The 510,757-nt window shown below is 42.8% G+C and overlaps 1 protein-coding gene and 1 non-coding gene across 3 annotated transcripts; both read left to right on the forward strand.

Annotated features, from left to right (window-relative positions):
* The first annotated feature begins 36,751 nt into the window (after window positions 1-36,751).
* On the forward strand, window positions 36,752-477,173 carry COP1 (COP1 E3 ubiquitin ligase). 2 transcript variants are annotated; one of them, XM_029618041.1, is made up of 20 exons: window positions 36,752-37,351; window positions 65,815-65,874; window positions 71,802-71,899; window positions 72,494-72,558; window positions 87,880-87,999; window positions 101,135-101,203; window positions 118,080-118,139; window positions 119,221-119,297; window positions 124,765-124,822; window positions 131,746-131,860; window positions 143,088-143,223; window positions 215,070-215,213; window positions 234,615-234,723; window positions 265,448-265,529; window positions 270,209-270,325; window positions 327,940-328,057; window positions 370,440-370,564; window positions 375,137-375,297; window positions 466,252-466,296; window positions 476,277-477,173. In XM_029618041.1, exons 1-20 carry the CDS (start codon window positions 36,996-36,998, stop codon window positions 476,292-476,294), a joined length of 2,133 nt encoding a protein of 710 aa, XP_029473901.1. In that variant the 5' UTR covers window positions 36,752-36,995; the 3' UTR covers window positions 476,295-477,173. The 2 variants fall into 2 exon arrangements, with proteins under 2 accessions (XP_029473901.1, XP_029473902.1); XM_029618042.1 differs by having other exon boundaries at window positions 124,768-124,822.
* Window positions 396,383-396,518, forward strand: LOC115100507. Its single transcript, XR_003859116.1, has one exon.
* Window positions 477,174-510,757: the final 33,584 nt, after the last annotated feature.

Here is a 510,757-nt window from a genome sequence, read left to right on the forward strand (position 1 = left end):
TGATCTATAAGAGAAAAAAGGATGAGTATGAGTGACATACTGTATGTTACTATGGATTGTTAATATTTAAATCATGAGTAGCTCCAGGACACTCAACTACCCCCCCCCCCCCCCCCAGTATCCCTCCATGCATTGCCTGACCAGACCGCCCCACCCCCCTCTTGCCGCCCATGCATGACCTGACCCTCTCCATCCCCATTACCCCATTCTACTTACCCCACGCAGATAGGAGGTAATGCAGTTGAATGCAGTGCGCAGCTCGCTCCAAGCATTTTTGTTGCGGTAAAGGTTCCACCACTCCTCTCTACACAAAAATATAAATGGTGCTCATTTTCTACCACCAGGGAATCCAGTCACTGGATGTCTCTGGTGGTGAATGTGGGCTGCTGGGCAGGAGGAGGCACGGTCAATATCCAATGCCCCTGTTGATCCGGAAGTTGTGTGACACTGAAGTGGGCGAGTAACTGGCTCGCACGCAAGAGCGCACACAGGGAGGAGGAATAGCCTAGTGGTTAGAGCAGGGGGCTATGAACCAGGAGACGAGGGTTCAAGTCTTGCTGTCACTCCTTGTGACCTTGGGCAAGTCACTTTACCCTCCATTACCTCAGGTACAAACTTACAGGCTGATTCAGTAAAGTCCACGGGAGAGTGGACAAACATCCACTCTCCTTGCATGCACACCAGCCACTCACCAGTGTGTGCAATACAGTATGCAAATTGTGGTGTGGTAAAAGGAGTTGCTAGGGACACTAGTGCCTCCTTTTAGCCCAGAGCAGTGGCTGTCAGCGGGTTTGACAGCCAACGCTCAATTTTGCCGGCGTCGGTTCTCGAGCCCGCTGACAGCCACGGGCTCGGAAACCGGACACCGGCAAAATTGAGTGTCCGGTTTTCGGCCCGACAGCCGCCGGCCCATTTTAAATGTTTTTTTCTTTTGCTTTTTTTTACCCTTTGGGACCTCAGACATAATATTGTCATGATATTAAGTCATGATATCGTCATGATATTAAGTTTTACTTTTACTGCTTTTCTGTGCACTTTCCCAGTGCCGGCAGAAACTAGCACGCCTACCTTTGGGTAGGCGCTAATTTCTTAAAGTAAAATGTGCGGCTTGGCTGCACATTTTACTTTCTGTATCGCGGGGAATACCTAATAGGCCATCAACATGCATAACGGCCTGTTAGATTGTAAGCCCTCTGGGGATAGGGAAATACCCACAGTACCTGAATGTAAACCGATGTGATATCTCAGATCAAATGTCGGTATATAAAAAAAAAAAAAAAATGAGCAGATAGTACGCATGCGATGTGCCCATTTTCCAGAATGCGCCCATAATTTGGCGCCATTTAAAATCCTTGCATTTCTGCGAGTGCACCCACATGGAGCACATATCTGGGAATGTCACTGTGCCTATGAATAGACTGCTTACCCATTGAATTATAAATATTCTTTTTTATATATCCCCCCTCTGTTATTTCTTTTGCAGACTAAAGTTGTGAGATTCCCGATTTATTGTGTTTTCTAATTTCTTTCTTTCTATTGGAATATGTTATGCAAAGAATTTGTCTGTAAATAAAGTTTTTGCCTTGGGAGTTGGGGGGAAATTAATAAAGTATAAATTATAAAATAAAAAAATGAGCAGTGCTCTCCCAAAACATAAGATGGAAAAAAACATAATTTACAGCCAAGACAGAAAAATGATGTTGCGTTTGAGAAGGAATGTTTAATAGTGAGTTAAGTGAGCACTGTAGCCTTTACATTATTATTTGTTCTTGCAACAGATCACTCTCCTCAAGTGGTTGAATATCATAAAGATGACTAATGCCAGACTTATTGCGGCATAGAATAAGATGGCAGACAAGGACAACAAGGACTATCTAGTCTACCCAATTACAAAATAGTATCTTAGTCATTCAGACCCTTAGTATTTTAACCCAAACAGGCCGAATCAGAAAAACGCGCGGGAGAGCTGGTAAGCGCCCACTCTCCCGGCGCGTGCACAGGCCGCGCGATTCAGGAGGGTGGCCTATGCAAATTAGGGCCCGCGGTAAAAGGAGGCGCTAGGGACACTAGCGCGTCCCTAGTGCCTCCTTTTTTACAGGAGCGGCGGCTGTCAGCAGGTTTGACAGCCAACGCTCAATTTTGCCGGCATCAGTTCTCAAACCCGCTGACAGCCACGGTTCGGAAAACGGACGCCGGCATAATTGAGCGTCCGTCTTCTGACCCGCGGGCCGATTTTTAATTATTTTTTTTTTTAATTTTAACTTTTTTTTACTTTTGGGGCCTCCGACTTAATGTCGCCATGATATTAAGTCGGAGGGTGCACAGAAAAGCAGTTTTTACTGCTTTTCTGTGCACTTCCCCGGCGCCGGCAAAAATTAACGCCTACCTTTGGGCAGGCGTTAATTTCTGAAAGTAAAATGTGCGGTTTGGCTGCACATTTTACTTTCTGGATCGCACGGGAATAACTAATAGGGCCATTAACATGCATTTGCATGCTGCGGGCGCTATTAGTTTCGGGGGGGTTCGACGCGCATTTTCGACGCACTATTACCCCTTACTGAATAAGGGGTAAAGCTAGCGCGTCGAACACACGCGTCCAAATGCTGGTTAACAGTGCGCTCCACTGGCCTGAATGAGAGGTAGGGATTCTATTTATTTTGGCTGACTGTTATTTTTATTCCTCCCACTGAAAAATGTTTAGAGCACTATCAATGGGGAAAAATAAATAAAAGTGCATTTAACACTATCCAGAAGTGTTTGATATTGATTGCCTGAAAAAGGCAATTATCTCTGGCAACTGCCACATTCAGTATATACATATATATATTTATGTATGTATATGTATGTATGTATTTATTTATTTATTTATTTATTTATTTGAAATTACTTCTATTCTGCCTTTACTCACAATCGGGCCAATTCAGTAAAGTCAGTGGGAGAGCGGGCGAACGCCCACTCTCCTGTGTGCGCGATTCTGTATTTAAATGAGGCCCGGTGGTAAAAACGGGCAAAAGGAGGCGCTAGGGACACTAGCGCGTCCCTAGCGCCTCCTTTTGGACCGGAGCGGCGGCTGCTGTCAGCGGGTTTAACAGCCGACGCTCAATTTTGCCAGCATCGGTTCTCGAGCCCGCTGACAGCCACGGGCTCGGAAACCGGACGCCGGCAAAATTAAGCATCCCGTTTTCGACCCGACAGCCACCGGCCGACTTCAAATTTTTTTATTTTTTTTTTTACTTTTGGAAAGTTTCGGGACCTCCGACTTAATATCGCCATGATATTAAGTCGGAGGGTGCACGGAGCGCACTGTACTGTATCGGCCTGAATGTGTGGTTCAAGGCAGACACACACACACACACTATAACAAAAAAACAAAGAATATTGTACAAAACGATTATACCATCATATCAACAATGTTGGCTGAATTATAAAAAGATTTCTATAGATGTTGTTTTATTGTATATTATATATTTTTATTCATATTTTATTTTATATTAATACTCAATAAAAAATTGGATGAAAAAGCCAGTTCATACACTGCTGCATCACTGCCACCAAAGCAGATTGGGTTTTTAATCACTACTGGCAAAAAAAAAAAAGTGATAAAAAAAACAGTGTTCCAGGCTGTGAATCTTTTTTATCAAAATATACAATTACAGGCAAATTTTAAAAGCCCTCATGTGCCAAAAGCGGGAGATACATGTACAATTCAGTACAATTCAGTAACTAATCCACGATGATAAAGCCGACTGGCTTAACACGGCACTGCGCGTGCACGTACCACAAAGAAACCTGAGATCTGCAAATAAAGCTCTACTAACTGTCCCCTCTGTCAAATCAGCACATCTCACGCAAGTAAGGGAAAGAGCACTGTCACTGGCTGGTCCTGTACTCTGGAACACCATGCCACTCGAAATAAGACTACAGACAAACCTGAAATTATTCAAAACTAATCTGAAAACCTGGCTTTTTAAACAAGCATTTTATAAAGATAAAGAAAAGGAGAAAAATAGTTGAGCGATAAGGATGCACCAAGCTAGAAGTTTTTAGTAACCTACATAAGCATATTAATGTTAAAATCAAACTTCCTAATTTGTTCCTAACAATCAGGTTTAACTTACACACCTAGTTTATTATTTTAAATTGTTACCGTACTATGATGGCACACCAGTAATTTGTAATCTATAGCACCCATATTTCTCTTTATCGCGCCCTTCTGTAAACCGTTGTGATGGTATTTAACTTAACGACGGTATAGAAAATTTTTTAAATAAAATAAATAAATAAATAGCGGATTTTAAAAGCCGCCCAAGGACACACGTATCTCCCGCTGCATGCACAAGGAAAAAGTTTGCAAAAAAGGGTGGGGAATGGGTGTGGTCTGGGTAGGTTGTGGACATGTCAAGGGAAGGCCAAAAGATGAGCGTGTAAATACTTAGGTACACAGACACATGCCATGGTCCCCTGCTGCAAAACTTTACTACTACTATAGATGGTGTGCAAGTACTAAAACAAAAAAGTCTAGGCTAGTCATCAGGGTTTTAAGGGTCAGGGCCAACAGGGGGGAAGGGTGACTATTAAATTAAAAGGGGTTGGAAGTCCTATCCCTTAACTGGGTGAACTGGGAAAATGGCGAATGGCTGCGGCACACGTCCCTTAGAAAATTCTCCCACTTACGCAGTAGAAGCGACATTTGCGTGCATTTAAAACTGTGTGTGCTTGTATGCGCATCCAGGCTATTTTATTACATACGTGCATATACACGCATATGTTATAAAATGGACATGAATCTGGACGTGAGCCAGCAAATGCGCGCACATATGCACCCTCAGACCTGTTTAAATGTTATCGTTTTAGTGCACTAAATATGTGTTAAGCTCAGCTTAGATCAACCATTTATAGCAATTTACTTGAAAATATACTTCTTGCCGTTACTCTACGCTTCTCAAAGTACGTTGCTTTTAACTGTTTCCGTAGAGAGAATAAGTGAAACTGTCCCAGAATACTGAAACACTAGTCCCTTCACAGGACAGGTTAAAGTGTCAAAGCAGATTTACTTTGTTAAAGTAAGTTTCTCCTGAAATATAGAAGACTGGAACCTGGATTTTGCCTTTCATCCAAAAAAAAAAGGGACAGTATCATACTCTTGCTATGTATTGCACTATAGTACATATTGCGAGCGCAGGAATGCGGTTGCTTGCTTGAGAAAGTGAGCCCTTGGACCACGGCACAACCTCAGGGCGAGGCTCAAAGGTATGTATTCCGGGAGGCAAGCGTATCCAGGCACAGGCTGGTCTTAGAATGTAGCTTGGATTTGGAATGTATCACTTAAGCCTCCGCTGAACCTGCATGCACAGAGTCTCTGGGGTAGCCCTCCAGCCACTCGAAAGCCCTTTCTGACCTGTTGCTTGGGAACGGCTTGGGCCACAGGACAGACAGAGGTTGAGGACACAAGAGATGACATGGAAAAGCTTGGACTTAACTCTGAAGACGTTTGACAATGAGGACATGACAAAGGCACTGAAGACTTGGAACTTGGACAAGACTCAGGTTCAGGTTCGAGTTCAGGTTTAAACAAGCTTTGCGTTGCAGCACACCCTACACAACCCATGGGCTGGTCGTGGGGCAGGCTCTGGACTGAAAAACAGACATGGATGAATGTCAGACATCACATGGAACGTGGCTTGGAATGAAGAACATGGAAATCTGCTGGCTGGACAAGCTCCATGAGACCAGAACTAGGAACAAGACTAGGAACTTGGAAAATGGAAACTGAGACATGGAACTTGGAAGTCTAATACAAGGATGGACTCCAAGGACTTGACCCAGAGAAGAAGGATTTGGAGACAAGCCCTATGCCAGGAAGCGCCCTACACAACCCACTGTGGGCTGGTCACTTACCACGTCACTGGCACGCCTAGAGGAAGGGCAAGAAAGGAGCTGGAAGGCAGGACTTGGAAACAAGGAATGGAACATTCAGAACTTGACTGAAGACTTGGAAGATGTGACACCAGGAACAAGCAAGGATTTGACATCAGGAAACGAAAACAGAGGGACCAACTGGAGACTAGGAACGAGGAACATGGAATGAAGAACACAGAGGAGCTTCCACAAAGAATGAGAAGACCTTGAAGAAGCATGGATCACAAGCAGGAACTCCAGGAGCGAAGAACAGGAACTCCAGGAGCAAGCAACTCCTTGCAAAGGCAAAGCTGAACTGGCAGAGAAACTCTTTTAGAGGGCTGCAGGCGTGACATCATCAGAAAGAACCACGGGGCTTTTCCCACCACGTGCCTAGAGGACATTGCAGGAGCAGCAAGACAATGGCATTTCCTGGCCGCTCAGAGGAGCCAGCATCAGCGGCATTCCCAGCTGTGAAGATGGACCTTAGCAGCAGCTCCCAGCCACATGAAGAAGAAGATGGCGTTGGCAGTGCTGGATGGCGTCCTGGCTGTGGAGGCGGAATGGCAATGTCTGAGCCCAGCGGCATCTCTTGCCGCAGAGAGCAGCGCAGTGTTGGGGGTGGGTGAGCAATTTGCAGGCCTGACCACGGGCAGCATGTGCAACAGTACACTACTTATCATAGTGACAATAAAGAGGGTAGTTTTGTAATTCCCCGCAGAGTAGAAAAACCTGCAAGTACAGGGAACATGCAGACATCATCAAGGATTTCCAAAGCACATAAGTTCACTTTGAAAATCTTTCCCTAATTGGCTTGGTATGCATGGAATTGACCATGCAAAAAAAGGTACATATGTTCCAAGCAGGGCGTAACTTGTGGGAGGTAACTTACATGCAGAGTTTGTGAAAGTCTTTTCCCCAACCTAACTCCACTCTCTGGAACACCTACTCCCAATGTGTGTAAAAATACACACACAACTGGGTTACAAGTGTACATTTACGCAAACTGGCCCACAGATGATTTTTAATGTGCCACTTATGGGCCTAAAACAGGGTTTTATGTGTGAAAGTTACTTTGAAAATTAGACCCAAATTATTTAGGACAAATTTGTATGAAAACCTATATAAATACATCTGTGTTAAGCTGTACCTCAGCCTACTTCAGAAGGGAGCTTCCTTATCCCAGTTTAATCCTTGGCTTTTCTAGTGATACGAACACATGAAAATAGTTTGCCACCGTGATGGCAGTTAGAGTAATATGGGCACTTGGCCAATGAGTACTGGGCCAAGACCCTCAAATAATTTTTCAAGGATCATCAGACATGAGATGGTAAAACATTTTGGTACAAACCTTAATTGAATTTGATGCTGAAAACTAGCAGTGACAGGTTCTGGGTCCTTGTGTCAGTATTCTATGCCATTTTATTCCTCAAACTGCATTTGTAAAGACTTTCTAAGAAAACTGTAATACGCCCAGGACATTTATAAACCAGTGTTTGCAATAATTAATCTGTCTGTCAAATATTAATAGCATGATAAATATTTTATGAAAGATACCTTAATATGTAGCATAGCATTAGTGAAAAATCATTTTAACATAAGTGATGAGAGAAAATGCAATTAAAGCTAAGCAATGATCCAGTTCTGGGCAAAAGAGCCAGGACGCTAGGAATCTAACTCTTGCCCTGATAGCTATGCTATGTTGTTACTGAGCTCCTTGACCCATTATTAAATTTCAATTTTCTTCTAATTTCATACCTCTTGTCAGTTTCATACTGGTCAGAGTTCATGTACCAGCTGAATGCTTTCAATACAAAAACTAACTCTACACCAAAAGTTTCATTCAGGAGTGTCACTGCTCTGCACTTTCTGAAGTAAAGGGTATGGGCCCAGTTATTCTTGCTTTCTTTTTGTTATCAGAACATATTCCATAGGAACCAAGTCGAGAATGTTAGCTTCTTGCCTGTAAAGTAATATATTCACGTTCAAGATTTTCAGTCAACTTTTAGGATAAGCTCACCCTCTGGTGGTTAAGACTGGCATTTCAATTTGGTGGTCATTTGCTGTGTGTGTAACATAGATATGGACAGTGGTGGGTGATGACATTTATAGCAGGGGATTCAGTCTCGTTCCCTCAGTCCCCTCTCCTCTCCCACATGCCCCACCTGCCCATCCTCCCTCCCCAGTCTACAGTAGTCTCGTTCCCTCAATCCCCTCTCCCCTAGACACAAAAGATACAGGGAACCCATATGGCATTAGGCCTGTTGTAACTTGTAACATGTAATGGGTGAGGACTTGGCCCTCAGAAAACTATGAACAAACAATTACAAATATAGTAAACCTCCCATACCAAAAACAGAACTAACTGCCAGCACTCAAACTACAACCCCACCAACAAAAAGGCAAAACTGCAAATATTACATCAGGCTGTAAAACACCAATATATCTCCTATTTAGAAAACAAAACAAGCCGCCAGGCTGCTAAAATACTTGTAAAATAAAAAAATGCATGCACCTAAAAATATTATTCAAAAGCTGTTAAAACTACATAAGTCCCTTCTTCAGATGTCAGATCAGAGGCATTCATCCTATAGCTCCAATAAAAGCTATCACAGCATGCCAAAAATATAATTACTCCAGAAAACAAAACTGTCATATCAAAACAACACTAATTTCTAGGACTGAAACAGCAACAACCCTACCTAGGAACGAGCAGCACTGCAAACAATACATCAGGCCTTAGAAGACTAATACACCTCCTATTGAAAACAGAACATGACAGACTGCTATACATCCCTACACAGAAACTATACACAACAAAATCCCTCACCTCATTCACACATATAGAACAGACAGACCCTTACCAAAGGCAAAATAAAAGATAAACAAATAACAAATAAAGAAATATAAAACAATCATAAAAGTAAAACCATATTAATAAAAAGAAAAAATATTTAAACTGATGAGTAGAACATCCAATAATTAAAACCTCATAAAAAATGTTTATAAAATTTCCCATAATACCAATATAAGAATTCAAAACAGCAAACACATCAAGTATCCAATAATAAAACTAATAAGGATTTTTAAAATTCCCGCTATTCATACCTTGGATGTTTCAATTTCCAGCCACTCTGAGATTGTTGTGGATTGGGAGAGGGGGAGCTGTACAAACTTTATCCTCTCTCTCTCTCTCTCTTGCTCTCTCACACACACACACACACACACACAAAGGCTCTTAACCCCCATGTACACACAGCCTCTCACCCATATATACACAACTCACCCACCCAGGTATTCATCCACACACACACACACACAGGGCCTAAATGACAGGAATTGAGTGGTAGAGATTAGGGATGTGAATCGTTTTAGGACGATTAAAATTATCGTCCGATAATTTTAATATCGTCTTAAACCGTTATGGAACACAATACAATACAGATTCTAACGATTTATCGTTATAAATCGTTAGAATCGTGAGCCGGCACACTAAAACCCCCTAACACCCACCCCCGACCCTTTAAATTAAATCCCCCACCCTCCCGAACCCCCCCCAAATAACTTAAATAACCTGCGGGTCCAGCGGCGGTCCGGAACGGCAGCGGTCCGGAACGGGCTCCTGCTCCTGCATCTTGTCGTCTTCGGCCGGCGCCATTTTCCAAAATGGCGCCGAAAAATGGCGGCGGCCATAGACGAAAAAGATTGGACGGCAGGAGGTCCTTCCGGACCCCCGCTGGACTTTTGGCAAGTCTCGTGGGGGTCAGGAGGCCCCCCACAAGCTGGCCAAAAGTTCCTGGAGGTCCAGCGGGGGTCAGGGAGCGATTTCCCGCCGCGAATCGTTTTCGTACGGAAAATGGCGCCGGCAGGAGATCGACTGCAGGAGGTCGTTCAGCGAGGCGCCGGAACCCTCGCTGAACGACCTCCTGCAGTCGATCTCCTGCCGGCGCCATTTTCCGTACGAAAACGATTCGCGGCGGGAAATCGCTCCCTGACCCCCGCTGGACCTCCAGGAACTTTTGGCCAGCTTGTGGGGGGCCTCCTGACCCCCACGAGACTTGCCAAAAGTCCAGCGGGGGTCCGGAAGGACCTCCTGCCGTCCAATCTTTTTCGTCTATGGCCGCCGCCATTTTTCGGCGCCATTTTGGAAAATGGCGCCGGCCGAAGACGACAAGATGCAGGAGCAGGAGCCCGTTCCGGACCGCTGCCGTTCCGGACCACCGCTGGACCCGCAGGTTATTTAAGTTATTTGGGGGTGGGGGATTTAATTTAAAGGGTCGGGGGTGGGTTTTAGGGGGTTTTAATGTGCCGGTTTTTCGATTTTTCGATTTTTCGATTTTTTAACGATTTTCACGATTTTTCACGATATTTTACCCCCCCAAACGGCAACAATACGATTCCCTCCCCCTCCCAGCCGAAATCGATCGTTAAGACGATCGAGGACACGATTCACATCCCTAGTAGAGATGTGTATCGTGTGATCGATCGTCTTAACGATCGATTTCGGCTGGGGGGGGAGGGAATCGGATCGTCGCGGTTTTGTTTCTTTAAATAACGTGTAAATCGTAAATCGGGGGAGGGCGGGAAAACCGGCACACTAAAACATCCCTAAAACCCACCCTGACCCTTTAAAATAAATCCCCCACCCTCCCGAACCCCCCCAAAATGTCTTAAATTACCTGGGGTCCAGTGGGGGGGTCCCGTTGTGATCTTCCACTCTCGGGCGTCGGGCGCGTTGATAGAAAATGGCGCCGGCGCTACCTTTGCCCTGTGACAGGGCAAAGGTAGCGCCGGCACCATTTTGGTTCCTGTTCCCCGATGTCACGAGCGTAGGAGATCGCTCCCGGACCCCCGCTGGACCCCCAGGGACTTTTGGCCAGCTTGGGGGGGCCTCCTGACCCCCACAAGACTTGCCAAAAGTCCAGCGGGGGTCCGGGAATGACCTCCTGCACTCGAATCGTGTTGCCGTACGGCCGCCGCCATTTTGCTGTACGGCAATATGGCCGGCGCCAAATGGCACCGGCCATATTGCCGTATGCCGTATGCCATACGCTCGTGACGTCGGGGAACAGGAACCAAAATGGCGCCGGCGCTACCTTTGCCCTGTCATATGACAGCTAATAAATATATTGTGACATTACTCCAATTTTTAAATCTTTATTAGTGAAAAATATCAAAAAACACATCCCACATTTAATCCATAATACCCCACACAATAGATATTATATTTTGATTAAAATCTATTTCATCATACTCATCCATACATCCTATATATCACTCATACAAAGATCAGTCAATCTCTTATAAAACAATTTTCAAACTTTCAAGTTAAACATCAAATACAAATTCTTCTTAACAATTATCCAATTGTAGATACAAATTGTTTTACAAGCAGAAAGAGTCACATTGCACATGTATTTCTGCGTTACTACAACGCCATTCCTCTTGATCTCTCTTTTATTCTCTCTACATGTTTCGCCTTCCCTTAGGCTTCTTTAGGAGAGCTTATTCAAAACGTCTCCCACTGCTCATATATCCAACATCTATCCACAGGGCGTTCTGCACGTCCCAAAGAATTTACCCAGACGTACAGCTTGGCACATCCCCGACTTTTTTCATAACGTCTCAATCATTTCAAATGCATGGAACACCACATCTCAAATGCGTTTAAACTTTCCAATTTTAAAACAAACAAACACCGACACCTTATATCAGAGTAAACGCTGCCATCGAGTGAATCAAACGGAATTCGCTCGATGGCAGCGTTTACTCTGATATAAGGTGTCGGTGTTTGTTCACCCTTCAATCACCAGCAGGACGGGGTCCTCTCTCTCTCTCTGTCGTCAGCTGCCATAGGACAAGCTCTATGGTGGCCTGCCAAGTTGTCGGGCAGGCGGTGGCAGGAATTGCGTTTATCCTAATGTTATCTCCTGCTGTCACGGGATTGATCTTGCAGTAAGAGCTGTGAGATTGGCCCCGTGTTTGGATAAACGTGACTCCTGCTGCCCATGGTGGGTGATGTAGGCCAGGGTATATATGAATCCATTGATCGGATCGGGCAGGGGTTTGGTTTATCCTGCCCAATATGATGTACTAAATTGGGGTGGCACTTGCCTCCCTGTAGTGACACCTATGGGCGAGGATTCACTGAATCCCTTGAAGGCTCTGACCGCACACCACTGGATATATAGACGTATAACCCCACCCCGGTGTGCTTGTTGTTAAGGTTGGGACTTAAAAGAATTTTATTGTCTCTTTGGGGCAGGAACCCTGACTTGCTAAACACAGTCTCCTTTTTGCCCAAGGCGTGAGTTCTTTATTGGGTGGGGGAAACGTTTCCTTTCAGGGCCCCGAGTGCTAAGGGTGTTTGCCGATCTGTATAGTCCTAGGAGAGGGATACACAATAGTAGAGTTCCACTATGGGCTATCTATACCAGAACAAACCACTCTAGCCGCCGTGGTAGTGTCAAAAATAAAGTTTTCTGGCAGGAAGCAGTTAGATATGGCACAAATGATTCAATTCTCAGGCTTACAATAAAGCCTTTCAAGTTACAGTTCTTTCTCTCAACCTGTGCAGAAGTATCCCTCATAGGGACCCAGGGTATCCCCACCTTCTAGGGAGTGGAGGAGTGAATACCCTGGGTGGGAAATGTACCCGCTTTTGTTGTGTGGCAGGGATTCCCCTCCGGCCCTGGATAGAAAAGGACAACACACTCTTGGCACAGAGAGTTTACAAGTCCCTCTCTCTCCCCAGGGGCAAAGATTCTGGGTGGGTGTCCTCGGTAATGTCATAAAAGTCCTTACACATGGTTTTGTTTCCTTGTTCCTGCATCCCTGATAGGAGGAATCCTTCCTGAACAGCAGCTCCTGACATTCCCTTTAGGTAGAAAGGGGCAGCCAAACACTTCCTCCTCCTGAGTCTCAAAACAAAGTTTCTTCCCTTCAGGCCGATATGGCGGAGCGCACTGTTAACCTGCGGTTGGACGCGGGTTTGACGCGCTAGTTTTACCCCTTATTCAATAAGGGGTAATAGCACGTCGAAAACGCGCGGCCAACCCCCCCGAAACTAATAGCGCCCTCAAATGCATGTTGATGGCCCTATTAGTTATTTCTGCGCGATTCAGAAAGTAAAATGTGCAGCCAAGCCGCACATTTTACTTTCAGAAATTAGCGCCTACCCAAAGTTATATATAGTTATACAATGTTAGGTTCCATATTAGGTGCTACCACCCAAAAAAGAAATCTAGGCGTCATAGTGGATAATACATTGAAATCGGTTCAGTGTGCTGCAGCAGTCAAAAAAGCAAACAGAATGTTGGGAATTATTAGAAAGGGAATGGTGAATAAAACGGAAAATGTCATAATGCCTCTGTATCACTCCATGGTGAGCCCGCACCTTGAATACTGTGTACAATTCTGGTCACCACATCTCAAAAAAGATATAGTTGCGATGGAGAAGGTATAGATAAGGGCGACCAAAATGATAAGGGGAATGGAACAGCTCCCCTGTGAGGAAAGACTAAAGAGGTTAGGATTTTTCAGCTTGGAGAAGAGACGGCTGAGGGGGGATATGATAGAGGTCTTTAAAATCATGAGAGGTCTAGAACTGCTAGATGTGAATCGGTTATTTACTCTTTCAGATAATAGAAAGACTAGGGAGCACTTCATGAAGTTAGCATGGGGCACTTTTAGAACTAATCGGAGAAAGTTCTTTTTCACTCAACGCACAATTAAACTCTGGAATTTGTTGCTAGAGGATGTGGTTAGTGCATTTAGTATAGCTGTGTTTAAAAAAGGATTGTATAAGTTAGTGTTGATTTTGCCCTGCTGCACCTGCAAGACAGAATTGGGACACAAAGATTCACTTTATTCATAGTAGCATTATTTACTAAATTCTTGAAATAGAAAGTTAATACTCAAACCATACTTATCTGATTGTTTTAAGGTTCTCTTCATTTAAAATATCTGTTAACTACAAACTGAAAGAAAACCAAGTTGTGTTAACTATGGAAGACTTACAGAACATTTATAATATTTTCATTACTTGTTTCTCACTGTTTAAACTTGAGATAATAAATCTTAGTTATAGCTCAGAATCTGTAAAACTTTTATCTACTTGCATTCAAGTTTTTTTCCTATTTGGGTTCTGCCTTCTCTCTCTTCCCCTGGGAGACTTGCTTGGTGGGTTCAGGACCCCTATTCATAATGGGGCAGATTTTCAAAGGGGTATGCGCGTAAGATACGCACGTAACCCCCGAAAAGCTGCCCCTTCAACCCGCTGCGCAGGCCGAGCCTATCTCAGCGGCGCGCACAAGCCCCGGGACGCGCGTAAGTCCCGGTGTTTTCCTGGAGGGGCATGTCGAGGGAGCGTGTCATGGCCGGCGTGTCATCTGGGGGCGTGGCTGAGGCCTCCGAAACTGCTCCCGGGCTGGGGAATTGCGCACCGGCAGCTGGCCGGCGCGCGCGAGTTATGCCTGCCTCGGGCAGGTGTAACTTTTATAATAAAGGTAGGGGGGGTTTAGATAGGGCTGGGGGTGGGTTAGGTAGGGGAAGAGAGGGGAAGGTGGAGGGAGGTGGAAGGAAAGTTCCCTCTGAGGCCGCTCCGATTTTGGAGCGGCCTCGGAAGGAACGGAGGCAGGCTGCGCGGTTCGGCACGCGCAGGCTGCCGATTTTGCACAGCCTTGCGCGCGCCGACCCCGGATTTTAATAGATACACGCGTATCTATTAAAATCCGGTGTACTCTTGTTTGCGCCGGGTGCATGAACAAAAGTACGCGCGCGCGTACTTTTTAAAAATCTGCCCCAATATTGGGAGACCCGGTAAGAAGGAGAATTCCTTTCCTATCCTTTCACCCTCTGGGCAATTAGAATTTGTGACTTCTCTGATACCACCTGAAACCCCATTGCTGTTCTAACGCTGCCTCTACCACTGCAGCGGGAGGCAACAGGACCAGCGTGGCACTTGGCGGCTGGGCACAAGGTGTGACAAGTGCCTCCTTCTGAATGTTGGGTGTCCGAGGCAAGACTCTCCTGTGTCTGGACATCTACAGCATGAAACTCTCCTGAGCTAGGATGCCCCTTCTGGGCTGGTTCTGCAGGAGCTGTAGATAGACTGGACCAGGCAAGGTTGTGGACAGGCTGGATCAGGCAAGGCTGTGGACAAGCTGGATGTGGCAACGCTGTAGACAGGGTGGACCAGACAAGGCTGTGGACAAGCTGGATGTGGCAACGCTGTAGACAGGGTGGACCAGACAAGGCTGTGGTCAGGCTAGATCAGGCAAGGCAGGGTCTGTGGGCGAACACAGGACAAGGGCAGGATGCAACACCACCAGACTAGGACAGGGCTGGAACAAGACAGAACAGAGGCTAAGCAAGGCAACACAGAATGAATATGCCTGAAGACAGCTTGGCATATGGCCTGTAGGCCACTGGGTAATAGAATGAGGCCAGATAGGCCACAAGACAGACAAAGCAAAGGGCAGAAGGCCCAAAGGCTGCAAGGCATGGCAAGGCAATGCAAGGAATGAGAAGGCCAGAAGGTCGCAAGGCAAGGCTAGGCAAAGCAAGGAGTGAGAAGGCAAGATAACCGCAAGGCAAGGCAAGAAGCGAGAGGCCGGATGGCTGCAAGGCAAGACAAGGCAAGGAGTGAGAAGACTGGATGGCCATAAGGAAAGGCTAGAGGAAAAGTAGCGAGAAAGACGGAAACCAGGACAAGGAGCCAAAGGTAACTCCATGAACCAACAAGATGGTTATGTCAGAGCTGGATTACATAAGGCAGAGATCAGGGCGTGGCAAGAGCAGAGAAGAAAAGCTCTGCCAGCCTGAAGAGTATGCTTGCTGAGGTCCTCTGCTGGAGGGGAGGCTGCAAGACAGGCTATATCATGAAACCTGGGAAGAGATGGTGAAGACAGTTCTGAGCAGGGCTCACCAGAGGCCTCTGCTGATAGGGAGGCGTCATAGTCAGGGTATGATGAGGCTGCATAGCAGCTGAAATTATGATACTGCGTCTTGATAGACAAGACTCGGTTATATCTCAGTTTAAAAATTTCTGTGAACAACAGGAGAAAGATATATCTGGTTTAAAACAAGCTAATATTGCGATTGTTAAAAATAATCTTTCATTTCATAGAAGAATAGAATATCTGGAGAGATAATCAAAGCATTTAAATTTGCGTGTTCTGAATTTTGTGAATGATATGCTTAAACCATTTTTTTTTCTGAGGTTTTACTGATTTCTGATGAAGTTTATCCAGCAATTAAAACCTATTTACCTATTTGTGGTAAAGTTAAAGCTCCTTCTTTGAGGACAGCTGAATTTTCTGAGTCTAATGAGGTATCTGCACTGCTTATGCAAAATACTTCTCAAAGAGCTACTAGTTTGGTTTCTTTTGAATTTGAGCAAGATGTTAATCTTATACTGCACTCGTAGTTTCATAGTGTAAGGAATTATAAGGTTATACTGTATCCTGTGGGTTACTGCCTGCTTTCCTCCCCCTTCTCTCTCTCTTTTTCTCTCTGAGGGGAGTGAAGTGCTACTGAAGATTATCACTTATTTACGTTTATATACGATCCAAGAACTCCAGGACATCACAGCTGTTTGTCTCAGAATCAGACCTGTTTTGTCTCAGACCTTTCAGATTTACTGCTTTGGATAATGCAAACAACTTATACCTTTTAAGTAAGAAACTTATAACACTAAAACAACAACTGGGAAAAATGCCTAGCTTCCATTAACACACTACTCACAAATCTCCACCTCGGCTTAAACACTACAAAAACGGAACTGCTCTTCATATCCTAACACCAAACACTCAAACCTTCCCTCACCAATGACCCAGCATTCAGTTCCATTTCAGCTCAGCCCTTTGTAGGAGATCTCGGGGTCATAATCGATCAGCAATTGAACCTCAAAAAATATATTAATACCATCCTTAAAGAAGGTTTCTATAAGCTTAACGTGCTAAAGAAACTAAAACCCCTACTCCATACCCATGATTTCCGCACCGTCATTCAGGCCACACTCACATCCAAAATGGACTACTGCAACTCCCTGCTGCTAGGCCTTCCCTCCTCCACCTTAAAACTGCTGCAAATGCTCCAGAATGCAGTTGCGAGAACTATCACATGTGCCTGTAAATACGATCACAAAACCCCGGTCCTCAAATACCTCCATTGGCTCCCTTTACCCTCACGCATCCTCTATAAAATCCTTACCATTATCCATAAATCTATCTTCAGACACAACTCCAACTGGCTCGAAGAACCTTTCTGTCTTGCACCCTCTGACCGCCCTACCAGAGCATCTAACAATGGTTCCCTCCACATTCCTTCTCTCAAGAAGGCACACCTCACCTCCACAAGGGCATGAGCCCTCTCCATTGCCAGTCCAACCTGCTGGAATCAACTACCCACTAGAGATGTGAATCGTGTGCCCGATCGTCTTAACGATCAGGTTCGGATGGTGGGAGGGAAAAATCGGATCGTTAGAGATTGTGAATTGGAATCGGAACGATTCCAATTCACATTGTTAATTTTTTAGTGAGGCCTGAGCAGATAAACAAAACCCCACCGAACCCCCCCCCCAAAAAAAAGTTAAATTACCTGGTGGTCCAGTGCAGGGGGGGGGGGGGTCCCCGGCGCGATCTCCCGCTCTCGGGCCATCGGCGCCATTTTGGCTACCACTGATAAAAAGGCACCGATGGCCCGAAAAAATAAAACCCACCCCGACCCTTTTCAAATTACCCCTTTGCTTCTCCCATCCTCCCGACCCCCCCAAAAACCTTTTACATGTACCTGGTGGTCTAGCGGGGGGTCCGGGAGCCATCCCTTCAATCGTGCCGGTGCCGGTGGTTTCAAAATGGCGCCGATCGCCTTTGCCCTTAACTTGTCACAGGGAGCGACCGTCGCTCCCTGTGACAAGGTAAGGGCAAAGGCGATCGACTGCCAGTATGGCGCCGATCGCTGTGACAAGGTAAGGGCAAAGGCGATCGGCGCCATACTGGCAGTCGATCGCCTTTGCCCTTACTTGTCACAGGGAGTGACGGTCGCTCCCTGTGACAAGTTAAGGGCAAAGGCGATCGGCGCCATTTTGAAACCTCCAGCACCGGCACGATTGAAGGGATGGCTCCCGGACCCCCCGCTAGACCACCAGGTATATGTAAAAGGTTTTTGGGGGGGTCGGGAGGGTGGGAGAAGCAAAGGGGTAATTTGAAAAGGGTCGGGGTGGGTTTTTTTTTTTCGGACCATCGGTGCCTTTTTATCAGTGGTAGCCAAAATGGCGCCGATGGCCCGAGAGCGGGAGATCGCGCCGGGACCCCCCCCCCACTGGACCACCAGGTAACTTAACATTTTGGGGGGGTTCGGGAGGGTAAGGAATTTCTTTTAAAAGGTCAGGGTGGGTTTAGGGGTTGTTTTGGTGTGCAGGTTTTCCCGCCCTCCCCCAAATAATTCCCGTGCCCTATTTAACGATACAATATAAATGCTCCTGACAATAAATCGTAGGCATTTGTATTGTATCGTGTACTCTAACGGTTTAGAACGATTTTAAAATTATCGGACGATAATTTTAATCGTTCAAAAACGATTCACATCCCTACTACCCACTTACATTCGACTAGAACCTTGTACCATCAAATTCAAAAATAAATTAAAGACCTGGCTCTTCAAACAGGCTTACCCTGACTAGCTCCACGGTGTTTCTAATCCACTAAACCAATTCTCTACTGCGCTACCTCCCCAGCTGCACCAAAACAAGAGCACACCTCTAAATTATTGCAATTACCCAATTATACCTTAAATCCTGCCATTTCTACATTTTCTAATATATATCCTATGAATCTGAATATGAACGTACTCTTCAAAATATTGCAAATATCATAATATATTATTCCATGTAAATATTCAGCAAGCTACATATCTTGGTTTAATTTGTTAAGTTTTTTCAGTTTGACCTCTATTCCTGCCAATATTCCAGCTTCTTTCCCTTTCGTTTACTGTATACCCTACCCTTGTCCTTGTTAGATGTATTTTCACCCTTCAGTTCGGATGTAAACTGGTATGATATTACCACTATTACCGGTATAGAAAAATGTTTAAACAAATAAATAAATAATAAATAAATAAAGCCTAGCATATTACAGGTGAACTCAGCGCAATACACATTAGGATAACCTTAACTTGCTTAGGGTGTTAATAACCTTAGCTAAAGATCCCCATAACTTTAGAGGATTTTTCTCAGTCTCATCACTGGTGATGTCTGTTACTGAGCCGTGAGTGATGACGTAGTTCAGAGGCTGTCCATGGGATGGAAGCACATATTAAGGTTTCCAATCATTGTGAAGCTAAGAGGACTTGTCAGATCCCTAGAGAGGAAAACGTGGCAAGTAGGAGAATTCTCGTATGCACAGTGCCCTCCAGGATGCTGAAGCTCAACTGCTTGGTTGCAGGGAGTGGCAGAGTGCGATGGCTCATGTCATCTTTCAATGGTGTTAATGGATCTTCTTCAGTGCCGCCCTCCTGAGCCATGCTCCCATGCTATTTTTAAGAGCCCAGATATGCATATTCAGGAGCTCATACATAGTAACACAGGAACAGTAAATGGGGTCTCTTCATTTCGGACTGCTGGACACTTTTTTCTTAAGCTGGTCATCCATCCAGCATGTGACAGCTGCTGACTAGTTGCATGATAGAATCCAGGGAGCTAACTTGGCCATGTGACAGAGCTAACCTGTCTGATAAGACTATCTTCCAGGATTGAAGGGTTTTGTCTCCAGACAGAACTAAGCTCTATTGCAGGTCTTGGATCTGTGCTACACATACACACACACACACACACATACATACATACAAACACACTCACTGCCTATATTGTCTTAGGTCAGTTCTGTTTACAGAGAAAAACTCTGATTCCATCAGAGGGGCCTGGTTAATCAGTTTGTGCTGGCAGACCAGATAATTCAGCCACATATTGATATTGTGGCCAAAGTTCATCATCTCTGTATTTCTCTGCTGAAAAACAAGCATCCGTTGTGAAGTTAAAATCCATATTTTGCTGCATTCAGTAGTAAAACTTCAGATCTCGCCCTACAATGGAGTCATGGAGTTATTTATGGGACAAAAAGTCTGGATTTTACCTGATCTCTCTAGTGTCTACCCAAGAACAGAGGAAACATTTCTTAGTTCTCAGAAAGATGCTTTAGATGTAGGGGCTAGTTTTTTTTCTTAGACTTTCATGTACGTGTTTTGTGAAGTATGAAAATTTAGAATATATTTTTGTTTTAACCTGTGCAGTTAAAAAAAAAATTTGGATAGGTAACAATAGACTGCTTAGTGCTTATATCCATGTATCTGAAACGTGATCTATTGTTAGCAGATTGTTATTCATACTCTCTCTACAGGTTTTCTTCTGTTGTTGTGTTTTTCCCCCTCCCCTTTCTTTTTTATGTTTAAATTTAATGGTACTATAATATTTTTTATCTTTTTTATGTTTTATTTCCTTTGGTTTATAATTTTTTGGCATTATGCTTTTTCTTTGTTACAAGTTCGTCTTGTAATAGTTATAATTTTGCAATAAATATAAATGTTAAAAAAATACTTTCTCAGGAAACATGAGGCTAAGAGAGATGTATTTAAATTCTTGCGCAGAATCTACATTACTCCTGTGAGAGTACAAATCGAATCTAACAGATACTGATTTATGTGTAAAATGCCAAACCTCTCCTGGTTCGGTATCTCCTTTTTTTTGGTCCTGTCCTCCAGTAAATATTTTGGGGCATAAGATCACCAGGTTTCTTGGTATTATCCTGAGTCACACTGTTAATTGCACAGTTGATACAGTATTGTTTAATGATGTCTCTCTCTTGTGAATTGGAGATAAAGGGGGAAACGTTTGGTGGGGAAAGCCTTTTTATTGGGCAAAAAGTCAATATTATTGATATGGTGAGTCACTACACTGCCTTCCTTTTGGCAATGGTGCAATTCATTACATTTTATGAAGCAAATGGAGAATTTAGCGAGTAAAACTTCAGTTTTGCAAAGACTGTTCTTTCTTGTGTAACCCTTTGTCGGGGAGTTCTGCTTTCCAAGGGCATTCAAACTAATTTTATCTCTGGGCTATTCCGACGAGCATGTCTCTCTTCTCTCTTTGTCCTCAAGGGATGGGTCCTGTTTGTGGGGGAAAGCTCAAGCTTATGGCCCAGGCAGTGAAGTATTTCTAGCTCCTTCTTACTTAACTTTTATGCTGTTCCTGGGACAAACAAGCAGGGCAAGGTACTGGGTGTTCAATATAAAAGTTTACAGATTCTTTAAAGTTAAATCAAAGTCCAATTTATCCAAACAGTTGATATTACAGTTGTCTGGTTTACAGTTGTTAATCTTCCTTTGGGTATGTGTCCTTTTTCTCAGAAAAATCCTACCTGAGTCCAGTTGTTAATTTCCAGTCACCCAATTTGTGTCCTGGTCCCTTTGGGTGGAGATCCTGTGGTGGGTCTCCATGATCTTGGTCCTTTTTCCTGATATCAGTGGCTTGTGACTTCTCTGAAGGAAAAGTCTATGGAGAATGGGAAATTGGCTGCCCCAGCCTTGTGGGGAGGGGTGGAATACCTTCTTATTTTCAAAGATCTCTTTGTGGCCGATGTTACACTGTCAATGGTGCTTGCCTCTTCTAGAAAGTAGAAGAAGGTACACGGGTCCCCAGCCCTTGTCCTTTGGGTCTGGGGGGGGGCGGGGTTGCCTTATACAAAAAGGTTCAAGGTTTAAACAACAGTCCCAATCTCAAAAACAGGATAAGTTCTAGCCATAAAAAATTCCACACTGGGTAGTGCTGTCACTGGTGATTGCCTCCCCTAGGGTCCAGAGGGGTGGCTCACAGGTCTTCAGCCCCTGGTCCCAAGATTGGGTACATCCCTCTCCAAGCAAACCAAGGTTTTCCCCAGAATGAAATTCCAAAAAGGAATCTGGTGAAAATCTATCTCTCATCCAAAAATGATGCAGGCCCTCTCAGACAGGGAGTGTAACATAGAAATGACGGCAGAAGAAGACCAAATGGCCCAGCAAGCTTTCACACTTTTTTTTTTAATCTCTCATACTTATCTGTTACTCTTGGCCTTTAGTAACCTTTTGGTTCTATTTCCCTTCCACCCCCGCCATTAATGTTGGATGCTGGAACTGCTTCTAATTGAAGTATCTAGCTTAATTGGTTAGGGGTAGTAACCGCCGCAATAAGCAAGTTACTCCTATGCATATTTGTTTACCCAGCCTGTGCAATTCAGTCCTTGTTTGTTGTTATCTGGATATAAATCCACTTTTCTTCATCCCCCCCTGCTGATGAAGCAGAGAGCTACTCTGGATATGTATTGAAAGTTAAGTATCAGACTTAATTGATTCAGGGTATTAACCATCATAACAAGCAAGCTACACCCATGCTTATTTGTTTACCCAGACTGTGTAATTCAGTCCTTGTTGGTTGTTGTCTGAATATAAAATCATCTTTTCTTCATTCCCCCTTGCCGATGAAGCAGAGAGCTACACTGGATATGGATATGCATTGAAAGTGAAGTATCAGGCTTGTTTGGTTTGGGGTAGTAACTGCCAAAACAAGCAAGCTACTCCCTGCTTTTTTGTGAATGCAAATCCTTTTTTTCTACATTTCTCTTGCCGTTGAAGCATAGAGCACTGTTTGAGTTGCATTAACCGTGTGTATGTTTATTACATAAGGGTATTATCTCTAGGTATTAGCTGTCTTTCCTGCAAGCCACCCTCTCTTCATTCACATCCTCTAGACTTTATGGATCCACAGTGTTTATCCCACGCCCCTTTGAAGTCCTTCACAGTTTTGGTCTTCACCACTTCCTCTGGAAAGGTGTTCCAGGCATCCACCACCCTCTCCGTGAAGAAATACTTCCTGACATTGTACTAAGAACATAAGAACATGCCATACTGGGTCAGACCAAGGGTCCATCAAGCCCAGCATCCTGTTTCCAACAGTGGCCAATCCAGGCCATAAGAACCTGGCAAGTACCCAAAAACTAAGTTTATTCCATGTTACCGTTGCTAGTAATAGCAGTGGCTATTTTCTAAGTCAACTTAATTAATAGCAGGTAATGGACTTCTCCTCCAAGAAGTTATCCAATCCTTTTTTAAACACAGCTATACTAACTGCACTAACCACATCCTCTGGCAACAAATTCCAGAGTTTAATTGTGCATTGAGTAAAAAAGAACTTTCTCCGATTAGTTTTAAATGTGCCCCATGCTAACTTCATGGAGTGCCCCCTAGTCTTTCTATTATCCGAAAGAGTAAATAACCGATTCACATCTACCCGTTCTAGACCTCTCATGATTTTAAACACCTCTATCATATCCCCCCTCAGCCATCTCTTCTCCAAGCTGAAAGGTCCTAATCTCTTTAGTCTTTCCTCATAGGGGAGCTGTTCCATTCCCCTTATCATTTTGGTAGCCCTTCTCTTTACCTTCTCCATCGCAATTAAATTTTTTTTGAGATGTGGCAACCAGAATTGTACACAGTATTCAAGGTGCGGTCTCACCATGGAGCGAAACAGAGGCATTATGACATTTTCCGTTTTATTCACCATTCCCTTTCTAATAATTCCCAACATTCTGTTTGCTTTTTTGACTGCCGCAGCACACTGAACTGACAATTTCAATGTGTTATCCACTATGATGCCTAGATCTCTTTCTTGGGTTGTAGCACCTAATATGGAACCTAACATTGTGTAACTACAGCATGGGTTATTTTTCCCTATATGCATCACCTTGCACTTATCCACATTAAATTTCATCTGCCATTTTGATGCCCAATTTTCCAGTCTCACAAGGTCTTCCTCAATCAAAGGCTAACTAAAACAATCACAACAAAATTACTGATTACCTCACTAAGTACCCTGAGGCGACCAATCACAGCCCTCCAGGTTGAAATTCTCAATGTGCTATTGTTTTTATTATAAAAGACCTAGGGCCATCTAGTGGCAGACCAGGGGTCTGCCACATTTGCTATATGGAACATTCAAAGTTTGTCTTCACATGCCTGTAGCCTGGTTCTGAAATCTTAATAATAACCTTGTAGTTGCTGGTGAGGACACTTGGGCCAAGGGGAAGTTTGCACAACCTCCAGGGAAGAGCCCTGCAGGTCCCCACCATTGACTGGTGGAGCTGGCTGTGGCAGAGACCCAACTGGAGCTTTGCCTATACCAGTTCTTATTCCCCTTAGACTGAGCCCTTAGGTGCCGGGGCCAGCAGGTGTATGGTGGGGTCTCTGCTGAAGAACTGGAGGTCCATGGAGAAGGTTGGATCGCTGGATAGGGTCCTGGACAGGCTGGTTTCAGGCATACTCAGACAGGTGGTAGTCAAGGAAATCAGCATTCAGGCTTGGTCAAATGTCAGGCAGTGGTCAGTGGCAGGCGGAGTTCAGGCGAAGTCGTGAGTCAGGCAATGGTCAGTGGAAGGCGGAGTTCAATTGTAGAAGAGTGTCAAGCTGAAGTCAAAATCAAAAATTCATCCGAGGGTAAATGGAATGGATAGGTAGGCAGGGAGGCGAGGAGCAGCACAGGTGGGCAGGAAAAGACACTGAAGAACAGAAGACTGACCTCAGGATGAAGACTCAACAAGAACTGGACTGACCACAAGATGAAGACAAGGTCCAAGAACTCAGGAACAAAGACCAGAAATGTTGAGGCAACTTGCTCTATTAAAAGGTAGTTAACCTATTGCCGAGGCAAGGAGGTGCTGCTGAGCTGGCCTTTTGGTGATCTCATCATCAGGCACCGCTGGCATTTTCCCACCCCTGACCCTTTAAGAGGAGCAACGTCGGGCACGAGTGAGCCTTAGGAGGGCCTGGAGGAAGTAGCAGTGTCAGAGACAGGTTGAGTGTGGTGGCCTGCCGTGCATCTGTTCAGGGGCCTGTCCCAGCATTGGAGGGTGTCGCTTCGGGCTCAGGGCTGGAGGTAAGTGCAGCAGTTCACGTACCTGCCCTGCGGACTGCCAAACGCAACATCTGTTGAGACTTTTTTTTGTATTCAAGGCTCCAGAAGATTGCCTGGTAGATTCTTGGACTTCACTTTAGTGAATTAGGGATGGGGAGGGATGGGTGTGGGGGGTGGGGTAGGAGGCTCGCTGTTTGGGATGAGAGTTGGGTTGAATAACTTGTTGAAAATTGTAAATACTGTACAATTCTTGCCATTGGCTTTCAGGGTACATCAGAAACCAATCTTTTTTGAAGCACTATTTGTATAATTTCATTGTGTTTAAATAAACAGTTTAAATATAAGACTATTTTAAAAAGCATTTTAAAACTTTTTTCTTCAAAGACGCTTTTGGATCATCGGAGATCCGCTACATCTTACCACTCTGAGTTTTATAAACTCTTGCAGTCTCCATTCTATATAGCTCTGCGGTTTTAAGAAGCAATGGTTTTCCTATTTGCTGCAGGCTGAGTAATTACTCAAACTATCACTGTAACATATAAAGTGTTATTGTAACTATACATGTACTGCGTATGGCTCGGCATCCTTCTTTTAAGAGGCAACAGCTTTTTAGATATTTACTGCTAGCCAATGCTGCCAATTTGATACGGATTTGTTAAGTCTTAAACAATTAATTCTGGAATGCCTGTCATTGTACTATGTGTAGTTTTATTATATCTATGCATGTTTCCAATTTAAGCTTCTTAGAATTTGGGATTATGTGGCATATATGTTGTGAGACGGATGGGCGTGTGAGCCCCTGTGCTGCAATGTGATTGATACAACCCCAGGGCTGGCCATGGTCCACGTCGCTGGCAGGTGAGCATATCCAGGCATGGGCTAGGCTGAAACAGGAACCCTCTTGTCTTTGAACACGAACACTTGGACATCCAACACGCACCAGAAACTGAGAACCAGCAATCCATGCTAGTCTCTGGGGAAGCCCTCCGGACACTTCGACAGCCCTTTCAGACTACCACTTAGGAGTGGATATGTGTGAGGACAGACAGAGACAAAGGACTCTGAAGGAGACTCTGGAAATGTGGACAAGACACTGGAGATTTGGACATAACACTGAAGACTTGGACGTGGTGGAGGCTGAAGCATGGCTTGAAACAGGAACTTGGCTTGAAGACAGACACAAGGCTTGAGACAGGAACATGGTAGACAGAGGTCCAGGCTTGACAAGGAATCAGACAAGGACAGGAGACAGGGATCCAGGTGAGGACAAGGAACCAGACAGGATGAGAAACCAGGCGAAGACTGAAGACAAGGATTCCTCCAATTGGAACAAGCTCTCGAGGTCTAGGGATAGGAACTCTGGAACTAGAAACTCAAGAACTTGGAACTCGGAACAAGATTCAGGAACTCAGACTCAGGAGAATCGAACTAGTGAGGAAGGAGAAGACAGGACCACAAACCAAGAACAGGAACTGAGGACTCTGATGATTCTGGAGACTGGAACAGGACTCAGGAACTGGAAGAAGATGACAAAACCAACAGGAAACAGGAGACCAGGAACACGGAGGACCTTGAAGATCACAGAAGACATGAAGACCTTGCGAAGGCCCGAGCAGAGTCTGAAGAGCCCTTTTATAAGGCAGCTGGAGAATGACATCATCAAGGGGATGCTGCAGGCTTTCCTGCTGTGGGCCCTTTAACAGAGGCCAAGGCACGCGTGTGCCTAGGAAACGACAGAGCAGGAGTGGCGGCTGCGCGGGGTCTCAGCGGTGACTCAAGGCTGGAAAAGGAGCAGAGGTGGCTTCCGCCGGCATCAGGAGTCAGCAGCATCATGGAACGGTGAGGCGGCAGCATTTCATTGCCATGCCGAAGCAGATGGTGTCTGGGTTCAGTGGTGCTCCAAGGTCGTGCAAGGAAGCAGAGGCAGCAACCGAGTGAATAAGGCCCCTCAGTACCGCAATATAAATATTTTAAATAAATGGTGCCCTGTTTAGAAGATTACATGATCAAAACATAATCCCTTGAAAAAAATAGCCTTGAAGAACTAAAAGGGAAAGCTTCCCTCTCTATGGTGTCTCTCTCTTCTCTCGTGCTCCCTGTGACTACTTTTAGTCCCCACATCACTACTTCATCCACATGCACTCTTAGAATCATATAAAAATAGACAAATGTTAGTTTTAGCCATTAGGTGGTAGCAAAGTGTAATCTAGTTGAGTATACACTGTAAGGGATGTATCTGCAAGTTCAAGTGGAATACTCTACATTTCTCTGAACTCTTTGTATGACCATGAAAGGAACATGTGCAGCTTTTCGAACTTGAATAAGCCTGTGTTATTGGACCTTCTGTCTCTTCTCACTCACAATAGGTGACAACTTAACAAGGATTTGACCTTCAGCCAGCATAAAAGCAGCAAGAATTGAATATTGCGCATAAATCAACCAAATGAATAACATCTTGGATGAAACAAAAAAAAAAGCTGATCTGCTGAGTGTTGTGGGATCAGCTACCATACACTCACAAGTGTCTCTAGAGTCACCTAGACAGAGCTTACATTTACTGCCAATCACTCAAAGAGCAAAGTTTAAATTCCTGACATTGGTTTTTACTGCAGGAGAGTCAATAGGTCAAAGTATCTATTTGATACTGGTATTAACTAGGCCAGATTCTTAGGCCCTCTCAGACAGCCCAATTGGTGGCAACTGGGGCTTGGAAGTGTTGGCAGGCTCATTATGCAAAGCAAGTGTTTGTGTCAGTTGCACCAAAATTGTGGAATGATTTACCTACCCATGTGAGAACTGAATTTAATTATGTGACGCTCTGTAAATGAGTTAAAGCGCATTCAGGGGTCAATTTTCAAAGAAGCGCATGCCCATCCATGAGCGCGTGGTTCCCAGTGGGCGCTCATGGATGCGGCTATTTTATAAGACGCGTGTGTCAGCGCGTGCGTGTTATAAAGTACGATTTCCGCGCGCATATGCGCGGTAGATTTTAACATCCACGCACACATGTGCGGGAGGATGGCCTCCTCTGTGCGCAGGGGTGGGGGGGGGGGGAATTTTAAAAGCCCATGCATGACGACGCAATTGGGCCTCCACCAATTAAGGAGCAGATTGGAACTTTCCTATGCCTAACCCTACCTTCCTACTTCTTCCCCTCTCCACCCTGATCCCTATCCCCTACCTAACTCTTACATTTTTATTATTTTTTACCTCAGGAGCAGCAGTAGATTCCGCGTGCCGGCCGGCTGCCAGTGTGCCCCTCCCCGGGACAGCATCGAATGGCACTGTCCCGGCCCGCTCCCCCCGCCCCCCCCCAGCACTCCCTGCCCAGACCCGCCCCCTGGCTTGCTCCTTCTGTGAGGCCCGGCACTTGTGCACATATCAGTGGTTATGCGCGTGGCCGGGCCCTTTACAAAATGCGCGTAGTGCACGCAGGGCCCGGCTACATGCATAACCGCCGGTATTTGCACATGCGGGCCTGTGAAAATGTACTTGTTATTCTCTGGGAAATAAAAATTATGAATTTGTAAGCTGGACTGTTGTCTATACTGGTATGTTATTTATAGGGAAGGTATTTGGGGCTAGGTCAGCAAGTTTGACTGGTCATCTGTGGTACTGTGGTTAGGTAGCAGCAAGGCATTGGCTTGGTTTTCTCTATTTGTGATTGTTTTAAATTTGTATGTATGTTTTATTGTAAACCACTTTATAATAGTTTGCACTGGTTATGCGGTACAGAAATGTATTAAATAAATACATTAATTAAACAGAACCTGATTTCCGAAAGTACATGCTTAAAACTGGGCTGTACCTTTGTAAATGCACGTTACCCGTGTTAAGTGGGCTCTTGAAAATAGATATAATATATGCCATTGAACTGTCAATAGGTTTTACATACGTTAAGTGCATTTAACGTGGTGTAGCATATTTGGGCCTGCTGCAGCCACAGGAATAGTTCATGAATACAATAAGACTGGAGCAGCACAGTTATCGTGCAGGTATTTATTTACAGTGCTTCAAAGATACAAGAATCTAAAGAGTAGCTCACCTTGCATCAGGCACAAGTAACAGTCTGAGTATATCATGAGATCCTACCTGGGAGCCCTATAGATATAAAAAGTAGAGATGAGTTTCGTTTTTCTGGGTCGGGTCAGGTTTCAGTTCGGGCACTTCGCGGGAAAACTCGTTTTCCCACGGATCGTTTTTCGGCAAAAACGAAGCTGAAACCTTGTTGCGACCGTCGCTGCTCGACGTCCTCACTCCGCCCTCTTTACCTCTATGGCGACTCCCTCCGGGTCTGATGGACGGCTGGCTGCCGCGGCATCTCCATGCTGTTTCCCTCCGGCGTCCCCGGACCGGCTCAACGTTGCAGATCCGCCATGTTGCCTGAAGACCTAGGGCGCACGCGCACACGCACTCTGATTGAAGTACCAGCAAGGGCGCGAACCTCAGGGGTGTCCCGGGGCTTGCATGCGCCGCCGAGCCTATGCAAAATAGGCTTGGCGCGCGCAGGGGCAGATTTTCTCGGGTTACGCGCATAGCCTTTGAAAATCTGCCCCACAGGGTGCTTGCAGGAAAACCTGGACTGGATTCCTGCTTAGATTGGAGTCCTAGCACAGGGGCTTTCCCTGGCCATATAAACATAGCAAACCAGCCTTGCACAAGTGATGGGGGCTAGCACTAGTCACTCCAATACTCATCTGGTCCAAACAATTAAACTATATTTCCTGGGGGCTACAAGGATTTCCTTACCAGGATTCACCTTTCTCTCCAGGACCCTCTGTTCTATAAGAAGGTTGAGATGATTAATCAGTTAGGTAGAAGTTAAGCATCAGATCTGATAGCAGTTAAATATCACTAGAGATGTGTATCGTGTGATCAATCGTCTTAACGATCGATTTCGGCTGGGGGGGGGGAGGGAATCGAATCGTCGCGGTTTTGTTTTTGTAAATATCGTGTAAATCGTAAATCGGGGAGGGTGGGAAAACCGGCACACTAAAACATCCCTAAAACCCACCCCGACCCTTTAAAATAAATCCCCCACCCTCCCGAACTCCCCCCAAATGTCTTAAATTACCTGGGGTCCAGTGGGGGGGTCCCGTTGTGATCTTCCACTCTCGGGCCACGGGTGCATTGATAGAAAATGGCGCCAGCGCTACCTTTACCCTGTCATATGACAGGGCAAAGGTAGCGCCGGCGCCATTTTGGTTCCTATTCCCCGACGTCACGAGCATAGGAGATCGCTCCCGGACCCCCGCTGGACCCCCAGGGACTTTTGGCCAGCTTGGGGGGGCCTCCTGACCCCCACAAGACTTGCCAAAAGTCCAGCGGGGGTCCGGGAACGACCTCCTGCACTCGAATCGTGTTGCCGTACGGCCGGCGCTACCTTTGCCCTGTCATATGACAGGGCAAAGGCAGCGCCAGCACCATTTCTATCAACGCACCCGTGGCCCAAGAGTGGAAGATCACAATGGGACCCCCCCACCGGACCCCAGGTAATTTAAGACATTTTGGGGGGGTTCGGGAGGGTGGGGGATTTATTTTAAAGGGTCGGGGTGGGTTTTAGGGTTGTTTTAGTGTGCCGGTTTTCCCGCCCTCCCCCTTCCCCCGATTTATGATTTTTGACGATAAATCGGGGGAATTCCTATTAAATATCGCCTCTAACGATTTTTGACGATTTAAAATATATCGGACGATATTTTAAATCGTCAAAAAACGATTCACATCCCTAAATATCACATCCATACAGAATGAAGGATCACACTTTTGGGACAAAGGTCACACTTGTATCTACTTATATAATAAAAATATGTATGAAACATCTGACTTCCTTACCAGAAAAATGTACTAACTAGCTGGGGAGGTTCAGAGAAATTTAGTGCAGAGAAGTTTGGGTTGTCTCCACCCTGTGAAAGATGCAGATGCTGTGCTCTAGCAATATATAAACTCCTTCCACCATCTTAGGGTGTGGATTCTTAGTTGGATTTTAGACAGACTTCAATAGATATGCTTTGTACATTTTTGTTAGGTTCTTCTGGTTTGCCTTCCTTGGGTCAAGTATATGACATGTTTTGGCTTATTTACTCTTTTTGATCCACTTTTGAAAACCTTCCCTGTGAGAGCCTTGGCACCACTTCATAGAGGATTTGGGGAGCCTCTATGTAAGGTTAGATCAGGGGGTGGGGAAGATTCTGCTGTTCTCTATCACACCTGTAGGGGATAGATCAGTCAGTGACCCGATGCTGAGGAGTTCCACATTTGTTGATTTTCCTCATTGACTGTCCTCTCAGTTTGGGAGACAAGGATGTTTTGCTACCCTTTCTGTCTCTTTGTATTTTCTCCCTTTTGAGTCAAAGACTATTTTTGTTCCTTTTGGAACAGAGTGCCCTTGGTAGCAGGGACCCGGTTTCCCAACTATTGGGAGATGTCTTTCACCTAGAAAGATTTTTATGTTAGCATGAATGATTTAATGCTTTTATTGTTTTTAATCTGCTCAGCATGATATTATTATATGAGCGGAATATAAATATTTTTCAATAAACAACTGGAAGAGCCTGAGTGTTGCATTCGTGCCTGCTTTTCGCCCTCGCTCCACCCTCTCTACCTGTGTGGCAACTCCCTCCGGGCCTGATGGATGGCTTGCTGCCGCGGTGTCTCCATGCCACTTCTCCCCGGCGTCCCCGGGCCAGCTCGACGCTGCGGATCCGCCATGTTCCTGATGACGTAGGGTGCGTGCGCGCTCCGAAGTATGTACCAGCAAGGGCGCGAACCTCAGGGGCGTCCCCCTATATTGACGTCATCCGCTTCCAACATAAAAGGTCTTTACTTTTGCTAACAGATCGAGTTAGCAAGGACTCGCTTCGGCTGTCCAAGCTACTCTGCAACCGAAGGATTGATTGCAGGGATTTGTTGGACCGCTTCTCTCTATGCTACTCTGCCTCCTCGGACTTACCAGGAGTAACCGCTCCTTGGGGGCCCTGCTCTCTTTTCTCTATTTCAGATTACAGATAGGAACCGGTACTCGCTCCTCGAGGGCCCATGTTCCTAAACCCTCTGAAGATTCTCTATTGCCTGGAAGCGATCTCAGATACGGACATTGTGAGTTACTATTTCAGATTACAGATAGGAACCGGTACTCGCTCCTCGAGGGCCCATGTTCCTGAACACTCTGAAGATTCTCCACTGCCCAGAAGCTACCGCAGGTACAGACATTGTGAGTTACTATTTTCAGATGGCATATAGGAACCGGCGCTCACTCCTCGAGGGCCCATGTTCATGAACATTCTGAAGATTCTCTACTGCCTGGAAGCTATTACAAATATAGACATTTGTGAGTTACTATTTCAGATTACAGATAGGAACCAGTACTCGCTCCTCGAGGGCCCATGTTCCTAAACACTCTGAAGATTCTCTACTGTCTACAACCTATTACAGATACAGACTATTGTGAGTTACCACCGCTCTCTCAGAGCTTTCCCTGGAACCAGGTACTCGCTCTTTGAGGGCCTAACCCTTTCCAGCTACTGAGCTTCTGTGAGTTATCATCTAAGTACTGGCTATATATATACAACCGCATACCCTGTCTATTCACTATCTACAGTCTCTTTACAGCTCAGCAACCCTGGGATCACAGTTCCAGCATCTGAAGGACTTCAGCCCTGCCGGGCATATCAGCTCACTACTGCCACCTCTGGTGGTTCTACTACCTGTCTAATAAAAGAACAATCTGTGTCTGTCTCCATACTCAAGCCTAGCCGGTGGTCCCTCTCAGGATATCCTCCTGGGGGCGCTGTCATTTGCCATCGGCCCAAGGATTCACCGATTTACATTCCTTTCCAGCTGAGCACCCTCTCTAGTACTCCGCTGGTACAGATTGCCAACTCAGCAGTCTATATCATAACAGATTGCCAACTCCTTAGCAGATCCGTTACAGATTGCTGGCTCCTCCTTCCATAGGAGCCAGTTCACAACAGATTGCCAACTCCTCCTTCCATAGGGGCAGAATTCTGACAGATTGCTAACTCCTCCCCCTTGGGGGAGTAGATTCTATTAGATTGCTACTCTCATCTGCTAGCTCCTCCCATCAGCATAGCAGATCCACAACACTGAGGAGTGGAGGTTTCAGCAGAGAAACCATTGCCAGAGGGAAGGAGTTGAAGAAATTGTCTAAGAGCTTTTTCTACTGACTCAAGTATGCTGCACTTGAGAAGAAAGTACCCACTGGTGGACTTTCAAAAGGACAGCTAAGATATTTTAAAAGATTGCAGGAAAAGTATGAGAATTCAGACTTGCTCTGTTCATTAGTTTGGGATGAAATTCTAGCTATTCTTCAGTGTGGAAAAGATTGAGATAAATTGGGGAGTTGGAAGAAGGATCATGCTTTCTTCAGTCTGAGTAACTGTAAAGGATAGTAAAGGATAGTTAAGGAATACTTCCATAAATTCAAAGACTTTACTAGAAGAGTGAGGTCACAAATTTATTAATCTTCTTCATTATTGTTCATCAATTTCAATTTAAATCGAGGTGCTGTGAAGATTCTTCATTTATTTTATCAACTATCAGTAAAAAGTTGGAAATCACATTGCTTCTCAGTGTGATTTTTGCTTCTATAGACTGTGGACGTTATCAATGCTGTTTAGAGAGTGGACAAGGGGCTGTGTACTTGGATTAATGCAAAATGGCCTTGAATCCATGCTTCTCCCACAGGGAGCCCTGGACCTAAGAAGTAAAAGCTATCCATGGAGAACTGGTTGCAGATATAGTCTACTTTATTTCTATGTGCCTTTGGAAACAGCGTCAGGGACCTATTCAGCCCAGGATAACTAATAATAATGATGTTATGTTTTAAATGTGGTAGACCCTCCCGGTCTGGCCAACAGAAGACACTGTCCCCGTCATTAGAACACACTTTGTAAGAGGCCATCCATACCCCTCAGTCCCTTCCACCTGGAGGTTCTGGATTGGATGCCTGAAGACTATTTAGCCCAGACATGTTAATATGCAGTGGGGTTCAGTTTGAGAAAGCAGTCAGAAAGTAAAGATGTATTTTTCTGCACTCTGCTGCACTCCCTGCCTAAGGGTCCTTCTTATAATTTACAGAGAGATAGACTTTTAAGCCTGATACCCTTTAGAAGTTAAAAGGGCTCTCAACAGAGGACCAAAGATCTGTGATCCCACTCTAAACCCTAGGTAGACAAGCACCAGTGATGGATCCTGCTGCAAGAGACAGTGAAGGCAGAAGAGATATCCAGTGTAAGCTTTAAGGTATTTTTTTGGAACTAAAGAGTAGTGGGGAGGTTTTTGGATCCCCCTTCCCCACTGGGATTTCAGAGCGGAGAACTTGCCTGATCCCACTAACTTTTCCCCAAGAGAAGTTCCCAAGAAAGATCAGAGTATAAGGATGAAAGAATCTTTTACGAAGGAAAAATTAGAGCAGGAGACCTCCATCTGTATCTCTACCATCACAGAACCAGGACGGACTGGGTGTCTGAGAAGAAAATGTCTAAAGGTAAGATTTTTGCAGTAAAGCTGGAGACACCTCCACTAGGATTTCTGCACAGCCACTGGGAGAGTTTGTACATTTAAAATTACCATGGGCTGTACCCAGAGGTCTGATAAAAGGACACCTACCTACCCAGAATAATACCTGTACCATCAGTCAGATGTAAATTCACACTTCTGGATAATGGACTTTAGTTTATGAATACTAATCAGTAAACTTTTATTTAACATCCAGATCTGGTCCTGTCTTACAGCCTCTCACCTCATGGGAAGCAACAAATGACTACACATGTTGCGTACAGGCGGAGCTGTGGACCCTTGGGCCAGCCTGGAGGTTGTAAAAAGGGAGGCGGAGCTGGGGAGGAGTAGCAGAAGACTTCACCCACGCGGTGCGGTACCCCCCAGGAGGCGCCCGTAGGGACCGACCGCGGGGACTAAGGCGAGAGAAGTTCGGGAGTGGCTGGTACAAACTGGAACAAGAGCAAAGGACAAGCAGCAACTGGAGTTCAGAGTCTATGGTAGTCCACGAGCAGGACCAGGGCCGGATGGAGAACCGGGCCCAGGCTGGCAACGGAGGCAGGCGAGCGTGCCAAGCCTAGAACTCAAGGTCCAGCAGGCCCAAGGTAGGGGCCGAAGGCCAGCAGGAAAGTCAGGAGCAATCCGGGGTCGAAACGCAGGAAACAGTAGCAAGACTGGAGTCCAAAGTCAGTAGCTAAACCGAGGTCGGGGCAGGTAGCAAGCAGGAGCGTCAGGAACTAGCCAGAGTCAAAAACCAAGAATCAGCAGCAGAACTGGAGTTCAAAGTTAGTAGCCAAACCGAAGTCGGGGCAGGTAGCAAGCAGGAGCGTCAGGAACAAGCCGGAGTCGAAAACCAAGAATCAGCAGCAGAACTGGAGTATCAAGCAAGCAGGAGCGTCAGGAACAAGCCGGAGTCGAACACCAAGGATCAGCAGCAGAACTGGAGTATCAAGCAAGCAGGAGCGTCAGGAACAAGCCGGAGTCGAAAACCAAGGATCAGCAGCAGAACTGGAGTATCAGCAGCAACTCAAGGCACAGAGGAACTGTGTGAACCTCATTGCAAGGCAAAGTGAGGAAGTCTGGTGTCTGCTTATATACTCTTGCTGATGAGTGACATCACCTCGGGGGCGGAGCAGCACTTCTGGGTACTGAGGTTTAAGTACCCAGCGTGCGAGGCTGGCGAGATGGGCGGAGTCCGAGGAGGCTTCCGCGGCGTTTCCGTGAGGGAAGGCCGGAGCCATGTGGCTGGGCCTGGGCGAGCTATGGCATCCCTCTCCATGGACAGGAGGAAGGCAAGCGATCCCGGGCTTGAGTGGCGCGAGACCAGAGCCGAGCGGGGAGTCCTCATGAGGAAGCACAGGGGCCACGCGGTCCGGTAGTCCAGAAGCAGGCCGTCCCCCTCCGTGGCCCCTGGGAAGGTAAGAGGCCCCGAGCCCGACGGGGGTGGAGGCGGTCGGGACTGCAACAATACACACACTGGCGACCTTTTCTCATCGTCTGGCCCATAAGTGAGCTTCTCCCCATAAAAAGAGTTCCTCCCAGGGATTAAAAGCGTGGGATGTAATATGCTAGCTGGAGCAGCCCCTGAAGAAAGAAATTAGTTATGTGCCCTTAGGAGAAACCTTCCTCCAAAAGAGGGTTACATAAATTTAAAATCATTTAACCAAGTCTCCCAGCTCATAGTGTTGTCTGTTGTATACAGGATGATGGTGCAATTTTTCACATGACGAAATTGCTTGGCTACAGGTAGTTCCCAAAGCTGACAGAGAAAATCAAGGACTTCCCACAAAAGAATGAACAGGATAAACTTTTTGGAATCCTGAGGGAACAACAGATATAGCAACAAAATATGTGGTGTTCTGCCACCAGACCAGAAATGAAATCTGACCAGGATATGCACCAAAACCTGAGACTTGTCCTTGTTGTTGTGTGTACTGTAACCTTTAACTTTACTGTTATTATTTTGTATTTTTCTTTTCTTCCCTTTTTATTTTAATCATTCTATGTATATATGATGTAACAAATGTAAAATTGCCATGCTAATAGTTATATAATTCTGAATCTGTTGTATATTTGCTCTTTCTTGCAGAATTTAGCAAATGCTGTTTTATGAATTTTTTAAATCACTTTTGGGTGAGAGGAACATTGTCTTTCTCTGCTCTGCCCGTGTCCCTGGGCACAATCCAAACCTGGACTGTCTAATAATCTAGCACTCTCTAGGTTATCATGGACATTTACTCCTTTCCAGCTTGCTTGATCTTTTACCTTTTGAGCACAACAAATACAGGTCTGAACAATGCAGCAACAAGAGACACGGACCTTCCCATCGGCGTACGCTTTTGCTCTTGTTCACTTACCTTGATGTCAATAAAGCTTTTATTGGTGAAGTGCTGGCTTCCACTTTTTAAAGGGGGGGGTCGGCGGGAGCCAGCTTCCGGTCTCGAGCCGTCTCACGGTCCGTGGTTCCTCATTTAACCAAGTAAACAGTGAGGGATTGCGCGCTTTTTGTTCCCCCCAAAGAAGAGAAACTTTACCCTTCTGTGCGGGCTGAGTCTGTGGAAGGCTGCTCACCTCCGTCGCAAGTCTGGCTGTGTGAAGGGAAGAGGAGGGGACGGAGAGAAGGCAGAGGGGTTGCCGGCTCGTCATGTCCTCCGGTCGGCAGCCGCCGCTGCCTCCGCCACCAGCACAGCACTCTTCGGGCTCCGGGCAAGGCAGCGTTAGCGCGGGTCTCGGTTCTGCCGCGGCCTCCTCTACTGTCGGCTCCGCCCCCTCCTCGACCACTACTACCTCGTCTGTGTACTCGGGCTCCGGGCGGCCTGGACTGGGCCTTGGCGTGGTGTCGGGCTCTGCCTCGTCAATGTCCCGACTCGGCGGAGGAGCTGCTCGGCCCGGAGGAAGCGGCAGCAACAGTGGCTCGGGCAGCAGGAAGAGGCCTCTGCTTACCCCGCTCAGTAACGGCCTCATGAATTCCTACGAGGATAAGAGCAACGACTTCGTTTGGTGGGTAGCACGCTTTTATTCTCTGCAGCTTTGCTGGGACTGGTGGTGGTTGTGACTCTTATCTAGTGGCTTTGGTGAGGAAAGGGATTCTGTGGTCCTTCATTTTGGGGTTATAAAATTAACACTGGTTCCGTTAAATCTTACAGGAATATCAATATATCCATCCAGTGCTTTTATTTTATTTATTTATTTATTTATTTAACATTGTTTATATACCGAGGTTCTGGTAACAATGTTACTAATCACTTCGGTTTACAAATAACATTAGGATGACTAAACATATGAGTCTTACATAGAACAGGCTTTAAATTATGTTCTTGCATTCTGGTCCCCGGTGCTTCTCCCAGAATGTACTTCAAAATAAACTAGACAAATACAACTTAATTTTCATATGTTATCTTCTTACAATGGAACCGAGACATAAGCAGAGTTTTACTTGTAAATATTAGATTTGTTATATTGCAATTTCTATTCTTTGTCTAAAAACTCTTAACTGTTCATCCCTTTAACCATTTAACCCACTGTGAAATCCCCTTAACTAATTTTGTGATTGCATTTTTTTGTTTTCTAGGAGGTTTAAGTCTTCTCGGTTGGGTTAGGCTACAAACAGCTTCATGCCTTCCATGGAGGTCAAATGGCAGGGTGCCCACTATTGTATTTAATTTATATTAAGCCTTTCAGGTATTTCAAAGTGGATTATATTCAGGTACAATAAGTTCTCAGTCTTTGCCTCATGACCATAAAGGGATAGAGATTACATTTGTTAGAACCCATGCAATAAGGGAAACATAAAAAATGTACATTGAAATTCAGCGTACTGTTTCTTAATGCCCTCCCTAACATTTTTAACTCATGATGCAGTAAGTTAATGGTATGCTAGTCCATCAGGAATTAGGGTGCTGACCTCACAATGTGTGCATAGACATAAGTTAAAATGTGCACAGCTTTTGCATAGGCTCCGTGCATATTAACTTCAGAGAGCTTCTGTGATGCACCCAAGTTTAAAATTGAAAGCAGCACAAATCATATTTTATGCACACACAATTTCAGCGCAGGAAACACTGTATAAATCCATGTAGAGGTGGTTTGGGGGTGAGAGGATGGTTGGATGTTGATCCTGCCTTATACACTTGGAAAGGTTTAGAGGAGTTGCAGTCTTATGGGTTCAGCTTGGCTGCTCTGCTCCCCTTCAACAATGCCCACGATTGCTAAAATTCATAGGACATGCTCTGTAGTGTCACATATAGTGAAGGTTTGTTATGAGGTTAATAGATTACTGGCTAGAGGTATAGGGTGTCTTTCTTTTTCTCCTTTGATAAACAGTCCTCTTTTAATGTGAACTGTCTTCTCGAGCATGATGTGAAAGAGAGCTCAGATTTTTTGGACAGATGTGCAGGGGTGGCAAGCTCCAGTCCTTTAGTGACTTGGTGGAGGAGTTTGCCCTCCCTCTCCATACCCAATTTCTATACTTTTAGCTTTATAAGAATATAAAAAATCATGGGTCTGTCATGGGGTTTTGGGAAAACGATGGTTTTGAATCCATTTTGACTAAATACCACAGCCAAATTGATATCAAGTGTTTAATGTTATTTTAGAGACTAGATTAAGCCATGTAGTACTAATACTGCCTTAATAGCTAAATGGAATGAGGATTTTTCCTTGAGTTTAGATACAGGGAGCATAGTTTGGTGTTCTTTCAACACTGTCAATATCTAACAAAAATAGAGAATTAAATTGCTGTACCATACCTATCGCTAGCCATTGTATTTTGCTAAATGTAGTCAATCTAGAATGTTGTCATATGTTTTTGAATGTGGTGTGAGACTTTTGGAATGAAGTGTCAAGATAATACAAGAAATTATTGCAGATACTATAAGAGCAGATGCTAGCTGTTTCTGCTGAGGACCCTCTGTCCCCCAGGTTAAGATGAAGCTGGTTTCTTACTACATGCTACTTGGATAATCCATTGCTTTTACTGGAAGTCTACACCTTCTCTGGACCACTGGAAATTTACTGTGGCTGAAATTGCTTCTGTGGAATGTGTCCTTGCAGTGAGGACACACTGAAGGTTATGAATGCTTTTGGCTTGTCACTGGTCTCTTGGTAATTCTTAACTTGCGGGCCGATACAGTACAGTGCGCTCCGGAGCGCACTGTTAACCTTCGATTGGACGCGCGTTTTTGACGTGCTAGCGTTACCCCTTATTCAGTAAGGGGCCGAAAATGCGCATCCAATCCCCCAAACCTAATAGTGCCTGCAACATGCAGATGCATGTTGATGGTCCTATTAGATATTCCCGCGCGATTCAGAAAGGAAAATGTGCAGCCAAGCCGCACATTTTACTTTCAGAAATTAGCGCCTACCAAAAAATAGGCGCTAATTTCTTCAGGCACCGGGAAAGTGCACAGAAAAGCAGTAAAAACTGCTTTTCTGTGCACCCTCAGACTTAATATCATGGCGATATTAAGTCGGAGGTCCCGAAAGTTACCAAAAGTAAAACAACAAAAAAAAAATAAATTTGAAGTCGGCTCGCGGGTCGAAAACCGGACGCTGAATTTTGCCGGCGTACGGTTTCCGAACCCGTCGCTGTCGATGGGCTTGAGAACAGACGCCGGCAAAATTGAGCGTTGGCTAACAAACCTGCTGACAGCCGGCGCTCCAGTCCAAAAGGAGGCGCTAGGGACGCACTAGTGTCCCTAGCGCCTCCTTTTACCTGTTTTTACTGCCGGGCCTAATTTGCATACTGAATCGCGCGCATAGGAGAGTGGCCTGGGCGCTCGCCTGCTCTCCAACGGGCCGATACAGTAAAATCCGCAGGTTAGTGGATGCTTTGCCCAAGCTTCTTTATTTTCCTTTGTTCTTTATTGCCATTTTTGCTCAGATGTATTTATTCTTTTCATGCCTGCTAATGTTATGTATTCTTGTGCCTTCAAAATAAGGTTACAAAAAGAAAATCAGAGTAGAGGTCCCAGCACCAGAACTGATTCTGCCCGTAGACTGATGCTCATACCAGAATCTTTACCCCTCTACTCCCAGTAGTAAAATTTCCAGCGCTAAGATAATACGAGTTAAGCTGGCACACCTCTCTGCGTTGGGGGGTAATAGTTAATGCCTTTTTAGGCCGATTCAGTATAGTGCACTCAGGCCAAGCACACAGTTAGCTCCCGTTTGGATGTGCGTCCATACCCCCCCCCCCCACCAAAAACTAATAGCGCCCTCAACATGCAAATGCATGTTGATGAGCCTATTAGTCCCGCGCGATACAGAGTAAAATGTGCAGCCAAGCTGCACATTTTACTCTCAGAAATTAACGCCTGCCCAAAGGCAGGAGTTCATTTCGGCTGGTACCGGGAAAGTGTACAGAAAAGCAGAAAAAACTTTTCTGTACACCTTCCGACTTAATATCATAGCGATATTAAGTCAGAGGCCCCCCCCCCCCCCCCAAAAATAAAAAATCTGCCCGCGGGTTGGAAAATGGAGCTCAATTTTGCCGGCATCCATTTTCCGAACCCATGGCTGTCAGCGGGTTTGACAACAGACGCCAGTAAAATTAAGCGCCGGCTGTCAAACCCGCTGACAGCCGCCGCTTCTGGCAATAAGGAGGTGCTAGGGACGCGCTAGTGTCCCTAGCACCTCCATTTTACCGCGGGCCCTTTTTTGCATACAGAATCGCACGCCCTGGAAAGTGGCTTGGTTGGGTGCTCGCCTCGGAGCGCCAGCTCTCCCTTGCATTTTACTGAATCGGCCTGTTTGTTAGCATGGGATTTCCATGCTAGGGTACTAAGCATAAGCAATGTGCACAGTTTTATGTCTTTATTTTTTTTTTAATGTGCAACATTTTTTGCTGCTTTGGAAGTAGTTAAGTAGTTTGCACGTAAAAGTGCACACAATTGGAGGCAAAGCTGTACGCTGTGAATGTGCTGCCTTATATCGGGCTGTTTGATTTTTTTTTTCTTCGCAAGGACTCCAAATGGGCTTGTTTTGTGCATACACAACTCGAAAAAAAAGAATAGACTGAGTAGCTATAATAAAATAAGTGAAAAAAGAAAATGCCCTCAGTGAACTTTATTTAAATGCACTGGTGATTGCTCGAGTTGAAGGGAAAAACTATTCGATTTGGCTGCAGTTGCTAATGGCAATCTGCTCTCGCCTCCTGTGGTGGTTGCAGGAGGCTCATGTGAGAGAGAATTTCCTTGCCCTCCCCAACCTGGTTGGTACTCCAGGACAGATGTGAGTCTCCAGGGTTGGGAGGTTCGCTGTCAGGAGCTGACAGCCCAGGGCTACTGGAAAGCCAGAGAGTCAGTCTGGAACATTAATCACCTGGAAGCCTGGGCAGTCCGCTTGTCATGCTTGCAGGTCAAGCAGTCTGTGTGATGTCTGACCATGACAATGGTGGCCTTCATCAATTTGCCAGGGAGAAACCAAGAGCCAGCAAGTGTCGTAGGAAATAGCCCAAATTATGGAATGGGCGGAAGGACATCTACAGATGATGTTGCCCTCTCACATTGCAGGAAAAGACAATGTAAGAGAAAATGGGTGTTGTCAGCTGAAGTGTTTCAGTTGATAGTGGATCACTGGCCTTCCATTCCTAGACTTGCTAGCAACTTCTTGCAATGCGAAGGTTCCTTGGCTCTTCAGTCGCAGGAGAGATCTGTGGTCCCTGGGCATGGATGCTTTCATACAGGTCTGGCTAGAAGACAGGTTGCTTTATGCTTTTCCCTTGCTGGGCAGGATAATTTGCAAGATCAAAGGCCACGGGGCTAGTACTCCTGGTGGCACCGGATATGCAAAGGATAAAAAAATAAAAAAAAAATGTGGTAACAGGATCAATGAATGAAGGCGTTTGACCGGGAGTGCTTAATATGATGGTCCAGTAGAGATTTGAGTATTATATATAACAAAGTGTCCCTACTTGTTTTAATTGTTTTGTGTATATATGATATAAGTAAGTGACCCTGATACATAAGGATTTTTGTTTTGTGCATAAGTGTTCCTTTGTTCTTAAGCTAGAGTATGTTGTATAAGATCTTGGTCTCTCAATTTTCTCTGTGTATTAGAATAAAAACCAGGTTAGTAAATGCAGTCTGGAAGCTTATCTCACTTTCAGGCTGATGCAATATCTGTGTGGGGAAAATGGGCGCTCATGATTGAGCGCCCACTCTCTTAATATGTCCTGATGTACCTCTCTGGGGCACCCGATATAATATTTAAATGGGCTGCTGTGGTAAAAAGGAGTGCTAGCGGAAATTGTGCCCCTAGCGCTGCCTTGACAGTTTTATGAGCGTCCCTTTTTCTAACCTGACTGCCGGCATACTTTTTTTAAAACATTTTTTTCTCCTTTTTCGGTTCCTCTGACTTAATATTGCCATGATATTAAGTCAGGAACTACAGAAAGCAGTATTTTCTGCTTTTCTATAAACTTTTTGTACTCCTCAAGAATTAACACCTGCTTCGGGGCAGACGTTAATTTTTGAGTGAAAATGTGCATGTTGGGTGCACTTTTTTTTTTTTTTTTGCATCAGGGGAAATAGCTAATAGCCTCATCAACATGAATTTACATGGGATGAGCGCTATTAGCTGCATGCACTTTTTATGTGCGCTAAGCTCAGTTTTGCATTGGGGGTTATGGACACATGTCCAATCGTGTGTTGAGCCGTGTGCTGTGGCCAGTGCATGGTGTTGCATTGGCCTGTTTATGCCAAGCTTGACTTGTCTGTTCTTCCTTCTGATTGCATTTCCTTTTTAAAAAAAAAATGTAAATATAAATATGTATGTAGTAATTATGCAAGTTGCACATGTTAATAGAATTTTCCATTGTTTTGCATAAATGTTAATCATAGTGTTATTTCCTTTTTGCTCTGGGAAGAATAATTAAACAATTTGGTACTGTGAATTCATCTGTTTTATTTTTTTGTCATTTGGGTTTATTGGAAGAAGGTAACATACTTGCATGGATATTTGGGATTGTGTTAAGGAGTTGCAAGACTTTTTTTTTTGTAAATTAGGGTAGACTTCAGGAGTGTGGAAAATGAAATACATCTTCCAGTTTAACTCTTCAACAGATGATCTTGAATATATGTACATATCGGTAGTGTGGCATGCCGGTGTTTTAAATGTAAAAATAATTGGGTGTTGGATAGTAGCTTTTATCCAAACTGAATCTTAACATGCATTGTCTAGCTTGTCTAGAAATGTCATTTTTTTGTGGCTTTTCTATATGAAAGCTTCCAAAACGGTGGAAGGGAGAAGCAATTTATTTTTATTGAATTGCCATTGGGTGAATTGAGGCATAGTAAGACCACATTTAATAGATCCTTCCTGCTCTTTGACTGTGTTGATTATTAATGTTTGTACCACTGAGATGGGTTGATCAAGAAAGAACATGACAAAAGTTGTGATCTTAAATTTCAAAACTTGCTTCAGTCAGAAGTTGCCCCTCCAGTGTTAAGTTTTCCATATATTGGTTGCACCTCTCATCCTTGGAACTTTGATTCAAAATATACATACAAGTATCTTCTTATAGTGAATACTTATTGTCTTGAAGTGAAATTGGTACATTAGTTGACTAACAAGCATAGTTATAAATATGAAAGCTATTCGGAGGACACTTTTTTTGTGGGTGGGAAAGTACCTTCCCTTTTAGACTCATTTGATCTATTTTATTTTAAAATTCTTGTATTCCATTTATAGTGAAACATGCTAAGCAGATTACATCGTAATCAACACAACATAAGTGACATACAATATATCCTAATACATTCAATAAAACAGCAAAAAGTGTGATTGCACTGATCCTGTAATGTGATTGCAGGATACTATCATATTCTTCAAACATGTCTTACAGGACTCACCAAGTTTATTCAGATATCACCCATTTTGTGTTCAGTGATTTTTGCCAGGTGTAGCTGTCCAGATACGGTATGTGCAAAACAGACTTAACAGGATTCTGGCTCTTAAGTAAAGGTATGTTCCAGCCCCTTAAATTTGCTGCTAGTTTTAATCTTGAAATTTGAATTATACCAAACATCTTCCTTCTGGAGCTCAAACTGTAATAAATACATGCATCAATATATACATGCTGTGTGATACTTCATATACAGTCTAATCTGTGTAGCTTTTTGTTACGAGCTGCGTATTTTTTTTTCTCCCATTTGTCACACTTCACGGAATTTAATTTTTTTTTACACCAAACTGCCAGTTTTAATAGCTGACAAGAACAGACACAAGGCAGACTGACACTAATACCAAGGTGAGAAAGCATTGTCTCAGACTTTTGTTGGCAATACAGGTGTGAAAAATGCAAATAAGTGGTTGCCATGGTATTAATGTGAGCTTTGCTCTGATATGGCCTTCTAGAGCTGCAAGAGGAGTTTATCATTTATTAGGTTATGCCTTTCTATTTCTTGGTTCCTAAAACAGCACGTTCTCTGTCCCGCTCTACCACTTTAAATGTGAATACTAATAAGTATGAATAGCAAAAGAACCGAATTGTGGGTGTATGCTACTTTAATGTTCTAATCCTTTGTGTGAACTGGTCTAGTCACTGTTCCTTTATTTTCTATTTTTATTTAACAAATTTATAACCTGCTCCTGATTTAATAAAAAATCGCCCAATGTAGCATACAAATAAAATGCATAATTCATTAAAAACACATAAGAACAAAATAGCATACACATTATCAGTAAATCATTTTATTCTACTTTAATCTTTCTCTCATCTTACCCTTACTCACTGAAGATCATCGTATCTGTGAAAACCATGTGTTTTACTTTTTTGTGGAAGGTCATATAATCTGACATCAGTCGGAAGGGAATTCCACAATGTAGGGGAAACTATGGAAAATGCCCTAGCCCACAACCAAACATACCTTAGCCCTTTAAAAGCTGGAATAATCAATAGATCCTCTTGGCTGGATCGCAGTTGTCATGCTGGTACATACCATTGCAATTCTTCAATAAATGTTCAGGTCCCATGCCTCTTAATACCCAAAAGGAAAGTACTAAGGTCTTAAATTTCTCAGCATTCAGACAGGTTAATCCGCAACTAGTGGTTATGCACCTCTACCAGCAGATGGAGACAGAGCAAAGCTGTCATGGTATATATACCCTTGCTCTAACATCAATCTGCCAGTATTTTCCATCTCCACCAAATGGTGGACATGCATCTCCTTGCTGGGGAGGAGAAAAGATGGAGGAGATTAATCACACACCGCTTCTCATGAGGTGATATCTGATGATACCTCCCTTAGTTGAGTTCCTTGGTCCGGTAGCTGGTTTTCTGGCATGGACTTCTCTGCCAGGAAAGAGTCAGTTGAGAGGCTAGCAGGTGCAGGAAGCCAAGCACAGAGGTGAAGGCATTAGCCATTTCCCCCTGCAGCTGGAGGCTGACTCTGTACTTAGCCGGGATGTGTTGAACTCAGGCAAGGGAATGTGTATGTATGTATGTATGTATATATATATATATATATATATATATATATATATATATATATATGTATATATATATATAGGAATCCCTAAAATTGTATATATATAAACAAACAAATACATAAGAAGGATAATTTTAGGGAATCCTCTCCCCCTCTTCATTCTGCTCTTCAAGCCTCGGCGTGTCAATCTGACGTTCGTTCCCGCCTCTGTGAGGGCTTTGGGGACTCGCAGTTTTAGTGGGTTGAGCAGCCTTTTAGTTAGGCCCCACTCTCGGGCTTCTCTGCGATGCTGAGTGGTAGGCTGTGGCGGCATTTGCACACCGCCTCCTGTGCAAGTCTGCTGCAAAATGGCTCCTACGTGTCCAGGTTGGGCGTCTGTCTGGACTGCACGGATTGGGCATCCAAATTTTGGGCGTCTGTAGTTAGTGTTCGATTTCCTAGTGCCTAAGCTCTTCATCCATGAGAGACCATGCACTTATGGGACATCCTATCTCAAATATTGGCATCCTAATTTTTTTGCATATCCTGTCCAGGCTTCCCTTGTACAGATGCACAATTGTCAGATGTTTGCTTTTAAGCATGTGGCTAGTGAATGTCTTATCCATGTAGCTGGTGGCAAGAATTCTAAATGCCTTGTGAATTGCAGTACTTACTGTATTTGGGCATCAAAGCAGGGTGTTCCCTGTATTTTGTCAGCATTCCCTAGAAGCTTAGGAAGAGTTGTCTCTTGTGATTTGGCTGAGTCTGGCCCTTACCAGCAGGATGAGGGAATGGTTGATCTGTCAAGTTTTTCACCTGGTTTTAAGGCTCCCCTAATTGGAATTTCAGCACGGGAGGACTTCTCAGTGGGTGCCACTCTGATGCCTCCTGGTTTTGGTATGGATCCTTCCATCTTTTTCTTGGGTGGAACTTTTCTTTTTTCAAGGGCTGCAGTTCTTTCTAATGTTCAGTGGAACCAGCCAAACTTGGAATTTCAGGATCGCAGGCTGCAGAGTTCCACAAGTCTGGTGCTGCGGATAAGCATCTGAGTATGCCTCGGCCTGCTGTGATAGGGACCCTGCTGGCTTGGATGACGAGGGCGATCCTTATTCCCTGGAGGATGGGGAAATCCCTCTGGGTTTGGAGTTATATAGGTGTGTTGCCGGCTCTGATCAACCAGACACTATGCTGGGAGTACCAGGTGTTGGTTCCATGTCTGAGCCAAAGAAGAATCCCATTTTAGTACCTTGATTGGCCTTGAATGTGGTGCTCCGGAAGCAAACTTTAAAGGGGGATGAGTCTTGGTAGGGGTGTACCCCCCTGGATCCGATAGCGAGAGAGCAATTGCATTTTCTGAAAGTGGATTTATTTATTTAAATTATTTTTTTTATACCGAAGTTCACGGCACGAGTCATATCGCATCGGTTTACATCGAATGAGATATAGATAGATTACATCGAACAGCGAAGGATTAACCAAAAAATTAATCAGTTAAAGGAGGGGAAAAACGAAGAATGAAGGAGGTTATAACTAGGAATTAGTAGTACAGAAATAGGAAACATATCAACAACATACATTATAGTGTCTGTAGAGTAACATAACATAACATGGTAGGGTAGCTGTTGACCTTTCTGGGGAATCGAATTGGAGTCTCTACAGCTGTTTGTGGTGTTAGGGAAAGGCTCGAGTGAACAGCCAGGTCTTAAGTTTTTTCTTGAAGGTCAGTGGGCAGCTTTCCTGGAGGAGGTCGGGGGGGGCTTGTCGTTCCAGTGGGTTGATCCTGCTATGGAGCAGGCCTGTTTGTTAGTGAGGGAGTGCATGGTGGATTTGATTTGGGGGTGTGTGGAAGTTTGTTTATAGGCCTCTCTAATCAGTCTATTTGAAGTGTGGCATCGTAGAGGGATTTTTAGTGTGAGTGAGTGTTGATTGTGGATGGTTTTGTGTATGATTGTAAAGGACTTATAAATGATTCTGAAGCTTATGGGGGAGCCAATGTAAATTCTTAAGTATGGGTGTGATGTGGTCGCCTCTTTTGGAGTTTATCAGGATTCTAGCAGCTGCATTCTGTAGTATCTGTAAGGGTTTAGTGGTGCTTGCAGGGAGGCCCAGGAGGAGGGAGTTGCAAAACTTTTGAGAACACGGTGGCTTGGAGGACCGTCCGGAAGTCCCAGAAGTGTAGGAGAGGTCTGAGCTTTTTCAGTATTTGAAGTTTATAGAAGCATTCTTTGGTCGTGTTGACGAATCTCTTTAGGTTTAAGTGGTTATCCAATGTGACGCCTAGGTCTCTCACATGGGCAACTGTCGCTGTAATAGGGCTGGTGGGGGGAGGAGTATTGGAGTTAGGGGAGATGAAAAGGAGTTCTGTCTTGGAGGTGTTGATGAGTAGGTTGAGGCTGATGGAGTGTAGGCAGCTGTCCTAGAACTTGAGGGTTTTTGAAATGGATTCTGTTATGGGAATGAATATCTGCACATCATCCACATAGGTGAAGTGAGATAGATTGAGGTTTGATAGTAGCTGGCAGAGGGGTAGAAGATAGATATTGAAGAGGGTAGGAGAGAGGGATGAGCCTTGGGGTACTCCCAGGGTGGAGATGATAGGGGGGGATTCTTTATTTGTTCTGACCTGGCAGTGTCTGTTACTACCGTAAGGAAGGACTTGAACCATCTGAGGACTGTACCCATGGTACCTATGTCTGCAAGGTGGTTGAGGAACATGGAGTGGTTTACAGTGTCGAACACTGAGGAAATATCGAGTAGTGCCAGTAGGTAAGGTTGTCCCTTATCTATTTCTATGAGAAGGTTGTCTATGAGGGAAATCGGGAGGGATTCTGTGTTTAGTGATTTGCGGAATCCGAACTGGGAGGGAAAGAGTATCTTGTGGTTTTCTAGAAATTCGGAGAGTTGTGTGTTGACTAGTCTCTCCTTGAGTTTGGAGATGAATGGCAGATTGGAGATGGAGATGAATGGCAGATTGGAGATGGGGCGGAAATTCGGGCCTTCTGGGACTAGGTTGAGTTTCTTCAAGAGGTTTAAGGGAGGCTAGTTTTAACGTGTCTGGTACTATTCCTTGGGAAAAGGAGCAGTTGATAATTTCTGCCAGGGCTTTAGAAATGGAGGTAGGAATGGTGAGTAGCAGTTTTGAGGAGATGGGGTCGGAGGGGGTGGGATGAGGGTTTCATTTTTTTGAGGATGGATTCAATTTCGAGGGATGAGGTTAGTTCAAAGGACTCGAAATTGGCCTTTGGATGGATGGGGGTGTAGTGAGGCGGGGGTGGCGGGAGGTTGGAGTAGATGGGGGCTAAGAGGTTAAAGATTTTTTTCTGAAAATAGGTCACCAGTTCATTTGACTTTGTTTGGGCCTGGTCGTCAGGGATGGGGGGGGGGGGTGTGGTTTTGGTAAGAGCTGAGACGTAAGAGAACAATGCTTTGGCATCGTAGAAGAAGTTGTGGATTGTTTTGGCATAGTAGTCTCTTTTTGTCCAGAGTATGGTGGATCTGTAACTGTGCATGGCGGACTGTGAACGGGAGAGGGGTCTCTGTGTCATTTGTGTTCCTTGTGGTCTGAGCTCTTGTTTGAGTTTTTTTAATTCGGGCGAGAACCAAGGTTGTTTGTTAAGGTCTGGGTCTATTTCTTTAGAAGTAAGTGGGCAAACTTTATTGGCTACTGAGTTAGATATGTTGAACCAAGATGAGATGGCCGCGTCTGGGTTTGAGAGGTCTAGGTTGGGTAATTCATGTGTGAGGTGTGATGCGAGGTCATCCATAGAACATGGTTTCCTATAGTGGATGGTGGTTTTTGGGAGTGGGGGAGTCAATTTTTTTTTTTTATTTAGGTTGAAATCCCCCAATATGATAGCGGGAGAGTCTATGTCAATGTGTTTGGTTATGATTTCAATGAGAGGGGAGGCATCAGAATCTAGGAGCCCGGGGGGGGGGGGGGGGGGGAGTGTAAATTAGACAGATTTGTAGTTGGCTAGATATAATAGTCCAATTTCAAGTTTGGTTATGGTCTTGATTGTCTGGGGGGGTCAGTCTTAGCTCTTTTTTGGCGGCTAATAGTAAGCCGCCTCTTTTTTTTCTTTTTTTTTTTTTGGTCTAGGAAGAGAGAAAACGTCTTAGATCTGTAGGGGTAGTTGGTTGGTTAAAGGAATATCTGTGTGTTTAAGCCAGGTTTCTGTGATTGCACAGATGTCTGGTTTCGAATCAAGTAGTCGTCAAGGATGTGGGTTTTTTTTTTTTGTAAGAGATTGAGCATTAGAGATTGTAATAGAAAGAAGTGAGAGTCCTAGGAGTTGGGCGAAGGGGGTGGTGGTCATGATGTGTATCAGGGATTTGCTCTGGCGGAGTGGGGGTGGGGGTTTAACCAGGTTGCGATAGAGATGCTTGATGGTGGGGATGGGGAAGGTTTGCATCTTCGCTTGATGGCTTTGGGGTGGGGAGGTGGAGCAAGGGGTGAGGAGGACTGGGTGAGGGGGGGGGGAGGTTGCATTCGGAGAAAGTATCAGGGGGACATGGGGGGGGGGGGGGCGGGGTAAGGTAGGTAGGGGTGCACTTCAGTGGACACACGAAGGGGCGCACCAAGGGGCAGGTCCCTTTGGTTGTGCTCCTTCGTGTGCGCGGCGCCGGAGGTGAGGGCCTTAATTTAAAGGGCAGGAGGTCCGTCTATCGGGAGCGGAAGTGACTTCTTCGAGAGTCGCCTCAGGTAAGCTGCGTGTAAAGCCGGGTGGTGGAGTGGCTGGCGTCCCAGGCGGGTAGGCTTCGGGCCTGGTCGCTGACTTCGGTGCCAATCGCGGGTGCTGGTTCTGGCTCTGGACCCCGGCGGGTCTGCGCCAGCAGCACGGAGAGCGGTGTTGGTGGTCGGGTCGGCTTGGAAAGAGGTGCCCGGGAAAGGCAGCGTTTTTAAAGGGGGGCGCTGTGGTGTTCAGTTTCAAAGTGATAGGAGAAAGGAGGCAATCCTTATGCAGACCTTGAGGATGTGGCAATGAATTGCGGTTATCCTCTTGTTGCCTTGTGCTTATTTCTTCTATCTCAGGAAGTCAGTGAGATTGGTTTGGTGGTTCCTTGCTGCAGTATCTATCTTGGGTGGGGAACTTGATCAAGAGCAAGTTATAGCTGTCTCAGATGCTGGAATGTCTGTGTTCATTTTGACAACAAAGCAAGGCAGGTTATGCCAGAGGCCCGCATTCAGAAACTGATAGTGCAGGTGCGACTATTGACTGCAGCAATTCACCTGGTGGTATTGTCTTACCTGCAGGTGTTCAGTCGATGGTAGCCACCCTAGAAGTGGCTCCGTGGGTAATGGCGCATACATGTCCTCTTCAGCACCAATGCTTGCACAAGGAGTCTACCGTCTCAGGACTTCTCGATCCAGCTTCCGTTACCATTACTGGTGACATTTAGCATCCAAATGCAATGGTGGTTGAAAGCGATTTGTCTAAGGAAGGCTGTTTCCCTATGAACACTAGACTGACTGATACGAGGATATGAGCCTCCAGAGTTGGGAGGCTCACTGTCAGGAGTTGATGGCGCCAGGGGTGCTGGATTGCAGAGGAGTTTCTCTGGAGCTTCACTCATCTGGAAGCATGTGCCGTTCGGTTTGCACAGAGTAATGTCAGACAGTGCAATGACAGTGGCTTACATCAATCGCCAGGAAGGCACCAAGAAACAGCAAGTGTTGCAGGAAATAGTTCAGATCTTAAAATGGGCAGAAGTACATTTTTTGGGAAATCTCTGCCTCCCACATTGCAAGAAAAGACAACATAAGAACTGATTCCCCTCCTCCCCCCACCCCACACGCACTCCAGCAGAGTCTTGATCCAGGAGAATGGGAGTTGTTGGTCAAAGTATTCCAGCTCATAATGGGCTGCTGGGGCCCATTGTTCATTAGATTTTCTGATGACACTGCACAATGCGAAGACCAGCCTCTGTATGCTTTTTCCCCTGCCCATGTTGGGCAGAATGATTTGGAAAATCAAAGGATACACGGGGCTGGTGCTTCTGGTGGCTCCAGATTAGTCCAGTAGGCTGTGGTATGCAGATCCGTGGAGGGGCCTATTCTTCATGTAGGGCCATCTTGATTTTGTCTTTTTGGTATGGTCCTTCAAAGGTCCTTGGTTATTAAAGCATGGAAATTCCACTGCTGTGTATTCCATCTTGCTTCAAGCACATATCTCCCCCTCTAGCTTACGTTCAGGTTTGGAGAGTGTTTGAGGTGTGGTGTGAGGAACGAGGCATGCTTCCTTGTTTGGTTAAGATCCTGCTCATTTTGGAATTCTTACGGGATAGGTCACTTAAGGGCTTGGCCCTTAAAATTTTGAAGGTGCAGGTGGCATCTCTTGCCTGTTTTCAAGGGTCAGGTGAATAGCGGACCCTTGTCAGCTCATCCAGATGTGGCCCGTTTTTTGTAGGGGTTAAAGCTGCTTTGTCCTCCCATGTGGTTGCTGTGCCCTCATTGAGTCTTGATCTGGATCTTGAATCTTGGCAAATTCCACTTTTCAGCCACAGCATGGCTGCCTCTTGAGATTAAATTCTTGAAGACAGTGTTTCTCGTGGTGAATTGTTCTGTGTATCTTGTCCAAACTGCAGGCTTTTTCTTGCTGGGAACCGTTCCTGCGGGTGACTCCAGGGACGGTCCAGCTTTGAACTGTTCCATGCTCCTTTGCAGAGATTGGCCTCTGATTTTCATTTGAACCAATCAATTTTTCCCTGCCAATGCTTGACAGGGAAAGATGTGGATGAATATAGTCTTTCAGACCTTGGAAGTCAAGAGGCATCCGATGCAGTATTGGAGGTTATTAAACCTTTTTGGAAGACTGACTGCCTGTGTTTTCCATGGTGTAGGTAAACAGAGTGGGTTGATGTTACGGGCTAAACATTAGCCTGTTGAGTTAAGGAGGTTATCATGTTTGTGGATGCTAAGTAGCCATTTCCTAAATAGGTTAGGGCTCATTCCACTAGAGCTTAGGCAGTATGGGCGGAGCTTCGATTGTTTCCCGTTGAGAATTGTCGAACTGCAATATGCTCCTCCTTACACACTTGTTTCAGGTATCACTGCCTGGATGTGCAGGCCCGAGAGGATACCACCTCTGTGTGTGGTGTTGATTGGAGATTAGAGCAATGTTGGAGTTGCATTAACAGTGAGTATGTTTATTGAATAAGGATATTAATCTCCAGGTAGTAGCCGTCAATCCCGCAAGCCACCCCCATGCCTCTTCTCTTCATTCACATCCTCTAGACTTTATGGATCCACAGTATTTATCCCACGCCCCTTTGAAATCCTGCACAGTTTTGGTCTTCACCACTTCCTCCGGAAGGTTGTTCCAGGCATCCACCACCCTCTCCGTGAAGAAATACTTCCTGACATTGGTTCTGAGTCTTCCTCCCTGGAGCTTCAAATTGTGACCCCTGGTTCTGCTGATTTATTTCCAACGGAAAAGGTTTGTTATTGTCTTTGGATCATTAAAACCTTTCAAGTATCTGAAAGTCTGTATCATATCACCTCTGCTCCTGCTTTCCTCCAGGGTGTACATATTTAGATTCTTCAGTCTCTCTTCATAAGTCATTTGATGAAGACCCTCTACCTTTTTGGTCGCCCTTCTCTGGACCGCAAGGTGGAAAGAAGGCAAAACGATTAGCAGCATGGTTAAAAGGGGAGGTGAAAAAAGCTATTTTAGCCAAAAGATCTTCATTCAAAAATTGGCAGAAGGATCCAACAGAAGAAAATAGGATAATGCATAAACGTTGGCAAGTTAAATGTAAGACATTGATAAGACAGGCTAAGAGAATTTGAAAAGCAGTTGGCCGTAGAGGCAAAAACTCACAGTAAAACCTTTATTAAATATATCCGAAGCAGAAAGCCTGTGAGGGAGTCAGTTGGACCGTTAGATGATCGAGGGGTTAAAGGGGCACTTAGAGAAGATAAGGCCATCACGGAAAGATTAAATGATTTCTTTGCTTTGGTGTTTACTGAAGAGGATGTTGGGGAGGTACCCGTACTGGAGAAGGTTTTCATGGACAATGATTCAGATGGACTGAATCAAATCACGGTGAACCTAGAAGATGTGGTAGGCCTGATTGGCAAACTGAAGAGTAGTAAATCACCTGGACCGGATGGTATACACCCCAGAGTTCTGAAGGAACTAAAAAATGAAATTTCAGACCTATTAGTAAAAATGTGTAACTTATTATTAATATCATCCATTGTACCTAAAGACTGGAGGATAGCTAATGTAACCCCAATATTTAGAGAGGGCCCCAGGGGCGATCCGGGAAACTACAGACTGGTTAGCCTGACTTCAGTGCCAGGAAAAATAGTGGAAAGTGTTCTAAATATTAAAATCACAGAACATACAGAAAGACAAAGTCAGCATGGCTTTACCCAAGGCAAGTCTTGCCTCACAAACCTGCTTCACTTTTTTGAAGGAGTTAATAAACATGTGGATAAAGGTGAACCAGTAGATGTAGTATATTTGGATTTTCAGAAGGCGTTTGACAAAGTTCCTCATGAGAGGCTTCTGGGAAAAGTAAAAAGTCATGGGATTGGTGGCGATGTCCTTTCGTAGATTGCAAACTGGCTAAAAGACAGGAAACAGTAGAATTAAATGGACAATTTTCTCAGTGGAAGAGAGTGGGTAGTGGAGTGCCTCAGGGATCTGTATTGGGACCCTTACTTTTCAATATATTTATAAATGATCTGGAAAGAAATACGAGTGAGATAATCAAATTTGCAGATGATACAAAATTGTTCAGAGTAGTTACATCACAAGCAGATTGTGATAAATTGCAGGAAGACCTTGTGAGACTGGAAAATTGGGCATCAAAATGGCAGATGAAATTTAATGTGGAGAAGTGCAAGGTGGTGCATATAGGGAAAAATAACCCATGCTATAGTTACACAATGTTAGGTTCCATATTAGGTGCTACAACCCAAGAAAGAGATCTAGGCATCATAGTGGATAACACATTGAAATTGTCGTTTCAGTGTGCTGCGGCAGTCAAAAAAGCAAACAGAATGTTGGGCATTATTAGAAAGGGAATGGTGAATAAAACGGAAAATGTCATAATGCCTCTGTACCGCTCCATGGTGAGACCTCACCTTGAATACTGTGTACAATTCTGGTCGCCGCATCTAAAAAAAGATATAATTGCGATGGAGAAGGTACAGAGAAGGGCTACCAAAATAAGGGGAATGGAACAGCTCCCCAATGAGGAAAGACTAAAGAGGTTAGGACTTTCAGCTTGGAGAAGAGACGGCTGAGGGGGGGATATGATGCAGGTATTTAAAATCATGAGAGGTCTAGAACGGGTAGATGTGAATCGGTTATTTACTCTTTCGGATAGTAGAAAGACTAGGGGGCACTCCATGAAGTTAGCATGTGGCACATTTAAAACTAATCTGAGAGTTCTTTTTCACTCAACGCACAATTAAACTCTGGAATTTGTTGCCAGAGGATGTGGTTAGTGCAGTTAGTATAGGTGTGTTTAAAAAAGGATTGGATAAGTGCTTGGAGGAGAAGTCCATTACCTGCTATTAAGTTGATTTAGAAAATAGCCACTGCTATTACTAGCAATGGTAACATGGAATATATTTAGTTTTTGGGTACTTGCCAGGTTCTTATGGCCTGGATTGGCCATTGTTGGAAACAGGATGCTGGGCTTGATGGACCCTTGGTCTGACCCAGTATGGCATGTTATGTTTTTATGTTCTTATCCTGTCTCTGTCCATTCAGAGATACGGTCTCCAGAACTGAGCACAGTAATCCAGGTGAGGCCTCACCAAGGACCTGTACAAGGGGATAATCACTTCCCTTTTCTTACTCTATTTTCCTCTCTCTATGCAGCCCAGTATTCTTTTGGCTTTAGCTATCACCTTGTCACATTGTTTCGCCGACTTCAGATCGTTAGACACTATCACCCCAAGATCTCTCCTGCTCCGTGCACATCAACCCTTCATCCCCTATCGAATACAGTTCTTTCGGATTTCCACACCCCATATGTATGAATGTGGACTTCTTGGCATTGAATCTCGGCTGCCATATCTTCAACCACTCTTCCAGCTTCCTTAAATCCCGTCTCCTTCTCTCCACTCCTTCCAGTTGTCCACTCTGTTGCAGATCTTACTGTCATCTGCAAAAATACAAACCTTACCTTCTGTCCCGTCTGCAATGTCACTTACAAAGATATTGAACAGGAGCAGTCCCAACACTGATCCTTGCGGCACTCCGCTTAACACCGCTCTCTCTTCTGAGTAAGTTCCATTTACCATCACACATTGTCTTTTGTCCGTTAACCAGTTTGCAATCCAGGCCATCACCTCGGCACTCACTCCTAAGCTTCTCATTTTATTCACCAGCCTCCTGTGCGGGACCGTATTAAAAGCTTTGCTAAAATCCAAGTAGATGACGTCGAGCGCTCTTCCTCGATCCAATTCCTTAGTCACTCAATCAAAAAAGTCTATCAGATTTGTCTGATAGGACCTTCCCTTGGTGAAACCATGCTGCCTCTGGTCCATCAATTCTGCTGCTTGTAGATAGTTCACAATTCTTTCCTTCAGCAGCGACTCCAATACCTTTCCCACCACCGAGGTGAGGCTAACCGGCCTGTAGTTTCCAGCCTCCTGTCTGCTCCCGCTCTTGTGAAGTGAGACCACTGTCACTCTTCTCTAATCACTCTGCACCACTCCCATTCCAGGGAGCTATTGAACAGGTCACACAGCGGAGCCTCCAGCACATCTCTGAGCTCCCTCAGTATCCTGAGATGAACCTCATCAGGCCCCATGGCTTTGTCCACCTTCAGTTTTCCTAGCTCTTCCCATACATTCTCTTCCGTAAACGGAGTTTCATCCATTCCGCTTCCCTCCAGTTTCTTGTTAACTAGTGTCGGGCCTTCTCTAGTGAATACCGAACTGAAGTATTCATTTAATATTTCTGCCATTTCTTCATCTGTCTCCACCCATTGATCCTTTTCACCTTTCAATTTCAGTATACCACTTTGGACTTTTCTTCTTTCACTGATGTATCTAAAAAATGTTTTGTCACCTTGCTTTACCTCTTTGGCAATCCTTTCTTCTGCTTGAATTTTCGCTTTCTTGATTGCTTTCTTAGTCGCCCTCAGTTCCACCAGAATATTCTTCCTTATTCTTCTCTCTTTGGGATTCTTTATATTTCTTGAACGCTGTTCTTTTAGTTTTTATTTTGTCAGCCACCTCCTTTGAGAACCAGATTTCATTTTTCTCTTGCTTTTCTTTACTTTTCTAACATAGATTAGTTGCCTTGGTAATTGCTCCTTTTAGTTTGGTCCACTGTTCCACATCTCTCTCGTTCTTCCTCCAGGTACTTCCCCATTTCATCAAAGTCCGTGTTTTTGAACTGCAAAACTTGGATCTTCGTGCTACTTCTCCGTATCCTATTTGTGATAGGAAACCATACTGTATGATGATCACTGGTGCTGAGGTGGGCACCCACCTAGACTTTAGACATTATCTCCATTAGTGAGAACTAAATGGAGTATAGCTCCATTACCATTTGTTTGAACAGAGCCCCTTGCAGGGCATCCACTATCTCTCTACTACTGTTAGATTCTGCAGAAGGGATTCTCAGGTCTACATCCGGCAGATTAAAATCTCCAACAATCACCACTTCTCCCTTCTTTCCCATCTTTTGGATGTCTTCAACTAGATCTTTGTCAAGCTCTTCCATTTGATTTAGAGGCCTGTAAACCACTCCAATAAAAATGAAAGCCCCATCTTTTTTTTAGGTCGGCCCATATTGCTGCTTCTTTGCCCCATCTTCCTTGCAGCTCAGATGCTTGGATGTTGTTTCTGACATAAAGAGCTACTCCTCCCCCTTTCCTGTCCTCTCTGTCCTTCTTTAATAAGTTATAGTCCGGTATTGCCGTATCCCAATCATGAGATTCTATGAACCAAGTCTCTGACAGCAACAATGTCCAAGTCTGCCTTCACCATTAGGGCTTGCAGATCTGGGATTTTATTGCCCAAACTGTGAGCATTTGTGCTCATAAGTTTCCAGCTTTTCTCATTCAGGTTACTGCTTTTCTTGGACTCCTTTTGTGTCTTATTTAGTTGAGTTTTGTTATCCACTTCACCCTTTTTCCATTGCGTTTGTATTTGGGGGGTGACATTACACAGATTGCTCCAAACATATGCTAAAAGTAAATTTTCAAAGTCACAATTCATTATTCAGTAATGGCTTCTATCTAGCCACCCTCTCATGCAGGTCAGTTGTATGGTTGACTGATGCATCACCATTCCAGTCTTTGCCACTGAACTTTGTAGATTCTTCAAAGCGGGAACCCCCCAAAAAAAACACTGGCCCCCATCCCCTCCAAGCACATCTCTGGCCCCCACACACTTATACTTTTTTTTTTTGTGTGTGTGTAATTGGATACCCATGTTACAGTATAGAGAAATTCCCCCAGGCTATTTTCCCATAATCCACCAGGCCTCAGTCACATATGCAGAGCACAGACCCACCCAAATAGAGAATAGAGAGACCATATAATATAAATGGAAACATGTAGAAAGAAACTGAACCGGAAACTGCAACAACTGAGACTCTGTATGTGAGTTAACAATGGAAAAACAGCAACACTAGTCCTCATAAACCAAACAAAAATCTTTTCAAAAAACTGATGAGTAGAATAACTTCCAATTAAGAACTCAAAGTTTAAAACATTTTTTTAAAAAACAATAAAATATTTCAAAAAGCTATCAAACTCCCAATAATTAAAACAAGTATAGGAAAATCCCCTATCCTCCAAACCTGAAAACTTGATTTTCAGTTTCGCTGAGCTTGTCAATTAATGGGGTGGCACAAACTCTTTATACATACCCACGGAAGCTCAAGTTTTTTTTCTCACAGGCAGGCTCATCAGATCCTGTCTTCCTCCTTTGCTGCTACTGTCCTAGTCTTGTGGAAAATACAGGAACCTGTTCTGCTGCTCCTTGTGTGCTGTCCCTGCAGTATTCAAAAGTCACAGGGCTGGTAATTTTTTATGCTCATCTTGTGCATCGTGAGATCAGCATAGAGTTAGTGCCAGTCCCATAAGTTTTGAATACCGTGAAGCTGGTGCATGAAAACTAGCAGCATAATAGGGGGTCTACTGATGGCAGAATGAGCCTCTTCCTTATTTCCACCACCTGCTGCCAGGTGCGATTGCATGGTTTGCATACCTCCCCCACTGGGAGGGGGAGGCACAGCAGCAGATTGATATTTCAGATGGGTGTGTATATATATATTTTTTTTTAATTTTTACTGATAATGCACATCATTGCCTCAGGTTCAAAATTAGATTGTAAACCCTGGGGGGATAGGGAAATACCTATAGTAACTGAATGTAATCCGCTTTGATGGTACATTTTGAAGTGCCAAAAAGCATAATATAAAAATCTAAATAAAAGCACAATACAATTATTGTCAAATAAGCAAGCTTGTTTTTAAGAATGGGGAAGAAATGGCTACAAAAAAGGATAACCAAAAGGTTAAGCCATTTGAAAACAAACTGGCTGACCTGAAGGATGGTGCCTGACTGATTTGAGTAGGCCAGTGGTACAGGCACTAGAAAGTAAGTTTGAAAAAGCTTATGAGTACATCAATGAAGTGAAAAATATAATAGTTGAGATACAAAAGAATACATGATATTGGGGTATGGGTCTCTACTCTGGAAGAAGATACTAAGACTTTAAATGAGAAGCTGTTGGCTTTAGTAAAGGCAGATTCTGAGAGATCACTTAAAAAAACAATTGCCCAGGATACAGTAATATCTCAAAGATATAGTTGCATTAGAGAAGGTACAGAGAAGGGCGACCAAAATGATAAAGGGAATGGAACAGCTCCCCTATGAGGAAAGGCTAAAGAGGTTAGGGCTGTTCAGCTTCCAGAAGAGATGGCTGAAAGTTCAAATTTTGGGTACTGTAACTGATGCCAATACACTATTGCAACAGTTCAGAAGACAGCTGAATGTCCTTTTTTTTTTTCTGTGCAAAAATTTGCCTTACATGAGAAATATGCTGGGTCCATCAAGCCAGGATTCTGTCTCCCATAGTTGCTAGCCCAGATCACAGATATTCAGCAGATCTCATGAAGTAGACCTGTTTCCTGATAATGACTCCATGGGCTAGCCAAAGCTTTCTTTAGTCTACCTAGCTAATGTTTTATGGACGTTTTGTTATTTGAAAGGGTAAATAATTGTCCTGTTCACATCGCTTATGATTTTATAAACTTCTGTCATGTCCCCATTCAGCCTGTCTCTTTTTCAAACTGAAGAGTCCTAGCAAATAAATAAGACAAAAAAAAAAACCAAAAAAAACCAAAACATGTAAAAAGTTCTCCACAATTGTTAATATGTACAAATACTGTCCCTGTGTTCCACTACGTTTCACTGTTAAACTGTTAACTTGTATTTCACTGTTTAAACTGTTCCTACGCATGTTCTAATGTTACAATGTAAAATGGTACGACTCCCGTCATGCCTTTATCCAGTTATGTGAACCGATGTGATGTACCCCAACAAATGTCGGTATATAAAAGCAAACAAATAAAAATAAATAGCATGCATACCCTCTCATCATAGGGGAAGCTGTTCGATTCCTTTCCTCATTTTTGTTGCCCTCCTCTGCATCTCTTCTAGATCTGCTATGACTTGAGATAGGGTGACTAGAACTGCACACAGTACTCAAGATATGGATGCCCCCATGGCTCAAATCAGAGGAAATATATCTTTAATTTTAATCTTCATTTCTTTTTGGATCATCCCTAACATTGTTTGCTTTCTTTGACCACTTTCGCATACTGCACTGCACCCTTAGACTATGCTGATGAATTGATCACTGATGGTGCAGTCTGGGGTCGTTTCAATTATGTCAACATCTGATACTACTGAGATTATCAATAAGATGAAACCATCGCTTAATCCCTTTAACCCCTGTCATACTATGCTTCTTAAGCTGATTAAACTGGACATTGCTCCTTTTATTACTAACCATTAATTCTTCACTACAACATGGAATTGTTCCTGACCTACTAAAACAGGCTTCAGTCCTGCCCCACAATCAATCAGCTGATCCAACTCTCATCTCCAATTACCACCTGATTTCCTCTTTCATTCATGGCTAACAGCATAGGAACAGCAGTGCTTCAGCAAATTTGCAACTGTATTGACTCAAATAATATCCTTAATATCAATTTGTGTTTAGGAAACATCATAGTACTGAGCTGCTGTTACGCTCCAACTTTAACACAGACAGAGTTTCGATCAAGGCTCAGCTTTTCTCCTATGCTTCCTTCATATTTCCTCGGTGTTTGATACAGTAAATTCTCATCCTACTTTCTAGACTTTGCTTCATTGGTTTAACCAGATCTGTTCTGTCCTGGTTCATATCTCAACAGGACCTAACAAATTCATATTGATTCTTTTACCTATTCCATGATGCCCCTTAACTCTGGGGTACCCCAAGGGTCTTCTCTCTGCTGCCTTATTTAATGTCTACTTAATACCACTATGCCACACCCTAGCTGGCCTTGGAATTCATTATAAGATCTATGCTGACTGTATCCTATTCTTTTTTTTTTCCCTCTGAAAAGAAACAAAGGCTCTTACAGAACCATTCCTTACCCACTGTCTTATAACCATCCAAAAATGGCTGCACTGCAAGAAACAAGCTCTCAATTTATCTAAATTAGAAATCATTGTCCTATCACGTTTTCCTGTTAAACTCCCAACAATTTATTTGACACTCATTCATCGCTGTCTCCCAAACTATATGTAGCTTGGGAGTCACTATTGACCCCTCTCTCTCTGCATGGCTATATAAGAACCATTAGCAACGCATCCTTTTACAAACTACGTCTACTCAGTCACCTCAAGCCCTTTCCCGAACACTGATTTCCAATCTGTCCTTCAATCTTTATTCTCTAGAATTCATTATTGTAACTCTCTCTCCTTACAGGCCTCCCATTATATGCTATCCATCCATTGCAGATTATACAAAACTCTGCAGCAAGACTTTAAACTGGCACTCCCATTCATGAACATATTACCCCTCTCCTTGAAACATTTATACTGGCTCCCAGTCGCATATTGTATACAATACAAGCTTACCATGGTCATATACTCAACTATTTACACTCCTCCCCTGGATTTCTTCGATACTAAAAATTCACACTCCTTCCCTGTCTCTCAGGTCGGCGAACCTAATGCTATAGATGTCCTATCCCCAAAGCTTGCCCACCTTGATGAAACCAGAGAGCATGCCTTCTTTTTCATAGGTCCTCTCCTGAGGAACAGCTTACCATATGAAGTAAGAAGCCTCTGGGGAAAGAATATTAAAAAAAAAAAAATACTAAAAACTTCCCTCTTCAAAAAAGCATTTCCTGACCTAAATGATGGATATAAACTCGCGTTTTTCTCCCTCGATCAGTCTTTTGTAACTTATCATTGGCCCCTCTTTTAATTCCTGTGTCTGCTAGGAGTTAACACCTCCTTTTTCTGATATGTAGTCATTTGATAGGCAATGTCCCCTTTTTAAAGAGTATGTAATGTGTATGATTTTGTACTTCTATTGCATTATCTTGTTCTTCTGACTTATTGGAGTTAACACTTATTTTTCTAATATGTAGTCATTTAGAAAGGCAATGTTTCCTTGTGGATGAATAAGTAATGCATTGTATTTTGTACTTCTGATCTATGTATGTTCATAATGTACCCCACCCTGAACATAGGAAGGGCAGGTAATAAAACATTTTAAATAAATAAACTTGACTTAAATTTTGAAAGGCCTGTTTTTCCTTTTTTTTTTTTTTTTTTGGGGGGGGGGGGGGTGGGGAATTACTATTTGATATATCAACAGGTTAATTTTAAGAGGATGATTAGTTTTGTGTTACATTTGATATTGTAATTTTTTTTTTGTTTTCAAGTTTTAAGTTGCTTTTTAGAGGGTGCTTTTTGAGCTAACTGATTAAAAAATGGAAGTATGAGAATCCAGAACATGTTGGCAGATCATCTCAATAGTGTGATTATGACTGCATGCATGGTCCTTGCATCAGGGGGTTGCAGATGACTTGTTCAATTGTTTTGGGAAAGCTCATGATCAACCTGTTTGCATCAGAAGATAGGTTGAAGTTGTGCTCTGTGGGTCCGATCAGCTCCCAATGCTTTTCTGCTAAATTAGAGTATTGATCTACTCTGTGCCTACTTAATGATTTCTCTGATCTCCAGGACCGACTTAGAAGGTCTTTCAGGACAATGCAAAAATAATCCTCATAGTGCTAACTTCACAACGATGTATGATAGCCATATCTAGTCCATCTATTAATTCAGCCTCTGGTTCCATTGGGGACATCTTAGACTCGTATCACAGAGGAGGAAGGCAAGCTGTGCCATCTGAACTTGCTGTCACTAGCCCTCATGATAGGAATGTTGAGCACATAGTAGTGTTTTTTCTTTGGTCTTTCCAAAGAGGTGAAGGATGTTCTGATTTCTGTCAAGAAACCTTCATCCAGGAGATCCTTCAGTTTCAAGTGGAAGAGGCTTTCTATTTTGTTTACAGACTAGCCAAATAGATTACATTCTCTTACGGACAAGGATCTTGCTTTAGTATCTATTCTAAGTCTTGTCCTCTGCACTCTTTAAGCAGTTTATCTCAGATATTGCCAGCAAGTAGAAGGGGCTTCCATCTCTCTCCACCCCTTGTATCAAAATGAATGAAAGTAGTATGGCATCCCAAACCTCTGGTCTGCAAACTTCCAGTGTCTTGGGACCTTGTGTAGGCCTAGCTTAACTTATGAAACAACCTTTTGAGTTGGTGGACTTCACGGTTTTTTACATAGAAAACAGTGTTTCTAATGGTTGTCACTTTGGTAAAAATGACTTACAGGCTCAGGTTTCATATTCACTATGCCTTCTGTGATGCAGTTCAAGTTCTAAATGGTGTTTCTAAGTTCCATATTCATCAAGCTTAATGTGCTACCTATATTCTTCCCAAGGTCTCACATGCATTAAAGAGAGCGAGCTCTTGACTCTTTGGCCTGTAAGTGAGCCTTGACCTATTGCCTAAGGAGGATAAAACCTCGCCATCAAGCTCCTCAACTGTTTGTCCTTTGACCCCCAATACATTGGGACAGGCAATTGCCAAACATACTCTGTCCATTTGCCTAGTGGACTGTATAATGCACTGTTACACTGTAGGTTTCTAAGTTACAGACTTTATCAAGGCTTATCAAGTGAAAGTCATAGCAACTTCCCACCTTTACATCCCATTACCTATTATAACATTAAAGCATTGCAAATGGTACCAATTTTCACAGCCAGAATACGGAAGGAACATTGACTGTTACACCTGTGCTTCATGCACTATACTGGCTCCCAGTGGCATGAAGGGTGTATATTAAAATACTAAAATTTGCTCATAAAGTTTTGTATAATGTCCTCTTTTGAAGATCTGTTCTTCTAGAGCCTCATGTTCTGCTAAGTGCTTGCTTGGTATCCCCTACCCTAGACTTATAAGGTTGCACAAATCCTGTGAGAATATTTGCAGCTATGGCACCTGTTCTAATAAAGTTGTGCAAAAGCTTAGAGGAAGCAGTTGAAGCCTTTCTTGTTTTTTTGAAGCATTTAAACTGATTATAGGATTTTTCATTTTTTGAAAGTATTTACAGACTCATACTTTTCCTTGATATGTGAAATGTAATATAGTAAGCCACACAGATTTTCAAGAATCAGTAGTATGCTTTCATTTTTTTTAGATTGATTTATGTTCTTATTTACATTTGTGGTAGTATCTTGTTTTATATATTATAGTATGTCGTGTTTATAATTTTTATATTTTTGTTTTTATGTATACCCATATTTGATAGTGTTATTTATATAAACTGCTAGGGATTTTAGATTTAGCAGGATATAAACATTTTAAATAAAATGCCTTCTGGACATCATCTCCCATAGTGACAGTAATTTTGCAGAAGTGGTTTTGCACAACCTACTCACACCTGGTAGGGCTGGGTTGTCTTTTTAAGTAAGTGCTTCTGCTGTACAGCCCTCTCAGCTTGGGACTTCCTACACATTCGTGCCTGCCTGTCAGTGGAGAAAGCAAACTTACTCACCTGTAAACAGGGTTCTTCATAGACAGGATGAATTGGCCATTCTTTATACCCACCTTCTTAACTTACTAAAGCTTAAGTTCTGGAAGAAACTGAGTGGCTCAAATTCCTGCACATGCCCAGCAAAGTCTGCTCTGAGAACTGGGTCCATATCGGCACAGTTTGGATGCTGTTGCCGTGTGTAATGGCTAATTCATTCTGCCGAGTGAGTGAGACTCCTGTTTACAGGTAATCAGACTTGTTTTCTTTTTCTCCCACAGTTTTAGAACATGTTTGCAGTTATTTAAGAACTTTTTTTAAACAAATCTACAGCTTTTGTTCTTTCAAATGACATTTAACCATCTCTTGTAGTACAACAAATGAAGCATAGCCTGGTGATTAGAGCAATCAGCTGAGAACCAGAGGTCCAAGATTCAAATCTTCTCCCATTGACATTCCATGTGACATTGAGCCCCCCTTTTTTCCCATTGCTGCCCTCTCTCCCCTACAAATTCCCTTTAAAAAACCCAACAAAAAACCCTAAAACAAACAGTAAAAATAAGGTGGGCAAGGACTGTTAAACACTCTTCTTCCTTCCCCCATCACCTTAAAAAAAAAAATATATATATAATAATTGATAGGTCCTGACATCTAATATAACTTTGTATTTTAATGGAAAAAAAAAAGAGTAGTCCCATTTGATGCTTCAATCAGTTGACTCCATGGCTTTCTGGGGTAATTTTTCTTATAGGCTTGCTGATGTGGTCCTGCCAGCAGATTGATGTATGTTCTGCTGAGATAAATAAGGGCAGGCATAGTAATGGCCCTACAACATTTTGGAATAATTGTAAGGGCTCTTTTCAACAGGTCTGTTCTCGTCGGTTTCTTTAATCCACTGTTTTTTTTTTTGTTTGTTTTTTTTTTCCCCCTTTTGGCTTAAGGTTTCCTTTTCATTGTCTTTCAGTCCCATCTGCTTTGATATGATTGAGGAAGCCTACATGACGAAATGTGGACACAGTTTCTGGTAATTATTCATTCTTTTCTACCTCTCCAGCAGCATGTTTTGTAATGTTAGAGCATCAGACCACTATAAGACTGAAGTTTGAGTGTTTGAATGAAATAGTTGGCAGTTTGAATTTTTCAGAATGGCATAAAGTTAAGTTTTAACAGATCAAGTTTTCTAACATATGTTTAATTCATACTTAGGATGGATTGATGTAAATTGATTAAATTATTAAGATGAAAGCTTTGATTTAAATAATTTGGGTTATGCACCTCTGCCAGCAAATGGAGAATGAGCACATCTGATGTCACTGCTCTATAGTTCTGCCCAGACTTCAGCCTACCAGTATTTTCTGTCTCCATGGTAGACATGCATTTCCCTTAGGTGGATTGCCTCTGTGGGACCTTAACTTGGTCCTCAAGTTTTTGTCAGGTCTGACTTTCAACTGCTGCATACTCTTTCCTTGCGAATGCTTATCTTGACAGTTTTTCTGGTAGCAATCTATTCGTCTTGTCTGGTCTCTGAGCTGCAGGCTCTTTTTCTGAGTGAGCCTTTTCTCCATATGACTCCTGGTGTGGTTCAACTTTGGACTCCTTTTTGCCCAAAGTGGTTTCGGAGTTTCATTTGAATCTGTCCATTTCTTTGCCTGTCTTGGACAGGGACAGAGATGAAGCTGAATACAGTCTTTTGTGTTCCTTGGACGTCTGGCATCATTTACTGCGATACTTGGAGATAACTAAGACTTTTTGGAAGTCTCATTGCCTGGTTGTGTTCCATGGTGGAGGAAAACAGGGAATACAGCAATGATTGCACGCTTATTTAAGGAAGTCATTATGGCAGCCTGTTGACTGCTGAGGTTGCCTTACTGAAATAGATTAGACCACATTCCAAGAGGGCTCAGGTGGTATTGTGGGTGGAACTTCATTTGTCAACTGCTGAAATTTGCCAAGTGGCGATTATGGTCATCTTTGCATACCTTCTCAGGTATGCATACCTTGGATGTTAGGGCTAGGGAGGGTGCTGCGTTTGCGAGGTCGGTATTGACTGGACTGTTGGCAGACTCCTGCCCTTTTTGAGATTAGCTTTGGTACATTCCACTTGTGGGGACTGACCTGCCCAAACATTAAGGAAGGAGAAATGACTACTTACCTGATTTCCTTTCCTCTAGTAAGTGTAGGTCAATCCCTGACCTGCCCTCGGCTGCCAATGTTTTAATTTGTGGTTAGCCTTTCTTCAGGCGAGCTGTGCAGACTGATTTCTACTCTTCGTTGAAAACTGGTAAGTGGTTCTCTAGCCCTTAATTTGCTACATATTTTCCTTCTTTTGGCTGAGCTCTGTGTTATTGGTCAAGAAACATGTATGGTTGACTGATGATCAAACAGATTTCTAGTTTAACATTGTCCAGAGTTTGGCTTTTCCAAAGAACACTGGAAGGCTGATGTCGGGGGTGGGACTACATAGCTATAACATCAGCTTTTGCTCCATCTCCATCTGCTGGTAGAGGTGCATAACCCACTCGTGGGGATTTACCTGCCCTTACTAGAAGAAAGGAAATTATCAGGTAAGTAGTAATTTCTCCTTTACATTTGTATTTCATATTAAAAAATGCTTACGGTTTTAACTCTTGTTTATAACTAAACCCAAAAGGCAATGATAGTTTAACGTTTTCTGATTTATTACTTCAGTTATTTCTTTGAGGACATGCAGGATGGCAATCATAAGTGGCTGACCTCATGTGATGGAGTTTGGCCTGGAACTTTTATGTCAAAGTTTCTAGGACTTTGTGCCCTATTGGGTATGTGGTGTCAAGACTTGGGGTGAGTGGACCCTTGAGGCTGCTATTGGATTGATGCAACCTAACCCGAACACAGCACTGCTTAGGCTCTAATAGTCAGCTGACTGGTGAGCAGGCAGGAAAGGAAAAGGGTCAGCAAAGGCAGGCTTCGGGGCTGATGGCAGGCAGAAAGTGATCAGGAGCAAGGCTGCAACATCACAGCTAGACTGGAACACTGAGGTAGCAGCAAGGCAGGAATTACTACAGAAGAGAAAAACCAGGAAAGGATCAGGGCCTATTGCTCAGGCACTCAACAAGGGATCTAGCATCCTTTTATTTCAGAGTGGTACTAGAGTAGGCTGGGCCTGTAAAACTGAGTGCTGCATACTCTTAGTCTAGGCCACAGGATGTAACCTCGAAGCAGGACACTGGGAACCATGTTGGGACATTGCTGTAGAGAACATACCATGCCAGACCTGGGGCCGTAAGATACAAGACACCAATAGGGGTTTGCAGTCTGAAGTCAGTGGCATGTTACATATGGCTTAATACCATGCATCCACACAGGGGACCCTTCAGTCTCTTCTTTTCCATGGATATTCATTTTCCTGCTTTTTGAAGATTTTTCCCAGTCCAAAACAGACAGGAATCATTTGTTACAGGGCCCTGCTGTTTTTCTCACCTAATACTTAGGTAAGTTTTCAAGGTGTTTTTGAAAGTTTCCTTTCGTGGTTCCACCTGGGTGGGGCATTGATTCTGGTATCCTGAGGGATGTTAAACATTTGAGGTCCATTGAGTCATTCGATTTTTCTTTCTCTGATTTTTTTTTTTTTTTTATCTGGTCATGGATAAGCTAAGCAGACCAGTAGCTTTACATGAAGTTCCTGATATGACAGGGGTAATGTCTGTTGCGCATGATATCCTGAGGTATAGTCATTGTGCAACCATAACGTCTAGGGGGTAACAGTCCTGACTGGAGCTTAAGGAAAAGCACTTTAGGCACCATAAGACTGGCCCATTGGAATTTGCATCAAAGATGTCAACATTGATAGATTTAGGAACTGCATGGGACCCTGGCGATGTATCAGCCCCCATCAACGTTAAGTATCGGGAAGGACCATGAAGAGCTATCATCTGTCTCCTCCCATCTAAAGAGGGCGAAGGGTTATACCTCTTCGATTCCAGCATCCGGTCTCATTTGCCACATTTGTGCAGAGAATGGCAGAAGCCATTCCATTTCTTTTCCTGAAGAAGGATGAGATAGCAATGCTGGACATCTTCTGGTACTTGGAATCTCCTAAGTAGATTGTGGCAGTCTCATTAAATCAGATCCTTCAGGCGTGCAGATGAGGATAAGGGAGAACTCTCTATTGGTTCCTGTAAACAAAAAGCCAGACATATTTGTCCAAAAGCTCCTAGATGCATGAAAAGTCAGCCACTGCACCAATTTGTGGTGGTTGAATCTACTCTCAGGAGAGCCAAGAGGATTAGAACCCATCTTTGGTGCCCCTGGGGAAGGATTCCAAAAACCTGTATTCTCTGGGAAGAAAGTTTCAGGAAACTGTGCTCGCATAGCTTCTTACCTAACTCCTTATGGGCCCAATATATGTGGAACCTGCTGAAACAGTTGTGGGAGGAGGCTGAGTGACTTCCACAGATGTAGCGTGACTATTTCTAGTCACTAGTGGATAAAGGGATGGCGCATAGAAGGCACGTAGTCAGGTGGACTTTCAATATTTTCTAGATGGCATCAAGAGTGTCTGTGGGATTGGCACTCAAGGCTTGCCTGCTACTGAAGAGAATCTCTTTGGAGATGGAGTTAAAGAAGTGGTGGCACAGATCTGAGAATACCATGCAGTGCTTCAACAGCTCTCCATAACCACTCCAGACCCGCCCTAGTCTGTCAGAGAATATCAGACTATAAGGCTGAGGAGAAACTTCTTCCAATCAAGGAGGTGTTTATCCTCCATTCCATCAATCCCATAAGTGACAGATCCCCTCGCATGCATCCGAGGCAGCAGAGGGCCCTGAAATTATAGACAGCACCTAAATCAAAACCTGGGATGGGGTTTTGATTGGATTGCAGAGAGCATAACCCAGATCCTAGTACTTGTGCCAGAGGACCAACTTTTGGAGGCAGGCTGTTTTTTTAATGTGAACTGTTGGCCCTGTCTGTTCTTGGCATAATCTAAATTAAATAAAAAAAAATAAAAGGGGGAGGGGTAATGGGTGGATACAAATGTATATCTATTGGGTGTACCTCCAAAATCTGCCTCCTCATTTTGCTGTGGAACCTTCTGCATCAGGAATTACTACAGAAGGAGCTGTCCTTCCTCTTAAAGGCCAATGAGGTTGAATCCATTCCATCAAGAGAGAAATCAGGAAGTAATTGGAGTAGAATCCTTATTAGAAAAAAAACAAAACAGGATGGCTTCATCCTATCCTAGATCTAAGGGCCTTTAACAAGTTTTGCTGAAAAGGGAAAAAGTTCAAGATGGCTTCCTGGGTACCTTAAGTACCTCTTTGCAAAAATGGACTGGCTATGTTGCTTTTCCTAGGTTGAGCAAGCCCTTGTAATCAGTTCCCAGGTTCCCCACATGAGTTTGTTTGGAGCCCAGGAAATGTTAGACTTAGAATTGTATCAGAGCAGAATTGGACTTGCTCAGGTAAATGCCACTATGTTAGGATCAAATCTCCAACCAGTTTGGATCTCTAGCAACCAGAAACACTTTCACCGCCATAGCCAAACTTAAGTTTTGTGGCTGTCCCTACCAGTGAAAGCACAATGTGGTGGGAAATGAAAGCATGAATTTCACCACCTTCTTGGTAGGAACAAAATGGCACCATTTTGCACTGTTTCGCTTCCACTCTCGCTGAATAGTCGCTGAAAATCAGGACTTGTGATCCTTCATGTTTTTTTAGCTCCTTTAAGGCTCTATATAAATAGTAAGACTCCCCTGTCATACTATTATCTGTTATAATGTGAACCGATGTGATGTACTCCAACGAATGTCGGTATATAAAAGCAAATAAATAAATAAACTGGATTTTAAGAGCTTATATTTATTTTTATTTATCTGCAAATTCCAGAACTCACCATTATTGGCTGGGGTTTGATAGGTCTCCCTGAGCACAGACAACTGTGTGCCAGCTCAAATCGAATTTCTAGCACTATGTCTTCCAAATTTAATTCTCTCAGTAACATTGTGGAAAACAGGTCCATTAATTTAGAATCATGTATATTCTCTGTGACACCTAGCACCTTTAGATTGTTCCTGCGATTGCAATTCTCTAAATAGATTTTTTTAATGAGCTACAGGCACTGAGGTTCCAGGCCTTCCATGTGGCCCTCCAGAACCTGCATTTTAACCTCCGTGTTCACTTCAGCCTCAATTTTGGTAAATCATCTTGCAAAATCAGACAGTTTTGTATCTATGGTGATAACCAATGTGTTTAATTTGTCCAGCTTACCATCTATAGCCGCAACTACCCCTGCAGTGACCTCACGAATAATAGTTGTAAAATTTAGCTCTGTTGGTCTGCAGCTTCAGCTGACATTTCTTGCTCCATCTGTTTTTATAGCCCTTTCTTTTTCTTTCTTTGTGGCTCTAGTGGGCTTACTAAGCCAGTGCTTCAGTTCTTTGTATTTGCCCATTATAGGCAAGCTAAAAAGTTGAAAAACAAACCTTAAACGGCTTTGAGAAGGGGGGTGGCACCCGGAGCCACTGCAAGATGCATCTGCATGGTTCACTGTTTCATGTGGTCTCCTGCTTACAAGTACATTAATATTAAATAAATAAATAGATATACAAGTCATTCTGAATGTTTCCTGGGCGATGCAATGTCAGAGGAAGCAGTTCTTGCATAAAATACTAGTATTAGGGCCTACTTTCTCCTAATTTCCATGCAAATGGTTGACTCATCAAAAGAATACATTTGTATTTACTTACCCTCTCCATGACTATGCTAAAAATTGTTCTTTATCTGTTAGTTTCGTATATTATATAAACATTTACCTGATCTTTTATTTCCTTTGTTATAAATGGAGTAAAATTTAACAATTAAAAATGTAAATCTATTTTACATTTTTATTTATTTGTATTTTTTTCCCTGGCACTGATGGAACTATTTATCCACTCTGCTTTTCTTTTCTGCTGCCTCTTTTCTTGTATAGTTACAAGTGTATTCATCAGAGTCTAGAAGACAATAACAGATGTCCAAAGTGTAACTATGTGGTAGACAACATAGAACATCTGTACCCCAACTTTTTAGGTGAGTTTCATTTTTCTCTGTATAAACATGCATACACCAGGGTATTTTTAATTAGGTGTGACATTAATTTCTTGACTAGTCTTCTAGAGCTAATACTCCTCCTTTCTCAGAGTATAAGTTCTCACAAGGTAGTCAAGAAATTTATTAAGTCCGTTAAATATGTATAGTCTTATATATTTGTTAAACTTTTATTTCTGTGCATTCAGGTGGACTAACAGGGCTGTCACTCTACTTTATCATTAATCAATTCTCTCTGATCTGTTTATCAGAAAGGAGATAATGCTTGGAGGGATTACTGAAAAGGACAGTGTTTTGCAGAACACAGTAAATGTAAGATTGGCAAAGGTATTTAAAGTAGTGCAATTTGAAAGTTCTCATCATTAAACCTTAGCAGAGAGTTCAGTGGACCTCTAGAGCATTCATCTGAGTCTTCCTTGACTGTTCGCTATTTCTGACCTAGTCCAATAAAAACAAAACCCTGTATTTTCCAGCTCCCTTCCTTGATTCTTCAAATCTGATCAAAAAATCGCTTTGCTCTGGTGCCAGTGTCGCTGTTTTTTCCTGCTGCTTTAATGTGATTATTTTTTTTCCTAGTGAATGAGCTCATCTTGAAGCAGAAACAGAGATTTGAGGAAAAGCGATTCAAACTAGATCCTTCAGTGAGTAGAGCCTCGTGTGTGTAACTGCGAAGCACTTTGTAGCACACTAATTGCAGTTTTACTTCCATTTCAAGTGACTGGAGTAATTTACTAATGCTAGGGAGTAGTGCATTCTTACATGAACAGAACCTCATACAACAATTTCATGGCATGTATCTGGTGAAAAGAATGTGTTCTGCAAGGGAGCCAGTACCTTTGTAGAGGTGGGATGGGTCCAAGGCCAGGGTTTGGCATCACTACTCCCTTGTCTTTCTCAATCTTCTCCCAACAGCTGGATCCCCAGTAGTCCTCTCTCTTCTCTCCCCAACCCTATACCCGACCATCTGATCTATGGTCTTCCAGTAAGAAGAGTTGTAGTTCTTTGTACTGCTGGCCACTGCCTCTGTCGCAAAGTTCTGGGGTGCCTTGTAGAGCAGAGGTTTCACTTAGTTCAAAACACAAAGCTAGAAACAGCATGGTAGAGGCAATGGGTATGAAACTTTGCCAGCAGAGGGAAAGGTTGAGAGATCTTCAGATTGGGGGAGGGAGGAAAAAGGAATGCTGAGATAAAGGGGAAGAGACCTTACACAGTCACCTACATTTCATCTATCCAATCTAGTTCTCTTCCTGTCACACTGGCTCTATTTTTGTTCTGTTTTATTTTTTAATTAAACCAAAAAAATCAATACAAAGAATACTACAAAAATCCTCAACTTTTATTCATACTTTTATTACAACATATAAAAATAACTGAATTTCAAAAATATATAAAGATACAATTATAGAGCCACTTCTTCAAAAAAAACAAACACAAGCCACTACTGGGATCCAGAATGACCGAGCAAAGACACAACATGAACACAAAACACATTAAACTTGCATATGATATTAAAATCATACGCCTCCCTGTTTTTGTAATGCAATAATCCCCTCATGACCCATCAACAGCTCTAGTCAAACATTAGCAATAAATGAAGCATACAAATAACACTGCTCAGTGGGAGCACTGAGAGGAGAGGATCACCTTGCTTGTGGCTGAAAAGAATCAGTAAATATTGCTTGGAGAAATGTTTAAAACTTAAGCATTGGGGAGAAGTAAAACTATTGGTATATTTAATATTTGTGTGTCTGTACTGAATAGCTAGTCAGAGGGCAGGCAAAAACCAGGAATTTTGTGTGGTATCCAGATCCTGAAATGCTCCCTGTTCCACACGCATGTCCCCAGAGGCAGGAAGAGCTCTGGCGTCTCAATGTGTGGATGAGACAAAGGTGCAAGGAACAGGGATTCAGGTTTGAAAGGAACTGGGGAACCTTTTGGGGAGTCTCTTCCCCAAAAGGGGGAGTCTCTTCTGAAGGGATGGACTCCACCTTAACCAGGTTGGAATCAGGCTGCTGGCGCTAACCTTTAAAAAGAAGCTAGATTTAATTTAAAAGCTGCTCTTAAGGGGAAAGCCAACAGTCGCTCAGCAGCGTGTGGTTTGGAGGGGAGGTATGTTTGAAGGATACTAACGAAGCATTAGAGGTAGGGCATCCCAACACAGAGGTTCCAATAATAAGAAAAGTAGTCCAAGTGCCTATAATTAGAAACTCACTTGAGCTAAAAAATTCCAATTTATTCCTGTCAACTGTAAAGCACAGTGTTAATACAAACAAACTCGCTTTGAAATATATGTATGCTAATGCTAGATGGGAGAATTAGTGTGTATAGCAATGAATGATGACATAGACTTAATTGGCATCTCAGAGACATGGTGGAAAGAGTATAACCAATGAGTGCTATTCCAGGATTCAAAGCATATCATAATGACAGGAGCGTCTTGGCACTTTATGTCCGGGATGGCATAGAGTTCAATAGGATAAGGATCCTTCATGAGACTAAATGCACAATCGAATCTTTATGGGTAGATATCCCTTGCGTGTTGGGGAAGCGTGTAGTGATAGGGAGTATACTACCGTCCACCTGACAAGATGGTGAGATGGACAGTGAAATGCTAAGAAATTAGGGAAGCTAGCCAAATTGGTATTGTAGTAACAATGGGAGATTTCAATTACCCCTATATTGGAACATAAGAAATTGTCATACTGGGTCAGACCAAGGGCCCATCAAGCCCAGTATCCTGTTTCCAACAGTGGCCAATGCAGGCTACAAGTACCTGGCAAGCACCCAAACACTAAGTAGATCCCTAGATAAGTTAAATACCAGGACATGCTAGAGAGATAAAGGTCCTGGATGGGATAAATGAGTTTTATGGAGCAATTGGTTCAGGAACAGATGAGAGAAGGAACAACTTTAGATCTAATTCTGTGGTGTGCAGAATTTGGTGAGAAGCAACTTTTGGGGGGGGGGGCGCTTGGCAATAGTGATCATAATATGATCAAATTTGAATTAATAACTAGAAGGGGGATAGTAAGAAAATCCATAGCTGCAGCACTAAACTTTCAAAAGGGAAACCTTGATAAAATGAGAAATTGTTCAAAAAAAAATTGAAAGGTGCAGCTACAAAGGTGTAATGTGTGGACATTGTTTAATAAAAAATTCCTAGAAGTATGTGTTCCTCGCATTAAGAAAGGAGGAAGGAAGGTCAAGTGATTGCCAACATGGCTAAAAAGTGAGGTGAAAGGCTATTTTAGACAAAAGATCTTCATTCAAAAATTGGAAGAAGGGATCCATCAGAAGAAAATAGGATTAAGCATAAACATTGGCAAGTTAAATGAAAGAAATTGATAAGACAGGCTAAGAGAATTTGAAAAGAAGTTGGCCGTAGAAGCAAAAACTAACAAAAACTTTAAAAAAATATATCCGAAACAGCCTGCGAGGGAGTTGGTTGGACCGTTGGATGATAGATGCATTAAAGAGGCACTTAGGGAAGATAAGGCCATCGTGGAAAGATTAAGCGATTTATTTTGCTTTGGTGTTCACTGAAAAGGATGTTTGGGAAATGCCTGTTCCGGAGTCAGTTTACAAGGGTGATGATTCAGATGAACTGAACCAAATCACGGTGAAGCTGGAAGATGCGGGTATTAGGCCAGATTGCCAAACTGAAGAGTAGTAAATCACCTAGACTGGATGGCATACACCCCAGGGTTCTGAAAGAACTTAAATTAAATTTCAGACCTATTTAATTTAATTTGTAACTTATTAAAACCAACTATTGTACCTGAAGATTGGAAGATGGCCAATGTAACCCCAATATTTAAAAAGGGCTCCAGGGGTGATCCAGGAAACTATATAGATTGAGCCTGACTTCAGTGATGGGAAAAATTTTGGACACTGTTATAAAGAATAAAATCACAAATCATTTAGATAGACATGGTTTAATGGGACTCAGCCAGCATGGATTTACCCAAGGGAAGTCTTGTCTCACAAATCTCCAACACTTTTTTTTTTTTTTTTAATAAGTGAATAAATATGGACAAAAGTGAACTGGTAGATGTGGTGTATTTGTTGAATGCCTGCTGAAAAAACAGTTCCACATGAGAGGCATCTACGAAAACAAAAAAAATCATGGGATAGGAGGCGATGTCCTTTTGTGGATTGCAAGCTGGTTAAAAGACAGGAAACAGAGTAGGATTAAATGGTCTGTTTTCACAGGGGAAAAAGGTAAACAGTGGATTGCCTCAGGGATCTGTACTTGGACCTGAGCTTTTTAATATAGTTATAAATAATCTGGAAAAGGGTACGATGAGTGAGATGATCAAATTTGCAGATGACATAATTAGGCAGAATAATTAAAATCTCAAACGGATTGTGATAAATTGCTTGAGGACCTTGCGAGTCTGGAAGATTGGGCTTCCAAATGGTAGATGAAATTTAACGTGGACAAGTGCCCTTGTTGTAGTTACACAATGTTAGGGTCTATCTTAGGAGTTCCCACCCAGGAAAGAGTTCTAGGCGTCATAGTGGATTATACATTGAAATCGTTGGCTCAGTGTGCTGTGGCAATCAAAAAAGCAAACGATGTTAGGAATTAAGGGAATGGAAAATAAAACGATGGATGTCATGAGCTGTATCGCTCCATGGTGAAACCGCATCTTGAATACTGTGTACAGTTCTGGTTGCTGCATCCCAAAAAAGATAGCTGCACTGGTGAAAACATTAGTGGCATGGAACAGCTGCCCCATGAGGAAAGGCTAAGGAAGTTAGGGCTATTCAGATTGGAGAAGAGACGACTGACGGGGGATATGATGGAGGCCTACAAAATCATGAAAGGACTTAAGTTAATCTAAATCGGTTATTTACTCTCTCAGATAATAGGACTAGGGGGCACTCTATGAAGTTAGCAAATAGCTCATTTAAAATAAATTGAAGACTATTCTTTTTCACTCAGCTCATAGTTATCATCTGGAATTCATTGCCAGACAATGTGGTTACAGCAGTTAGTGTAGGTTTAGATAAGTTCCTAGAGGAAAAAATCCATAAACCGCTATTAATTATTAACCTATAGTAGCATGAGATTTATTTAACGTTTGGGTACTTGTGTCTTAGATTGGCCACTGTTGGAAACAGGATACCTGGCTTGATGGACTCTTGGTCTGACCCTGTATGGCAATTCTTATGTTCTTATATCACTGTATTTAAATTTCCAAAATTAGAACAAAAAACTACAAATGTTCTTGATATAAAACAAAAAAATTATCATAAATAACCTCTCTCCTTCCCAAGCTCTAATGGCTGTATGAGACAAAAACTGATAATATCCCAAAACATGTCGGCTACCAATGTTGCATAACAATTAATGGCTGGCAAAAACCAATGGGAAAATCAATCCCCAACAAGAATGCAGCATGTTAGACCTTTCAAAAGGATATCAAATAACGAAAGCAAGCAATGGATTCTTCATTTCTCCATGTATCAGCATTGTCCTGTGTTTTTTGTTTTGTCTTTTGAAGAGGTGGCTCTAAAATTGTATCTTTATTAGGTATGGGCATTCGGGAGAAATGAAATAGGAAATGAGACAAAATTTCCTTTTTTTTTTTTTTCAGTTTAGTTCTCTAAACAAAATGATTGAAAATCCAACAATTTTTTTTTCTTTTTGGGGGGAAAAAAGTGATCTGTTTGGCCTAGGCCCAGGGCTTGCCTAGGGAATCGGGACACTAAGGCCTTGGCCAAGACTCCAAAAATTCTACAAACTTACCTGCTCCATCGGGGATCCGATGTCATGGCCCAGGCCCAATGCCAGGGACTGGTCCGAGACTGGGTCCTAATGCCTAGGCCAGAGTCCGGGCATGGAAACTGGGTCCTGATGCCAGAGCCTTGGCCTGTACCCAGGTCTGGGCCCAGGGTCATGCCCAGGCCTGGGAGGGTCTGTCTTCTTTCTTTGTGATTGAAATGACGCTGTCTGTTCAGGAGGTGCTGGAGTTAATTAACTCTGGCACATCCTCCCCTGCACGAGGTACTATTTTGATGTATGCTAGCTAATTGAACTACCGTACATCAAAATGGCTCCCTCCGCTGGAGGGGATAATGTGCTGGCGTTAATTTTGGTGCCTCCAGAGCAGAGAGTCATTTGTGGCAAAGAATGAAGACAAAGTCCTAGGCATGAGCCCTGGGTTGAGGCCCAGGTGCTGGGACCCAGCATCTGGGCTGAGGCCCCAGTGTTTGGCTTGTGCCTGGTTCATGGCCCTGCCTAGACCAAGACCTAGGTGTCTGGTCCAGGCCTCCTAGCATGGGCTTTTGTGTAAGATCTAGGCTGAGGTCATGACGACCGAGGCCTATGCAAGGCTGAGCCTTCAGCCTGGGGCGTCTGGGTTGGGACTAGGTTTTGAGGTTATGTCCCAATGCCTAGGCCAAAGCCTTGGCCTTGCATAGGACTAGGCTGCCACGACATCTGCCTAGGCCCTACGCAAGGCTCAGGTTTCAGTCTGGGTTGGATCTCTCTCTGGACTGGTTAAGTGGGGGCTGGGTAGAATCCTGGCCCTGACATTTTTTCAGGATGGGTGGGGGGCTTGGGAAGTCGTTTTTAAACAAATGAAATTAATTTCATGGGGGTAAAAACCCTAGGGGGGAACCCCAGAAACCAAATATGAAACAATTTTTCTTCTTCCCACCCCTAATCTTTATATATTTTAATATTTGTTTATAGTTATTTTTGTGTTTTTTATTGAAAGTATGAGGACAAATATTTTTGGAATTTTTGTAATATTTCCTTTGGTTTTTTTTTAATTGTTTAAATTGATTTGCAGTTTCTGTGCTAATTTCTTAGCGTACAGACAGGTGAATCCAAACCAGTGGCTTATGCACCTCTACCAGCAGATGGACACGGAGCAAAGCTGAAGACAGCCCACTAGTATTTTTCATCTCCAGCAGATGGTGGACATGCATCTCCCTACTGAATGTTGCTTTAACTTTTTTAGAAGGAGAAAAGAAGGAAATTTATTTCACCCCTGCTCTCCTGTGCTGGTGATATATGGCCACTTCCTCAGTCAAGAATTCCTGAGATGATATCTTTGTATCCCTCCCTCTGATTAATGCTGTGGTCCAGTAGCTGGTTTTCAGCTGGAGTGGACTTAGCTGTTTAAAAAAAAAAAAAAAGCAGCATGTGCCTTTCCCCCTGCAGCCGGAGACAGATTCTGTTCTCAGCCAGGATGTGCTGAGCTTAGGTAAAGAATAGAAAAAACCCCCCAAAAAACCTCTTAAAGTGAGTTTTTGTAGGGGTTCCTCCCTCCTTCAGTCTCTGTGCTTGGCGCACTGATCTGACGTTTGTTCCCGCCTCCGTCGGAGTTTGAGGGACATGGGCAGCCTGGTGGGTTAAGCAGCCTTTTGCTTAGGCTCCATACTCGGGGTTTTTTCCCTTGTTCGCCATGTGGTAGGCTGAGGCAGTGTTTCACACACTTTTCCTGCACATTAGGCTGCCCTCTTCAGTTCTGTTGGATTGTGCGAGTGTCTGCCTATATGTCCAATTATAAGCCCTTTTGGGCACCTGGTTGGACGTCCAGTTGGTTATAGGTGTCTATCTGTGCACCCATTCACATGCTTATCTGTGCGCAAGCGGTGCAGCCTTGTGGGAGCCCAGTTTTTGGGTGCTCTTTGAGGGAGAGTGTTGAGCACCTAGATTTTGGATGCCTAAACTTTGGACGCTTAACTTCTTGCAGCATGGTTACAGCTGGACGCACACTCCTCAGATGCTTATTTCAGTGTACTGATAGACTGATGGCACCTATAGCTAAAAACAAAAGTAATTTAATCCACTGTGCTGCTTGTCATATTCAGGCATCTCAGCCTGGCATTCCTTCTAATCACCTGGAGACAAGGGCGGTGAGGTTGGCTCTGGAGAGCTTTCTTCCCCTCCTACGCAACCGGGCAGTCAGTCTTGTCAGACAATGCAATGACGGTAGCTTATATGTACCGGCAGGATGGAACCAAGAGCTGTTTGGTAGCTCTAGAAGCAGAGATGCTGCTGATCTTGGCGGTGACATCTGACAATGCTAGCAGCATCACATATGGCAGGGACTGCCAATGTGCAAGCGGATTTTCTCAGCTGTCAACAATTGGATCCTGAGGAATGGGAGTTGTTGGAGAGTGCCATGGAACTAATCTCCCACAAGTGGGGCGGACCTGATGGCAACTCAATTGAATGCCAAGGGGCAGTGCTTCTTCAGCCACAGAAGAGAACACGGGGTGGAAGCTGTCGATGCACTCGTGGTCTCTTGGTCCCAGGATGTTCTCCTTTGTGTTTCCTCCGTGGCCCCTGGTAGGCAAGGTGATCAGATGAAACTGTCCTTTGAGCGGGACTCTCGCAGTCCCCACCTGATTAGGGAAGCTTTGGTACATCCCAGGAGTCTGGACTGATCTGGTTATGTACAGGGAAAAGAAAATTGGTTTTTATTTGCTAATTTTCATTCCTGTAGTACCACAGATCAGTCTAGTTTTCCTTTACCAGCCTTGATTTCCCAGACATTGAAGATGCTGGGAGTACCTGGGGCTAAATCCATATCTGAACCAAAGAAAGATCCCATCTTGATTTCTTTGCATAAAGCTTCATATTTCTTTCCTATTATGGAGGCTGTTAAAGAATTAATCTGGAGTGAGGAGCCTTGGAAGCTAATTTCAAAGGGGGGCAAGTCCTGGAAGGCCTGTGCCCCTTCGATCCAGTTGCCGGAGAGCAATTACGTTTTCCAAAGGTGGATGCGCTTGTGTGTGCTGCACCAAGCTTACGACTATTCCCATAGAACATAGAATGGAGAGCGGCCTTAAAGGATGCTCAGGATAGGAGAATTGAGGCTATCCTTAAACAGGCCTTTGAAGCAATAGCAATGAATTTGCAGGTAGCTTCCCATTCCCTGGTTGCTCACTCTTATTTACTGCTCTCTGATTGATTGGCCTAGGAGATCATGGTATGCAGAACTGTGAAGGCTCCTGTGGAATCTCCCTTCCAGTTTCCGGCGCACATGGATCTGCTACGGCAGGGGCCTGTTTTTCACGAAGATCTGACTCTCTTTTGTCTTCGGTATGGCCCTTGAGAGGGCTCGGTTGCTGAAGTGTGGTTATTCTGCTATGGTGGTGGCTGCCTTGCTACAGGCTAAGGAAGTGGAGAACGTTCGTGCTCGTGCAGGTTTGGTGAGTGTGTGTTTGAGGCTTGGTGTGAAGATCCAAGGGCTCTTCCTTGTTTGGTTAAGATCCCGCTTGTTTTGGAATTTTTGCAGAATGGATTGAGTAAAGGGTTGACCTTTAATTCCTTAAAGGTACAAGTGGCAGCTCTTGCCTGTTTCTGGGGTCAGGTGAATGGTGGGCCCTTGTTGGCTCATTCAGATGTGGCCTGTTTCTTGAAAGGAGTGAAGTGTCTTCATCCTCCCGTGCAATTACTGGTGCCCTTGTGGAGTCTTAATCTGGTTTTTGGATTTTTTTTAGCGGGCCTTACTTCTCGACTGATTTGCTATCTTTCCTTGAGGTTACTGACCTTTTAAAAATGGTGTTTCTTGTGGTAATCTGTTCTGCTCGTCGAGTGTCTGGAGTACAGGCCTTGATTTGCTGGGAGCAGTTTCTACAAGTGACTCCAGGGGCGATATAGCTGCGTACTTTTCCTTTTTTGCCAAAAGTTGCTCAGATTTTCACTTGAATCAATCTATTTCCCAGAGGAATTTCTCCTGTTACAGCTTAGATGTCAAGAGTCATTATTTGTTTTTTATTCCTTGTTCTTCTGGAAGTTTAAAAAAAAAAGTTATTTCTTGTTGTCAAAATTGTCCAGTTAGCGTTTCCAGAATTAATTGGCAGGCTGATGTCAGTGAAGAGGTATATGAAGGGTGAAATCAGCAAGCTTTTATCTATCTCCATCTGCTGCTTGGTGTACATAACTGTATGTGATGGACTGGCCTGACTGTTCTAGAGGAAAAGAAATTATCTGGTAAGTAGTAATCTCACCAATTTGTATATGCTTCTGCTATTGCAATACCTTTTAACATAGATCTGTCTTGTTGTATTTGGAACCACATACATTCAGGTGTATTTTATTGTAATTACTGTTGGGAAAACTCTGCTCTGATTATATTTAGTTTTACTTCTATATTTAGATGTTGCTTTGCATAAATGATTGTTTCAATTAAGCTTTGTGTTTTTGTTTTTACTTAAAGGAGTGGTGATATGGAGTCAATAGACGTGTACTTGCCAGGTTCTTATGACCTGGATTGGCCACTGTTGGAAACAGGATGCTGGGCTTGATGGACCCTTGGTCTGACCCAGTATGGCATTTTCTTATGTTCTTATGTGTCTGTCAGTATAAGCCTGCTAAATACCTAGACCTATAAGTATCTTAGTTTTGGTTTGGTTTCCTATTTAAAAAAAAAAAAAGAAAAGCTATCTCTATTCTTCATTTAATTGAAGTTTAGGAAATAGTGATTTTCCTAGCATATAGAAAGATGGACTCAGGACCAGTGGTTATGCTCCCCTGCCAGCAGATGGGGGCAGAGCAAGCTGATGTTACAGTATTATATACTCCTGCAGTACCCCAGCCTGCCAGTATTCTCAGTCTCCAGCAGATGGTGGATCTTCCCATGGGGATTGCTTTAAGTTTTTTGGAAGGAGAAATTTGACTTAAGAAAAAGGAAGCCCCGCTCTCCTGGGGGAGGGACCTTTTGGTATCACCACAGTTGAGAATTCCTAAGGTAATTTCTGTGGTCCCTCAGCGGAGTGCCTTGGTCTGGTAGCTGGGTTTCCTTGCATGGACTTAGTTGCTCGTTCTGCTAAAAGGCAGCGGGTGCAGGAGGCAGAGCGTGGCGGTGACAGCAGATTCCCTCTTCTCCTTGTGGCTGGAGACCATCTCTATACTCAGCTGGTAAGTGCTGAGCTCAGGTAAGGTAGGCGATGTTTTCGTGCATGTTTTGTGGCTCTCTACAGGCAGTCTGTGTGAGCTGTGCATCGGCTCTGCACATGTGTTGTGCACTCAGTTTTGGGTGCGCCTTTTGCGTGCACAAGTTTTGCACTGTTTGAAACACTTTGGCGCACAAGCTGTTTGTGTGCCTTGCCATGCTTACCTCTCCGGTGCTTTATTTTTTGTGTGCATAAATGTTTGAGAGCGAGCTGTTCAGATGCATGTTTACTGCCATGTTGGTGCCGGTAAACAAGAAGCCTAAGCACCTTTCTCTTTGTGTTGTCTGTCATATTAGGGCTTCTCAGCCTGACCTGTCTTCTAACATGTCAGCACTGTTTGGACGCTCAGGGTGAGTTGTCCTTCTTGGATTTTAAGTCTGGCTCCTCCCATTCTGATGATGGGTTGGTTACGGCCATGGCTGGAGGGATGCCAAACCTTGGTTCTCTCTTGACTGGCTCCTCCGCAGGAGAGGGTAGTTCTGTAGGCCCTGCTCCAGTTCCTTCTGGACTTGGTTTAGACTTGGCTGCTTTTTCTTGGATGGAATTTTTTTCAAGGCTTACAAGCTTTTCTTCAGGCACAGTCCTTGACTTCACGTACTCCTGTCAGGTCGGACCCTCAGCCGGTGGCTCCTACCTCTTCCAGTCCTATGCTAAAGCGACTGGGCTCCCCTCAGCTCCCTTCGGGTATTCCTGACAGGAACCCAGATGGTACTGATGAGGCAGATCCTGAATCTCTGGAAAATGGGGAAATCCCTCCGGGTCTGGAAACACATTGTGCTATGTTACGGTTCTTTCTTAGAGCTGAACTGCCAGCCCTTATTTCCCAGACTTTGAAGCAGCTGGGTATTCCTGGTGCGGATACCATGTCGGAGCTGAAGAAGAATCCCATTTTGGTTTCTTTGTGTAAAGCCTCTTGTTTTTTTTTTTTTTTTTTTTCCTTGTGATGGACACCATTCAGGAATCGATTGATCCTGAATGGGACACCCCAGAAGCATATTTTAAAGGGCTCGGACGTTGGAAGGTCTGTACCCCCCTGGATTCAGCTGTGTGGGAGTGTTTGTGTTTTCCCAAAGTGGATGCACCGGTATGTGCTGTCTCTAAGCGAACGACTATCCCCATGGAGGAAGAAGTGGCCTTGAAGGATGCGCCTGATAGGAGGATTGAGGCTATCATTAAACAAGCCTTTGAGGCCGTGGCGATGTCTTTACAGATCGTTTCCTGTTGCTCTCTATTGGTACGATCTTGTCTGCTGCTCTCTTAGGAGGTTGATTCTGAAGGGAATTCCAGAGCAGTATGGAGCTCACTGCTGCCTTTTTAGCAGATGTGGGCTACTATTTGGTCCGTACCTCAGCCAGAGGAGTGGCTTAGGTGATAATGGCCAGCTTCAACTATGGTTGCAAAATTGGTCAGCTGACACAGCCTCCTAAGCTAATCTTACAAAGATGCCCTTTAAAGGCTCACTCTTATTTGGGAGTGAGTTGGAGAAACTGGCCAGGAAGTGGGGAGAATTGCCGCTTACCAGAGGATAAGCAATTGCAATGCCCCTTTGGTATGAGGGGTCTTTTCTGGGGTTCCAAGTTGTTTCGTTCCCTCAGAGGGTCAACCTTTCAGAGGACTCTCTTTCGGTAGATCTCAGTCCTTTCATCTCAGACAGCCGAAGAGGGGAGCAGGCTTGGGTGGCGGACCTTCCTGAGCTTCCCAATGAAGGTTTGCTGATCCACCTTTGGGGATGAAATAGGGGGGGGCACTTTTTTTTTTTGTGTGTTTTCCAGCAGTAGGTTGAGATCACATCAGACCAGTGGGTCCTGGTGATATGAGAAGGATATGCGCTGGAAATTTGCAGCGTTCCTCTGGATATGTTCATGATGTCTCCTTGCTATTTCCCATAGGAGAAGCAGGCAGTGGAGTCTACGCTTCAAATACTCCATTAGACTGAGGGCTGTGGTTTGGTGCCCACATCTCAAAGGAAGGGGCGATATGCCATTTATTTTGTGCCCAAGGAGGGTTCCTTTCGTCCTGTCCTGGATCTCAAAAGGGTCAACTGTCATTTGAAGGTGACTCATTTTTTTGCATGTAAATCTTACGTTCTGTGATAATGGCAGTACAGTCAGGGGAATTTCTGACCTTCCTGGATATGTCAGAGGCCTACCTTCGTATTTCCATCCATTTGAAGCACATGTTTCTACATTTTGTGGTGTTGGGGCGCCCTTATCAGTTACGGGTGATGTCCTTTGGTCTAGCCACCTCCCCCAGAATGTTTTCCAAGGTTATGGGTGAGGTGGCCTTGAGAAGAGAGGATCCTGGTGCATTCATACTTGGCTCGAATCAGCCAGACATCCAAGTATCAGGAAGAGAACCGCCTGGTGATGCACAAGGTGATCTCCTTGTTGCAGGAGGTTGGTTGGGTGGTGAACCTGGCCAACAGCAGTCTTCAGCCATCCCAGTTGTTGGAGTATCTGGGGGTTCGGTTCGACATGGGACAGGCAAGGTTTTCCTGCCGGAGGTTTAGATTCAGAAACTGATGTCTCAGGTGCATCAGTTGGTGAACACTATACGCCCAATGGGGAGGTCCTACCTACAGGTGCTTGGCTTGATGGCAGCAATCCTGGAAGTTGTGCTGTGGGCGAGGGTGCATATGCATTCTCTTCAGCGCTCGCTACTGTCCTTTGGAACTGGCAGTCTCAGGATATTCGGTCTGGCTCCTCTTTCTGACGGAAGTCTTCTCTCGCCTCTTGTGTTGGTTGCAGGAGGCTCATCTGAGAAAAGGAGTTTTTGTCTTCCTTGACCTGGTTGGTACTTAATGACATGTGAGTCTCCAGGGTTGGGGAGCTTAGTGTCAGGAACTGACGGCCCAAAGGCATTGGAATACTAAGGAGTCCGGCTGGAACATCAATAGCTTGGAAGCTCGGATTATCCGGTTGGCATGCTTGCAGTTCAGCCACAGGCTGCAGGATCAAGTGGTCCATGTGATGTTGGACAACGTGACGATGGTGGCCTACATCACTCGCCAGGGAGGAACAAAGAACCAGCAGGTGTCATAGGAAATAGACCAACTTGTGGAATGGGCGGAAGGTCATCTACAGATCTTGGCCTCTCATAGTGCAGGAAAAGACAACATTAGAGTGAACCTTCTCAGCAGAGAGAATCTGGTCCCAGGAGAATGTGTGTTGTCTGCCGAGGGGTTTCAGCTAATTGCGTCTCACTAGGGCTTTCCGTTCTTGGCCCTGCTGACGACTTCTCGCAATGCAAAGGTTCCTTGATTCTACAGTCTCTGGGCGTAGATGCTCTCATAAAAGTCTAACCAGAAGACTGATTGTTTTACACCTTTCCTCAGTGGCCTTTGCTGGGCAGGATGGTTTGCAAAATGGAAGGCCACAGGGTACTAGTATTACTGGTGGCGGCAGATTGGCCCAGACGTCCGTAGTACGTGATTTTGTGAAGATTCCTGGTGGAGAGCCCTCTTCGGCTTCCGCCGTGCTGGGATCTGTTACAGCAGGGTCCGGTTCTTTGAGGATCCGAATCTGTTCTGTCTTATGGTTAAGTCCTTGAGGGCACGCCTGTTGAAGCATTGAAGTTCTTTACTTCCTTAGCCTATGTGTGGGTTTGGAGAGTATTAGAGGCCTGGTGTGAGGAGCAATAGTGTTCTTCCTCATTCAGTTAAGATCCCGCTCATTCTGGATTTTTTGCAGGATGGGTAGAATAAGGATTTGCCCTTAATTTCTTGAAGGTGCCGTTTGCAGCTCTTGCTTGTTTCAGAGGTCCTGTGAATGGTGATTCTTGTTGTCCCATCCTAATGTGGGCTGTTTTTTGAAGGGTATGAAACATCTTAGGCCTCCCTTGAGGTTGCCGGTCCCCTTGTGGATTCTTAACTTGGTGCTGGATTTCTTGACTTGACCCTACGTTCCGACCACTGGGTAGCCTTTCCTTGTGGTTGTTGACCTTGAAGACATTATTCCTGATGGCAATATGTTCTGCCCATCGAATTTCTGAGCTGCAGGCCTGTTCTTGCCAGGAGCCGTTCCTTCGGGCAACTCCATAGCTGCATACTGTTCCCTCTTTTTTTGCCCTAAGTTTTGTCGGACTTTCGTTTGAATCACTGCATCTCCTTGCCATCAGGTATGCAGAGGAGTATAGTCTCTTGCGTTCCTTGGATGTCAAATGTGTCGTGAGGTATCTGGAATTTTCTGAGCCTTTCCAGAAAACGGATCGCCTGTTTGTCCTCCATGGTGAGAGTAAGCAGGGCACTCTAGCTTCATGGGTTACCATAGCTTGCTGGATTAAGGTAAGGAGGTGGTCATGGCCGGGTATGTGGATGCTGAGAAGCCATTGCCTACTCATGTTTGGACTCATTCCACTAGGGCTCAGGCAGTATCATGAGTGGAGGTTAGATGATTGTCTCTTATTGATATCTGCTGAGCTGAGACATGGTCCTCCTTACACATGTTTTCCAGGTTTTATCATCTCTGGATTTGCAGGCCCCAGAGGACGCAGCCTTTGCTCGGGCAGTGTTGATTGGACTGTTCGGGAGTAGCTTTGGTACATTCCACTGGTCCTGAGTCCATCTGTCTACACACTAGGAAATGGAGAAATTACTTATCTGATTTCTTTTTCCTTAGTGTAGACAGATGAATTCAGCTTCCCACCTTCGGCTGCTGCATGAATGTGTCATTAATCTTCCTGTGGGGCTCTGGATCCCAACAAATTACTGGTAAGTGTTCATCCAGTCTCTAGATTGGGGTACCTAGATTCTTACATGAGTTCAGTGTTTCTTGTTGGCTGCCTGTCTTTTTATCAAACTTTTTGCTAGTCTGTCCACAGTTGCTTTTGAAGAGAATACTGGCAGGCTGGGGTCACTGCAGGAGTATATATACTATGATGTCTGCTTGCTCAGTCTCAATCTGCTGGCAGGGGAGCATAAGCACTGGTCCTGAGTCCCATCTGTCTACACTAAGGAAAACAAAATTATCAAGTAAGTAATTTCTTCATTGATTGATCCTGGTTAATTTTTGTTCCTTTTCTTATCTTACCTTCTCTTTAAGAATGGCCACCGGTGGCAGATATTTCAGGATTTGCTAGGGACAGACCAGGATAACTTGGACTTGGCTAATGTGAACCTGATGTTGGAGCTGTTGGTGCAGAAGAAGAAACAGCTGGAGGCAGTACGTAGAAATTTAATTAAATTAACTGAGAACATCTAAGATACTTTGTGTTCCCCCATGAATCCGCTTCTTCAATAATTTAATATATAACTTCAGCCTACCAGGAAACTGCTGACCTCTTTTGGAAGGGACTGAATTGCAAGATTTATGCAGATACTAAGCTATTTTTTTTATCATTGCTGCTGAATTTATAAAAGCTGTTGGCAGGTGTTGAATGGATGAAAACACTGGCCCCTTATCCTTAAGAAAACAGGGTTAGTCACATCATTGTATATAGGAGAGATTTTTACCTTTTAGGACTGAGGTAAGAAATCTAGGAATCCGCTTAGATTGCAAACTGACACAGAAAGCATATGTTAGATCTGTTGCCTGAACTACCTTTTTCAAAGTGAAACAGGTCAGAAAGCTGCAATACTTCTGCCTTCTGACCTAAGAGCAATAATGTAGGCAGTTGTTTTTAACAGAATGGACTGAAAATTTATCAAGTTTTAGGCCTTCCTAAATCATTGACGAGAACCCTTTCAGCTTATTCAAAACATGGCTACCCATACCATAGCAAGGTGCAGTACTGACCTTAGTGAGAAAATGAACAGAATCTCTGCTGAAACAGAGGCTAGTGCTATTTCTGGGACCCAGTAGCTTCCAGGATCCAAGACAGCATGGTTTAAGCAGAGGTAGATCTTATCAGAGATAATCAATTTTTGACCGGGTAACTGGACAGATCATGGGAGAATGCTAGGTGAAGTGTACTTGAACTTCAGCAAGGCCTTTGGCAATGGTCCTCATAGGTGTTTTATAAATAAACTGAGTGTCCTAGGTATGGGCCCTAAAGTGACTGGGTTAGAAACTAGTTGAGTAGGGCATAACAAAAGGGTAGTGGTAAATGGCATTCTCTTTGAGTAATTGTAGGCAGTGATCTGCCACAGTAATCATCCTGTTTAACAATATTGTGGAAGTGTTATTGGATAAAGTTTACCTTTTTGTGGATGATACCAAAACCTGCACCTGGGTTGAAGCCCTGGAAGGTGTGGAAACAGGGAGGATCTAGTTAAACTTGAAGAATAGTTTGGCAGCTAAGATTTAATGCTTAAAAAAAAAGGCTGTACATTTTGGGTTTCAAAAACCTAAGGAAGTAGTGCTGTGTATAAAACAAGAGCAAGACCTGGAGGTGATCATATCTGATGCTCTTAAGGTGGCCAGACAGATGAAGTGATAGGAAAAACAGAAGGATGCCTGGATGCATTGTGATAGGACTAGCCAGCAAAAAAAAAAAAGGTAAAATTACCTCATTATAGGGCTAAGACCTCATTTTGAATACTGTGTACAGTTCTGGAGACCACAGTTCAAAAGGATATAACTCAGTTGTTGCTCCAGAAGGCAATTACTAAAATGGTCAACGGTTTTCATATAAAGTATATTGGAATCTAAACATATACCCTGAAGGAAAATAGGGAAAGAGAAGAGATTGGCTATAGAAAGTCTATATTCCCAAAATGTTCATCTTTTATTGCCTTACAACCTAGAAGCAAAATTAATTCAACCAGTGTTCCATGTGTCCTTGCATTTGTGTGAGCTTGATGTACCACCTACTTCTGATAGTTACTTAGCAGTTTAGGAGTAATTTTCAAAAGGATTTACATGATTACAACTGGGTTTTACACGTGTAAATGCACTTTGTGTGTAAATGCGATTTTAAAAATTGCCACAATATATATGCCATTGAATTGTCAATAGGTTTTACTTTCATAAATGCACCGTAGGCTTGTAAATGGACTTTTGAAAATTGTTACAATAGGTTATATTTACATGCGTAACTCCTTTGGAAATTGCCTCCTTAAGAGCATATCTTATCCTACAACTGCCAAGTAAATACATACATTCCATAGCTCCTTAGAAAATGAAGTAGAATCCTAAGGTAATGGGGGAATTACCATTTTACCTTGAAAAAATATTTCCTTGGTGTCTTACTTGTCCCAAATTCCCTCTATTAATAGTTTTCCTTTTGCCAACTCTAGCTTGTGTGGAAAATCAACAAACTGCAGACCCAGGTTCCTGCTGATTCATTCAATTTGACAAACTCTTTGGAATTCAGGCCCAGAAATGATCAAACGTAGTACCTTAGTTTCTTTTGTTATTGAGCAAGATATCAGCAATATAATCCATTTCAGACATTTGAATTCCTTGTTTTATTGTCAGTCTGTGCGAGTCTTTCCTGATATTTCCAGAGTAACTCAGAAATGAAGAATGGGTTTTCTTATTTTGAGACTGGAAACTATCGCTGTAGGTGCTGCTGTCACCTTATGGGTGTCTTTGTAAATGTATTGTTAAATGTAGTAATGATTGTTATTTTCTTCGTTCCTGAACATCTGATACTTGTTACTAGTATCTAGGACTGAACCATGACCAGTCTAACTACTACCACTATGGCTGGTTGTCTTGTGCTCTCAGAAGTCTGGAGTTTGGAAAATGAAGGAAATGTGTAAGTCTCTGAAAAGCTGCAGCTCATCCCCCTGTGCCAAGTTGAGCAGGAGCTTCTTAAGCAAACCTCTCCCTCCCATCTTCATTGGAGCAGGCATGGGCCTTTCCTCATCAGGGTCGAGTAAGCAGAAAAGGTCCCATTTTCATGCATCCCCAAGCCCTTTGAGTACACAGTGGGGCTTAGTGTCTAAAAAAAATGAAGCAGCACCACTCCTCAGAGCCAACAGTGTAACTGGTGTTGACGAAGCATATCGCACTGGCATCATTGTCTCAGGCTTCGATTCTGACTGTCTTCCCGAGCCTCGGACTGAGGATCTTCTCCTCAATGCATCAGGCCTTGGTGCTACTGATGCTGAGAGTGCATGGTGTTGAGGGAGATACCCTATTTACCACCTCCTATTTCAAGCACAATGTCCCCATTAAGGCTGCTGGAGCAAGATCTGTGCTTGAACAAAGCAGATCCCACCTTCTTCATGCTGCCCTTGGTTTTCAACTGGCCCTTGGGCCAAATTTTGTAAAGTCCAGTGGGTCTACACGAAGACTCCATCTTGATCTCTAAAGAGGATGTTCCACCCCAATGCCTGGTCAGAGAGCATGGCAGTCCTTTGATCAAATGGCAGAGTTGGTGAAGACTTTTATTAACCTCCTTGGTGGCTAAGGACAAATAGGATGCTTTTCAGCCTCTCCTTTCCAGGATGTTGGATATGCTCCCTCAAGTCTTACACCTCTGACCTGACGGGTAGTCCATCAGAATTCTTGCAGGTTGGTTTGAATCCTTGCATCAGTGTCCAGCCAGTCGGAGAATGTTCACTAGGAATACTTCTTTCTGTGGCAAGCAAGGATCCTTCAACCGCCCACATCATTGGCATCCTGGATCAGTGTCCAGAGGAAGGTTTGGGAATACCCTCTGATCTGAACCTCAAACATTTATCTCCATCTTCGGATAAGCTGGGTAAGGTTCTAGGAGGTAATACCAATAAGGACAAAGATCTTTGCATGGAAGTCTTTGGCCTTTTCCAGAAATTAGGCACCCAGGCAGAGTCGGCAGCTATTCTGATCCATTTGATTTTTCAAGAATTACAACAGTGTGGGATATTCGGATTTCCTGCAGCCAAGTAGGCAGTAAATTAGACCTAAAGTATGGAGTCCAGAAAACTCTAGGACAGTGGTTCCCACCCTGTCCTGAGGACCCCCCCCAGCCAGTCGGGTTTTCAGGATATCCACAATGAATATGCATGAGAGGAAATTTGCATGTTATGGAGACAGTGCATGCAAATTCTCTCTCATGCATATTCATTGTGGATATCCTGAAAACCTGACTGGCTGGGGGTACCCAGGACAGGTTTGGGAACTACTGCTCTAGGGTTTAAGGTGGTATAGCTACTTCATAGTTGTTATGGTGGGAGTCTGCATTAAAACGAGCAAAGAAAACAATATTCTCCATCGCTCCACCAGGAAAAGATGGCAGGCTGCTGGACAATTTCGAGAGGTGTTCCAGAGTTCCATGCTTAATGCTCTTATTTCTGGGCATCAGTTTCATATGGTGAAATATTTGATTAGTTTTTGAATGTAAAGCTTTTCCTTGCCCCAGTTGATAGCAGCTCAGCATGCCCATGGCTGCTCCTGGAAGTGGAATAATGTATCCACAGTCTTATTTGATCAGTTTACGAGGTTTTTGACATGATGTCCTGCTCCTTATCCGGCTCCATTGGAGCATGCCAAACAGCTTGGTTAAGGACCAGCAGTTTGCAAACGATATCCATGATAAGTTAGCAGTTGTTTTCTGCCTGGGATATAACTTCAAATAAAAACTCAAGCACAGTTCAGATCAAGGAGCAACATGTGGCAGTCCAGTTGCACTCAACTAGCTCTGAACAACAGTTGATCTTGAGGTGGCCCTACTTTGTGTTTGAGGCATCCCTTCTACTAATTCCAGCAGTACTGTTCTCCTCCTATGCTTCCACAGCAGCTTCCATCTTGGAGTTGATAACACGAAAGGCACCAACCAAAAGCAATAGAGAAGGTCCAACTAATCCTGGACCAGATTTTTGACCAGTTTTCAAACCCAGAACTCATTGCTCCTGTAGGGAGGAGAATTTCTCTACCTGGAGGAATAGCGCAAGATCACAAAAGATTGTGGCTGCTCAAGGTTGTAGAATCTGGTTACTGCTTGCATTTCTCCCGACTTCCCACACTTCGTTATTGCTCACCCTTCAATCTGGATCTATCTCTTAAGGAGAGGCTGTGGTATCACAGTAGAAATCTGTGTAATCTGCCTCCATCTGCTGGTAGGGGGAGAGCTCACTTCTCAGGGCTGGATTGGTGTAGCAGGACTAATGGAAAGGAAATTAACAGGTAAGCATACTTCTTCTTGCTTAACATAAATGGTGCTGTCTGTAGACTGCAGGATGCTAAATACCCACTTGCCTCCCTGGAGTGTTGACTATCTAGTTAAACTTGAGCCCCTCAGTTGATTTGAGTGCTGAGAGGCAATGCTTGTGTGGGATCTCTCGCACTTGGTTAATAGAGCAAAAGCTCTATAAGCTAAGAGAAATGGGTCTGTTCTGCATCGTCTGTCTCCTGCATGTGATGACTAATTCATCCTGCTTTCTAGGGAGAATGCCATTTACGTAAGCAAGCTTGCTTTTTTTGCCAAAAGAACTCCAGAATAATGTTATTGAAAGTTGCAGACTGGAGGAGGGCGATGAGAATTTAAATGCATTTGAATATCCCTTGGGGCATTGAAATCCATCACTGTAAAGTGGAAACAGTTTAGCACTACCAAAATACTCCTGTGATTGGGACCTCACTCCAAAGTCACTAGCTGTGGGTTAAGGAAACTGCTGTGGAAAATCACTGTTAGGCTTAAGTTACTTAAAATATTTCTGGCTGAATGGGGAAAATGTTGACTGTTCAACTATTTCAAGATTACTGCATAAGCCAAGCCGCTGGACGTACTTGTTTTCTTCGTCAAAGGTCTGAGTCCGGTGCTGCCTAGGCATACCTCCTTGGTGACATCCTAATTACTGCAATGGCAGTCTCATTCAACACATCGAGTCTCATGTAAGGGGATCCATGGGGGACATACCAACTCAGCTATATGCTGGTTGTCCTACACCTAGGCCAGGAGGGCCTCCCATTTACCAGAGTCCTTACCTTATCAAGAGTTGTCATGGATGGTTTGCACTTGGAACCACTGGACCCAATATGTTCGTTGGTACCATTTACCTCAAATAGGCCACCTTTTCAAGATCAGGAGCCCATTCTTGTCTCTGAAGGTGTGATGTCCCACCAGTGCCAGGTCAAAAGGACACATCAGTTACTCGACCAGATTTGGTGAAGAATTTCCTTAACTCTTTGACTAAGGAGAGACACAAGATACTTTCTACTCTTCTCTCCAGCATCGCTTCAGTTCTTCCACAGGAGGGAGTCCCCGTCCCCTATCAGAGTGAATACATCAGAATCTCACCTCAGATGTTCATCATTCCTCTGAGTTGCAGTGGAGTCCAAGTTTTCTCCCTTCAGACACAACTGATTGAACCTTCAAACTTATCCTCTTCATCATTTGGGTTCTAGGTTAGTGTGCCTACATCTTTGATCTGAGGAAAGGTCAACAGGAATACCTTCTGACCCACTTCTGGATCTGTTAGAGCACGCCTCTTCTATGAAAGACTTCACTTTTTCTAAATTTTTTGAAAAGATGGCAATGTACTCTGGCACAAGGACAAAGATCCCTGTTCAGGTATCTTTGGTCTTCTACAGTTCCTGGACATTCCATCAGACAGCAGCTCTTTCAGCTCATAACTTAGTGTTTTGGAGCAGCAGGCTATGAACCAGGGAAGCCAGGGTTCATATCCTACTGCCTCTCCTTATGACCTTGGGTAAGTCATTTCACATTCTATTGCCTCAGGTAAAAACTTAGTGAGCCCTCTGGGGACAGGGAAATGCTTACAGTACCTGATGTAATTTGCTTCAAAGTGGCTGAAGGAGGAGAATATAAATCAGATAACTAAACACCTCCTAAAGCCATTACAAATGTGGGAAAATCTTATAACTTGTGCTCCTATAGCAAGAAAGTTGGCTCTCAAGTACAGAGTTAAACTGCTGCGTTTTGGATGGGTGCAGTTACTGCATAACTCTGTCATGGAGTCCTCACTGAAAAATCCCAAGAAATGAGAATACATTCAAATTTGCCCCCCTGGAAGGACCCTAGGCTCGTTGACAGTTTTGGAAAGTGTTTTTCAGAGCACCATGCTAAAGTGCTGATATGGCTATCCTTCACTTTAAGAACATAAGAAATTGCCATGCTGGATCAGACCAAGGGTCCATCAAGCCCAGCATCCTGTTTTCAACAGAGGCCAAACCAGGCCACAAGGACCTGGCAATTACCCAAAACCAAGAAGATCCCATGCTACTGATGCAATTAATAGCAGTGGCTAATTCCCTAAGTAAACTTGATTAGTAGCAGTTAATGGACTTATCCTCCAAGAACTTATCCAAACCTTCTTTGAACCCAGCTACACTAACTGCACTAACCACATCCTCTGACAACAAATTCCAGAGCTTAATTGTGCATTGAGTGAAAGAATTTTCTCAGATTAGTCTTAAATGTGCTACTTGCTATCTTCATGGAATGAAATGGAATGAAAGTGTAAATAACCGATTCACATCTACTTGTTCGACCTCTCATGATCTTAAAGACCTCTATCATATCCCCCCTCAGCCGTCTCTTCTCCAAGCTGAACAGCCCTAACCTCTTCAGCCTTTCCTCATAAGGGAGCTGTTCCATTCCCTTTCATTTTAGTCGCCCTTCTCTGTACCTTCTCTATCGCAACTATATCTTTTTTTTTTTTTTGAGATGTGACCAGAATTGTACACAGTATTCAAGGTGTGGTCTCACCATGGAGCGATACAGAGGCATTATGACATTTTCCGTTCTATTAACCATTCCCTTCCTAATAATTCCTAACATTCTGTTTGCTTTTTTGACTGTTGCAGCACACTGAGCCAACGAGTTCAAAGTATTATCCACTATGATGTCTAGATCTTTTTCTTGGGTGGTAGCTCCTAATATGGAACCTAACATCGTTTAACTACAGCAAGGGTTATTTTTCCCTATATGCAACACCTTGCACTTGTCCACATTAAATTTCATCTGCCATTTGGATGCCCAGTCTTCCAGCCTTGCAAGGTCCTCCTGTAATGTATCATAGTCCGCTTGTGATTTAACTACTCTGAATAATGTTGTATCGTCCGCAAATTTGATAACCTCACTTGTTGTATTCCTTTCCAGTACAGATCCCTGAGGCACTCCACTGTTTACCCCTTTTCCACTGAGAAAATTGACCATTTAATCCTACTCTGTTTCCTGTCTTTTAACCAGTTTGTAATCCATGAAAGGACATCGCCTCCTATCCCATGACTTTTTAGTTTTCTTAGAAGCCTCTCATGAGGGACTTTGTCAGGTGCCTTCTGAAAATCCAAATATACTACATCTACCGGTTCACCTTTATCCTCATGTTTATTAACCCCTTTGAAAAAAATGAAGCAGATTTGTAAGGCAAGACTTCCCTTGGGTAAATCCATGTTGACTGTGTTCCATTAAACCATGTCTTTCTATATGCTCTACGATTTTGATCTTGAGAATAGTTTCCACTATTTTTCCTGGCACTGAAGTCAGGCTCACTGGTCTATAGTTACTCTGATCACCCCTGGAGCCCTTTTTAAATATTGGGGTTACATTGGCCACCCTCCAGTCTTCAGGTACAATGGATGATTTTAATGATATGTTACAAATTATACCTAATAAATCAGAATTTCATTTTTGAGTTCCTTTAGTACCCTAGGATGTATACCATTGGGTCCAGGTGCTTTGCTACTCTTTAGTTTGTCAATCTGGCTTATTACATCTTCCCGGTTCACAGTGATTTGGTTTAGTTTGTCTGACTCATCACCCTTGAAAACATCTCCAGAACTGGTATCTCCCCAACATCCCCATTAGTAAACATGGAAGCAAAGCATTAGTTTAGTCTTTTTGCAATGGCCTTATCTTCCCTATGAGCCCCTTTAACCCCTCTGTTATCTTATGGTCCAACCAACTCCCTCACAGGTTTCTTGCTTCAGATATATTTTAAAAAGTTTTTATTATGAGTTTTTGCCTCTGTGGCCAACTTCATTTCAAATTCTCTCTTTGCCTGTCTTATCAATGTTTTACACAACTTGACAATGCTTATGTTTTATCCTATTTTCTTCAGATGGATCCTTCTTCCAATTTTTGAAGGATGTTTTTTGGGCTAAAATAGCCTCTTTCACCTCACCTTTTAACCATGACGCTAATCGTTTTGCCTTCTTTCCACCTTTCTTACTGCAAGGAGTACATCTGGACTGCGCCTCTAGGATTTTATTTTTAAACAATGTCCAAGCCTGTTGAACACTTTTAATCTTTGCAGCTGCACCTTTCAGTTATTTTCTAACTATTTTCCTTTTATATGGTCCATTAACTTCATAACTGTATGCAAATGTTTAAGCCTTTCTTTCCATTCATTAAAGCAGGAAATTATCTCCAACTGTTCTGGGATTCATATGACATCTACTTCACTCTGACTCTTTTGGTAGTATATCATGAACCTCATCTGACTCCATTGGGACTCTGTGTATGGCATAGTTGAGAGCCAACAACATTTGTGGTGATGATCACGAGAGGTTGGCAGATGTTTGGGAGAGCAGCTTTTTGGAGAAAAGCTCAGAAGTAGTTGCTCAAAAGAACAGTATGTTGTGGTCCAGTCTTTGTCAATAGGACCTGTGCAGTTGCTTTCTTTCAGACACTCCTTCAAGAGGCACACTTTTCTGATCTTATCAATGATGCAGACTCCCACCTCTTCCGGCTCAACATCAGTAACTTCCGGCTAGACCTCATCAACAGGAACACTGTCAGCCTAAGATAGGTCAAACCACCCTGCCAAAATCTGGGCCCAAATTTTTTGTTCCTTTTGAATTCTCATTGAACGCTCTCTCCAGTGGGAGGCAGAAGCCAGTGTTACCTGAAGGAGTGGCACCAGATCACAAAGGACTTCAGGGTCCTCAAGATCATGGAATTTGGGTACCATTTGCACTTTTCTGGCTACCATCTTTTCCTCATTGTTCAGGACTCAGTCCATACCCCTCTCTTGACACAACTTGAAGTGGAGTCTCTTTAAGAACGGGCAATAGAGGCAGTCACTGTGTCCCAGCATGGAAAGGGATTCTATGCCTGGTATTTTATCATTCTCAAAAAATTGGAAGGGGGGGATTTAGACCTATTCTGGATTTGAGAAAACTGAACAAACATCTACTCTGAGAGAAATAAAAAAATTTCCCTCAGTACTATCCTTTTCTATATAAAGAAGGAGAAATGGATATATATGCTCATATACCCTTTCATCCCTTCTGCTGGTGCTAACTTCATATCAAGGTGGATTCTTCCCCTTATCAATACAAAGTACTGCCCTTTGGCCTGTCAGCAGCTCAGTTTACTCCAAATATTTTGCAATAGTAGTAGTGCATCTATAATGCTGAGGGGTACAAATGACATGATGCTTGTGGTCATTGTCCAGGTATGGAAAGATTTATACCCCTTCCATGTGGTTCAGAGGGTTAGCTGTGTTAGCCTGGTGAAGCAAAAATGACACGAGGCGGGTAGCATCTTAAAGACCCATTTATTGAAGCATGAGTTTTCGAGGACACAGTCCACTTCATCAGATGCATGAACTGAAGTACAGAGGTGGATAAAATATATGGGATGGGGGAGGGGGATACAGAACAAAGTGGGAGATATTAAATAGCAAGCAGGCAGGGTGTGGAAATGTTAGTAGCATTATAGGCCAGGCTACTGACAACTGAGGTAAGTGTGAAAACACAGTGATCTGAACAGTTAAGTTCATAGATATAGTGTGCCATGGAGCCAGTTTCTCTGTTCAGACTTAGGGTGATGGTAAGGTTTTGAGGAGTTCCAGTTCAGCAGTTTCACAGTGGAGTGTTTTCTTAAAGTTGCCATACTCCTGAAAAGGAACTTCAAAGGAACACTCCAGCATGAAACTGCTGAATTGGAACCCCTAAAAAAAAACATATCACCCCAGACAATGGCTTTATGGCACACTACACCCATCCCCATATATTTTACTCACCTCTGTACTTCAATTCATGCAACCTAAACATAAGACTATTGTAATTCTTTATATATTGGTTTACCCATGAATCAACTCCATGCTATACAGATTGTACAAAATGCAGCAGCCAGATTAATTACTGGCTGCTGTCATGTAGTGCACATTACCCCTTATTTAAAGCAATTGCACTAATTGCCTGTAGTTTTTTTAATACAATTGAAAATGTTAATGATGATTCATAAAACTATTTAATAAGCCATTATATATGTGAAACTTTCTACAAAAATGTCCTGGCTTGCCTTTTGTGCTCTGCAGAACAATTTTAACTCTCTCTTCCTTAAGATTGTTGATTGTAAGCAGTATGTAAGTGGGCATTTTCAGCCATGGGTCCTTCATGGCATGTTCTCCCACTAGACTTAAATAGAGAATAGGATCTTAAGATCTTGGGAAAACACTTAATTTGAGAAGGCTTTTGTTTAGCATGTCTGTGTTGTAGATGAAGGTGCTGTTGGTTGCTGTCTGATTCTACAGAGTTACTATAGGGCTGCCAATGTACACTATTTCAATTTAATGTTTATTGAATCACGCACAATAATATAAACTGACCATAGTAACAAGCAGTACAAGAAACATCTGAACAGTGCAGCTAAATCTACAGTCCATATACAATTTTGTCCACATTATGGCATTGACCCCCATCCACCTCTTCTTTCCCCCCCCCCCCCCCCCCCCCCCCCCCCCCCCAGTGGATCATTAGTGACATTTAAACTTTGAGGTGGAGTCAGTATAGATCGAATTCGCTACTCAGTATAAGACATTCAGTCAGTGGACTTATACCGAACAATGAATGATTCCCAGACATTTAAACAGATGACAATCTCTCTGCAGGCCAGTCAGCTTTACCAAATAAAACACATTCCGTAAACCTGTTGAGAAATGTCAAGGATGGGACAGGTATTCACCTGCAAAAAAGCTGCTGTTTCAGTCCTAGCAGCAAAGATTTGGCCACTTTTTAGGGAATAAAGATAACGGAAAAATCTTAGGATCCCTGGGCACCTTCAATTGTAATAACTCTGCCACCAGGTCTATAACTATTCCCCCCAAAAATCTGAATGTTTGCACAGCTCCAACAAATATGGAAGAATATGCCCGAATTACCACAGTGGCACCAGCAGGTATCAGTGACTGTGGGGTAGATCCTGTGTAGTCAGACAGGAGTCAAGTATAATTGGAGTTGGACTAACTATTTTCCACTATCAGATTGAATAAGGAGCTCTCTGCAGTCTACTGATAGCGGGTATCCCAAAGATCTTTGTCATTTTCAGTCCAAAAATTTCTCCCATTCAATATATCTAGCTTTAACAGTCGAAGATGGGAATAAAATATAGAGTTTAGAGAAGTCCCTGTGCTAATCCATGTTTAGAGCATAAAATTCAAAAGCTGTGAGATTTCTAGAGACCTCCTCTGCCATCCTTTTATCCAACAGAAAATGTCTGATCTGGAGGTATCCATACCTATCTCTCAGATAACCCAAACTTATGCATAAGATCCTCAAAGCTAAGGATTGATTTATTATGATATAACTTGCTGAATGTTTTCAGGCTGAAATGTGGCCATCTCTGAAAGACATGGGAAGAGATAGCTCCCAATTGTTTGGGACTACTCAAGCTGATTGAAGACAACGGCGAGAATTCTTATTCCCAGTTAAAATAAACCTTTGCTTCTCCCATAGTTGGAGGGTGACTTTCGTAAAAGAATTGGGCAACAACCTTTTCTTATCCCTCCAAAGAAAGGTGCCCATGCCATTTGATTCGGTGAATCAAAGGAGTCCAAATTTAACATCCCTTGCTCCAGAATACCCCACTACCTGTTTAACAGTATGGTGCCAACTACAAATTGCTTTAAGCTGTGTAGCCCAAGAGTACCTTTTAAATGTGGAACTGGGGAGGCCTACATTTCCAAATAAAGCCAAAGATCCATTGCTGTAACAACTTAAAAAATGTATCTGGAAGTGCTATGGGTAAGGTTTGAAAGAGGGCACACCACTTTGGTAACAAGGACATTTTGACAACTGCAGTTCGCCCAAGCCAGGCAAAAGTATGATGAGGCCAATACTCCAAATTTTTAATAAATCTAACCCATCAATGGCATATAGTTGAGCTGGAATAATTTCCAGTAATCAAGACCTCTTTGTACCCCCAGGTATTTTATACAATCCTAATAGGAATTTATCTTTTAGTCTAGAAACCTGTTCCTCCTGGAGACTTATAGTTCGGACTTCCCCCATATTCACTTTAAACCCAGACACCTTTCCAAAGCTATTAACTCCCTCATTAAAACAGGCAAAGTGAGGCATGGCTTAGTTAAAGTAAGGGCTGTCAATGTGTTAATTCTATATCTTGTTTAATTATATTATGAATGTCTTAAAATGTAGTCCACTTAGAATAGTAATACTTTATAGTCCCCCCGTCCCCCCCCCATATCAACTTTTTAAAATGTAATGTTTGTTTCAGGAGTCCCATACTGCCCAGCTGCAGATTCTGACGGAATTTCTGAAGGTGGCCAGGAGAAATAAGAGAGAGGTAACTTTTTTCGGTTTGTATGGGGTGGTTATTTATTTTTTGCTTCATAACTTTCTTCTCCAGAGCTCAATGTTAAGCCTGCTTAGATAATTTTGGAATCAGACAAGCAGCATTAGTTGAATACTATGGTTGCCGTTCTAGTATTAGAGGACCATGTGATTACGGTCTCTAAATTTAAGTATGGGGGTTCATTTGGACTCTAGTTTTTATTTATTTTTTTTTTTATTTTCTTTTGTGGTACTTCATTGGGATGGTGATGCAGAATGTTTGCTTACAAGTAAAGACAGTGTCAACTTTAGACTTTACTTGGTCAACAAGCATTAAAATGTGTGATATATGCATTGCTTATCTCTGAGCTAGACCACTGAAACATTTTTTTGTAGGTTTACCAGTGAAATTTACTTATAGGTAGCAACCTTCATTTTCAGTTATTTTATTTTGCCTTGGCATTTCAACGCTAGACCAAAACAAATTTGTGAAAAAATAACACAGGAGAAAAATCAGTGGAAAAGTAACTTTTCCACTCTTTCTTTTTTATTTTAACATTGAAATTCCTAGGCAAAATAAAGTGAAATCTGAAAACAAAGGTCCCTACTTATAGGTTATGGCTACTACAAATTATGGAAGCTCATCTGGTCTTTGGAAAGTCAAGGTTGGAAAGGGCATCTCCTATATTAGTCATTACACTTCACTAGTTTTAAGCAACTGACTATAGTTTTTCAATCTGTGAAGACAATGGTCCTAAATATCTGTAGAAGAAATTGCTTTGGTACATGCCTAGTCATATGCTTAGATTCTTTGAGGGTTCTTGGCCAAGGCCTCCGTTGAAAAAGTCTCTCTTAAGCGACACTGATTGGGCTGTTTCAACTGTGGGTCCTTTAATCTGGAATGACTTGTTGCTGTTGGTTAGATCAACGGAATAGAAGAGTCCTGCAATCTGTAAAGTCCAGTTTTGCCCCCCCACCCCCCCCCCCCCCCCTGATCAGAACGTCATACATATGCATAGGGTTGAAATGTTGATCTTGATTTGGATGTTAGTGCAATCCAGTTGCATAGGATTGGTAGATTTCTGATATGACATCATCTTAACTGGTATGTGTATGCAAATTCACATGGAGATGTGCATCAGGAGACGTGTCTAACAATGCTGGCTTTATAACTGGATACAAAGTTTCTCAAGACCATGATTTAGCAAGATTATGTTCACTATACTAGCTAAATTGTGACGTGAAGGCAAATGCTTGATAGGATGAACAATAGCAGCCTTTTCTTTTCTGTGAAGTTTCCCCCAGGCATTAAAATAGCAAGGGGCTATCGCATTGTAAGCAAGTTTAGGGACTCGGGGACCTGTCTGCTACAGAACACTTCCAGCTACTCTTCTACCTTACTTCAGATCTTAAGTCAGGAAAAAGACATGTTCTCCTCAGAAATAGACTTTATCAGATTTGGTAGGGTTTAGCATTTAGAAAATATCAATTCCTGTCTCTAACATCCTGGCCACTAAGCACCAGTTTTTCCTAAAGAAAGTTCTATATCATGGGTGGTTTCACACATGCCATAAACCTTAGCCTGCTTAATATATTAATACTGATGGCTAACTCACCCCTGGTCCAGACTTCAGGTGATTTCTCCTGTTTACCTCTGAAGCAGGCTGCAGCTGGAGAGCCGGAGAATGTGGGCAGGTGAGGAGACTTGACTCTGGGACAGGGTCTGGCAAAGCTACTGGCTGTCTGGGCTTGCTTCTGGGTCCCTTCCCATACTGGCAAAGCTGTTGGGCTGCTCTCTGCTCCCCATCATCTCAGTCTGCTCACCACTGTCTTTCATCAGGGCGTTTCCTCTCTCTGGTCTCCGGGCCACACATAGTAGTTTCCCTCTTCTATAGTAGGGAGTGCTGGTCTGCTTCAGACTTCCCTTTTCGCTTTTCCTTTCCTGGTCACTCTTAGTCTGCTCCCTTCTTCCTCTTTGCCCCCAGTCTTATACTTTCCATCTGATAAATATGCATAAGCTTATGCATAATTACATGGTGGGTGCTGCATTGCTGGTCTTTTTCCCCACTTATTTCTTCGGTGGGAGAACTGCCACGTCTGTATGCCAAGCTGTTATGCTAGTGTGTTTCTCTTTGACTGCGCCCCCCCCCCCCCCCCCCCCCCCTTCCAAGAGTGGTCTTTCTGACCTCTGGATATGCCTTGGCTGATCCATGACTCCTGTTTAGGGGTTTAGCTGGTATTGTCCTGTCCTTTTTATTTTTTTATTTAAATGGGCACTTACAAACAGGTAGATCTTGATAAAGTATCCTTCAGTGTATCATGGCAAGATCTCTTGTTTTTCCACTGTCAGTGCTGTTTTAAAGTTCAACTGGACAAAAGTTCTTTCTCTTGCTGTGACAGTGTTTGTAGGCCTGTCTGCATACTTCTTTGGCTATTAAAGATGCAAAAAGGACCCTCAGAGCTCTGGAGAGAAAATGGAAAAAACACAAAACATCCGATAACCTAACTAAATACAGAAAGCATCTAGCTTTCTACAAACAGCTAATACTCAATGTTAAGAGAGAATATTTCAGCAATAAAATTGAAAAATTTGCACATAACCCAAGAACACTGTTTTCAATAGTCTCAAACCTAACCAGTGACAAACAAGAATCACCACAAAACCTACCAGAAACAAAATGTAATGAAATCGCCAAATTTTTCAGTGACAAAATCACTAAACTAAGACAAACTTCCAAACACTGCCAACCAAGAAATTAAAATGCAAAAAAGGGATGTCAATCCATGGACATCTTTCACTGAGATATCTGAAATGGAAGTGGAGCATATGCTAAAAAATGTAAACCCTGCCCCACACAAAATTGACACAATACCTACAACTGAATTAAAAAAAATCAGCTAATATAGTCACCCATACGCTGACTAAAATCATAAACCTATCCCTAGAAGAAGGAACAATGCCGGATATACTGAAAGGAGCAATAATAAAACCAATAATTAAGAAAAAAAACAGTGATCCCCTCATCCTAAACAACTATAGACCAGTATCAAATCTTCCTTTAATAGCTAAACTAATTGAAAAAACGGTACAGAAACAACTAGCTGAACACCTGGATAACAATAACATACTGTATCCTTCTCAACACGGTTTTCGAAAACACTACAGCACTGAGACTCTGCTCTTCTCTCTAACAGATAACATTCTAAGAGGCTTTGATAGTGGTAAACACTACATTCTACTAATGCTTGACCTATCTGCAGCCTTTGACACAGTAAACCATAAAATACTACTAAATAGACTGGAAGAAATCGGATTACATGACCTAACTTTAAAATGGTTCAGATCATATCTAAAAAACAGGTTTTTCCAAGTTCAGATCAACAACACATTATCAGAAAAAATTAATCTCAAAACAGGAGTTCCACAGGGATCAGCCCTATCTGTGACCCTTTTTAACATATACATGCTGCCATTATGCCACTTACTTGCAGGGCTAGGAATTAGCCACTACATTTACGCCGACGACATTCAACTAATTCAACCCATAGAGGACACTCTAGAGAAAACATTAAACCTAGCCAACATGTACCTAAGCATTATAAAACAATTACTGACACAAATGGAACTTGTAATTAATATTGATAAAACAGAATTTCTTTACTTAGATTGAAAAAATTCTGAAATCAGTCAAACATCAATAATACTCAAAGACAACCAGAAAATTGAACTAGCAGAAAAAGTACGTAACCTGGGAATAATAATAGACCCTGAAATCAATCTGAAACACATATCACTAAAAGTAAGGGAAGGTTATGCAAAACTCATAGTACTCAGAAAACGTAAACCACTGCTAACTCAAAATGACTTCCGAACAATACTGCAGGCACTAATCTTCTCCAGCACAGATTACTGCAATGCCCTTATGCTAGGACTACCTAATACAACATTAAGACCACTGCAAATACTTCAGAACACAGCAGCTAGAATACTAACTGGAAAAAGGAGGGACCATATAACTGAAACCCTAGCAGAGTTACATTGGCTACCAATTGAACACAGAATTAAATACAAAACCCTATGTATCATTCACAAACTAATTTATGATGAGAAATCAGACTGGTTGAACACAGCATTACGGGTACACACTCCATACAGGAACCTCCGCTCAGCAAATAAAGCACTCCTAACCATTCCATTAGTTAAAACAGCAAGACTGACACAAGTGAGAGAGAGAGCCCTATCACTAGCAGGACCCATAATCTGGAACACAATGCCTCCAGAGATCAGGCTACAAAGTGATCTCAAGACATTCAAGAAAAACCTAAAAACATGGCTTTTTAAACAAGCATTTTACAAAGAGACAGGAGAATAGAGAATTATTTCAGGAAAAGACAGAAAGGCACAGACATACAGTCCTTAGGAATATACAGTAGATTAGCCTATGAACTCCACACCACAATAAACCATAACTATAATACTATGTGTAATAAAACTACCGGTGTAAGTACCTTGGTACAATTGGTCATGAACTACTTCGCTAAATGACTGTCTAATGATATATTGTAACCGAACCTTTGATGGCACCTGTTAGAATGTACTATTGTACACTTTTACCTACATTAAATATGTGCCTACATGTAAACCGTTGTGATGGTATTTAACTTAGCAACGGTATAGAAAAGTTTTAAAATAAATATTGGGTGCTTTCAGTGGTAAAACATGAGATCTCTCTACAGCATGGCTAGGCTTCCATCTTTGAATAGCTAAGGACAGCAGACATTGATTTAGCTATGCACTCCTTTTTAGTGACTGGCTTCACCCTATAATCCAGATACATCTATAGGCTATTTTAAAAAAAAAATCTTCATTGATGAGTCTTTCATTCTACTTACCTACTTCTCCTGCCTCATTTCCAGCCTGGCTGCTAACCCACACAGGCAATGGTTGGTTGCTTTAGTTAAGTCTCACTGCAGAACTTTTAAATGTGCCATAGATTTGAATGGAAGACATAAACAAATGAAACTATTTTTGTTTAAATTTGTTGGTACCCTCTATTAATTTTGAGGCTTCACGAATGAAATGGTCGCATTCATTTTATTTTACCCATTCATTTCAAACGAATGCACATCCCTAGTTTGTAATAATTTAGATCTACCGTATTTTCCGGCGTATAAGACTGGGTGTATAAGACGACCCCCCCCTTTTTATACATATTTTTAAGAAAAAAAATAATTTTACACTCAAACAGGAGCAACCCTATCTATGAAAAGGCAACACTACAAATATTAAATCAGACCCTAAAAACCAATACACCTCTTATTAGGAAAACAGAACTAGCAAGCAGCTATAGATCCCCACACAGAAATAATTGTAAAACTATACTAATAAGCAGAATAAATGTTTCAAAACAGATATGAACAGAATAACATCCAACAATTAAAAACTCATAAAAACTATTAAACATTCTCCAAACACCAATAAAATATTTCAAAAAAGCAGACACATCACATAATATTAAATAATTAAAATGGCAGTCAATCAAGAAAATAAACTTAAAAGCCACCTTTCCTTACCCCCCTCCAGCAGCTCTCCTACTCCTCTTCCATGCAGTTCGTAGCACACACCAGAAGCAGCAGTAGTGGCTAAGCTCTATCCTCATGGTCCTCTTCCTTAGGGCCCATGTCTCTCACACACACACCCCATACCAGTCATGCCCCCATGACCAGTTTCTGTCTCTCACACACCAATCATTTCCCAAACAGTCTTTGCCACAAACACCAGACACCTTCCTGAACAGTTTCTCTCATGCCATACACACACACAGGCTTCCCACTCCCGTGTTCTCCTTACCGTACATATACAGGCTTCTCACTCTCATAATCACTTTCTCTGTCTCACACACACACACCAGTCTCTCTCTTATTTCCATGCTCACTCTCCACGTGCACAGGCTTCTCATTCCCTGAATCACATTCTCTCACATTCACACACACCAGTCTCTTTCTCTCACACACACACCGTCACCTTATCAACCAGTCTCTCTCTCATGCACGCACACACACACACAGCCCTCCCACTCCCATGCTCTCTCTCACATAATCAGGCTTCTTACTCCCATGCTTTCTCACATACCCAGATTTCTCACTTCCATGCTTTTTCTCTCTCTCTCTCTCTCATACTCACATACACATCAGTCATCTCTCTGAGCAGTCACTTTCATTGTCTCTCACATATACACACACATGACCTCTCTGACCAGTTTCTCTCAATCACAGACATGCTCTCAGTCAAAAATCATTCTCTCACTTACACACAGGCTGGCTGGCTGCTTCTCTCTCTCTCTCTCACTTCCTCTCCCCTCCCCCCCCAGCACAAATAGTAGCTGCTGCAGCAGCCTCCTCCTCCTCCAGCCCCCCGCAGGCCAAGAAAGAAGAATCCCATCGGCCGCGGGAGGCTCCTGCTGCTGTCTCCTTTCTCGATTACCGGCTGCTTCAATTGCTCGGGGGGCGATGCTGCAGCGGCCGCTGCTACTTTATCACGCGGCACGGCCTTTCTTCTTCCCGCGCACCGCGTATCACTTCCTGTTCCGGGTCCGGGGAGGGGGAATGCAGGCGCGGGAAGAAGAAAAGGCCAGCCGCGGATGCCACAGCTTTTTTTTTTTTTTTTTGCACCGCTGCCGTTCCCGCTGGGCTTGAACGTGCTGATAGCCCAGCGGCAACGGCAGCAGGGAAGGAAGAGCAGCTGGAGAGACCCGGGAGCACGCGACACACAGGTGAGAAGAGCTGCTCTATAAGACGACCCCCGACTTTCGAGAAGATTTTCAGGGGTTAAAAAGTCATCTTATACGCCGGAAAATACGGTAGATTGCTGTCATTGAATATTCTCATTGTGTTGCTGGGGTTTTGGTTTCAAACCATTGAATTGGTTCTTCATTTATAAAGGTGTTGGTCTTAACATAAGATTTGCCACACTGGGTCAGACCAAAGGTCCACCAAGCTTAGTATCCTATTTCCAATAGTGGCCAAGCCAGGTCACAAGTACTTGTCAGGAATTCAAGGTGTAGATAGATTCCAAGCTGCTTATCCTAAGAATAAGCAGTGGATTTCTGCAACTCTACCTTAATGGGTAATGGACTTTTTCCTAGCATGTAGCCAGATGGACTCAGGACCAATGGGTATTATGCTCTCCTGATAGCAGATGGGAGACTGAGTCAGATTTCAAAGCTGATGTCAGACTACATATACCCATGCAGCATGCTTAGCTCTTCAGTATTTCTCAGTCTCCCATAGCAGATGCAGACACTATCCAAAAGAGAATAGTGTGACATTTACAAGAGAGAAAATTTACCTTTAAGAAGAGAGACCCGCTTCTCCTGCGGTGAAACCTAACGGTCCCTCCCACTGTCAAGACTTTCCTGAGGTGATTCGATATCCCTCAGAGGTGAGCCTTAAACACAGCTACACTAATAGCTTTCACCACATCCTCCGACAACGAATTCCAGAGCTTAATTATGAATTGAGTAAAATACAGTTAAAACTAATAAGAGAAAATATATTACCTAGTATCTTCATTCTGTGTCCCCTGGTCTTTGTAGTTTTCACAAGAGTAAACTGTTTGTTCGTTCTAGTCCTCATTATTTTATAGACCTCTATTATCTCTCCCCTCAGCTGTCTCTTCTCCAAGCTGAATAATCCTAACCTCTTTAGCCTTTCTTCATAGGGAAATTGTTCAATTCCCTTCATCATTTTGGTCATATAGACCTTCTCTAATTCTGCTATATCTTTTTTGATATGGTGACCAGAACACTCAAGATGAGGTCTCGCATTATGATATTCTGTTTTATTCTCCATTCCTTTCCTAATAAACCCTAGCATTCTATTTGCTTTCTTGGCTGCTACTGCACACTGAGCAGAAGATTTCAACGTATTTTCAACTATGACACCTAGTTCCTTTTCCACTCCTAATGTGTGGAACCTTGCATTATGTAGCTATAATTTGGGTTATTCTTCCCTAAGTGCATCACTTTTTTTTTTTGCCCAAGAGTGGATGCTATGGTTTGCGCGGTCTCTAGGCGCACCACTATCCCAGTGGAGGGAGGAGCTGCGCTCAGATGCGCATGGCAGACGTCTGGAGTCCATCCTCAATCATTTGATGTTGCCGCTATGTCTCTACAAATTGCGGCCTGCTGTACCATTGTGACACGTGCCGGCCATCACAAATCAGGAACACCCCGGGAGAAGACATGGAACCAGCGGTATCATTCCTAGTGGACGCTGCCTCTGACTTAGTGCGCACAGCAGCCAGAGGAGTGTCCTCTGCGGTGGCTGCCAGGAGACAACTCTGACTCCGAAGCTGGTCGGCCGACGCATCTTCCAAACCGCGCCTCACAAGGATGCCCTTCAAAGGATCCCTCCTGTTCGGCAGCGAACCAGAGAAACTGGCCGACAAATGGGGCGAGTCCCCATTGCTGCGACTGCCGGAAGATAAGACAAAGAGAAACCAGCGCCCTTCCCCAGGTCCTCCAGGGGCAGAAGTTCGCAGCGCTTCAAATCCTTACAGGAACAATGACCAAGCGCCCCGCCCCTACGGGCAGGAACCAGTCCTTTCGGACCAAGCATGGGATTACCTACAAGTCCTTGGGCTGATGGCATCCACACTGGAAGTTGTGCCATGGGCATGAACACACATGAAGGCCTCTAAGCGCTCACTCCTATAACAGTGGAGACCATGGTCCCAGAACTGCACCGTACGTCTATTACTCCCGGGCAGAGTTCGGACCCAGCTACGGTGGTGGCTGCAGCCTAGCCACATGAGCCGGGGATCAAAACTATCCTCCCCAACCTGGACTCTACTCACCACAGATGCCAGTCTACGAGGATGGGGAGCACACTGCGAGGAGCTAACCGCCCAAGGGCAGTGGAACGCAGAAGAGGCGGGATGGAACATCAACCGCCTAGAAGCGCGAGCAGTCAGACTAGCCTGCATGCGGTTCGTCCACAGACTTCGAAACAAAGCGGTCAGAGTAATGTCAGACAATGCCACGACAGTGGCCTACATCAACCGGCAGGGGGGAACCAGAAGCCAACAGGTGTCCCTAGAAATAGACCCCCTGATGGCGTGGGCGGAAGCAAACATCCAGGAGATCTCCGCCATCCTCATCGCCGGGAAAGACAACATCACTGCAGACTTCCTCAGCAGGGAAAGTCTAGACCCAGGAGAATGGAGGCTGTCATCCACAGCCTTCAAGATAATAGTGGATTGGTGGGGGACACCTGACATGGACCTTCTGGCAAACAGATCCAACGCCCAAGTATCCAGATACTTCAGCCGCAGGCGGGAACCACAGTCCCAAGGGATTGATGCCCTGGCCCCCGGGGACTCTACGCCTTCCCACCGTGGCCCCTACCAGGCGCAATCATTCACAAGATACACCTACACAAGGGACTAGTTCTTCTGGTGGCTCCAGACTGGCCGAGAAGACTGCTGGCAGGGAACCCCCTACCCCTGCCCCCCCCCCCCCCCCACACACACACAGGGACCTGCTACAACAAGGTCCGATCCTCCACGAGGATCCAGCTCAATTCTCTCTTACGGTCTGGCCATTGGAGAGGGCTCGCCTGAGAGAGAGCGAGTACTCAGGGGTGGTAATCGACACCCTCCTCTGAGCACGCAAGTTCTCCACATCACTAACGTACATAAGGATCTGGAGAGTATTTGAAGCCTGGTGCGAAGACCACAACATCAAAACACGCTCATTCACAGTTCCCGTGATCCTGGAATTCTTACAGAACGGACTACAGAAGGGCCTGTCCCTCAACTCCATCAAGGTACAGGTGGCTGCCCTGTCATGCTACGGCTCCAAGAGCGACAGCATAGCCTCTCACCCGGACGTGTCACGCTTCCTGAAAGGAGTCGAGCACATTCGCCCACCACTAAAATAGCCGGTACCTCTGTAGAATCTCAATCTCGTTTTGGACTTCCTAGCGGGAACCGCCTTCAGACCCCTATGAGGCCTGTCCCTTCGCCTGTTAACCTTGAAGACGGTGTTTTTGCTGGCGGTGTGTTCAGCCCGCCGCATATCAGAACTACAAGCACTGTCCTGCCGTGAGCTGTTCTTCAGGCTCACCCCGGGGTCCATCCAACTACGCACGGTCCCCTCCTTTCTCCCCAAAGTGGTCTCACGCTTCCACCATAACCAGACCATCTCGCTACCAATGACGGATGGCCGGAAGAATTCGGAAGAAGCCCATAGTCTCCGCCACCTCAACATCGGCAGACTCCTATCCAGATACTTGTAAATGTCTGAGCCCATACGAAAAACGGACCACCTTTTCGTCCTTCACAGCAGAAAGAGACAAGGGGAAGCGGCCTCACGGGCAACCATCGCCCGCTGGATCAAGGAAGTCATCAAGGCGGCCTACGTAGGAGCTGGCAAGCCACCACCTCTACAGGTCAAGGCCCATTCTACCAGAGCCCAGGCAGTATCATGGGCAGAAACTAGAATGTTGTCACCCGCTGAGATCTGCAGGGCGGCTACATGGTCCTCCATCCACACCTTCTCCAGGTTTTACAGTCTGGATGTTCAGGCTCGGGAGGACACAGCATTTGCAAGGGCAATACTAAGTGGGTCACGGACAGCCTCCCACCCGGATCGGGAGTAGCTTTTATACATCTTATTGGTCCTGAGTCCATCTGCTACACGCTAGGAAATGGAGAAATTACTTACCTGATAATTTCGTTTTCCTTAGTGTAGACAGATGGGACTCAGCATCCCACCCTTGGCTGCCGTCACGCAGGGCCTTCAAATGTTCAAGGGTAAGCCATGATTTTCATTTACCTAGGGCATCCACCCTGCCGGGTGTCTATGCTTTCCGGTTGAGTACGCTGGCGTTCTCCAGCTATAGTCAATCAACCAGTTCAAGTTAATCATGTTAATCAAATTTAACATTTAACCAAGTTATGAAGTCATCCAAGTTAACTATATTAAGTTAATCAATCAGTCAGTCACACATATATCCACAATGCTTTTCAAGGAGAATACTGAAGAGCTACACTTCCTGCAGAGGTATATGTACTAGGGGCTGACGTCAGATTGAAATCTGATCCGTCTCAAACTGCTAGCAGGATTACACTATACCCATTGGTCCTGAGTCCATCTGTCTACACTAAGGAAAACAAAATTATCAGGTAAGTAATTTCTCCATTTTAAAAACTCAATACGCGCAGAAGTTGGGCTGATGCGTGTTGCACGGATTTTAAAAAGCACAAGAGTAAGCATGTATTGTACATGCAAAAAAACGTTTTTACAAAAAAGAGGTGGTGTATGGTCTGGGCAGTGCATGGGTGGTCCAGGAAATATGAATGAAACCAGTGTAATTGTTTTTGCGCGCATGCCAGGGTCCCTATCTGTTTAGCTTTACTTCTGCTATGGATGGCATATGAGTAATAAAACAAATTAAGGCAAGTTAGTGGCATTTTAAGGATTGGGGGTAAAAGGGAGACGTTAACTGGGGGGTGGGGGGTGGGTTTAAGAAGTCCTATCCTTTAATTGGGCGAACTGGGAACAGACTGGGGAATCAGGTAATTGTGTCTGCACATGTATGTAAACCTCCCCCCACTTTTGTGCGGTAGAGGTGGCATTTGTACACACAGGCACATTCGTACAAAATTGCGCACGTGTGCGCGGATTCAGCCTATTTTATATTATGTGCATATGTTATAAAATGACCGTGTTTATTAGCACAAGCCTTCATACATGTGTACGTGTGGTTGTTTAAAACTTGCCATATAGAAACATAGAAATGACGGCAGAAGAAGACCAAACGGCCCATCCAGTCTGCCCAGCAAGCTTCACATTTTTTTTCTCATACTTATCTGTTTCTCTTAGCTCTTTGGTTCTATTTCCCTTCCACCCCCACCATTAATGTAGAGAGCAGTGATGGAGCTGCAACCAAGTGAAATATCAAGCTTGATTAGTTATGGGTAGTAGGGGAAGTAACCGCCGCAATAAGCAAGCTACACCCATGCTTATTTGTTTTACCCAGTCTGTGTTATTCAGCCCTTATTGGTTGTTTTTCTTCTCCCCTGCCGTTGAAGCAGGATATGCATCTTAGATTGGGGATAGGGAAATACCCACAGTACCTGGATGTTCTGCTAGGACAAGCAGGATGATAGTTCTCACACATGGGTGATGACATCGGATGGAGCCTGGCATGGAAAACTTATGTCAGTTTCTAGAAATTTGATTGGGCACATTGAACATGCCCAGCTTGCCCTATTCCACGCACAGCCCCTCTTCAGTCTTTTTCTTTTTTCCCTTGTTGTGCTTTTGCCTTGTGGTTTCTGAGCTTGTGATTTTGCTTTAAAGTATTTGCAAAACTTTCACTGATTTTTTTTTTTTTCTTTTTTTTCCCTGTGTGCAGGTCCCTCTCTGTTCCCCTGTACCTTAGGTTTGGCAAATTTTTTTTTTTTTGCTTCTGCCTCCCCCCCCCCCGTGGTGGCGGTGCATGGGTAACCACTGACGTCGGTCACCCGATGCCTCCATTGTCGTTTTCTCCCTTTAGGTTTGTGTTAAAATCATGGCCTAGTCGGGTTTTCGTTGGTGCCAGAGGACTATGTCCATATCAGACCCACACAATGTGGGTATCCTTTGCGTGGGTGCATCACACAACATCCGGGGGTGCTGCTTGTGCAACCAAATGATCCCGAAGGGATGTCACGCTCACGTCTAAGAAGGAGAAGCTCTTTGGTATGAGAGAGCCTGAGCCATTGACATCTGCATCGATGCCGAAGGACCATGGAGCCACACTGATGGACCCAGAGCACTTGAATTGGTGGAGCTGTCCACTCTATTGATGCTGCTGGCAGATAAGGGTGCTGGAGACGAGACCCTGTTGGTCTCTTCCAGGTCGAAGATATCGGTTTCGTCATTTTCGACCTCTGCACCAGGGAAAGACTGGGCTAAGCACTAAGGGAAGCAGAGGAAGCATTGGCACTGGTCACCTTCTATTCACAGTGCAGGAGTTAGTGCCGGCGTGTGCCATGATGCCCCTGAAATGACCCCATGGTGAGGATTGCCAGTCCTCCATAGATGTTGGGAGTTCACGATGGTCTCTGCTGGTCTTGGTGTCAGTCGTCGATCCACCTTGGGGCTTTGAGGAGGACCTGGTCACCCCTCCTGCCTCCTTCTGGCATCAGCAACCTTTGAAGAGGAGTTGGAGCGCAGAGTCCAGCTGGCAGTCAATAGGGTGCTGTGGGGCATTGAGCTGGCAACACCGATGTTCCCTGTTGGAACCACTGCTGGAGCATCTCTGTGCTCATTGGGGTCTTACCGACCGTGCTGGTGCCTGCGGGTGACCAACGTCAGTGGTTACCCATGCACCGCCACCACGGACGGGGGGAGGCAGAAGCAAAAAAAAAAAATTTGCCAAACCTAAGGTACAGGGGAACAGAGGGACCTGCACACAGGGAAAAAAAAGAAAAGATGCTCTCCCTGCCCAATGCGGTGGTCAAGGCCGGTTCCTCCGAGGAAGAAGCTCTACTGAGACTGCTGCCACTGTGTCCTGCAGCCCCCAGTCCAGCTTTGCCGAGATGTTCCAGGTCACAGGAAGTATCTCCAGATTTGTGGTGGGGAAACAGTACTTCCAGAACGGAGCATTGCCGTTTGGGCTAGCATCAGTGCCACATGTCTTCATAAAGTGCCTGGCTGTGGTGGGGGCGCACCTTCACAGACTGGAAGTGCACGTTTTCCCTTATCTGGATGATTGGCTAGTCAAGAGCACCTTGTAGGTGGGTGCAGATCAGTTATTGCACTTGACCATCTGGGTGGTGGAGTCATTAGGGTTCGTTAACTACCCAAAGTTCCATCTCAGCCTGTTACTTCAATTGGACTTCATAGGAACCATGTTAGACACTGCTTAGGCAAAGCCTTTCAGCTGCGTTCCGGGGTGATCACTTTGACGTCCATAGTGGAGATGATTCAACAGAGCCAGCAGGTATCAGCTTGTCACATGTTGAGGTTGTTGGGCCACATGGCTGCAAACATCCATGTTATTCCCCTGGCATGTTTACACATGTGCAGAACCCAATGGACCCTGGAGTCATGGTGGCGCTAGTCCACCCAGATCCTCCAGGCTCGAAACTGCATCATCTCTCCAGGGCTCCTTGTCCTGGTGATGAGTTCTGTCAAATTTGGAGCAGAGAATATCTTTTCAAACTCCCCCTACCCAAATTGTCCTTACCATGGATGCGTCCACTCTGTGGTGGGGTGCTCATGTGAACAGGCTCTGCACCCAGGGTCTATGGTCTGTCTGGGAATCCCGATCAAATCAAGTACACCCTATGGGCTTGCAGAGATCAGCTGTTCAACAAAGTTGTCCTGATCCAGATAGATAACAAAGTAGCAATGTGTGTGTCAACAAGCAGGGAGGCACGGGATCGTAATTCTGTCAGGAAGTGGTCCAGATTTGCTTCTGGGCTCTGTTCCACGGGATGGTGCTCCGAGCCATGTATCTGGCCAGAACGGAGATTGTGATAGTGGATAGACTGAGTTGAGCCTTCAGACCCCATAAGTGGTCCCTGAATCAGGGGGTGGTGACCTGGATCTTCCATGTCTGGGGAAGCCTAGACGTGGACTTGTTCACATCCCCCTGCATCAGGAAGGTGACTCTGTTCTGCTCCCTGTACAGGCCGGCCGGCAAACCAGCCTCAGATGCCTTTGCCCACGATTAGGGCAGGGGTTTCTGTAAGCATATCCTCCAATTCCTCAAGTCACAAAAACTCTCCTGAAGCTTTGCGAGGACCCGGGGGGACTATGATTCTCATAGCCCCCCATTGGCTGATACAGGTCTGGTTTCCAGTCCTCCTGGAGTTGTCCATCTGGAAACCAATCAGTCTGGGGACTTCCCCAGATCTCATCACACAAGATCAGGGCAGGCTGCAGCATCCCAACCTGTCGCTCACAGCCTGGATGTTGAGAGGCTGATTCTGCAGCTGCTTGATCTTTCTGAAGATGTCTCAAGTCCTAGTGGCTTCTAGAAAGCCTTCCACTATAAAGTCCTCCAGACTGAAGTGGAGGTGGTTTTCCATGTGGTGTGAGCAAAAGGCCCTAGATCCTTTCTCCTGCTCCACACAAAAACTGCTTGACTTCCTTCTGTACCTTTTGGAGGCTGGTCTTAAAACCAACTCTGTCAGAGTTCATCTGAGTGCAATTGGCACATATCACCACAGTGTGGAGGGTACGCCCATCTCTGTACCACCTATAGTTGTATGCTTCATGTGGGGTCTGCTTCAGTTGGAGCCTCCCCTAAGGCTTCCCGTGGAGTCTTGGGTCCTCAGTATGGTGCTAGCTCAGCTGATGAAAGCTCCCTTTGAGCTGCTGCGCACCTGTGACCTGAGGTACCTGAGCTGGAAGGTCATATTCTTCATGGCGGTCACTTCAGCACAGAGGGTCAATGAGCTCCAGGCCTTAATGACTTAGCCACCTTACACTGTTTTATCATGACAGGGTGGTCCTGTGTATGCATCCTAAGTTCCTGACTAAGGTGTTGATGGATTTCCATCTTAAGCAGTCAGTCGTCCTGCCAGCATTTTTCCCCTGGCCCCATTCGCACCAAGGCGAATGAGCACTGCACAGTTTGGATTGCAAGAGAGCCTTAGCCTTCTAATTGGAGTGGACAGAAGCCCATAGACAGTCCATCCAACTTTCTCTTTCTTTTGACAGAAGTAGATTGGGAGTTGCCGTTGCCAAGCACACTATCCAATTGGCTAGCAGATTGCATGTCCTAACTTGGGTGTCACGTCAAGTCTTATTCTGTCAGCCATGGCAATGTCAGTGGCCCACTTGCGAGAAGTTCCCATGGAGGAGATCTGCAAGGTTGCAACGTGGAGTTCTCTCCACACATTCGCATCTCATTACTGTCTGGATAGGGATGGCTGACGTAACAGTAGGTTTGGCCAGTCTGTCTTCCGGAATCTCTTTGAGGTGTAGAACCCAACTCTATCTGCCTATGGCCCATTGTTTGGGTTCAGTCTGTCTCCCCCTTTGTTACAAATAGCACTATGGTTGTTGGGCCTGTTGGCACCTGGTTGGGTTCTGTTTGGCCCCTTTTTGTATTGAGGAGCAGCCTGTAGCTAGGGATTCACCCATGTGTGAGGACTACCATCCTGCTTGTCCTAGGAGAAGGCAGAGTTGCTTACCTGTAACAGGTTTTCTCCTAGGACAGCAAAGTGTTAGTCTTCACAAAACCCACCTGCCAGCCCATGGAGTTGGGTTTCTCCAATAGTTTTATTTTGATCATAATTTTGTTTTACAAGACTGAAGAGGGACCCCGCATAGATACGTGGTATAGGGCATGCTCAGGGTACCCAGTCAAAGTTCTAGAAACTTTTGAGACAAGTTTTCTGTACCGGGCTCCATCCGATGTCACTCATATGTGAGGACTAACATCCTGCTGTCCTAAGAGAACACCAGTTACAGGTAAGCAACTCTGTTTAATTTGCTTTGAAGTGCCAAAAAGTAGAATATAAATAAAATAAAATTTACAGTGCCAATCTCTGGTTACAAGTAGTCCTTATAATAGTCATACCACCCTGAGCTCAAACACTTCCATGATATGCCTGAGCCTGACCAACCTTGTTGACATGGTGGTGTGTGGGAGTGTTGTCAATGAATTCCCTTATGTATTAATATTTTTATAATTACAGATGAATAAAGAATTTCAAGTTTACTAAAATAAGTTAAAAGTTTTCATGTTGGGTCTGGATGGGTACAGTTATTCCATGAAAGGCTTTAAAATGCTCAGTAAGTGGAACTGTATTTTAAGAAAAGGTTCAGTTCATAGGTGATCATTACAAATTTCTGTTTAATTTCTTGTGTTTTATTTTGTAGCAACTCGAGCAGATCCAAAAGGAACTAAGTGTTCTGGAAGAAGATATTAAACGAGTTGAGGTGAGGACACCCAAGATGGGGGCTAAAACTTCAGCTGTCTTTCATCCCTATCAAACTGGCCTACAGACTGTTCACTTAGATTTATACCATGTGCTTTATTGATAGGAAAAATGAAGTGACTGCTGTTCTCACTTCCTTTAATTTGTTGCTTACAGCAGTGTTTATAGATTTTCATGGTAGTAAAAAGAAACTTCTGTTTTCAAAATCATATTACATGGTTAAAACCTGGTGCAGCTGTTTACATTTTGCAGTTTTTGTGCTAAGATTAAGCAGGGATGGCTTAGAGGCAATGCTGTGCAGCATTAGGTGGGAGATGCAGGTTTATTTGATTTCTCTATCTCTTGAGGGAGGATGTTTCAGCCATCACTCAGCAGTAGACTGGTTAGGCAAAGAGTGCATGTGTATTAAGGTTGTACAGGGAGCTGCACTGTGGTTCTAGGCTAAGGATTGTTTATGTAGTTAGTGGGCTAGAAGGGAGCGTGTTAAAATAGGGGGAACCTCCATCTAGTTGCAAATGAAGGCTCATATTGCTGTAGCCTGTTCTGATAGAAGCCAGTACTCATTGAACTAGAAGCCCAAAGGAGGGCTACGGTTATTGTGTTGGGGAGGTCTTCAGGGCCACATTGATTTAGAGAATTCGGTTGGGTACATATTTGCAACTGAGTTTATACTCGGTGTCCTGTGGGGTTGTTTTGTTTTTTTTTGACCTGGCAACTTCCTCCTGTTCAATCGAAACTGCTCCTTCTTAGGGCTAAGCATTATAAATATTAATGGAGTGAGTGCAAGGGGGAAAATGTTTATCCCTGTATCTTAAGTCACCAAGGGATAAGAATTAAATGTTAAACTTAGAGTTTCAAAGATTTAGCCATCTCTGGCTGTGCCACTTTTTTTTTTTTAGATGTTAATGACTTGAGGCTTTTCTGTACTGATCTGTAAACTTTTTTTTTTTCATTTTTATGTTAAACTGGAAAGAAATAATTCACTATAGTTTGATGCAATAAACCATTTTATCCTGTTATCAAATGACTCTAGTGGTGTGGTATGGCTTATTTTTTTTTTTATGAAAATTGCTTTGTTTCAGGAAATGAGTGGCTTGTATTCTCCTGTTAGTGAAGACAGCACAGTGCCACAGTTTGAAGCTCGCTCACCTTCACACAGGTAAGAATGTGCAGTTGCATCTTTGCATCCTACCAGTTCATCAGTCGAGGAAAGAGCAGCAACAGTAAGGTGAATTAAAAAAAAAAATGTATATGCAAAGATTTGTGTTCCACATTCTTAAGCAGCACATACATTGTGTTCCAGATAAGAGAACATCAAGCTATGGGGTAGCTGGTACAAGGACTGTACAACTACCCCCAGAAACCAACTAGTTCAGGGGTGGCCGGGTCCAGCAAAGCTGTAGGAATCTAGGACTCTGCACCTTAGGGCAACAGCCTCACAAGTTTTGGTATCTGTTTAGATTGGTATAGAACTTGGTGGTAAGATACATGAGAATTGGAGGAGGGTCTAGAGACAGGAATTGGATTAAGTATGAGAACCTGTATGCTCATCTACCTAAGATGGTAGAGAACAAGAGGAAGATGACAAACGAATAAGGAATGATTCTACTAGCGCTCAAGCTTCTATGGCTGGCAGTTTGGATATATTTTTAGTACGGACAAGAATAACTGGATAGACTGGATGAGCCGATTTGGTCTTTCTGCTGTCCTCTGAGAAGGTCATATCAGGTGTAACATCGTACTTTCCTAGCGTGTAGTCAGATGGACTCAGGACCAATGGGTTATGCTCCCCTGCCAGCAGATGGAGATGGAGTCCGATTTCAAAGCTGATGTCACCCTAGATACACCCCTGCAGTGACCTCAGCCCTTCAGTATTTCTCTGTCTCCAGCAGATGTGGATGTGCTTTCACTTTGGGGATTGCTGAACCTTTTGGAACAAGAAATTCTATTTTTAAATTGGAGAGAAAGTTGAGCTCTGCTCTCCTGTGGTGATACCTAAAGATCCCTCGCTCAGTTGAGAATTCCTGAGGCGATTTCAGAGATCCCGCAGAGATGTGCCTTAGTCTGGAAGCCAGTTCTGGCATGGACTTTGCTGCTTAAGCGGGTGCAGGAAGCAGAGTGCAGCTGGAGACCATCTCTATATTCAGCCGGTAAGTGCTGAGCCCAGGTAAGTTTAAAAAATTTTGCGCGCGTCTTTGTGTGTGCTGTATTGCCCTTCATAGAGCGTTGGTATGTGCAGTTTGTCTGCTCTGAGCACACGCCGGGCACACGGGCTGTGCGTGCATCTCGTCTTGGCTTGCATAGGTGCCTGAAATTTGTGTGCATAAAATTAAGCATGAGCCAACTGAACACGCAGTTACTGTCGCCAATGGCTCCAGCAGCAAAGAAACATAAGCGCCTTTCTCTTTGCACTGCTTGTCATATTAGGGCTGCACAATCTGACCTGGATTCTTGCTTATGTCAGCTCTGTGAGGAAGACCAGGGAGAGTTAGCCTTCCTGGACTGCTAAGCCCAGCTCCTCCCATTCAGAGGGTGGGTCAGCCACAGTCTTAACTGGAAGTACCCCAGATATGAGTACTCCTGGGTCTGGGTCATCCATGGGAGAGGGAAACTTGATGGCACTTAACCCAGTACCTCCTGGGCTAGGCATGGACCCAGCTGCATTCTCTTGGGTGGAATTTTTTCAAGGCCTTCAAGCCTTCATACAGGCACAGTCTGCTACCTCACTTGCCCCTGGACGAATGGAACTTCAGCCGGTAAGCCCTCCCTCTCCCAGTCCTATTAGAAGACCTCAAGGCATGCCTCACCTCACCAAGGGTGTCCCTGGCAGGGACCTGGACAGCACGGACAAAGAGGAGGATACAGATTCCTTGGAAGATGGGGAAATCCCCCTGGTTTAGAAATGTATTGGACATGTTATGGTTTTTCCATAGAGACTAATTGCCGGTCCTGGTTTCCTAGACCCTGAAGATGCTGGGAGTTCCTGGAGCGGACTCTGACGGAACCAAAGAAGAATCTCGTTCTGATTTCCCTACGGAAAGCCGCTTGCTACTTTCCGGTACTGGAAGCCATCCAGGAGTTTATTGACCTGGAGTGGGACGTCCCAGAAGCAAGTTTTAAAGATGGATGAGCATTAGAATTTCTATACCCACTGGATCCGGCAATGAGAGAACATTTTCGTTTCCCTAAAGTGGACGTGCTGATCTGTGCTGTCTCTAAGCGAACAACTATACCAGTGGAAGGAGGAGTGGCCTTAAAAGATGCATACAATAGACGGAAGGAGTCCATCCTTAAACAGGCCTTTGCAGTAATAATGACCTTACAGATTGCTTCTTATTGTGCCCTGGTAGCTTGTTCATACCTGCTCCTCTCTCGGCAGGTGGATGACTTGAGGGAGAATTCCAGATTGGTTATGGAACCTGCTGCCGCTTTTCTAGCTGGCGTGGGCTCGGACCTAGTCCGTACCATGGCCAGAGGATTGGCCTCTGTGGCCAGAAGACAGCTATAGCTGCGGAATTGGTCAGCAGACGCAACCTCCAAGGCAAGTCTCCCAAAGATGCTCTTTAAAGGATCACTTCTCTTCAGAAGCAAAGTGGAAAATCTGTCTAGTAAACGGGACGAATCCTCAGTTCCATAACTGCCAGAAGATAAGTGAAAGCAGTTACATTGCCCCTCACCTGCGAGGGTCGATCCAAGAGCTCCCAATGCTTTTGCCCCTACAGAAACTAGACATTCCAGAGGTCTCGGGCCTTTGGGAGTAAGAGGTCCTCTAGAACATAAATCGCCTGGAAGCCAGGGCAGTCAGATTGGTGTCTACAATTCAGCCACATACTCCAGGGTCAAGCAGTCTGCATAATGTCAGACAACGCAATGATAGCCTACATCAACTGCCAGGGTGGAACCAAAAGCCAGCAAGTGTCACAGGTGATAGACCTCCTAATGGAATGGGTAGAAATATATCTACAGACGATATCAGCCTCCCACATTGCAGGAAAAGACAATGTCTGAGCAGCCTTGTCGCTGGTAGTAGATCACTGGGGTCTCCGTCCATCAACCTGCTGGCCACATCTCAACGCGAAGGTTCCCAGATTCTTCAGTCGCAGAAGAGATCAGTGGTACCTGGAGATCGACTATCTCATTCAGACCTGGCCGGAAGAGGATTTGCTATACACCTTTTCTCTGTGGTCCCTGCTGGGCAGAGTACTTTGCAGAATCTAGCACTACAGGGGATTAGTCTTACTAGTGGCTCCAGATTGGCCCAGGTGTCCATGATATGTGGAGACCCCCCTGTGCCTCCTACCAAACAGGGACCTGCTACAGCAGGGACGGTCCTTCACGAGGATCTGATTCCATTCTGTCTTGTGGACTGGCCCTTGAAAGGGCTTGCCTGATGAAGCGAGGATACTTGGCAGTAATTTCCACCCTACTCAGTGCTTAAGTTCTCTACATCCCTAGCGTATATGCAAGTCTGGAGAGTATATGAGGCCTGGTGCAAGGGAACGCAGGGTTTCCCCTCGACAGTCAAAATCCCACTAATTCTGGAATTTGTGCAGAACGGCTTGATTAAAAGTTTGACCTAAACTCTTTGAAGGTCCAGGTAGTGGTGCTCTCTCCTGTTTCAGGGGCAAGGTGCATGGAATCCACCTGTTGGCTCATCCGGACGTGGCCTGTTTTCTGAAAGGGGTGAAGCACCTCTGGCCATCCCTTGTAGAATCTAAATCTAGTACTGGATTTTTTGGCAGGACCCTCCTTTCAGCCATTGCGCAGTCTTACTCCATGTGTTTAACCTTGAAAACTGTGTTCCTGTGGCTATATGCTTGGCACGTCGCGTTTCTGAACCACAGGCCTTGTCATGTTGGGAACCGTTCCTCCGGATGACTCCAGGAGCATTACGGCTTCGAACTTTTCCATCCTTCTTGCCCAGGGTAGTCTCGGACTTTCTTTTGAATCAGTCCATTTTGTTACCATCCCTAGATAAGGACGCAGAAGAATACCACCACCTCTGTCATTTGAATATCAGTTGACTTTTGGTGTGGTATCTGGAAGTTTCAGAACCGGTCCGAAAGACAGACCACCTGTTTTTGTCCTTCACGGTGGAAGGAAGCAGGGTGAACCAGATTCATGGGCTACTATAGCTCGCTGGATTAAGGTGGTGGTCATGGGAGCCTATGTGGAAGCAGGAAAGCCATTACCTTTTCAGGTTAAAGCTTATTCCACTGGGGCTCAGGCGGTCTCATGGGCGAAAGCTAGACTGCTTTCTCCCGTAGACATCTGCCAAGCAGCGACATGGTCCTCCTTGCACACCTTCTCCAGGTTCTGTCACCTGGACATTCAGGCCCAAGAAGATGCAGCCTTTGCAAGGGCGGTATTAACCGAACTGCAGGCAGCCTCCTGCCCCTATCGGGAGTAGCTCTTATCTATCCCATTGGTCCTGAGTCCATTTGGCTACATGCTAGGAAATGGAGAAATTATTTACCTGATGGTTTTGTTTACCTTAGTGTAGACAGATGGACTCATCATCCTGCCCATAGCTGCCCAAGAACAGTGCCAAGGATTCACCTGTGGAGTGAATATCGATTCCAAAAGATTACTGGTAAGCCATCAGGAGCCTAGATCAGGGCATCTATAATCTTACTGGGTTTCAGTGTTGAGTACAGTTACGGTTATCCATTTTAAATCTAGTTTTTGATCAAGTTCTGTCAATAGTATGTCCACTGAGGCTTTTGAAGATAATACTGTAGGGCTGATGTCACTGCAGGGGTATATCTAGGGTGATGTCAGCTTTGAAATCTGACTCAGTCTCCATCTGCTGGCAGGGGAGCAAAACCCTTTGGTCCTGAGTCCTTCTGTCTACACTAAGGGAAAACAAAATTATCAGGTAAGTAATTTCTCCAATAGGAATCAAGAAGTGCTTTAAGAACAATTTTCCATTCTAGATCAGACCAAATGTTCATCAAACCCATTGCCCTGTTTCCAGCTATGGCCAATCCAGGTCACAAATGCCTGGCAAGATCTCAAAACGTTGATAGATTTCCTGCTGCTTTGCTATTCACATTTATTTTGAAAGATTTTTTGTTTAATACTATTTTCTACAAATATTATCTCTCACGTAGAAACACTTGTGTTTAATTTGATGAATTGTGTGCACACAGAAATGGTGTTCTTGGTAGTGTATTGAAATTCTACAGGTGCTTTGGGAAATACTTTACAAAAAGCACCTTATTTCTGTGCATAAGATTAATTCATCTTGGGACCTATTTACTAACATGCACTAAGTGTGCAGCTTTTGTTTTCATTGTTGCAGCACATTTCATACACTGTTGACTGAAGGCTATCCTATAGTCATGTGCCCCAAATTCAGTTAATTGTAACTAGTGTATGATGACAGACTTCCTTCCTACCCGGCTCTGCAGCATCCCCAATTATCTCAGGCAACGGAAGACTAGGGCTGGGAATCCAACTCATTCTGCATGAGGCACTACCACTGATCCCATGCAGGATCTATTTTTATTGTTGTATAATTAGATAATTAACTTGGATATTAATTTATTCTAGGAGAGAGAGAAACTGCTTAAAATAGTTTTACTAACCAGATTTTTTTTCTTATTTTGTTTTCCATGTTGAAGTAGTATTATCGACTCCACAGAGTACAGCCAGCCTCCAGGTTTCAGTGGAAGTTCACAGGTAATATGTTTGCCCATGTTAGACTTGGGGGCAGAGGAATTGCTTTCCAGCTTCGATATCTTTGCTTGCTATCTAATAAGCAAGTAGACATGATCTTCTCTTTCCTTCCCCAATAAACATTTGTTTCTAAACTTTTATTTCCTGAAGATAGCAATTGTTTGGGTCCCTTTTTGTTTTAGCTTTGCTGCTCTTCCTTTCATAGACCCCGTTTTTCTCTCTGTACATCATAATTTCTCACAGGACAAGCAGGATGGTAGTCCTCACATATGGGTGACATCAGGATGGAGCCCAATCACGGAACTATTTTGTCAAAGTTTCAAGAACTTTGACTGGCACCTTCTGGACATGCCCAGCATAGCATCAACCCTGCAGCCAGCAGGGTCCCCCTTCAGTCTTCTTTTTTCCGCGCAGCAGTAGCCACGCGGGTTAAGGAGCTCCTCACAGATTCCTGACAGGAATTTTCCTCATGGAACTTTGAAAAATTTAAAAATATTTTACCCCACAGGGGTCCCCTTATCAATTTCTTTCGTCTGCGGTCGAACGGTAAGTTTTTGGTTTTTTTTTGTTTTTTTTACCCGTTTGCAGTCAATTCCAGTCTGTTTTCCCTCTTGGCCTTCCGGCCATCGACCACACCACGACTAAATTTTGTCAAAGCCATGGTGTCTGGTTTTCGTCCATGCCCCGACTGCACTAGAACAATGTCCATCACTGACCCTCACACGGTCTATGTGATGTGCTTAGGGTCCGGCCACGATGTCCTTACTTGAACCAAATGTGCTCAAATGACACCAAAAGGTCGCAAGGCTCGACTCGATAAGATGGGTCTTCTCTTTCGGCCAAAAACCCCGACTCCATCGATAGCTTCGACGTCATCTGAACCAATGCCATCTACGTCGCGCCAGCACTGGGAATCCGCTGCTGTCTGACTGGCCTCGATGACTCCACGGGTGTTCCTCCTCTGGAAAAATACCGGGGGGAACATCGAGAAAAATATCTACACCATCATCCCTCGACATCGACGTCTGAGCCTCCGACAAATGAGCCCCGTACAGAAAAGGTTTCGTCCTCTTCTTTCTCTGGATCACTGAGGTGTTCCCCACCTGGACAGGTGCCGGGATCCGCGATTCCACCTTCACTGGTGGACCCTCCAGCTTTGCCAGTGCTTCCTCCCACTCCGGAACCGGGTATTCATACCCCAGATTTCTGTGAGGAATTGGATCGGATGATCCAAGAGGCCATTGGCAAAGCACTCCAGGGCTTCCAACTTCCATCGATACCGGTTCCTCCTCAGTCACCGATCCAATGCCCATGGTGCTGGCACCGCTATTGGCTAGAATGGACAAGATAATCGGTGCCTTTCCACCGGTGGATCCGAGAGAACAGAGGTACCAGACTCCTTCCTTGCCAATTCCCTTGTCATCGGAGGAAGATGAAGAAACACCGCTCTTCATTCCACCATCGGGAGTGCAGCCACTGACACATCCATCGATGTCACAGATTCCATTGGTGCCTCCCTCGATGCCAGCCATGCCTACATAGATGCCTTCGATTCCTCCTTTGGGACCATCGATGCCCAGGCCAGGGCCTTCAGGAATAACCCCGTTACTTCCTTCTGAAGAACATTTGGGAGCTGGTGATGACCCTTATAATCCTTGGACTGACATTAGTCCCAGGATTCTGATGATCTACCTTCTCAGCCCTCCCCTCCTGATGAAAAGAAGTGTTCTCCTCCAGAGGACCTGTCCTTTATTAATTTTGTAAAGGAGATGTCTGAAACAGTCCCATTCCAGCTTCAGACAGAAGAGGACTCTAGACACCAGATGCTAGAGCTTCTACAATTTCTCGATGCTCCAAAGGGAATCGTCCATCCGTATTCATGACATCCTTTTGAAGAGAAACTGGGAGCACCCTGGCTCTGTGGCACCTGTTAACCGAAAAGTAGATGCCACCTACTTGGTTCAGTCAGCCTCTGGCTTCCGAAGAACTCAGTTGGATCATCACTCAGTGGTTGTAGAGTCAGCCCAAAAGAGGGCCAGATGCTTCAAACCTCATTCATCCATTCCCCCAGGGAAAGATCAGAAGTTCCTGGATACATTTGGAAGACTGGTATTCCATGGATCAATGCTAATCTCTCGCATTGCATCCTACGAACTCTACATGACCCAATATAATAGGGCCTTGTTCACGAAGAGTCAAGACTTTGCTGAGGCCTTACCTCTGCAGTTCCAGGACCAACTTCATGCCCTAGCACAAAAGGGCTTAGATGCTGGCAAGCATGAATTACAATCAGCGATGACTTCTTTGACACCGCATCCAGGGTGTCGGCAGCCGGTATCAGTGTAAGGAGATGGGCCTGGCTGAAATCTTCAGACCTCAGACCAGAGGTACAAGACAGATTGGCTGATTTGCCCTGTGCCGGGGATAATCTTTTCGGTGAAAAGATTCAAGAAGCAGTGGCGCAGCTCAAGGACCACCAAGACACTGCGCCAGCTCTCCTTACTGCCTTCTGATCCCTCTTCATCCAAAAGATCTTTTAAGAGGGATTCTAAGAGACACTTCTTTTTTTTTTTTAATTATTTAAAAGCTTTATTAGATCCTCATGAATATAAGGTACAGAGCTGCACAAATAAACCAACGCATAGATAAAAACAGCTATAACATAACACAAAAAATATCTTCGGTTCAGAATAACAAGCATCATAATGCCTCCACATCACAAGACATTGTAGTTTCACCGTAATTGTTATGAGCTAAGCGGAGGCAAATCTATGCAATCTTAACCGTTTATTACTCATATTCATGTAAAACCATATATATATGGATCTAGAAGCATCTAGGATCCATTTTGTATCTTATTCTTCTCATTTACCCCATCCCTATTTCCTACCCCAACAATATCCATCGGAATGCATGTCTCAGCAGTATTCCTTCTTTGATATGATACACCACACCCCCAAGGCCTAGGTATATTCTAAGAGATCCCCCCTCCATGATCTATAAGAGCACCATGTCCCCACACTAAGACAATTCTATCTGCAGAGGAGATACTATCCCCCAGCTTCCAGGGGTTGGCCTTCTAAGCCTTACCAAAAAGGCCAACCTAGGAAGCCTAGAGGGCAGATGTCACAGCCAGCACTCAACCAGGTCCAGCGGCAGGTTTTTGACTCCTTTCTAGAGAGCAGTACCCAGCTTCCACTCCCGACCATTCCGGTCGGCGGCCGGTTGTGCCACTTCTCCATCCTATGGCACACAGTCACCACAGATCAGTGGGTACTTGCAGTGCTGTCCAAAGGTTACCACCTCAACTTTCTCTCTGTCTCACTGGATTCCCCGCCTCTGCTGACGTGGGGAACATCCGACCATTCACCACTCTTGGGGCTGGAGGTCTCCCTTCTCCTCCAATCCCGAGCAATAGAACCAGTGCCCCTCTCAGAACAGGGGCAAGGGTTCTATTCCAGGTATTTCCTGATACCAAAAAAGTCAGGTGGGGTGCACCCAATATTGGATCTTCGCACTCTGAACAAATACCTACAAAGAGAAAAGTTCAAGATGGTGACCTTGGGTTCTCTACTTCCCCTTCTTCAAAGGGGAGACTGGCTCTGCTCTCTAGACCTTCAGGATGCCTACATGCACATTTCAATTACTCCGTCACATCGCAGATTCCTGCGATTCCTAGTAGGCCCAAAACACTTCCAATATAGAGTGTTACCTTTCGGCCTAGCATCTGCCCCTTGCGTCTTCACCAAGTGCCTCATGGTGGTAGCCTCAGGAGTCAGTGTGTCCATGTCTGCCCCTATCTGGACGATTGGTTGATCAGGGCTCCCTTTCAGCAAGGCGCACTGACATCCCTTCACCTCACTTTACATTCCCTGACCAACCTGGGTTTTCTCATAAACTATCAAAAATCGAGGCTAGTTCCTTCACAAACTCTATCGTTCATAGGGGCTGACTTGGACACTCTAAGAGTGAAAGCTTTCCTACCTCAGGATCGAGCTCTCACTCTCACTTCTCTGGCCCTTCGACTGCAGTCTCAACAACATTCAACTGCACGTCACTTCCTGATATTATTGGGTCATATGGCCTCCACAGTGCATGTCACTCCCATGGCTCGCCTTGCCATGAGTCATGCAGTGGACTCAGTCTTCTCAGCCAATGTCCTCCACAATCCACATCACCAAACAGCTCCATCTATTGCTAGCTTGGTGGGCAAACCAATCCAATCTGGTACAAGGCCTCCCATTTCAGATTCCAGAACCTCAAATAACCTTGACAACAGATGCCTCCAACCTCTGCTGGGGAACACATGTTGGAAATCTGCAAACTCGGGGCATCTGGTCTCCAGAGGAAGCCAAACACCAGATACATTTCCTGGAGCTTCGTGAAATCAGATATGCTCTCAGGGCTTTTCTGGATCACCTCTCCAACCAGGTCATCCTGATTCAAACCGACAACCAGGTGGCCATGTGGTACGTCAACAAGCAAGGGGTAAAGGGCTCCTACCTCCTGTGTCAGGAAGCTGCACAGATATGGGCGGAGGCCCTTTCCCACTCGATATATCTCAGGGCCACCTACTTGCCGGGAGTGGACAATGTGTTGGCAGACAAGTTGAGTCGCACTTTTCAATGCACGAGTGGTCCCTCAACCCCACTGTAGTGGACCCCAATATTCCAACGTTGGGGTTACCATCACATAGACCTCTTTGCATCAGTTCACAACCACAAAGTAGGGAACTTCTGCTCTCTCACTCGTAGCCAACACTGCCAGCCCAGAGATGCTTTCTCCCTCTTGTGGGCCAGCGGTCTCCTTTATGCATACCCTCCACTTCCACTCATTTCAAAGACTCTCGTGAAGTTGCGAAGGGACAGGGGACTAATGATTCTCTTAGCCCCTCATTGGCCACACCAGGTCTGGTTTACAATTCTCTATGACCTATTGATACACCGGCACATTCCTCTGGGGAAGGACCTGCTTCTGATCACTCAGAACAATGGCTGCGTTCTTCACCCCAACCTCCAGGCCCTCTCCCTGACTGTCTGGATGTTGAAAGGTAAATACTTCAACTTCTTATCCTTTCAGAGCTGGTCTCCCGTGTCCTAGTAGCTTCACGAAAGCCTTCTACGAGGCAGTCTTATCGTTATAAATGGAACAGGTTTACGGGATGATGTACTTCCATGTCCATCAATCCCTTCACTTGTCCCACACCGAAGTTTCTGGACTACCTCTGGCACCTGTCAGTCAGGCCTCAAAACTTCGTCTATCAGGGTACATGTCAGTGTGGTAGCCGCCTTCCATAAAGGTGTCTGATGTACCTATTTCAGTACAACCCCTTGTCACACGCTTTTTGAAGGGCTTGCTTCACCTCAAACCTTCACTGTGCCCTCCGGCCCCTTCTTGGGACCTCAACATGGTTTTGGGAAAGCTCATGAAACTGCCGTTTGAGCCTCTCCAATTCTGTGATCTCCGCTATCTCACTTGGAAAGTGATTTTTCTGTTAGCGATCACATCGGCTAGCAGAGTTAGTGAGTTACAGGCCTTAGTCACCTACCCACCTTACACTAAACATCTGCATGACAGGGTAGTACTTCGCACTCACCCTAAATTTTTGCCTAAAGTAGTATCAGAGTTTCATATCAATCAATCCATTATACGGCCCACCTTCTCTTCCAGGCCCCACTCAAACCCAGGAGAATGGGCTCTGCATACCCTTGACTGTAAACGTGCTCTAGCTTTTTATGTAGACCATACAGCTGCCCACAGGAAGGGCATTCAATTGTTTGTTTCCTTTGATCCCATCAAATTGGGCAAACTTGTGGGTAAGCAGACTCTCTCTCCTCCTGGTTAGCGGACTGTATTTCCTTTTGTTACCAACAGGCAGGCATTCCGCTTCAAGACCGTGTTAAAGCACACTGTCAGGGCCATGGCAACATCAGTAGCACACCTGCGCTCTGTGCCGCTCTCTCCATACCTTCGCAGCCCATTTTTGTTTAGACAAGGCTGGCAGACAAGATTCCATCTTTGGCCAGTCTGTGCTACGCAACTTATTTACGAACTGAGGTACCAACATCCTTCCGCCAACCCGGCAGGGTTCAGGATGCCCTCTACCAAATTTCCACCCCTGTTGTTGTGCCTGTTGCACGTCTTTGGGTACATTTGGTGCATTGCTCGGGCATCCTCAGCTCGGTACTCACCCATATGTGAGGACTACCATCCTGCTTGTCCTGTGAGAAAGCAGAGTTTCTTACCTGTAACAGGTGTTCTCACAGGACAGCAGGATGTTAGTCCTCACAAAACCCACCCGCCACCCCGCGGAGTAGGGTTCGATTACGATTTATTTTATTTTTCGCATGTACTTTTACTATAAGACGAGACTGAAGGGGGACCCCTGCTGGCTGCAGGGTTGATCCTATGCTGGGCACGTCCAGTAGGTGCCAGTCAAAATTCTGGAAACTTTGACAAAACTGTTCCATGATTGGGCTTCATCCTGATGATGTCACCCATATGTGAGGACTAACATCCCGCTGTCCTGTGAGAACACCTGTTACAGGTAAGCAACTCTGCTTTCTCTGACGACCAAAATGGCAAATATTAAGTATTTCGTAAGGAAACTGGCGCTTGCTATATGCTGAATGTTTTCATTTTTGGTAGTAACTAAGGGAAACAGATATTGTCACCTCTATTAAAGGTCTGTATCTCTGCAGTCCTGTGTTTCTGTGGATCTAATCACAGTACATTACAGATGGGGGTGTATTCGTATTGTGGATGTGGAAAAACTTGGCTTACATATTCTCTGGTTACTTGACCAGTGGTGAAGTAAATTTATTAAATATTGTGCAATAAAACAGGACCTTTATTGAAGTGGTTATGATCAGTGTTCTCCATTTTGTTAGATATTAAAACATGCTTTCTTTTCCATCCTCATGCAGACAAAAAAACAACCCTGGTACAACAGTACTTTGGCATCTCGTCGGAAGCGACTCACTGCACACTTTGAGGACCTGGAACAATGCTATTTCTCCACCAGAATGTCTCGTGTCTCAGGTATGAACCTTACATCTCTACAAACCTTTTTTTTTAAATTTACAATATTTATATTCCGCTGATCCAAAGATCTTAGCGGATCGCAATTGTACATACAAAAATAACATCAGGGACTTGGCTGTCTCTTCTACAATGATCAAATGTGCTTTAGATTCTGACAAGGACTGGTTATTGAAAATGTTTTCAAGGTTAAGGGTATTCCTTTTTTGAACTGATCATGCCTTTATTTTCTGATATTTCTAAAACGTTTTTCAGTCCCAGCCCCTGAAACCACAGACGTATCGCCAAGAAAACTTCTCACTTTGTGCACTACAGAGTTTACAAGACTTTGTTTCAGTAAAAACCAGTCACATAGTAGGGACTTGGTCTGAGAGGTATTGATGAAATATCACGAAGAAGCCCTAGGAGGGAGGTATAGATGTGTATTTGTTACAGCAGAACTTGATGAATACTTTTATGTGAACAGGCTGTGAATTATGGCTACTAAGGATCAAAGCTATGGAAGGAATCTTGATGCAGGGTTTGAACTGTTGTGGTCTGTTTTAAGAACAACTTTACACCCCCAAAATAGCAACCCTTATAAACAATTGGTTCAAGTATCTTTCTTAATACTAACCTCAACTCTTTTGTACTATTAAACGGTTTCAAAATTGCACTACTTAGCTGTTGTGTGAAACTTGTGCTCATAAGAAGCATATGACCTCTGCTTCTCTACCATTTCATTGACTGAGTGCTTGTTCAAGGCATTAAAACAGATCTGTAAAGGGGATTACAATCACAGGTAAGTTTTGAACCAGTATAGATCTGCAATGTATATTTGGCATTGCCAGATATTTGTATAAAAAGTGTCTACCAATTCTTGTGTGATAGATATTCATTGTACTTCTGTTTGTCAGATATAATTAGAGCTTCTTATCTTAGGGATTTATGAATTGCAAATGTAGGGCTTTATTTTCAGGCTATTAGGTGTATTTGGCAGGTACTAAAAATAGGTGTTTATCAGGGTTTTCCTGGACTCCTTTTGTGACTTTAGTTGAGTTTTGTTATTCATTTCACCCTTTCCCTTTGCAGTTGTGCAAAGGAAAAGATTAGTGCCTCTGACAGTGTCATCCAGCACAATGAGCTTTCTCCTTTGGTTACTGGTCTGGAATTTCTGTATGCATTGGGTTTCTTCTCTATTCTCAGATAACACTTCAATCTTTTTCTCAAGAACTTCTTCAGTATTTAATACAGAGAAGGCTTTTTGTACTTGTTGCACTTGATACAGTGTGTGTCTCTGCATCACAGGTCTAATTCTATCAGAGCCCACTAATCCTGTTGGTTTTTTGAGTTCCTTAATGCCCTGTGTGAGTGGGGGAGTAGACTTGTGGCTGCACAGCTATCAAGAACGGGTGTCTATGGATCACAGGTCTTATCCTACCTGAGCCCATTGTATATCTCTTTTCTTGACATTTGGTTTTTCTGTGGTAATGTTTAATTCATTCCTGAATAATGTAAAGTGGGTGAGACTTTCTTTATTGAAGCTAATTCAGCTTTAACTTCAGCCAGCTCCTTTTTCAAGAAAGAGAGTTCTGCACAAATGAGGCAAGCCCTAAATTTCCAGATGATTTCCCTCAGAATAAAGGCTCCACAATTGCTACATTGGATAGTCCTCATTTTGGTAATTTATTTGATGGTTAACAGCTAAGGAAATACCAATCTATGAATTTATCTTGTTGCCAATTATGAATTTAGGCAGACTATATCAGAAAAACAAACCTAGGGGTGGGTGGGCAGAGGGGTAGGGTGGGAGGGAGTTAAACAGTTAAACCTTGGTCAAGCTGGTTTAAGCAGGACACTTACTGGAACTTTACTTGTCCTTCACTATTAAATGATCCTTCCCACTTTATGCCACAATATTAGTATCTAAACAGAGATTAATAGTGACAGCTAAATACAATAAGAGAGGGATACTAATTAAAATGCTGGAATGTTTCTCTTTTTTTGGTGGGTTTTTTTTTGTCTCTGGAATCTTAAAGCAAACCAATAGCAAGAAAGCAAATTAATATACAATATCTAGAACTAGAAGAGAAAGATAATGAAATGAAAGCACAGAGCAATATATTATACACAGATGTAATAATAAAGCTGTTGTATCTTATCTGCACTGGCTCGTGGCTGTGCACACTGAATCTGTATGAGTCTTGCTGATTCTCAGAATTAGCATAAACCCAAGCTGGCAATTACAGCCACATGAGAGAGCTGGGAAAGAGAAGCTAATGGACTGTAGTCTTTCTGTAAGAGATTGAAACCAGGCCCACTTTCTATTTAGTACCAAGTAAACCATAAGTTACTTGGTTTCTTAGGAGGGTGATCTCTGGAAAGGAATTGTCTGTCTTTCAGCTCCTGGCTCTTCTGTCCCTTGTTGGGATCTTACATGTAGCTCACAGTTGCTGTTGCTTCATAGCTCTTTATTTCCTCAGTGAAGATTTCTGTGTCTCCCTCTTGATAGTTAGTTCCTCAGGAATAGAACTGACTCTAGAGCTGCCAGATGCATCCTTCTCGTCTTGACTCCAGCTCCTGGCCATCCCTGCCCAGCAAACCACCAAATTTGCATCTTTTCTTCCTTACATGGTCTCTCTGTTCCTTTGGCTTTGTAGTGCTGTTCTCTGGACAAGCTAAACAGTACAGCCCTTTTCCCAACTTAACACTGGGAGTGCTGCTGGAGGTAGAGATGAGAGGGATCACTGTTGGAGGGGCTCATTACCTCGATTCAATTTCCTCGGGACCTAATTAACAGCTGTGAAGCAGGACTTCTGTATTAGTGATGTCAGGAGGCGGGCCTTACTGTGCTTTAAGATCCGGCGCCCAGCAGTGACCCGGTGAGGTGGAGGTGAGAGGGATCACTGTTGGAGGGGCTCATTACCTCAATTCAGTTTCCTCGGGACCTAATTAACAGCTGTGGAGCAGGACTTCCGTATTAGTGACGTCGGGAGGCGGGACTTACTGCGTTTTAAGATTCGATGCCCAGCGGCGCCAAAGGGGCGCACGGCTTTGTTTTTGCAAAACTGCGTTTAGAACTTATTACAAATGATTTTCCTGAGATGTTTTGAAGACCTCAAGATCTAAAAGTGAGTACTTGTGAAACAGTTGTACCCCTCTCACAGAAGCCTCCTCTCATGAAGTTATCTTTATTATATTGAGTAAGGGCTAGTAAGGAGGGAAACGAGGCTTTATTGACAAATTTTCTAAAATAAAAAATGCCACACACCAAACGTAAGGCAAAAGTCAGGGAGATGTCTACCTCTTCCCCTGTACTTGAGCCTTCTCAGCCTCTTCTCCCAATCTTCTTTGCCTCTATAACAGGAATAGTACCGGTGCAGTTGGTCACTGGAGGAGGCAATGAGCAACTACCGTCCTCCCTGACTGAAACCACCTTGAGTCTCGGTGCCCCAAGTACTCCTCCTCCACCTCTTCAAAGTACATCTGATTTTTCAAAATTGCATAACTATTTTCAAGAGAAAGGAGAAGGAAACTGTCACACAGGGGAAAATAGAATTAGGAATACAAGAGTTTTCACCATTGCACCTGGCAAAACCAGTTAAAATAACTATGAATACAATATGGGATGCCATAAAAGCCTTGGAGTTATCAGTATTAAACCTTACGAAGATAACAATGGATATAAACCATCGATTTAGGAATACTGAAACATCTATGTCAAATATGGATGCGAAAGTTCATCTAGTAGAGAAGAGGCTTGATAATCTGGAAGTTTGGCAACAGAAGTTCACCTGTGCAGAGATACTCTATGATAAAAAATTAGAAGTCTTGGAGAACTCATTTAAATATCTAAATCTTAGAGTAATGAACTTCCCAAAACATGATTTGGTATCACCGTATATGTTCAGAGTATCTTGTAGAAATCTTAAATTCCCCAGTCTATTATTCCAACAGTGTCCAATTTATTATGTAATGCCTAAGAGGTTATCTATGCAGGGCACAAATGAAGACCAGAACTCTTTAAATTTAACAGGAGTAATTGCATCAATGGTTGACAACAGTCATTACAAATAGAGCTGTTTTACATGTCTTTTTCATTTGCGACAGGGATGTAGTTTTTAAGTCCTACATGAGAAATAGATTGCTACCTTTTCATGGAGGTAAAGTCTGGATATATCCCGACTTATCTAAGCAAACTCAAGATAGAAGGAAAAAGTTCCTAGCTTTAAGATTAGAGGTTGAAGGAAAGGGAGGAAAAATGTTAAAATTCCCGTGTAAATGTGAAATAACTTTCCAACAACAGAAGTTACACTTTTTTGAAATGTCACAACTATGTGTATTCTTAGATTCTCATCCCCAGGAGAGTGAGACTGTAGAGCTAGAGACAAAATAGGAAAATACCTGTTATTACTCATTTCAATTGTTCAATTTCCTCTGATATTGCTCTTGATATGAATAACTTCATGAGATGTTTCTTCTTTAAATATTGCTTATGAATATTAGGATTAATAATTGTATAATTGTTACTTGATTTATATTTCTAAGACTATATTCATTATGGATTGTGGTTTGTCATAATATTGAAATACATAAAAAATTAAAAAAAAAAACCACTGGGAGTGCTGGATGCTAATTCTTGTAGAACATTTGTCATTCATAGGAGAGTACACAATGGCTTAGATATATTTTTATATTTCATCTTGGCTGTGGCAGCTTGTAGTCTGCAGGATTGAAAACCCATTTTTTGGCAGGTCCAAAATCCATGACTCAGATCCAGACGCAGCTTGATCCACATTGTAAGGCTCCAACACTTAAGCTCATGGGGGCAGGAACCTGCCCCCATGAGCTTAAGTAGCTTGTTTTCTGTCGATAAGCAGACTGAATTAGCCATGCTGTTTGGTTGACATCGTTGACATTCTCGCAGACATTGTTACAGGAAGCAAAGTTTCGAATGCTGCTGTGTCTGTGCAGATCTTCCCACACGTAGCACGTCATCAGTCTCCTCAGCGCTATTTTTTCCACACTTGGGCACGGATGTGTTTTATGTTTCCTCCTTCAGTCTCTGTGTGCGGTCCGTGTTTTTTCATACTACTTATGTCCTTTGCATCAGTGATCCTACAACAGCACTTTTTAGTGCTGTGCGATATCCAATAAACCAGGCTTCAAATATTGCCAGTGTGGACACACAATGTCCGTCACTGACAATCACAATTACTGTTATCTTTGTTTAGGCCCAGACCACGACAAGAGGTCCTGCAGGGACTCTGTTCGCATGTCCCTGAGGGCCAGAAAACAGCGGGCTGAGAAATTGTACAGCTCCATGAAAAGGAAGCAAGCTGCTCCGGCTCCTACGTGCCTTCTCCATGACGCTCGACTTAATCTTCGCCATAGGTGGATGGCAAATCCCTCAGCGACCTTCCTCATTGGAGCCACAAGCAAAATAAAAAATCAAGTCAAAAGTGGGTGAAAAGGTCGCTTCAGCACCTATAAAATTGTTTGGAGGCTGAACATAGACCTCCTTGAAAAACTGCATCAAAAGCGCTGTCCAACACTTCAAAGCATCGGCCTGATAACCCACTTGCGTCGCTATCTTGATGCGCCTTATCCACACAAGCATCGGATGGCTCATCCGCTGGGATGGACCATGCTATTTATGATGTATTGGCACAACCGCCCAAGATGGTGCCGGCACCACATCACTCGACAGCTGTCACAGAGTACCCTAAGATGCATGACTCACAGATGCATAAACAGTATCTTTAGCCCATGATAATGAAAATAACCCTTTCTGACTCCATATGTAAGGACATTCATTGGTGGCTACAACCGGAAGTGTTGAATGTGGGGGTCACCCTACAGGAACCATCCCACACTCTTGTCCTTATCACAGATACCACCATGCAAGGGTGGGGGGTTCATCTCCTTCAATACAAAACTCAAGGTCTGGAGTCATTGATAGAACAATCCTACCAAAAATTGGAAGAAGGATCCAACAGAAGAAAATAGGATAATGCATAAGCATTGGCAAGTTAAATATAAGACATTGATCAGACAGGCTAAGAGATAATTTGAAAAGAAGTTGGCCATACAGGCAAAAACTCACAGTAAAAACTTTTTAAAACATATATCCTAAGCAGAAAGCCTGTGAGGGAGTCAGTTGGACTGTTAGATGATCGAGGGTTTAAAGGGGCACGTAGAGATAAGGCCATCGCGGAGAGATTAAATGATTTCTTTGCTTCAGTGTTTACTGAAGAGGATGTTGGGGAGGTACCCATACCGGAGAAGGTTTTCATGGGTAATGATTCAGATGGACTGAACCAAATCACGGTGAACCTAGAAGATTTGGTAGGACTGATTGACAAACTGAAGAGTAGTAAATCACCTGGACCGGATGGTATACACTCCAGGGTTATTAAGGAACTCAAAAATGAAATTTCAGACCTATTAGTAAAAATTTATAACCTATCATTAAAATCATCCATTGTACCTGAAGACTGGAGGGTGGCTAATATAACCTCAATATTTAAAAAAATGCTCCAGGGGCGATCCGGGAAACTACAGACCAGTTAGCCTGACTTCAGTGCCAGGAAAAATAGTGGAAAGTGTTCTAAATATCAAAATCACAGAACATATAGAAAGACATGGTTTAATGGCACAAAGTCAGCATGGCTTTACCCAAGGTAAGTCTTGCCTCACAAATCTGCTTCACTTTTTTGAAGGAGTTAAACACGTGGATAAAGGTGATCTGGTAGATGTAGTGTATTTGGATTTTCAGAAGGCGTTTGACAAAGTTCCTCATAAGAGGCTTCTAGGAAAAGTAAAAAGTTATAGGAAAGGTGGCGATGTCCTTTCGTGGATTACAAACTGGCTAAAAGACAGGAAACGGAGAGTAGGATTAAAGGGGCAATTTTCTCAGTGGAAGGGAGTGGGCAGTGGAGTGCCTCAGGGATCTGTATTGGGACCCTTACTTTTCAATATATTTATAAATGATCTGGAAAGAAATACGACAAGTGAGGTAATCAAATTTCCAGATACAAAATTGTTCAGAGTAGTTAAATAACAAGCAGATTGTTATAAATTGCAGGAAGACCTTGTGAGACTGGAAAAATGGGCATTGACATAGTAGATGAAATTTAATGTGGATAAATGCAAGGTGATGCATATAGGGAAAAATAACCCATGCTATAGTTACACAATGTTAGGTTCCATATTAAGAGCTACCACCCAAGAACGAGATCTAGGCATCATAGTGGATAACAAACAGAAATTTATTTATTTGTTGGGTTTTATATCCCGTCGTTCAGTATCGCCATCACAACGGTTTACATGTTTTATACAATCTATGACAGTTTACATATGTGTTTCATTGATAAAACAACGGATTAGGTTACAAACCTGATTAGCTAAAAATCATCAGTTCAGTGTGCTAGGGCAGTCAAAAAAGCAAACAATGTTGGGAATTATTATGAAAGGGAATGGTGAATAAAACGGAAAATGTCATAATGCCTCTGTATCGCTCTATGGTGAGACCGCACCTTGAATACTGTGTACAATTCTGGTAGCCGCATCTCAAAAAAGATATAGTTGTGATGGAGAAGGATGACCAAAATGATAAAGGGAATGGAACAGCTACCCTATGAGGAAAGACTAAAGAGGTTAGGACTTTTCAGTTTGGAGAAGAGAGGGCTGAGGGGTGATTAAAATCATGAGAGGTCTAGAATGGGTAAATGTGAATCGATTGTTTAACTTTTTCGGATAATAAACTAGGGGGCACTCCATGAAGTTAGCATGTGGCACATTTAAAACTAATTGGAGAAAGTTCTTTTTCACTCAACGCACAATTAAACTCTGGAATTTGTTGCCAGAGGATGTGGTTAGTGCAGTTAGTGTAGCTGTATTTAAAAAAGGATTGGATAAGTTCTTGGAGCAGAAGTCAATTACCTGCTATTAATTAAGTTGACTTAAATAGCCACTGCTATTACTAGCAACAGTAACATGGAACAGACTTAGTTTTTGGGTACTTGCCAGGTTCTTATGGCCTGGATTGGCCACTGTTGGAAACAGAATGCTGGGCTTGATGGACCCTTGGTCTGACCAAGTATGGCATGTTCTTATGTTCGTAAATCAACCTCCTAGAAGTCAGAACAATAAGGTATGCTTTCAGAGCCTTTTCCTATCTGCTCAAAGGTCATACCCTCATGATCCACACAGTCAGGTGGCAATGTTGTATGTGAACTAGTAGGGAGGATCAGGCTCCTGGATTCTCTGCAGATAAGCAGTTTGTGTCTCAGTAACCTTTCACGCTACATATTTGCCGGAGATAGCAAACACTTTCGCGGACCACCTAAGCAGAGTATTTCACCCGTACAAATTGTCTCTAAATCCCTCAGTAGCCAACAGAATCTTCCATAAGTGGGATCTCCCCTGTCTAGACCTCTTTGCCCCGGAGGATAACCACAAAGTCAGACTTTTGCTCAATCTGCCCCAACTACTTCTGAAGGGTACGGGATGCCTTCCTTCTCTCTTGGTCAGCCGGTCTTCTGTATGCCTTTCCTCGGATTCCTCTGATCTCCAAAACAGTGCAGAAGTTTCTTCTGGACAAGGCTCGAATGATTCTCATAGCTCCAGCCTGTCCAAGACAACATTGGTTCGCATATCTGGTGCAGTACTCTGAGGACCGACCAATATCCCTCTGTCACGCACCATATCTCCTGACACAAGATGGCGGTTCTCTTCATCCTCTTCACACTTCCCTCAACCTGCCTGGATGTTGACTGCAAGTCTTTCAATAGCTAGCTCTTTATCCAAGCATTCAACAGGTCATCATAGCCACCAGGAAACATTCCACCAGGAGGAACTATTCCTTCAAATGGAAAAGATATGTCAAATCGTACAGGGACAACCTAGTTTCCCCCTCTTCCTCGACACAGAGTGAACTCCTTGCTTACCTACAGGCTGATATACAGTACAGTGCGCTCCGTCGGAGCGCACTGTTAGCTGGCATTTGGATGCGCATTTTTGACTCGCTAGCTTTACCTCCTTATTCAGTAAGGGGTAATAGCACTTCCAAAATGCGCATCCAACCCCCATGAACCTAATAGCGCCCGCAACATGCAAATGCATGTTGATGGCGCTATTAGGTATTCCCGCACGATTCAGTAAGTAAAATGTGCAGCCAAGCGCAAATTTCTCCGGGCACCGGGAAAGTACACAGAAAAGCATTAAAAACTGCTTTTCTGTGCACCCTCTGACTTAATATCATGGCGATATTAAGTCGGAGGTCCTGAAAGTTTAAAAAAGTAAAAAAAAAAAAAAAAAAAAAAATTTTTTTTGAAATAGGCCGGCGGCTTGTGGGTTGAAAACTGGACGTTCAATTTTGCTGGCGTCAGGTTTCCGAACCCGTGGCTGTCAGCGGGCTTGAGAACAGATGCCGGCAAATTTGAGCGGCTGTCAAACCCTCTGACAGCTGCTGCTCCTGTCCGAAAAGAAGCACTAGGGACGCGCTAGTGTCCCTAGTTCCTCTTTTTACTGCCAGGCCTAATTTAAATAAAATTATTTACTGTATTGCGCACACAGGAGTGTTCTGTGCGCATGCCGGGGGAGTGGGCGCTTGCCCGCTCTCCTGCGTTTTTTACTGTATCGACCCGCTACTGCATGTCTTGCAGTCTGGTCTAGCCACTTTGTCCATCAGAGGTCATCTGAGTGCTATAGCTGCCTACCACGACAGTGAACGGGACTTTTCCGTGGCTCCCTATCCCTTGGTATCTCGATTCATGAGGGGGCTTCTCAACCTTCATCCCCCAGTTCAAATTACACCAGTGCTTTGGGATTTGAACATACTCCTCTCTGCGCTTATGAAGACTCCCTTCGAGCCACTTCAGACCACCCATTTGAATTAGCTTATTTTGAAAGTGGTTTTCTGGTGGCTTATCACCTCGACTCGTCGAGTAAGTGAACGTCAAGCCCTATTACACTTGTTGCCCTATCTACAATTTTACCATGACAAAGTGGTGCTCAGAATACACATCAAATTCTCCTGAAAGTGGTCTCAATGTTTCACATCAAACTATTTCCTTACCTATCTTTTTTCCAAACCTCATAGTAACAGGAAAGCATTGATCCACACTCTATAATAGGCTAGAGCTCTTTTGCAGTCCAAATTCAACCACAGTCGCTCCTCACAGCTATTCATTTCCTTTAATCCGAATTCACTGGGGTGTAGCAGTCTTCGAGAGGACGATCTCCAATTGGATTACAGACTGCATTCGCTTCTGCCATGAATCTGCCTACACTATGCTACAGGGTCTGTCAGAGCGCATCAAGTACATGCTGCGGCATCCTCCATTGCTCATCTCAGACACATACCGATAGAGGACGTTTGCAAGGCGGCTACCTGGTCATCTATCCATACCTTCACCTCTCACTTCTGCCTAGATCAACTGGCAGCATCTGACAGCAGACTGGGACATGCAATGTTGTCACATGGGGTGGGGAGGACAGACATGTCCACTGAGAAATCAGGGTAAAAAAAATAAATGAGAAGCGGACACCCTGCATGGGTGTACAGGGGTGGCGTACTAACCTGAGAACTCACTCCTGTCCATCAATTTTCCTTTTTTCTTTACCGGAGCTTGGAACTCCCAAACAGCATGGCTAAGTCAGCCTGCTAATCGACTGGAATAAAGCAAGTTTGCTTACCATAAACAGTGTTTTCCGTAGATAGTAGGAAGAATTAGCCATGCATACCCTCCCTCCTCCTTGGACATGTCTTATCTAACCTTACTACTCACGTCATGGCCGTTTGTTCAGCTTTACAATACTACTGAGACTGATGCGCTATGCGTGGGAAGATCCACGCAGACGCAGCAGCATTTGAAGCTTTGCTTCCTGTAACAGTGTCCACGAGAGCACCGTCTGTCACCCAAACAGCATGGCTAATTCATCCTGCTATCTACGGAAAATACAGTTTACGGTAAGCAAACTTGCTTTTAGATTTATATAAGGTAATTTTTAGTAACGCAATTGAGCTAGTAGTCTGAATCTAAATGGAAATTTGCTGTCATCTGTTTCAGTGGTGAAAAGCTTGCAAAAGCAAAAAATACTTGTTGGAGCAGTTAATTTAATAGGGCTTGCACCTAGTGATACTCTAGAGTACTTTTTAGATATCATTTTTTGTATTGCTATTTTGCTCCAATTCAGTATAACTGTATAATTCTCATCTTCTCCATGTCAATACCTTCCTTAGATGACAGCAGGACCACAAATCAGTTAGATGAGTTCCAGGAATGCTTGTCCAAGTTCACACGCTACAATTCTGTCAGACCTCTCGCCACCTTGTCATACGCTAGCGACCTCTACAATGGTTCCAGCATTGTATCCAGGTAAAAAAAAAAAAGTGTGAATGTATTGATCCAAAATACTTTTAACAGGGTGAACTGTTTGGGGTTTAATGGCATTGCTTTCAAATATTAACACTGTATTTATTTTGGTAAAATCCATTCCCTGTACGTACTCGGATCAGTCCAGACTCCTGGGTTTTGCCCCCCCTCTAGCAGATGGAGACAGAGCAGTTATCAAAACAAACTCTGCCTATAAATAGGCTGGTGCCACCTACAGTCCGGCAGTATTCTTCTGTCTTCAGCAGATGGTAGAGGTGCCAAACCTACAGTCTGGGCTGTGTGCCTAAGTTGATTATCTTGTGTTTAGTTAGTTTAGGGGACTTTTTTGTCTTTTTGATTCTGGATTATTTCAGCTTTATTTAAAAAGAATATAACAGAAAGGAGCTTGTTGGCAGCACAGTGGTCGTAAGCCACCCAGGTGGTCGTTAGGTTCTGAGAGAGCCATCCCATGCTGGTCTGAGGCAGCTGCTTCACAGGGTCGAGGGCCCTACTTCTCTTCTCAGCAGCTGGGTGCGATACCGGGGAGCCCAGCTCACTCCACCCGACGGGATCAGCACATTGGACCATTGCCGGGCAAGTTTTATAATCTAAAAAAAAAAGTTTTGCTTTCGTTTTCTCTCGTGCCGGCTCTCTCTCCTTCACTCCCTGTCGCAGCGCGGTACTTGCCTTTCGTTTTGCTGTGTATTCATTGAATTTTCTTTAATTTTGTCTTTATTTTCCTGTCACGACTCGATGCCGCGTTCGTCCGTTTGCCACGTGTGCAGGTCAGTCTGTGCACGGCTCTCCAGGGAGGGCCTTTGCTCGGCTTGCATCCGGGGGGGGCAGGGGCTGTCGGGAGCCAAAAAAAAATAATATTAAAATGGCAAAACTAGTTAAATCAAAGTCTGCCCCAGTTCCGATTGGGATGTCTGCTGCAATTCACTCTAAGGCTGATCAGTTCCCATTCAGTATGGGAACGGGGGACCATTTTCCAGTCATTCAGGGTTGTCTAGTGCAGCGCTGGGGGAGGGGGTTTTACCTCCTCCTCTTTCTCCCCAGCAAGGTTTCCCAAGGGACAGGGAACCTTTACAGCCTAATTTCCCTGCAATGGAGGATAGCCTCGAGGGGGGCCTCTGACTCCTCCTCTTCCTCTTTTTTGTCACAATTTGTGTTATTGCTTCATAAAGCTTACAAGTAGAAGCAGTTAGTGAAACTGCAGTCTGGTAAAAAGGTTGTTTCTCAAGGATCTTAGCCCTCAGCTAAGAAAAGATCTACCTCTAAGGGAGGTGCGGAGCCTGCTCAGCCTAAGCGTCCCCGTCAGTCAGGGGTTCCCCAGATTACTACAGATACTTCTAGTCAGGATTATGATCCAGATGACCTAGACCTACTGCCCAAGCCCCCACAGGGGGTGGATGTAGACCCTGACTTACAGCACTAAGGCACAATGCGTGGGGCGCATGCTGCGGAAGGGGATGACCCTAAGGTGGTGCGCCTCTTTAGAGAGGAGGAGTTGGGTCCCCTTATTCCTTCTATTTTAGCTGAACTGGGCATTGAAGGTCCCCCTGAGGAATCTAAACAGGGTGCTATGGATCCGGTGTTGCTGGGTCTGAGAGGCCCTGCTCTTCCTTTCCCTTTAATTTCTCGGCTACAGATTTGCTCTTCTGGGAATGGGATACCCTGGACCTGGGATTGAAAGTGTGTAAAGCCATGGACAAGCTATATCCTCTGCCAGAGGATGCTTTAAAGTTGCTCTGAGTACCCAAGTTAGATGCGACAGTGTGCGCTATTACCAAGAAGACCACGATCCTGGTTACTGGAGCTACAGCACACAAGGACCTGCAAGACAGGAATTTGGAGGTGCAACTTAAAAGGATTTTTGAGGTTTCAGCACTGGGAGTGCATCCGGCTATTTGCAGCAATTTCGCCTTACGAGCGGGTCTCCACTGGATTCAGCGGTTGCAAGCTAACGCCGCCTTATCAGATGAAGAGGCGGCCCAGGCAGGTAGTCTGGAAGCTTTGGCGTACAGCGCGGATGCACTACATGATCTACTGTACACATTGGCCAGATCCATGGTTTCAGCTGTCTCAGCTCGTAGGCTCCTCTTTTGAGAAACTGGTCGGTGGATGTCTCCTCCAAGTCACAGCTAGGGTCCTTGCCCTTCAAAGACAAATTACTTTTCGGTAAAGACCTGGAAGATATGATCCAATCTCTGGGGAGAATAAGATTTCTAATTTCTCCCAGCAGTTACGAAACAAAGTGAAGAGCGGTGCAGGACACTTTGCAATGACTTCTGCAACTAGGGGCCATGGTCTCAGTGCCTCCGGAGGCAAGCAGGAAAGGCAGTTTCTCCATTTACTTCATAGTGCCAAAAAAAAAGAGGGATCCTTTCGGCTAATTCTGGATCTGAAAAAAGTAAATAGATGTCTCCGGGTCCCCCGGTTTCGCATGGAGATGCTCTGGTCAGTCATTGCCACGGTGCACAAGGGAGAGTTTCTAGCATCCTTAGACCTCACGGAGCAGATCTTCATATAGGCATTCGGTCAGACCACCAGAGTTTTCTTCGGTTTTCGGTACTGGATCAGCATTTTCAGTTTCAGGCTCTGCCCTTCAGTCTAGCCATAGCACCCAGGATATTCACCAAGGTGATGGTGGCAGCCCATCTCCGCAGGGAAAAGGTTGCTGGTGCATCCTTACTTGGATGATTGGCTGATTCGTGCAAAATCGAAAGCGCTTGCCCAGGAGAGGCGATTCAGAGAGTACTTCAGCTCCTGCAATTGCTGGGCTGGGTGGTCAATTTCGCCAAGAGCCGACTGGAGCCCACTCAGTCATTGGAGTATTTGGGTGCTCTATTCGACACTCAGCAGGGCAGAGTTTTTCTTAGGACGGAACGCATCTCCAAGCTGCAAGTCCAAGTAAGAGGTTTAATGCTCAAGCACCCACCCAGAGTCAGAGATTATTTACAGGTTCTCGGGTCGATGACTTCAACATTAGAACTTGTACCCTGGACCTTTGCTCATATGAGGCCTTTACAGTCCGCCTTGCATTCCCGATGGAACCCAGTCTCCGAGCTTTTTCATCTACCTTTGCCGCTTACGGAGGCAGTGCGATCCAGTCTCCACTGGTGGTTGGTGACTGACAGTTTAGTCCGAGGAGTTCCCCTGGAAGTGGTTACCACCGATGCCAATTTCTCTGGTTGGGGAGTGGTATGCCAAGGGAAATTGGTACAAGGACTTTGGTCTCCCGTCGAATCTCTCTGGTTGATCAATCGACTGGAAACCAGGGCGGTATGGTTGGCATTGCAAGCATTCCATCCTCTTCTTCAGGGCAAGTCGGTCAGAATTCTCTCAGACGATGCGACCATGGTGGTGTACATCAATCGCCAAAGAGGAACCAGAAGTCAACCGGTGGTGATGGAAGCTCAACAATTGAGCAGCTGGGCAGAACAAAACTTGGTAAGCATAGCAGCGTCTCACATCCCCGGAGTGGACAACGTGCAGGCAGACTTTATAAGTCACCGTCTCGATCCCGGGGAATGGGAATTGAGTTTTTCAACTCATTTGCAACTCATGGGGTATGCTCAGCATGGATCTTATGGCGACATTTCGGAATGCCAAAGCTCCACGGTTCTATGCTCGGTGGAGAGACATGGGAGCAGAAGGGGTAGATGCCCTAGTGCTACCTTGACCCACAGAGGTTCTTCTGTACATTTTTCCACCTTGGCCATTGATCGGCAAAGTGCTCAGGCGGATAGAGATCAATCCAACGGAGGTCATCAAGGTAACTCCAGAATGACCGAGACATCCCTGGTTCGCAGACCTTAATCTTGCCCTGGAGGGCCTGCTACAGTTTCCAGTTCTCCCGGACCTGCTGCATCAAGGGCCTGTTTGTTTGGAAGAAGTCGGTCGCTTCTGTCTAGCGGCATGGCTTTTGAAAGGCAGAGGTTAAGTCGCAAAGGCTGTTCTCCAGCTGTAGTAGCCACGCTCCTCCAATCGCGTAAGACTTCTACCAATCTCACGTATGTTAGAGTATGGAAAGTTTTTGAGACTTGATGTCTACCTGGTTTTCGGTGTCATATTCTGTGTTTTCTACAATCCGGTCTAACGGTTTGTCATGTAGTTCCCTCAGAGTGCAAGTGGCGGCGCTTGGTTGTTTGCGTGGATCCGATAGCCGTACATCTGGATGTAGTTCATTTTCGTAAGGGAGCAAAACACTTGCGTCCTTCACTTCAGCATCCCTATCCGTCATGGAGTCTGAATTTAGTCCTCACTGCTCTTTGTTCGGCGCCTTTTGAGCCCTTGAAGAGATTGACTCTAAAAGTTTTTACCTTGAAGGTGATTTTTCTGGTGGCCATTACATCGGCTCGTAGGGTGTCTGAACTCCAGGCACTTTCATGTAGGGAACCCTTTTTGCGGATTTCGGATTCGGGAGTTTCTTTAAGGACGGTTCCGTCTTTCTTGCTAAAAGTGGTTTCCTCTCTTCATGTCAACCAATCGGTTGATCTGCCGGCTTTCACGGAGTTAGACCGTTCGGCTCCTTTGGCTGGTGACTTGCGGAAGCTTGATGCTTGCAGAGCTTTGCTGCGTTACCTAGAGGTTACCAATTAGTTTTGTGTGTCTTTGTGCTGTGGAGCAGTCCTAAACGAGGACAGCAGGCATCCAAAACTACTATAGCTCATTGGCTAAAAGAGGCTATTAGTTCGGCCTATCTCCTTCGGGGTAGATCCCTTCCTATGGGGTCTGCATGCCCACTCTACTCGTTCGCAAGCGGCGTCTTGGGCAGAGTGTCAGATGGTATCACCGCAGGAGATATGCAGGGCGGCTACGTGAAAATCCTTGCATACGTTTGCAAGACATTAGACTTGATGTTCAGGCTCCAGTTGCGGGAAGATTTGGAAGAGGGAGTGCTTCGAGCGGGCCTCTCCAGATCCCATCCCAATTAAGGAAGCTCTGGTACATCCCAGCAGTCTGGACTGATCCGGGTACGTACAGGGAAAGGAAAATTAGTTTCTTACCTGATAATTTTCGTTCCTGAGTACCACGGGTCAATCCAGAATCCCGCCCATCTCAGGCATGAGAAAAAGGGAGAGTCTGCTCGATTCTTATAAATTATCTTATTTCCAATTGGCAGAGTTCTGAATTTTGTCCTCAAGTGGTTCTCAAGGTTCAGTGGACCGTTTTGTTTCTTTTACTGTATATAGTTATAATGGTTTTGAGATTTCCATTCTGCTTTGACATTGAGTAATACTGCCGGACTATAGGTGGCACCAGCCTATTTATAGGCGGAGTTTGTTTTGATAACTGCTCTGTCTCCATCTGCTAGAGGGGGGGCAAAATCCAGGAGACTGGACTGATCCGTCGTACTACAGGAACGAAAATTATCAGGTAAGAAACTAATTTTCCTTTTTGTGCTGTAAGTACGAAATTTACTAAAGGCTTTTCCCATTTTAGTTCTATAGGATAAATGCATCTGGTCTTATGTAATTAAAATAATACATGATAGAAACCGCTGTTAAAGGTGGTGGAAACACTTTCTATTTTAAATGTCTATTGCTTGCTTTAGACCTATGTACTTTAGCTTGTTCTCCATTATTAATTTTATTTTCCCTTGCTCTTTCCCCTTGTTTCTGCTTTTCTCAGCAGTTTCTTCTTTCCCTTTTCATAAGGGGGTGGCTTTATCTGACACTTGTTCTGAAATTTATATTGCAGCTGGGAATCTTTTCTTTTTAGTAATATAATAATGGTCACATTTTCTATGTTATTCTCCACCCTATAATTATAGCCATGGTCAGAGGAAACACTAGAATCTCTAGGCTACACAAAAGGAAGTTAGAGCTGCTCAAGAAGAGAACACAAGGAAAGCACTGGTTGATTTTTTTTATTTTATTTATTTTATAACTTTTATATACCGGCATTCATAAAAAAAAAAAAACATCATGTCGGTTTACATGTAACTGAGAAAGGAAATTACAATGATAGGTGGAGGAAAGATAGATAGTTAAGAGATAAGTTAACTTTACTGTGGTGCCAACATGCGTCACAGTTAAACGAGATTACATGTAATAAACCATATTAGACAAAATTAGACATATACTAAATATAATAAACCATATAATAAACCATATTAGACATGTTAGACATATTAGACATATTAGACAGTATATATACATATAATAAACCATATTAGACAAAATTAGACAGTATTAGACAAAGTTAGACAGAAATTAATTATGTACAAGGGGAGGTGGTGCGAGGGGGTGGGGGGTGAAGCGCAGTGGGGAGGTGGGGGAGGAGGGGTTGAGGGAGGCAAGGGTGGCAGGGGAATAAAGGGGCAAGATGGGGAGGGGGGATGGAGGGTAGGGTGGTGTAGGAGGGGGGTGTCATATACGTGATATGGCGATCATTATGAGTAATTGTACAAGAGGCGAGGGAGAGGGAAAAGAGGGGGGGGGGGAGGGGGGTGGAACTGTACAAGGGAGCTGTGGGTAGAGGTGGGAAAGGTGCGTTGGTAACTGTAAAGGAAGCTGCTTAGAGGAAGGAAGGTGGTGGAGGTGGGTGGGGGGAGGAGTATGGGGGGGCAGGGGGAAACTGAGGGGGGGTGGGGAGGTAAGAGTGTTGTGATAGAGTCACAGTGCTAGGGTTGTGAAGTGTTGGGATAGGCCTGTTTAAATAACCAGGTCTTGATTCCTTTTTTGAATTGATTAAGTGATGGTTCTAGTCGGAGCTCGGTGGGGAGGGAGTTCCAGAGGGTGGGGCCGGCAATGGAGAAGGCTCTCTCTCTGGTGGATGTGAGGTGAGCAATTTTGAGTGAAGGGGTGTAGAGGGTGCCAGCAAGGGAGTTTCTGGTGGGGCGGTTGGTCTGATGGAAGTGTGGCATATCTTCGATCCATGGGGAATTATTTTTGTAAAGTGTGTTATGTATGATAGTGAGTGTTTTGTATTGAGAGCGATAGGTGATTGGGAGCCAGTGGAGGTCTTGAAGTATGGGAGTGATATGATCAGTCTTTCTTGAGTTTGTGAGGACGCGGGCCATGGTGTTTTGTAAGATTTGGAGGGGTTTGATTGAGGAGGAGGGAAGGCCTATTAGCAGTGAGTTGCAATAATCAAGTCTTGATAGCATGGTGGTTTGCATAACGGTACGGAAGTCGTGTACGTGGAGGAGAGGCTTCAGTTTTTTGAGGGTTTGAAGTTTATAGAAGCCCCCTTTTAGGAGCGATTTGATGTGGGATTTGAAGCTATTCAAATAATAATTTGTCAGATTCATTTGAAGCTATTCAAAAATAAAACCCTTCACATCACATTTTAAAACTCAAATTGACATCCTTTATTTAAATTATTTATTTATTTATTTTTGCTAATGTTTCCCACTTGGTTGGCTTTAATAAAACTAATGAGCAAAGCTATAGCAGTGAATCTGGTGAGCTGGGTAGTGGATGGAGAGTGGCAGTTTAAAGGGATGTTTATAATGAAGAAAACATGGAAAAAGCAGAGGACTCAAATATTAAGTTTCAGCTATATACAGGAAAACACTGTTCAAAAGTATAATCTGCAAAATAAACCTGCTTTCCCTTTGAAAAAGGGGAATTTAACTTCTTTAAAAGTGTGAGACATGACTACATCAGCTTTCTTTAAAAGGATTCAGTTAGAGGTCTTTAGGTTGATATGCTCTGCTCCCTATGGACATATAGTGCTATAGTATAATGCTGTACAATTTCAAAAAATGAACTTAACGAAAAATAAACTGCTTACTCTGTGATTCACGGTTTTTCTTAGTGTTGTAGACTTGGCTACATTATGTGAAGCATATTACAAAACAAAACCCAGCGAGAGCACAGTAACTTGAACTATCACCAGAGAAGATGGAAGGGTTGTTTTGTTGCAAGCATAACCCAGAAACATAGAGAAAACATCCTTCACTTACAAATGTGCCACACTGTATTTTAGTACTAAATTTGGGGAATCCTTTGTCAGCTTTTTAAGTAAGCTGCATTGAAATGCTGCCTTAACCACTTAATGCCCTAGCAGACTGAGGCATGTGACTGGCCAGAATGGTTTGATTTTATGAAATGAATAGCAAATTCTTGTTCCCTGACTTGTTGGCAAGGGGTATATAGCAGGATAATTTGTCAGATTCATTTGTTTGCAGTGATCTAATTTTACTTGGAAGAAAGGTCACTGCTTTTTTGGATTCTTCCACTATTATGTGTACATTTGAGGCATAATACTACTGTTCTTTTCATCCAGTCAGGGTAGTCCAGACAAGTGGGTTATGCTCGCCAACTACCAGATGGAGATAGAGATCCATCTGGTAGTTGGATCTCTATCTCTACCAGATGGAGATAGAGATCAAAGGGCTTACTGATGTCATTCCTTAGATGTATCTGTGCTGACACCAGCCTGCTAATGTTCTATCTCCAGCAGATGGTAGACAAGCATCCTGTGCTGTAGAAATTGTGGAGGGGAGGTGAAAGTAATTCTCTCTACTGTAGTTGAGCAGAGTCCTTAGGGTAGCAAAAAAAAAAAAGTCTTGTGCTCCCTCCCTCTGAATGGGACAGGACTAGGGTGCTTCCAAGGGGTTGATAGATCCTTCCTTTCCCTCATTCCCCAATTAATTAATTTTCCAAGTTCCCCCCCTCCTTATTCCTTTTCTTTTATCTGTGCTGTTATCCCTTTAATTTGAATATTGTTCAGCTATTGGCAGAAATAAATTGGGGGAAAAAAAAGTAAAAGGAGAGGAGAAGTCTCACTGTTTTAGTGGTGGAGGTGATATTGAGGAAGTGTCAAGGGCTCGTTTGGGGCAACTTTAGCAGGGTGAGTCAAAGAAATCCATGTTTTATTTTGAGGCCATATTTTTCCTTTAGGGAATGAGAATTGTCAGCAAAATGGTGCTGGCTGCATAGCGTGGGATTAAAACTGTGATCTGCAGAGCCTGCAGTCTTAGGCACAGGGAGGCAACAGTGTGAAACTATGCCGTGAAATTTTGGCGCGTGGGGGGGGTGAGGAGTTCTGTAATGGTGATTTCCTATTGGCAGGAGGGGGAGGCATCCAGAGCTGGGAATTATATTGTAGGGCAGTACTTCATGGTACTGCAATTCATGGAGAGAGGTCCTGATATGCCTTGTTTTTTGCAGGACGTGAAGCATATTAAACCTCCACTGAGGGTTCAGGCTCTGTCGTAGGTCCTGAATTTGGTTTTGTCCTTTTTGACAGTTTGTACCTCTTGTCTATTTCCTTAAGACTGCTTATGTTGAAGACACTATTTTCTTGTGGAACAAATAGCAACAGAGTTTTGGAATTGCAAGCTCTCTTGCAGGGAACCATTCCTGTTGATCTTGAAAGATAAGATTCAAATTCATATGGTTCTTTCCTTCCTGCCGAAGGTGGGTTTGGATTTTCACTTGAATCACTGTCTCTCTGCCTTCATTTAATAATCTTTGAGATGGTGAAGAATATGCTCTTCACACTCTGGATGTTAGGCTTCTGTTGAGGTACTTTAAGGTCACTAGTGTTTTCTGAAAATCAGATCATCTTTTTGTTCTGTATGGTAGTGTGTGGAAGGATAAAGTGGTTTCTAGAGCAACTGTGGCCTGTTGGATTAAAGAAGTCATATGGCAGCTGGTGTGGATTCTGATACTCCTCTGCCTAAATAGGTGTGAGCACATGCTGCTTCTTGGGCAGAATTACATTTAGTATCTCCTTTGGACATCTGTAAAGCGTCAACTTGGTCATGGTTGCTTACCTTTTCAAAGCATTAGAGCTCAGCACCAGAAAGTAAGCTACCTTTGCTTTGGCAGTCTTGCGTGGGGCTTTGAGTCCTGCCCTATTAGAGAGTAGCTTAGGTAACATCCCACTTGTCTGGAATGGTCTGATTGGATGAAGAAGGTGAAATTAGCTTACCTGACAATTGCCTTTTCTTTAGTCTAGTCGGACCAGTCCAGGACCCTCTCTCAACTTCCTATCTCATTTCTGTTTCTATCACTCTTTGCGCTGCTGAGATTCAGTAAGAAAAAGAGCTGCCAATGGAACATTAGATTCAACACGTCTTAGTAGGTGAGTGTTTCTGTTTGGTATATTATGCATCTGTCTTTTGTTTCTACTTCCTAGTTATTTTGGAAGTCCACTGGCTATTAAAAAAAAATAAAATTGTGGTTTCAGCTATCCATAGTTAGCTTGCTACAGAAATACTGGAAGGCTGGTGTAAGCTCAGATGCATGTAAAGTGACGACAGCAAGCTTGTTGCTCTGTCTCTCTATCTGCTAGATGGTGAGCATAACTGACTTGTCTGGACTGGTCTGACTGGACTAAAGGAAAAGGAAATTATCAGGTAAGAAGTAATTTTACCTTTTCTTCTGATCTTGATTGCTTATGGTGCCACCACTGCTTTCTAGTGCCTATTGCAGGTTGGTGCATGGAAAGCTTCAATGCTGGAGCTACCTCTTTCACAAGAAGGAAAATAATTGGTATAGAAGCTAAGCAACATACAGGCCGATACAGCCTTCTATTGGACACGCGTTTTCCCTTACCCCTTATTCAGTAAGGGGAGGAAAATGCACGTCCAACCCGCGGCACCTAATAGCGTCCTCAACACGCACATTTTACTTTCAGAAATTAGCGCCGGCGCTAATTTCTTCCGGCACTGGGAAAGTGCACAGAAAAGCAGTAAAAATTGCTTTTCTGTGCACCCTCCGACTTAATATCATGGCGATATTAAGTCGGAGGTCCCGAAGAGTAAAAAAAAAAGTAAAAAAAAATTTGAATTCGGCCCGCGGCGGTCGGGCTGAAAACCGGACGCTCAATTTTGCCGGTTTCCAAGCCTGTGGCTGAGAGCGGGCTTGAGAACAGACGCCGGCAAAATTGAGCGTCGGCTGTCAAACCCGCTGACAGCCGCCGCTCCTGTAAAAAAAAGGAGGCGCTAGGGATGCGCTAGTGTCCCTAGCGCCTCCTTTTCCCCGTTTCTACCGCGCCACCTAATTTGAATACTGCATTGCGCGCACCAGCGAGCGGGCGTTCGTCCGCTCTCCTGCGGAATTTACTGAATCGGCCTGATAGTTATTGTTGCTCTTGACCTGGACTTCAAGAGAAGATGATACAACTGCCAAGTCTCTATCTCAGGATTTCATCTCGTTGCTATGCTCCGGACTCAATCTCAGGCTGACCTGAGGAGAGAGGATCCTTCTCTGTTTTAACTGCTTGTATATCTAGCCACTGGTGCCAATCCATTCTTCCATCCTTGAAAGCAGATCCTCTGTTACTGATTTAACTGATAGTTGACCTTTCATGGCTCTTGGAGAAGACACTCCATTGATTCTATATCAATGTGTAATGTTCCCGGTCTGGGAGAGACTATGCTGTTTCGGTATCTAGTCCTTAAGGCAGGAGAAGAACTCAATCGCTGTTAATCATATAAAAATGATCTGCTTCTACTTGGAGTTGTGGATGCGTGATTGAATGTAGCTTCCTGGAGCTCTGGGTAATCAGGTATGCTCTGTGGGCTTTAAGAGATCAGTTGTCCACCAGATTTGTCCTGATCCAGACAGACATGTGAGGCAGATTAAATGCCTAACATTTGGATGTATGCCATCCAAGCTATGTAGGAGAATAAGAAAGTGTAAGGAGAATAAGACAGTTTAAGTTAATGGCCTCACAGAGGCCATTGATAACCTAGATCTGGCCAGGCCTGATGCAGCCCTCTCCTCTTGGAACAATATCACCAATAACATTGCCAATAACATCTGCCCTGTAAAGTCCCTCAAGCTAAACCCTACCAGGAATTCAAAAAAACCTTGGTTCACCGGGGAACTAAAAAAACTCAAACAGGATCTAAGATCAAAAGAAAAGAAATGGCACAAAAACCCATCCGCCCCATTGCAAGCCGCTTACAAATCAGCTCTCCACACCTATAGAACATCCATTCAAAAAACAAAAAGACTACCACGTGCAAAAAATCCATAAGTTTTAATACAATGCAAAAGCCCATTTCACATTAGTCTCCGAACTCTCAAAAACAGCCGCCCCCCCATCCCCGATAACAAAGCCAAAAGCAAATGCAAGGAATTAGCACTCAGGACAAAATTACCAAGCTTTTCCCTAGATTCCAGTCCCCATCCCCACACCTCCGCACAGCCAACTCTTACCTACCATCCACTCCTGAATACCCCCTAGAGTCCTTCAAAACTACCACCCCATCAGAAATCGAATCCATCCTTAAGAAAATGAAACCCTTCTCCCACCCCTCCGACACCATCCTTACTAACATCCCTAACATTATTTTCCTCTCTCTAGCTAATATCAATTGCTCGCTCACTCAAGGACACACTCCAGACACACTGAAAGAAGCCACCCTCAAACCCATTCTTAAGAAACCTAATCCTGACCCCATGAACCTAGCTAATTTCAGGCCAATCTCTAACCTCCCTTTTGTAGCAAAACTCATGGAAAGGGTGGTGAACCTCCAACTCACAGATCACCTGGAAAAGAACCTGCTATTCCCATCCCAATTCGGCTTTTGGAAATTTTTCAACACCGAAAATCTACTTATCTCTCTCACTGACACCCTCCTCTTAGGATTAGACAAGGGCCAATCTTTCATCCTTGCTCTACTTGACATCTCATCAGCTTTCGACACCATCAACCATAACATCTTACTAGACAGACTCTCAGAAATTGGCATCAAAGGAACCGCCCTGAACTGGTTTAAATCTTACCTCCACAATAGAAGCTACAAGGTTAATATTGGCAGCAAAGAATCTAACACCAGAAACCTCACACGTGGAGTTCCCCAAGGCTCTTCCCTCTTCCCCCATGCTATTCAATATCTATCTCCTACCTCTCTGCAAACTCCTCGCCGACTTAGACCTTACCCATTACATATATGCAGACGATGTCCAAATCGTTATCCCTGTAACAGAATCACTCCCCAAATCCCTTAAGATCTGGGATAACTGCCTTTCCTCAATCACCTCCTCACCAGCCTCAACCTCACTCAACACAACAAAAAACAGAACTCCTCTTCATCTCCCCAGACCATCACAACTGTCCTCAACCCGACTCACCAGCAGCTAAGGTCCAACATGTCAGAGACCTAGGAGTCACTTTAGACAATCACCTAAACCTAAGAACATTTATAAATGCTACCACGAAAGAATGTTTCCACAAACTACACGTTCTAAAAAAAATACCTAAGACCACTTCTCCATCCCTATGACTTTTGCTCAGTCCGCCAGACCTTACTTTTTACCAAAATTGACTATTGCAACACCCTCCTCCTAGGCCTTCCCGCTACCTCGATCAAGCTGCTCCAGAACGTGGCGGCCAGAATCCTCACCAACTCCCGTAGAAGAGATCACATTACCCCCATACTCGTGGACCTTCACTGGCTCCCTATACGCTTTAGAATCCTTCACAAGTCTCTTACTATCATCCATAAAACCCTGCATAACCCAGACATCCATTGGCTGAATAACTCCCTGCAATATCACACTTCGAACAGACCCATGAGATCGGCGTATAAAGGAACCCCCTCTGCATTCCTCCTCCCAAACTCATCCATTATATTGCCACGAGAGAACGGGCCCTTTCCATTGCTGGACCAACCATTTGGAACTCAATGCCCGCTCACCTGCGCCAAGAACACTGTTCCCATACCTTTTAAAAAAAACAAAACAAACAAACCTTAAAACTTGGCTTTTCGCACAAGCCTTTACCTAATCCCGCAGCCCCTAGATCTCAGCCCCCCCCACCCGCTGCTCCTTCTATGGGTACTACTAAATACAAGTTACTGCTTCGATATATACTGTACATAGTGTAAATAATTGTCATTTCTTATATAATTGTAAACTTTTGTTACCATATCTTTCCTGGTACATGACTCTTCTACTCTAGCCCTTTCTCCCAGTTCAGCTCCCTTACGTTATATGTAACTTCGCATTTCCTTAGGCACTACAAAGTTAAAAGAAACGACAAAGAATCCCACTCCGTACCGTCTAATCAAGGACTACCACAGGGTTCATCACTTTCCCCTACCCTGTTTAATATATCTACTTCCTTTATGCCAGCTACTCAGTAACCTCAACCTCACCCACTTTATATATGCGGACGACGTCCAGATCCTAATCCCCATCTCGGACCCCATCTCTACTACTATGAACTATTGGAACAGCTGCCTGCACACCATCAACCTCCTTCTCTCGAGTCTCAACCTGGTTCTCAACACGTCCAAAACAGAACTCCTTCTCATCTACTCTAACGACAATAACCCCTTCGCCAATTACACAACCATACCGCTAGTAAACCAGGTGAGAAACCTGGGGGCCACCCTTGACTCCAGACTGAACTTCAAAAAGTTCATTAATACCACAACAAAAGAATGCTTCTTTAAGCTACAGGTCCTAAAACAGCTAAGACCGCTCCTACACTTCCACGATTTCCGCTCAGTTCTTCAGGCCATACTGTTTTCAAAGATTGACTACTGCAACGCACTATTACTCGGCCTCCCCGCCTCTGCTACTAAACCTCTACAGATGCTGCAAAATGCAGCGGCTAGGATCCTTACTAACACACGTCGTAAGGACCACATCACACCAATACTAAAAATCCTACACTGGCTACCCATCCACCTTAGAATTCTCTTCAAGACTCTTACCATCATTCACAAATCCGTCTACCAGCAATCCTCACTCCAACTGTCCATCCCTCTCGAACTCCATACTTCTGCAAGGCCGATTAGATCCGCATACAAAGGCTCTCTCCAGGTCCCCCCAAACAAATTTGCGGTTCACAAATCTATCCATAAACGAGCTCTATCCACAGCGGGACCTCTTCACTGGAACTCACTACCCCCACATCTACGCCAGGAACAATGTCATCTCACCTTCAGAAAGAAACTGAAAACCTGGCTGTTCGCTCAAGCATACCGCTGAAGGAACATTCGACCAACCAGTACTGACCCTTTCACCTCCCTCCCTTTTACCTTCCCACCCATTCCCTTCTGCCCCATCTCTCCGCACCGGTCCCTGCCCTTCCCCTGCCCCCCCCCCCTCCTCGTTTAACTCATCTGATCCGTCACCCACAGAATTTTATGCTAGAAACTGCTTAGGACAATTCTACCCGTCAAAAATTCAGATACTCTATATGCAATCAATTGTTCGCTGACTATTTTGTTACATGGCTCTCCAATTGTACTCGTCTGATCTTCTTCTTCTCTTCTAACGCCCATGTTTATGCTCCCTGTTTTTTGTAACTTTGCCTTCTATATCGTTGTTAATTGGTTTTTTTTCCCCCTAGTTATACTGTAAACCGGTACGATAAGATTAGGTCTTGAGCATCGGTATATTAAAAATTTAAATAAAATAAATATTTAAGACTGTTTGTTGAAAATAACACAAATTTGACATGCATGAGTCTGACACATGCTAAACAAAGCACAGTCATCCATTCAAAAATATTTTCAAGTGTTTTCCCCTGCCAAATAGAACCTCCCTATGCCTCCCATGTTTATCCCTCCACATGTGAAAGAGAAAGGAGAGAGAAGATTTGCATTGGGATCATATACTGTCAAACTATACATGTTTAGGTAGAGATAATTATGTATAATTACCTCATTTCTGACCCTCAGATAGTTGTAGATAAGGGTGTCAAATAGAAAAAATACTGAAAGGTGCAGCTACAAAGGTAAAAAGTATGCAACAGATGTGGACATTGTTTAAAAAAAAATAAATCCTAGATGCACGCATTAAAGATGGAAGGAAAGCAAAACAATTACCGGCATGGTTAAAAGGTGAGAGGCTATTTTAGCCAAAAGGTCTTCATTCAAAAATTTAAAAAAGGATTCATCTGAAGAAAATAGGATAAATCATAAGCATTGTCAAGTTAAGTATAAGACAGGCTAAGAGAGAATTTGAAAAGAATTTAGCCATAGAGGCAAAAACTCACAAAAACCTTTAAAAATATATCCAAAGCGGAAAACCTGCGAGGGAGTTGGTTGGACCGTTGGATGATCAAAGGGTTAAAGGGGCACTTACAGAAGAGAAGGCCATCGTGGAAAGATTAAACTATTTCTTTGCTTTAGTGTTTACTGAAGAGTATTTATTTATTTATTTATAACTTTTATATACCGAGGTTCAATTAACAAGATTAATTATCACTTCGGTTTACATTACAACCAGCAAAATAACAGACAAAGTCTTGTTTTACAATGAACAGGGAATAATAACCTGGATAAAACAAAGAACAGGGAAGAAATAACCTGGAAAACATAAAATGGGTGAAGCAAGTATAGAGAATAGGGTTTGTATAACTTGAGTATGTTGGAGAGAGAACCTGTTTTGGAGAAGGTTTTCATGGGTGTGGTATTTCAGAGCATCTGAACCAAATAATGCTGAATCTGGAATATGTGGTAGGCCTAATTGACAAATTGAAGAGTTGTAAATCACCTGGACCGGACAGTATACACCTCAGGGTTCTGAAAGAACTAAAAAATGAAACTTCAGACCTATTTCAATTGATTTGTAACTTATTAAAATCATCCGATGTACCTGAAGATTGGAAGATGGCCAAGGTGTAACCCTTTATTTAAAAAGGGGTCCAGGGGTAATCGAGGGAAACTGTAGACTGGTGAGCCCGACTTCAGTGGTGGAAAAAAATCATGGAAACTGTTTTAAAGAATAAAATCACAAACCATTTAGATAGAATGGTTTGATGGGACACAGCCAACATGGATTTAACCAAGGGAGGTCTTGCCTCACAAATCTTTTACATTTTTTTGAAGCAGTAAATAAATGTGGACATAGGTGAACTGGTAGATGTGGTGTATATGGATTTTCAGAAGGCAATCAACAGTCCCACATGAGAATTGAGAGGCTTCTAAGACACTAGAGAGTCATTTTTTAGGAGGTGATGTACTTTTTTGGATTGCAAGCTGGTTAAAAGACAGGAAACAAAGTAGGATTAAATGGTCAGTTTTCACAGTGGAAAAAGGTAAATGGAGTGCCTCAGGGATCTGTACTTGGACTGGTGCTTTTTAATATATTTATAAATGATCTGGAAAGGGGTACAACGAGTGAGGTGATCACATTTGTGGACAACACAAAATTATGCAGCGTAGTGAGGAACTGCAGGAGTACTTTGCGAGACTGGAAGACTGGGCTTCCAAATGGCAGATGAAATTTAATGTGGACAAGTTCAAAGTGATGCATATAGGGAAAAATAATCCTTCCTGTAGTTATAAAATGTTAGGCTCTATCTTAGGAGTTACCACCCAGGAAAGAGATCTAGGTGTTATAGTGGATAATACATTGAAATCGTTGGCTCAGTGTGCTATGGTGATCAAAAAATCAAACAATTTTAGGAATTATTAGGAAGGGAGTGACTACCAAAAGAATTGTTGTCACAATGCCTCTGTATTACTCCATAGTGAGACTGCACTGTGAATATAGTGTGCAGTTCTGGTCACTGCATCTCAAAAAGGTTATAGCTGCACCGGAGAAAGTGTAGAGAAGGGTGACCAAAATAAGTAGCATGGAACAGCTGCCCTATGAGGAAAGGTTAAAGAAGTTAGGGCTGTTCAGTTTGGAGAAGACACAACTGGGGGGGTATGATAGTTACAAAATCATGAAAGGACTTGAACAAGTTAATGTTAATTGGTTAGTTATTCTCTCAGATAATAGGACCATGAAGTTAGCAAGTAGCTCATTTAAAACAAATCTAAGAAAATATTTTCACTCAGTGCATAGTTAAGCTCTGGACTTCATTGCCAGAAGATGTGGTTTAGCAGTTAGTGTAATTGGGTTTAAAAAAGGTTTGGATAAGTTCCTAGAGGAAAAATCCATAAACTATTATGGTAATTAATGAGCAGTAGTAGTTTGTGATTTATCTAATGTTTGGGTGCTTGCCAGGTACTTGTGACTTTGACTGGTCACTATTGGAAACAGGATACTGGGCTTGTTGGACCCTTGGTATGACCCAGTATGGCACATCTTATGTTCTTTTTAATAAAGTTAAGCTTGCATTTAAACGACTGTATCATAGCTTGATTTACCATTTGCGTTAATCTTTGGAAGATTAATGCAAATTCCTCCATGACCAAAAAGTTGGAGGTTTCTGTTCACGCCAATGCAAGAGAATGACCTTTGCTATTGGACATGCTTTCTGCAGTAAAAGACATTTATCCTTCCCTCAAGTCCAGAAGAAGGATGTTACATCAAAAAGAACACCCTCAGGAGCAAATCACGGACTGCTCCACTAGAAGAGAAATACTTGCAGATTTTCTCCCAAAAGGATTGAATAATGGGGCAAACACAAAAACAGTGCCCCAAAGTATCCCTGTCCAATTGACACTTACTACACAACCCGGAATCCAAATAACCCACTCTGTTCAGTCAGGATGGAGGCAAGTATGCGCTCCATAAGAATTTGTATTGCATCTCTTTAATTTGCATCTTCCATCAGCTCATGTATGCACTTAGTAGAGTGGAGAAAATTAAAATTAGCTAAATCAGATAATTCTGTCTTCCACTTAGCATGCAGTGAGGCCCAAGAAACCTCCTGGCTTTAATCTAATTAGGGATTTATGAATGCGCGATATTCTTTCTCTACTATGAATATCAACTTTAAAAAAAACTCCTCGAGCTGTTCTACGAAGGCGTCTCTAAGATTGACTCCTCATGGAGAAGAGACAATGTTTAAGCTGAAGACACGCATAAAAGAACATGGGAGAGATCAAACTGCATTTGTAATGCCTGATAGGACAACATGACACCCTCTGAACCCACCACATGTGATAAATTAACCACACCCTGCCCGGGCTAATGAAGAAATGCCAAAGCATGCATACCTGATGTAAAATCTAGATTGCCCCTAATGGATATATAAACTGATTCCTTCAAATCCTGGCCCAGCTTATTGCAAAGATATGTCCACGCCTTACGTAAGGAGAGTAAAGAGAAATTGCGACGTATAGCCAAAGGCAGGAAATCCAAGCGAGCATGCAACACAAAGCATGGATATGTAGGTTTGATCAATTCCTTTTCCAAATCCAAGGAGTGAAATATAAGGAATTAAAAAGCCAATCCTTAATGTGCCTCAGTAGACAGGCCATGTTATACTCATCTAGATTCGGAATCCCCAGCCCTCCCTGCTGCCATGATCCCACCAAATTAACTATTGAAATCTATGCCCTCTTCCCCTGCCATGCAAAGTGTAACAGCATAGCATAACTAGCTTAATATCTTTCCTCTGAAGCACTAAGAGAAGAGTTTGCAGGATATATAACAATTGGGGCCATAAAAACATTTTAAATAAATTCACCCTGCCAGTCACCAAAAGGGGTAAATTCTTCCATTCCAAAAATGTGTTCTTTAGGGACTTTAATAGAGGAAAAACATTTAAATCATGGATCTTGGTGAGGGTTGTTGATACTTCCACCCCCAAATAATAAGAATCCCCAGCCCACCTGAGAGGAAACTTCTCACCCCATTCCACCTGATAATGGACCGGGGAGGCCATTGCTTCAGATTTGCTCACATTTAATTTAAAGATAGAATTGGTGAATAGAGCAAATTCTGCCATCAAAGCAGTAAACAACTCCACTGGATTACTAAGGTGTACAAGCAGATCATTTGCAAAAGCCGCAATCTTAAATGTTTTGGCACTTACCAGAATACCTGAAATGCAAACATTGTATTGGATATTCCTCAGTAGCAGTTCTAGTAATAAAATAAATAAAAGGGGCGACAGAGAATAGCCTTGCTTTTGTACCAATCTGTAAAAGAAACTCATTTGTGGGAGATCCATTTAGTAAGATTTGAGCCCTGAGTTCAATATAGTGTGTTTGCTTTATCTTTAACCAGTTGCCACAAAATCCAAACTGTTCTAATTCGAAGAAGAGTCCCAGGCTACCTGATCAAAAGTTTTTTTTGTTTTTTTTTTCGTCTTCGAAACTGATTAATAATGAAGGAATCATGCAGGAAGTACTTCATGCTTCAGAGGCCAAAACCCTCCTCAATTGAAAACAGGACTTCACCCATGTACAAAACCCACCTGATGATCCTCTACAAGGGAGGGGATGTCACATGCATAGATCTTGGCTAGTAATTTAATGTCAAAATTCAGCAATAATATTGGCCTGTGGGAGCCCGGTAGAATTTATTTATTTATTTATTTATTTAAGGGTTTTTATATACCGCAGTACATAAAGAGATACATCACCGCGGTTTACATTTAACAATAACTTAGCAACAGGCTTTACATTGACATTATTAATAGGTATTACATATACTAAAATCGATATAACAGTTTTGACAGAAAACAGGCTGGACAGACTGTGGACCATCCAATAATGTATAACATGCAATTAAAATATTGATGTAATTATTAAACCTTAAAAAAAAAAAAGTGGGTCTTTATCTTTTTTTGGAATTAAGGTTATTAATGCCTTATTAGCATTACATGGAAAATACTGCTTTTCAAGTAAATGTTCATACAGAAGGAGGAAGGGGGGAGCCACACTTTCTCTCAATCTTTTATAAACTCTAGGGATGTGCAGAGGGACACCATACGTTGCATTCGGTATTCGTCGGGGGCAGATACGTTGCATTCGGCAAGGGGGGCCCCCCGATGCGTTCATTCCTATTCGTTTCCCAGCTAAAATTGAATTAACTACAACCCCCCCACTCTCCTGAACCCCCCCCCCCCAAGACTTACCAAAACTCCCTGGTGGTCCAGTGGGGGGTCCGGGAGCCATCTCCTGTACTCATGCCGTCGGCTGCTGGTATTCAAAATGGCGCCGATAGCCTTTGACCTTACTATGTCACAGGGGCTACCAGTGCCATTGGTCAGCCCCTGTCTCATGGTAGGAGCAATGGATGGCTGGCATCATCTTGTGCTCCTACCATGTGACAGGGGCCGACCCATGGCACCGGTAGCCCCTGTGACACACGGCAGCCGACGGCATGAGTGCAGGAGATGGCTCCCGGATCCCCCACTGGACCACCAGGGAGTTTTGGTAAGTCTTGGGGGGGGGGGGGAGGGGGGGATTTGTTTAAATTCGCTCCTTTAGATGGACGAATAAATTGGTGAAAATTCGTATTCGTGGGGAATCGCGGTACGTTTCGCTTCCCCATGAATACAATAAATATGGCCCTATACGTTGCGGATTACCAATACATTGGAAACAAATGCACACCCCTAATACCCCCCCCCCCTTGAAGCCATCTGACTCTGGCAAGGCCAGATGGCTTCGGGGGGATATGGGAGCCCCCAAGATCCTGTATTGTATTTCCTCCAAATGGAGCAAGGCATTTAACTTACCTAGTTGTTCATCTGTAAGTTGTGGAAGTGCAATTTTCCTAATGAAGCGTGCCCTGGCCTCACTATTCCCTGGCTGTCGGGTGTAAAGTTGCTGAAAATAATCAAGAAAAATCCCACATAGTCCCTCATTAATTTTCAGTGTTATGCTTTATGTGCTGCTGCAATATATTTGAGAAGTTCCAAAGAAACAAACCGGAAACCGATCCAATCTTTTGGTCGCTTCTTGCAATATATTTGGCCCCCAATTTGTGCTTAACCATATTAGCCAGTAACTCCCCCGCTTTGCTTCCATATTGGAAAAGCTGATATTTATAATAGAACATAGATTTAACCGTGCGTTGGTTGAGCAATTTCAGAGTGGTCAAAAGTTTAAAAAGAAAAAATTTGTCCTGGCTAGTTCAGAGTGTTCCCTCGCTAGGCACACTGTCCCTGCTTACCTGTCTTTCCAATTTCAACAATCTTAGCACCTAGAACCCTGTGTCTGTGGGTTAAAAAGGCGATAAGTTTACCATGAAGTATTGCTCTTCCCGTTTCCCAAAAAAGGGCAGGCTCTGTAATATGCTTCTTGTTGTGTTCCTGAAACCCATCCCATTGCTGCTGCAAAAATTCCTGGAATTTTAAATCTTTAGCAAGGTATGCAGGGAAATGCCCTTAACAGTTCCGCTGCCTGCCAGCCACCCAAATCAAAGCATGATCTGAAATTTTCAGCGGCCCAATCTCTGCAGCTGACACTATTTATTTGTTTGTTTGTTTTATATACCGGTGTTTGAATTGTATATTACATCGGTTTACAAATAATTTGACAGGTACAGTAGAAGATTATTTATTTATTTAACATTTTTATATGCCGAAATTCATGTAGCAATGTTACATATCATTTCGGTTTACATTATAACATTAACAAGCATGTAAGAATGAGATTACATCGAACAGGGAGAATAAACTTGGATCAAGGAACTGGGGAATAAATTACAATGAATACGATTAGGTAATGAGATTCTAGACTGAAACTTGGCTAAGCATCTAGGAGTCATGTTACATGATTAGAGAAATGTCATATTGTATGGCATAAATAGTAATATAGTGAGGGCAGTTAGCATTGGTGTAATAAAAAATAAGGCAGTTGATAACAGTAGGTAATCAATACGTGATTGGGAAGCATTCGCATGGGAAACAGTGCAGTCATGTTCTGTAGGATGGAGAACCCTCTAGGAATCTATCAAGTCTGTTTTGCAAAGGGACGCTTATGTTTCAAGAAAACGTCTGAAGGGCCTGGATGTGACTTGTCCAACCGTGGATCCCATACCAAATTCAAATCAGCTTCCAAAATCAAAGGACCTGAGGAAGAATCATCAAATATCTGCAAAATGGATTGAAAGAATATTAGATCATATTGATTTGGGGCATAGATATTAAAAAAGGTTATGGGTTTCCCCATTAAGTGACCCATGAGAACAAGAAAGCGACCTCCAGATTTTTTGATTGTACCTGTCTGTTGAAAAGTCAGCGATTTCTAGCCACTCCTGCTTTGTGAAATCCTGAAGAAGCCCAGAATACATCCCCAACCCACCATCTACAGAGCTTGCAGTGTTTGATACCACCAAGATGTTTCTTGAATCATAACTATATCAGCTTGGTGCTTCATTGCTCTCAGAAGTTTTTTACTTTTAATGGTGGAGCCCAGACCACAAACATTCCACAAAATTATTTGTAAACCCTGTTTGTTAGGCATAGCTAAATATACCCAAGATACAGCAGTGAATCATTCCTACTTTAGAGAAGGCCCCCCCCCACCAAGCCAAGGGTGACTCCAGCCCTGTAAGCTCCATCCCTACTCTTAAAGACCCAGTCACTACAAACTTAAATGTATCCTTACCTGTGCTAAACCACAGCTTCATTGAGAACAGTACCCCCCTACAATCCCTCTATTCCTTCCCCTCCCCTTAGTTACATTAAACCCTATCCCACTCCTGCAGCCCTCCCTTCTCACTCCCCCCTCTCCAGGGCCTACCCCCAGACAGGATTGGTCCTCATATAATACCAAGGAACAGTGTCACACCCCCCCTCCCCCCGCAACCAACTGAAAGCATGAGAAAGTTAACAATGATTAAAGGCAAAATAAGACACAATTCTATTAATATGAAATAAAAAAAAAATTAACATTAAACAAGAATTCCACTCTAAAGGAGATCTAAGAGCCCTGTAGATCTGCCCAAACCAAACAGTCAGTCCTGCAGGTCTCAAACTCAAAAACTCATATAGCAGGATGTATCCCATGTAGATGTCTATCCTATGGGAGATTTGCAGCTTAATAAACATAGAAAACCAGTAAACTGTTCAGTGGTGCAAGTAAGACATGCATCCATAAAAGGGACACAGTTCTCATGATGTCACCGTTGTACCAGATCCAAAATAAAGAATAATCCTGTTTGGTGCCTGCCACCTATAACCAAACATGGAACAATAAACCTTCCTCCAACATTAATAGAAGAAAAGAGGATAAGACGGCAGGCATTCAGGGAAACACTGCTTCCTCAAAGTGTCGCCCAGCAACATGTCTAGCTAGAGACCTGCTTCAGTCTCCTGTCACAGATTGCAAGAAACGCTGCGCCTCTACAGGTGTAATATAGAGGTGATCCCCACAGGTGTGACTTTTTTTGAAAGTTACATATGGGGGAGAGTGCTCTCCGTAGGCCAGTGAGCTTGACTGAATAGTCTTGAAAAATAAATATTTTCCGTCCCCCCCCCCCCCCCCCCCCCCCCCCCCATGCAGGGTTGTATACTTCGAAGCACTGCCTGCAATATAGCTGCCTTCTGTGTGAAATCAAGAAAACGGGCAATAACCCTTAGGGCATGTCTCAGGTCTCCTGCCATGAGCCGATGCCATGAACCCTTTCTATACGCAATGGCCCCAGGGTATCCGAAAAGAGAAGCAAGGTCGGCAGCCACTTTTCCAAACATTCCCTCAGTTCAGCATCTAATAATGAATTTAAGACCCAAAAACCTTTGATTATTGCGACAGAAGCGATTTTCCCAGGTCTTCTAGCCTATTTCCAGTGATCTCTAAATGCTCCTCCTTCTTTGCAGCAGCAGTCTCATGACAGTGGGTGCCATCTTCTAAGTCAGACACACGCTCTTCCATCGCCATTAGATGCCGGGCGGTTAATTCTTATGAATCTGATAGGGCATAGAGTGTGGCGAAAATTTCTTCAAACTTCCCATCCGCTTAATATCTATTTCTTTTTTGACTGCACTATGACTGCGGTGATCAACATATCCATCTGAGCCATCTCAAACATTGCGTCTGTTTTACCGTCGGCCATTTTGGGATCTGCCGGTCAAGATTTGGCTTTCTCCTTTGTAAGCCGGCTCGACATGCCCGCTTCAAAGCCCCACAGGTTCGAGCAGTGCACAGTATTCAGTGGTAAGGTGGCCAAAAAGATACTAAGTGCAGCTGAATTCAGCAGGCTGGGGGTGGTTGGCAGAGACAGGCTCGAAAGAAGCCGATCAGTAATGCGTAGACTCCCTTCACAGCATCACGTGACCTCTATAAAAATTTTAAAAGTTGCTTTTGGATAAGATACCTTTTTAATTTTATCCTACTGGAGCTGTTTTTACCAAAACGGTACTACACTAACAATTTCATCTTTTAATAAGTGAAAATAAACTTACTGTAAAAAGCAATACTATTTTTTACTTTGGCTTTGAAAATGGCAGTTTTTGTGGTTTGCCACTTTTCTTCAGGCCACCCGGTTTTCTTGCTTTATTAGCCTGGGGAATAAAAAAAAATCCCATCTTCAACTTGTTTTAAGGATCATCTACAGCTTCTTTACGTCTGAGGATTTTGTATCCTATTTTCATGATGTCTTGGAGATGCCAGTCCATGAGGTGGCAGTCTTTCCTCAGTGTGTGAACTGCAGCCAAGGACTGGAGCACAGTTAACCAGATGCAGAAAGCAGGAGCTGTAGTGGCAGCGTAGGCCTTTTTTGTTAGGTCTAGTGAATGGCAGATGGCCTTTGAATAAAGGTTACTTCATTTCTATTCTGCTACTGACCTTTTTGTTGACCAGTGATCATGATAAACCTCACACTGGAAGGCAGCCAGAAGTAATTTGAAATTTTATAAATATTGTCTAGTAAAGAAAAATTTGTGAAGCTACAATGAGTAGATATTGTATGTTTAGCAGTGGCATGCAGCCATTTTATTCCCTTGCTGTGCATCTTCCTTGATGTATCTTCTATATACGGTGTTCATAGTAAGCCACACTAGGAAGCATTTGCCTAAGCTGGTAAAGGTAGCTTTAAAAAAAAAATTCTATTAAATTAATGTGTAAATTATAAACAGCTATACCAAACTGATAAAGGGAAATGCTGAAAATTAGTATTTTTAATTGTGCACATGTTATGATTTATGATTTTTTATTGTAAATTGCCTAGAAATGATAGGCGGTCTATAAATATTTTAAAATACATTTGAAAAAAAATAGTTAAAAAGCAAATGATTTACAAAAAGAGCACTTACAACTACAAAAAAAATGAATCCATTGTAAATTAAATATCCCAAAAATGGAACATACTAGCAAGTGCATCATCTGTTGTCTTTTTTTTAAGACTTAAACCCTGATAATGCATCAAAATATGATTATTAGAAACTGAACTAACCTCACTCAAAATATTAACATCAGAAGAAGCTTTAAAACCAGAAAGTTCCTGATCTCCAAAAATATACTTGGATCTCTTTTATATAAAATGGAGCACTCAGCAGGATGTTTTAGAGAAAAGTTAATATTTATTTATTTATTTATTTATTTAACATTTTTATATACCGACCTTCATGAAAGAAAATTCATATCAGATCGGTTTACAGATAACATGAGGGGAATAACAAAGTCAACCATATAACAAGAAAATGAAAGTTACATATAACAAGGGGTATTAACCTGGAGGGCTAGGATAGCCGGAGCGATAGAAGGCATAACTGAACATCTAATTTAACCACTTAATTCAGCCTATAGGTTGAGAAAATGTTTCCTTTTAATTGGAGTTAATTGGGGCACACCCAGTAACAGTCTGACTGTAGACCTATAAATAATTTAGACATTCTCCATCTGCAAGCAGGGCCATGCCACTTGGGTAATGACATCTGGCACTGAATGGACCCATTTGTTAGAGCTCATTAAACTTTGAGCATGCACCAGAGTTCCGTGCATGCATTGTCTTTTGGGCTTCTCAGCCTGTTTTCGTCTTGAGCTCTTGCTCGGATGTATGACCCTCTTATTCTACTCTATTTTTGCAATTGTTGCATGCAAATTTCTTTTGCCTTGATGCAACCTAGTTATGTTCCCTCTCTGCTTCGGCAGCCTTTCAGCAGAAGCAGAGGTCCCAATATAGAGTCAAATCCAGCTGTACAGAGCACCTTGGAGCCAGCGACTTCTCTCTCCTTTGGAGCCGAGTCTTTCTGTCCTTTGCAACAAAGTGAAGAGCAAGCTTATATAGGTTTCTGAAGATAATGTCTCCTCCAACTTTGGCCCAAAGGACACAACCTATGGATTAGCCGTTAGAGTTGAATTTTTGTCTCCTGACTTCTGAGCCTCTCCTAACCTTTAATGGGAGAAGTGTTCTGCAGAGTGGAGCTCCACCTAGTTAAACATCAAAGTGTAGCCCACCACAAGAGTTACTGGCTTGTGGGCATTAGCCCTCAACCTTCTGGCAATCCTTTTCCTTTGGCATAGGGGAGTCTCATCAAGAATCAGAATATAAGAAAAGGAGTTTCAGCTAGATCAGCTTTCCTTCTGTGCCATGTACCCTCTGAGGCAAGAGGTCATCTCCTTGATTGCCATATTCATGAATGGGATCATGGATCAGTGTTTCTCCCTGGTTGTGGGCATAGAAAACATAGAAACATAGAAATGATGGCAGAAAAGGACCAAATGGTCCATCCAGTCTGCCCAGCCAAGCTTTTGGTTGCATCAGCCGTGCCATGCAGGTCTCCCCCATAATGGTAGCATCAGGGACTGGCATTTGCCGTGACATACAAGTTACCTCCATACTTAGTTTCCCAAACCATCAAAGTCAGGGCCCTTTCTAGTTGTTGTATGAGTCCAATTCCTCATTAATTCTTGCCATTGAAGCAGAGAACAATGTTGGAGTTTCATCAACAATATGAAGGCTTATTGGTTAAGGATAGTAACCCCAACACCAGCAAGTTATCCCCATGCCCTCTTCCTCATTTCCATTCTCTAGCCTTTAGGGATCCACATTGTTTATCCCATGCCCCTTTGAAATCTTTCACGGATTTTGTCTTCACCACCTCCGGAAGGGCATTCCAGGCATCCACCACCCTTTCCGTGAAGAAATATTTCCTGATGTTGGTTTTGAGTTATCCTCCCTGGAGTTTTGTTTTGTGACCTGTAGTTCTACTGATCATCATTAAAACCTTTCAGGTATCTGAAGGTCTGTATCATATCTTCCCTGCACCTCCTCTCTTCCAGGGTATATATATTTAGGTCCTTCAACATCTCCTCATAAGTCATTTGATGGAGACCCCCCACCACTACCACCATTTTTGTCTCCCTTCTCTGGACAGCCTCCATCCTTTCTCTGTCCCTTTTGAGATACAGGCTCCAGAGCTGAATACAGTACTCCAGGTGAGACCTCACCAAGGACCTGTACAAGGAGATTATCACTTTTTTTTTTTTTTTTTTTTATATCTAGCTATTCCTCTCTATGCAGCCCAGCATTTTTCTGGCTTTAGCTATCGCCTTGTCACATTGCTTTACTTCCATATATACTGCTTAAAGGTTTCATTTCCCTGTTTCGTAGCGTGTAGCCAGATGGATTCAGGACCAATGGGTATCGTGCTCCTCCGCCAGCAGATGGGGGACTGAGTCAGACTTCAAAGCTGATGTCACTAGATATACCCCTGTAGTAACCTCAGCTCTTCAGTATCTCTCCATCTCCTAGCAGATGCGGACACTATCCCACACACTAGGTTAAGAATTACAGCAAAGAAGAAACAAAATTTATCTTAAGGAAGATCGAGCCCCGTTGTCCTGCGGTGATACCTATGGGTCCCTCCTGCAGTCGAATAACTGAGGTTGATCTCAGATATCCCTCAGAGGTGTGCCATGGTCTTAGCCCCCCCAGTGTGGCTGAAAGGCAGCAGGTGCAGGAACGAGCGCGGCGGTCAAGGTAATTCCCTCTCCCCCCGCAGTTGGAGACCATCCGACACATGATCGGTAAGTGCTAAGACCAGGTAAGAAAAAATCTGAATTCGGGTCCCCGGTCTCCAGAGCTCGGATTGCCGTTCCGAATCCGTTCCTGGCGTGGTTAGAAGGGAGCACCGATCAGGTTGAGCAGCCTTGGTTGATCCAGGCCCCGATCCGATGCAAGGGTCCACACACGTGGAGACCCTCGGGGGGGGGGGGGGGCACTATCTTACGCGTGGGGGTTCTCTGCGCCATCTTCCCTTCTTGCTGGCAGTACGCGCGGGGCAGGCCGGATGGCTGATACGCCTAACTTGCGCGCACAACTGAGACGCGCACCCTATGCGCATATCTACACACATGGCCGCGTTTACAACTACACGTGCGCAAACACATAGAGGCAATGGCACCGGCACCCAAGAAGGCCAAAAGGCACTCTGCACAGCCTGCCACAAAAGAGCCGCTCAGCCTGAATTGGAGTCTTGCCTGTGTCAACATTGCAAAGAAGCCCAGGGGGAACCAAAGCGTGGTCCCTTACTGTCGGGAGATGGTTCCGCAAATACTGATGATAACTTCCTGGACCTATGCATCTCTGAGATGGCTTCCCCACAGGAGGGCACCTCGGGGGCCCCTACTCTGACTCCCCCTGGGGTTAACATGGACACAGGGACCTTTTCCTGGTTGGAATTTTTCCAAGAGTTGTAAGCCTTCGTTCAGGTACAGTCAGCCCCAGCTGACTTCAGGCTCAACCCCTGCTGGAAGCACAAGATCCTCCCGGCCCGGCTCAGATGCTTTGAGACCTGCCTCGCTTAACCAAGAATTTCCCTAACTCAGTCACCTCTGAGTGACTCCCTGGAAGAAGGAGAAATCTCTCCGGGAATGGAACCATACAAACCATGCTTTGCTGCTTCTACAAGGATGAATTACCAGCCCTTGTTTCCCAGACTCTGAAGACGCTGGGAAACAGCCCTTTCGGAACAGACGGACCAAGAGGGGAGCAGGTGCGGGGGCAGGCTCCACAATGAGAATGGGCTGACCCATCCACAGGAAGAGGATATAGGGGATCGACTTGCCCTCTTCTACCAAAGATGTGTCTAGATAATGTCTGACAAATGGATTCTAAACATCATTCGAGAAGGTTATTCTCTAGAGTTCCGCAGCATCCTTCGAGACAAATTTATGATGTCACCCTGCCACTCCCATTCCAAGAGACTGGCAGTAGAAACCACTCTAACAAGATTACTCAGTCTGAAGGCAATAACTCTGGTTCCCATGCCCCAAAGAAATAAGGGGCGCTATTCCATCTATTTTATCGTTCCCAAGAAGGAAAGATATTTCCAGCCCATCTTGGATCTCATGAACGTCAACCGTCATCTGCAGGCTCTACACTTACGTATTGAAACTCTTTGCTCCATAATAATGGCAGTACAACTGGGAGAGATTCTAACCTCCCTGGACCTTTCCGAAGCCTACCTTCACATCCCAGTCCATCAGGATCACAAACGCATCCTGCACTTTGCGATACTGGGTCACCATTACCAGTTCCGAGCACTACACTTTGGCCTAGCAACCAACCCCAGAACCTTCACCAAAATCATTGTGGTCGTGGCGGCAACACTGAGGAAGGAAGGAATCTTGGTACACCCTTACCTGGTCGATTGGCTAATCAGGGCAAAGTCTTCGGAAGAGAGCCGACAGGTGACCAGCAGAGTCAAGAGCCTACTGCAGGAACTTGGGTTGTGAACATGGGCAAGAGCAGCCTGCAGCCCTCTCAATTGCTAGAGTACCTGGGGGCCCAGTCTTCCTCCCTTCCCCGAGGAGAAGGAAACTGATGGAACAATTATGACTATTGATGACCAATGCACGCCCCAAGATATGGGACTATCTTCAAGTCCTCGGCCTCATGACATCAACCCTGGAAGTCATCCCTTGGGCAAGTGCCCATATGCGACCTCCCCAGCGCTCCTTACTGTCACGATGGAACCCACTGCCCCAGGACTACTCAATTCGCCTCCAACTACCTGCAGAGGTACGTTCTCAGCTCAGTGGTGGCTACAGGAAAATCACCTAAGCAGAGGAGTAAGCCTATCCCCACCGAACTGGATCTTGCTCACCACGGTTGCGAGGGTGGGGAGCCCACTGTCGGGAACTGACGGCCTAGGGATAATGGAACAAGGAAAAGGCGGAATGGAACATAAACCGCCTGGAAACTCGAGCGGTCAACTAGCATGCCTGCAATTCGGACACAGACTCCGAAGCAAAGCAATTAGAGTAATATCTGACAAGGTGACCGGTTGCTTACATTAACCGACCGGCAAGAAACAAGAGCCAGCAGGTGTCTCTGGAGATAGACCCTCTCATGGCATGGGCTGAGATAAACCTACAAGGGATCTCGGCCTCCCACATCGCAGGAAAAGACAACATCTCAGCAGACCCTCAGCAGAGAGAGCCTGGACCCGGGGGAATCGACCACAGCCTTCCAACTGATAGTAAATCGCTGGGACCTCCCAGCCATGGACCTACTGGCCAACCGTCTCAGTGCCCAAGTCCCCAGGGTCTTCAGCCACAGCCACAATCCCAAGGAATCGACACACTCATCCAGTCTTGGCCAGAGGAAAACTTAATGTATGCCTTCTCCCCATGGCCACTACTGGGCAGGTTCATCTGCAAGATATAACATCACAGGGGACTAGTTCTACTAGTGGCCCCAGATTGGCCAAGACGACCATGGTACGCAGACATGCAAAGACTCCTTACGGGGAACCCTCTGTCCCTACCTCCACACAGGGACCTTCTCCAGCAGGGCCCGATTCTCCACGAAGATCAGTCTCGATTCTCTCTTACGGGTCTGGCCCTTGAGAGGACTCACCTGAAGAAGCATGGTTACTCAAAGGCCATGATTGACACCCTACTCCGAACGCGCAAGTTCTCCACATCCCTGTCATACATACGGATCTGGAGAGTATTCGAAGCCTGGTGTGAGGACCGCGGGATTCTCCCGCAGACAGCCAAGATTCCTTTGATTCTGGTGTTCCTACAGGACTGTATGAAGAAGGGGTTGTCACTCAACTCCCTCAAGGTCCAAGTAGCTGCTCTGGCCTGTTTCAGAGCAGAAGTGGACGGTATCCGGCTATCAACCCATTCTGACTTGTCCTGCCTTCTGAAAGGGATTAAACACCTCCAACCACACCTAAAGTGGCCGGTGCCTCTATGGAATCTCAATCTAGTATTAGACTTCCTAGCTGGGGCTTCCTTCAGACCAACACGCTGTCTGTCACTACGCCTCTTAACATTGAAAACTGCATTCCTGGTTGCAATATATGTTCAGCTCGTTGCAACTCCAAACTACAGGCTCTATCCTTGTAGAATGAGCCTTAGGTTCACACCTGGAACCATACAACTGCACACCATCCCCTCCTTCCTACCAAAAGTGGTTTCCAAGTTTTACTTGAACCAAACCATCTTGCTACCAGCTCTGGATGAACTTAAGGACTCTGAAGACTCACGCCTTCTTCACCACCTAAATGTCGGCAGACTCCTGGTGCAATATCTGGAAAGTTTGAAACCGGTGCGCAAAACGGATCGCTTGTTTGTTCTTCACAGCGGGAAGAAATAAGGATAAGTGGCCTCGTGGGTGACCATGGCCCGCTGGATCAAAGAAGTAATCAAGGCAGCCTACATAGAGGCAGGAAAGCCCTTACCTCTACAGGTTAAGGCTCATTCTACAAGGGCCCAAGTAGTCTCTTGGACAGAAACCAAGCTGCTGTCGCCCGCCAAGATCTGTCGTGTTGCGACGTGGTCCTCCATACACACCTTCTCCAGGTTCTACTGCCTGGATGTTCAGGCCCGGGAAGACGCAGCCTTCGCAAGGGCAGTATTAAGTGGGCCATGGGCAGCCCCCCGCCCTGTCCGGGAGTAGTTTTTGTACATCCCATTGGTCCTGAGTCCATCGGACTACACGCTAGGATATGGAGAAATTACTTACCTGATAATTTCATTTTCCTTAGTGTAGACAGATGGACTCAGCATCCCGCCCACGACTGCCCCGGAAAAGGAGAACCTCTGATAACAAACCTCGAGACTAAGCAAATACGGGTAAGCCACAGCCTACCCCTAGTTCAAGACACCCACAGTTTGTCCGGTGTCGGTGTTAATTGGTTGAGTGCACTGGCGGTCTCCAGTTAGGAAACTAGTTGAACCAGTTCAAGTTTTACTCAAGTTATTTAAACAAAGATATATCCACAATGGCTTTTCGAAAAGAATACTGAAGAGCTGAGGTTACTGCAGGGGTATATCTAGAGTGACGTCAGTTTTGAATCTGACTCCATCTACCATCTGCTGGCGGAGGAGCACGATACCCATTGGTCCTGAGTTCATCTGTCTCCACTAAGGAAAACTAAATTATTAGGTAAGTAATTTCTCCATTACTTCCATCGCTTGTGCCCAATGGCTGCTACCCTCTGCCGTGAGTGGGATGGGCTCCATTTGCAGCTGCTGACCTTCCTCTCGATGGTACCCCTCTCAGCGGGCACCCCTTGCTGGCTATCACCCATGGTGGGTCACACCCTCCTTAGTACACTACTACATTGTGTTGCTATGTTATGTTTTTAACCATGCTCTTGATTATTAGAATATTTTAGTGTAGCCATTTAACTTTTACAATGCTACACATTGTATAAAAATTACAGTATTTTCCTTCACATAATTGCTAATGTGAACTTCTCCAGTTCTTTAAATACAAAGTTTGACCTTACTCATCATTCGTGCAGTTCTCACTAATTTTCTGCCTTAAATCATTTTTGTGTTGTGCAGCTTCCATGCTGTTTCAAATCAGCCTAAGCCTGAGCCTCAAAGATTTCAGGAGAGATAATATCAAGAAACAGAGCAGGAAGTCCAAGGGCAGCTGAAGTGTTTGGCAGTAAGGGAGAGGGAGGGGTAGAGAACCTGGCAACTATTGAAACAAGCTTTTCTTGCATGCTCCACTGTTATTGTGGTCATTAGACCCCACTGCTCTCCTATCTCCTGCAGAAATGGAATAGCACTAAATTTTTGCAAGTAAAACAAGTTCCTTTGAATATGACAGACAATGTAGTTTCTCTTCTACTACATGTCTAGGAACAATGCATCATACAGCCAAGTCATATAACCTATGTTGCATTTACCAAAAAGATGCTTCTAGAGTTTAAGTACAAACATCTGTATATGCACACACACAGTGAAGTTAGAAAATCTTTCAAATATTAAACATTTTAAAAGTAATTCATTTCCCTAAGTAATATAAAATTCCGTGCAAGTTTATGTAGTTGTGCTCTGAAGTCTTGAAAATGAGCTGTAGAATATACATAGGAGTTTGGGATTATGACAATAGTCCAAGGTAGAGCTGCAGTAAGTGAAGGAAGTTGGTATCCTGAATAATAGGGAAATGAGACCTTTAAGCAGTATGTATTTTCCAGGCAGCATAAAGTGTTTGCAGGTAGTTTTCATGTTTTGTATGTAACTACTCTGTGTTTTTTGTTTTTTTTAAATATTGTGTATGTTGTATGCTACCACAAATATCCTTTGAATGTGAGGGCTTATAAATTAAACAAAAAATGTTATATCTTGAATGAAAATTTATTATTAATGTAAGTTTTGGAGCTATTATGGAAGTAAATAATCCTCTCTCCTCTATTAAAACATCTTCTGCTTTAGTTTTGACTGAATTGTAGGTTCAGTTCTCATCAGACTTATTTTTCAAAGAGGGAAATGAAAATGTGAGAAGCATTTTGGTTAACCTACATTTACATTTTTTGTTTTTGCTGATGGAAGCATGACATTCAATTTATATTCCCATCAAAAACTCTTGATCCTTTTGCATGTCTGGAACAAAAGCCCAGTAAAATATAAGATGCAGAATATTTACTTTGACAGTAACTGCTCAAGAGATCTGATATATGGAAACAGTTGGAAAAAAGTGTATAAAACTTGTAACTGCATACCTTACTCAGCTGAGAGTTCATCTCAAAAAGGGCAAGAAATAATAAAAGCACCTATTAGATGTGATCCTGATTGGAAACCAGAGCTAAAATTTCCAGAGGATCAAAACATCGTGGCAGACATATGCATAAAGAGAAAAATATTGGTGTATAATTTAAAAAAGCAGAAAAAGAGAACATTACAAAATCTGAGTTACTTTTCATCCTGGGCATGGTGGGAAATGAACAAGAGGTACAATAACAGAGAAGAATGAACAGCTATAATTTTTTTCCTTAAATTTTGAATTTGTGTCGTGTCAGATGAATCCAGAACCAGTGTGTTTATGCATTCCTACCAGCAGATGGAGTAAACTGACGCAACAGTATACATATCCCTGCAGTGACATCAGTCTGCCTGTATTCTTTGTCTTCAGCAGATGGTGGACTTGCATCTCCCCTCTGGGGATTGCTTTAATTTTGAGGAGAATTAAGGGAAGAAATGTAATGCCCTGCTCTCCAGCAGTGATACCAAATAGTCCCTCTCCAGTTGAGAATTCCTGAGGTGATTTCCGTGGTCCATCAGAGGTGTGCCTTGGTCTAGCTGGTTTTGCCAGTGTGGACTTAGCTGCTTGAGCAGCTGAAAGGCAGCTGTACAGGAAGCCAAGTGTAGCAGTGACAGCAGTTGCCCTCTCCCCTTGCAGCTGGAGACAGTCTCTGTGCTCTGCCAGGTAAGGTTGAGTTCCAGTAAGTTTAAAAAGAAAAGTAAAAATATATGCAGAGACTTAAAGGGAGGTTTTACTATGCAGGGCCTCCTTCTGCCCAGTTTCCGAGCTCTGTGTGCTGTTCCGACGTTTGTCGCGCACCGCAGGAGGTCAAGGGATGTGGGCAACCTGGACTGTTGAGCAGCCTCTGTAGGCTAGGTCCCGATCCGAAGCTTTTTGCTGCAAGCAGTGTGGTAGGCTGCAACAGCTTTTTGCCTGCTTTCTAAGGCTGTCCTCTACTGGCTTGTCGGTCTGGCATGTGCGTCTCGCTGTGCATCCAGTTGTGTTCCTAGTTTTGGGGCATACAGTAGAGCTTTGAATTCTGAGCGCCCGCATTAAGCGCCGCTTAGTGGCTGCATGCTTCCATCAGCACTCAAGTGGCACTGTGCGCTTGTTTTTTTGTGCACTCTTATTTTGGTTACCTAGGTGAGCACCTAGGTGTGCGCGCATAAGTCTTAGATGCATAATTTTTGAGTGCCTAGTTGAGTCATATAAAAAAAAAAGGCAAAAAGCACACATGCCTCTGGCTGCCACTCAGTGCATTGTCTGCCATGATAGTACCTGTGCTTCAGAAGCCTAAGCGCGCCATCTTTGCGCTGCCTCTTCTTTTCAGATATCTCCTTCTGGAGTGTCCGCTGCTTTGTGCCAGCACCGCTTGGAGGCTGTGTCTTGCCTTCCTCTGTGTTGGGCTAAGCCTGGCTCTTCCCAGCTGCCTGGTTGAAGTCGCTTCAGGTGGGGTGCCTGACCTTGGCCATCCCCTAACTGTTCCTCAGCAGGGGAAGATGGCTCAGTAACTAGTCCTCAGATGCCTCTGTCTGGATTCTTCTGCCTTTTTTCAGCACCGCAGTGCCCCCTCGAGCTGCAGCAGGTCCTCTGGATGGAGTTCAGGTTGGCTCTGAGGATGACGCCAGTCCTGCCTCTCTTCAGGATGGCTCCCCCCCCCCCCGGATTGGAGCTGTATATATGTGACAGTTCTTTCATAGAGGTGAACTGCCAACTCTGTTTTCCCAGACCTTGATGATGCTTGAAGTTCCTGGGGCGGATTCAGTTTCTGAGCCAATGAGAAATAGTAGCTTGGTTTCCTTGCGTAAAGCCTCTTGTGGTTTCCCTATGTTGGAAGCCATTCAAGAATTGGTTTAGCATGAGTTTGGTGTCCCAGAAGCTATTTCCTAAGGAGTAGGATTTTGGAAGCCCTGTACCCTCTGGAGAGCACGTTTCCATTTTCTGAAGGTAGATGGCACTTGTGTGTGCAGTCTCCAAGCGGACCACTATTCCCATGGAAGGGAGAAAGGCCTTGAAGGATGTTCATGTTAGCAAGATTGAGATTACCCTTGAGCAGGCATTTGGAGCTGTGGCAGTGGCCTTGCATTGCATCATGTTGTTCCTTGGTGGCTCATTGCTTGCTTCTCTCCCAGGAGGTTGATGACTCTGGTGTAAATCCTAGCACTGTTATGTAACCAGCTGCTGCCTTTTTGGCTGATACGGGCTATGCTTTGGTCCACACCTTGTCCAGAGAGGTGACTTCAATTGTGGTGGCCAGGCACCAGTTATGGTTGAGAAATTGGTTGGCCAATGCAACCTCCGAGGCTAATCTCATCAACTTCGTATACAAATTCAATCAAGAACTGCCATGTGGCTGCACTCCTAGGATAAAAAAAAATCTCACCAGCAAAGCATGATCCCTCAGTGCGATCACTTCTGCAAACCAATGGAGGTCTACTCCCAACTGCCGTAGTGGCTGCAGGCAGATCATCTTCAGAAATGATGCCTCCCTGTCTTTGCTGGATGGGCTAGTACTGACAACTGATGTGAGTCTTCTTTGTGGGGAGATCACTGTCAGGAGTTGACAGTGCTAGGGTGCTGGAGTGTGGAAGAGTCTCTCTGGCACATCAGTTGGCTGGAAGGTAAGGTGGTTTGGTAGGCATGTCTGCAGTTTGGCGACAGGGCTGATCAGTCCAAATAATGTCAGACAATGCAACGACACTGGCTTACATCACTTGGCAGGGAGGAACCAAGAGCCACCAAGTGTCACAGGAAATGGATCAACTTCTGGAATTGAGAGATGCATCTCCAGATCTCAGCTTCATACATTGCAGACAAAGGCAATGTAAGAGAAGGCTTCTCAGCAATGAGAGTCTGGACCCAGGAGAGTGGGTGGTGTCAGACAAGACATTTTGCTTGATTCGGGATAGCTGGGGTCTCCCCGGCCCTGGACCTGTTGGCGACTTTGCACGATGCCAAAGTTATGTGATTTTTCAGCGGCAGAAGAGATCCCCAGTCGTCAGGAATCAATGCCCTAGTGCAGGTGTGGCTGGAAGATAAGATACTGTGTGTCTTTCCTCCATGGTCCATGTTGGGCAGACTGATTTGAAGAATCGAACGCCACAGAGGGATGCTACTCTTGGTCGCTCCAGTTTGGACCAGGAGACTGTGATTTGCGGATCTGTGGAGGCTCCTGGTGGATTTGCCTATTCATCTTCCAGGGTACAGGAACCTACTAAGCAGGGACCCATTCTTCATGAAGATACGACTCTATTTAGTCTTATGGTAAACCATGGTAAGACCCCTTGAAGGGCTCATTTGCTGAAATGTGGATACTCTGACAGCGATTTCCACCTTGCTAAGAACTAGAATGTTCTCCTCTTCCTTGGCCTATATATCGGGTTGGAGTGTGTTTGAGGCCTGGTGTGAGGATTGAGGTACTTTTCCTTCCTTGGTCAAAAATTCCACTCATGATGGAGTTTTTCCAGGATGACTTGAATATCATTTTGGGTTCTCTATTCCTTGAAAGTACAGGTAGTGGCTCTTGCTTGTTTCAGCGGTCTGGTAAATGGATCCTTGTTGGCTCATCCTGAGATGGCCTGTTTTCTGAAAGGAGTGAACCATCTTTGTCCTTTGCAGTTTCTGGTTCCCCTATGGAGTCTGTTTGATCTTGGATTTTTTGGCAGGTTCTACATTTAGACCACTATGTACTCTGTCCTTGCGGTTGCTGACCTTGAAAACTGGTTCTTGTGGCAATTTGTTCAGCACACAGGGTTTCTGACCTGCAGGTCTTGTCTTGCTGGGAGCCATTTCTCTAGGTGACTCCAGGGGCGGTTCAGCTGAGTACTTGTTACTTCCTTTTTACCGAAGGTGGTCATTGAGTTTCCTTTGAATCAGTCCATCTCCATGTCATTTCTGGACAGAGAGATGCAGTGGTGTATCATTTGTTGCCACTCTTGAATGTCAAGCTACATATTTTTCAGGTATGTGGAGGTTACTGAGCCTTTAAAGAAGTTGGATCACCGGTTTGTCCTTCATGGCGGTACTGGACAGGGAGAGCCAGCCTCACGGGCTACAATAGCTCACAGGATTAAGGAGGTAGTTACGGCTGCATTCGTGGTTGCTGGGAAGCTGTTACCTAGTAGGTTAGGGCCCATTCCACTCACACTTGGGCAGTGTCATGGGCAGAAGTTAGATTGTAGTCTCCCGTCGACATTTGCCAAGCTGCAACATAGTCCTCCTTACACACCTTTTCCAAGTATTATCCCCTAGCTGTTCAGGCCAGGGAAGGTGTGGCTTTTGTGCGTGTGGTTTTGTCTGGACCGTAGGCAGCCTCCCGCCCTATTAGGGAGTAGCTTGGATACATCCCACTGGTTCTGGATTCATCTGACTGGATGCTAAGAAATGAGAAACTACTACTTATCTGATAATTTCCTTTTCTTTAGGACAGTCGGTTGAATTCAGCTTCCCTCCCTTGGCTCCTAATGACTGCATAATGATCCAAGTCTGTTACAGGAATTATTGGTAAATGTAACTCCAATTCCTAGACTAGTGTTTCTGCATTCTCTTCTGAGTACAATGTTGCCTGTTGGCTGAGTATTGCAATGGTTATCTGTTTTTGCTAGTCTGTCCACAGTTGCTTTTGAAGAGAATACTGGCAGGCTGATGTCACTGCAGGGGTATATATACTGTGATGTCAGTTTGCTCCATCTCCATCTTCTGGTAGGAGTGCATAAACCTACTGGTTCTGGATTCATCTGACTGTCTTAAAGAAAAAGAAATTATCAGGCAAGTAATATTTCTTATTAAATGTTAACATTGATGAAAATGCAGTGAGGCTTCTCTACGCGGATGGAAATACATTTGATGGGATGGAGAATAGATTCCATGTAAAATATGGAGTTGAGCAGTTAAGCAGTGAATTTTGTCAAGAATAAGAATACATGGGTGGCTAAAGGAATAGACTTAAGTTGTAGAAGAAAAACTTAAAGTGGGTGGGGCACGCAGGAAGAACAGTTTGTGGGTTTAAAACCCACATGGGTGGATGAGAGATGGACATAAATACGACAGATATATAAGTAGCATGCAACTGCTATAGGTGTATTCAGATTTATCTGGCTAAACTTTGAAAGTAAATAATGCTGTTTTCTAAATGTTTTAAGTATAATTATTAAACCCCTACACAACTAGTGGTGTGTGTTTTTTTTTGTGTATTTAAAGTTATTTCACAAATACACATAAAAAAACACACACCACTAGTTGTGTACGGGTTTAATAATTAAACTTAAAACATTTAGAAAACAGCATTATTTATTTTAAGTTGTTACAGTTGACAGCGACAGAGCATTGCTCCAGGATTGTTTTGATTAGTTATCCGTTCGCTGTATTCAGTGGTGGATTTTTTGATAAACTTTGAAAGTGGCATTTATCCAGACAAGTTCCAACCGATTTGGCTAAGTAGCATCAAAGTTACTACTTATCCAGATATATCAGATAGCCAATACCTCTAGAAAGCCCGACTTATCTGGCTGACTGACCTGGCCAGATAAGTGTTGTTTTAAGACTTAACTATCTAAATAGTGTCTTTGCCACTACTTAGCCTGATAAACCAGACCTTATCCAGATAAGTGTAATATATTTGCACATTATTTTTACATTTATTTTTATTTATTTATTTGTGTTTTTCTATACCGGCATTCACGGGAGTACGTATCATGTCGGTTTACATAAAACAAGGGGTGATCAATACATTATAACATACATAACTAAAACATAAGAGTATACATTCCTTTTGCATACTCATCTACCACTTTCCCCCCGCACACTCGCAACCTAGGTGTCCTTATTGACAATCATCTCACCTTTAAACCATTCATTAAATCCATCCTAAAGGAATGCTACTTTAAGCTCCAAACGATAAAAAAACTCAGACCCCTGCTTCATTTCTCCGACTTCCGCACAGTTCTCCAGTCTATCATTTTGTCTAAAATAGACTATTGTAACGCTCTCTTCCTTGGCATCCCTGCAATACATACCAAGCCTTTGCAACTTTTGCAAAACGCCGCCGCTAGGATTCTGTCAAACACAAGAAAAAGAGACCATATTGCCCCCACACTCATAGAACTACATTGGCTCCCAATAAAATCACGAATTCTTTATAAAGCACTCTCCATCATTCATAAAAGTCTGTTAAACTCCAACCTCAACTGGATCAACCCCCCCCTCCTCCCCCGCACCTCCAACAGACCCACCCGCACAGCCCTTCAAGGAACCCTTCGTACCCAACCCATCAAAACTTTAAAACTATCCTCTACTATTAGCAGAGCTTTCTCCCTCGCCGGCCCCACCTTATGGAACTCCCTACCCCATGATATACGCCTAGAGACACATACACCCAAATTCAAAAAAAAAACTGAAAACCTGGCTTTTCCAGCAAGCCTACTCCATATCCCCCCCTACCACTTAGAATTTCCCCCATTAGTGAATTCCTCTATAATATATACTCTTCAAGCTATGACTATGAATGCCTCCGATTTAAGACTAAGAATTTGCCTGCTGTTTTTTGTACTTTGAACTCTCCTATCTGTGTATATAGTTGGTTTTACTCATATTGAGTTATATTTATAGCTAGTTTTCACCCCCCTGTTTAATGTACTCTATTGGTTATTTGTAAGGGCCCCGCCCAAAAGTTAATCTTGTTCCGCTGTTATATGTAAGGGCTCTGCCCAAATGTTTTTGTTTTTTGTAAACCGATGCGATGTGTCAACGGATGTCGGTATAAAAGAGACCTTAAATAAATAAATAAATAAATAAATAAGAGTATACATTACAGTAGTATAAAACAAGTGCACGGAAGAGAAAGTTACAATAAACAGGGGTTATTCTAACTGGGATTAGAGTTAAAGGAAAGATAAACAAGTTTAATAAGAATTAAAACATTGTAGTGATTGGTTTGTAGTGATTGTGCATACATGTGCGTACATGTTGCAGGGTGCATTTCTGGGTATTTTATAACATGCATATATCATATGTGCAGGTTATAAAATGTAGGAGATTTTCCATATACATGCTTATATGGGGGTGTGTGCAGCTGTTTGAAAATTATCCTCAAATTTTCAACCTGCCTTTTCAGTAGTGTGCTAGATTTGGCTTTGGATGTTTGCCTCCCTGCAATTTTTTTTTTCCCTTGAGAGAGGAGTAAATGAAGAATTTCTGTGTTTCTGTGCACAAGAGGCAAATAGCTGAAGAGAAACTGAGATGCAGGATTTCAGGAATGAACACAAGGGGGAGATCTATCACACAGCTAGGAAGACCATCCTTATTTTAGAGCAGTAACTATTGTTGATGCTGGTATTTGGTGTTACTACTTTTATTAAATGCAAACCTGATGTAATAGGATGCACAATAAGGAAGGCATTGTGGGTTCTATTCAAATTAATCACAGGAGAGAATGGTAAATATAAATATGCATTCAGTAAATTTGGATAGAGGGAAGACTAGGTAGAATATTTTCTATCTAAGACAGGATTATATATGTATAATACTGAATTAGGGAAGGAATTGAAGGATGGAAAAGAAACCATAATGTACATAATTATAGAAAGAATGAAATGCATTCTTTGCCCATCTTTTATTATAACTTAACTGCCAATTGTTTAACTTGCCTATAACAAGACATAGTATGTTTGTTTTTCAAACATCAAATCTGTAATGAAGCATTCCTATATGAAATATTTAAATCAAAAGGAATGCCAGAAGTGCGTAGAAGTAGGGATGGAGCAATGTTATGTCACATTTGGGAAAATAAAAATGTAGATCAAAAGGCGCACACCACTAAAAATGATTGTAAGAGACCCTATAGAAAAAGGCATTTTTCTGAAAGGACTCTGGAAAGTGTTGGTAATATTAGTTTTAAATACCTGTGCTCCAAGTGAGTAGGTTTTTAGGTTTCTTAGAATTTGAAAGCGATGCTGAAATAAAATCCTTCAGCCCTCTACTTTAGGGAGGATAGATTAGAGAGCAGTAATAGCAAAAGTGACTCCCAGAATGCCCAAAAATGACATTTGTTTATGTAATGGTATGTAAAATTTCTGCCAGTCTTGATTACTTTTATTCCAAGAAGAGAAAGTTTGAGAATAATAAACTGTCTATTTAGTTTAGAACAGTTTCAGAATATTTGCCTAGTATTGCTTAACATAGTAACACAAATGACGGCAGAAAAGGACTAAATGGTCCATCCAATCTGCCCAGCAAACTTCTTGTAGCAGTATCTGCCGTGCCATGCAGGTTACCCCTATGTTTCTTTTAACAGTAGCAACTGCTACTCCGTGCAGTTATTCCCAAGCCTTACGATAACCCATAAAAAATGTACCTCTAGCAACATTTTTACTGAGTGATGAGCATCCTTGAAAATTCAGACTGCTGTTTGACATGCTTTGCTTATGGACTCTGTAGAAACAGTCCTGTGTGTTTTCCCTTATGATTGCACATCAGTACCCCAAACGGTGGGGTGGGGGGAGTCAGGGCTCGTGTTGGTTGTCTCGGAATCAAATTCCTCTTTCCCACCACCTCCCCTCCTTCCCACAGTTGAAGCAGAGAGTGATATTGCATCAAATCAACCAACAATTCTCTACCCAAGGCGTGTAAATCCAGTAAAACAAACCCACTCCACTCTTGTTTTTACAATCAATTCCTTATTTTTAAATATGTATTAACTGAATGAAAAAAAATGTTTTAAAGATGGAAGGTGGGGGTTTCATACATAGCCAAAAATAGCTCCATCTAGGTTAACTGTGGCTCTCATTCATAATCATTAACCACCAACCAACCACCTATTTTCATACAGTTAATTTTATATATATATATATATATATATAAAAAAATGAATTTTCTTTGAAATACCATCAAATGTTCATAATAAATTGTCGGCAATCCTTTAGAATTCATAAAATACTTGTGCTGTCCCACTTGAATGGTGTACCACAGACTAACCTGCTCATAAATGTCAAACTTGATGTGGCTGCATTTCAAATAATGAATCCTTCATCAGGGGAAAACACTTCATTCTAGTGGATAGAGACCCTCCAGCATTATATCTCAAACAGCTGCATCAAAAGCATCAAGGCTTATTGGTTAAGGTTAGTAACTGCTGCTCTGTGCATGATTTATACCCACATGCTCATCTGTTCCCCAGACCGAAAAAGTCGGGGCCCTCAATGGTTGCTGCCTGAATCCAGTTCCCTTCTCTTCCCCCTGCCATTGAAGCAGAAAGCAATGATGGTGTTGTATCGAAAGTATCAAGACTTGTTGGTTAAGATTAGTAACTGGCGCACCAGCAAGTTACCCCCATGCACTCTTTTTTTTTTTCTTTATTTCCATTCTCTAGCCTTTAGGGATACCCAGTGTTTAGCCCATACCTCTTTGAATTCTTTTACTGTTTTCGTCTTCACCACCTCCTCTGGAAGAGCATTCCAGGCATCCACCACCCACTCGCCATGAAGAAAAATTCCCTGACATTGGTTCTGAATTGCCCCCCCCCCCCCCCCCCTGGAGTTTCATTTTGTGACCCCTAGTTTTACTGATTTCTTTACAATGGGGGAAAGGTTTGTCGTTTGTGCATCATTAAAACCTTTTAGGTATCTGAAGGTCTGTATCATATCTCCCTTGCACCTCCTTTCTTCCAGGGTATACATATTCAGATCCTTCAGCCTCTCCTCATAAGTCTTCTGGTACTGTCCCTACACCATTTTGGTCACCCTTCTCTAGACTGCCTCCAGGATCTCTATCTGTATCCCTTTTGAGATAAGGGCTCCAGAACACAATACTCGAGGTGAGGTCTCACCAAGGACCTTTAGAAGGTCATAATCACCTTTTTTTTTTTTTTTTTTACACTGGATATTCACATTTTACTACAGTATTGTTTTTACTTTGTGTAATGTGTAATCAGTTTTTCATATTTTAGTATTTTTATTTTGTGATAAAGCTCTTCAATGTATCTATATCGATCATTCCTCAAATATCCATAGCTTCCCTTCTGAAAACTTATAACTCCATTTCATCAGATATTAAACATCTCATCTGTCGTGTTTGGCAGAGGTTATCCTTGACAGCGGTTTCTTGATTCAAATGGTCTCGCTGAATAATCAAACTTGCCCGCCCGACACTCTGTGTTTCAACGCTTTCGGAGAGACCATTTGAATCGAGAAACCACTGTCGGGATAAACTCTGCCAAAAATGATACTGTAGTAAAATGTGAATAATAACCGAACACATGGTTATTTTTCATAACACAGTACCGGACACCAGAACTTTGGTATTTATTATTTTATTTCCCTGTAAAGTGTTGGTTGTTAATCATAGGTAGGATCTACTTTGAGGCACTATTTTTCTATAGATTAAAATCTCCAACAAGCAACACTTCCCCCTTTTTCCCCACCTCTTGGCAATCAGATCTCTATCAGCTCTTCTGACTGAATTGGAGGCCAGTAGACCACACTGATGTAAATGGAACAAATATATTTTTTTCTGGACAGCCCATAATGCTTCTTCTGTACCCAAGTCCCTTTTGTTTCAATTGCTTGGATATTGTTTCTGACATAAAGCTTAGTGCAACTGGAAAAATACACAAACAGAATTCTATTGAACTTACAAAATGAAGGCTTGTTAAAATGACAGAATCTGAAATAGAAATACAGTGCAAATAGTAAATGGTGAACTTGTTCTAGCTGTAGTAAGGAGAAGGTTAAAAAATACTGTTGAAAATGTCTTGTACTTTGCATCAGAAAAAATTGTAGATGAGTTAAAGAAGAAATTGGACTTGTGTATAGTTAAAATATACAAATGGAAGTTTGAGACTGGCAATAAAGCAAGCAAATTGTTAGCAGTCTGAAAACAAGGCATTGAGAGCCATTAACATTCAAAACTCTGTGGGGAAATTTTTCATGAAACTGAGAAAATTGTAGAGTCCTTCATACAATATTTTAATTTATATAATGAACAGCCTAACAGTAAGGCCAAGAAGTGACAGATTCTTGTCATAGATTGATCTACCTATGCTCAGTCAAACAGGTGGAAACTTAAAGCCAATTTTGTGTTAGAGAAATTAGTTTCAGCAATAAAATCACTTAAAAATAAGCCTCTGGGTAGTAATTTTAGAAGAAGTTTTCAAACCATTTAGGACCCACATAAGTCGAAAGCCAAAATCATCAACATTTTTTTTAACAGCCATTATTGGAAAACAGAGACTCACATCTTAGCAACAAAGCTGAATCCAGTACAGGAAAATAATTTGAGGATGAGAAGGGAAGACGCTCTGCTATGGCCCTGTCGGAAACCAGACTGAGGTGGGTGAAATACATTGGTCTTGAATGATTTCATTTGTAACATCAATGTACGTCACCCATCTCAAGTCTGGCTTCTGCCAGGGCCAAAGCACAGAGTTTGCCCTACTTGCTCTCAGAAATTCAAACTCAATGCCTGTGCAGGTAGGGATGTGCTTACGGTATTCCTTCACATGAGTGCAGCCTTCGATACTATCATTCATTCACTTCATAGATCTTGAGGGATATTGGTCTTGCTGGAGTTCTGAAATTGTTCACATAGAGTAATAAGAATTGAATGATATTAAGTGTAAAAGTCTACAGCATGAGCATAGCACATAGGATAAAGAAATGAAATAGCACCTTAACTTATACTTGATAATGTTGTATTGACCTAGAATTAGTTATAATTGTAAGAAACTAGATAATATATGAATATGACCTAGACTATGTATTTACTTTGTGTATTTACTGTTTGTATTAAACCAAGAACAGTCCTGACCTAAAATGGGAATGTTGACCCAGAAACCGAACGATAACTTTGTAAACTATTGTGATCTTAACTTGGAATGACAGTATATAAAACACCTAAATAAATAAATACTTCTCTGGTCAATCTTTGCAGGTAGAATAGGACAATCAGCTCTTTAATAGCATTAATGTTCCACAAAGTCCTGTTCTTGATCATGTGTTTAATATTTTCTTAGCCCCGCTGATCATCCTTATCCAAGATTGTGGTTTCCATCCCTTACTCTGCACTGGCGATATCCAGATTTACTGCCTTTATAAACACCAAATTTAAGTTTAATCTGGTAGACTTCAATTGCTGTTTTGAGTGCCCCAGTGGTTTTCTGGTTATGGACCATATCAATCCATCCAAACCTGAGGTCATTTGATTTACTTACAAAATATCTGCCCTTATCTTAGTTCCAGAAATGTCTGGTGCTTCAGTTTCTCTCAATGATACTGCTTTAGGTGTTCAGCTGGATTCAGATCTTTCATTGGTACCCTAAATCTAATCTGTAGTACAGCAATCATTCGTTTTTGTTTTGTTTTTCTCACAGGACAAGCAGGATGGTAGTCCTCACATATGGGTGACATCATCAGGATGGAGCCCAATCACGGAAAACTTCTGTCAAAGTTTCCAGAACTTTGACTGGCCCCTACTGGGCAGACCCAGAATGGCACTAACCCTGCAGCCAGCAGGGGTCCCCCTTCAGTCTTCTTTTTTCCACGCAGCAGTAGCCTCGCGGTAAAGGAGCTCTGAAGAGATTCCTGACAGGAATTTTCCTCACGGAATTACTAAAAGTTAAATTGCCCCACAGGGGTTCCTCCTCTACCTTTTATAAGTCTGCAGTACTCCGGTAAGTTTTTACCCGTTTCCCGTCGAGTTTGGCCTTCGCGGCCTACTGGCGTTGACCATACCGTGGCTAAATTTTTGCCATGGCGTCGGGGTTTCGTCGGTGCCTGGACTGTACCCAGCCCATGTCTATCACAGACCCCATAAAGTCTGTGTAATGTGTTTAGGATGCAAGCACGATGTCTTGACCTGCACCAAATGTGCCCTAATGACACCAAAGGGTCGCAAGGCCAGAATGGAGAAGATGGAACTTCTCTTCCGTGCTCAAACCCCAACTCCGTCCATTGCATCGACATCGGAACCGGCACCGTCGACTTCATGCCAGCATCGACCACCGACCGGTGACTGACTGTCGACTACTTCTTGGCCATCGACACCCTCTACTCCCCCTCAGGATTGAGGGGATCGAAGGGAGAAACATCGCCATCGGCACCGTAAGACTTGGACCATCGAGGGAGCGAAATCATCAACCTCGCCATCGTCCGAGCCACTGTTGAAGAAGCCCTGTCCAGGAAAGGCACTGACCATTTCTGCGACATGGGTCTCCGAGGCAACCCTCACCCGATCGGGGATCGGGAGCTGTGACTCCGCCTTTAACGGTGGTCCCTCCAGCTATGCCTCTGCCTCCTTGTTCTGTTCCGGAGCTGGGGCTACTTGCTCCAGGTCTCCGAGAAGAACTGGACTGCTCTAGGAGGCCATCGACAAGGCGGAACCGATCATCGACCCGATTCCGGCAGCGCTGGCACCGCTGCTATCCAGGATGGAAGCGCTTATGGCCGCTTTTCCACCGATGGATGCCGGGTCTCCTCCCCACTGACGGCATCATCGGGAGGAGAAACACCGTTCCGTGTTCCTCCATCCGGAGTTATGCCTCACCCATCGATGTCTATACATCTCTTGCCACCGATCCAACCATTGGTGCCGATACATATTTGTACTGTTTGTTAAGAGAAACCATTTTTTTTTTTTTCATAGTGATATTTTCTTTGCTTGTAACGCAGGAGTCTAATTAAATCCTTTTTTTCATATTGATATTTTCTTTGCTTGTAACGCAGGAGTGCAGCTGCCTGGCCCAAGGTCTTATACGCTGATTTCTTTGAAGACCTGGGGGCATAGCCACTGCTCATGGCACTCAACTCTATTGCTGCCAAACCTAGTTCTTTGTTTCTTTCTGTAATGGGAAAGGCTTGAATCCCTTTCAATAATTCCTCTCTTGTGAGATTTCCATGTTCTAGGTGAAATCCCATGCTGACCGCGGCACATAAATTGTTACCGGGAGCAGTGGTTTGAGATGGTAATTTACCTGGACAAATTGATGATGCAGAATCAATGACTGTCTCAGGCAATGGCAAATGAGGGTACAGGGAGTGGTTGGTGGGGGAAGGGGGTTGCAGGCAAGATGGAGGAAGGCTAGTTTTTCTGACCTCAGTGTTTTCAGTTTCCTGGGGCCTTTTCTCTGAGATGGACGCAGAGGAAGCCACAGGAGCCATGTGAGTGTGTGTCCCCAGATGTTCTATTTCATTTTCTGTCCCCCTTTGTTCATGGTTCTTTTCTGTGATGGGGAAGGCTCGAAGTCCTTCTAATAATTCTTCTTCTGTAAAGTTTTCTTTCTGCTGAAATTCAATGCTAATCGCCCCACCCAGGCCAGGTTGTGGCTCTATTGTTCTCAAGGGTTGCTTTTCTAAAGAAATGGGGAAGGTGTGAATGGGCTTGGGTGTGGGTATGGAGAGCTGATACAAAGAATTTGCTGTCTCTGAGGGAGACTGAGCATAAGATGGGGGAAGGGTATTCTGATTGAGTCTGCCTGCTTCTAAAAGCACATGGTTTGAAACTGCTGTCTTTAAACTTTTTTTTTCTATGTGTTCGATGGCCTCTGTACATTTTTGCCAGATTAATCTTTGCTTTATGGGAGCTCTGGGAGCCGTATGAAGACAATTGCCGATTGAAATCCATTCCTGGGTATTTAGAGTTCCAGCCTCCATTGAATACCAAGGGCAACGGCAAGCTATTTCACTTATTAATTTTTCTAAGTCCCCCAGGCTGACTTGCGCTATTTTTCTTCTGGTGATGAAATAATGATTATTGATGATTTTCTGCAGCTCTCTGGCATGTAGCCTCTGCTGTACAGTCAAATCACTGCCCATGCTTACGAGTGTGGGGAACAAACTTGCTGAGAAATACTTTAAAAATACTAAAAAGTACTTTTTTTTTTTTTTTTTTAAATACTTACGATTGCAAATCTGTTGAACGGTACGTACCTAGGCTATGTCCAGCCGAAATAAGCATGGAGTTTATCATCTCGTCGCGGGTCACCAGATGTAGAGTATGGAGGCAAAGAAGACACTTGAGGCAGCTTTCATCGCAGGCAGGAAGAGAAGGGTTGAGCTCTCACGAGGCTCTTCCTTTTATTGTACATTCATACAAAGGCAGATGATGTATCATTACATGATTGGTACTTTCCCATAGCAACAGACGAGTCCCTACACTATTGGCTTTGGCTCAGGGGGTGTGCACGGATCATCTCATTGGCTGCTGAAATCTATATCTCCTGACTTTGTCCTGCCTCTGACTAGGGAACACCCAGCCCTACTTTCAGGCTAACAGGATTAATTATAAGCCAGAGAAATACATGAAGTCAGGTATCCTTTCCTAGGCAGAGAGGCTTAAGCACAAGTGATGCTTTTATTCAGGCAAATGTCAGGGAGAAGGGAAGTTAGTGTTTAACCCTGATGAAATGGCTTGCTGGCAAGCGCATATTTCCCACATATACCGGTGCTTTCGATGCAATTGTCGGTGCCTCCGATAATTCCTCAGATTCCTTCGGAGCCTAGACCAGGACCTTCAGGTATCCAACCACCCTGTCCCCTCTACTTCCTAGAGGAAAGGGTGTTGATCCTTATGATACCTGGGGAGATGATACCTCATTAGACACTGATGACTTACCTTCACCACCTTCACCCACTGAGAGTAGAAAGCGTTCTCCTCCAGAGGACCTCTCATTTATAAATTTTGTGAAGGTAATGGCTGAATTGGTTCCTTTTCAATTGCAGATGGAACAGGATGATAGGCACCAGATGATGGAGTTGCTCCAATTCCTGGATGCCCCCCAAGGTAATAACCTTTATTCCCGTCCACCAGGTTCTTCTTGATCTCCTCAAAAAGAACTGGGAAAATCCAGGAACAATTGCTCCAGTACACAGGAAAGCTGACACTACTTATTTAGTACAATCAGCCCCAGATTTTCAGAAGTCACAGCTTGATCACCACTCTGTCGTGGAAGAGGGCAAAAAGGTCACCACTCGGTCGTGGTAGAGGGCAAAAAGGTCAAAACCTCACTCCTTACCCCTGCTGGTAAGGAACAAAAATTCCTAGACAACATTGGTCGCAGAGTATTCCAAGGGTCCATGCTAATCTCCCGAATTGCTGCCTATCAGCTTTATATGACCCAATATAACAGGGTCATCTTTAAGCAGATACAGGACTTCTCAGACTCCCTGCCTCAGCAATTCCAAGACCAACTGCAAACACTTGTAAGCAAAGGTTTTGAGGCAGGCAAGCATGAGATCAGAACATCTTATGACATTTTTGACATTTTTGACACCTCTACCAGAGTGTCTGCAGCTGCTATTTCGGCGAGACTGTGGACCTGGCTCAAGTCTTCTGACCTTCGCCCAGAAGTGCAAGACCAGTTGTCTAACCTGCCTTGTGTAGGAGATAATCTGTTCGGCGAACAGATCCAACGGACGGTGGTCGAATTAAAAGACCTCATGAGACCCTAAAACAGCTCTCTACAATTCCTTCCGACTTCTCCTCAAAGCAGCCCTTTAGAAAGGACTCTAAGAAGTTGTTCTACTGTCCAAGAAAGTCATACCCGCCACCAGCCAGATCCCGTGCTCGAGACCTTATCAGAAACCTCAGTCTCGCCAAACCCGAAAACAAAAACCACAAGCAGCTCCCCAGCCAGGGCCTGCTTCAGGTTTTTGACTTCCACTTGGAGAGCAGCAGCCAGATTTCTCTGTCGCACATACCAGTGGGAAGTCGACTGTGCCACTTCCACGGCATGTGACATTCAATTACATCAGACCAATGGGTACTGGCAATCCTTGCTCAGGGTTACCATCGGAACTTTCTCGCCCTGCCACCGGACTCCCCACCTCTGCAGACGTGGAGAACGTCCGATCACTCCATTCTTCTGGATCAAGAGGTCTCCCTCCTTCTCCAGTCCAGAGCAATAGAACCCCTTCCACACTCTCAGCAAGGCCTAAGGTTCTATTCCCATACTTCCTAATCCCCAAAAAATCGGGAGGTGTCCATCCTATTCTAGATCTACGGGCCCTCAACAAGTACCTCCAGCGAGAAAAGTTCAAGATGGTCACCTTGGGATCGCTTCTACCGCTTCTACAAAGAGGAGACTGGCTGTGCTCTCTGGACCTCCAGGACGCATACACACATATTGCGATAAGTCCAGCTCATCGCAAATACCTGAGATTCCTAGTAGGCCTCAAGCACTATCAATACAGAGTGCTTCCATTCGGCCTAGCATCTGCTCCACGAGTCTTTACAAAATGCCTCGTAGTCTTCGCAGCATTCCTCAGGACACAAGGTGTTCACATTTACCTCTATCTGGACGACTGGTTAATCAGGGCTTCCACTCAGCAAGCTGCTCTGTCATCCCTCAGTCTAACCTTACACACTCTAATTTCATTAGGGTTTCTCGTGAATTACAACAAATCCTACTTAGTCCCATCTCAAACCTTATCGTTCATTGGGGCACACTTGGACACCTTACAGGCAAATGCTTTCCTGCCTAGACAACGAGCACTGACTCTCATATCTCTTGCTCACCAACTGCAGTCTCAACACGTGGCGACTGCACGCCAATTTCTCGTCGTCCTGGGACACATGGCGTCCTCAGTCCATGTCACACCAATGGCCCGCTTGGCCATGAGGCTCATGCACTGGACTCAGAGGTCTCAATGGACTCAAGCTGTTCAGCCTGTCGACCATTGTCCACGTTACCGACTCACTCCATCTGTCCCTTGCCTGGTGGAAAAATCAGACCAATCTCCAGGGATTGCCCTTTCAGGTTCCCGAATCCTCAAATCATTCTCACCACCGACGCTTCCAACCTCGGGTGGGGAGCCCACGTAGCCGATCTGCAGACAAAAGGCTCTTGGTCTCCAGAGGAAGCCAAACACTAAATAAATTTCCTGGAGCTTCGAGCAATAAAATATGCTCGCAGGACATTTCAGGATCGCCTGTCAAATCAGGTCATCCTAATACAGGCAGACAACCAGGTGGCCATGTGGTACATCAACAAACAGGGAGACACAGGCTCCTTCCTTCTGTGTCAGGAAGCTGCGTAGATATGGGCGGAAGCCCTCTCCCATTTGATGTACCTCAGGGCCACCTACTTGCCGGGAGTGGACAATGTGCTGGCAGACAAGCTGAATCGCGTCTTTCAACCGCACACGTGGTCTCTCAACCCCTCAGTAGCGGACTCCATCTTCCAACAATGGGGATATCCTCAGATAGACCTCTTTGCGTCCCCTCAGAACCACAAAGTGGACAATTACTGCTCCCTCATTCGCAGCGAACACTCTTAGCCCAGCGATGCATTCTCCCTTTCATGGGCAACTGGTCTGCTTTATGCATTCCCTCCACTTCCTCTTCTCTCGAAGACTCGTGAAGTTACGTCAGGACAAGGGAACCATGATCCTGATAGCACCTCACTGGCCACGCCAAGTGTGGTTTCCAATACTTCAGGATCTCTCCATCCGCAGGCACATTCCCTTGGGAAAAGACCCGCTCCTGATCACTCAGAACGACGGGCGCCCACGCCATCCCAATCTTCAAGCCTTGTCCCTGACGGCATGGATGTTGAAAGCTTAATCCTTCACTTAAACTTTCAGATCCAGTTTCCCGTGTCTTGATTGCTTCGCGAAAGCCTTCCACGAGAAAATCTTACTCTTACAAATGGAAAAGGTTCACGTCATGTTGCTCTTCTCAGTCCCTTGACCCCTTTTCCTGTCCAATCCTAAAGTTTCTGGACTATCTTTGGCATTTGTCGGAATCCGTTCTAAAGACCTCTTCCATCAGAATGCATGTCAGTGCGGTGGCCGCCTTCCATAAAGGTATCTGGGATGTCCCTTTATCAGTACAACCCCTTGTAACAAGCTTTTTAAAAGGCTTGCTCCACATCAAGCCTCCATTACGTCCTCCGGCCCCTTCTTGGGATCTTAATCTGGTTCTCGGTCGGCTCATGAAACTGCCTTTCGAGCCTCTTCACTCTTGTGAACTTCGTTATCTCACGTGGAAAGTGATTTTCCTTTTGGTAATCACTTCAGCTCGCAGAGTTCGTGAATTGCAGGCTCTAGTTACCTATTCGCCTTACACTAAACTTCTGAAGGACCGGGCGGTACTCCGCACTCACCCTAAATTCTTACCTAAGGTAGTCTCGGATTTTCATCTAAACCAATCCATCATACTACCTACCTTTTTTCCCAGGCCCCATGCCAACCCAGGAGAACAGGCTCTGCATACCCTTGACTGTAAACGGACTCTAGCGTTTTACCTAGACCGTACAGTGGCCCACAGGGAAAGCACTCAATTGTTCGTCTCTTTCCACCCTAACAAGTTGGGAAAGCCTGTGGGTAAGCAGACTCTCTCCTCCTGGTTGGCAGATTGCATATCCTTTTGCTATCAGCAAGCAGGCATTCCATTTCAAGACCTGTTAAAGCACACTCTGTGAGGGCCATGGCGACTTCAGTAGCACACCTGCGATTGGTGCCGCTTCCTGACACTTGCAGGGCTGCCACCTGGAGTTCTCTCCACACCTTTGCAGCCCAGTATTGCTTGGACAAAGCCGGAAGACAGGATTCCATCTTCGGCCAGTCTGTCCTTCGCAACTTATTTACAACGTGACGTACCTACACCCTTCCGCCTGCCCGGTGGTGTTCAGGATGCCCTCTCCCAAATTCCACCCCAGTTGTTGTGCCTGTTGCACGCCTTTGGGTACATTTGGTGCATGTTTGGACATCCTCAGCTCGGTACTCACCCATATGTGAGGACTACTATCCTGCTTGTCCTGTGAGAAAGCAAATGTTGCTTACCTGTAACAGGTGTTCTCACAGGACAGCAGATGTTAGTCCTCACAAAACCCGCCCGCCGCCCCGAGAAGTTGGGTTTGTAACATTTTATTTTATTTTTCGGCACTGCCTGTAGCTTTCAAATAAGACTGAAGGGGGACCCCTGCTGGCTGCAGGGTTAGTGCCATGCTGGGCATTCCCAGTAGGGGCCAGTCAGAGTTCTGGAAACTTTGACAGAAGTTGTCCGTGATTGGGCTCCATCCTGATGATGTCACCTATATGTGAGGACTAACACCATGCTGTCCTGTGAGAACACCTGTTACAGGTAAGCAACATTTGCTTTTTAAAGAATTTGCCATCTTTGTCCTTTACGTGATCATTTTGACATCAAACTTAGGAGCTGACCCGCCCCAACTAAAGTGGGGAGGCCAAACCAGCGAGGTGCTCTGCCTCTGGAGTAGGGGAGGGGGCAGGGGTTGGGCCAGCAGACAGAATTTAAAGATGAACTGGCCCATCCCGCCAGTCTCTTCTGAAGTTTTTCTTCAGACAGGTCTGCCTTACCTTTCTCCTTTGTTCCTGATTCTTTCAGCTGTGCATGTGGTATTTTCTGTGATGGGCAGATGGTTTTTATGCATGCCTGCCCCCCCTCTTTATGCAGCTGTGGTGGTTCATGGTGTTATGTGGTCCTGGCCTCTGCATACGCTCATGGGACCTTACATCCTCTTTTGCCTGCAGGATGGGTTGGGGAGGGTGTGCTCCTGCGCCATCCATGCTGCTGGTGCCGTGACCAATTGGACTTGGCCCCTTTGCAGCGCAGGCACCAGCATACCTTGCATCTGGGGCTTGCAGGTGCTCATGTAGGGAGGCCCAATGACGGAGTGTTGCATTGTGCTGCAGAGGACCGGCCAGGCCACACGGACTCTAGTCGTCTGATCAAAAGGTCTCTGGCTGCTTCTGGCTGGTGCTACAGTGCCTTATTTCTGCGGTGCATGCTTTTTTGTTTGGGATCTCCGAGCCTCAGCGGGGAGAGCTCTTAACTGGTGGGTTGGGCCTTGGCCACTGCTTTGTTTCCGGAATGAGGGCGTGTGGCTGCGTGGGATTTCTAGGACAGGGTCGGCTGGTTGGCCCTTGCGGTGACTCCGGGAGGTTGAGGCCTTCCCATGTGAAAAGAACAACTCCAGTATGTAGGGAACAATGCAGGTTGTGGCTTTCAGGCTGCCACTTTCTTGGTCTGCTTCAGCCGGCAGGCTCACTCTGTGCATGCCATGGTGATGTCGGTGGCTCATCTGTAAATGGATCCTGTCGCTGAAATTTGCCGTGCAGCAATGTGGAGGTCCCTTCACACGTTCGCGGCCCACTACTGCTTGGACAAAGATGGTAGACAGCACAGTGCCTTCTGCCAGTCTGTCCTACGCAATCTCTTTCAGACTTAAACCCAACTCTTCTGGCCTAGAGCCCCTCGTTGGAACCAGGTCATCCTCTGCTGAACAACAGTACCGCAGTTGTGCCTGTTGGCAATTTGTTTCGGTACCTGTTGGTCGCACCTGGCTGACGGGGACAGCCTGGAGCTTGGTATTCACTCATACGTGAGGACTACCATCCTGCTTGTCCTAGGAGAAAGCACGGTTGCCTACCTTTAACAGGTGTTCTCCTAGGACAGCAGGATGTTAGGCATCCTGCCCACCACCCTGTGGAGTTGGGTTCTCCTTCCATTTTGGGTTATTTTTTGTTTTTTTCGCTTGTATTTTTTCTCTGTTACGAGACTGAAGGGGAACCTCGCATGTGAGGATAGTGGCATGCTGGGCATGCTCAGAATGCCAGTCAGTTTCCCGTGCTGGGCTCCATCGGATGATGTCACCCATATGCGAGGACTGACATCCTTCTCTCCTAGGAGAGCACCTGTTACAGGTAAGCATCTGCGCTTATCAGCCAGTATGGACCTAGCTGATTGTATAGCTTAAAGGCAGCAGGTGCAGGAAGATGAGTGCAGTGGTGATGGTAGATGCCCTCTCTTCCCGCAGCCAGATACCATATCTGTTCTCAGCCAGGAGTACTCAGAGACAGAGTAGAGGGGTTGTGTAGGACTTCCTACTGAAACACAGTAATGGTGGCCATTGCAGAGTGCAGGAAGAGCACCACACTTTGCATTTCTTGCAATTTGTAAAACGTGCAGATGGGGGGGGGGAGTTCAAAGCAATGTCACAATTTGTTTTAAGACCTAGGGAGAGCTGATTTGTGTATGTATTTAATTTTTTTTTTTTTTGGGAGGGGGTATGATTGTGAGGTCATCCAGGCAGTCTTTTGTCATTTAAGTTCCAAATGCTGAGGCAGGTCCAGCAACCATCTTAGAGCCGTTATACAGTGAAGGGGACCTCTAGCCGCCTTCACTCAGCCTTGAGGGTCAGGTGCAGGTGGAAACTGCAAGGGACCCGCTTTAGGTATCAGCTTCTAAAGGTTTAGGTCCACCTCCTCCTTTGATAGAGGCTTTTTCCTTAGTCTGGGCTTCCATCTGTAGAGAACTTTTAAAATGGCTTTAGCAAGCATTTGGCATGGGACAGGGAGCAGTTTCAAGATCTGCTTCATCCATTCCAGCTCCTTCAGGTTTTGTGGGAAACCAAGGCAAAAAATGATCCAGAACAGAGGGGGAAAAGAACTTAGCAGAAAGTAACATTTCTGGTTTGGAGGATTCTTTTGAGGAATTTTTAGTTTCCTTCAGGTATACTGAGCAAGAATTAGGGAATATCCCTCCTGAAGGGGAATATGGTTGTGCTATGCTATGTCTTTTCCATCAGGAAGAGCTCACATTCTTAATTTCCTAGTTCCTGCATACATTGAATATTGCAGAGGATAAGAAAGAGGCTTCAAACTCAACAGAAGATCCCATTATAGTCAGAATAAGAGAGCTTTCTAAGTCTTTCCCTTTTCATATGTCAGTGAAGGACTTGATTGATCTGGAGTGTGTCTCCAGAAGCAAATTTTAAGTGCCATCATTTGCTGGCCAAGCTATATCATTTAGTTCCTCAGGAAAGAGTCAAATTTTGTTTTCCAAAGATAGATTTGTTGGTCTGTTCTGTAACTAAGAGGATGATGATCCCAGTAGCTGGAGTTGCTGCACTTAAGGATTCTCAGAACAAAGTCTGTTCTTAAACAAGTCTTTGAGGCCTTTATCAAGACTTTAGAGATAGCTGAAAGCAGCCATATAGTGGCAAGATCTGGCTTGTCTAGCATAACATGTCCAAGAAAAGTTTGTAGCTAAAGCCTGTCAATTGGAACTGGGAGTGGCTTATTTGGAGGATGCCCATTTTGATCTGGTACGAATGTCTGCTAGGGGTTTTGCATCCATAATGGTGGCTTGGAGACTTCTGTTGCTGCATAATTGGTTGGCTGACTCCATATCTTGACACTGCTTCCTTTTAAGGGTCAGGTTTTGTTAGGAGAGTATCTTGAGGAAATGGCAAAGGTGCGTGTGTGTGTGTGTGTGTGTGTGTGTGTGTGTGTGTGTGTGGTTCAAAATGTCAAGACTTCCAAAGAGGACAGGGTGAAGGGTTAATACATTTTTGTGAAGCTTAGAATACGTTTTGGGACTCTATAGAGATTCAAGCAGGGAAGAAACGCTAACGATCAGATTCCAAGTTTTGGCAGGTGTCAGTCCTTCCTCTCAAACAAGAGGAGGTAAGGGAAGAGCTGCTGGATCAGGCTCCTCTCATGGCACCCAGAGTCCTATGTCTTGTTCCACAGTTAGGTGGCCATAAGTTGCATTTCTATTGGAGAAGGGCCCAAATTACGATAGATCAGTGGTTCTTAGAGATCATTTGAGATGGTTATGGCTTGGAATTTTCCTATCTCATTTCAGACACTTTTATGACTTCCCTGTACCTCTGTAAGAAAGAGGGAGACCATAGGAGTGGTGATAGGAAGATTCCTCTATTTAAAGGCGGTTGTGCGAGTTCCAGAGAATGTTTGGGTTAGGTCAATATTCCATTTACTTTGATTCCCAAAAAAGGATACTTTCATCCCATTCTGGATCTGAAGCAGGTTAACAAATTCATGAAAGTAGCTCATTTCAGAATGGAAATATTGAAGTCTGATCATGGCAGTGTGAAAGTGAATTCTGACCTACTTAGATCTTATGGAGGCTTGCTTCACATACTGATAAGGAAGAATAATCAGCAATTCCTTTGTTTTGTAAAACTGGGGTGGCATTTTGGGTTGCATACCCTGTCCTTTGGCAAAACCACAGATCCAAGCACATTTTTCAAAGATAATGGTAGTTGTGGCAGTAGTACTGAGCATGGAAGGGATTTTGATACATCTTTATCTGGATGACTGGTTAATAAGGATGAAGTCACTTGAAAGTGCACTGGCCAATCAAAGTGGTTTAGTTTTTACAAGAACTGGGTAGGATAGTCACTTTCTTCAAGAGCCATCTCAAAAAATGGAATATCTTGGGACATGGCTTGATATGAAGATAGACAGTTTTGGCTGACAGAATAAAGAATTCAGAAGCTAGGTCAGGGGTCAGGAACCTTTTTGGCTGAGAGAGCCATAAACGCCACATATTTTAAAATGTAATTCCATGAGAGCCATACAATATGTTTAAAACTAAATACAAGTAAATGTGTGCATTTTATGTAAGATCACACTTTTAAAGTACAATAAGTCTCTGAAAATATTACACCAGGCCTTAAGACACCAATACATCTCCTATTAGGAAAACGGACCAAGTCAGGCTGCTATAGATCCCTACACAGAAACTACACGCCAGCAGAAAACCTCACCTGAATCACGTGCTGTCCCTCACCTAACATAGAATAAAGAGACCAAAACGCATAACAAGAAGCATGCAGACAAAAACTGAATTGGAAACTGCAACAAGCCAGAGTCTCTGTATGCAGTGTAACAAAGGAAAAAAGAAACATCACACATCCTTATAAAACAAATCAAGAAATATAAAATCATCAGCAGTAAAACTGTACTAACAAAAAGAACATATTTCGAAACAGCTGATGAGTGGAATATCCAATAATTAAAAACTCATATAAAACATTTCCAGATACCAACAAAATATTTCAAAATAGCAGACACAAAGATCCAGTAATGAAAAATAATAAGGATACAAAAATGTTTTTGCTCTGCATACCTGGGAACGTTTGATATCCAGGTGTCCTGAGATTGTTCTGAATTAGCAGGAGGTGGGGTGGTTTGCTTGGAACTTTCTCCTCTCTCAGTCACATACCAGCGCTCTCTCTCACACTGGCTCTCAATGACACACCTATACACACATGCTCTCAGTCACTCACATATACAAATGTTTTTTCTCTCTCACTTATATAGGCTCTTAATTACACATTTACACACATGCTGTCTATCTTTTCACGCTTACACACACACAGGCTTTCAATCACATAAATACATGCTGTCTTTTTCTCTCACACACAGACTCTCATTCACATGCTTACAAACATGTCCTCTCTTTCTCTCATTTACACACAGGCTCTCAATCACATACTCCCTCACCTAAATCAGCTCTCAATCACACACATACACACATGGTCTCTCTCTCTCATTTAAACACAGGCTCTCAATCACATACTCACATGCTCCCTCACCTAAATCAGCTCTCAATCACACAGACACACATGGTATCTCTCTCTCTCATTTAAACACAGGCTATCAATCACATACTCACATGCTCCATCACCTAAACCAGCTGTCAGACACACATGATCTCTCTCTTACTTATACACACAGGCTCTTAATCATACATACACATGATCTCTCTCACACACAAAGGATCTCAATCATACACACATACTCTTTCAAACAAACAGGTTTTCAATTACAAACTTACACATACAGGTTCCCAATGGTAAACTTACATTCATGCTCTCTCTCTCACAGGCAGGATCTCAATCACAGACATACTCTCTTTCACATATACAGGCTCTCAATCATTCACATACATGCAATCTCTCACTCACACACACAGGATCTCAAACACACATGCTTGCTCGCTCATTCATTCACTCTCTCTCTCCCCCTTCCCCCCCCCCCCCCCCCCCGGGAACTCGCGGCAGCAGCAGCCACCTCCCAACACTAACCTCCTTCATTTTCAGCCCTCGCGGAGGCGAAGGCGGAGTCCCATCGGCCGCGGTTGAAGATTTTCATTTTCCTCCGAGCCGCGCTGCAGTCTTCTTCCCGGACACTAGCGTGCCTGCGCGGGTCTTCCCGCGCAGGCACCCGATGCTCTCCACTTCCTCTTCCGGGCCGCGGGAAGAAGAGAGCACCGGCGTGCTCTCTTCTTCCCGCGGCCCGGAAGAGGAAGTGGAGAGCATCGGGTGCCTGCGCGGGAAGACCCGCGCAGGCACCCGATGACTCCAGCGCTGGCACCCGGCTGACACCCGATGACTCCCGCGCAGGCACCCGGATGACTCCAGTCGGCGTGCTCTCTTCTCCTCCCCCCCGCGGCCCGGAAGAGGAAGTGGTGAGCATCGGGTGCCTGCGCGGAAGAAGAGACCACGCTAGTGTGGTCTCTTCTTCCCGCGCAGGCACCCGATGCTCTCCACTTCCTCTTCCGGGCCGCGGGGGGGGGGGGGGGGGGAGGGGAGGAGAAGAGAGCACGCCGGTGCCGCTGACTCCAGCTGTCCTGCCGCGTTCCGCCCGGGCTGACAGCATTTTAAGCCCGGGCGGCGGAGGACCGGGGAGCAGCTGGGTCAGCGGGGAACCGCGAAGTATGGCGACACTTGTCTGCGAGCCAGATGCAGGCCTCAAAAGAGCCATATCTGGCTCGCGAGCCATGGGTTCCCGACCCCTGAGCTAGGTCAATAGATTCTTGCATTATCCCCTAGGAGTCTGATTGTATGGTCTTGTCTACAGCTTCTTGGTTCCATGGCAGCAGAGTTGTACCTGGTTCCATAGGCAAGAGTGCATATAAGGCCCCTTCAGAATGTTTTTCTCTCCAGGGGGAATCTCCAGTCCAAGAACTATATCATAAAGATATGGTTACCGGAATCAGTCAGGATAAGCTTGCAATGGTGGCTAAATTGCAGAAACTGGAAATTGAGGTTGATCTTGAGTCCCTGACCTGGATAATGGTGATGACAGATGCCAGTCCTAAGGGCTGTGGAGCACACTGTTTAGGACAATTGACTGAGTCAGTGGACTCCTGAGGAGGCAAAGTGGTCTGCTAGTTGGTTGGATTTGTTTGGCTCTTCTGAAGTTTAAGGGGTTAGGCACTAAGGATAATATTTGGCAACAACATGCTGGTAGCATATATAAATAATCAGGGAGGGACCAAAATTCCTCTGGTGTCATTTGAAGTAGGTTTACTACTCATTTGGGTAGAAAAGCATTTGAAGGTAAGAATGTCATCATACACAGCAGATGTGGAAAATATTCAAACTGATTATCTGTTGCACTGTGGTTGACCCCATTGAATGGTCTCTGTCTCAAGCAGCTTTTGATCAAATTGTGGCTTGATGGGGTATTCCACTAATGAATCTCATGGCTACTATAAAGAACATGAAGATGTAAAGATTTTTCAGCTGGAAGAGAGACAATCGCTCATCTGGACTTGATGTTCTGGTCCAGAGTTAGCCAAAAGGAGCAGTTCTGTATACATTCCCTCCATGACCCATGATAGGGAAAGTGCTTCAGAGGATTTCAGATCATTCAGATCTAGTGATTCTAGTAGCACCAGACTGTCACAGCACCTATATGTGGACCTCCATATGGTTGTGCATAGGAGGCCATTGAGACTTCCTTTCCACAGAGACCTGATTTCACAAGGTCCATTTATTCACGGGATCCGGATCAGAATTGTCTTGCCCTTGAAAGGGCTTATTTAGTTAAGAACACAAGAAATTGCCATGCTGGGTCAGACCAAGGGTCCATCAAGCCCAGCATCCTGTTTCCAACAGAGGCCAACCAGACCACAAGAACCTGGCAATTACCCAAACACCAAGGAGATCCCATGCTACTGATGCAATTAATAGCAGTGGCTATTCCCTAAGTAAACTTGATTATTTATTTTATTTATTTATAAATTTTTATATAACGCAAATTGGGCAGAAACCTTCTAGGCGGTTTATAATAAAACATACATAATTTAAAATGACAAATACAAGCAGAATCATAAAATACATTACACTTACAGCGCTGACTAATGCCTACAAAATAAATCTGTTTAAGTTGAAGCAGCAGAGATTTTCTATTTAAGATTTAACTAATTTTATAAGCAGTTAATGGACTTCTCCTCCAAGAACTTATCCAAACCTTTTTTTGAACCCAGCTACACTAACTGCACTAACCACATCCTCTAGCAACAAATTCCAGAACTTAATTGTGCATAGAGTGAAAAATAATTTTCTCAGATTAGTCTTAAATGTGTTACTTGCCAACTTCATGGAGTGCCCCCTAGTCCTTCTATTATCCGAAAGTGTAAATAACTGATTCAAATCTACTTGTTCAAGACCTCTCATGATCTTAAAGACTTCTATCAGCCCCCTCAGCCGTCTCTTCTCCAAGCTGAACAGCCCTAACCTCTTCAGCCTTTCCTCGTAGGGGAGCTGTTCCATCCCCTTTATCATTTTGGTTGCCCTTCTCTGCACCTTCTCCATTGCAACTATATCTTTTTTGAGATGCGGCGACCAGAATTGTACACAGTATTCAAGGTGCAGTCTCACCATGGAGCGATACAGAGGCATTATGACATTTTCCATTTTATTAACCATTCCCTTCCTAATAATTCCTAACATTCTGTTTGCTTTTTTGACTGCTGCAGCACACTGAGCGGATGATTTTAAAGTATTATCCACTATGATGGCTAGATCTTTTTCCTGGGTGGTATTTCCTAATATGGAACCTAACATCGTGTAACTACAGCAAGGGTTATTTTTCCCAATATGCAACACCTTGTTCTTGTCCACATTAAATTTCATCTGCCATTTCAATGCCTAGTTTTCCAGTCTTGCAAGGTCCTCCTGTAATGTATCACAATCTGCTTGTGGTTTAACTACTCTGAATAATTTTGTATCGTCCGCAAATTTGATAACCTCACTCGTCATATTCCTTTCCAGATCATTTATATATGATATATATCTTGAAAAGCACCGGTCCAAGTACAGATCCCTGAGGCACTCCACCGTTTACCCTTTTCCACTGAGGAAATTGACCATTTAATCCTACTACATGTTTCCTGTCTTTTAACCAGTTTGTAATCCACGAAAGGACATCACCTCCTATCCCATGACTTTTTAGTTTTTCTTAGAAGCCTCTCATGAGGGACTTTGTCAAACGCCTTCTGAAAATCCAAATACACTACACCTACCGGTTCACCTTTATCCACATGTTTATTAACCTCTTCAAAAAAAATGAAGCAGATTTGTGAGGCCAGACTTCCCTTGGGTAAATCCATGTTGACTGTGTTCCTTTAAACCATATCTTTCTATATGCTCTACGATTTTGATCTTTAGAATAGTTTCCACTATTTTTCCCGGCACTGAAGTCAGGCTCACTGGTCTATAGTTACCAGGTCGCCCCTGGAGCCTTTTTTAAATATTGGGGTTATATTGTAAAGCTTGTTGCTGACTTATGGTTCATTGTAAACCGAGGTGATGTTCTGAATGTGCCGCAGTATATAAAAAAATCTCTAAATAAAATAAATGAATTGGCCACCCTCCAGTCTTCAGGTACAATGGATTATTTTAATGATAGGTTGCACATTTTAACTAATAGATCAGAAATTTCATTTTTTGTTCCTACAATACCCTAGGATGCATACCATCTGGTCCAGGTGATTTGCTACTCTTGTAGTAGGCCAGATTGACAAACTAATCCTCCAGGTTCACAGTGATTTGGTTCAGTTCGTCTGACTCATCACCCTTGTAAACTATTTCTGGAACTGATATCTCCCCAACATACTCATTAGTAAACACAGAAGCAAAGAATTCATTTAGTCTTTCTGCAATGGCCTTATCTTCCCTAAGAGCCCCTTTAACCCCTCAATCATCTTATGGTCCAACCGACTCCCTCACAGGTTTCTTGATTCAGATATATTTTAAAAAGTGTTTATTATGAGTTTTTGCCTCTATGGCCAACTTCATTTCAAATTCTCTCTTTGCCTGTCTTATCGTACACTTAACTTGACAATGCTTATGTTTTATCCTATTTTCTTCAGATGGATTCTTACTATTTTTGAAGGATGTTTTTTGGCTAAATATAGCCTCTTTCATGTCACCTTTTAACCATGTTAGTAATTGTTTTGCCTTCCTTCCACCTTTTCTTAATGCGTGTAATACATCTGGATAGCACCTCTAGGATTGTATTTTTAAACAATATCCATGCCTCTTGAACACTTTTAACCTTTGCAGCTACACCTTTCAGTTTTTTTCTATTTTCCTCATTTTATCAAAGTTTCCCTTTTGAAAGTTTAGTGTTAGAGCTGTAGATTTACTTATTGTCCCCCTTCCAGTTATTAGTTTAAATCTTGATTATGTTATGATCACTATTGCAAGTGGCCCCACCACAGTTACCTCTTTCACCAAATCCTGAGTTCCACTAAGAATTAAATCTAAAATAGCTCCCTTCTCTTTTTGGTTCCTGAACAAATTGCTCCATGAAGCAGTCATTTATTACATCCAGGAACTTTGTCTGTAGCAAGTCCTGATGTTACATTTACCCAGTAATTGAAAATCTCCCAATATTATTGCACTGCCGGTTAAAGGGATATTCTCAAAGCATAGCAAGTACTCTTTTAAATGCTAGAAAATCTTCCATTTAATTAGCCTATGTGAGAATCTGAAGAGTTTTTGAAGATTAGTTCCTACAATGAAAGTAGCTTTTCTAGTAGCTGTCTGTCCAGATAGAAGAATTTCAGAGTTACAAACGCTTTCTTTCAGAGAACCCTTTTTGAATACAAACTCTATGGTCAAGACGCATACAATCCCTCTTTTCTGCTGAAAGTGGTCATGATCTTTTATTTGAATCAGACTACTAGTTTGCCTTTCTTCGTCAAACCTACAGGTTGCTTAATGCCTTGGATGTGAGGAGAGTTCTTTTGAGATATCTCAAGGTCACTAATACTGTCAGGAAGTCCAATCATCTTTTTGAGCTTTGTAGTGAAGTGCAAAAAAGTGAAGCAGCAACTAAAGCTATGATAGCACTTTGGATAAAAAGATGTTATGGGAGCCTATGTAGATACCAGTAGGTCCTTACCTAAACAGATGAGAGCTCAAGCTACTTTAACTGTGGTTAGTATCTCCTCTGGAGGTTTATAAGGCAGTGACTTTGTCTTCATTACATTCTTTTTTCAAAGCATTCTTGCTTAGATGTGTGTTTCAGAGAGGAGACTTATTTTGCTTCTGAGGTGTTGAGAGCTTGTTGGGCAGCATCCCACTCAATTCAGGCTTAACTTGGCTATGTCCCATTCATCTGGACATGTCTGGATGAAGAGGAATATGAGATTAGTTCTTACCTGATAATTTCATTTCCTTGAGTCCAGTCAGACCAGTCCAGGACACTTCCTGTGCTGCCAAACTTGTGTATCCCTTCAGTTGCAATCTGAGATAATAGTTGTGATCTGTGATTTTTTTTTCTTAGCAGCTGAGTGGTTTTTTTTTTTTATTTGATTAAGGTTTGTTCTTTTTGGAAGTCCTCTGGTAATTTAAAAACAAAAAAAAGTTGAAAGGTTTTGAATTGAAGTTGGCCACAGCTTGATGCAGATTCTAGTAAACTGAGGTCAGCACAGATGCACATAAAGGGTGACATCAGCGAACCGTTGATCTGTCTCCATCTGCAGGTCAGTGAGCATAACCCATTTATCTAGTCTGGTTTGACTGACTAAAGGAAAGGAAATTATCAGGTACGAACTAATTTTACCTTTTTGTTTCTGGGTTGTTTTTTTTTTTTGCAGTGACTTTGAAGTTAAATTGATGGTCACAGTTTCGAGAATTAATTTTATTGTTGGTTGCTCAAGTTCTTTTTTTTCTTTTCCTGTATCTGAAATAGATTTTTTAAATGCTCCATTAACTTTATTTGACAACACAGAAATATAGCTTATATATTACTGGTGAGCTAGGGCTGAGGGTGAAAGAGAAAAAGAGATGGTATATCAGAGGAGGGCTCAGTGGTCTGCTTGTGCAGCTTAGAGTAACAAAACCACCTTGAGGTAACAGGGATTTTATTTTAACACTAAAAGGCTAGATCATTCCTAATCAGTCATTTCTTCTCCCCAGTTCACAGAAGACAGAGGGTATAAACTGAATCCAAGTTGGATATATAGCTGCCATCAATTTATTTGTGCTTTACTAGAACACACACGACAATAAAATAGACTGGTAGAAATACATTGTATATTTGGATATGCTCTTGTTAGCAAAGCCTTCCTCAGGCAACTTTTGCATTATGGTGCACAGTGAAAGGTGTGTTTGGTTTTTTTTTTAAATTTTGGGGGATTTTTTTTAAATCAGGATACATACAATTGGGTATTATAGCAGCTACCACACTTGTATAAAGAATCAGCAAATAAGGGTGACTAGTAGTACTTAAAGCACATTTAAGAAAAGAATCAAACATGTTTAATTGCTGTAATATATATAAACTCAAATTGTCAGAGGCACAGCCAATGCATTTACCATATTGCTTGCTAGCTTTGGCTATGTAAGATAAAGAAGTAGTTTCAACATTCAGTGTTTGGTTTGAATCAAAGCTTTATATGGGGCAATAAATTTATTGTATTTATTTATTTATTTAGCGTTGTTCTATACCGGCATTCGCGAAAGGTATCACATCATGCCGGTTTACAATTAACAAAGGGGTGTATGAAGAATAAACAATAACAGGTGCATAACGAAAAACCTTTCAGTTACAATAAACATTGCAGTTACAGTAAAACAGGGAAATACACAACTGGGAGCAGTGAAAAGTTGATAGGAAATTAACAGAAGGAACAAATTAACAATTTTAATGTATTTGCTAAATAATTGAATATCTCAATGATATTTATCATAAGGTAAGGTCGGAGAGTTGGTTAGTGGTGAGTTAAAGGTTCAGTTGGGGTCTGGGAAGGCTTTCTTAAATAACCACGTTTTGAGTCCTTTTTGCTTCCCTTATTCAGTCTTTTTGGGGGTTTTTTTTTAAACATTTTATCAGACATCTTTATCTGTTTATAGGTAAGCAAGATTTTCAACTGCTTGCTTATCATACCTGGTAATGTCACAGGTAAACTATTGTAATGCTTTCTGTCAAGGCTTGCCTCTTGTCCAGACTAAAAGTTTGCAATCCCTTCAAAATACTGCAGCCAGATTAATCTGTAGGTCAAACAAATATGATCTCATTACCACTTTATGGTAAAATATTTGTTTTAAATAGTCATTCCATGTAAAAATCACTTGTTCACAATGGTGTACAGGTTTGACATTCATGAATAGTGAAACACTGAGGAAGGCGTACATGCAGGTAGTAAACTAGGGAACATTTAAAGACAGAGGGTGTGTATCAAGGACAGGTACAATTAAGGAAAGACATTGCCTACCAATGTAATCCAGGGTCAAATTTAAGATTTCCTTATATTTTGAGCACTATGCTCTGGACCAGTGCTTCTTAACCAAGTCCTCAGAGCACACTTCGCCAGTAAGGTTTTCAGGATATACGCAGTGAATGTGCATATGAGAGATTCATATATAATGGAAATAGTGCAAGCAAATCTCATGCATATTCATTGTGGATATCCTGATAACCTGACTGGTTAGGTATGTTCTGCAGACCGGGTTGAGAAGCATTGCCCTGGGCAACCTGTTATTTTGGAGATCTCTTTATTCCTCTCAGCAGGAACTGTTGAGGCTCCTTGTACTAGGCTTAAGGGAACATGTCACAAATCCTTCAGTTACTGTACTCCCTAGTTGTTGAATTCATTTACAAAATGCAATATAGGAATTAACCCAAATAGAAGGAAAAGCTACGTTAAAAAAAGTTTTTCAAAAATTTTAAATGCTTTCATCATGGGCCTTTTTAAAAACCTGCTGAGATTTAAAAGGCAAAATTTCACATGATTATCCACCAATAGAGAATTTATAAAACGACATGCAGCATTTTTAGTCTGTGAAATATTTAAGAATCAAATTTTAAGCACCATAAGCATAAACAATTTGAAGACTTTACAAATCTTAACATTAAGAGCATTAGGTGCAATGGTATTTAAGCAATAAATCAATTTTTGCTCAACACATAGTAAACTACCATTAAGATCACTTCCGTGCTAGTTGGTCAAGTTGTGAGGCAAAAAACCCATAAATGTTCAATGCAATGTAAAGCAATGCTCCAATGCTGTCAGAGGAGCCTCTGTGTAATATATTACTACACAGTTGTTAAATAATTCAAATTTTAAGTATCCAAGAAGTCTTCCCAACGTAAAGGAGGACATACGGACACACAATATTGAGTGGCTTTGAAAAGTATTCCACCCACTAAATGAGTAAGGAATTTTAGTCTTTCTGCGATGGCCTTGTCTTCTCTAAGTGCCCCTTTAACCCCTCAATCATCTAATGGTCCAACCGACTCCCTCGCAGACTTTCTGCTTCAGATATATTTTTTAAAGTTTTTTTTTTTTTGCCTCTATAGCCAACTTTTCAAATTTTCTTAACCTGTCTTATCAGTGTCTTAAATTTTAAGTTGCCATTGCTTATGCTTTATCCTATTTTCTTCTGATGGATCCTTCTTCCAATTTTTGAATGAAGATCTTTTGGCTAAAATAAACTTTCACTTCACTTTTTAGCCATGCTGGCATTTGTTTTTTTTTTCCTTCCACTTTTCTTAATGCATGGAATATATCTGGACTTCTAAGATTTTTTTTTTTTAAACAATGTCCATGCCTGCTGCACTCTCTTAACCTTTTGTAGCTGCACCTTTTCAGTTTTGTTTTTTTTAACAATTTTTCTCATTTTATGTTTCCCTTTTGAAAGTTTAGTGCTAGAGCCGTGGATTTATTTACTGTCCTCTTTCCAGTCATTAATTCAAATTTGATGATCTAATCACTATTGCCAGGTGACCCCCACCAACATTACCTCTCTCACCAAATCCTGTGCTTCACTGAGAATTAGATCTAAAATTGCTCCATAAAACTGTCATTTAGTCCATCCAGGAATTTTCTCTCTAGCATGTCCTAATGTTTCATTTACCCAATCAATATTGGGGTAATTCAAATCTCCCATTATTACTGCACTACCAATTTGGTTAGCTTCCTTACTTTCTCTTAGCATTTCACTGTCCATCTCATCATTTTGGCTAAGAAGATGGTAGTATACTCGTATCTCTATACTCTTCCCCAACACACAAGGGATTTCGATTCATAAAGATTCGATTGTGCATGTAGTCTCTTGCAGGATCTTTATCCTGTTAGATTCTATGTCATTCTGGACATAATGCACCACCCTGCCACCATGTTGCTCCTCTCTATCATTGCGATATAAAGTGTACTCCGGTACAGCACTATCCCATTGGTTATCCTCTTTCCACCTTGTCTTTGAGATGCCAATTAAATCTGTCATCATACACTGCTCTATACTCTAACTCTCCCATCTTACTTCTTTGACTTCTGTATTAGCATACAAACATTTCAAAGTGTGTTTTTTGTTGTATTAACATTCTGCTTTCCTGTTGACAAAGATAAATTGGAATTTTTTAGCTCAGGTGAGTCTTTAATTATAGGCACTTGGACTACTTTTCTTATTATTGGAACCTCTGTTGGGATGCCCTAACTCTAATGCTTCATTAGTATCCTTCACAGATACCTCCCCTCTGAACCATGCGCTGCTGAGCAACTGTCTTCTTTTCCCTTTGTCTAAGTTTAAAAGCTGTTCTATCTCCTTTTTAAAGGTTAGTGCTAGCAGCCTGATTCCACCCTGGTTAAGGTGGAGCCCATCTCTTCAGACAAGACTCCCCCCTTCCCCAAAAGGTTCCCCAGTTCCTTACAAAACTGAATCCCTCTTCCTTGCACCATCTTTTCATCCATGCATTGAGACTCTGAAGTTCTGCCTGCTTCTGGGGACCTGTGCGTGGAACAGGGAGAATCTCAAAGAATGCTACCTTGGAGATTCTGGATTTCAGCTTTCTACCTAAGACCCTAAATTTGGCTTCTAGAACGTCCCTCCCAGATTTTCCTATGTTGTTTGTGATCACATGTACCACGACAGCCGGCTCCTCTCCAGCACCATCTAAAATCCTATCTAGGTGACGTGTGAGGTCCACCTTTGCACCAGGTAGGCATGTTACCAGGCGATCCTAATACCCACCAGCCACCCAGCTGTGTACATTCCTAATAATTGAATCACCAACTATGAGGGCTGACCTAACCCATCCCTCCTGGGCAGTAGTCCTGGGAGACACATCCTGTGTGAGAAGACAATGTACCTCCTGGAGAGCAGGTCCTTGCTACAGGATCATTTCCTGCTGCACCAGGTTGATGCTCTCCAATCAGGAGACCTTTCTCCTCCAAGGCAGCACCATGGCTGCCAGACTGGAGTTGGGATTTGGCTATTAGGTCCCTGAAGGTCTCATCTATATACCTCTCTGTCTGCCTCAGCTCCTCCAGGTCTGCCACTCTAGCCTCCAGAGATTGGACTCGTTCTTTGAGAGACAGGAGCTCTTTGCATGGGGTGAATACATACTTCTCACTGGTGGGTAAAAAAATCAATCACGAGACACTCTATGCAAAAGACTGGGAGGCCCCGCTCTTGCTGCTGCTGTACTGCTGCTTTCATCTTAAATTTGTTCAGTTCCTAGTTAGGTTTAGGATGCTGTGGGAGAAGGAATGCATACAATTAGTCCTTTAAATGTATTAGTGTATTCACTATTTATCTGGTAGTGACCTACAAGGGAATGATTAAACTCTTGATAAGGCATGGGGAATATCCAAATTTAAGTTAAAAGGCCGATTTTTGCACTTAAAAAAAAAAAAAAAAAGTGTCACCTGTCTATAAATTAAAGGATGATATGTGGGTGGGAGAGGGGAGGGAGGGAAACTCCTGGTTTTTGCCTGCCCTCTATTTAATACAGATGCACAAACATACTAAGGAATATACCCCAGATAGTTTACTTCTCCCCAAAAATTTCAAGTACTAAAATTTCCCCAAGCAGAACTTACTGATTCTTTTCAGCCACCAGCAAGGTGATCTGCTGTTTTCTGTGCTCCCATGGGATTATGGGTTACTGAGCTCTTCCCTTGCAATATGAATTATTTCCTTTCAATGAACTTTATTACACTAGAACAAAGCCCATATGATAAACAAGTCTCAACTCGTGCAATCAGTGTGGTATTTTAGTTGAGCCATCATGTTCAACAAAATCTTTACATCTTTTCCTAAGATTATGCACATACAGAAATACTGTTTTTAATTGTTTTATAAAACATTAAGACAGACGTGTTAGCAATGCTTCCACAAAAGCCTAAGCTTCTGCTACTTTAGTGGTTTTGTCATGTGAATCAGGTATTACCTATTAATGTTTAGTTTGGTCCATCTTCACATCTGAAAGCCATCTTAGTGTTGCATTGTAAGCCTTTTAAATGTCTGTTTAATTGACTTGGTGCCTTCTCTTTTTGTTTCCTCAGTATTGAGTTTGACCGGGATTGTGATTACTTTGCCATAGCTGGGGTGACTAAGAAGATTAAAGTCTATGAGTATGGCACGGTTATCCAGGATGCAGTAGACATCCACTACCCTGAAAATGAAATGACCTGCAATTCCAAGATAAGGTAGGGAGTTGCCTCTTTAAAAGGCCCATACTGCCCAATGTTCAAACATATTTAGATTGTGGCTCCAATTCCAATTTCTATTTCCTGCAGTTATCAGCTTAACATGCTCATCTCCATTTCTGCAAACATTCTGCAAATCAAACAAACCACTGTAAAACCTGATAAAATCGAAGACTTCCCAAGTGAAAGTCATTTGCTTGCTTATTCAGGCAGCCCAGGAGAGCCTGCACAGGCAGAGGGGAGCGCATATTAACACATTTGGTGTAGAATGCAGAGCGAGTGCCACATTAACACCTTCCATGTGATTCTCATTGCCAGCTGGAACAAGACAGGAGCTGAGGATTGAAGTTAAAACCAAGGCATTGTGGTTCTTCGGGCTGTACTGCCTGGTATCTGTTTTTACTTTGTTTCATTACTTTGTTCAGATTTTTGTTCATTCATGTTTCTATCATTTTGTTTTTAAGTGAGATACTGGTATTATTTAGAAGGCAGATGCATACATATTTTATAGCATAACTACAAGTCCTACAGTATGTGATTAGTACATTGGTTCAAAGCCCTTTCTCTTGTAATTCATTGAGAAAATTTAACATGGATAAATTTTAGACGGCAGACATCTGATACCTGCCACTTCTGTTTACTGTCAGCCCCACAGCAAATGCCTTCAGAATTTTATATTTACTTCATATATCATTTCCTCTTCAACAGTGGAGTAATTATAGGCAATAAATTGAGCCACTAAAAATACAAAACTGGAACTGTTCATCAGAGTTCGGCTTTCACTTTTTCTAACACTGAGAATTGTAAGAGCTTATAAAACTGAGAAGGAGAGGAGTGAATCTTTTGACCCTTTTCCTCATTTTTCTATCACCAATTTTCCTTTAAAGATTGTGCATTCTGAGGATAGGGAGGATAAGCATTCCCCAGTCCTGAACCTTATATTAACATCAACCGTGGTCATTCCTGCAACATGAATTTTTCTCTCTAGCCATTTTCTTAGCCACCTCAGGTGAGTAACTCTGCCAGCACTTTCAGATAGGTCATCCAGCAATATTTCCTGCAGCAGTGCTGCCAAACCAAAACAGCAGTAACCACAGCACAAAAAAAAATTACTAGGTGCCAACGTGATGGCTTAGTGCTCGGCTCAGGCTCCTTGACAGGTGTTCAGAAAGCTCGCAGGTTGAAAGCATTTTGCAAGGAGAGAGTGCCATTGCAGAGCAGATGTAAGATGGGAAGCCCTTGCCCAGTGTTTTGACTGGCATTTACCCAGCTATGCTTGAATGCCAGCTGAGGTTGCAGCTGAAATAGTCACTGTAGGTTTTTCTTGGAGCAGGGCCTCTGTACTAGCTGCTTGTCTCTTGCATCTGCTTCCTAAACCCACTTTCTTTGCTTTCCTCATATGTAGAGGATCAAGAGGGTAGAGAAACTGACATTCAGTATGTATATATGTGCATTAAAGTATGTGTATGCATATACATAAAGCATATTGTTATACATAATGTTAAATTTAGGAATATATCATAATCTTTGTGTCACTTGCTTAGCTCCAGGAGCTAAAGGAGCTGATCCATTAAGCTATACTGACCTGTACATGTGCACTGGGGTTTTAGTGCATTACTAAAGGGTGCACTGTGCGTTAATCCTGAAAGGGTGAAAAACTTGACTAATTTTTAGCATATCTATTAAATTTTGATGCAGTACCATGTTCCAGATTTTGTAAATATGATAAACTCATTAGCTATTATCTCCTTTACATACAAAATCCCACTACCAGAAGCAAATGTTCCTGTGAGTTTGGTTAATGTGAAAAATGTAACTCCCATACTGTGTAAAGAAATGGCAGTTCATATTGAAGCCACTTCCCAAAGGGGAAGTATTCTACACTTTTCTCACCATGAACTAACATAAATATCAACTATTTCAAGAGCACTAAAATCTCATTTAAATGTGTGGTATTCTTGAGACTGCAATGTGTATGAACATAGCAGAAAATTCTGGGAGGAACATTGCATTGTATCTAGGATTGCGAGCTAGTGTATTCCCACAGTCCCCATGGTAGCCTTGTCTCCTATTCCAAAAAGTTTCCTGTTCAGAAAAGGAGGAGAGCAGATTTGTGGTAAGAGGATAAGAGTGATGGCCATTGGATTTGGTGGAAGAGGGGTGCAATTCAAATTTGTGGAAAACGCTTGAGGGTTGTTTTGAATTTGAACTTTCAATGTGACTGGTAGGGAACCATAACTGGTGACCTATACTAATAGTCTGTAGAATCACAGAACAATTGGCTGTAAGATTGTAGGATAATGTTCTTAAAATAGTGTTTTTCTTTGGCAACCAGAACTGTCAGTGGTGTAGTGTAGGGTTAAAGTACTGTTCACATTCTGGTTCAGTGGTTTAAATAGGACTCACGTTAGTAATGATGGAAAGTTATCTGAAAACAGTGAAATGAGTTGTGGTCTTAGCACAGTTCCCAGTGGACAGGTGTCCATGTCACTAAATGTGTCCCAGGACACATTTAGTGACCTAAAACTAATACACTATCTCTACGCAGACAACGTACAGAATCCCTCCCAAAAACACTCACCTACTGGGATAACTGCTTCCAATCTATTAACAACCTCCTCACCAGCCTGAACCTAGTTCTCAACACTGCCAAGACCGAATTCCTTCTGATCTCCGCCGACCACACGGTCCTATCCCATCAGACACCCCACAACACCCAGATCACGCAAGTAAGAGACCTAGGAGTAATCCTAGACAACCATCTAAACCTGAAGAAATCAATCAACAACACAACTAAGGATTGCTTTTATAAACTACAAGTTCTGAAAAGGCTCAAACCCCTCCTCCATTTCCAGGATTTTAGGACTGTCCTTCAATCAACGCTCTTCTCCAAGACAGACTACTGCAACACTCTCCTCCTTGGGCTCCCCATCTCATCTACCAAACCTCTACAGATGCTCCAGAACGCAGTGGTGAGAATTTTAACCAACACCAACCGGGGAGCACACATCACTCCTATCCTCCGGAACCTACACTGGCTGCCAATAAAATACAGAATCTTGCACAAGTCCCTCACCACAATACACAAAACCATCCACAAGCAGCTTCAACTTGATCTGCAAATCCAACTCAAACTATACTCCTCCTCTAGACTCATCTTCAAGTCCCACCAACTAAAGCCACGTGTCTGTCAACTGCCAAAGAAAGAGCATTTTCTACAGCGGGTCCTGCCATATGGAATAACATGCCCACAGACCTCAGACTTGAACCCTGCCCTCTAACCTTTCGAAAAAAACGTAAGACTTGGCTTTTCCGTCAAGCCTTCCCCTAACTCCCTAAAACCGTCAATATACTGCATATTCAGACTCTACTTCCTGACCAGACACCACGCCTAATTCGGCGGTCTCTATATTTCTCATTTATTTAGTTCCACTGGCCTTTTGCTTCTGGCTACCCAAGCCCCCAAGTTTATATTTCCTTGTTTGATGTAACTTTTACTTTTGTTTCTTTGTTAAATAGTTTATTTAGTTAACCCCCTTGTTCAATGTAAACCGATTTGATATGAATCTATTCATGAAGGTCAGTATAGAAAAAATAAATAAATAAATATATCATCACAATTTGGCAGCAGATAGCACCCTTGTTGGCAGTCTCAGCAGAGAAGCTAATGATTGTACATGAGTGGAAAATGAATTTCCTAGTGTGTAGACAGCTGTACTCTGAACCAGTGGGTTTTGCTCCCCTGCCAGCAGATGGAGACAGAGCAAGCTGATGTCACAGTATATATACTACTGCAGTGACCCCAGCCTGCCAGTATTCTTCATCTCCAGCAGATGGTGGATGTGCATCTCCCTATGGGGATTGGTTATGATTTTTTGGAAGGAGAAATTTGAATTCTGGAAAAGCCATGCTCTCCTGTGGTGATGGCACCAGTAAACAAGAAGCCTTAAGCGCCTTTCTCTGTGTTGTCTGTCATATTAGGGCTTCTCGACCTGACTTGTCTTCTAACTTGTCAATGCTATTTGGATGCTCAGGGAGAGTTGTCTTCCTCGGATTTTGCTAAGTCTGGCTCTGCCCATTCTGATGATGGGTTGGTTATGGCCTTAGCTGGAGGGACGCCAGACCTTGGTTCTCCCTTGACTGGTTCCTCCACAGGAGAGAGCAGTTCTGTGGGCCTGGCTCCAGTTCCTTCAGGGCTTGGTTTGGAAACGGCTACTTGTTCTTGGTGGAATTCTTTCAAGGCTTACGAGCTTTTCAGTCGTGGTCCTCTGCTTCACCTAATGCTGTCAGGTTAGACTCTCAGCCAGTGGCTCTTCCCTTTTCCAGTCCTGTGTGGCAGTGCCGGGGCATGCCTCTGCTCCCTGTGGGTATTTCTGACAGGAACCCAGATGGCACTGATGATGAAGCAGATCCTGATTCCCTGGAGGATGGAGAAATCCCTCTGGGTCTGGAACCATATTGAACCATGTTGCGGTTCTTTCATAGCGATGAACTGCTGGCCCTGATTTCCCAGACTTTAAAATAGCTGAGTGTTCCTGGTATGCCATGTCAGAGCCAAAGAAGAATCTCATTTTGGTTTCCTTGTGTAAAGCATCTTATTTTTTTTTCCCCTGTGATGGACCCCATTCAGGAATTTCTTGAATGGGATGGCCCAGAGGCAAATTTTAAAGGAGGTCGGACATGAACCCCCTGGAACCGCTGTGAGAGAGCGTTTGCGGTTTCCCAAAGTGGATGCACTGGTATGTGCTGTCTCTAAGCGGACAACTATCCCCGTGGAGGGAGGAGCAGCCTTGAAGAATGTGCATGATAGGATTGAGGCTATCCGTAAGCAAGCCTTTGAGGCAGTGGCAATGATTTTACAGATTGCTTCCTGTTGCGCCCTAGTGGCACAATCTTGTCTGCTTCTTTTTCAGGAGGTTGATTCTGGAGGGAATTCCAGAATGGTTATGGAGCCCACTGCCGTCTTTTTAGCAGATGCAGGCTGTGATTTGGTCTGTGCCTTGGCCAGGGGAGTGGCTTTGGTGATAAAGGCCAGGTGTCAAAATCTGGTTATGAAATTGGTCAGCTAACGCAGCCTCCAAACCTAATTTGACAAGGATGCCCTTTAAAGGCTTGCTCTTGTTTGGGAATGAGTTGGAGAAACTGGCCGAAAGTGGGCGAAACTCCGGTTCCTCAGTTGACGGACGATAAGAAGCAATTGCAGCGCCCCTTTGGTTTGAGGGGTTGTATCTGGGGCTTCAAGCGGTTTTTTGTCCCTACAGAGAGTTGATCTTTCAGAGGACTTGGCCTTTTGGTAGGTCTCAGTCTTTTCATCCCTGACAGCCCAAGAGAGGAGCAGGTCGTGTGGTGGATCTTCCCGAGCTTCCCAATGAAGGTTGCCGACCCACCTTCGGGAACAGGAGATGGATGCCTCTCTCTTATCAGAGATGGGTTGAAATCACATCGGACAAGTGAGTCCTGGAGGTGATACGAGAAGGATATGTGCTGGAATTTTGCAGTATTCCTCAGAACGTTCCTGGTATCTCCTTGCCACTCCCTGCAGAAGAAGCAGGCAGTGGAATTTACGCTTCAAAGGCTCCTTAGGCTGAGAGCTGTGCTTCCAGTGCCCACATCTCAAAGTATGGGGCAATATTCCATTTATTTTGTTGTACCCAAGAAGAAGGGTTCCTTTCATCCCATCCTGGATCTCGAGAGGGTAAATGTCATTTGAAGGTGACTCATGTTTGCATGGAAACCTTATGCAGATGTGTATACATACTGAATGTCAGTTTCTCTACCCTCTTGCGTCTCTACATAATATTAGGAAAGCAAAGAAAGATGGGTTTAGGAATCAGATGCAAAAGAGACACAAGCAGCTATTACAGAGGCCCTACTCCAAGGAAAAACTACAGTGAATCTTTCAGCTGCAACCTCAGCTGGCACTCAAGCATAGCTGGGTAAGTGCCAGTCAAACACTGGGCAAGGGCTTCCCATCTTACATCTGCTCTGCAATGGCATACTCTCTCCTTGCAAAATGCTTTCATTTGCGAGCTGTCTGAGCCGAGCACTAAGCCATCACTTTGGCACCAAGTAATTTTTTCTTTTTGTGCTGTGGTTACTGCTGTTTTGGTTTGGTAGCTGTTTGAAAGTGCTGGCAGAGTTACTCGCCTTTAAAGAGGTGGCTAAGAAAATGGCTAGAGAGAAAAATGAATTCTTTCCTAGCATGTAGCAGATGGACTCAGGACCAATGGGTATAGTGTACTCCTGATAGTAGTTGGAGACGGATCAGATTTCAATCTGTCGTCAGCCCTAGTACATATACCCCTGCAGGAAGTGCAGCTCTTCAATATTTTCCTTCTCCATAGCAGTTCTGGATTCTTTGCACGCTAGCACAGCGTTAGAGTAAATTTACTAAGAGAAAACCCAAAACAAGAAAAAATCTTACCTCTACAGACGAGCCCCGCTCTCCTGCAGTGACACCCATTGGGTCCCTCCCTCAGTTGAGAATTCCCGAGCTGATTTCTGAGATCCCTCGGAGATAAGCCTTGGTCTGGCGGCCGACCCTCGGCGGAGACCTAGCCCCCGACATCGGGTGAGGCTAAGAGGAAGCGGGTGCCACTTCGAGCGCAGCGGTGAAGGTATTTCCCTCTCCCCCCGCAGCCGGAGACCGCCTGGAAAGAGACCGGAAAGCGCCAAGACACAAGGTAAGGTAGAAATCTATTTAAAAGTCTCCGGTCTCCGAAGCTCGAGGAGTCGCACAGGTCGCCAGCTGGGACCAGTGCCACCGGGTTGATCTGCCCTAGCAGTTAGACCCCGGTCAGTTCCGAGGGTCCTTCCACTTGGAGACCCTCTGAGGTGGTCGCCGTCACCATTTTAATCTGTTTGCTGCCCTGTCCGCCGTTCCAGCCCATTCACACAGAGGACAGCTGTGCGCACATCGTCGCGCGCACAAGCGACGTGCACAGCCACGCGCTTACTGTGCTGGGCGCTCAACAGCGTGCACCTCCCTGAGCGCGTACCAATCCTACGTGCACAACTTCGCACCGGAGCGCATAACTGTATTTTACTTGCACAAAGCCATGGCACCACCGGAAAAGAAGCTCAAAGCTCCGGGCCTCTGCCCAGCATGCCACATTAGAGCTGCACAGCATGAGGAGGCCACCACCCTGTGTATATAGTGCGAGGAGGCCCTGGGGGATCCAGCCCATGCCCCCCCCCCCCCCCCCCCGCAGCTGATGCCGGATTCCAGCTCCCCAAACAGTACGCCTGACCTAGCATCTCCCAGTGGGACCCTCCCTCAAACGGGGCCCCCCAGGGTCACAGCACCTCTTAATTTAGACCCAGCATCTAAATCCTGGGTGGAATTCTTCAAAGGCCTGCATATCTTGGTCCACATGCAACCGGAGCCTCCAATAATATAGCCACATCCTCCACCAGAGGACATCTCTGGTGGGGCTTCTGAGCGGTGATTCCACCGCTCAGAAGCCCCACCTTCGGGGACACGGACAACTCAGATGAGGAATCGGAACCCCTGGCGGAAGGGGAACTCCCTCTGGGGACAGAGCCCCACCGAACCATAAGGCGCTTCTTCACCAAGGATGAGCTTCCGGACCTGGTTGACACAGCTTGAAAGAGCTTGCTATCCCTGGCACAAGTGCCTCGGGGGAACCTAAGACTAATCCCCTACTAGAGGGACTCCATCAGACTTCCTGTCATTTCCCACTGTTACAAGCCGTCCAGCAGCTAATTGACCTGGAATGGGATGCCCCAGAAACTACATTCAAAGGGGAGCATGCTCTGGCAGCCATGTACCCTCTGGACCCAGCTGCCAAAGACCTCCTGGCATGTCCGAAAGTGGATGCCATGGTCTGTGCGGTTTCGAAGTGCACTACTATCCCAGTGGGAGGGATGAGCAGCACTCAAAGATTCTCAAGATAGATGTCTGGAATCCATCCTCAAACAGTCCTTTGACCAGGGTGATTGTAGAGAATGAGGACAGTGTCCTTGGATGGAGAGGATTGAAGTGCTTTTCTGGGTGTAAATATTACTGGATCGTAAGTATTACTATCCTTAATATAAGGCATGGGGGTAGTCTGCACAGAACAGCAGTACTGCCATAAGACAATTGCTGGGCAGACTGGATGGGCCATTTGGTCTTTGGCAATACTATGTTGTTATGATGACCTCAATTTTCCAGAGGATGAGGACATTGACAGAGGCGGAGCACCAGGCATGATCCTTTCAGGAGAAAATGGATGAATTGAAGGCTGGAGGAAAACTAGTTTCCTCCAGTTCCAGTATGAAAGACATGAAAAACCCTCATACAATATCCATAATATGTTCCATAGTGTGCTGGGATCTCTGTGCTGGCATTGTGGCAGAGCTGCCTCCTCTGATATGAGAATGTTTCAGTTCTTCTCTAGGTGGAGGATTAGAATCATTGGTAGAATAAAACACTGGTTCTAGTAATTATAAATTGTCCTTGGGTTAGCAGGTAAGGAACAGATAGGACTCTGGTGATGAGAGGGGCAGGCATAGTTGGGCTTCTGCTCGTGAAGCACTTGAAGATGCTTGTTATTGGATTGGTAGTGCTGCCTTCAAAATCTGGCAGTACTAGCAGGTGCTGTTCTCCCTCTTTGGACGTTTTAGAGGCCATAGATCATGGTGATAATTGTGAAGGATTTGGTCCTTCATCTGAGACAATTTCTAGTTGCAATTGCATCTATGGAAACAATTCCACTATCACATACATTGATAGATGTGTGTCTACTATTTTTTTTCAGTTTCGAATCAGTTTTCGGCAGTAATTTCCTTGATGCACTATGCATGGTAGGGTAATTCAGTACTCTGTGGATTGGAGAAACTGGTGCCCCTTTCCTTAAAATCATGCATATTTTATCGACACTATATGCATCAATGCCAATGCATCGTTTCTTTGACTGTGCTCCCTTTGTCGAGTGCTTTGGTGTAGCATGCGCTGAGTCAATGCACTACATCAATGATCTGTGCATCGAATGGCTGGGATGACTCTGCACTTTGAGTCTGCCTGTTCAAGAAAACAGCATCGATCGATGCGTTGGGTACTTTCCAAGTCTTTGGTGATTTGTGCATTGAATGCTTTAAAGTTAACTGTGCATTTGGCTGTTTTCCTCTATGCTGCATCAAAGCTGTTTTCTTTTTTGACGGCTCTAGAGCAGATTGTACAGAGTATGTCAGTCTTGATGCTTTTGTTTACTAGATCCTCACCAGTTCCGATGACTATGGCCACTTTGGACTAGATGCATAACAGGTCATCTCTATTATAGGACATAAACCTAGAATCTATTACATTTGCTTTTTGATGATAAAGGTGGCTTCGTGAACCAGACTTACTTTTTTACTAGCTTAGACTAGCTATAGACTAGCTATATTTACTGCTTTGGATCTTTGGGATCTGGGAAAATCTATCCACATACTGAACAGTTGGGCTGGTCATGATAGCATCAATAGCATAGTTCATGACCATCTGTTTTTGACATAATTTGGCTGCAGGGACAGGCATTGAAGCCACTGGTAGATTTCTTTGCCATTTTCAAGAAGAAAGTAAATTTTCTTTTCCTTTTGTTTTGAAAAGATTAGCACTGAAAAGTATTGTTGTGGGTCTGTAAAGGTTAGCAAGGAGGCTTTTTTTTTCCTTTTGACTAAGGAGAGTATTCAGAAAAGAGACAGAACAGTCTGAATCAGTGACTGTGAACCCTATTCCTCAAGTGCCACAAACAGGCCAGGTTTTCAGGATATCTACAATGAATATGTATGAAGAAGATTTGCATGCATGGCCTCCATTGTATGAAAATCTCTCCTGCATATTCATAATCATATTTAAATATATTTAACTTCAATTTTCTTTCTCTCATAGTACCATTCTCTTCTCTACTTACATATGAAAAGTAAACCAGGAAATGTATCTTTCCATCTTCACTTTTGTCTACCTGTATCTGTTCCATCTATCTTTTCTTTCACCTCCCATCTACAGTATATCCCCTTGAGTCTGTTTTCTCATTCTCCTTTTGCACCTTGGTTTCTCTGAGCCACTGCTGAACCACTCTTGAATGTCTCTTGCTATAACTGTATTTCATCTCCCTCCCAGCCTCTGTCCTTCTGTTTCACACCACTCTCAAACCTACTTGTTCCTTGTCCTCATTTCCTCCTAGAACCTACTCTCAACCCTGTTATAGATTCTTAATCTTAAAACAACCTTGCCTTCTGCTCTTTTCCCCTCCTCCCCAGCTACCATCTCCTGCCTGTTCTTATTCTTTGCTCCCAGCCCCATCTACTGCAGTCTTACTCAGTCTCCCAGCCCCTATCTTCTATACTTTCTCACTCACTGGAACTGCAGTAGATTCTTTACTGGATCTAGTCCTCTTTTCCTCAGTCCTGGACACTGAATCAGTTGTAGTGCATGCTACGCTCCATACACACCTCTCTTTCTGTACTTGCATCTCCTCCCCTGCCAGCTAATACTTCACATTTAAACCAGAATGTGTACTAGCAGAGGAGCAGTGGTTGCAAGACTGTGAATTTAGCATGCAGTATAACTGCTTCAGTTCAGAGCTTAGAGAGAGAGAAAAGGATTCATGATGGTGAGACAGACCTGCTAGGGGTACTGGGGAGATGTAATTGTACTCTGGGACACTCTTGAGACTTGGGCTATTTATATTATATTATAATCAGGGCTTCTGATTTTAGGTTAAAAGCAAAAAACCCCGATAAAATGCCTCTAATGGGGAAAATAGGCCTATCTAAAGGTGCTCCAATGACATTATCTAGCCACTGCAGGATGCTCTTCTTGATGGCAGCAGCCAGATAACATCAGAGTGGGCCCGAAGAGAGGCCAGATGGAGCCGCATCTAATCCCATCCTGCTGTGATCAAAGGGAGCCCAGTGGGGCAGAGTGGGATCCCATCCTGCTGCTGCCCAAAGAAAAACTTCTGGGGCTGCAACAGACCCCCATCTCACCAAAGCCAGAAAAGAAGGGAGACTCTGAGCTTGTGTGAGTTACAGCACGTGTGTGTGTATGTGTGTGGACACAACCTGCTACCAGCCACAAACAGTTTAAAACCTAAATAAAAATCCCTAAACATAAAGGAAAAAGGAGTAAGAGTTCCTCAAAATAGTCTGTTTTGTTTAAAGGAACAGTTTTAATTTTAGATCCACCTCTGTGCTGCTGCCACTGCCTTCCAATCTGTTAAATTTTCTGATGGTAGCTAATGTTTAGATAGTGGGTCCTATTGCATTACTGAAATTCTCATAATCTGCTAGGTTAAATGTGCACTATTAGTTTCCACCAGTGGTGGTGCGGAGACACTTAAAATCATTTTGAAGGACAGTGCTATACCAGGGTACAAATTATATCGCAATGACAGAGAGGAGCACTCGGGAGGAGGTATGGCACTTTATGTCCGGGATGGCATAGAGTCCAACAGGATAAACATCCTGCATGAGACTAAATACAAAATTGAATCTTTATGGGTAGAAATCCCTTGTGTGTCGGGGAAGACTATAGTGATAGGGGTATACTACCGTCCACCTGGTCAAGATGGTGAGACGGACAGTGAAATGCTAAAAGAAATTAGGGAAGCTAACCAAATTGTTAGTGCAGTAATAATGGGAGACTTCAATTACCAAACACGAGAGAGCGCTCCCTGCCATTTTGAAACTGCTCTGCATTCAGTGCCTTGATAACCTTGTTGCTCCCCCCCCGATGCAGCCCTTGGCGAAACACGGGACCGTGTCGGGGGACGCGGTCTATACTGTGGTGTGATTGCAAGTCAGTGGAGTTGCCGTTTAAAAAAGAATTAAAACTTTTGGCTCCTTAGAGCTGTTTTGATTTACCTTGTGGTTTGGACTTACTTTCTTCTGCACTCTCGTGTTTGGATATTATTGAAGTGCAGTTCTCCTGCTCTGTGGTGTTTTTGAGACTTCAATTACCCCAATATTGACTGGGTAAATATATCATCGGGTCACGCTAGAGAGATAACGTTCCTGGATGGAATAAATGATAGTTTTATGGAGCAATTGGTTCAGGAACCGACGAGAGAGGGAGCAATTTTAGATCTAATTCTCAGTGGAGCACAGGACTTGGTGAGAGAGGTAACGGTGGTGGGGCCGCTTGGCAATAGTGATCATAATATGATCAAATTTGAATTGACTGGAAGAGGAACAGTGTGCAAATCCAAGGCTCTCGTACTAAACTTTCAAAAGAGAAACTTTGATAAAATGAGAAAAATTGTTAGAAAAAAACTGAAAGGAGCAGCTACGAAAGTAAAAAATGTCCAAGAGGCGTGGTCATTGTTAAAAAAAATACCATTCTAGAAGCACAGTCCAGATGTATTCCACACATTAAGAAAGGTGGAAAGAAGGCAAAACAATTACCGGCATGGTTAAAAGGGGAGGTAAAAGAAGCTATTTTAGCCAAAAGATCTTCATTCAAAAATTGGAAAGAACGATCCAACAGAAGAAATAGGATATTGCATAAACGTTGGCAAGTTAAATGTAAGACATTGATAAGACAGGCTAAGAGAGAATTTGAAAAGAAGTTGGCCGTAGAGGCAAAAACTCACAGTAAAACCTTTTTAAAATACATCTGAAGCAGAAAGCCTGTGAGGGAGTCAGTTGGACCGTTAGATGATCGAGGGGTTAAAGGGGCACTTAGAGAAGATAAGGCCATCGCGGAAAGATTAAATGATTTCTTTTCTTTGGTGTTTACTGAAGAGGATGTTGGGGAAGTACCATACTGGAGAAGATTTTCATGGGTAATGATTCAGATGGACTGAACCAAATCACGGTGAACCTAGAAGATGTGGTAGACCTGATTGATAAACTGAAGAGTAGTAAATCACCTGGACCAGATGGTATACACCCCAGATTTCTGAAGGAATTAAAAAATGAAATTTCAGACCTATTAGTAAAATTTGTAACCTATCATTAAAATCATTCATTGTACCTGAAGACTGGAGGATAGCTAATGTAACCCCCATATTTAAAAAGGGCTCCAGGGGAGATCCGGGAAATTACAGACCGGTTAGCCTGACTTCAGTGCCAGGAAAAATAGTGGAAAGTATTCTAAACATCAAAATCACAGAACATATAGAAAGACATGGTTTAATGGATCAAAGTCAGCATGGCTTTACCCAGGGCAAGTCTTGCCTCACAAATCTGCTTCACTTTTTTGAAGGATTTAATAAACATGTGGATAAAGGTGAATCGGTAGATGTAGTATACTTGGATTTTCAGAAGGCGTTTGACAAAGTTCCTCATGAGAGGCTTCTAGGAAAAGTAAAAAAGTCATGGGATAGGTGGCGATGTCCTTTCATGGATTACAAACTGGCTAAGAGACAGGAAACAGAGTAGGATTAAATGGACTATTTTCTCAGTGGAAGGGAGTGGGCAGTGGAGTACCTCAGGGATCTGTACTGGGACCCTTACTTTTCAATATATTTATAAATGATCTGGAAAGAAATACGATGAGTGAGGTAATCTAATTTGCAGATACAAAATTGTTCAGAGTAGTTAAATCACAAGCAGATTGTGATAAATTGCAGGAAGACCTTGTGAGGCTGGAAAATTGGGCATCTAAATGGCAGATGAAATTTAATGTGGACAAGTGCAAGGTGATGCATATAGGGAAAAATAACCCATGCTATAGTTACATAGTTAGGTTCCATATTAGGTGCTACTACCGAAGAAAGAGATCTAGGCGTCATAGTAGATACATTGAAATCGTCAGTTCAGTGTGCTGCGGCAGTCAAAAAAGCAAACAGAATGTTGGGAATTATTTGAAAGGGAATGGTGAATAAAACGGAAAATGTCATAATGCCTCTGTATCGCTCCATGGTGAGACCGAACCTTGAATATTGTGTACAATTCTGGTCGCCGCATCTCAAAAAAGATATAATCGCGATGGAGAAGGTACAGAGCAGGACTACCAAAATGAAAAGGAATGGAACAAATCCCCTATGAGGAAAGACTAAAGAGGTTAGGACTTTTCAGCTTGGAGAAGAGACGGCTGAGGGGGGGATATGATAGAGGTGTTTAAAATTATGAGAGGTCTAGAACGGGTAGATATGAATCGGTTTTTTACTCTTTCGGATAATAGACTAGGGGCACTCCATGAAGTTAGCATGTGGCACATTTAAAACTAATCGGAGAAAGTTCTTTTTCACTCAATGCACAATTAAACTCTGGAATTTGTTGCCAGAGGATGTGGTTAGTGCAGTTAGTATAGCTGTGTTTAAAAAAGGATTGGATAAGTTCTTGGACGAGAAATCCATTACCTGCTATTAAGTTCACTTAGAGAATAGCCTCAGTAACAGACATAGAACTGGTAACAGTAACAGACACAGATGAGATATTTTACTAGCATGTAATCGTTTGTATCAGTCTTATTTGTTGTGTTTTCTCAAGAGGACATGCATTGGTGGTAAACTGCTGTCTTTTCATAAGTAGGGCTATTGAACCTGGAAGTAGGAGTTTGAATTGCTGTTACTGAGAGGACACCAGAACCAGAATATCTTTTTAGTAGGGCGAGTTGTATGGGGAATGTCATAATTCTGCTTTACATCCATTATTGTGGGTCAGGGGGGTTCCCGTGGATGCAAACTGTACTTTTATATCTAGCCCCGTGACAATCATGGTTCAGTGTGTCATGCATGTGAGAACCATCTGTCAGGTGTGTCCCGACAGAAAAAAGGTTGAGAACCACTGGGCTAGAGGATGGAAATGAAGGAAGGGAGTGATGAGGATAACTTGCTGGTGTGACTGTTACTACCCATAACCAATAAGCCTGATACTTTTGATGCATCTTCAGCATTGCTCTCTGCTTCAATGGCAAGAGGTAATGGGGAATTGGAATCATATAGCAATAAACGAGGGCCCTGACTTTTATGTTCTAGGAAACTAAGCATGGGGGTGACCTGTATGGCACTGCAAATACTACTATAAGCTTGCTGAGCAGATTGGATGGACCATTTGGTCTTTTTCTGCCATCATTTCTGTTTCTAATACAAGGTATTCCTGTTTGTGAAGACTGGAGGCAGAGAAGTGTCCAAAATGCCTAGTGGTGGCTGTGGCTCACCTTTGAAGAACGGGAATACAAATATTCCCCTATCTAGATGATTGGCTTATAGTTTCCCTGAATTCAGAAAGCTTACAGTCAAACCTCAGGAAAAACATTCAGTGCCTAGAAGAATTAGGATTCTTAAGTTACAAGAAGTCTGTACTCAAACCAGCTTAAATTCTACAGTTTATAGGAGCAAGAATAGATACGGTTCTTTCAAGAGTTTCACCTACTATGTCAATTATCAGTTTCATCAGCAATCTTCAACAGTATGTCGTGTATTGGTATTGCTTGGCCATATGGCAGAGGTAATTCATGTAGTTCCTCAGACTTAACTCCATATGAGTCGATTACAATGGGGCTTGAAAGGTCAAGGGTCACAATACTCACAACCCATGTCTACCAAAATAACCATAACTGTGTCCATGAAAACAGACATTGCTTAGTGGCTGACACCAGGTGTTTTGACCATGGGTGTCCCCCCTTCAATTAGTTCTACATCAGATAATCCTCGCAATGGAGACTTTGACTCGTGGATGGGGTGCTCACATACTCCAGTACAAGACCTAAGGCCTATGGTCTCGAGGAAAACTACCAAATCAGTCTGTTAGAGCTAAGAGCAGTACAGAATGCCATTCACGCATTCTGTCACATACTGCACAACAAATTCATGAGTCACATGGACAATCAGGTAGCCATGTTTTACATAGACAAGAAAAGGGTCCAGTTCTGGATACTCTACAGAGAGGCGGTGAGTATCTGGGAATGGGCACAAATGCACTCTATTTCCTTTTAGGCGATGCACGTGAAGCCAAAGAGACTGTGTAGTTTTTCACCTGTACAAATGGTCCCTCAGTCAACAAGTAGTGGATGACATATTTCATCGCTGGGGCCAACCATGGATAGACCTGTTTGTATTAGACTAGAACAAAAACCTGAAGTTTTGTTTTTTTTTCTCCTTTCATACCAGTCGCAGCAGGAAGACCCAGGTTGCGTTTCTTGTGGTGAAAGGACTGATCTATGTCTAGCCCCCCAATTTCAGTGATTGTTCATACAATGCAAAAATGCATCCAAGACAGAGCAGGAATGATTCTGACTTGTCTAGCATGGCCGAGGCAACCCCATGGTATGCCTCTCTTAACTTTCATTTCAAACTCCAAGATCCTTAGGAGACAACCCAGATCAGTTAAGAACATAAGAATGTCATACTGAGTCAGACCAAGGGTCCATCAAGCCCAGCCTAGCTGTACTAGCACACCCTTGTCAGGCCATCCAGGTCTTCCTGTACCTAGCTAACTGGCTAGTGAAAGCGACTTCTTGAGAGGTGGCTCTTATCTTCCTACAGAAATTGATTCATCTCCTATAGTCATTAAGTTTCTTGATGAACTTTGAAAATTGAATCTAGTTCTCCCCTCTCTCCTGAGAATAACATTTATAGGAGCATAGATAGAAGGAACACTTTCTTGCAGGTAATCTTAGATCAGGTGAACACACTCAGAACACTTGTCAGATCTGTATTTAGCAGTCGATATAACAGCTGGCAACATTCTAACAATTTTGGGTCACATGGAAGCAGTTCGTGTAATTCCGCTGCCCTGCTGTCCCATGTGACTCTTACAGTGGGGGCCACCACTCCCAGGGGGACCAATTAAATCAGGTATCTGTGGATGTCTTGAAAAGCATGAAATGAGTTTCACTGGTGGCTGCAAGCCTTCATCCTTCACCACTTTGGCTGCTTCCTTGCCAAGTAGCATTAGTGACAGATGCTTCCATGAAAGGATGGGGATCTCACACAGGCTTCTATCAAACTCAGGGGACTTGGCCATTAATAGACATTTTCAGGTCAGCATCCTAGATCTGTGAACAATCAGATACACTTTGACAACTTTTCATGCATCTCCTCTATTGGAAGAGTGTTCTCATTCAGACAGTCAACTAGATAGCCATATTCTACATGAACAAACAAGGTGGCATCACCCTCTGCCAGAAGGAGATAAATATATGGGAATGGGCATGCAAACATCAAGCTGTCCTGCAAGCAACCTACCTTCCAGGAAATTCCAACATGTTAGCATATTGCCTCTGAAGAGTATTTCGCCCTCATGAATGGTCCCTGCAACAATCAATGGCCAGAACACTGTTCAGTCTATGGGGCCTTTCCGCAATCAACCTCTTCATTTCAGAAGAAAACAGATTTTGTTCCATTCTGCCCAGCGAACTCTGATCCACTCTGGATGCTTTTCTGTTCAACTGGAGTGCAGATCTCATGTATATTTTTCCACAGATTTCTTTGATTGCCAGAACAGTGCAAAAAGTTCTCGAAGACCCAGACCCAACTGATTCTTATTGCCCCAGCGTGACCCAGACAAGTTTGGTTTGTGTAGCTGGTACAGCTGTCCAGTGCCTCTCTGATCCATTTTGGGACAGATCCATCCTTACTAATTCAAAAGGATGATTGTCTATATTATTTGAACCGTCCCTCATGCCACCTGACTGCTAACCAAGTGGCAGAAAATTAGTGGGAAAAAAAATCACTGCTCTCCCCCCATGATTTCTTCTGTTTTTTGTTGATTCTAATAAATACTAATACATTCCCAGAGAAAATAAAACAAAAACTGAAATTGCTTATATATACCGGGGTGGGTGGTTGTGTGTGTGTGTGTGTATAATCACTGTTAGAAGGTAAACATAAAGGGACTTGATTTTCAGCTAAGGACCTGCATCTAAATTTACCCAGTTCTCTTTAGCTGGATATTCAGCAGCTACCTGGCTAAAAGTGTCTGGGAATATCCAGCTAAATTTAATGGCCCCAAAATTTGGACCATTAGATTTAGGTCTACCTTATGTGGCTGTATTTATCTGGCTAAATTTAGTTAGTACTGAATATTGCACTACCCAGTTAAATTTTAAAAGCCTGCCTCAGGAATGCCACAACCCATCCCTTTTCTTATCTGGTTAAATTTGTACAGGTAGCAGTTTTACTTGCACAAATGTAGCAAGGTACAGGAGGTGGCTGGGATTTTGAACAAACAAAATTTTATCCTACTCAAACCGTGTTTTAGCATGGTAATTTTTTTTTTTTTTTTTTTTTTTTTTTTTAAATCAACTCCATAGTATTTGGTGCAAAGATGCTATGTTTTTGATGCAAAGCAAACAAATGCGCATTACATAGAATTTTTGTATTTTGGTCATATATTTATCATTTTTTAGGCTGCTATATACAATACAAGATGTGATTAAACAGTTTAACTTTCATTTTAGTCTTGGTCCTGTTTATGCTTTTCTCCCCTCTTTCCCATTTGTTTTGGAATAGTAAATAGTAAGCTACTTAATTGCTTATTTTGTATTGGCAGCTAAAACTGAAAAATAGCAATTAACTAAAAGCAAATAAACATACAATTTCTTTATGCATGCCAGGAGGGTAATCACTTAAGTAACTCACCCTGAAGGAAAATATCTTCACTGAAAGAGTGGTGGATGCATATCTCAGTAGAACTAGTGGAAGCAAATAGATATCAGATTTCAGGAAAGCATGGGATAAGCACAGAGCACCCTTTGCTGCAGGGAAGCAAGGGTAATGTCAGCGATCAGAAAAGGTCTTTGATATTGGTGTTGGAACATGGAAAACTGGCAGACTAGAATGCTCTTGTGGATATGTTCTATTATATGTTGCTTCTAGATGCTGTTATAACACTTAGGCTTAATTTATAGTATCTGAAAAGGGTGGTCGTCATACTATCTCCTCCTTATAAGTTGAAATAACAAATATATACCTGATGAGTTTTGTTTAATGGATTTTGGCCTATTTGTGTTTTGATTAATGGAGTACTAACCATTTTTAGCATATTGTTATAAATAAGAATGCTGCTTTGAGCTGTTATTAGAAGACAATGGCATGAAATGAAGCTAGAGAAACTTTTCATTTAAAAAAAAAAATTGCTTTAGATTGAGGAACATACCTTGTCATAAGGCACTGCATTATTTTATAATTAATACATGCAAGAGTTCTTAATATAGATATTGGAACATGCTTGATGAAATATGGAGATCAGAAGCTAGAAGTTCACTTCAACAGCTGTAATGTTCAAATAAAGCATAGGCTAGAATATATTAATACTGTTGTAATAGATAAAATATTTGTTTTTTTAATTTAGTTTCACAAATTTGACAAAACAAATGCCTTTACAAGGCTATTATGACATGGACACATTACAAAAGAGCATGTTGCAGTTTTTAATCTGTTGGCCTCTTTCTTGTCATGTGCGGTTTAAGTTGCTTTGATTCCAGCCAAAGATTTTCAATGACTTATATTTTTCTTTCTTGTAAAGCTGTATCAGCTGGAGTAGCTACCACAAGAACCTGTTAGCCAGCAGTGACTATGAAGGCACCGTCATCCTTTGGGATGGGTTTACAGGGCAGAGGTCAAAGGTCTACCAGGTAAAATAGTGTTCTTATATTTTAGTGTTTTGATATTTCAACATCCTTCTCCAAGCTCTTATTAAACAATATGTGGAATAGCATCAACATTTTTACTTTTGCTTCTACCCCTAGCAATGTGTAACTTTACTTGGCTTTCTTTATAATTATTTTTCTGTTTATCCTCTCCAGCAAATCATTCTTCTTACTTATTCTCTGTCAACAAGCAAGCATTGTATCAGTTTTTCTTAAGTTTGTTTTTAGAGTTTAATATTTTAACACTGATTTTATGAATGTCTTACTGTGAGCTGCTTAGGACCATGGAAAATATGGCTATAAATGAAAAATAAATAAGCATGACATGGCCATTTCGTGTGGTGATGTCATTGGATGACATGGATCCAGATCTGAGTTCAGTAAAGACTTAACTAGGCATGCACGGGAGTTCCTGTGCACACACTGCCTCATGAACCCTTCAGTCTTTCTTCAAGCTACCACCTGGAAGCGTGTCTCTCTCCAACAATTTAACTTTTTAGGGACCTTTTGTTCTGTGCACTGTCTTGTTACTTTTTCATTGTTTGCCACTCCCTTGGCAACATCTCAAACAGAACATTTAAATTATTTAGAAAAATAGCCCCCCTAAAAATGGAAAAATTCAAGGCTGAGAAGCTGGTGGTCAGCGGCTTTGACCTATATCCTGAATATTCATCAGACACTCGTGCTCTTTGCCACTGCTTCCTGTGCTCAGATCATGATTCTTCTGTTACAGCAGTGGCCAGATTTTCCCCCTCCCCAAGTAGAAATGGAAATCCCTATCTCGATCCTGTAAAGCTTCACCGCCCCCACCCCTACCATCATAGTGATGGTTTCTGGATCTGCCTTACAGATTGAATCGGGAATGGAAGCCTACAGCACTGGGTCAAATGCCAAGAAGAACCCAAGTGAGTTGAGGGACCCCTTCAAGGTAGTCTTCCTTAGAGCTGAAGAGAGGGGTACCAGCAGCACATGGGGGCTCCTTCCTGGTGCAAAGACAAGGATAGCCTCATCAGCGCAAATCCTGTCTTCATTCATAGTATGAAAGATTCCCATGGAGCCAAATCATCTGTTTTTCCTTGTCCCTTCAAAGTCTGTGTCCTTGGCGAAGGGCCTGCATTTGAAGGCACAGTTGACTCAATGGCGGCCCGCCAAGGCACAAAGGCACTCCGTCAGCTGTGACCAAGTGAAGCACTTCAGCCCATAATCCCAGGAGCCTTGCTGTTGAGTTTGAGTTGGAGGAGGTGCAGTCTGCACCATCCATCAGAGTGAAGTTCAGGAAGTGTCAGTGAAACGCCTATGAAGCACCTTGGAGCTGGCCATTACTGCAGCATAGTTTATACATAGCTGTGCATACATACATAAAGAACATAAGACTTGCCATACTGGTTCAAACCAAATGTCCATCAAGTCCAGTATCCTGTTTCCAACAGTGGCCAATCCATCACATAAGTACCTGACAGAATCTCAAAGGATAGCTATATAGATTCCAAGCTGCTTATCCCAAGGATAAGTAGTGGATTTTGGTGTTTACTGAAGAGGATATTGGGGAGGTACCTGTTCCGGAGATGGTTTTCAAGGGTGACAATTCAGATGAACTGAACCAATTCACTGTGAACCTGGAGGATGTGGTAGGTCAGATTGACAAACTGAAAAATAGTAAATCACCTGGACCAGATGGTATACTACACCCCAGGGTTTTGAAAAAACTAAAAAAATGAAAATTTCAGACCTATTTCAATTAATTTGTAACCTATCATTAAAATTATTCATTGTACCTGAAGACTAGAAAGTGGCCAATGTATCCCCGATATTTAAAAAGGGCTCCAGGGGTGATCCGCAAAACTATAGACCAGTGAGCAAGGCTTCAGTGCCGGGAAAAATCATGGAAACTATTATAAAGAATAAAATCACAAAACATTTAGATAGACATTGTTTAATGCGACACAGCCAGGGAAGTCTTGCTGCACAAATCTCCTACTTGTTTATTCACCCCTTCAAAAAAAAAAAAAAAAATGTGGACAAAGATGTACCGGTAAATGTGGTATATTTGGATTTTCAGAAGGCATTCGACAGTCCCTCATGAGAGACTTCTAAGAAAACTCAAAAGTCGTGGGATAATCGGAGGCGATGTCCTTTTGTGGATTGCAAACTGGTTAAAAGACAGGAAACAGAATAGGATTAAATGATCGTTTTTACAGTGGAAAACGGTAAACAGTAGAGTGCCTCAGGGATCTGTGCTTGGACCAGTGCTTTTCAATATGTTTATAAATGATTTGGAAAGGGATATGACAAGTGAGGTGATCAAATTTGCGGATGAATCAAAATTATGCAGAGTAGTTAAATCTCAAGCGGATTGTGATAAATTGCAGGAAGACCTTGTGAGAATGGAAGATTGGACTTCCAAATAGCAGATGAAATTTAATGTGGACAAGTGCAAGGTGATGCATATAGGGAAAAATAACACTTGCTGTAATTACACAATGATAGGTTCTATCTTAGGAGTTACCACCCAGGAAAAGAGATCTAAGCATCATAGTGGATAATACATTGAAATCATCAGCTCAGTGTGCTGTGGCTATCAAAACATCAAACAATGTTAGGAATTATTGGGAAGGAATGGCAAATAAAATGGTGGATGTCATAACGCCTCTGTATCGCTCCATGGTGAGACCATACCTTTAATACTGTGTGCAGTTCTGGTTGCCACATCTCAGAAAAGATAGTTGCACTGGAGAAATTACAGAGAAGGGTGACCAAAATAAGGGGCATAGAACGTTTCCCCTATGAGGAAAGGCTAAAGAAGATAAGACTGTTCAGTTTGGGGAAGAGACAACTGAGGGGGGATTTGATAGGTCTACATAATCATGAAAGGACTTGAACAGATTCATATAAAGTGGTTATTTACTCTCTGATGATAGGACTAGGGGGCAATCCATGAAGTTAGCGAGTAGCTCATTTAAAATCAAAATTCTTTTTCACTCGGTGCATTGTTAAGCTCTGGAATTCATTGTCAGAGGATGTGGTTATGGCAGTGTAACTGGGTTTAAAAAAGGACATCAATCCACCTTTAAATTGCTGTCAGCTCTGGTGGTGGACCAGCTGGCCTCAGTCAGATGCCAGCTTTTCCCCTTCAAGCATCCATTCTACCAGAGGAACCTTTTCTTTTTTTCAGCATCAGCAGCTTCACTATTCAGCAATTGCCTTCCTGGGGATATTGGAGAGCAAGGCTTCGGCAATAGAGACAGCCTCAGCCCGGGACCAGTTTTTGGTGACTTTGAGGTCTGCCACCTGTGGTGAAGATATGGACTCTGGCCTTCTTCCCAGATTGACTCCCTACCACCAAGTAGCCTGAAAACTGGCATATGGCTACCAATTATATTTCCATTGTCTTGTCCCAATCCAAAAGACTTCAGCTCTGACCTTTCTCAATTCATGGAGCTGGTAGTGGAGTTGATCCTCCAGCAGAAGGCAGTAGAAACTGTCACAACTTCAGAGTGTGGACAGGTGTTCTATTGCATTCATTTCCCAATCTCCAAGAAAGGGGGTTTTAAGACCTATTCTGGACTTGCGGAGTTTAAGCATGTTTTGGAAAGGTTCAAGATGAACTCCTTCCAGACAATTTTCCTTTTATGCAATCAGGGAGATGGATGTGTGCTGTGGATATGAAGAATGCTTATGGATATACCTACATTCACTGCCCCCCCCCCCCCAAATGCTTTCTGGGAGTGACAGCACAGCTTTGGCAGGGAGTCCTCATGTTCCCATATTTGAACGATCAGCTGTTGACTGGTCCATCCCCATCATGACTACTTTATTTCCTTGAAGACCATATGTCACTTCCAGTCCCTGGGATTCCTGGTCAACTTTCTCTTGAGCGAACAAATTTTGAACCAGATAGACAGACAAGTGGCCATGTTCTATGTAAACAAGCAGTGAGGACAGACTCTTACCCTGTCTGGCAGGAGGCCCTCCAAATCTGGTTATGGGCAGGACATCAGTGCCCTTCTCCATATATCCTACCTTCTTGAAAACCAGAACACATTGGCAGACTGCCTCAGCAGATCGCCTCAACTATGCAGTTGATTCTTGGATCAAGAAAATGTGGGTAACTTATTCTGTAATTGGAGGAATTCAGAAGACAACAGATTGGTCAAGAAGTTATTCTCTATGCATCTAAGCAGCTACAGCTCAGTTCTGATGCTTTTATGCTAGACTGGAACAATCCTCTATTCTACGCATACCCACTGATTTCTTTAATTGCCAAGAACATCCAGAAGCAACAGCAAGTATGGTATCAATATATAGCTTGTCTAATAGTTGAGTCTCCAGCATCATTGGGGACATCTCCAACTCTCATCACACAGGAGGAAGGCAGGCTCTGCCCTCTGAATTGTCATTGCTGGCCCTCATGACATGGATTTTGAGTGTACAATAATGTCCTTATTCTTCCCCCAAAAGCTGGAGTACATTTTGATTTCTGCCAGAAAATCTTTTGACCAGAAGATCCTACTGTTTCAAATAGAGGTTCTCGACTTGGCGTAGGACCAGGCAGCTGCATTCCTTCTCCTATGATCCATGGGACTTGCTTCAGGGCCTTAGCACCTCTTCATTTAAATTTCATCTTGGCACCATTGCAACATATCACCAGCGGGTGGAAGTCTCCAGTCCCTCTCCATTCTTTATCAAAATTCATGAAAGGACCCTGGCATTCCAAAACTTCAGTCACTAAGCGTCCACTGCCTTAGGGGATCTCAATGTACTCTTAACTCAACTTATGAAACCTACTTTCGAACACTGAGATAATGGACTTGAAGTTTCTCTCCTGGAATTTTTCTCATAGCCTTCACTGTTGCGTGAAGAGTGAGTAAACTACAGGATCTGATTTCATATTCACATTACTTTCAGTTTTTTCATAATAGTGGTTCTATGAACTCACACACAGTTCATTCTGAAAGTGGGTTTCTGTGTTTCACCTTAATCCAAGCTATTGTACTACCCACAGGCTTTCCAAGACCTCATGCACACAAAGGAAAATGGGCTCTTTGCTCCTGTACAGTAAGAGCCCTGGTATATTGGCTAAAGAGGACTTAACCTTATTGTAAAGCTTCTCAACTGTTCGTGTCCTTTGATTTCAATAGATTGGGAAGTTCAATAGCCAAATGAATTCCATCCAGTTGGCTAGCAGACTGAATAGCACATTGTTATGCATTAACTGGCTTTTGGGTTACTTAGTCTGACAAGGCTCATCAAGTGTGAACTATGGTAACTTCAGTGGCTGATCTCAGGGTCACTTCTGTTGAAGACATTTCTAAAACTAATTATTTTAGTTCAGACCTTCATTTCCCACTATCATCTGGATAACATGTCTCAAAGAGACTAACTTTGGACAGGTAGTTCTGTGCAGCCTGTTCATCCAGTCATCTACTCTCTACCTGGTGGGGCTGAGTTTATTTTATTAAAAATGTGTTAATCGCTTAGGCTAAAAGCACTAAGCAATGTACAGTATAGACATTTATAATAAAAAAAAAAATAAAAAATAGAAAAAAGACAAGACACACAAATCTGCAACTACATTACTACCACTGAGAAATAAGGACATTATCTGTATCTCTGCTATCGCTTTAAGATATTACTAAGACTTGTTTTAGGAATAGAGCTTTTAACAAGGTTTTGAAAGTCCGTGCATTCAGCCTGTTGTAATGTCACAGGGAGAGTGTTCCCCAAATTGGGGGCTGCAACCAAAAATGCACAATTCCTTTTCTCAACTAAAAGTGGCTCTTTTAGAGAAGGTACATCCACCAGTCCATGCTGGGAAGATCTTAAAAGATCTAGTAGGTTGACAAATTCTGGGGAGTGCATTTATCCAAGGAAAAGTTGTATTAAGCAATTTCTACGCGATCAAAAGGATCTTTGCTGCATTGGAAGCCAAGAACTTCAACCTTTTCAGTTGGAAAGAAATCAGTAGAACTAGGGGTCATGAAATGAAATTCCGGGGGAAACTACTAAGAACTAGTGTCAGGAAATATTTTTCATGGAGAGGGTGGTGAATGCCTGGAATGCCCTTCTGGAGGAGGTATTAAAGACAAAAACAGTCAAAGAACTCAAAGGGATATGGAATAAACATTGTGGATCCCTAAAGGCTAGAAGAAGGAAATGAGGAAGAGTGCATGTGGGTAACTTGCTGGTGTGGCAGTTACTACCCTTAACAGAAGGCCTGGGGGTACTACCCTTAACCAAGCGTTGATGCTTTGATGCAACTTCAACATTGCTCTCATTTTCAGAGCAGGGGGGAAAAGGGAATTGGATTCAGACAGCAACTAACAGGGGCCCCAACTTTTATAGTCTGGGGAACTGATAAGCATGGGGGTAACCTGTACGGAGCAGTAGTTACTACCCTTAACAGAAAGCTTGGGATTACTACCCTTAACCAATATGCCTATCGATTTTGTACTTTGACTCGGCTATTTATGTACTTATCTATTGTATATAGTTTTGATGATATGTATATAGTGATTTTGCTGTTCTCAGTTTTATGTAAGGGCCCTGCCCAAAAGTTAACCTGTTTGCAACCCACGATGTTGGGTTCCATATTAGGTGCTACAACCCAAGAAAGAGATCTAGGTGTCATAGTGGATAACACATTGAAATCGTCGGTTCAGTGTGCTGCGGCAGTCAAAAAAGCAAACAGAATGTTGGGAATTATTAGAAAAGGAATGATGAATATAAACGGAAAATGTCATAATGCCCCTGTATCGCTCCATGGTGAGACCGCACCTTGAATACTGTGTACAATTCTGGTCGCCGCATCTCAAAAAGATATAATTGCGATGGAGAAGGTACAGAGAAGGGCTACCAAAATGATAAGGGGAATGGAACAACTCCCCTATGAGGAAAGACTAAAGAGGTTAGGACTTTTCAGCTTGGAGAAGAGACGACTGAGGGGGGATATGATAGAGATGTTTAAAATCATGAGAGGTCTAGAACGGGTAGATGTGAATCGGTTATTTACTCTTTCGGATAGTAGAAAGACTAGGGGACACTCCATGAAGTTAGCATGGGGCACATTTAAAACTAATCGGAGAGAAAGTTCTTTTTTTTACTCAACGCACAATTAAACTCTGGAATTTGTTGCCAGAGAATGTGGTTCGTGCAGTTAGTATAGCTGTGTTTAAAAAAGGATTGGATAAGTTCTTGGAGGAGAAGTCCATTACCTGCTATTAAGTTCACTTAGAGAATAGCCACTGCCATTAGCAATGGTTACATGGAATAGACCTAGTTTTTGGGTACTTGCCAGGTTCTTATGGCCTGGATTGGCCACTGTTGGAAACAGGATGCTGGGCTTGATGGACCCTTGGTCTGACCCAGTATGGCATTTTCTTATGCAATGTTATATGTAAGGGTTCTGCCCAATGGTTCCTGTTTAATTGTAAACCGATACGATGTGTGAACGGCTATCGGTATAAAAAAAGACATTAAATAAATAAATAAATAAATTAATACCTTTGATGCAACATCGTTCTCCGCTTTGACAGCAGGGGGAGAGGAATTGGATTCAGACAACTAACACAGGCCCTGAATTTTACAATCTGGGGTACTGATACATAAGGGAAAAAGCATAGAATTGCTTCAATGGCAAAGTACATAAGCAGTGTATGTCAAGCAGCACTGTCTGAATTTTCAAGAAGGTTAGTTGCCCAGTAAAACAGAAACAAGGGGGTAACCTACACAGCGCAGCAAATACTACCATAAGAGACGTACTGGACAGACCATTTGGTCTTTTTGTGCCATCATTACTTTTCATTGTATGTTACTGTGAAGCTTACTTAAAACTAGAGTAATATGAGCCTTTCAATGTTTCCTCTCATTAAGCCTTGCAGTGGCAATTTGCAATAGCTGCAAAGTCTTAAGAGAAGAAGTTGGCAAGTCTAAGTACACAGTGCTATAGTCCGTAAAAAGATGGAAACATGGTTTGGATTACTAGCTGAAATGTAAAGTAGTCCAACAGATATTTGAGGCTGTACAAAACCGGCAGTTAAAAAAAAAAAAAAAAAAGTTTAAATCAGTTTTAATATGATGGAAAAATAATCACAAATACAACCAAACTCCCAGATTTTAGCATGTGGGAGATTTCCTAGCATGTAGCCAGATGGACTCAAGACCAATGGATATTGTGCTCTTCTGCTAGCAGATGGGAAACAGAGTCAGATTTCAAAGCTGATGTCACTCTAGATATACCCCTACAGTAACCTCAGCTCTTCAATATCTCTCAATCTCTTAGCAGATGTGGACACTATCTCACACACTAGAATAGTGTTAAGAATTACAGCAAAGAAGAAACAAAATTTACCTTAAAGAAGATTGAGCCCCGCTCTCCTGCGGTGATACCTAAGGGTCCCGTCCCCCCCCAGTTGAGAATTTCTGAGGTGATCCCTCAGAGGTGTACCTTGGTCCAGTAGCCGGTTCCGGCATGGACGTAGCCCCCAGGGTGGCTGAAAGGCAGCGGGTGCAGAACCGAGCGTGGCGGTGAAGGTAATTCCCTTTCCCCCATCAGCTGGAGACCATCTGACACACGATCGGTAAGCACCGAGACCAGGTAAGAAAAAAATCTTTAAATTCAGGTCTTTGGTCTCCAGAGCTCAGATTGCAGTTCGGAATCAGTCCCTGGCGAGGTTAGGGAGCACCGATCGGGTTGAGCAGCCTTGGTTGTGCTAGGCCCTGATCCGGTGCAAGGGTCTACACACATGGAGACCCTTGAGACGCCATCTTACACGCGGGAGTCGTCGACGCCACTTTCCCTTCTCGACCGGCGGTACGCGTGGGGTAGGCCAGACGGCCGATGCGCCTCACTTGCGTGCGTCCAATACAGACACACACACCCCGCTCGCATATCTACACGCACAGCCGCACTTACAACTGCACGCGTGCAAACACACAGAGACAATGGCATCAGCACCCAAGAAGGCCAGAAGGCACACTCTTTACACAGCCTGCCACATAAGAGCCACGCAGCCTGAATTGGAGTCCTGCCTGTGCCAACATTGCGAAGAAGCCCAGGGGGAACCAAATCATGACCCCTTACTGTCGGGAAATGGTTCTGGAACTACTGTCGATAGCTCCCCAGACCTAGGCATCTCCAAGATGGCTTCCCCACAGGAGGGCATCTTGGGGGCCACTACTCGGACTCCCCCTGGGGTTAACATGGACCCAGGGACCTTCTCCTGGTTGGAATTTTTCCAAGGGTTGCAAGCCTTCGTTCAGGTGCAATCAGCCCCAGCTGCGCCTCAGGCTGAAGTCCTGCCGGAAGCACAAGATCCGGCCCGGTTTGAATGCCTCGAGACATGCCTCGCCTAACCAAGAACTTCCCTAATAAGGGACCCAGACACCTCTGATGATGAGTGACTACCTGGAAAAAGGAGAAATTCATCCAGGAATGGAACCATACCGAACCATGCTTTGCTTCTTCCACAAGGACAAATTACCGCCCTTGTTTCCCAGACTCTAAAGACGCTGGGTATTCCTGGCACGGACCCTATGGCGGAACCAAAGAAGAATCCCATCTTGGTGTACTTTTGGAAGGCCTCATGCTGCTTTCCAATGATGGAAGCCATCCAGGAACTGATTGACCTGGAATGGGATGCCCCGGAGGCCAGTTTCAAAGGGGGTTGGGCCTTGGAAGCCCTACACCCTCTAGAACCAGCGACCAAGGAACGCCTGCATTTCCCGAAAGTGAACGCTATGGTCTGTGCCATCTCAAAGCGAACAACGATTCCCCTTGAGGGAGGGGCTGCATTGATGGACACTCAGGACAGACGATTGGAATCCATCCTTAAACCAGGCCTTTGACGCAACAGCAATGACACTGCAGATTGCTTCCTGCTGCGCACTGGTGGCACATTCTTGCTTGCTTCTCTTGAGAGAGGCAAATAACTCCAGAACGTATACCGATGAGACGATAGAACCTGCAGCAGCCTTCCTCATGGACGCAAGCTCAGACCTGGTGCACACCTCAGCCAGGGGCATTGCCTTGGTAGTGGCAGCCAGAAGACAACTATGGCTACGGAATTGGTCTGCGGACGCGACATCTAAAGCAAATCTCACAAAAATGCCTTTTAAAGGATCCCTCTTGTTTTGGAAGCGAATTGGAGAAGTTAGCCAGCAAATGGGGTGAATCCCCAGTGCCTCTGCTACTGGAAGATAGGAGTAAAAGATCTGTGTCCCTCCCCCAGAACAAACAAGGGCAGAGGATCGCAGTGCTTTAGACCCTACAGGAAATCGCAGTTCCAGGCACCTCATCCCTCCGGAAGGTCCCAGCCCTTTCGGAACAGACAGACCAAGAGGGGAGCAGACGCAGGGACAAGCTCCAGCCGTGCTCAACAATGAGAATGGACCAACCCATCCACAGGAAGAGGATATAGGGGGTAGACTTGCCCTCTTCTACCAAAGATGGGTCGAGATAATGTCGGAAAATGGGTTCTAAACATCATTCGAGAAGGTTACTCTCTGGAGTTCCGCAGCATCCCTCGAGACAAATTTATGTAGTCACCCTGCCACTCCCATTCCAAGAGACTGGCAGTAGAAACCACTCTAACAAGACTACTCAGTCTGAAGGCAATAACTTTGGTTCCCACGCCTCAACAAACTACAGGGTGCTATTCCATCAATTTTATTGTTCCCAAGAAGGAAGGATCTTTCCGGTCCATCTTGGATCTCAAGAACGTCAACCATCATCTGCGGGTTCTACACTTCTGCATGGAAACTCTTTGCTCCATAATGGCAGTACAACTGGGAGAGTTTCTAACCTCCCTGGACCTTTCCGAAGCCTACCTTCACATCCCAGTCCATCAGGATTACCAGCGCTTCTTGCACTTTGCGTTACTGGGTCACCATTACCCTGTTCTGAAGACTACCCTTCAGCCTAGCAACCGCCCCCAGAAACTCGATTGGGTCGTGAACACGGGCAAGAGCAACCTGCAGCCCTCTCAATCGCTAGAGTACCTGGGAGCCCAGTCTTCCTCCCTCCCCCCGAGGAGAAGGAAACTAATGGAACAATTACGACGACTGATGACCAATGCACGCCCCGAGGTATGGGACTATCTTCAATTGCTTGGCCTTATGGCATCAAGCCTGGAAGTCATCCCTTGGGCAAGGGCCCATATGCAACCGCTCCAGCGCTCCTTACTGTCACGATGGAAGCCACTGTCCCAGGACTACTCAATTCGCCTCCAGCTACCAGCAGAGGTATGTTCTCAGCTCCCATGGTGGGTACAAGAAGACCACCTAAGCTGAAGAGTAAGCCTATCCCAACCGAACTGGATCTTACTCACTATGGATGTGAGCCTGCGAGGGTGGGGTGCCCACTGTCAGAAACTGACGGCCCAGGACCAATGGAACAAGGAAGAGGCGGAATGGAACATAAACAGCTTGGAAGCTTGAGCAGTTAAACTAGCATGCCTGCAATTGAGACACAGACTCCGAGGCAAAGCAATTCGAGTAATGTCTAACAACGTGACTGGTTACTTACATCAACCGACAGGGAGGAACCAAGAGCCAGCAGGTGTCTCTGGAGATAGACCCTCTCATGGCATGGGCAGAGATACACCTACAAGGGATCTCTGCCTCCCACATCGCAGAAAAAGACAACGTCTCAGCAGACTTTCTCAGCAGAGAGCCTGGACCCGGGGGAATAGACGCTGTTGACCACAGCCTTCCAACTGATAGTAAATCACTGGGGCCTCCGAGTCATGGATCTACTGGCCACCCATCTTAGTGCCCCAGTCCCCAGGTTCTTTAGCCGCAGACGAGCCACAATCCCAAGGAATCAACGCTCTCATCCAGACTTGGCCAGAGGAAGACTTGCTGTACACCTTTCTTCCCCCCCCCCCATTTCCACCTCTGGGCAAGGTCATCCGCAAGATATAACATCACAGGTGACTAGTTCTACTAGTAGCCCCGGATTGGCCAAGATGACCATGGTACACAGACATTCAAAGACTCCTTACAGGGAACCCTCTGTGCCTGCCTCTAAGCAGGGACCTTCTCCAGCAGGGCCCGATTCTCCACAAAGATCAGTCTCTATTCTCTCTTACAGTCTGGCCCTTGAGAGGACTCGCCTGAAGAAGCGTGGTTACTCAAAGGCCATGATTGACACCCTGCTCCGAGCACGCAAGTTTATTTATTTATTTATTTATTTACTTACAATGCTTATATACCGCACAAAGGGTAGGGAACTATCCGTCTAGGCGGTTTACAAAAGGGTACATACATAAGCAAAATTACACATTAAGTTCTCCACATCCCTGTCATACATACGGATCTGGAGAGTATTCAAAGCGTGGGGTGAGGACCGTGGGATTCTCCTGCGGACAGCCAAGATTCCCATGATTCTGGAATTCCTACAGGACGGTATGAAGGAAGGGGTTGTCACTCAACTCCCTCAAGGTCCAGGTAGCCGCACTGGCCTGCTTCAGAGCAGAAGTGGACGGTATCTGGCTATCAACCCATTTGGACTTGTCCTGCTTTCTGAAAGGGGTTAAATATCTCCGACCACCCCTAAAATGATCGGTGCCTCTATAGAATCTCAGTCTAGTATTAGACTTCCTAGCTGGGGCTTCCTTCAGACCAACACGCGGTTTCACTATGCCTCTTAACATTGAAGACTGCATTCCTGGTGGCAATTGCAAACTACAGGCTCTATCCTGTCGGGAACCGTTCCTTAGGTTCACACTTGGAACCATACAGCTCTTCCGAAAGTGGTTTCCAAGTTTCACTTGAACCAAACCATCTCACTACCAGCTCTGGATGAACATAAGGACTCGGAAGATTCACGCCTTCGCCACCTGAATGTCGGCAGACTCCTGGTGTGATACCTGGAAAGATCGGAACCGGTGCGCAAAAGTTTGCTTGTTTGTTCTTAGCGGGAAGAAACAAAGAGAAGCGGCCTTGCGGGCAACCATAGCCCGCTGGATCAAAGAAGTAACCAAGGCAGCCTTCATAGAGGCAGGGAAGCCCTTACCATCTACAGGTTAAGGCTCATTCTACGAGGGCCCAGGCAGTCTCTTGGGCAGAAACCAAGCTGCTATCGCCCACCAAGATCTATCGGGCGGCGAAGTGGTTCTCCATACACACCTTCTCCAGGTTCTACCACCTGGATGTTCAGGCCCAGGAAGACGCAGCCTTTGCAAGGGCAGTATTAAGTGGGCCATGGGCAGCCTCCCGCCCTGTCCGGGAGTAGCTTTTGTATATCCCATTGATCCTGAGTCCATTTGGCTACATGCTAGGAAATGGAGAAATTACTTACCTGATAATTTTGTTTTCCTTAGATGGACTCAGCATCCCGCCCACGGCTGCCCTGGAAAAGGAGAGCCTCTGATAACAAACCTCGAGACTAAGCAAATACGGGTAAGCCATGTCCTACCTCTAGTTCAAGACACCCACAGTTTGTCCGGTGTCAGCGTTAATTGGTTGAGTATACTGGCGGAATCCAGTTTGGAAGTTAGTTGAACCAGTTCAAGTTTTACTCAAATTTAACCCTGTTATTTAATCAAAGATATATCCACAATGGCTTTTTGAAGAGAGTACTGAAGAGCTGAGGTTACTGCAGGGGTATATCTAGAGTGACGTCAGCTTTGAAATCTGACTCCATCTCCCATCTACTAGCAGAAGAGCACAATAACCGTTGGTCCTGAGTCCATCTGTCTACACTAAGGAAAACAAAATTATCAGGTAAGTAATTTCTCTAATAAGAAAAATTTGTTTTGTTTTATATATAATAGTGGCAGGAACAGATTTGCTATTAGACCACTGAATAGCAAGGAACTCTTGCCAACATTGTGGGCCAGTTTGTTATAGCAGACAGACAAATTTCAATCATTTCTCAGTGTCAGCCTGGTTAATGAACACGAATGAAAAATTGAACTTAGTCTTCAAAAATTCTGTACTATTCACAGAGAGGGTACTGAGAATCTTGCAGATTGGGGATAAATATTGAAAATATAAGGTTATGAAGAGCCTTGACACACCTGTAGGAAGTGAGTTGTCTTAAAATGTGTTCTATTATACAGCCCTCAGCTTGAGACTCCTTATGCATAACGGTTAAGTCATGCCTACTTGTTGATGGAGAAAGTAAGTTTGCTTACCTATAAACATTGTTCTCCCTAGAATTAGCCATTCTTTATACCCACCCGCCTCCCTGGAGGATCAACTTCCTCGCTATAGCTTAAGCCTTGGAAGAGACTGGGGCTTATGAAACAGCATGCAGGTTAATTAACATTTCACATTGACAGTAAGACAGCACTGTCAAACATATAAAAAAGAATAAATGTTTGAGGATCCCCCTACTTTCTCTCTCATGTCTAGTGTTTGTATTTTTTTATTGAATGCATGCCAATTATGATTGATTGTACAAATTATACATCCATGCATCAAGTAATTTTTAGTTGTCCTGGTCTTTATTTTTTTAATTATATTTGTCTGTCTTCTAAATATTTGAAAAAAGTGATAGGAACCATAACTTATTTTAACACCTTGAAAAATGTAACCCAATATTTTGAGTCAAATATATGATCAAAGGAAATGTAGTTTGAGTACATGCCATAAATGTATGTATTCAGAATATAAAGAAATTTCTTGTAGTGATAATCTGAATATATCTGCTTATGGTCACATTCACTCCATTTCTTTTTCTTTCTCAGAAGACAAGTAGGATGATAGTCCTCACAAGTGGGTAACATCAGATGGAGCCTGGCATGAAACTTTTATCTCAAAATTTGTAGAACTTTGAGCATGTTCCATTGGGCAGGTGCAGCATGCCATATTGTCATGTGGCCACGTGAGGGCCCCTTCAGTCTCATCTTGTCAGTGGAACCTGCTCTCCTGCTTCCACCGGATTTCTTTTCCTCCCAATTCGACAGGAATTACTTCATTGTGAGGTCCTGTGGTTTATTTTTCTCATTTAGGTATCCTTAGGTAGGCTTTTCAGTCTCTTAAGTTTTTTTTTTCTTTTTAGGCACCAGTGCACTGAGGGCTTAGAATGCACTTCTGTCATCAAGCTCTCTAATTTTGCTGTGTTGGTTTTTCGCTCAGTTCCCCTTATGGAGAAATTGACCAGAGGCTTTAAATGATGCAACAGGGTCATGAATATCACAGATCCCTATGACAGATGTGTCTTATGCCTGGGAGCTGGTCACAATATCTGAGGATGTCGTATCTGCATGACCATGATTCCTGACCCCCCCTAGAGGACATAGATCTCAGCTCGCCATGGAAAAGCATTTCAGGCATCAATACAGATGGACCTGAAAGCTGCATCAGACACTGCTGGTGCATCAAAATTGAGAGAGCATAGAGCTACCTCAATACAGAGATCAGAAAGACAGGAAAGTCAGTCATCAGTCTCCTCCCACTCAAAGAAGGCCAAGAGTTCATTTCTGGCACCTGGGAGCCCTGATGCAGAGCCTCGAGCAAAGGCAAAGAAGCATCAGCGATGGTATCTGTCATTGCCAATTCAGGGAGCAGGGACAATCTGGCTGCAGAGAGGAGAGTTCATCCTCTTTGCATTCCTATGAATTGTGACAGTCTCCAGGGGTCCAGGTGATGTTTTCAAAAAGACAGTCAGTCTCTGCCATGAATATTGTCACCTACAGACCTGTGACCTGAAGACAGGAAAAGACTTGCTGACGTGTAAGCTCTTGGCGGATCTCTGTGTTGGGTATAGAATCTGCAGATGACTTAAAATTCTACAATGAGATCCAAGCTACCTGGGATGATTCATGTGGGTTATTTAATATCTGTATGTCAGCTGTTAAACACTGGCTGCATTTGAATAAGCTGGTTCTCAATGTAGACAAGACAGAAATATTGGTGATATGTCCACTGTGCAAACACTTACCAACATAGATCCAAATTGAGGATAGTTTTGCTGAGATAGCATCACACACTAAAACATTGGGAGAATGGCTCAACTTGAATCTTATTTTTAAACATCATATTAAAATAGTGGTCAGATCAAGTTTCTTAGTTACGCTTACTGTGTGGCCTGAGACACTTCATCCCAAAGATTTTTGGTCAGTTGTCCAGGTGATGATCCATGTTATGAATTACTGTAATTCTGCATATATTGGTCTCCAGCTGCATCATTGAAGGCTCTGCAGTTGGTGCAGAACTCTGCAGCTCATCTTATTTCTGTGAGATCACGATATGATACCTATGCTATATGATTGGCAATGGCTGCCCATAAACATGCTGTGTTCAGTAGAAAACGGCAGGCCTTGTTGTTGCATTATGGAAACTGGATAAGTTTCCAAAGGCTAATGTCTTGCTAAAAGGTTATAACCCAATGCAGCAATTGAATCTTCTAAGCGTGGGTTATTGGATATTCCTCCTTCGAGGCATGTTCAATTGGGAGAGATGCGCACGAACATTTTCTCAGTTGCCGCACCACATTTATGGAATACCTTCTCAGAAAATATGATTAGCTGATTAATTAAAGGCCTTGCATAATATCTCCCCCCTCAATCTAACCTTCCAACTTCGGCCGCACATCTCGAACAGACTCATCAGAAGAGCATACAAAGACACCTTATAATACCCCACCTGCTAAAACCTCATTAAGGAAGCGTGCCCTTTCCACAGCTGGTCCTCCCCTTTGGAACTCGCTCTCTCCGGACCTCCGCCAAGAACCCTGCCCACTGGTTTTCAAAAAGAAGCTGAAAACATGGCTTTTCAGCCAGGCCTTTTCGGAGAGATAATCCTCTTCACTGAGGTTCCCCTGGTCAAGTTCAAACTATAGACTAGTTTTTCGCCTCTTAGCCCGCTTAACCATACCTGCACTCCATATATCCCCCAGCTCCTTAACTACACCGGGAGCCAGAGTCTACATTAATTCCTTAACTAGCTGCGGTCCTATACGCAGCTAGAAGTCACTTAGTCCCTCTATGAACCTGTAAATTAAATGTTCTTAATGCATCTTTGTTTGATTTCTTCCCTTTTAACCTGCCGCTAGTCAAATTAACTCTTCCTGTTATCCATCAGTTACTCCATTTTTCTCATTACTATGGCATTTACCAAAAGTTTATTTTGAATTGTCATCATGTATAGCCCTATGTTTCTTTATTTGATAGTATATTTCTATTGTCCCACATGTTTGTTTCCGAATGTTCATTGTACCACATGTTCATTGTATCCTCCTCATGGCGACAGTTCAGTTTCTATGTAAACCAGTGCGATATGTATCCTATACGTGAACATCGGTATATAAAAGTTAGAAATATAAAATATTTTAGACCTTGCTGAAACATTTTTATTCAAACAGGCATTTTGTGACTATTTTAAGTATTTTAAAGTGCCTTTCTGATTCGGTATTTTTAAATGTTCTAAAGTACATTTATGACCAGTTTTAATATTTTGGGTTTTCTATTGAAATTTTTTATCTGGATTCTTTTGATTCAGTTTTGTGAATCTTTAGTCATATTTCTTGAGTTACCGTATTTTTCGCACTATAAGACGCACCTGACCATAGGACACACCTAGGATTTAAGAAGAGGAAAATTAAGAAAAAAAAAATTCTGTCCCCATGAATGGGCTCCTTACGGAGCTCCCCCCTGGTGGCCGTCCGTGGGATTTTTTTTGGTTTTGTTTTTTATAGTAAGGCAGAGAACATCCACACGGGTACTCAAACTCACTGGTTTTCTGTCCCTCACATACATACATAGGCTCTTTCACATTCACTAGTTCTCTCCCCCACTCAACTCACTGGCTCTCCCACAGACAATCACACACTCAGACTCTCTCCCTCATACACGCAGCTCTCTCACACCAGTTATTATTTTAAACTTTTGTGACTGCTCCAAAGTTCAATAATAAATAGTCAGGGCTATATTACATTGATTAGGAGAGCAATTGCTCCTAATATTTCAACAGGTAGCCACTTAATCAGCACAGGCAGTAATTCTATTTGCTGGTCTGTGTCATGTCCTCCATCCCAGGCAGTATACCACCCCCATGACCCTCCAATACATCTAAACCACAAGGAGTGAAGTTCTTACTTTGGACTGCAAGTGAGGTCCTCAGACAGCAGAGCCTGAGCTCCCCACTGGTTCCGGAGTGCATCTCACTGTAAGATCAGTGTGGTGCAGGTCAGTCATCACCTGTTTGAACCGCGTGGGCTACGGAGGCCCCTCCAGTTCAAACAGCTCCCTGCCGGTCTGCTGTTCCCGGGGTGCATCCCACTGTGAAGGCAGGCGCGGCACAGGTTAAATGCCAGCCGTCTGAACTGGAGGGGCCTCCGTAGCCCACGCAGTTCAAACAGCTGATGTCTGATCTGTGCCGCGCCGACCCTCGCAACAAGATGCACCCCGGGAACAGCAGACCGGCAGGGAGCTCAAGTTCCGCTGGCAGAATACGACACACCTGCGCCACCATGCTGATTGGGCGGAGTTGGGAGGAGGTGGGGGACGGCACGCGAGAGGGAGAGATGCTACATTTGCTCCATAAGACGCACCCACATTTCCCCCCATTTTTAGGGGAAAAAAGTGTCTTATGGAATGAAAAATACGGTACTTATTTTATTTATTTAGATTTATATTCCACTTTTTGCACTTTTTTTCAGCACTTCAAATTGGATTAATTGTATTGAAATTATAAATCGTTTAGAGCTTTGGCAGTTAGGTGATAAATTCAAGTAACTAGAATCACTTGGGAGATAAGGTCAAGGAAGCGGTAGCCCCAGATCAGAGAACCCTGTCCCAGAATCAATGTGCATACTATCTGGGTATTGAAGTTGCTAGGATTAATCAACTACCTCAAGTCCCACAAGCCCATCATCTCAACTGATGTTTTATAGGAACACTGCTAGATTTTATTTCTGATAATATACTCCAGAAGGCTGTTTGGCTTTTGACCACAACATAATGAGTTACTCCTATCTATGTTTAACATCATTAGGGAAGGATATGCAGTATTTTTTAGTTTTGAACGATTTATATGCAACTTTTGATACTTTAAATCATCACATTTTCTTGCATTGCCTGGAATCTCTGGGTGTTTGCACCACTGTTCTTTGCTGGTTCTCTTCATTTCTCACTGACCAATCTTTTAAAGTGGCCTTAGGTTATTCATCTTCCTCCGTTAGATCTTTGGGTGCCCCCAAGAGTCTTCACTTTCCCCTCCTCTATTTAACATTTACTACAATCTGCTATGTAATATTCTCTCTCAGATATCTTTCAAACTCTATGCTGATCTGCAATTTTTCTTTCCTATCAAGTCCACTAGGACTGCAGCATTTGGTAAACTGGAATATTGCTTCTCAAAAATAAATGAATGGCTGTCTTGTCACAGCCTTGTGTTGAACCTTAAACAACAACAAAAAAACCTGAAATTGTTTCTCTTGTGCTCTGAAATGAAGGGTGCCCCTTCTAGTTGGGCCTTTAAAGATGTTAATATTCCAATCAAACTTGAAACCCAGGACTTAGGAATTCATTTAGATTCAGCTATTTCTCTCTGTTCACAAATTCAGCTTTGCTTTGTAACTTTTTTCAAACTTCATATGCTATGTACTATCAAGCCTATGTTATCTCCATCTGATTTGTCTTGCTACATAGTCATTAATCTTTACTTCATTAGATTACTGTAATTCTCTTGGAGTCTCCCTCAGGCCACTCTGACGGTTTTACAAGTCATTCAAAATTCAGCTGCTGCTTTGGTTTCGGCAATACCACTTCATTCACATATATCTCCAGTTTTAGGTCACCTTCCCATATAGTGGCACACATGCTTTAAAGTTCTTACACTACTTTTCAAAGCATTAGATTACCCAGGTTTGTCAGTTATCTGCCTATGCGCCCTTTATACTCCGCATCAAAGGGCTTGTTTGTCATCCCTACTGTCAAATGTATTTATCTAGCTCAATGCCGTGAGTGAATGTTCACTATTGCTAGCTTCAGTTGTGGAATGAGCTCCCTGCCTTTCTCAAAGCCGAGAAGGATTTATTACATTTCAGGAAACTTTTGAAAACCCTTTTGTTTCAACTAGCATTTCCTCCCTAGCTCCAGCAATAAGCAGGGATGTGACATTTCAGGTTAAATGAAAAGGCTTTTATGTTTTTTTGCTTTGTTTTATTTTGATTTTGTTTTTAACCTTAATTGTATTATACATGTTTGTGTGTTTTTCTGTAACCCACCGAGGTCTGTGGATCAGTGGGCTATAAATTTTATAAATAAAATACGACTCAGGTGAGAGCTGCCTTCCATGTTAGAGGGCTATTACACTGATTTCTGCAGTGGAGAGGATTGAGAAGTCGATAGGTATTAGCATGGGGCACTTAGTATGCTGGGCCTCATGGCATCAATGGTGTGTTACTACTTTAGTATGTCTCTACAACAGGAGAGCCTACTGGACCCTAAGATCACAGTGGATTCAAGCCACTCAAAATCTTTGAGACAGCATCTACATCACCAGCTGCTCAGGGACTTGCTGTCTTGGTGGCACATCCTGTCTAATCTTATACCCTTCCAAATTTCTTCGTTTCAAATTGTCTTAACCACAGATCATCCAACCTGGAGTGGGTAGCCTAGGTAGAGTGGCTTCCTGAAGCTAGGGGCAGTTTGGTCTGCACTAAAGGCTAGATCAGTTGGCCAGCAAAATAATTCTTGTCTAAATGGACAATCAAGTTGCCATGTTCCATATCAACAATCAGGGAGGAACTGGTTCAGGGCTTGCTATATGTGCATCCTTCAGTTCTGCTCATTGCAAAGATCTTTTTGAAGTTCAAGAGACTGATTCTCATAGCACTCTTTTGGCAGAGACCAATTTAGTTCACACTCCTGTGGGAGATATCCGAAAGAAATCCAGAAAGGCTAGGGAATTCCCCAACACTTATGCAGGATCAGAAGCTGTTGTGACATCCCAACATCAGGTCTCTGGATATTGAGAGGAAAACCCTGCAACCTCCGGATCTTTCAGAAGATGTTTTGTCTTAGCTATGGGTTGAAATGGGGGTGATTTGCTTTCTTTGTGAGAGAGACCCTACATCTTTTCTCCTGCTCAGCACAAAAACTGGTTACCTCTACATCCTTCTGAGTCTGTTCTACAGACCAACCCTGTAAAGGTTCATCTTAGTGCAACTGGTACCTATCGTTATCCCACAGAAGTTAGATGTATTTCTGTACATCCTTTGGTGTTTTATGTTTAAATCTTTTTATTAATATTAGTATTGTCATTAACAAAGAAACAATATACAAGGGACTCCAATAAAGCAGATTATAAAGGAGCAAAAACACAACCCATTTGTTTTAACTCTGAATACAACAGGAGCATATGTTCCTAACAAATGCAACAGCACAAAATGAGCATTAACACTCCCCCCACCCCCCAAAAAACCACAGATGTGAGTCCAGAATCAACCATTGAAGGTCCATCAATAGGAGTTGAGAAGCAAACTTCTAGCCCACTTAGGTAGAGTCCAGATAAGGAAGCCATATATTCAAAATTCTTTGTTGCTTAGCAGGGTGACTCTTTTTACCCACCATCAATTCCATAATTAATAGGTGATGGATAGCATTTCTCCAATAAGCAAAGGAAGGATCCACTTCCTATCTCCAAAAGTGCAAAATAGAGCGAGCAACCAGCAAAACCTTAGACACCCACATCCTTTGCTCATCAGTGTAGACTCTCGCTAACTGAAAAAGCCCAAATATAGCAAGCACAGAAAATGGTAAATGTACAGACAAAATAGCATCCATATAATCTAATGTGTCCAGAAAGCTTGAACAGTAGAACAATACCAAAAAGAATGACCTAATGTACCCACTGCAACCAGTGTTAATCTCATGAGAAAAGCTTGCTGCTGGGATATGTATGCTCTAGACAGTATTTTAAATTGCATTTCTTGCTGTTGCGCATTTTGCGTGACCTTAGAAAAATGTCCAAAGCAAGCCTTGAAATCTGACAAAGAAGTAGGGGTATGTAGTTCTTGGGTCCATTTGGAATATTACAGGTTCTAGAGAGAGTACCAAAAGAGTTTCAAAGATTTGTGAAAAGAAGATAGCAAATGTTTGGACGGGTTGTCCAAGTCAAACCAGTCTTAAAATAACTCCCATCCTTAACTGCAAGAGCATTCATATCTAAAGACCTCACATAGGGTCACAATTGTAAGGAGTTAAATGGTGACATAGTGAGCTCAAGATATTTTTCTCGCATAGCATTGAAAGAGCATTTGCCCCCAGTCATCCAAAGCATGCGACAAAAGAAAAACCCCTTGGTGGAACCAGGTGGCAAAAACCCTACTCTCCAACCCCAGTTGAAAGGTTCAGTTCCCAAGAATAGGTAAAAAAGGGGAAACCGTATATGTTGGACCCATTTTAGAGGTCCAGCACGACACTCTTCGAGCAGGTGCTAGGATATGTATCTTCAAATAGTAAGAAATCTGCGATCCCTCAGCATGCAGGATAAAACGGAATTGTAAAAGAAAGGTTATAGATGATTTGTAAGCATAATCACAGTAAAAAGATGTGGCCATAAGCCAGACCCCTATGTGCCGAAGATGAGTCCCATAGTTATATAATTGAATATCAGGTAAACCCATCCACCCTGTTTACTAATATTCATTATTTGATGAATGAGGGCTATCCTAGGCTTCCTCCTCTGTCACAAATAGTGATGGGGCACCTTATGTAGTGTATGAATATCTTTTCTAGTAAGAATTAAAGGTGAAATACTTGACGGTATTGAGCCATTTAGGGAAAATGGTCATTTTTACAATTGGACTAATCCCCCAAGAGAGAAAATTTAATGGCGTCCATTTCCGCAGATTAGCTGAAGTGACCATATGTAAAGTAGTAATATTAATAGCGTACAGGGAGGAAAGATCCACTGGGATCCAAATACCTATCTAGGTATTTGGATCCCAGTGGATCCAAACTTTAGTTTGTGTTCTTTCCTTTTTAAAGGGAAAGGGCCCACCCAGTCATGCATGCTGTAGCGGCCAATAGCCATAGCTTCAGACTTATCCAAATTCATTTTCAAACAAGCTATGGAATCATATTGAGAAATCATTTGTAACAAAATAGGGAGATGAGTTTGCAGATGGAAAAGTAGATCGTCTGCAAAAGCCACAACTTTAAAAGTGTGGTTCCTGATAATACTAGGAATGTTTTCATGGAGAAGAACAGTACAAATAAGCAGATCTAAGGATAACAGAAAAGCAGGCAGAGCAGGCAACCTTGACGAGTACCCCTGTGTAAAGAAAAGGCTTCTGAAAGAGCTCCATTGACCAGTATGCGTGCCCTTGGGTTTTTATACAGAATACGCATATAGTCAAAAAATCGGCCTTGAAACCCATATTTCCCCAAGATAGCAAGCAAATAATTCCAGTTGACCCTATCAAATGCTTTCACAGCATCGAAACCGATAACGCAGAGTATTTAACTCAAATTACGTGGAGTAGGCTATAGAAGCAAGCACGTTAGGCACAGAGTATCTCCTTTTTTATAAAGCCCACCTGTTCTGGGGAAATTAATAAGGGGAGAAGTTTAGACATTCTGTCCGCTAGCATTTCTGCCAATAACGTAACATCAAAATTGTATGAACATGTCAGCTTTGCATCTCTACCTGGTGTTGATAAAACTACAGTCGCTGTGTTAGTCTCCACAGATAGCTCCCCTTGTTGCAATAGATGAGCATACATTCCCCCCAAGGGAAGACAAATGTCCAACAGGATTTTGTAGAATTCCCCCATTGGCCCATCTGGGCCAGGTGCCTTGCATAAAGGTGCTTGTTTAACATGGAAATAAATTTCAGTAAGTGTGAAAGGTGCATTAAGTGCTTGCACTTGATCCTCTGTTAAGATAGGCACTGTAATCTTATTTAAATATTGCACCACAGCACCATTGTCTACCTCTTCAGCTGAATTAGAGATGTTTGTAGTAGGAAACAAATAGTTCCTCAGTTTCTTTAAAGGTCCACACAAGTGGACCATGGGAGCCCTTCATTTCCACTATGTGCAGTTTTCTCCACTAAGTCTGGATTAAATTGGCTAAAATGCAACCAGTTTTGTTACCATGTTAAAAAAAAAAATAATATTTATAATACATAATACTTTTTTGAGTCTGCTGATGGCTCAGCGAATTAAGTGCAACCTATGTAGATAATGGTTATATTTAATGGTGAAGAGTAGATAAGCATGTTCCACTTAGAAACAGAAATGACGGCAGAAGAAGACCAAACGGCCCATCTAGTCTGCCCAGCAAGCTATGCACTTTATCCATTTTTTTTCCCTTTTTCTCTCTCCCACCTGTTACTATTGGCTTCCAGTACCCTCCAGCCCTAATTCCCCTCCACCCCACCACCAATTTAGAGAGCAGTGCCGTATCTGCATCCAAGTGACATCCAGCTCAATTAGGGGTAGCAACAGCTGTAACAAGCAGGCCACACCGTTGCCCCATACTCTTACCCACCCCTGTTTTTATTTTTTTTGTTTATTTATTTATTTATTTTTTGGAGATAGCAGCCCTCCATCCTTCCGCTCCGTGAAGGTGGAACACTAACTACTGGCCACTGGCATCCCGCTCCGTGAAAGCCTCTGTGGCTACTGCCGCTCCGTGCAGTGTTTGAATGCCTCTGTGACTACTGCCGCTCCATGCAGTGTTTTGCTGCCTCCACTTTATTCACGCCCTCTAGACTTGATGGATCCACAGTATCAGTGTAACTGCGTTTCCAATAAAAGGATCTCTTTGGCCCTCATCTTTTTTTTTTTTTCTTCTAATGACATGATATGGTAGCCCCCTGCAATACCACTTTTGCAGCATCCCAAAACAATAAAGGTATTTCAGAATAGGCTCCATAAATTCCATGTATTCCTTCCATTGTTCAGTAAGATAGGAATGAAAGACCTTATACAAATAATGAGGACATTTCCAAGATCCCTTAGGTGCAGTGTCTGTAAACCCCTCCAAAATGACCCAGACTGGCACATGATCTGATATTTCCATCTGTCCTATATCCATACCTTGTACTTCTGAAAAGGAGGTGTTGGAGAGTAACAAATAATCTAACCTGGACTTTGTATCATGCGCCCTTGAATAATGGGTAAAATCAATTTCCAGGGGACGGAGACATCGCCAAAGATCCACAAGATATAGATGCTCACCTAGAAATGGCATGCCCTGTCTCTGAGTATTACTGTTAGCAGCTTTTGCAGGCTATCTATCCAATTGGAAATCAGAAATCATATTAAAATCACCCCCTAAAAGAATAGGAATATGAGAGTAAGGTGTTAATGTTTACCATCTGAGCAAAAAAGGAGTGGGAATATACATTGGGAGCATTGATACTACCATTCAATATATGGCATCCAAATAATTGCCCCTCCACAAATACATACCGACCTTCAGGATCTTGCAAAACTTTAAGCTGTTGGAAATGTAAAGATTTATGTATCAATATTACAACACCAACTTTGTGTTCAGTAGTAGAGGCGTGACATACTTGCCCAACCCATTGTTTCTGCAATTTGGCATGTTCTATAGCAGTTAAATGTGTTTCTTGAAGGAAGGCTTTGTCAGTGTGAAAGCACTTCATAGCCTGTAACAGCTTGAAATGTTTCACCACAGTGCCAACACCACAAACATTCCAGGAGAAACACTTAAGACTCGTAGCCATAACCCCACAACAGTAAGTGAAGATAGGAAAGAAAAAACTGCATAATATGAAAAGGAGAGAAACCCCCCAGCCTGGGTCACCTTCCAAGACATACTAGATTAATCAGGACCTTTGAGGAAGATTAACAAAACAGAAGAAAACATCTGTTTACAGCCCCTGAAACTTCCCTTTTCCCAACCCCCTTCTTCCCTAATCTAACATCATGTTGTGAATGTGAAAAAAAAAAACAAACCACAAAAAAATCCTAGCTAGGATCCACATAGAGGGGGGTACATTGATCGTGCCATGGAGACACCCCCCTGCCCCCCCTGTGGTGCTGATGAAAACTCTTTGAGCCAGTTAATATCTGACCTGGAAGGTCATATTTTTAGTTGTGGAAACTTTGCACAACATCCTAATTTTCTGCCTATGGTAGTGTCAGATTTCCACCTTAACCTGGCAATCATACTTCCAACATTCTTACAAAGTCACATCCACAAAGGCAAATAAGCACCTCACAGCTTGGACTGCAAGAGTCTTGGCCTTCTACTTGGAACAATCTGAAACCCACAGAATGTCCACCCAGCTTTTTGATTCTCTTGACACCAACAAACCTGTGATTGCCATTACCAAACACACATTATCCAATTGGCTAGCAGATTGCATCTCCTTTTATGCACAGGCAGACCTTTAATTTGGTGGGTCATGTCAAGGCCCATAGTGTCAGTCATACCAGTGTTGATGGCCTATCTATGATTGACAGCCGTGGAGGAGATCTGCAAGACTGCAAAGCTCCACACATCCAATCACACTATTGTTTGGAAAGGTACTCTGTCACAACAGTAGATTTTTGGCGAGTCTGTCATGAAGAATTAAGTGTAGAACCAACTCCATCCCTCCCAGGGCCTGGTTTTGTTCTAGGTGCTCCTATAAAAGAAAATTATAAAGAAAAAAGGCTTATTGTCACCTAAAACAATTGTTTTACCTGTTAGGATTTTTTCCCCCTCCTTTTTTTTTTTTCCGTTGGTATGTAGCTAGGGATTTTCCACTTGTGAGGACTGCTATCCTGCTTGTCCTCAGAAAAAGCAGAGTTGCTTACATGTAACAGATCATCTCAGAGTTGTCAGTTCTCATGAAATTTCTCCCCTTGGATTTGGCTTCTCCAAGTAGAAGCTAAGATATCAGACTGAAGGCGCCCCTGCGTGGATGCATGGCAGTATGGTATGCTGCACGCACCCAGTAGAGCATATTCAAAGTGCTAGAAACTGAGAGAAGTTTCGTTTTGGTTTCCAGCTGATGTTGTGACCCATTTGTGAAGACTGACATCCTGTTGTCTTTGACTGACATCCTGTTGTCTTTGGAAAACATCTGTTACAGGTAAGAGACTGCTTTCTCTGTAGATGAGAAGTGTGTATATGACACACAATTGGATGATGCTATCCAACGATGCTTGCATAATGTTTCTGAAAAACCTAGACTTTAACATGTATGAGACTTATGCCTTGATGCCATGGTGCAGCACCCCTTCAGTTCCTTTGTCTGTGGTCCTGTTCAGATACCCTTTCTCCCAGATATGTTTGTGCATTTTGGATGCCTTAGAGTTCATTTGTTTTTTGCCTCCTGCTTCTCTTATATTCCTTAAGTAGAAATGTCAGCACTTCAAATACATTTTTTTTGTGTCTGAGTAAGTCACTAGGGCAGTGATGGCGAACTCTAGTCCTCGAGTGCAGTGCATGCAAATCTCTCTCATGCATATTCATTGTAGATATCCTGAAAACCTGGCCTGTTTGTGGCACTCAAGGACTAGAATTCGCCATCACTTCACTAGGGTTTGTCAACTACTCAAAATACTATTTGACCCCAGCACTACAATTGGAATTTGTAGGAGTTCTGCTAAATGCAACTTGAGCCAAGGCCTGTTTTCCTGCCAAAATTGATCAGTGTAATGGCTGCAATGGAAAGAGCAATTCAGTTAGTAGACATCAGCATGGTCATTGAACATGCTAATGCTCATGGTTTCCATGGGTCATGTCACTTCCAGGGCATGTCTTCATTTTTAAGAAAATTGTAATAGATCCTTGAATTCCAGTGGAATCAATCCTCATGGGGAGACTAAAGGAGAGCATCTGTTATGGAGGAATTCAAATGCCTTGTCTTGGTAGCTCTCCCATTCCAATCTGACTTGGGGCTTACCTTTTCAAATTGAATTCAGTAAATTATTCTAACAGGTATCCACAATCTAAGCTGGGAAGTATATCTTCAAGGTCTTCTCTTATAGGACCCTTTGTCTCTCCAAAGTGAAAGATTGCACGTCAACCTTCTGAAAACAAAGGCTTTCAGAAATCAATAGGCAAACAAAATGATCCTCCTTCAAACTGACCATCTGTATTTGTCTCCCTGAACAAGAAAGGATGACAGGCTCCATTCCCCTGTGTCAGGAGACTTTGTGAAACTAAGCTATTTCTTAAGGAGTGCCTGTAAGTGTCACACAGCTGGCAGGAAAAGAGACCATCCTGGTAAATAGACTGTTGGCACTTGGACCCTTATGAGTGACCTCTGGACAAGCTGTGGCTATCCAGGATCAATTTTGTGTAGGGCACATCTAAAACAGATCTTTGTAACAGGTCTGGAGAAAGGTACAAGATTTTCTTTTCTTGCAGGAAATTGGGGAAACATTCAGTTGCAGATGTAGTCTCCTTTAATTGAGGGGTCAGTTCTTCTGTACACATACCTTTTCACACTTCTGCTGTCTAAATCCATGGTAAAATTCAGTCTAGGGAACTGTGGTATACCTTACCTTCTTTTTGGCCAAGACAGTTCTGGTTTTCATTCCTACAGAACTTAGTGAAGAAATTGATCGATTGTGACTTGCCCAACCTTAATCTCTCAGAATGAGGGAAGATTGCACTGTTCCAGCATTTATTCTCTGGCCTTCATTGCCTTGATTTTAAGGGGAAGAAATTAAAATCCTCCAGTGAATTTAAAAAACGTTTTTGAGGTCCTTTGGCTTCTAGAATGCAGTCTACCAGAAGAGGTTATAGTTTTAAATGGAGGTTTGAAGTCTGATGTGAGGATAAAGACCCTAGATCCTTTCTCTTGTCTTCACAAACTACTTGAACACCTTCTGCATTTTTCAAAGTCTGACCATAAAAACCACTCTGTTCATTTCAGTAGCACTTATTGCCAGCAAGTAGAGGGAATCTCCATCTCTATAAAGTCTTAGTTGTCTGATTTCTTTGGGGCTTGCTTCAAATGAAGCCTCCAGTCAAGTCATCTGCAGTAAATTGTAACAGCATTTTGGCTCTTACCCAGCTGTTGAAAGTCCCCTTTCATCCTCTGAACTTTTGTGGCTTCAAATATTTGGCTTGGAAGAACACATTTTTGATAGTTGCTGTGGACCACAACAATTTAGTGAGCTTCAGTTCCTAGTTACTTAACCATCTAACAAATTTCATCACAATAGGGTGGTTCTCTGTACACATTCCTACTTCATGACTAAGATAGTTTCTAATTTCCACCATAATGAATCTGTTAATCTTACAACGTTTTTTCCGAGACCGCATTTCTATCAAGATAGTGGCTTTTGTGAATTTTATTTATTTTTTTAAATTTTGATCTAGCAGTTTCCTCCTGCTTTCACTTCCAGCTCAGTTGGAACTAAGGCTGGAATCTGGCACCATGAGCCTTCATTCATAAATAGCTGGGATTTATTTTTCTCTATCTTTTCATTGTCCCTTCCCTCCCACCAAAATACCTAGTCTGTTAATTTCAAATTGGATAGCAGATTCCCTCCTTTTTTTTTTTTTTATGCCCTGGCAGACCTGGCTTTAGAAGAACTTAAGTTCCATAATTTTAGGGCCATGGTGATGTTGGTTGCTCATCTAAAGTCTACTGCATTGAAAGGGTTTCCAAGGCTGCAATGTAGAATTCAGTCCGGACATTTAAATCTCATCACTGCTTAGACATGGCCTCTCAGCAGTTTTAGTAGATTTGGACTGTATATTCTGCAAGATATCTTAGAGAGGTAGAGCCTAACCCACCCCTCCAGTCCATTGTGGGCCTGATTCATGAAGCATTTTTTCCCATAGACATTAGAATAAAAGCCCTAGTGAATGTTATTTTAGATTCTTGGTTATGAATGTGAAACACAAATAATGGGAAAAATGTTTTTGCTGAAGAAAAACATGTTTTGTTGGTTGCTTTTTTTCCCCCTTTTTTTTTTTTTGTTGAGGATGGCCCTTAATTAGGGAATCCTACTTGTGACTATGGTAAACAAAGGTTTTCTCTGACAGTAGGTGACTAGTCGCACAAACCACATTGCTTCCCCTTTTAGATTCTCTCCCAGTCAAAGCTGCATTAACAGAGCTGAGGGGAACAGCAGGACCATGTCACTGTACATTCCCATATATATGCGATAAGTCTTTAGATCTTTCAGGAAAGCTCTGGAAGAAATGCAGTTTGGCGCCAAGCACAGTCATGTAGCACATTTGTATAGCTGGTGAACTGCTGTCTTCATTCCTAGCAAAGCAAAGTTGCTTACTTGTAACAAATGTTTTCTGAACACCATTTACTGCTATCTTCTAATATTTACAACTGAAACACTTTCTAACTCAGTAAACCACCTTGAGGCCTACCCCTTGACAATTTTATCTAGATCATGCCCTCAATCTAATTCTTTATTTACCTAGTCAAAAAATGAGATTCATTTGACCCGATCTCCCTTTAGTAAATCCATGCTGTCTCTGAGTTCAAGATACTCCACTAAGATTATAGCATATCTGAGAACATTATTAAGAGATGAATTTGTATACATTAAAATTAGAGATTTTGCGGAGTCAAAATATCTGTAAATCTTGTAATTTATAATATACAGAATGGAAGAGATCACTGGTTTGTGTCTGGGGAAATTCCTTCTTGCATTTTACTCAAGACTTGTATGGGTTCATGGATGTTGCTTCCCAACAATTCAGTGAAAGAATGATGTGAATTTAACTAGCCTTCTAGACCACATCTTTTCTATGTGATGACCTTGTTCTGGGACTGTCCTAGTTTTCACTATTTTTGTCATCTTTATATACAGGAGCATGAAAAGAGATGCTGGAGTGTTGATTTTAACTTAATGGACCCCAAGCTCCTAGCTTCAGGATCAGATGATGCAAAAGGTTTGTTAGATCTTATATCTAAGCATAGTTTTTTATTGTGATATTTCATGTCTTATACAGTACACGTGTCCATTTGATTTACCTTTCAATTTGTGCTAACTGAAATCCTAAAAGCTATCTTTGAGGTTTTAACTGTCATCATTCAGAGCAATTGTCTTTCTAAACTGATGTCTGTCACTGAAACCAGACTCCACTTGGACTACATATTGTACCAGAATAAACATGGACTACCTCTAGTTGAGATCCCTTGAAAACAATGTTTGAATACAGTATTAGATGTACTTAGGGAAGTTTGCATGGTTGCTACTTGTTCTGAAGATAAATGAAGTTGTTTGTCTTCAGTTGCAGGAATATGAGAACTTTCAAGAGTACTTGCATAAGAGGAAAAAGTAGAAAAAACAAAACAAAAACAAATTCTTTAAAACACCAGCTTTTTCCCTTATCCAAATTCTTTTTTTCTTAACTATTATAAAATGGTTTGCTGTAAATTCATTGCTGGCTGAATTCCTGGTTGGAGTGCAATGCTCAAAGGGAACAGTATGTTGTGAATTCATTTCTACATCATGATAAACTTTGGAAAGACAATCTGAATTATAAGTTGGCTTGCTGCCTGCCCCTATTAGGGAAAAGCTGCCCAAAGGCTGGTGGTTACAGGTAGCTTCTTCCTGAAGGGGAGGCAAACAATGAGGTTGCAGGGCATTCCCAACATTTAACTCTTTCCAAAGCTCACTGATGTAAAAGTGCATTCATTGCTTTTACCTTTTCCGCATTGGAGATAGAGATGGCAAGCATCGGTCAAATATGGCGTTGCTTCTTGGGGCTAAGGCAGGCCTTCTCGAGGTCCCTTAATGCAGTTTTTCCCAAATTGTATGCCCAAGACACAGTACATTAATAAAAATGTTGTGTAGCACACCAGCCTTCATGGAGCAGGCATTGCGGACTTGGAGAGGACCTATATGGCTAAAAAGAGCTAGGAAGTACTGAAAGCTTTATCAGCCATTTTCAGATCTTTGGACAAAGGGAGAGAGGGAGGCAGAGACACACACCCCCATCACAATGGACCATCTCCCTCTATATACAACAGGAAAAGGAAGAAGTCCAGTGTGATGTGGGCAGTTGACTTGGTTAGTTACTTTGACTGCCACATATGTCTGCCAGATGTACTCCATTGTGCTGTTGTCAACACTGTCACATCCAGTGCTCAGGCTCCCTAATTCACTCAGCCTGGGAATAAGAGGCTGGAAGGACTCAAAGTAGGAACTCAGGAAGAAGAGGAGATAATAGAAACATAGAAACATGATGGCAGAAAAAGACCATATGGCCCATCTAGTCTGCACATCTATCAAATGAATTTAGCATTATAATTCTCATCACTTCCTTAGAGATCCACTGTAATTATCCCATGTTTTCTTGAATTCAGATACTGTTTTGTCTCCACCACTTCCACTAGGAGGCTGTTCCACACATCCACCACCCTCTCTGTAAAGAAATATTTCCTAGGATTACTCCTGAGTCCTACCCCCTTTCAGCTTCATCTCATAACCCCTTGTTCTAGAGCCTCCTTTCCATTGAAAAAGGCTCCCCTCCTATGCATGGAAACCTTTGAGATATTAGAGGAGATATGCATATATTCAATCTCTCCTTTCCTCCAGGGTATACATGTTTAGATCTTTGTCTGTCCCCATATGCTTTATAACGAAGACCCTTGACCGTTCTAGTAGCCACCCTCTGGACCAACTCAAACTGGTTTATATCCTTTTGAAGGTGTGGTTTCCAGGATTATACACAGCATTCCAAATGAGGTCTCACTAGGGACCTTTATAGGGGCAATATTGCCTCCTTTTTTCTGCTGACCATTCCTCTCCCTATGCAGCCAAACATCTTTCTGGCTCTTACTGTTGCTTTATCCACCTGTTTGGCCTCCTTAAAATCATCAAATACAATTACCCTAGATCATGCTCTTCCTTTGTGCTTAGAAGAATTTCACCTCCAATGCTGTACCTTTCCTTTAGGTTTTTACATTCTAAATGTATTCTTCATTTTTTAGCATTAAATCTTAGCTGCCATTTCATTTTCTTACATTTTAAACAAATGTACATCCTTAATCCTGTGTCAGGTTTTGATTCAGGTGGGGTTTCTGAACTAACACTGTATTTCTCAATGGATTGCCAATTGTTTTTGTTTGCGGGTCTGATTCGTGAAAGCATTTCTCTTGTTTTGAAATTTTTCTTTCCTCACTTCATTTGCTGGTAGATTCACTCATTTCTCCTCATCGAAACGATTGTCCAAGCTTAAGGATGGACTCCGATTTTGGTTGTTCACTTTCACACATCAGTACTTTTTGAATTTTTGGATCTGTTGTATCTGGAGATATGCTTGGAGGCCTGTAATAGAAGTTTTATGTGTGCAGTCTATTTCTATAAGGCACATACCACCTTCAGCTCCTTATTCCAGTACTACTCTTGGGCAGTTTGAGAAGTACATGTTTGAAAACTTCTGAGAGAACAGTGCTGTCTCAGCAGCAGTTTGGTTACACTTCAGAATTGCATAAGGAGCGGGAACCTAATCTTTAAAGAACAGAAAGGAACCTGCCCCCATCTTGTCAACATATATTACCAAGTACTTTCCCAGATTGGAAATAGAAGAGTAGTGTGAAAAACTGAAAGGAGCTATTTTAAGGACAGCATTTCCTTTTATTAGGAAGGTAACTAAAGTTAAGAGGGAAAAGAAGGTTCTGTAGTTTTCTAAAGAAGAAGCTGTAAAGGTAAGAAGAAAGGAGAAGAAAAGTTGTGTTCATAAAACTACAAGAGATCGCAGAAAGAAGACAGGCAAAAATATATAGCAAAGCTAATAAAAGCTAGGAAAGTTGTCAGGAAAGCGAAGGCGCAAATGGAAGAAAAAATAGCTACTATAGTAAGAGGCAATACTTTTTTTTAGATATAATGGTGAGAGGAGGAAGTGTGAAAAAAAAGATTTTAAGACTTGGAGGTGAAGTAGTTTGGGGTTACTACCCCAAACCAAATGTACCTGATACTTCACTCTCGACGCATATCCAGCATAGCTCTCTGCTTCAACGGCAGGGGAAAAGAAAAACTGATACTTCACGCATATCCAGCATAACTTCAACGGCAGGGGAGAAGAAAAAAGGATTCACACTCACAAAGCGGGGAGTAGCTGGCTTGTTACGGCGGTTACTACCCCAAACCAAATGTGCTTGATACTTCACTTTCGATGCATATCCAGCATAGCTCTCTGCTTCAACGGCAGGGGAGAAGAAAAAAACTGATACCTCACGCATATCCAGCATAGCTCCCTGCTTCAACGGCAGGGGAGAAGATAAACAACCAATAAGGGCTGTATAACATAATCTGGGTAAAAACAAATAAGCATGGGTGTAGCTTGCTTATTGCGGCGGTTACTACCCCTACTACCTCTAACTAATCAAGCTAGATATTTCACTTGGATGCAGCTCCATCACCGCTCTCTACATTAATGGCGGGGGTGGAAGGGAATTAGAACCAAGAGCTAAGAGAAACAGATAAGTATGGGAGAAGAAATGAGGGAAGCTTGCTGGGCAGACTGGATGGGCCATTTGGTCTTCTTCTGCCGTCATTTCTATGTTTCTATGTAAGTATTCAGAGGCAGACGAGGAAAAGGCGGAATTGTGGCGTGCTGCTTGAAAATCATTACAGGATTTGTAATCTTTGTTGCCAGTTTTAGGAATCTAAATCTCCCAAAAGTATTTGTCATGATACTTCTATTATCTATACCCCATGATTATGATTAAAATATTCTGATCTGCTTTCCTTCTTCCAACATCCTGCTCTTCTTCCTGGTATTTCATGAGTAACAAATAGCATGGATAGAGAGGTTAAGGTACATTTTCAAAGGGATCTAGCTGCTTACTTTTGAAATTTAGCAGCTAGATACAATTGGTTGAAAATTTAACTCTGCTGAGCAGCTAAATCTAGCTGCCTAGTTTTACTAGGTAGGTAGATTTAACTGTTTAAAATAGGAGGCCTTGGAAGCATTGCCAGGATTAGTGGAGGATTTAACTGCCTAATCCTGAACGCAGAAATAGCTGGTCTAAATTTAGGAAGTTGTCCATATCCACCAGGACCTGGTGCTTGTCCTTTACTTCCTCTAAAACCCTGATTTGTTAATGTCAATTTGACCTCAGTTTTCCACTTATTACCTCAAAACTTCAGTCCTTACTGTGAAATTATCTGCTGGTCCACTGCTTACTCCCTTACCCCGAAACCCTGATCTTTAATTTCTAGCCAGGCAAGCGGGGGAAGATGTGCTTACCTCTTCCCTGCTTCAGCACAGAGTTCTGAATGCTCTTGATAGGAGAATCTCTGTGCATTTTCTGCTAGTAGTATTTGGAATCTGGCATTGGAATTAGGGAGGAGGTTGGTATAACAGAGGCAATATCTATGGTAAGGCCATAATGATGATAAACACTTTTAAAGTTTGATGCCCCCTCCCTCTTTATATAAAATGTGATATGATGGAACCGGTAGAATAAACTAAGTTGCTGGTTGCTGGCAGTCATCCTCTATTGTACAAGCAATGTAAATGTCAGTTTTGTGCTGCTGTTTCTGTTAAATCCTTAAAAGTGCACTATTGTGATTTTATTCTCTCCCTTGCTTACTGTCTTTTAAACTGTTCTTCTTTAGTGAAGTTGTGGTCTACAAATCTGGACAATTCGGTGGCAAGTATTGAAGCCAAGGCAAATGTGTGTTGTGTCAAGTTCAGCCCCTCTTCCAGATACCACCTGGCTTTCGGCTGTGCAGGTAGGCAGCTGCAAGGAATTTGGGGGAACAATGTGGGTTACATCATAATCCTGTCTGTGCAGCTTTTATTAAGCCCAGTCAGAATATGACCATATTACCAGTGTTTTGAAGTACCAACTATGTTGTAACAGTTTGTCATATGCCAAAATGCTGAGTGCCTCCGCTCTTACTTTATGTAATCGTGGGATTTTGATTTAATTCTGGTGTCCTAACTTTTTCAGCCTTACACGTTCTACAGTCACAGTAAGCACCAGCCTGTATTGAAAAGAGACTAAAAAAAAAAACAAAAAAAAACCTACTTGTGATATTGCATTTTATTATGATGCATAGTTAGGTTACTAATTCTGAAGTTCATTGATTTTATTTTATGTGGTAGTATTCTTATGATGAAGCATTTTATAGCAAACCATACCTATAACAAACTGAAGCAGCATCCTGTACAGTATCCATAGCACATTAGTTGCAAGTCTTATTCTAGAATAGTAAATAATCATGCACTGTAAATAATAGCCAGTTGGTTTGCTCGTGTGGTGTTTTTCACTGGGGCTCTCTGTGTATGGGCATGTAGAAACCTAATCACTACATGTGTGTTGCTGGTTCACTTATGAATTAGAATGCTATAATATATATATAGATATAGATATATAATAAAATTTAATAACTGTACTTCATGCTTGACATTTTATTCCCTGTCTATTGTGTGTGTGCACTCATTAAAGAAAAAAAGGAATATAGACATACCCTGATGAGCAGTTTTACATCAAAATCAAAGGATTTACACTTGACTTTATATGCAAAGTTAAGAAGACTGTTTTGTTGGAAAGGCCTGATTGATGCAGAAGAACTTAGGGAGTACCATGCAGCAAGTAAAATTTGAACTGAAAATTGCGTAGAGATCTGTCATACAAGATAAGTGTGAGAGCCTAATATTTCATTTTAATCAGAGTAGCACTTTGGAGTGGGGAAGGAAGCAAAAGAAATCAAATGGCCCTGAATCCAGCTAGATGCACTGCTGCCGAAAGACATTTTGAAGCAAGAATTAGCACTACCACCCCTGACTTCAATAAAATATTCCATTTGCATGCTTAGTGAGTCAAAGCATCTAAATTTATTAAGTGCCATACAAACTGTAGTCTGTGCCAGATACTAGGCTCAGGTAATTTCATTTTATATTTAAAAAAAAAAAAAAAAAAAAAAAAAAAAATTTAACCTAAAAGTAGTCAGATGCATTGAGACGGGGACAATTATTGCTACTTTGTGTCAGAAATGACAATTGTTGATACTGTACCTTCACCTTGCTTGTTTTTCCAGTAGATTTTGTTTTGAGAATTAGAGACTTTGGAAATAGGTTTGTACTGTTTGTCAGTGGGAGATGGACTAGTGTTCACCTCAGCAGGCAGAGTGTAGCTGATAGCACACCATTACATAGTAGTTGAAGCCACAATTTTTCCCTTCAAATCCCTTGAGCATTTTTTCCTAGGCAACTTTTTTTTTTCTCTTCCATGCTTTCCATAAATGAAAATATTGATGTTCTCTTACCCCAACCTCCAAAAAGAAATTTGAGAGATTTTTTTCACATGCATAATTGCAGCATTCCTATGCAGATCTGAGCAAACAGTTGCCATGTGCAGCTTCCATTTTTCTTTTTTTTTCTCCCATGTCTCTGGTGTCTGTATGGGTATGTAAATGCACACTATATTTCACTGCAAGAGGAAGATATAGTTCTTTTCCATGCTACCGTGGTTTCTTTGTGGGTAGCATCAAGCTGCTGTTACTTATTCATTCTGAATCGAACATAAGCTGAAATTCCTTTACCCCCACAAAATGGGTTTATTGCACTAAAATATGGCACTCTAAACTATTTTTATCCTACTTTCTTAAGGAAAAGAAGGCTTGTGACATCACTCTCTGCTTGGGTATGAGTGCATCTCCTTAACTTTTGTGTTTGGTGTCCTATCCACAAGATATTTTCAGGAAATGACCGGGGGTAAGGGGGCATGAGGATTCAAATAGTGTTTATTTTTATTTATGTATTCCATGAGTATGTGCGCACAGTTGTCGTTCTCTTAGTAAGTTTATTTTGCATTTAATATACACAATTTATAGAAGATTTCAGATGGCTCACGGGGACCATAAGTGGCTTTTTTTTTGGGGGGGGAGGGGGATCCATTCCACAAAAATAGTATCACACTATCTAATAACTTTTTCCAGTTATGCTACTAAATAAGTTGTTTTTTAATCTGATTCATTCCAAAGTTTGAGAACATGGGGATGGGGAAGGCATGAGAATTCAGACAGGGATTTTTTTTTTTTTTTGCTCCACATATTCCACAATTAGGCACATGCATTTGTAGCCATCTAATAACTTTTTGATTTTGTATTCGATGCATACCAAATTTTCAGGAGTATTTGGAGGGGGAGGGGGAATACTTATTCCTTGAATTGTATGTGACTATGCATCCTAATAACATTTACTTCTTGCATCTGATCCTCTCCAAATTTTCAAAAGATTTTCACGAGGATCATGACAGGAGTGTTTCTTTCTGGTCCTCATGCACACGGATCCAGGATTTCAAAAGTGTGCATGCAGTTGTACCACCCATACCCCCTCCCCACTCACATCAACATTTTTGTTTTGCATGCAGTTCATACCATATTTTCATTTTGTGTCGAGGGAAAAAATCTGATTCTGATAGGACAGTTATTCATGTTATAGAAACAGCAAGATTACAGTGCTGGAAATGAGACAACACAGAGTGTGCAAAAGGCTTTATGTGTGTGTGTATATATACCACAAAAAAACTCTAAAGAAGGGGAGGAAAAAAGCACCTAAATTAGCTTATTATATTTGATACCATCAATTATTTAAGTTAAAAATTCATATTTATTGAAAAAAATTCTTTTATAAAAGTATTTTGTTTGCATACAATTCAAGATACTCATACATAAATTTAATATATAGAATACACAATTCCTAAATCTAAAAACCACTGTTCATCCCTCAACTGACTAATCTCATACTATCACTAACTTAGTCAACCTTTATACTTAATCACAGTACAATAAATCACTCTTTATACTTTAGCACAGTACATCTCAAAATAGGTATACTTGTTCATGTATAACTCATTTCCATCAATGAATACATAAAAATAGAATTTACACTTCATATGGCATTCATCCACTTATCTATTACTTTAGTAATACAGTACATTACTGAAAAAAGAACTGTTATGCCCAACCATGATTTTCCATTTCTTAATATCACACTGTGTAGTTTTGATGGCATAACCTCATTACTCGCTTGTCCCTGTCCGTTTCCCACTGTGTCAAATGATGGCATGTTCACATATTTCACATATCCCAACAAGTCCTCGTTTCGCCTATACGGCTTCTTCAGGGGAACTTTAATTTTCAAACGAAACTATCAGCTACACACGAAACAATTCAATCTCAGTATTAACTATATCTAATAAAGAAAAACATGTTTTAAAACATTAAACGTTTGCTTTCACAATCCACTACTAACTGTGCTCACAGTGTAATATCCTACAATATTAACTACATTTCTAATTATCCCAACCTCATTTACTACCACCCTAACCCCATAAAAACACACTATACCCAATCCTAAAATACATATTTCATATAATTTTGTGGCTATGTTACTATAATGTTCAAATAGTGGGGGTTTTTTTTACATAAAAAATATTTCCAAAAATATTTTTTTACCTCGTCTCACTCCCACCTAATCAACATGGGGCAAGATATATATATATATCACAGGTATATGGACACTTATAGATATATAAGATAAAAAGGGGGGTATATACAAAACAAGTAAGTCACATAAATCCAAAAAACATACAATGGCTATTTGTTCAGTAATTAAGCTCACTTTCTTTATCAGGCCCCCTTCTGGTAAGTGGTGCAGCTTCGAATCTATCTCTGGGAGTTGGCATTGGATTATGAGGATTTATAGTTTATGGGGTACAGATCTGCACGCTTAGTTTTCTTCCATCTGCTCCACTTAATTGGAGCTGGGATTTTTATACACAGTCGTGCAGTTCATGTTTCTTTATTTCAGGCGGTCCTAAGCTTTAAATGATAGTTCTGCTCTGTTTCACTTTTGAGTAAAGACTTTTTTTGTCCTTGCCTATACATCTAAATTCTTCTAGCCCTTTCTCCCTAATCCTAATACATACATCAGCGTATTCCACTACTATACATGCTTATTTCCTGTGTTTTTGCAGATGAGATTCAGCTATGACTAAAATTGGGATTGACTAAGCTACCACCAGCTCCAATTTACCCCACAGTCTCTCTGAAGTAGTGCCTTGGATTAAATAGACATAAATTAAAACTTTAATCCAGCCAAATCAAGAACATCTGGATCAGCAAGCAGGGAAAAGCACTTTTGACCATTCCTTTATTGAGAATTACCCTACAGCCTAAATAGTTTGTAGTCTATAGCAGGGGTGCTCACTCCCCAACCAGTCAGGTTATCAGAATATCTCTAATGAAAATGCATGCAATAAATCTCTTGCACAATTTCCTATGTATACAGATATTTCTTGTGCATATGCATTACGGATATCCTGAAAACCTGACTGGTTGGGAGGGACTTGAGGACTGAGTACCCCTTGCCTTGAAGACTTGCCTAATCAGTCTGACTTATATCTGTAATGAATATGCATTGAACATATTTGTATGTGTTGGAGACCCAGTGTATGCATATATATCTGATGCATATTCATTATGACTATCCAGAAAACCAGACTGGTTAGGTGTGCCTCCAGGATGGAGTTGGAAATGCTGGTCTAGCGGTTTAATTAGACCATTTGCTTTCCTTGGAGAATTGGATCTCCATATTGGTAAGTTCTTCTTTCATGTGCTTGCACCAGATAAGTCAACTGTCATTTGTTGAAGAGCGAGAACTAGCTGTTACTCATGCAGTAGTCAGCAGCTGCTTAAGGATGCATTTGTATCCTTTATATTGGTATCTCATGTTATAGTCTGAAATATCTTCAACTTGTGCAAAACACAGTAGCTAGATTCCTGGGGTGGGCAAGATCTAGTGATTATGTGAAGCTAATCTTTTGTGAATTACATTAACTTCCTGTTGAAAAGGGTTCAGATTTAAAATTTTGTGCATCATTTTTAAATGCAAGGACACTGATCCTCCTAACAGGCCTTATTGTTTCCATATTTAGTAATGACTAGATTAACTTGCATCAGATAACATACATTCAGTTTTGCACCATAACTCTGGAATTTGATTCTTCTAGAACTGCATCTGGAACTTGCTAACTTTTCTTCCAAAAGAAAATTAAGGCCCGGTTATTCATCGAAGCATACATGATGCATTTTGCCCAGAACCATAATTCTGTGGGTAGGATCTAGGTTACTCTTACTTAGAATGATAAACTTATTCCATAGATAAGAACATGGTCCCTTGTTTTAATAATTTGATTAATTATATTTTTATTTTGTATGTTCAATATTTTATTTTTAATGGAATCTACCTTGTTCTATTAAATGTAAAGGTGGAATATCAAAGAAGAAAAATCAATAAAAAGCTACCTGAGCCATGAAAAAAATTTGGTGGTCGTGGTAAAAATGTCATAATAGCGTGATTATGCTCTTCAGACACAAAACTGCATTTGCAAAATGTGAACATGCTAACTAGCATGAGCATATCAAACTCTGCATGGTCTGGTGTCTTTTCCTCTTGGGTTGTGTTTGCCTTCTTCCAGGGGTATATTGTTAAGCCCACCCCATGGTGGTTGCAGAGAGAAGTGGGAGAGCTAGTACCTGCCAGATGAGCAGTTAAAAGAAGAGCAGAAAACTGACATTTGTATGTTTTAGAACCATCTGTCCTATGCATCAGAAAGGATCTTCAAAGAACAGTGTCAGGATATGATTGAAGATAGAAGGGAGCATACAATGGGGAGACACAAGGGGAAATCTGGCCACTCTGACTCAGAAAGGCATAAACATTGTAACCATTCCCTCCTCTACTGCCTCAGAGTTCAGACATGAACTCTGCAGTCAAGTCAATTGATTGGCTGACTAAAGCTTTTGAGGCTAATTGCTCTTCATCTTTAGGTCTCTTCATCTTTATTTAGATAAAGGTGAACCGGTAGATGTAGTATACTTGGATTTTCAGAAGGCGTTTGACAAAGTTCCTCATGAGAGGCTTCTAGGAAAATTAAAAAGTCATGGGATAGGTGGCAATGGCCTTTCGTGGATTACAAATTGGCTAAAAGACAGGAAACAAAGAGTAGGATTAAATAGACAATTTTCTCAGTGGAAGGGAGCGGGCAGTGGAGTGCCTCAGGGATCTGTATTGGGACCTGTACTTTTCAATATATTTATACATGATCTGGAAAGAAATACGAGTGAGGTAATCAAATTTGCAGATGATACAAAATTGTTCAGAGTAGTTAAATCACAAGCAGATTGTGATAAATTGCAGGAAGACCTTGTGAGACTGGAAAATTGGGCATCCAAATTTATTTATTTTATTTAAAATTCTTTTGATATACCGATGCTCAAGACGAAGGTCTTATCATACCGGTTTACAGCGTAACCAGGGGTAACCAATTAAATAGAAGATAAAGTTACAATGAACAGGGATTTACAGAAAGGTAGAGTTAAGAGCGAAAGATATTAGTTTAACATAACATAATTCTAACTAGAGAAACGAACATAACAATCGACATAAGATACAAGCTTAGACAATGGCCTGCTCTGTAAATCGAACTGTGGCAGGAAATGGCAGATGAAATTTAATGTGGATAAGTGCAAGGTAATGGCAGATGAAATTTAATGTGGATAAGTGCAAGGTGATGCATATAGGGAAAAATAACCCATGCTATAGTTACTCAATGTTAGGTTCTATATAGAAACATAGAAACATAGAAATGACGGCAGAAGAAGACCGAATGGCCCATCCAGTCTGCCCAGCAAGCCTCACACATTTTTTCTCTCATTCTTATCTGTTACTCTTAGCTCCTTGTTCTATTCCCCTTCCACCCCCACCATTAATGTAGAGAGCAGTGATGGAGCTGCATGCAAGTGAAATATCTAGCTTGATTAGTTAGGGGTAGTAGGGGCAGTAACCGCCGCGATAAGCAAGCTACACCCATGCTTATTTGTTTTACCTAGACTATGTTGTACAGCTCTTGTTGGGTTTTTTTTTCTTCTCCCCTGCTGTAGAAGCAGAGAGCCATGCTGGATATGCATTGAAAGTGAAGTATCAGGCACATTTGGTTGGGGTAGTAACCGCCGTAACAAGCCAGCTACTCCTCGCTTTGTGATTGCGAATCCTTTTTTTTCTTCACCCCTGTCGTTGAAGCTATGCAGGATATGCGTGAAGCATCAGTTTTTTGTTTTTGTTTTTTTTTTTTTTTTTTTTTTCCCCCCTGCCGTTGAAGCAGAGAGCTATGCTGGAAATGCGTGATGTATCAGTCTTTCTCCCATGCCGATGCAGCAGAGAACCATGCTGGATATGCATGGAAAGTGAAGTATCAGGCACATTTGGTTTGGGGTAGTAACTGCCGTAACAAGCCAGCTGCTCCCCGCGTTTTGAGTGCGAACCCTTTTTCTTCTCCTTTGCCGTTGTAGCAGAGAGCTCTGCTGGATGTGTGAAGTATCAGTTATTCTTCTCCCCTGTCATTGAAGCAGAGAGCTATGCTGTATATGCATTGAAAGTGAAGTATCAGGCATATTTGGTTTGGGGTAGTAACCGCCGTAACAAGCCAGCTACTCCCCTCTTTATGAGTGCAAATCCTTTTTTCCATTACCTCTTGCTGTTGAAGCTTAGAGCGATGTAGGAGTCACAGTAAGCATGTGTATGTTTATTTAATAAGGGTATTGTGTCAATAGCCATCATTCTGGCGAGTCACCCACTCTTCATTGGTGGCCTCTTGACTTTATGGATCCGCAGTGTTTATCCCACGCCCCTTTGAAGTCTTTCACAGTTCTGGTCTTCACCACTTCCTCCGGAAGGGCATTCCAGGCATCCACCACCCTCTCCGTGAAGAAATACTTCCTGACATTGGTTCTGAATCTTCCTCCCTGGAGCCTCAAATCGTGACCCCTGGTTCTGCTGATTATTTTCCTACGGAAGAGGTTTGTCGTTGTTTTTGGATCATTAAAACCTTTCAAGTATCTGAAAGTCTGTATCATATCACCTCTGCTATCACCCAAGAAAGAGATCTTGGCATCATAGTGGATAACACATTGAAATCGTTGGTTCAGTGTGCTGCAGCAGTCAAAAAAGCAAATAATGTTGGGAATTATTAGAAAGGGAATGGTAAATAAAACAGAAAATGTCATAATGCTTCTGTATCGCTCCATGGTGAGTCCGCACCTTGAATACTGTGTACAATTCTGGTCGCCACTTCTCAAAAAAGATATAGTTGCGATGGAGAAGGTACAGAGAAGGGCAACCAAAATGATAAAGGGGATGGAACAGCTCCCCTATGAGGAAAGACTAAAGAGTTTAGGGCTTTTCAGCTTGGAGAAGAAACGGCTGAGGGGGGATATGATAGAGGTGTTTAAAATCATGAGAGGTCTAGAACGGGTAAATGTGAATCAGTTATTTATTTTTATTTATTTATTTTTAATTTTTATATACCGATGTTCTTGTATGAAATACAAATCACTCCGGTTTACATAAAACAATGAAATGCCCAAAAGAGGGGTAGGGGCTTTACATGGAACAATAGAACAGAATGCCAATTGAACATAGTAATATTATAATATAGTGTAGATACAGTATAAATACAAGAAACGTTTGAACTCAAAATCATAGTACAGTTGAAAAATCATAGTACAGTTATTTACTCTTTCGGATAATAGACTAGGGGGCACTCCATGAAGTTAGCATGGGACACAATTAAAACTAATTGTAGAAAGTTCTTTTTCACTCAACGCACAATTAAACTCTGGAATTTGTTGCCAGAGGATGTGGTTAGTGCAGTTAGTGTAGCTGTATTTGAAAAAGGATTGGATAAGTTCTTGGAGGAGGAGTTTATTACCTGCTATTAATTAAGTGGACTTAGAGAATAGCCACTGCTATTACTAGCAATGGTAACATGAAATAGACTTAGTTTTTGGGTACTTGCCAGGTTCTTATGGCCTGGATTGGTCACTGTTAGAAACAGGATGCTGGGCTTGATGGACCCTTGGTATGACCTAGTATGGCATGTTCTTATGTTCTATTTAGTGGTTTGTTATTGAGGCCAATGCCAATCACAGCAAAGACCTTTTTTTGTCTGGGAACTTGTTGCTTGGAAAGAAAGGCAGATCTAGTTTTGAAGTGCTCGGGTGTCTCCCCTCCATCACCATCTCCTCTCTTTCGCCTTTTCTCTCTCTATGTCCCTGAATTTCTGGCACCCTATGAATATTTTTTCTCCATTGACAGACACATTCAGCCATACAAGTGGCTGATGCCATTCAATGGCGCTAAGATGGAAGTGCATACTCGGGGTTCAGGGAAAAAAAAAACCCCACCTTCCTGAATATGCACAAGTTTTCTTGTGTAGCCTGTCTGCTCAAGTTTCCTCAGTCATTTTTCTTCTGCTGAAGCAGAGAATTTAGTAATTTAGGGTTTTTTTCTTTTTTCGAGTCGCAAGTATTTTTTTTTTTTTTTTTGCTATCATGTTGGTCAGAAGACCTTTTAAACTTTGTCATATATCGACATAAAATGGCCTCTGTAGACCTACATGAGGTCGATGTCCATTGTCAGGGGTATTCACACAACATCAGCACCTGGGGGGCGAATGGAAGTGCAATGAGGTCAGATTGAAATATGACCCTCTTCATAGTTCTAAAACGTTAAACAGACCTTCAAAAAAGCGAATGTCAGTCACCCAGAAAGTCTAGAAACTTTTTCCCTAGCTCTGACTGGACTAAGTGAATAAGTCCTGTCGCAGCATGGACAGGCTGTCAATAAATACATTAGATCAGATAGGATTGACCTTTTTCTTCAGTGCTGTTGAGGTCAGCATTTTCGAACTGACAGCTCCCACTGTATTGGTGCAGAGATAGAACTATGTACTACAAAAACATCACTGACTTTTGAATCCTTTGGAGCTGTTAACTTTAACTCATTCTTAGACATCATATGCAGAGCTGGGTTTTTCAACATCTTTCTCAGTACCGAAGAAGATGAAATTAATCTATCAATTCTGGTTCCAGAATCTGATTCATTGTCAGTTTGTCTTCTCCCTAAGCAGGGTTATCATGCTTTAGTTCAAAAAATGTGGTTGGTGTTTGTTTTTATAACTATGCCTTCAATATTGCCTCTTCTTTCAGTTGACCCAATGCTAGAGAGATTCACTTCTCAGACTGAATCCCAGTCTTCAGTACATCCCTATCAATAGCCTCCAGATACTTTTACAACTTCCACTCTGTCACCTCTACTTTTGATGTAATCTCCTTATTTTAGTTTATTTTTAACTTCTAGGAATCTTTATTCAGAGAATTACAGATCAATACAAGTAAACAGTCAATCCAAAGGGGAATTCAATACATCTTGAAGAAATAATGTCAAGGTAAACATTTCATATAGAAATATGACAATGCTTAGTGAAAACAGTTGCTGGAAAATCTGTGGTTACGTTCAATAATACTAGCAAGTCCAGAAGAGTAGTAAAGACACTTATCTTTCTACCCTATGCTTACTAAACCCGGGATCAGTTGCTTGTATGTATTGCCGCCTTCCCTGAGGTTTTAGCAGCAAATTTCAAAAAATCATCCTTAATCCCTGGTACATTCTGGTAATTGACTATCATAAAACAAGTCTTATTTATTTTTATTTATTTATAGATAAATAAATAAAACAAGTCATAAGTTTCACTGAAAAGATTTTCCAAACTGATTGAATTTACATAGTGATGGATGATGTCCTCAAATTTCAAATGCTGGGCTAAATTTTGTCTAGTGGCAACCAGTAAGTGGATCACTATCAGTATTCATTCCATTGCCCCCCCTCCCCCCCCCCCCCCCCCCACAAGAGGAAGTGGTCTCTGGAATCAGTAACCCCAGCAGAATAGACGCCAGGATTTTAGGGAATAAAATCCCCGTAACATGAATCCATGATGATATGCCCATCCAATATATTTTGATCAGGGGGCATGCCCACTACTTATGAAAAATAGAGCCCAGTTCTCTATAGACTCTCCAGCAACTATCCAAATCACTGAATCTCAACCTATATACCCTAACTGGGATATAATGCCAATGGTATATTTTGTATCCCTTCTCTCTGGTAGTCATGCACAAAGAATTTCTATGGGATAGTCTTCCTTCCCATGTTTTTTTGTCCAGAGCGCTTTAAACTTTGTTTTATTTTATTTTTAATTGCATTCAAACAAGGATACATCATTCAGTTTACATTCCTAAATATCCTGAAACATTGAAGTATGGAAAAAGAAATGTAATCTCGATTCCCTTTAATACCTAGGACTAAACTACTAAGCCCCTCTCCCTTATATCTCTACTTTTGGTTAATGCACAATCATTAGTCAGGAAAATGCCAGTCCTTTCTGATCTTCTGTTAAGACACAATCCAGATTTGTGTGGAATCACGGAGACATGGTTTAAAAAAGCCGATTATGCTCTATTGACTCAATTACCAAAAAATAAATATATCATCTCCATTCCTAGACTAAACAAAAGAGGAGGTGGTATACTGATTCTATCAAAGAGAGAATTAAATCTAAAAATCCAACAAATTAACTCACCACCCAAATTTGAAATTGCTTTTCTAAAATCTCAATTTTTACAAATGTTTAATTTATGCACCTCCAAGCTTATTAGAACTTAGTCTCACCTTTAATTGAATTTTTTGTCAGTAACCTAAACATGGATACTCCGACTATCATATTTGGAGACTTTAACTTAATGGGTCTTTATCAACATGTATCTCACAATTGTGAGACATTCTTAAATTCTGTCTGCATTAGGCTTTAAACAAATAGTGAATCAAGCAACTCACAACGCAGGGCACACATTAGATTTGATATTTATCAATTCATCTATCCATAGCCCTCTCAGTCCAAATATTAAATCAATCCCATGGTCCAATCATAAACTAATAACTGGAGAGATTAATGTACAATACCCAACTCTATTAACCCCAGCTACAAAGACTAAAATAGAATACAGGAAACCCTGTCAGACACTCTTACTGAAGATCTCACTAGTGCACTGAAGGATTTAGATTTATCAAATAGTAGTAATGCAATTTATTCTTGGATCTCACTAACAAAAAAAAAAGTAGCTGATAATTGCTGCCCACTTACCAAAAAAGAAATTTCTATTACTAAAAAAACAACATTCCCCATGGTACACTACTGAGTTGAGATAGAGAAAAAAAAAAAAAAACGAACCTTGAGAGAGGCTGAGAGACTATGGACAGCGTCTCCTACCACTGACTCATTAACAAACTATAGATCAATCTTACACAAATACAATGAATCCACCAATAAAGCAAAGAGAATTTTTTTCTAACAAAATAAATAATTTTCAATATAACCCTAGAGCGCTGTTTACCTATGTAAAAGATCTGACCAATCCTTTTGAAATTCCCACATCAGATGATTCTGTTAATTGTAATATAATTGCCCAATATTTCAGATAAGACTTTAAACATTCTAAAAAACATCTCCTCACATGATTCTAATCAAATTGTACTGCCAAGCAACCCTAAAGATCATATGACTGACTTTGAAACAATTTCATCTGTTGAAATTGAAGCTATTATGAAAAATATGAATCCAGTTGCTCACCCGATTGACCACATACCAATAAAGCTATTAAAAAAAAGTCACCTATATAATTGCCAAACCGATTTCAGATATAATTAATTTATCTATTACTGAAGCAACGGTTCCAGAAATATTAAAAACGGCAATTGTTAAACCAATCATTAAAAATCCTCAGTCCAGTTCTTATGATTTGTCAAATTTTTTTTTTTTTTTTTTTTTTTTTTTTTTATTTTTAATTTTTTATTTATGATATTTCAATATACATACATTGAAAACAAATTCAAATCAGAAAAATGGAGAAAATCTTTTCCATCAATATAACTTAAATTATACAGATTATATTTCACATCCGCTTTATAAGAATACTGGGAAGAACCTTTTTTCAAGCAGAATTATAGGATTATTCTTCTTTAACAATAAACAACTGAAACGCAGTATAACACAACATTTACTCAAATGACCAACTGCCTCCACAATTTAACTTAGGAGTGGGAGTCCAAATATACACGCAGTTGTTCTGGATCAGTGAAAATGTATCTATCATTTTGGTATATAATCATGCACCTACATGGGAATTTAAGGTAAAATCTGGCCCCTCTTGCGAGAACCTGATTTTTTAATGAAAGAAACATTTTCCTTATCTCTTGTGTCCTCCTGGTTATGTCCGGAAACACTCTTATTGAGGCACCATAGAAAAGTTGTGTATGTTTCCGAAAAGATTTTTTTAATATTTCATCTCTATCTTTATTATAAAGAAATGTCACCAGTAACGTAGCTCTCAATTCTATTTTTGCTTCATAAGATTTCTCCAGGAAATCGGATAAATTGTCAAAAGAGACTTTATCTTGTTCTTCTTGTTGTTGTATATTTTTCCCGTTTCCTGGAACATAATAAATCTTCGATATTATTGGAATACTTGACTCTGGAAAATTTAAAATATTTACTAGGTAACTTTTCAGAAGGTCCACAGGTGTTGCCCATTTTGTTTTGGGGAAATTTAAAAATCTAAGATTATTCTTTCTCAGTTCATTCTCCAGAAAATCCATTTTCTTCATAGTCATATTCTCAGATTTTATAAATTTTGTTTGTAATTCTTTTACATCTTTAAGATCTTTTTCTACTTTAACCGAAAAATTTTCAAGTGTTTGAACCTTATTTTCAAGGTTCTGTGTTCCCTCCATATTCTTTTTAACCATTTTTGATAAGTCATTTATCGCCAAACTTATATTTGTTAAAACTTTCCAGATCTCAACAAGAGTCACTTTTTCGGGCATTTCCAGAGGAGTTAAAAGCACTTGTATCTCTGGCTCCTTACCTCCTATTTGTAGAGGCCCTTCTATGTCTGCTTCTCTCTGCCATGCTGCGCCACTGCTATCCCTGGAGCCCTTGTCTATCGGGCTCACCGGAGTCGAGGGGATCTCCCCATCTCTCCTCTGGGTTTTAGCACGGGCGTCTGATAGTAAAGATGGCAAGCTCAGATGTTCCATACCCCCCTCTTCCGGGGGTTTGTAGATCATAGGAGGAACCGTTGGTGCACCGGGGGTTAATGATAACTCTTCGACCAGGACGTCGGGCAGCTGCTCTCCGCCTCCAACGCCAGCGGTCACACTCTCCGGCGTCTGTTGTGCCAAACGGAAAATTTCCTCTATCCTCGGCTGTCGGGAACTAGCGTCAGGAGTAGAGGTAGAAACCTCACGAATTTTAGCTTTTCTTATGATTTGTCAAATTTAAGACCAATTTCTAATTTACCTTGTATTTCTAAGAATTTAGATAAGGTTATTAACAAACTACTATCAGATTACCTTGAAACATATAGTACCCTATACCCTGCACAACATGGATTCAGAAAATATTTTAGCACTGAGACACTGTTAGCATCTTTACAAGATATTATCCTTCGAGGAACTGACAACAGCCAAACTTATTTTCTGATTATGCTTGATATATCATCAGCGTTTGATAGTCAACCATAAAATTCTCTTAGATTAAACGAAATAGGTATTAGACTACCCTAAAATGGTTTGACTCTTACTTAAGGAATAGATCTTTTAAAGTTAAATTTCATAAGGAATCCCAACCAATTAATCTTCAACATGGTGTTCCCCAGGGATCTTCTCTGTCCGCGACCCTTTTTAATATTTATATGCTTCCTTTATGAAGAATTTTATCTGGTTTCAGTCTTTCGCACTTTATATATGCAGACGACGTACAGATTTTAATTTCGATCGAAAAATCAATTGAGCTAACACTTAAACTTTGGGATATGTATCAATCTGCCATTGATAAAGTATTGACCCAAATGAACCTCTCTCTGAATGCAAAAAAGACTTAAATTTTATATATCTGCCCTAAATTAAACCAGGCAAAGAACTGGAAATTCAGGAAGCTGCTAAAAGTTATCCCATTTCCCTCGAGCTCCGAGATCTAGGGATTTTCCTAGACTGTGAATTCATACTGAAAGCGTGCATTAAAAAAATCATTAATGATGGGTATTTTAAATTGAATGTTCTTAAAAGATTGAAACCTCTTTTATTTTCTAAAGATTTTAGAACAGTTCTACAAGCTCTTGTTTTATCAAAACTAGATTCTCAATGTTTTTGGGCCTACCAGCGAATGTTACAAGACCATTGCAGTTATTACAGAACTCAGCAGCTTAGGCTTATAACAGGAACTAGAAGATCTGATCATATTATGCCAATATTGAAAGACCTTCAATGGTTGCCTGTTAAATATAGGGCACAGCATAAAGTTGTATCATTAATTCATAAAATCCTCTACAATGAAAAGATGAAATGTTGAGGTTAATTATTCTATTTCCATATCCCATCAAGAATTACAAGATCAGCAGGTACAGGGAGTTCCAGCAAGGTTGTACCTTGCTGGAACTCTATACACCCCCCTCACTAAAAACTGTTCACCATACCTCAACCAGAGAAAGGGCCTTCTCCATTGCCGGCCCTTCCCTATGGAACACCCTGCCCATGGCCCTCCGTCTAGAACCTAACTGACTAAATTTAAAAAAGGGCTCAAAACCTGGCTCTTTACATTAGCATATCCAGATGTTGACCAAACTTAGCTTTCACTCTAACCTCTTAACCCACTCACTCTCCCCTCCTCCTATCTGCCTCTCTGCTTTCTCCCCTATTCTTCCCCCTAGCAAAGACTCCGAAATACAGTGTTATAAGTTCCCCTCCTCCACTCTAAGCTTAGCCTACCCTACCTCTCCCTTTCACTGCCATCAATGGTCTGGTACCTACCAGCCCACCTGTACATATATTGTCTATTAATTTATATTCTTCAAATGTTCCTATCAAATTTCTCCCTTTCCTTATCTTTCCTACTGCTGTCCTCTCTCCTCCTTCATTGCTGCTCCCCCCTTCCCCATCCCTATTTATTGTATTTCTCTCTCTTGTTAATTTGTTACAATGTAAACCGGCATGATGATCTGACGAATGTGTGTATATAAAAATCAACAAATAAATAAAATAAATATTGCCCATACCTTCACCTAAAATTGCTCATCTAAATAATGAGAGCGAGGGCTGTTTCCATTGCCGGTCCCCAACTGTGGAACACTCTATCACAAAAACTAAGGATGGAATCAGACATTAAAATATTTAAACAGGGTATTAAAACATGGCTATTCAAACAAGCCTTTCAGGAGTGTTAACCAAATGATAATATACCCTAATATATATTCTGATTTTTGTTTTATCTCTGCTCTTACTTTCCTACTTCTTTAACTGCTTAAATTTTATGAATAATTTTCACTATTTTATTTGTGTTTAATTTATTATGACTTTGTAATTTCCTCTCCATTTAATTTTGGAAATGCAAGTATTTTTAAATGAATATTTAACTAATGTAAACCAATGTGATATGTTCTCATGAAACAATCGGTATATAAAAATAAATAAATGTACAGACAGAATTACAATATGAAGAAACAAAACAAAATTTAGAAAAATGAAATCGTATATTCTATGTTAAAGTATGTGGGGGAAGGTCAGAAAAAAGAGCAAACAGTGAAAATTAGTAAAAAGAAAAATGAGGAACCTCCACTATAATCACATCTTGCCAATAAGAGCGCTTTAAATTTTAAGTAGGGTTTGGCATCTCATCTGATAGTTTAGAAATTAATCCTCTATTCCTTAACTTCCCAAGCAATAGATTCTCAAATGGTTTCAACCTCCAGCAAAATTTTCCACTCCCTTTCCTGATATAAAAATGCCTTTCAACTGTAAATACCTAAAGACTGGACTATCACTTTCTCCTATTTTAACTTAAGAACATAAGAATTGCCATACTTAGGAGGTCTATCAAACCCATGTTTCCTATTTCCAACAGTGGCCAATCCAGATTATTCCAAGATTAAGCAGTGGCTATCTGAAACTCCATCTTAATATGGTTTATGGATTTTCATCTAGGAGCTTGTCGAAACCTTTTTTAAATGCAGCTACACTAATAGGTTTCATCACAACTGCTGGCAACAAATTCCAGAGCTCAATTATGTGTTGAGTAAAAAATGATTTTCTCTTATTAGTTTTAAAGGTATTACCTAGTAACTTCATTGTCTCCTAGTCTATGTACTTTTTGAAAGAGTAAACTACTGATTAACATTTACTCATTCCATTCCTCTTACTATTTTATAAACCTCTATCATATCTCCCCTCGGCCATCTCTTCTCCAAGATGAAGATTCCTAACCTCTTTAGCCTTGCCTTATAGAGGAATCATTCCATCCCCTTTATCGTTTTAGTCACCCTTCTCTGTATCTTTTCTAATTCTGCTATATCTTTTTTTTTTAGATGTGGAAACCAGAACAGCACATCATAATCAAGATGAGGTCACACCATGGAGCGATATAGAGGCATTTTGATATTCCCTGTTTTATTCTCCTTTCCTTTCCTAATAATCCCTAGTATTTTATTTGCTTGTTTGGCTGCTGCTGCACACTGAGCAGAAGACTTTAACATAATGAGGCCTAGAACCTTTTCTTGAAAGGTGACTCCTAATGTTGAACCTTGCATTATGTAGCTATAATTTTACTCTTCCCTAAGTGCATCACTTTGCATTTGTCCACATTAAATTTCATTTGCCATCTGCATGCTCAATCTCCCAGTTTTGCAAGGTCTGCTTCCATTTTCTAACAATCCTCTTGTGATTTAATAACTTTGAATTATTTTGTGATATCGGCAAATTTTTTCACCTAAACTATTCCCATTTCCAGGTCATTTGTAAATATATTTTTAAAAAGTGGTCCAAGAACAGATCCCTGGGGCACTCCACTATTCATCTTTCTCCATTGGGAATTTAGCCTTGCTCTGTTTTCTATCTTTTAACCTGTTGGCCATCCACAATAGGATGCTGCTTCCCTATCCCATGACATTTTAATTTCCTAAGAAGTCTCTAAGGGACTTCATCATATGTTTTTTGGAAATCCAGATACACTATATCAACTGGCTCACCTTTATCTACATGTTTGTTTACGCCCTCAAAAAAATGTAGCAAATTGGTGCAGTAAGACTTCCTTTGGCTAAATCCATGTTGGCTTTGTCCCATTAAACTGACTATCTCTATATTCAGCAATTTTGTTCTTTGATAGCTTCTACCATTTTTCTTGGCTCGGATGTCACTCACTGGTCTGTAGTTTCCTGGGTCACCCCTTGATCCCTTTTTAAAAATTGGTATTACATTGGCAACTATAGACAATGTTAATGATTGATTATACATTTTCCAATAGCAAGTCCACAATTTCATTTCTCAGTTCTTTCAGCACTCTGGGATGTATGCCATCTGGTCCAGGTGATTTGCTACTCTTTAGTTTGTCAATTTGCCCTAATACATCTTCGAGGTTCATGGAGAAGAAAATAGGAAAAAGCATAAGTATTGTCATTTTAAGTGTAAAACATTGATAAGGCACACTAAGAGAATTTGAAATGTAGTTTGCTGTAAAGGAAAAACTCATAATAAAAACTTTTTAAAATATATCCGAAGCCAAAGACCTGTGAGGGAGTCGGTTGGACCATTAAATGACAGAGGGTTTAAAGGGGCTCTTAGGGGGAGATTTATTTATTTTATTTATTTAACACTTTTAATATACCGACATTCGTGGATCACATCAGGCTAGTTTACAAAAAACTTAGAAAGGTAGAAAATACAATGAACACGGTGGGGAGAGAGGGGGAGCAGACGAGAGCAGGGAGGAGCGGGGGGTAGGGGCGAGAGCAGCTGGAAAGGATAGGGCAGCAGAGCGAGATGAGATAGGAACTCTAATGAATGGGAAGTAACTAGAACAATATACAGCAATTTCTTAAAATGTAAGCAATACATGCAGAGATTTACATCATTTTCAAGGGCATTGCAGAAAGACTAAATGAACTATTTACTTCTATGTTTACTAATGAGGATGTTGGAGAAATACCAGGTGCAGAGATGGATTTCAAGTGTGATGATTCAGATGAACTGAACCAAATCACTGTGAATCTGGAAGATGTAGGCCAGATTGACAAACTAAAGAGTAGCAAATCACCTGGAATGGATGGTATGCATCGCAGGGTTCTGAAGGAACTTAAAAATGAAATTTCAGATCTATTAGTTAAAATTTGTAAATTATCATTAAAATCATCCATTGAACCTGAAGACTGGAGGGTGGCCAATGTAACCTCAATATTTAGAAAGGGTTCCAGAGGCGATCCAGGAAACTATAGACCAGTGAGCCTGACTTCAGTTCCGGGAGTATAATGGAAACTTTTCTAAGGATCAAAATCAGAACATATAGAAAGACATGGTTTAAGGAACACAGCATGAATTTACCCAAGGCAAGTCTTGCCTCCAAATCTGCTTCATTTTTTTGAAGGGGTTAATAAACATGTGAATAAAGGTGAGCCAGTAAATGTAGTAGTATTTGGATTTTCAGAAGGCATTTGACAAAGTCCCTCATGAGAGGCTTCTAAGTAAACTAAAAAGTCATGAGATAGGAGGCGATGTCCTTTCATGGATTACCATCTGGTTAAAAGGCAGGGAACAGAGTAGGATTAAATGGTCAATTTTCTCAGTGGAAAAGGGTAAACAGTGGTATACCTAAGGGAACTGTACTTGGACTGGTGCTTTTCAATATATTTATAATTGATCTGGAAAGGAATATGAGTTAGGTAATCACATTTGCAGATACAAAATTATTCAGAGTAGTTAAATCACAAGTAGATTGTGATAAATTGCAGAAGGACCTTGTGAGACTGGAAGATTGGTCATTGAGAAGGCAGATGAAATTTAATGTAGACGAGTGCAAGGTAATACATATAGGGAAAAATAATCCATGCTGTAGACAAGATGTTAGGTTCCATATTAGGAGTTATCACCCAGGAAAAAGATCTAGGCGTCATAGTAGATAATACATTGAAATCGTGAGCTCAGTGTGCTTCAGCAGTCGAAAAGCAAACAGAATGTTAGGAATTTAGGAAGGGAATGAATGGTTAATAAAATGGAAAATGTCATAATGCCTCTGTATCGCTCCATGGTGAGACCGCACCTTGAGTACTGTGTACAATTCTGGAGCAGAGACGGTTGAGGGGGGATATAATAAAGGTCTTTAAAACCATGAGTGGTCTAGAACGGGAAAACGTGAATCGATTATTCACTCTTTTGGATAATAGAAGGACTAGGGGGCACTCCATGAAGTTAGCAAGTAGCACATTTAAAACTGATCGGATTAAATTCTTTTTCACTCAAGGCACAATTAAGCTCTGGAATTTGTTGCCAGAGGATGTGGTTAGTGCAGTTAGTGTAGTGGAGAAGTCCATTATCTGCTATTAATCAAATTGACTTAGAAAATAGCCATTGCTATTACTAGCATCAGTAACGTGGGATATACTTAGTTTTTGGGTACTTGTAGCCTGGATTGGCCAGTGTTGGAAACAGGATGCTGGGCTTGATGGACCCTTGGTCTGACGCAGTATGACAATTTTTTATGTTCTTATGTTGAGATTTATTTCATTTCCTCTGAATCATCACCTTTGAATATTTTTGGCATGGGTATATCTGTTCAAGATTCAGAGTAATCAATTTATTTAGCAAGTGGTAATACAAGTCTTCAATTGAATAATAATAAAGTATAAAGTTCCTAGACATGGCCATGAGGTTGGAATGTAGAGTTCTCTCCACACGTTCACATTGTATTATTTCTTGGACAGGGACTCCTTAAACTAAAGTAGGCTTGGCCAGTTTGTCTTAGAGTCTTTCTGAGGTGTAGAACCCATTTCCATCCCTTTTAGAGCCTGCTGTTTTTGTTGCAGGATTCTCTTTTAAAAAAAAAAAAATTGCCTGTAGGCACTGTCAGTCCGGTCCGTCCGTCCCCGTCCCCCCCCCACCCCCCCGCCCTTTTTTTTTTTTTTTTTCATTTGGAGTAATCTGTAGATAGGGATTCCCCATGTGTGATGACTGCCTGCCTATTTGTCCTTGGAAAAACATGTAGCAGGTGTTCTCTGAGGACGTCGGGATGTCAGTCCTCACCAAATCCTTCTGCTTCCCCCTTGGAGATGGCTTCTCCATAATTACACTAAATTGTAGGCTGAAGGAGCTCCCACATGAACACATCGCAGTATGGCATGCTGCACATGCCCAGTAGGACATGCTCAAAGTTCTAGAAATTGAAGTTTAAATTCTATGCTGGGCGCAGTCTAGTTATGTCACCCATGTGTTTGTAATAGCATAAATAGGCTGTTCTCAGAGAATACCTGTTACAGGTAAGCACCTCTGTTTTCAAGTTGGTTAGCAAGCCACTTTCTGCTTATATACCATGCCCCAAAAATGGCAGCTGTTCTGTCTGTGCAAATTAGTTTGCTTTTTTTCTATAGTGAGAGAGCATCTCATGCACCAATCTTTTGATAGATTCTTTTAAGTTGGTAGGCACAAAGAAACCACTTCTTGCAAGGAGATGCACATTTTTCAGGATTGTAATCATGCTATTATGCTCAGCAAATAATTATGCTGTTTGATTAAAAGTGTGACCCAAAGAGAATAGTCTCCCATCTACCTCACTAATTTTCCCTACCCTCTGTCACCTTATTAAAAAAAAAAAAAATTTGCAGCTTTGCATGAATAAATTTAATGTTAAAGCTTTGCCTGTAAAACCTGCTAAATTTTTACATTGGCAAAATAACTTATCTAAAGGAAACAGAAACAAAGTATTTATTTATTGGCTTGATGACCTTTTTATAACTGCTGGAAGCCCTATAGCTCCAGAATAGAGTGCCTTTTTCTTCTGCAGGCTGAACATGGATGCTGGCTGTGATTGTTCTGACAGCTGGAGGGTGATGTCAGAATCCTCCAGCTGGAGAGACAGCGGAAGCGTTTGTATCCACAAACATGGAGCCTGAAGGAAACAGAGAATCTATAGAGTTCAGAACAGGAAGGGTCAGGGTATGAAACACCACAGACCTGATGATTTGGATAAATTGGACGGAATTGAAATCCTGCTGAGAAGGAAAGGTTAGGTTTTTATGGGTAGCATTTATTAACACGTAGCACCTTGTTACATTATGCACACATTGCTGAAAAACATTTAAACAAAAATTGTAACACTCTCTTTTAAAACTATTTGTTTTATAACCTATAAATCCAAACCACCTTGACTTGAAGTGTCATCAGAGGAACAAAGAACATTGACTATCAATTTAGCTATAGATAAAAAAAGGGGTGGCCAACTCTGTTCTTCAAGAGCTACAAACCAGGCCAGGTTTTCAGGATCCACAATGACTAGGCATGAGAGAGAATTTCATACAGTGGAGGCAGTGCATTCAAATCTCTCATGCATATTCATTATAGATATTCTGCAAACCAGGCCTATTTGTGGCTTTTGAGGACCAGAGTTCACCAGCTCCGAGCTAGTCCTTTTGAGGATTCTCTAGTACTATAGACAAAGCCAGACTATCAAAAGATAACTATGTGGTACTCTAGCTATAGGGAGTAAGGCTTTACAAGTCACTTTCAGAATCTCAAATACCTCTAGAACAGGGGTGGCCTACTCCAGTACTCGAGCCACAGATAGGCCTGATTTTCAGGATATCCACAATGAATATGCAGTAATGACATCTGAGCATCATATACAGATGAACCTGCCAAATGTGAAGCCATTCTTCCAACTCTTATCTGGCCTTCTCAAGTGCTTGGCCACATCAGCTAATCTGACAGTACCTGAAACTGACTTCATTATGTCCTAAGTTATGACTTGTGGTGGTTTCCTTGACAACAGTTGCTCTGGCATTTTCCTTTTGATGAACTTCCTAACTTCTAGATAGGCAAAAAGGCAGGTAATAACATTGTAGGCAGTGCTATGGGCTCCAAGAAACTTCCATGTCTGGAGACAGCAGTAGAATGTAACTTCTGTAGCTCCATCATGCATAGTTTGGAGAATAAAATGATTCATGGAACTACTGAACAAGGAAAGCAGAGCTCCAAGGGAAGGACCCGGGTTTTACCTTTCCTCTTTACCAGTGTCTCCAGGCTCTCGAAAAACTGCATAATTTGCAACCTGCCACCCAATTGACAAATTTGAAGATCTCCCATGCTAATTCAGTCATCTGAAGGAAACCAGTCAGGCTGATGCAATATCTTCGTGCGTTAAACGGGCACTCATGATTGAGCGCCGCTCTCAAAGCTTGCTGATCCACCTCTCCCGGGCGCCTGATTTAATATTTAAATGGGCTGCTGTGGTAAAAAGGCACTAGGGAAAATTTTGCATCCCTAGCAGCACCTCAGCAGCGGGGACCCGGAAAAGGTGGCTGTCAGCAGATTAGGAAAATGGATGCTCAATTTTACGAGTGTCCATTTTCCTAACCTGTGCACAGCTACGGGTTAGGAAACTGCTCACTCGTTAATTGAGTACAAAGCTACTATTCATCCACCATCTTGGACCCCTTAAATTACATTGACACCTTGTATTTTGAGTATAAAGAATTGAATGTGTATAGTTCAAGTAAGAGAGAGGTTTTGGAATTTACTTTAGATTGTTTGGTAACACATACAAACAGGTCGGCTTTGATCTTGACAATAGGAAAGTAATAGTTTGATCTCAAACCAAATTCAGTGAAGTCCAGAAGCAAATACACCTGGTCCAGGTGTAGGACCAGCTGATCAAGTCTTGAGTCCTCTGGCAAGAAGCTAGGTGGTCTTCGAGGGGCTGGAAATACCCCTTTTCACTGGTTCTATAACCAGTCTGGCTCCTCAGAGACTTGGGTTTAGAGGCTAGGGCTTCATTCTTTTCTTGTGTTCTCTGTCAACAAGCAGAGCTAAATTAGCTATGACTTGGTGATGTCATCTGATGGCACTGAAAGGACCCACTTAGCTTAGTAAAACTTTACTGAGCATGTACGGTGGTTCCCATTTGCACTACCTTGTGAGCCCCTCAGTCTCATTTTATCCAGGCTACCACAGATAGATATCCTCTTTTATTTTAAGGATTTTCTATCTGATTTTCTCCCTTGTTGCTGAGAAGAGCTCTTGTAAGTTCTGTATATGTATATATTGGTAGATGTTGAAGGAAAAGCAAAAGTTCAAGAAGCCTGTTAGCTTCAAAGTCTGCATTTGTAGGTGCTGGATATCCATCACTGATGCTTGTGAAGTGTGCTATAAGTGCCTGGGCCCAGATCATGATATAGCAAACTACTGCAGCTATGGCTGCATGTCTTCAGGGAGCAGCAGTCTCGGGCCTGGAAGATGCAGAAACTCAGAGTGCTGAAGGGTAAGTGCCAGCACGAGTCAGGCCATTGGAGCTGCTTCTCCTCCCAGAAAGGTACTACCTTAGGCTTACAGCATATTGGGGGGGGGGCGGGCTGGGGTTCCTCACTCTGTCCTCTGTTCAGTTAGAGCTCCATCCTCAGTAGCGCTGGCTCCTGATCTGCCTCAGACGGGACTGAGCAAGGCTTGGGAGGCCTTTGGCCCCAGAGGAAGCAAAGAACAAGGTACTCTAGTGAGGCCCATCCTGAGGTGAGGCCTTAGTCTGTGCACGTGCCATCCTTTTTCTTGACACGGAAAGACCTTATGGTGCCATTGATGTGCACTGTGTGGAGCACCCACTCCTAAGTCTTGCCACAGATTTTCTATTGAATTCAGGTCTTAGCTTTAACTAGGCTATTTGAGGACATTCACTTTCTTCTTGCTGAGTCACTCCATTGTTGCTTTTGCTTTCTGCTTAAGATCATTGTCCTGCTGAAAGATCTGGGACTGAAGAAAAGTTATGGCAGACTAAAAGAGGCTCTCCTCCAGAATCTACCTGTACTTTGCACCATCCATCTTTCCCTCAATCTTCACAAGCCTCCCTATTCCTGCTGCTGCAAAGCATCCCCACAACATAATGTTGCCACCACCATGCTTTACTGTAGAAGTGTGGTTGGTTAGCAGAGTGCTGTGCTATTTGTTTTATGCCACATATCACTTAGTATTGAGACCAAAAAGCTACACTCATCAGACCACAAAACCTTCTCTCATATGTGCAGTGTCCCCTAAGTATTTTTTTGCAAATTTTGGGCCTAATTTACTAAGCATTTTTCCCATAGACACAGAATGGGAGAAAAGTCTTAGTAAATCAGGCCCTCTGTGTGGCACATTATATGTTTTTCTTTCTTCCTCCTTGCTACCCTCCCACATGGGCCATATTTGTGGAGTAATCTTGAAACTGTTGAACAGTTAACATTTTCCCCAGTTTCAGCCAGAGATCTCTGTATGATAATATAGTATTTTTTTTTGTTTGCTTTAAAGAATGTTTTAATCTTGCATGCTACATAGTATTGTATATTGCTTTTGATTTTTATTTTGATAAGTGGTGTAACAAATCAATCAACTAAAAACTTCTTTTGAAGTTATCTTAGGCCTGACATTTACCTTCCACAGCAATTCCCTTAATCCACAGCTGAAAAGATGGTCCAATTATGGCAGTGTAAATCTTATTATATATGAAGTTGTCCAATGATCAGTGAAAAGAACATTAAATAAGAAACATGTTGTATCGATGTCTCATCCTTTCTAATGTATCAAAAAATCATTCTAAATTTATGCTAGTATTTTTTAATTTTTAATTTATGTATAAATACCTTGGACCTTCATACCACCCCGCGGTTTTCAAGTTCATAGTTTTCACTTGTGTATTCACAGCTCAGGGTCACCTTTAATCATCGGTCCACAGTCATTTTTTATGTCTTATATAATTGTACTTTAAAAAATGCAAAAAATGGTACTTCCCCCTTCTTGATTTTAAGTCCAGAGTCCGTGATGTCATGTTTCGCATGCTGCTGCCTCAGGGACTCCAAGGCTTGCTTCAGCTATTGCAATCACACACAATCTCCGGATATTTGCAAGCATTTGGTCCAACAGGGAGGATCCATACAATCTTTTCAGATACTGCAATCATTTTCTTAGACACTGCAACCATTTTCTTCCCGAGCGGTGAATACACAAGTGAAAACTATGAACTTGTAAACCATGGGGTGGAATGAAGGTCTAAGGTATTTATATATAAAAAATTTAAAAATACTAGCATAAATTTAGAATTAATTTTTTTTATGCATTAGAAAGGATGAGACATCGATACAATGTGTTCCTTATTTAGTGTAAATCTTATCCCACACTTATCTTCCATTCTAAGCAGGTTACACAGCAAATAAAAACTTATGTTTGGTGTGTCTTTGAATGAGAAGTGGGCCCTTAGGTTGTGGAGACTCTGCCCACAGGGAGGAGCCCTGTGGGCCCTTACTACAGCAGGCAAGGTCTCAGCAGTAAAGGACAACAGAGGAATAACTTTATTATACAGCTGATGGTGATCCGAGGAGCGGATCAATGGAGTCAGTCCAGATGATAGTCCGCAGTGCAGAGTGGTCCGGGGAATACCTTCTCTAGGCGTAGCTTGTGCAGGCAATTCCTGGTAGTGGTCCATAGCGCGGGGTAGGCCGGAAGCCGATGGTGTGCACAAAATAGAGGGGATCCTGTAGTGGCCTGCAAGCTGGGTAACCCGAGAATCCGTGCCACAAAGATAGTAGAGCAGGGTTCTGTACTCACACCAGTACTGTAGACGTAGATGAAAGATCAGGAACTGAGGAGGTCCAGTTGAGAAACAGCGAGGGTCATTCAGGAACGATGCAGGACTCACTGGATTGAGAGAGAAATGGCTCTCTGAGGAGCAGATAGCCCTGAGTGTGGCAAGGCCCCCGAGGAACGGGTCCCTAGGACACTCAGACGAAGTCCCAGCGTAGTGGAAATAGAAGGAAGGAATCCTTGCTAACTCTTATAGCAAGAGGTCAGCTGAGTTTAAGTATGGTAGGTGGGTGATGTAATGCGGTGGGGAGGTTCCCGCCATGACGTAGTTAAGAAGAGGGCAGGCGCGCGTGTGTGCCTTAGGTGAACCCGGATGTAAGATGGCTGCCGGGAGCACCCATGCCATCCCGAGCATGCCATGAGGGTTGGAGTGTGGAAGCAGAGGCTGCCATTATCTCCAGACTCGGAGCTGCATATAGAAAAGAGGTAAGCAGCAAAGGTTGCAGCCGCCTGCAACCGGGCACAATAAAAACATTATACACTGCATTATAATACGAGAGCTGACATAAGTAAGGGCACAAAGTCCAGCTTAATCAACACTTGTCTGAACCAATTCAGAAGTCAAAACTACCAAATTTAGCACCTATCTATTGACTGACACACAAATACAAAAAAAAAGCTGCTTTAAAATTCCTTGAGCACAGAGAAAAAAGCTCTCTTCTGTTTCAAAAATTGTTATTTAACTCATCTGACAGGTCATTCTGCATGATAGAACCAGCTTTTGCAAATAACCCAGCACAAGGTTCTAACTGTCATGCGCACCGAAGGAATGTTGAAGATTCCAGCCTGCTGATCTGAGTATAAAATGGTATATAAATCTTTTAACATCAAGCTAATACAGGAAGGAACATCTCTACTTAAGGCTTTATAAATAGTCAAGATCTTGAATTTAATCTACCACTACACAAGAAAGCATTGCAGATGGGACATGATTGTGAAGTTATGTTCTTGCATTAAGTCCCTATTAGAATGCAGGCAGCAGCAGGACAGCTTGCAGTACTTTGTGGTCAATGGTAGACCAGCATAAAATGTTGCAATAATCTAGGCAAGATTTCACTAAATTTTGTAAAACCAACTAGAAAGCACTCTTCTGAGAGTCTTCAATTTCTGCAGAATGTGCAACTTGTAAAATGCCTTCTTAACCACTATTCTTACTTAAGGGTATAAAAAGAAGAGAAAAATCAAGGATAACATGTAAATTCTCTACCTGCACTGACAAAGGTATGATTAAATTACCACATTGAAAGGATGAGGATATATCTGGAGGGGAAACTTTACCAGAAACAGTATTTGTCAGTATTCAATATTAACTTATTGTTGCCCATCCAGTCACTTATCTCAGTCAAACATTTTGCAGTAAATCCCAGTGCCATCACCAATAGTGCTGACTGAAATTTAAAAAAAAAACAAACGGTTGCCAGCATGTATCCTGGACCCAACACCCAGATCCGCCAGTGCTTTGCAGACAGGAGTGATGTAAATATTACAGTGTAGTGGAAAGAGCTGAACCCCGAGACATTCAAGTATTGATGGGAAATCGAAGTGTAATGATGCACCTATCTTGATTTGAGTACATACTGATAAATACAAGATGAAATTAAAAAATTTCTTACAATTCAGAATATCCTGGCATTAGCAACCTTGAATAATTTTATAAGTCTGATCAGTGTAGTTTCACAGTGCAGTAATTTTCTACCTAACTAGTCTGGCTTCATAGAAAAACCTTCTCCTGGCATGTAGCAGATGGACTCAGGAACAATGGGTATAGTGTGCTCCTGATAGCAGTTGGAGTCAGATTTCAATCTGACGTCAGCATTACATATACCCCTGCAGGAAGCTCTGCTCTTCAGTATTTCTCAGTCTCCATAGCAGTTTGGGACTCTGCACATGCTTGCACAGTGTTAGAAAATACAAACCCAAAAGAAGAAAGAAAATTCCAAAATCTTACCTCTACAAGATGAGCCCTGCTCTCCTGCGGTGATACCTAAGGGTCCCTCCCTACAGTCAAATTCCTGAGGTGATTTCCGCGATACCTCAGAGGTAAGCCTCGATCCGGCAGCCGGTTCCCAGCATGGACTTAACCCCCCAGGAGGGAGCGCTGAGAGGCAGCGGATGCAAGACCGAGAGGGGCAGTGAAGGTATTTCCCTTTCCCTCCGCAGCCGGAGACCGCCTGGCACAAGACTGGGAAGTGCTGAGACAAGGTAAGGTAGAAAACTAAGTCTCCGGTCTCCGAGGCTCGAGTATCCGCACAGATTGCCAGTCGGCGCCTGTCCCATTGGGTTGAACTGCCCCTTCCAGGCTAGACCCCGATCCGGCTTGAGGGTCCTCCCACGTGGAGACCCTCGGGGGGGGGGGGGGGGGGATCGCCATCTTAATCGCGTGGTTGTCGACTCCATTTCCCCCCCTTGATCACCATACTGTCCACCTAACTGAGCCGTTCGCACAGCGGCGAGCCGGGTGCACAGCGAGGCCCGCGCATAGGGGCCGGGCGCACAGCGAGGCGCGTGCATAGTGGCCAGGCGCATAGCGCCACGCTTAATGGCGCCGGGCGCACAAATTTGGCGGCATGCCCAGACCGGCCTGCACGCACATCTTCGCTGCCTGCATGCACACTCTCGGTGCACCCGGAGCACATATCTAAGCCTCCCGGCGCATGCATATAAACACACAGACAGGGTTTGAACGCCCCTACGAGCACAAACCATGGCACCAACGGCCAAGAAAGCCAAAGCACAAGCCCTCTGCCCAGCCTGCCACATAAGAGCTGCGCAGCATGAAGAGGCTACTGCCCTGTGCCTACAGTACGAGACGGCTCTGGGAGAACCAGGACAAGCTCCCCCCCCAGTCAGTACAGGAATCCGGATCCACTGATAGTACCCCGGACCTCTCTATCCCCAGCTCGGCCCTCCAGATAGGGACTTCGGGGAATGCTGCTGGGTTCAATATAGACCCAGGAACCTTTTCCTGGGTGGAATGCTTTAAGGGTCTGCAAACCTACATCCAGACGCAATCTGCGCCACCGATGCCACAGCCTCCACTAGAGTACCCTATCTTCCCAGGCCCTTCTCGGCCTCCCAGAGACGTGCCTCCTCCAGACAAAAGCCTAACCTTAGGTGACATGGACACCTCCGATCTGGTACGCATCTCAGCCAGGGGAATCTCATCCATTGTGGCAGCCAGAAGGCAACTGTGGCTCCGAAGCTGGTCAGCCGACACGACATCCAAGACGAAACTCATGAGAATGCCGTTTAAAGGAACCCTCCTGTTCGGCAGCAATCTGGGGAAGTTAGCTGACAGATGGGGCAAATCTCCAGTACCTCGGTTACCAGAGGACAAGATCAAGAGAAGCCAATGCCCCTCTCCCCGGACATCCGGGGCAGAGGATCACAGCATTTCAGATTGTACAAGAATACATACCAAGCACCTCTCCCTGCAGGCAGGGGCCAGTCCTTTCGGAACACACAATAAGAGGGGAGCCAGCTCAGGTCCAGGCCCCAGCCGCACCATAGGGGGTAGGCTTGCCCGGTTCTACCAAAGATGGGTCGAGATAACATCAGAGAAGTGGGTCCTAACCATCATCCGAGAGGGATACTTTCTGGACTTCCACAGCATCCCTCCAGACAAGTTTGTGAAATCTCCCTGCCATTCCCCCTCCAAGAGGACGGCAGTGGAAACCACACTAACCAAATTGCTCGCCTTAAAGGCCATAACACCGGTGCCCATGCACTAGCGAAATACTGGACACTATTCCATCTATTTTATCGTCCCCCAAGAAAGAGGGAATATACTGGCCCATACTGGACCTCAAGTCGGTCAACCGCTACCTTAGGGTACCACACTTCCGCATGGAAACCCTACGCTCTGTGATAAGGGCGGTACAGCTGGGAGAATTTCTGACTTCCCTGGACCTGTCGGAAGTCTATCTGCACATCCCGGTCCATCACGATCATCAGCGCTTCCTATGCTTTGCGATCCTAGACTATCACTACCAGTTCCAAGAGCTACCCTTCAGGCTAGCTACAGCCCCTCGGACGTTCACCAAAATCATGGTCATAGTGGTGGCGACACTGAGGAAAGAAGGAATCCTCGTTCACCCATATCTGGACGATTAGCTGATCAGGGCAAAATCTCCCTAGGAAAGTCATTAGACGACCACCAGAGTCGAGAACCTCCTGGAGAACCTCGGATGGGTCGTCAATGCAACCAAGAGCTGTCTGCAGCCCTCCCAATCTCTGGAATACCTGAGAGTCCGGTTTGACATCCAACAGGACAAGGTCATTCTTCCCCCTACAAGGAGAAGGAAATTGATGGACCAGTTGAGAAAACTGTTGAACCATGCTCGCCCCAGAGTATGGGACTTACCTACAAGTCCTCGGACTCATGACATCAACCCTAGAAGTCGTACCATGGGCAAGGGCCCACTGTGACCACTACAATGCTCCCTACTGTCCCGATGGAACCCAATGTCCCAGGACTACACCGTCCACCTCCAGTTGCCGGCGGAGGTACGGACCCAGCTCCTGTGGTGGCTACAAGAAGACCCATCTGAGCAAGGGAGTAAGAATATCCCCACCGACCTGGCTCTTGCTCACCACTGATGAGAACCTGCAAGGGTGGGGAGCCCACTGTCAGGAACTGACGGCATGAGGCAATGGGACAAGGAAGAATCGGGATGGAACATCAACCGACTGGAAGTTCGGGCAGTCAGACTAGCCTGCCTACGATTCAGTCACGGACTCTGAGGAGAAGCTGTTGGTCACAGACTCTGAGGAGAAGCTGTCAGTCATGTCTGACAATGCCACAACAGTGGCCTACATCAACTGCCAGGGAGGAGGAACCAGAAGCCAACAGGTGTCCATGGAGATAGACCCCCTAATGACGTAGGCGGAAGCAAACCTGCAAGGGATCTCGGCTGCCCACATTATGGGAAAAGACAACGTCACTGTAGATTACCTCAGCAGAGAAAGTCTAGACCAGGAGAATGGAGGCTGTCATCCACAGATTTCCAGTTGATAATAGACCGCTGGGGAACCCCAGCCATGGACCTTCTGGCAACCCGGTCCAACACCCAAGTTCCCAAGTTCTTCAGTCGCAGACGAGACCCTCAATCCCAGGGGATCGACGCCCACGTCCAAAACTGGCCACAGGAAGACCTGCTGTATGCCTTTCCTCCATGGCCACTACAGGGCGGGACCATCCGCAAGATAGAACACCACAGGGGGCTAGTACTTCTAGTGGCCCCGGATTGGCCAAGAAAGCCGTGGTACGCAGACATGCGAAGACTTCTGGTGGGGAACCCCCTCTGTCTACCTCCACACAGGGACCTGCTCCAGCAAGGACCGATCCTCCACAAAGACCCAACTCCATTCTCTCTTACGGTCTGGCCATTGAGAGGACTCACCTGAAGAAGAGCAGATACTCAAGGGCAGTAATTGACACCTTGCTCCGAGCACGCAAGTTTTCCACATCCTTAACTTATATACGAATATGGAAAATATTCGAAGCCTGGTGTGAAGACTGCGACTTTCTTCGGACAGTCAAAATTCCCATGATCCTGGAATTCCTGCAGGACGGCCTGAAGAAGAGGTTGTCTCTCAACTCCATCAAGGTTCAACTGGCCACGCTGGCCTGCTTCAGAGCCAAAGTGAACGGCATCAGTCTATCTTCCCATCCAGACGTCTCCCGCTTCCTGAGAGGAGTCAAGCAAATCCGACCACCATGAAAGTGGCCGGTACCCCTATGGAATCTAGTACTCTACTTCCTAGCGGGAGCTTCCTTCAAACCTACACTCGGTCTGTCCTTACGGCTCCTGACCTTGAAGACTGCATTCCTAGTGGCAATATGTTCAGCCCGTCGCATCTCCGAACTTCAAGCGCTATCCTGCTGGGAACCGTTCCTCAGATTCACACCAGGATCCATACAGCTATGCACTGTCCCCTCCTTCCTTCCAAAGGTGGTTTCTCATTTCCATCTAAACCAAACCATCTCGCTGCCATCTCCAGACGAGAATAAGGACCTGGAAGACTCACGCCGCCTATGCCATCTTAACGTCGGCAGACTCCTAGTCCACTTCCTGGAAAGATCGGAATCCGTATGAAAGACAGACCACCTATTCGTCCTTCACAGCAGGAAGAAACAAGGGGAAGCAGCCTCGCAGGCATCCCATAGCCCGCTGGATCAAAGAAGTAATCAAGGCAGCCTACGTAGAGGCAGGCAAGCCTCCACCTCTACAAGTCGAGGTCCATTCCAAAAGGGCCCGGGCAGTGTCCTGGGCAGAAACTTAGATGCGGTCACCCACTGAGATCTGTCGGGCGGCGACGTGGTCCTCCATTCACACCTTCTTGTGGTTATACCACCTGGATGTTCAGGCCAGGGAGGACACAGCATTCGCTAGGGCAGTACTAAGTGGGCCACGAGCAGCCTCCCACCCGGTTCGGGAGTAGTTTTTGTACATCCCATTGGTCCTGAGTCCATCTGTCTACACTAAGGAAAACGAAATTATCAGGTAAGTACCGTATTTTTCGCTCCATAAGACGCACCTGACCATAAGACGCACCTAGGATTCAGAGGGGGAAAATTTAAAAAAAAAAAATTGTGCTAAACCGGCTCTGCGTCTGGGCGTCTTATGGAGCAAATTAGGGGAGTGCATAGTTTTTTTTTTTCTCCCCATTTTGTTTTCGGGTCTGGGGAGGGCCATTTCGGTCCACTCCCCAGATCAGAAAATTTTTCTTTCTGTGGGAACCCCCAAAACCCCCCCCCCCCATCCCAACCCTTTAAATTAACAACCTCCACCCCCCTGACCCCCCCAAGACCTGCCGAATTAATTTCCTGCAACCCCCCACCCTCCTGACCCCCCCAAGACCTGCCGAATTAATTTCCTGCAACCCCCCACCCTCCTGACCCCCCCAAGACCTGCCAAACGTCCCTGGTGGTCCAGCGGGGGTCCAGGAGCGGTCCGGGAACGATCTCCTGGGCGTGAGCCGTCGGCTGCCAGTAAACAAAATGGCGCCGACGGCCCTATGCCCTCACTATGTCACTGAGACCGACCGCTGCTATTGGTCGGTCTCAGTGACATAGTGAGGGCATAGGGCCGTCGGCGCCATTTTGTTTACTGGCAGCCGACGGCCCTATGCCCTCACTATGTCACTGAGACCGATCGCTGCTATTGGTCGGTCTCAGTGACATAGTGAGGGCATAGGGCCGTCGGCTGCCAGTAAACAAAATGGCGCCGACGGCCCTATGCCCTCACTATGTCACTGAGACCGACCAATAGCAGCGGTCGGTCTCAGTGACATAGTGAGGGCATAGGGCCGTCGGCGCCATTTTGTTTACTGGCAGCCGACGGCTCACGCCCAGGAGATCGTTCCCGGACCGCTCCTGGACCCCCGCTGGACCACCAGGGACGTTTGGCAGGTCTTGGGGGGGTCAGGAGGGTGGGGGGTTGCAGGAAATTAATTCGGCAGGTCTTGGGGGGGTCAGGAGGGTGGGGGGTTGCAGGAAATTAATGTGTCAGGTCTTGGGGGGGGGGGTTGTAGGAAATTAAGTCGGCAGGTCTTGGGGGAGTCGGGGGGGGGGTGTTTGTTAGATTTTTGTTTGGTTTTTTTTTTATATTCGCTCCATAAGACGCACATACATTTTCCCCCCACCTTTGGGGGAAAAAAAGTGCGTCTTATGGAGCGAAAAATACGGTAATTTCTCCATTTCAAAGCACCACTACATGCCCCCTCTTTCTCAAACAGAATGTTAGGAATTATTAGGAAGGGAATGGTGAATAAAACGGAAAATGTCATAATGCCTCTGTATCACTCCATGGTGAGACTGTACCTTGAGTATTGTGTACAGTTTTGGTCACTGCATCTCAAAAAAGATATAGTTGGACTGGAGAAAGTACAGAGAAGAGCGACCAAAATAACAGGGATGGAACACACTCCTTTGACGAAAGGCTAAAGTGGTTAGCTGTTCAGCTTGGAGAAGAGACTGCTGAGAGAGGATATGATGGGGGTCTTTAATCATGAGAAGTCTAGAACGGGTAGGTGGAAATCAGTTATTTACGTTTTCGGATAATATAAGGACTAGGGGACACTCCATGAAGTTAGCAAGTAGCACATGTAAAACCAATCTGAGAAAATTCTTTCCCTAAACGCACATTTAAGCTCTGGAATTTGTTGCCAGAGATGTGGTTAGTGCAGTTAGTGTAGCTGGGTTTAAAAAAGGTTTGGATAAGTTCTTGGATGAGAAGTCCATTAACTGCTATTAATCAAGTTGACTTAGGGAATGGTCTCTGCTACTACTGGCATCAGTAGCATGGGATTTTCATAATGTTTGGGTACTTGCCAGGTTCTTATGGCCTGGATTGACCATTCTTGGAAACAGGATGCTGGGCTTGATGGACCCTTGGGTCTGACCCAGTATGGCAATTTCTTATATTCTTATATTTTGGGACTAAGTTCAAGTCTTGGGTCATAGGAAATATTGCAGTTTTGAATTAAGTGGCCCTCCCTAATGAGGGGGTAGGAATTGGCCTATTGTGTTTTAACAATTATTAAAGTTCAAATTAGATTAATATAAATGTTTGTGGGATGTCAAACTTCCAAAACTAATTTTTTTTTCTGATGGCCACTATTGGTCAGAGCAAATGCAAGACAGTAATAATAATCTAACTAAGCAAATCCAAACTTTAACTTTTATACATACCATGCTACCACACACACCATCATTACACTTACACATACCCTTTCTGTTATTCATAATCACCCTCACAAGTAAGGAAACTTCTTGTTGAGGTGTTACCAGTCTTTTGTTAGTTTCATTGGCTGTTTGCTCTAGTTCATAGTTGGGAATATAGTAAAGTATAAGTTTGTACCAACTAAATGGATCTGATATGGTTAGTCATTTTTTCACTTGATGAGGATGGGTATCTGGATGATAACTGGAAGCAGAAGTAATCATGTAAATGTTGACATAATGGACAGAAGTTGGAAATGGTGTACTTAAATGTGTATGAAAGATAACCTTCTTTTAAAGCTTTTTTGAAAGACACCTGCAGTTTTTATAGTTTTGTCCATTATCCAAATAGGGGGTATACTTGCAATTTCTTTCTTGAGAAGGATTTATGTGAATTTTATTTTGGAGGGAGGCCCTTTCAATGAATCATATAACTGGATTAAGATGAAGCATTTTCAAGGGCAAGATCACTGATAAGTATGGGAAACGATAACTATGGAAGCTTGCTGGGCAGAATGGATGGGCCATAGAGTCCTTTTCTGCTGTCACTTCTATGTTTCTATGTTCAAAACTTTGTTTTGCACAGAATCCCCCCACTAATAAACTAGAAATAATTATACACAGTTCAGGACCACTAGCAATCTCATGATGCTAGTGGTCCTTCTTGGAGGAGAAGTCCATTACCTGCTATTAAGTTCACTTAGAGAATAGCCACTGCCATTAGCAATGGTTACATGGAATAGACTTAGTTTTTGGGTACTTGCCAGGTTCTTATGGCCTGGATTGGCCACTGTTGGAAACAGGATGCTGGGCTTGATGGACCCTTGGTCTGACCCAGTATGGCATGTTCTTATGTTCTTAAAATTTGGAGCAGTGTATAGGTCAAAGAAGGTTGTACTAGGGCCCCATGATTGGGGACACAATTGAGGTGCACTATATGATCATGTGGAAGGATCCAGGATTTATATCACAAGGGTTATATGAGGTAAAGAATGAGATGCTCTGCGGGAAATTGCGCACCATTCCTTTTTGTGCTATGACTGGTTCTAGCCTGAGGCATCAATCTTGGTACTATTAGCTTCATGATTTCACTGATTTTTTCCAAAGGAAAAAGCATCTTCGTTGTCAAATTACTGCAGACTTTTTTTTTTCTCTTTATAGAATGAGAGAGGTCCTGTGGATTGTAAGAGGATTTAGTTAGAACGATGTATACATTTTCTTGCTGCCTAGAGTCCATATCTAGGTATATAACCTTTTTACTCTATTCTAAGAGGTGACAAGTTATTCAGTGCCGTTTTATAGCCCGCTGTGTCAAAGCTTTCAATAAGTCAATAAAAAAAAAAAAAGTACCCTGTGTCAAGCTCATTATCCATAGCCCAGTGAATGTCGTCTGTAACCTCAAGCAATGGATTGTAGCCTGTCAAATGGGATTTTTTTTTTTTTTTTAAAGAAAAAGGCATGTTAGCAAGGACAGGAGGGGAAGGCTCTTTCCAAAGTACAGGGAAGGAGCTATGTGTAAACAAATACATACTGTAAATTAGCATCAGTCACTTAATTTCTTCTTTGCATTTGTTTGTGGAGAAGATATTTGTATTGTGCCTGGGGCTAATATAGTCAGGTTCTCACCTAGAGAATGACAAAAAAAAAACTTGTAAAATTTTCAGATCTTATTTAAATGTTTATGCATATGTTTCTTTTCTCATATTAAAGCAGCAGAGGATTCTGTAGCCTTGTGACTCTAAAAATCAATGTGGCTTTCTTTTAATTTTTTCTTAAAGGAGTTTTATAGATTCTTTTAATTAATATCTGCCATAAGCATCACAGGCTGTCTGATTTTTTTTTCTTGGGATGGAGGTAAGATTCTGTGTCCACTTGTTTCCAGAGTAAATATATTTTGCATAAATTCCTGCTCTTTATACTCACATTTGTTCTCATTTATACACTTTTTTAAACATGCCATATGAGTTATGCAGACTTATTCTCCCATATACACATGAAAGGGGTTTTTTTGGGGTTTTTTTCCTAACTTCCTGTTCAGATCAGACCCACTTCCAACCTTGGACTCCTTTGCCCAACATTTTATTTATTTATTTATTTATTTAAAATTTTTATATACCGGCATTCATGATACAATCACATCATGCCGGTTTACATAGAACAGGGGTGTACAAAGAACAAATGAGTAACCTATTAGTGAGGAGGAAGCAGTTACAAATAACAAGGTACTAGAACTGGGAGTAGAGAAGAAAGGGAGAGGATAACATTAGATAAAGATATTTTACATTAAATTAACATTTTTACAATGGGAGGTAGTTCAACAGGCTGCAGGGGTTAATCAGTGTCCGGGAATGCTTTTTTGAACAGCCAGGTCTTAAGTCTTATCCTGAAGATTGGGAGGCTGGGTTCTTGTCTGAGGTCTGGTGGGATGGAGTTCCATAAAAGGGGAGAAAAACATTGGAGAACAGGTCTCCTGTATGCATATCCTCCTCTTCCGCTGATCATGAAGACTCTTTTGAAGCTCCAGCAGGACCAGGGGACCATGATTCTTGTCGTCCCTTATTGGCCCAGACAGGTCCCGCTCTGTCGGGACTTGTCAGTCAGAGAGCCCATCCATCTGGGGACCTCTCCTGATTTGATCACTCAGGATTGGGGCAGACTGCGCTATCCAAACTTCCAAACATTAACCCTGATGGCCTGGATGTTGAGTGCCTAGTCCTACAACCCCTAGACCTCTCTGATGTGCCTCAGGTGCTGGTAGCTTCCAGGAAGCCTTCCACAAGAAAGTATTTCCAACTGAAATGGAGAAGGTTTTCCATCTAGTGCGAAGGACATGGTTTAGATCCATTCACCTGCCCCACTCTGAGACTCTTGAATTATTTGTGGCACTTTTCTGAGGCTGGCCTTAAAACCACCTCCGTAAGAGTTCACCTGAACACAGTCAGTGCTTACCATCGAGGTGTTGCTAGCATGCCCATCTCCGTTCAGCCCTTAGGTCACTTTCTGCAGGGCCTGCTTCAACTGAAACACCCCCCCCCCGCCCCCCCCATCCTCTTGTGTCCTGGGACCTTAATGTGGTCTTGGCATGGCTCATGCGGGATCATTTCGAGCCTATGCGCTCCTGCGATCTGAAGTTCCTCACTTGGAAGGTCCTCTTCCTGGTGGCGGTCACTTCGGCTTGCAGGGTTAATGAACTTCAGGCCTTGATCACATATCTGCCCTTCACAACATTTTTTTCATGATACGATGCGTCTGCAGCACCACCCTAAGTTCCTACCTAAAGTGGTGACTGGTTTTCACCTTACAGTCCATTGTGCTGCCCACCTTTTTTCCAAGGCCTCATTCTCATCAGGGTGAGTGGGCTTTCCTACGTTGGATTGCAAAAGGCCCAGCCTTCTATTTAGAATGCACAACGAGCCACAGACAACCCAACCAGCTCTCTCTATCTTTCGATAAGAATAGATTAGGAGAGGTGGTGGGCAAACAAACTTTGTCCAATTGGCTAGCAGATTGTCTCCTTCTGCTATGCACAAGCGGGCCTTCAGCTGGGAGGCCGAGTCAAAGCTCACTCTGTGAGGGCTATGGCAGCGTCAGTGGCCCACTTATGGGCAGTCCCAGTTGCTGAAATCTGCAGGGCTGTGATGTGGAGTTCTCTGCAGACATTCGCAGCCCACTACTGCTTGGACAAGGATGGTTGGCAAGATAGCAACTTTGGCCAATCTGTCCTTCACAACCTCTTCCAGGCTTAAACCCAACTCTCCCTACCTAAGGCCCATTGTTAGGGTTCAGGCTGCCTCCCTCTGTTACCAACAGCACAGTAATTTTTGTGCCCGTTGGTCATTGTTGAATCTGGGAGCAACATGTTGCTTGATATTCACCCACATGTGAAGACCACCACCATCCTGTTTGTCCTAGGAGAAAGAGTTGCTTAACTGTAATAGGTGTTCTCCTAGGACAGCAGGATGTTAGCCCTCAGGAAGCCCACCTGCCACTCCACGGAGTTGGGTTCTCTTGCATTTTTATTTTATTTTTTCATTCATGAGTTCTATGTTACAAGACTGAAGGGGGACCTTGCGTGGACGCACAGATAGTGGTATGCTGCTACAAATAAAAACAAGTCATCTTTACTATATAAACTTTTAGTATGCCACATGCTGCCCCAACCCACAGTGTAGGGTGGTGGATGCCTGGAATGCCCTTCCGGAGGAAGTGGTGAAGTCTAAAACTGTGAAGGACTTCAAAGGGGTGTGGGATAAACACTGTGGGTCCATCAAGTCTAGAGGACGTGAATAAAGAGGAAGCAGCAAAACACTGCACGGAGCGGCAGTAGCCACAGAGGCATTCACGGAGCAGGATGCCAGTGGTTGGTGTTCCACCTTCACGGAGCGGAAGGATGGAGGGCTGCCATCTCCAAAAAAAAACCAAAAAACAAACAGGGGTGGGTAAGAGTATGGGGCAGGGGTGTGGCCTGCTTGTTGCAGCGGTTGCTACCCCTAATTGAGCTGGATGTTCACTTGGATGCAGATCCGGTGCTGCTCTCTACATTGGTGGTGGGGTGGAGGGGAATTAGGGCTGGAGGGTACTGGAAGCCAATAGTAACAGGTGGGTGAGAGAAAAAGATTTAAAAAAAAAAATGAAGTGCGTAGCTTGCTGGGCAGACTGGATGGGCCATTTGGGCTTCTTCTGCCGTCATTTCTATGTTTCTTCATTACACCAGGTTTTGAGCAATATATTGAAGTTGACTATATGACCTAACCTTTCCCTTCCCTTTCCATGAACAGGTAACCATTCTGAAAAGACAGTCTGAACAGTGTATCTAAGTTGCTTCCCTATATTTGGGAAATTTCTCTCTACTTTTTTGGATGCTGTTTCTAGTGAGGTCATTAATCCCCAGATTTTATTTATTTATTTAACTTCTTTTACTATACCGATACTCAAGACCAGGTCTTATCGTACCGGTTTACAATGGAACAGGGGGAAAACCAATTAACAACTAGGTAGAAGGTAAAGTTACATCAAACAGGGAGCGAAAAAACATGGGAGATGGAAGACAGGACAGAGTTTAAACTATAACAACTGGAGAATGATAAATATAATCAACAAAACAATATATTAGTGATACATAAACAGAGATTTGTCCTAGGCGATTGTTAACATGGTATGTCCAGAGGGAGGAGGAGAGGCGGGGAGGTGAGTAGGGGGGGAGAGGGAGGGGGGGAGGGATTAGGGAGAGGTCGAAGGGTGAGAGTCAGTGTTGGTTGAATGAGGTTCCTTCAACGGTAGGCTTGTGCGAACAGCCAGGTTTTCAGTTTCTTTCTGAATGTTAGATGGCATTGTTCCTGGAATAAGTCTTGGGGAAGCGAATTCCAATGTAGTGGACCTGCTGTCGAAAGTGCTCGTTTGTGAATAGAGTTGTGGACCGAGGATTTGTTGGGGGGGGGCCTTGAGCGAACCTTTGTAGGCAGTTCTGATCGGCCTTGCGGAAGTATGTAGTTCGAGAGGGAAGGTGAGTTGGAGTGTGGATTGCTGGTAGACGGATTTGTGGATGATAGTGAGAGCTTTGAAAAGTATTCTATATTGGATGGGAAGCCAGTGTAAGATTTTTAAGATTGGAGTGATATGGTCCTTGCGCCGTGTGTTTGTAAGAATCCTGGCCGCTGCGTTTTGCAGCATCTGTAGAGGTTTGGTAGAAGAGGCGGGGAGACCGAGTAGTAGAGCGTTACAATAGTCGATCTTTGAAAACAGTATGGCTTGAAGCACTGAACGGAAATCCTGGAAGTGTAAGAGCGGTCTTAGTTGCTTCAGGACCTGTAGCTTGAAGAAGCATTCTTTGGTTGTAGCGTTAATTAATTTTTTGAAATTCATTCTAGAGTCAAGGGTGGCCCCAAGGTCTCTGACCTGGCTTGCTAGTGGGATAATTGCATTATTGGCGAAGGGGTTGTTATCGCTAGGGGAGATAACCAGGAGTTCCGTTTTGGACGTATTTAGGACCAGGTTGAGACTTGAGAGAAGACGGTTGATGGCGTGTAAGCAGTTGTTCCAAAAATTTAGAGTAGAGGAGATGGGGTCCGAGATGGGGATTATTATGTGCACATCGTCCGTGTATATAAAATGGGTGAGGTTGAGGCTATTGAGTAGCTGGCATAAAGGGAGTAGATATATATTGAACAGGGTAGGGGAAAGTGAAGAACCTTGTGGTACTCCTTGTTTTGAAGGAATGGGGTTGGATTCTTTGTCATTTATTTTAACTTTGTAGTGCCTGTTCAGAAAGGATTTAAACCAGAGCAGTGCCGAGCCAGAGATGCCTATTTCCATTAGACGGTTGATGAGGATGGCATGATTTACCGTGTCGAACGCCGCGGAAATATCTAGTAGGGCTAGAAGGTATGATTGTCCCTTGTCAAGGTCCATCAGGATGTTGTCCGTTAAGGAAAGAAGGAGGGATTCTGTGTTTAGGCGTTTCCTGAATCCGAATTGAGAGGGGTATAGAATATTGTGAGAGTCAAGGTAGTCAGTGAGTCGGATGTTGACAAGCTTTTCCATTAGTTTAGCTATAAAAGGTAGGTTTGCGATGGGGCGGAAATTTACAGGGTTGGCTGGGTCCAGGTTGGGTTTTTTTAGTAAGGGTTTCAGCGAAGCAATTTTTAAAGAGTCAGGGACAGATCCTTGATTGAGGGAGCAATTTATGATGTCTGCCAGAGGTTTGGCAATAGTGTTAGGAATGGTGAGAAGGAGTTTGGTCGGTATTTGGTCCAATGGATGTGAAGAGGGTTTCATTTTCTTGATTATCGATTCTATTTCCAGGGATGATGTAGGTTCAAGAGATTCTAGCATCTGTTTGAGGATAGTTGGTGATGGATTTTGGCTTGGAGGTTGTGAGGGGATAGATGAAGTGTTGGATGTTGCCATGGGGGCAAGTAGGTTTTTGATTTTGTTGTCAAAGAAAATTGCCAACTCTGTAGATTTGTTTTGGGCTTCTTCTGAGAAGGTAGGGGGAATGGGGGTGGTAAGGGCTGCCACATATGAGAACAGAGTTTTAGGGTCGTATAAGAAGCCGTGTATTTTTTTGGCATAGAAATCTCGTTTGGTGCGGGTGATGGATGTCCTATAGAAGATCATTGCTGTTTTGTAAGAAGCCAGTGAGGTAGGGGAGGGATCTTTCCGCCAGCGTTGTTCTTTGTGTTGTAGGTCTTGTTTGAGTTTTCTTAATTCAGTTGAGAACCATGGTTTTTTGTTCATGCGTGCCAGGTTGATGACTTTTGAGGATAAGGGCAAGATTATGTTTGCTACTGAGTGGGTGATGGTTTGCTAGGAGTTAATGGCGGTATCAGCATCAGAGAGGTCCAGTTTGGTTAGGTCTTTGGCAAGGCTGTTGTTGAGAGTGTCCATGGAACAAGGTTTCCTGAACTGGATGGTGGATTTAGTTGCAATGGTGGTCTGTTTTTGTTTTATGGATAATTCTGTAACTATCAGCGAATGATCTGACCAGGGGATGGGGGAGCAGGAAGGAGGGGAGATGGGCGAGATGGATAAAATGCCTTAAATTCCTTACACTCTTCCTTAATTGTATTGACAATTTGGTTAGAATTTCTGCCAGCTGAGGATATCTGTATTGGTCATCTTACATTTTGAGTCTAAGTAATATATAAACATTGAGCCAGGTTTTACTTAAGCTGATATTTTACCCAAATATAACTCTACTATAGGAAAAATGACATTAAAAATGTTGGAAATGCAAGTCACACAGTACTCCTCTAATAGAACATCCCTGTGGCTCAGTTAACCGTAATTAGCTGAAAGCATCCAATTGAAACTTGGAAAAAATTCTTATCCTCTACTTTTTTCCCTTGTTTTTTACACCCTGTCCTGTTTGACTTGCACAGATGATACTTGTACTTTTGCTACCCAAGAGTGTTTCAGTAAAGTCTCCTCTAAGACTTACTCCCAGCACCTCTCCTTTGGTTGATAGGGTTTGCTGCAGCAGCAACAGATGTCTTTGCTCCCCCTCAAATGTTCAATGAGTTGTCTCCATGGCACACCCAATCCCCAGTAAGTCCTGATGGAGAGTAGACACAAAAGAAGCTCAAAAATGATCTGAGCCACAGGATCATCCCAAGTTCAGTTTTTGTTGAGCCATGCACCCGTCTACATGTTGGTGGGGGATTCAGTCATATAAAATCTTGATACTTTCCTTGTATGTATGTTTCTGAAGTATTGTGATTATAGAACATTTTGCAGTCTAGCCTAGACAGAAGACTCTGTATATGACATTTTTTAGAAATAAAAATTGAAAAAACTGAATTGTAATACTCATCGAGTAGTGCATTGAGTTGTAAAATTGACTAGCAAGTGACCTTTTCAGGAATGAGGCTTCTAAATGAATTCATTCTCCTTGCATAAAAGCAAAACTCCATGTCCTAAAGTAGTGGTGCCTTGTAAACAAACTTGAGATTTGGCCTAGTAAGAGAAATGCATTATAAATTAGAATCTTATGGATCAACAATTTCTACTGTTTTATTACAATATGAGAAAACCCTCAATTGCTTGAAAATTGGACAAGTGACCAAAAATATTAACTTGCTCAAGTTTTCCTTTATTTTGTATCATCTACCACCTACATATTTATTATACTCAGTGTCCCCTCGTGTCATGCCTCTTTAGCTTGATCTGGCTCTGTGTAATATGTTCACAAATGATTCAGCACAGCCACATTTTCCCACCCCAGCCAACCATTCAGCATGCATCACGCATTACTTGCCCAGTTATATAAGTAACAAGCCCTAAAATATACAATCGGTACTTTTTGTACTCCCTGATGCAATCATTATACCAAAACATTTTCTCAACGCACAATTTTTACTCATCCCTATTTTTTTCAAATGTTCTTTTGACTGTAACTTAAGGTTCACATTCTTTTCAACATTTCTAAAATTGTGAGCAGACAAGACAGCTGGTTTTCATTTCAAGCCTAACCCTAATTTTGTGCAAAAAGAAGAGGCTATATTTTCTAGTTTGAATTGTTTGGCTGTAATTTTGATTTCAAGGTTTATTATAGTAGAGAACAATTTATCTAGAATGGTCAGGACCATGGCCATTCCAAATAATACATTTTTCCTGATAATTGGAATTCCCCCTTATTAAAACAAAAATCAAAAGTGAAACAGCTGTAAAAAGTTCATCTGTTTGAACACCAAATAAACCAGGGGTCACCTGGCTCATACCATCAATATTGTGAAAATATTGTGTCCTAAACATCATCTGGGGGAAGAGAAGCTTTTCCTTCAGAGGATGTGACAGATTGTCAAAGCTGTTCTCACAGGACAAGCAGGATGGTTGTCCTCACAAATGGGTGACATCGAGGATGGAGCCCAACCACGGAAAACTTCTGTCAAAGTTTCAGGAACTTTGACTGGCCCCTACTGGGCATGCCCAGCACGGCACTAACCCTGCAGCCAGCAGGGCTCTCCCTTCAGTCTTCTTTTTTCCGCGTAGCAGTTGCCACGCGGTTAAGGATCTCTTACCACATTCCTGACAGGAATTCTTTAAACTAATTCTTGAAGAAAAATTTGCCCCTTAGGAGTCTCCCTTCTTCAAATCTTTCCTCCGCGGGACTTTGGTAAGTTTTTGCCATAGTTTTGGTCGGCTACCGTCGAGTTCGACCCTCGAGGCCTGTTGGCAGTCGACCATCCCGCGGCTAAATTTTGGCATACGGCCATGGCGTCGGGGTTCAGTCGGTGCCCGGGACTGTACACGTACTATGTCCATCACAGACCCACATAGAGTCTGTGTTTTGTGTTTAGGGAGTGAGCATGATGTCCTGACTTGCACCAAATGTGCCTTAATGACACCAAAAGGTCGCAAAGCCAGAATGGAGAAGATGGGACTCCTTTTCCATGCTCACACTCCGACGCCATCGATTGCATTGACGTCATCGGAACCGGCACCGTCGAAATCTCATCATCATCGACAGCCTCCCGGTGACAGTCCGCCATCGACGACTTCACGGCCATCGACTCATGTCACTTCCCCCAAAGATCGAGGGGATCGGAAAGAGAAACATCGCCATCGACGTCATAAGTCTCGGACCGTCGAGGAATCGAAGTCATCGACCTCAGTACTGTCCGAGCCTCCTCCAAAGAAGTCTCGACCAGAAGTGGACGGTGCCACTTCTGGTCTCGCAGACATTGAGGCAACCCTCACCCCTTCGGGGTTTGGGAGCCGCGATTCCACCGGCGACTGTGGTCCCTCCGGCTCAGCCTCAGCCTCCCTCTCCCGTTGAGCCGGGTCTTGTTACCCCAGGTCTCCGGGTAGAACTGGACCGGCTGGTCCAGGAGGCCATCGACAAAGCGATGCTACGGTTCCAGACTCCTCCGGCACCGAGAATGGGAACTGGTCACCGACCCGATTCCAGCGGCACTGGCACCGCTGCTTGCCCGGATGGAAGCGCTCATGACTGCCCTTCCAAGACCCGGGTCACAGACAGCTTTCTCATCAGGTGGAGAAACACCGTACCGAATTCCCCCTTCGGGGGTAGTTCCATTGGTGCCATGTTGTCCCTCGCCACCGATACATTCCTCGGGGGCGATACGCACATCAGCTCCACCGATGACGGCACCGATTCCTTCGATGCCGACATCGATTCCTTCGATGCCGGCACGGGCACCGATGCCGACACCGATTCCATCAAGGACATTCTCGATGCCCCCGGTAATTCCTTCGAGTTTCTCGGAGCCTCAACCGGGGTCTTCAGGTATTCAGCCCCCTCATGGTCCTACAGGTCAGCAACCTGATCCCTATGACACCTGGGGTGATGATACCTCTACAGACACCGATGATTTGCCTTCACCACCCTCTCCTCCGGAAAGTAGAAAGCGTTCTCCCCCTGAGGACCTCTCTTTCATAAATTTTGTGAAGGAAATGTCGGAGTTGGTCCCTTTTCAGCTTCAATCGGAGCAAGATGACAGGCACCAGATGATGGAGTTGCTCCAATTCTTGGATGCCCCTAAAGTCATCACCTCTATTCCAATTCATCAGGTTTTTCTGGACCTTCTAAAAAAGAATTGGGAATCTCCTGGATCGGTTGCTCCAGTAAACAAAAAAGCTGACTCTACCTATCTTGTACAGTCAGCACCTGGCTTTCAGAAACCACAGCTAGACCACCACTCTGTTGTGGTAGAATGAGCTCAAAAGAAAGCTAAAAGAATTAAGCCACATTCTTCCATACCTCCTACTAAAGAAAATAAATTCCTAGATAGTATAGGTAGGAAAGTATACCAAGGAGCCATGCTGATTTCCAGAGTAGCCTCTTATCAGCTATATATAACCCAATACAATAGGGTCATCCTTAAACAGATACAGGAGTACTCAGATGCCTTACCAGAACAGTTTCAGCCACAACTTCAATCCCTACTAAATAAAGGGTTTGAAGCTGGGAAGCACGAGATAAGAACAGCTTATGACGTTTTTGATGCTTCCACTAGACTTTCTGCTATGGCCATCTCCGCCAGACGCTGGGCTTGGCTTAAGTCGTCTGACCTTCGCCCGGAAGTTCAGGACAGGCTCTCTGACTTGCCCTGTATAGGGGACAATTTATTTGGAGAGCAAATTCAGCAAATTGTTGCTGAATTGAAGGATCATCATGAGACACTTAAACAGCTCTCATCCATTCCTTCTGACTTACCTTCTAAACAGCCGTTTAAGAAGGATCCAAAAAAGTCATTCTTCCGTCCACGGAAGTATTATCCCCCACTAGCCAAGTCTAGGTCTGTGAGGCCTTATCATAAATCGCAGCCTCGCCAGTCTCGTAAACAAAAGCCCGCAGCAGCTCCACAACCTGGTCCTGCATCGGGTTTTTGACTTTCAATTAGAGAGCAGATGCCACATCCCTCTTCCTACTATATCAGTAGGGGGTCGGTTAAGCCATTTTTTAGAAAAATGGCATCACATCACCACAGATCAATGGGTGAGAGCGATAATTGCACAGGGTTACCACCTCAACTTCCTGACTCTCCCTTCGGACTCCCCACCCCTACAGGCGTGGAGACTCACCGATCACTCCATTCTTCTAGAGCAGGAAGTTTCCCTTCTCCAGTCAAATGCTATAGAACCCGTTCCTCCCTCACAACAAGGACTAGGGTTCTATTCCAGGTACTTTCTGATCCCAAAAAAGTCAGGAGGTCTTCGACCAATCCTGGACCTACGGGCTCTCAACAAATACCTTTACAGAGAGAAGTTCAAGATGGTAACCCTGGGATCGCTTCTCCCTCTGCTGCAAAGAGGGGACTGGCTTTGCTCTCTAGACCTAAAAGACGCCTATACTCACATTGCGATAACTCAATCTCATCGCAAATACCTCCGGTTTTTAGTAGGCTGAAATCACTACCAATATCGAGTGCTCCCTTTCGGCCTGGCATCCGTACCACGAGTTTTTACCAAATGCCTCGTGGTGGTTGCAGCTTTTCTCAGGAAGGAAGGTGTCCACGTCTACCCCTACCTGGACGATTGGTTAATCAGGGCCCCAACCCAGCAATTCGCTCGGTCCTCCCTGACCCTGACAATTCGAACTCTGCTTTCTCTAGGGTTTCTTGTCAATTACGAGAAATCCTGCTTAATCCCATCTCAGACCTTATCCTTCATTGGGGCAGACTTGAACACCTTACAGGCAAAAGCCTTCCTTCCTTATCAACGAGTCCAAATCCTTGTGTCTCTAGCTTGCCAGTTGCAGTCTCAACACACAGCAACAGCTCGCCAGTTCCTCATTCTGCTGGGACACATGGCCTCCTCAATTCATGTGACTCCCATGGCCCGCCTGGCCATGAGAGTCATGCAATGGACTCTGAGATCACAATGGATCCAAGCTGTTCAGCCTCTGTCCTCCATTGTTCGCATCACCGATGCACTCCGTCTGTCTCTTGCCTGGTGGACAAGTCAATTCAACCTCCTACGGGGCCTGCCTTTTCACCTACCAGATCCTCAAATAATTCTTACAACTGATGCTTCCAACGTCGGTTGGGGAGCCCATGTAAACAATTTACAAACCCAAGGATTCTGGTCTCCAGAGGAAGCCAAACATCAGATAAACTTCCTGGAACTTCGAGCAATACGATATGCTCTCAGGACTTTTCAAGATTGCCTATCAACCCATGTCATCTTGATTCAGACGGACAGCCAAGTGACCATGTGGTACATAAACAAGCAGGGGGGCACAGGTTCCTTTCTTTTGTGTCAGGAAGCTGCGCAGATTTGGGCAGAAGCCCTCTCCCGCTCCATGTACCTCAAGGCCACCTACTTGCTGGGAGCAGACAATGTATTGGCAGACCAGCTGAGCCGTGTCTTCCAACCACACGAGTGGTCACTCAATCCCTTGGTAGCGACCTCTCTTTTCCAGATATGGGGCTATCCCCATATAGACCTCTTTGCGTCCCCTCAGAACCACAAAGTGGACAATTACTGCTCTCTCATTCGGAGCCAGCACTCTCGGCCCAGGGATGCATTCTCCCTCAAGTGGACAACCGGTCTGCTTTATGCATTCCCTCCACTTCCTCTTCTGTCGAAGACTCTCGTGAAGCTACGTCAGGACAAGGGAACTATGATCCTGATAGCAACGCACTGGCCACGCCAAGTGTGGTTTCCCATACTTCAGGATCTCTCCATCCGCAGGCACATTCCTCTGGGAAAGGACCCGCATCTGATCACTCAAAACGATGGATGCCTCCTCCATCCCAATCTCCAAGCCTTGTCCCTGATGGCATGGATGTTGAAAGGTTAGTCCTTCAGCCATTTAACCTTTCGGATTCAGTTTCTCGTGTCCTCATCGCTTCACGAAAGCCTTCCACAAGGAAATCTTATTCCTACAAATGGAAAAAGTATACATCATGGTGCACTTCTCAGTCCCTTGATCCCCTTTCCTGTCCAATTTCTAAATTCTTGGACTATCTCTTGCATCTATCAGAATCAGGTCTAAAGACCTCTTCCATTAGAATGCAGGTCAGTGTGGTAGCCGCCTTTCATAAAGGTATCGGGGGTGTCCCTATTTCAGTACAACCCCTTGTAACACGCTTTCTTAAAGGATTGCTCTATTTGAAGCCACGTTTACGTCCTCCGGCCCCATCTTGGGACCTTAATCTGGTTCTTGGTCGCCTTATGAAACCACCTTTCGAACCTCTTCACTCCTGTGACCTAAAATATCTCACATGGAAAGTGTTATTCCTTTTGGCTATCACTTCAGCTCACAGGGTTAGTGAACTACAGGCCCTAGTTACCTATCCGCCTTACACTAAACTCCTGCAGGACCGGGCGGTACTCTGCACTCACCCTAAATTCTTATCTAAGGTAGTTTCGGAGTTTCATATCAATCCATCATACTACCTGTCTTCTTTCCCAGGCCCCACTCCAACTCCGGGGAACAGACTCTGCATACCCTTGACTGTAAACGGGCTCTAGCATTTTATCTAGACCGTACAGTTGCCCACAGGAAGAACACTCAATTATTCGTCTCTTTCCATCCTAACAAGTTAGGGCAACCTGTGGGTAAGCAGGCTCTTTCCTCCTGGTTGGCGGACTGCATCTCCTTTTGCTATCAGCAAGCTGGCATTCCTTTCCAAGACCGTGGTAAAGCACACTTTGTGAGGGCCATGGCGACTTCAGTAGCGCACCTTCGATTGGTGCCGCTTCCTGACATCTGCAAGGCTGCCACCTGGAGTTCCCTCCATACATTTGCAGCCCATTATTGCCTGGACAAAGCCGGAAGACAGGATTCCATCTTCGGCCAATCTGTCTTGCGTAACCTTTTTCCAGCATAAGGTACCAACACCCTTCCACCTTCTCGGTAGGGTGCGGATGCCCTCTACCAAATTACACCCCAGTTGTTGTGCCTGTTGCACGCCGTTGGGTACATTTGGTGCACGATAGGACATCCTCAACTCTGTACTCACCCATTTGTGAGGACAACCATCCTGCTTGTCCTGTGAGAAAGCAAATGTTGCTTACCTGATGTAACAGCTGTTCTCACAGGACAGCAGGATGTTAGTCCTCACGAAACCCGCCCACCACCCCGCGGTGTTGGGTTCGTTTTTTCTTATGTTATTTTTCGGCACTGCATGTAGCTTTGAAACAAGACTGAAGGGAGACCCCTGCTGCCTACAGGGTTAGTGCCGTGCTGGGCATGCCCAGTAGGGGCCAGTCAAAGTTCCTGAAACTTTGACAGAAGTTTTCCGTGGTTGGGCTCCATCCTCGATGTCACCCATTTGTGAGGACTAACATCCTGCTGTCCTGTGAGAACACCTGTTACATCAGGTAAGCAACATTTGCTTCATTCCTTTCTTTAAAAGAAATGGAATGACTTTATACACACAAATAGGCAACACATGAAAACCACAATTATTTTGGAAAACTAGTAAAGTTGTTTTGTTTTAAGAGGAGAAATATCTTGTTTAATCGGGTGAAATATCCATATGAATAAGACTATTTTATAATTGGAAGACACATTAAAATTAGCTAAAGCCAAATTGGTTAGGCATTTGAATGATCAAAATAAAGCAGAGTATAATTCCATTAGAGAGAGTCTGAATGCTTGTCTTCATCAAAGGGCATAAAAGATGTTCCAACATTTAGAGCATAACTTCTTCCATTTTGGCAATAAAGCTGGAAAATATTTAGCTGTTGCAGTAGGGATCAGACATGGGAAGAATTTTATTGAAAAATTAAAAACTAAACAAGGTTTCCAAGAAGGGAGAGATCTGTAAAGTTTTTAAAACCCTCATTGAACCTCTTTATTCTGATGATAACCCTTGGAGGGAAGCAGGAGGAAGGTAGTTTTTATAGATCCTATTAATTCATTTATTCATTAATACCAGTAAAACCCGTGTCCTTGACGGGTTCTTATATTACTATTATAAAATTTTGAAGTCTTATCTAATAGGACCCATGAGTAGATTCTATGAAGATGCTCTGAAGAGTGATGCTTTCTCCCAAAATTTTAATAAAGCCCACATCATAATCTTACCCAAACCAGGGAAATATGTTACTTCCGTCTTCCTGTAGACTCATATCACTGATAAACTGTGATCTGAAGATTTTTGCCAAAGCTCTTGCGGATAGGTTGTCATTTATTTTTCCATCCATTACTTGTCAAGTGGGCTTTGTAAAGGGAAGATCAGCTGGTACATATAATAAAATTGGCAGCAGCTATGGAATTATGTCAACAGAATCAAATTCTAGCTTTTGGTCTCCTGGCCTTACATGTTCTCAGTACTCCAAAGGAATATACTGCGATATATCTCAATGCTATACAAGGAGCCAATTTCCAATATCATAGCAAACTGCTTTAAATCTTCCAACTTCTTGATTCATAGGGTCTGTCAAGGCTGCCCATCATTTCTTCTGTTATATATGATCTCCATAGACCCCTTTCTGAGGAAAATAGATATGGATGTAAGCATTAGGGGGTTTTGTAGAGGGTCCCAAACCTTTAAGGTGTCTGCCTTTGCTGCTGATGTGTTGATCTTTCTTAGAAAACCAAAGGATTCTTTGGAAAAAGTATTGAGTATCCAGCAGTGGTTCAGAAAATTTTCAGGATTGAAAATTAATCAAGTCCGAATTCTTAGATGCGTATGGTAATTTGAAGGATTCTTGGAGGCAGTTTCCCGCTGCAATGGGTCAAGAAGGAAATAAAGTATTTGGGGGGTTATAATTTCATCAAATATCTGCCCACTCTACAGTGTGAATGTGATCCCTCTATTGAAAAATAACTAAGTCATTAGCACATTGGTGTACGCTACCTTTATCACTAGTAACATACATTTACTGAAAATGATGGAAATAAAAAATGGCTTTATATAATGAAAATGTTACCCATCTGGTTAACCAAAGAGATCTTAAAAAAAAAAAAGACTTTTTAGAACTTTTTTGTGGAACAAAAAAGAAGGCAAGAATGTCATTGAATATTTTGATGAGACCTCTGACACAGGGGTTTTATACTATCCAAATTTGCAGTTATAATTTGGCCTGCATGCTAAGACATGTGGCGGATTGGGTGTGCACAATTTCTCATTTCTCACCACAGGAACTCTTACAGAACAGGTTTGGACTGATTTCCTTAAATGTGTTACCTCAAATTTACACAAGTCAAGATCTCAATAGTGTCGTCCTGCAGGAAAGCCTGGTTACTTCTCTGTAAACTGTTACAACATAGGGGCAGGCTTTCATCCCTCATGTATTAAGAACATGCCATACTGGGTCAGACCAAGGGTCCATCAAGCCCAGAATCCTGTTTCCAACAGTGGCCAATTCAGGCCATAAGAACCTGGCAAGTACCCAAAAACTAAGTCTATTCTATGCTACTGTTGCTAGTAATAGCAGTGACTATTTTCTAAGTCAACTTAATAGCAGGTAATGAACTTCTCCAAGAACTTATCCAATCCTTTTTTAAACACAGCTGTTCTAACTGCACTAACCACATCCTCTGGCAACAAATTCCAGAGTTTAATTGTACATTGAGTAAAAAGAACTTTCTCCGATTAGTTTTAAATATGCCACATGCTAACTTCATGGAGTGCCCCCTAGTCTTTCTATTATCAGAAAGAGTAAATAACTGATTCACATTAACCCATTCTAGACCTCTCATGATTTTAAATACCTATATCATATCCTCCCTCAGCAGTCTCTTCTCCAAGCTGAAAAGTCATGACCTCTTTAGTCTTTCCTCAAAGGGGAGCTGTTCCATTCCCTTTATCATTTTGGTCACCCTTCTCTGTACCTTCTCCATCGCAACTATATCTTTTTTGAGATGCGGCGACCAGAATTGTACACAGTATTCAAGGTGTGGTCTCACCATGGAGCGATAAGAGACATTATGACATTTTCTGTTTTATTCACCATTCCCTTTCTAATAATTCCCAGCATTCTGTTTGCTTTTTTGACTGCCACAGCACACTGAACCAATGATTTCAATGTGTTATCAACTATGATGCCTAGATCTTTCTTGGGTTTCTAGCTCCTAATATGGAACCTAACATTGTGTAATTATAGCATGGGTTATTTTTCCCTATATGCATCACCTTGCACTTATCCACATTAAATTTCATCTGCCATTTGGATGCCCAATTTTCCAGTCTCACAAGGTCTTCCTGCAATTTATCACAATCTGTTTCTGATTTAACTACTTTGAACAATTTTGCATCATGTGCAAATTTGATTACCTCACTTGTCGTATTTCTTTCCAGATCATTTACAAATATATTGAAAAGTACGGGTCCCAATACAGATTCCTGAAGCACTCCACTGCCCACTCCCTTCCACTGAGAAAATTGTCCATCTAATCCTACTCTGTTTCCTGTCTTTTAGCCAGTTTGTAATCCACTTTTCCTAGAAGCCTCTCTTAAGGAACTTTGTCAAATGCCTTCTGAAAATCCAAATATACTACATCTACCAGTTCACCTTTATCTACATGTTGATTAACTCCTTCAAAAAAAGTGAAGCAGGTTTGTGAGGCAAGACTTACCTTGGGTAAAACCATGCTGACTTTGTTCCATTAAACCATGTCTTTCTATATGTTCTATGATTTTGATGTTTAGAACACTTTCCACTATTTTTCCTGGCACTGAAGTCAGGCTAACTGGTCTGTAGTTTCCCGGATTGCCCCTGGAGCCCTTTTGAAATATTGGGGTTACATTAGCCACCCTCCAGTCTTCAGGTACAAAGGATGATTTTAATGATAGGTTACACATTTTTACTAAAAGGACTGAAATTTAATTTTTTAGTTCCTTCAGAACCCTGGGATGTATACCATCCGGTCCAGATGATTTACTACTCTTCAGTTTGTCAGTCAGGCCTACCACATCTTCTAGGTTCACCATGATTTGGTTCAGTCCATCTGAATCATTACCCATGAAAACCACCTCTGATATGGGTATCTTCCCAACATCCACTTCAGTAAACACTGAAGCAAAAAAATCATTTAATCTTTCTACGATGGCCTTATCTTCTCTAATTGCCCCTTTAACCTCTGATCATCTAACTGTCCAACTGACTCCCTCACAGGCTTTCTGTTGCGGATATATTTAAAGTTTTTACTGTGAGTTTTTGCCTCTACGGCCAACTTCTTTTCAAATTCTCTCTTAGCCTGTCTTATCAATGTCCTACATTTAACTTGCCAACATTTATGCTTTATCCTATTTTCTTCTGTTGAATCCTTCTTCCAATTTTTGAATGAAGATCTTTTGGCTAAAATAGCTTCTTTCACATCCCCTTTTAACCGTGCCGGTGATCGTTTTGCCTTCTTTCCACCTTTAATGTGTGGAATACATCTGGACTGTGCTTCTAGGATGGTATTTTTTTTTTTAACAATGACCACGCCTCTTGCACACTTTTTACCTTTGTAGCTGCTCCTCTCAGTTTTTCTGTGGGAATCCACATTTCTCTCCAGGTATCACTCTCCAGTCTTTCAGAGTTGGCACAGGAGGGGATTCAAAAGTGTTAAACAAATGTTTATTGCAAATTCTAATGTCATTCTTAACTTTCAAGAATTACAAGAGAAATTTACTATTCCAAGTAAGTTACAAATTTGCAAAGAATTCCTAAGAATATTTTGTTATGAGCTCCTTGGAGTACTTTCAGGAATCCTTCCCTGGCACAGTATTGAGAGACATTATTACAGGGCATGGATTAAAGAAACTTTGTTGCGTACTTTAACAAAATACAGAGTATAAAACCCGAGGAAGAATTTCCAGGTTTATCCAATAAATGGAATAGAGGGCTGGAATTTACTTATTGCTTTGCCTCGATTCCTTAAACTATACCAAATGTGATATTAAGAGAAATACAGTACAAATTCTTACATCAATACTATTTTTCATGGGATAGAGTATTTAGGGCAAAGATGTGCACTTCGGCTAAGTGCCTGTAATGTAATGAGGAGAAAGGTAATTACCTTCATGGATTCTGGTATTGTCTAGAGATTCAAAAATTCTAGGAAAAAGTAAGGTTATTTTGTTCACATTTACTCAATGTACCTCTTTTGAGAGACCCAAACATTTAGTTACTAGGACTCTGAGGGGAAATCTGAACTTGGGCCTAATAAAAATAATAATAAAATTAAAAAATAAAATTTTTCATAGAAGAGGTGGGTGTATTTGCAAAGAAAGTTTACAAGGAAAGGTCTGAAAGTTTGCAAGCTTTTTTCGGCATTCTCTAGTGATACTTTCCACATGGATAGAGTGCCTGAGTGTAGCCCAAAGGCATAGTAGAATGGTAAAATTATGTACTTTTGAGTTTCTTACAGCAAAATCTGTCTCAATAACATATTTTTTTATTTATTTAAGGCTTTTATATACTGGTGTTCGTATGTACATCACATCGGTTTACAGTTAACAAAAAGCAAAAAATGGAGAGAAAGGAGTAAGAGTTACATTGAACAATATACACAGTTGCATAGGGCAATATAAAGATAATGGTTGTACATTTTGTGTAAGAGGTAGCTAAGAAATTAAATAGGGGAGCAATGAGAAAGTAAATAACAAGAAACGAAATATGAACTATGTACAAGGAGGATTGTAAATTGCATGTAAGTGAATGGGTGGAAGAGGGGAATTAATTAAAGGCCTGCTTGAAGAGCCATGTAATTTCTTTTTGAATTTCTGTGTGCAGATGTAACAACTATGTTGAAAATATGGCAAAACATTTTGGACCAACTTTTCCCCATATTAAGGAATGTAATATTGAATTTGTAACTGTCCTTGACTATATGAACATATCCTGTAGTTGAGGGGTGTATTGGAACATGACTTGTATTTTTGCACTTAGGTCTGTGCTGGCATTGAGTCCGTTACAATGACGAAGGGTCTGGTGAACATACAGATTGCTTCTAATATAAGAATTTTGGGGGAAGGTAGGGGAGGGGTGGGATATAGGGAGGAAAAGGAACAATGAGTTTAAAACAAAGGAAATCACGCTTGGGTCTTGGTGTCTAGTTTATTTTCATTGATATATTCGATTTCTACTGCTTAGCTGTTAGATATTGTTAAATGTTAATATATCAATGTAAATCACGGTTTCCAAAAGAGCAAAAAATAAGTTTGAAATAAAAAACACACTATAACCATCTAACCCTGGGTATTTGCCTGATTTTAATGTTTGTATAACTTGCAACACAGTATATTGGGTTGTTTTATGATTTAAAATGCAAAAACAAAAACAAAAATGGAATTGTACTTGTGACTAAGTGAACCTGCTTCAGAGAAAGTGAAATTGCTTACCCGTAGCAGGTGTTTTCTGAAGACAACAGTTCACCAGTTACAGTTTCCCTCACCTCCACTTTGGTGGTGTTTTCCCCTTTGTCAGAGATGTTAACATAACTGAGGAAGGGGCATTATTAGTGTGGAAATTCCTGCATGTGAGCAGTAAAATCCTTCAGATAGAAAGGTCCAGAAGGATCTGTCCAATGCTGAGCATAGTGCAGAGTTTTCCCAACCCATTCCTGGATGCACACCTAACCAATCGGGTTTTCAGAATTTCCACAATGTGCATGAGAGATTTGCCTATCCTGGGTCTCTATTGTATGCAGATCTATCTTATGCATATTCATTATGGATTTCCTGAAAACCCTACTGGATAGGTGTGCCTCCACGAGAGATGGTTGGGAAATGCTGGCATAGTGTGACTAACTACTGTCTTCAGAAAACACCTGTTTCAGATAAGCCAATTTTCTTACAGAGCAACAAGATTGGAAGTAACTGTTATTCCATTTCTGGGAAATAATGTGTAGCAGGTCAAGACCGACAGATTTGGCAAAACTTTTGGATGGGATCTTTATAAAAATAGCCATAACTCAATTTAATGCTGCTTGAATTTATTATATTGTCCAGGAGGAAAAAGATATTGTAACTCAAATCTAGAACAGTGTATTATAAATGACATTTGCTTCTTTGCTTGTTGGTTTCAACTGTTGTGTTTCTAGTGATACAGTGAAAATAAAGAATGGAACATTGGCAAGGATGTTATGAACAGATGTCTTTTTCTCTTGCCCATTAGATCACTGTGTCCACTACTATGATCTCCGTAACACTAAACAGCCAATCATGGTGTTTAAAGGACATCGCAAAGCTGTCTCTTATGCAAAGTTTGTGAGTGGTGAGGAAATCGTCTCTGCGTAAGTATTAGCTAATTATATAAGGAAGTGTATCATGATTTCTACCTTCTTCAGTGAGAAAGTAGACAGTGGTATGCACAACACAATCTGAGACCACAGGTGGTTCTAAATACCTTTTCATCTCTAGATATGAAAAAGCATCCATTTTGAATGTCATCTCTGAAACTCTTGGAACATTTAGAAATATAGACATGAAGAAATTAATGGTAAAGGTGTCCATGCCATCTAGTCTGCCCCTTTTCTGATATACCATAGATTTTACTTAATCATTGACTTTACCCATGGCAAGTGATCTTCTGTGTCCTTCCTTTGCCTTTTTGAATTCCAGTACCATTATTTCTCCCGCCAACTTTGCTACCCTTTTTATGAAGAAATAATTATATGCATTACTCATTACACCTGAATCTTAATCCCTATAAACTCATATCACCCCTTGTTCCAAAGAATCAGGATATTGTAGATTGTCAATTTTGGTTTAAAAAGTAGCATGGTACAGCGACTTTATTGGTCTCTTTCTTTGGTCACTGTCAGGGTTCTTACTACAACTGGATATTGCTGCAGCTTTTAATATGCTTTGTTATGATATATACAGTAGATTAGTGTTTTCAGTCTTTAGGTATTGATGGAGTAGTTTTGAAGTGGTTTATATCATTCTTACAAGGGAGAAAGCAAGGGGTGCATTTGTGTGATTGATATTCCTTATGACATACTCTGAAATCAGGAGTACCTCAGGGCTCAACCCTGTCTTCAGTTCTATTTAACATTTATTTCTGCTATGCAAGATTTTAGCCTCCTTTGGCATTTATTATGCTATTTAATGCCTCTGTTCATTTAAATTTTATTGTAATCTGCCTTGAAATGGAATAGCAAATCTTCATTAAAAAAATATATCTACCTTGATGACATAGAGCTGTTTGTAACTTATAAAATAGATAGTGGGATGCCCTTTGAAATCTATATTTTTTCTGCTATTAAGAGTTGGATGACTGAAGATAGTGTGGTATATCCATAAACAGTTGTTTCCTATCGTGTAGCAGATGGACTCAGGACCAATGGGTATAGTGTAATCCTGATAGGAGATGGGAGACGAAGTCAGATTTCAACGCTGACGTCAGCCTACATATACCCATGCAGGAAGCTTAGCTCTTCAGTATTTCTCAGTCTTCTCAGATAGGGACACATCCACACACTAGAATAGTGTTAGCAATTCTAAAACAAAGAGAGAAAATTTACCTCAAGAAGACAAGCCCCATTCTCCTGCGGTGATACCTAAGGGTCCCGCCCCCAGTCGAGAATTCCTGAGGTGATTTCCGAGATCCCTCAGAGGTAAGCCTCTGTCCGCTAGCCGGCTCCCAGCGTGGACTTAGCCCCAGGGTGGCTTAGAGGCAGCGGGTGTTGAATCGAGCGTGGCAGTGAAGGTAATTCCCTCTCCCCCCGCAGCCAGAGACCGACGGGAAATGCCAAGACCAGGTAAGGTAGAAAACTTTTTCTAAGTCTCCGGTCTCCGAGGCTCGAATTGCTGCACAGATCGTCCCTTCCGGCGTCTGTAAAATCGGGTTGAACAGACCTGTCCGGGCTAGACCTCGATCCGGTGCGAGGGTCCACACACGTGCAGACCTTCCGGGGGGGTAGGGGGTCGCCATCTTGCCCATGTGGTCGCCGGCACCATTTCCCCCCCTTGATCGCCGTATTGTCCGCACAGCGGCAAGCCGGGCGCACAACAGACTTGTGCACACAGCGGCACGTGCATCTGTGCCGGGCGCACAGCGGCATGCATAAACGGCCCAAGCACATAAATAGATCCGTGCGCTCAGCAGCACGCACATCTCACCCAGGCGCACAAAGTGGTAGCCTGCACGGGCAACCCGCACGCACATCGCCGGTGCAACCAGAACGCACAACTAAGCCCCCCTGGCGCACACATCTACGCGCACAGACTATTTTGAGCCACTCCACGCGCACAAATCATGGCACTGCCGGCCAAAAAAGCCAAGGGACAAGCCCTCTGCCCAGCCTGCCACCTGAGAGCTGCGCAACCTGAAGTGGCCTCCGCCCTATGCCTGCAACGCGAAGAGGCTCAGGGGGAACCTAAGCAAGGCCCCCCACAGCCAGTAGAGGGATCCGGATCCACCAAGGATAGTATCCCGGACCTCTGTATCTCCGACTCAGCGCCTACTCAGGGGGGTACCTCGGGGGCCTCCACTGGATTCAGTATGGACCCATGGACCTTTTCCTGGGTGGAATTCTTCACAGGGCTGCAAACCTTTGTCACGGCACAATCTGTACCGCCTGTAACGCAGACCCAGTCTCCATTAGAAGCACAAGACCTTCCAAGCGCCTCTCGCACCTACCCAGATACACCCCATCCAGGCAAACCTATTCGTGCCTAAATGTAAACCGTTGTGATGGTACATTACTAAACGGCGGTATAGAAAAGTTTTTAAATAAAATAAATAAATAAATAAAAAGCCTCCCCTTAGGGGACACAGACACCTCAGGGGAAGAGTCTGACTCCCTGGAGGACGGGGAAATCCCTCCAGGGATGGAACCATACCGAACCATGATGCGATTCTTCTCCAAAGACGAGTTACCAGCTCTCATGTCTCTGACCTTGAAGACACTGGCCATTCCAGCCATGAGTACCACAGCGGAGCCAAAGACGAACCGAGTTTTGATCGGTCTCCATCAGGCCTCATGCTATTTCCCAATGCTGCAGGCCGTACAACAACTGATTGACCTGGAATGGAATGCTCCGGAAGCCAGCTTCAAAGGAGGACAGGCCCTAGAAGCCCTATACCCCCTGGAACCCACGGTCAAAGAACTCCTATGGTTCCCAAAAGTGGACGCCATGGTCCGCGCAATCTCAGTGCACGACCATCCCAGTCGAAGGAGATGCTGCACCAAAGGATGCCCAGGACAGATGTCAGGAATCCATCCTTAAACAGTCATTTGTTGCAGCAATGACCCTGCAGATCGCTTCCTGCTGCGCCGTGGTGACACGTGCCTGCTTGCTTCTCTCCAGAGATGCAACCACCTCCGCCGAAACATTAGAACTGGCGATATCCTTCCTCACAGATGCAACCTCAGACCTGGTACGCACCTCAGACAACTATGGCTCCGAAATTGGTCAGCCGACGCAACCTCCAAAACGAACCTCATGAGAATGCCTTTTAAAGGATCTCTCCTGTTCGGGAGTGAATTGGAGAAGTTAGCCAACAAATGGGGCGAATCTCCAGTGCCTCGTTTACCAGAGGACAGGAACAAGAGAAATCCGTGCTCCTCCCCCCCGAAGAACCAAGGGCAGAGGAACCCAGCGCTTCAGACCGTACAAGAACACATACTGTCAAGCACCTCACCCCGCAGACAGGGGCCAGTCCTTTTGGAACAGACACAACAAGAGGGGGAGCAGGCTCAGGTACAGGCTCCAGCCACACCCCACAATGAAAATCAACAGACCCATCCACAGGAAGAAGCCATAGGGGGCAGACTTACTCTCTTCTACCAAAGATGGGTCGAGATAACGTCGGACAAGTGGGGTCCTAACTATCATCTGGGAGGTATGCTACCTGGACTTACACAGCATTCCTCCAGACAAATTTGTGAGATCACTGTGCCACTCCCTCTCCAAGAGAATGGCAGTGGAAACCACACTGACAAAATTACTCAGCCTAAAGGCGATAACCACAGTGCCCAAGCACCAACAAAATACTGGTCATTATTCCATCTATTTTATTGTCCCCAAGAAGGAGAGGACGTTCAGGCCCATCCTGGACCTAAAGACCGTCAATCGCTCCTGAGGGTACCACACTTCCGTATGGAAACCCTACGTTCAGTCATAAGGGCAGTACAACCGGGGGAATTCTGACCTCACTGGATCTATCCGAAGCCTATCTCCACATCCCGGTCCATCACAACCATCAGCGCTTCCTACGCTTTGCGATACTGGACTATCATTAACAGTTTCGGGCGCTACCCTTCGGACTAGCTACTGCTCCTCGGATGTTCACCAAAATCATGGTGGTAGTGGTGGCGACACTGAGGAAAGAAGGAATCCTCGTACATCCGTATCTGGACGATTGGTTGATCAGGGCAAAATCTCCAGAGGAAAGTTACCACCAGAGTCAAGAATCTACTGCAGAATCTCGGGTGGGTCATCAACACAGCCAAGAACTGCCTACAGCCCTCTCAATCGCTAGAGTACCTGGGAGTCTGGTTTGACACCAAAGAAGACAAGGTTGTTCTTCCCCCCCCCCCCCCCCCCCTACAAGGAGAAGGAAACTAATGGACCAGTTGAGAAAACTGTTGAACTATGCTCGCCCTCTGTCTCATGACATCAACACTAGAAGTCGTCCCATGGACAAGGCCCACATGCGCCCACTACAACATTCCCTAATGTCACAGTGGAACCCGATGTCCCAGAACTACTCCATTCGCCTCCAGCTACCAGCAGAGGTTTGGACCCAGCTCCAATGGTGGCTACAAGGAAGACAATCTGAGCAAGGGAGTAAGACTATTCCCACCAATCTGGATCTTGCTCACCATGGATACAAGCCTGTGAGGGTGGGGAGCCCACTGCCAGGAACTGACGGCCCAGGGGCAATGGTACAAGGAAGAGTCGGGGTGGAACATAAACAGACTGGAAGCCTGAGCAGTCAGACTAGCCTGCCTACAATTCAGTCACAGACTCCGGGGCAAATCTGTCAGTCATGTCTGCCAGCACCACAACAGTTGCCTACATCAACCGCCAGGGAGGAACCAGAAGCCAACAGGTATTCCTGGAAATAGACCCCTAATGGCGTGGGTGGAAGCAAACCTGCAAGGGATCTCAGCCGCCCACATCGCAGGAAAAGACGTCACTGCGGACTACCTCAGCAGAGAGAGTCTAGACTCAGGGGAATGGACGCTGTCGACCACAGACTTCCAGTTGATAGTAAACCACTGGGGAACCCCAGCCATAGATCTCCTGGCAACCCGGTCCAACGCCCAAGTTCCTGAGTTCTTCAGCCACAGACGAACGAGAACTGCAATCCCGGGGAATCAATGCCCTCGTCCAGATCTGGCTACAGGAAAACCTGTTGTATGCCTTTCCCCCATGGCCACTACTGGGCGGGATCATCCGCAAGATAGAACACCACAAGGGATTAGTACTTCTAGTGGCCCCGGACTGGCCAAGAAGGCCGTGGTACGCAGACATGCAAAGACTTCTTGAGGGGAACCCTCTGTGCCTACCTCCACACAGGGACCTTCTCCGGCAAGGACCGATCCTCCACGAAGACCCGACTCTATTCTCTTACGATCTGGCCATTGAGAGGACTCACCTGAAGAAGAACAGATACTCTAAGGCAGTGAATGACACCTTGCTCCGAGCATGCAAGGTCTCCACGTCTCTAGCTTACATACGAATATGGAGAGTATTCGAAGCCTGGTGTGAGGTCCGTGAGATCTTCCGTGGACAGACACAATCCCCATGATCCTCTAATTTCTGCAGGATGGCTTGAAGAAGGTGTTGTCTCTCAACTCCCTTAAGGTTCAGGTGGCCGCTCTGGCCTGTTTTAGAGCCAAAGTGGATGGTATCAGTCTATCAACCCATCCGCTTCCTGAGAGGGGTCAAACAAATCCGACCACCATTAAAGTGGCCAGTACCCTTATGGAATCTCAATCTAGTTCTAGACTTCCTAGCAGGAGCTTCCTTCAGACCTACTTGTGGTCTATCACTATGGTTCATGACCTTGAAGACTGCAATACTAGTGGAAATAAGTTCAGCCCGTCGCATCTCCGAACTTCAAGCGCTATCCTGTCGGGAACCGTTCCTCAGGTTCACAACAGGATCCATACTGCTATGCACTGTCCTCTCCTTTCTCCCGAAGGTGGTTTCTCAATTTCATCTAAACCAAACCATCTCCCTGCCATCTCCAGACGAACATAAGGACTCAGAAGACTCATGCCTTCTTCGCCATCTAAACGTCGGCAGACTTCTAGTCCGATACCTGGAAAGGTCGGAATCTGTACCAAAGTCGGACCACCTATTCGTCCTTCACAGCGGGAAGAAAAAGAGGGAAGTGGCCTCGCAGGCAACCATAGCTCGCTGGATCAAAGAAGTAATCGAGGCAGCCTACTTAGAGGCAGGGAAACCTCCACCTCTACAAGTCTAGGCCCATTCTACAAGGCCCAGGCAGTGTCCTGGGCGGAAACCAAGATGCTGTCACCTGCCGAGATCTGTCGGACAGCAACTTAGTCCTCCATACATACCTTCTCCAGGTTCTACCACCTGGATGTCCAGGCCCGGGAAGACACAACCTTTGCAAGGGCAGTACTAAGTGGACCATGGGCAGCCTCCCACCTGGTTCAGGAGTAGCTTTTGTCCTGAGTCCATCAGCTACACAATAGGAAATGGAGAAATTACCTGATAATTTTGTTTCCTTAGTGTAGACAGATGGACTCAGCATCCCACCCACGGCTGCCCCGGAATCCGGAAAACTAGGGTGGCAAACCCCAAGAACAAGACAAGCACGGGTAAGCAAGGTATTACCCCTTGTTCAAGACACCCATGCTTGCCGGGTGTTGGCGTTATTTGGTTGAGTGCACTGGAGGTCTCCAGTTTGGAAATCAGTTGAAACCAGTCCTAGTTAATCAAGTTAGCCAAGTTAATCAAGTTGTTATAGCACATATATCCACAATTGCTTTTCGAGGAGAATACTGAAGAGCTAAGCTTCCTGCACGGGTATATGTAGGCTGACGTCAGCGTTGAAATCTGACTCCGTCTCCCATCTGCTATCAGGAGTACACTGTACCCATTGGTCCTGAGTCCATTTGTCTACACTAAGGAAAACGAAATTATCAGGTAAGTCATTTCTCCATTTTATGGGTTGCTAAGGAGCTTTTGCCACAAAGTTTGCCGTAATCCTTGAGAGTGCTCAAATTCCAATAGCCTTTAATGTTAAGAGCTTGGGAGTTCAGTTGGACTCCAATTAAGCAATGAAGAATCCGATTAGGATGCTTGCTAAGTCTGAATTTTTTTAAATAAAAGCTGACATTTAAAGTATTTCTCTCCTGGGGATTTTAGGTCTGTAGTACAAGCATTGATGATAGATAAACTAGATTATTGTAATGCATTATATTTAGGTCTTCCTGGAACTTTATTGCAAGTGTTTGAATTGATGTAAAACGTGATTGCATGTTATATTACTGGGGCAAAAGCTAGGGATCCTATTTCTCCCAAGCTAAGAGTTGCACTGGATATTACAATTTATTTATTTTATTTATTTAAAAAATTTTCTATACCGTCGTTAAGTTAAATAACCATCACAACGGTTTACAGAAGGGCACGATAAAGAAAAATATGGGTGGTATAGATTACAAATTAATCATGTGCCATCATAGTACGGTAACAATTTAAAATAAATAAACTAAGTGTATAAGTGAATCCTGATTGTTAGGAACAAATTAGGCGGTTTGATTTTAACATTAATATGCTTTTTTAGGTTACTAATAACTTCTAGCTTGGTGCATCCTTATCTATCAACTATTTTTCTCCTTCTCTTTATCTTTATAAAATGCTTGTTTAAAAAGCCAGGTTTTCAGATTAGTTTTGAATAATTTCAAATTTCTCTGTAGTCTTCTTTCGAGTGGCATGGTGTTCCATAGTACGGGACCAGCCAGTGACAGTGCTCTTTCCCTTACTTGCATGAGATGTGCTGATTTGACAGAGGGGACAGTTAATAGAGCTTTATTTGCAGATCTCAGGTTTCTTTGTGGTACATGCACGCACAGTGCCATGTTAAGCCAGTCGGCTTTTTCATCGTGGATTAGTTTGTGGGTTATACAAAGTGCCTTATATTGTATTCTTTGTTCAATTGGAAGCCAGTGGAGTTCAGCAAGTGTTGCTGTAATGTGGTCACTCTTTTTTTTTTTTTTTTTTTTTGCCAGTCAAAATTCTGGCAGCGGAATTTTGCAATATTTGCAGAGGCCGAATTGTAGATTGAGGTAGTCCTAAAAGCAGGGAGTTACAATAATCTGTGCTTGCGAATATCATTGCTTGTAGAACTGTGCGAAAATTGTTAATCGTTAGAGGTTTTAGTCTTCTCAGGATCATTAGTTTTGCCTAACCTTTTATTTTCTGTGAGATGTTATTTCATGTTTAGCTCAAGGTCAATTATTACTCCTAGATTCCTAACTTCTGTTGCTAACTCAGCGGTTTGAATATTTTTGATTGTGAATGTTGGTTGTGTGTGGTGTGTGTTTTTACATTCAAGGTATAAGAGTTCAATTTTGTCAATGTTTATTACCAGTTCCATCTGGTTTAGGAGCTGTTTGATTATTTCTAGATACATATTGGCTAGTTTCATTGTTTCTTCGATGGTGTTTGGAATGGGTAACAGTAATTGTATATCATCTGCATAAATGTAGTGTTTGATTCCCAGTCCTGCTAGTAAATGACATACTGGGAGGAGGTAAATGTTAGAGTGTTGCAGATAGGGCTGATCCCTGTGGGACACCAGTTAACAGTGTGACTTTGTCTGAAAGTGTATTTTTGATTTGTACCTGGAAACATCTATTGTTTAAGTATGACTCGAACCATTTTATTGCTTTATTAGTGAGTCCTATTTCTTTCAGTCTATTGATTAGTATTCTGTGATTTACAGTGTCAAATGCTGCAGAGATGTAATAGAACCAGAATGTAGTGTGTTCCTGTATGGAATCCTCTTAAGATATTGTCTGATAGAGCTAATAGCAACGTTTCTGTACTGTAGTGTTTGCGGAATCCATGTTGTGCTGTGTTTAGCATGTTGTTGTTTTCGAGGTGGTTTGATTGTTGTGTTTGAACTGATTTTTCGATTAGTTTGGCTATTAGGTGTAAGTTGGAGACTGGTCTGTAGTTGCTAAGATTTAAGGGGTCAAGATTCTTTTTCTTAATAATTGGTTTGATTACGGCTCCTTTCAAGGTATCCGGCATTACTCCATCTAGTGAGAGTTTGATGATTTTAGTTAAGGTTGGGGTTATTGTGTCGGCTATTTTTTTTAATTCTGTGAAGGGTATGGTGTCTATTATGTGGGTAGCAGGGTTTAATTGCTTAATCATTTTTTCTACTTCAAGGTGTGATACCTCCTCAAATTCTGACCAGATACTGACATCTCTCGTGGGCATCTTAATCTCTTGTTTTGTAGTTACGGGGATTTTTTTCCTTAGATTCTCGATTTTGTCTTTAAAAAATTGGGCTACATCATTGCATTGATTTTCTTGTAGGGTTAGGTGATTGTATTGTCGCATGTTAGGTTGTTTACTATATTAAATAGGGTTCTGGCATTGTTTGCAAATTTTTCTGCTACAGAGAGACCCCGGTGCTCCAACCCCCCCACCGCTGTCCTGCCCTCCTATTGGATTTGGAGGCCTTTGGGGGAATCAGAGAGGGGTGTATCCCGTCATTTGTGCTGCTCCTCTTCATCTACCTCTGACTGCAATGGTTACCGAAGGCTTCGAACAAAGTTCTCCACATCCAGACATTCTTCGCACAGAGGACTCTCATATGCCTCCCCACCTATAAAGAAGGGAAGGACATCCAGGCATACCCCAAGTATGTTGAAGGGGGAGTGGCCTCGCAAACATTGTCACAAATCACAGGGCTTCTTCAGGCCTTCTTAGATTCCATCGTCCTTTCTCAACAACCTCATTCCCCCTCAAGCCCCTCTGTAGAGGGCTTTGATCATCCACTCTCACTTCTCCTCCGCAAGGTCTCTCGGAAGGTGAGGAACTGGACATAACTCTTAGTCCGCAGGTGCCCAAACCTGACAAGGGGCTGCATTTCCCCTCTCCACCATCACCGAGCTCCTCCATGGGAATTCTCTCCGACCCACCGGAAGACCCGTTTGAACCAACAAATCCTCGATCCACAACTCTATTCATAAGCGAGCACTTTCGACAGCGGGTCCACTCCATTGGAATTCGCTCCCCCCAGATATACGCCAGGAACAATGCCATCTCTCTTTCAGAAAAAAACTGAAAACCTGGCTGTTCACACAAGCCTACCGTTGAAGTAACATCTATCAACCAACATTGACTCTCACCCCCCCCCCCTGCTTACCTCCCCATGTCTCCACCTTCCACAGGATATATTATGTTTATGCCTCGCTACCCTATTGTTTTTCATTGATTATTGTTTCACTCTCCAGTTATCGTTATAATATCTTTCCTGTCTTCCATCTCCCATGTTTTCACTCCCTGTTTAATGTAACTTTACCTTCTACATAGTTGTTAATTGGTTTCCCCTTGTTCTATTGTAAACCGGTACGATAAGACCTCGTCTTGAGTATCTGTATAGTAAAAGAATTTAAATAAATAAATAAATAACCAGTGCCACCCTCAGAAGATCTTTTCTACTCCAGATTTATTGAGAAGGTGGGCTCTGTTTTAAATCTGGAAACCAAAAAACTACCTGATCCGAGGACGGAGGTGCATGACTTCCTGAAGATTTTTGAAGTTCTAGCTGAACCTACAGCTTTACCTTCCCATTCGGTCTTGGATGCCATCATGGATAAAGCCTGGGAAACACCTTTCTCTACACCTACCACATCCAGAAAGATTGAACTAAAATTCAGGATGCAGAAGTCTCTACATATACCTCAGTGCAGCTACCGCATGCTTCAGTAGTGGTGGAATCCGCTATGAAGAAGGCCAGGAAAACTAGACTCTACTCCAATGCCCCTCCGAGCAAGGACAATTGCTGCCTGGGCCATTTTGGCAAGAAGGTGTTCCAAGGTTCCATTCTTAATGCTAAGGCACAGCAACACCAGTTCTATATCACTCAGTATCTATATGAGTGCCTCCAGCAATGTAAGTCAGATGAGGGTCAGTCTACGGGATCCAGTCATTGTAAACGGAGCATAGCTGACCTAGAAGAGGGCCTGAGACACACCCTCTGTGCACAGTGTATGAGAGTTTTGAACTGTCTGCCTCTACAGTGGCCCACCAAATAGCCTGGCTGAGTGTGAGTGCGATCTGCGAAGATGTCCATGACAAGCTTGCAGATCTGCCCTGCAAGGGTGATAACTTGTTCGGTGACAAGCTTCGTGAGCCAGTTTCCCAGATCAAGGAAAAAAGTGTGGTAGTGTCATCGCTCATGTTACCTCCAAAGCAGTAGTATCCCGCCTACAGGAAACCCCTTTATCCCCGGCGCTCTTACAGATCATACCCACTATATCTGCCTCCCTCTTACCCTATACAGAGGGCTCAACCTAGTCACAGCCACTGGGCCAGGGCTAATCCCAGTGCACCCCCCCAAACCAGCAGCAGCCAATCTTCTTTTTGATTCTACCATGGCCACAGCTACAGGAAGCAGTAGGCAGATGCCTTGCTTCATTTGTGCCAGCATGGAGGCAAATCATATCCAACCATTGGGTTCTCAACATTATCCAAAATGCATACCGCCTAAACTTCAGAAGACCTCCTGCCTTACCACACCTCATCCCTCCCTCACATGGGGACGATGTTCTTTCCTTCTTGCAAGAAGTCAAATCCCTCTTGCAACAAAGAGCAATACAGTTGGTGCCCCATTCTCACAGATATCAAGGATTCTACTCCCTATACTTCCTCATTCCCAAGAAAAGCAGAGAGCTGCAGCCTATACTGGACCTCAGAGCCCTCAAATTCATTGTACGGGAGAAGTTCAAGATGACTTCTCTCGATCATTTTGCCCTACCTGCAACCCAATGACTGGATGTGCTCTTTAGACCTCAAGGATGCTTATGCTCACCCAATGCACTTCTCATCCTGGCGATACCTGTGCTTCCAAATTCGCAATTAACATTATCAATATAGAGTTCTACCTTTCAGCCTGTCATCAGCGCCCAGGGCATTTACCAAATGTCTAGCAGTAGCTGTGGCCCACCTTCGAAGAGAGGACATAAAACTTTTTCCCTATCAACGGTTGGTTGCTAGTAGCTGCGAACCAGGAATAGTTTCGCACCCATTAAGTTTGGGTTCTGTCTTGCTTGGAAAGCCTGGGATTCCTAAAACTACGAGAAATCTCACCTCGACCCTTCTCAGACACTACAATTTATAGGTGCGCTCAACACACACCTCTGCAAAGCCAGGAGACAGGATCTCCACCTTTCAAACCCTGGCCAACACTGAGATGTCTTGCACAACAGACAGCACATCAAATCCTAACATTGATGGGGCACATGGCGGCAGCAACATATGTGATCCCACATGCGCGTCTGCACATGCATTGTCTCCAATGAGGTTTGAAGTCCCAATGGTCTCAGCATTTTCAGCCAGTGTCGTGCAGGGTAATTCAAGGTTGATGGTGAGGGATGTGGACTGGTGGCTGCAGAAGGGAACCTTGTAGTCCGGTACGCCCTTTCAGGCACCTGCTTCACCAGATCATTCTAACTATAGATGCCTCTACAACAGGATGGGGAGCTTACATACTGCACCTAAAGACCCAGGGTCAAGGGTCACCCGCAGAGAAAGTTTCAAATCAACCTCCTAGAGCGTGAGCCATTTATTACGCCATCTGCCCCTTCTCATGCCTTTTTAAACAAATAGTCATAGTGTACGCAGACAATCAGCCATGTATTACATAAACAAAGAAGGCGGGTCCAGTTCCAAGACTTTGTGCAGAGAATCCGTACTACTACTGGAATGGGTGTTAGTGCATTCGATACAGCTGCAGGTCAGCAAGGTCAGGGCCAAGGAAGTCCTTCCACCTGAAGTACTATCCTCCGTCCTCTCACTCCCATCAAAACAAGCTGGTGTCTTTCAACTCCAGGAACGTGGTTTTGACTGGATTGTAGAGAACATAGCCCAGTTGCCCATTCCCAGGGCAATAGATCTGCTGGTCAGAGGAAGGCTGCAGTTCTTTGTGAACTGGTGGCCCAGTGCAACCTCAGACCAGTGGGTTCTCTCCATTGTCCAGCAATGGTACATATTTAACTTACTGAATGCCCTGCCAAATTGCCCCCGAACCCCTTTTGGGGCCCGGTAGCACATCAGGAGGTGGTACTAATGGAGCTGTTCTCCCTCTTAATGGCCAGAGTGCTTGAATCATTTCCACCAGGGCAAAGAGGATGGGGATTTTACTCTCAGTATTTCATGATGCCAAAGAAAACAGGAGGACTCCATCCTACCTAAACCCAAGTTCCTTGAACAAATTAATCAAAAAGAAAAGTTTTAAGATTGTTTTCCTGAGCACCTTGATCCCCCTTCTTGCAAAAAGAGGGTTGGCTATGCTTCCTAGATCTAAAAGACGTGTACATACACATCAAGATCTTCCCAGGGCATCGGAGGTGTATCAGATCCATAGTGATAAAACAGCACTTCCGGTATCGCATGCTGTCATTTAGACTTGCATCAACACCATGTGTCTCTACAAAATGTCTGGCTGTGCTGGCGGCACATTTTTGCAGACTGGGAGTTCACGTTTTCCCATATCTGGACAATTGGCTGGTCAAGAGCACCTCTCAGGTGGGGGCCGAAGGGTCCATGCACTTGACCATCAGTGTTTTGGAGACACTAGAGTTTGTCATCAACTACCAAAAGTCCCATCTCAGCCAGACTGCTCAATTGGACTTTATCGGATCCCTGCTAGACACAGCACAGGCCAAGGCATTCCTGCCTTGACAAAGAGCCATCAACCTGATGACCATCAAGGCAGGGATTCATCAAAGCCAGCAGGTATCAGCTTGGCACAGGTTGAGGATGTTGGGCCATATGGCTGCAACAGTTCGTCATTCCCTTGGTCACAGTGGCGTCAAGCCACACAGGAATCTTCAGGGTTGCATCCAAGTTATCTTATCTCTCCAGGATTCTGTGCCCTGGTGGCAACTAGTTTCATATCTGCAACAGGGGATCTCTTTTAAAGTCCTCCTACCCAAATTGTCCTCACCATGGTTTGGGGAGCTCATGTAGATAGACGTTCCTGGGTGGAACATAAACCTTATCAGATCAGTTTCCTGGAGCTTCGGGCAATCAGGTACGCGCTGTGGGCTTTTAGAGATCGGCTGTCCAACAAAGTTGTCCTAATCCAAACTGATCACCAAGTGGAACAATGGTATGTTGTCATGCAGGGAGGTATAGGATCATACCTCCTGTGGCAGTAAGCGGTCCAGATTTGATCATGTGCCATATCCCAAAGGATGGTGCTCAGGGCTATGTATCTGGCTGAAATTTATTTATTTATTTATTTAGGTTTTTTTTATACCGGCATTCATGAACTCGTTCACATCATGTCGGTTTACAGAAAACAGGGGTGCGAATAATACAACCAAAAAACATAAATAACGTGATGAAGAGAAGCAGTTACAATACAAGGGCTAATGAACTGGGAATGTAAGAAATAGAAAGAGATAGAGGAGGTTAATTATATACAAATGTACAATATAAATATGGCGAACATGATGACAGAACAGAGTGTTATGCATTCAGATCCCAAAAATAGTCTCTAAACCTAAGGGGTTGCAAATTGGATTTTCCACCTCTGGGGAAGCCTGAATGTGGATCTCTTCACAGTGCCTTGGAACAGGAAAATTCCTCAGTTCTGCTCCCTTTACAGGACATGCGACATACCAGCCTCAGATGCCTTTGCCCAGCATTGGGGCCAAGGGTCTTCTGTACACGTATCCTCCAGTTCCACTGGTAGCGAAAACTCTCTTGAAGCTTTGTAAGGACAAACGGACTATGATCCTAATAGCCCCTCATTGGCTGAGTCAGATCTGGTTTCCACTCCTGCGAGAGTTGACCATACGGAAACTGTTCAGTCTGAGGACTTTCCCAGATCTCATCACACAAGATCAAAGCAGGTTGCGACATCCCAACCTCCAGGCCCTGTCGCTCACAGCCTGGATGTTGAGAAGTTAATATTGTAACTGTTCAGTCTTTCAGAAGATGTGTCTGGTCCTGGTGGCCTCCAGAAAGCCTTCCACTAGAAAGTCCTATGGACTGAAATAGAGGAGGTTTTCTGTGTGATGTGAGCAGAAGGCCCTAGATCCTTTCTCCTGCTCCACACAAAAACTGCTTGACTACCATCTATAGCTGTCAGAAGCTGGTTTGAAGACCAACTCCGTTAGAGTTCATCTAAGTGCGATTGGCACATACCACCCCGGTATAGATGATACGCCCATCTCGGTACAGCCTATAGTTGTACATTTTATGTGGGGCCTGCTTCAGTTGAAGCCTCCCGCTGTGTCTTGGGACCTCAACATGGTGTTAGCTCAGCTGATGAAAGCTCCCTTTGAGCCTCTGCAGTCCTCTGACCTGAAGTATCTGACCTGGAAGATGATATTTTTGGTTGCAGTTATTTCAGCACACAGGATCAGTGAGCTCCAGGTCTTAGTGACTTATTTTACCTTACACTAAGTTGTTTCATGACAGGGTGAAATTAATCAGTCCATTGTTTTACCAACATTCTTTCCTAGGCCCCATTCGCACCAAGGCAAAAAAGCCCTCCACATTTTGGACTGAAAAAGAGCCTTAGCCTTCTGTCTGACGTGAACAGGCCCCCATAAACAGTCTACCCAACATTTTGTTTCTTTTGATAGGAATAAGTTGGGCATTGCCATTGCCAAGCAGATGCTTTCCAATTGGTTAGCTGACTGCATCTCCTTCTGTTATACCCATGCAGGACTATATCTTGGGGGCCATGTCAATGCTCATGCTGTTAAAGCCATGGCAGCATCGGTGGCCCACTTGTGAGCAGTAGCCATAGAGATCTGCAAAGCTACAATATAGAGTTCTTGCCATACATTCACATCACATTATTAATTGGATAGGGATGGCCGACATGACAGCAGATTTGGCCAATCTGTCCTTTGGGACTTGTTTAAGGTTTAAAACCCAACTCTGTTTCTGCCTAGGGCCTGTTTTGTTCAGTCTGTCCCAATCCCCCACCTCATGCCCTGTACCAACAAAATCAGTTGTTGTGCCTATTGACCCTTACTTTGGTGTGTTGGCGCAGCCTGTAGCTAGGTTTTTACCCATGTGCGAGCACTGCCATCCTGCTTGTCCTAGGAGAAGCGGGGTTGCTTACCTGTAACAGGTGTTCTCCACGGAGTTGGGTTTCCATTATGTGAGCTGCTTCTCCTGCATTATTTTATTATTGAATTCTATATTTTAAGACTGAAGTGGACCATGCATAGACATGTGATATAACGCATGCTGAGCATGCTCAATGAGGCTCAGCAAAGTTCTAAAAACTGACATAAGTTTTCCGATACTAAGTAGGAGGAACCAAAGGAAGCAGCATTAAAAAAAAAAAAAAAAAAAAAAAAAAAACTAAAATCTTGACAGCAGTCAGATTAGGAAAACAGATGCTCAGTTTACAAGTGTCCATTTCCTAACCCATGGCTGTGCGCAGGTTAGGAAATGTACACTTGTTAATTGAGCGACAGTTTTCCTAACCATTGCACAGCCACATCTCCTGGGCGTCCAATGCCATAAACACACAATTTATCCCTAGCGCGGCATTGGGTGCACCCGAGAAAGGAATGTGCGCACGTTGAAAAAACATGCGCGATATTGCATTGACCCCTAAGTTTGTACCTGAGGCAACAGAGGGTAGAGTAACGTGCCCAAAGTCACAAGGAGCAGCAGTGGGATTTGAACCCCGGTTTCCCCGTTTCATAACCCGCTGCTCCAACCACTAAGCTGCTGATCCGCTCCATTTGGATTTTTATTGCTTTATAAAATCCAAACAAGGGGTTTCTTGTTTGGTTTTTTTTTTTTTGCAATACATAATGTGATTTTATGTATGTGAGAGATTCCCTCATTTAATGAGACATCTAAGGACAAATTCATAGCAGTGTTCAGTTTGAAAGTCGGTCATGCAAGCACTTTTTCTACAACTCTAGATGGGGTATTGACATAACTGTCAGCCCTCAGGATATGCAAACGCATGAGAAGGAAAGGGGGAAAGCAGAGAAGGGAAGGTTTAATATATGACACAATCATTTTTTAATTGAATCAAAATAATGAATTTTTCTCTTGCATATTGGCTTTTAAACTGGAATGCCACAGTCCTCATTAGAACATTAGATTTTTATGGTACTATTCACACAGGCTGGATCCAAATAAGCTGCATGCTCATAATATTTGGGGAAAAAACCTATATATTTTTATAGAGTGGGCAACTTTCAAAGGTCTGCAGGTAGTTTTAAAGTCAATAGGTTCTTTCACTGCAGACTTTGCCCCACATTTCAAAGGAAAAGTAGGAATGTACTTTCCTTTGAAAATTAGCTTTTTCTCTTCAAAATAACATGCATAGTTTTTGAAAATGCAAAATATTCAGTCCGATGCAATATCAGCGCGTAAAAACATGTGCCCAAACTGGGTGCACACCTTTTGAATGTGCGCATATCCACCTCTCCTAGGTGCTCGTTGCAATAGGTAAATGAACTGCCATGCTAAAAGGGACACGGAAAGGGTAATTTGTGCGCCCCAAGCGCTTTGCATCGGGCGCCCAGGAGAAGTTGCTGTGTATCTAGGACAGCCTGGCCAGAGCTCCCTCCCTACCACCGGCAGAGCTGTTCCTGATTGATCTTTTTCTCTGACACTTGTCAGTGAAAGGACTAATCTCCCTTTCAGGACAGCCTTCTAAAAGGGGATTGGTCCTTTCACTGAAGTGACAGTGAATGGATCAATCGGCAGGAAACAAAGGATTGAATAAATTAATATCAAGTGATACACTTAATATTAATGTATTCACTCCTTCACTCGCTGCCGGCAGGGTTTCTGATTGGGCCAGACCTTGAGGATGCTGCTTTCTGTGATTTCCCCCTATGAGGAATCACAGAAAGCTGGATTTTTATTTTTTTTTTTGGCAGCCCTAAAGAGACACATGTTTTAACGCCTACTCTTGGGCAGGCGTTAAATTTGCAGCATTAAAATGGGTGCCGAGGCCGCACTGCAATTTCTTGCATCAGGGGTAATAGCCTCATCAACATGAATTTACAAATAATGAACGCTATTAGTTATACGCTGGTTTGGACATGCATTTTGGAAGTTCTAATTCTCTTACTGCATGAGGGGTTTTGAATGTGCGTCCAAGCACATGTAAAGCCATGTGCTTGGCTGAGCGCACTATATTGCATTAGTCTGTATGTGCATTGTTACATTCTCCATTCTATCCTCACTCCTGGCAATATGTCCATTCAATGCAGGTACTTGTACCCATGGAAAGGGTGGGCAATTTTCAAAAAGTCCTCCAGATAAATGGCTTTTGAAAATTTCACTTAAAGTCCATATGCTGTTTCTAAAACCTTATCTGTCTGGCATTTTCTCTAGGGGGAGAAGAACCATTACCTAAGATCATCCAGAGAATTTGACTCAATAAGATTTAAACTTATGAAGCTTTCCCCTGACTTATTCTGTTCTAATCACTAGACAGTATATCCTCTTCTATTTAATAGGTCATTAAATTGCTTTTCATTTGCTATGCAGAAAATTTATTAATTTCAGCAGGTTCATTTTCTATTATATTCTACTATCATCAATAGCAAAAATATCTCCATGATACCAGGTCTATGATATTAATCAGTTTTATGGATTTACTGTACCATGATGGTTTAACTTGATTTGCTCATAGTTTTTTCAAAATATCTTATATACTGAACAAGTTCTTTATGGGATTAGATGGGGTGAAATAACATTTTTATTTTCAAGAAAACTGATGGATCAAGAATAGTATTTTTAGACACTAAATATTGTGTGAATTTATAAACAAAATTACACTTTTATAATGGGAACTCTCTGTATACCTAGATGATTAGACATTGTTTTGTCTGAAAAGTAAGAAAATGGAGTTTAAAAAAACTGTTAAAAGGCATCCACAGCTGTAGCATTTTTCAACTCCTGTAAAAATAAAATATAATAATAATAATAATAATAAAATGCTTAGTAGTTGGTGTAATCCATCCTATCTGAGGCATTATAACTTCTGCAAAAGTTCATCAGTTGGGTCCAAAGTTTTATGGAATGGCCCGTCACCTAACTTATTTAAAAATGACCTCAATCCGATCAAGTTGAGGTGGTTTTCAACAGGGTCAGGTTGAAAAGATCTAGAAGATTCATGCATATGCTTGGAATTTTCCTTCTTTTCTTTAATTTTAACACAATTTTTTGTTAGATGACATCTGACTACATTTTAGTAGTTTGATCAGTCTTCGAAGTAGTTTATTGCTTGAGATGGTCTTGTCATGAATTTCCAGTGTTAGCCATTCACAATTTATTTAAAGTACTAAAGTGTTTTACTTACAAATCGAATCAACATTTTAGTTCCATATTCTAATTCTTATTATGGCAAAGTGATACAAACTTTGGTTTGTTTGCAAGTAAACATTTTTCAGATGCTTTACAATGCAGTATCATGAAATGAATGCTTTGCTACTTACCATAGTTTATAAATATTGATGAAATAGCTCTCTTAAGCCAGCTGTACCTGGATAAAAACATACACGTTTAACTTCCCAGGATCAGGCATTCTATACAACTGTATTTTAAGGTATGTTACCATGTTTCTCTCAGCATAATTTACTAATCAGCTAACAATTTATGCACCATTGTAATAGAGAAACTACTATTCAAGTGATTAGATATATTCTGAAGTCCTTTCATGCAGTAGGATAATCTTTTAGACTAGAGTATAACATCAATATATTTAATGGACTGATGTTTAAGATGGTTTAGTAAAAGAAATGAGAATGATTTGTAGTAAAGTATAAATTTACTTATCCACTGTATGTGGTCTTTATTTCGATCTAAGTTTATGGATTTCATTGATTCATAGCAGCTCACTGGTATTGACCTGCAGGGCATTCAGAACTACCTGACATTTACAAAATGCCATTGATGAAGGAACTGATTTACTGGGAGAGGAAGATGGGTTCAACAAGAGCAGCAGATTGAGGAATATTAGTAAACAAGCTAGAGGGAATGTATTCAGTTACTTTTATACAGTTCCTGTTTCATGTGCGATATCTATAGCATTTCAAGCCTGACATGCAAAATGTGTGACATTTTTAGAATGTTTCTTGGGGTAAGTTGAACCTATCATATTCAATTCTTGATCTTCTAAATAGTGAAAAGTAATAGCGTAAACAATGGGTTCCCTAAATATCTTTTGTGTTGTGGTGCCATCACAATTTTTTCATTGCTTATTTTAGACACTTAGGTAATAGTTTGTTTCTCTGAGGACAAGCAGGATATCCATACCACACACATCGGGGCACTTGCTCAATTGAGCCTGGATCAGATAGAATCCTCGAAAGCTTTTCAGAGCTTTCTTCATGCTCCAGTGAACATATGTGAGTTGTTAGTATCCAATGGATTCTTTAATATTACAGCAGCATGGATTTTGTCTTGACTACAAAGTATATTTTTTGGTCTGGCTTTCTCCATTTCTGGTGTCTTAAACTCCTGTTCCTTGGTAGGCTCCTTAGTTAAGGTTTCTCATTGGTTTTGAAGGGGTTTTTTTTGTTTTCTAACAGCCACATTTGTACACTGATATATACTGGTGCATCCGGCCAGTTTTTGGATTTTTATCAAAATAGTTATTTGATTTTGCATCAGATATATTTTTAGTAGTCTGAGAAGAATGGCAGCAGTTTCAAGAAATTTGCTGTATGCAATCACGTCATTGGTAACTGACCTACGCGATGGCTGTATTTGATATATAGAACTTAAATACATCATCTTGTGGTACTTGCCAAAAGATGTCTCCCAGAGTTCTGAAACTCCCCCAAAAAAATGGATTCAAAGTCCTATCCACATGTTTCAAAGGATCCAGGAGCTGCACTTTATCCTGGTAATGCACTGACATTGGAGGAAACTTAGCTTGTGCTTGGAGCATAGGATTTAAGGTTGCACTTTCTTCTAATTAATGAAAGTGTCTACTTCATTACTATCTTCATCAGAGGCTAACAGTGCCATGCATAAAGCAAAGATAAACAGCATTGGTCATTGGTACAAGATGCTGAGGGCAAGTAGTTACTGCTGTTGTATTTCCACCCACACAGATGGTTCACCCTTCAGAGAGTCTGCAGGACTGGATCAATCTCCAGGGATTAATACCTAAGTCACTGATACACTTCTAGCAACCCAAGGATTATTGCCTCTCCTGTATTTCATTCAATATTGGCAGTTTTTCAGGAGGAGTTGGGCAGGATAATTCAAGAAATGATTGACCTGCTATCTTCCTAGCTCTGATACATCAGCAGTCATCGGTGATGCTGATGGAGGTTCAACCATTTCGTCCATTCCAAGCTAATTGGGTTTTCAGGCTATTCCTAATGATTGTGTGAGAGATTTGCATGCACTGCCTTCAATGTATGCAAATCTATCTCATAGATATTCATTAGAGATATCAGACTGGGTTGGGGTGGCAGGAATGCTCCAGATGGCCTCAATGCAACCTGGCATCCACCTTCTCTTTTCTTTGTGAATTTTGTGCCTGAACAGTAAGACATTCACACACAACTTATTTTTTGCAACTACTACTACTTGTTATATGGATTTAACATTGTAACCCACTGAGAATTATGGATTACCACTCTATAATTCTTTAAAATAAATAAGCCAGTGCTTGAAACTTTGAGTGCCAAATATCACATGCCCCAAGGGACATCAATAGCAATGCAGACTGCCCTGATGTCAAGTACATCAGGGAAGAAGCTTCCTTGTTGCATCATAGTATATGGTGTCTAGTCCCCACCAACCATCGTAGGCCTTTCTGAGGTCATACATGACAGACAAGTTTGCCGTCTGCTTTTCCAGTTTACATATTTTGCTGGGATTTTGACCATGGATCTGAGGACTTATTCAAACAGGAAGAGTCTATAAACCTCCCTAAAGACCCCTCTGTTCCATAGGTATGTAATGGGGTGTGAAGGGCTGTTATGCATGGAGCAAGAGAGGGCCCTTTTGGTGATAATGTCTAGCGATCTGAAGACGGTGAAGCAATGTGACAAGGCGATAGCTAAACTAGAAGAATGCTGGGCTGCATAGAGAGAGGAATAAACAAGTAAGAAAAAGGAGGTGATAATCCCCTTGTACAGGTCCTTGGTGAGGCCTCACCTGGAGTATTGTGTTCAGTCTGGAGACCATATCTCAAAAGGGACAGGAGGGAGATGTTCCAGAAAAGGGCAACAAAAATGGTGGTGGGGTGGGGGTCCTCCATCAAATGACTTAGGAGGAGAGGTTGAAGAACCTAAATATGTATACCCTGGAGGAGAGGAGGTGCAGGGGAGATATGCTACAGATCTTCAGATACCTGAAAGGTTTTAAGGATGAACATTCACCAAACCACCTCCATTGGAAAGAAATCAGTTGCCACCCCCGATGATACCTTTATGGAGGAAACCCTTTATGGCACGGCTGGTACTACCATATGCTAGCTGAGGAGACTGGATGGACCACTTGGTCCTTTTCCACCGTCATTTCTATCTTGCTATGTTTAGGTAAGGAGTAGATCTCCTGAGTATCTTTGTGTCATTTTCAAAGAGAATGGTTAAAAGCTGTTCTATGTAATTTGAAGAATGTCGAGCCCAGGACGTGTGTTGGATGACCTTCAGTTTCTCAACATCTTGCCCTCCACTCCCACCCCCATCCCCAGGGATCTTGTGGCAGTGCCTGTCCATGAGATCCTGAGAGGTATAGATGAGAATATGGGAGTCATCCCGCTCTGTAGCTTCTGTGAATAAGAAAACAAATGTAATTTACTGCATCCAAATTGTTCCCAAATTTGAATTGACCCAGCTACTTCATCAATTATTTGTGGTAGAATCCACTCTAAACAAGACCAAGAGAACAAGAAATAATTGCTTTGCACCCCGGGAAAGGATTCTCAGGCTCTTGACCTTTTTAGAGGAAGATTTATTAGAATGCTATTCCCATTTGATGCACAGCTGCTTACCAGCTCCAGCACCCCAGAGGGAGTACTGATAACAGAACCTTCATCTACTGGTGGTATGTTGAACTTATTGGGGAAAGAGCACTTAAATGTTGAGAGAAACATTTCTTGACAGGGTTAAACTCTTTCTTCTGTTTATATTGTGTGCAAGTTTAAGGTCAGGATTTGTTTGCCAGTGATACAATTGTGTGTGTGCTGAGAAAATAGACTTTAATTCTGTGAACTAGTAAAAATTAGTATTTGTTTGCTAGTGTAAGAATTGTAAGTTTGCAAAGTTCACTTACTTGATCTCAGAAGGTGAGAGTACTGGTTCCTAAGTAACTAGTCATTGATTTGATTCCCAATCTCCCATCCACTGCAATCACATTTTTGAGATATAGATGATCATCCCCACTAGGAGTAAAGTCTTCAAAATAAGAATCAGTTACTGATATAGAATAACATTTAATTAACACTGATTTTAGTGATGACTAATTTTAAGCCTGTGGCTGGTCATTCACTAACAGTCAACTAGTAATCAAATTTGAAAACAATGGGTGGCATATTCAAAGCACATGCAGCGCTTGATAGCTGGATAAGTAGGACTTATCTGGTTATCTAGCAGGCCGCTAAATATCTGTGTATATTCAGTGGCTGCTAGTTAGCCGGATAAATCACTTAACAGCTGTCTTTTAGCCACATAAAGTTTTGCAGGCAGTGGGTGGATCAAGCTGGCGCTACTTATCCAGTTAACTTAACCGGATAAGTAGCAATATTCACTTTTATCAAGTTGTTAATCAGTTGTTAAACCAGCCATAGAGCTGATCTAATTTAGCCAGATATAACTTATCCGCCTAAGAAGTGATTTGTGCACAGATATTCAGCAGCATAGCCATGCCGCTGAATATCCCTTGGAACTTAACTGGATATGTTATATCTAGCTAAGTTAGCCAGTTATGGCTGAATATTGAGCCCCATAGATTTAAAAGACAAAATAAATTTGCCTAGGGATTTCAATTTAACAACCCTTAAATTGACATACCCACTCCTTACTCTGCTTTTAAGACTTTAGCAGCTCAGCAAATTAAGATGCTGATAGAAGCCCAGCAATAAGATAGGTGCTATCCAGATTGCCACATGTATGATTATTAGAGACCTTCATTTTTGGTTTTTATTTTTTAATTTTTCCTGGGAACTTATCAGGGTTTATTATGACAAGATCAAAACAGAAAAATCAGTGAAAAATGTGACTCATTCTTCTGGGTAAAGATTGGAGTTTATTTTGGTGGACAGAAACCAGGACAAAACAATATTAAGCAGATTTTCCCACTCATCCACTCAACAGCTCCCTGTGTCTACTCCTGTCCCCTCCCTACATCCCCCAATGAAAATCTTCTTTCCCCCACCATTGCAACAGCATTCATCCTTAGTAGTGGTGGCTCCAAGTTTCTCCTCTCTCCTTTGACAGCATGCTTGCTGAGGCTCTGCAGCACTGCACTTTTTTGCCAGGCTAGTGAGCCTGCTGGGAACAGCTTCTGTTAGGTGTATCCCGCTTCAAATTCTGTATTGGCAGCATCAAGCAACAAGCATTTTGACTGCTTGGAGGGGGTAGGCGGGACTTGGAAAACCACACCAGCAGCATTGGAGGGTGAGCGCTTTTGCTGGTGGAGGGTGGGATTTGAAACAAGGCAGGTGTTTTGGCCCAAACTGGCTTCCAGCAGTGACTGGAATTCTTGAGACACCTCTGCAGCTCTATAACTGCTCTTTAATCACAGAGAGGAGCACCCGGGAGGTGGTGTGGCGCTTTATGTCCGGGATGGCATAGAGTCCAACAGGATAAACATCCTGCATGAGACTAAATACAAAATTGAATCTTTTTGTGTAGAAATCCCTTGAGTGTCGGGGAAGACTATAGTGAGAGGGGTATACTACCGTCCACCTGGTCAAGATGGTGAGACGGACAGTGAAATGCTAAGAGAAATTAGGGAAGCTAACCAAATTGGTAGTGCAGTAATAATGGGAGACTTACATTCAGCTACCCTTATTGAGTACTGTAGAGTACGCCGTATACCGCGGGGTCTCCGTATCCAAAAAGAGCCCAGGCTCCATACGGACAATACTGCCTTTATGAACCGATGGAACCAGATCTTAAACAAGTGCTCCTTGGATCTCATGGTCCTAATTATTGAGACTAATCGCGACCTTCATGATACACTACAAAGTGAAGTTACAACCAAACTTGATCTGATTAAACGCTCCAGCCAGGTTGAACTGTTTGACCAGCAACTGGGGGAATTCCAGGAGAATTTAAAGAAATTTAGATCTGACTTGAAAGCTGTAAAATACAGCAAATTTCAACGCGACGCTGCTGATTACAGTACGGGATACATATATAAATGGCAGGCACAAAAACCTGCGAGGAAAGTCACCTTCGCGGACAGCTCGTCCTCCGGCGATTCATCCGGAGAGGAATCTCGGGCACAGCGTACCCGGGGCCAGTCTCGCCGAGGCCGCGCCACTGCCGTTCCTGCAGAATCTGGACACCCTTCTCGGATCCGTACACCAGACGATTCTTCTACCAATTTGGTTCCACCTGCCTCCTCACATTACTCGTCTATAGCGGCCTTTTTTTTAGATTCGGGCCACCCACAGCCGAAATCAGACACTCGACAACTTCGACCTCGAGGAGGTATACTTTCCCAGGACAACTCACAGAGTCGGGCCGCTCGCCCGCCCCGGTCTCAAGCAGACCTATGGCAATGAAGGAAAATACAGTATTTAACCTCTCTTCACGTCATCTCTCTCCCCTTGAACTTCAAGTTTTAGAGAGGGGACTCTCGTTTGTCCCTACTAATAGAGGAGACAGCTTTGATCTTCAGGTCCATCTGCATCGGTTTTTCCGAAGACTAAAACTTAATTTGTTTTTTGAAGATTTTCCATCGACTGCTGACTTTTCTGTGGTACACCCGAGATCAAAATGGACACCACCGGGGGCTACTGACGTCTCTTTAGGCGCCTTTGAACGCCTCGTTTGTAGAGATGTGAATTTGACTTGTTCCCAAAAACGATACATTAGATATAACCTGTCAATGGATGAGGCTCATGTCATAGGGGCTCTAGCTAACGACCAATCTATTGTAATCAAGCCAGCGGACAAGGGGGGAGGCATAGTGGTTCAAAATAGCTCTGACTACGTGGTTGAGGCTCTCAGACAACTGGGAGATACCAACTTTTATACACCACTCCCTCTGAATCCCACGGAGTCCTTACTCCTTGAGATAAAATCCCTGGTTCAAATGGCTCTTGACGCACATATGATCACAAGTAAAGAAGCTAAATTTCTAGTAGCTGCTCACCCCATTATGCCATTGTTTTATATGCTCCCAAAGGTCCATAAATCTTTGGTAAATCCCCCAGGACGCCCGATAGTATCTGGCATCGGTTCTTTATTGGAGCCGTTATCTCAGTTTGTGGACGTATTTCTTAAACCCCTGGTACCACGCTCCAAGTCCTTTGTAAGGGATTCTTCTCATTTCATATCTATTTTGGATCAAATGGAGATATCACAGTCATCGATATTTCTTATTACCCTTGATGTAGTTTCCCTTTATTCGAACATTCCTCAATCTGAGGCGTTGACAGTTATGGAGAAGGCTTTAAACACTCGTCCAGCTCCCCACCGAGTCACTACCCCCTTTTTGATCCAACTTGCGGAGATTGCCTTAACAAAAAACTTTTTTCAATTCCAAGATCAAATTTACCAGCAGAACAAGGGGACTGCAATGGGGGCGACAATGGCACCGAGCCTCGCGTGCCTATACATGGATGATTATGAAGACGCTCATATCCATTCGTCAGAATGGTCTTCATTCATCCATGTATGGCTACGGTACATCGATGATGTCTTTATAATATGGACAGGCTCAGACGTACAATTTTTTGTATTTTTTGACTGGGTTAATTCCCGTAATCCACACATTCAGTTTAATTTTAGCATTCATTCTACACAGATTTCCTTTTTGGACGTGGCCATCACCTGGAGGGGTGACCGTTTTGAAACCTCACTGTTCCGCAAAAATACAGATAGGAACACTTTGTTAGCTTATAGCAGCTGTCATCCCAGAGCACTTCGTGACAACATCCCTACAGGACAATTTTTGAGACTCCGTAGACTCTGTTCCAATCGTGCTGATTTTTTGTCACAAGCTCAGAGCCTATCTGTCCGATTTTCAGAGAGGGGTTATCCATCGAGGGTCATAAAGAAGGCGTTTAAGCGGGCACTCTACACTCACCGGGAATGGCTTTTTACACCACCTTCACCCTCCGATGACACATCTTTGAACTGTATTCTTCCTTTCTCGGTCGTAGGCAGATCTGTAGCCAATATGATAAAAAGACATTGGGCAGCTCTTTCCTTGAATGACCTTATGCATGGATCACTCCGGTTCACCTTCAAAAGAGGGACCAATTTACGGGACCAGCTGGTACATACAGCGAGCCACCCCAGTGAAATGCGATTAGATGTGAGGTCAACATTCTCCCTGTGGCCACTGCACCATGTGCCAGCACACGGAATTGTTTACAGAATTTGTACACTCTCAGACTGGACGTGTGTTTAAACTGTTTTCCAAAACTGATTGCACTACTAGAGGGGTGGTATATGTGGTTAAGTGCCCTTGCCCCCTGCTGTATGTGGGCAAAACTTCACGAATGATTAAGACAAGGATCATTGAGCACTGTTGCAATATTAGATCCTCTAGAAGCGATGAGCCTTTGGTCTCACACTGGCTCCAGGCGGGTCACTCCGTTGCTGCTCTCTCCTTCCTAGTCCTGGAGGAAGTCGCGCCCCCTCGTCGGGGGGGTGACTTTGCCGGGATACTCGGTCAGGAGAGAACAGCGCTGGATTTTCACTTTGGACACAGTTTCACCTAAAGGTTTAAACAAGGAAATAGAATGGTATTTATTCTATTAATGAGTCATTAATTCTGCATGTGTGTCACTGTGTACCTACCGCTTTCAGCATCTCGCGAGAGGGATTTCCTCTTTCGCGCCCTTTTTTCCTTCAAATGGCTGTCACTATTACAAGATATTGCGCTCCTGCTGTCAACACTGAAGGTATGCATTTACATTGCACAATTTCTTATTAGCAGCCTGTATTGTTCCGTTCGTGATGTATGTTATTTTATTATAGATTAAACATTCGCCGTGGTCCCTCCTGATGCAGCTTACCCGAAACACGGACCGTGTCGGGGGACTTTAATTGTTGTTTCGCTTGATTACCCGGAATGGAGTTGCCTCAATCAAATGAACTTTGAATGATTGACGTTACAATAAAAATATATTTGAAGTTTCAATGGAACTATATATTTTATCCTGCACCATGTTTATGTGAGACTTACAATTACCCCAATATTGACTGGGTAAATGTATCATCGGGACACACTAGAGAGATAACGTTCCTGGATGGAATAAATGATAGCTTTATGGAGCAATTGGTTCAGGAACCAACGAGAGAGGGAGCAATTTTAGATCTAATTCTCAGTGGAGCACAGGACTTGGTGAGAGAGGTAATGGTGGTGGGGCTGCTTGGCAGTAGTGATCATAATATGATCAAATTTGATTTCATGACTGGAAGAGGAACAGTGTGCAAATCCAAGGCTCTCGTGCTAAACTTTCAAAAGGGAAACTTTGAGAAAAATTGTTAGAAAAAAACTGAAAGGAGCAGCTACAAAAGTAAAAAATGTCTAAGAGGCGTGGTCATTGTTAAAAAATAAAATTCTAGAAGCACAGTCTAGATGTATTCCACACATTAAGAAAGGTGGAAAGAAGGCAACACGATTACCAGTATGGTTAAAAGGGGAGGTGAAAGAAGCTATTTTAGCCAAAAGATCTTCATTCAAAAATTGGAAGAAGGATCCAACAGAAGAAAAGAGGAGAATGCATAAACGTTGGCAAGTTAAATGTAAGACATTGATAAGACAGGCTAAGAGAGAATTTGAAAAGAAGTTGGCTGTAGAGGCAAAAACTCACAGTAAAAACATTTTTAAATATATCCGAAGCAGAAAGCCTGTGAGGGAGTCAGTTGGACCGTTAGATGATCGAGGGGTTAAAGGAGCACTTAGAGAAGATAAGGCCATCGCGGAAAGATTAAATGATTTCTTTGCTTCTGTGTTTACTGAAGAGGATGTTGGGGAGGTACCCGTAATGGAGAAGGTTTTCATGGGTAATGATTCAGATGGACTGAATCAAATCACGGTGAAGCTGGAAGATGTGGTAGGCCTGATTGACAAACTGAAGAGTAGTAAATCGCCTAGACCGGATGGTATACACCCCAGAGTTCTGAAGGAACTAAAAAATGAAATTTCAGATCTATTAGTAAAAATTTGTAACCTATCATTAAAATCATCCATTGTACCTGAAGACTGGAGGATAGCAAATGTAACCCCAATATTTAAAAAGGGCTCCAGGGGCGATCCGTGAAACTACAGACCAGTTAGCCTGACTTCAGTGCCAGGAAAAATAGTGGAAAGTGTTCTAAACATCAAAATCGCAGAACATATAGAAAGACATGGTTTAATGGAACAAAGTCAGCATGGCTTTACCCAGGGAAAGTCTTGCTTCACAAATCTGCTTCACTTTTTTGAAGGAGTTAATAAACACGTGGATAAAGGTGAACCGGTAGATGTAGTATACTTGGATTTTCAGAAGGCGTTTGACAAAGTTCCTCATGAGAGGCTTCTAGGAAAAGTAAAAAGTCATGGGATAGGTGTCGATGTCCTTTCATGGATTGCAAACTGGCTAAAAGACAGGAAACAGAGTAGGATTAAATGGACAATTTTCTCAGTTGAAGGGAGTGGACAGTGGAGTGCCTCAGGGATCTGTATTGGGACCCTTACTTTTCAATATATTTATAAATGATCTGGAAAGAAATACGACGAATGAGCAAATTTGCAGATGACACAAAATTGTTCAGAGTAGTTAAATCACAAGCAGATTGTGATAAATTGCAGGAAGACCTTATGAGACTGGAAAATTGGGCATCCAAATGGCAGATGAAATTTAATGTGGATAAGTGCAAGGTGATGCATATAGGGAAAAATAACCCATGCTATAATTACACAATGTTGGGTTCCATATTAGGTGCTACAACCCAAGAAAGAGATCTAGGCATCATAGTGGATAACACATTGAAATTGTCGGTTCAGTGTGCTGCAGCAGTCAAAAAAGCAAACAATGTTGGGAATTATTAGAAAGGGAATGGTGAATAAAACGGAAAATGTCATAATGCCTCTGTATCGCTCCTTGGTGACACCGTACCTTGAATACTGTGTACAATTCTGGTCGCCGCATCTCAAAAAAGATATAATTGCGATGGAGAAGGTACAGAGAAGGGCTACCAAAATGATAAGGGGAATGGAACAGCTCCCCTATGAGGAAAGACTAAAGAGGTTAGGACTTTTCAGCTTGGAGAAGAGACTGCGGAGGGGGGATATGATAGAGATGTTTAAAATTATGAGAGGTCTAGAACGGGTAGATGTGAATCTGTTATTTACTCTTTCGGATAATAGAAAGACTAGGGGGCACTCCATGAAGTTAGCATGGGGCACATTTAAAACTAATTGGAGAAAGTTCTTTTTTACTCAACGCACAATTAAACTCTGGAATTTGTTGCCAGAGGATATGGTTAGTGCAGTTAGTATAGCGGTGTTTAAAAAAGGATTGGATAAGTTCTTGGAGGAGAAGTCAATTACCTGCTATTAATCAAATTTACTTAAAAAATACACTGCTATTACTAGCAACAGTAACTTGGAACAGACTTAGTTTTTGGGTACTTGCCAGGTTCTTATGGCCTGGATTGGCCACTGTTGGAAACAGGATGCTGGGCTTAATGGACCCTTGGTCTGACCCAGTATGGCATTTTCTTATGTTCTTAATCAGCTTAAAAATTAGTATGAAAATCAATTTAAACCAATTCTCCAAGGACATGGGAGACATCAGATGGAGCTCCGATGCGGAAAATTTGTTAAAGTTTCTAGAACTTTGACTAGGCACACTGAGCATGCCCTATACCAGTGTAACTACAGCAAGGGTTATTTTTCCCTATATGCATCAATTTGTACTTGTCCACATTAAATTTCATCTGTCATTTGGAAGCCTAATCTTCCAGTCTTGCAAGGTCCTCTTGCAATTTATCACAATCCACTTGAGATTTAGCTACTCTGCATAATTTTGTGTCATCCGCAAATTTGCTCACCTCACTCATCGTACCCCTTTCCAGATCATTTATAAATATATTAAAAAGCACCAGTCCAAGCACAGATTCTCAAGGCACTCCACTGTTCACGTTTTTCCACTGTGAAAACAGACCATTTAATCCTACTTTCTGTTTCCTGTCTTTTTTTTTCAATTTATAGTTTATTGAACTGTATGACATGTACATTGTTAAACATGGTAGTAATAACATAGATTAACTTAAAATTACAACTCAGAGTACAAAATGCAATGTAGTGTATACTTTCAATAAAAGTAACCCAACCCCCATTCCCCCCCCCCCCTTTCCAGGACTCCGTAAAGTATAAACAGTATATACAAAGAAGTTACTGTATTGGCTCAAATAAAAGAGTAGAAAACTAAATAACAGTTCCTATTGTCTTGTATTGTCTACTAATTGTGTCACTGTATATCATTGTGTCAGTGTGTGTGTTTCTGAGGAGTCTCGAAGCTATGGAGACACCTGTGAGGTGGGCACATTTTGAAGATGTAACCATTATGTCATAGGGCGCCAAATAGCTTGCAAAAGTTTCAGTTTATCATATTTCACCGTAGTAAGATATGATAAGTGATACTGCTTATGCAGTCTTTGGATGACCTCCGCCTTGGAAGGGATGCCAGGGGACTTCCAAGCCTTAGCTAGCGCAGCCCTGGCCGCAATATACATTTGGGTAAGGAATTGATTGATATGTTTAGAATAATCCTTGGATGGCACATGTAACATCACCCACCTAAGGCCCGGAACTCGAAATCCCTGCACTACAGTCTCGAGCCATTCAAAAAGCTGTTGCCAGAATAAAATTACCTTTGGACAATGCCACCAAATATGAACATAGGTAGCAACATGGCCGCATCCTCGCCAACATAAGTTTGAAATCTCAGGCATCATTTGATGAAGTTTCTCTGGGGTGAAGTGCCATCGATACAGCACTTTATAGCAGTGTTCCTGTATAGAGGCAGCAATTGACACCTTGGAAAGCTGAAGGAATATAAGGTCCCAATCATCTTTAGAGAGTTCTTCCCCTAAATCTTTATGCCAAGCTTGGATATGGGTAGCCGAATAGGGGGAATGATTATTTAATAATTTATAAATCTTGGAAAGGATACCCTTCATTCTGTCCGAATGTTCACAGTAAGACTCAAAGTGTTTTATTCGGGTGGATCTTATTGGCGGAGAGCAATGTTCGGAGAAAATGGCGAACCTGTGCATAGGCTAGCACTTGCCCTAAGTCAAGGGGACCCGGAACAGGTAAAGCCTCCAGACTCCGCAACGAGGCACCCATCAGGACCTGCCCGAATGTAGTAGGCCCGTGTCATTCCCACGCTGCTAGTCGAGGGTTATCCATGCCTCCCTGGAAAAGGTTATTATAAAAGAGGCAGGATGACTGAAAATATTGAGTGTCCCACAAGCTTAGGTTTCCAGGCCTTCCACACTCTGAGCGTGGTAAGTAAAGCTGGTGGTATACGTGCCAATGGTTGCCAAGTGGATTTAGGCTGCCATGCCAAAGCTTGGAGTGGCATATGTCCTATCTGCTTCTGCTCCAGTTGGACCCATTGTTTAATATCTACTTTATGATATAAATCTACCAAAAAAAAGGAGCTGTTCTGCAGCATAATACCAAATGAGGTTCGGCGCTCCCAATCCCCCTGCTCGCTTAGACAAAAATAACTGTTCGAGCTACCCGGGGCGGCCGCTTTCTCCATATGAAGCTATAAATTTTAATCTGCCACTTTTTCAGCAGTGCTGAGGGGATAAAAATAGTGATGGTTGAAAAGAAATACAAGAGGCGTGGTAAAATAACCATTTTAACGATAGCCAATCTACCTAGCTATAAATATGAATCCCTGTACCATGTCAGGTCTCTATCAATCTTTTTCCAGAGAGAGTTATAGTTGAGTGAGTGTAGTTGTGAGGTATGTGATCCGATGTGTACTCCCAAATATTTGAGAGAAGTGTTTGCCCATCTAAAGGGGAATTTCTGCTTAATGTCTGAAACCTCCTGGGGGGACAAAGTGAGATTCAGTAATTCTGATTTTTCTAAGTTCACTGTGAAGCCCGACACTTTATGGAACTGCTCGGTTTCCTGTCTTTTAACCAGTTTGCAATCCACAAAAGGACATCACCTCCTATCCCATGACTTTTTAGTTTTCTTAGAAGCCTCTTATGCGATACTTTGTCGCATGCCTTCTGAAAATCCAAATACACCACATCTACCTGTTCTCGTTTGTTCACTCCTTCAAAAAATGTAGGAGATTTGTTAAGCAAGACTTCCCTTGGGTAAATTCATGTTGGCTGTCCCATCAAACAATGTCTATCTAAATGTTTTGTGATTTTATTCTTTATAACAGTTTCCATGATTTTTCTCAGCACTGAAGTCAGTCTCACTGGTCTATAGTTTCCTGGGTCACCCTTAGATCCCTTTTAAATATCGGGGTTACATTGGCCATCTTCCAGTCTTCAGGTACAATGGATGATTTTAATGATGGGCTACAAATTAATTGAAATAGGTCTGAAATTTCATTTTTTTATTTCTTTCAGAACCCTGGGGTGTATACTATCCGGTAGGGACCTTCGTTTCCAATTTTTTTTTTTCCCTGGGAATTTGGTATAAGAAAATCATGGAAAATGACTTTTCCAATGATTTTTCTTCTGTTTGTCATTTTTCTACTGATTTTTTTTGTTGTAACATTGAAATTCCCAGAAAGAAGGATTCAGTTTTGTAAGAACCTGGGGGAACCTTTTGAGGAAGGAGGGAGTCTTTTCCAAAGGGGTGGGCTCTGCCTTAACCAGGGTGGAACCAGGCTGCTGGCACTAACCTTTAAAAAGGGGATAGAGCAGCTTTTAAACTAGAACAAAGGGGAAAGCCGACAGTCGCTCAGCAGCGCATGGTTCGGAGGGAAGGTATCTTCAAAGGATACTAATGAAGCATTAGAGTTGGGGCATCCCAACAGAGAGGTTCCACTAATAATAAAAGTAGTCCAAGTACCTATAATGAAAAACTTACCTGAGCTAAAAAAAAATTCAAATTTATCCCTGTCAACTGAAAAACAGAATGTAAATACAAACAAAAAAACACCCTTTGATTAATGCCAGAAGTCTTTAGTAAGGTGGGAGAATTAGTGTATAGTAGTGAATGATGGCATATACTTAATTGGTATCTCAGAGACGTGGTGGAAAAAGGATAACTAATAGGATAGTGCTATACCGGGATACAAATTATATCTCAATGCCAGAGAGGAGCATCTTGGTGGCGGGATGGCGCTTTATGTCTGGAATGGCATAGAGTCCAGGAGGATAAAGATCCTGCATGAGACTAAATATACAATTGAATCTTTATGGGTAGAAATCCCTTGTGTGTTGGGGAAGAGAATAGTAATAGGAGTTTACTACCGTCCACCTGGCCAAAATGGTGAGATGGACAGTGAAATGCTAAGAGAAATTAGGGCAGCTAACCAAACTGGTAGTGCAGTAATAATGGAGATTTCAGTTACCCCAATATTGACTGGGTAAGTGAAACAGGGCATGCTAGAGAGCTAAAGTTCCTGGATGGAATAAAAGGCAGTTCTATGGAGCAACTGGTTCAGGAACTGACAAGAGAGAGAGCAATTTTAGATCTAATTCTCAGTGGAGCACAAGATTTGGTGAGAGAGGTAACAGTGGTAGGGCCGCTTGGCATTAGTGATCATAATAAATTTGAATTAATGACTGGAAGTGGGGACAGTATGTAAGTCCATGGCTCTAGCGCTAAACTTTCAAAAGGGAAACTTTGATAAAATGAGAAAAATAGTTAGAAAAAACAAAACAAAACTAAAAGCTGCAGCTATAAAGGTAAAAAGTATGCAACAGGCATGGACAATTAGAAAAAAAAAATCCTAGAAGCACAGACCAGTTTTATTCCATGCATTAAGAAAGGAGGAAGGAAAGCAAAAATATTACCAGCATGGTTAAAAGGTGAGGTGAAAGAGGCTATTTTAGCCAAAATTGGAAGAAGGATCCTTCAGAAGACAATAGGATAAAGCATAAGCATTGGCAAGTTAAATGTAAGACATTGATAAGACAGGCTAAGAGAAAATTTGAAAAGAAGTTGGCCATAGAGGAAAAAACTTACAATAAAAGCTTTTTAAAATATATCCTAAGCGGAAAGCCTGCAAGGGAGTCTGTTGGACTGTTGGATGATCAAGGGGTTAAAGGGGCACTTAGAGAAGATCAGGCCATCATGGAAAGATTAAATGATTTCTTTGCTTCAGTGTTTACTGAAGAGGATTTTGGAGAGATACCCGTTCCAGAGAAGGTTTTCATAGGTGATGATTCAAATCAACTGAACCAAATCACAGAGAACCTGGAAGATGTGGTAGGTCTGATTGACAAACTGAAGAATAGTAAATCATCTACACCTGATAGTATATACCCCGGGGTTCTGAAAACTAAAAACTGAAATTTCAGAACTATTAGTAGAAATTTGTAACCTATCATTAAAATCATCCGATATACCTGAAGATTGGAAGATGGCCAATGTAACCCCTATATTTAAAAAGGGATCCAGGGGTGATCCAGGAAACTATACGCCGGTGAGCCTGACTTTAGTGCTGGAAACAATTGTGGAAACTGTTATAAAGAATAAAATCACAAAACATTTAGATAGTCATGGTTTGATAAGACACAGCCAAAATGGATTTATTCAAGGGAAGTCTTGCCTCACAAATCTCCTACATTTTTTTGGCGGGGTGAATATACATGTGGACAAAGGAGAACCGGTAGATGTGGTATATTTGGATTTTCAGAAGGCATTCAACAAAGTTCCGCATGAGGCTTCTAAGAAAACTAAAAGTCATGGGATAGGAGGCAATGTCCTTTTGTGAATTGCAAATTGGTTAAAAGACTGGAAACAGAAAGTAGGATTAAATGGTCAGTTTTCACAGTGGAGTGCCTCAGGGATCTGTTCTTGGACCGGTGGTTTTTAATATATTTATACATGATCTAGAAAGAGGTACGACGAGTGAGGTGACCAAATTTGCAGATGAGACAAAATTATGCAGAGTAGTTAAATCTCAAGCGGATTGTGATGAATTGCAGGAGGACCTTGTGAGACTGGAAGATTGCACTTCCAATTGGCAGATGAAATTTAACGTGGACAAGTGCAAAGTGATGCATATAGGGAAAAATAACCCTTGCTGTAGTTACACAATGTTAGGTTCTATCTTAGAAGTTACCACCAAATTTTCATAGTGGAAATCGTCGGCCCAGTGTGCTGTGGCGATCAAAAAAGCAAACAATGTTAGGAATTATGAGGAAGGGAATGGAAAATAAAACGGAGGATGTTATAATGCCTCTGTATCGCTCCATGGTGAGACTGCACCTTGAATACTGGGTGCAGTTCTGGTCACTGCATCTCAAAAAGGATATAGCTGCACTGGAGAAAGTGCAGAGAAGAGTGACCAAAATAAGGGGCATGGAATGGCTGCCGTATGAGGAAAGGCTAAAGAAGTTCAGTTTGGAGATGAGACAACTGAGGCGGGATATGATTGAAGTCTACGAAATCATGAAAGGACTTGAACAAGTTAATGTAAATTGGTTATTTACTCTCTCAGATAATAGAAGGACCGGGGGCACTCCAAGAAGTTAGCAAGTAGCTCATTTAAAACAAATCAAAGAAAATTCTTTTTCACTCAGAGCATAGTTAAGTTCTGGAATTCATTGCCAGAGGATGTGGTTACAGCAGTTAGTGTAACTGGGTTTAAAAAATGTTTGGATAAGTTCCTCAAGGATAAATCCATAAACTATTATGGTAATTAATAAGCAATAGCAGTTTGTGATCTATCTAATGTTTGGGTACTTGCCAGGTACTTGTGATTTGGATTGGCCCCTGTTGGAAACAGGATACTGGGCTTGATGGAGCCTTGGTCTGACCCAGTATGGCATTTCTTATGTTCTTATATTATGTTCTTATGTTCCTAGTCATTCGTTTAGCTCTGCACTTCAAGATCATTTGGTAGACCCATTTTTCAAACGTTTGCTTAGTCAAATCATGTACTTAGATTTTTGCAGTCACCTGCCCTTTGCTTTGGAATGAACTCCCAAGTTCATTATGGTTGAAGAAAGCTACCCTAAATTTTAGGAAAAAATTGAAAGCCCTTTCTTTTTAATTGGCTTTTAATTCAAGGTAACTCATCAGTTGGGAATTGACATTTCTGACTAGTCTGTCTTAACCTTGGTTTTTTATTGCTGTACTCTTGTTTTTATTTCTTTTGCTGATGAAGTTTGTTTTTATATTTTTTGTTTATACTTGTTTTGTTGAAACATTTTTTATTTTTATTTTTTATTACGTGTTGCATGTTTGTTAATTGTACTTTGCTGAGGATATTCTTTGTGAGAATAGCACTTTATAAGCACTTTTTTTTAATTTATGAATTTTTCACATCCAATACAAGAATTTTAACAAAATATCTTGTCAAGTCGAAATACAGGTCATTTACCTCCAACATGAAGTCAAACAATGTAATCGGTTAACAATCAAAAAAAAAAAAAATCACCAAGCGTCATTTGAGTAAATGTCCCTTCTAACTATAGGAAACATTTTTGAGATCCGTTACTTTAAAGAAAGGAAAAGGAGCCAAATTCAAGGAAATAAACATAACTTATTCTAGTACATGGAACTCTATTTATTCCTTAATCACCTGACTCTATTTTCCAAGAAGGGTTTTTAACTGTTCTGGGTCTAAAAAGGAATAATCCTTTCCCCCAAATTTGATTACACACCTGCAAGGATACTTTAGAAGAAAGAAACCTCCTTTTTCTTCTACTTCTTTTTTAAATCCCAAGAACTTTTTTCTACGCAATTGTGTATTTTTCTCCAAATCGGGGAAGATCCAAACTTTCTGCCCATAAAAGATCTTAGATCTATTTCGAAAGAATAATTTTAAAACATTATCCTTATCCGTTATAAAAACAAATTGAACTAATAAAGTACATCTATCTTTGTCTAATTCTTCTTGAGACTTCTGTAATAGGTCTGATATATTTATAGATTATTCCACATTTTGTTCCCTCTCATTTCCGACTTTTTCTGTCTGCTCTTTACTCTTTTTTAACCCGACATAGAAGGCTCTAACTACTACAGGTGTAGCTTGTTCTGGTATATTGAGAATTTTAGTGGCATATGATTTGAACAAGTCAATTGGTGTTATATAATCAGAGATAGGAAAATTTGTAATTCTTAAATTCAATGCCCTCACGGTATTTTCCAAAGATTCTATCTTTCTTTGCTATATTATTTCACTTTTTATCTGGGACTCCTGAATACTCTCAACTTGCTTCAGCCGATTATCTATATTGCCTAATTTTTCCTGTTCTTGTATCTTTTTACTATTCTCCTTCAAGGATATATTCGTTTGTCTTACTTCACCTGTCAGGTTTACAATAAGGGAATCTATCTATTCAAATTCAACTCAAAGACAACGTTAAAGATCTGGGTTTCTGGCTAGATAATGAGCTAAATTTTAAAAAACACATCATAACAAAAACAAGAGAAGGCTTCTACAAAATTCAAATACTCAAACACCTAAAACCGCTGCTTCATCCCCAGGATTTCAGAACCGTTCTTCAAGCCCTCATCTTCTCCAGTTTGGACTACTGCAACTCCCTTCTGATAGGCCTTCCTAATTCAACCTTAAGACCACTGCAGTTACTCCAAAATGCAGCTGCCAGAGTCCTGTCTGGTAAAAGAAAATCCGACCATATATCCCCAGTACTCTACAACTTACAATGGCTACCAGTTAAAAAAAGAATAGAGTACAAAGTCCTCACAATCCTACACAAATCAATTCACAAAGCTGACTACACTGCCCTGGACAATATTATACATCTACATAAATCATCACGTACAACAAGATCTACATATAAAGTTCAGCTGGATGTCCCTTCATTACCACAAGCCAAACTATCCTCCACTAGAAATAGAGCCATCTCTATCGTCGGCCCAAAATTATGGAACTCACTACCTCAATTCGCAAGAAAACTTTAAATCTTTTAAAAAAGATCTTAAAGATTGGCTACTCTCACAGTCTTACAATGGCTGCTCACCCAATGACAACTGAACATAAATCTTTTTCATATCCACCTTCACGTTCCTTTTTATGCCAGCAATCCCCTCTTTCTGACATTCGTTCTGTCTCGCAGAAACCTTTTTTCTCATTAACGGTTTCAACCGTCAACTTCAAGTGTTGCATACACTCATATCTATTGTTCAATGTATTTATTGACTTTTATTAAGTTAATGTTCTGATTCAATCTCTATCACATTGTTATGAATTTAAATGTAACTGGTTTTGTTATAATGCAAACCGGAGTGAAGGCTATGTCAGCTGTACCTCGGTATATAAACAAATGCTAAATAAATAAATAAAATAAATCTTTACCATATAATTCCAAAGGGATTCTAATGTTATAGTGTTAGGTTTCCTTACTTTCACTTTAACTAAATCTGAAGAATCAACTATTTTTATTAGACATCTTAGGTGTACTGGAATCTCTGGGTTCTGTTTGGGATCTTCCTTCCCCACTTATCTCCAGATCTTTTTCCATCTGAGGAGATTCCTCTAAATTACCACTCCTTTTCATTTCTTCTTCTTGTAGGTTTAATATAGTTCCAGTTCCAATTTCCTCCTTCTGGTTTTCCTCAGGCTCTATTAAGGGGGAGATCCCCTTATAGCCAGGAGGAGATGGTACTTCAGGTGCCCCGGGACTTAGAGATATTTCAGAGGCCAGGTGAGGGAGATTTGGCTCTAAATCATCCCGCACAGCGGCCTGTACCTCGGAGGTCAATTGAGAGGTTTCCAGCCAATCTGCTACTGATCTTTGTCCAGGTAATGAGGCAATATTAGAGACAAGGCGCAATCTTGCCTTTCTCTTTGTATGAGGCATATTAGCAATTAACGTCTAGAGACCTGGACACTTCCGGGCACAGTTAGGATCTTGTACTATTTCTCTCTTTAACAACGGATCTCTTGGAGAGGGATGTGGACAGAAAACCTTTAAGATATTCAGGTGAAAATGTCAACTTAGTTCTGGAGCTTCCAAGCAAATCAGGCAAAGCCAAACATACCTGCGTGCGGCTTTGGCGGCGCGCCTGGCGTCGACTGTGCGCCGCCGTCGGCGGAGTTTTTATAGTCCCTGTTCGGGGCAGCCGGGCAGACAGACTCCACCTCTCCGGGGCTCGAAAAGCTCCACAAACCCCCGGTTCAGGCACTTTTAAATTAGCTAGCAACCATTGTAGCAGCATCTTAGTAAACTCAATGACTGACTCCTATAGATAACACATCTCCTCCCAATATGTCCCAAAACTAGAATCCTTCAAAAATACAGCATAAGAAGTATATCTACCTGGAAAAGAAGATCCTTCATTGTTAAATGTAATATTTGTATATACTCAGTGTCATTACAGAATTAGAATGATTTAGAGAAGTCCTGAGACACATGTTCAAGAAAATGACTTTGAGCAACCCTTTCTCTCCTTGTACTTAGGAAGCCAGTAAAAAAAAAAAAACCAATCATTTGTCCTAATTTGGCTTTCCAGACCAAAAAAAACTAAACTCTTTACCACAGTGGTTGTCAACTCTGTATGTATAGCACTAAAAATACTCTGTATCCTCAAAAGAAAATAATGTAACTTTTTCTCTGGAAGGTCAGGGTTTGCTTCCAAGTGGTGATGGTGGAAGGGACATAGAAAAACAAAAAAATCCTTATATTCAATATACTATGTCAACATTTTGGCCATAACTTTGAAATAATTTTTGGGCTTGTTCTTCCAGTTAATGGAGAGCAGAGACTTAGAGGTGAATTTAAAAAGCTTACTGCGCACCAAAACCGGGAGATAACGCGTAGAAGTCGGGCTCGCGCGCACTGAACGGATTTTAAAAGCCACCAGGATGGGAGGTGAGCGGGCATGGGCATTCCTGGATTCAAACTTGAAAGACGCGCGTAAATACGTATGCGCATTGTTGCACGCCGGTGTCCCCAGCCGCATAACTTTACTTCCACTGTGGATGAGTGTAAGTTGTAAAACAAAAAAAATCTAGGCAGATCAACAGTGTTTTTAAAGGTCGGGGCTAGCGGGAGAAGGGAAGCTATTAAACTAGGGTGGTTTGGAAGTCCTGTCCCTTACGTGGGTGAACTGAGAATGAACTTGGAAAACTGATAATGGCGTTGGCGTGTCTTTTTAAAATCCCCCTACTTACATGGTAGATGCAGCATTTGCACACACAAGTGCACATCCACTTAAAATTGCACGCACATGTGCATACAATCGGGCTATTTTATAACACGCTCGCATATACGCACTTATGTTATAAAATGACCCTGTCCCTGTGCGCGGGCCGATACACGTTACTGACTTAGTATTGACCTGCTCTTGGTTTTCCCTCCTCTGACACCCTATAATATGTTGAAGGCAGTGTACATCCTTAATCAAATACTTGGAGCTTTAGAAGTAGTCTTCCTCTGCAGTATGCTAACCAATCAACAAAGCAGGATTCCATGTCTTCAGAAAAGAGGTGCAATAGTTATGATTATGCTGATTTTTGGCTGAAAATCAGGCAAAATTAATAGGATGAACTGTTAGTCACTGACTGCAGTATGCTTTCATATCTGAATACAGTACCTTTTGAAATGTTACCTCTCTTCATTCCCCCTTCACCTACATGCCCATATGCATATATTTTCCATTGGAAAAAAAAAAAGGTAAAGTGTGGCTTAGGATACATGCAGAATGAACTGTTTTGTTTGTTTTTTAACCAAATCATTAGGTTTATTTCAAATATATTACAGTTAAAAACTATTTAAAAAGAAACACATAAGTTGGGACAATATTTACTAAATGTGTTTTTATTTAAATTCCTATGCTGGTTCTCTTGCATTCACTGGTGATTTGTTGAGGGGGACTTCTATGGGAAGGGGGGCCCATAATACCACAGGGCTAATTCCTTTTGTTTTCTCTGCTGTAGGTGGCTTGTACAGAAATCATGGGTAGAAATGGAACACTGTCTCTGAACCTTTTCTTAAAAATATCTATGTATCCACTTTAACTTTTTTTTTTTTTTTTTATTATTATTATGGTTAGGGTCTAAAACTTAATTTATTTGTACCCTGGACTTTCTCTGGATTCCAGTGTGTATACTCTACATGCAAGTCAGCACCTTCACAAAGTGCAAGCCCCTAATGGTCTCTTGTGTATTGATTTTAGATCAACAGACAGCCAGCTGAAGCTATGGAACGTTGGCAAACCACACTGTCTGCGCTCCTTCAAAGGCCACATTAATGAAAAGAACTTTGTGGGCCTGGCATCAAACGGGGACTACATCGCCTGTGGTAAGCAGAGCTGCCATCCATTTAAAATGCTTCAAGATGACTGCTTGTCACAGTAGATTTTTTTTTTTTCTGGTGTGTTTTTTTTTTTTTTTCATTAGATTTTTATTATTGTATAGGTCAGTGCTCAGAACACAAGCTTTCTGCCAGCACAACCCATCCGTTAAAGTAGTTTTTATGTTCAGTAACTTGTGAATGTGATACACAGAAAAACAGGTTAAAACAGAAAGATATGAGCCTTGAAAACTGACCTGCAAACTATCCCTATTAATAGTTCCAGCATTACATGTATGTTTGACTACCAGATCGCCATAAATTGCCATGGCATGATGAAACTGTAATGACCATTATACTATAACAAATGGTCTTATGATAAGCAGGTGCAACAAAGCCACACTGGTGGGTCACATGACTCTGTTGACACAAAGGATCTTTGTGCCAGGGTATAATCATAACTTGTTTTTTTTTACTTTATTTATGCTTTTACAGTTTTATTGTGAATGTTTACATTGTACTCCGCACTGAACATTGTGGAAGATGTGGATTATAAGAACTCTTAATAAATTAAATAAAAATAACTCCTTGCCAGGATAGCATGGTGGTTCCCTGTGCATTGCTGGACCCAAGCTCCTCAAGTTTTTATTTTTCCCTTCAGAGGAGAATATTCCACTGAACTGTTACTGCAATCATTTTGGGTCACCAGCCTTTTTCTGCTATTCTTCTGCTTTTTGTGCTCTTCAAAGCATACTTTTTAGTCTGCTTTCTTGTTTCTCCCTTCTTAGTTGCCTTCAGTTTTTGGCTTCGATGCCCCAGATCAAGGATAGTGCCCACAGCAGGACCAAGTCCCATTCAAGTCATTACAAGGCCTCAAAATATTTGACTTGCGAGTCAAAGTGGGTAAGTGGAGATCCTTGAGTGGAGGCTCAGATGCATTGTGCACTATTCTTGTCAGAGCCATTGCACCTGCCTTTGAGTAGTTCCTCCTCATGTCCTTAATGGATGTTCAGTTCCCTTCAAGGTATATTTTATCTTGTCTCTAATGATCAAAAACAGACAAGTTTATTTCAGAGGCAATCAGCTACCTAAGGAGCACCAAGCTGCATGCACAGAAAAAGCCTTCTTTTGTCAAAGATTCCATGGGTGTTGGGTACATCAACACTTTTTTCGGTCATCTGCACAGACTCCAACTACTTCGATTGGAGTCTGCCTCATCAGCACTAGTAGCCACATTAAAAACCATTACCCCCTTGATTCTCAGTAAATTTACTAGTCTGTTTGCGCCATCTGCATCTGTAGCACTGATGCTGTGACCCATCTTCACACACCACCTCAACCTGTTGCTTCAGAATCTGAGTCGTCTGTAGACTCTGAGATTGACTTATTTGTTGAGAGCATGGCTGAAGAGGATCCTTCACCAGACCTCCCTTTAGAAATCTCTGCAGCTAATAGAAAATCACTCCCTACCGGAGATTTTCCTTCCCACATTTTATACAGAGACTAGCTAAGGCAATTTCATTTGATTTGCAGGTCTCAAAAGACCCCAGTATACCTTTACTCCTTAAGTATCTGGGTGAACCAAAGTAGTTGATGGAAATTGCTGTCTATCCTTTCCTGCAGGACATACAGAAGAGGTTGTAGGAAACACCCAACTCTCTGTGCTACCTGTCAGAAGGTGAACACAAAGTATTATGTCCAAACAGCTCCTGCATTTGTTCAGCCCACCAGAACATAGTGGTTGAATCAACTCTCAAAAGTTCTAAGCAGCCTAGGAGACGCATCTGTGCTGTCAGGCTATGAATCTTAGTCTCTACACATTATCGGGAAGCAAAATTATAAGAGCTGTATTCTATCTTCCCATATAGTGGACTACCAGATCTATGTAGCCAATTACTTCCATACTATCTGGGATGAAGTGCAAATTTGTGCTTTCTCCCTCAGAGGAAGGAGAAATTTCACTCCCTTATGGCTTCCCTCTCACATGCTGCAGCAGCAATCTGGTTATGAGAACATAAGATATTGCATACTGGGTCAGACCAAGGGTCCATCAAGCCCAGCATCCTGTTTCCAACAGTGGCCAATCCAAGTCACAAGTGCTTTTCCTTATTGATTAATTGACGTTTATGGATTTTTCTTCTGGGAACTTATCCAAACCTTTTTTAAACCCAGTTACACTAACTGCTGTAACCACATCTTCTGGCAATGAATTCCAGAGCTTAACTATGCACTGAGAGAGAATTTTCTTATTTGTTTTAAATTAGATACTTGCTAACTTCATGGAGTGTGCCCCCTAGTTTTTCTGTTATCTGAGAGAGTGAATGACCTATTTACAGTAACCAAGTCATTTCATGATTTTGTAGACTCCCTGACAGACATCCACATATGCCTAAGGTTACGCATATTCCTAGTTGAGAACCACTGCTCTAAAGGCCTTCAGAAGTCAAGTGGCCAACACAGTTTGTTATATTTCAAACTAAATACAAAAAAAAAAGCCTCTTGTGTTAGGAAGCCATCAGGGTGTGGAGCTTGATGATCTTTTCTAGGATAAATCTCAACTACCTACCTATTAGGAAAGGACATTGGATTTGCAGGCATTTAGTCATTATCTGCTGGACCCCCATTAATGATACTTGGATTAAGAGATGGCAAACGTTCTTCAGATGGGGACTGTCCAAACGGGATTTGTTTGCAACAGTCCTGAATAAGAAGATACTGGTCTTCTAATCCTAGAGCAAATTGAAGGAAGGGTATCTGCAGACACCACCTTCCTTCACAGAGGACAGGTCTTGTGTATGCATATCTTGCAGTACCCCTGGTAGCCAAAATCAGGGCAAAACTCACAGAGGATACTTGATTCTCGTAGTTCCATTTTATTTGAGACAGATTTGGCTCTCCTACTGAAAATGTCTATCAAGAAACCCATCAGGCTAGAATGTTATTCAAGCTTAACTCAAAATCCAGGTTCTATATACCATCCTAACATTCTGTGGTTCTTATGGCCTGAATGTTGAGAGGGAAGCAATAAGCTGTCTGAAATTGTCAAAGGAGGTCTCAAGTGTTCCCAGCTTTTAAGAGAGTTTACTAGAAGATCAAGGATATTTTAAATCAAGGATGTTTGACATCTGGTATATGAGCAAATCCCTAGATCTTTTCTTTTGCTGTACACAAAATTGCCCGAATTCCTGCTACAACGGTCTGATCTTAAAACCAACTCCATCAAAATTCATCTTAGTGCTGTTGGTCCATATCACCATCTTATAGAGGGCATCTGATTTCTGAACAGCCTTTAGTTGTCAAGTTCATGCAGGACTTGCTTCAACTGAAGCCTCTTATAAAACCACCTGCAGTGTCATAGGACTCTGTAGTTCTAACACAGATGAGGAAACTCCTTTTGAGTCTTTAGACTGTGCTCAATACCTAGGAAGGTCGCTTTTCTGCTGGCAATTACTTCAGCTTGCAGAATCAGTGGTGATGCTCTGGATGCATCCCAAATTCCTGCCTTGGACTTTTACCTTTGTCAGTCATATTAGATGACATTCTTCTCTTGTGCCCATACACATATGGGAGAGGCTGCTCTTCATGCTGTACACTAGTTTTGAAGAGAGCTGTCACTTTCTATTTGGAACAGATTAGAGCACTTAGAAATTTTACCCAGCTTTTTGTTTCTTTTGATTTCAGCAGTACAGGCTTTGTAGTAGGTTTTCTGTCTCAAATTGAATAGCAGATTGCATTTTTCATTCCTTAGCAAGTTTAATCTTAAAGTCATGTCATAACCTATGTTATCAGGGCCATGGTGACATGTAGTTGCTAATATCTGAAATATTAATTGCAAGAGATTTGCAAGGCTGTTACAAAGTTCTTTCCCACACATTCACCAGTACTACTGTCTAAAAACAGCATCTCAGGATTCAAGTTTGAATTGCCTGTCATGCAAGGCCTGTTCTTGAAATAGAGCCAAATTCCATTCTCCTATGGACCATTTTGTGATTTCTAAATTGTCTTCCTTTTCTGTTCTACATTCAAAAAAATAAAATAAAATAAAATAGAAGGGAAAAAAAAGAAAAGCATTTGGCCTCCATGAAAATGTGCTGAGTGTTCATGCTTCATCTTCTCATATTTGAAGGCAATCTTTAGCCTAAAGAGTCATATGTGTGTGTGGCTTTGATGTACCTGCTTGTCAAATCAAGTTACATTTCTTACCTATAACAGATGTTCACTGAGGACAAAGGTGCAGCCTGCCTTCCCGGTCTCACCTACTTTTATGTTGAGAGTTGTTTGCTACTAGTTTTGTTTTTAATTAGAGGGTTAGTAAACTTTAAAACTGCAGGTCCGGTACTGTGCCAGGAACCACTGCACATGCCTAGAAAACTTTGTAAAGACTTTCCATGCCAGCACAATATGAACTCACATGACCCATCTATGGCTTGTTGCACTGCTGTCATCAGAGCCCCCATTACAAGTAAGCAATTTTTCTTTTTCAAATGTTCTATTTTACTGGTTTCTATTTTCCTATATTAGAAAAATGAGATTTCTGGTGGTGTATGTCTATCATGTTGAGCCTTGTTTTCTCTTTGTTAGGAAGTGAAAACAACTCTCTGTACCTGTACTACAAGGGACTCTCAAAGACATTGCTCACCTTCAAATTTGACACAGTCAAAAGTGTTCTAGACAAGGACAGGAAGGAAGACGACACAAATGAGTTTGTGAGTGCAGTGTGCTGGCGAGCACTGCCTGATGGGGTAAGATCCTGAGCATACTGTCTCCTCAGATTGGTTGTAGAAAAGGGTAGTGGGAGGAGTATATTTCAATTAAAATACATGCTTAGCTCTTAAATGATAGCCCTCAGTATTTCCTCCCTTACAAATTTAATGCATTTTTATATGTAATTCATGAACAGAGCTTCTAGTGTTTAGTTTAAATGGATATCATGTACAATGCCAACACAACTTATTTTAGATGTTCAAACAGCTGTCTTGTTGCATCTTGATTGCCTTCACTGTTTGCTTAGATGAGGGAGAGGCTTCACTTCACTTCAGTTAGATATATGGTAAAGATGATGCCATAGCATAGATACATATAAAAAGTTTCTTTAGCTTTTTTATTTGCCATTTTTAATTGTCTGTTCCACATAGCACAAGGCGATATACAAAAATAATCATTTCCATAAATGAACAAACAACAAAGTACAGGACATGCAGTTAACATACAGACTCAGCATAACAGTTGAAGAATATAAAATAGTAAAAACATAATAGCAGTTTTAACTTTTGAATGTCATCTTTAAAAAAGTGTCTTTACAAAACACCAGAAGAACAGTAGATTTCCATCCATGTGAATCTTCTTTAAGAGAGTTTGAAGTAGACTGAGCAGAAGAACAGAAGGTCCTGACCAGTTTAACATGAAGACCTTAAAAAAAATGCAGTAGTTCATAATAAGTTAGTCCTTTCCTCAGATAATCAGGGTCCAGATCCTTCAAAGCTTTAAAAACTAAACATGAGAGCTTGACAAACAAACTAAAAAACCAAGGTAATCAACGAAGGTCATTTTAGATTGATGTGATGTGAGACCCACAGTTGTTGCCTGTCCCTAATCATACCACAATTACATAGCACTTAGAATTTGCCAAATAATGCATCCCAATATTTGTTGTTTTTTTTTGTTAAACGCTAATAAAACAGCTTTCTAATTATATTTTAATTCAGTCCTCTCTCTTTAAGCTCCTCTATACTTAGTTGAATATTTTTAAAGTGGATGTGCATTTTGTCTGTATGCCACTTTTGTATCTCTTAAACACCATCTTCCCCAGTCTGCATATATTAAAACAGTGCTACAAGGAAGGCAAGTGATTGGGTTCTGATTTTGATGGTTCCCAGGACAGTAAGAAAAGGTGTTTCTGCTGCACTGAAATGCAATCTGATTATGTAGATTAAATATGGTTCAGTCTATCATAATTGTTGTAAAGAAGCTATCCAATTTGGTGTTATTTGCATGAGAGTTCATTACTATAGATGATCAGGAGAGTTGGAGGGCGTAGAGGCAGGAAAAGTGGGTAAAATAGATGACTTTCCGAGAGAAATATCCTAGCAGTCAATCAGATGCAAATAAGAACCTAGGTTCAAAAACTGAACTAATAATGGCTATCATGTTTATGCACAAATAGTATAGACAGGATTCTTAACTGAGCTTTCCAATTCCCCAGTGTCAAAAATATATATTTTGTGTTTATTTCAAGTAGGTTCTAAGAGCCAGGCTACTTTCAAATATTTAAATATAAAATTTCACACCTGATCAAATTAATGCTTCAGATATGGTACAGTTCAAAAATTAACCCTCATCGGTATTGTCAGCTGAGCTTTTGCATCTGTGTGACCTCTAAAGGAAATGCTGAAAACTTGGGCTGAGGAAATGTACAGTATTGCATATCTTCACCTGAACTCTTGAGCAATCGATGGCATTCTAGAATGGGGGAATTGTGCTTGGAATAATGCTGTGCCGCAAATACTATTCCTCTAAAAATAGCATGAAATTAGGTTATCTTAGAGCCTTCTCATAATGCTGTCATATATTCAAAGGTTTAAACATAATCATCTGAATAGGGTGGGCCAAAGGAGCCTTGGCACCCACCAACTTTGGCCAGGGCAAGCCGTGTGAAAAGCAGTTTCTTGATTCACCATTGGAACCGGCAAGCAGGTGAATCCTCCCCCAACCCCCATCCCACCTACCAATGCTCTGTGCCTCACTGCAGTCCTCCCCCTTCTGTGCAGCTTGCTCATGGCAGAAATTCTAAGACTCATAACTTTTGTTGTGAGTAAGCTTCACAGAAGGAGGGATCACCACATGCAGGCCCCTCTTCATCTTTGCTGCCACTGCAGGACCTGCTGAACCTTGCCTTCGCTGCTGCAGGGCTTGCTCAGAATTTTGTTGCTGCGGGACCTGCAGAGAGGAGGGGACCTGAAGATGAGAGAAGAGAGAATGGGTGGGGAGGGGAGAGAGAGGGCTGAAGTGAAGGACAGGCAGGGAATTAGTAATCGCAGGGAGGAGAGGAGGGACAGGTGGAGTGCTGAAGGAGGAAGAGGAGGGATCTGGAGCAAGGGGGGGAGAGCAAGAGGGAAGGGGGGGATAGGGGCAGGAGAAAAGAGGATAGGCTGAAGGAAGCGAAGAGAGGGGCCTTGCTGCTATTTTTGTGGATTGCATTATAGTGGGCCAGCAAGCCTTTGTCGCTTTTCTTGTTGGGGGAGGGGGGGAGATAGTATTATGTTGGGGCAAACCTTCATTGTTGTGTGTGTTCTGGGAGGTTTTTTTTGTGACAGGGATGTTAGCTTAGGGCTGTTGAGCTCCTGGTGGTATTCTTGTAGGAGGTGCCACAGAACAAATAACTATACTCGCACCCCAAGAATAGTGGCTGAGGCCCATCTTAGCTTAAACATGAGAAGAAATGTATTTCTATTGCTAATTTTCCAGTTTTGCACAGCATAAAGAGTCTGAACTACTTGGGATTTGTGTTTGTCTGCACATTTTGTGGTCAGCTATTTTATATTTCACAAAGGTGTGTCTGTTATGTAAGTACAAGCCGTAAAGCCCGTTAAAACGGGCTACATCCCTCTGTCTCTCACCTCCCCCTCATTCTCTCTCCCCTCACTCTTCACCACCCCCCTCCCCCACTCCTCCCCACCCTCCCTCTCCTCTCACTCAGTCCCCCCTCTCCCTCACTCCCTCCCACTCAGTCCCCCCTCTCCCTCCCTCCCACTCACTCAGTCCCCCTCTCCCTCCCTCCCACTCACTCAGTCCCCCTCTCCCTCCCTCCCACTCAGTCCCTCCCTTCACCCACCTCCATTTCCTCCCGGCGCCGTAAGCGCGACTTCCCGCAACCCTCACCCGGCTCCATTAACTCCTCCCGCTCCTGCCGGCAGATCTCGGGGGGGGGGGTCACTCCCGCGCGCGCGGCAGTGACCCCCCCGAGATCTGCCGGCAGATCTGGGGAGAAGTAGCGGCACCGAGCGCGCGCGGTGCCGCTACTTCTCCTCCCGCTCCTGCCGGCAGATCTCGGGGGGGGGGGGGCGCGGGAGTGACCCCCCCCCCCCCCCCGAGATCTGCCGGCAGATCTGGGGAGGAGAAGTAGCGGTGCTACTTCTCCTCCCGCTCCTGCCGGTGCCGCTACTTCTCCTCCCCAGATCTGCCGGCAGATCTCGGGGGGGGGTGTCACTCCCGCGCCCCCCCCGAGATCTGCCGGCAGGAGCGGGAGGAGAAGTAGCGGCACCGCGCGCGCGCGGCGCCGCTGCTTCTCCTCCCGCTCCTGCGGCCCCACCGCCATTTTTTTTTTCTGACCAACGTCCTTGCCCGCACATGCGCAGTAGAGCTGCGCTCTACTGCGCATTTGCGGGCCGTCGGTCACAGGCCATTTATAAGGTAGATGACTGAGCTGAGGTATTCTGCTAGCATCTAGGGATCTATAGTGTTCTTTTTCATTATGTTTTCCCAGCAGGAAGTGTATTGGTGTTCTAGACCCAGTGTAATGTGTGCTGCCTTTTCATAGATAAAGTTCATGTTGGAGTCCTGTGAGTTATGGGTATGGCAGGTTTGCTACATGCTGGTTTTTATTTTTTATGATTTTTTTGTATGTGCCTGGTAGTGTTGGGGTTTGTGTGAATCGTATCTTAGATGACACATACATTTTTTTGTTTGAGGTGTACTGGGGGCAATATCCTGCTGTGCCCCATTGTTGGAAGTGGGGGGGGGGTGAGTTTTTATGGATGCAGAGTATATATTTACAGAACTAGAGGTACAGGATTTACATTAGGTTTGTCTTGCATATACAATGATGAGAATGAAACTTATTCTTAAGCCAGGGTATGTTGGGTATGATCTCAGTCTCTCAGATATACTGCTAGTGCTCTTCTTAATACTTGCATTGTGCCAAAAAGCTTCTTTTTGAAGCTTGCATGGTGTAATATATACTGGCAACATACCAAGATGATCTTAATTTTAATCTAAATTAAGTACAGGATTTTATGTTTAATGGAATAATGTTTGTCTTAATTTTACTGTTGTAATAATTTTGATAGTTTTGGATTTGTGCACGTTTTACTGTGAGCTGCCTCAAACACATTTGTAGAAGTGCAGATTATTTATTAGAGGTGTGCCTACACTTTTTTTTTCATTGGGGTTTCGTTTTCGGGTCTGGGGCAGACCATTTTAGTCCACTCCCCGGATCGGAAAACTTTTTTCATCCAATTTCAGGGGGAAAAAACCCACCCCAACCCTTCAAATGTAATTAACTACAAACCCACAACCCTCCCGACCCCCCCCCCCCCCCACCCCAAGACTTGCTGAACGTCCCTGGTGGTCCAGCGGGGGTCCTGGGAGTGATTTCCCACTCTTGGGCTGTCAGCTGCCAGTAATCAAAAGGGTCCCAGTGGCACTTTGCCCTTACCATGTGACAGGGGCTACCTGTGCCATTGGTCGGTCCCTGTCACATAGTAGGAGCAATGGATGGCCCGTGCCATTTTTTAAGATTAAGTTAATTAAACTTTAAGGGTTGGAGTGGGTTTGGGGTTTTGTTTGGTTTGGGTTTTTTTTGGTTTTTTTTATAAATGTGCCCTTTCTCCCCCCCCCCAAAAAAAAAATAGGAAAACCACACGAACTTTCATGGGTTTTCCTTTCGTTTTGTTCACTCCCAAAAATGCATTGAAATAGGAAATATTGTCTTTATTTCCTATTTCGTTGCAAATGAATGCTCACCCCTATTATTTATAAAATAAAATAATCAGGCAAGTAGACATTTTTTCTTTATATTTAGGCCACATTCTAATTACATTTCTTGGTACTTGATGATCTCTCTCTCCTTACATAGTACAGAATAGTGTCTTAATACAGACACTTCTGTCAGTAATGCTGTGTGTGTTGTGTTTTCCTTTACCGCTTTGTATTCGTTGGTCCAGGATTTATACAAAGAATGTATGTAAGAGAGAATGAGATTTTAACTATAAATGAAAAGTAAGAAATAGGCAGTGGAAGCTGGGAATGGAGCTTGCTCCTCAAATTAAAAGGCATTCCGATTTCCCTGATTTTTAAATATCCTAAAGCTAAAGGAACGAGCAGCACTAGCAGCTTTGTTTAAATTAGAAAATGGAACATTTCACCTATTCAAAGAATTCCTGCTACAGACAGAAGTTAATAGACAGTAGAAGCCTGGATGAGATTGAAACAGACAATGTTGAAAGGTAAGTGAATGGTGGTGGGGAAGCTGTTTTCTAAAAGCTATAGTTTCTTCCCCTTTGCCTTCAGAGATTTTTCTAATGGTAATTTGGGAAGTTATTGATTTTTATTTTGTTTGTCAGCTTTGCTTTGTGTACAATACAGGAGACGTTTTGTTTCTGCAGTCTTTGGCTTCCTTCAGTCTTCCTTCCCTTTCTCTCCCCTCACCTGTTTGTTTTTCTTTTGCTGTTTTTTTCTTCTCCCCCTTCCCCCACCTCTCACCACTTTATGCATCTGCCTTCCCTCTTCTCCCCATTCAACTCCTTTCTTTTCCTTCCTGTCTCTGTTGCCTGCTTTCAACTTAAAGGCTATGCTTCTCGGTGTTTCATTGACTTTAACTTTACTTTCACTCTTTTATTCTTTCAGCAAATATAGTTCTTTTCCAGTTGACGTTTAGTATGTTGCCTAGGGATGCTTGGGCTCTGAGAGGAGCCATCAAAGTCTCTCTTTTATCTTGAACTTGGGAGATCTGTTTCTGTTATTTCTTAGGCTAAGATGAGAGAGCTTGCCTTGTGGGGCCCAGGAGAGAGGAGATGGTAGGATTATATTTATACAGTAGTCTATCTGAAGGCTGGAACTTACTTCTGGCCAGAATTCTTTAAGTCCTTGAGATGACACCTCCATTCTTCCTTCATCTGATGAGCACAGGCTCTTAAAATAATTAAATACGGACTTGCACAAATTGCCTGAAAACAAGAATGCTTAGGTGTTAAAACCATACCTCTTTTTTACCTTGTACAAGATTTGCCAACCTCTTACCACTTCTTATCCAGTCAACAATGGGTAATACTATACACATTTTCTTTCTCTCCTTTACTTCAGAAGCTGTCATGCAGTGTGTGAAATGAGTATCCACCTTAAGAGTTGAATTAATGTATTTTACTTTAGGCACATGACTGTTACACTTCTTGAAATCCTAGATATAAGATGCTTTATACAACTGAATAATTTCTTATTGCTTACAGCACTCATAAGATATTACTTTTACAGAACAAACTAATTGTAATGAAAGATGCTAGACAAAATCATGCCAATGGAACTGTATTTTTCAGGTTATCTGAAGAGTGTATATTAGGTATGTGCATGGGAAAATCTTTTTTTGTTTATCTTACTAAATTGTTTCAGGTTTTTTTAGTTTCATTTCTGCATTTTAGTACATTCTAAAATGAGGAAAGTTTGGCTTCTCTTTTTTTGTTCGATTGGAAACTAAACAAAATACAGTTTTAAACAATTGCACATCTCTAGTTCATTGTAAAGCCCATTAGGCAGTGGCAACTTCTGCGGATCACAAACATGGCTCCTGATTACAGTCACGTTTTTACTTTTATCGAAGGCTGCATCATGGACCAACACAAGTCAAATCAGTCTCTAATTGGCCTGCATGGACCAAAAAAAAGAAGCCATTGACATAATCATCTGCTGCAATGATAAAAAGGAGCATGAAGGGCCACAGGGAAAGTAGCAAACCACATGCTGATGGCCCCTGTTCTTTTTCCAGCAGCATGGCCAAGAAAGGATGTAGCAGCCACAGCCAAACAGGTCAAGTGTATGTGAGAGAGAAATAAACAGCAGAACGGCTTCTAGAAAAGGGACCTTCACAGTCCCTTAGATCATCATTGCAGTCTTTGGGGAGGACAGGGTGAGGGGGGAATTGAGAGAGACTGAGAGAACAGGGCGGGGAGTTTGAGAGTAAGACTTGTTGGGACAAGGGGGTGTGTGTGTGTGTGTGTGTGTGTTGGAGGAGGATGTTGAGAGAGAGAGAGACTGCTGAGAACAAGGTGTCATTGGTTGGCAGCTCTGCGCGAGATAATTTTGTCAGTCTAGCTCCAGCCCCATTAGATTCAAAGTGGCCCCTGCTTGAAAAGTAGTGAAGCCCACCACTGATTATAGTTGGTCTCACTGTATGGTTTTTGTCTTTTTATCTGAAAAAAGGCTTCCTTTATAGTAGGGGACATGTGGATTTTGTGTTTTATTTTGTAGTCTGTTTTTAATAGTTTTCCTAACCATCCTGTTATCCCCCTCTCCATTTTTTTAAAAGCAATGAGATATGTTTCATAGATTAGCAAATCAGGCTATTGTGGCATACTGCAGGCAAATACAATGTAAGCATCCCCACCACATACTTCTGCCATAACCTCTGATGCTGTATCACCATCTGCCCCAGCCCCCTTTTCCAGTTCTATAAATCTGTCATGACTATTTAATCCCCTTACATTTCAGTCTTGCAACTGTTCAAACTGCTTCACCAGTGCAATACAGTTCCAATGATCTACTATTCTAACTTTAGGGCCTTTTAAAGTTCTGCCTCTACCTCTGCCCTGTCCTTCAACAGCCACTGTTACATCAGTCCTTATCACACAGCTCTACTTCTGCATCTTGCTTCTAACCTTTGGATCTTTCTTTATCGCTCCTGATTATGATGATAGATATGAACTCAAGCCTCCAGAAGAAAAAGACAGGGAAATAAGTGTTTCTAATTGTTCTGGCTTTGGTGAAGGTAGAATCTAGCATTTTGCTGCTTTCTTTATGAAAAGCAAGCTTTTTATTTTTTTGTTCAAGTCACAGAGCCTTCTAACTTTCCTCCCCACCAATCTCAATTCCATTGATGCAGTGACCATCGTTTCTGCAGTATTTACCAGCTTAGTTTAAATCTTTACAAAGCCAGCACTTGTCCACTAGAAAATTTATACCTGTCACAAGGATGCAGGGCCGTGCAGACCACTTAATAGTTAGAATTGTTCATTAATAACATCCAGCTTTCATAATTATCCTTTTATAATTAAAAGTGCTGGTTGTAATCACTTAAAATTTTATGGCGCTTAAATGAGATGGAAAAATGATAGACTAATTTCTTTCTTCTCTTTCTAATATTCAGCATTAAGAATTTGGTTGGGTAGTTTCACTTCCTAGGTGAAATAACCCTCTGCTTTTACAGATGTTAATAGGTGCATAACTTTCAGTTAAATTTTTTAAATTTGGGACTTGATCTTAAACTATGCAAAACATCCTAAATTACCTATTAATGGAAACAGTATTACAGTATTTAATATTTCAATTTTTATAAATACAAGCAGCGAGCGAATTATACCAATCCTGAACTATTTCAAAATCCTTATGGATTCTTAACCAGAACTGATCTACAAAAAAAATTCAGTTCACTGGTTTAAAATGATGGCTTGACTGAAAAATCCATTATGGTATACCCACTAGCTCCATAACCAGAACAAATTGGAGTGAGCACATAAAACCAATATTTGGAAGGCTTTACATTTTGGATGTACAAATAAAATAAGTATTTCAAATGTATTAAGTACTTGGAATTCATGTTTTGTTTCATGTATGCTTCATAGTAATTATAGCTGACGCTAGTTCTAACAGATTTAGACTTGTTAGCGTTCACTGCCCTCCTTTACAAATGTTCATTTTAATGTGCTGCATATTTAAATTTTCTCATGTGAACTAGTGTGCCAAACCAATTACTGAATCTCTATCGGTCTGAGCTGGAAACAAATCAGAACACCTTCAGATGCAGCTGAATCTGAACTGGAAATGGACCAAAATATTTAGTGGTTTGACTCCCTGGATAAAAGCAGTCCCTGCCATTAATGTAGGCATTAAATTCTCCAATTGATGTGGCCCCCTATTCGCCTAGCAAATTGTTCAACCTCTCAGCTTGGAGATATTCCCAAACCTGATTACACAGCACAAAGGGTCTCTTCTACAATCCAGTCTTCCGTTTCTGGCTTGGATGTTGAAAGAAAATTAGTGCAAGTGATGACTGCCTTCAGACCTTCAAGAAGTGATTCTTACATCAAAAAACCTACAAGAAAATCATTTAGTTTAAAATGGAAAATGTTTTTATTTAGTGCAATACAATGAATGAGAATCCATTCCTCTGTCTCATTTCACTTATTCTTCCATACTTGAGTCTTTCTCCAATTTTGGATTAGAGTCCACTTGAGTGCTATGGTGGCCTACCATCAATATTTGGAGGTTCTGCCTAGATCTCAACAACTTTTGTGGCTATGTTCTTCCCGGCGATCTAGAGAGGAAGATCGCCTCGTGGCAGAGACAACCAGGACAGCATGAATTGCTGACAAAAGAGTTTCGGACTCCGTGAGGTTGGTTTGAGCAGTCATCCAAGCCCCTGAGGAAAGGCTTCATCGTCTGAAACATGTAACGTTCATGTCGGGACCACTCTTGAAAAGACGGACACACCAATCATTACCGGGAAGTCTGATTTTTTACTCTTTATTCACATCATTTTGGAGTCTCATAGAATTGTCACTGCAGAACACGCATTTAACAACACCACATTGCCACGGAAGAGTCCACAGGTTTTTTTGGGGATAACACAACAGTTATAATTCTCTAAAAACCAAAAAAAAGTTCACAAGGAGGAGGAGGAAGGTTGATGATTATAACACCACTGTGTTGTGGTGCTGGGCACTTACACGATATATGAAACCTTTCTCCGACTCCATAATTATTACTTAGATAAATGATTTGTAGATATCAACATAAAATTGATACCACTCATTGTGTAGGGATATAGTTTATCAAAACACTTTAAACATTACATTATCACTTTATAAATTTAGTACTGACAGCGACAGAGCATTTCTGCTCCAGATTGTTTAGATTCAGTTGGATCAGTTCGCTGTGTTGAGTGGTGTACCTTAGATTTTATGTTCATGAAAGGCCTGCATAACTTGCATCTTCCAATAAAGAATCTGCCTATGGGACCTAAATGTACTTCCTCAGCTCATGAAGCTACCTTTTGAACCCTTAGTAACAGCAGATCTGAAACTTCTGTCATGAAAGTGTTTCTAATAGAAGTAACCAGCTCAGAGTAAGTGAATTACAGCCGCCTTAGTGCACATGTTCAAAAAGAAGATAGGACTAAAGATTCAGACAAAACCTGCATGTTTGAATCCTTATCATGCAATAGCTAAAATGGATTTAGTATTCCTAATGAATGGAAATCATAGAGCAAATGAACACAGATGGCTTTAAAGTCTCTTATACAGTCATTTTACTTCCCTATGCATTTTTTTCTTTATTGTAAACCAAATCATTTTCAGATATGTTTATCCTATATATGGAATTCATTTGGTAGTAATTGTTTGAAATAATTGATTTGCCAGCTGTTTCTGGCAAATATCTCGTAAGATGCTATGTTGATGTATTGCCATAGAAATACTCCAACTTTGGCTCCACATTGAAGGAATGCATGTAATTATCTTTGTGTAAAGTGTGGGCATGAATACAGTAGTTAAGTTTTTGGGTTATGGAATGATTTTGCATCGTTGGTAGAGTTGCATATTTTAGTTACGTTGTCAGACGTTCTGCTGTCTCAAGGGCTGACTTCACAGACAGTTTGCTGTGTTATTGCATATTTCAGTCATGTTGGATATTTGTTATGGGCTGTGAAACTTGGAATGGAGCAGATGATTTATGGTGCTCGGGGAGCTAAGTGTGTGCACCAATTTATTTCATCATGTCTGTTGAAAGGGATATTATGTTAAGGGAAGCGTGTAGAAAAGTTCAGCAAAGGTTCTCAAGGGAAGTAAGCAAAGAAGTGTTAGGAAAGTATGTTAACATAAATGTTTTGCTTATTGTACATTTCTTTTCAGTACTATTTACATCATTTTAATCTAAAATTTTTCTCAAATTTTCATTTACTTAGTAAGAAAAAAACCCAGCTAGTATTAGACTCATTCAGGTAGTCTTGAAACAGATCAATGAATTCAGAATGTAGATGTTTCCATTTTACAAAAAGCAAATGAAAGATTAAAGTTAAAATCTGTGAAAGTATCTTGAATTTGTTTGAAAGAAGGTGTAATGTTTTAAATTAGGATTTTTATTGTTCTTTGAGGATTAACAGTATAATTGAGCTTGCTGTCACTCGTTGAAAGAGAATATAGGAATTGAAACGGGGGGGGGGGGACGGACCTCATTCTTCAGGAAAGTTTCATACTCCTTTAATAAGGCATGTGTATATATAACCTGATCAGTTTTATCTGGAATGTACATTCCCACTTAAGAATGTATGATAGTCCTGTACCAAAGACTGCAGTAAAGTACGTTCTGACCTTGTCATTTCCTGATGGAAACTGACGTCTAAACCTGTTTTTTCAGTTGTCATTGAACATCTGGCCACTGAAAGGACTAATTGTTACTAACCCCCAAGTGCAACAGACATAGAAGCTAATATACTACTTAAAAATGTTTTACTTTGCACTGAAGTGCACAGACTTTGCACACAGTTTATTTTTTTGCATGTGATATTTTGCCACCAGGAATTATATGCTAATAAGCCTAGTACCAAAATAGCATGCCTAGCTTTTCTGTAGACTTCATTACAAGAACTTGAACTTTATGCACCATTGAGGTGTAGATTGGTTTCTTGTGAAATCACATTTGCAAAACAGTTAGCATGTATAGATTTAACTATGCATTCATAGTTAATGAGCTGTTTTGCATAACTTTGCATCAGTCAGTTATGCAATAAACTTATAAGAGAGAAACTATGCATGCTAAGTTATCTGTGATGAAAAAAATCAACATTGCATGCTAAATGAGTCACTAGCACACATTTTCCCATTCACTGCACCCTATTAGTAATTTTAGTGTGAAAAAACTTTGCAAATTTTTCTTTGAATACACTGAAAACTAAAAAGGCATTGTTATTAAAGTCAGGTATTCTAAGAAGATAAAATGCATTTCTGTGAACTGCAATATTAGGTAAGAAAGATTTCCATTGCTTTGGAAGATGATTGATAACCAAAACTATGAACCATTGCACTATGAGGTCATGGAGGATTTTCAGATCCCTTTAATGTTTTATACAATAGAGCATATAAAACAGAACAAAGTATATGGCTAAATTAAGTACCCAAAATCTGTCTAAAACTATGTATGTAGGATGTTGATTATAGTAATAAAATGTACATTTGAGACACCTTTTTTGAAAATAGGTTGGTACCCTACCAACATGCCACATCAATAATAATTTATTCTGAAGAAATCATCCTGAAAAGGAACACATTTTTGCTTCCATTGATATTTTTCCTCTTAAAACAAGCTTTGACTCTATTATCATTCTAAATATCTTAATAGTTCCCTCAAGGATTTTCAGCTTTATTTTTATGGAGTATTAATCTCAATACTATACAATAAGAATAAGAAAAATGTCACCACTAACCATTAGTACAGTTGAGTTCTCACTACTTTAAATATCTAAAAATTCAAAAAAGATATTAATGCACAATCATCAGAACTGCTTCAAAGAGAAGGTAAAAAGCCTTTGAAATTCACTCTAGATGTGCTCTAAGATCTTTATTTCAGAAGTTAAAACAAAAAATCTAGCTTGTTTAAAATATATATACCATGAGTAATGGTATAGCTATGACTGTTTCAGCTTGGAGCTTCAAGTGACATTGACGGGCTACTTAATCCTTGTTGTCTTGTATAGTTAGGTCAGCAGAAAAGTTCAATAGCACTTGCATCCTTTCTTTCCATTTCTAGTCTGCTTATCGTATCCAAAAATATGCTCTGAACATAGATTAAAGAAAAATAGAATGATCACACAAAAAGTTGCCCATATTTAACATTTTTCAATTAAATAATAAGAAATTTAGGTTCTTGAGTCATATTTATTTCTTTTTTTTTCTCTTTATTCATTTTTAAACATTTACAAAGCATACATATCTTTGCACAGAAACTCGGTAATCTTGCCAATATTTCATCTATTTTTAACACACAGAATTAAATTTAAATAATATTTAACCACAATCTGTTTTTGTGGGGGTGGAGAAATTTAAGGGAGAAATTTACACAATAGAAAAATAATAGAAAAATAATAGAAATAGGCTTCACTGGGATTAATAATATTTATCCTTCATTACTATTGTCTGAGATATTCACAGTATTATCTCTAGGGGAGGATGTTAGTAAGCTCCTTTTCCTAGTATCAAGAAACATTCTTAATTGCTCTGGGGCAAAATAAATATAGACATCTTTATTATACTTTACTACGCATTTGCACGGGTATCTTAGAAGAAACTTAGCCCCAATAGCAACACATTCCTATCTCATCAACAAAAAAGCTTTTCTCCTCTCCTGTGTTGTTTTTGCCATATCCGGGAAAATTTGTACAGAATGTCCCAGAAAATTTTCACCCATATGTTGGAAATAAAATCTCATAAGCAGACTTACATCATTCTCAATTATCAAAGAAACAAGTAAGGTTGATCTTTCTACTATTTCACATGAGGACTCTAAAAACTGTCAAGTTTCCAATATCTAGCTGCTGTTGTTGCATAGCTTCCCCTCCTCTCTTAAATGGAAGAAAGTACACTTTATTAAACGATGGTAAACTTTCATTAGGTATTCTCAATACTTCTATTAGGTACTTTTTTTTTTTTTTAGAGTTACTCGAGGCATTTCACCAATGACCCTTGGGAAGTTTAGAACTCTCAAATTTAGTCTTCTCATTTTATTCTCCATGATTTCCAGCTTTCTAGTCACAGTTTGTTTGTCCTGAATTAACTTTGCACAAACATTCTGCATTTCCTTTACTGATTCTTCTAAGACACCAATCTTATCTGCGTATTCTTTAAAATGACTATCTTGTTCTGACGAAATTCTGTCCATTTTACCAGATAATAGAAGCAATTGTTGAGAATAGCCCTTAAACATAGGGCGGTATGATGCATGTAACTCCCACAGGGAGTCTAGAGTTACCGTTACTGGTTTTGGGATGTCTTCCATTTCCAGGAGCTTTTGGAGCTCTAGCTGTCCTTCCGACGGGCTGACACGTGCTTCTTCTCCCTCAGGAAAAGGTACCTCTCCACTCCTGAAGCCTGTCTTTGCTCTCACTATCGCTCCTCCAAGACCAGTCTCACCGGGCGCCATTGTTGATCCGGGGCCTTCTAGCTCAAAGGCTGCTCCCTCAGCGTTGCAGGGTATACTCTTTGGTATCCCCTCACTCGGCGACAGCACAGAGAGCTGACAGGATTCCGGCGCTTTCGGCATTCTCAGATCTGGGGGGCTTAGTGATGACTCCCCAGATAGTTTCGCCGCTCCCAACGGCTTTCCATCAGTGGGTATTTCCGCACCCCCGATTGGATAAATTGCGGTCAGTTCAGGGATCATTTTCTGGCCAGGCAGTGTTGAGGGCATTGAGGGATATACCCTCACTCTGCCCTTCCTTTTAGGAGGCATTCTAACAGCGTATTATCAAAAAATGAAGAAAACAGGAACGGCCAGCTCCTCACTGCCGCTGCTCTCCTGCCGCCATCTTAACTCCACCCCATATATTTGCTTCTTAAGTACAGCACCTTTAGTTTACATCTAAACAGTGTATACATTTCTGAAGTAGCCATCTCCATTAGGCTGGGAGATATTGGCGTTTTTTTTGTTCTCTTTTTATAAAAGAATAAAGCTCTACTTTACTGCCATTTGAGACAAATAATTTTTCACCTGGCAGTATAAATAATTGCATTTATTTTCTGAAGGACACCATACCCACTTCTTTTCAGTCTGCATTCAGTCTATTAATCAGTTTGAAACTATTAGAAATCCATCCTCAAAATCTGAGAGAATTACAGCACCTTCCATAGATTATAGTAGATGCAGATGACTCTCTTAAATCCAGCAGAATCTTAGAGTTTAAGTGCATAACATTATATTTCCCTTTTTGATTTTAACTGCTAAGTAGTGATCAGCATAAGCATGAATGGTGCAGGGTCCAGATTCTGATAGTAGAAAATGATTGCAAAATCTATTTGTCGCAATTGATAGTTTGAATTGGTAACTCTAGAAGGCAGAGACTGGGAAATTGCAGAAGTCTACGGGAAAGACTAGGAGAATTTACTCTCCGGTTCACAGATAGTTATATAGCTTAATTGTCATATCAATGTCTTTTAGAGTAAAGATCATTAAGCCGCTCATTTGGTCTCTGCATACTAGACTGAATCTACTATTTGGTCAAAATTTTCATCCACTACAAACATAGATATTAACTGAAGCATCTACAAAAGGCTAGAGTGCCCACCTCTGTGCACTCAAGGGACTTGGACTATCCAATGTAGGTATTGTCTCTTAAACCTTTTAGGGCTAAGAGCCACATTCAAAGTTCTCCTCGTATTCAAGAAATGGCTAAGGGGAACAGTAGTTCAAATCAAGACGGACAATCAAATAGCCTATGCTATGTAAACAAACAAGGAGGAATGGGATCTGCAAACCTTTGCAAAGAAGCAAAGGAGACGAGAAGAGTAGAATGAACATAAATCTCAGCTGTAGAATCTTCTAAGATTGTGAGGGGGTCAGGCAGCCCTTCTCCTGTATCCACTTCCTGGTACCTGACATTTGAAATGACAGGTACCAGCGCATCCAGGATACTGTATAGGCGCTGTATAGCGCCTATACAGTAAAATGGATTGTGCTTCATGGACGCTTCTTGGACACGCTTTGGACGCGGCTTGCATTTGCATGCCATTTAAATACTGTATTGAGCGGTATGTCATCCGAATTGTGCGTGCAGCAAATGCAGGTGCGCCCTGCACTGCCGCACTCTTTCTACCGCGTCCTTACTGTATCGGCCTGTATATCAGCAGCACAAGCAAAGAATTCACAGCTTTTTAACACAGGCTTTCTTTTTTTGTTTTCAGTATTTGTCTCAGTAACTGCAGGGAATGATAGATTTCACAGATTTTCCTGTCTTTGCATTAGCCATATGCAATCTGCGCTTTATGCACCAAATACTTTTAGGTTAGCTAGTTCTTCACAAATACACTTTTTCTTCATCAGCCTCTATATATTTCTCCCCTTCACCTCTGAGTCTCTCAAAGCCACTTTTGCATTTCCTCTTATCACTAACCTATCTTTAGAAGAAAAAAGTCTTGTCTTGCCCCCTCGTTTTACCATATTTGGTATTCTTCTATTTACATATTTGCTCTAACTATTTTTCTAGATATTGTTGCCTATATTCCTCGTTCTGCAATATCTTGTAGTTTCTGAACGCTAACCTTTTTACTCTTTTTTTTTTTTTCCAGCTACTTTGTAGAAAACCATAATGGCACGTTTTTTCCTCTTTCTTTGATTTACTTTTCTAGCAAAAAGATCACATGCCTTTGCAATATCTGCTTTTAGTTTTACCCACTGCTCTTCTGTTTCCCTTTTTCTGAACCATTTAATGAATCTTTGATGTTTTCCCCCATCTTAACAAAGTTAGTTTTCTAAAGTATCTTGACTCTTGCCTTTGAAAGAACCATTGTTGCCTGTGCTCTAATATTTGAACCACACCATCTGATGATTACTGGTTCCCAGATCATCCAATATATCATCAGTAGCAGTCACTATCGGTAGGTAACAGGTCCAGTATCGCGCCCTCCCAGATGGGCTTCAATTGCTGGAACAGATCTCCCTGCAGATAATCCAGGATCCTTCTGCTTTCAGAAAACACTGCAGCTGGGATATCTGTTGACATCTGGCAAATTGAAATCCTCCAGTATTAGCACCTCCCCTTTCATAGCAAGTTTAGGAATATCCTTCATTAAAGCCTTATATCATCTGCCAGCAAAAGAACTCTCATTAATCTATATTCAAAGGCAATATTACCTCCTCTTCCTATTGATGGTACCTCTGCAGCCAAGCATATGATTAGGTTTTCCTGTTGCTTTATTACATTGACTGGTAACCTTCAGATCATCTGACACAACTATTTCTATATCTTTTGTGTTTAACGATATCCAATTCTTGTCCTTCTAATTGATACTGTATGTATCTAGTAGATTTTTGCACCCCAGATGCATTGAAGCTCATTTCCCAAACCTTAGACCTCACTTTGTTTTGTTTTTTTTTTCATTTTCTTTACCCTCTTCTGACATGTCTACTCTTTACAGATTTTTGAATCCTCTGCAAAAGAGCATATTTTCTCTCAAGTCTTTGTAATGTCACTAATAAAGATATTAAAAAGAACCAGTGCTAATACAACCCTGTGGTACCTCACTGGTGAGAGAGAACTCTATTGACTACTACTCTGAATTCTGTTGCTGAACCAGTTCCTCACCCAATTTGCAACTTTTTGTTCCATACCACACCATCCATATTATTTATCTGCCTCCTAGGTAGGTGGATCAATGGTTGGGGGTTCAGTGCTTACAAAAGGACGAAGTATGCTGAGAGACAATGGCTATTGTTAGATGACAATCAAAATAGCACATCAGCCCCCTCCTCCCCCCCCCCCCCCCCCCCCCGTTGGTATGTACGCTTCGATATTCCACTAAATCACAGCGAATAGCATCTATTTTAAAACAACATTGGCCAATTTTGAAAATCCATCCAGTGTTTTTGAATTCACCCCTCATTGCTTATAGCAGAGGTAAACATTTGCGTGATATGGTGGTACATTCCTTTCTCCCATCAGATAAAACTAGTAACGAAGATTGTGCAATTATTACAGGACCAGTGTCCCGAAGGACAATGTGCAAATATATGATATCTGGTCCAAGTTGGCAAGACCATTTTGGTACTGAATATAGAGCGCATATATACTCAGATTACAATACCACATGTCATTTATCTTATCAGATGTTCTTGTGACAAATATTACATCGGACGCACTAAGAGGACTATACGTACGAGACTCATCGAACACAAGAGTTGTCTTAAAACAGCGAAGATACAAGCACCAATTATATCACACTGTCTGGAACATTCCCATTCTTTTTCGGATCTGCAGTGGCGGGTGATTGACACAATACATACGAATAGTCAGGGGGATATCCGCAATTCATTTTGAATCTTAAACAACAATGGATTTTCAAATTAAAAACAGTGCATCCAGCTGAACTCAATCTGGCAGTGGAGTGGTATTCTATTATCCCCTCTTTCTTGCATACACACCCACACAAGCTCCCTTTCTCTCTCACGCATACATCCTCACACAGGCTACCTATGTCTCTCTCACGCACCCGTTCACACAGGCTCGGTCTCACACACATGTGATCCCTTCACACAGGCTATCACCCTCTCATACACACTATCCCTTTTTCATACATACGAGCTCTCAATCTCTCACACACACACTCCTTCACAATCTCCTCATATAAGCTCACACTCTCTGAAATCCACAATCAAGCATCCCCCCTGCTTTCTTACCTACCATGCTCTCACACCCTCTTGCTCTCTCACCCTCCCCTCCACCTCTCCTCTCTCTCTCTCTCTCTCTCTCACCGGGCCTTCCATTTGCGGCACCCGGGAGCCTTCCATCTTCGCCGCAAATGGCGTGCTGGGATCTTCATCTTCACCACGAACGGAGCGCATTCCCGTGGCACACACGGGACGTGCTCAGTTCGCGGCATGCCGGCATCTCCTCTGCTATTTTCTGTGCAGAATTTGGCAATTCTACGCAGAGGGGGAATTCTGCACAAACTCTGCACTCCTCAGAATTCCCCCAGGACTAGTAAGGACTAGTCAAAGTTTAAGGCATTTCAACCAGGTACAGAGGGCCATGACGAAACGGGTCAGGCAGTACATCAATCTACAGCAGCTTACGGAGTAGTATGCTGAATGTAATGTGGGCAATTGATTTTCCTAATGTCATTCTCACCCCTCCCACGGGAGAGAAATGGTATACCGTAACAGGATGCATTTCCACTCTCTAAATATATGTTGTCTGCAATGCACTTGAAAATCACAAGTGTTGTCTCCAAGTTTGCCGAAAGCAGTTATGACTCCTTCATCCTTGCGCAGCAGCACTGGCCCAGAATTTCACTGAAGGGGAAATACAGTGGCTGGTTGCTTGGTAAGTTTGAAATGCAAGTCAAATCAAAGCACATACTTAAAAATTGCAATGTAAGCTGTCTGGGGTTAGTACCAAAAAACAGATTAGTGTGTACTCTGAGGTGCATGGTGCCAGAAGTGCATACTATTCTGCTATAGAATGAAGTGGGTTGAGGGTAGGAACCAAAAGTGTAACTAAAAGGTTTCTCTGGGGTGAGTACCAAAAACAGAATAGTACATGCTTTTTGGAACACCTTGCCAAAATGCATACTAATCCTTTATTCATATTGGTTCACTGGGGAGGGTACCAAAGTAGAATAGTACCCACTTTTTGGTACATGGTGCCAAAGTGCATACTAATTCTCTACCCATCTGCTCATCCTCTCCTCCACTCACACCCCCGTGTCACGTTCCATTCTTACCTCAGCCCCGAATGCCCGCTCTTTCAGGAGCCTAAACAAGCAGACAAAAACAGACAGATAACAGACCAACAACCAGATGTATTCAAGATTCACTCACTCAAATAACATAAAAGGAAAGGGATACAGCAAGGGAAAAACAAACAGTACAAAAAACGCCACTAAGCACTCACAAAAAAACTCCAAACACCAGCTGCAACCACTAACTCAAACTCCTAACACCACCTAGCTCATGGCCCTGGAAGGAACAAACTTTTATTCCTCTGCAAGGAGGAGTGTCCCAGAAAATTTGATGGCCAACACACCAATTACACCTTACTTTAGCCCATTTCACTTTAAACAGCCAATATGGACCTCTGCAGCATTTTCTTTTTAAATTAACACCAATTTTAGAGCCTATTTTTCCCATGGTTTTCTGCATTTGGACTTTAGTATGAGGTTTTGTCTTTTTAGCTAGGTTGGATTTTTAGCATGGGTCTCATTTCCATACCATTATTTTATTACATCCTGCAAGGCCACCGGTTTTTACCTTGCATGCTATCAAAAAAACATAGCACAGATTTTGGCACGGGTTTTATAACATCAGCCCCTCTGTCTTTTCTAGCACCACTTTTAAACTTTATCTCTCCTTTCTCTTTTGCCCTCCCTGCCCTCCTTCTCTCCTTCAGCAGTCATTCTGTCTGAGTAGAATTTTGCCTTGGGCAGGCCTGGAAGAGTTTCTCTCATGCAGCTTCTCCCACAGTCTCTATCACTTAAGTTGCACACACCGAAAACCAACAGGTCAATGGTTAGAGGTAGAGCAGTAGTGTAGAAAACAATAGTGTTTCCTGTTTTCCCCAAAAGCTGCTTGCACTGCAGTGATGAGATTTGCATAGCTATTGCTGGAGGAGAAGAGCAGCATCAGTGCCACAGTATGTGCAGCATTAAGCCTGGTGAGGCACTGATTGACATCAGAACAGGCTACAAAATAGAACATTAAAAAAGTGGGAATGTACAAATATATGTATTGTTTGAGAAAATGCATATATGTTAAGATTTGATCTTTTTATGGACCATACATAAAAACTGAACTATATATGATGTCCTTCATGTAAAAAGCAGATGCCTTAAATCCCTCAAATTTATAGCCTCTTCAACGTGTTCTTTCATAATGCTGCTACAACTTTTGTGTGTTATCTATTCTCATTGTTATCAATAGTGTCTTTAATGTTCTTATTTTATCTCTGCATTATGTGAGTCGCTATTCTCTTATTCTGTTTGCCTATGTTTGAAGTGTGTGCACCGAGGTTTTAATGCAGTCAGAAGCCTGAACAGAGCTGTCTGTACAATAAAAGGCCTTTCAGAAGAGAGGCTCATCCTGTCTGGAAGCTGCAATGATAAACTGTGCAGGCAAATAAAGAATTTGTTTGCAATAGCAGTCTTCCTACATTAAAAGTGGAGGTCTCTGTCTGGTTTACTGCAGTTGGTGTAAACCTGATCGTTCCCCTCCATACATAGCCTAATGTTCTAACCCTCATTGGCTTCCTTAATACATGGCGCATGCTAGTGTTCCTTTAACTATAAAGCTGATGAATGATGGTGCCAAGAAAATACAGGAACCAGTTATTTCCTATTTTCCTAGCGTGTGTAGCAGATGGACTCAGGACCAATGGGTATAGTGTACTCCTGATAGCAGTTGGAGACAGATCAGATTTCAATCTGAAGTCAGCCCTAGTACATATACCCTTGCAGGAAGTGCAGCTATTCAGTATTTTCCGTCTCTATAGCTGTTAGGGACTCTGTGCATGCTAGCATAGCTTTAGAGTAAATTTTTCCAAATTAAGAAATCTTACCTCTACAGACAAGCCGTGCTTTCCTGCGGTGACACCCCTCGGGACCCTCCCCCAGTCGAGATTCCTGAGGTGGTTTCCGCGATCCCTCAGAGGTGAGCCTCGGTCCGGCGGCCGACCTTCGGCAGGGACCTGGCCCCTGACATCTGGTGAGGCTGATAGGCAGCGGGTGCAACCTCGAGCGCGGCGGTGAAGGCATTTTCCCTCTCCAGCCGCAGACCGCCCGGAACGAAACCAGGAAACGCCGGGACAAGGTAAGGTAGAAATCAATTTAAAAGTCTCCGGTCTCCGAAGCTCGAGGAGACTAACAGGTCGCCAGCTGGGACCAGTGCCACCGGGTTGATCGGCCCTCCCATGTGGAGACCCTCCGAGGTGGTTGCCATATTGTCCACGTGGTCGCCGTCACCATTTTGGCCCTGTTCGCTGCCCTGTCCGCAGTCTCGATCCGTGCGCACAGAGGCGAGCGGTGCGCACAAATACCTTGTGCGCCCAACGTCACTTGCACAAGTGCTGGGCGCACAAGCGAAGCGCGTAGCCACATGCTCACTGTGCTGGGCGCATAACTTCGAACCGTGCACACAACAGCGTGCACATCGCTCTGCACGCGCGCACTAAACCTACACGCGCATCTTCGCAAACCGGAGCACACAACTGTATTGTAAGCGCACAAACCATGGCTCCACCTGTGAAAATAAACTCAAAGCTAAAGGCCTTTGCCCAGCATGCCACATTAGAGCTGCACAGCATGAGGAGGCCACGGCCCTGTGTATACAGTGCAAAGAGGCCCTAGGGGACCCAACTCATGGCCCTCCCCAGCCGGTACTGGACCCCAGCTTTTCGAGCGGTATGCCAAACCTAGCATCACACAGCGGGACCCCCCCCCCCCCCTCAAACGGGGCTCCCCAGGGACACAGCACCTCCTAGTCTAGGCCCAGCTACTATCTCCTGGGTGGAATTCTTCAAAGGTCTGCATACCTTCGTCCACATGCAACCGGGGCCTCCTACAATGCGGTCACAGGCACCACCAGAGGACTTCAACATGCCAGGACCCTCTGTGCCCAGGGAGGTGATCCCACTGCCCAGAAGCCCCACCTTCGTGGACACAGACATCTCAGATGAGGAGTCAGAACCCCTGGAGGAAGGGAAACTCCCTCCGGGTACAGAACCCCATCAAACCATGAGACGCTTCTTCACCAAGGATGAACTTCCAGACCTGGTCACGCACAGCTTGAAAGAGCTTGCCATCCTTGGCACAAGCGCTCCAGGGGAACCTAAGCCGAACCCACTTTTGGAGGGACTTTGTCAGACCTCCCGCCATTTCCCACTATTACAAGCCGTCCAGCAACTAATTGACCTGGAATGGGAGGCCCCAGAAACCACGTTCAAAGGGGGCCGGGCTCTGGCAGCCATGTATCCTCTTGACCCCGCGGCCAAAGATCTCCTGGCATGTCCGAAAGTGGATGCCATGGTCTGCGCGGTCTCGAAGCGCACTGCTATCCCAGTGGAGGAAGGAGCAGCACTCAAGGATGCCCAAGACAGATGTCTGGAATCTATCCTCAAACAGTCCTTTGACTTCTCCGCTGTGCCGTGGTGACACGCGCCTGCTTAGCGCAGACCAGGAGCAACACTCCTGGGGAAGCCGTATCATTCCTCGCGGACGCCGCTTTGGATCTGATACGCACGGCAGCTAGAGGAGTTTCAGCCGCCGTGGCAGCCAGAAGACAAATCTGGCTCCGACTGGTCAGCCAATGCATCCTCCAAAACGAGACTCACAAGGATGCCTTTCAAGGGAACACTTCTGTTCTGAAGCGAACTAGAGAAACTAGCCAACAAGTGGGGCGAATCCCCACTGCCATGGCTACCGGAGGACAGGAATAAGAGAAACCAGCGCTCTTTCCCTCGGACCTCCAGGGGCAGAGGATCACAGCGCTTCATCCCATATAGAAGCTCATATCAAGCGGCCCGCCCTGCAGGCCGGAGCCAGTCCTTTTGGAACAAGCACAATAAAAGAGGAGCCAGCTCGGCCCCAGCCGCACCCCACAATGAAAATCAGCTGACCCATCCAAAGGAAGAAGTCATAGGGGGCAGACTGGCCCTATTCTACCAAAGATGGATCGAGATAACTTCGGACAAGTGGGTCCTCTCCATCATTCGAGAGGGATATTACCTAGATTTCCACCACCTCCCTCCGGACAAGTTTGTGGAATCTCCCTGCCATGACCCTTCCAAGAGAGTGGCAGTGGAAGCTACACTGACCATGTTACTAGCCTTAGAGGCTATAACACCAGTGCCTCCACAAAAAATAAATAAGGGGCCATTATTCCATCTATTTTATCATTCCCAAGAAGGAAGGAACGTTCAGACCTATCCTGGACCTCAAGGCGGTCAACCTTTACCTGAAGATTCCCCACTTCGGCATGGAAACCCTACGCTCGGTAATAAGGGTGATACAACTGGGACAGTTCCTTACCTCCCTGGATCTGTCGGAAGCCTACCTACACATTCCGATCCATCAAGAGCATCAGCGTTTTCTACGCTTCTCGATCCTGGACCGTCACTACCAGTTCCGGGCACTACCTTTCGGGTTAGCTACTGCACCCCGGATGTTCACCAAGATCATAGTGACAGACCAGGAGCAACACTCCTGGGGAAGCCGTATCATTCCTCGCGGACGCTGCTTTGGATCTGGTACGCACGGCAGCTAGAGGAGTTTCAGCCGCCGTGGCAGCCAGAAGACATAGTGGTGGTGGCAGCCAACACTGAGGAAGGAAGGAATCCACGTGCACCCTTATCTAGACGATTGGCTGATCAGAGCGAAATCCCCAGAAGAAAGCCACCAGGCAACCAACAGAGTCAAAACTCTACTGGAGAGCCTTGGGTGGTCAACCATGAGCTGCCTGCAGCCCTCCCAATCACTAGAATACCTGGGAGTCCGGTTCGACACCAAACAAGACAAGGTCATCCTGACACAGACAAGGAGATCAAAACTGATGACTCAGTTACAAACCCTGTTGAGCGAACCTCGCCCTACAGCATGGGATTACCTACAAGTTCTCGGCCTCATGGCGTCCACACTGGAGGTAGTCCCATGGGCATGGGCTCACATGAGACCCCTACAACGCTCACTACTATCACGATGGAATACTCTGTCCCAGAACTACACCGTACGGCTTCAGCTTCCGGACAGAGTTCAGGCCCAACTCGATGGTGGCTACAAGAAGCCCATCTGAGCCAGGGAACGAGACTATCCTCCACAACCTGGATCCTACTCACCACAGATGCCAGCCTACGAGGATGGGGAGCACACTGCCAGGAGCTAACTGCCCAACGGCAATGGAACAAAGAAGAGTCAGGATGGAATATCAGTCGCCTAGAAGCCCGGGCAGTCAGACTAGCCTGCCTAAGGTTCAGTCACAGACTCAGAGGCAAAGCGGTCAGAGTAATGTCGGACAACGCCACAACAGTGGCCTACATCAACCGTCAGGGAGGAACCAGAAGCCAACAGGTGTCTCTGGAAATAGACCCCCTAATGTCATGGGCGGAAGCCGTGGGTGGGATGCTGGACCATGTCTGTGGAAGGACATTGCCAGGAAAGACAATGTCGTAGCGGACTACCTCAGCAGAGAGAGTCTAGATCCAGGAGAATGGAAACTGTCAACCACAGCATTCCAATTGATAGTAAATTGTTGGGGAACACCAACCATGGACCTCCTGGCAAGCCGGTCCAATGCCCAAGTACCCAGTTTCTTCAGCCTCAGGCGGGAACCCCAGTCCCAGGGAATCGATGCCCTGGTACAGACCTGGCCACAGGAGACTGTTATACGCCTTCCCGACGTGGCCCCTATTGGGCACGATCATCAACAAGATAGAACACCACAGGGGGCCAGTACTTCTAGTGGCCCCGGACTGGCCAAGAAGACCATGGTACGCAGACATGCGAAGACTGTTGGCAGGGAACCCCCTGCTGTTACCTCCACACAGAGACCTGCTCCAACAAGGACCGATCCTCCACGAGGATCCAGCTCGATTCTCTCTTACGGTCTGGCCATTGAGAGGACTCACCTACAGAGGAGAGGATACTCGGGAGCAGTAATTGATGCCCTACTCCAAGCACGCAAGTTCTCCACATCCCTAACATATATAAGGATTTGGAGAGTATTTGAATCCTGGTGTGAGGACCACGACATTATACCACACTCAGTCAAAATTCCTACGATTTTGGAATTCCTACAGAATGGACTACAGAAGGGATTGTCCCTCAACTCCATCAAGGTACAGGTGGCGTCCTTGTCATGCTACGGAACCAAGAGCGAGAGCGGCAACATAGCCTCTCACCCGGATGTCTCCCGCTTCCTGAAAGGAGTCAAGCACATCCGACCACCCCTAAAGTGGCCGGTGCCTCTTTGGAACCTCAACCTGGTCCTAGATTTCCTAGCAGGAACCTCCTTCAGACTTTTCCGCGGCCTGTCTCTCCGACTATTAACATTGAAGACAGCCTTCCTGCTAGCAGTCTGTTCAGCTCGTCGTATATCCGAGCTACAAGCACTGTCCTGCCGGGAGCCGTTCCTCAGATTCACCCCGGGAACCATCCAGTTACGCACAGTTCAGTCATTCCTCCCCAAAGTGGTGTCTCACTTCCATCTCAACCAAACCATCTCACTACCATCACCAGATGAGCATAAGAATTCGGAAGAGGCTCGAAGTCTGACATCTCAACGTCGGCAGGCTCCTAGTCAGAATACGTACGAAAGACGGACCATCTATTCATCCTTCACAGCGGGAAGAAGCAGGGGGAAGCGGCCTCGCGAGCAACCATAACCCACTGGATCAAAGAAGTCATCAAGGCAGCCTACGTGGAAGCAGGCAAGCCACCACCTTTACAAGTCAAGGCCCATTCTACTAGAGCCCAGGCAGTGTCCTGGGCAGAAACCAAGATGCTGTCACCCACAGACATGGTCCTCCATCCACACCTTCTCCAGATTTTACCGCCTGGATGTTCAGGCTCGGGAGGACACAGCATTTGCAAGGGTAGTACTAAGTGGGTCATGGGCAGCTTCCCACCCAGTTCGGGAGTAGAATGTGGTTCGTGCAGTTAGTATAGCTGTGTTTAAAAAAGGATTGGACAAGTTCTTGGAGGAGAAGTCCATTACCTGCTATTAAGTTCACTTAGAGAATAGCCACTGCCATTAGTAATGGTAACATGGAATAGACTTAGTTTTTGGGTACTTGCCAGGTTCTTATGGCCTGGATTGCCACTGTTGGAAACAGGATGCTGGGCTTGATGGACCCTTGGTCTGACCCAGTATGGCATTTTCTTATGTTCTTATGTTCCTGAGTCCATCTGCTACACGCTAGGAAATGGAAAAATTACTTACCTGATAATTTCGTTTTCCTTAGTGTAGACAGATGGACTCAGCATCCCACCCACGGCTGCCGTTACTCATGGAATTCTCGGGGGACATCCCCAGGAGCGAGTGATTCAAAGGTAAGCCATGCTTTCCTTCGTCTAGGACACCCATCCAACCGGGTGTCTATGTTTCCCGGTTGAGGGCACTGGCGGTCTCCAGCTATAGCCAATTCATCCAGTTCAAATTAATCAAGTTAACCAAGTTATAAAGTTAATCAAGTTATTCAAATTAGTCAGTCACACATATATCCACAATGCTTTTCGAGGAGAATACTGAAGAGCTGCACTTCCTGCAGGGGTATATGTACTAGGGCTGACGTCAGATTGAAATCTGATCAGTCTCCAACTGCTATCAGGAGTACACTATACCCATTGGTCCTGAGTCCATCTGTCTACACTAAGGAAAACAACATTATCAGGTAAGTAATTTCTCCAATTTAGGAATAATATATACAGTATACGTTGTATAAACTTCCTCTGCATAGCTCTACCTTTCTAGTTTTATTTTCAAACTGCAACATGCAATGTTTTTATGATTTTAACAAATATCTACAACTGAGACTGAATAATATGATTTGAACCTGTAGTCATCCATAAAAATGTAATGATGATGCATTGAAACAATCACCTACTTCCCTGTCATTATTTGCAAACAGATGTATGTTTGAGATTATTAGAAAGCTTGTTTATTTATCTCATTCAATAAAGTTAACATATAACAAATGTTGCAGAAGGGGAGATTTCTGTCTTTGGGAGCATGAGAACTACTTGCCCCATAATATTTAAGGAATAAATCCTAAACAAACATAGATGAAAACTTTCTAAAACCATAGTGCTGCCTTTCAGCGGGCACACTTGGCAAAGGCTGGCATTAGTTTGCCTTCCACCTACTCCCAATGCATCTGGATTTATTTCACCTTCTGGGCTTCAAGTCAAGTACTATTTTGGCAAATGCATCTCAGTGATTTACTTAATTCCATGTACATATTTTGAAAATTTTAGCTCATTTGTTCACTGGGTGGTTGAGCAGGTATCAGGATCACAACTCCCTTTTCATTGGCAGAGATGCCCGTGAATGTAGCTCCCTCATGTCTATTTTTCAAAGAATAGTGGCAGACTTTGTCATCCCCCTAGCTCAAGGCAAAATGGAGGGACCATCCTCAACCATTATATTCTTGCATATAGAAATAGATGCATGGGCAAGGATCATTAGGTTACCCCCGTAAAAAGATTGAAGGAGGCCCTGGAATGCATAGGGTGTGTTTAAAAAAAAAAAAAAAAAGCCATATTGAGGCAGTTCCAGTTCCTCGTGGGACTACTTAGTTTTGCCTGTTGTGTGATCCTTATGAGAAGTATCTTCATCCACAGGCTAGCTATAGTAAGTGTTACAAAAAAGCATCACCATATAAGAGTCAGAGGCCATAAAACAGTGCATTAAGACTTGGGAGCATTTCCTGCAAAAATTCAATGGATTGACAATTTGGTAAGACTCACCTACATAAGAACACAAGAAGTTGCCATATGGTCAGACCAAGGAAGAAGTTACTTAAATGCATTGTCAGATTTTGACTTTTCTTTCCAGAATGGGTAGCATTCTGGTCTGGCCTGTCGTTGGCCAGATGTTAATCCAGTATAAACTGTAGCACAAGCTGGAGGGCATAGCTAAATTCGGTTATAAATGCAGTTATCTAGCATACTATTCTTTTTAAAAGCACTGGGCTTCAAGAATCATATAAGCAATTTTATTGTTAGGGTATTGTGTGAGTGGGCCAGAGCTACCTGGAGGTTGACAGGAGGCACCCCATTACACATGAACACCTAAAACTTGTAATTCAAATGTTTAGAAGGCATATGTTCCAGCATTTTCGAGATTAGCCTATTCCGTATGCATTCTTGCTAGCATTCTTTGGCGTTATGCGCATTAACATAGTTACCTCCCTCTGGCCTACTGGTAGACAATGTTAATATATAGCCCTCAACAAGCTGAAGCAAGTCCAGAATGGACTCATGTTTCAAGGGCACAAAAGTTGTGCTTGATGGGTTGGCAGGAGTTTGTACTTGCCCCATACAAAGCTTAAAACATTACATGTACTTGAGACCCCCAGGAAGCAGGACACTGCTTATCCACAAATATGGGCTCCCTTTACCAGTTTTCAAAGGTTCTACGCTTGTCATTAAGAGCAGCAGGCATCAAAGGCGAAGGTTTCAGCTCCTATTCATTCAGAATTTGAGCAGCAACCACAGCTGTGGTGCTGAGGCTTCCATGGATGCCATAATTTCAGTGAGTCATTGGCATTCAAGCAAATATTGGATTTATCTCAGGCCTCAAGAATATTTCACTGTGTAGACTGTGCTTCCAAGTCTAGGTTCCTAGGATCCGGCTCATTGTGCACTTCTTTATCCACTGGGCCCTCAAGAGCAAAAGCAAGGCACTTAGGTGAGGATTTAGGCTTGGCCTCACATCAATTAGTCCTAATTTGGAAAAGTTACCCAGGGATGAGGTAAGATCACTGCTCCTCATAATGCACATGAGCAGAACACAAGCTTTTGCTTGGATAATTCTCCTCTGGAGGGACAATGATATTGCTGAAAACAACAATATGGAGCTCATCCAAAAGATCCAGTAGGACTGTGTTGCAATTATTTATTTATCCATTCACAAATTATATACAGCTTATCAAAATTTGTAAGTGGTTTTCAAATCACATTCATAAAAGCAGTAGTAAAACATATAACATAAAGAGGACCATATTCAAAAGCATTTAGCTGGCTAACTCGGAAGTTAGTCTACTACATGAATATTTGAGAACTCATCCAGCTAAATTCTAGCCGGCTAATAAGATAACCAGTTATAATTTAGCCAGCTAAGTTAGGGGCACTCTAAGGGTGTAACTGGGAGGAGTTGTTAGCCAGTTAAATTAGGCTAATTCTGATATTCAGTTAGCCGGATGACTTAGCTGGCTAAGTCTAGTCGGGTCAAAGAGCTGTCCTAAAATCAGGAGGCTGTAGTTAGTCGGTTAACTTGATAGCTGGCTATTGTTAAAAACTGGTATGTTGTAGATCCTTGATTGAAGTGAGAGTTGGCTCCACCCACAGGGAGGAGCCATGTGGGGACTCACCGCGATAGGCTAGCCTCAACTGAGACTGACACAAGCGAAATGAACTTTATTATATTGGAAATGTAGAAGCTTCCCACCAATAGGAAGAGAGGCACAGTCCAGAGTACCAGGTAACACAAGCTGATATCCCTGGTAGTGGTCCATGGAGCAGGGTAACCCGGGGAATCCCTCCTTAAATGGAACTTCTCTTTAATGATCTGGTTGTGGCCCGCAGTGTGGGGTACGCTGAGAATCACAGGAGAAATGTAGAGAGTAGAACAGCTGGTGGTACTCACTCTTGTAGCATACAGAGAAGGTTGCTGAGGTGAGCACAGTAGTGGCCCGAGGTACGGTGTACACTGAAGTTCCGTCAGCAGCAGCGGCGAGGTCGCCAGGCAGAACCAAACACACCCAGAGCAGGTGAGTACTCTAGGCAGGAAGGCCTTCTGAGGAGCGGATAGCCGGAACAAGACTAGGCCCCTGAGGAGCGGGTACCTGAGGCATTCAAAAGACAGGTTCTGTAGCGAAGTGTCTCCAAAGGAGTGGAATGTAGCAGGATGGAAGTCCTTGCTAACTCTTAGGAAGGTTCGTTAGGCAGGCTTAAATACACAGGCGGAGATGACGTCATGCGGAGGGGAGGCCCCCAAGGTTCCCATCATGACGTGTATTTGAGAGGCCCGCATGTGTGCGTGCCTTAGATAATTCCTGTTTCAAGATGGCGGACGGAGTTGCTCATGCCATCTCGGGGACATCGAGAAAAACAGCATATGGAAGTGGAGGCCGCCATTCGTCCAAGAGATACCATTGCAGGCAAAAAAAAAGGAGGTGAGCAGCAACGGTCGCAGACGTCTGCGACCAGGCGCAACAGCTATATTCAATAGTGTGGTTTTACTATTGAATATACCTCCAAAATTAACCGGATAAGTTTATCCAGCTAACTTGCTAGCCAGATTGTCTAAATATGGACCTCAAAATCATAAAACAGACCAACATATCAAACAACAAAAGAACAAAAATGTTAACACAAATCATGAAGTAAAAAAATAAAAATGAGCTGCTTTACTTTCTCTGTAATGCCATTATTCCCAGCCAGCAAGGCTAGTTTGCCTTGTCATAAAACCTGATATAACCTGTTCCAAAATGTTAAAACTTAAAAACTATCTTAGGTCCATTTAAAACCTACCAAGTTCCCGTGAGATACAATTAATTAAAAGCAAGGCTGTTCCTTGATGATTGCATCATTTAGTCCAGCAAAATCCCTAGGTATGTTTGAAGGGGCAAACAGTTACATAAAAGCCCTAGAAATACCAAGGAAAAAAAAAACAGCAAGTGAATGTGCAGATTCATGTCTATCATTCAGGGCCTTTGCACTCCCATGAAATGATCGATGAAAACTGATCCACGAAACTATAGACTGGTGAGCCAGACTTCAGTGCCGGGAAAAGTCATGGAAACTGTTATAAAGAATAAAATCACAAAACATTTAGATAGACATGGTTTAATGGGACACAGCCAGCATGGATTTACCCAAGGGAAATCCTACCTCACAAATCTCCTACATTTTTTGAAGGGGCAAATAAACATTTGGACATAGGTGAACCAGTAGATGTGGTTTATTTGGGTTTTCACAAGGTGTTCGACAAAGTCCCGCATGAGAGGCTTCTAAGAAAACAAATTCATGGATAGGAGATGATGTCCTTTTGTGGATTACAAACTGGTTAAAAGACGGGAAACAGAGTAGGATTAAATGGTCTGTTTTTACAGTAGGAAAAGGTAAACAGTGGAGTGCCTCAGGGATCTGTAGTTGGACCAGTGCTTTAATATATTTATAAATAATCTGGAAAGGGGTATGAAGAGTAAGATCAAATTTGCAGATGACAAAATTATGCACAGTAGTTAAATCTCTTTTTTGAAGGAGTTAATAAACATGCGGATAAAGGTGAACCGGTAAATGTAGTGTACTTGGATTTTCAGAAGGTGTTTGAGAGAGTTCCTCATGAGAGGCTTCTAGGAAAAGTAAAAAGTCATGGGATAGGTGGCGATGTCCTTTCATGGATTACAAACTGGCTAAAAGACAGGAAACAGAGAATAGGATTAAATAGACAATTTTCTCATTGGAAGGGAATGGGCAGTGGAGTGCCTCAGGGATCTGTATTGGGACCCTTACTTTTCAATATATTTATGAATGATCTGGAAAGAAATACGAGTGAGGTAATCATATTTGCAGATGATACAAAATTGTTCAGAGTAGTTAAATCACAATCAGATTGTAATAAATTGCAGGAAGACCTTGTGAGACTGGAAAATTGGGCATTGAAATGGCAGATGACATTTAATGTGGATAAGTGCAAGGTAATGCATATAGGGAAAAATAACCCATGCTATAGTTACTCAATGTTAGGTTCCATATTAGGTGCTACCACCCAAGAAAGAGATCTGATTCCCAACATTGAAATCATCGGTTCAGTGTGCTGCAGTAGCCAAAAAGCAAACAATGTTGGGAATTATTAGAAAGGGAATAGTGAATAAAACGGGAAATGTCATAATGCCTCTGTATCGCTCCATGGTGAGATCACACCTTGAATACTGTGTACAATTTTGGTTGCCGCATCTCAAAGATATACTTGTGATGGAGAAGGTACAGAGAAGGGTGACCAAAATGATAAAGGGGATGGAACAGCTCCCCTATGAGGAAAGACTAAAGGGGTTAGGACTTTTCAGCTTGGAAAAGAAACGGCTGAGGGGAGATATGATAGAGGTGTTTAAAATCTCTAGAGGTCTAGAACGGGTAAATGTGAATCGGTTATTTACTCCTTTGGATAATAGACTTGGGGGCACTCGATGAAATTAGCATGTGGCACATTTAAAACTAATCGGAGAAAGTTCATTTTCACTCTTCGCACAATTAAACTCTGGAATTTGTTGCCAGGGGATGTGGTTAGTGCAGTTAGTGTAGCTGGGTTTAAAAAAGGATTGGATAAGTTCTTGGAGGAGAAGTCTATTACCTGCTACTAATTAAGTTTACTTAGAAAATAGCCACTGCTATTACTAGCAACAGTAACATGGGATAGACTTAGTTTTTGGGTACTTGCCAGGTTCTTATGGCCTGGATTGGCCACTGTTGGAAACTGGATGCTGGGCCTCGTGGACCATTGGTCTGACCCAGTATGGCATGTTCTTCAGTGAGACCTACTAGCTGGATTCAGGATCCACAATTAGGTGGGTCCTGTGCATGAACTTGGCTAAGGGCTGTTGCTTTGATAGCTGGTCTAAAGTGAGTAGTAGGGGATATAAAATTGGGGCAAACTCTCATCTCTGACTTGTCATGGAAGAGCTACAGGAATAATGGAGCAGGAGGAAACTACCGGGCCAAAAATAGTTGGTTAAAACTATGTATATATGTTGAAAGAGAGAGAGACACAGCAAGCTGGATGGCTTACAGCACTAGCAAACTGTAGCCTAAGGCATGTGAGACTCTTGGAATACACAAGGTTTTCAGAAATAAGAATTTCCATACTGGCTCAGACCAAGGGTCAATCAAGCCCAGTATCCGGTTTCCAACAGTGACCAGTCCAGGTCACAAATACCTGGCAAGATCCCAAATGCTAATAAATCCCATGCTGCTAACACCCAGAGATAAATAGCTTTCCACAAATCTACCTGATAATAGTTTATGGAGTTATCCTCCAGGAACTTGTCCAAAACCCAGCTAAACTAACTGCCTTTATCACATTCTCTGACAATGAATTTCAGAGCTTAATTGTGTTTGGTGAGAGAAATTTTTCCGATTTATTTTAAATGTGCTATTTACAGAATTAATGAAGTGTTTCCTAGTCTTTATATTAACCAGTTCACATTCACCCATTCTTTTCCACTCATGATTGTATAGATCTCTATCATATCCCCCCTCAGCCATCTCTTTTCCAAGTTGAACAGCCGTATAGCCATCCTCATCGGAAAATTCCATCCCCTTTATCATTTTGGTCACCCTTCTCTGAACCTTTTCCATTTCAACTATATCTTTTTTGAGATGTAGCAACCAGAATTGCTGATAGTACTCTAGATTCATTCTCACCATGTAGTGATACAGAGGTATTATGACATTCACCAATCCTTTCCTAATTTCTAACTGTTTGCTTTTTTGACTGCTGCCTCACACTGAGCCGAGGTTTTGAAAGTATTGTCCACAATGATGCCCACCCAGATCATTTTCCTGGCTAGTAACTCCTAATAGGGAACCTAACATCATGTAACTACAGTGTGTGGGCTACATTGCCGTATGTATATTACTTGCTTTGTCCACATTAAATTTAATCTGTCATTTTGGATGTGCCATCTCGCAAGATACTCGGTGCAAATTCTCACAACCCGCTTATGATCTAACAACTTGGAATAATTTGTGTCATCTGCAAATTTGAAAACTTCATTCATCATTCCCTTTTCCAGATCATTTATATATATATATATATATTAAAAAGCACCAGTCCCAGTACAGATCTCTGAGGCATTTCATTGTTTATCTTTCTCCACTAAGAAAACTGACTCTCTAGTCCTACTCTTTTTCCTATCTCTTAATCAGTTTGCAGTCCATATTAGGACTGTAAGGGATATGAAGGGTCTCAGGGTATGGGTGACTTCTCCATGTAACAAATGGTAGGTATACTTTTCAGGATCTGAAGCACTCAGAAAGAAACATCAGTAGGTAAGGCAGATGCTGGGTCTTATCTCTTCCCAAGATGAACAAGCTTTGTTGCGGGGTCCTTATGGCAATATTGATAGCCTGGAACCAGGGGTCCTTACCGTACTGCAGCCTCCAACTGAAGTCTATGAATCCAACAACTGATTCTTATTAGCATAAGCAGTACTAATATCAGGACTTCTATGTCCACAGCACCAGAGGTAGTTAAAACAGTCGTTAATTCCCACTATCTCACAGGGTGTAAAACAGCAGCTTTCAAACTCCCAAGAACACAGCAGTCAAATACCATTCTTTATCCCCAATGCTTAGTGGAATTTGCAGTAGTGGTCTTTTAAATCCTCTGTAGCAGTGCTTGGAAATGTTTAAATTCTTAAAATGAGCAATGCAAGGCTTGTAAATATCAGTATTCAAATTCACAAACTCTCAGCAGTGCTTGTAATTTTCTTTTAGTCCTCAGTAGCAGTGCTTGCAAATAGCAATGTTTAATTTTTTTTTTAAACTCTCAGCAATGTAGTCCTGTAAGAAAACTAGCACTGCTTCGCCCTTCACTGAAACCTACAGTATAATCTTTCTTGCCGTGGTAGTGCTCCCAAGTTAAGTTTCAGAATAACTTTCAATAAATGTAGGTTTTGGAGTCTACCTTTAATCCATTTCTATGGCTAGGTCTGGCACTGTCTCTGAGGTGTTTATAGGCTCATGCACCTCCTCTCTGCACCTTCCTCTGTCTCCATGGGCTCTGTGTTTGGCAACCATTCCCCTTCGGCTTCTTTCTTCCCTTGTAAATGCATACCTTTCCAATTTACCTCACTTGGGAGATTGGAGGGCTGGCTCCACTCACCTCCAGCTCCTTCCTTCCCAGAGATGTGGTGTTCCTGGTTGGTAATGAGGGCCTTGAGAAATGAAGTCCAAGGCACTTTTTTCAGGTCTTGGGCCTCTAAGCTTCCAATGTGCCCTGCTTAGTGTTTTGGGGGTTTACTGTGCAGTATATGGACTAGGAAAATCTGTCTCCTCATTACAAGGGCATTGTCTCTTATCCCATGATTTTTAATTTTCTCAGGAGTCTCTTATTGGGTGTCTTTGTCAAATGCTTTCTGAAAATCTAAATGTACTATATCCACTGGCTCACCTTTATTCACATGTTTATTAACCACTTCAGTCAAAATGTAGCAGGTTGGTGAGGCAGGGCATCCCTTCTGTAAATCCATGCTGGTAGTGTACCATTAAACCATGTCTTTCTGTAAGTTCTGTGATTTTATTCTTTAAAATAGTTTCTATTATTTTTCCCGGCACTGAAGTCAGACTCACCAGTCTATACTTTTTCGGATCACCTCTGGAACCCCTTTTATAGATTTGATGTTACATTGGCCACCCTTCAGTCTTCAGGTACAATAGATTGTAATGATAGGTTAGAAATTACCTGTAGTAGATCTGCAATTTCATTTTTTTAGTTCTTTCAGAACTCATTCTGTAAACCATCTTGTCCAGGCAATTTGCTACTCTTTAGTTTGTTAGTCTGCCCTATTACATCATCCAGGTTCACCCTAATTTTTCATTTCTTCAGAGTCATCACTGTTAAATACCTTTTGTGGTACTCAACATCTTTTTCAGTAAATTCTAAAGCAAAGAATTTAGTCTTTTTGCTATGCCTTGTCTTCCCTAAGTGCTTCTTTATTTCCTCAATCATCTAGCAGTCCAACCAACTCCCTCACAGACTTCCTGCTTCAAATATATTTTTTAAAGTTATATTATGATTTTTTGCCACTACGGCCAGCTTTTTTTTCCAATTCACTTTTTTCCTGCCTTTAATGATACTTCACAGTTTCATTCTTTTGTTTTTGGAGCAACATTCATTAAATAGCTATGTGAAAAAGCCGTACTTGGATAAGTAAAGTATTGTTTCCTGTGTTAGTCCTTTCAAATGTGTAGTAATAAGGGTTGACAAACAAGTAGCAGCTGATACCTTTTGGATTAATTCAATACATCTGTGATTAACTCTCAAAAAGCTGGTTAGAGATATGAGTTAATACAATAAAAAGGTATCCGCTGCCATTTGTATGTTGCTCCTTATTGCTGCATACTTAGATGAGAAATTAGAATGATTAAGTAAAAAAGGTAAAAGAATCTGCATCCAGAAGCGCACTTGTTAAATGATCCTTGATTTATTTTCCTGAGGAATTGGGCTCATGATATAGTCTATATTTTTCTCACAAAATACAATTTTTTTTTATTTGCTACGTGAAGATAAACATACCATAGTTTTGTTAACAAATTCGATGTTTCAGTTTGTGTTTTCAGTGGAAATTTTCTGCTCTTGCCTTTTCATTTGCTGACAAAAGACCTGTAGAAACCCTTTTCTTTACACTGAGTTGAAGTCTTGTATACACACTTTTAAAGATATTGGACATGTACAAGCTTGAAGATGTGTTGGCAGAGCTATAGTATATAGGTCGGTCAGCACACTGCCTGCCTGCCTGCTCTATATCTGCTAGCTGGTACTATTAGTCCCTCAATTTCATGAGTGCTAACATTCATCAAGTTGACCCAGTTTTCAAGTCACCAAGATTTTGGTGTAATGGCTGAAGTACAATCCTCCCTGAGCTTTTAACAAGCTAGTTTTAGTTTTATGGTACACACAGGGAGCATACCTCCATGGACCACTCTTGGTTCTTTAGTATGTGGTCTTATTTTGTTAGGTTTTTGTGCTTTTTTTAGCAACTGTCATTAACAAGATAAAGCATGTTTTGCAGGATTTTCAATAATTTATAGCTCCATTAATTTTTTATGGCATTTTGATTCCCAGTATGCGTTTAACTCTGTACCCTTCTTAAAGAGGAAGCAACATCTGCACATATTTCGTATTATACTCCTTACTTTAATGGATGTTGCAAATGGTTTTTTTTTCTGTTTTCATTTAAATGACTATTTCTAAGCCTCAGGATTAACATGTTCACTGCCATCTGACCACCACCTTTCCGTCAGTGCCAGAATGTATCTCACAATGCCTCTGTGCCATCAGGGTGCTGTTTCCTCTGCGGACTTCGCAGAAAGCACTGCTGGTGCTAGAACTTGTTTCTAATAATGATATTTCACAGTGAGTTTCGCAAAGTGATCATTTTAATAAGTGTTAGTGACGATGATTTGATGGTGCAATTTCAAAATAAGTAGAGTGTCAGAATCTGTACACAATACACTGAGATCACTTTATCCAAAACTCTTGTGATGGGACATATAATAAAACTAAAATGGTGAGTCACAGGAAAGCCAAGAATGACTCTAGGGGCAAACAAACCTTTTGAGCCACAGTCCCCTTCCATTCATGCAATTGGTTGGGGCCCCCCAAGATGGGTAACTTAATTCTGTGGCTCTCTATTTATAGTGAAGAGTTTCCACCAGGCAGCCACATTATCAGCCAGTGGCTCAAAGCTCCTTTTTTTTTCTCTTTAAGTTGCTAAAAGGAATAAGCTCATACATACTTGCCATCCTAGATATCTCGGCGGCCTTTGACATCATCAATCATCAAATCCTTCTCTCACATCTGGCCGAGATAGGTATTGCCGACACAGATTTATCCAGGTTCTCCTCCTACCTCACTCATAGAGAATATCTAATAAAAATCGACAACTTTGAATCTGCTCATGTTCCCCTCACGCAAGGAATTCCTCAAGGCTCCTCCCTATCCTCGACCCTCCTCAGACCTAGGCCTGAATTTCTTCATATATGCAGACGATGTGCAAATTCTCATCCCCATCCAAAACACGCTCAATGAATCCCTAAGATTCTGGGAATCATGCCTAGTCTCCATTAACTCCCTATTATCCAACCTCCACCTCACACTTATTGCAGCAAAAACTGAAATTCTCATCATATCTAAGCAACCTGAACACTTGTCCACCTCCACCTCCCCTCTCTCCACCGTAACCCAACCCCTTTCTGTCAGAGACCTGGGAGTCTTGATAGACCAACATCTCAATCTCAAACCACACATCAAGTCCTTGCTAAAGGGGGGCTTCTACAAGCTCCACATCCTTAAAATTTCAAGCCTCTTCTCCACAGACAGGACTTCCGCTTAGTCTTGCAGTCAACCATTCTCTCTAAATTGGATTACTGCAACTCCCTGCTGCTGGGCCTCCCATACTCCTCCATCAAACCCTACAGAACGCCATGGTGAGAATCTTAACTAACACCCACAAAAGAGAACACATCACCCCTGTTCTTATGGATCTACATTGGTTACCCATCCCATTCCATATTCAGTATAAAACCCTGACCATTCTTCACAACATACTCTACAAAAACAACTCCCCATGGCTCAAGGAAATGCCCCATTTCCACTCCTCCCACCGTCCTTTGAGATCCTCCCTCTCAGGTACCCTGCACACACCTCCCCTTAAAATCGCTCACCTCACCACCACAAGAGAGAGAGGTTTTACCATCGCAGACCCCGCCCTCTGGAATTCTCTTCCCACACACCTGTGCCTTGAACACTCCTTGCCCACCTTCAAAAAAGGCATCAAGACCTGGCTTTTCAGGCAGGCCTACCCTGATACCATCCCCCCGTAGACACATGCTCCTCCCTCCGTCCTCACCTCATGCTCTCAATGATTGATATCTCCTCTGGATGTAATTTACGATAGTATGCTAACAAAATGTTGTTGTACTTAACAATTTGCTGTAAATAAGTTCCTTTGCTGTTTATGGTTACTCCTCTCTACCTCCTCTGCTGCTCTTTCTGCTTCCTCTCTCTGTCTCCCCCCCCCCCCCCCCACTCCCCCTCTCGCCTGCTCCTTCACCCCCTCTCCCTGTTTTTTGTAATTTCCTCCTTGTTCTTGAGTTCATTGTAAACCGGCATGATGTGCCCCACGAACATCGGTATATCAAAAGCCTCTAAATAAATAAATATGTGTACACACGGATACTGAGAGGCAAACAGAAACAGATACAACATACGCGGTGCATAGAAAGAGACAGACATCCCATACCAAATGAACAGAGACAGACACAGTTCCCCCTTACCCGCACAGAGATGGAAACCCAACACCCCTTGACAGGTACAAAAGAGACAACCACACCTAGACAAAAATGCAAGAGATGACAAAGTTTAGAAAGTAAAGTTATGCGCACAGTAGCTCTGTGAGTAATTTACGCATGAAAAGGGGTAGGCAGTTTTTGAAGACCCCCAATTCCACATAAAAATACTATTTGAAAATTGCCCTCTAATGTACCTTTTATATACACTTTTGAAAAATATCCTGCAGAATTTTAAGCTTTACTGTGGTACTTACCTGGAACAGGAAATTGGGAGCTGTAATTATTGGACAACTTAAAAAGCCATATTATATGCCACTGTTCTGCGGGAATAGCACCCTACTAAAATCCACAAAAATGTTCTGCATTACTTGGACTGTATATGGGCAAGGAATGTGAGAGAAACCATGGACAATGCTGGAGGTTGTGCAAGATGGCTCCATAATGAAATCCAGATGGGAAGGAGTAAACTGGGGAACAGAAATTTTATAACTTTTTATAAGAATTATTTTTTGTTTTGATTACAGAAATGAGAAACTTTTCAGCATGTGCCAGCTGTTTGCTTTTTTGTTTTGTTTTAAGAGGGAGGGGGGTTAACCAATTAAATGAAATTGTTTCTGTGCACCAGAAGCATTTATTTGTGTCTGTGTATATAAAATGAATGAGAATAAATGATAACCAGATTAAGGAAATGCATCAGTTCCTCCAGAAGATGAGATTAGAACACTGTCTATAAAGGTCCACAAGATAAAGGTTGTATACTCATTAAGTGAAATGAGAAGTATCCATTACTCACAAATAGCAAAGCCTCAAATTAATTTTAGAAACACTTTCCTCATGCGTTTGCTGGGAAAATAAATCCTTCAATGGAAAGCCAAATATGTATTCTCATTTATGCCATTATACAAAAGGCATTTTGCTTAAAAATAATTTGCAATGGCTCCCTTATATTGCTATTGCAAACTGTTTTGATTATTGTGTAACTAATGTTATTGACTACCAGGTCCATCCTTGTATGAGGGTGGGGGGAGCAAATCTGGGCAACTGCCCCACACTACCACTGTAGCCAGGGGCGGATTGAGGGAAAATAGTGGCCCGGGGGATTTTTCTCCATACCTGCCCATGGGTACCCATTTACATATACAATATAATTTACATATATAATTTACATATATGTGTACACACCCCTATATTTCGGCATGGTCCTCCCGTATCAACACAGTACTATTTGCCAAAACTCAAAGAATAACAACCCCACCTATGAAAAAGAATACCACCAGAACCTAAAATATCAATACACCTCCTATCAGGAAAACAGAACGGGCCAAGCTACTTCAGATCCCTACAGAGAAACCACATGCTAAAAGAATGCTTCATCTCAGTCTTTGCATGCAGAACACAAACTCTCACCAAATACAGAATAAAGCCACATAAAGTATAAATACAAATGCGCAGACAAAACCTAAACTGTAAAACGTATCACGCCAGACTCTATACAGTGCAACAATGGAAAAACAAAATGTCACCATTCTTTATGAAACAATCAGTAAAATCAAGATATATAAATCATGAATCCTAATTATAAAATCATACTAATAAAATAATTTCAAAACAGCTGATGAATAGAATATCCAATAATTAAAGACTCAAGCAAATTTTGAAATCTTTACCAAACACCAATAAAATGTTTCAACAGCAGACACATCACATACTACCCAATAATTAAAATGGTTCTCAGACAAGAAAAATGAATTTAAAAAGCCATCTTTACTTACCCTCTCCAGCAGTTCTCCTACTTCTTTCCCTTGCAGGCCACACCAGAAGCAGCAGTAGCTGCTGAAGCTGTCCTCACAGACCTCTTCCTTAGGGACCACAACCAGTCTCTTCTCTCTCTCTCTCTCACACACACACACACGTCACACCCTCAAGACCAGTTTCTGTCTCTCACACACCAATCATCTCCCCAACCAGTATCTCTCTCACACACACATACCACCAGTCATCTCCCTGATCAGTCTCACACATACACACGTCGCCTCTCTGGCCAGTCTCTCTCAATCACACAATGCTCTCACTCCCCTTACTTACACACAAGCTCTCAATCACACACGTTCTATCTCACTTACATACAGGCTCAATCACACACATGCCCTTTCTCTCACAGCCAAAAACATGCTCCATCTCTCTCTCGCGCGCACACACACAAAGAAGCACCATTTCTTTCTCGCGCGCGCACACACACACAGAAGCACCATTCTTTTCTCGCGCGCACACACATACATACACGCACGCACACACACACGCACGTGCGCACGCGCGCGCACACACAAACACACAAGCACCATTCCTTTCTCTCTCACACGCACACACACAGAAGCACCATTCCTTTCTCTCACACACGCACACACACAGAAGCACCATTCCTTTCTCACACACACGCACACACACACAAGCACCATTCCTTTCTCACACACACGCACACACACACAAGCACTCTGCCGATCTAAGGCCCCCAGGGCGGCGGCTAGCAGCATCGGTGTTCACTTCTTTGGCCCCTGCCGGCGCCCATCTTCATTTTTTCGCCCCCTCCGGCCACGATTTTTATTTCTTCGGCCCCCGCTGGTCTCTAGCGGGGGCTGTCTGGGAGGCACCGGGCCGGCCCATCTTCTTTTCTTCGGCCTCCGGCCACGATTTTTATTTTTTCGGCCCCCGCCGCTTGGTCTCCAGCGGGGGCTGGCTGGGCGGCACCGGCCCATCTTCTTTTCTTCGGCCTCCGCTGGCCTCGATTTTAATTTCTCCGGCAGGGGCTGGCTGGGTATAGCTACCAGCTACCACCTGTGTCGGCCCTGCTTCGGGGGGGGGTACTATACTATTAGCCACGCGGTCAAGACCACGTGACCAGCTAGACCGGCCCACCGGGGGAAGCCCGATCCCCCGATAGGTCAATCCGCCCCTGACTGTAGCCCTGCTCCTGACATCTGACCTCGCTGGAGAGCAATAGGCTAGGAGCAGCAGCAGTCACAGAGCAGAGACATCAGAGCCAGGCCAGAGATAGATGTCCCTCCCCTGTTAATTACCCCTGGGCCCCACACCCTGCTAGTGTCAGCCCTGTTCAACACTGTGGAAATCAACTCTTTTAAACTGCTGCTTTTATATAATCTGTTTACAACTGCCCTGTGGTTTCTGGTGTTACAGGTCTCAAAGAATGAAATTGAGTACTGGCAGTCTGCTGCTTTTTTTTGTAGAGCTGGCTAACTTCCCCCAGCACTGTGAGAGCAGCATGAGTCTACTGATTCTATGCCGCTCAGACTTGCTGAACTGAGCTGTAAAATATCAGGAAGAAGAGTTGGAATAAAGGTGACATGGAGGGTTGGGGAAGAGGGCTGCAGAGGAGGGGTATGGAAGAGAAACAGAGCAATTGTGGAAATCAGGGAAGGGGAGAAAAAGTTGAAAAAAGTAGCATGACCTGTCTGGTTTTGCTCTTTCTAGTCCATTGCTTCTCAGCCAGTGTGCCTTGGGAGAGTCCTTCCTGTGCAGCAGTGCTGGCAGCCTCAACTGCCTTTCCCTCTCCCCCCAGCCTCTGGCAACTAGAAAGCAGCTAGAAAGACCAGAGAGGAGGGGCAGGAGTAAGGAGCACAAACAGCAGCAGTGAATGATAGAGAGTAGCCTCTGTTCTGTATGCCTGTCCCTCTCCTACCTGCTGCCTGAAGTGCAGGGCTCTTTCTTTGATGTGCTGTTTCTACTTGAATTGGACCCTGCCACAGGCCCTAGATATCTGTGCTGAATAGGCTTGTGACTCAGCTGACAGCACAAAGGAGGAGGAAATCATCCAGAGCTACAGTAAAGCAAGAATGACTTGTGGGGAAGGAAGGGGTTTTTTTTATTTGAGTGTCTAATATACCATCATTCTATGTGAGAATTGCTACATCACAACAATGTACAGGTTTAACACTCATAGACAAAGGATGAGTTACAAAGGCAGGCATACATACAGGTAAACATTCCAAATCTAAGGGTGTACTTCAAAGACAGACATATAAGATGCATTTGTAATCATTATAGGGGGAGATGAGAATATGGGGTAATATGCAGGACATAGTTATCAGAGTGAGGGGGGATTGGTTACACCAGTCAGAAAGTAGGTATTATCGAATAGCCAAGTTTTCAGATCTTTCTTAAATTTCTTAATGTCTGTTATTATTCAAAGATTCTATGGCATTGAGTACCATAGCATTGGGCCTGCAATTGATATCGCTCTGTCTCTTGTTTGTGTTAGATAAGAATTTTTTATGGTCGGTATTTCTAGCAGGTCTTTGCTCTGAGATGTAAGCGTTCATGTGGTTTGAATGTTATTCCCATCAAATCATTGTTTGGATTCATGTTATATATTATTGTTAGTACTTTGTTTATTATTCTCGACTGTACAGGTGGTCAGTGCAGTGCTATCAGGGTTGGGGTGATGTGGTCGAATTTTCTTTTTCTGATCAGTAGCTGGCTGCAGCATTTTGCAATAGTTGGAGTGGTTTAAGGTGACTGGCCGGAAGTCCTAGAAGTAGAGAATTGCAGTAATCTAAGCTTGAGAATATTGGAGATTGTAAAACTGTTCTGAAGTCAACTGTGCTGCTTAGAGGTTTGTCCTCTCAGGATTCGTAGTTTGTGGAAACCAGATTTGATCAGTTTGCTAATGTGGATCTTCATAGTTAAGTTTTCGTTGACTTGGACACCACGATCCCTTACCTGAGTTGCTGAAATTAGTTGGCAGTTTCCAAGATCAATACCAGGTGGAATAGATTTTGGAGGGTTTCAGCTCAACCAGATTAGTTCGTTTGGTTTTTTTTTTGGTCATTTATAGTTTCAGTTGTGCAATTTATTTTTTTTTATGGTGATCATATAATCCAGAAATGTGATGCTGTTTTCTCAGATGATTTTTTTTAGAACGGTATAGAATTGCAGATCGTCTACATATACAAAGAAGTTTATTGCAAGGTCAGTTGTTAATTTGCACAAAGCAGCATGTAGATATTAAATAGGGCTGCTGATAGCGCAGAACCCTGCGGAACATCAGTTCTGCTCTGGAATGTGTGAGATAGGTGGATATCTAGTTCTACTTGGAAAGATCTGTCAGCAAGGAAAGAGACAAACCATTTTATTACATTTCCATCAATCCTTCTGTTTCGCAGCTAATGGCATATGAGATTATGGTCAACAGTGTCGAAGGCAGCTGTTAAGTGGTTCAGAACTAGGCAGTACGATTTATTGGAGTCAAAGCCCTGCAGTACAGAGTCTATTATGGATTGTAGAAGGGTTTCTGTTGAGCAATTCTTCCTGAAGCCAAATTGGTTAGGGTATAGGGTTTTTTTTGTCTTCTAGATGAGACTTGGGAAAGAACTGCCTTTTCAAGAATTTTTTTCAAGGAAAACTAAGTTAGAGATTGGTCTGTAGTTATCCCAATCATCAGATCTTCCTGATTTATTTTTCAAAATTGGTTTTATAAATGCATGTTTTAGATTTTGAGGTATGTACCCTTCTTTGAGGGCAAGATTGACCAGCATTGTGATTGTGGGGGTTATTGTTTGGTTTACTTGCTTCAGCAAATAAGGAAATATGCTGAAAGGGGCTGAGAGGAGAAGGCGGTGAATACTTGGGGGTAATGTGAAAGACTGAATGTTGAGGGAGGGAGGGTAAAGAGGGCTGTGAATACTTGGGAGAGGGGGCCAAAGGAAATAGACAGAATATGAATAACTCATTTATGTAAAATATCCTGGGACCCAGTTCAAAGTCTCAGACCTGTATGTGTGTCCTGTGTAGAGAGCTGGGAATAGTTGGATTTTGTTGGCTATTTGGACTTTCTGGTGTATAATTCTCTTGTATTCAGGACATACCTGCCAGGTTTTTGTATTGGGCTCTAACAAAAAGGATATAATTGTAGGTATATTTTGAGACCAGATTACAGTATTCAATGGGGACAGTCCACTGGACTTCCTCACCAAAACAAACTACTCACTCATTACTAGCACTACTGGGAATAAGTGTCACAGATTCACTTTATATTCTCTCCTTCCCACTGGCAGGAGAGAACAGTACTTCTTATCCGTGTGCCCTTCCTCTATTGGCTTCAGTCTAGGATCACAATGGGTGGGGCCCTGTAGTCCCACAGGATCTGCTTGTCTGGATGTCAGATTAAAGCTGGCAGAATGAGGAACACACAGGTAAAAAGATGTTTCTTTTCTGTTGCCGGGGAGAGGGGGTGAGAATTATGTAGAATTTGGTTTTTGTGCCATGGGGATTAAGCAAACTTGAAGTTGTACCATGAAATAAAAAATAAAAAAAAAAGGTTGAGGAGCACTGCTCTAGTCTCTCAGGGTGACAAATCTGTGCCAGGTGCTTAGCTCAAGCCTTCAAAGGATAATGCAACACTGTTCTGATACCATTACTTCAGACATTCATCTTAATGCTTCCTGTCCACACAAAGGAGAAAATGGGAGCTTTTCTAGGATTTGTAGACTGTCAAAATCGGGATAGTTGCATTGATTGATATATTAGTGTCATTTAGTTTGAATGACCTGGTTTAGTTGTTTTCTGGCAAATTGCCACTGGCATGTCAATTCTATAAAGGAGAAATTGTCCCTAATTTTTTTAATATTTGAGTATAAAAAATATGAGAAAATAATATAACCTTGCAAAGAATAACCTGAAAAAGTGGAAGAAAATGAAATGCCATAAAAAAAAAAGGGCTGGCTAGAAGAATAATTTATATTCTTTTACTGGGTAACAAACCAAGTTGTTTTATGTAAAACAATGGAACCTTCCTAGTAAATATACAATTAGTGCATAAGTTTTGTGTACAAGGTATGTTTCTGAAAGTGCTGCTGCATAAGATGTTTGCATCTTTATTTTTATTGAATTATTTACCAGTGAGATAAACTATTCTGCCTGCACTTATCTACATATCTCCAAAAGATTGCAGCAGAAAATTGTACTTCGCTCAGATTGAAAACAGTCATTCAAATTAAATATGGTGATTGCCTCAAACTGTTTCTCAAGCTCAGTCATAGCCACCGCAGCTCAAAAAACATATAGTTATACTTTCAGCAAGCCTTAAAATTGTATACCAGGTGTTCAAACAGCACAGATATTCATTATTGGCAGTTTTCTTACAGATTCAGTCCCATTGTATATAATGCTTTTTTTGTGATTTATCCCACAGCAAGCACAACAAATATTTGATCGCTATAAGTCACTTTGAGCTTTTTTGATAAAGTAGTAGCTAAATTGAAAAATAAATCTGTATACTACTATAAACAGAGCCTCTGCTCCCTGTAGGCAAAAGGGACAGCCATCCTGAGCCATGGTTGTTGTAGGCTACCCATTGCATGAACACACAGGATGCTGCCCCAATTACTGTAGTGGCCAGTGCCCCAAATGTCAGGCAACGGAGAACTCTCTTATTTCCTGCTCCAGTACCTCCCTTCCTAAGCATCTTGCAGGAACTATGAGGGGGGAGAGAGGGAACCTGGAGCCAACAGAGTATAGTGGACAACAGATTTCTTACAAGCCTGTATGTATTTTTTTTTATTGCTTTTTTTTTGTATTTTTAAGTTTGAATGTAAACCGAGGTGATGTTTCTTACAGACCCCGGTATATAAAAATCCTTAAATAAGCCCTGTACATGATTTTCCAATTGTCGAGTAGAGGAATACACACATGTGGCACATGGTATGATGCTTTATGTAACAGCAAAGTTTATAGGGTATATGATTGTATATTTACCTGTTTTTTGTACTGCCTGTATACACATCTGATATGTTTATATTGGTTGTTAATACTGTCCAATAAACATTACATTATAAAAAAAAAAATCCGCTCTGTTCCCTAATCCAGCCCCTCCCCTCTTGTCATGCAGAGACGGAGAAGGGTGAATATAGAATAGACACTAAAGGCAAATAGCCTTTCCTCTCCCTAATCCAGCCCCACCTCTCCTATTATTCGCAGAGAACAGGAGAAGGAGAGATTGGAGGGTGATACTAGAGCAGACAGCAGAGCAAAGACGAATTCTGTTTTTGTGTCTCTATTCTATTTCTAGTTTGAGATCATACATTCTGTGTTTGAGGGTTATGTTATGTTATGTATATGTGACCATGATGAGGTATTGCTAGTATGTGGGTTCTGTCTAGGGAGCTGTAACGCTCAAGTCACTCTTCTGTTTTCCTAAAAGCAAGTGTATATGAAAAGGCAATGTTGCTGCTTGAGTTCTGGGAGTTAGTGCTGTTTTAATATGACAGATGTGCTATATGGGTTCTGAGTGATTTTTTACAATATTTTGTGTTACTTCAAGTGCCTGGTAATGGAGGGAGTCTGTGTTGATGTTGAGGTGATAAAATTTGATTTTTTTTTATACTGCATAATATAGGGAAACATCCTAGTTTAACCCAGCAGTATAGATTTCTTTTAATTTACAAATGTCGGTATTGATAACTGTTTTGCAGTTATCCTAAAAATTAGATGACACATTCATTAGACACACTGACATGTCTGAGACATTTGTGTGTGTGTGTGTGTGTGTATCTCTATATATTATAAGAATATTAGGGGCTCTAGGTAATCGTTGCAGCATGTCTGTGCATGTGCACGCAGTGGTATTCACCCGGAGCTGCTGGGGATGGCGCTGCCACTGCAGAGGAGAGGGGCAGGCACACCAGAGCCATACCATGGTGCCAGAGAGGGAAGAAAAAAAAAATCATTTCCCTCCAGCAGAAGAAAAAAAAACAAGCAGTGGCAGGGCTGGTTGGGTTCCTTGGACCCCACCAGGTGGAGATAAAAAAAAAAAAAAAAACCACAGTGTGTGGCCACAGGGCTGTGGGAATTTTTCTGGCCATACTAATGACAGAAAGCAGCCAAGGTGTGAGGGTAGGGGGCAGTAGGAGAGAGAGGGAGTGGAGCATGATGGGCTGCGTAACCTGCCCTGGAACGGGTGGTAGGGTTCCCTGGTCCCCACCAGCAAAAGAGAAAATGACTGGAAGCTGGGCTGGTGGGTTCTCTGGGCCTCAACAGCAGAAGTTTTAAAAAAAAAAAATCAGCAGTGGTCGAGGCAAGGCTCATGGGCAGAAAGCAGCTGAGGGAAAGGGAGTAGGAGAGAGAGAAGCGGACCACAATTGGCTGCCGTTGAGAATTCCGGTGAGGTTCTCTTTGGGGATTTTTTGACCCCTTGTGGTGGGATTGCCTGCCAAAAATGACCAAGTTGTGATCTTTCCTCAGTGCTATTATCCGGTTTATCCTCGTGCTCTTCAGACCCGCTAGAACTGTCTGTCACTTGAAAAAAACGTGAATCAAATGCATCTCAGTTTTCTCTTGTTGATTCTTAGTCCACAAATATAGTCGATTCACTGTATAATCAGATTGATCTTGTTTAAACTTTTTGATCTGGCCATCTCTAATTGTATTTCGAAATTGTTCTAGCATGCCCGTAAACAAGATTAATTTACTATCAAAAACTGTTTCTTTTACAAAATTCAAGTTTCCTGTATTTGGTCATTTAATTCCAGTGTATTTATTCACATGTCACTATTAATAACATTAGATCTAACGATCATTTATTCAGAATAGCTGTCCAAGTACCCCCAAATTTCACTATTATCAATAAATACGGCTCTTTCTGTATTCGTAGCCCTCTTTCTGTATTCGTAGCCCTCTGATCCAATTAATGTTTTATTTAACCGGAATAATCATCTCAATGTTGGCTGAGCATCGGTAAACAATTATGTTTATTTTTAATCTTAGCTGTGTTGCTCTTCGGAATAGCTGAATGTGTTTCCAAGACTCAATGATACCAAACTTAAATTAGTGGATACTAAATGTGACAAACCTCAATTTAGAAAAATCTCCACGGCAGTAATGTCAGAAAATTGTCAAATTCCATATGCCCGCCACCAACCTTAAATAAGGTAGAAAAACTGCCTAAATGTTTAAATCAAAAAAATATTTTAAATATTTAAATATTTTTAAATATTTGGTATTTTTAAATATTTGCTATACGTATTGCCAATAAAGTACGTTGACTTCAGCGATTGCAGCATCAGTTGAAAACATTGGCAAGTTTTAGCATTACACAGCATTTTTGAAGAATTTCCTATGATAGATCACGAGGACTTAATATACGTGATCAAGTTATACATTCATATTTGACTTCTGAAACAGATAAGCCAACAAGTATGTATTGGAAATGTCATCAATGTAGTATATCTGATAACATGATCAAAGGAAAATATTGGACTGACCTGCTAACAGATTATCGGGTTAAAAGAAAATCCATCACTAATTGTAATCAAGAGATGTTATTTATGTGCTTATATGTCCTTGTCCTAAAGTTTGTGTAGGTCAGACTAGTCGAGCCATTAAACTACAAGTGATGGAACATCAATCTCAATTTAAGATAGCGACGATCACGGCTCCTGTAATTTCACATTGTATTGATAAACATCATACATTCAGTGAACTGCGTTAGTCATTGAAAAAGTTGAGCATACCATTCGGGGAGGTAATTACCTAGCAAGGTTGAATTATCGTAAACAATTTTGATTTATACTTTCCAAATTCAATCACCAAAGGGTTTGAATGAAGAGTTGGATTGGCTTTCATTGGTTCAAATTATGATAGCGTGGAATTGGTTGGTTCTGAGTCACATGATAACATATTTAAACTGAGTATGTTTGTTGAAGTGACGTTTCGCCATTTTGAATCACAGAAGTTGTACGAGTAAGATCGTGATGGTTAAGTTCGATGCATCTATGAGAAGGAAAGTACTTAAACTTGTTCCCCTGATGGAGTCTTTCTGAAACCTGGCCAAGTCTGGGACTATGACTTGCGAGGGTGTAAACAAGCTAAGTAAAATAGCAATGGTGATTCGTTGTAAGAAAAGGAGTGATTCAAGTTAAGAACATTGAACATAATACAGTTGTATTGAATGGTGATTTGATATAAGAATTCAAGTCAAAATATGTTTTGATAATACTGCAAATTTAAAAAAAAAAAGTTATGGAGGACGGTAGTTTGTTAATGATTAAAAGTTGAATAATGCTGGGTAACCTGGGTGGTACCAAAATTAACACCGCTCTCTTCTAAATATTTTAAAATATTTTTTGATTTATACATTTAGCAGTTTTTCCACATTATTTAAGATTGGTGGTGGGTATATGGAATTTGACAATTTTCTGACATTTCCTGCCAAGTGGGGATTTTTTCTAAATTAAAGATTACTTGAAAGCATGTTATCTTATGTACTTATGTCCGGTAAGAGAGAATGAATTATGTCAGTTGGACATGTGATTTTACTGTATCCATTTAAAAATGATGCAAAAGCTTAAATTGAAGTTCTTGTAATTTAGCATCAATCAAACCTTTATGTGTCTTATCAAAGAAATGAACTATGCCTGAATTTGTAACTTGTGCTCCAATATTCTCAGACCAATATGATACCAATGATGTAAGAATGTCCAGAGAACTTAACATCCAAAGCATGTGTATTACTGTGTAAACCAACGGAGCAAATCAATTCCTCCAAGGAGCCAGCATGAAACAATATGGTAGATTGTGTTTTCAATTTCAAAATATAATGCCTTACTTGCAAATATACAAAAAAGGATTATTTGAAAGATCATTTTGTAATTTCAGTTGTTCAAATTAATGAATATTTTTGTGTTTACAATAGCATTGAGAAATATCTAATATCCCTTTTTCTTTCTAATTTAAGAAAATGCATTATGTAGACTTGGTAGAAAATCAGGATTACCAACAAATGGTAAAAATTCTAAAACATAAAATCGAAACCCCACAATTTGCATATAAATCTCCAAGCTAATGCTACTGGTCTTATCAGAGGAGTAAATTTGAGAGAACTGGATACCAGCGAATCTTTGGCAATCAGAACTCCTAAGAGCCCTTTGCTATAGTAATTGATTTAAACTTTCCTTATAGAGTTCATTTGATCCTTTATCCCTGCCATGAGATACTTCGTTGCTGCTTCATCAGTTTCAATTGTCTATGTAATCTTATAATTTCAGCATTTTATTGGCCCTATGAGCCATATAAACTGATTTCCCCTTTCATTACTGCTTTACCTGCAGGCCATAAAATATCTGGGGTAACTTCAGGGGTGACATTGACATCAAGATTATCTTGCCATTTAATTTTAAGAAAATCACAAAAATCCTTATCATAGTACAAAGGAGAATTCATATGCCATTTAAAAGCCCTCTACTCTTGCTTATCCAACTGGATAGTCAATGAAACTGGTGCATGAGCAGAAAATACGGCCAATATCCTTTTTATTTATATGGAAAAATGATTACATTAAATTTAGAATATAATCAAATCTAGTAACTTATGAGATGCTGAATAGAAGAAAAAATCAGAATCATCTGGCGAAACACTCTCCGTATATCATTGAAGTTATTTCAGGAAAAAATGTAACTTCATTTAATGCAGTAGATCTACCCAGTCTACGTTTTGCATCCTTCTGACATTCTCTCTCCATTATGGTATGATCTAAACAAGGAAAAAAAGAATGATTATGCATAATCACTGCACGGAGCGGCAGTAGCCACAGAGGCATTCACGGAGCGGGATGCCAGTGGCCAGTAGTTGGTGTTCCACCTTCACGGAGCGGAAGGATGGAGGGCTGCTATTTCCAAAAAAAAAATAAAAATAAAAACAGGGGTGGGTAAGAGTATGGGGCAAGGGGGTGGCCTGCTTGTTACAGCAGTTGCTACCCCCAATTGAGCTGGATGTCACTTGGATGCAGATTCAAAGCTGCTCTCTAATTGGGTGGAGGGGAATTAGGGCTGGAGGGGTACTGGAAGCCAATAGTAACAGGTGGGAGAGAGAAAAAGGGGGAAAAAATGGATAAAGTGCGTAGCTTGCTGGGCAGACTTGATGGGCCATTTGGTCTTCTTCTGCCGTCATTTCTATGTTTCTATATGTTTCTATGTTTCATATTAAGTGCCATATACATTAGATGACATTTCTGCTGATAAAGAATACCACTAGCTATGACACAGTGACCTTCAACATCTATAACTCTTTTTCGAATAACAAAAGGAAGATATTTATAAAATAGAATAATTATCCCTCTCTGCCTACTTGAAAAGGATGTGTACATTGATCTAACCATTCACTCTTAATTTTTTATGCTCAGAATCCAAAAGATTGGGTTCCTGTAGCATTATAATTTGAACATTCGCTTTTTCAAACATTTACAAGAGATTTGTCTCTTAATGGGTGAGTAAATGCTATCTACAGTGGAGGAAAAGACTTTAATATCAGCCATCCTCACATCTGTAGCAGCATATATTCAGATATTGACATCTTACAGTTAGCTTGAAAATACCTACAGTATCTGAATGTAGTCCACTTTGACATGTCTGGAAAAAAAATATAAATCAAACAATAATCATACCAAGTGAAATTTACATGCATTCTAATCATACCAGAGTGAAATTTACATGCATCGGAAATCCTGGTGGCTTTGGAGCCCACATATGCCCATCCACATTGCACACAACCAACATACCTTTCAAAAACACCACTCAAACTCAGACACCACAGACTAACAACAGAAAAAGAAAAATGCAATCGAAGAGACGATCCTTTGTATTCTCTGCTCACTTTCACACCTTAAGGATGCCTCCATGGGTAAAATAGTTAACGTTTTTCAAGAACAATCCTGCAGACTCAGTTAAGTAAAAACAAATAAAAAGAGAAAAAAATAAAAACTTCCCATCAAGTAATTCTATTCAAAGTAAATACTCCAGTCCATCAGTGAACCTCTGGAGATAAGTGGCATAACACACACTGAAACTCCACATATAGTAAAACCACATTGTAGATTATTAAAATTCAAAAGCATCAGGAAGTACTTTTGTCTGAGTTCTCCACCCTCATTCAGGCCAGGGTAGTCGAGCCAGTTCCTCTGCAGCAGCAGGGAATAGGGTTTTACTCCCGATATTTCCTAATCCCCAAGAGAACTGGGGACTTAGTCCTATGCTAGACCTAAAGGGCTCTGAGTCATTTTCTCAAACGAGAGAAGTCAGAATGGTCTCCCTTGGCGCTCTAATCCCTCTCTTGCAGAAGGGAGACTGGCTTTGCTCCCTCGATCTCAAGGATGCGTGTGCATACATCGAGATCTCCCGCAGTCACCGGAAGTCTCTGTTTCCTGGTGGGCACCAGACATGTTCAATATAGGGTGCTGCCGTTCAGCCTCACGTCAGTGCCTCACATCTTCACCAAATCCCTAGCACTGGTGGCAGCACACCTGTGCCGTCTAGGGGCGCAGGTATTTCCTTACTTGGATGACTTGCTAATCAAGAGCAGTTCCCAAGAAGGGACCCTAAAGTCTCTACTCTTAACCATTCAGGTGTTGGAGTCTCTCGGGTTTGTCATCAACTACCTGAAGTCCCATCTGACTCCATCACTGTGCCTGGGTTTTATTGGCACCTGTCTGGACACGGCAGAGGACAAAGCCTATCATCTCCTCGCAACAGAGCGATCACTCTGGCGGCATTGGCGAGCTTGTTGCGCCAGAGCCAAAGGGTCTCTGTCCTTCTTATGCTCCACCATTTGGGGCACATGGCGGCCACGGTTCATGTCACACCCTTTGGGGTAGATTTTCAGAGGGTTGCGTGCGTAAGATACGCGCGCAACCCCCCAAAACTACCCCTACCTCCCCTGCGCGCGCCGAGCCTATCTTGCATAGGCTCGGCAGCGCACAAGTCCCGTGGCTTGAGACCTACTATATATATATTCCAAGGGAGAAGTGTCTTGGAATAAGAAAAAAAGCCAGTATTGTAGTCTGCCAGATTTAAGAATATAAGAAGTGGCATGCTGGGTCAGACCAGTGATCCATTAAGTTCTGTATTCTCTCCGATAGTGGCCAATCTGGGTTACTTGGAAGCACACAACAGATTGTAATGGGGAAATCCATTCCCTGATGCTCACTATCAGAAGTCAGTGGTAATGATTCCCAAGTCTACTTGGATAATGTTTGTTAAATGGACCTGTCCTCCAGAAACTTGTGGAGCCTCTCATTAACAGGCTCCGTTTTACAAGGGCTTGACTCTGATGAATCGTATTGTCCTGTGCTAATTGTCCTGTGCTAATCGTATTGTCCTGTGCTAATTGCCTTAACAGCTGCCTTGACACGGTAGACCATAACCTGTTATGCCATCAGATGAGAAACATTAGGATCAATGGCAAGGTTCTCAGTTGGTTCTCTTCATTTCTATTTAACAAAATATTCCAAGTCAACTGAGCAATCATATATCTGACATTTTCCAATGGTAATACAGGTGTCCCTCAAGGCTCATCCCTCTCAGCAACACTGTTCAATATTTACATGCTCCCATTGTGTAAACTACTGACAAATCTAGGCATAACTTTCTTCCTTATGCTGACAACATACAGTTTTACATCTCACTCTCCAGATCACCTGAAAATACTACTTCAATACTCTGTACCTATATGAAAGCAATGCCACAAGAACAATCGCTACTTAAACTGACATTAAACCCTAAAAAGACTGAAATCATTTAGCTGAGTAGGGATTGCATCAATAGTTAAAACCACCTGCCCTAGACCTGGGTAATTTTAAAATAATCCCTAAAATCAAGTACAGGATTTAGGGGTACAGATATATTAGAACCCTCACAATGAAATTCACATTGGTAAATTAAGACAAGTTACGCCAAGTTGAGTATCCTACATCAGTTGAAATCATTATTAATATTTGAAAATTTCCATACTGTACTACAAATTTTAATCTTCTCATACCTTGACTACTGTAACTCCTTATTACTAGGTCTTCCAGCAAGTCACTTAAAACCACTACAAAATGCTGCTGCACGGCTATTAATAGGATTTAGGAAACATGACCACATTACACCCTCGCTGATGTCACTGCACTGATTACCGGTACAATCCAGAATCTACTATAAAGTACTATCAATAATATTCAACATCATTCATTCCAATAACACCGGCAGGTTAGGAGTGACACTACCACCTTACAATCCACAGTGAACACTAAGATCACAAAATAAAGGACTAGTGACTATTCCCACAATACGGAACACACATCTGATGCAAATAAGAGATCATGTGTTTCCGTATCTGGTCCAAAGCTCTGGAATTCTTTGCCTGAGACATTATTTATTTTACCAGACAAAAAGATTTAAATGCAAATTAAAAACATGGCTATTCAAGAATGCAAAGAAATTAATCTAAAAGCATTAGAATATATAGAGTCATGAAAACCAGGACAAAAGATAATCAAATCATGAAAAATAAATCAAACGAGAGAATGCATGATTCTCAAAACAACTCACTAAGATGTGAAAAATATCATTGCATTTTAATTACCCGTATTCTGCCTTATGTACTAAAAAATTTTTTACTTGATACACTAGTGCCTACCCATGAATACCACCTCTATAGCCGATCTTTGTTTGTTGCTAAGTTATAACTATGAATGTCACTTTGTAAACCATTGTGATCTATACATAGGCGGTATATAAAATATCTAAATAAAATAAATAAAAACTATGTATCATTTTTAAGCACTATTCCACATACATAACGCTATACAGAAACACATAAGACACGGTCCCTGCTCCATGGAGCTTAAATATAGTCATGACAAGCAAGAGTCTACGGAAAGTGTATTTATAGTAGGGAAGCCCTTGATTCAAAAGCAGCTTCAAAAATGAGTTTTTAAACTGGATTTGAATACTGCAAGAGAAGAGAGCATGATGGATTGACTTAGGAAGTTCGTCATATGGCACAGTATAATTCCAACTGTACTTCTAGCCTTGATTATACTGTAGTAATTGTTTTTAAGGAATTATGAGATATGGTTTTGGGGAGGGGTACAGTATGTATGTTTCATTACAAGTTAAACCTCGCTGCCTCTGACACAGTGATCAATGTGTCATGAGTACAATAGAAAAACTTTATTGTAGATTGTTTTAGCCCACCTTTATAAATGGTGATCATGATGGGTTAGAGCATTATTAGTAATTCAGGTACAATAACAGCTTACAATCTAAGTGGATACCTGAGGCTTTGAGAGATAAAATAGCTTTCTAAGCTTACAAAGCATGTTAGGGGGGGAAGTGAGATCTGAACCCTGCTTTCCTTGCTACTCAGCTCACTGCTCTAACCATTAGGCCATTGTTTCTCCTAAAGTTGTATGTGATATTTATATTTGAAATTCGCATGCTATGTATATAACGACATTAAAGTACCACCAAATTTCTATGAAGGATTCATTGTCTTGTGATAGTGTGCCAACCAGTGTGCCTTCAGACCTGATTAGCTATACCACAGACAAGTCATCACTGCCTGATGCTCAGATCCAGACCAGCATCTTGGTTCTGCTCTCAGCACATCATAGCAACAAGACACCAGCAGTGGCTCTTAAATGTGTAGGAGCTTTTTTTTTTTTTAAAGAATATGTCTAATCAAGCATACCTCTTCTTCCTAGTTACTGCATGAGCTCCAGAGTGTATTAATGGGCAGCATGCAGGGCATGAATAGCTAGGTCCCTGCTTTGTGTAGCTAACATTGCAAACAATAGCTCCGCTTCTCCCGTGAGTCTTTCCAGCCTCTGTCTGATCACCAGGCTGAGTGAGATGGGGAGAGCGTGCACTGAGCAATGGCTGTGACTAACTCTGAGTGCTGGGAGCAGGACAGTGGAGAAGATGTAGCAGTCAAAAGTGGCAGTCATGGTAACTGACAGTCAGTTGCCCACATCACACTGACTGCTTCCTTTTCCTGCAGTTGTAGTAGAAGGAGATGGTTCATTGTGATGGGTTTTTGTATCTGCCCCTCTCTCTCTTTGTCTAAAAATTTGGAAGAGAGACTGATGAGACTGTCAGTGCTTCTCTAGCTCTTTTAACCATACGAGTCTTCTCCATGTCCACACTGCCTGCTTTGTGGAGGCTGTTGCCACGCAATATATTATAAAATGTTTATTTCCTATCCTTGTTAAAATCAGTTTAACATTTTACATTCAAATTCATGCTTAGGTGACTGTATTGTCAGTCCATAATAATTTATATGCCTCTGGCAAGTGGATTTAATGATTAGGCTCTTGCATAGGACATAAAACTCCTGATACAGTTTCAAAGTTTGGTTCTGCCTCTTCTAAGCTATGCTGGTGAATTTGTGTTAGGCGTGGATCTTTTTTTCACATATGGTGGTCATGCAGATTTGTTTCTGCTTTCTAAGAGAAGATTGAAAATGAAATATCACAGATTATAAAGTTTCCATTGGATGTTTCTACCTTTCTGGGTGATGTATAAAATAGCTAAGCCAGTCAAATATAGGGTCCTAGTCTCCCAGCTCTTATTAGCTGCATGGTTCTGAATTGCTTTACATTGGAAGCAGTGGCATAACCACAGGTGGGCCTGGGTGAACAGTTGCCCATCCAGTTTGGATCCAGGCCCACTCAACCGGAAGAGGCCTGTTAGAGCAATATGGGATCCCATCCCCGTAATGGTGAAGAGGAGCACCAGGCCAGGCCTGGTGTGACTAGGTGTGCATGGCACACCCGAGAGAGAGGCAGGCGGCCACCAACAATGCCTAACCTGCCCAGGCCTTGCCTGCTGCCATACGGCCCACCAATCTTCCTGCTTGGGGGAGGAAGAGAGTGGAAGCTGTGCACACCCATGCACTTACCTCTTGCATGGCCCAAAGATAGCAGGAGGCCCTCGGGGCCATGGTGGAGCTCATCTCACCATGGCTCAATGGTAACAGGAGGCCATGATGTGTGTGAGATTGTATGTATGTGTGAATGAGAGAGAGCCTTTTTGTGTGTGCATGTGTATGAGTCCATGTCTGTTGTGAGATCCTATGTGTGAGTGTGTGTGTGTCTGTGTGAGAGCCTGTATGGGTGGGTGAGAATCGGTGCCTGGGTGTGCATCTCTGTGGGTGAAAATGGGTGCCTAGGTGTGCATCTCTGTGTACATAAGAATGGGAGTCTGGGGCGGGGGGTGAGGGAGTGAGAGCTTGTGTGTGTAGTGAATGTGAGCATATGTGGGGGAGAGCATATGAGAGTGAGAGCTTGTGTGTGTGAGGGAGTCTGAGAAAGCGTGAGGGAGGAAGGGCAAAAGACAGAAGGAAAAGACACTGAAAAGGAATTAGGAAAAGAGTGACAGGGGAAAAAGAGACTAGGACCAACTGATTAGAAAAATACAAAGATCAGATGACAATGGTAAAACAAAACAAAATTTGAAATTTTAGCAATTTGAATATGCCATCTTTGGGAATGTGCATTTCTTATATTTTTGTGTTTTGTTCTTTAGTATTCCATTCTTCAGAGTCTAGTTTCTCAGGCTTTCTATTTTGGTTTTATCTGCATGTTTCTGTTTCTAATTTGTAGTCACTTGTTTCTATTTTAGGTAAAGGTCGGTCTCTGTTTTGCCTGTGTGTGTATCTGAAGTGCAGTATTTCTGCTAGTGTGTAGTTTCTCTGTAGTAGTCCAGCTTATTCTGTTATTCCAGTAGGTGATGTATTTAATGTTCTAGGGCTTGGTGTGTAGTATTTGCATTTCTTGTTTTTCATAAGGTGGCTGTTATTTGAATCTTGAGAGTCAGTGCTGTGATTGTATGGCATGGCAAGGTTCTAGATGTCTTTCTTTGCAGGAGTTTGTGTTACTTCACAAAATAGCAGTGAAGGGATATTTTTTGCTGAGGTGACACTAGAATTTGAATATTTTTTTCCTGTTAATTGTAATGTGAATTGTCCTAGCTATGCTCTGCACCTGTTCTGATGATTAATATTTTACTGCAGTTATGATGATTTCTGGCTTTCTGCAAAGAAGATTTATGAAAGAATGCATTAATTTTTGTTTTATTACATGAGTGATTGGATCTGATTGTTTTCTTTGCCTTTTACATGATATACTATACACTGTAATAAATATAAAATAAATTAATACAGATTAATAAGGAATTTTTAATGCTGGTAAGTGCTTGAAATAATTGAGGTAAAATGCTTTAAAGTTTCATGCATGGCTGTTGCAAACTACTGTATTTTCCGGCGTATAAGACGACCCCCAACTTTTCCAGTTAAAATATAGAGTTTGAGATATACTCGCCGTATAAGACTACCCTTCTGTGTCACTACATAACCATACTGTATGTGGTACCCAGTATACAACAACCAGCCAATCACGGCAAGTGATGTACCTTACCGGCGATTGGCTGGTTGTTGTATACAAATCCTGCTTGGATTGGTCAGCTCTCCCTGCTTGCCCAGCCCTCCCTGTCTCCAAGACTATCAGAGCGGTAACGCATCCCTCTGGCCCACCCTTGTATCCTATTACCGGTACCTCCTTCTCTGCCTCTCAGATCTCGCTCCTGAGGACTGCAGTGAAGCGGCGCAGACGTGCATGTGCGAGATCTGAGAGGCAGAGAAGGAGGTACCGGTAATAGGGATGTGAATCGGAACCGGAATCTGTTCTGATTCCGGTTCCGATTCACATCGTGGGGTTTTTTTTCGTCCGGCCCGATCGGGATTTTTTTTTATCGGCTACGCCCGAGCCGATAAACAAAAAACCCACCCCGACCCTTAAAAACTAATCCCTCAGCTTCCCTCACCCTCCTGACCCCCCCAAGACCTGCCAAATTAATTAAATACAACCCCCCACCCTCCTGACCCCTCCAAGACCTGCCAAAAGTCCCTGGTGGTCCAGCGGGGGTCCAGGAGCGGTCCGGGAGCGATCTCCTGGACTTGGGCCGTCGGCTGCAAACAATCCAAATGGCGCCGATGGCCTTTTGCCCTTACTATATCACTGGGGTCGACCAATGGCAGCAGTAGCATCTGTGACATAATAAGGGCAAAGGGTCATCGGCTGCCAGTAATCAAAATGGCGCCGACGGCCCTTTGCTCCCGGACCCGCTGGACCACCAGGGACTTTTGGCAGGTCTGGGGGGGTCAGGAGGGTGGGGGGTTTTGTTAGATTTTTATTTTTTTTTATATTCGCTCCATAAGACGCAGACCTTTTCCCCCCCACTTTTGGGGAAAAAAGTGTGTCTTATGGAGCGAAAAATACGGTAATTATTCGCCCTATAAGACAACCCCCGACTTTTGAGAAGATTTTCAGGGGTTAACAACTCGTCTTATACACCGGAAAATACGGTACTTAGAAAGTCATTGTAGGGTACAGTATATGGCATTGGTTACCAATACGAATATGACTAGTAGTTCTCGGACTGCATGCCTACAGCTCTCCCATGTTAACTTTCTGCCCTACAACTTTCTGGCTACACCACTAATTGGAAGCACGCCTCCAAATATTGTACATTGGAGTCAAATTAAGAATATAACTTGTATTAAGAGGTTATTTTTCTGTTTGATAAGGTTTAGTTTTCCAGATATGATTATATGTGGGGGCCTTTATTGCCTTTCTATAATATGTAGTAATTATGTTGATTTTCTTTGTATGTGCACACTGGTTTCATATATGTCCCTTTTTGTATTGTCAATATGTTCATGTTTGCTATTAAATAGTTTTGTTTTTTTTTAAATCATGCTTAGGGTTTCAAAGGCAAACCTCTGAAAATTTTAAAATGAGGTGCAAGTGTCTGTCCTTTGCTAATTTCAGACCAACTGACCACACACAGAATTGAGATTGGGCATGCACATAGAAAATATAGCTCTGTTAAGTAAAAATAAATCTTCCTTCAGCCTAGCAGGCCTCCTCCATAAATGTTCACCTCCTGCCATAGATATTCCATACATCCACCTAAGGGATCACTGATCCCTCCCCCCCCCCCCTCCTGCTGCCATACACACACATGCAGAACACTTTCTCTACATCTCCACCCTCCTAGGCCATTGATCATCCCTGTCCCCACCCCTACAGTGTCAATTTTGATTTGTTGCACAGCCTTACATCCTAGGCCATTCATACTTGTGCTCTCCTTTTCAAAACCTGCCCTTTCTCCTATAAGCCAATGCTCCAACCCTACCCCCATCTCTGATGACACCTAATTCCTCTCTTCCTCCTCTTCTGAGAGTGCTGGCTAGTTCCTGCTGATTCAGCACCACCAACCGGTATTAGTTAAGAAGATAAGAACATGCCATACTGGGTCAGACAAAGGGTCCATCATCATTAAATCAAGTTTGATCATATTATGGTCACTATTGCCAAGCAGCCCCACCACAGTTACCTCTCTCACCAAATCCTGTGATCCACTGAGAATTAGATCTAAAATTGCTCCCTCTCTCATCTTTTCCTGAACCAATTGCTCCATAAAACTATCATTTATTCCATTCAGGAACTTTATCTCTCTAGCGTGTCCCGATAATCCATTTACCCAGTCAATATTGGGGTAATTGAAGTCTCCCATTATTACCGCACTACCAATTTGGTTAGCTTCCCTAATTTCTCTTAGCATTTCACTGTCAGTCTCACCATCTTGACCAGGTGGACGGTAGTATACTCCTATCACTATAGTCTTCCTCGACACACATGGAATTTCTACCCATAAAGATTCAATTTTGTATTTAGTCTCATGCAGGATGTTTATCCTGTTGGACTCTATGCCATCCCGGACTTAAAGCGCCACTCCGCCTCCCGGGTGCGCCTCTCTGCCATTGCGATATAATTTGTACCCCGGTATAGTACTGTCCCATTGGTTGTCCTCCTTCCACCATGTCTCTGAGATGCCAATTAAGTCTGTCATCATTCACTGCTATACATTCTAATTCTCCCGTCTTACTTCTTAGACTTCTGGCATTAACATACAAACATTTCAAAGTTTGTTTTTTGTTTGTATTTTCATTCTGCTTTTTAATTGATAGGGATAAGTTAGAATTTTTTAGCTCAGGTGAGTTTTTAGTTGCAGGCACTTGGACTGCTTTTCTTATTATTGGAACCTCACTGTCGGGATGCCCTAATTCTAATGCATCATTAGTATCCTTTGAAGATACCTCTCTCCGAACCATGCGCTGCTGAGCGACTGTCTGCTTTCCCCTTTGTTCTAGTTTAAAAGCTGCTCTATCTTCTTTTTAAAGGTTAGCGCCAGCAGTCTGGTTCCACCCTGGTTAAGGTGGAGCTCATCCCTTCGGAACAGACTCCCCCTTCCCCAAAATACAAACAGTCTAACTTCAGTTAGTCAGCCAGAGTGGCTCACTGCTCTCTTGATTAACAAATGTTGGTACCTAATCAAACCAAATCACACTACCTCAACACCTTTCCAAGGTGAGTAATTGAACTGAACTTTTCAACCTTTTTACTTAGGTATACTCCTAGCTTATTTCTAGCTTCTGGCTACTTTTTTTTTTTTTTTTAATACAAACACTTAGTTCTGCTTACTAGCTACCTTACAGACTTTTAAAAATAAACACACTAACTACTGCTTACTAGCTGCCTTACTGACTATTTAAAAATACAGTCTAACTTGTTTATTCGCTGCCTTACTGACTATTAAAAGCACAAACACCCAAAAACACTAAATAATATTCCCAAATAGTTAACTTTGCCCCAATACTTTTAAAAAAGACAATGTCCCAAGCAAAAACTTACTAATTCCTTTCAGCCACCAGCAAGGTGATCCTCTCCTCTCAGTGCTCCCACTGGAATGCCTTTTGGATCTCAAAAATATGGCACAACTGTTTCCTATCAGTTTCCACCATTTCATTTGGGCTTCCAATGTGACAGAACCAACCTATGCTGGGACTGGTGCCATGATTTTTCATTTGCAGCTATCTGGAATTTTCTTTTATTTATTTCTCCCCACAACAATCTCCTCCCTATAATGTAGCTCAGCTATCACATTAGCAATTCTTGTTAGGGTCCACAGACAGTCTTCCTCTAGAACAAGGTACATGTGCAGTCTGTCCTCTAGATGTTGCCTTTTGCAATTTATGGGTCTCCCCTATCCTCCTCCTGCCCCCTCCCTCTATGCCTCCACAATATCCCCAGCATTAGCAAGCCCAAGGAGCACAAACTGGGTAAGGGAGTCAAATAGAGATTTCATACAGCACTGCCAGGGAGCCCTGGGATTGACCAGATGATCATTTTTTAATTTTTTAATACAGGATGCAGATTACACAATGTATATGGTCTAAAAATGTACTCTTATTGGCATGCAAGTCTAAATCAACTAAGCAGTAGCTGATGAGGTTTAACATCATCATCATAGAGCCAGTCGTGCAAAGAAACCTGGGTCAGGTCCTCCGCTCCCTAGGTTGGCTGGGGATTGGGGATGCTGCAGAGGCAGCATTTCACAGCCCTTGGGAGTAAGGAGCCAACATCCTTGCACACCTCTGAACTTAGGTCCCATGATCAAGGGTTTGAGCTAAGGACTGGCATTGCTGTGGCTGAACTGAGAAAATTGGGAGATATGAATGAAAATTTATGGCACCAGAAGCAAGCCCTGGTTCCAATGTGAGCTGAAAGCCATAAGGAGCAAGTGGATCCTGCTAGGTCAAAAAAATCATCATGAATATTAAAAATACCTGTTTAGTATCCAAAGCAACATAAATGTAGTTTGACATCCATTTCCTTTCAGAAGTCTTGTCCTTTTGGTAGGTCTCAGTCCTTTCGTCCCAGACAGCCCAAGAGAGGAGCAGACTAGAGCGGTAGGTCTTCCCAAGCTTCCCAATGAAATTTTGCCGACCCACCTTCGGGAACAAGAGTTAGGAGGATACCTCTCTATCAGAGGTGGATCAAGATCACATCTGATCAATGGGTTCTGGAGGGGATACGAGAAGGATACATGTTGGAATTTCACAGTATTCCTCGGGATGTGTTCATGGTGTCTCCTTGCCACTCCCTGCAGAAGAAGCAAGCAGTGGAGTCTAAGCTTCTGAGAGTCTGAGGGCTGTGGTTCCTGTGCCCATGTCTCAAAGTATGGGGCGATATTCCATTTACTTTGTTGTGCCCAAGAAGGAAGACTCCGTTCGTCCCATCCTGGATCTCAAGTGTCGACCGTCATTTGAAAGTGACACTTTCGTATGGAAATCTTGAGCTCTATGATAATAGCCTTGCAGTCGTGGAAATTTCTGACTTTCCTAGATCTGTCCGAGGCCTACCTTCATATTCTCATCCGTTTGAAACACTGTTTTCTGCATTTTGCAGTATTGTGGCGCCATTATCAGTTTCGAGTTCTGCCTTTTGGTCTAGCCACCACCCCCAGAATTTTTTCCAAGGTTATGGTGGTAGTAGCGGTAGTGTTGAGAAGAGAAGGGATCCTGGTGCACCTGTAGTTGGACGACTGGCTGGTTTGAGCAAAGAGAGCCTCCTGGTGACACACAAGATGATCTCTTTGTTACAGGAGCTCGGTTGGGTGGTGAACCTGGCCAAGAGCAGTCTTCAGCCATCTCAAACTTTCTTGGGGGAACAGTTTAACACTGAGCAGAGCGAAGTTTTCCTGCTGGAAGTTCGGATTCAGAAATTGATGTCTTAGATGCATCCGTTGGTGAACACTATATGTCTGACAGTGTGGTCTTTTCTACAGGTGCTCGATTTGATGGTGGGAACCCTGGAAGTGGTACTGTGGGTGAGGGCACATACGCGTCCTCTTCAGCACTCACTGCTGTCTCGTTGGAACCCATGGTTTCAGGATTATTTGGTTCGGCTCCAATTGCCAATGGCAATCTCCTCTTGCCTCCAGTGGTAATTGCAGGAGGTTCATCTGAAAAAAGGGGTTTCCTTGTCCTCCCTGATCTGGTTGGTACTCACGACATATGTGAGTCTCCAGGGTTAGGGAGCTCACTGTCAGGAGCTGACGGCCGAAGGACAGAAAGCTGAAGAGTCCCTCTGGAACATCAGTCACCTGGAAGCCTGGGAGGTCTGGTTGGCATGCTTGCAGTTCAGCCACAGGCTGCAGGGTCAAGCAGTCTGCGTGATTTCTGACATGACAACAGTGGCCTACTTTAGTCACGAGGGAGGAACCAAGAACCAGCAAGTGTCGCAGGAAATAGACCAACTTATGGAATGGGTGGAAGGACATCTACAGATGATCTCGGCCTCTCACATTGTAGGAAAAGGCAACGTAAGAGTAGACTTTTTCAGCAGGGAGAATCTGGACCCAGGAGAATGGGTGTCAGCTGAGGCGTTTCAGCTGATAGTGGATCACTGAGGCCTTCCATTCCTAGACCTGCTGGCGACTTCTTGAAGTCAGAAGGTACCTCAATTCTTCAGTCTCAGGAGAGATCTGTGGTCCCTGGGCATAGCTGCTCGCGTACAGGTCCTCCTGGAAGATAGTTTGCTTTATGCCTTTCCTCCATGTCCCTTGTTGGGCCTGGTGGCACCAGACTGGCCCAGGCATCTGTGGTATACAGATCTGTGAAGACTCCTGGTGGAGACTCCCCTTCATTTTCCGCCATACATGGATCTGTTGCAGTAGGGACCTGTTCACAAGGATCCAACTCTGTTCTGTTTTACGGTTTGGCCCTTGAGAGGGCTCACCTGTTGAAGCATGGGTATTCTTCCATGGTGATTGCCACATTACTCCACACTCGAAAGTTATCCACTTCCTTAGCCTATGTGCGGGCTTGGAGAGTATTTGGGTCCTGGTGTGAGGAGGGTGGTATTCTTCCTCATTCAGTTAAGATCCCACTCATTCTGGATTTTTTGCAGGATGGGTTGAATAAAGGATTGGTTCTTTATTCCTTGAAGGTACAAGTTGCGGCTCTTGCCTGTTTCAGAGGCCTGATAAATGATGATTCCTTATCTCACCCTGATGTGTCCCGTTTTTTGAAGGGAGTGAAGCATCTTCGGCCTCCCTTGAGATTACCGGTTCCATTGTGGAGTCTTAATTTGGTGCTGGATTTCTTGGCGGGCCCTACATTCGGATCGCTGCAAAGCCTTTCCTTGCAATTATTGACCTTGAAGACAGTGTTCCTGGTGGCTATATGTTCTGCATGTCGAATTTCCAAGCTGCAGGCCTTGGCTTGCCAGGAGCTGTTCTTTCAGGTGACTCCAGAGGCATTGCAGCTGCGTACTGTTCCGTCCTTCTTGCCTAAGGTGGTCTCAATTTCATTTGAATCAGTCCTTTTCCTTGGCATCCCTGGATAAGGTCAGGGATGCGGAGGAGTATCGCCTCCTGCGTCCTTGGATGTCAAGAGACTTGTGAGGTATCTGGAGGTTTCAGAACCTTTCTGGAAGACAGATCACCTGTTTGTCCTCCATGGTGGATTGTCCTCCGTGATTCAAAGAAGCAGAGTGAATCAACTTCACAGCTCAAGGATTAAGGAGGTGGTCACAGATGCTGAAAAGCCATTACCTACTCAGGTTAGGGCTTATTTCACTAGGGCTCAGGCAGTGTCATGGGTGGAGGTTAGATTGTTGTCTCCCATCAGTATATGCCAAGCAGCGATGTGGTCATCCTTACATCTTTTTTCAGGTTTTATCATCTGGATGTACAGGCCTGGGAGAATGCAGCCTTTGCACGTGCAGTGTTGACTGGACCGTGGGCAGCCTCCCACCCTATATTCAGGAGTAGCCTTGGTATATCCCACTGGTCCTGAGTCCATCTCACGCTAGGAAATGGAGAAATTACTTACCTGATAATTTTGTTTTCCTTCATGTAGACAGATGGGACTCAGCTTCCCACTCTCAGATGCCAAATGATTGTGTCAATAGTCTTTCTGTGGGGCTCCAGGTCCCAAGGGATTACTGGTAAGTGTTCATCCAGTCCCTAGATTGGAGTATCTACGTTCTTACTTGAGTTCAGTGTTTCTTGTTGGTTGATACAGTTATAATTGTCTGTTTTTAATCGTTTTTTGCTAGTCTGTCCACAGTTTCTTTTGAAGAGAATACTGGCAGGCTGGGTTCACTATAGGAGTATATATACTGTGATGTCAGCTTGCTCAATCTCCATCTGCTGGCAGGGGAGCATAACCCACTGGTCCTGAATCCATCTGTCTACACTAAGGAAAATGAAAATATCAGGTAAGTAATTTCTCCATTAGTAATTAGAAGGGAATGTTCCTCTGAAAATGTCTTATTTCAAGGCAGTGTGTTTTTCCTACAAGTAGATGTCAGTACAAGAAGAAAACAGCACAATACAGGAAAACACCTTTTCTCCTCAGTTCCCTGTTGGACCTTTACTCTCAGCTCACTAGCAGCTCAGGGAGAATGAAGGAAGGGAATAGGGATAGGCAAGAGATGAAAAGAGAAGGAGATAACAAAGATAAAAGGGAGAAGAAAAGATGGAGAAATAGATGTACATAGTGGAGGAGGGTGAAAGGATGGGGTAGGTACGTGAATGATTTAAAGAGTTGATGGAAGAGGGTAAGCATAAATTTAAAAAAAATTGGAAGCGAAACCAATTATTTAAAAAAAATAATAATAATAAAAAATGGACCGTAGAAAGGAAACAGAACTGAGAGAGAATCAGATTTGAAAAATGTTTAATTTGCTACAGTTTTTATAAGATACAAAAGGACAGTGGATTGGAGAGTAGGGGGAACAGATGATAGTAACAGGAGGTAGGGCATAAGGGGAGCAATAGAAGCTGTGCCTGTGTATGACAGATGGGGGGCGGGGGGGGTGACGCATATTTTTGTTGTAATTAAAGAGCAATGGAAATAGTAACAGATTATATTATGAGTCTTTTGTTCACAAATTCTTTAGCTGCACCTTATCAATGCCATGCATTGTATACAAACAGTGGAAAAGCCTAGAAATTTCTTTTCCATTAATTTGTACTTGAAAACTGCCTGAGAATTTTGTTTAAACAGAGCTCTTATATCACAGTGCTTACCTGTCAGCAATTTATGCAAACAGTAGGGCCCTGAATTACCAGTAAATTTTCTGCTGCAGAGAATTCACACTCAAGTTATGGGCATTGCAATAGTTCACATTAATTTGATTAATAACTCATTTTTATATAGTGTGCACTTGCTGTAAAGTGGTTTATATTCATCAGAAAATCTGTGTATAGCAAATAGTGTAATGTAATATATATAGTTATATATATTTTTTTACATTACACTGTTTGCTATTCAGACATTTTCTGTTATATTACACTGTTTGCTTTACACAGATTTTCTGGTGAATATAAACTGCTTTACATATATAGTTTTACTTAAGGACAACTGAGGCAGGCTATCAATGTATTTATAAAAGAAAAAAAGAACACTTATCTTATGGTTTGCCCAAATAAATACATTGATAACCTGCTACAGCTGTTCTTAAAAATATCTGGTAATCAGGCCAATGTAGTATGGTGCGCTGGCTGCAGCACATGGCTCAATGAGCGGTTGGACGCGCATTTTTGGACACGCAGCCATAACCCCAGATGCAAAACAGGTTAGCAATGTCCAAAATGCGTGCCAAACTGCCTGCATAGATAATAGCACTCATCACATATAATTTCATGTTGATGAGCGCTATTATATATTCCCCTCAATGCAGAAAAAAAACAAGCGTGCGCCCAATTCGGACATTTGTATGCTCAGACATTAATGCCAGCACAGAGCTGGCGTTAATTTCTGAGCGGCCAGATGTCAGTGAAAAGGACCCAATCCCCTTTCAGGACAGCCTTCTGAAAGGTGATTGGTCCTTTCACTGATATGTGACAGTGAATGGACCAATCGGCAATAAGTGAAAGCGTGAATAAGTCAATATTAAAGTGTCGGGCGCGCATTAAGAAAGCGGGCGCTCAGCGTTGAGCGCCCGCTTTATATGCGCCAATACTGCATTGGCTTGAATGTATCTTAAGAAATGTTTAGGGGGAACTGGTATCTAACATACTGAACATAAAGTTGCTGTTCATATCTGCATTTTCTGTTCATTCTTTTCACTGATGAATAGAATATCAGTTATGATAAATGTCTTAGAGCATAAATGCCAAATCTTTAGAATTAATGGGTTATTGAATGGTGAGAGATCCATTTTCATTTGAAGGTTAATACAATTATACGTGTTTGAGGGGGATCTGCTTAGCACAGTTGCTCTGGTGTAATACAGAATACAAGAAGTTTTTAAATAAATATAATAAACATTTAGCAGCTGTATTGATCCAGGAGAAAACTGGGATTTTGGTAGGTAGGAATGCCTTATATTAGAGCTGCAAAATGAGATGTTCTAATACATAAGCTTGAAGACCACATTTGGAAGTTGTATTTCTTGATTGATAGAATTCAGCTGTTGTGCTATGTTCAGTTGTTTCACTGTTATTATAGTAGCCTGTATGAAACTCAGTAAATGACAGATATAGAACAAAATAGTCCATCCAGAGCCTGTGTGCATGAGTGTGTCTGTGTGTGCACTTAGGTGGTGTTGAGTTCAACAATATGAAGTTTGACAGGAATTACTGTTATGTTTTTTATGAATTGTTTTATTATCTTTGAATGTGTAAGTTTTATCTGCATTGAACATGAATTATGGAGTTTGTGGAATCTAAGCATTTTAAATGTAGGTTATGCCCATAACTTCATTTTAGGGTGGTAACTGCCATTCTGTGTAGATTACCTGCAAAAAGAAATGTTGCCCCTAAAGATATCACAGGTAGAAAAATTAAGAACATAAGGCTTGCCATTCTGTGTCAGATCAAAGGTCCATCAAGCCCAGTATCCTGTTTCCAACAGTGGCCAATCTAGGCCACAAGTACCTGGCAGGATAGATTCCAATCTGCTTATCCCAGAAATGCACTGCTTATCCCAAGGATAAGCAGTGCATTTCTGCAACTCTACCCTTATCCCAAGGATAAGCAGTGCATTTCTGCAACTCTACCTTAATAATAGTTTATGGACTTTTATTCCAGGAACATATACAAACCTTTTTAAATGCAGCTACACTAACCACTTTCACCACATTCCCTGGCAACAAATTCCAGAGCTTAATTATTTGTTGATTAAAAAAAAATACATTTAAAACTAATAAGAGAATATATCATCTAGTAACTTCATTTTGTGTCCCCTAGTCTTCATACTTTTTGAAAGAGTAAACAACCGATTAACATGTACTCATTATTTTATAAACCTCTATCATATCTCCCATCAGCCATATCTTCTCCAAGTTGGAGAGTCCTAAGCTCTTTAGCTTTTCCTCATAGGGGAATTGTTCATTTCCCTTTATCATTTTGGTCGCCCTTCTCTGTATCTTTTCTGATTCTGCAATATCTTTTTTGAATTGTGTAGTGGCCAGAACTGCATACAATACTCAAGATGAGGGCATAAAATGGAACGATACAGAGGCATAATGACATTCTCTGTTTTATTCTCAGTTCCTTTACTGATAATTCCTAGCATTCTATTTGCTTTCTTGGATGCTACTGTAAACTGAGCCGAAGATTTCAACATAATGTGGAACTTTGCATTGTGTAGCTATAAATTATTTTCTATTAATTTAAAATCATTTATTAATAGTTTTCCAGATCAAATCTTCCAAAGCGATTTACTCTTCCGTAAGTGCTTCACTTTACACTTGTCCATGTTAAATTTCATTTATCATTTGAATACCCAGTCTCCCAGTTTTACAATGTCCTCTGGCAATTTCTCACAATCCTCTTGTGATTTAACCTCTTTGAATAATTTTGTTATTGGCAAATTTGATCACCTTAATCATTCCCATTTCCAGGTTGTTTATAAATATTTTTAAAAAAGCAATGGTGCCAGAACAGATCCCTGGGGCACTCCACTATTCACCTTACTCCATTGGGAAAATTTACCATTTAACCCTTCTGTCTGTTTTCTGACTTTTAACCAGTTTGCATGCCACAATAGGGTACTGCCTCCTATCCCATGATCTTTTAATTTCCTAAGAAGTTTATCATGAGGAACTTTGTCAAATGCTTTCTGGAAATCCCAATACATTATATTAATTGGCTCGCCTTTATCCATCTGTTTGTTTTTGATGAGGCAAGACTTCCCTTGGCTGAATCCATGTTGGCTTTGTCCCATTAAACTATGCCTGTCTACTTGTTCAGCAATTTTGTTCTTTATGATGATTTCTACCATTTTGCCTGGCATAGACGTCAGACTAACTGGTCTGTAGTTTCCTGGATCACCCCTTGATCCATTTTTTAAAATTGACTTTACATTGGCAACCCTCCAATCTTCAGGTACCATAGAGGACTTTAATGATAGTTTACAAATTTCCAATAACAGGTCCATAATTTGTTTTCAGTTCTTTCAGCACTCTGGGATGTAAGCCATCTAGTTCAGGTGATTTGCTATTCCTTTTAGTTTCATTTGCCCTAGCACATTTTCCAAGTTCATGGACAAGCAGGATGGCAGTCCTCGCACATGAGCCCAGAACAAAAAACTTATGTCAAAGTTTCTACAAATTTGTGCCTCATTTAGCATGCTCAGGCATCCACATGAGGTCCCATTCAGTCTCTTCTTTTCATCCCACTGCGAACCTGTCATCTCGCAGTTGGATGAGACCTTCAATTTGCCAACCTTTTGGCCTATTTTCATAAAAAGCGTGTTTTTTACGAAAATAGGCCAAAAAAAAGTGAAAAAGCGTGTGTTTTCACTTAAATATTTTTGCTTCCTCACATGTTCAACACGGGGTCCCTCCGGTTTTCCTGTTAGTGTCCTAGATAAGTTTATCGGTAAGTTTATTTCTGCTGTCGATCCCCTGGGGCAGCAGTACACTCTGTGCTGGATGGCTACCACCATCAATTTTGATTTTGCATCCCTTTTATTTTGTAACATGTCCACTTCAGATTTTAAGTGATGCCCCATGTGTACGAGGACCATGTCTATCAAGGACTCCCATGTTAGATATGTCCTCTGCCTTGGGGCATTACATGACATATGGGATGCAGCAGGTGTGCCAGGATGAACCCAAAGGGATGTAAAATTCGGCTGTACAAGATGGAGTGCTTCTTTGGGTCAGAGAAGACCAATCCATCAGCATAGAGGGACCTTGGAACAGCATCAGTGGACACCAAACCATTGACATCAGCGGGGCCATCTGTTTTATCAAGTTTGACGTCTGAGGATATGCCAGACACTGCCCAAGGTCAGGCTCCTCCTGGTTGAGGATTTTGGTTCATTGGTCTCAGCTTCAGCACCAGGGAAGGATTGATCCAAGCATTGAGGGAAGCCAAAAAAGCATTTGCATCGGTCACCAGCTTCTGCTGTGATGCTCCCAAAATGACCCCACACAAGGAAAGCCAGCCTCCATCAATGCTGGGGGTATGCCACAGATCTGAATCCAGCCACCGATATTCCTCTCAGTTCCAAAGAGGATCTGGTTACTTCTCCTGCATACCAGTCCATTTTGGCAATGGCGATTTTCAAGGAGGAATTGGAGAAGCGTGTGTAGCTGGCCATCGAGAAGGTGATGTGCGGCATTGGCACACCGTTGCTCAAATCGCTGCTGGAATCTCTACACGTGGGTATCGGCATATTACTGACTCAGCCAGCATCGGTTCCCAGGTTGGCCTGCAGGCCACGCCACCATCTTCCCATCTGGTTGTCATCTCTACTTCATCAGAGGAAGCCCCCCCTGATGCTGGAGAAGACACCAGTGTCTGGACCAACAAAACCAGTTCTAGAGATGATAGCACTACTGGTCAGGGGCTGAGCACCTAGGGCCCCTGGGGGATAACTGCTCTTTGGCCTTTGATGCTTTGGATGGTCTCCCTTCAAATCCATCTCCAGAAGATCAAAGGAAGTCCCCCACTGGAGGACCTCTCCCTTCGCAAGCTTTGTTAGGATGATGATGGCGACCATCCCATTTCAGTTGTTGACTGAAGATTCCAGGTAAAAAATGCTAGATATCCTCCAGTTCATGGAGCTTCCCAAGGAGATTGTAGCAGCCCCAGTTCACGAGATTCTTGTGGAGTTACTGCTGAGGACATAAGAACTCCTCCTCACAGGCCTCTCATAAACAGGAAATCAGATGCAATTTATCTTGTCCAAAAGACTCTCCGATTTGACAAGCATCAGCTGCTCCATCAATCAGTGGTTGTTGAATCTGCTCTCAAGAAGGTCAAATGCTTTTGGACCTATTCCTCGGCACCCCCGGGGGAGGATTACAGAGCGATGGATGCTCTTGGGAAAAAGGTATGCCAGGGTGCTCTGCTTATTGTCTGCATAGCAGCCCACCAGCACTACATGAGCCAGTATACGAGGGACATCTGTAGGCAGGTGCAGGACCTTGCCGAACTGCCTCAGCAGCAGCAGGACACCCTCTAAGCCCTTATGCACCAGTGAAAGGAGTGTGGAAAATAAGAGGACTGTTTGACCTATGATGTTTTTGAAATGGTATCAAGGGTCTCTGCAGCAGGAATCGGTGCCTGCAAACTCACATGGCTGCAGCCTTGCATCTCAGACCAGAGGTGCAGGAGTGACTTGCTAACATGTTGTGTATGGGAGAGAATCTCTTCGGAGATGAGGACAAGGATGCGGTGGCTCAAATCCAGGCAATCCTGAGGGCAGTTCTCCACCAGCACTCAGGACCCACCCTCCTCATCAAGGAAGTCATCTAGGTCTAAACCCAGAAAGTCCTTCCGCCTGAGGAAGTACTACTCTCCGCTATCTTGTGGCTGTCTCAAGCAACAGAGAGCACCAAGGTCCCAGCCAGCACCTCAGTCAGCTCCTGGGATGGGATTTTGACTGGATCACAGGGGACATAGCCAGTTTGCCCATACCCAGGAAGATGAATCTGTTGGTCAGGGGAAGGCTTTGGTTCTTTGCAAACAGATGGCCCACTGTAAGCTCAGACCAGTAGGTTCTCTCCAATGTATACAATGGGTACAAATTGAAACTTTTGGGTACCCTGCCAAATTGCCCCCCAGCTCATTTTGGGACTCAGTTGCACATTGGAAAATACTAGTAGCGGAGCTCTCCTCCCTATTAATGGCCAGAGCAGTCAAACCCGTTCCAGGGCAAAGAAGGTGGGGGTTTTACTCCTGGTGCTTCCTGATACCAAATAAAACAGGGGGACTCCATCCTATTTTAAACCTCAAGGCCTTGAACAAGTTCATCAAAACAGAAAAGTTTTTAAGATGATTTCCCTGATCCCTTTCTTACAAAAAGGGGACTGGCTATGCTCCTTGAAGCTAAAGGATGCTTACATGGAGAGCTTCCCAAGTCACTGGAAGTATCTGTTTTGTGGGGGAAAAGCAGGACTTCCAGTACCGCGTTCTGTCGTTTAGCTGTTGTCAGTTCCATGTGTCTTTACAAAATGCCTAACTTTGGTGGTGCACCTTCAAGTTTCCCGTATCTGGAAGATTGGCTAGTCAAGAGCACCCCTCTTGCGGGGACCGATGAGTCCTATGTGTTCTACCATCTGGGTGCTGGAGACAGGATTTGTCATCAACTACCCCAAGTCCCATCTCAGTCTGTCACCTCAGTTGGACTTAATTGGGGCCCTGCTAGACATGGCTCAGACCAAGGCCTTTCTGCCTCGACAAAGGGCCATCAACCTCATGACCATCATGGCAGGGATTCAAAAGAGACAGCAGCCATCAATTTGGCACCTTATGAGACTGTTGGGCCATAACAGTTCATTTCTCTCCCTTGACACGTTGACATATGTGAAAGGCCCAATAGACCCTGAGGTCGCAGTGGCGAAAGGCTACACAGAACCTCTAGGATCGCATCCAAGTCACTTCATCTCTCCAGAGCCTTTTGTTCTGGTGGGGAGTAATTTCAAATCTAGAACAAGGAATCTTCTTCCAAAATCTTCCTACCCAAATTGTCCTAACTACAGATGTGTCCACCCTGGCTGGGGAGTCAAGTAGATGGGTTCAGCATCAGGGTCTATACTCCGCCCAGGAACGTCTCTATCAAATCAACTTCCTGGAGTTCTGAGCAATCAGGTGCCCACTATGGGTTTTCAGAGATCGGCGAACTAACAAAATTTACCTGATCCAAACCAACAATCAAGTAGCAATGTGGTATGTCAACAAGCAGGGAGTTACAGGACTGTACCTCTTGTGTCAGGAAGCAGTCCAGAACTGGTGATGGTCCTCTCCCATGGGATGATGCTCAGGGCCATGTACCTGGTCAGAACAGAGAACGTAATAGTGGACAGACTGTCCTGCCTTCAGTCCCCACAAATGGTCTCTGGACCAAAGGGTCACAAATCGGATCTTCTACCTTTGAGGAAGCCCGAATGTGGATCTCTTCGCAATGCCTTGGAACAGGAAGTTTCCTCAGTTCTGCTCCCTGTACAAGAAGCTTTCACCTGGCATTGTGGCAATTGTCTTCTGTATGCATACCCTCCAGCTCCGCTGGTAGAGAAGATTGTCTTAAAGCTTCAAGAGGACAAAGGGGCTATGATTTTCATAGCACCTTATTGGCTGAGACAGGTTGGATTTCTACCCTTTAAGACGATGTCCATCTGGAAACTAATCAGACTGGGGACTTCCCCAGATCTCATCACACAGGATCGAGGCAGGTTGCAACATCCCAACCTCCAGGCCCTGTTGCTCACAGCCTGGATGTTGAGAGGCTAATATTAAGGGGCGGATTGCAAGAAAATATCAGCCTGGGGGATTTTTTTCAAAACCGGCCCATGAGGGTAACAGACTCCCTTGTGCACTTTTCCTGCAGCATGTTTCAACAGTTTCCAAAAGCATGCCAAACTGACCTTTCATAGGTATATCATGTGACCCTGGAGCCTGGCAGAATTGAGCCAAGAAAATCTCTAACATAAATGTCACATTTTTCCTAAATAGTTTAGAGGTAGAACAAACCCTAGACCAGAAGTGAGAAAATGAAGCTGCATGCCCTCTTCCATCCATGCAATCAGATGCCATCCGGCAACAAGTCTAGTTACATCTCTCATAATTATATCTTGGATTCCTGGTCTGGTATTAAAGCCTCTTGCCAACCAAACAGCTCTTAAACCAGTTGCAAAATAATGTAACAGCTACACTGCAGGCCAGTGTCAGACACATACAGTCTCTCAGATACAGGCGCTCACACACACACTCTTGCTCTCAATGTATAGATGTGTCATAGAGAAAGTGTGTGTATGGATGACTCTGTGTCAAGGAGAGAGATGCCCACACTCTTTGACATACACATTCTGTCATTGTGCTGCTGCTCATATGCTCACACAGTGAGTGCCCCTGCTCAAGTACTGCCATATGATTATTTAAAAAGTTTTGTTTGCAACTGTTGTCAGGTATGCAAATGTATGATATGTAAAAGAAACAATTATGTATCATATATCAACCTTCTGTTTGATCTTTACAAACCCGAATAAAAAGAATTGACGTTAGTTTTTGCTTGCTGACAGCCCTTCCCCAGCCTGCAGGTGCACTCATCTTCTCCCATTCCCACCCTCACTCCAGGAGATTCACTGTTTCCACAGCCAGCTGACCCTTTCAGGAGGAAAGACCAGCCTACAGAAGCCTCCCCAACCCTGCACAGGCATTTTCTCTTGGCTCACCCCCATTCCTTTTTGTGACTGTAGCTTGACTCTTTCCCCCCCCCCCCCCCCCCCACCACACACACCCCACCACCACCATTTCAGTGCATTCCCATTGGCTGAGTGTTACAGAGAATGCTTTTAAATTCCCCAGGCTCTGCAGTGCCTACCCACTCTAAAGGAGAGGAGGGGAGACCAGACTAATCTGTGCTGTTTCTCCAGGGTTTAAAAAGAAAAATGAAGCCCTGGCCGGGATTGGAGAGAGCCACAGGACCCAAAGCTGTACATCTCCAGAATCCCGATTCCCCTTAACCTGCCCCACCCTCCAAAAATAAAAATTCACCCCTGTCTACTAGCAGGCAAGATTTTTTGTACCTCTGGTCAAATGGATTTAATCCCCATGTTAATGCTTTCCAGCCTTGAGTTGAAAAGTGACAAAACCCCAAAGCAGAATTATTTTTAAGTGGGTTTTTTTGGGGTTTTTTTAAAGAGAATAGTAGTCTCCATATTTGATATCTGCCACAATTTGTGACTGGGTGATGAAAAATGTGAGCCAGAAGCAAAAATAAATATCGGAACAATTTCAAACAGTAAGTTACTGATCTAACCAGTCATGAATGCGGTATTATGAGCTTATGCAGTGCCAACTGAAAATGTACACATTTCGGCTCTCTTCAGTAAGCGCTTTTCTCCCAGTTTCATATCTGTGGCAGAATCTTGTACAAAATAAGCTTTTTTGTTAGTATCTGTGTCTTATTTACTTGAGTGAAGGGAAAGGAGTGCATACTACTAGAAGATCGTGCTGTCTTCTGAACTAAAATGCCATCACTCTTCCCTCCCCCCCCCCCCCCCCCCCCCCCCCAGTGTGTCTTATACAGCTCGTGGTAAACACAATAAAATTAAAAACATAAGCCGGAGGGACAATAAATCACAGCTTTCTTGTAAATAGCATTTTTATCCTGTAAACACAAAGTACATTTTGTCACTATTGATCTTTAAGCCTTGTTGTTTGGGGGTATTTTTAAACTTGACATACAGTTGTTCATGCTGGGTGCAGGGGAGTATATATTGTGCCCATGGGGTTTTGCGTGCAGTTTCTTTCAAATAGGAATATTTTGATAACTCGTCATTTAAACAGCATATGTCAAGTGATTGAATAATTGAGACATTTCTGGCAGGGAAATGCTCAACTTCTTTCATTCTAAACAAATGTGTATATTTTGTAGCTTATTACTTAAAGTATTGTGTGTCCCATCTAAACAAATTCTTGCTAAATGGACATATTCAAAGAATAATTTCCCCTGTGCCAAAACGAATAGTTGTATAGAAATACAATGGCTCATTTTCAAATACATATAACAGTAATTACCAGTAACCCAGCATCTCACAGATTTAGTTCATGCCCTAACCACAGATAGTGATTGCTATTAAATATTGAGCATGTTTCTTTGTCATTTTGTTCTGAAACAGAATAGATTTGTAAAAGAGAATAATTATCTTTTTTTTTTTCCTGTGGTACAGAAAAAAAAACCCTATGTACTACCGTGTTTCCCCGAAAGTAAGACAGCGTCTTACTTTCTTTTTACCCCAAAAAGTCCCACTATGTCTTACTTTCAGGGTATGTCTTATATTGGAAAAAACCTGTAAGACATCCCCCGAAAGTAAGACGTAGTGTTCAAAAAAAATAAAATTTTTTAAATACCTGTCGGAGGGCCGCGTGGGTCCAGGCGGCCGGCGGCGGGAGCCGGGTGGTCGCGTGTTAAATCTAGGCCGCGGGCGGGTGGGCGCTTGTTCCAGGCGGCGGGGGGACGCGCGTTAGTTCGAGACGGCTGGCGGGCGGCCTCGTGTTAAATCTAGGCCGGGTCGCACAGGCGCGCCTTCATTCACTGCCGGTGGGGGCTGCCTCGGCAGCCCCCGGCAGCCCCCACCGGCAGTGAATGAATGCGCGCACAGGCCCACAGTGCCTGTGCGACCCCTGCGATTCGGCGCTGGGGGCTGCCGGTGGGGGCTGCTTTCGGCGCTCAAGGCAGTCACATGCCGTGACGTCACAGCCGAGGCAGCCCCCACCGGCAGTGAATGAATGCGCGCCTGTGCGACCCGGCCTAGATGTAACACGCGACCACCCGCCGGCCGTCTCGAACTAACGCGCGTCCACCCGCCCCCCCCCCCCCGGGAACAAGCGCCCATCCGCCCGCGGCCTAGATTTAACACGCGACCACCCGGCTCCCGCCGCCAGCCGCCTGGACCCACGCGGCCCTCCGACAGGTATTTAAAAATAATTTTTTTTTTGAACACTACGTCTTACTTTCGGGGGATGTCTTACATTAGCCGACCCCCCTAAAATTCCCACTACGTCTTACTATCAGGGGTGTCTTACTATCGGGGAAACACGGTATATACTCTGTATTTGTTGTTGACAAGTAACTGCAATGAGCTAGATCAGTGTTTCTCAACCTTTTTGATGCCAGTTGGCTGACCACCTAAACTGATATGGTCTGGCTGACTGGTAAGAGTTGGGGGAGACACTTCCCTTCTGAGTCTGAAGCTCATGGGAATCCCCTCAGTGGCTAAAGTATGCTGGCGGGGACATGCTCTCTCCCCCCCCCCCCCCCAATTAAGAAGTCTCACCCAGTCTCAACATAGCCATCCTCTATATTTATTAAAATAATTATGCCAAAGGAGCTGCTTGTGGTGGGGGAAGGGGAGAAATCAGATTTTCTCATTCCAGAGGTGCCAGGGGCTAAAAACATATTGCTGATAGTAGGTGTAGATTCTACCCCTTTAAGGGGCCTGGTGCTTGCAGCAGCCATTATGGCTACAGAGCCAACAGTCCATTGGATTCAGTAAGCAAAAAAACACCAAATTGGCACCGGATTGAGTGAACATGCCACATAATTATCTAGGAAACAGCAGACTTCCATTAGTTCACTTGTACTTCCTAATTATAATAAAAATACAAAGGGTGAGAATTAGCAGTATTAAATCTACTTGAATCAAAAGATGATAAAATACTAATTAAAACATTAACCAATTGGAATTAAATTGTAGAGCATACATGACAAATGTATTCATTTATATTCTACTTGAACCAGAGCCCTTAGCGGCATACAGAACAGCATACATAAAATTCGAAACAAACACACAGAAAAACCAAAACAGCATAAGCAGTACTAAAGTAAAACAGCTCCATTAAGCAATTAGTGTAGTGATCAAAGAGCTTACAGAAAAGCATGCTTAAAGCAAAAGGTTTTAGCCATTTTCTTAATTTTTTTGTCAATCCATCAACCGAAATTCTTGGGGTTAGTGTTAGGGCAGTAACAGAGAAGGCCCTACTCCCTCGCATCTGCAAACCCATTTGGGCAGAGCGCTCTACCAGGGTTATAAATTCAAAGCAGAATTAACTGCTATTAATCAAGTTTACTTAGGGAATAGCCACTACTATTAATTGCATCAGTAGCATGGGATTTTCTTAGTGTTTGGGTAATTGCCAGGTTCTTGTGGCCTGGATCGGCCTCTGTTGGAAACAGGATGCTGGGCTTGATGGACCCTTGGTCTGACCCAGCATGGCAATTTCTTATGTTCTAATGGTAAATCATGGCTGTGCTTCCAGTGCCAGCAGCTTATGTACAAGTACAGTGGTCTTATATTTAATACTAATAAAGAATTATCACTCAACAGGTTTAAGCAAATAGATTACAGACAGCACATTGATTGAATTAAATAAAGACCATCAGAACTTTGCCATCAACTGCACTCATTTTTTGTGTGTCTTGTGTCTGTTGTGGCATTCAAATGTAATCATTTAGTTTTACTATGGTCAAACTAGAATTATTTTTTTAAAGGCTTTTTGATTAGCATTTGGATAGGTGGGGCCACAACCAGTGGGTTATGCACTTCTACCAGCAGATGGAGATGCAGCAAAGCGGACATCACAGTATATATATCCCTGCACTGACATCAGCCCGCCAGTATTCTCCGTCTCTAGCAGATGGATGTGCATCTCCCTAATGGGGATTGAGTTAAGTTTTTGTATAGAAGGAGAAAAGAAGAGATGTTTATTGCCCCTGTGGTAATATCTTTGGGCCCTCTCTTTCGAGTTTCTTGAGGTGATATCTTTGGATCCTTCTCTCAGATGAGTGCTTTGGTTCAGTAGCTGGTTTCGGCTGGCGAGGAGTTAGCTGTAAAAAAAAAAAAAAAATAATAATAAATAGCTGAAAGGCAAGCCAGTGCAGGAAGCTGAACGCAGCAGTAAAGGTCTATGCCTTTTCCCCCCGCAGCTGGAGACCGACTCTGTAAATGGCCAGGATGGGCTCTGCTCAGATAAAGAGTAATTTATAAAAAAAAAAAAAAAAGAGGTAAGGTGGAATTGATTTTAGATATTCCTCTCCCCTCCGGTCTCTGTGCTTGGTGCGCTGATCTAACATCCGTTCCCACCTCTGGGGGAGCTTGGGGACTTGGGCAGCTTGGTGGGTTGAGCAGCCTTCTGGGCTAGGCCCGTTCCCAGGCTTAGATTGTTCGCCGCTTGGTATTCTCTGGCGGCATTCGCACGCTATTTTTCTGTGCATGAGGCTGCCCGTTTCAGGTACATTGGTTTGTGCTTACACGCCTAGCTGTGTGTCTAGTTATGCGCCTAACTGGACGCTCAGTTGGGGGCATAGGGGCGCCCTGGTGGAAGCATAGGGCTGCGATTAAGATTGCCTAGACAGGCACTCAAGTTGTGCATCTACCTGAATAGCGCATTAGGCACCTAATTTTTGAGCACTTTTTTTTTTTTTTTTTTTACGTGCCTATTGTGAGCACAACTGGGCGCACAGTTCTCAGATGCATGTTTGGCGCATACTGACAACTATGGTGCTGATAGCAAAGAAGCCTAAGCATCTTACCCTTTGTGCTGCTTTCCATATTCGGTCATCTCAGCCTGGCGTCCCCTCCAACTTGTCAGCACAGTTTGGAGGCTCAAGGAGACTGGTCTCCATCTGATTTTATTGGTTCTTCCCAGCATGATGCAGGAATGGAAAAAGAGTTGCCAGAGGTTTTGCATGGAATTGGGGCTCCCTTAATTGGTTTGTCAGTAGGGGAAGGCAACTCAGTGGGCGCAGGACCAATGCCCCCTGGTTTTGGCATGGACCCCTCCGCGTTTTCTTGGGGGTGAATTTTTTTCATGGGCTGCAGTCCTTTCTTCAGGCATATTTGTCAGCCCTGGCCAATCTTAAGAGATCAGGATCTCAGGCTGTGGATTCCCGCACACCTGGAGCTGTGGGTAAGCTTCAGAGTCCATCAAGACCTGGTGCAGCTCATGCTGATAGGGACCCAGATGGCAAAGATGATGAAGCCGATCCTGGAGGATGAGGAAATTCCTCCAGGGTTGGAGCCATATAGAACAATGTTGCGGTTCTTTCATAGAGATGTCTTACTGGCTCTGATTTCCCAAACATTGAAGATGTGGGTGTACCGGGGGCTGATGCCATGTCTGAGCCAAAGAAAGAACCCACTTTGATTTCTTTGCATAAAACCTCATGTTTCTTCCCTATTATGGAGGCTATTCAAGAATTGATTGATCTTGAATGGGGTGCCATGGAAGCTAATTTTAAAGGGGAACGAACATTGGAAGGGCTGTACCCCCTGGATCCGGCAGCGAGAGAGCAATTGCGCTTTCTGAAAGTGGATGCGCTTGTCTGTGCTGTCACCAAGTGGACTATCCCCGTAGAAGGGGGAGCGGCATTGAAGGATGCACAAGATAGAAGAATTGAGGTCATTCTTAAGCAGGCCTTTGAAGCGATGGCAATGAATTTGAAGATAACTTCTTGTTACTCCCTGGTGGCTTGCTCTTGTTTACTTCTCTCTCAGGAAGTCAGTGAATCTGGTGTGAATTCTAGGGCAGTGATAGAACCGGCAGCTGCATTTTTGTTCACAGTGATTTGATTCAGTTCATCTGACTAATCACCCTTGAAAACCATCTCTGGAACCGGTATCTCACCAACATCCTCATTAGTAAACAAAGCAGCAAAGAATTCATTTAGTCTTTCTGCAATGGCCTTATCTTCCTTAAGAAGTCCTTTAGCTCTCGGTCATCTGACAACAGACTCCATCACGGGTTTCTTGCTTCGGATATATTTTAAAGTTTTTATTATGAGTTTTTGCCTCTACGGCCAACTTCATTTCAAATTCTCTATTAGCCTGCCTTATCAGTGTTTTACACTTAACTTGACAATGCTTATGCTTTTTCCTATTTTCTTCAGATGGATCCTTTTTCCAATTTTTGAAGGATGTTTTTTGGATAAAATAGCCTCTTTCACCCCATACCTTTTAACCATGCTAGTAATCGTTTTGCCTTCCTTCCACCTTTCTTAATGCGTGGAATACATCTGGACTGCGCTTCTAAGATATTTTTAAACAGTGTCCATGCCTGTTTAACCATTGCAACTGCACCTTTCAGTTTTTTCCTATTTTCCTCATTTTATCAAATTTTCCCTTTTGTAAATGTAGTTAGAACTGTAGATTTATATGTTATGCTGTTGTCGTCCTGCGTGGCTGTGTGTTCCAGGGGTCACTGGTAATTATCAATCCAGTCCCTAGACTAGTGTTACACTAGTTTTTATGTTTGTACTTGTAAACCATTATGAACTAGTGATTCTCCCATGGAATGATGGTATATAAAACATTTAAATAAATAAAATACACTCCTTGTCTGAGCTCAGTAGTTTCCTGTTAGTTGAGTGCTAGAGTGGTTGTCTGTTAATCAAGTTTTTGTTAGTTTGTCCACAGTTGGCTTTTGCAGAGAATACTGGAGGCCTGATGTCAGTGCAGGGGTCTTTATACCGTGACATCAGCTTTGCTCCGTCTCCCATCTACCGGTGGAGGTGCATAACCCACTGACCGTGGATCTTCCTGTCCTCCTTAAAGAAAAAAAAATTGTCAGGTAACTAGTAATTTCTCCTTATATATGCAAAATAGAAATGCTTTAAAAGGAGGAATAAAGTAATGTGTAATATTTTATACTCCACACTCTTAAGAATCTGATAGAGAGCTTATCTGAAGAAGGTTGAGTCTTCAGTACACTTATCCTTCTGTATCTCTTCTATCATAAACTGAAAAAGAAGGGACCAGGCAGCTATGATCCTCATAGTTTTTTGGGGTTTTTTTCTGAGATTTTTTTTCTCAGGATTTCTTCTGCTCTGATCATGCAGAACTAGGGATCATTGTTTAACTCAATATCGCCACTCTCTTGCCCTTGTTCCTGGATATTGCTTGGTTTCTACAATGAAGTGTACCAAATCCTGGTTTTTAGAAACCAATCTACTAGGAGTTTCTGTGGTTTTCAATGGAGGTTGTTTACTAGAGATGTGAATCGGAACTGAAATCCGACCTGATTCTGGTTCCGATTCACATCTCTACTATCTAGTCTGAGGACAAAGCTCAAGATCCCTTCTTGTTCCCCACACAAAATCTACCTCTTTTTGAGTGTGTGTTAAAACATCTTGGTTGGGGTTCAACTCAGTGCAGCTATTTATTTCTAATCCCATTTCTGTATAGCCCCTATTTGTCATATACATATGAAGGCAGAAAAAGACCATACAGCCTGTCTACCCTGCCCAACTAGAGCTTGCTTTAGCTGAAATTTTCCACAGTGTCATGTGACATCAGTGTGGTTCTCGCCAGCTGATAAGTGCCTTAAGCTCAAGTATCTAACATTAGCCCACACAGTTATGAACTCTAGGCTGTAGTGGGGTACAGTAATTGGACATCAGCCTTAATCAGACAATTGTCCTGCCAACGTTTTTTTCCTTAGGCCACATATCCATAAAGGTGAAAAGACCATTTACTCTGTAGATTGTATTGAGAGCTGTACCTTTCTACCTGGCATGGAATTTGGCCCAGAGAAAATCCCCTCAATATCTTTGTTTCATTTGATCGCAGTATACATGAGAGTGCAGTGACAATGTATACCATTGCTAATTAGGTTGTGAATTGCTTCTCTTTCTGTTTTGTCCATGTAAACCTGACCATGCAAGTGTATATCAAAACCCATAATAGGGCCATGGTGGTGGCAATCGCTCATTTGGAAGGGTAATTTTGCAACTACCCACATTGGTTTAAAATCCATGGGTATATGAGTTTAAATTTATTTTCAAGGAGAAAATATAAATGTACTTTCCTTTGGAAAATTATCCCACCAAAACTATTTGCACACATTTTACACCTGCTAAATTGTTTAAGTGGTTTTTTAGAGGACAAATATACGTATACTTTTGCATTTTCAAAAGTGTACGCATGCATGTAAATGCAAACTTCTCCTTAACCCCCAACTACAGGAATTATTCTGCTCACTGCAAGTGCAAGGAAAAAGTGCATACAGGCCCTATGTGCATGTCTTTATCCACATATCAGGCAGAAAATTGTGTAAAAGCCCATTTCCTCAAGTAAAGCATTTTGGATAATGGTTAGTTGGTGGATGTAATTTATTTGGATTTTCAGAAGGTGTTTGACAGTACCCCATGAGAGACTCCTGAGAAAATTAAAAAGTCATCGGATAGGAGGTGATGTTCTATTGTGGATTACAAACTGGTTAAAAGATAGGAAACTGGGAATAGGACTAAATGGTCAGTTTTCTCAGTGAGAAGGGTAAACAGTAGAGTGCCTTGGGGATCTTTACTGGGACTGGTGGTTTTTAAAATACTTATAAATTATCTGGAAAGGGGAATGATGAGTGAAGTGATCAAATTTGCAGATGACACAATTATTCAGAATTGTTAAATCACAAGTGGATTGTGAAAAATTGCAGGAGGGCCTTTGAAGATTGGGCATTTAAATGGCAGATAAAATTTAATGTGGACAAGTGCAGTCATGCACATGGAGAAAAGTAACCACACTATAGTTACAAGATGTTAAGTTCCATATTAGGAGTTACTGCCCAGGAAAAGGACCTGGGCATCATAGTGGACAGTACTTTGAAACCCTTTGTTCAGTATATGGTAGTGGTTTAAAAAGCAAACAGAATGTTAGAAATTGAGGAAAGGAATGGAGAATAGTATAATGCCTCTTATCACTCCATGGTGAGGCTGCATCTAAAGTACTGTGTGAAGTTTTGATCGTCATATCTCAAAAAAGATATATTGCATTGGAAAAGGTACAGAGAAGGGCGTCCAAAATGACTGAAGGGTATGTGATAGAAGTTTATAAAATCATGAATGGAAAAGAATGGGTAAATATAAATCAATTATTTTTCGGTTTCAAAAAAACACAAAGCTAGGGGACGCCATGAAGTTAGTAAGTAGCATATTCAAAACAAATCTGAGCAATCTTTTTTTTTTCACTCAACACACAGGCTCTGGAATTCATTGCCGGAGGATGTAGTAAAGGCGGTTAGCATAGCTGGAGTTAAAAAAGGTTTGGACAAGTTCCTGGAGAAGTCCATAAACTGTTATTAACTGAGAGAAAAAGAGACAAAAAGACCAAAAAATTGAAAAAACACTTCGCGCTGAAACTGAGAATGCTGTGAACTCAGGGATGAAGAGATGAAGAGACCCGCCCCCCCTGATGTCATCACGCTCAACGGCGAGTCGGTAAACGGCCACATTCCACCAGGCGTCGCGGGCCGTGTGTCGCGCGCCGAAGGGGTGCGCCAAAGGGGCACTCCCCTTTGTGCACCCCTTCGTGCAATCCTTTGTGCTACGCTTATTTTAATTCCCTTAAGTTTTCCTTTGTTAATTAACCTTTTTCATAGTGTTTAGTAATCCTTTGTTTATTAAATATGTTCAATGTATTTGACTTAGGAAACCTATTTTCCTGCATACTCTGTTTTTAATGTAAACCGGTATGATTTGTATCTGATACAAGAATGTCGGTATATAAAAATGCAAAATAAATAATAAATAGACTTAAACAACCACTACTGTTAGCAGCATGAGATTTATTTACTGTTTGGGATCTTGTCAAGTACTTCTGACCTGGATTGGCCACTGTTGGAGACAGGATACTGCGTTTGGACTCAAGATCTGACTCAGTATGGCAAATTCTTAGGTTCTTAGCTGTGGAAATAGATTTGAAAATTATCTTCTTAAGGTATTTATCCATTGAGATTTGAAAAGCTGTAATGTGAAGTTCATTCCACGCATTCACATTCCTTGTTTTCTAGATATGGCCTCTTGGTGGGTTAGTAGCTTTAGGCTATGAGTTTGCTGTAATCTTCTTTTTTTTTTTTTTTACTATATATTTATTGATTTTAACATTTTCCAAGAAATTTACATATTGTTAAGTAAAGTGTATATAAGTGAGAATGAACAGACAAAATACAAATGAGCAAATAATTCGCACATAATCCAAAACATCCACCAGATTAAGGGACAGAGAGCACAATTTCAAAAAAGATTAATTTATCTCAAGTAACATTAGAACAACAAAACTCATCACAGGTGCTATAATTTAGGGAGGTTCATTTCCTAGAGCTTCAAGTGGAAAAGGCTTGCCATTAAGAGCATAAAATGGAAAGGTAAAAAAAACAACAACCATATTTTAATATTTAACCAGGTCTTTTTTAAGGTAGGGCACAACTCTATACCTTCCAGGGCTCATTTTTATTTTGGGGGTTGTCTTTCCTAATTAAAGTAAATAGTGGTTTCCACAACAGAAATATGCTTGCCTACTACCAGTTCTTGCTTTTTACTTGTATTTTTTGGGTTGAAGGCAACCCTTAGCTAGCGAGTCCTAAATGTTTGACCAAAGTGAGCTGCTTATGTTCAGAGAAAGCAAAGTTGCTTGCCTTTTTGCAGACTTTCTCTGAATACCGCAGGTCTTTAGTTACCCACACCCACCCACCTTGCTTTAGGAGTTCTGTCCCCCAGTGAAAGCTAAATAATAGAACTGAAGGTGACCCTCTGAGGGAACCACGGTTCATGAGCAGTGAAAGAGAGTCTGTCTCTGTGCACCCAGCACAGTCACCATGGCACATCTTCAGAGAATATCTGTTTACAAGTAAGCATTTTTAGTTGTCTGTTTAGTCTTTGCCAGATTTATTAAGAACTTGCTTCACTTGAAACGTCTGTTAAAGCAGTGGTTCTTAACCTAGTCCTTGGGAGATACAGCTAGCCAGTCAGGTTTTCAGGATATGCACAATGAATATGTAGGAGATAGATCTGCATATAATGTAGGCAATGCATGCAAATCTCTCTCCTGCATATTCATTGTGAGTATCCTGAAAACCTGACGAGGTGAGTCCTTGAGACTGTATTGAGAACTCCTACTCTAAAGCCTCCCACATTGTCTTGCGGCATCATTGTAGTTTTAACACACTCCCTTTCAAGTCCATTTCAAGTCTATGAAATCTTGAGGGTTCATGTAACTGATCTGGAAGTTTGCCCACACAACTCAAGGCCTTAGTGACTTATCCTTTTTATATCAAATTCCATCAAAACAGGGTAGTGCTCTGCACTGAACCCAAGTTCATACCTTTGGTGGGGGTTACATTTTCGTTTTGAGTGGCTGTCCACTATTTTTCCTCAATTATATGCACATAAGGGAGAAGCTTAATTTCATACACTGAACTTGAAGAGGGCTGATGCCTTCTATCTGGAGTAGACTAGAGCCCATAGAAAGTCCATTCAACGTTGTTTCTTTTAATAGAGATGTGAATCGGAACCAGAATCGGTTCGGATTTCAGTTCCGATTCACATCTCTATCTTTTAATCCCAACTGTTTAGGTTTCTTAATGGCAAAGAATACCATTAGTAATTAGATAGCACAGTGCATTTCTTCTTGTTATGCCTTAGCAGATCTGACCTTAGAAGGGCATGTAAAGACCCATGCTATCAAGACCATGGTGACATTAGTTGCCTGCCTAAAATCTACCACCTTAAGAGATTTACAAAACTATTAACATGTTCAATTCTCATGTTCACTAGCCACTACTCTAAATTTAGTCTCCCACTGGGATTCCTCTAGATTTGAACTGTTCATCCTACAAGATCTCTTCCTCTGCAAAATCATTTTATTTCAAGCATTAACCATGTTCATGTCATATCTTTTTCTATCATTTTATTTTTTTAAAGAGATTGCAGCTCATTGCAGCTGCTTATTTGTAATTGCTGTTCTTTGACACTACCTGCCTGCTTCCCCACTAAGCTTTTTTTTTTTAGCTTAGTTAGTAAACTGAGGAGCAGCAAGTCTGGCAATGCTCAGGAATTCCCTTGCATTTCCGGAAGCTTTTACTAAAAAACTTTGGAAGTCAGCATGGAAAAAATAGGAGTGTCCAGTTCATATCAATTTAAAAATGTTGCTTTTAAGTTTTTAAGAAACTCATTTATATTGGGAGAAGTTATGTTAAGACCAATGCCATGAATTCTGTTATTTAGAAAGGGGATTTGATTAGTTTTGTCCTACTTATGATATTTCTGATTTAAATACACTACTGACCAGGCAAATCTGTTGCGCTTGAGGTAATTTTTGACCTTGTTCCAAACATTGCTTTAAGCAGTGCAGAAAAATTGTAGCGGGTATTTTCAAGAATTTGAATAACATCTGTGTAAAAGTATCAGTTAATATAAAGTATACATAACTTCTTGTTATATTAAGTTTTGAAAGAAGAAAGTGGTTGTCATTTTAGTCCACATGCATATATGAAAATAAAGGTTAACAAACAAGTTGTAGGTAGATGAATTAATCCAGTAAAAAGTATATTTGTGGCTAGCTTTTGAGAGTTCATCTCCTTTCATCAGGAATTGGTGCTGACCTGATGAAGAGATTACAACTCTTGAGAGCTATTTTCAACACCTTTGATCTGTGCAAAAAAAAAAAAAAAAAGTATAACCTGCAACTGGTTTGACAGTTCTTTCCAGATATGAACTATCCAATGGCAATTGCTCAAGTGCTGTGTCAGATCCCAATATTCTGTTCAATTTTACAATGCGAAATATCTTTCCAGTTGGCCAAGAGGTAAAGATCTTGAAAATATACTACAGTTTTGTGTAGAGCAAAACAAAAAGTAACTTGGAATAAGAGTGTCCTTTAAATAGACTTTAGACTTATTTTTTGTGAGTTAAGCATCAAGGGTGATCATATACCAGGTTTATATTGTTCATCTCTAAATTAGGCTGGTTGTTTAACCAAAAATGGCATCCTATATTGTTGATGATTGATAGAAGAAGCAGTTTATATCCTAAGATGTGTGAAAAGAAATATTCACTGCTTAGCACTTCAGCATATGTCATTTTCTAGAACCATATACTGTAATCCTAACTGCCTCAATTTCTCTTAATACACGTGAACATGGGTATTTCCAATTCACCAACATTGACAGCCAAACTCAGTAATTCCTTTAAAAAATGTCCCTCATTGGGAAGTGAAACAATAGTAGAGAGTAATAGTAGAGAGTAATTGCTTCTAAAAGATGCAATATTGGTTTATATGAATCTTATGTTCTGTGAAGGGCATGTTCTCTCCCACACTATCTGGCTGCACAAAACTGGGAATTAGGAGAAAGTATGTGCTAGATATGCTGAAGATGATATTAAATACCAGAGACTTAAGAGGACATACAGCCTTACAAACTCTAGCACTAAATCCAGACTCCTGGTGACATCCTAAATGACATATAGAGCTAAATAATATATTTAGATAAAAGGAAAAAGAAAAGTTCTGCAGAGGTGAAGAAAACTAGAAATATGACTGCATTTGAAGTATCAGTCTTCTCCTTATGTCAGTATCTTCTTCTGAAAATTAGAATGCAACTGTTTCCTGTCCTTTCTATTCCTCTACCATCCTCCCTATTCTTCCCTGATCTCCAAGAAAGCAAATTGCAGTGTATAATTTGTTACTTTTCTGTTTCACAGGAGTCCAATGTACTGATTGCTGCTAACAGTCAGGGTACAATTAAGGTACGTTTCTCACACCACCTGTTTTTAAAGGCTTCAGTCAGCCATTAATGAGGAACAAATTCCTAGGGAATGTAGAGCCAGGGGGCAGTCATTAACCAAGGTCATCCTAGTTACAGAAATGGGATGTGAAAAGATGTATTTCATTTCTAGGACAAGGAATACATGAGCAAAGGAAAGAAAAGGTGCTAAGGGAGATGCAGGAGAAAAGGAGAAAACTAGAGAGAGGCAAGAAAAAAGTGACAGGAGGGAAACTGGCATTACATAGGTATTTAACTTAAAATTGTAATCACTTTAGCCACCACTGATTCATTAAAGCAGCAGTTGACAATGTTGTTTTTTTTTTTTTTTTTTTTAAAAGGTATCAAAACTTGTAGCATCTTGGAAGATGGCATACCACTGGAGGAGATGAGGGAAAGTTGGGGAGTCATTTCTAGGAGATGAGGGAGGAAATGTGGCTTAAACACTGCTTTCTTCCATTTACATAATGACAGTACCAGAAGTAGTTTGAAAACTCCTGGATTGGCTATGCTGATTATGGTATATGCATCATTGTGCAAGCAGTAGGAGTGCGGTGCTGACCAGAATGTGTCCACATGCCGGGGCAGCTCAAGGCAATCTGCTGTATGAGGCAAATGATGAGATATTGCTCTCCCCCCCCCCCACCCCACCCCTTTCTACCCCAAAAGACAAGGAAAAGGTCAAATCATTAGGCGGGGGCAAGGAGTTGGGTCTGTTTGTACTCTGGCCCTTTTGGTAGTTTGCAATGCTGTGAAGGGGGAAAGCAGGGGTCAAAGTTCCCAGGGTGGCGGCAGATAGTGTCAGTGATGATGTTTCTAGGAAGCTGGCAACCTTGCCACATTCCCAGGAACCCTAAGACCTGCCTCCCACCTTTTCCCCAGGAGAAGTGGGAGATGGGTCAGTGGTGGGCGTCTTTGTGCGTGGCATATCTCTCTGGGCTGGTGCAAGGGCATTAGGCACCCTAGGCAAACTTTACAGCCTTGTGCACGTACCTCAACTGCTCTCTCCACCACACAATTAAAAATTCTGCATTTTAATTACAAGTGTAGATGACCATATATCTCACTCAGATATGACCAAAATTGAGTAAATAGGACTTCTGCTGTCACATTGTGAAAATATTTATCCCATTGCTTTATTTTTATTGACAATCTGTCTCCATGCCTCAATCACTACAAAACTGCTATTTTTGGTTGTCATTCCAGAAATGTCCAGATACAAGTGAATGCGCACACAGAGTAAAAAGAGATTGTTGGCAGCTTGGATGGTCAAATAAAAACATACTTTATTCTTGGCTCTTTTTACTCTTTTCTGCATTGCTTGGTATATGAATCAACCATGCTTTTTAATTGCTTACGCGAATAATTGATGTTTTTATTTCACTATCTTGAATCTCAGTGAGCTCCTGTCTTTAGTCTGTGTATGTATACTCAACGTGTCTAGACTCCTATTAGTTTAACTGATTGTCACCTTTAACTTTTCCCAAGTATCCTTTTAAAGATTATTCCACAAGTGACTGTGTGTCAAAAATATACATACAGAGGCTCTTCCATACTGTGCTCCTGATTTGACCTCTCTTCTCTGTCCATAGAATTGTATATATATGAGGGCAAAACTGAGGAAATTTGTTCAGGTTCACAACTGAAATAACAGATCTTGTAAGATTTATGAGTGTTAATAGAACTGCAGTTCCCTGTACGTACCCGGATCATTCCAGACTATGGTTGAGCCTCCTGTCCAGCAGATGGAGTCAGACAAAAACTGAAAAGGTATCCTATATCAGGACAGATCCTACCCTGCATCCCTTCAGTATTTGTCTGTCTCCAGCAGATGCAGACAGCTGAATCTGCGGCTCCCTTCCTTCTCTCAATTTCATTCTACCTGTAAGATTTTTCCTTCTCCTATGTTGTTGTCTATCAGATCAAGCAAGAATTACCTTATTTCTATAAAAAGTAAATAAGTAAATAAAAATAAAAAGATTCAAAACTCCTACTTTGGGAGACAGCTCTGTCTCCCCGCTCTTAGGGGATCCTAGGGGGGGTTTGCCCCTGGTTATACAGCCTAGGACCCCTTTCCCGGTGACCTGCTTGTCTGCTGTGGCGATACTGGTGGTCCAGTCAGTCCCACTCCTTGCCTATGCTACCTTACAGTATTTAACAGGGAAGCTCAATTCCCCTGCCTTCACTTAAGTTTTAAAAAAAAAAGTGAACATTTGGAGGCAAGAGACAAGCGAATTCAGCACCTTTAGTGTACGGATAGCAGCACAGCAGGGTTCGTTCGCCTGCCTCTGCTGCTCGGCGGCACAGCTCATCTGATTCTCTCTCCCGCAGCTTTTCTGACCTGTACTCTATTTCTATGTAGCCAATATTAACATTCTTGTGTATTAAAAATAAGCTCACCAAGAAATAAAAGATGTGCCAAATATTGTAATATGGTAATTATAAACCCTTTCCTGAATCTGGATGGTCACATTGCTGATGGGTTTTACTGTCTTACAATCACAAATTGCAATAAGGAGAAGCCAGGAAAGAGAGAGAGAAATAACAAAGTTCCTGACTATATTGTCTGTTCCCTGTACGTATCTGGATCAGTCCAGACAGTGGGTTATATCCCCCGATCAGCAGATGGAGTCAGAACAGAGTTTGAGAGCGTCGGCATATAGAGTAGTGCACCCTCTGCTGGAGCTCAGTATTCTTCTGACTCCAGCAGATGCGAGTGGGGGGATCCACTAGCTCCCCCAGATTGACAGGGTTTCTTCATTTTTAGTTATTTCTTTCTTTTTCTCCACAGTATTTTCCTGTCTTATGTTTCTCTTCATTTTGGATCCTTAAAGTTTAAAAAAAAAAAAAAAAAAAAAGTTTTCAGTTTTTGAGGAGGCGTGTCTGTGGCTTTGCCTTCTCTATTCTGTACTCCTTTCCTCTTTCGTTGGGATAAGTGGAAGTTTTTTTCAGTTTCTTTCTCCACAGGTTTGCTTCTTTTTGGTGGTGCCCCGTGGATGCCGGTGGTTCCCGCCGCTCCACGCGTCTTTGGGGGTCCCGTGGTTCGCAAGCTCCGCCCGTGGGTGTGTGCTCAACTAAAACGGGGGTTTTCCCCCGCAGTTACTGGACCCCTTCGGCGGGTTGTTAGGGCCATTTCCAGGCCCCCCGCGGCACTAGCTCGTCTTTGGTCCCCCCCCCCCCCCCCCCCCGAGGCTTTTCTTTTTCCCGGTGCTGACATGCCGCGGTCCTCAAGGTGTGAGGCCTGCGGCGAGCCGGGAAATCATTTTCTGATGGAGGGCTTTGTGAGCGGTGCTTCCCCGACGGGGAAGGCACCCTGCAGTCCTCCGGTGCGATTTCGGACCTGCCGCCTCCTCAGCCCGGGTGGCGCGGGCCGGCCACGACGCCGCCTTTGGCGGGAACGGTGGCCATTTTAGGGGGGTCAGCGTGAGATGGACTCGCTCCCAGATGCAGACAGGATTGGTTGCACTGGCTCTCAACAGGCTTTGCCCCCGGCGGGAGGTTTGCCCGACCGGGGCTCCCAGGACGGTCCCCCCCCAGGGATTCCAATCAGCTCTCCGTTTTTCTCACCTGACTTTATTCAGGCAATGCACATGGCTTATTTGCAGGGTATGGGAGCGCAGGCGCCTAATCCCCTGGGGGCCCCTCCCCCCAAGGTTCCTAAACTTGCTGTTGGTCTCACCGCCTCGTCCGTTACGCCTGGATCCCTGCCGGGTCCCTCTCCCGTGCCACCCCGGCGTACCACGGGGGCGGCTTCGCCGGTGAGAGACGTCTCCCCGGAACCCCCGGAGGCGCATCCGGATGGACATACGGAGGGGGACGACCCTCGAGCCCTACGGATTTTTCAAAAAGAAGAGCTGGATGAACTCATCCACCACATTATTCAGGAGCTGGACCTCGACCCACCTCCAGATCCGCCGATCCCTGTGGCTCCTGCCGTCGCCACCTTGTCTCGCAAAGGAGATCCAGTACTTGCCGCCCTCCGTCCTAGAGCAAGGGCTTTCCCTATTCATGAGTCCTTCCTACAGCTTCTCACCAGGGAGTGGGACACTCCCGAGGCATCCTTGAAAGTCACACGTGCCATGGAAAAGCTATACCCGCTCCCTGAGGATTTTTTGGATCTTATCAAGGTGCCCAAGGTGGACTCAGCGGTGTCGGCAGTGACCAAGAGGACAACCATCCCGGTCACGGGGGGAACGGCCCTGCGGGATACGCAGGACCGTAAACTAGAAACCTTCCTCAAGAGGGTCTTCGAAGTCTCTGCCCTCGGTATGCGGGCCGTGATGTGCAGTTCGCTCGCGCAAAGGGCCAGCTTACTCTGGGTACAGCAGCTTCTCACCTCTCAGGAATTGCCCCCCGAAGAGGCCACCCAGGCGGACCGGCTGGAATCTGCCATAGCATACGGGGCGGACGCCCTGTATGATCTCTTTCGCGTAATGGCGAGGTCCATGGTTTCGGTTGTAGCAGCCCGACGGCTCTTGTGGCTTCGCAACTGGGCAGCGGATGCTTCCTCCAAGTCGAGCCTTGGCTCCCTCCCCTTTTGGGGGAAGTTCTTATTTGGAGAGGATCTGGATCAGATCATCAAGTCACTGGGGAAAAATTTGGTGCATCGGCTGCCGGAGGATAGACAGCGTTCCTTCAGATCATTTTCTTCCGGTAGAACCAGGGCCAGGGCACAGCGACGTTATAGGTCTTACCGACAGTCCGCTTCCCGGACGCAGCAGACAAGACCCCAGCCTTGGTCTCGTTCCTTTTGTGGGCGGAGGCCCGCGAGAGAGGGTCCAGGGCAGGGAATTCCACCCACAAAGTCATCCCAATGATGCCAAAGGAGCCCACTTCTCACCTCCCCGGATCGGAGGCCGCCTCATGGACTTCTACGAGGAGTGGGCAGTTATCTCCACGGACCAGTGGGTGCTGGACACCATAAGAGACGGTTACGCCTTGGAATTTGTCCGCCCCCCGAGGGACCGGTTCATCTTCTCCCCCTGCGGTTCGGATCTCAAGAGGATAGCGGTTCAACAAACACTAGACCGACTGCAGGAAATAGGGGCCATCGTTCCCGTCCCCTTCAACGAGGTGGGCTTGGGCCACTATTCCATTTACTTCATCGTTCCCAAAAAGGACGGTTCCTTTTGCCCCATCCTGGACTTGAAGGAGGTAAACAAGGCCCTCAGGATCACCCGGTTCCACATGGAGACTCTCCGATCAGTGATTGCCGCAGTGCACAAGGGAGAATTCCTAGCTTCACTGGACCTCTCGGAAGCGTACTTGCACATTCCCATCCTGCCGGCTCACCGGCGGTATCTTCGCTTCAAGATTCTCGGTCAACACTTTCAGTTCAAGGCGCTTCCCTTCGGTTTGGCGACCGCACCTCGGACCTTCACAAAGATCATGGTAGTGGTGGCGGCAGCCCTCCGCAAGGAGGGAATCCTAGTACATCCGTACCTAGACAACTGGCTGATTCGAGCGAAGTCCTTCTCACATGGTCAGACCTCAGTGGCCAGAGTAGTACAATTCCTACGCTCTCTGGGCTGGGTGGTGAACCTTCCAAAGAGTTCCCTTGTGCCCTCGCAACACCTGGATTTCTTAGGGGCGAGCTTCGATACCCGGCGGGGGATGGTGTTCTTGCACCAGGACAAGGCGCAAGCCCTGAGAGAGCACGTGTCTCGGTTTTCGGCTCTGGAAGAACCAACCGCCTGGAATTATCTGCAGCTCCTGGGAGTAATGGCCTCCACCATCGACATGGTACCCTGGGCGTTTGCACACCTGCGTCCACTGCAGGCGTCCCTACTATCCCGCTGGAAACCAGTCTCCCAGGAGTATCAGGTGATCCTGCCGCTTCCACCATTAGCCAGGAAAAGCCTGGATTGGTGGCTTGTCCCCTCGCATCTGGCTCGGGGAGTCTCGCTCGAGGTTCCCAATTGGGTGGTGGTGACCACCGATGCCAGCCTCACGGGATGGCATCCCTTGAGGCTGGCATCCGCCAAGGCTTCACGCTTCTTCAGCCGCAGAAGAGAGCGCGGCGCGGAGGGGGTGGATGCCCTCGCCCTTCCGTGGCCGTCAGATCAACTGCTCTATGTGTTTTCTCCTTGGCCTCTGGTCGGCAAGGTTCTCCACAGGTTAGAACATCATCGAGGGACTGTAATTCTCGTCGCCCCGGAATGGCCCCGTCGGCCATGGTTCGCAGATCTACTTCAGATGACGGTGGACGGTCCACTTCGCTTGTCCCATCTTCCTCATCTTCTGCGCCAGGGTCCGGTATTTTTCGAGCAGGCAGAACTCTTCTGTCTTGCGGCCTGGCTTTTGAACGGCGCCGTCTCCGCCACAGAGGCTACCCGGAGACAGTGATCTCAACGATGCTTCGTTCCCGCAAGCCTTCGACCTCCGTCGCTTACGTTCGAGTTTGGAAGGTCTTCGAAGCATGGTGTTCGACCACGGAGTCCAAACCATGGAGGCGACTGTCCCGCTGATCCTTCATTTCCTACAGGATGGTCTGGATAAGGGTCTCGCCTATAATTCGCTCCAGGTTCAGGTGGCGGCCTTGAATGTCTTGGTACAGAAGGACTGCTCTCTACCCCTTCAGCCGGATATCGCACGTTTTCTGAAGGGTGCCAAACACCTGCGGCCACCGGTCAGGGATCCTTTCCCTTCTTGGAGCCTCAACTTGGTGCTGCGAACGCTGTCGGGCCCTCCTTTTGAACCCCTGAGGGGGTCCTTCCTCAAGGATCTGACCCTCAAGATGGTTTTCCTGGTAGCCATCTCTTCTGCTTGCCGGATTTCAGAACTTCAAGCCTTGTCCTGCCGAGACCCTTATCTGCGTTTCTCCGACTCCGGGGTTTCCCTTCGTACGGTGCCATCCTTCCTACCAAAGGTGGTCTCGGCCTTCCATGTCAATCAAACGGTGGAGCTTACAGCGTTTGCTCCAGAGGAACCCCGGTCTCTCCGGCTCCTGGACGTCAAGCGTGTACTGCTCTGCTACCTGGAGGTTACCAATGCCTTCCAGGTATCCGATCATTTGTTTGTCCTCTGGTCAGGACCGAGGAGAGGTTCTCAGGCATCCAAGACGACTATTGCTCGCTGGATAAAGGGCGCCATCTCATCTGCTTACATTGCGGCGGGGCGGGTGCCGCCTCGCAGCGTCTCGGCTCATTCCACGCGATCCCAAGCGGCGTCCTGGGCGGAATCTCGCTCTGTTTCCTCCCAGGAAATCTGCCGTGCGGCGACATGGAAGTCGTTGCACACTTTTTCCAGACATTACAGACTACACCTGGCGCCTCAGTGCACGGGTTCTTTTGGCGATCAGGTTCTCCGAGCAGGTCTCTCAGGACCCCACCCGGTTTAGGGAAGCTTGGGTACATCCCACTGTCTGGACTGATCCAGGTACGTACAGGGAAAAGAAAATTATTCCTTACCTGCTAATTTTCGTTCCTGTAGTACCATGGATCAGTCCAGACGCCCGCCACTAGGGGTTTCATTAGGTCCTGCTCGGATTCTTCCAGGTATCTTTCATTCTGTTTGTCTCTGATTATTGTTACAGTTCACAGCTCCTCACAAGTTTGACTGTTGCTGGTTCCGTTGACCGTTTGTTTACTTATATCTTTCTCTGTTCCTCTTTGGGAACGATTCTGGATCCAAAATGTTGTGTTTTTTGCTTTTGGGCTTTGCTATGCATAATACTGAGCTCCAGCAGAGGGTGCACTACTCTATATGCTGACGCTCTCAAACTCTGTTCTGACTCCATCTGCTGGTCGGGGGATATAACCCACTGTCTGGACTGATCCATGGTACTACAGGAACGAAAATTAGCAGGTAAGGAATAATTGTCTTTTATCACAAGCCAAGAAATTCCCTCAGTGGATGAATACTAAGATTAGGGCCTGAACATATTCAGCATTTTTTATTCTATATGTACAAAAACAACTCCAATAGGGAGGAAAAAGATGTTTGCATTAAATGTATCACCAGTAAATACTGTCTCATTAATCATGCAAAAAACCAAATATATGTAGGCCCCTTACTAACAGAGTCTGTATTGTGTAACAGATCCTATTTTCGTATAGGGTCACCTTACTTTAATTTAAATCAACGATAGTCCATTTTTTGAAAATTTTTCATTATAATAAAACCTGAATGTCACACATTCTGAACGAGAGGACACAGATACTCATCTACTCCTTGGTAGTAGTGCACCCGACACAGCTGTGTTTCGGACGGAACCCGTCCTGCTTCAGGGGGTGTCCTTCGAAGTCTGTTTCTTTGAGAGCGTCATAGGGAAGCCTTGTCGATCCTTGGTAACATCTTTTCTTAATGATCCATGGCAGCCCCGTTGGACTGCATCTCTTTTTTTGAAATGGCGACCGCCTCCAGCGGAAGTTAAATACCCTAAAACCGGAAGTCAATTGAAACGGAAACATCCAGTCGTCTATCACGTCCGTGTGTGACGACACGGGCAGTCCACAGAACTCACTGCATACGGCAGTACGATCTTCCAAGCTCCTCCCCCCAGGCGAGGCTAAGGTGAACATTGGAAAAATATTAAACAAGACAGTCCCGTCTAGCGGCAACCTCTACATTCTGTGCATATCTACAACAACACCACTGTGTGGGCAGTTCACTCGTTTTGCCATTCATCAAATCTGGGTATGGGTATGGGTCCTCGTGGGCCAATGGTTAGCTATTAGTAACCCTACAGGCAACCATGCGCGATCTCCTTTTAGAAAGCGGTCCACCGTTCACTAAGTCAGCTGACTAAATCAGCGAGTACCAGTTCACTCTCTCGTTGAGACCTGTCGGATCAACTGTATTTAAATAAAAAATCCAAAATTGTTCCCGCATGTTCAAACGGGATTGCACATCATGCGGGAACAATTTTGGATTTTTTATTTAAATACAGTTGATCCGACAGGTCTCAACGAGAGAGTGAACTGGTACTCGCTGATTTAGTCAGCTGACTTAGTGAACGGTGGACCGCTTTCTAAAAGGAGATCGCGCATGGTTGCCTATAGGGTTACTAATAGCTAACCATTGGCCCACGAGGACCCATACCCATACCCAGATTTGATGAATGGCAAAACGAGTGAACTGCCCACACAGTGGTGTTGTTGTAGATATGCACAGAATGTAGAGGTTGCCGCTAGACGGGACTGTCTTGTTTAATATTTTTCCAATGTTCACCTTAGCCTCGCCTGGGGGGAGGAGCTTGGAAGATCGTACTGCCGTATGCAGTGAGTTCTGTGGACTGCCCGTGTCGTCACACACGGACGTGATAGACGACTGGATGTTTCCGTTTCAATTGACTTCCGGTTTTAGGGTATTTAACTTCCGCTGGAGGCGGTCGCCATTTCAAAAAAAGAGATGCAGTCCAACGGGGCTGCCATGGATCATTAAGAAAAGATGTTACCAAGGATCGACAAGGCTTCCCTATGACGCTCTCAAAGAAACAGACTTCGAAGGACACCCCCTGAAGCAGGACGGGTTCCGTCCGAAACACAGCTGTGTCGGGTGCACTACTACCAAGGAGTAGATGAGTATCTGTGTCCTCTCGTTCAGAATGTGTGACATTCAGGTTTTATTATAATGAAAAATTTTCAAAAAAATGGACTATCGTTGATTTAAATTAAAGTAAGGTGACCCTATACGAAAATAGGATCTGTTACACAATACAGACTCTGTTAGTAAGGGGCCTACATATATTTGGTTTTTTGCATGATTAATGAGACAGTATTTACTGGTGATACCTCTTTTGGTTTGGAGTTGTTGAGAAACGATTCGGTACACTGGAGTACAGTAAGTGTGGGTTTGTTGGTTGCATTAAATGTATTACATCATCCTAACCTCATCCCTCTCCCCTGTCTATCACTGTCTAGGATTCAGTAAATGTGGTAGGTTTTCTCAAAATGTCACATTTACTCTTAGATATTGCAGTTTGTGTTTTGTAACTTACTTACCTGCTTGTATCTTTCCAAGGTTCTGGAGCTGGTATGAAGGGTCACCAGCAGATATGAGGTACATAGTCCTGCTGACATTCAACTGCATTCTCCTTGGATCTGCAGTGGCTGCAAGGCACACATGCTTCTTGCTGTCATCCCACAGCCATCAGGATTTTCATTTGTGGACTTCATTAGGACTTTTCGGGGGAGGAGGGAATCTTGTTAATAATATACCCCCAACAAACTGTACTTGGTGCTGCTTTTTGGGGTTAAGGGATTGGGGATCATCTAAATTTTTACGATAAGGAAACAAATTATTTTAAATAAAAGCATCACAAAAAAATAAAGGTTTATAAAGCTATGTGATTATTTTGTGAAAGAGGTAACTGGTTTCAAGTAAAACAGCCATGAGGCCGCACATTGGACTTGATGAAAGACTTGTAACCATGTTGAGGGAAAAATTCAAGCTTTATGGCTTAGGCTTCAAGTCTTCTGTTTTGAATGATGGAAATGTGAAGTGTGTAATGCAATTAAAAGTAAAAGTATGGAAAATTCAGTACTCGGCTCAAAATGTGTAGGAAACTCAGTATCAGTAATCATGGAAAAGACCAGGTAATTCAACATTTATTTTCTGTAGGATCATACAGGAATTGACAGTAAGGAATGTTTATTTCCTTCTCTGTGAAATCTTGGATTCTACAAACACCTACATAAGAATCGGTGAAGGATATTATTTCCCACACTGTGATATCACAAATAAGCTTATAGAAAACTGCATTAGCAAATAAGCCGTGATGTCTCCCATCTTCTAAATAGGGAAAATGTCCAGTATTACGTTTGAGACACTAATGACTCAAAAAAAAAAAATACTGCTCAGAAGAATGAAACTTGCTAATGAAATACCCAATAATAGGATGCTATTTTTCTTTGACTTGAGGACAAGTGCAAAGACAAACTACAAGCCAACTCAAACTTCATGTTGTAAAAGGTCTTGCTGGACAAGAAAAGGACACAGGTAGAAAATGAGCTTTGGTGCCTAAGGAGCTGTTTTCTGTGCCTTTGGAGGAACTGGGGAATTCTCTCATTGACTAAGGTTTCCAGTATGTATATAGTAGTAAAGTAGCCAATGGGAAAGTATATTAGAAACATGAGCATCCATTTAAGGAGGTCTGTGAATGCACTATGCATTTTTATTGACTGGTATCTTAAAATGTTATGGTAAAAGTAAAGGTTCAGCAGGAGACGTAATGTAAAACATTCCTGTGTGGGAGGAGTTACTGTGTGTGTCTAGTAATGGGAAAGTATTGCAGTAAGAATTGTATAAAATGGCTATGAAAATTTTTTAGTGATAAACCCATGTAAAAGTCTGTATACTAATGCATATGTTTTTATATAACTCATTAGCAAGTGCTTCTGTATTGCTACTTAAATGAAATGAACCACAGTCAAAACAGTCTGACCATAAAAAATGATAAAAAAAATACAGTAAAAGCCCTTTTGTTATCTTTTTTTTGTTAAAGTTTATATGATAACTAAAAATCTCAAACATGCAGCACTGCTATAATCCATAGAATGAAATATTAGTACTTTCTCACAACAGATTGTGGGATGAGATGAGCTCGCTGTACAACCTTGTTGAGAGTGGAACTTTACTGTTTACAAGTGCCAAACAAAGGCAGGTTGTAGATGCTGGGATGCTAGATGGACTGTTTTGTAAAATGAGATCATAAAATATTGATTTTTAGGTGATAGTCCAATGAATGAATGAACATGATTAAGAGAGCTGAGTAGAAATCAGCTCCTAAAACAGATATGCCTGTTCTTAGTAAGCAGAATGGGATATAGCAGATTCATCACCTGAGAAACGTGAATTCATTAGTGATGGGCTGAGAATGCACAGTCCAAAACATGCCCTAGTTATGCATAGACAAGTGGATTTTTATTACTTTTCATGAGTGTCATTTTTTTCCAGACCATCTGTAGAGTTAATAGCAGGTCTATGAATGTTTGGATTAAATATGGGTTACGGCATAATTTAAAGGTTCTGTTAGAAAAAAATGTACATTAATCAATCATATGTGCACATTGTAACGTGCTGATGGCCTTTATGGAATATTAAATTACAAAATTAAGTTTAATACAATCTGGTAATAATAAAACAAAAAAAAAAAGCTAAATGCAGAGAGAATACAGGATAAACTCATCAATCAGAAGTAAATTAAGCTTTCATGATCCCTTTTTAGTGAAAATTGGAGTTCTGATGAGCATAAACAAAATTCAAATCTTATTGTTTCAACACCAAATAGATTTGAATAAACTTTTCTAGTGCTTGTCCAAGCAAATCAGCAGAGATGTTGAAGATCATATTAAGTAAGCTGGGAAGCAGGTAGTTACCCAGATAGCTTTTAGCAGAATATATTCAGTGAAACTTATTCAATAAATGTACTGCTGAAAATACTCTGTTACCTAGGTAATTTTGCCACTGTTGACTAAATAGGTAGTATTCAGTAAGCCAACACTGGGGCCCAAAATCACTCACGGAATACCCTTTCTTCCTGTCAAGTTCAAAAAGTAATGGGGGACTTGCCAGTCCCTTTCCCCATATAAACCCCCCCCCCCTTTTCTGGCCAAAAGATATACAAAAATATGGTGCACCATTACCCCTACCCACCCCCCCCACCCCCAAATGTTAGACAAACTGCCTCTGCCCTAGTTCCTCTCCCTGATCCTGGTCCCCCCATGTTTAAATAAGACCATGACGTTTGCTATCCCCCAAAAATCCCAGGCTGGGAGGCAGTAGGGACTTATCAGCTGTCCAGTGCTGACATCAGAACAATGTTGGATAGTAAGCATCTACCACTTTCCCAGCTTGGATTTGGGGGTTCCAGGTGGGTCAGGAGGGAGGCCAGAGCCAGTCTTTTATTTAAAAATCTAGGGGGATTAGACTGAGGGACCGGGGCAGAAGCTTTTTGACTAACAGAGGGGTGAGTAGAAGAGGGTGCCCCACATTTTCATATAGCTTTTGGACAGAATGGGAGGAATTCCCCAGAGAGCTTTTGAACCTCCCCATGTTAACTTTTTAAAATTTTGAGGGCAAACGTCACTGAGGTGGTGAGCGATTTAACCATCCAAATTTGGGCCTGCAATTTCTTTGACCAGACTTAGGCCTGGATTCTCTAAGGTCACAGACCTTAGAGAATCCGGCAGTAACGGGGGGCGGGGAAAAGCGGGGGGCAGGCCTGCGAAAGCCGGCAGCCATCGCTCACTGCGGTGCGCTGGCTGCCGGCTTTCGCACCAAATAACTATACCATAAAAGGTGTAGCTATTTGGCATGAAACTGGCGGCGATAAGGGTCCTTACCTTTTGCCACCATTGATGTCTCCGCAGCATCGGCCCCGGTGCTGCCAGACCTTTTTGTGTGCGATCCCTTTAGAGAATGACCCCCTTAGAGGGTAAGTTTATCTGCCTAATACTGAATATCAGGACTAGTCAACAAACTTACGTCCTGCCCCCAGAGTACTCTTCTACCACCACCTTTATATTGTTAAATTTTAATTGGGTAACGACGTACCCGGCTAAAATGTTTCTGCTCAGTGAGGTGGGAAAGTTAAAACTTGGGGTTTGCCCAGGTAACTCAAAAAGTTACTCAGACACATCCTTTTGAGTATCAATCTAAAATTACATTCTTTACAAAAAGACTCCCGTTGTAGATGAATTGTCTATTTTATATGCTGGCAAATTTAGAGCAATAACGAACAATAATAATAATAATGCAAAATAAATACTTCCCAATTTCAGTTCTAATCGGTGAGTTATGTCTACATTTTGATAATTTGCAAGATAGGACCTATAGTATTGACTTGACATTTCACATGGTATATTCAAGAAGACAGGTATACCATCTCAATTGACAAATTAGCTGCTTTCCCCTTGTGATTGAAATGCTGGGTAAAATTGCCACCTGCTTGTGTGGTCCCATTGAGCAGAAGGAAACAGACAAGTGATAGACAGCTGTGAAAAAATCAAAGTTGTAATTTTAATGATGCATTAGAAGAGAACAGTTTATCCTTTGTGGTTCATGTCTCTAGAAGAAATATGGTAAGGGACAGAAAACATTTGAAGAAAATGTTGGCTTTCTGCTAAGGCAGCTGCAATATAGCAAAGAGTGTTATAACTGAAGTGTAAAAACAGATTCTTGACTTACTCTGAGCTATTTCTATCATGTACCCCAGAGCTAAATTTATTATTAGTTACTTCTAAAGTTTTTGAAATTTTTTTATTTAATAGGAGATACATAATTCAAATGTAATGAAAAAATTCATATGTACATATGCAATCCAATTAAAATTCACATGAAAACATTTTTTTAAATATATGGAATACTTCCCCATTTTAGCATTTTTGCTAAAACTAAAAAAAAAAAAAAAAATTGCTCATGTATTTCCTGTGATTGTGTACACATCATCTCCCGAGCCATTCAATGAGGAGTCGTGATGAAGGTGAAAGGAGGTGCACTCAGGAATAATCTAAGGAAATACTCCTTTACAGAGAGGGGATGCATGAAACTGTTTTCCTGCGGATTTAATGGTGATTTTAATCCCATATGTCTGTCATAAAACATTATCGAAAAAATGTAAAATGCAGTCTTTCAGAGAAAATCTTCAAGTCCTATGAGGATGACTGTATAGATATCACATGTAGCTCTAAATCTTTGAAACACTCCTGTCCAGGTGATTTGCTACACTTCAGTCTGTCAATCTGGCCTACCACATCATCTGGGTTCACTGTGATTTGGTTCAGTTCATCCAAATCATCACCCCTGAGAACCACCTCAGAACAGGTATCTCCCCAAAATTCTCAGTAAACACCAAAGCAAAAAATTAATTTAGTCTTTCTGCAATGATCTTATCTTCCCTAAATGCCCCTTTAACCTCTCAATCATCTAAAGGCAGAACCAATTCCCTTACTGACTTCGTGCTTTGGATATATTTTAAGAAGTTTTTATTATAAGTTTTTGCCTCTGCAGCCATCTTCTTTTCAAATTCTCTCTTAGCCTGTCTTATCAATGTTTTACATTTACCATGTCAATGTTTGTTTTTTTCCTATTTTCTTCAGATGGATCCTTCCAGTTTTTGAAAAAAAATTATTTTGGTTAAAATAGCCTCTTTCACCTCGCCTTTTAACCATGCTGGTAATTGTTTTCACCTTCTTTCCATCTTTCTTAATGCATGGAATACATCTAGACTGCTTCTGAGATGGTATTTTTAACAATGACTATACCTGTTGTATACTCTTAACCTGTGTAGCTGCACCTTTCAGGTTTTTTTTTTCTAAATATTTTCCTCATTTTATCGAAGTTTTCCTTTTGAAAGATTAGTGCTAGAGCTGTAGATTTACTTATTGTCTCTTACAGTCATTAATTCAAATTTAATCATGTTACGATCACTATTGCCAAGTCGCCCCAAATACTGCATTCCACTAAGAATTAGATCTAAAAATTTTCCATGAAGCGGTCATGTATTCCATCCAGGAACTTTATCTTTCTAGCATGTCCTGAAGTTACATTTACCCAGTCAATATTGGGGTAATTGAAATCTTCCATTCTCTGCACTGCCAAATTAGTTATCTTCCCTAATTTCGCTTAGCATTTCAATATCTGTCTTATTTTGGCCAGGTGGATAGTAATATACTTCTATTGTTATACTCCCTGTCAACACACATGGGATTTCTACCCATAAAGATTCTACTGTGCATTTAATCTCTTTCAGGATCTTTATCCTGTTGGGCTGTATGTCATCTTGGACATAAAGCGTCCATCCCTCCCCCCCCCCTCCCCCCCCCCCCCAAGTTGATCCTCCCTATCATTGCGATATAATTTGTACCCAGGTATTTCATTGTCCCATTGATTATCTTCCTTCCAGCTATGTCTCTCATTCACTGCTATACACTCCCATCTTACTCCGTAGACTTCTGGCATTGGCATACAGACATTTCATGGTTTTTGTTTGTATTAACAACCTGCTTTTCTGTTAACAGATAATTTTGTAACTTTTTAGCTCAAGTGATTATTCACTTATGGGGTCATGGACTATTTTTGCTTTTTATTGGAAACTCTGTTGGGATGCCCTAACTCTCCTGTTTCATTGGTATCTTTTGAAGATACTCTCTCCAAACCATGCACTGTTGAGCGACTGTCAGCTTTCCCCCTTGTCCTAGTTTAAAAGCTCCTCTATCTCCTTTTTAAAGGATAGTGCTAGCAGCCTGGTTCCACTCTGGTTAAACTGGAGCCTGTCCTTTCAGAAAAAACTGTTTAGTCTTTTGCACTGAGTATGATTATCTCCCAGTTGGAGAGATGTATGTGTATAAGTTCCCAGCCCTTAGAGAATGAGTCCGATCTCTGAAAGGTAGCGTGGCAGACCTGGAGAAGCTAAGTGCAATAGCGAGGCACATAGAGGAAACTTTCAGGGACCTAGTAGAACATTCTCACCTCATGTCTGGCAGCTCCTGTGCTGCCTTGAAAGAGAAGGATTATCTGGAAGGAGAGCATCACCTTGTTGAGACGGGAAGCAATCCTGAAGCTAGGACCTGCCCTCAAGGTGTTGGTGTATCATTTTGCACAGAGGATGTGTCTCCAGGAGCACTTGCCCAGGAAGGAAGGATTAGGACTGTCGTTGTAGTTGGTGATTTGTTTTATTAGTAGTGTAGATAGCTGGGTGGCTGGTGGATGTGAGGATCCTTGGTAACTTGCCTGCTTGGTGCAAAGGTGGCAGACCATACATGTCACATGGATAGTATTTACATTATGCTGGGGGAGGAGCCAGCTGTCATGGTACATGTGAATACTAATGACATTGGAATGTGCAGGAAGGAGGTTCTGAAAGTCAAATTTAGGAAGTTGAAATCCAGAACCTCCAGGGTAGCATTCACAGAAATGCTCTCCATTCCACATGCAGGACCCCAGAGGCAGGCAGAGCTTCAGAGTCTTAATGCATGGATAAGATGATGGTGCAGGAAAGAGGAGTTTAGGTATTTTAGGACCTGGGCATCATTTTGGGGTAGAGAGAGGGGGGCTTTTTCCAAAATCATGGGCTACACAACTAGAGTGGAATTAGGCTGCTATACTAACCTTTAAAAAGAAGATAGCACAGCTTTTAAACTAGATGATGGGGAAAGCTGGCAGTCACTCAGAAGCACATGGTTTGGAATGATGTATTTTTAAAGGATACTAACAGAGCAGAAAAGCTAGAGCATCCCAATAGAGAGATTGCAATAAATGTTAAAGTGGGCCAGGTCCCTTTAAGTAAAGAGCAGAAAGATTCCAGATTACCCCTCTCAACTGAGGTTGTTAATACAAAAAAAAAAAACCCATGCTTTGAAATGTCTGTATACAAATGCTAGAAGTCTAAAAAATAAGATGGGAGAGTGAAGAGTATATAATACTGAATGATGAGCTAGATATAATTGGCATCTCAGAGACGTGCTGAAAGAAGGATAACCAGTGGGACACTGATACAAATTATATTGAAATGATGGGATAGATAATTGGTGGAGGGGTGGCACTATATAGAGCATTGAGTCAAACAGGATAAAAGTTTTGCAGGAAACAAAATGCAATGTTGAATCTTTATTGATAGAAAGTTCAGGTGAAAAGGGGAATAAAATAGCAGTGGAGCTTTATTACTGTCCATCTGGCCAGAATGAACAGACAAAATGCTTAAAAAAATTAGGGAAGCTAACAAAATCAAGAGCACAGTAATAATGGGTGATTTCAATTACAGCAGTATTGACTGGCTGAATGTCATCAGGACATGCTTGAAACATAAAGTGCCTAGATTAAATAAATGAATACTTCATGAAGCAACTGGTACAAGAAAGAACTACAGGGGAAACTATTTTAGACCTACACAAGTGAGGGATCGAGCACTGTCCCTGGCAGGACCATTACTATGGAATAATATGCCCCTTGAAATAAGATTACAGAGCTATTACAAACTATTCAAAGGTAGCTTAAAAACCTGGCTTTTTAAACAAGCGTTCTACAAAGCAAATGGAGTGTAAGTTGAGAAATAAAACTGGCATTAATGCTCCAACAACCAGCACTCAATTTTAATTTTAATTAATAGTATACAGCACACCTTTAAAAAGGACACGATTTATGAAAGTCACTCAAATAGTCTTTATTTTGAATTTTGATGTTACCAAAACCTTTTGGCACCATTATACACGTATTACCCAGTTCTTTACTGAGCATTTCAATTTGTGCCTTTTTGTAAACTGTTGTGATGGTATATAACTTAACAACGGTATAGAAAAGATTTTAAATAAATAAATAAATCCTTCATGGAACACATTATTTAGTGTGAGAGGTAACAGTGTTAGAGCCACATTGAAATCTGCTCAATGTGCAGCAGCAACCAAGAACGCAAATAGAATGCTAGGCAACCTCATTTAGAGTGTTGTATGTAATTCTGGTCACCCCATCTCAAAAAAGATACAGAGAAGGGTGACCAAAATGATAAAGGGGGATGTGATTCCCCTATGAGGAAAGGGAAAAAAAGGGTTAGGACTCTTCAGCTTGGAGAAGAGATGACTGAGGGGAGGAGATATGAGAGAGGTCTCTAAAAATAAGTGGAGTGGAGCGAGTAAATGTGATTTGCTCATTTACTGTTTCAAAAAGTACAGTGAAGTTACTAAGTTGTACATTTAAAACTAATAAGAAAATATTATTTTACTCAATACATAATTAAGCTCTGGAATTTGTTGCCAGAGGATGTGGTGAAAGATTTTAGTGCAGCTTCATCTAAAGGTTTGGAGGAAAAGTATATAAACCTTTATGAAGGTGGAGTTGCAGAAATCCACTACTTATTGCTGAGATAAGCAGTATAGAATCTGTCTATCCTTTGGGACCCTGCCAGGTACTTGTGACCTGGATTGGCCACTGTAGGAAAAGGTTACTGGGCTTGATGGACCTATGGTCTGATCCAGTATGGAAAATTTTTATGTACTCCAACTCCTTGATCAGTCTACCAGGGATGCAGAAAGACCACCTTGATAAATCCCTGGGGAGGAATGATCTTGTGCACATGCTCCAATATAAACTCCTGAGCCATAACCCACAAAAAAGTGGAGTAAAAGCAAAGGGAAGATCCCAAAAATGCAGAACCCTAACCATGCTAGAAAAATTGGACCAAAAAGTAGCTCTTTGATAAAGCAGGTTTACTTAGTGGTTATAAAGTAAGGCTCCATACTTTTTAAGTAATTTTTTTTCTATTAAATTACTACTGTCTTGCTTTATAGCAGCATGGGATCTATTTTCTGTTTGAGATCTTGCCAGGTTCTTATGGCCTGGATTGGCCACTGTTGGAAACAGGATGCTGGGCTTGATGGACCCTCGGTCTGACCCAGTATGGCAAGTTCTTATGTTCTTACCTTGTAGTGCCCAGTGGGTATCTCTTACATTTTGTCAGGATAGGTTTCTTACCAGTTTATAAGTGAATGTGTATTTGGGAATACGTATAAGAGGTGTTTTGTTTTTTTCAAATCCTTTTAGGAGTTAAATATTTAATTTTTTAATTGATTCTGTTTAAAAATATGTCCTTTAAAATTTTTGGTTTCTGATAGTTTGAGGTGATAAGTATTGAAAGGGTTTGCCTATTTCCCTTTGATGTTCTCCATGTAATATATAACATAGTAATGACAGCAGATAAAGACCAAATGATCCATCCAGTCTGCCCAGCAGTTTGCTTATGGTAATAACTGCCGCTCTGTGCAGGTTGCCCCCATGCAGAAATGTTAATACTATCCCTTTTCTTCACTTCCAGCCTCAAGCCTTTAGGGATCCTCAGTGTTTGTCCCATGTCTTTTTTAATTCATTTGCTGTTCTCGTCTTTTCCACCTCTTTTGGGAGGGCATTCCAGCCACCTACCACCCTCTCTATGAAGAAATATTGCCTGATATTGGTTCTGAGTCATTTCCCTTGGAGTTTCATATTATGACACCCTAGTTCTACAGTTTCCTTTCGGATGGAAAAGGTTGGAAGATTGTACATAATTAATACCTGTCGGGTATGTGAAGGCCAGTTTCATATCATCCCTGCACTTCCTCTCCTCTGGGGTATACATATTTATATCCTTCAGCCTCTTTATATTAAAAAAAAAAAAAAAAAAAGTGATTCTTTTCCTAAAGGTAGGCTGAATAACAAGACAATAAATAAGTAATGGATACATGAAGAGAGAGATGCAGAATTGATTGCAAGTAAAAAAAAAAAAAAAAAAAAAGTTTACATTAGCCAGAAATAAGGAAGTGAGTGTATTGGATATAAATTGCATATCCATAGTTAAGAAATAAGCTAAAACAGAGGGGTATCTGATTTGCTTTTTCCTGACAGTATGCCTGGGTAACTATGCACCATTACTTACCCAAATAGCAGCCATCTTCTCTTCCTCAGGCTCCTGCATGCATTACTTCTGTGGTTGGGCATGGGCTGGCCTCTTTTGAAGCCTTTGAAAGTTAAAGCATAGCTGCCTTATTCACTATGGAGCCAAGTCAGGGATAACCATTTTTATCCTCTAGTGTCACCCACACACACCTGGATTTCGGGATACCCACACTTCATTATCTAGATAAAAAGGTATCTCTTAAATACTTCTTGGGCTCATCATCCCTGATCTAAATAAACTTTACTATTTGAATTGAATTTTGCTATTGTATTTCAAATGTATTATTTTTGTTTTTTATTTTATGAACTGTTTTGGATGGACTTTGTCTAAGATAAGTGGTATACAAATATAACATAAACTGGAATGCTCTCTTTCCAGTTGATCCCAGAAAGTTCATGACATTCATATTATTATGCTCATTTCACTTAATTGTTACTGTCTGAGATGACTGCCTTGAAGGCAGATAACGGGAGTATTCACAACCTAAATTGAGTAGCAGAATACATTTTCTACTTCACTGTACTCCTTTTTTTGGCCTCGTGCCTTTTTGGAGACACGGCCTGGATTACATCATAGGACATTTGGAACTGAGCAGAGGACAAACAGTGAGCATGCTCAAACCATGATCTTATCACAGAAGGGCATGAAGTCTTACCAATCAAAGACTTATGGTTTTTAATTGTTTTACAAAGCATTTTCATCTATGATGCTCCATAGCAAAGAATAAGAAATGGGTATCTCTTTCTTACAAAACAAGATTTGCTGCTTTGGAACAAAATACAGTCATGTTAAATCATTCTTCATCCATCAATCAATCAATGTATAATACCAAACTGTCTTACCAAATTAAAGTTAAAGCTAAATGATGACAGCTCTAGTTATCTATATGCTAAGTAGGCAGTTGCATTAGTCTTTATTCAAATACCTTTGGTGTACTTGCATTTTTTTTCAATGAAATTTCTGTCCATGAAAGGTACTAAATTGGAACTAGAAATCAAAGTCCAGTAGGGATGGTCAAAAGTTTTGGCTTGAACGCCACATTGGGGGATGTTGCGCCTCCCAGGGGTCAGTTGAATAGGTGCTAGGGGCTTCTACTCCATCTAATGGGGGAGTAAAAGGGAGAGGGATAAGCAAATTGACAGCGGCAGTTCTAGCTCTCTTCCCATCCATCCCTCCCTCACTTGCTGCAATGTGCAGGCACTTTTTGTCTGAGAGGGCTCATGTGGGCAGCATGTCTAATCTTTCTTTTGCACTGCCAGGAGACTCATATCATGAGCCAGACAGCAAGCCTTCGGACTGAGCATGCAGGCTGGAAAAAAGATATATGGGCCATAGTTTTCCCACCTCTGATTTAGATTGAAGAAAAATACAACATGGGCAGTACCTCTACTTTCTTCCCTACATCAATGTTTCCCCCAACCCTCTCTTGGAGGCACACCTAACCAGTCGGATTTTCAGGATTGCCACAATGAATATGTATGAAATAGGTTTGCATACATTGGAGATCCAGGGTATGCAAATCAATCTTATACATATTCATTGTGTTAATCATGACGATCGGACAGGTTAGGTGTGCTTTCAAGAAAGGCTTGGGCAATATTGCTCTATACTGCACCTTAGCACTGCTCTGGAGGGACTTCATCTGAAGACGATGCAATCCCTTTGCTTTTGCAATCTTTGGCTTCTCTATGGAGACTGTCAATAGTGATGCCAATTAGGACCAAACTGTGATTTTTTTTTTCTTCCCCCGAGAGGACTGAATGGCACAAGCTATTGGTGCAGGTTTACAGAAACATTTATCTTAAGGTCACCAGTTCAAATTCAGCTTAGACTGATGATAACAGAAAATCATTTCTATTTCAAAGCAAGTTGGTAACTTATCTGATGGTCTTGGTTCAGCTCCTAATAAACAGATGTCACTAATATGCACAGTCTTTTCAAAGTTTAGCCACTTCACATTTGACCTTTTGTTTCGTATATGTATGTGTGTGTGTGTATATATAATAAGCATTAAGGTAATTGATACACTGCTTATATAACTTAACATAGGCTTAATATTCTAAAGTGTTAAAACTGCCAGCTATATTTATTGATATTTGTATTCTGCTTTTTAACATGAATAGTTTCAAAGCAGATTACAATAAAAGTGGATTTTAATGCACAAAGGGCCATACAGTATAATGTATAAAAAAGGAGAAAAGCCTTCAGTGCATTATGTGTTAAAGCAGGTTTTTATATTAACTGAAAGGAAATGTCAGTTTTGTTTGTGCCTTTTTGCAAATATGCATGTGTTGATATCCACAGAAATAGGTGCAAATGTATGTGGGTGCTTTGGATGTATGTGTTTTTGTTGCAACCGTCCCTTCCTGACTGCTTCACTCCACCTCCCTTTCTTTCCTTGCACCTCCTCTCCCTATGGATGGACGCCTGGCTGCCGCGGCTTCTGCCTGCCATCCTCTCCGGCGTCCTCGAACTGGCTTGGGCGCTGCCTTCCACCATGCTCCACTGGTACCTTAGGGAGCGCACGCTGCGCAGCCCTCACTCTTATTTCCTACTTGGTGTGAACCTCAAGGACGTCCCCCTGTGATGACATCATGCTACCCGGATATTTAAAGCCTACGATGTTTGCTAGCCTTTGAGTTAGCAAGGGGGAATCTTACGGATGGGATTCGCTCTCCATACCCAGCTACTCTGCCTCTTCAATCTTCCATTGGACTCAACGCTAACGGGGTACCTGCTCCTCGGGGGCCTCACTTGCTTTTCAGGTCACTATCAGGAAACTGGTACTTGCTCCTCGAGGGCCCATGTTCCCTGACTCACTGCCTGCTCCTACCTTCTCTTCTGCCTGGAAGGATTCTCTATCTTCAACACCAGTGAGTACTACCATCTTCACCTCAGAGCTGTTCCCTGGAACCAGGTACTTGCTCCTCAAGGGCCTGCCTCCATTCCAGCCCTAGTGCCATCTCCTATGTGGAACCGCTGTGTGAGTACATTACCTTCAAACCTCTCAGGGATCAGGTAATCGCTCCTCGAGGGCCTGCTCTCCCTATCCTGGGGTTCTCCATACTGGGGCTTTGTGCATATTCCACTGTACTCATTATTCTCAGTTCTTTCCACTACAGCACTGCTACTGCAGGTGTTGCTGGAACAGTGCTGTAGAGGAAAGTACCGGTAGCTGGGCTACTTCTGCTACTCACTACTGCCACCTCGCGTTGCTTCACCACATTGTCTAATAAAAGATCAATCTCTGTGTTTGTGTGTCCTAAGCTGAGCCTGACCTGTGGTCCCTCATGGCTGACTTCACCCTCCCCTCCACCCCCCCCCCCCCCCCATGGGCATGGTTAGCTGCCACAGTGTCCAAGGGTCCACCCAAACCTCACTCATTGCAAAATGCCTAGAAAACTGTTATAAAGGGAGGCTACCTAAGTAACTGCAAGATGTAATGTACTAAAGTCCGTGTGTACTTTGTAACACTGGGCTTTCCCCAATAGTAAACAAGGTTAGAGATCTTTCTCTACCTCTGAGGAGAGTCTTGATTGAGTTTGAAGTAGAGCTTGGGGTCGACAAGTTTTAATTCTTAAAGCCTAAATGGCTAAGAGATAGCATTGGTTTCCTTCCCTGACATGGAGCAAACCAAAGACCCTTGAAACATGCAAAATGCTAGAGAAAGAAGTGTGTTCCTCTGCACTTAGGCAGGCCCATCCATAAGGGTGGGTTATGCACTCCTACCAGCAGACTAGAGACAGAGAAAACTGATTCACCAGCATTGCTGACATATCGCTCTGCCCTGACATCAACTTGTCTGTATTCTCCATCTCCAGCAGATGGTAGACATGCATCTTCGTAGTGGGGATTACCCATGTAAATAAAAAAAAGGAAAAAGAAGAGGTTGAGCTCCTGAAGTGACACCAGGCTAGTCCCCTCCCTCAGTTGCGAGGTTGAGCCTCAATCCCTGGCCAGATTTAGGCTCTAAAAGAAAGATCATCTAAGGACAAGGAGAGCTCGGGGGCGAAGGCTTGTTCCCTCTCCCCAGTAATTGCTGCCCCAGTCGTGTTTTCAGCTGGGAAGGACTGATCTCAGGTAAAGAAAGGAGGGAAGTGATAGGGATCCCTTTTCTGTACAGGTTTGTTTCTCCCCCTCAGCACCAAATCACCCACACACACACACCTCTGCGAAGTTAGTGGAAAGTGGTGATTGGCATTGTTCGCTCCTAGGTCCTGTGACACGGGTTCTGTCAGCTTGTGGTTGATTACTAGGCCACTGTGAAACACGCTAAGTTCATGGCAGGTATCTTTTTTTTTCCACATGCTTGGGTGCACAGTGGGGCTGTAGCCTAGAGTTTGTGTGCGTGTACGCGTGCAAGCCCTGAGGTAGGATGAGTATGTAATTGTGCAGGTATGTCCGTACGCACAGTGGTAGACTAGTCAGCAGAAGATTGGTGGAGTCTGAGGGAGGGCAACCCAAGAATAACAGGGTTGACTGCCTTAGGAAATACATAGAACCTGATTCTTTCCTGATGTGATCTGATCTGCATGGTGATGGGTAAGGTGGCCATAGACTGAAGAAATGGTGTGAGCTGTGGCTAAGGTGGTAGTGGACCAGCTGTACTAATGAGTCCTGCATGAAATTGCCCCCCTCTCTGGAATCAAATAATGCCTCTGTGTGAACAGTGTGCTTCCCAAAGGTGAGACAGACAGGTACCACCAGCTGTGAGGAAGGGGCTGAGTGACTCAATTCTAAGCCCCTGTTCAGAAGGCTTCCTAGCTTCTCAGGGCCGCAGCTACAAAATGCCTCGGTGTAGCACAGTGGTTCTCAACCCTGTCCTGGGGACCCCCCCCAGCCAGTTGGGTTTTCAGGATATCCACAATGAATATGCATGAGAGAAAATTTGCATGTTGTGGAGGCAGTGTATGCAAATTTTCTCTCATGCATATTCATTTTGGATATCCTGAAAACCTGACTGGCTGGGGGGTCCCCAGGACAGGGTTGAGAACCACTGGTGTAGCACAATAGCCACAGAGGTTATGTTATCTTCACCTTAGTTTCTCTTCCTCTGAAAGCCGAGACCTATCCAACTGCATGGGTTCTTTGGAGGCAATAACCATCATCTGTTCCGGGTTTGGGAAGTGCTGGAAGGGAGTAGCTAAATGGATAGGTCAGTGGGATGTCCTCTTCTTCTGGGTTTGTTCCTGGAACCTTAAATCCATGGGGATAGCCAGAGCAATAAGTGCTTCCAGAGAGAATGGAAGATCACAGTGCCAGCTTGTCTTTTATTCTGCCAGCTAGCCCTTGCAAAAAAATGGCTGTTTGATTGTCTTCACCCCAGCCAAGCTCGCAAGCTAGAGTATGAAATTCTACAACATAGTCACCCACAGTGTGGATTCCTTGGTGAATATGTAGCAAATCTGTGGCTGCGGATGCGACATAACCAAGCTTATCAAAAATTAGTCAAAATTGTCATACAAAAATGTCATAACTCCCAAGAAGTGGAGCATCTTGTTCATATACAGGAGAGGCTCAGGTCAGGCCATCCAATAAGGACATTATGTATATCATCTTGATATGGTCTGATGAGAAACAAGCCACCTGAAGTTCAAAGACATCAAGAGGGAGGGATAGAGGGCCACCTCATTCCAGGAGGGAGAAAGGTGAGATGACTGCTGGAGATCAAGGAGAGAAGAAGAGAAAACAGCCAGGTGTGGATGCAACATTACACACAAAAGTTATATAGGGGACCACACAAACACATGGTAATCTCAAAAGCTTTCTTCTCTTTGAAAAGGGAGACTTTTACTTTTTCTAAAAAATTATTTTTTTGACTATCATTTTCTATATGTGTTTGTAAGAATCATAAAAGAAAAGAATAAAGTTTAAAAGAAAAACAGGCTAAAAGGGGGTCATTTTCCAGGGAGGGTAAATTTTGAAACTTTTTATGTGGATATATACTTGTTCACCCTCATAAAAAGGCTGTTTGAAAATGACTACTCCCTGCCTCAGAGGGTACAGCAGCAGACTTGCCTGCAGGGGAATAAAAGAACAGGGCTAGGTTGGGGGTGGGGGGGGGAGGGAAAGTACATGCAGTGATTTAATTTTGAAATCCTTGTACACGCTTTCACCCATGTACTTTGCACCTGATGGCCTGCGTTATCAAAAGAAAACTCCATGGGCAGTTTCCCTTTGAAAATTAGATTGCAGGTAACGGTGCTGATTTTCTGCCAAGCTGGAACTTTTTTCTTCTTGCTTCCTTTTCCCCATTGCAGCAGGAGTGGGAGGTGGAGGCCACTGTTGATTTCAACCTTTAGTTATGAGAGCAATTTTTAAGTACCTTTGGAAATTTCCCTCCCTATGTGTTCAGTTTAGGTCAGTAAGCACTATTTGGTACTAAGTTTTATACATTTTGGATGATTCTGGAGTTGCTATCATTTATTTCTTTTATGTCATGCAAAAATTAGAGAAGTGCATTGGGGGAGGGGAGGGGCTGCAAAAATGTTTTAGGCTGAAAAGGGGTCTCCATGTCCCCTGAAAGGTTGGGAACCCCTGCTCCAATCTATGTCGCCTGGTTTCTAAGTCATCGGAGTATGCAAATGTATAAGTGGACTGTAAGCAAGCTGCAGCTTGCTGCGCACAGCATTGCATCTAATTTATTATTAAGCACAGCATCTATTATTGTGATTTTTGCTCAGGGATTCATGAATGTGGAAAAAAAAAAGTTGTGACTGGCTGCTTTTCAGCAAACCAGAGGCTTTCACTCTCCTGAGGGGGACAGAATACTCTATACGTTTCTCTTTGTAGTTTAAAAAGATTTTATGGGCTTCATTTAAAACTAGTGGAAGGGCCTCTCAGAAAATGATAGGCAAAACAGGTAGGTATGGGTGTAGACTTGAAGCCCTAGTCTCCTATCTCCAGGCTGAATTGTCTCTCAGGCTCACAGTGAATATGTGTGTACCTTTCCCATCAGCGAAACGTGTACCCACGATATAACAGCAAATAGAAACATAGAAATGACGGCAGAAGAAGACCAGTCGGTCCATCCAGTCTGCCCAGCAAGCTTCACACTTATTTTTTCTCATACTTATCTGTTTCTCTTGGCTCTTAGTAACCTTATGTTCTAATTCCCTTTCACCCCCACTATTAATGTAGAGAGCAGTGATGGAGCTGCTTCCAAGTGAAATATTAAGTTTGATTAGTTGGGTAAGCGGCAGCATAGCTCTCTGCCATGAAGCAGAGGGCAATGCTGGATGTGTGTGAAGTATTAGTTTTTCTTCTCCCCTGTCGTTGAAGCAGGGAGCTATGCTGGATATGCATTGAAAGTGAAGTATGCCTTGAAAGTCACATTAACTATCATCAAATATAGAAAAGCCTAATAATTGGTAATACCTAAAGCCATGAACCCATCCCTGTTATTTTCTTTTTTTTTTTTTTTTTAATTGGGAGATGGCTGCCCTTCATCCTTCCGCTCTGTGAAGGTGGACACCTACCACTGGCCACTGGCATCCCGCTCCGTGAATGCCTCTGTGGCTACTGCTGCTCCGAGCAGTGTTTTACTACCTGCTCTTTATATGCGTCCTCTAGACCTGATGGATCCCATCCCTGTTTTTTTGGGTTTTTTTTAATTTAATTGGAAGATGACAGCCCTCCATCCTTCTGCTCCATGAAGGTGGAACACCTACCACTGGCCACTGGCATCCCGCTCCGTGAATGCCTCTGTGGCTACTGCCGCTCCGTGCAGTGTTTTGCTACCTGCTATTTTATACGTGTCCTCTGGACCTGATGGATCCACAATGTTTATCCCATGCCCCTTTGAAGTGCTTCACAGTTTTGGACTTCACCACTTCCTCTGGAAGGGCATTCCAGGCATCCACCACTCTCTCCGTGAAGAAATACTTCCTGACATTGGTTCTGTATAATTTCTAGACTCAAAGCCAGGGCAACAAGAACACTTTTTACTCAGCAAGAGATTTTCAAATTCAATTTATTTGGCTTCTTAAAAGACAAGTGTTCCTGTGGGATGCGATATGCCCTCTATCTGTAATAACTAGCATCTCAATGAATATATGACATGCCCTGACTTATATAATCAAAATACAGCACAACCGAAGTTTCCAGAATGAATGACGTGACTGCCCAAAGACTTCTTTACAAAGATACATTATGCTGTTGTCATGACAATCTATTATGTATAGGAAATGCTTGTGAGGACATCCTCCATTCAGTTGTAAAAATCATTCTTTACTAGTCTCCCCTGAAACTACCCTTCCATGATAAAAGTTCCTTTATCACCCTGGCTTTGATGCACTGTGTTCTTTCTAGTATCCTTTTGTTCTTCTTTGTTGTGTAAACAGATAGCAGTCTTAGTCTTGAATAGAAGCTAGGCTTGAATTCCGTCGGTTGGCACCAGGATTTAATTTAAAGCTGTAACCTCAAAGGCATCTTCTTTTTACCTGGTTCCTGTCCGTTGAGATAGGCATCTGCAAGACAAAAGCCTGCAGCCTGGACCCAGCTTCCCTGTATTATGAAGTAAATGTTGCCATTCTTCCTGTTGGTGCCAGTAGTATACCTGCTCAGGGACATTCTGCAAGTCATTCTCAGAAAAGCACTCAGAGTTCATTCACCTCTGACAGGCCACAGTACAGCAGAGGCATCTGGGTATTTTTGGTTGTCTTAATCAGACATATTCTTCAGTTCTTAGTTTTCCTCCTTGGAGCCTCAGCTCGTGACCTCTGGTTCTGCTGATTTTTTTCTGTCGGAAAAATAGACATGTAGCAGTGGCTAAAATGACATGCACTAATACACAGTGCACTTACTTTTAGCCACAGAGCGGTCAGAATGTGCTACAAAGCACACAGGGCCGGTGCTAGTGTTTTTGCTGCCCTGTGCGAAAAATTACTTTTTAGTGTCCCCCCCCCCCCCCCTACACACACACACACACACACACACCAGTATCTTTCAGAGCCCACAAAATAAACCCCAGCGCCCTCCAGCGATATATACTGTAAAAACTGACACCTCTCTCAGCCCCTGGATCTTCGCTCCCTGCCCCAGAATCCATGGCCAGAGCCAAGGGTATTAGGAGACCTAGGTGAACTCTATAACCTTGCACAACACACCCCCCCCCCCACCCCCCAGTCCACTCCACACATACAGTTGTTATGCATTTATGACAACTTTTTACATGAAAAATATCAAAGTACAGTATTCTAATCTAAGCATTTTACTTACATTTTAAGTACATGTATTGTTATGTTGCCAACCAGAAATCCCTGCAAAAAAAAAAAAAAAAAACTTGGAACCCATATGGTATTAGGCCTATTGTAATGTGTGTTGTGTGTGGGCTTGATCCTCCTAATACATTTATGAGGGTAACACCTCATCTTAGTCACAAATACAGAACATCAACAGACCCTCAACAAAAAAGAATTGAACATCCAAATACAAACGTGCAGACAAAACATGAACTGGAAACCACAAGAAGCCAGACTCTCTCTGCAGTACAACAATGAAGAAAACAGAACCATCACCACTCCTCAAACATCAAATAAAATCAAGAAATATAATATACATAATCTAACAATAAAAATGAACTAATATTTCAAAAACGGCCAAAAAATAAAACATTGAATAATTAAAAAACATATATAATTTTTTTGGTGTCCCAAACATAAAATATTTCAAAACAGCAGACATCAAATACCCAAAAAATAAAGCTAAAAAAGATTTTAAAAATTCACATGTTCCATAACTGGGAACTTTTGATTTCAAATCACCTTGAGATTGTCATGGATTATTGGAAATTGGGGGCAAAAAACATTATCTTTTCTTTCTTATATGTGTATATAGACATGCAGGTTCACACATCTAAGCATTTCCAGCCCTTCTTTGGTTAGGATCTCCCAGCAGCTCCTGGCCTTCCTCTTCAATTCGGCTGCTAGCAAGTTGGAATCCATCTGCAGCCCTATTCTCTCTACACACACACCCCAGGCAGCTTCCTTTCTCTGTCCCTCTTTTTCACATGCACACAACCATGTCAAGCTCCCATTCTCTCTCTCACTCACTCACACACACAACACACACACACACACACAATGGTGATGCACGAGATGAGCATAGAGAAAGTGTTAGTACTGCGAATGTTGAATACCACAGGGCCAGCACATGAGGAGATGCAGGACGGGCTTCCTCTTCTGCTATGGAGTGGCAGTGTGGTCTTCCTGCTTCTGCCACCAGTGGGATGGGGGTCCATAGGCAGTCACGTGGGCCTTCAGCTTCTTCTGCCACTAGTGAGATCTGGTCCACCAGTGGCCACATGGGCCTGTCCATGCTCTCAACACCACCCCTTGGGCGTGCCGACCTGTGCAATTAAATGGTTTATCCACTGGGTGGTGCTGAGCCTGCATAGGTGGGAAATATGTAGAAGGCCAAACTGATTTTAATTGTATTTCTCCTTTTGGAACCTGATTTTTCTCCATACCAGTACTATCTATGGACTATTGTAATGAAGTGCATAAGTATTAATGCAAGCATTAACATGTGTTAAACACATTATAATGTACAATATAGTTCACACTTTAGTGCATTAGTCCACATTATTGTTAACGGACTAATGCAAAAATGTTTACTAAATAAAGCCTTTAATTACAAGTCATAAGACACAATTTTGGGTGTCTGAGAGAACAGCCTAAGAAGGAAGTAGAATAATCCAGCATAAAATGTCCTGAAAGAGCAGTATAAATATGCATTTTTTAGTATGAGTGACCAAGCATTAGGGCCTGATTCGCTAAGGTTTTCCCTATAACTACAGCCAAGATCATAAGATAAGTCATACTGGGTTAGACCATAGGTCAGTATTCTGTTTCAAGTAGTGGCCAATCAAGGCCACAAGTACCTGGCAAGATCCCAAAAGATCAATAGATTCCATGCTGTTTATCCCAGGGAAAAGCAGTGGATTTCCCCAAGTCTACCTTAATAATGTTTTATAAACTTTTCTTCTAAGAACTTGTTCAAACCTTTATTAAATCCAACTACACTAACAGCTTTTACCATATCCTCTGGCAATGAATTCCAATTGAGTAAAAATATTTTCTCTTATTTGTTTAAATATATCACCTAGTAACTTCATTGTGTGTCCCCCTAGTCTTTGTACTCACTGCAAGAGTAAATTACCAATTCACTTTTACTTGTTCCACTCCCCTCATGATTTTATAGTCCTCTATCATATCTCCTCTAAGCTATCTTTCTCCAAGCTGAAGAGTCCTAACCGCTTTAGCCTTTCCTCATAGGAGAACTTTTCATCACCTTTATCATTTTGGTCCCAAAAAATGACTGATTGTGCTTTGTGGATCTTGCACATGCTTTTAGCTATATTGAAGGATAATTTTAGTTAGGCCATTGTACCTGTAAAAATGCTTTGAAAATTGCCCTCCTGGAACTGCTATATTCATTCTAATTTGGGGCTTTCCCAACCAGTCCAGGGAACCTTTCAGCCAGTTGGGTTTTCAGGATATCCATAATGAACATACATGAGAGAAATTTTGCATATACTGAGTTTCTAGTGTGGTCAAATTTACCTCATCTGCTGAGATCTGTGAATTGGTGGATTATACATTTAATTAATTATTTAATTTATTTATTTATATATATATATATTCATTCATTGTGGCTATCCTGAAAAAGCAGCAGGCTGTCAGGTCCCTAGAACAGGATTGGGAAGCCTTGCACATAAATAGAACTGCAGTAAGGGCTAATATCCTGAACACGTCTCTTCCGAATGTGATTAGTTTGAATCATATTTGGTGGTGAGAGACAATACTACATTTTTTTTTTGTTCTCTGTTACAGAGGTTTAAATCTGCCCCTGAGTAATTGTTTCTGGGGATTTCAAAGAAGTACATATTTGTAACCAAAAACAAACTTACTCTCACTCGAAACGATTTAAAAATGCATTTGGTACCCAAGTTTGCCACGAAAAAGAAAATGGTATTTCCACTGATTACATGTTGGCATCAGAAGTCTATTGCTAGCAATACATAGAAAACATACTGCCCATCATTAATGTTCTCTGTCATACTCCCACCACCACCTTTTCTTTGGAGCTATGCTAAGGTAATTCTAGCCCAAACCAAGAGGAAAGTGAATTTATCATACACCATCAAATTATTGATGGATTTGTCAACTCTGGAAAATTTGTCAGCACTAATAAGAAGACATAGAAAGCCATTACTTTAGATGTCTTCTTCTGGTTTCCACTCTTCTCATAGAATGAGTCATTGATTTCCTAAAGAACAAGACACTGAAGAATACAGTTATATGATTGTTTCCTAATGAGGTTTTCACTAAACCTAACTTTGTAGTGAACACTAAGCATAAGAGTAAGGCAGCACTCCAGTTCCCATAAGAGTTAAGGACAAAACCTTTGCTTGAGGGAACAAATCAGAACTAAGGCTACTGTATAGCCACTATAATCTTGGCATAGGTGCCTCTACCAGAAGGTTGCACTGAGGCTACTGCTCCTGTAGCCTGGGGGGGGGCAGGTATGATATTTACAGAGAGATGGCAGGGTGGGGAAAGGGATTGAAGAGAGGGTTTGCTGTTTCAGACAACATACAAGCACTGTGTATCCTCCAAAGCGGGGTAAGTGCTGATCACAATCATAAAAAGTTAAAAAAAGAGATTGTGTTAGAAAACTAATTAGCTGTGATGGAGCAGCATACAGCTGACAAGGCATGTTGGACTTGGGCCAAACAGAGAATCTAATGAAAGACTAAGCAAGAATATGTTTAGAAAGTTGGCCAGTGGGTGAGCCAGGCATGTGGGGAGAGAAGCCTGTTGTGCAAAGGTCTTTAGCTAAAAGGATCCACAGGCCTCGCAGTGAGATTGTGTTGTGCGACTCTTGAGTGTTAGTATTGTTTTGGTATGGCAAGTTTGCAATAAATGTTCTAAGTGTGTTTTTGGAAGATTTTGTGGTAAATCACAATGTGCCTGGTCTAGAGGGTGTTTACTTTGCTGTTAATTAGATTTAGAACTTAATTAGTTTAATATAATAAATTATATAACCCAATAAAAGCAATAAAGGCATGACATCATCATGGCTTAAAGTTATAACCTCCCTTTTCAACTCCTACTGCTTAACAAGGTAGAAATTAAATTACTAGTAATCAGGTGGGTAGAGGTTAAGGGTCTGTATTAGTGTGTGATTTTGTGTGTAATTTTAAGGGAGAAAATACTGTCACATATAGTTAAAGTGATTATATGCAGTCTTAAGCTTCATTCTACATGACTCTCACTTTTCCTTGAGTATTATAGGGAGAGCTGCATATTTTTGCTAAGATAACACAGACACCCAGTACTACATATGAGAAGCAGCCTAGCACATCTTACATAGCTTACCACCCACCCCTGCACTCCCTTCTAACATGATGTTTGCAAAGCTTCAAGAACACACCTGGAAATTGCCCAGGATCGAATGTGCTAGGTTTAAAGCTAGTGACTACAATATGGTGAATAAAGTGGTGAACAAAAAGACTAGAAGTTCAATATTTTAGACTGCATATGCAGTAAAGTTTTTCTTATCAGTAGTTTGGCAATATTTCAAGAAAGACTACACAAAGAGGTCCAGACAGCACATGTCCTATGCCAAGGGGCATAAAACCCCCAGCACCTCAAACTTCAGACAGATTCCCTGCAACAAACTGAAGGTGGGGATCTCCAGTGCTGATCTGTTTCCAAAGAAGAACTTGCTTGCCTGATTCACCTATCTGGGGGGCATGGAGACACACTTTTCAGGAAAGGTGACAGCTTCCACTAGGCTTTTGTATATAATTATACCCTATTAGTTGGGAAATTTTCTTTTGCTTATTATGCTGATATATCTATCTATCTATATAATATATTTAGCTTTATTTGTTTTAGGTATTCTCATAAGCACCTGTTGTGTGTGTGTGTATATATATATATATATATATTATATATATAATATAATATAGAAAAATATAGCTTTTTATTATTTCACATAAGACATATAGTGAGTCTTATTATTTTCATAGTCTGACTTTGTGATACAGACCACAGGGTAAATACCAGAAGAGAACCCACTACTACAATCCATATAGAGGTCTAAGCATCACATTTTTTGGCACCAGGGGAGCACGTGATAAATAACATCAATGTGAGGGGGGCTGTCTGTTGCCAGGGCCCACTGGCCCCCGGTATGGTGCCTACTTATAGAAATGCCATGGATTATGCTAAGCAAGATTATATTTCACTTAATATCCTGGCTTCCATCTCCCACCCTCATGAATTTTTCCGAGTGGTTCACTCTTTACTGCAACCACCAAAAGGGGGGTGGGGGGTGCTCTCTTGTTCTGAGACCCCCAAGTTTCTATGAGGACTTAGCACTTTTTTTTCCATCAAAAATAATGCAGCTGACAGGAACCTTTTCCACAAAATCCATTGATCCTCATTGCATTCTATCTCTGCTGGGTCCTAGTTGGAGTGAGTTTTCCCTTCCTCCCACAGTAGAAATTTGTTCTTTTTTGGCCTCATTGAAGGATAATCTATACTCACCACTACATGTTTGACTATTTTAATTAAAGTATTGAGATCAGATCTAGGAGACTATATTAACTCTATAGTACATGCCTCCTTGTCTATATTATCAATATTAAAGTCTGAAGTTGTCCATCCTATCATTAAGAAATCAAGCACTGATCCTTCAAACTTTAATAATTATCATTCCATTTCTTCACTACCAATGTTATTGAAGGTCATTGAGAAGCTAGTCTATACCCAACTACAGGAATTCTTAGATGGCAATAATATTCTTAATATGGTTTTTGACCCCACCATAATACAGAAGCACTTCTTTTAACTAATTTTGATTCAGTTTGGACTGGATTTGATTCCGGACTTAAATATCTTCTGGTATTGTTGGATCTTTCAGCAGCGTTTTTTATAGACTTATCCATTCTATTCTTTTAGACCAACTTCAAGCCAGAGGTTGTGGTTAGTGCAGTTAGTGTAGCTGGGTTCAAAAAAGGTTTGGATAAGTTCTTGGAGGAGAAGTCCATTAATGGCTAATAATCAAGTTTACTTAGGGAATAGCCACTGCTTTAATTGCATCAGTAGCATGGGATCTTCTTAGTGTTTGGGTAATTGCCAGGTTCTTGTGGCCTAGTTTGGCCTCTGTTGGAAACAGGATGCTGGGCTTGATGGACCCTTGGTCTGACCCAGCATGGCAAGTTCATATGTTCTTATGTTCTTCTTTCCTGTCAAATCGCTTCTACTGAGTAGTTATTAGGATCTAGTTCATTACCGTTAGATACAGGTGTTCCTCAGGGTTCTTCTCTCTTCCTGGTTTTTTTTAATATTTACATGCTACCTCTCTGTACTGTTTTGTCTCAGCTTGGTATTAATTTTAAACTGTTTGCAGAGGACACAGTTTTCCCCCCCCCCATCACGACTTACTTTAGTGCTAGAGTTGATAAGCTTTCCAGTTGCTTTTCTCATATTTGCAGATGGTTTTCTGATAATAATCTAGTCCTGAATATTAGTAAGGAGATTTTGCTACTTTCTTGCTTGGAACCAGACAATTTCACAGATAGTTGGTTATTTAATGCTATAACCTGGGCAGCTGCGATTGCCTGTCGCCATGAAGAAGGGGGGGGGACGCAATAACATATCTTACATATAATGGGGCGGATTTTCATACTCCGCGAATAGGCCTACTTTTGTTTGCGCTCCAGGCGCAAACAAAAGTACGCTGGATTTTAGTAGATATGCGCGGAGCCGCGCGTATCTGCTAAAAACCTGGATCGGCGCGCGCAAGGCTATCGATTTTGTATAGCCGGCGCGCGCCAAGCCGCGCAGCCTACCCCCGTTCCCTCCGAGGCCGCTCCGAAATCGGAGCGGCCTCGGAGGGAACTTCCTTTTGCCCTCCCCTCACCTTCCCCTCCCTTCCCCTACCTAACCCACCCACCCGGCCCTGTCTAAGCCCCCACCTTACCTTTGTCGGGGGATTTACTCCTCCCGGAGGGAGGCGTAAATCCCCGCGCTCCAGCGGGCCTCTTGCGCGCCGGCCGCGACCTGGGGGCGGGTACGGAGGGCGCGGCCATGCCCCCGGACCCCCGGGCCGTAGCCACGCCCCCGTACCTGCCCCCAAAACACTGCCGACACGACCAGAAAACGCTGCGATCACCGGGACCGCCCCCGACACGCCCCCCTCGGAGAACCCCGGGACTTACGCGAGTCCCGGGGCTCTGCGCGCGCCGGTAGGCCTATGTAAAATAGGCGGACCGGCGCGCAGGGCCCTGCTCGCGTAAATCTGGGCGGATTTACGCGAGCAGGGCTCTTAAAATCCGCCCCAATACAAATACAAACTCGGTAGACCGGATGTGGGTTAAAATTGGCTGCAGCCTTATTACAATAAATGGTGTTACAAACTTCGTACCTGAGCCATAACATAGGTAAAATATCCGAGGGTCGCCCCTGTGCAGGCAGCACATCACCTCCCTACTGGCCCTGCCGCAACCAAGCAAGGCTCTTCAGCACCCGGGAGGAAATCACAGGGCGCCTCAGTCACCCGCCACGTCCAAGCAAGGTGACTGCCCCAGGAAAAGTGTGGGCATCTGGATTGCCGCCGCACCGGGGCCAGTGGGCCCTGGCAACAGACAGCCCCCCTCACATTGATGTTATTTATCACGTGCTGCGTACTGTCACTGTCCCAAGCAAGGCAGCTGTGCCGAGGACAGGAAGAGAAAGGGACCAGGGCAATGAGCCCTGGTCAGATACCTCCCTCCGTGGGGCTGCACCCACCCAGCAAGACAGCCCAGGGCCAGAGGTGGCCAATGAGCCACCCTAGATGATTCCACACCCCCGAGCTGGGCCCACCTCCAAGCCCCCCTTTGCATGCCCCCGCCAGTAGCCTGAGGGTCCCGCAGCTGGGACTGGGAATGCTCCCTTTGGCGGTGGGGGGGGAGGAGTTGATGTCAGCGCGTGTGGGCCATGTCATTGGCCGCACCACCGTCTCACATGCCCTGACCTTGGTAGCGCCAATGTTGCGCCACTGACAAGTCAGCGTCTCCCACCCCCTTCCCAGTGCTAGCTGTGTGCACAGCACCGTGTTTTTACTATTCTTATCAGGTCCGAAGATAGAGAGCTGGGCATTCTGATTGACTCTAACCTTTCTTTACATCCCTATATACAATCTTTGGTGAGGGGCTCTCTTTCCATAAAATCTGCCTTTTTTACTCCATTAAGCCATTTTTAAGTCTCTTATATTTTAATCTGGTAACTCAAGCATTGGTCATTAATATACTAGATTACTGTAATTCTCTTTATCTGAGACTGCCAAAAAACACAATTCATATGCTACAACTTATCCAAAATTCAGCAGCCCTCTTGGGCTCTAGCATACCATTACATGCACATATCTTCCCATTTCTGGCCACATTCCACTGGCTTCCAGTGAAGCAGTGGATCCAATTTAAAATACTTACTCTGATCCTTAAAGCCATTAAGGACCTTGTTGCTTCTTCTTTTCCACAACCAGTTTTCTATTGACCTCCTTGCTATTTGCGCTCAGCAGAACATAGATTATTGCTGATCCCTATACTCAAGTCCATTCATTTAGCTGAGTCATGTTGTCATATTTCCAGCATCACAGGCTACACTCTTTGGAATAAACTCCCAGAACCACTAAAACTGGAATATAATCTATTATGTTTTAGAAAGATGTTAAAAATGTATCTTTTCTCCAAAGCTTTCCCTACCTAGTTATTTCAAGGGATTATAGCAAGGGATAATAGTATGCCTTGCTATGGTTGGTGATTAGCAAATTTTTCCTGTTGTGTTATGATTTTAATGTGTTTTCCTAAGTTTTAATGTAATATTTTTGTTTAGTCTATTTATTGTTTCAGTTTTGTATTTTACTGTGTTTATATTATGTATGTAATTTTTATATTATGTATGTAATTTTTGTAACCCACTAAAATCTGCGAATTAGCAGACTACAAACGTGTAAAATAAATAAATAATATCCGCATTATGTTTTACATTTTATTAAAATATTTAACAGAGTCCCTCAGTTCATGTCATGTTTTGTGTACAGAGTGATGGCATGCTTTTTCACTTGACAATAGGTGTAAATTGCCTGGCTACAGCTCTGTAACAAATTCTCGCAGACATGAAGATTTCCAGATAGTGCTTTAATGCAAACTGAATTCCTTTTAACCTGGACTTACTTTACCTGCACCTAGCTGTGAGGGTCAGAGAAAGTGGGTGCAACCTGTAATTTGTGCAATAGGCTGTTAAGTATACCAAGTTTGTTCATCTGAAAATGTGAGACCTGACAGAACAGTGATGAAAATCAGTAAATATGTTGCAATCTTATCTGCACAGTTCTGAAACCACACAAGTTCTCTATTCTTATACAACCACAACTGTTGAGTTCATTCCATTTTTGAGTATGGTGCAAGATACCATCAACATCATTGTCATCATCATCAAGTGTCATCTTTGCTAGTTCTCTCTGTGCTCCACTTTTCTTTTGCTATCACGTGTGTTTCCAGAACTTGACCATTTTTAAAAATGTCCTTGCACTAGACTGCTCTCTGCTTTCCTCTGTTTCTTTTGCTCTATCCTGAACTTCCAATATTGGATTAGCCTCTGAATCCATCATCAGTAAATAATCTCTGCCTTTTGGCTGGGTCTTCTACCACGGTTCTTTCACCTGTCTTCATCTCATTCATTCTTTCATTTGGGATCATGTCTTTCCAGCCAATCTTAAAGAGGTTGATATTCAGCTGAGGAATGGCTAATTTAATTAGCAGGATATAACTATCCAGCTAACTTAATGGGGATATTCCATGGTGTGGCTGTGCCACTGAATGTCCCTGGCTATCTTAACGTTAGCTGGATAAGTATATCCGGCCAACTAGGACAGCCCTAAGGTACAAATGAGTTAGCCACATAAGTCAAGAGGCATAACTTATGCAGCTAACTCTAGCCCATCCGGAAAAGCCTCCTGCCGCCCCTGGAATGCCCCCAAATTATGCGGCTAAATCAGTCTTTTTTTTTCATGTGGCTAAAAATGCATGCGTTATAGAAACCAGACTTGCTTTTAGCCACATTTGAGGAAACTTGTTTACCCAGGGAAATTGCCTTCCCCAGGACTCTTGTCTGCATAAAAGATGAAATTATATTATATAATTGATAAAATACTATACAAGGGCCATTGTTTTGTAATGCAATTTATTGGCCTGCTGCAAGAGTTTGTCTTAGATTTCTTTCAAATATCACTGTCTACATTTGAAAGAAATCAAACATTACAGGTCTTTAATGGGACATTCAGCATTTCAGTGAAAGGTCAGGAAAAAAAAAAGCCATCTTTCTTTTAAATCTGTAGAAGACAATCATCATTTAAGTGGTTTAAGCAAAATTGCTGAAAGTAGAACATCATGGAAAAAAGGTCTCTCATTGGTTTCAACCAAAGTATCAGTTTCACAAAGTCATCCAAAATTTGGGGAAATACTCATTCATAACAACTACCATTCACAAGAAAATCATTCAACAAAAATATGGCAAAATAGCCTTCAAATATAGCTGTTCCAGGACTGTAACAGTTATATTTGAAGGCTATTTTGCCATATTTTTCTTGAATGATTTCTTGTGCATTGATCTGATGCCTCAATTGAAACCTTTTATGATTTATTTAGATTTTATGACTTTTTCAATCACTAAATTTTTCAGCAATAAATACTTTATCACCCTTACTTTTTTGGTTTGTTTTACTGTTGAAAGGTGTGTAGTTTGTTTGCTTCTCTATCCTTTGAGCTCTTTACTCCAAGTCCATGATTCACTTCTGTATCCTACCATTAAGAAGATGTATGAGAGATTTGGTAAATCTCTATTGACTTCAAATACATGGACTAGAACTAATATGGACAGGTGCAGTGTAAGTTTCTGTATATAGTTTGATGTAACTTCTTTCTCCCTCCTCGTTTTAATGTTATGTGTAAACCGAAGTGATATGCAAACGAACTTCGGTATAAAAAACTTTAAATAAATAAAATAAATAAAATGTTTCATTTTCATGATGGCAATGCAAACTAATTCTGATCTGTGTACCTGGTATTCCAATTCTGATCTAATTCTGCTTGCTAAGTAGTGACATTCTTCTTGCTGCAGTTCTCTGCACCTATCATTTGTGATTTTAATCTCCAGTGTCACTGTTTACATTTAGTGGCCCCATAAACTACCTCAATCCCAATGCTGGCAACAGAGCTCCATGGCTGGGACACTGCCAGTAGCCAGGCCCACCTGCTCAGGATGCAAAGAAGTTTTCTCCAGCAGAGAAGAACTATACTATTGAAATCATGAGATACTAGTGGTTAAACTAGCCTTGGAAGAATGGTGACACCTGTTGGAAGGAGCCAAGCACCCAGTAACTATCCTTATGGATCACAAAAACCTAGAACATCTAGCACAAGTACAGAGACTGAACCCCCTACAAGCCCACTGGCCATTGTATTTAATTGGTTTGACTTTGAGTTGCAGTACTGTCCCACTGAGATGAACCGCCAAGCCAATGCCCTCTCTCATGCCTTTGATACTGAGAGCTCTTTGGAATCCCTACGGCATATCATCAACCCTGCAAGAATCGTAGTTGCGGCCACATTCACAGTTTCTTCAAGGAAGTCTATGGTTCCCCATCGCCTATGACAAAAGGTTCTTCAGTGGGCTTATGACTCCCACCTGTGGTGGGTCACCTTAGTTTCTGAACCTTGGAATTAATCATCCGACAATACTGGTGGCCCCAGATGAAGACTGACATAAAGCATTACGTAGAGTCCTGTCCCACGTGTGCCATGAATAAAAGTGTGTAAGCTCAATCTTGAGGGTTGTAACAGATGCAGCTAGCCCCCAAGAACCCTAGACCCATTTGACCACTGATGTCATCACTGACCTTCCCCTCTCTGGTGGCAACACCACCATATGGATGGCAGTGGATAGATTTTCTAAGATAGCTCATTCCACGCCCCTCCCAGGCTTCCCATCCATGCCTGAGCTGACTAAACTATTTGTCCAATATATATTCCATCCCCATGGGCTCTCCGTCACATCTCTCTTCACATAATTTCAATGCCTGGCTCAAAACCTGGTGTAGGGAAGAAAGTTTTGGCTATATTAGTGGCTGGGGCCATATATGGAACTGATTTACTCGCTTGGTTTGTCCATTGCTCTGTGGCTGGTAGGCTGAGGTGAAATCCAATGTAATCCCAAATTTCCTGCACAAGCCTTCCAGTTTCGGGCCATGAACTGAACTTCCCAGACTGAGAAAATAGAAACATAGAAACATAGATGGCAGAAAAGGACCAGTGATCCAACCAGTCTGCCCATCAAGCTTCCCATGGTAGTACTTGCTGTGCAGGTTACCCCAATGTATCAGTCAATGCTGCTTGAAGTGCTTTGCTTATGGACTTGGCCATAAAAGCAATCCTGTGTTTTTCTCTAATGTCTGCACATCAGTATCCCAGACTGTAAAAAAGTCATGGCTCATATTGGTTGTCTCTGAATCCAAATTCCTCTTTCCCTCCACCCCCACTCACTCCTTCAAAGCAGACAGTGATATTGCAGTTGTATCAAAAGCATCGAGGCTCATTGGTTTTAATTATTGGGTGTCTGTATCTGCCATTTTGAAATATTTTATTGTTGTTTGGACAATTTAAAACATTTTGTATGAGAATTATTTGATGTTCAATTCCTTAGCTCATTGGAAATATTCTTTTTATGAATATGGTTTTACTAATATGATTGATTGATATTCCTTGATATTATTGTTTGAATGATATATGAGGACTGGTGATATTTGTTTCTCCATTGTTGCACGATATACAGAGTCTGGCTTGTTATGGTTTCCAGTTCAGTTTCTGTTTATACTTTATAGTCTCTTTATTCTATATTTGGTAAGGGTGAGTGTGTTCTGCATATTTAATGAAAGTGGGGTATTCTGTGTTTTAAAAAAAGGGGCAGCATAGTAATTGTTCACATAGGGCAGCAAACTTGCTAGCACTGGCCGTGCATGGACTCTTTGGCCCTTCATTCCGCTCCTGGTAGCACCTTACCCCTCTTTGTGCCTTGGGCTTTTGATGCCATTTTTCTTATTGCCTCAGCTTTCAATGTATATCTTGGGGTCTTGCTGCTACTCTTCTTGCTATGTTGCTCTACACCTACCATTTGTGATTTTAATCACCAGCACCACTGCTGCTGCTGCTGCTGCTATGCCAAACCTCTCTTGGTTCCTTTGGGTGGGTCCTCCTCTGCTCCTGCTGCCTTTGAGGTTCTTTCCAAATTCCCTGGTTTTGCTGGTTTTGCCTTTGCAATCCAATGCTTTACAGAGGCCTTACCCAGTTATGTTTAATGGTTTCATGACCTCTTGATCTTTTTCTTCAAACTCCCTTCCCTAACGGTTCTTACAACTTCCCTAATGGTTCTTACAACTATTGGTCTCATCCAGAATTTAGCCTTGGATGAGTTATACCACATCAAAAGGCAAAATCAGCAGAAGTGCAGCATGAAAAACCAGAACTGTATTTTTCCACTATTACTACTGCTTCTCAGGTAACAAGGCAGTAATTGCAAAAACTGATTCAGAAGAAGAATCATATCCTGGATTGCCTGAATCACAGGAAATTGAACAGTTAGTAGCTGAAGAGAATCTGGTGCCTCTATTCAGTAGTATCTTAACCTCCAGTGAGGAGGTGGAAGAGACAGATAATACTAACAAGGCTGAGATTATACACAGCAAAGGGGAAGACCAACTCCAAGTCTGAACAGCCAGCTCCTTCCCCTAATGTTGCCACATGGAAATGTCAGCAGGCCTTCTCCAAGGATTTCCTCTGTATTCTCTCTGTGTAGGACTTTTTACCAATTTGTTCTTTGCCCCTCATTTGGAGCTTTGGGGTGTTCTTGCCACTGTGAGAGCCTGCTTTGCATTGTTCATGATTCTTGGGGGTTTTAATGCCACTGTTTCAGCTGCCTTGACCCTCTATCACTGATTTCTTCACCCTTCATGGTTTCTTGAGCTGTTCATGTTGTGCTTAGTGTCACTTTGCTCCCCTTGTACAGCCTTAGGGAATTCATGCCACTGCTATTGGTGCTCTTTGCCCCTCTTTTTCAGCCTTGGGGTATTCTAGCCACTCTTGCTTCTGCTTTGTTCTTCTGATGGTACCTTGGAGAATTCCTGACACTGCTGGTAACTTTTTGCCTCCTTGCTGGTGCTTGGGCTATTCATGCCACTTTTGGTGCCGTATTGATACGTTGGAGTACTTTTACTCTTCTGATGATATCTACCTACAAGTTTCATTAGAAATGATTTTAAAAAACCCAATTTGGAAAACCAAAATAGGCTGCATTGCTTTCTCCATTGACTTTAATGCAAAACAAATGAAAAATAAAACAAGCAAAAACAAATTTTTAATTGATACAAACCAAACAAATGATTATGACCTAAAAAACAAATAAATGAACCAGAACAGAATGTTAATCTCTGTACATCCGTAACACAGAGGTTGCAAAGTATATTTTTTTATTTGTATTAACAACTTTTCAAGAATGACTGGAATAATCTGGAATATTTTAACTTAATGTGTTGTTTACTAACTCTCTTCCAATGTGTCTTAGTAATAATGAAGAAAAGGGTAGGCAAGAAACCACTCATTTCTGCCCTGCATACCAGTGACATACAAATGGTGCTGGTGGTCCTAAAGCCAGCACCAAATTGAAGTTGCTTCAGTGCCGGTCTCAGCTGCGGTGGATACCGTTATCTTGTACAACAGCTGTACGACATAATGTTGCCATGGCCTTAGGGCTATGGCACCATTTTAAATAACCCAGCATGCAGGGCAGAAGTGAGTGGCTTTGCTCCTACACTTTTCTTCCCTTTTAACTGGATCCATGAGAAAGGGGTAAGTGGAGGCTGGGAAAGAGATGCCTGGCCCCAGAACATGGTTTCTGGGGGTGGGAGAGGCCCTGGACTCCCCAAGTGAGCCTAACTCAGCCCAGCCATGTAGACCTGAGCATTGCTGATG

Source organism: Rhinatrema bivittatum, chromosome 10 (assembly GCF_901001135.1).
Source record: "Rhinatrema bivittatum chromosome 10, aRhiBiv1.1, whole genome shotgun sequence".
Taxonomy (NCBI): domain Eukaryota; kingdom Metazoa; phylum Chordata; class Amphibia; order Gymnophiona; family Rhinatrematidae; genus Rhinatrema; species Rhinatrema bivittatum.

What these genes read in the sequence shown, in the direction of transcription:
- COP1 (XM_029618041.1), top strand. Translation starts at nt 36,996, where the DNA reads ATGTCCTCCGGTCGGCAGCCGCCGCTGCCTCCGCCACCAGCACAGCAC. An exon ending in TCTGTACCCCAACTTTTTAG is followed by an intron (nt 71,900 to 72,493) that starts GTGAGTTTCATT and finishes TTTTTTTCCTAG; the next exon opens with TGAATGAGCTCATCTTGAAG. An exon ending in CCAGGAGAAATAAGAGAGAG is followed by an intron (nt 101,204 to 118,079) that starts GTAACTTTTTTC and finishes TTTATTTTGTAG; the next exon opens with CAACTCGAGCAGATCCAAAA.